A 576,716-nucleotide genomic window follows, 5' to 3' on the forward strand; every position below is an offset into this window, starting at 1 on the left:
CGATTTGACGCCACTTCGGCGACTTGCACGTCGATGGGGATGAAATAATGATGATTAGAACAATACAGCACCCAGTCCCTGAGCGGGGAAAATCTTCGACCCAGCCGGGAATCGAAACCGGGCCCTTAGGATGGACAGTCCGTCGCACTGACCACGCAGCTATCGGGGCGGACGACAGGTTCAGTAACGTCCTTGAAATGTGCACCAGGTCATACGATGCCCATGCTGCACTAGTGTCTGTCGAGGGAAAGGGAATTTTTATCAAAATTCAATGAAGGCGCGGTTGGACGATGAAATCTGGGGCCGCTGGCAGAGTGCGGTAACAGTCGACAGCCAGCGGGCCAGGCAAGGTAAACATGGCACTCGCGGGCGCAGCGCTGCGACGGCGGTATTGCACGCACGATTTGTTTTGAGTGGAGCAACAATGTGGCAGGAAACTGCAGCGTTGCTTTAAGTTATTGCGATGTATGAGGCGGGGCACTAGGCCAGAGCCAAGAGTGGCGATTTGTAAGTGGCTGACGTGTGGAAATTTATCCCTGCCATAGTTCCTGTCTCTCTCTGACACTACGTCAGAAGCGAGGGAGAAACCAATATAAATAGACGGGCAATTTTAGCTTGGGACAGAGTGTGCCAGGTCAGTTGAGCATTGGGACAGACCTGTGCTGGTCTATGCTTATAGGGGCCAGTCTGGCAGCAATGTTATAAGTATTCTGCAAAAACTTGTACTTTGTTTCTATGTACTTGTTCAGGCTATATTCCGCCTCTGGGGACACAACACCGGGGCAGGACGGAACGGCAGCCTGGAACTTGGAGATTGCACGGTCTGCCTGAAGGAGGACAGTGACAGCAGTCTGCAGCGGGTCCAGCAGGGGCTCGGTTCCACTAGAGTCTACGGGCTACGTTCACTTTCCACCGGGCTCCGGGCGAGGCGTACCCTGCGGGAGGCGCAGTAGCGCAGCGACAGTGACAGAGATGGTGGCGGGTGTTGCCATCTGGCAAGCACCACTATCGGCAAGTTGCGGCACTGCATCCAGGAAGGAGCGGGTTCGAGTCCTGTCCTATCCTAGGAGCAGTGACGGCCCCAACCCACGGGTGACCAGTACACCCACCTTCGTCCCACGGTCGGACCGAGCGAGGTGGCGCAGTGGTTAGACACTGGACTCGCATTCGGGAGGACGACGGTTCAATCCCGCGTCCGGCCATCCTGATTTAGGTTTTCCGTGATTTCCCTAAGTCGCTCCAGGCAAATGCCGGGATGGTTCCTTTGAAAGGGCACGGCCGACTTCCTTCCCCATCCTTCCCTAATCCGATGAGACCGATGACCTCGCTGTCTGGTCTCCTTCCGAAAACAACCCAACCCAACCTACGGTCGGACAGAGTAGGCTAAACGTGGTGGAGGGTGGCGATGTCCAGGGACTGTAGCAGTCTTCAGAATGGCGGGCAGCAGAGCGGCGTCAGTCGCAACGCCCGGCGAGCGGGAGAGCGCGGCCGACGTCCATTGGCGACCGACGTTGATGATGGCAGCAGCAGCGTTGGCATACCGGGAGTTGATGAGTCGGCTGGACTCGCGGGACAGCACGCTGTATCACTCTGCACTACCCCTTGATGCTCTTGAACTCCTGAAAAAATACGGAGCGTTGGGTCCGGGCTTCAGCTCTGCCAACTGGAGTCTCGGGTTCGACTCACTGACCCCGCAACACCCATTACATTGTGTGTCGGATTTATTTTCAGTAATTCTTGGGCTAGTCCCTTGCTGTGGCTATCACCAAAGATTTCTATTTTCCTTCTGATCACTTTATTTAATTTACAATCACTAATTACACTAGGCACTTCACTTACGTTTCTTAAACGAGATTGTGCATATGGCTTGGGAGCAATTTGGTTATTTGCAAAGTGAGTTTGTTTGCCATTTTTGGCGTAGTTATTAGCTAGGTCGGCGAATTTGTTGATGTGCACTGACATTGAGGAGGAAGCACCGGTTTTCACACCTTTGCACATTGTCTTATCCCGCCATTGCTGTGCAGACCAATCAGAAGTACCGGTACTGTTAGAGACAACTAAATGTTCTGCTTTCACAATACAAGAATAACGGGTGTCCGACTTACACGGATTTATTCCGTATTTCGCGTGCAGTTTTTTCACTTCATCCTGCAAGAGTCCAATAATTGCAACATACGAAAGGTTTTCCTTTTTGATACCTTCGATCGTCCTTGCTGCCTCACAAGTACACGTTTCTTGAGCATTAACGGTTGCTGCTTTTTGTTTAGAGTCTACACAGTTCCACGTGGTCGCGTAGTTATCGTCACTTCTCACTGAGGGGTCAATCTTTCCGCAGCGAAAATGAAATTTTTGATTACACTGAAGACCGACGAAGCCACTTTTCACAATTTTCGCGCACTTTTTACAATATTGACACGTCATAACATTATTTTCGAGGACCTCTACATTCAAAACTTCCGCAGCTGACGCCATCTTGAATGGGTGCTTGGTTTCCCAAAGCCGAACAAGAGAGCGATACACAAATTGGGCGTGGACCGCAATAAGGATTGAACCCAAACCACAAGCTGAGTAGTTTCGTGCGCTGTCATTCACGCTGAGACAACAACTGATCCTAATTACATTTACCTGGCCACTTGAATTTGCACGCTTGTCTGACTTCAATGCTACACTACTGGCCATTAAAATTGCTACACCAAGAAGAAATGCAAATGCTGAACGAGTATTCATTGGACAAATATATTACACTAGAACTGACATGTCATTACATTTTCACGCAATTTGGGTGCATAGATCCTGAGAAATCAGTACCCAGAACAACCACCTCTGACGGCCTTGATACGCCTGGGCATTCAGTCAAACAGAGCTTGGATGGCGTGCACAGGTACAGGCACAGGCCCATGCAGCTTCAACACGATACCACAGTTCATCAAGAATAGTGACTGGCGTATTGTGACGAGCCAGTTGCTCGGCCACCATTGACCAGACGATTTCAGTTGGTGAGAGATCTGGAGAATGTGCTGGCCAGAGCAGCAGTCGAACATTTTCTGTATCCAGAAAGGTCCGTACAGGACCTGCAAATGCGGTCGTGCATTATCCTGCTGAAATGTAGGGTTTCACAGGGATTGAATGAAGGGTAGAGCCACGGGTCGTAACACATCTGAAATGTAACGTCCACTGTTCAAAGTGCCGTCAATGCGAACAAGAGCTGACCGAGATGTGTAACTAATGGCACTCCATACCATCACGCCGGGTGAAACCCCAGTATGACGATGATGAATACACGCTTCCAATATGCGTTCACCGCGATGTCACCAAACACGAATGCGACCATCGTGATGCTGTAAACAGAACCTGGATTCATCCGAAAAAATGACGTTTTGCCATTCGTGCACCCAGGTTCGTCGTTGAGTACACCATCACAGGCGCTCATGTCTGTGATGCAGCGTCAAGGGTAACCACAGCCATGGTCTCCGAGCTGACAGTCCATACTGCTGAAAACGTCGTCGAACTGTTCGTGCAGATGGTTGTTGTCTTGCAAACGTCCCCATCTGCTGACTCAGGCATCGAGACGTGGCTACACGATCCGTTACAGCCATGCAGGTAAGATGCCTGTCATCTCGACTGCTAGTGATACGAGGCCGTTGGGACCCAGCACGGCATTCCGTATTACCCTCCTGAACCCACCGATTCCATGTTCTGCTAACAGTCATTGGATCTTGACCAACGCGAGCAGCAATGTCGTGATACGTTAAACCGCAATCGCAATAGGCTACAATCCGACCAATATCAAAGGCGTAAACGTGATGGTACGCATTTCTCCTCCTTACACGAGACATCACAACAACGTTCACCAAGCAACGCCGGTCAACTGCTGTTTGTGTATGAGAAATGGGTTGGAAACTTTCCTCGTGTCAGCACGTTGTAGGTGGCGCCACCGTCGCCAACCTTGTGTGAATGCTCTCAAAAGCTAATCATTCGCATATCACAGCATTTTCTCCCTGTCGGTTAAATTTCGCGTCTGCAGCACGTCATCTTCGTGGCGTAGCAATTTTAATGGCCAGTAGTGAATTAACTCGGAAGCTACGCAACGTGTCGAATTTTTTTCGTGACAATTACTTCCCAGCACAACCTAACCTGCAACACGCTTACTAGCCTTTCAGATTGTTTTTTGACCACCATGTATAGTTCCGGCCACGATACTAAACTTTGATGTTCAGAAAGGATTATTTTACATGGCGAGCGTGCCGTTTTTGGCGAAGTAAGCAAAATGGAATAGGAAAGGGAGAATTTGAATGTCCCAACTTGTACTTAAACGTGAAACGCGTGAAAGTAGTGCACTTAATACTGAATTACAGCTCCAGCTTTCCTTGCAGCATTAGTCCAAAACTTTTCGTTGGCTTCTATTTTAATTAAAAAGAAAATTTAAATGGAGAACATTATGTACTGATGGCCTACATAATCTGAAGAAAGGATAGCATTTACACTCTAGTTATTAGCAACCGGAGATTTTGTATTTACTTTAGTGATTATTTCGCGTTTCAGCAGCTGCTATATATCAGACAGTTACTGATTTCTGTAGTGATATACAGGGCTATTACAAATGATTGAAGCGATTTCATAAATTCACTGTAGCTCCGTTCATTGACATATGGTCACGATACACTATAGATACGTACAAAAACTCAAAGTTTTGTTCGGCTGAAGCCGCACTTCAGGTTTCTGCCGCCAGAGCGCTCGAGAGCGCTAGAGGTGGGCCAAACGGTTATTCTGGAGTAACCGTTATCACAGTTCCAGTTATTCTTTGATAACCGTTGCCTAGTGCCAAGTTATTTTTCGCTAGCGAATACCGATAACTCCGACAGTTAAATAACGACATAGTTGGAATCCATCAGTTTAGTTATCAGTATAACTGCGAGTAGTGTGAAATAGCAGGAATGTCATATGAATCGTGTCATAACCTCAGCTTATTAACTCCGGGTACATTTTAGTTGATGTTAGAACGATTATTAGTGTTTCATATTATATGTTTGTAGGTTATCGGTCGCTATTAGAAATATTATCTTCGCAGCTGCGACAGAAAGTACGCGGAACTTCGCCAAAGCACTGTTTAAGTAAAATGTTAACAACGTGCGTTTTTAATATGTAAACTGAGTACTGTAGGTTAAATTCGAAGCTTAATTTCTTGTGCTGCTCACATAATAGAATAAAGTGTACAGCCTAATAATACAACAAAAAATATACGTAATGTGACAGATTCGTTTACTCCTGTGCTGTAAAAGCTAGTCCTATTGGGGAAAGTGTAAATACGCTAATCCAAGTTTTATGTCAGATTTGTAAACTGCTCGATTTCTCCAGCGACAGCATGTTTATAACATATGAAGACATGCAGATCGAAAAGGTTGACAGTGTTACATTTCTGGGACTACAACTCGATAATAAATGCAGTTGGGAAGGGCATACCACATTTTTTCATTCTGTTATTTCATAAGGGAGCATATTCTGTGGTAACTTATCAAACGTAGCAAAAGTTTTTCGCATGTAAAAGCGTGTAATAAAAATCGTTTGTGGTATCAATTCAAGAACATCATGTAGGAACCTGTTCAAGGAACTTTGAATTCTAACCACTGCTTCCTAGTATGTTTATTCCTTTATGAAATTTGTTACAAGTATTTCCAACCAATAGCTTAATACATAATATCAGTACTAGAAATGGGAACAGCAATCTACATAAAGACCTAAAATTACTTACCTTGGTCCAAAAGGGGTCCAATATTCAGGAACATGCATTTTCAATAAACTGCCAGCAAGTCAGCAACCATTAAAAACTTGCTTTCAGATAAGGCACGGTTTACAGTGTGTTTGAAAGACTACTTGATACAGAAGTGTCTGATTCCACCCATCATCAATATGCCGGAAATGGCTATTTTAAGTGTGTCTATGACGTCACTACATACACATGGCAACAAATACGAAGATACATATAAATAATACAATAACATTTCCCACCAAAAATACAATCAAACCAATGGGACAACTGCGGGAAGTTGGGGGTTTTAGGGTGAGGACAAGCTACTAAAAAAAACACACCATGATCCCAAAACACAAAATGAAGAACAAAAAGAAAAAAAATTACAGCATTCTGTTACACCAACAAAAATCTGCAGGAATCGGACACTTCCCTTGAACAATATAGGTCAACTATAGATGACCATGCCAAAACACCAATACCCACAACTAAAAGTACGAAAATTGGAATCAGACATTTCCCTTGACCTATATAGGTCAACCTCAGATGACGATACTAAAACATCAACACACACAACTATGAAAATGGGAGTCGGTAATTTCCGGTGACCTATATAGGTCCACCACAGCTACTGATGCCAAAAAACCAACACCTACAACTGCGAAAAATAAAACCACAATCCCAAAAGTCCACAAATCAATCATCCCTACATAAATTAAATCACATTCAATACATCATAAATACACAAAACATCACAGCTAGAAAAAAAAAATTTAATTACCACCAGCAAATTCCGGCACTGCAACCTAGATCGACAGCCCCCCCCCCCCCCCACACACACACAAACCAACTCATAAACACCGTGCCGTAATGACATTCACACACCACAACACCTTTACGTCGAAGCAGACGGGTGGAATCAGACGCTTCCATTGACCCCTCCTTCTACTCTGTAGATGAATATCGTAACAGAGACTGATAGTCCAGCTTAGGTAAAAATTCTGCTATATTTCAGTTTTGACAGCACTTGGTTGCAACAGTCAAGATCGGGTATTCTGTGTACGATAAATTTATTAAAAGTACGTAACTGTGTTTTATTCTGTCAGTGTACCAATTCTGTAAATATTAGCAGTTACTGTGATATATTCACATATTTTGACAATCTCCTGACAAATGATGAGGATAATAATTATTATATTCCACTGTATTATGTTATACTTTCTGACATGTTATCTGCCATTCGCGATGGCCAGCGGCTATTTCCGTAGCAGTACGAAAATATTTGTTCGCTCCAGTTACTATCCTCTCTGGAAATATCACCTGGAACTACGACCTTTAACTGGAGTCACCGTGTCAGGAACGTCTAGACACACAGTTATTCCGTTACCAGTTTCCAGGTTATCTGTGGTGGTAGACTGATAACTACCAGAGAACTAGAACTACGAGCCAATAACGATAACTGCCAGAGGAGAATACCGGTCTCTGACAGTTATTTCCATAGTCGCTCGAATTCCTAAGTACCTTTCCTTCTACTACCCATCCAAGCTAAATTAACACATAAGGCGGTGGCTTAAGGGAACGACCGTACTTGTTAATGCCTGTACTGCAGCTCCTATCAGCCACGGCTCGGACATTAACTTTATTTAATTGTTTATGCTAAAAGTAACGAAGGCCCACGAAATAGTACACAGTTCTTATCAACAGATGGCGCGCAGTCTCACAGTTATTCCCATGGTCTATAGAACGCCTTCCAAATGCGCAGTACGATCTTCGGTCAACAGATGGCGCGAGGCACTGTTGACACTAAACAGTTATTGAAATAACTGCCAGAATCAGAGGAACAGTTATCGCACTAACCGTTACTTCTCAGTAACCGGTTATTTCTATCAGTTACGTTATTTTTTGCCACCTCTAGAGAGCGCAGTGAGACAAAATGGTGACAGTAGCCGAGAAAGCGTATGTCGTGCTTGAAATGCACTCACATCAGTCAGTCATAACAGTGCAACGACACTTCAGGACGAAGTTCAACAAAGATCCACCAACTGCTACCTCCATTCGGCAATGGTATGCGCAGTTTAAAGCTTCTGGATGCCTCTGTAAGGGGAAATCAACGGGTCGGCCTGCAGTGAGCGAAGAAACGGTTGAACGCGTGCGGGCGAGCGGGCAAGTTTCACGCGTAGCCCGCGGAAAATTGGCTCATGCCACAACTGGAGACCGACAGCGACGACTTCATCTTTCAACAGGATGGTGCTCCACCGCACTTCCATCATGATGTTCGGCATTTCTTAAACAGGAGATTGGAAAACCGATGGATCGCTCGTGGTGGAGATCATGATCAGCAATTCATGTCATGGCCTCCACGCTCTCCCGACTTAACCCCATGCGATTTCTTTCTGTGGGGTTATGTGAAAGATTCAGTGTTTAAACCTCCTCTACCAAGAAACGTGCCAGAACTGCGAGCTCGCATCAACGATGCTTTGGAACTCATTGATGGGGACATGCTGCGCCGAGTGTGGGAGGAACTTGATTATCGGCTTGATGTCTGCCGAATCACTAAAGGGGCACATATCGAACATTTGTGAATGCCTAAAAAAACTTTTTGAGTTTTTGTATGTGTGTGCAAAGCATTGTGAAAATATCTCAAATAATAAAGTTATTGTAGAGCTGTGAAATCGCTTCAATCATTTGTAATAACCCTGTATGTTAAGCTCTTCAAGAATTTTATTTAAGTATATAAAGGAAGATGTCAATAAAATTTGATTAGTGAAATACATTCGACATGTCAAATAGACTACTTGTTAAAATCTGCTATATAGTTCATTAGAGGAGAGATAGCGTGATCCCAAGCCATTCTTGTTTATTATAGAAAATCTCTGACAACAGTGGTACATCGGCCATATAATTGCAGATACCATTTACGTAAGCAACGATAATGATCAAGTCTTTCGTATATATTTAATTTTAATGAGCGTAATGAATACACATTCGCACTTGTATACTTTCAAGGAAATTAACTGTGTTTTTCCTTTTTAACAAAAAAAATTACAAAGCTTGTGTTTATTCACTTCGCTCCCACCTGACGCAAGCATCTAATAAATTTATTGTCTTCCTCGCGCGCCCAGTACGACTTTCGATTGCTTCGGCAGTTTTATAATAATCATATTTCTTTTCGTTCGGCATTTGTGCCGTGGGTAATTTGAATCCCAGAAGCACATATGATGTCTATAATACCGCACATCTTTCGGAACTTTACATTCTCTTCGGACCACTCCGCCGCTCACGCAAGTCGTGTCAACGACGAACGTAGACAAAATAGTAAAAGAAAGCCTTCCGTTCTACACGCAGAGAACGCGAGTTTCCTTTCGTGGTTCGCTAAACTCACACGTATCAGTCATTTTAGAATTCGGTGTGCACGCAAAGACGTCAAACACGACACTGAACAAACAGATTGCGCGAGTCAGAGCTGTAATGATTTTTAGTCTACACGCTACGAATTGTCTGTGTCCACAGATTCGAACAACCTTGCTCAAACCACCAGTTCCAACTTCCACGTTTGCGCACATCTCATATCTACCCAAGTTTCCGGTCCAGTTGCAAGTTAGTCCACATGCTACAATCTGCGTAGATGTAATGTGCTCAGACAGATCGTTACATATGGATAGGTCTTTAATCAGGCCCTGCACGTGAACTACAATAAATCAACAAACACTGTCCTAGAATAACTATATATTTCCTTTAAGTAAAAAAAAATATTATCCTAGAAAAAATATTTATTCAATCTAATAACGCTTCATGAGGAGAAGAGTCGGATCGTTAAACTGATTATGTGAGGTAGGCACTACGTCGAATCTTCGAAGGGATTGTGTAGGGTACTACACTACAAAAGAATTTTTTCTGTATTTCCTTCGTATCTGCGAGGATGCTACTATACATTTACCATAGCCTTCGACTGTGCTAGTAGCAAATCGATCGTTTTAGTTAATAACAATGTTTTCGAACATGTAAAACATTAAGGAAACTGCAGTAAGCAATTAAACTTTTCTTATTCGTTGCGGAGTAACTCAGCAAAGATGCAGTCAAGAACAAGTATGTTATGAAATAAAGATTTGCAACAACAATTCTGAATGTAACCTGCAAATATGGAATATAATCTCTTAACATCATAGTAGAATGCACGCTATAGGGAGAAGTTAAAATTCGTATTCCATTTGTAGTTAGCGCGCTGTGTTCAGGAATTTGCGCTATTTAATCACTACCCATAAAATGCGCAGAATGGTCCTAGCTTCAATGTACACAATTATCAACTATCGTGAATGTTCATTAGTGCATAAAGAGATATCTCTCTCTTTGTTAGTGCGGTTAAAGGTTGAATTCTGTGACTGCATGTTCTAGACAGGAGACAGGTGCCTGCGTCAAGCAAGGTTACATCTTGCTATTATAACTGATGAACTCAAAGCCAGAAAATATATAAATAGCTTGTTTCAGTCTATAGCAGGAGAAAATAAAGCAGAAATATCTTTTCGATTTTATAAAAATAGAAAGCATCGTACCACTGTTTTCGTGTTGCAATAAACGTCAATTTTTGACAATTTTGCTCATCGTCGTAATGTTGGCATTATGACAGTCCTAAATAGCAAATGAAAACAACAAGCAATGGTAGATGTGTGAGGTTATGCAATGTGATTATATACTTCGCGTGACGGTGGTGTTGATGGATAGTTTTGACAGCATTGCCAGTGCCCAAAGTTTATAGGGATTTGTTGTCTACGCTAGCAGGGTGGCATACTGTTTTGAAATGAGCTGACAACATGGAAAAGGGGACAGTCGCAAAGGTGATAAATGACTTTCTCACGACGACTGCAGGAGAACTTTCACTGTGTAAAGGAGACATTGTGCAGGTAATTATAGGTCACAGACAGATGTACTTTACGAACTTCGCCACTTTTAGCAGAGGCGACTGCTTTGCCAGATCAAAAGTGTTCATAATTATAGACTGTTTCTAAATGTTAATAGGCCTAATGTTTTTCGTTTAAAGTTAACCATGGAAGACTATAGTGAGACAGAACAGCATGCACTGGCTTCATTTATGGGCTGTGTTAGACTTTTGCAAACAAATGATTTAATTCACAGATGTATATTATTAACTTTTGTGCATATGACAGAGGCTTAAAAGCCTCATGCTGGGAGCAATGAAACTGAGATTCTTTATTGATTGTAAAATATATATAGTATATGAATGCAATATTGAAATTTGAGCTGTCATACTAAAATGAATACTGTAAAACAAAATAATACGAGGGTCAGTACTAGAACAAATTGCTATTAATAAGTCAACATTGTTCACTGGGCATGGTCAGACAGATTACATCACATCGTAGGGACTATATATCAAAACCACTTCAAAAACTAAGATAACAGACAAGAGACATTACACAGCACTGACATTCTAAACAGTGGTTACAAACAATTTTTAAATGATGGTAGCAGCAATGACCATGCAATCTTGCATGGTCATTGCCGCTCCCATCATTTAAAAAAAAATTTACAAAAGATTTTTAAATTTCAACTACCGCTCTCACCAGATGACGGTGTATTGGATGTGAATGGTGGGGAGTGGCTACAGGGCAATGTTCAACGTTACCATGTTATAAATAGCATATATTGCCTGAGGATGCACCGATAAGTGGTGCGAAACCGGTCGCAGATTTAATAAAAATCATTGATACAGCCAGTGTGGAATTTTCTTTGAAAAAACTATTGATTTGGTTTTTATTTGGTGCTGTTGACAGAACAAATGGAAGTCATAGCTTAAAAATGTGTCAACTGCATTGTGTGGTCATGATTGGTAGAGCAGGCACATTTGCTTTGAGCCTGTAGGCCATTTTTTGCAGGCAGATGTGATAGAATCTTGTATCCACCACTGTGGTTCATAGTGATTGGTTGTTTAACGTTTTCATTCACCTGTCATTCTGTACTCTTGATTGTAAGTGGCTACTTAACAAGCATGCAGATCTTTGGAAACTGTATGGCCTTGCCACATTAATTTTGACATTTATAACCCAGTAATTTGTACAGTATCTGAATCATATGTGATACATATGCTGTCTTAGGTACATATTAAAATATCTTCCCCTTACTGTCCCACCATGTCATGCTATGAACATCACTGCTATGAGTGATATTGAGAATCATGCTTTATTTTGACTGTGACTCCCCACTGACTTGTCGATATTGTCTAATAAAAAGTAAAGTTGAAATTAGGCTTGTTTGTTTTAGTCTCCCTCGCCCCACGCCCTATAAAATCTCAGTTATGGTGACAGACTGATCTGTAGAAGAGCACAATGTCAAGGACAGATTGGAAGGTAACAGTTCGGTAGCAAGTTGTGATAGCCAACAAATGTGGGCATTACAGAAGCGTTGTATTCCACTCATCTGCTTTGACCCATGACGTCACCAAGATGACGGACACCACTACTTCCAACATGTACAATATGGTGACCATTATGTCACTACATGCACAGGCAAACAAATATAAAAATGATGCCAGAATATTTCACTGCAGCAATAAAATGAAACTAATGGGACAACTGTGGGAAGTGGGGACTTTAAGATGGGGACAGGCTATACACATGACAATATGAAAAACAGCACCATCCCAAAACAAATATTTCCCACAAAACAAACACACAAAATTCTCAACATATGACATAACACTACAAACATGAAAAGCACAGGAATTTTACATTTCATGTGACCTATATACATCAAACAGAACCTTTGATATCAAGAAACCGACACATGCAAGTCCAATATGTAGTATCGCAAAATTCTTGTAATCTATATAGCTCAAACAAAGCCAACATCCAAACAACCCCAACCTCTTAAGCCTGCTTTTAACCAACCCCAACCCACCTACTACCACTCCTAAACACAACACGCACAAAGAAATTAAAAGAAAAAAAAAGAACAAAAGAAAATGAATCCTCAAAGATGTAAAGATGAACAATAACAAGAATAATGTGTAAGTAAAACCATCTTCAGGGTGGCCAACCGAGTTCTCTTGAACGAAGTCCCTGTCGGATAGATCACTAAATATTTTCATGGCTACACAGCCACATATATAGGTCCCCGGTCCAAGAAGATGGGACTAATCAACTTCATGCTTTCATTACACGCGACACCTCACATAATTAGCAATCAAGCCGAACTACTGTAAAAGCCTTATGGTTGTTGTCATGTCATTGCCCATCGCAACCCGGAATGAATAACTATTAAATTTTTCTATCATATCGATCTCTAACAAAAAACAAGGAAAAACTATTACATTGTGGTCTGTAAAAAAACATACAGCACTAATCGTACTGTCACAAACACACATGCACAAACCCCCAAAACAGTAGGCCTAAATCATTGTAACTCGTTAGTGACACAGCTCACTTTTCCAACTACGGAAATACGGAAGCGTCCGATCCCGCCCGTCTGCTTTGACCCATGACGTCACAAATATGGCGGAAACGATCATAAACCACGATTCCAATATGGCGCATATAAAGTTGTTACGTACACATTATGAGGACGAAAATACATCGGAAAACAAACACACACGTGTTCCACAAACACCTACAAACGACACCTAAAAACACGCCACTCTCACAAACTAAATTCCTCGCCGTTGTGACGTCACACACCACAACAGCCTTACATCACGGGTCAAAGCTGACGGGTGGGATCGGACGCTTCGGCCGACCCCCAACTACTTCACAGAATGATTACACAAAGTCAAATGACCCAATACCACACATAACACAAACATCTTCAAATGTGAACATCCACCATGAGGCCACACCACCAAATACAACAACGCTCCATCTGAAAACGTGGCCCGACTTGGAAACAGTGTGCCACAGTGACATCGCACAACACAACACACTTACGTCAGGGGTCAAAGCAGATGGGTGGAATCTGATGCTTCCTTTGACCCCAAATGTTAATGTGGAATAAGGGTTTTAACCGATGGACCTATGATATGTCCGAAGATATGCATTCACTCTGTTTTTAATGTGGTTTTTTGTATGAATCACAAACTGCAAGATAATTTCATAAAAGCTGTATTATACAGCAAACAAATATTATATGAGTAATTTGGTGTATATAATGTAAATATATAGTATATCAACTACAAAATACACAGTGTGTGGGGCAGTGTGTAACTCTTACCAAAAATTATAATCAATAGAGCACCTCAGCCTCTCTTTTGCCTACTCCTGTCACGCACTGACGCCCAGTGAGCTATTGTCCCATCTGATGTTGATAATATTTGTCAACCTGATAATGATTTAAGATCAGAACTATTTGAAAATAATAAAAATTATTAATATAACTGCTTTTAGGGGTCTTAAGACATCTTTTCTGAACCTATTTTGAAAAATGAAGAAATCGCATGACATTTGCTTAATCCACAATCCTTTATTTTGTACATGATTGGTTTCAGAACACTTAAAATTCCATTATCTGATATATAAAATAAAATCACTTGACCATCTGAGGTCAGCATCACCCCATTATTGTCATAGAACAAAGATTCCATGTCAAAAGGACCACAGATTTATTAAAAATGGTACCCCTGTCCTGTGGTGTTCGACCGGGAACACAAACATAACACTGTGTAATGATTATGTAGTTTTCCTGTTAGTGTTCCTGGTTGCACAGCGTGGTAGAATAATTTTTATGGGATTTGTGATCCTTTTATCCCTTTGATGAAGAATCTTTGTTCCATGACAACAGTGGGGTGAGGATGACCGCAGATGGTTAAGTGATTTTATTTTGTACACAAGATGGTGGAATCTTAAATTTCCAATACTGTTTGTGTACACAATAAAAGATTGTGGATTAAGCACCTGATGCACAGGTTCACCATATTACAAAATGGACTTGTGCAGTTGTTGCTGCCCAATAACAACTACTTTTTTTTCTGGATCATTTAAGAGCTGTGGAACACTGCCTGCAGGAAAAGTTTTGAGCACTTGCTTTTAATTATTAAACTAAAACTTGATGTAGAAAATTAATTTTAGAGTAAGTTGATGTAAGTTTGTTGCCAGCCGGAGGCAACCATCAAGTTCAGTTAGATGCCATATGAGCAACAACTTGTAATTTGCAGCTTTTATAAAAACAATATCTTACACTGTAGACCCTGTGGAAACAGTAAGACAAAACAAAAAGTTCCTCCTGTCCCCATTCTTGTAATGCCTACAGTTTAACAGAACACATTCCCTGCAAACATCTAGTTGTATTTATTGGTATGATTAGAATCCCCCCTCCCTCCCTCCCTCCCTCCCTCCCTCCCTCCCTCCCTCCCTCCCTCCCTCCCTCCCTCCCTCCCTCCCTCCCTCCCTCCCTATACTCGTGCAGTCCTTGTATGTACACAAAATATTTGTGACTCAGTATCAATGAAGCTTCTCCTCCTTAACATAATTCACAATAAACATTTAAGAATACTTTACTGGTGCAACTGCATGAATATAACCCAAAGATTTCCTGATCATTTGTAAAGGTGTTAGTGGCACAAAGTTTGTGTCCAGTCACTCATGGATGAGTCAGGAATTGAAGCTGAGACTAGCAAAGCTAAAGCAGAAATGCTTAACTCTATTTTCAAATGTTCCTTTACTGCGGAAAATCCAGGAGTATTGCCACAATTTAATTCTTGTACCACTGAAAAGCTGAGTGAAATAGATATTAGTGTCAAAGGAATTGAGAACAGGTGACATTGTTAAAATTGAAGAAAGTCCCAGGGCCTCATGGAATCTCTACAAGACTCTACAGGGTGTTACAAAAAAGTACGGCCAAACTTTAAGGAAACATTCCTCACACACAAATAAAGAAAAGATGTTATGTGGACATGTGTCCGGAAACGCTTAATTTCCATGTTAGAGCTCATTTTAGTTTCGTCAGTATGTTCTTCCACCTACGCTGAATGGAGCATGTTATCATGATTTCGTACGGGATACTCTACCTGTGCTGCTAGAACATGTGCCTTTACAAGTACGACACATATGGTTCATGCACGATGGAGCTCCTGCACATTTCAGTCGAAGTGTTCGTATGCTTCTCAACAACAGATTCGGTGACCGATGGATTGGTAGAGGCGGGCTGATTCCATGGCCTCCACGCTCTCCTGACCTCAACCCTCTTAACTTTCATTTATGGGGACATTTGAAAGCTCTTGTCTACGCAACCCCGGTACCAAATGTAGACACTCTTCATGCTCGTATTGTGGATGGCTATGATACAATACGCCATTCTCCAGGGCTGCATCAGTGCATCAGGGATTCCATGCGACGGAGGGTGGATGCATGTATCCTTGCTAACGGAGGACATTTTGAACATTTTCCTGTAACAAAGTGTTTGAAGTCACGCTGGTACATTCTGTTGCTGTGTGTTTCCATTCCATGATTAATGTGATTTGAAGAGAAGGAATAAAATGAGCTGTAACATGGAAAGTAAGCGTTTCCGGACACATGTCCACATAACATATTTTCTTTCTTTGTGTGTGAGGAATGTTTCCTGAAAGTTTGGCCGTACCTTTTTGTAACACCCTGTATACTGAATTCGTGGCTGAGTTAGCTCCTCTGTTAACTATAATGTATCCTAGATCCCTCAAACAAAAAAACTGTGCCTAGTAGCTGGAAGAAAGCAAAGGTTACACCTGTCTACAAGAAGGGAAACAGATGTGTCCACAAAACTATTGTCCAGTATCCTTGGTACTGTCTGCAGCTCGTGGTCTTGCAGTAGCGTTCTCGCTTCCCGCGCACGGGGTCCCAGGTTCGATTCCCAGCGGGGTCAGAGATTTTTTTGTGCCTCAAGATGACTGGGTGTTGTTGTGTCATCTTCATCATCATCATCATTGATCCCCGTTACGATCGGAGGAAGGCATTGGCAAACGACCTCCACTAGGACCTTGCCTAGTACAGTGGTGCGGGTCTCCTGCATCGTCCCCTACACTCTTCGGAGTATGGGACATCATCATCGTCATCATCATCATCATCATCCTTGGTATTGATTTGTTGTAGAGAACATTTTTGTAGCTCAAACATAATAAGGTATCTTGAACACTAAGACCTCCTCCATGCCAACCAGCATGAATTTCAAAAAGCCATGGATCAAGGCTATTAGGAAGGTGCAGTATTTCTTGATGTGTGAAAAGCATTTGAGTCATTAGCACACTTATGCTTATTATCAAAAGTATGATCATATGGAGTATAAGACACAATATCTGAATGGATTGAGAATTTCGTTCTAGGGAGGATGCAGCATGTTATCTTAGATGATGAGTCATCGACAGATGTAGAAGTAACTTCAGGTGCGCCCCAGTGAAGTATGTTGGGTCCCTTGCTGTTGTATATTAATGATCTTGCAGACAATATTAATAGTAACCTCAGACTTTTCAGAGATGATGCAGTTATCTACAAAGAAGTATAGTCTGAACGACCTTGATAAGATTTCAAAGCTGTGCACTGATTGGCAACTTGCTTCAAATGATGAAAAACAAAATTGTGCACTTCACAAAAAAAGTGTAGCATCCTATGAGTATAATATTAGTCAGTCACAATTGAGATCTGTAAACTCACACAAATACTTGGGTGTAACGCTTAGTGGCGATGAAGAGGAGTGATCACATAGGCTCAGTCATGGGTAAAGCAAGAAGCAGACTTTAGTTTCCTTGTAGAATACTAGGAAATGCAATCAATTTACAAAGGAGATTGCTTATAAATCACTCGTGTGACTCATCCTAGAGTATTGCTCAAGTACTTGGGACCCATGCCAAATAGGACTAGCAGGGGTATTGAACCATATACAGAGAAGGGCAGCATGAATGGTCACAGGTTTGTTTGACCTGTGGGAGAGTGTCACTGAGATGTTGAAAGAACTGAACTGGCAGACTCTTGAAGATAGAAGAAAACTTTCCCAAGAAAGTCTGTTGACAAAATTTCAATAACCAGCCTCAAATGATGACTCTAAGAATGTAATGCAACCCCATACGTGTTGCTCCCAAAGGGATTGTGAAATTAAGATCATATTAATTACAGCACACACAGAGGCACTTAAACAATCATTTTTCCTATGCTCCATACATGAATAGAACGGGGAAAAGCTCCAGTGACTGGTACAGTGGAACATACCCTCTGTCAAGCACTTCACAAGTGTAGATGGAGATATATGAAAGCCAGAAAAACAAAGGAGAGGCCTTTGTCTTGACAAACCAAAGCATGCACTGTAAGCGATTGAAGATGTTACTTAAGTGGAGAGAATTGTGAGCAGTATACTCTTGAGCTCGAATCAAATAGATTTCTAAAAGTATGTTCCATCTCTAATTACTTCATGGTCTTCCTTTTTATTTCTGTAAGTTTTTTGTGTCCCGTCTAATTTTTTTTATGAGTATCCACTATTCATTGGTGAAACTCATATAAAGTTCTTCCAGGAAATAAATCATCCACATCTACAGTTAATTTATGTATTCTGTCACAACTGGGTTTGAGGTTGAAGCCTCATTATGAATATGGGGCAACATATGGTATGATTTCAACAAAAATATGTAATTTTGTCCTTCCTTTCCAATTTTTGTGGACTGTTTACAATTGTTAAGGCTATGTTATTATTATTATTATTATTATTATTATTATTATTATTATTATTATTATTATTATTATTATTATTATTCTGTGGAGGCTATAGCTTTGAAGTTCATTATGACAGAATAAATGAATAAAGAATTTAACTATGGCTGTGTATGCTTTGTTTCGTGAAATAATGTCATCAGCGGCAGACCCATGATGGTCCTCCCTGTAAAAATGGATAATCTCATCCTGCGAAGCCCACTATAAGATGTCTGCAGTCTGAAGAACCTGAGCATGTGTTTAGCTGCCACTTGACAGTGAAATCTTAAAAATTTTTTTCCCAGATAGCCTCTAAAGTAACAGTTCCACTGCTATGAATCTTCACATAAAATACGCCACATAACAATGGAGATCATGAAAAATTTCAATCTGATTGTGTGAGATCATTATATTTACAGTGTGTCCGTTCTTTGTTGTTCTGTTATGTAGTCCTCCCCCCACCCCCCACCCCCCCACCCCTCTCCATCACATTTGTGTTTTGGTATACACTTCAGTGTGCAATAAACAGATTTGAATGTAGCATATGTAATTTCCAGATTCTGGAGAAAATAGATCGTCACTGGTGTAATGGTATTGTTAATGGTACATGTGGAAAAGTACCATTGAACTACTTGATAGAAGTGGACCCACCTGATCTGCAAAATGATTATGAACTCTTTGCCACAATTGCTGATTTTCCTGGACAACAACCTGGTGATCTTTCATTCAGGAAAGGTTGGTTCATTTTCATTCTAGAGAGAGTGATTTATATTTTCTATGTATGTGTGTCACATTTTCAGTAATATAAAAATAAATCACTTTGTGTTGCATCTGTGTCTATTTTATGTAATAAACTAATCTGTGTCCAGTCCACCTGTATGCAATAATGTAAATCTTTCATTCAATTCAGAATGTGCTGACTGACAATGGAAAAAAAACAATAGATTAGTAGTACCAGTTTTACTTGTTGAATTCTGTTCCGTTCCTGGTCTTAATATTTTTGAAGGTAACTTTGTTAAGATTTTTGTGAAATAATTGTGTCTAAGATTTTAATAAAACACACTTAGCATATTCAATGCATATTGTAAACAAAGAGGGAAAATTTAGGAGAAATGTGGTTTTTTTAATTTTTCAGGTGAGCTGATTATTGGCATAAAAAAGATTGATGATAATTGGTGGGAGGGAAGTATTGGAAGTAGGAAGGGTATGTTCCCTACAACATACACATGGAAGCTGGACTCATCTTACATAAAGGTATTTCTACTATTGATTCAACACAGAATTTAATGAAAATACTACTTACTTAGTTTACATGTATTAGCCTACCCTTAAAAGTATGGTATACTGTTGGGGAAAGAGAGAAAAAGTAGCGGAAGTGAAAGATATTATGTTCCTTTATAGCTGGAGTCATGAATGATGGCGGTAGAGTTTAGGAGGCTTGTCCTGCACACCTATATATCACGCGTTCTCCAACAGCCAGTGAATGTTCAGCACTGCTCTGAGTGCTCTGCTGTGAATATTGTAGCCAATGTGAGCATTAAACGTAATCATAACAAATTATTTAGTGAATTTTTATTCCGTTTGTTGAGAGTTGTCACCTCTGAATGTCCCCCCAGGGGGTCCACAACTCTTTTGTGGATACGTGCGTAGCGGGCACGAGACCCCGAGCTAATATGGCCTTCCTTCCTTTCCGGGCTGCATACCTTCCCTTTCCGCATCCTTCCCCATCCCCCATCTTTGCCCCCCCCCCCCCCCCCTCACCTCCGCCTCTTTCCTTCCCCCCTCTGGGAGTATGTTTTGTGCCTACGTCCGGAGACGGACGCTCGAACTGTAACAAATTCTTTGCTTTCTCCGCTTGCAAGTCTTCGTCCTTCCTTTGTCCTTCTCTTTTCCTTACCTCTTCTCTTTGCCCTTTTCTCTGCTGCGGCATTTGAGACCTCTCTTCTTTCCTTTCCCTTTCTCTTTTTTCCTCCCTGTGCGTGTCTGAAGGCCGACCCATGCATTTCCATGCGTAGCCGGTGACGGGGTAACGCATAATTCCCCGCCCTGGGTAGACAGGTAGGACACGTACGTACCCCCTGGTGATGGCCAGGCCCAGGGAGGGGTGATTACCCGAGCTGATACCTTCCGAAAGTGCCGATTGGTCCCTCCGTCTGTTTGTCGGGAGGTGTGACCTGTGGTGTGAACAATCACCTAAGGCGGGAGTGCCCTCAGAGAGGGCCCCCACAAGGAAGGAACGCGCCATCGGGGACGCCCGTAATCATGGGGGATACTTTCGCAGTCATCTTCTACTATGTCAGCTCACAAGCGTAAGTTCAATGAGTCTCAGCCACAGACAGTCCTTCCATCGTTGCCACAGTTCCTTGTTGTTTCTCGGTCTGACGAAGGTCACGACTTCTCCACGGTCAACCCTTTCATTATTCAGAAAGGTGTCGACGCAATTGCAGGTCCTGTAAAGTCTTGTTCCAGCTTACGAAATGGCACCTTGTTGTTAGAAACAGTCAGTGCTCTCCAGGCACAAAAATTGCTGCGTACTTCACTGCTATACACCTTCCCTCTCCGGGTGGAACTGCACCGTACTTTAAATTCATCACGTGGGGTCGTTTATACATGCTCCCTCGACGGATTGTCCGACGAGGAAATTCAACACTACCTCTCTGACCAGGGCATAACGGCAGTTCATAGTCGTGAAAAGGGTTGACATGAACATCATTCCAACCCGTACTGTCTTCTTGACATTTGACAAAGTTCAACTCCCATCGAAAATCAAAGCAGGCTATGAGATAATTTCCGTTCGCCCTTACATCCCAAACCCTACGCGTTGCTATCGGTGTCAGCGGTTCAATCACACTTGCCAGTCCTGTTCCAATCCGGCCAAATGTGTTACGTGTGGCAAGGATGCCCATGAGGGTGCTTGTCCACATCCATCCACTCGTTGCATCAACTGTATGGGTGACCATGCTGCTTCCTCTCGAGATCGCCCCATTTTTAAAGACGAAAAGCTCATTCAGGAAATCAGAGTGAAGGAAAAGGTGTTGACCTTTGCTGCTCGAAAATTATTCGCCAGTTGACAGCCCACCGTGCCTCAGACAGGAAAATACAGCACTGTCCTTGCCTCTCCTAGGCCAACAAAGGAGGCGGCCATGCAGACTTGTGACCTTACCTTTAGTGCCACGGTCGTCAGATCGGCCAGCGCAAAGATCGCCCATTCAACCTCCCCACTTTCGCCTGCCCACTCTATGGCTCACCCTACACCGGGTTCTGCTAAATCTGGAGCCCAAAAGTCAGACACCAAGACTTCGAAAAAAGAGCATACTCGTGAAGATTTTTTACGTACCCCAACTTCACAACCATCAGTCCCTCCTTCATCTAAACATCATGTTTCCAAGAAGGCTAGTAAGAAACCCAGTTCCTCTCCTTCTCCGCCACGGCGTGTCTCATCTACAGCACCACCTGGCGGTAATCGCCCTCGGCCGTCTTCTGTGTCGCCAAGGCGCACTGCTGGCGGCCGATCAACCAGCTGATCGCTGGTGGCAGGAGCTGCTCCTGAACAACCTATGGATCAGGATCTTCTGCCTTCAGCTGAATGCCATTCCATGCTGTCGGTCGCAAGCTCTGAGCAGTCGACGAGTTGACGGCAACCTTGGTCACATTCCTCCATTTTCTGTTCACCCTATGTCCATCATCCACTGGAATATCTGCGGCCTTCGAGCCAATCGGGATGAATTGTTGATCCTCTTACGATCCTACTCGCCGGTCATCTTCTGTCTTCCGGAAACAAAGCTGCGTCCCCATGACCGCTTTGTTCTCCCCCATTTTCAGTCCGTCCGATTTGATCTCCCCTCTGTTGAAGGCACTCCAGCACATGGAGGACTCATGATTCTTCTTCATGATACTCTCCATTATCACCCAATCCCTTTAAACACTTCCTTCCAAGCTGTCGCTGTCCGTCTTTCCCTTTCTGGATATACCTTTTCTCTTTGTGCTGTATACATTCCACCGCCCACACCAATGGCACGAGCTGATCTCCTTCATCTTCTTGGTCAGCTTCCACCCCCGTATTTGCTGGTTGGGGACTTCAATGCCCACCACCCGCTTTGGGGATCTCCACATCCTTGTCCGCGTGGCTCATTATTGCTAGACGCCTTCCACCAAGCGGATCTAGTTTGCCTCAACACTGGGGACCCTACATTTTTGTCTGCTTCCACGACAAATTTCTCTCATTTGGACCTTTCGGTCGGTACTGTTCCGCTAGCTCGGCACTTCGAATGGTTCGCCCTTGACAATACACACTCGAGTGACCACTTTCCATGTGTCCTTAGACTTCAGCCTCAACAGCCATATATGCGCCCGCGACGCTGGAAGTTTGGCCAAGCCGATTGGACACATTTTTCGTCTCTAGCGGCATTCAGTGACCGTCACTTTCCTAGCGTCGACGATGAGGTCACACATATTACAGACGTTATTCTTACAGCTGCGGAACGTTCCATACCACGCACCTCCACATTGGCCCGGCGCCACCCAGTTCCTTGGTGGAACGCGGCATGCCGTGACGCAATACGTGAGCGGCAACGTGCTCTTCGCGTTTTCCGCCACCATCCTACTTTGGACAACTGTATCCGCTATAAGCAGTTCCGAGCGCGATGCAGTCACGTCATCCGCGATAGCAAGAAGAAAAGCTGGAAATTCTTTACTAGCTCATTTAACATCTACACTCCCTCCTCAGAAGTTTGGAGTCGGATTCGACTGTTCTCAGGCGCGCCTAGTTTCTCCCCGGTCTCTGGGCTCACTGTCGCGCATGATACATTAGTGGACCCCGTCGCAATTTCTATCTCATTGGGTCAGCACTTTGCTGAGATTTTGAGCTCTTCAAATTACCCGCCAGCGTTTCTCCCGAAGAAACGTGCAGCGGAAGTGCGACCTCTTGCTTTCTCCTCTCAAAATCGCGAAAGCTACAATACTGTTTTCTCCATGCGGGAACTCCAACATGCACTCTCTTCTTCTCGCTCCTCCGCCCCAGGACCGGATGGTATCCACATCCAAACGTTGCTGCATTTATCATACCATAGTCTGCTTTACCTCCTTCGCCTTTATAATCGAATTTGGACCGACAGTACTTTTCCCAGACGATGGCGGGAAGCTATTGTTGTTCCTGTTCCGAAACCTGGAAAGGACAAACATCTCCCCTCTAGCTATCGCCCCATTTCTCTCATGAGTAGTGTATGTAAGGTTTTGGAGCGTATGGTGAATTGCGGTTTAGCTTGGTGGCTGGAGTCCGGCAGTCTTTTAACACCTGCCCAATGCGGTTTCTGAAAGCATTGTTCTGCAATTGACCATCTTGTTGCTCTCTCCACTTATATCATGAACAATTTTCTCCGGAAACGCCAAACAGTAGCAATATTTTTTGATCTGGAGAGAGCGTATGATACCTGTTGGAGGACAGGCATCCTCCGCACACTGTTCTCTTGGGGATTTCGAGGTCGGCTGCCCCTTTTTCTCACGAATTTATGGCATGGCGCACATTTAGAGTGCAGGTGAACACCACTCTCTCCTGTACTTTCTCCCAAGAAAACGGGGTACCCCACGGCTCCGTGCTGAGTGTTGTACTGTTTGCCATTGCCATAAATCCGATTATGGATTGTCTCCTTCCTGATGTCTCGGGCTCCCTCTTTGTGGACGATTTTGCGATCTACTACAGCTCTCAACAGACCAGCCTTCTTGAACAACGTCTTCAAGGATGTCTCGATCGCTTCCACTCTTGGAGCATTGAAACCGGCTTCCGTTTTTCTCCCAGTAAGACCGTTTGTGTTAATTTTTGGCGACGTAAGGAGTTTCTTCCACCCTCCTTACATCTAGGACCTGTCAACCTTCCATTTTCAGACGTCACTAAATTCTTGGGTCTTATGTTTGACAGAAAACTGTGCTGGTCCTCCCATGTTTCCTATCTTTCGGCTTGCTGTCTGCGATCCCTCAACACCCTCCGTGTCCTGAATGGTACCTCCTGGGGAGTGGACCGAGTGGTCCTTCTCCGCCTCTATCGCGCCTTAGTGCGCTCGAAATTGGATTATGGAAGCATAGTGTACTCCTCTGCTCGGCCGTCTATTCTTCGGCGTCTTGACTCTATCCACCACCGTGGATTACGTTTAATGTCTGGTGCTTTTTACACCAGCCCTGTGGAAAGCCTTTATGCTGAGACTGCAGAACCTCCGCTGTCCAATCGGCGAGCTGTCCTTCTCAGTCGTTATGCTAGCCATCTGTCTTCCATGCCTGCTAATCCGGCCCATGACATTTTTTTCGACGCCTCCTTGGATGTAGGGTATGCAGGCCACTCTTCCTCCCTACTACCACCGGGAGCCCGCTTCCGTCAACTGCTCCATTCTCTTTCCTTCCACTTTCCTAAAACCTTCTTGACAACTTGGGGTACAACACCGCCTTGGCTCCGTCCCCGGGTCTGCCTGCTCCATGACCTTGTCAATTTCCCAAGGATGGTACCCCTTCACTTGTTTATCATCGGGCATTTGCTGCTCTATGTGCACAAATGAAGGAAGTCACATTTATTTACACTGATGGCTCGAAAACATCGTTAGGTGTAGGGAGTGCCTATATTGTTGGCGACACCCCAAATCGATTTCGGCTTCCCGACCAGTGTTCGGTTTATACTGCGGAGCTTTACACTGTTCTCCAGGCTGTCCAATACATCCGTCACATCAGCGGATACAGTATGTTATCTGTTCAGATTCTCTCAGCTCTCTCCTCAGTCTCCAAGCTCTCTACCCTGTCCACCCTCTGGTCCACCGGATTCAGGACTGCCTGCGCTTGCTCCATTTGGGGGGCGTCTCTGTGGCGTTCCTCTGGCTCCCAGGACATGTTGGTATCTGTGGCAATGAGGCGGCCGATATAGCGGCCAAGGCTGCAGTCTCTCTTCTTCGGCCAGCTATTCGATCGATTCCCTTCGCCGATCTACGGAGCATTTTATGTCGTCATGTTGTTCTTTTATGGCACGCCCATTGGTCGACACTTCCCCATAATAAATTGCGGGACATGAAAGCTCTTCCCTGTGCTTGGATCTCTTCCTCCCGAACGCGTCGTCAGGAGGAGGTAATTTTAACTAGACTCTGGATTGGGCACTGTCTTTTTAGCCATCGACATATTTTAAGCGGCGATCCTCCCCCACTCTGTCCCCACTGCTCTCAGCTGTGGACGATAAGACACCTTTTAATTGAGTGCCCCTATTTTACTCCATTACGCGCCCGTCTACAGCTATCGCCTGATATATCGTCCATTTTAGCAGATGACACGCGCTCGGCCGATCGCATTCTCGAGTTTATTAGTGCCAGTGAGATGACGTCAGTCATTTGAAGCTCTTTTTGGGGACAACCAACCCCTTTCTTTAGTGGATTTTTTAGCTTTCCTTCTGCTTTTAGTTTCTCCAATTTTTTGAGTTTCGTTCCCATTGCTGCTGCTTTCCATTTTCGTTTTTTACCATTTCCTAAGTCACAGACCGGGCGCTAATGACCATAGCAGTTTTGTGCCCTAAAAAAAAAAAAAAAACTCTGAATGTGATGGTACGCAACACATTCCATTTCTTCAAGCACAAAGCACGTGTAGCTTCTGCTCATCACTATAAACTCTCCTTCTCCTGGAAAGTCAGACCTAACTTTCTGATATATGTTCCACTTTGCTTTCTAGGAGAGACTTGAGCTCTGTGACTGTACTGCAAATAACAGCTAACAATTCATGTATGAAAATGTGTCCTGGTTATCAGATGGTAGGAAGGTAGATCTGAAGATTTTCCTTCTATTATATTTAAAAACCTTTAGAACAAATTGTTGGATTTACAAAAACCCATAAACCTCTATAAAATGTCACATTTTTGGAGGAAAAATTACAATCTACCAAGTAGGTATTACTCTGAACTCGAATGCTCTTATATATTGAGGTGTGATAATGAACCACACAGTTGAATCACTTTTAACAAGACAATTTTATCCTGCCATGACCTAATACTCTTAAGCACACTGAGATCGACAAAATAATGGGCAAAAGAAGAAAGAGCTGAAAGAGAGAGAGAGAGAGTGTGTGTGTGTGTGTGTGTGTGTGTGTGTGTGTGCGCGCACCAAGTAAAACATATCCATATTTTATGTAAGTTGTTGTTATGAATATTTCAGAAGCTGTCACTTTTTTTCTAGGTGAAATGTAAACCTAAAGTTTTAAATATGACAGCAAAAGTGAAGATGAGTATGAAAGCTCAGCTAGAGGAGGAGATAGATTTGTATGAAGGAGAAATATTGACTGTTACTGAAGTTATTGATAAGGATTGGTATAGGTAAGTATAAAATTAAAATACTCAGTTATTCTCAGATGAGAATACATCACACTGTTTAGTGTAATTATGGTAGAAATGAGAATATGGAGCCATGTTCTTGGTTTTCCATGATGTGTCCAAATCTCTAAAAGGGAAAATGTTAATATACCTTTACAGCTAAGCTGGTACATAGTCATTTGGCAACCTTGCCACCTCTTTGCCAAGGTATTATTTTCCTGAAGACTCGATTCAAAACTGAACACACATAGAGGGAAATAAAATAATTTAGATTAGAAAAGAGTGATTGAATATATTTATGGCATAGATAAATCATATGTTTTGTAGAGCAAAATGTAACAGCATAGAAATATTCATCTTTACAATATTGAGACTTAACAAATTAGTGGGACTAGAAAACGCTTGTGGAACTGTAGCATCCACAGTTTTTAAAAGTTTCCACTTTGGGAGAAAGCAAGAAGTAGGAAATACAAAAAAAGGGGGGAGGGGCTTGGTGCATATGTGTCAGGTAAAAGGAAAAGAAATTACAAGGCACAAGGGGAAGCTAAATCAGTGGAAAAAATGAGTCTGTAGTATTGTGAAAATATATGGGAGTAAGAAGGAAAGAATTGGTCTGTTTTTGAATCAGTGGGATAGGAAGGTATTTGCTAGAATGAATGTCTCATTAATGTCTTCTTGCAAACCTATGGCTGCTCTCGCTGAGTCATGCTGAGTTGTATGTCAGAGGCCTTGGTGGTTGTTAGTAGGGGGCTTCAGTTCCCCCTGGATAGTTGGCAGTGTCAGAGAGATCTATGTCTGGGACAGGTGCTGCCAAAGGATAACCTGTAGGAGTTTGCCACTGTTGTAAACAGGTGCTGCAGTAGTTATCACCCTACCTTCAATATTTATAGTTGGGGATGTGGCTGTGAGCACTCACCGGTGTGCTGACATGGCAGCAACTGTTTCTGTTGCAATATCAGTTGATTTCCCACAGCCTTGGCCATGAGGAATTTCTGATCTGGCCTTTGCTTCCAATGCTGGCATACTGGATGCCCATAACTTTGTCGCTGACTTGAAACATGGCTACAGGTGTGTGTGTGTGTGTGTGTGTGTGTGTGTGTGTGTGTGTGTGTGTGTGTCATGATGCTGAAGTAGGATGCCTCTTGCCATTCCAGTTGCAGAACTCTGATAATGTGATGGACCTAAGTGTGGCTTGTTGATAACCACACTGCAATGACTATAGAATACATTTTTGTTAGGGCTCTGATTACAGTTGTGGCTGTTGTTAATACCATGTAGACCACAAAAGGGAAATTAGATAAGACATCTACAACTGTAAGCCAGTTATTTCCCAGAAATGGTCTAGTGGTGCCACTAACCCGCCTGGATAGTCATGTTAGCATACTGCTTTTGGGATTCAGGGAGACGCACTGGCTCCTGATCGAATTTGCTCAGCAAATTAACAATGAGGGCTGGTGTCCTGGCCGGCCTAGATTTGGTTTTTAGGCAGTTTCCCCACATCTGACTAGATGAAGACAGGGCTGGTATTCACATCCCACCTTAGTTATACGATTCACAGACATTTAGCAAACATAATCACAATTTCGTAGTGGATAACATTAGATACAGACACATGGGGTTAAAAAATTCTGTCCCATTGAGGGGGGAGGAGAAGGGGAAAGGGTGGAGGAAGGAAGGACATCTGGCCACCCTCTACCAGTAACACTGCCAAATCCAAAGATAACATGCCAACCCCCTTGAGGGCATGGGACAAGGCCAGGAAGAAGAAGAAGGAGAAGGTCTAATGGCATAACTGTGTAGCTGTTCCAATGCTTGTTGCTGCTTCATTCTAGAGGAAAATAATTGGAGTGGGGCTTCAACTGTAAATGTAAGATGATCCCTATGTTAATCTATTACACAACATAAAAGCTTTGACCTCAGCAGCAAGATTTTCACGTGTGAATGTAAGGTGACACTGTATATTTTGAATGAGGAATTTGGGGAAAAATCTCATCTTTTTATCAGGTAAAATGGTGTGTTGTCCATTATGTGTGATGCTAATACTAGGAAAGTTATAATCTTCCTCACTTCCATTTATGTTCCTGTTAGGACTACGTACCTGGGAATTTCTTATTGGCATAACTAACTACCTTCTATGAGCTGGAAGCATAGGTGTAGAGTCTAGTTGAAAATACTTTCCGATGTTTTTAAGAGAAACTGATGCACCAGTGACCAGATTAAAACTTACTGAGATATATGATATTACTAAAGAATAAACTGCAACCAGACACACTTTTTGAATGAATGATTTATTTCATTGCTCTAATTTTGGCTGTACCAAAGTACAGTAGTGGTATATTTCTACAGCTGTGATATATGTACTGCTGTTTTTGTGCGTACGTCAGTTTTGAAATTCTTAAACGCCACATGATTAATAACAACAACATGATAATAATTTAAACCCTCCAATCCCCCATATGCAGCCTTCCAATCAAAATCAATATTCATGCAAAGTAAGATTCATGTCCAGCTGGTATGGTGGCTTGAGTCTCATAATTTATTAGCCACTGCACAGTGTGGATTTCAAATGCGCTGTTCTGCAGTTGGCCAGCTCATAACTTTGTCCACCCTTGTCATGAATGGTTTCCTGTGGAAATAACAGACTGTGGCCATGTTTTTTTCGATTTGGAGGAAGCCTACGACACCTGCTGGAGGACTAGTATCCTCTGTACTATCTCGCATGCCCCATTTACGTCAGGAATTTTTAAAAGGCCGAGTTTTCAAGGTACGTGTGGGTTCTGCCATGTCGAACACTTTTATTCAGGAAAATGGCAAGCCTCAGGGTTCCATCATGAGTGTCATCCTATTTGTTATCATCATTAACCCTGTAATGGCCTGTATCTCACCGGGCGTCTCCGGCTCCCTTTTTGTTAACGATTTTGTGATCTATTGCAGTTGCTCATGGATTTGTCTCCTTCAGCAGCATCTTCAGCAATGTCTCGTTCATTTTTACTCAAGTAGCATTGACAATGGCTTTTGATTTTCCACTGACAAAACCATTTGTATGAATTTCTGGTGGTGCAATTCGTTTCTTCTGCCATGTTTACATCTTGGGCCTACTGCTCTTCTGTCTGTTGAAACTACAAAATTCCTGTGGCTCATACTCAATTTGAAACTTTCTTGGTCTTCCCACGTGCCTTACCTGGCCGCCCGCTGTAAGCGGTCCCTCAGTGGTACTTCCTGGGGAGCGGATCGGACCACCCTTCTCCATTTGTATAAGTCCCTTGTCCATTCGAAACTAGACTGAGGATGTTGCATTTATGCGTCTGTATCTCCGCCCCTCTTATGCCATCTCAATGCTATCCTCTATTGTGGCATCTGTTTGGCCACTGGCGCCTTTTACACTAGCTCAGTTGATAGTCTGTATGCAGAACCTGCCGAACTATCACTGTGACACCACTGTGACTTTCTACTCAGCAAATACGTATGCCATTTGTCTGCTAAGCCTGGCCACTCATCCTACGCCTCCTTCTTCGATGACTCATTTGATCTCCAGTATGGGGCACATCCCTCTTCTGTTACCTCCTGGAGTTCGTTTTCGGCTCTTGCTCTGGCGGCTGAACTTCATGCTGCCTGCCTTTTCGTACATCTACATAGATACTCCACAAACCACCAAAAGGTGTGTGACGGAGGGTACCCTGTATCGCTACTTGTCATTTCCCATCCTGTTCCACTCGCAAATAGAGCGAGGGAAAAATGACTGTCTCTAGGCCTCTGTATGAGCCGTAATTTCTTGTGTCTTATCTTCGTGGTCCTTAAGTGTGATGTATGTTGGAGGCAGTAGAATCGTTCAACATTCAGTTTCAGATGCCAGTTCTCTAAATTTTCTTAATAATGTTTCCCAAAAAGAACACCGCCTTCCCTCCAGGAATTCCCATTTGAGTTCCCAAAGCATCTCCATAACACGTACATGTTGTTCGAACCTACCAGTAACAAATCTAGTGGACCGCCTCTGAATTGCTTTGATGTCTTCCTTCAATCCCACCTGTTACCGGTCCCAAACACTCGAGCAGTACTCGAGAATAGATCGCTCCAGCATCAAATATGCAGTCTCCTTCACAGGTGAACCACTCTTTCCTAAAATTCTACCAATAAACCAGAGTTGACATTTTCCTTCCCTACCACAGTTTTCACATGCTCGTTTCACCTCATATCGCTGTGCAGTGTTATGCCTAGATATGTAAATGACTTGGCTGTGTCAAGCTGGACACTAGTAATACTGTATCCGAACATTACAGGTTTGTTATTCCTACTCGTCTGCATTAACATAAATTTTTTTCCACATTTAGGGCTAGCTGCCATTCATCACACCAACCGGAAATTTTGTTGAAGTCGTCTTGTATCTTCTAACAGTTACTCAACTTCGACATCTTACTGTACACCACGGCATCATCAGCAAACAACCGGAGACTGCTGCCCACCCTGTCTGCCAAATCAGTCATGTATATAGAGAACAACAATGGTCCAATCACACTTCCCTGGTTCACACCTGATGATACCCTTGTCTGATGAACACTTGCTGTTGAGGACACCACACTGGGTTTTATTATTTAAGAAGTGTTCGAGCCACTCGCATAGCTGAGGACTTATTTCATATGCTTGTATCTTTGTCAACAGCTTGCAAGTGGGCACCATGTTAAATGCTTTCCATAAATCTGGAAATATGGGATATGCCTGTTGCCCTGCACCCATAGTTCCCAGTATATATGTGGGAAAAGGGCAAGCTGAGTTTCAGCTTTTGGAACACTGCTCAGTATTTGTAGCAGGCCTTTTCACCCTGTATCAGGCCACGCATTACATCTGGTGACACAGGCTTTTCAATTGCGTCATCTGCTCTGACACTCTGTGTCCTTCAGAGCCTCTGTGTGCTGTACACCATCCATCCCTTAGTGCAACGGGTCCAGGAAAGCTGTCACTTGCTCACTCTTGTTGGAGCCACTGTGATGTTTATGTGGGTTCCTGGTCACATCAGTCCGACAGGAAATGAGGCCATTGACGCTGCTGCCAAGGCTGCAGTCCTCGTACTTCAGCCCGCTAGTTCTTCCATTCCCTCCGATGATCTCTGTGTTGCCGTCTGTCAGCAGGTGTTCTCACTTTGGCATCACCACTGGTCCTCCCTTCATGGGAACAAGCTCTGGGTTATTAAGCCTCTCCCAACAGCTTGGACAACCTCCTCTCGGCCCTCTCACTGTGAGATCATTTTAGCTAGGTTGCTTATCGGACACTGTCTGTTTAGCCATCGTTGTTTGTTAAGTGGTGCTCCCTCACCACTTTGTGTTCATTGTACTCAGCCTTTGATGGTCTGCCATTTCCTGATGGAATTCCCTTTTTTTTAACCACTTAAATTCTTGTTTGTATTTGCTGTCTAAGTTATCAGTCGTTATAGGGGGCTGTCAGTCGTGTTTTACTTTTGATCCATCATAGCAATATGGCGAAGGACATTTAATCCTTAGTTCAGGACCTCCATTTCTCTGTTGTGTATTTTATGGACCTTTCTTCAAGTCCTTGTTTTTAGCTGTCTTTGCTTCCATTGGTCAGGCTTAACATGTAATCATTTTTAACTTCTTTTTTTCCTTCATGTTCTAAGGTTCTGACATGGGCATGTATGACGCTAGTTGTTCTTGCATCCTAAAAACCAAAACAAACCTAAAGAATGAATGTTCTTTCCCTCCTCTATGTATTCTTTAATAATGTCTGATGAAATGGCAACATCCCTTTCCACCTTGAATTTCAACACCATGGCCCCTTGACTGTTACCAGAAGCAACGAAAGCAAAAATCCAAACCCAACTGCAAGTTTACCAGCATGATATTTAGGCTGATCAAAACAAGACTAATAAACTTCTGCAATCCCCCCCCCCCCATAATTGTGCCCCTATTATTACTGCAATTACAGCACTACAAACCTCCACACAAAAAGAAAACCAGTCACTTACAGACTTGGTACTGATACTCATGTCATGAGATGTAAACCATAAACTCTGCAGTAAACAAAATGAATAACACAAATATAAAATTTTATCAAACGATGTACCTTTTCTAACTGATCATCACAAGTGATTGCACTGGCAATGCCACATAAAAAACTTTGTGTCCTGTTATGGGAGAAGCATCACAAGAGAGGTCTAGACGTGAGCGTCTAGGGAAGTTATTCCAGCGGTAGTTTCCCTTTTCCTTCCACTTGTGATGATGAAATGATAATGAGGACAACACAACACCCAGTCCCTGAGCGAAGAAAATCTCTGACCCAGCCGGGAATTGAACCCGGGCCCCTTGGCGTGACTGACCACCGCGCTGACCACTCAGCTATCGGGGCGGACAATGCCACATAAACACATCCCTAGTTATAGTGGTGGTCACAGGTGATAGTCCATTAAATAGCTGCATTTACCTCGCCTCGCCTTTCGCCAATGAGCCTATGTCATTTCAAAAGAATATATTGATTGTCTTTTGTCACTACGTAAATTCAACAGAGAAACAATATTAATTGAGATTGGAACCCAACATTTTCCTCTTTCTCTGAATGTGTTTATGAGGAAGGGGAACAGGCATGACAAACTCCGCCAATAATAGGAACAGTCTCCACAATGACTGTAATTCCTAACAAATACCATATGCCAATATATACAAAACTAACAAATATGACAAATCAGATATCAACCAACCACAAAAATCAAACACTTCAACTGTGGCACGTACTAGAACTAGATATAATGTAAACGAACACCACAATGGCAGTTATAACTGAAAGAAACAAACAGAAACATCATGCATGCTGTCTGTGAGACATATGGTGCCACACTTGAGATAATGTACTAATTTCTCATGACATTTAGTAGACCAAAATTTTTAAATCCTGTAGCACAAACGAAATAAACAAAAGCTTCTCATCAAAAGGAAGAGGTCACTAATAACACATAAATTGAAACACTTGATCATGAGTAATCAGCATGACATATTTCTTCTTTTGTCTTTAATACAAAAGAAACTTCAGAGGGAAAAAGAACAAGTAATTCATAACTATCAGTCTGGGATAGAAACACTGAGCATATTGGAAACAAAAATGTAAATGGGCTATGGTCTATAATTACATATTGCTATTCTGTCTTTTTGCATTTAGTTGAATTAAAAGTTTCTCTCAATTATTGTAGTGCAAACCCTCATCTTTCCTTTTATTGCCTATGAGCTTTTATGAAAATAATGTTTGGTTCTGAAAGACAAGCATTCATTTTTTATTAGTAAATGTTTCTGTTATCCTATTACAGTTTTCTGATCATACTGTTGTCATTTTACCTGTAAGATTTGAAGTCTCAAAGAGTTTATTCATTCATACTATGCATTTTTTTAAATTTCATTTTAGGGGTTGCTGCGGGGACAGAATTGGAATTTTTCCCGCAGCTTACGTCACTTTACTACAAGACTCCACTGATGTGATGGATGGTGAACATACAAACATTCAGAACCAATCCCTTATTGTTAATAGTGCCACATTTAATTGCACGGATATTAGAAAACCAGCTGTTAACACTCTTGGAGGGCAATCATCAAATGAAGGATCACAGAATGAATATGTAACTAGCACAGAACGTGTCAAAGCAGACCTAGACAACTTGGATGTGATGAACATTTTAGATGACGATTATTTTAGGAAAAATATGCCATCTGTATTTACCAGCAACAGTGCTCCAGTTACTCATACGTATAGTTCAGAAGTGTCATCAACACGCGATGTTCAACACATGGAAGTTGATATTTGTCCTTATGGTGTAACACTGTACCCCTTTTATGCCCAGTTTGACAATGAACTAAGTTTTCATGAAGGTGAAATAGTGAGTCTTGTCAGACATGTGAGCAAAGATTGGATAGAAGGAAAAATTGATGGTAGAAAGGGGATATTTCCATCCAGTTATGTGAATATCATTGTAGATTGTCAGCCCCAGTCTGAATTTTCAGTGAGTAATGACAGAAGTGTACTTCATGAAGTTGAAAATGTGGAAGTGAGGAAGAAACATGACATACTTCCACCAAATTCATTTGCTGTGGTATTGTTTAATTTTGATGCACAAATGGATAGTGATCTGACTGTAAAGCAAGGTGAAGTTGTTTGTGTTCTTCAGCAACCTAATCAAGACTGGTGTGAAGTAAAAAATTGTTATGGAAGTTCAGGCCTTTGCCCACGTACTTATTTAGCGTCATACACAGTGCCAAATAAATTCACAGATGGCAGTAATCGTAGATTGTCAGTTGCAGGTGATGCTGGCTTCAGAAAAAACTTAACTGATGTGCCATTTCCTGACAAAACAGACTTAAATAAGAGGAGAACACTTGAAAGTTTTGGTTATCATGATAAGTGGAAGAATAACAGCATTGATGATCTAATTTCCAAAAATCTGGAAACTCTTCAGAATTCATACACATGGAGTTCAAAAATGAATTATAGTAATAGAAGTGTTGCAGATTCTGAGTGCCCGATAACTGAGAATATTGCAGTAGCTCAGGATGAGGCCATAAGGCACAGTCCAGTGTATTTAGCTGAAGAACCATCAGAAACGCAAACTACCATGCTCCAAGAGCAAAGTGATTCTCGATTTGATGTAAGAAGAAGAGAAGTTACTTGGAACACGTACAATGATGGTGAGTTCTGATATGGTTTGTTACATTATTTATAGTTACTGGTTGTGGCATTATGCAGTACTAACATAATTTATGCGAAAAAGTAGCACAAAATTAAACTTTAAAATGATCTTGCAGTGTTACTCAAATTGGCTTTCCCCTGAAGTTAACTAGATGCAATGAGAATGTCTTTCTGAATATTATGTGTTTAGACAAGTGATTTATTATGAAACATTCAAAAACCTTTGCCTACAGTGTGCTTACAAATATTTTTGATTACATGGAAAAGGGCACTAACATTTGCCTTTGGTTTCTCAATATAAGTAAAAGACAAAAGGGGTAACATGTTTTCAGAACCCATAAATCTTGTGAACAGATAAAGCCATAGTTCTAGCTGAGAGCTCGGCATCAGGAAAAGAAATTACTTCAGCAGAAATTTGCATATGATGTAGATAAACTCCCAAATGAAAAATTATTAATTATTAGAGAGAGCACTTCACAACAACACAATCAGTTACATTTATTTGGTTGATAATGTGGTAAAAGACCAGCTTTGACAAATACTGTCTGTAATATTATGTAAAATCTAGATTTCAAAGCAGCTAAAGTAACAACCCAAAAGAAGACATATGTGTTTATTTCATTAATAAAAAGGAAGGAGGAGTATAGTTTAATTCCCCATGGTCATTAGATACAGAGCACAAGCTCAGGTTTTGAAAGGATGGGAAAGGGAATCGGCCCACTATTCTTTAAGTTACCATCCTGTCATTTGCCTGGAGTGGTAAAGTTTATGATTATTTCTGTAACTATTTCTTGTTTTCTGGAGGTGTATTCATATGTAGTAATAAGGTTTGGTTGTACATCTTGCATCTGTAGTAAACCAGAGTCTAAGCTCACTACAGTATGTTCATTCTTTCCTTGACTGACTGTGGTACCACCAAAAGTGACAGTCAGTCTTCACACATTCTTTCACAGAATGATGCTATTAGATGAACCATTAGAGATAACGATGAACGTTTCGTAATACAAATGGTCACCCACAAATACTTATGGTTCAGAGAAAGACCATAGTCATGAGGTAAGTGTAACCTCTGTGATTGAGTAGGCAACAGTTAAGCAGACAGTTGATTAACCATAAGTGTATTTTTAAAATCAGTTCATCATGGATCATGGTGACCATTTGCCATCTGCCCAACCTGTACCTAGAAGCTAAACAGCTTGCAGTGAAAAAAAATTGTCACTTGTTGGTGGCCAGTCTTTGTGCATCAGCAGTATCCTTTAGGTAGCCACCACTAGACCCTTCGAAAAAGAGCAGTTTCAACTGCTGCCTGTCCGTAATAGACCTGCTGACCAGTATACACAAGGAAACGTGGAGGTGATGCTACTGAAATGAAATGATCATATGGCACTGATGGCCTGGAGTCCCCACCAGGAAAGTTTGGCTGCTGAGTGGCAAGCCTTTTCAATTGATGCCAGTTGGGCGACTTGCGTGTAAATGATGGTGAAATTATGATGACAACTTAATGCCAGCCGCGGTGGCCGAGCGGTTCTAGGCACTTCAGTCCAGAACCGCGCGACTGCTACGGTCGCAGGTTCGAATTCTGCCTTGGGCGTGGATGTGTGTGATGTCCTTAGGTTAGTTAGGTTTAAGTAGTTCTCAGTTCTAGGGGACTGATGACCTCAGATGTTAAGTCCCATAGTGCTCAGAGCCATTTGAACCATTTGACAACTTAACACCCAAACTGTGAGCGGAGAAAATCTCTCACCCAGCTGGGAATCAAACCCGGGCCTGCTGCATGGCAGTCAGATACACTGACCATTTAGTTAAGGGGACAGGTAGTGATACTAGTGAAGCACACCCACAGTGTGTACAAACCCAGGGCCAGAGTGGGCTAGATCTACACAATGCTGAGCCAAGGTTACCCCAGATTCTCAACTCATTCCCATTCATATCAGGAAATGGCTAGCCCACAGAAAACTTTAGGGATTAACACTGTGCAGTCAGTCCATCGAGCTGCACGAAAATTGAATTATGCTTATCTTGACAGAATGTTTTGATGTAGACATGAAATACTATTGCTCCATACTTTCAAAATACAAGCAGAGTTGTCAATGCAGGCAGAACAGATGACCGACATTTAAGGTTTAATATGTTTGAGGGACAAACTATGCATACAGATCAGGCATTGCATACAGATTTATTGAGAAGTGATAACATGGCAATCATCTTAGTGTAGAATGTTGAACTGCATGTGTACATAAAGGTTCCAAATAATAATCTGCTCTTGTTGATATACAAATCTTGTTGCTGATAAACCTTCATTGAGTAATGACAGAAGGATTTATATACTCCACTTTCTTCATTAAAGCTATTGACAATAGCACAGGATTTAAAATACATCAAAAACAATGTGTCTTCTTTACTGACTGGCAACATTGAAGGAATGGTAAGTTTGGTTGTGTAGAATCTTGCCCAGTATGTATTTAATTTAACAATATGTGATGATGCAACTGTAGTTAATGATAGTCAAATAATGATGTATAAATAGTATAATCACGACTGGTTTTAAACAGTTATAAGCCCATCTGCAGGTGTACAAGAATAGTGAGGCATGTGGCGACTGCACAGTTTGAACAATAGGCTGGGGGCAGGTGACCGCTGCACATGAAGGCAAGATACGGAATTCATGTATCTCTGCTTTGTGTGTGCTGCCCGCAGCCTAGTGTTATCAGTGTGTGGCAGCCACACGCCTCATGGTTCGTGTACATCTAAAGATGAGCTTACAATTGCCTGAAACCTGTTGTGACTCTGAACCAGTGAAACTATTTACAACTGAATCGGTTGGTGAAGTTCAGTTGTGGCTTTCCTCCTAACCAAAGCTTATACACTATGTGATCAAAGGTATCCAGACACCCCAAAAACATACATTTTTCGTATTAGGTGCATTGTGCTGCCACCTACTGCCAGGTACTCCATATCAGCAACCTCAGTAGTCATTAGACATTGTGAGAGAGCAGAATGGGGCGCTCTGCGGAACTCGTGAACTTCGAACGTGATCTGGTGATTGGGTGTCGCATGTCTGTACACGAGATTTCCACACTCCTAAACATTCCTAGGTCCATTGTTTCCAATGTGACAGTGAAGTGGAAACTTGAAGGGACACGTACAGCACAAAATTGTGCGGGCTGACCTTGTCTGTTGACTGACAGAGAACGCTGACAGTTGAAGAGGGTCGTAATGTGTAACAGGCAGACATCTATACAGGCCATCACACAGGAATTCCAAAATGCATCAGGCTCCACTGCAGGTACTAGGACAGTTAGGTGAGATGTGAGAAAACTTGGATTTCATGGTCGAGCGGCTGCTCGTAAGCCACACGTCACGCCGGTAAATGCCAAACGACACCTCTCTTTGTGTTAGGAGCGTAAAGATTCGATGATTGAACAGTGGAAAAATGTTGTGTGGAGTGACGAATCATGGTACACAATGTGGCGATCCGATGGCAGGGTGTGGGTATGGTGAATGCTCAGTGAACGTCATCTGCCAGCGTGTGTAGTGCCAACAGTAAAATTCGGAGGTGGTGTTATGGTGAGTTCATGTTTTTCATGAAGGGGGCTTGCACCCCCTAGTTGTTTTGCATGGTACTATCACAGCACCAGCCTACGTTGATGTTTTAAGCTGCTCCTTGCTTCCCACTGTTGAAGAGGAATTTGGGGATGGTGATTGCATCTTTTAACACGATCAAGCACCTGTTCATAATGTACGGCCTGTGGCAGAGTGGTTACACGACAATAGCATCCCTGTAATGGACTGGCCTGCACAGAGTCATGACCTGAATCCTATAGAACACCTTTGGCATGTTTTGGAATGCTGACTTTGTGCCAGGCCTCACTTACCAACATCGATACCTCTCCTCACTACAGCACTCCATGAAGAATGGGCTGCCATTCCCCAAGAAACCTTCCAGCACCTGATTGAACATTCGCCTGCAAGAGTGGAAGGTGTCATCAAGGCTAAAGGTGGGCCAACACTATATTGAATTCCAGCATTACTGATGGAGGGCACCACATACTTGTCACTTTCAGCCAGGTGTCCTGACACTTTTGATCACATAGTGTATAATTAATGTGTTCCGTGAATGCAAGAACTGAGGCAAGTGAACTCGTGTGTACCCTCTGAAAACTTATTGTGATTGATAGCAGTGGTGATATATCTAAGAAGTTCTTATTAATTGATAATCTTAGTAAGAGGAGTACACAATACAAAAGTATAGATGTTTGTAGCACAAATACCAACCAATTCTGCATTTAATAATGTTTTGTTTATCTCTTTCATTCTTTTTAGTTTTCAAAAGAGGACATTTCAGTACAAAATGTGGTGAGTTCTTTTTATTCTTGGTGTATCATGGTGTCAATTTCAGTTTTATTTTTGTTTATAATATTACAGTTGCACCAGTATGGTTTCCCTCTGTTTTTCACTGTTTCTTAATTCACTTCATTTGCTAATGGTGCTCTTTAATACATCTTTTTTGTATTTCCTTTTACTTTCTGGGGTGTTTTTTTTCCTCTTCATAAAACCTTTTACAGTTTCTCACATTTCTGTCTTTATTTTCTAATTGCTCCCCCATGTTTCTTGTTATTTGCAGTCCAGTTTGGTATAAATTTTTTTCACTTTGTTTTCAGTTTAACTTATTTGTTAATTTCATTTTATTAATCACAATTCCAATCTTCTTCTTCTTCCTTCTTCTTCTTCTTCTTCTTCTTCTTCAGGGCCAGTTCTCAGATCTCGTGTTATTTTACAGTACCACATGCTGCTTAGAATTTTATTGTCTTATGTTTCATATCCAAGTCTTAATACCAATTACTTTTATGTGAAAGATATAAACAAGTCATGTACAATACTGGCCCTGCACTGTCTTAGAAAGGTGCACAGTTGTAAACATCACTCCCCTGCAGTAGAAGGGCCTCACAACAGTCCTAAAATTGAAGCATTGATTTCATGACTCTTATTTTTATATTATTCATGAAATTTGAGTTTGTGTTATTCTTTTTCTTGTGTTTCTTTCTGTTTATGGCCAAATGCAGCAATAATGATGTCTTTAATTTTGTGTGTGAGTTTCTCAAATCAGTACTCCAACTTTCACCCCTTATTTCACATCAAAATTTTTGATGGATTCTCTGATGTGGGAGCAGTGGTAACAAAGCATTTATTGTGTATAGTTTTCAGTCTAGATTGCAAGCAATTAATATTTTACAACCCCAAGGATCAGGCTTGACCCTTTCTGTCGGTGGTTTTGAGACCTTTAAACACAGGCGTGCAATATGGACTTTATTGGGTGTCAGGGTGACCAACTTACTGTTTTCACTGTACTGTACATAGTCCACACGACCACTATGAGAAATATGATCTTGTATCAGTTGGGCAGGGTGCCATTTAGAAGTTTGGAAAATGGTAAGGTGTGTACAATATTAAATCACCTGCTCTTATGGTCATTTTGGTTTCGTTTAGCTATTCTTTCTTTATAGGTATGGAACTTCATTTGAACCTGGGTTGGAGTTAGAGCTTTCTTTGGTTTCCTAACAGAAATTTGTGTGAATGCCAAGAGAACAATGTTGTTTTCAGTAGCTTATAAGATGTTGAAGTTGATAAGTTTTTGACCAGCTTTTCTACCTGAAGGCATCTTCTCTTATCACCTTATCAACTAAGCACCATTTTGTGCTTAGTTGAAAAGAGGCAAATTATTATTTAATTATTTATTTACGTCTGCAAGACAATGTTAATTTTAGAGTTTGTTACCAACTTTCTTACATGACAATGTGATTTTCTTCAGGAAAAATATTTATTCATCTCACTACAGAAAATATTTAAAATGGATATAAAATCTCAACATAGTTCAAGGGCGACCGTAAATCAAATAAGACACTATTCTGTAACTTAAAGTATTTTTCTGTTGTACCACGTAAGGTTAACACTTTATTTGATGTAATCTGTTGTAGACGAAACTGCAGTATCCAGAAGGAGCTGTCACTTTGCAGCAAAGTGTGCACTGATTTGAAACTTCCTGGTAGATTAAAACTGTGCCAAATCAGGACTCAAACCTGGGACCTTTGCCTTTTATTGGCAAGTGCTCTGTGGACTGAGCTATCCGAGTGTGACTTGTGACCCAGCGGTTTGTGGTTTGTGCTCGGATAGCTAAGTCTGTAAAGCACTTACCCACAAAAGGCAAAGGTTCCAGGTTCAAGTACTGGTCTGGCAAACAGTTTTAATCGTACAGGAAGTTTTAAAACTACAGTCCTTTGTAATGTGAATATACTTTTGCATGTTCTTTCATTAGGACAGTATCTTTTTTTTTTTTTTTTTTTTTCTTTTTTTTTTTTTTTTTTTTTTTTTTCCTTACTGATTTCTAAATCTTGATTCTAATATTTGCTATTTGTATTAAACAGTAAACAATGAGTGCCGTGTATCACCTGTGCTGAAGAGGCAAGCTTCTGACAGAGTGCCCCACAGGCCAGCTCCACCAGTGCCACTGCCTGGCCACAAACCTGTCCATCGTTCAATAAGAAAACCAAACAAGAAAAGTAAGACGCCTTTTCAATATCGTATTTTATTTCTTTGACTGGAAGTTCACTATTAACAGAAATGTGCACGGACTTGGTTATATGATGCCTGACAAACAAGTGAAGCACTCTGAAGAATTGATTGGATGTCAGTATGGCTTTGTACACATACACACCATTGGAGGGTATGTAAATAATTAGAGGTTAAATTCTCTGTTACAGACAAAATGGTCACCAGAGGGCATTAGTGTTGTGTCGTTAGTGTCATTACCAGGCCTGATAGGGTATATAATGGGGTGTGAACAGCATCAGATGTTGAGTGATCACTGTGAAGGATATGGAGATGCCATGTACTCATGTGAGATGGCATTACCACCACTTGACAAAGTTTGAATGGGGCATCAGTATATGTCACCATTTACTCAGTTGGTAGAATTGTGCAATATCCAGATTTGTGATGGATTTGGACATGACAGTGGCCCAGTGTTGGACTGCATGGGAGTGTGATGGCAGGCATACTCGTCATCAAGGTCCCAGTCGACCGTGTCTGACCGCCACCAGGAAAGAACACCGTATTGTACACCGAGAACATTGTAAACCCTTCACATCTGTGCCTCCCGTATATTATCTCACACCATTGATTGGAGACTAGCAGCAGCCGGACTATGGAATTATTGTCCTGTGTGTAGGCTACTGTTAACTTAAATGCCTGTGTTTGGAGGTGTGCCATGACTGGGAACCATATACTACTGATGAGTGGTATTGTGTTCAGCACTGAATTGTGGATCTATATTACCCCGGGTGAGCGTCATTGGTGAGAATGGCAGTGACCAGGGGAGAGATCCCGTGCTTCCAATGTTTTGTAGACACACAGTGTGAGGAACCATCGGGTATGACTTCAGGTTGTGGCTGGTCGTGATTGAGGGAACTCTGATGGCACAACAGTACATCATGGACATCTTGTGTCCTTGTGTGTTACCTCTGTGGCTAGTAAGATGCCCAGAACTGTTTCCAGTGGAAGATACGTGGGATCAGCTGGATGTCAACTCTGTCCCAGTGCCAGTATCCGGGGTGTCGAGGACCAGTTGCAACAGTTGTTGACCAGCTTGCCTCAGGAGAGGCTACAACAGCATTATGACACCCTTCCCAAATGAATCATTGCATGCATCCAGGCCAGAGGGCATGCAACATCATATTGATAAGTGTGTTCACACTGCCAACTTCTTTGTAAATTTGACTCAGTTTTGTAATAAGTGAAATAACATCACATACTCTCTCAAACCATTCCATGAAATTTCATTTCGTTTCTTCCTTGCCTTCTTGGTGCTTCACATTTTTGTCAGGCAGTTCATAACCTCTCGCTATTGATTGTTTTTGTTCAGGATGACAATTATTGAACTATATAAAGAAAATGTAAATTAGTTACAAACTATCATGTGCACACACTTTATTCAACATGTAAACGTCACTACAGATATTCTGATTTAGGTATGACATGTTCAGTATGTCTGCCATTATTGGCGATGATGTTGTGGAGACAAATAGCGAAATTCTGCATGACGGGCTGAACGTCAGAACACTGATGCTGTCGATATTTTCATGAATGGCTGTTTTCAGCTCAGTGATGGTTTTGGGGTTATTGCTGTACCCCTTGTCTTTAACATAGCCCCATAAAAAGGAGTTGCGTGTGTTCAGATCCGGAGAATATGGTGGCTAATCGAGGCCCGTGCTCGTGGCCTCTTGGTACCCCAGAGCCAGAATGGGCCCCCAAAGTGCTCCTCCAGGACGTCAAACATTCTCGTGCTTTAATGGGATCGAGCTCCATCTTGCATGAACCACATATTGTCGAAATCAGTGTCACTTTGGATAATGGGAATGAAATCATCTTCCAAAACCTTCACGTACCATTCGGTAGTCACCGTGCCATCAAGAAATATCACGCCAATTATTCTGTGAGTGGACATTGCACACCACACAGTCACCCATTGAGGGTGAAGAGAATTCTCAATCAGGAAATGTGGATTCTCAGTCCCCCAAATGTGCCAGTTTTGCTTATTGACGAACCCATCCAAATGAAAGTGGGCTTCGTTGCTAAACCAAACTGTACATGCACATACTAATTCCAATCATGCCCCATGGCCAACCATGCAGTTTAAATGTTCTAACTCAAATTGTTCAGAAGATATGATTTTATTTCGTATTGTTCAATAATTGTCACCCTGTATGTCCCTTGTTTGAGTCATTACATATAAATTTGGTCTGTGCAGTTTGTTCCCTTCAATTTTTTGTAAATTACTCATTGTAGTCTCAGGTTGCCTCTCTTGTAATGAAACTGAATTTTGTAAGTTATATTTTAGTCTAATGTAGCTATTGTACAAATGTGTTATCAGAATGGATGTTGTGCTATATGGAGTGTACACTGTTATGAAAAGTATTGACAATTTAAGGTGTGTGCTTTTGTGAAGTTTGTAAGATCAGAGAAAAGTTCTGTCACATAGAAACTATGAGACAGATCACAATTTGCATCTGGATTGTTCATTTGGTAAGAATGTTGTCTGCAAATTGGCAAGATACAGTTTAAAGTCCAAAACAGGCACTCACTTTTGAATTCCAAACATTTGTTGTTGCATGACAAATGTGCTTGTGTTGTTGTACCTAATTGTTGTAACACAGACTAGGGGCTTGAGAGGTATTAGGTTTATCAAAAAAATTGTCACCACCTAGATTCATCTCTGCTGTTCTCAGATTGTTTTTAATATTTCATAGATGGTATTTTCATAATACACTTTTTGTAGAGCTGCAGATTTATATGGCTGAAAAATATATTGTGTGGTATGGAAGAGCACATTTATTGCTCAAGGTAGAAATGAATGTTGACTCCAAATCCAGGAGAAAATAGGAACCACACATATGCTAGATAAATCTAGGAGAAACGCACAACTGAGTGATTTGATCAGATGAATATGCTGTAGATCATCCTGAAATTTGTCTCTCTTGACTATCAAAAAGTCATTTGGTTGGTTTCAGAACAGTCAGCATTGTAAAAAAGCAAATTTTATTTTGCTGGTGTAAGCAAATAACTTTCTCTAACCTGCAAATGGTAGTGAACTGAGTGAAAAAAATTGCCTGGGTGGTGTTAAATACTCAACATCTCAGGGATCTGTCTTCACTGGCTGAGTTAGGTAAATCCGAGGTTCCCAATCTGAGGACTGGGTAGAGCCACCTGTCCTCTATAACTGTAAACCATGGAATTATTTCAGTGACTGTTGAAATGTTGCGTGTTACAGAAAATTTAGAGTCTTAAATTAACTTTCCAGATCCCAAAGATTGTTCAAACTCCATAAAAACAAAACAAAAAAGGCTTCATTACCATAAGATATACTATATTGCTGAGGGAGTGGATGTTGGTTGTGGAAAAACAGTTTGTATGAGCTGCCAGAGAAGACCACCACCCACAAAGTTAAGAGGACTGGATCTAGCTTTAAAGTCTGTAAAAGAAAACTTGAGTAACAGAACACATGGTATACAGAATACGTTTATCCTCATAAACAGAGTGGAAGACAGTTTGAGGAATTGTCCATTTTATATGTGACACAATTTTAAACATTACATGTCGTGACACACAGGAAGTTTACATTATTGTGTTAAAAGAAGAATGGCACGGTGAAAATGTGATCAATGTGCGTGACATAATCGAGCTTGTGAATGTAATGCTAGAGAAGATTGCTTTATGTTTTTGTGTTGTGCAGTGTACCCCTTGATAATGTCCACATGGATGAAATTGCAATAGTGAGTTATACAAATAAAATAATTTACAGTGAAAGGCAACTGTGATATCATTTGCAAAATTTTACATAACTATGAACCTCATGTACGAAAAGTTAATGAAATTTTACAGCTTCAGTTATCAAAGGACTTAGTCATTTCATAATTGAATGCATTGCTTCATCATTAGCTGTTTTAAGCACTGATTAAAACTGTATTTTATTGCCATGTGTTTTGCTGTAAGTAATGCTCCTAACTTTCTCTCCCCTTTAGTTAAAATAATAATCATAATTAATTATTTCTATAGAAAGGAGACATGCATCGTGTAGGATTAGTAGCATACATGCACTCATTCTCATCAGACTACAGAATCACCCTAATTTTTCCTGTATCTGACAGTGTGTGTTGTCTGCTCATACTGGGGCAGGGCCAGGATATGGTGTGGCAGTCTTTGTAACTAACAGAAACGCCCCTTCTGGTGCTCCTTTGTTATAGATCTTGAAGCAATTGTTCCTACAGTCCACATTCCATACAGGAAAATTGTATTCTCTTTCTGTGTACAGTACCACTGCAAGAGACTTTATACTATTTTTCCCATATTGCTTTTATAACACTTGCTCTGTCCATTCCTCTTGCTTGATGATGCAGATGTACACAGTGTGCTATGAGGTTCATCATTGACCTACTCCAGGGGCCATGCTGTAGAGAGCCTTATGATGTGACACTGAGTCACATCCATCTCAGTATTGTTACAGGGTCATCCTCAACCATAGACTCCAGCCTTTGCCAGTCTGCCTGGTTGTAAGTTGCTGATGACCTTCATTCCAGTGATCACTTCCTGTCCTATATCCCTCTACCAGATGGAGTAGTATTTGAAAGAAAGCCACTAAGATTGACAATCAGGAAAGTGGTCTGGACTTTGTATTGCCAGCTTGCTGTTCTTGAACATACAGATAACTTCCAGGACTGGATGGACACATCGAAGTGTGATGCACCATTCTGCAGATTGATTCATCTCAGAGTCCTCAGGTCACTTAAGAGGCAACATATTCCTTGGTAGAACTAAGAGTGCTGCTCCACAACCTAGTTCAGGTGTGTGACTGGGAGACAGTTTAAATGCTGACCCACTGAAGGAAACTTTGCAACCTTTTGAACTGCGAAGGCAAAAAGCACAGTGAATGATCAAAGAGAGCAGCAAAAAGTTCTGTTGAGTGTTCCTTGACTCTATCAGCTGTTCAATTAATTTTTTTACAAGTATAAAAAAAAACCATCGAGTGAATTTCTGGTAACTATAGTCAGCCATGTATAACAGCCGTACTGATAGATTGGCATCTCCAAACATCATCTGGAGAAAGGTAAGTTACATTTAAGACCCAACAATGCGAGTCCTACAACTGCCCCTTCTCCTAGTGGGCACTGGATTCAGCAACATCTAGGGCTTGTGATACTGCATCTATATCTCAAACCAGGGAAGTATCAAACAAGACCTAGTAGTTTCAGAAGGATGATCTTAACAAGCTGTGTAGAAAAAGCCATGAGTGGCCCACCACCTAGTGTGGTTATTATAGATGAGGAAACTTCCCAGGCGATCTCAGTGCAGGTTCTCTAAGTAGTGATACTCTGTTGACAATCTGATGCTGCTCAGGGCCCTATACAAGAGGCTCTCCCACAGAAATTACATTATATATAAGAAGGCCTGTGATGCTACTGGGGTCCACAGTGTTCTAGGACCTGTGAAGGCACTGCTAATTGTAAGTGTTATTTTTTCTCTTCTTTTCACTTTATACATATCTTTCTTACTGGCATGAGGTTTTTATTTTTTGGATATGCAATAATTTTAATTTTATGAAAAACTGTGTATTTAAAAATGTAATGTGTAAAAGGAAACAGCAATAAGAACAGGGAGATTGAGTGCCATATCAGTACTGAGAGACTTCAATAGTGAAAGACAGTGCGGGTGTGAGTGCTCATGTATGCAGTAACAGGTCAGGTTCCTATTGGATAGAAACGTGTGCCAGATACTGCTAAACATTTATGTTCTAAAAATGGCACGATCATAATATTGACACAGGCATTGTGAAAAGAAAGTGTTAAACTGTTTTGCATGGTACGAGTCTTGTGCAGTACCGCAAACTGAATTGACAATGCACATTTGAGTGAGCAGTAATTTTTGTATGTTGGACTAGATTGGTGTCTGTGGTGTGACTTGCAGAAACTAATGTGTTCAAAGATTTTTTGTTTGCAACTTAATGAGCTTTCACACACATTAAATCATTAACAGTTGCTATAAAATCAGCTAAGAATGTCCCCACTCTTGAAAGTTATTTGTCACACTGCGAATTTGCGAATGTGGCACATGTGGCAATGCAGAAAAACTGTAACTAGGTGATCTGTGAGCTGAGCTCAATATTGCACTCTTTCAAAACCAATGTATTTAACTGTGAAAATGTATATTTACATATAAAACCTTCAATTTGCATAGTAACATTTGCTTGTGACCAGCCTGCGCCCAAATGAATGTGACAGAGGAATAATATAACTGCCAAGTGGATCATGACCCAGATGAGAGACTGTAAGAGTTGCATTTTACCACAGATGGGCCTACTGTGATTTTGTTGCTGGCAACACCTAGCTACTGACAACATTGCAGTTCACTTCTCTCACATATATAAGCAACATACACTGCCAGAAACATCTCTCTCCATAAATACTTAGAAAGCAGTGTAATCATGTTAATGTAATTTCATTTATGATGAACTTCATGAAATGAGTGTTTCTTTGAGTAGACATAGTTTTATAGTGTGTGGATTCAGAGTTTCATGTTGTCATTTGCTGCCATACTATTATTACCCTACCACTACTGTTTGCTTACTTTCCCTCTTTTTTTATATTTTGGTTGCTATGGTATGTGTCTTCACATTTATCTTTTGGGGGGATGTGCTTAGATGTATGTGTGGGTGAGCAGTGACTTTTTTATGTTGTATTTGCTAAAATGTGTTAGCTGTCACATCTACCATTAGTTTACAACCTTCAACCAGTCAGAGTAAGGCAGATTATATCTCATTGAGCAAGCTATAAAGACAGTGGAAATTTGAAATTTTGCAGCTGTACAATGACAGGAACCTATGTTTACATTCAGGAACTCTCAGAGTTTGGTTTACTAAATTCTTCCAGGTCTAAAATCATTAAATTTTATTTCTTTACGTTTCTGAGGGAAGTATTTAGGCACATTTGTGGTCAAAATTTGATAGTTAAATCTCTTCAGAGTTGGCTCTGTTACATATGGTGACCATAACAGGACAGTAGTCTATTCAGTGCTGGCTTGTTGAAATCTTGCATTGTTTTGGGTCTAATTTCGAACTTTAGTGGGTGGTATACTTTATTTTTGTCTGTTTTGGATCAGAAATATCACAACTACAGAGGACGAACATGTGGCAAGTTTCCAAAAATGGGGAAGCGAACAAGTGGGAGAAGAAGAAATGGACCCTATTATGAGAACTATGGAAAGAGGGCTAGTTATTAAATCAGAACTAGGTATTAAAAAAGAAATAGTCCAAAAAGGGGAGCAGGAGGTTTGTTTGAATTACTATTAATGAAATGGAGTGAGGGGAGAAGGAAGCAGTAAAAACTGTTAGAGAATCACAAAAAGAAGTGGGCAGAAAGATAGAACAAAAATGGAAAGAATTTAAACAGTACTGGGAAACTGAGTTATGAAAATATTTGAGATGAAGTTGGAGGTAAATAAAGATTTTTGGAAATTAAAAAATAAAGTTTCGCAAATAGTCAAAGAAGTTAAACTTGAAATACCTGTAAAACAAGGAAAATTATAGAAATGCCATAAATGAAAAGGTAGGGTGCTTGGATATAAACATTAAAGCCCAAGCTGTTGAGTGTAAATAGGGGAAAGCTGAAATAAACAGTTATTGTGCTCAGTTTTTCCAGAAATGAAGTTTCAAGAATGAGGCAGAAGTGGAAGAAATTAAAGAAACCACTTCTGAGACTGAGAAAAGGGTGAATGACTTAGAAACGACAATTCAACATAAAAATTTTATACAGCACCACCCTTGTTAGTTCATGTAAGAGATGCTGTAGCTTTAGTAATATACATTGCCGGAAAAAATGCAATTGTAAGATAGGTCAAAATCATGGAACAGAATTTTAAAATACAATAGTTTGTTTTAACTTTAATCAGGGATGGTGGAAGCATTGTAAGTAAAATTTATTTAGAGTTCATTACCACCACTGGTTATGTCCTATGAGCAATGTTGTAACTATGTAATTGACCAAAGAAAAGTTGTAAAACTGAAAATATATTAATGAGCAGTCAGAAAGTCAATCACTTTCTGAGCATCAACCAGAATAACATATGAAATTAAATAGCTTCAACTAACAAAAGTATAAAATTACAACAGCAATGCATGATGCTTCTCATTGTATTTGCATGTCTTATAAATAAATAATAAATCATTTGCAATAAACACCTCAAGGGTGATTCCTTGAACCCAAATGTATGTGATTGCAAAACCAAGATAAGTAAGTTCAGTTAAACTCAACAGAAAGATTGTAAAAATAAGTCATGACAATAAAACAGTATCAAATGAACAAATAAAAGCAACAGTTAATGGTAAGCACAGTAACGAAAGTAAGCTTTTCAATAGGCAAATGCAAAATAGTAGTTTAATTTAAGGAAACAATCCTAGCTGAGATGACAAAATTACAGTCAATGACTGCAGAGAAATAGAAGTCATCATTAACTTTTACATTTCGCATCACAATCCACTGTAACTTGACCAAGGCATGTGATCAGCTGGGATGGCTGTACACATCCTACTACATAACTTGCATGTGAAACAGCTGAGTATAGTCTAGCTCTAGTATCAGAACAGCAAGCAGCGCGGAAGTCACTGCGGGAACAATTATGTTAAGTAAAATAGTGGGCCAGTGGAATGCTGTAAAATAGGTGGCAACACTGTCTAGTGGTATGTTGCTACTCCTGTGTCATAACCTAATCTGAGAACTTGAACAATTCATTGTTGTTACTGTCAGGAAGAACTGGTAAGGTAGGATGTATTCTGAGAGGGAACTTTAATTCTGGACTCAATAACAGGAATGGTTCAATAGTAGCATTCAGAGTTTCTTTCAGTTGCATGTAGAACCAAAATTCAGGTCCCAGGATGTTGCAATAGGATGTATTGAATAGAAGTCTGCTATTAGGTTGGGACATAATTTTGTAGCATTTTTCCGCAAGTCTAATAAACACAACAGATACATGTAACAGAGACTTTAGTCATCAATAATATATTCTCCTTCACTATTTACAGCAGTCTGCCAATGCTGGGGTAACTTTACGGTTACGCAGCTGTAGAAATCGTATGGTTTTGAGGCAAAAAGTCTCGAGCCATGGTTGGAGCACATTTTCATCTGAAAAGAAAATTCCTTGAAGATTCGCTATAGAGTTGAAAAGATGAAAATCTGTGGGTCCAAGATCAGGTGTGGAAGTTCACAGGGTCTTTGTAGAGGGAGTTGCTGCATTGTTTGGGCTCAATCATCCCTTTCTTTTCCTTATGTTAGCATAAAGACACCATTCCTTATCACCAGTAAAGATACATGATAACAAGGGGTGGTGGTGTTTGTGAGCCAATTAATGACCACCAAGAGAGTTCATCACATTTACCAGTTCTCAATTACACTGATATGGATCATTGTGGATTAACGTGTTTGAACGATCTTCATTAAATCTCAAAGGTCTTCCAGAACATGGAGAGTCACTAATGTCAAAATGTTCCTCCTTAAGACACGAAAACCATTTTCTTCTTGTGCTGTGCTCAATGTCATTATCCCCATACGTGACACAAATGTTTTTGGCTGCCTCCACAGCTGCCAATGGCTCAAAATAATGACTCAAAATACAACTGACAGCAACGTTGCTAGCATCACGCAACAAGATAAAAGTTAGTGCAAAATCCAGATAAGCAAAGACTGGTAAACTTGTAAGAATTTTTTCAGTGTTAACTTGTCACTCTCTCAGTTTTCTGTCCAGACGAGAGGAGTTCCCTTCTTCATTAATTTTGTGAAAGGTTTCAGGGTGGCTACATAGTTATCTATGAAACAATGATAGTAATTTCTTAAACTGGGAAATGATTTGCAATTTTTATTGATCCTCAGTGCTGGAAAATTGTACATGGTGTCCTGTAATCACGAGTCTGGTCTTACACCATCTGCCGAAATTATGTGGCCTAGATAGTGCACCTGCAGTTGCGCTATACTGCACATTTCTAATTTCAAATTTAGATTAGCACCACTAACACATGCCCTTACAGAGGCATCCAGAAGCTTTAAACTGTGCATACCATCGCCGAATGGAGTTAGCAGTTGGTGGATCTTTGTTGAACTTCGTCCTGAAGTGTCGTTGCACTGTTATGACTGACTGATGTGAGTGCATTTCAAGCACGACATACGCTTTCTCAGCTCCTGTCGCCATTTTGTCTCACTGCGCTCTCGAGCGCTCTGATGGCAGAAACCTGAAGTGCGGCTTCAGCCGAACAAAACTTTGAGTTTTTGTATGTATCTGTAGTGTGTCATGACCATATGTCAATGAATGGAGCTACAGCGAATTTATGAAATCGCTCCAATCATTTGTAATAGCCCTGTACAGTTCCTCCATGATCCCCTATTCAGTGCTAACATTGGTGCCTCTTCTGATGTTAAACCTATTACTTCAAAATCATTCTTAACCGAATCCATGTTTCTTAGTCTTGTTGCATACTTTCTGTTGTGGCTTGGCAAGACAGCCAACCCACTATGACAGGAAGCCGAAAGGCACGCGTTTAAGCTCACGCAGGCTGGCGTGAGGTCTGGAACAGGACAAGGAAATGAGACTAGCATAAAACATACGTAGCTGCTGGAATACTTAACTTTAATCCATAATTGGTGAACATCGCTCTTGACGGTACATGATTTACAGCATCAATAGTAACTGGTAATGGCGCCTTGCTAGGTCGTAGCAAATGACTTAGCTGAAGGCTATGCTAACTATCGTCTCGGCAAATGAGAGCGTAATTTGTCAGTGAACCATCGCTAGCAAAGTACAACTGGGGCGAGTGCTAAGAAGTTTCTCTAGACCTGCCGTGTGGCGGCGCTCGGTCTGCAATCACTGATAGTGGCGACACGCGGGTCCGACGTATACTAACGGACCGCGGCCGATTTAAAGGCTACCACCTAGCAAGTGTGGTGTCTGTCAGTGACACCACATTCCTCCCCCGCAAATCGGCGGACGGTTGTGGCATAAGGCTTCCGCCCGCCGTGGGGAGGACCCCATGTTGACGTATGCGACGAGGTGGGGAGCCTAACAACAGGCGAGGCTGTGCCACCCGCACACTGCCATTCGGACCGAGGGGAGCTAGGAAACGCCTGGAAACCTGCTTCAGGGTGCACGCCAACATGCGGTGTATGCGCCTGTAGAGAGACAGGAGGGGCCGAAGGGTCAACCTCCATCGGGCCGGGGCACCCGACGGGCGAAGACGACATGTGGTCCGGAGCGGGCAAGAGTTCCAGGGCGGAGGACAACTGGTCACGGGAAGCGATCGTCGGTTGCAGCGACCCGTCCACTGCGGGCGTCGCTGGCGGGAAAACAGGCGGCGGCGGCGCGGCGCCATGGGGCAAAATGAAAGGCAGCGTCGGTAACACCTGGGGCTGAGGCGAGCCAGTAGATGGGTCCCCAGGGCACTGACCGGATGGCACCATCGCTGAAAGCAGACGGGGAGCGGCAGATTCCGTGCGACGACAGAGGTGCAGCTGATTGAGATGCCGACGCACCTCACCAGAGGCCCCCAAAACCAGATACATAGCACGGCCGAGGCAGCGAAGAATGCGCCCTTCGAGCCAACGCCGTGAACCGCGAAAGTTGCGATAGTATACAACGTCGCCTGGAGTAAAAGCAGGTGTCTGCCGCTGCACAGGAACCTGATGCGGCGGATGTAGCAAAGACATCGAGGTGCGATGAGGGCGACCATGAAGGAACTCAGCCAGCGAGCGACCATCTCGAGGCTGAGAGCAATACGATGACAAAAAGAGCAGTAACGCGTCCTCCCAAGAATGAGACTCTTTCAACTTCAACATCTGTGACTTGAAAGTCCTGACCAAACGTTCAGTGGCACCGTTTGACTGTGGCGAAAACGGCGCGGACATCAGATGTTGAATACCATTGGCCTTGCAGAATGACTGAAATTCTGCGGACATGAATTGTGGGCCATTGTCGGAAACAATAGTCTGCGGAAGACCTTCAATGCAAAAGATAGCGGATAACACTTGGATGGTGGCAGAAGACGTTGTGGAAGACATTCGGACAACAAAAGGAAAATTACTGAACGAATCGACCACAACCAACCATCGAGCATTCCAGAATGGACCAGCAAAATCGATGTGTAAGCGTTGCCAAGGGGAAGTGGCTTTTGGCCATGCAAAAAATTTCCGCGGTGGTGCTGATTGTTGTTCGGCACACACCATGCAAGAAGAGCACATATTCGGAATCGCTGCATCGATTCCGAACCAAGTACAGTGCTGACGAGCAAGTTGTTTCATTCTCACTATACCCCCAATGTCCTTGGTGGAGAAGCTGTAAGACAGAGGACTGTAACGAATGTGGGACCACGACCCTGGACTGATCATTATCAGAATGCAACAGCAAAACACCACGTCGTACAAAAAGTCTCTCCTTGTGAGCAAAAAATCGGCGAACCAACGGATCCCCAATCCGTGACTTTGACAAGGGGCATTGAGTAGCAACGAAACGCAGAACGGTAGCCAGGACAGGGTCGGCAGCTGTGGCTGTAGCTACCCGACGAAAATCATTCGGAAACGATTCGACCACGTCATTGGTTTCCGAATCAATGAACATGCAAGCAAGTTCGGAGGAATCGAATGCTCTATCCTCAGCAACAGGCAAACGGGACAACGCATCGGCATTTCCGTGCTTAGCAGTGGACCAATACAAGATATCGTAGCGGTACTGTGAGAGGAACATAGACCAGCGAATGAATTTCTGCGCTGTACGTGGAGGTACAGGCTTGGTCGGATGAAAAAGCGATGTCAACGGTTTGTGGTCTGTGGTGGTGGTAAAGTGACGACCATACAAGAAATCATGAAACTTTGTAACACCAAATACGAGAGCCAATGCTTCTTTCTCGATCTGGGAATAATTTCGTTGCGCAGACGAGAGCAATTTGGACGCAAAGGCAGTAGGACGATCATGCGAACCATCTTTGTGCCCAAGCACAGCACCGATCCCAAAATCTGATGCATCCACCATCAACAAAACGGGCTTCCGGGGATCGAATGGCGTAAGGCAAGTATTGGAAAGCAACGCCGATTTCAACTGGCGAAAGGCGCGTTCGCATTCCGTTGTCCAGACGAACGGAACGCCCTTACGGCGTAAGCGATGAAGCGGAGCTGAAATGGAAGAGGCGTGGTGCACATATTTATGGTAATAGTTGACTTTTCCCAGCACACTCTGTAGCTGCTTCAAATTTGTGTGGCGAAGGCAAGTCTTGTATGGCACGGAGGTGCTCTGGACTGGGATGTATGCCTTGGGCATTAAGTACATGTCCCAGATATGGCAAATCACGAGCACAAAACACAAATTTGTCCTTCCGCAAGCGAAGACCATTTTGTCGCAAGTCTGAAATAATGTTCTGAGATTGGCTAAATGTTCTTCTTCCGTCTTTCCAGAGATCACAATATTGTCCAGATACTTTGCTGCAGTAGGGACCGACACACAAACAGTTTGTAGATATTGCTGAAACAATGCAGGGGCTGATGCACACCCGAATGGCAGTCATTTGAATCGATACAAACCATGATGCATGTTAACCACCAAGACGCGCTGGGATTCTTCGTCCACCGGTATTTGCAAGTACGCGTCTGCTAGGTCCAACTACGAAAAATATTTACCCGGGCACAGTTTGTCAAAAAGATCGTCCGGGCGGGATAAAGGAAAAGTTGCAGTCACTAGTTGTGGATTCACTGTTGCCTTGAAGTTCACACACAGTCTCAATTTTCCGGAAGGTTTTTGCAAAATTACTAAGGGTGATGCCCAGAGAGAAGCCTGCACACGTTCAATGACACCTTGTGATTCCAAATCGTGTAATGTTTTTGCGACCTCATCACGCAATGCGTGGGGAACATTGCGCGCTCTGAAAAATTTCGGTTGCGCTTTTACTTTCAGTTCCAAATGTGCTTTATAGTTCGTAGCGCAACCAAGGCCCGGTGTGAAAATGTCTGCAAATTCTTCACATAGACGAGAAACACTGTCTGAAGGCACAGTCTGGTTCACTGATAGGACCTAATTTACTATAGACAAGTTAAACAACTGAAATAAATCGAAACCAAACAAGTTCACTGCAGAAGAAGAACGAAGGATGTAAAATGACACAAGTTTTGTTTGTCTCTTGTATGTGGCAAGAAGGCTGCACTGAAGGCTTGTCCTGAATAACTACTTAACTTAACATTTGCGGCACGCAACGGAGGTGTGCCCAGCTGTTTGTACATGTCGTGATTGATCAGAGAAACTGCAGCTCTGGTATCGAGCTGGAACGGTATCACTTTGCCGTTAATGTCCAAGTCTACAAAAAGTTTATTGTCCTGCTGACGACAAGAGCGACTGTCACATGCAACGTGAACTGACACTGGTACAAAATCACTTGCCACTTGACTGGATTTCTGGCGATGTCGACGCACACAATTTGTGGGACGAATACAGTCACTGTGAGAGAGAGAAGCACTGGGCGGAGTGGAATGAACTACATGAATTTCCATAGGCGAAGTTTCACGAGTCTGAGTATCCTTGGTTCGATTTCAGCGCGAAGCAAAGGGCCTGGAATGGTTGTGTGTGTCTGATCTGAGCTTTTTCTGGCAAACACTTTGAACATGTCCTTTTCTATTACAGAAAAAGCAAATAGCTTGGCGTGACGGGCAATTCTCATGCGAATGTCTAGTAGCACACCGCGGGCATGATTTCACTGCATTTGCTTGCCGGCACGGGACACGTGGCTGAGAGCCAGGCGGCTTTGGCGCGGCCGGGCGCGAGGACTGTTTACTGTTCCATGCAGCTCGCCCGTCGGGCAGGTTAACCTGACACACAGGTGGCGAAGTTTCAAATGATTCCTGAGCAAAGTCAAGTGTGTCCTGCCGATCTAATATGTCCATCACTTGTTGAAGGGAGGGATTGACTAGTTTCAAAATCTGTTCCCGTATACGAACATCACAAACGTCCTGTGCAATTGCATCACGTACCATAGTATTTGAATATGGGAGTCCACATTGACACTCAAAAGCACAATCCCTAGTAAGGCCTTACAAGGTTGCAACCCACTCCCTATTAGTCTGACCTGCCATACGTTTTGTACGAAAGAAGGTATACCTTTTTGCAACTACATTGACTGATTCTTTGAAATATGCATCTAATGCAGACAAAATTTCTTCATAGGACAGAGTTGCTACATATTACCTTGAATTCTGTAGGCGGCGAGATGGAATCCAAATTGGCGTGACCACTCCGTCCAGCTTTCCAGTGCAGCATCAAAAGGACGAAAAGGTGGTGCAACTGCGTGTTGTGGCTGCGGTAGCGGTGGAGCGGCGGCTGCCGCATTGTTTTACAGTGCATGTTGATCCTGGACGAGCTGTCCAAGGGCATCCAGTAAGGCCGGCGTCTGCTGATTCTGTCATCATCATCATCATCATTTAAGACTGATTATGCCTTTCAGCGTTCAGTCTGGAGCATAGCCCCCCTTATACAGGGTTATTACAAATGATTGAAGCGATTTCACAGCTCTACAATAGCTTTATTATTTGAGATATTTTCACAATGCTTTGCACACACATACAAAAACAAAAAGTTTTTTTAGGCATTCACAAATGTTCGATATGTGCCCCTTTAGTGATTCGGCAGACGTCAAGCCGATAATCAAGTTCCTCCCACACTCGGCGCAGCATGTCCCCATCAATGAGTTCCAAAGCATCGTTGATGCGAGCTCACAGTTCTGGCACGTTTCTTGGTAGAGGAGGTTTAAACACTGAATCTTTCACATAACCCCACAGAAAGAAATCGCATGGGGTTAAGTCGGGAGAGCGTGGAGGTCATGACATGAATTGCTGATCATGATCTCCACCACGACCGATCCATCGGTTTTCCAATCTCCTGTTTAAGAAATGCCGAACATCATGATGGAAGTGCGGTGGAGCACCATCCTGTTGAAAGATGAAGTTGGCGCTGTCAGTCTCCAGTTCTGGCATGAGCCAATTTTCCGCGGGCTACGCGTGAAACTTGCCCGCACGCGTTCAACCGTTTCTTCGCTCACTGCAGGCCGACCCGTTGATTTCCTCTTACAGAGGCATCCAGAAGCTTTAAACTGTGCATACCATCGCCGAATGGAGTTAGCAGTTGGTGGATCTTTGTTGAACTTCGTCCTGAAGTGTCGTTGCACTGTTATGACTGACTGATGTGAGTGCATTTCAAGCACGACATACGCTTTCTCGGCTCCTGCCACCATTTTGTCTCACTGCGCTCTCGAGCGCTCTGACGGCAGAAACCTGAAGTGCGGCTTCAGCCGAACAAAACTTTGAGTTTTTGTACATATCTGTAGTGTGTCATGACCATATGTCAATGAATGGAGCTACAGTGAATTTATGAAATCGCTCCAATCATTTGTAATAGCCCTGTACAGTTCCTCCATGATCCCCTATTCAATGCTAACATTGGTGCCTCTTCTGATGTTAAACCTATTACTTCAAAATCATTCTTAACCGAATCCAGGTACCATCTCCTCGGTCTGCCCCGACTCCTCCTACCCTCTACTGCTGAATCCATGAGTCTCTTGGGTAACCTTGCTTCTCCCATGCGTGTAACATGACCCCACCATAAGCCTGTTCGCCCTGACTGCTACATCTATAGAGTTCATTCCCAGTTTTTCTTTGATTTCCTCATTGTGGACACCCTCCTGCCATTGTTCCCATCTACTAGTACCTGCAATCATTCTAGCTACTTTCATATCCGTAACCTCAACCTTGTTGATAAGGTAACCTGAGTCCACCCAGCTTTCGCTCCCATACAACAAAGTTGGTCGAAAGATTGAACGGTGCACAGATAACTTAGTCTTGGTACTGACTTCCTTCTTGCAGAAGAGAGTAGATCAGAGCTGAGCGCTCACTGCATTAGCTTTGCTACACCTTGCTTCCAGTTCTTTCACTATGTTGCCATCCTGTGAGAATATGCATCCTAAGTACTTGAAACCGTCCACCTGTTCTAACTTTGTTCCTCCTATTTGGCACTCAATCCGTTTATATTTCTTTCCCACTGACATTACTTTCGTTTTGGAGATGCTAATCTTCATACCATAGTCCTTACATTTCTGATCTAGCTCTGAAATATTACTTTGCAAACTTTCAATCGAATCTGCCATCACAACTAAGTCATCCGCATATGCAAGACTGCTTATTTTGTGTTCACATATCTTAATCTCACCCAGCCAGTCTATTGTTTTCAACATATGATCCATAAATAATATGAACAACAGTGGAGACAGGTTGCAGCCTTGTCTTACCCCTGAAACTACTCTGAACCATGAACTCAATTTACCGTCAACTCGAACTGCTGCCTGACTATCCATGTAAAGACCTTTAATTGCTTGCAAAAGTTTGCCTCCTATTCCATAATCTTGTAGAACAGACAATAACTTCCTCCTAGGAACCCGGTCATATGCCTTTTCTAGATCTATAAAGTATAGATACAATTCCCTGTTCCATTCATAACACTTCTCCATTATTTGCCGTAAGCTAAAGATCTGGTCCTGACAACCTCTAAGAGGCCTAAACCCACACTGATTTTCATCCAATTGGTCCTCAACTAATACTCACATTTTCCTTTCAACAATACCTGAGAAGATTTTACCCACAACGCTGATTAAAGAGATACCTCTGTAGTTGTTATAATCTTTTCTGTTTCCATGTTTAAAGATTGGTGTGATTACTGCTTTTGTCCAGTCTGATGGAACCTGTCCCGACTCCCAGGCCATTTCAATTATCCTGTGTAGCCATTTAAGACCTGACATTCCACTGTATTTGATGAGTTCCGACTTAATTTCATCCACCCCAGCCGCTTTATTGCACTGCGATCTATTGGCCATTTTTTCCACTTCCTCAAATGTGATCCTATTTCCATCATCATTCCTATCCCATTCTACCTCGAAATCTGAAACATTACTGATCGCATTTTCACCTACATTGGGCAACTCTTCAAAATATTCCCTCCATCTGCCCAAGGCATCCACAGGATTCACCAGCAGTTTTCCTGACCTGTCCAAAATACTTGTCATTTCCTTCTTACCTCCCTTTCGAAGACTGCTAATTACACTCCAGAATGGTTTTCCAGCAGCTTGACCCATAGTCTCCAACCTGTTTCCAAAGTCTTCCCACGATTTCTTCTTGGATGCTGCAATTATCTGTTTGGCTTTGTTTCTTTCTTCAACATAAATTTCTCTGTCTACCTGGGTTCTGGGATGTAGCCATTTTTGATACGCCTTCTTTTTCCTTTTACAGGCTGCCTTGACTGTATCATTCCACCAAGCTGTTTGCTTCATCCTTTTTTACACACTACTGTTCCAAGACATTCCTTAGCCACTTCTAGTACTGTGTCCCTGTACCTTGTCCATTCCTTTTCCAATGACTGTAATTGACTACATTCAACTAACTGGTACCTTTCTGAGATCGCTGTTATGTACTTGTGCCTGATTTCCTTATCCTGAAGTTTCTCCACTCTTATCCTCCTACATATGGACCTGACCTCCTGCAATTTCGGCCTCACAATCCCAATTTCACTGCAGATTAAATAATGATCAGTGTCATCAAAGAATCCCCTGAATACCCGTGTGTCCCTCACAGCCTTCCTGAATTCCTGATCTGTTATTATATAGTCAATGACAGATCTGGTTCCCCTGCCTTCCCAAGTATACCGGTGAATGTTCTTATGTTTAAAAAAGGAGTTTGTGATTACTAAGCCCATACTGGCACAGAAATCCAAGAGTTGTTTCCCGTTCCTGTTGGCCTCCATATCCTCTCCAAATTTACCCATAACCTTTTCATACCCTTCTGTTCGATTTCCAATCCTGGCGTTAAAATCACCCATGAACAGAACACTGTCCTTGTCCTTTACTCTAACAACTACATCACTGAGTGCCTCATAAAAACTATCCATCTTATCTTGATCTGTCCCTTCACAATACGAATATACTGACACAATCCTAATTTTCTTGCTAGACACTGTCAAATCTATCCACATCAGTCGTTCGTTTACATACCTTATTGCAACTACGATGGGTTCCATTTCTTTCCTGATGTAAAGCCCTACACCCCATTGTGCTATTCCTGCTTTGACTCCTGACAGGTAGACCTTGTATTCTCCCACTTCCTCTTCTTTCTCATCCCTTACCCAAATGTCACTAACAGCTAAAACGTCCAGCCCCATCTTACTTGCAGCCTCTGCCAGCTCTTCCTTCTTCTCAGAGTAGCCCCCATTGATATTAATAGCTCCCCATCTCATTACCATTTGTTTGCCAAGTCGTATCTTAGGAGTCCCTGGTTTGTCAGTTAGAGGTGGGACTCCGTCACCTCCAAAGGTCCGAGGCATTTTGCTCTGATTGTTGCCAGCATCATATTTAAAGTACCAGGGAAGCAGGTTGCTAGCCTTACTTGCCCTGAGTCCCATTGGGTTTTACCCCTAATGGCTGAGGGACTAACCGGTGGATTTGGTAGTCTTTGCCGTATGAGCACAAAGGTGACCACGACTCAGAATATGTCCGAGATGCCCAGCCTTATTCCAAAGTAACTGGTATCCCGACTGTCGGGACCACTTACTTGGCCACTCATACGTTGCCCGTGGTTCATGAACTAGGACATGACTACAGGAACCCACACCATGAAGCGATAAAATTCGGACAGTACATCTGGAGATTGTGGCGAAGCCATTACACAAGTAAATCAGGGCAGTATAGTTACAAACGCGAATTGGCCTCGTCGCCAACTGTTGTGGCTTGGCAAGACAGCCAATCCACTATGACAGGAAGCCGAAAGGCACGCGTTTAAGCTCATGCAGTCTGGCGTGAGGTCTGGAACAGGACAAGGAAATGAGACTAGCATAAAACATACGTAGCTGCTGGAATACTTAACTTTAATCCATAATTGGTGAACATCGCTCTTGACGGTACATGATTTACAGCATCAATAGTAACTGGTAATGGCGCCTTGCTAGGTCGTAGCAAATGACTTAGCTGAAGGCTATGCTAATTATCGTCTCGGCAAATGAGAGCGTAATTTGTCAGTGAACCATCGCTAGCAAAGTCGGCTGTACAACTGGGCGAGTGCTAGGAAGTCTCTCTAGACCTGCCATGTGGCGGCGCTCGGTCTGCAATCACTGATAGTGGCGACACGCGGGTCCGACGTATACTAACGGACCGCGGCCGATTTAAAGGCTACCACCTAGCAAGTGTGGTGTCTGGCGGTGACACCACAGCTTCTCATCATACTTGCGAAGATAATTATGTCATCCTGGTGTGCTAGACACATGTTTGGCTTTAAACTTTGTAAAAGTAAATCCAAAAATGTTGAAATGTAGCAGGAGTGTTCAGGAGGCCAAAGGGCATCCTTAGGCATTTACAATGCTCAGAGGGCTGTCTTTTTCCTGATCTTTGGTAACGATAAGAATTTGATAGCAGCTGAAAAGAATATCTTAAGATGGTGATGAATTTGCATTTGCCAAGGTGATCCAAAGTGTTATCAATCCTTGGAAGGGGATAAGTACCTGTTTCTGAGACCTTATTTACTGCTCTCATATTTACACAATTGTGATGAGCCTTTTTTCCATTACTGATTTTCTTGGGGACTAACATTGTGGGTGAAGCCCAAGGACTGAAAGAACGTTGAATAACCAAAAACAGAACATATTCAAGTACACAGAACTAATATGCACAATAGCACTTCACAGTTTACAGAGACAAGTTCAAGTCTGATGATTAGTTCTGGTAACTGGGATGGCTGTACAGTTGTAATCAAATACCTGTGGATGTAAATGAAAGAATATCTGGTGGCTCCAGATGTCTATATACCCTCAGAGAGATGTTTTCTGAAACCAAGTCACATTTTGCAAATATGTCGATTGTTATACATCTCATTGTCCTCTACGGTTCAGAAAGCTGGACACCCCCTAAAAGGAAGGCACAAGAGTACTTAACATTTGAAAGGAAGACAGTGAGAAGATAAAATTTTTGAAAACATAGTTAGCGATCTTAAAATTTGTTAAAATTAAAATTTAAAACAGTCTTGATCGCAATCTTGTTAAAATATTTTTTTATTGGAGTGAGTGACTGCTTTTGACTCTTTCATAGAGTCATCTTCAGACTCTGTAAAGATATATTGCCAAAGTAGTGTAGACATTATAATAAGCATATCAAATACATAAAAATAAGATAAATAGTAACAAATTATTCCCAGAGCGGTGGATGGATACTGCCAGACGAGTTTCGTCAACGCTCGTGTAACTGCTGACTGTGCATGGAGGTAACGGGTATTAATGGGGCTGGACACACCCACCGTTCTTAGTATGACATCATAAGTAGCCAATCAGAAAACACGTTCATGATTAGATAACTTAATACATAACTATGAAGGAACAGTTACAGTTGGAATACATCATAATGTCAATTATTGATCATTATTCATCAATGAATACAAATTGTACTATTAAAATGGTTCATTGGTATGAAATAAGGCTTAGAGTATGCTACCCTCTAAACTCAGAACTACAGTCTGCACCAAAGATTGTCGTTGCCCCAACGTTTACGTGGATAATTGAGGGTTACAATGGAAATGGCATCCTGTTCCGCTGTGGACGTTAGTGGTGCTGTCAAAGATTGTACTAGGTGGAGATACGTCGTATGTTACGGTTATGTGCCACAGAAATTCGGTTAATTTTGCTCTCTTCTGATTTCAGCGCAGTGAAAATAACTGTACTATGATGGAACCACACTAATATTTCTGTAATAACAGCGGAACAATGTTACTAAAGTGCATCGATAGTTGCCGTAGAAATGGCATCCTAGCCCGGTGAGGCAGGCATCAGATGATCAGAGATTATTGTGCACTGCGAAAGATATCTCAAGGGTTGACATTTCGACCACGAAAACAGTGTTTGCATAGATATATCAGCAGTTGTTATAGAAATAGCATCTTATTCTCACTGCGACAATCTACAGTGTTACAGCACCATAGATTGTTGCAGTGAGAATAAGTAACATACAACGTATCTCCCCATAGTACAATCTTTGACAGCACCACTAATGTCCACAGCGGAACAGGATGCCATTTCCATGGTAACCCTCGATTATCCACGTTAATGCTGGGGCAATGACAATCTTTGGTGCAGATTTATAGTTCTGATTTTAGAGGGCAGCATACTCTAAGCCTTATTTCATACCAATGAACCATTTTAATAGTATAATATATATTCATTGGCGAATAATGATCAATAATTGACATTATGATGTATTCCAATTGTAACTGTTCCTTCATAGTTATGTATTAAGTTGTCTAATCATGAACGTGTTTTCTGATTGACTACTTATGATGTCATACTCAGAACGGTGGGTGTGTCCAGCCCTATTAATACCCGTTCCCTCCATGCACAGTCAGCAGTTACATGTGTGTCGAGAGTCGATGAAACTCATCTGGCAGTGTGCATCCACCGCTCTGGGTATAATTTGTTACTATTTATCTTATTTTTATATATTTGTTATATATTTTTTTATATGTGTTGTGTTGGCAGAAGAGCCAACACCATGTTACAACTGGAGGCCGAAATGTCAGCGTTTTAGTTCACGCAGGCTGGCGTGAGGAGGGAAGGACTATACTGACGTGAGGTCTGGAACATGACAAGGAATTAGAATTCAGAAAGCGGACGTAATTAGTTGATACTTAACTTTAACCCACTAATGATGAACGTTGCTCTTGACGGTACATGATTCGCAATATTATCTGTTCAGATTATAGTAACTGAATATGGCGCCTTGCTAGGTCGTAGCAAATGACTTAGCTGAAGGCTATGCTAAACGGTCGTCTCTGCAAATGAGAGCGTATGTAGTCAGTGAACCATCGCTAGCAAAGTCGGCTGTACAACTGGGGCGAGTGCTAGGGAGTTTCTCCAGACTAGACCTGCCGTGTGGCAGCGCTCGGTCTGCAATCACTGATAGTGGCGACATGCGGTCCGACGTATACTAACGGACCGCGGCTGATTTAAAGGCTACCACCTAGCAAGTGTGGTGTCTGGCGGTGACACCACAATATGCTTATTATAATGTCTACACTACTTTGGCAATATATCTTTACAGAGTCTGAAGATGACTCTATGAAAGAGTCGAAACCGGTTACTCACTCCAATAAAAAAATATTTTAACAAGATTGTGATCAAGACTGTTTTAAATTTTAATTTTAACAGTGAGAAGAATCTGGGGCCTGGTAAGAGGTGGAAATAAGTGGAGAGCAAGAGAGAATAATGAAATTTATGAGTGATCATGAACCAGTCAAACATTTTACAATATCAAATGAGCAAACGACACCAATGAGCAGCTTATTTAATAGATATGCCAGAGATCTGACTTTCTCAGCAAGCTGTCATTGCCTGCATTACAACAAAAATACCCCTGGACAGGCCAAAAAACAAATGGCAAGATGATGTAATGAGATATGCAGAAGCTATAAATGTATACAATTGGGAGAAAACAGCAAAAGACATAATGCAGTGCAGACCATGTGTTGCTGCAGCGCATGGTCTACAGGGCTGGTGACCACTGGATAAGTAAGGAAGATTGTCTGCCATCGATTTTATCTTGCGAAGCTACATTTACCACTTGAAGGAGTCCTACCCGTCCTACTGAATTTGCTTTACAGAAAGGGAGTGAGGGCAGGTTTCCCATATTCGTATTCTTTCACACACCTTGGTAACCTATTTGATTAGGCGAGCGATGCCATAAAGATGGAAAATTAGTGCTCTCGTGTCTAATCTTTTGAAGTAGGCATGTGCAGGTGCAAAATACTCAGGGACATTGTGACATGGGCATTTCCAACAAATGCAGTGCACTTGGGCAATGAATGCACACCTGTTGGAGTTTACCCTGGTGGAAGACTGGATGAATGCATGGCCTCTCTTAGTGTGGTTTGCAAAGCACACTTCCCCTCAGCACCCACCTCTGGTGGATCAATCCTGTGAACAAATATACACAGGGAGCTTCTCCTTCTCTGATTAGTACTTCATTCCTTATATTACACCGAGTGAGGTGGCGCAATGGTTAGCACACTGGACACGCATTCGGGAGGACGACGGTTCAATCCTGCGTCTGGCCATGCCGATTTAGGTTTGCCATGATTTCCCTAGATCACTTTAGGCAAATGCTGGGATGATTTCTTTGAAAGGGCACAGCCGATTTCCTTCCCCATCCTGCCCTAATCCGAGCTCGTGTTCCGTGTTTAATGACCTCGTAGTTGATGGGACGTTAAACACTATAGTTCATTTCATTTATCTTGGCGATTCGCGCATGCCCGCCAAGATGCGGGAGATTGCTGCATTGCCAGTTGTACTCGCCAAGAGAAGCAGCGCCATAGTATAGTATATTTTGCAAACTTACGTTTAGGGGGGAGCGCGAAGTTTATGAAGTAAAGCCACCACGGCCGCATTAACCCCTTAGCTTCTACAGAGACGTGCTCCCCGCATTCCGCGATGTGCGTGATTTTATCATCATTGCACTGCTCGCCTGTGCAGACACATGGTGTTTAGACTGCTTTGACACACTTTATCATTTGTTTTCACAAAAACTATTTGGCCCAAAAATTTAATTTTTACACATCTTCTTGACTGATACCTTCCCCTCATAAATGACTTAATTTTGTTTCGATGTTCAACACAGTTATTGTGCAGCATTAGATGTAGTAAACCGTTGCACGAAATTTTGAAGAGTTTGCAGAGGTTAAAGTCCATAGCGTATACTTTCCGTATGGTCGATTTTAGTTGCCACTAGAAATTTCAAAAAATTACATTCAAACGAATAAAATTCATGAAGTAAGACACTTCGATATTGTTTTTAAATAAAGAAAATGTTAAGCACCGAACAAGGTTTGAACTGAGAACCTTTCGTTTAGCAACCATACACTTTAACCATTACGCTAATGCAGCTCGTCATACAATACAACTTCCAGAGGACTTTAAAATAGTACGCAAAATACCGACAAACATTGTTGATATGACTATGAATTACTCAAGTTTCATCGAAGTACAATAGGAAATAAACAATGTGAAATAAACAATTGTGAAAAAGTGGTTAGTGAGAATGATACAAACACCTTTCCTTGCTATCGCCTGAATTAGGAGGCTTATTGCTTGTTTGGTTTAATTAATTAATAGGATATGAAGCAATTGGTATAAAGAATGCTTTTTCCAAACTTTCTATAAAAGAAAGTCTGCTATCAAGACATTGCTTTTGTTCAGTTACTTTATGTTTGATATACTTTAAGTATTGCAAATTTAGTGTTTTAATATCATTAACATGCTGATAGACAATAAAATCCCTATCTTGAAAGTGCTCTACATGGAAGACTGCCAACACAGACTGACCATCTTCTTTCCCCATAGCCTACTGCAAATGTGTTTCATTGTCAGCTGTGCTAAGCACAGCTGCATACATGTGGTGCCTTAGCCACGGTGGATGACTTTTGGCAGTTATCACTAATTTTAATGTTAGATTCAGACACTGTCCCAATCAGTTTACATTTATACAAAATATAGATATTGCATTTCTTGATTTACCCTTTGTTTTAAATAGCTGCAGCCTGATAACGAGTTCTGTTCTTAAGTAACCTTGACACAGTTTTTGTGAATTTTATATTTATATTGGGATTACCAGTTTTATGTATGTTTTGATACTGGTATTCATAACTTTATAAGTGATTGATTGATTGATTTTTATTGTTGTATTGTAACTGTGTGTCCTTGTATGGTACCTGTCAGTTATAACCGACAAATCGTGGTGGTGGTGGTGGTGGTGGTGGTGGTGGGTAAGAACACACAGTGATTAAACTCCTACGGGTTTTATATGCTAACATTCATGCTCCGACAAACTTTTGGGAATTGACAAGTTACTCCAAGTAACAATGTTACTGTAGTTAACACTTTATTTAGGTACCAGTTACAGTGTAAGCAAGGTAGGTTTTTACTGTTTTCAATGTTTTAATGCTTTATAAAAATTACATTTTTTTTAAATTGAAAGGAGTTTTACACATTAACTGAAAGTCCATTTTTTTGTTTGTTTCTATAGACCTGATTATGGATGCTAATCAACCAAAACCAATTATCATCTAGTTATTATTGTTTTATGTTGTGATCAAGGCCATTAATATTTATAAAAATAGTCAACAATGTAGGAAAAGACAGACTGATACTTAACATAAAGGAGACACATCAATTTGCAGACTGGCACAATTAAAGACACTTACATAAAGCTTTCGGCCACCGCTTTCAGCAATAAAAAGAGAGACACACCATTCACACACACAAGAAAGCACATCTTGTGCCCACACAACCACCAAGTCCAGCATCTCGAGCCCAGGTATCCTAGTCCCTGCACATTCCACCAGACAGGTTCATCTCTCTCCCCACCCATACACCACCCCTCCCCGTTCCCCGCCCCCTACAGATTGCTGCTTGCATTCCACGTGATGTGACATTCTGGCCCAAGATGCTGGAGTTGGCAGCTGTGTGTGCATGAGGTGTGCTTGCTTGTGTGTGTGAATGGTGTGTGTCTCTCTTTTACTGCTGAAGGTGGTGGTCAAAAGCTTTATGTAAATGTCTTTTATTTGTGCCTGTCTGCAACTTGATGTGTCTCCTTTGTGGTAAGTGGCAATCTGTCTTTTTCCTACATCGTTGAGATATTCTTACTGCAGTTTCCATTGTTTGATGATAAATAGTCACTGTGTTTAAAATTTCTACAGCTTACGGAATAGTGCGAATTCACAACAGAGAGAGAGAGAGAGAGAGAGAGAGAGAGAGAGAGAGAGAATGGGATAGAGTAAGTGAAATTTTACCCGAGTTAATATGTTATGCCTTTAACCACATTCATCGTGGACTGTTTTAATACGGACACCAAGAGTCATGCCATTGAGTGCTCAACACACTCTGCATCTGCTGGAGATGCAACATTTAGCTGTAATAGTGTTGTGCAAAAACAAATTTTTCATGAAGTTCCTGGTATTGTGAAACTGTTTGTTGGACTGGGATTCAAACCTGGAATCTTTGCCTTTAGTAAGCTGTACCAACTGAACTGTCCAAGCATGACTCCCGCCCCTCCCTCACAGCTTTACTTCCATCAGTACCTCATCTCCTACCTTCCAAGGCAAAGGTCCCAGGTTTGAGTTTTCCTTGAGACTTGAATATTCTTATATAATCTGTTCCTTCCCTATAATTTGTCAGGTAAAAGAGTCCCTTGATTTAAAACTTTCCTTCAGCTTTAGTTCATGTGTACTAATGTGCTACTAACACAGTTTGAAATTGGAATGTAGGTAGGTTCCAAAATTTAGGCCCAATGTCTAATTACTGTGACTCCTTGCTTAGAATTTGAGAGTCTGGTGAACTGATTGATTAACGTCACTTGTATCTTTATGTTATCTTTTCCTACCAGCTTTTGATGCTTCTTAATTCTCCGTGTTATTGTAAACATAAGCACACTGACCATTCAGTGGTCTTGCTTTGTCAGGGGTAAAATGTTTTTCTTCTTTTCTCAGTCTTGATTTGTGGTTGGTTTTTCAGCACTTCGTAGTATGTTTCTGTTGCTACTGACATAACATGATCTAATCCTATTGTATTTGTTTATTGCTCTTCACTGTATTTAGTTAAATACTTGGTCATATTTCCTTTTACATCTACCACCGAGCGAGGTGGCGCAGTGCTTAAGACACTGCACTCGAATTCGGGAGGACGACTGTTCAATCCTGCGTCCGGCCCTCCTGATTTAGGTTTTCCACGATTTCCCTAAATCGCTCCAGGCAAATGCCGGGATGGTTCCTTTCAAAGGGCACGGCCAACTTCCTTCCCCGTCCTTCCCTAATCCGATGAGACTGATGACCTCGCTGTCTGGTCTCCTTCCCAGAACCAACCAACCAACCAACCTCTACCACTTCCTCAGTTGTGAGAATCAATTTGCCTTTTATGTGAATCCTATTTCGGTGATGAATAAGACAGTTATGTTAGCCACATGTTTTACATAATGTATTTTATGCATAATCAGCATTAACTTTGTGTGACCCTTTGACATGCCTGTGCTGCATTGAATTCTTTTTATATACTATGGGCTGCTTTTGGAGAACTTACATTCACATTTTAATTTTACAGCTGTATCTGTTGTACGAGTGCTCCAACAGCAGCCTGCGGGATAATAAACCAGGAACAGATCCAATGCAACACAGTTGTGAGAGAAGTGCACAAAAAAAAAAAAAAATTTGCCGCTGAGAATCCTTCAGGTCTTTGGGTTGAGGGGTGGGGGGGGGGGGAGGGGGGGGTCTCTAGCTAAATTTAAGTCTTTTATATAAATCATAGAGATGGACAGTACATAGAAGTAAAAGCTGAGTCAGTGATATCCAGAATGTATGAGAACGGTGTCATATTTCTTGAAAATATCTTTTAAATGCATATTTATTTGTTTTTCAGGTGTCCATCTTGGTAAACTGGGATCTCTCATCAGTGCAAAAGAAAAACAATTACATGTAAGGATAAACTATACTGTATCAGTAAATGCAAAATTTTTTTCATAGATTTCTATTTGTTGCTTTCGTGAAGGTGTGCACCATTGATATTTTCTATGTATTTTTACATGGTTTGTATAATGCCTATCGCTGACATAGTGATTTTGAGTTTAATGTATGATTTAAAAGGATGATAAGTGTAAAAAGTTTCAGTAACTGAGTCACAGAATTGTCATTAATTGTACCTGTGTTAATTGAATTGTTTTGTTGTTTAAGGCTAACTCTATTATGCTGTCTGGTTTAGTGTCCTCACCATGGCATTTAATTATAGTGATGGTGGTGTGTTTGCATATACGCAGATCATGCAGCTTTGCAGTGTATGAAGCACCTTTTGATGCTCATTTTGTTGATATATGGTCTAATACAAAGTCCACTTCCTTTCAATGAGACTAACTTACTGGGCAATGAGAAAAGCCAAAGTAGAATGCCAAGAATTGATATAGGGCACAAGAGATGTGTGAGCTGGTGATTCCAATTGATAATACCACTGTTGAGCCATGGACACTGTTAACAGCCTGTAGATTCTGATGTGGACTTTAAATTTAATATCAAAGGGAGCAGCTTTGTCATGTATACATGAATTTGGTGACAGTGACAGTGCTGGTTTTGTCACTTGTGTTAATGAGAATCAGAGTTTCCACAGCTTACATCAGCTTGTTGTATTTCTGGATGTCAAGCTAACTGAATTTTCTGGAAGAACTTCATTAAAGATGATTGTCTTGGGTATTATTAGAGGATACCTAAAGGCACATGTTGTCACTATAGTGATTGGAAGATAAAGCAGTGGGAAATAGGTCATTCATGTTAAAGACAATATGGCACCTAGCTCTTGTTTCCATTGATAGTCAAGGGCAAACTGTCATTTTTTCGTATCTACAGATGAAACTACATTCTGTCTACCAGTTTTTATTGCAGGTGCAGCTCATATTTTACACTTTTTGTAAAAAAAATAATAAAAATAAAAAATTATATAACTTTTCCAAGACTAGCCTCTGCTTTGTTTCCATTCTGTATAAAAATGAAATTGTGAAAACTAGAGTCAGTAGGATAAGGGAAGGAGTGCCCTTGCGTCCTCAAAATTGGTAAATCCGTAAAAATGAAACCATCAACTTTGCAAAATATTACTTCTGCATGACAAATACACTCATTACCCAATGTAGGCTGTTCTTTTACTTCAGTCTCTTTAACTGAAGGCATTCCCATGTTGCAGATCACAGAGGTAGGGTGACATGACAGATCGTGATCCCGAGGTAGGTGGAGGGGGGCATAGTGAGCTGAGATGTTCCATTTTACAACGCAAGCTGGACCACCCCAATAGCCTCATTTTTATGAGAAGTTAACAGTTGTAGCCAGAAAAGGCATTCATCATCAGCTTGTTTATGGAAGAAATTTATTGACTCGTGTATCACTCCCGTGAGCCAACTGGAAGCAAACTGCATTGTACCACGTAAACATTACAGGCTTTCTTCTACAATTTGTGGGTGTGTAAATTGTTTGACAAAGTGCCACACTATCTGCACAAGAAGTAACGATTTATTTGGAAAAAGCACGAGGTCCGACACAATAGCTGGGAAACTGCCTACCAAAATTGGAAGTTTCATGTCAGCAATGAAGGTAACTACAAGAACACACTATACTGCTTCTTGCCCATCCTGTAATCAAGATGGAAAAATAAAAAGTTCAACCAGCATATTTGCTGCATTCCTCACTTTCTCATGTCATCATTAGCTAACTGAGTGCTTAGTAATTTGTATCTAATCTTCTACAGGCAGAAAATTTCGCCTAATAAGCCAAAATTGTGTTGACTGAATTAATTTTCTTATGTCAACTGACAAATTCGAACATCATTGAGTGAGGTGTAAATTTATCCATCATATATGTAAGCCAGGTCTTCAGAAGAAGGGTAACTACCTTTGTTGCAGTTAACATGTTTATAAATGGAATTTTCATAAATTATTGAATATGTTAGCTGATTCAATTTTTTTATGTACTTTGTGGGAGGTTTCAGATGAAGTATATTATTAAATGTGGATTAATGATGTTATGTTAGATTGAGTAACATTTTAGGCAGCAAGTAGTTTACTGCCACTTTATCATATTTTAGTGTAATATTGTATTTTATTGTGATTTCAGTTTACTTAGGAGTCACTGAAGTCTTACATTGAGCAATTTGATCTTTCTTCTTCTTAGGAAATAAAGAAAGAAAAAAACGAAATTGAAAACAAGCTCAGCAACAATCCACACGAGAATGAAGACAATGTGCAAGAAATGAAATACAGGATAAGGGAGTGTGAAGAAAAGATTCTCTTCATTGAAGCTGATTTAAATCGTATACAAGGTGAAATAGTTACTGTGTGGTGGTGCGAAACTTATAAATGCTCTTTGCATAAACTTCCATACACTCTGAGAGTAAAACAGCACAATATTTCTGTATTTCTATTTTTTGCAGGAAATGTGTCACAAAATAGTGTGGATGATTTGAGCAAACAAGACTGTGTGCTGCAGCAGAAACCACCTAGTGATGTAAACTCCAGTGGCCAGGAAATTAATACTAACCTTGAAGTTATGCAGACTACTTCTGTTACAGAAGAGGACCTAAGGTTACATTCAGAAACTTTTGTTTTTTTAAAGTAGTTGTTCTGATTGACAGTTTCCTGCCCAGTGTAAAAGGAGTATTGCTAATACAGTTTGACATTTCTCATACAACATTGTATTTCATTTAAGGGGGTCAGGTACCTTCACAAAATTGCTTTTTCAAAATTATTTTTTCTTATGCTGCAAATGATAGAAACATTTTGCTCAAAAAATTATTGCAATAGCTCTAATAGTTTCCAAGTTATCAATCAAATACTAAAGCAATACCCTCTGATCTGTTCCTTGAAAGCCATGCTCCCTGAGAGTAACTTTTAATTTTCCTTGAGTCTAATGTAGCATTTTGCAAAATTTATCATATTGTTTACATACAGTTTCAAAATTAAATTTGTCATACTTGTAATGATCAGTCCAGAAGTTAAATTTCTCCTACTTGCAGTCATCTTTTGTGAAGTAAATTAAACATTTGATTACGATTTTTAAACAGATCATGTGTTAACTTTATTCTAAGCATTTTATGAATGATCAGGGGGAAGAAGAAAGTATGCTATAAGGTGAAGAAATTGCCTTTAAATGGGAATCAATATAAGAATATACACTCAGCCAAAGAAATCTATGAAAACAAATAATTTCTTCAACAAGTGACAGTTCTAACAGACATGCGTCAGACATTACTGATGCTCCATGCAATGTTATTGTGTGCATAAACATAATGTCTGCTGAAATTACAGATGCCTCCACTGCATATTTGGTGGACATATAAATTTTAATATAAACAATGTGTCAGGGCTAGGTTGCAAAATTGTTATAACATGTGCTAACTGTGCAATGTAAGCTCATTTTATAACTGCCCAATGTCAGAGAAAACTATAAATGTCTACACTATTAATAGAAGGGCGGAGTATGGAATGAAATGTGTAGGACGGGTCTGACAAGTCTCAAAATATTTTGTGGTACAGTGAATATGAGGCCAAAAGTTAGGAAAACTACATATAACCTTATCAGCAGTTAAATCAACGTTGTGTCAAACAGTATGAAGAAATTATGTGCCAGTAAAGCTGCAGCAGAAGAAATTAGATTCTACAAAAGCACCAAGTTAGGTTTCATGTGGTGATACATGGCTTACAAGGGGACATTCATCATTATATGGGGTATGCACAGTAGTAGCAAGGAAATTGTGGAATGTTTTGAATACCAAAGTGTCCATTTCTTATTGTAAGGATAGCAAAGGGTGGAAAGATAATAAAAAGAATATGACTCATTGACTCATGCAGAATGGATGGAAAGTTGTGATCCAAATGGTTCAGTTAATCGAAGGGGGTACAGCAGGTACCATGGGAATTGAAGGACGAAGAAAACTTTTCTGCAATCAGAGATTAGACTTGTATTGTATTGTATGGATCTGGGGACCTAGAGACGACGGAGAGGCTTCGTCGCCACCATAGCCCTCAGTGGTTCACAACCCCACAACAGGCTACAGTAGTCCACTCACGCCACTGCCGCGCCACACCGAACCCAGGGTTATTGTGCAGTTGGACCCCCTCCCCCTCCGGGAACATCTCGCTCCAGATGAGTGTAGCCCCAAAAGTTTGTGTGGTAGAGTAATTATGGTGTACGTGTACGTGGAGACAGCGTTTGCGCAGCAATCACCAACATAGTGTAACTGTGGCAGAATAAGGGGAACCAGCCTGTATTCACTGAGGCAGATGGAAAACTGCCTTAAAAACCATCCACAGACTGGCCGGCACACCGACCCTTGACACTAATTAGCCGGGCGCATTCGAGCCGGGGACCGGCACACCTATCCGCCCGGAAAGCAGTGCGTTAGACCGCATGGCTAACTGCCTGGGCGAGATTAGACTTAGTGCACAGTATGTTAATTACTTGGTGATGGTGATACCAGATCCTTCAAGGCTGTTTCAGAATTAAAGCCATATTAACTTAATAACCCTATCACAAAATCTCTATATGGTAAAAAGAGATTGACAAATGCTGCCATAAATACAGTAACCTCATATTATGGAAATGCAATTGGAGAAAATTCTCTGTTATTAACATAACAGCAGCTATATGGTATCATAAATGCTCTTCTGATTCCAACCTGATGCATAATTTTTGCCCCAAGTGAAATGAATCTTGTTATCCGTACCAATGTGCAGTCTCTGAAGAAACAGTTAATAGCTATAGGCACAAAAAATACTTTACCATCTGCTTAAAAACTTAGTTCTCAAAGAACTCTTAAAAAGATGTGTTGAATCTAACACATGAAGTATTAATGAATCACTGAACAGCAAAACTTGGAAAGTTTGTCACAATACTGGATTTTGCAGAAAAATTATTATTAAAATTGCAACAAATTATACAGTAATTACATTCAATGAAGGCATGAAAGGTAGGCTGGAAGTAATTAAGCAATTAGGAATTGAGCCTAGAAATGGTTCAAATGGCTCTGAGCACTATGGGACTTAACATCTGAGGTCATCAGTCCCCTAGAACTTAGAACTACTTAAACCTAACTAACCTAAGGACATCACACACATCCATGCCTGAGGCAGGATTCGAACCTGTGACCATAGCAGAAGCACCTAGAACCGCATGGCCACCGCAGCCGGCTGTGCCTAGAAAGTTTTATAAATTTGCACTGGATGATGTGGGTATAGTGCAAATAAAGTCAGCAGAGAAAGAAAGCTAGAAACGAGAAAAGAAGCAGAAAAAGAAAGAGCAAGCTCAGATTAGAGAAGACAGGCCACCAGTTACCATTAGAAAACAAACGTTCGAAAAATGCACAAGCTACGTTGAACACTCACTTCCCACATTGCATATTTTCACTCATAAGTCAAAAACTAAATAACATAAAGCTTTGACTAAAGCTTTTTGACTATATGTAGCTATATAATATCGACATGATGAAGCAAAATCAGGTCAGTGTATTGAATAGCTCCTCCATTAAACATATATTACTATGTTCAAAAAGTTTAAAAAAGTGAAGTCATAATTTGAAACTAATTAAAGCTGTTATTTATTGTGGTGTGTAACTAAAACATCTCTGTTTTGTAAATATGTATTTTGCCAATAAAGTAAACTAAACACAACATTAAAAAGCTTAAAACTACTCCAAATATGAGGGAAATGCTGTAGTATTACTGTTGAACAGCTGCCATTTTGAAACAATTTAAAAGGCAGTAAAAATAGTTTCTTTATGACAGATTCTTTTTATTTTCATCCTGTGTAAGAAGACGAGTTGTTTGAGTGTGTCTACTTTTATTCTTGTAAGTTTACTGTTGTAGGAGAAGAAAATTGTTGGATGTTGTCAAATTTTTGCTGTTATAAGCTGTATCGTCCCCCCCCCCCCTTAGTATAGTTCTTGTGTTTTTCTCATATATTTTGTGCTTCAATATTACATAGTTTACTCATGCATGTGATGTTCAGAATTTTTGTGTGGGATCTCTGTGGCTGTTTTTTCTTGTAAGGGAAGTATTGTGGCAGAGAGTCCCAGAGTGACATAAATGATGTGTAATGAAGAGAAATCAGAAAAGATTTGCAGAGAAAATGGGAAGAGACAAGTAAATAAAAACTTATAAGGAAAAGATCAAAAAACAAAATCACCTTGTATGAAAATCTGTGTGGTAACAAAGGCAGAGGAAGTTTTAAGGTGCTCTAATGTTGTTTCTTGGTGGAGGAGTGGGCAAGGTGGTCCTCTTAAGATTCTTATCTCATTTCCTGGCCATCTTCTAGACATGTCTTTCAATTTAATTTATTGTTATGCTGTATGATGTTCAGAAGACCAGATATTGTTGAGACTTTATGGGAAGACCACTATGAAAGTCTTAAGAAAGTAATGCAAATTCTTTAAGTTATTAAAGATTATCTTTAAATCTTTTTCATGTGTGAAGCAATGCAGCCTCTCAAAGCTCTTTGTGAAAATTCCATGCTATGGCTCTTGAAGATTTTTCATGAATACTTCTTATGAATACAGCTGCTAATAAGGACCCAGGATAATGCTTAGCGAAAGTCTCTTTCCAGTGCATTAAACTTTCACATTAACCCAGATTTAGACTCAAGTGTGAGTGAAAAAATATCTGGACTTTGGGCTCCTCAAGAAATGCTTGTATTCTGACTGAATAGTTGGTACAGTGGCACAAGAGTCCTTGCAGACTTTCCTGTGGTCATCTCATTTTGATGCTTTCAAGATGCGAAGGAAGGTGTGATGTAGCATAGCAGTCTGCAATCACTCATCTACCTTGTTTTAATCAAGTGTGATTATTAATCTGTGTCCATAATGACTATTTATTCTAGTTCAGAATAAGTGCACAATTTGATTCATTTTTGAGTGTTGTAGATGTGATCCTTACAAACCACTAACTCCTTTGTGCTTACCCAGGACTGATTTTTAAGTCAATACAACCTCTTCTGGGGACCCAAATGATGATGCAGATAGTTTCATTTGCTTTAAAGAAATTGCATGGTTGCCCCATTCGGGATAATTGAAGCACCAAGGTAACGGTAAATAATACACAAATGCCAAAATTAGATTTTTGTGGGCGCCAATTCACTCCGAAATTGACTTGTAAATTTTATAATAATAATAATAATAATAATAATAATAATAACAATAACAATAAGCTATAAATACTTATGCTATACCAGTATTGACCTACTCATTTGGAGTAGTGAAATGGAGTGACACAGACCTAGAAGCACTCAATACACTTACACGATCACAATGCCACAAATATAGAATACATCACATACATTCAGCAACAGAAAGATTCACATTAAGCAGAAAGGAAGGTGGAAGGGGATTTATAGATATAAAAAACCTACATTATGGACAGGTAGACAATTTAAGAAAATTCTTTCTAGAACGAGCAGAAACTAGCAAAATACACAAAGCAATCACTCATATAAATACATCAGCTACACCATTGCAATTTCATAACCACTTCTACAACCCTTTAGATCACATAACATCAACAGATACAAAGAAAGTAAATTGGAAAAAGAAAACACTACATGGCAAGCACCCGTATCATCTAACACAGCCACACATAGATCAAGACGCATCCAACACATGGCTAAGAAAAGGCAATATATACAGTGAGACGGAAGGATTCATGATTGCAATACAGGATCAAACAATAAACACCAGATATTACAGCAAGCATATTATTAAAGATCCCAATACCACAACAGATAAATGCAGACTTTGCAAACAACAAATAGAAATAGTAGATCACATCACAAGCGGATGTACAATACTAGCAAATACAGAATACCCCAGAAGACATGACAATGTAGCAAAAATAATACATCAACAACTTGCCATAAAACATAAACTAATAAAACAACACGTTCCCACATACAAGTACACACCACAAAATGTACTGGAGAATGATGAATACAAATTATACTGGAACAGAACGATTATAACAGATAAAACAACACCACATAACAAACCTGACATCATACTCACCAATAAAAAGAAGAAATTAACACAACTAATCGAAATATCCATACCCAACACAACAAATATACAGAAGAAAACAGGAGAAAAAATTGAAAAATACATCCAACTGGCTGAGGAAGTCAAGGACATGTGGCATCAGGATAAAGTCGACATTATACCAATTATACTATCAACTACAGGAGTCATACCTCACAATATCCACCAGTACATCAATGCAATACAGCTACATCCAAACACATATATATATATATATATATATATATATATATATATATATATATATATATATATATATATATACAACTACAAAAATCTGTAATTATTGATACATGTTCAATGACCCGAAAGTTCCTAAATGCAATATAACATATACCGTACAGTTAAAAGGAAGTCACGCTTGATCAAGGTCTGCGTCACTGTCCATTTTTGACCAGACATAACGTCTGAGAATAGAAAGAAATAATAATAACAATAATAACAGGCATGAGGCACAGGGATAGAATGACTCATTATTATTTAAATTTTTTGGAGAAAGTGGTGCAAGAATGATGACAAAGTAAAAACGTGGAGATAAATAAAATGAAACTTTGAAGAAAGAGAGAAAATCTTGAAACTGACTGCTTAGCTTTTGTTGTTTTAGCAGTCTTAGCAAAGAAACAGGAAGATGCATTGAAAAAGAGAAAACTGTCTCGAAGCAGTAGCAAACAAAACTGAAATACAAATTTAGTATGAAAAAATTGTATAGATGACTAGTATTACAGATGCCCCCAAATAGGTGGAATCAAAATATGGAAAAATAAAGCAAGTTTCAGAATTCAAATACTTGAGAACAATAATCCAGGCAATGCTCTGGACAAAGCAACTAACATAAAGAGAGCCACAAAAAATCATAATGTTATTCCACTTAACAAAGAACGTATACAAAAAATTCTTATCTATTAATGCAAGATTGAGGCATTCCGATGTGATAATTAAAACCAGGTATCTGTACACCCCAGGATGCCTCACCATAAAGAGAGCCAAACAGTTAAATAATGTAGACAAGAAAGAAAGAAGAATAGTTACAAAAATTTTGGATTCCAAAGTCTGTTGCTTTTCAATGTTGTGCCTGATCGTGACTGAATATTATGTGGAACATTATAATGGAAACCTTTTCAGCACTACCAGTACTTACCAATTCTCTGAAGCTGCAACATTTTTTATGTTTGAATATGGCATTGCATATTTGTCTTGCAACAGAAATGGAAACTAGTGATTTTCAAAACTTTCCGAATGACGTGCATAAAAGCCTTTACTGTATAACCTATAATTCACAGTAGATGAATTTAGGCAGAAGTAGACAGCATATATTTTAAGAGATTTTTAAAAATAATGATGCTCATTTAGTGGGCCCAAATCACATGCACATATTTGAATTACAGGTGTGATGTTTGAATTTGTCACTACACTGATTACTACAAAAGCTCCAGCTAAGGAAAAATGTTAAGCTAAGCTTGAAAGGCAGTATATTGTAAGACTAAACAGCATTCAGATTATTTTTGAAATATTGCAAGAGAATTTAGAAGCAAGCACCGATGGACATTACTTGTGGGGTTACAAAACTAGAACAAGTGCAGCTTACTAGCCTGCATGTTGAAAACAGGGGTTACAAAAGTACTGCTGACTATTTGCTTGACAAGATCTGCCATTGTTGAATTGGTATCAGAACAATGACAGATGAAGTTTACTTATGTATTACTGAATAGTTGTTTGGGAAACAGTGCCAGTCTGACTGGGCATGTCTTCTCTAGTTTCTTAAACATTCTACAAATGAGACTGAACCACCAATTTGTGGTGCCATTCCATAAGAAAATGAGATTATGAATTCGCTGCTGGGAGTTACAACCGTTCAGAATGTACACATTCATGCTATCTATGTAAGGTTCACATGATCATATCTCATTCTAACTGGTTAGACACATCAGAAGCACGGTGCTTTTCACGTTAGAACCACGCATGATTAGTCATATATAAACCAGAAAGCATTATAAACTGTCTGTTACAGAAATATGGACTAATCATTTGCAGGATTCTAAATGTAAAAAAAAAGTTGTGAAAGTTGACAATATTCTATTGTTTGTATCATTTAGTATTTTAGTGTTTGTAATTGTTACTGTTCTCTGCAGACTTCTATTTTTTATGTTAGGGGACATTAAAATTGAGCCTAGGTCAGTTGTGTATGTGGAGCAGTGTTTCCTCTGTTACTATTGATAAGTGAATAGTTTCTACTTGCCCTTTATTTAGCAGATGTCTCGTGTCTTTTGTTTATAAATGACCATTTCACTGCTCTTATATAGTATTATCTGTTGTAAGGTCACTTAACAAACTGATCCTACAAAAAGTAAAGTTAAAGATCTAAGAATTTTAATTGAAAATGCACAGTTCTACTGTAGTGTGAAAGTGAAAAAATTTAAACAGTCAGATTGCATGCCATGAACACTAACTATCTAATACAGCTTTAGGCCCTGCCTAGCATGTTCAGTCATCAATGAAATTTAATTTTGAATTCTAGGAAGAAGAAACAGGAACAGAGACAAAATGTAATATCAGAACTTGTCTTCACTGAGAAAGAATTTGTCCGTGACCTGAAAATTACCTATGAAACTTTCAATCTGCACAACCCTGAATTTCTTGAGAACAGGGGCATTAATGTTGAAATTGTTTTTGGGAACATACTGGATGTAAGTAACTTCTTGGTTCTGTGTAACATAAAACCTACACTTTTATAAGATGAATTTTGAATATTGCCAGCCACCTATTACTTAACCATGTGTGGCTATATTTTATTTTGTTGTGCTCACTGTGTATTGTGTTAGCTTTATATCATATATAACTCTAGGAAAGGCCAAAAATTAATTAAAAAATGAAAAAGAATTAAAAGTTCCCCAAACTACTTTTGTATTGAGCAAACCGTGGATAATTGTTTCTTTTGCACTCAATGGATAATCAAAAAACTGTGTTGAACAAATCAGCAAAATTGAGGACTCCTGTTACCTGTAGGTAATGAATGGAATTGCTTTTGGTAAGATAAATAGCGTTAATCCTTCTAGGTATATGCCACTGCTGATGATGGGGTTAATTCTTACAACAGTTGGTCAAGTTGACATCGAGTCTAAAATTGAGAAATGTAGAAAATCAGCAGATTCTAAAACTGCATTAAAGCTACATAGATGGGGGGAAAAATATGCATATTTGTATGTAGGTATTTGTAGCAATGAGAGAGAATATGAAACGATTGTGGGGAAAATACCAGACCAAAATGGTAGGGGAACCTAACGTGAGTAGGAGCTGATGAATTGAGAATGTCAGATGAAGACAGCTGTATTGGAGTGGAAGAGTAACTTGAAGTTCTGTCTCTAATCTGTCATTGAATTTAATGCAGTTAAAATGTGTGTAACTTTTTATCCTGTTGGTGGAACTCCATTAACAGAATGAGTAAAATTGCTACTCTTATTTTTCCACCTTCATTATGGTTAACCAGATAACTTCATGCACGTAAAAACCAGTTGAAACAAGACTGGGATAGCACTGAGACAGGTAGCACTTAATGTAGGCATTGTAAATACTACAAGTGCACCAAAAGTAATATTGTGGCTAGTAAAGGTGTTTAGAACATTATGTGCAGTTATGTAAAAGAGAAAAAGTTGTAGGCAACTGAGAGAAAATAATGGTGAGAGTCAACTTTGCTCTAATTATATTGCTTTGGTAATGCCCTTCTGGAGTTGTGTTTTTCATTTTGTAAGCTATTTTCAAATCATGTGCTGAAACCACCATTTCACCCACCGGTCCAGTAGTATGTACAAGGCATATTTTTTAAGTACCGTTTTGAAATTAAAAGAAGACGTGCTAAGATATCTCAATAATTTTATTTTTACATGAAAGCCTGTACCTTAATTGCGCACTGACACCATTACAGTCTGATTCTTCCTTGTTTACATTGTGTACTGAGTGTTTAAGATGCCTCTGATAATCGTGAGTCCCGCCGACTGTGAAGTACGGGCTGTTATAAGATTTCATAGTGCTAAAGGACTAAAAGCAATCGATATTCATCATGAGACCTTTGCAGTTTACGAAGAAAACATTATGAGTGATGGAATGGTAAGAAAGTGGGTGAGATCATTTAAAGATGGCCGCACAACAATGAACAAAGGAGTGGGCACCTTCGGTCGTTAATGAAAGTTTGGTGCAGGAAGTGGACAATAAGGTGAGAGAAAACGGATGCTTTACAATTTCCTCCTTGTGGGATGACTTTCCTAATGTTTTGTATGGGGTTGTGACCGAGCACTTGAATTACCAAAAATTGTGTGCAAGTTTGGTACTGAAAATGTTGATGGGTGTGCCAAAACCACACGTTTAGACAGTGCATCGACTTTCCTTGAGCGGTACCACAATGACGGTGATGATTTCTTAAGCCAAATTGTTATGGGCAATGAAACATGGGTGACCTACATCACGCCAGAATCAAAGCAACAGTCCATGGAAGTTGAGCAAGGGCATCGTTTTGCTGCAAGACCATGCCTGTCCGCATGTGGCGAATCAGACCAAAGATCTCCACATCTCTTCGATCAGAAACTCTAGATCATCCTCCATACAGCCCCAATCTTGCGCCTAGTGACTACCATCTGTTCCTGCACTTTAAGAAACACCTGGGTACCGAGCGAGGTGGCGCAGTGGTTAGACACTGGACTCGCATTCGGGAGGACAACGGTTCAATCCCACGCCCGGCCATCCTGATTTAGGTTTTCTGTGATTTCCCTAAATCACTCCAGGCAAATGCCGGGATGGTTCCTCTGAAAGGGCACGGCCGACTTCCTTCCCCATCCTTCCCTAATCCGATGAGACCGATGACCACGCTGTCTGGTCTCCTTCCCCAAACAACCAACCAACCAAACACCTGGGTGGTCAGCGTCTTCAAGACAACGACGAAGTCAAAACTGTGGTGATGCAGTGGTTAACAAGTCAGGCGGCAGACTTCTATGAGGAGGGTATTCAAAACCTGGTACAACGTTATGACAAGTGCCTCAATATTGGTGGAAATTATGTAGAAAAGTAGATTAAGATACAAGCTTTCATGTAAAAATAAAATTATTGAGATATCTTAGCACGTCTTTTTTTAATTTCAAAACGGTACTTACTTAAAAAAACACGCCTCGTAAGATACTTGATGGTGTAATAGCTGTTGGGGTTACTAAAAGGAGCTTAGATCACTTGATGCACAAAATGTTGCATGGTATGTCAGTCATGATGAACAGAAGTGAAGAGTTCCAGTGCCAAAGATACTTTTCTCATTTTATTTAGAATAATGAATTTGATTAATGTGTGAAAATGTAATGAAAGATGGAGATAGTAAATTTCTCTCTATGGTGTAAATGTTTTGTGTTATCAATTTTATTCTGTTTTGTTGAGTCATAATAAGCCTAATTACCCAAAATAATTTCATTCAAGATGTGTTACTGTTGTTGTTGGAGATTTTATCTCTTGTTGTTCACGAGAGCACGTGGGTCAACAAGATTTTTAATAACCCACTTCAACATTTTTTTCCCATGAACAGCTAAACAATAAATACTGCCATAATTGAATTGGAAGGGGAGGTCATGTCCCATGGCCAGTGCCATTGCTGGATTTCACCCTGTGTATTTTATCCTGTGCAATTATACGAAGTCAGTGGTGTCTGCCGTATAAGCTTGCTGATAGTGTCGTAGATGTCTGTCTCTTTGTAAAACAGACCGCCGGGATATTTGAGAGAGTACGGCAAAATTTCATGTCCATTGTAATACTTGCATTGAGAATAACTACCATCACTTTGAACAGGTACTATAGGCTTAAGTTTTTGTACAAAAAAGGGGGGCAGAGAGAGAGAGAGAGAGAGAGAGAGAGAGAGAGAGAGAGAGAGAGAGAGAGAGAGTTTTTTATACAATGTTCTTTTACAGCCAAGTTGGAAAAACCACAATGAAAAACTTCAGTGCCCTTTAGCTGACTTTATTAGACAATGAAGAAAATGCAGAAAGTGACCAAAAATGTGGACATACTGAAAACCCAATGCACTACCCTGTTGTTGTTGTGGCCTTCAGTCCTGAGACTGGTTTGATGCAGCTCTCCATGCTACCCTATCCTGTGCAAGCTTCTTCATCTCCCAGTACTTACTGCAACCCACATCCTTCTGAATCTGCTTAGTGTATTCATCTCTTGGTCTCCCTCTACGATTTTTACCCTCCACGCTGCCCTCCAATGCTAAATTTGTGATCCCTTGATGCCTCAGAACATGTTCTACTAACCGGTCCCTTCTTTTTATCAAGTTGTGCCACATACTCCTCTTCTCCCCAATCCTATTCAATACTTCCTCATTAGTTATGTGATCTACCCATCTAATCTTCAAAATTATTCTGTAGCACCACATTTCGAGAGCTTCTATTCTCTTCTTGTCCAAACTATTTATCGTCCATGTTTCACTTCCATACATGGCTACACTCCATACAAATACTTTCAGAAACAGGCAGCCATATCGAGTATTCCACGGTTACTCTGCAAGGTCACATTACTACCATTGATTATGTGACCTTTTGCCTGACAAAGTCCACCTATGATACAATGTTTGTTCCGAATGGTGGTAGTGGTGTGTCCCAAGAAGACAGGGCCCCAGTGCACGACTTCCTGACACTTAAATCTATACTCGATGTTAAAAAATTTCTCTTCTTCAGCAGTGCTTTCCTTGCCATTGCCAGTCTACATTTTATATCTTCTCTACTTTGACCATCATCAGTTATTTTGCTCCCCAAATAGCAAAACTCCTTTACTACTTTAAGTGTCTCATTTCCTAATCTAATTCCCTCAGCATCACCCGACTTAATTCAACTACATTCCATTATCCTTGTTTTGCTTTTTTTGATGTTCATCTTATATCCTCCTTTCAAGACACTGTCCATTCTGTTCAACTGCTCTTCCAAGTCATTTGCTGTCTCTGATAGTATTACAATGTCATCGGTGAACCTTAAAGTTTTTATTTCTTCTCCATGGATTTTAATACCTGCTCCAAATTTTTTCTTTTTTGTTTCCTTTACTGCTTGCTCAATATACAGATTGAATAACATCGGGGAGAGGCTACAACCCTGTCTCACTCCCTTCCCAACCACTGCTTCCCTTTCATGCCCCTCGACTCTTATAACTGCCATCTGGTTTCGGTACAAATTGTAAATAGCCTTTCGCTCCCTGTATTTTACCCCTGCCACCTTTAGAATTTGAAAGAGAGTATTCCAGTCAACATTGTCAAAAGCTTTCTCTACGTCTACAAATGCTAGAAACGTACGTTTGCCTTTCCTTAATCTTTCTTCTAAGATAAGTCGTAGGGTCAGTATTGCCTCACGTGTTCCGATATTTCTATGAAATCCAAACTGATCTTCACCGAGGTTGGCTTCTACCAGTTTTTCAATTCGTCTGTAAAGAATTCGCATTAGTATTTTGCAGCTGTGACTTATTAAACTGATAGTTCTGTAATTTTCACATCTGTCAACACCAGCTTTCTTTGGGACTGGAATTATTATATTCTACCTACGTAATGTGATATAGGAAAGCTGTTGACATTCTCATCTCGGAATGGATAAGATGGATAAGTACATGTCCTGTTTGGTTTTCAGGGGAATTTTATACCATTCTTCTTGCAAAATAGTGCCAAGTGGAGGCAGATAGTGATCATGCACCCTTCTCTCCAAAGTAGGCCACAAAGGCTCAATAATACTGAGATCTGGTGACTGTGGTGGCCAGGGGAGATGCAAAAATTTATCCCCGTACTGACATGCTCATAAAACCAGTCCCGGAACATACTAGCTTTGTGCACTGGGGCCCTGTCTTCTTGGAACACACCACTACCACCATTCGGAACAAACATTGTATCATAGGTGGACTTTGTCAGCCAAAAGGTCACATAATCAATGGTAGTAATGTGACCTTGTAGAGTAACCGTGGAATACTCGATATGGCTGCCTGTATCATCACTAAACCCGTGCCGTGTTCCCCCCTTGGGATGTGAACTCCCCCAGAGCTTGGAAACAGTGTGGAACAAGGCTCATCTGACCAAATGACATTCTTCTTTTGCTCTGTAATCCAGGTTTTATGGCTTTGGCACCACATTTTTGTGTTATGGGCTTGCCTTGCAATTCCTTGCTTGAGGAACTCACTTCATGTTGTTTTGGTACTGACAGGATTTGCAATAGTGACATTCAGTTCTACAGTGACTTTTGCAGCTGTTGTCCTCTTATTTTTCATCACAGTTCTCTTCTGTGATTGTCTGTCTCAGTGACTCTGCACACACTTTTACCTACGTTGTGACTTAACAAATGATATTTTTCTGCTTCCTCTGTATGTGATATAAATCTTCAGCGTTTTACCTCTTGGAACACCAAACACTTCAACTTCTTTGGCTACAGGAGCACCCACCATACAGGCACCAAACATTTGCCCATGTTCTAATTCACTTAGTTCCGATGTCATGCGCTCACAGCTACACGGAACACAGTTCTGACCATGACTGAAACTTGCAATGTATTGAGGGCACTGCACAGGTTCCCTTTGTGGTCAAATATAATAGCACAACCTGCAGGCTTGGCTAACATTTGCCTTTATGTTCAAGCATGCATTTTCACAGTGTTCATGTATTTTTGTCCCACCTATGTATTCTGTCCAGGTATTGCGAAATGAAGATGGTACCACAACATGCAAGATGTTCATTTTAACTAAATACATTGAGATATCTCGAAAACTACACATAGGATTAAAAAAAAAAAAAAAATTATACAGTGAAACCCCGCTTTTACACTTTCCAAGGGACTTCAAAATAATGGTGTAAAAGGGGGAAAATGTAAAATGTGGGAAATAACGTGTTAAGCTGTAAAAGTTACATATAGGATACCGCCTTGCATTTTCGCAATTTATGTATGATGTATGAATATAACAGGCATCAAAAGGCTTTGCAGGGACTTGTTTATTTTCTGATAAATGTCTATTATCTAATAAAAACCACTGATGTAACTGGAACTGATAATTGTCTGGGAAGTCGGAATGTTTGACTCAATTTCATACATCATAATTGATATTTTTGAAAGCCTGCGCTGTCATTCATTATTTAAATAATAAAATACCACACTAGTTATGTACTTTTTCGTGCTTAGCATAGTGCATTTTGAGAATTTTTTCTCATTGTCGAATGCAAATATATGCATAGGTATTTTGCGTGTGAATGTGTGTTATTCTGCGTCTCTTGCATTGTAGTCATCTTTTTGAAGTTATCAGGTACTGTGCCTCCTCAGTCATGTGTAAAACCACACACATGCAAACTATCAGTAACATTGTTTGTTTGTGTAAAATCACAAAAAATACATACGTAAATACTGCACTTGACAACGAGAATAAATTCTCGAAACACGTTTTGCACAGCTTGAAGGGGGAGGGGGGGAGTAAATGGCACTGTGTTTAATCTAAAAACATTTGAGCAATGCAACGTAAATGATGGTGTTGACTAGCACTACAAGTGGCCAAACGCTGAAACATGCTAAATCTGGTTCGATAAAGGTGTCAGTGATCACAGCAATTACGAAACCGCGTTTGTGCAGTAGAGAGAGTTGGCAAATGGTTGTGATTGGTCATGGTACCTTTATTCGAATGAACCTAGTTACTCCCATCAGCCGGCATGCCAATTAGAGCTTGGCAGCAGTGGGAATGTGGCACGAACTGTTCCAACTTTTACACTTTACCAGTTTAGATCCACTGAGTAGAGTGCCCTGGTATCAAGAAACTTAACCACGTACTATTTGTATAATATTTGTAAACACTACTGGATGGCCAACATCATGTCAGTGTCATTTTTTTTCTCCACGAACATTTTTTTGTAATGCGTAAATCGCAGGAAAATTATAAATGTGTTGACGCAAAATTGGATGCAAATTAACACTATGGACATAGGAAATTTGATGGAAATGATAAAAAAAAGTCGTAAACAGTGGGAAAACATAAAAGTGGGGTTATACTGTAATTTCAATTTCTTTGTCTCTGGGGGACAACCAACGATAGCAAACTCAACCTCCCACCCCATCCTGTGCACGGGTGGCAGGCAGGGGGCAGAATCTTGAAATCTTCAATGGTAACCCCCCTTTTTTTATTGCAGATTTTTTCGCCACAGATTCGAGGAATAGAAATGGTACTTAATCATAATTTACGACATGCTACTCAGTGGCCCAGGAATATCCAATGCCACATGGGATCCCACCTCCATGCTGTGAGGATAGGACAGGCTAATATTTCACAACTCCTAACTGGAAACTGCATTCGCAATGTTGTATTCCTCTGACATATCGGACAGGGGACTACTTGACATGCACTATGGCCGTGTAGCAAACTGAGACATATCAAACAGGTAGTACACTGTGTTATGAGTCCATGTACCAAGCAGACATAGAACAGATAGAAGCTCTAAACATTGCAATATTTGCACAGTGTTTATCTCCTTCACACCTTCATACCATTCTGAGAACAGATGTGCATGTGGGTGATGAATGTTGCAACTACAGAAGGAAAAAATGAAATGATACTGATTTATGGAGAATGTAGGAGAAGGATGTAGGTTGCAGTAGATACTGGGAGATGAAGAAGCTTGCACAGGATAGAGTAGCATGGAGAGCTGCATCAAACCAGTCTCAGGACTGAAGACAACAACAACAACAACAACAACATAGGAGAAATGTCAAGGCCTTGTATGCCGAGCATATTCCAGAGAAAGATCACTCTCGTTCGTTCTTTTACAAGGTTGTGAACGCCTTTATATCTGATGGCATTGTACGGACCGGCAAAAGGAAATTGAGCAACTGTGTTACAGGAGAAGCTAATGAAATGCTGTACTAGCAGCAGTGCACTACAACCCATGGATAAGCACCTGGCAACTAAGCCATGATTCCAGTATGTCCGTAGATAGTATTGTTACAATACCGCATTGTCATAAGCATCATTCATACCACGTGTCACTGCATCAAGAACTTCATGGCACTGATTTCCATAACCGGATAGTGTTTTGTGTGTAGGCACATCAACAAATGCAAACGACCCACATGTTCTTTGCCAAGGTACTATTTTCTGATGAATCTACATTCACAAACCATGGCAGAGTTAACTGATATAACATGCGGTACTGGAATGTAGACAATCCCCACTGGTTACAGCAAGTTGACCATCATCGTCCTTGATCGGTTAACGTATAGTGTTGCATCATTGGGGAACAAACTCATTGGTCTGTATTTTGTTGACGGCACATTAAATGTATGCAAATATTAAACATTTTTGGAACAGGAACTACTGGTACTAATGCAGGATGTCAACAATGTATGTGGTTTCAGCATGACGGTTGCCCAACACATTATGCAGTTGTGATTAAAGCAGTTTTCTTGTGGTGTATAATGAAACTTTTCTACTTAGGACCACATGTAACAAAATCACTGGTAAGGTTAAATGGATAACTGTGGGTATAAAAATTTCTAGTGCTAGGAAGAGGCAGCTACATAATGAACTGAAATATAATAAAAACCGGTATTTTACTGAATATATTAGACGTTATAAAGCTACCTTCAAAAAAGTTGTGAAAGCAGCCAAACAAATGGCAAACAATAAGTTTATTTCACAACATAAAGTAAAACAAAGGCAGTGTGATCTGTTGTCAAATGAGATGTTAGGTGTTAGAATTAATAGAAATGGAAATACCTAGGATTAAAGTAAATGATAGCCTTATTGTAAACCCAGCTCAAATATTGGAGTGTTTAAATGAATTCTTCATAAATGTGGCAAAGTCAGATGTTGATATAGTAGAGTATCAGAGTAAAGTGAACCCCTTTGGACTCCAGCAAGGAGCTGAGTATCTCACAGATTTTAAAAAAATCGCAATAAAGCATGTGGAAAATATTATATTATCATTAAAAAATAAAAACTCAGCTGGTTGGGACAGGATACTGACTTAAGTGCTTAAAGCAGTCTCTCACATAATAGCACCTCCACTAATTAAAATAATTAATAAATTTTTTGAACAGGGATGATTTCCTGATGTGCTGAAGTATGCTGAAGTCAGACCTCTGTTCAAGAAAGGGTCAAGGGAAGACATAGGAAACTATCATCCTATTTCTATTCTTCCAATCTTGTCAAAAGTGTTTGAAAAAGTAGCTGTAAACCAGATAAAAAATTCTATTGTAAAAAATGTTATTATTATAAATAATTTGCATTCCAACCCGGAAAAAACACCCTGGATGTAGTAAATAACTTTATTGAAAAGATATGCAAAGCACTGGACCAGAGGAGTAAAGTTGCTGGTATTTTCGACACTGTAAACCATGCCTTGCTTATCTACAAATTAGATAAATATGGGATTAAGGGAAATACTCTCAAATGCTGTATGTAAACATCAGCTTTCTATGTTTACAGTAAATTTTACCAAAGTTTTGACGTGTCCCCTGTACCTGAATCAAATTATTTTGATTATGTATGTTATGAAACTAATAAACCACAATTCACAATTTAAAAAAAATCGAAACACAAGAGGTATTAGGCCATATTTACACTGGTTGGTGAATCACCAGAACTGGCCCTATTAATTGGCCTGTGGGGTATTTAAAAGAATAGGTGAACCAGCAAGTGCCAACAGGCCGTTAAGACCTGGTCGACTGTATCAGAAAGGCCTGTGCTGACATCCCCACAGATATGCTTCTGTCCTGTGTATGGTCATTTGGAAAGCGAGTCACTAAGGGTATTGAAGTTGGTGGTACTACATTTGAACACTTACCCTAATTGGAAATGTACAGTAGCGTTTACCTCGAGCCGTGCCCACAGTGGTACTGTTGTGACTGACAATTTGCAATTTTTCACAAACACAACTTTTATTCATGTAAGTTCACAAGGTTGATCACTGAACATACCAATAAAAGGTAATAATAATGAAAAAAAAAAAAATCTCCTGGTTGAGGCAAACAAAAGCTCACTTCCTAATTTTCCACAAAGGTTCGTGGTAAACCACACACACACACACACACACACACACACACACACACAAGCTCACTTCTAATTTTCCACAAAGGTTCGTGGTAAACCACACACACACACACACACACACACACACACACACACACACACACACTCTCTCTAGTAAAGTCCAATTCCGAGACGAAGATGTAATCTTAAACGGTCGCAGTACATGAGGTCATCATCCGGTGTGAACTGAACTTCAGGCCTGGTTCTAGGCCCTAAATAGCTGTCTCCAGCTAATCAGGTTTTGGTGTAGTGATACTTCCTATAGGCCGTGGCTCAGGCTTTTCCTGAATGTCTGTTTCAATTATCTTTTTTTATAAATAGCCGATGTTTACCATGGTGCTTTTGGGTACGCCTTGGGCATAGACAATCTCATCCTCTGTGGTGTTATGTGGGTTGCCGGCCCTCAGGGGCTACTTTGGCTCCGGTATAACAGGTACGTTAAGTCATCCATGTTCAATATGTCAGGAATACAACCTTGCGAATGGGGTTTCCAATTAGAAGTTAAGAAATAATGGCCTGTCCTACCCTCGCAGCGTGGAGCTGAGGGTCTCATGTACCACTGGATATTCAAGGACCATTGAGTAGCATAATTTAAATTATAATTGTGTATCCATTTCTGTTCCTCTGATTACAGTGCAACCTGTGGTGAAGAAAGTGCTTTAGACGAAACATATGTAGGTTTTGCAATAGAATCATAATCTGCAATAAAAAATGTGAGTTCCCATTGAAGATTTCAAAGTTTTTTCTGACACTTACGCACGGGGTTGAGTGGGGGGGTGGGGGGGGGGACAACTATGACATCGTTGGGTGTCCCACTTTGAGACCTAAAAATTAGAATAACAACTTTTTTTGATCCAGTGTGTAGTTTTCGAAATATTTCAATGCCTTCAGCTAAAATGAACAGTCTGAAGACAAGAAAAGTTTCAGTGGTAATATATGCAAGGACACACTTTTCCTTGGGATTGAAAGCAGTCTTTTTTTTACCAGTATTCATATTTGTATCCTACAACCCATTCTAATGGTCACATTTGCAAAGATCATAGCATTTAGATTATAGTGTGCTTCTAATGTTTTAAGATGGTTATGGTAATGAACAGCTGTGGGTTATAATGATGAAGGGCAACAGAGGAGGAGAGCCCCTTGTTCAATGGATTTTTTTGTTTGATTTGTTGCCTTCTTATGTTTTTTTAGAATACAGTATCATGTACGCTTTATTGAGTATTAAGCTGCTGCTTCACTCATTCTAGCATTTTTCTTGTTATTTATTTCTTTATTCTTTCTTTGTTTCTGTGTTTTTCCCCCCTACCGGTTGTTAGCTAATAGAAATGATTTTGCGGTCTTGTTTATTTAATTACTGTAATATTTCCTAGCATACATTTGTTAACATTGAGTGATAAATAAGTGTGTTTTTATTCAACAACTGTGTAGGTAATGCATCTGGCTGAAGACTTGCTGGACAAACTTCAGTTGGCAATGAAGGGTAAAAATGATGATGAGCAGTGTGTTGGCCCATGCTTTTTAGAGCTCGCTGAAAGAATGAAGACAGTGTATGGTCAGTACTGCATGAATCATGATGAAGCTCTTCTGTTACTAGAAAAGGTGAGCAGTTTATGTTTGTTGTATTTAAAACAAAATTTTTTTTACTGTTGTCATGGAAACTATCTCTTAGAAGAGCACTGTGGAAATATATCAGTTTGTCATATTAGTAGAACCTGAATGATCAGTTACTTTCTGTTAAGTCTTGTTAATGTAGAATTGATTAAAATATACACTCCTGGAAATTGAAATAAGAACAACCTGAATTCATTGTCCCAGGAAGGGGAAACTTTATTGACACATTCTTGGGGTCAGATCCATCACATGATCACACTGACAGAACCACAGGCACTTAGACACAGGCAACAGAGCATGCACAATGTCGGCACTAGTACAGTGTATATCCACCTTTCGCAGCAATGTAGGCTGCTATTCTCCCATGGAGACGATCGTAGAGATGCTGGATGTAGTCCTGTGGAACGGCTTGCCATGCCATTTCCACCTGGCGCCTCAGTTGGACCAGCGTTCGTGCTGGACGTGCAGACCGCGTGAGACGACGCTTCATCCAGTCCCAAACATGCTCAATGGGGGACAGATCCGGAGATCTTGCTGGCCAGGGTAGTTGACTTACACCTTCTAGAGCACATTGGGTGGCACGGGATACATGCGGACGTGCATTGTCCTGTTGGAACAGCAAGTTCCCTTGCCGGTCTAGGAATGGTAGAACGATGGGTTCGATGACGGTTTGGATGTACCGTGCACTATTCAGTGTCCCCTCGACAATCACCAGTGGTGTACGGCCAGTGTAGGAGATCGCTCCCCACACCATGATGCCGGGTGTTGGCCCTGTGTGCCTCGGTCGTATGCAGTCCTGATTGTGGCGCTCACCTGCACGGTGCCAAACACGCATACGACCATCATTGGCACCAAGGCAGAAGCGACTCTCATCGCTGAAGACGACACGTCTCCATTCGTCCCTCCATTCACGCCTGTCGCGACACCACTGGAGGCGGGCTGCACGATGTTGGGGCGTGAGCGGAAGACGGCCTAACGGTGTGCGGGACCGTAGCCCAGCTTCATGGAGACGGTTGCGAATGGTCCTCGCCGATACCCCAGGAGCAACAGTGTCCCTAATTTGCTGGAAAGTGGCGGTGCGGTCCCCTATGGCACTGCGTAGGATCCTACGGTCTTGGCGTGCATCCGTGCGTCGCTGCGGTCCGATCCCATGTCGACGGGCACGTGCACCTTCCGCCGACCACTGGCGACAACATCGATGTACTGTGGAGACCTCACGCCCCACGTGTTGAGCAATTCGGCGGTACGTCCACCCGGCCTCCCGCATGCCCACTATACGCCCTCGCTCAAAGTCCGTCAACTGCACATACGGTTCACGTCCACGCTGTCGCGGCATGCTACCAGTGTTAAAGACTGCAATGGAGCTCCGTATGCCACGGCAAACTGGCTGACACTGACGGCGGCGGTGCACAAATGCTGCGCAGCTAGCGCCATTCGACGGCCAACACCGCGGTTCCTGGTGTGTCCGCTGTGCCGTGCGTGTGATCATTGCTTGTACAGCCCTCTCGCAGTGTCCAGAGCAAGTATGGTGGGTCTGACACACCGGTGTCAATGTGTTCTTTTTTCCATTTCCAGGAGTGTACCTTACCTCCAATAAAGATGATAATGGATAGAGTTGGGTCATGCCTGTACGTGGATGTTTTGTAAGTATTTTTGTTTCCATTTAGACAAATTCTGGTATTTTTCCACTTACATCTGGTACATGTACATCACAATTATGGATAAATACACTGAGAAATAATTTTATCACCAACAGATAGGACCCACTTCTTCTCATTATTAAGTTTTATCTACTGTTAAAGAAATATCACACACATCCAGAGAGCTAGTTGTTTGCTGCAAACAGGACAAATGATTTAGAAATCATAGTGCATCCAGAACATTTTATCGCCACATGAATAGTAGAATAAAGAGGTTTCCCCCCCCCCCCCCCCCCCCCCGACAAATAGTTTCAGATTGATAAGGCAGTACAGAAATTTGCATTGTCATGTGTAGTAGTAGAATTCCCTTAGGATCATTCAGTTTGTGAAAGTGTGAATAGGATTTAACATTCTCATTATGTGAATGTAGTCTGATGTTGATTTGTTTTATTGCCAGGTTTATAAAGCTGTGCGAGTGTTAATTCCCCACACTTAACACTTAAGTGACCAAGCCTGGGTGTAGCACAGGCAACAGCATTGTGTTCAAAATACCACACTTGAGTATAGTGGTATGGCATAATCTTCTGGGCAGTTCACCACTGTTGGTAACAGTCTTTGCAAGTCAGAAAAAGGTTGTGTGAATTTTGTGTGCAGTGTCTCCAAGAACCTGTGTCATAATTTGTTTAAGCAAATAGGGTTAGTAACTACTCCTTCACAACATCTATTTTCAATCATGACATTCATGCTTCACAATCCTTCTCAATATGAAACAAATGAATCAAACCATCATTACAACACAAGAAGGGAACACGACACACTGGGACCTTAAAAATTTGTCTCTGGTGCAAAAAGGCATAAAATACACATGCACAAAAATCTGCAACAGATTTCCAATTAATATGAAGTGTCTACGACATAATAATATACCATTTAAAGCTAAGCTAAAGGAATTCTTGCTTGAAAAAAGTTTCTATTCTCTAGATGAATACTTTAGCAGAGGTGGAAAAGATAATTTCCCATGCATTTCTGTGTATTCAGGCTTTACTGTATCTTGCTGCTTTAATTACATTAATTTGTGTTCTCAGCCACAGCCTTCATGCGTAAAACAGAGACACACACCATTCACACACAAGCAAGCACACCTTACGCACACACGGCAGCCAACTCCAGCATCTCGGGCTGGCATGTAACATCATGTGGGATGCAAGCAGCAATCTGGAGGGGGCAGGGAAGGTGAAGGGATGGTGTACGAGTGGGGAGAGAGACAAACACTGTCTGGTGAAGTGTGCAGGTATTAGAATGCCAAAAGGTGCAGTGTCAGGAGGTTGTGGGGCAGGGAGGTGAGGGAAAAAGGAGCAAAACAGGATAGGAGCAGGGAAAGATGTGCGGATGCATTGGCAGAGGGCTGGACATAAACAACAGGGTGGGAGGTGAAAATGAGGAGGAGATGATAGTACAGAGAGGGTGTAAACTGTTGGGTGGAGAGTGTGGGGACAGTGTGTTACTGTAGGTTGAAGCTGGGATAATTACGGTAGCGGAGACTGTGTTGAGAGGATAACTTCCACCTGCGCAGTTCAGAAAAGCTGATGGTGGAGGGGAGGATCCAGATGGCTCAGGTAGTGAAGCAGCCATTGAAATCAAGTGTGTTGTGGTCAGCTGCATGTTGTGCCACATGGTGGGCTTCTTTGCTCTGGGATTGAGTTTGGCAGTGACCCTTCATGCTGGTGGACAGCTGGTTGGTAGACATACCAATATAAAAATGATTGCAGCAGAGCTGGTAAATGACATATTTGGTTTCACCAGTGGCCCGGCTTCTGATGGAGCACAATAAACCTGTGACCGGACAGTAATAGGAAGTGCTGGGTGGGTGGATTGGGTATGTTTTGCACCTGGGTCTTCCACAAGGATATTGTTGCAGAAGAAGCTGAGTAGCACAGTCACCATGGTGCCATGCCTGAACCCATGGATCTTGTAGTGGAATGTAAGAGAAGCATACCACTGAAAAATAACTTGGTCATCCCAGCCTCTGTTGTCTCGTTTAAGAATGGATTCGATGAATTGTGGATAGATAACTGTCGCCGAGAACCGCAGATCCCTCCAAGATGCATGTGCGTAGCAAATGCTGAGCTGTTAATTGCCAAACAGCTGAGCGTAATAGAAACCACCTATGCCGCGTCTGTGGGCGAAATTGGCACTACCACTATGAGACAAGATCTTCTAGCTCGACTGTCACCAGAGCTCACTAAGAAACAACAGAAGAAGCTACTTGCCATTCTTCAAGAGTTCTCTGATTGCTTCAATCCACAGGTGAGGAGCAAATTAGACAAATTGACAGTGAAGTACCGGATTAGCACTGGAGACCATCAACCAATAAGCCAGAGAGCATACCGTGTTCCAGCAATGGAACATCGAATAATTTGCGACGAGGTAGAGAAATGATGAAGAATGACATCATTCAGCCTTCGCAGAGCCCATGGTTGTCACCTGTGGTTCTTTTTAGGAAGAAGGATGGCAGTTGGCACTTTTGTGTTGATACAGGAAGCTTAATAAGATAACTAAAAAGGATGTTTACCCCCTTCCACGAATTGACAATACACTAGATTGTCTGAAGGGGGCTAAGTTTTTCTCAACCATGGACATGTACTCGGGATACTGGCAAATCGAAGTAGATGAGGCTGATCATGAGAAAACTGCAGTCATCATGCCTGAGGGCCTGTTTGAGTTTAAGGTAATGCTGTTTGGTTTGAGTAATGCACCAGCAACTTTTGAACGGATGATGGATAATCTTCTAAGTCACCTAAAGTGGACGATGTGTCTTTGTTATTTAGATGATATTGTATTGTTCTCAGAGACATTTGATGAACATGTAAAAAGACTGAGGGCTGTTCTTAAGCATCTCCAACAAGGTGGACTGAAACTTAATCCAAGAAAGTGCCTCTTTGGAGCAAAAGAAATTAAAATACTTGGACACCTCATGTCAAATGAAGGTGTGTGGCCAGACCCAGAAAATGTGAGATCTATAATGGAATTTCCTAATCTTAAAAGTATTAGAGATGTGAGAAGCTCCCCCAGATTATGTTCTTATTACAGCCATTTAATCAAAGACTTTTGTATCAAAGCCAGGCCACTCCAAAGGTTGTTAAAAGCCGATGCTAATTTTATCTGGGGTGGTGCTCAACAAGATTCTTTCGATGTACTGCAAAAGGCTCAGACGACTGACCCTGTACTTGGTCTGTATGATGAGAGAGCACCTATAGAACTACACACAGATGCAGTGGGTATGGGATCGGTGCTGCTCTGGTGAAAATTTCAGATGGAAAAGAGAAGGTTATAGCCTAATGCTTTTAGGACACTTACAAAAGCCAAGAGAAACTACTCAACTACAGAAAGAGAATGTCTTGCTGTGATCTGGGCCATGTGCAAATTTTGACAGTATCTCTAAGGAAGGCCATTCAAAGTTGTTGCAGACAAGCATTCACTTTGTTGGTTGACAGGTTTTAAGGATCCAACAGGACAACTCACCAGCTGGGCACTACATCTTCATGGGTATGAAATTACCATAATGTACAAAAGTGGAAGAAAACACAAAGATGCCGCCTGTCTCTCAAGAAACCCTGTGCAAGACCATCAAGACTTTGATGAAGATAGTGACTGTCTCGCTGCACTCCAGGATCCCTCTGCTGAGCAGGAGGAGGACGCCAAGATATCTCAAATGATGCTTGCCTTAAATCGATCAGAGGTTGTGAAAGGACAATTTAAGGTAGTTAATGGATTACTGTGCAAGAAAAACTTTGATTCTTTTGGAAAGAGATGGCTACCAGTGATTCCTAAACACATGCGCTTAAATGTTCATCAGAAATTCCATGACACATCTGGGAATTTATTAAGATGCATGGTAGGATCCACAAGAGATTTTTCTGGCCAGGTTTATTTAGGACTGTCCGTCACTATGTGTTGCACTGTTGAGTGCCAGAGGAGAAAGGCAGTTCCTCAGAAATCACCTGGCCGACTCATACCAATTCCACCAGCCGAAACGCCTTTCCAGCGTGTTGGGTTTGATCTCCTCGGATGATTTCCAATGTCTGCTAGTGGCAATAGATGGATTATTGTTTGCACTGATTTTCTGACACTCTATGTCATTACAAAAGCGATGAAAACAGCCAAAGCATTCGAGGTCATCAAATTCATCGTGGAAGACATTGTATTAAAACACCGTGCCCCAAGGTCATTAATTATGGATCAAGGGAAAGTTTTTCATTCGAATCTTGTGACAGAGGTAAACCGTCGATGCAGCATTACTCAATTACTCATCACATGAAGACTGCCTACCATCCATAAACTAACGGGCTTACTGAATGCCTTAATAAGACCTTGGCCGACGTGCTATCAGTGTTCGTCAGTGTTGAGCAGAGCAACTGGGATGAAGTGCTACCCTTCGTGACGTTTGCCTACAGCACTGCCAAACAAGACATCACGGGATTTACCCCATTTTTCATGGTGCATTGATATGAGGCGACTAAGACGATGGACACTGTTTTTACATTACATCCTGATGACATGAACGATGACTACATCGGCCAGGTGTTAACCAGAGCTGAGGAAGCTCGGCAGTTAGCTCAACTCCACACGCTGCAGGCTCAAGAAAATGATCACCGAAGGTATGACTTGAGCCACCGCCCTGTTGTATACCAGCCTGGTGACCTCGTCTGGATCTTCACTCCTGTTTGGAAGGTTGGTCTCTCTGAGAAGCTCCTCAGGTGCTACTTTGGACCTTATAAGGTTGTAAAACAGTTGTCTGATGTTACTTATGAAGTTGAAGATTTCGACCCCGACACACAACAATGAAAGATCAGAGATGCGGTCCATGTCCTTCGAATGAAACCCTATAAGGATCCTGCAACCCAGGATAAATTCGAAACTGTCCATATGGATGCCCAAGAATTTCAAACAATGTACCCCCTGTATCTGTTGGCTCTCATGTGCAGTGTTTATTTCCTGTGGGCTTTAGTACTCAGAATGGAAATGAATATAATTGGTTTTCCTGAGATTTATTGATACAGAATTTACTACGAACCATTTCAGAACATCTACAAATAAGTGGTTGGCATTTAACTCTAGGTCAGTGGAAGTATATTGAAAGTGTTAAGTCAATTATTATTCACAAAGTAGTTACAAAATTTTATTGTAATCAAATAGCAAACTTAAAAGAACATCATTTTTTGACATAGTCTCCTTGCATTTCAACGCACTTGGTCCATCATTGTACAAGCTTCCTGATGCCCTCATAAAAGAAGGTTCTCAGTTGAGCTGCGAGCCAGGAATGCACCACTTCTTTCACTGCTTCATCAGAGGCAAATCGACGGCCCCTTAATGTCTGTTTGCATGGACCAAACAAGTGATAAAAGGGACAAGATCAGGATTGTATGGAGGATGATCCAGTACTTCAAATTTGAGTTTCTGGAGCGTTTTAGCAGTGTGGGCAGCAGTTTGGGGACGGGCATTGTCGTGCAACAACACCACACCTTTGAACAGCAATCCTTGGCGTTTGCTTCGAATTGCAGGCTTTAGCCTGGCAGTAAGCATCTCACTGTAATTGGACCTAGTGCAACCCAACCCCCCACCCCCCCACCCCCCCCCGGGGGTCCACAACTCTTTTGTGGATATGTGCATAGCGAGCACGGGACCCCGAGCTAATGTGGCCTTCCTTCCTTTCCGGGCTGCATACCTTCCCTTTCCGCATCCTTCCCCATCCCCCATCTTCGCCCCTCCTCCCCTCACCTCTGGCTCTTTCCTTCCCTTTCTCCCCATCTGGGAGTATGGTTTGTGCCTACGTCCGGAGACGGACGCTCGAAAATGTAACGCATTCTTCTTCCTTCCTTTGTCCTTCTCTTTTCCTTACCTCTTCTCTTTACCCCTTTTCTCCACTGCGGCGTTTGAGACCTCTCTTCTTTCCTTTCCTTTCTCTTTCTTCCTCCCTGTGCGTGTCTGAAGGCCGACCCACGCATTTTTGTGCGTAGCCGGTGACGGGGTAACGCATAATTCCCCGCCCCGGGTAGACAGGTAGGACACGTACGTACCCCCTGGTAATGGCCAGGCCGAGGGAGGGGTGATTACCCGAGCTGATACCTTCCGAAAGTGCCGATTGGTCCCTCCGTCCGTTTGTCGGGAGGTGTGACCTGAGGTGTGAACAATCACCTAAGGCGGGAGTGCCCTCAGAGAGGGCCCCCACAAGGGAGGAGCATGCCATCAGAGATGCCGGTAATCATGGGGGATTCTTCCGCAATGGTTTCCTCACCTTCCACTGTGTCTGCTCACAAGCGTAAGTATACTGAGTCTCAGCCACAGACGGTTCTTCCATCGTTGCCACAGTTCCTTGTTGTTTCTCGGTCTGACGAAGGTCACGACTTCTCCACAGTCAACCCTTTCATTATTCAGAAAGGTGTCGACGCAATTGCAGGTCCTGTAAAGTCTTGTTCCAGATTACGGAATGGCACCTTGTTGTTAGAAACAGTCAAAGCCCTCCAGGCACAAAAATTGCTGCGTACTTCACTGCTCCACACCTTCCCTGTCCGGGTTGAAGCGCACCATACTTTAAATTCCTCGCATGGAGTCGTTTATACACGCTCCCTCGATGGATTGTCTGATGAAGAAATTCAGCACTACCTGTCTGACCAGGGCGTAATGGCTGTTCATAGAGTTATGAAAAGGGTTGACACGAACATCATTCCAACCCGCACTGTCTTCTTGACATTTGACAAAGTTCAACTTCCATCGAAAATCAAAGCAGGCTATGAGATAATTTCCGTTCGCCCTTACGTCCCAAACCCTACACGTTGCTATCGGTGTCAGCGGTTCAATCACACCAGCCAGTCCTGTTCCAATCCGGCCAAATGTGTTACGTGTGGCAAGGATGCCCATGAGGGTGCTTGTCCACCTCCATCCCCTCGCTGCATCAACTGTATGGGTGACCACGCTGCTTCCTCTCGAGATTGCCCCGTTTTTCAGGACGAATAGCTCATCCAGGAAATCAGAGTGAAGGAAAAGGTGTCGACCATTGCTGCTCGAAAAATCTGGAGCCCAAAATTCAGACACCAAGACTTCGACAAAAGAGCATACTCGTGAAGATTTTTTACGTACCCCAACTTCACAACCATTGGTTCCTCCTTCATCTAAACATCATAATTCGAAGAAGGCTACAAAGAAACCCAGTTCATCTCCTTCTCCGCCAAGGCGTGTCCTATCTACAGCACCACCTGGCGGAAATCGCCCTCGGCCGTCTTCTGTGTCGCCGAGGCGCACTGCTGGCGGCCGATCAACCGGCCGATCACTGGTGGCAGGAGCTGCTCCTGAACAACCTATGGATCAGGATTTCCTGCCTTCAGCTGAATGCCATTCCATGCTGTTGGTCGCAAGCTCTGAGCAGTCGTTGAGTTGACAGCAACCTTGGTCACATTCCTCCATTTTCTGTTCACCCTATGTCCATTATCCACTGGACTATCCGCGGCATTCGAGCCAATTGGGATGAATTGTCGATCCTCTTACGATCCTACTCGCCGGTCATCGTGTGTCTTCAGGAAACAAAGCTGTGTCCCCATGACCGCTTTGTTCTCCCTCATTTTCAGTCCGTCCGATATGATCTCCCCTCTGTTGAAGGCACTCCAGCCCATGGAGGACTCATGATTCTTCTCCATGATACTCTCCATTATCACCCAATCCGCTTAAACACTTCCTTCCAAGCTGTCGCCATCCGTCTTTCCCTTTCTGGATACACATTCTCTCTTTGTACTGTATACATTCCATCGTCCACACCAATGGCACGAGCTGATCTCCTTCATCTTCTTGGTCAGCTTCCACCCCCCTATTTGCTGGTTGGGGACTTCAATGCCCACCACCCGCTTTGGGGATCTCCACATCCTTGTCCACGTGGCTCACTATTGCTAGACGTCTTCCACCAAGTGGATCTAGTTTGCCTCAACACTGGGGTCCCTACATTTTTGTCTGCCTCCACGACAAATTTATCTCATTTGGACCTTGCGGTCGGTATTGTTCCGCTAGCTCGGCGCTTCGAATGGTTCGCCCTTGATGATACACACTCGAGTGACCACTTTCCATGTGTCCTTAGACTGCAGCCTCAACTGCCATATATGCGCCCGAGACGCTGGAAGTTTGCCTAGGCCGACTGGACACTTTTTTCGTCTCTAGCGACATTCGATGACCATCACTTTCCCAGCGTCGACGATGAGGTCACACACATTACCGACGCTATTCTTACAGCTGCGGAACGTTCAATACCACGCACCTCCGAATTGCCCCGGCGCCCCCCAATTCCTTGGTGGAACGAGGCATGCCATGACGCAATACGTGAGCGGCGACATGCTCTCCGCATTTTCCGCCACCATCCTACTTTGGCCAACTGTATCCGCTATAAGCAGTTCTGAGCGCGATGCCGTTGTGTCATCCGCGATAGCAAGAAGGCAAGCTGGAAATTCTCTATTAGCTGATTTAACACCTTCACTCCCTCCTCGGAAGTTTGGAGTCGGCTTCGACGGTTCTCAGGCGCGCCTAGTTTCTCCCCGGTCTCTGGGCTCACTGTCGCGCATGATACATTAGTGGACCCCGTCGCAATTTCTATCTCATTGGGTCAGCACTTTGCTGAGATTTCGAGCTCTTCAAATTACCCGCCAGTGTTTCTCCCGAAGAAACGTGCAGCGGAAGTGCGACCTCTTGCTTTCTCCTCTCAAAATCGCGAAAGCTACAATACTGTTTTCTCCATGCGGGAACTCCAACATGCACTCTCTTCTTCTCGCTCCTCCGCCCCAGGACCGGATGGTATCCACATCCAAATGTTGCTGCAATTATCAACCCATAGTCTGCGTTACCTCCTTCGCCTTTATAATCGCATTTGGACCGACAGTACTTTTCCCAGACGATGGCGGGAAACTATCGTCGTTCCTGTTCCGAAACCTGGAAAGGACAAACATCTCCCCTCTAGCTATCGCCCCATTTCTCTCACGAGTAGTGTCTGTAAGGTTTTGGAGCGTATGGTGAATTACCGTTTAGCTTGGTGGTTGGAATCCCGCAGTCTACACCTGCCCAATGCGGATTCCGAAAGCGTCGTTCTGCAGTTGACCATCTTGTTGCTCTCTCCACTTATATCATGAATAATTTTCTCCGGAAACGCCAAACAGTAGCAATATTTTTTGATCTGGAGAGAGCATACGATACCTGTTGGAGGACAGGTATCCTCTGCATACTGTTCTCTTGGGGCTTTCGAGGTCGGCTGCCCCTTTTTCTTCACGAATTTATGGCAGAGCGCACATTTAGGGTGCGGGTGAACACTACTCTCTCCCGAACTTTCTCCCAAGAAAACGGGGTACCCCAGGGCTCCGTGCTGAGTGTTGTACTGTTTGCCATTGCCATCAATCCAATTATGGATTATCTCCTTCCTGATGTCTCGGGCTCCCTCTTTGTGGACGATTTTGCGATCTACTACAGCTCTCAACGGACCAGCCTTCTTGAACAACGTCTTCAAGGATGTCTCGATCGCCTCCACTCTTGGAGCATCGACACCGGCTTCTGTTTTTCTCCCATTAAGACCTTTTGTGTTAATTTTTGGCGACGTAAGGAGTTTCTTCTGCCCTCCTTACATCTAGGTCCTGTCAACCTTCCGTTTTCAGGCGTCGCTAAATTCTTGGGTCTTACGTTTGACAGAAAACTGTGCTGGTCCTCCCACGTTTCCTATCTTTCGGCTTGCTGTCTGCGATTCCTCAACACCCTCCGTGTCCTGAATGGTACCTCCGGGGGAGCGGACCGAGTGGTCCTTCTCCGCCTCTATCGCGCCTTAGTGCGCTCGAAATTGGACTACGGAAGCATATACTACTCCTCTGCTCGGCCGTCTATTCTTCGGCGTCTTGACTCTATCCACCACTGTGGATTACGGTTAGTGTCTGGAGCTTTTTACACCAGCCCTGTGGAAAGCCTTTATGCTGAGACTGCTGAACCTCCGCTGTCCAATTGGCGAGGAGTCCTTCTGAATCGTTATGCAAGCCATCTGTCTTCCATGCCTGCTAATCCATCCCATGACATTTTTTTCGACGCCTCCTTTGATGTAGGGTATGCAGGCCGCATCCTCCTCCCTACTACCACCGGGAGTCCGCTTTCGTCAACTGCTCCATTCTGTTTCCTTCCGCTTTCCTAAAACCTTCTTGACAACTTGGGGTACAGCACCGCCTTGGCTCCGTCCCCGGATCTGCCTGCTCCGAGACCTTTGTCGATTTCCCAAGGATGGTACCCCTTCACTTGTTTATCGTCAGGCATTTGCTGCTCTATGTGCACAAATGACGGACGCCACATTTATTTACACCGACAGCTCGAAAACATCGTTAGGTGTAGGGAGTGCCTATATTGTTGGCGACACCCCAAATCACTTTCGGCTTCCTGACCAGTGTTCGGTTTATACTGCGGAGCTTTACGCTGTTCTCCAGGCTGTCCACTACATCCGCCGCCATCGGCAGATACAGTACGTTATCTGCTCCGATTCTCTCAGCTCTCTCCTCAGTCTCCAAACTCTTTACCCTGTGCACGCTCTGGTCCACCGGATTCAGGACTGTCTGCGCTTGCTCCACCTGCGTGGCGTCTCGGTGGCGTTCCCCTGGCTCCCGGGACACGTTGGTATCTGCGGAAATGAGGCGGCCGATATTGCAGCCAAGGCTGCAGTCTCTCTTCTTCGGCCAGCAATTCAATCGATTCCCGTCGCCGATCTCCGGAGTGTTTTATGTCGTCGTGTGGTTCATTTATGGCACGTGCATTGGTCGACACTTCCCCAAAATAAATTGCGGGACGTGAAAACTCTTCCTTGTACTTGGACCTCTTCCTCCCGAACGCGTCGTCGGGAGGAGGTAATTTTAACTAGACTTCGGATAGGACACTGTCTTTTTAGCCATCGACATCTTTTAAGCGGCGATCCTCCCCCACTCTGTCCCCACTGCTCTCAGCTGTGGACGATAAGACACCTTTTAATTGAGTGCCCCTATTTTAATCCGTTACGCGCCCGTCTACAGCTGTCGCCTGATATATCGTCAATTTTAGCAGATGACACGCGCTCGGCCGATCGCGTTCTAGAGTTCATTCATGCCAGTGAAATGACGTCAGTCATTTGAAGTTTTTTTGGGACAACCAACCCCCTGCTGTAGTGGATTTTTAAGCCTTCCTTCTGCTTTTAGTTTCTCCAATTGTATGACTTTCGTTCCCATTGCTGCTGGTTTCCGTTTTCGGTTTTTTACTGCTTCCTAAGTCACAGACCGGGCGCTAATGACCATAGCAGTTTTGCGCCCTAAAACCAAAACAAAAACAAAAAAAAAAACCAAAAAACCATAAGCATCAGTTTTCCTGCAGACACTTGGGTCTTGAACTTTTTCTTGCATGGCGAATTTTGATGTTTCCATTCCATACTGTGCTCTTTACTCTCCAGCTCGTAATGATGGATCCATGTTTCATCACCAGTAATGATCCTGTCTAAGTAGTTGTCCCCTTCATTACCATAGCAATCCAAATGTTTTTTTGCAGATCTCTAAGCGTGTTTGTTTATGCAACTGTGTGAGGTGATTTGGGACCCATCTTGCACAAACTTTATGAAATCCAAGTCTGTTGTGGATGACTTTGTAGGCAGAACCATGACTGATTTTCAGACAATGTGCCACTTTGTCAATAGTTAATCATCTGTCTAAGAGAATCATTTCACGTGAACGCTCAATGGTTTCTTCATTTGTGGTGGTAAACGGTCATCCGGCTCTTTCATTGTGCTAACACTTGTGCGACCATTTCATAATTTTCAAGCCATTTGTAGACACTCCGTTGTGGCAAAACACTGTTCCCGTACTGTACCAAAAGTCTTCGATGAATTTCGGCCCCTGATATGTGTTCTGACCACAAAAAACAGATCACCGAATGTTGCTCTTCTTTGGGGCAAATAGACAGTGGATCAGCCATGATCAACAGCATGGCAGTGATAACGAAACTAACCCAGCAGCTTGAAAATTGCAAAGATATAACAACAGATAAACAAAGCATGCATCATCAACGTAAAATGACAGTACTACCAAAATAAACAAAAATATAACTAAATTGCGGATAATAATTGACTTACCCTTGTACAATACTTATGTCATCTGCAAACATTGTAGAGTTAGTTACTTTGTCTGCAAACAGAAGTAGGTCATTAATACATATGAGAAATAGCAGGGAACTGAGTTCAAAACCACCTGGACGTTCATAATGTACTGTTTCCCTGTTGGACTCTGCCCCTCCTACCTGCATGTGTTACCATCTAACACTATTTTCTGTTGTCCGTAGAATTTGAGCCAGTTGTCCATTTGCCCTCGGATGCTGTAGTGGCATGTTTTTTTTCTGTAAGTATTTTATGAGTGACACAGTCGAAGGCCTTAGACAGGTTACAAAATATGCCAGCAGGCCATGTTTTCTTGTCAGGGCATTCCAGAACATTATTGATAAATGAAAATATAGCTTTGGTTGTGCAGATACTTTCCTCTGAATCCAAACTGGTTTTTACTAATTATTGCAAAGTTGACAGTGACAGTCCTGGCTCATATTAATTTTTTGAGGACTTTAGAAAATGTAGTAGTAGTGGTAGAAGAAGAAGGGGGGGGGGAGGGAGGGGGGGAGAGAGAGAGAGAGAGAGAGAGAGAGAGAGAGAGAGAGAGAGAGAGAGAGAGAGAGAGAGAGGTGGTGGGGGGGGGGGGGGGGGGGACAATAGTTTGTAACATCCGAGGCATCATTTTTGTTGTTGAGGATCTTTAAAATGGCATATTTCATCCTGTTGGGGAAGATACCTTGTTTGAGAGAGCCATTGAATATATGAGCTAGGACTTTACTGAATTGATTACTTCAAGCTTTTAGCAATTTGCTGGAAATATTGTCGACACAAGTCAAATTTTTACTTCTTAAAGAACTTATGTTTTTTCTTACTTCCTGTACTGTTATACCTATCTCCTCTAAAGAATTTGGGGAATTATCTTTCAGTGTTCTTATGACATGTTATAAGGAGGCATTATGTCATGTTTTTTCAGCAGCACTTACAGTGCTCATTAAAATGTTTTGCCACATTCTTGTTCTTGTACCTGTCTACCTCCATTGTTGCGAACAATGTTTTGGGTCATATTGGGGCAGTTGCACCCCTAATCACTTTCTATACAGTTTTGATTTTTTTACTAGATTTATTAATTTTGGAGCTTAGATATAAACTTTTTGACTTTTGAATATCTTCACTTAATATTTTGCAATGTTTTTGTAGTGAATTAATTGGTTGGGATTGTCTGAATTTTTTGAAGCAATTTACAGTTCTCATTTCTTTTCACATGAAATCTTAATACCAGTGGTTATCCATGGATTTTTGGTGAGTTTCTGGGCTTTGGTCTTACATATCCTTTTTGGGAAGCTACTTACAAACATTAGTGCCACTTCATTACTGAAAAGATTGTACTTGGAACTGACATTATCTAAATTATACACAGATCTCCGGTCTAAGTCTTGAAGATGTGATGTAAAAATTTGGATAGTTTCATCATAATTATCCTATCTATTTTCTAGTGGGGCCACTTTCATTCTTGTGGCTATTTGCATTGTTAATAGTGAGTCTTTGTTCATCATAGTCAGAGAGACCATTCAGGACTTGTCTGGTATCACCTATTATGGTCTGATTTATGAATATATTATCAATTAGTGTGCTTGTAAATGATGTTATTCTAGTAGGGAAACTAACTAAAGAAGCAAGATTATATGTGGACATCAAATTTTCTAGGTCTTCTCTGTCTCTGGAATGTGTTAGGTTTGCTCTGAAATCCCCAAGCACTGCCACATGTCCTCTCTATTCGAATATGTATCTTAGGAGAGCATTTAACTGCTTGAAAAAGAGACTAGAGTTCACTGAAGGTGCTGTGCATGCTGCTACTACTGATGTATGAGAATTATTTAAAGACAATTCCGTCTCTCACACTTCCAGATGTCATTTTAAACAATAATTATGCACATCAATTGCTCTACATATGACATTGTTTTTAACATAGATGGCAACATCACCTTTTTCTTTATGTTTTGTACAGAAATAAATTGCTAAGTAATAATTATTTATCACAAGTTTTTCTCTACTATAATTACTATCGTGCTCACTGAAGCACAGAACATGGGCATAGTCTACACTTTGTGGCTCATGGACATTGTCTATAATTTCATTGATCTTACTGCAGATGTGTCTAATGTTTTGGCAATAAATTTGAAGTTTTTGTTTTGCAGAAGCAGTTATACAGTTTGCCCTAAAAAAGAAGTTTGAGTTGAAGGTATGGGCAAGGTATTATTTTTCCAAGTTGGTCTGTTTCCACACACTGAAAGATTGGGAAGAAGCAATTTTATCTTGATGTTTTTTTTCCACCAGCAAATTGTCCAGTGCAGTCTGTCTACACTCATTCCTCCAGTTTTGTTGTGTTATGGTGCACAAATATGATTGTCCTGAACTCTCGTTGTTCCTTGTATTTGTAATGATGTCACAAAATACTGTATCCCCCACAGACAATGCCTGAATTTGTTGTTACATAATTATATCAAAAAGTTATTAATGTGGCAGTAATATGCCATTTTGAGTATGTTCCAACATTCTTTCAGAAATGATCACGATTCCATTTCTGCACCATGCAACACGTTGCTTCCATAAATAACCCCCTGGTCTTGATCTCTGCATGTCTTACATTGACAAAGTGATTTATGGAGCAACTTTGAATTACATTCTAACTTTAAACAGGTGTATTAGTAAATTTCATATACTCAAAACACATTATGCAGTTCTCCTTAGTATTTACATTCTATTTTCCTCCCTGATCTGAAGATGTCCATACAAGGATGGAACCAGTCTCTTTTTATTAAAATTTCGTAAGATGATCAATGTTGAGAATAAAATAGTTTTTACATATTGTTTTAGATGATGAAACAAAAAAGACAATTAAGTGAGCTCACTACACACGTAATTTATGTCTTTGCACAACTATTTATGTACAGTAATTCCTGAGATTAGTCATAATATATAGACACAAAAATCCAGTGAGGGAGTTTAATTTATAATATGTTGATTTATGTCATTTTTGTAAGCTAGCTTACAACTCCAAGACTTGTCATACCAGGCCTGAGGTGACTGAAAAAGTTTTGCAGGGTTCTTAACAATTAAAACCTTCCTTCACATAAATGTAGTGTGGACTGATGCATTGTGCATTGTGATGATGGATACAAGCATTGTCCATTTCTGGGTGGACACAAACGATTTTTTGTTTTGATTGTACAGCTACCTGGACATAGAAAGCTATGTTTACTGGTTGTCTGCTCTGAACAGACTCTGTTAATGAGTTAAAAAAAATAATAATAGTTTTTTACTTGTGATTTGTTCATTCACGTCTGTTGAGTTGCAGCAGAACTGGAGTGTGCCTCTCAGAACTCTGCCTTCCCTCATTTCAGTTTTTATCATCAATTTTTACTAACTGAAGAAAATTGTGTTTGTTTATGTAATGTGTGTTCAGTTTTCATGACGACTCAGATATGCATGTTCTTCTAGTCAGTAGTTGAAACTTTGGAAAAAAGTATTTCACAATTATTTTTCAGGTGCAGATGTTCAGATATAATGCAACACACAATAGTCACAGGCAGTTTAACAATAGTAACAATCATCCTCAAATTGATCAAATTACACTTCTTTTACTTGTCATATTCATAGGACTAATGACTATTTTGAGATTTATGCAGACTGTTGTTAGCCTTCAATTTGTTCTCATCCATTCTCGAAGACATTATACCAACGCAAAACTAGAGCAAATGGGAGATCTTACTTTGTTCAGGGCTTGCTATAACATTTCATATGTTTATGTGGCAATTATTCCAAATTCCATGTAAGACATCATATAACACCGGTAAATAGTGCATTGCAATTTCACACTGAAATAGCCCATTATTTAAATAGCGATCTTCACTGTGAGAAAGCTTTGAGATTACTCTAGTTTCACAGCATGCTTCACATCCCTCAGCACTTGTCCAAACCAATAAATTTGTCCAAATTCCTGGTGATCAAAATAAAATACATTGTCATTTCTTGTTTAACACATGGTGTGTGTCATTGTATGCTGTCCTTCCAAAGATTTTTGAGAAGACTGATGACAATATTGCTATTAACTTCTCATTTAATCTTGCTCAGCCTTTCTTTGTTTGCAGGAAAGATGATACATGCATGCAAAGATTCAGCTTATTGCCCTTCAGAAAAATCGTGACCCAAGGTTATTTATTTATGACAATACAGATAGAGGTGTCTCATACTTTGGGTGTGGGCAACCTGTGGGACATGATTTTCAGTATCCACTGTGCATTGAATGTTAACAGTGTCTGAAAGTCATTCTTTAAAGTGTTCCTTTAAGATGAGGAAAAAGGAATAATTGGCAAGGGCAAGGTTTAGTGAATAGAAACTGATACACAGTTATGATTGTATGGGTCATTATCATGCAACAGACACAAAGATCCATTTGCCAATAGTGTGGGTCCACATGTCTGATTTTCAGGAGGTGATCAAACGTGTTAACGTAGATGACTGCATACAGTGGTTTGCATTTTGGTAGTTATTGTCTATGAATGATCGCTTCAGCATGAAAGAAGGTAATCAACAGTGTCGTGTATTTCTGGGTTTAGGTGACTCTTACTCTGCAGTTCTTTCTATACAGAACCTCTTCCATTCTGTAATGTATCTCAGACACCACAACTTGTTGCTCACAACAATTTTTACAAGGAAGATAGGGCCATTATCCACTGTATGAGTAAAGACTCTGCACATCCAGCATTCGAATGTCAGCTGCAGATCTGCACTAAATGTCATGGATGGAAGCTTTTGTGTCACTGATTCACTTTGTACACCCCCTCCCCCCCCCCTCCCCCCTCCCGCCGCACACACACATTGTAGTATGTAATATTTCTGTCTCATTTTCCCAGGTTTGAGGCACAATTTCATGTTCCTACAGTGCTACATTTCAACCTTAACACTAACAGAGTTGCAGTACATCTTACTTCCAAAAGTCAGAAACTGAAACTATATTGTACATCTAGATGACCATATGGTCTTACAGAGGATGATTGATGGACTGACTGACCTGGAACTTGTTATGCACTGAAGGGACAAATAAACTGGTATAGACATATGTATTCATACAGGCAGAATACAGTGCTGCAGTCAGCAAAGCCTATATAAGACGACAAGTGTCTGGCACAGTTTGTTCGATCGGTTACTGCTGCTACAATGGCATGTTATCCTGATTTAAGTGAGTTTGAATGTGATGTTATAGTTGGTGCATAAGTGGTGGGACACAGCATTTCTGAGTTAGCGATGAAGTGGGGATTTTCCTGATTGACCATTTCATGAGTGTACCGTGAATATCAGGAATCCGGTAAAACATCAAATCTCCGACATCGCTGCGGCCAGGAAAAGATCCTGCAATAATGCGACCAATGATGACTGAAGAGAATTGTTTGACGTGGCAGAAGTGCAACCCTTCCACAAATTGCTGCACATTTCAATTCTGGGCCATCAACAAGTGTCAGCGTGCGAACCATTCAATGAAACCTCATTGATATTGGCCTTCAGAGCCGAAGGCCCACTTGTGTAACCTTGATGACTGTAAGACACAAAGCTTTACGCCTCGCCCAGACCTGTCAACACCGATATTGGACTGTTGATGACTGGAAACATGTTGCCTGATCGGACGCATCTTGTTTCAGATTGTATCAAGCGGATGGATGTGTATGGGTATGGAGACAACCTAATTATCCATGAAGCCTGCATGTCAGCAGGAGACTGTTCAAGCTGGTGGAGGCTCTGTAATGGTGTGGGACACCGCTGCTGTCACATTGTTGTCCTGGAGGGACGTTGGTCAGTGTGCGATTGGCTGACCTCCTTTCACAGCTTTCTCTTCTCTGTCATTTCTGACTGGCAATCCCAGCACTGACTTTATGCCATAACATTCCTCCTCCCCCCCCCCCCCCACCCCAAAGTGATGGACTGTCATTGTGTATGGAGCACAACAACAGGGGAGGAAGGCAGGAGTGTGGATGCTCTGATAGACCAGAAGCCGTGGCTGCAGGGGACGTCAGACTTCTGGTCATATGCCGCCATGCGGCCTTCACTCTGGTGTAACCATCCGGCGGAAAATCCCCAGAAGGGTACACGTCCACATCCTGAGGCCCATACCGAGATGTAGAAGCCATGGCCACTGCGGTGTGGGTGGGTCCAGCTCCATCGGTAGGATGAGAGGCTACAGAGGAGGCGAAGGCTCCGTCTCCATGTTATCATCCCGTGGCGTCATGATGACACCCTCTGGTGGCTGCTGTGGTCGCACTGTCCTCAGGATCCGTGAATCTGGGGGAAGAGATACAGAAGGATCACTGTGCACATGACAGTGACAAATTTGATTGTGATGTCGGCGCTGCAATCCGTCTGGGCCTGAAATGAGATACATGCACGTGCCAAGTTGACGAAGGATCTCGCCTTGCGCCCACCATCTGCTGCCACCAAAAACCCTGAAAAACACAATAGCATGTGGCGCAAAGCGATACTTGTGGCCTTCCTTCGGCGCTGGATGTGGAGGAGAATGGAGCAGGTGGAGCAGTGTCCAAAGGCGGCGGTGGTAAAGCAATGCGGATGGCGATAGTCCGTCTCATGGATGTGAACAATATGAAGTGACAAACAGGTGCAATGCTTGATCCCTGGTGTGTGCAGTGTGAAGTTTGGCCATCTGCTGCTTGAAGGTTCTGACAAAACGTTCTGCTTTGCCATTTGGACTGGGGATGGAACGGAGCACAAGTTAGGTGCTGTATGCCATTGTGCTCACAGATTGTTTCAGATTCATTTGACATGAACTGAGAGCCGTTGTCTGACATTATGACTTCAGGTAAACCTTTGAGGTAAAAAACAGAGGACAACACCTGAACTGTGCTAAGTGACATTGTCGAGTTCATTGGCACAGCAAAAGGAAACTTGCCGTAAGAGTCTACCACAATAAACCAACAAATGTTCCAAAAAGAATCCACAAAGTCTGAGCACATGTTGCCATGGTGACTGCGACTTAGGCCAAACAGAGAATTTCTGTTGTGGAGTGGACTGATTTTCCACTCATGCATGACACTGTGACATCATCTGTTCTATTTGGGTGTCCATGCCCCACCAGTTACAGTGTCGGCGCACTAATGGTTTTATACTAACAATCCCCAAGTGTCCTTGGTGAAGTAAGTGCAACACTGCTTTTTGCAAATCTTTGGGGATCAACACACGTGACTGTCCACTGTCATTTTGAACAAGAATCACACCTTGTTGTATAGCGAGGCTATGCCAATGTGCAAAGTATCAGTGCACTAAAGAGTTCTTCATGCTAAGCAATGAGTAAGTCCAAGATGTGTGAAAGTATTTTAGCAAAATGTTCAAGTCTGAATCAGCTTCTGTGGCCTGTGGAATTTTCCTATAGTTCAGAAGAAAGGATTGAAGCAATTCAGAATTGTGAGCATCGATGTGACAAGAAGTCTGTATCAGGGCCAGTCAGAAGAAGTGAAAGTGCGTTCACATTACCATATTGAGCTGTCGGACGATATACAATCTTGTATTGGTATTGAGACAACAACAAAGCCCATCTTTGCAATTTTTGGGCAGTTCGTACAGGAACCGTCTTCATCAGATGAAACGAGGACTGCAATGGCTTGTGATCTGTTACTAAATAGAATTTTCTGCCATACAAATAGTGGTGGAATTTGGTGACACCATACGTAATAGCCAATGCCTCTTTCTATATTTGTGAATAGTTACACTGAGCTTTGGACAACACTTTTGATGTGAAAGCAGTAGGCCTGTCTTTATCACCAAATCTGTGCAAAAGCACTGCACTGATTCTGAGAGAGGTAGCATCAACTTGCAACACAACTGGTTTGTCATGATCAAAGTGAACCAAGCATTGGTTCAATGCATCTTTAAGTATTTCAAAAGCTTCTTGGCACTCATCTACCCAAACAAAGGGGACGTTCTTGCGACACAAGTGATGCAATGGAGCTGCAATTTGTGCAGCATTCGGTATGAGTATAATAGTTCATTTTTCCATAAGACCGACTGCAATTCTGTGACATTGCAAGGAACTGGCAGGTCACATATGGCTAGTAAATGTGACTGAAGAGGATGTACATCTTGACTATTTATGACATGACCAAGATACTGCTACTCAGGTTTAAGAAAATCACCCTTGTCCAAACTACACTTTAGTACTACATTAGATAACACACAAAACAAAGCATACAAATTTGAAATGCGTTCTTCAGGTGTACGACCTGCTACGACAATATCGTCCAAATAATTTGAACAGTTTGGTACTTGAACAGTCAGCTGGTCCAAATACCATCAGAAAATGGCAGGTGCAGAAGCACTACCAAAAGGCAAGCACAAATGTTTAAACAAGCCCAAATCAGTGTTCACAACACACACAGTTTGAGATTCTTCATCTAATGGTATTTGAAGATATGTGTCGCACAAACCAGTTTTTGAAAAGTAGTGACTAGTGCGTAATCTGTCCTTGAGATCCTCTGGGCATGGCAATGGATAAGTATAAATCACAGTTTGTGGGTTGATTGTAGACTTAGTCAACACAGAGGTGAATGCGACCTGAAGGTATGGGGAGCAAAACCAGTGGACTTAACCATTGACTAGCTAGTATGGGCACAATAGCTCCACTATCTTTCAATTCTTTATGTTCAACAGCTACTTTGTCCCATAATGCAATGGGAACAGTTCTGGCCCGGCAAAATTCTGTTTGAGCATTGTCTTTCAGCATAAGATGTGCAACAAAATTTTTAGCCTTGCTTAAACCTTCAGAAAAGAGTTCAGGGAATTCTTTCAGCAAGCTAGCTACACTCTCTTTGCCACTGAATGCAGTCACTAACAACAAATTGTGCTGAATTTGAAAGCCAAACAAATAAAATGAATCAAATATGTTCTACAGTCACAGATTGTAGCATGGTGAAATTCACAGTTCGCATATGTGAGCGATACATGGCTGGAAAAATACATTTTCCAAGAACGGGAATGTCTTGGCCATTATAAGCCATCAGGTGCTTGCTAGTTTTAGACAGACATGGGGAGCCTAACAATTCATATGTGTAACTATTCAGCAGTGTAACAATGGCAACTGAGATTTCACACGTCTTCCAGCTAGATGCAAATGAACAAAAGTTTGTTGGACTGTCATAGCACTGAAGAAACATTTTGCTTGCTAGTTTTGCTAATGCCTGCAGCGGGCTTTGAATACACTGCATTGATTACATGGACCTTGTGACTAGATTTTTGTGAGTGGTCAGAATTGTTATGTTTGTTCCGTTGCAAACATACGGATTGTACGTGACCGTTCTTGCCACAAGCGTAACACTGTGCTTGTCTAGACGGGCAATCTTGGTGTTCATGCCATGAATAACACCTAGGGCATGACTTAATTCTATTCACTGATGGAGGTGCCTGTTTAGAGAACTGTTTACGTGGCTTTGGGTGTGCGTGCTGTTGCTGCTTACTGGGCCAGTTGTGAGCAAAGGATGACTCAACCTGACAAATTGGTGGCTCCTCAAATTTATTGGCTGTACAGCATCAGAATCATACTGATTTAGAATTTGCACTACATGATAAAATGATGAATCTGACTATTTCAAAATCTGTTCTCCGAGTTTGACACCGGTTACATTGTACACAATCACATCACGCAACATACCTTCTGAATATAAAGAACCGCAAGCACATTTGAATTTGCATTATGTCATCATACCACGCAAATCTGTTACCCACTCATGATAAGTTTGTTCTGACCTTCTCTTCCAAGCCGGCCGGTGTGGCCGAGCGGTTCTAGGCGCTTCAGTTTGGAACCGCGCGACCGCTACGGTCGCAGGTTCGTATCCTGCCTCGGGCATGGATGTATGTGATGTCCTTAGGTTAGTTAGATTTAAGTAGTTCTAAGTTCTAGGGGACTGGTGCCCTCAGATGTTAAGTCCCATAGTGCTCAGAGCCATTTGAACCATTTTTTTTTCTCTTCCAATGAAAGAATTAGTACCTAGCTGCCACCAGATTCACTTTTTGGTCATAATAGTTAGTTAGAGAACCTACAACCAGAACATAGGAAAGTTCACTCAGAGTGGCATTTGGGAACAATTTCTGAATGAGACAGAAGATTGCTCTTCCTACTGATGACAAAAAGTAATGCAGTTTCACAGTAACTGATACTTTGTGAGCAATGATGTGGGCTTCAGACTGTTGCAACCACTCAAGCCATTCCTGTTATTATTTGCTAAACTGGCAAAAAGGTGGTCGCATTGCATTTGTTGCTTGGTTGTCCAATAACTGCTGTACTGTGTTTAGAAGGGTTACAATCTTCTGCATCTGCAACTGAAACATCTGTGTTAGCTGCACTGCATCTATCGCTTGCAGTTCAGGTGCCTGAGCAGTGGGTGGGAGAGGTGGGTTGCACATTTTGGAGTAGACAATACAAGCAATAAAAATAAACACACAAGAAGAAAATGTCTTCAGTACCCACCTGAGAACATTGAATAGAAAAAACACTATAAGAGACACTGTTAAAACATGTAAACACACCCTTGCAAAGAAAAGACAAGGTAGAATTAAGGAGCCAGCAAAACACACAAGCCCATGACAAAACAAAACATAGACAGTCTGTGGCCACTGTTTCTCTGGGTTTGAAACTTTCCTAACAGATTGTCGCTATGTTATTCCTCCTGTATCGTCAATGTCATGTTATTTGTACATCTCGTTGCCATGTTGTTGTGGCTAGGAATCCTGCATACTCAGTTCGCTGGACAATCAATCAAACAACTCATATTAATGAGTTTTAGTACAACAAGACAAGTACAAATACTTAACTTAGATCTGAGAATTCTTCTTGTCCTTTATACATGATCATCCACAAGTGAAATTACACAGATGTGCCGGAAGCAAGAGTCTGTCAACTGAACTGCAGTGACTGCTGATCTCTAACTGTGCTACAGAGAGAATGCTAATGAAGAGGCTACAATGCGTTGCCTAATGAAGTGGCTAATGTTGAAGCTGCTATTGAAGTGGCTACCTCCAGGTGGGCGTGGCGCTTATGTTTTCTTCACCTAGGGTCCGCTGCTGTCACGTTGTCATCCTGGAGGGAGGTCAGTCAGCATGCGCATGGCTGACCTCTTTTCATGGCCTTCTCTTCTCTGTCATTCCCAACTGGCATGCTGGCGCTGACTTTACACTGTAACATCAAGAATGAGAAAAAGAATAACACAGACTGAAAATGAGATAAATGAGATAAGAGGTGATATGCCATGAGTTACAGTCACAAATACGCATAAATAGCAACACATTTTCATAAGATAAAGCTTAAAATTGCTCAGCATATCAACAACTTCGTTCCAAAGTGGTTCCCTAAAATAACAGAAAACCACATATAGAGTGGTACAAAATAGGTTTTAGAAATGATTTGTGTACTGTGGTTTAATTGTAGGCCGTAAATGATTCTCCTCATGATATAGTTGTATTGCAGCTCTGAAAATTCTATAGCTCACTCACCAATATCTCAGTTCACATTTTAGACTGGAATTAGTAACATTGGAATAGTGCGTGTTGATCGTAGAGACATTTTACACAAATCCTGACTGCATCAGTGTGGTGAGACATGCATTCAAGAGCACACTGCTCCAAGAACAGCCCCACCCAAAATGACCACTGCTCAGTGAGATTACAGTAAAGAATGGAAGTAAAATTGTGATGAAAAAATTTAAGCATCCTCCAATACATATTTTGTATGTTTTCCCTGTTTTTTTAACAGGTTGATAAATTGTTTTGAAACGACCGGACCCCCACTTTATTCCAGGAAGGGTCATTCAGGATGACCATCCTCGGTTTTAGCACTGGGGGATGTGGAACTAGTGCAAACCTTATTCAGTGAGGAGCCCACTGCATCAACAAGACATGCAGTCCAGCAACTCAAGTTTTCACAACAGTCTCTCCAGAGGATAATGAAAAGGAAACTTTATCTTTCCCCTAACAAAATTCAATGGTACCAATTTTTGAAGGACAGGGATATGGAGCTTTGATACTCTTTCGGAAGTGAGATGATTCAGGCCTTTGAAAATGGGACAGTTGATACAGGCCAGATCTGTTGTAGTGATGAGGAATGCTTCCATCTCCATGGGTTCATCAACAAATAGAACTGGCACCACTGGGCTGTTGCAAGCCACATCTTCAAACTGCTACTCTACGTCATCAACAAAAAGTCACTATTTGGTGCACAACCAGTTCACAGTGTATTATTGTGTCCATTTTTATTGATGGACCTGTCACAGAAGACAAATACAGACAGGTACCAGAACATAAATTTGTACCAGCTGCACAACACAATCAAATGCTCCAAAACTACTGGTTTATGCGGGATGGAACACATCCAAGCTGTAAAGCAGATGTGTCAGATTTCTTGTAGAGTCAAGGATCAGATCATTGCCCAGGACACCTTAGCATTCACTGGAGTGGCCCCCTTATAGTCCTGATCTCAACTTATGTAATTATTTTTAATGGGGTTATATGAATGACAATCTTCAAAGATGCAGCTACAACACTCAGAGATATTGGTTCTGTAGTGTCAAAAAAGATTGATGCAGTCTAAAATAATGTTCTTCAGAGAGAGTCATCACAGAATTTAGTTCGAGGCTCTACTCACACATTGCTGCAAAAGGAAAGCCCTTTGGAGACCTTCTGTATTGAATTTCAGATTGTCTGCTATAGCATAAATACAGTAATAAGAATCTGTCACCCCATGTTTTGTTATAGTAGAGAAAAACTTACTGAGACCTATTTTATGCCCCTTGTATGCACCAGAAAGCAGGAATTAAGCAGTTATGTACAGCACACATGGCAGGAGATATGGGAGACAAATTAAGAGAAGATGGAACATCAGATATAAAAAGCCCACAAGAGCATGGAAATATTTTGCCAAGGCAACTAGGAACTGACTACAGGAAATGTAGTCATGGGAAGCATAATGATGTACATCTAGAAACAGTTTTTCACCTCTTCGCCCTCCAAGAAAATTATCATATTTGTAAGAGGGAAACAAAACAGAAACAGTAAATGTTAAGAAGTGTTTGGCAGACAATATATTTTCAAAATTATTAGAGCATACAGTATAAAATCAAATGTAATGCTGGAGTGTACTCTTCTGTCCTGCATTTATCCTCTCTTTCTTTCCTCTCCCATGCCCAACCTTATATTATTCCTATCTCATAACCCATTATGGAGAGGGAGAGGAGAGTGCAGGTGACCTCTTCCGTGAATGCGCGTGCCCACTCACCCCCCCCCCCCCCCCCCTCACACACACACACACACACACACACACACACACACACACACACACACACACACGAACAGTGGACATATAAGTAGTACATGCACTGTCTGATCAAAAGGACCCAGACACCCTGTGCAATGTAGAACTGACCACTAGATGTCAAGAGAGGCAGACATGCCAGTATAAAAGGCGTGTGGAGAGTAGTATTGTGTTGTCGGTAGAGAAGCAGTAAAAGCAGAATAGGTTTTTCGGAACTCAGTGACTTTGAACATGGACTAGCCATTGGATGTCACTTTAGTTACAAATCCATCGGTCATTTGAGCTGTTCTAAAGCTGTGCAAGTCAGCCGTTGGTGATGTGATTATGATGTGGAAATGCAAAGTACAGGCACAGCTGAACCAAGACCAGGCAGACCACATGTACTGACAGACAGGGACTGTCAACTATTGTATAGGGAGGTTGTAAAAATGTGCACGAAATCGGTGGAAAGAAGCACTTGTGAGTTTCAAAGTGCTACCGGCAGTGCAGCTAGGACAATGGCTGTGCATAGGGAGTTAAAAAAAATTGGGGTACAGTGATTGAGCAACTTCTTGTAAGCCATACATTTCTGTAATCAGTGCTAAGTGATGCTCAAAGTGGTGTAAAGAGCGATGCATCTGGGCAGTGGCTGAGCAATTTGTGAAGAATCGTGCCACTGTCTGTGGCAATCCAGTGGAAGGGTTTGGGTTTGGCAAATGTCTGGAGAATGTTACCTACCATTGTGTGTCATGCCAATAGTGAAATACAGTTGGAGGTGGTGCTGTGGTGTGGAGGAACACAATGGAATACCTTCAGGATGAGTTAGGATGTCAGTTTCGCTCCAGACTTAAGTGTCCGACATCACCACCACCACTGATCCCAGCTCTTGAGGAAGAATGGGCTCCCATTCCTCCAAAGACAATCAGACACCTCATTGAAAGTGTCCCCAGCATAGTTCGAGCCATCATAAAGGTGAAGTGTTGATACCCCCTTATTAATGTCCACTAACAGGTGTCCAGATACTTCTGATCAGGTAGTGTACAAGGCGTAGGCAGTATCCACTAAACAAAACAAAATCAAATGAGTAACAACAAAGCACTGAGTGGAAATCACAAGTCACAGAGGAATTTCATGAGTTCTGGGTAATATAGAGATTTCAAATTTAAAAAAAAAAATGAAATGTCCAGAGAAATAACATGCAATCCACAAAAAGTGAACTTCTGAAATCCAAGAAGAAACAACCACTAAAATTTGCAGCATAGATTTGGCTCCATCCTCAACTGATGAGTAAAAGCAGTTGTGATGAAAACTTCTGGAAAGGATCAATAAATACTTTAAGAAATTTGTGTAAATTAAAAATTTAAACATTCGTCTGTCCAAAATCTTAAATTCCTGAAAATTCTTCACCAATTGCTTTGAATTTTGACACATTGCATTCAAATAAAAATGTGTGTTTTTTATACAGTGTGGTCCATTGATCGTGACTGGGCTAAATATCTCACGAAATAAGCATCAAACAAAAACACTACAAAGAACGAAACTTGTCTAGCTTTAAGGGGGAAACCAGATAGCGCTATGCTTGGCCCACTAGATGGCGCTGCCATAGGTTAAATGGGTATCAACTGTGTTTTTTTAAATAGGAACCCCCATTTTTTATTACATATTCTTGTAATACGTAAATAAATATTAATGTTTTAGTTGGACCACTTTTTTTGCTTTGTGATAGATGGCGCTGTAATAGTCACAAACATATGGCTCACAATTTTAGACGAACAGTTGGTAACAAGTAGGTTTTTTAAATTAAAATACAGAACATAGGTATGTTTGAACATTTTATTTTGGTTGTTCCAATGTGATACATGTACCTTTGTAAACTTATCATTTATGAGAACGCATGCTGTTACAGCGTGATTACCTGTAAATACCACATTAATGCAGTAAATGCTCAAAAATGATGTCAGTCAGCCTCAATGCATTTGGCAATACGTGCGACATTCCTCTCAACAGCGAGGAGTTCGCCTTCCGTAATGTTCGCACGTGCATTGACCATGCGCTGACACATGTTTTCAGGCATTGTCGGTGGATCACGATAGCAAATATCCTTCAACTTTCCCCACAGAAAGAAATATAGGGACGTCAGATCCGGTGAAGGTGCGGGCCATGGTATGGTGCTTCAACGACCAATTCACATGTCATGAAATATGCTGTTCAGTACCGCTTCAACCACACGCGAGCTATGTGCCGGATAGCCATGATGTTGGAAGTACATCGCCATTCTGTCATGCAGTGAAACATCTTGTAGTAACATCGGTAGAACATTACGTAGGAAATCAGCATACATTGCACCATTTAGATTGCCGTCGATAAAATGGGGGCCAATTATCCTTCCTCCCATAATGCCTCACCATACATTAACCCACCAAGGTCATTGATGTTCCACTTGTCGCAGCTATCGTGGATTTTCCGTTGCCCAATAGTGCATATTATGCCAGTTCACGTTACCGCTGTTGGTGAATGATGGTTAGTCACTAAATAGAACCCGTGCAAAAAATCTGTCATCATCCCATAATTTTTCTTGTGCCCAGTGGCAGAACTGTACACGACATTCAAAGTCGTCGCCATGCAATTCCTGGTGCATAAAAATATGGTACGGGTGATGTAGCATTCTCAACACCGACGTTTTTGAGATTCCCGATTCTCGCACAATTTGTCTGCTACTGATGTGCGGATTAGCCATGACAGCAGCTAAAACACGTACTTGGGCATCATCATTTGTTGCAGGTTGTGGTTGACGTTTCACATGTGGCTGAACACTTCCTGTTTCCTTAAATAACGTAGCTATCCGGTGAATGGTCCAAACACTTGGATGATGTCATCCAGGATACCGAGCAGCAAACATAGCACATGCCCATTGGGCATTTTGATCACAATAGCCATACATCAATACGATATCGACCTTTTCCGCAATTGGTAAACGGTCCATTTTAACAAGGGTAATGTATCACGAAGCAAATACCGTCCGCACTGGCGGAATGTTATGTGATACCACATGCTTATACGTTTGTGACTATTACAGCGCCATCTATCACAAATCAAAAAAAGTGGTTCAACTAAAACATTCATATTTCTTTATGTACTACACGAATATGTAATAAAAAATTGGGGTTCCTATTTAAAAAAAAAAAAAAAAAAAAAAAAAAAACGCATTTGATATCCGTTTGACCTATGGCAGCGCCATCTAGCGAGCCAACCATAGCGCCATCTGGTTTCCCCCTTCAAGCTAGACTAGTTTCGTTCTTTGCAGTTTTTTCATTTGATACTCATTTCTTGATCTATTTGGCCCGGTAACTATCAATGGACCACCCTGTATACTTACTATATACACACAAATCATGTTTTTGCGTGATACTCTAAAGAATATTTATATGGATACAGATTATATATTTTTTAAACAACAACGTATGGGTTTTCTGTTAAAACCTTGCAAGAAAGAGGCTACTGTGCTTTTCAGTGGTTTGAATTGGTGTGGTTTTGTTTTCTTTCTCACGACTCGGATTGTTGAGTATTTAAACCATTAGAAACATTGTTTCTCCCATACATACTCTTTCTCATTAAATATATTTTTAAACAGAAACTGTGTATACAGCAATGTGCCATTTTGTTTTCTCCAGTGCAGTCTGTTTCCACAGAAAACAGAAAAGTTGTATTTGTGTCTTATCAGCTTATGATTACAATACTGCTACAGAGTCTGAATTTGCAATAATAATAAACAAGGCTCAAGATCAGAGGGAGGGAGAGGAGTAGATAAACAGAGAGGGGGAGGGAGGAAATGGACATAGAGAGGGGGGAAGGAGGAGATGGACAGAGATGTAATTAGAGTAAATTTTTTTGTCATAAATGTGTAACTGATAAGAAATGAAAATCTAATTTGAAGAATCTCCTGGTGTTACACATGTCAGATACATGCTACACAAACATTTAGAAGAAACATTCTCAAACTTGAACATGAGATTTACTGTAGACACAGACAGATGTGGTATATGAGTTCTATGCTGGCAGGAGAGGTGGTGTCAAGATGGGCATACAACCGCCAGTTAACGCTTACGTTCCCACAACTCATATAACAATGCTGATACCATAGAGAAATGGGAAAAAGTGAAGAAGAAACCTTAGTGTAACAGTGTCCCCCCTCCCCCAGATGAAGTTACACACACTTAAATTATATGTGTAACACCAGGAGATGTTACAAATTAGATTTTCATTTCTTATCAATTATGACAAAAATTTACATTAATTACATAATGCAGTGTTACCAACATCCTTGATATGTGAAATCATATGCTTCCCAAAGATAGTGCACAGCATGCCACTTGCAATGTGTTCTCTGTACCCTAGGACTGAAGCAATTATGTCAGCCATACTACTTACACATTCAAAGAATGTTGTGCAGAACAAGCACCATCACATAAAAAGAAATTGCTCATATCAGCAAATTGTCTCGAGAATTCTAGATGGATGAAAATTGGCTGTTTACTTACCTCTGTGATTTGCAAAATATATCTTGCAAAGGCTTTGAGCCGTATTTTCACCTAAATAATGACTTCTAAAGCCACCTGTGTTTTTGGGGAGATTTTCTTTGTCAGGGCTCATCATGTTTGAACGTGTGGTTTGTTTCTGGACTCTGTAACAGATATTGCTCTACAATGTTCTATATATGTTATTTATTTTGTCTTATTACTGGAACTGACATGTGTTCTTTTGTGCTATCTTGGTACTGGAAGATTCATGGTAAATGTAGACTGATAATGAGGAGTATCCTCATTTGCAATTGATTTAGGTTCTTAAATTACTAGAAGTACTTCTCTGCGTGTATTGTTGCTCTACAGCATGACCCTAACTGAAAGATCTGTTGAACAGTTTCTATAACTTTAAGCTTTGCGAAGTCACTGTAATCATGAAAGTATGTTTTTTGCTGGTGCATATTGGCAAAAACATCATGTTTCATGCATTACCTATTCTCTATTGATATTGTTTCCTCTCACCCATCACAACCTAAGATAATGTGCATTGTGTTCTTCACTCATGCTTAAGCAAATTATCAGTACCTATAACTATTAATGCAATTAGTCATCACAAATATTTTTCTTCCCATTGATCTGTCATTAATTTGCTGTCGTTTCCCTCTGTTGTCTACTGTTGACCTGGGAGTCTTCCCATACTGATTGCTGTATGTGCACAGTTCAGTTGTGTTGACCTGTAACAGAAGTCTGAAAACTTGTTGTTTCCCATTGCCAATGCCAGAAGTTATATAGTGATTGATTGATTGATTGAATTGAAATGAGGGAAAAGTTTGGGTACTATTTATAAAAATGTTCAGTATGGCCAAAATCAGAAGCAATATTTTTAAAACCGCTGCTGTACCAAGACACTCTGTAAACACACCATAAGGAAATCTACGTCTACATCTACATCCATACGCCGCAAGCCGCCTGATGGTGTGTGGCAGAGGGTACTTTGAGTACCTCTATCGGTTCCCCCTTCTATTCCAGTCTCATATTGTTTGTAGAAAGAAAGATTGTCAGTATGCCTCTGTGTGGGCTCTAATCTCTCTGATTTTATCCTCATGGTCTCTTTGCGAGATATACGTAGGAGGGAGCAATATACTGCTCGACTCCTCAGTGAAGGTATGTTCTCGAAACTTCAACAAAAGCCCCTACTGAGCTTCTCTCCTGCAGAGTCTTCCACTGGAGTTTATTTATCATCTCCGTAACGCTTTCACGATTACTAAATGATCCTGTAACGAAATGCACTGCTCTTCGTTGGATCTTCTCTCTCTCTCTCTCTCTCTTCTATCAACCCTATCTGGTACGGATCCCACACTGGTGAGCAATATTCAAGCAGTGGGCGAACAAGTGTATTGTAACCTACTTCCTTTGTTTTCAGATTGCATTTCCTTAGGGTTCTTCCAATGAATCTGTCTGGCATCTGCTTTACCGACGATCAACTTTATATGATCATTCCATTTTAAATCACTCCTAATGCCTACTCCCAGATAATTTATGGAATTAACTGCTTCCAGTTGCTGACCTGCTACATTGCAGCTAAATGATAAAGGATCTTTCTTTCTATGTATTCACAGCACATTACACTTGTCTACATTGAGATTCAATTGCCATTCCCTGCACCAAGCGTCAATTTGTTGCAGATCCTCCTGCATTTCAGTACAATTTTCCATTGTTACAACCTCTCGATATACTACAGCATCATCTGCAAAAAGCCTCAGTGAACTTCCGATGTTATTCACAAGGTCATTTATGTATATTGTGAATAGCAGCGGTCCTACGACAGTCCCCTGCGGCACACCTGAAATCACTCTTACTTTGGAAGACTTCTCTCCATTGAGAATGACATGCTGCGTTCTGTTATCTAGGAACTCTTCAATCCAATCACACAGTTTGTCTGATAGTCCATATGCTCTTGCTTTGTTCATTAAATGACTGTGGGGAACTGTATTGAACACCTTGAGGAAGTCAAGAAACACGGCATCTACCTGGGAACCCCTGTCTATGGCCCTCTGAGTCATGTGGATGAATAGCGCAAGCTGGGTTTCACACGATCGTCTTTTTTGAAACCCATGCTGATTCCTGCAGAGTAGATTTCTAGTCTCCAGAAAAGTCATTATACTCGAACATAATACGTGTTCCAAAATTCTACAACTGATCAACATTTGAGATATTGGCCTATAGTTCTGCACATCTGTTCGACGTCCCTTCTTGAAACTGGGATGACCTGTGCTCTTTTCCAATCCTTTGGAATGCTATGCTCTTCTAGAGACCTACGGTACACTGCTGCAAGAAGGGGGGGGGGGAAGTTCCTTCACGTACTCTGTGTAAAATTGAACTGGTATCCCATCAGGTCCAGCGGCCTTTCCTCTTTTGAGCGATTTTAATTGTTTTTCTATCCTTCTGTCATCTATTTTGATATCTACCATTTTGTCATCTGTGCAACAATCTAGAGAAGGAACTACAGTGCAGTCTTCCTCTGTGAAATAGCTTTGGAAAAAGACATTTGGTATTTTGGCCTTTAGTTTGTCATCCTCTGTCTGTCTGTTGAAAATACTTCCATCAGTTACCCTACAGGTACTTCCTTCAAGCATTTTATGGGCATGGGGAATCCAGTTTAAAGTCATGACTACTAATGCTAATGCCATTTGTGGTAATCATTTAAGGCTTTTTGGATGTATTATTGACCAGTAAAAAAAAAAAATCATGCCTCACAATGAAATCCATGTAAGACATTTCTACCTCTAAATTACATTTTCAAAGAAGCGTATGTGAAGTTACATAAAGTGGTGGTTATGTCATGCCATTTGCATGGCTGTCAATTATTACAGATTGTCCATTATTGTTGTGGATTTATCACCCTACTTAAAGAATTATGAGATGTTACTAAAAATTATGGAAAGAAACATTTTACAATTTGATGTTTTAAAAAAAAAAAAGTTGGAAAAGGTGCTGTGTACATTTTGCTAATCATGTACTACTACTACTACTACTACTACTACTATTAAAATGTTGTAAAGGTTTCCTTCATGAGTATGTAGGAAGCCTATCTATGAATAATTTTGTCACCACGACTTACTGAGATAGGTGACACCAAAAAATTTTTCTTCCCTGCGTCAGGTTAAAGCGTAGGAATGAAACTGCTTTCATACCAGGCTACGTCACAAGCTTCAAGGCATTTGTCTGTCAGCTGTTGTGGCTTTTGTAACCAGGTAATATTTGTAATCTGTTGAGTGAAGAGCTTCTAAGAAAAGGAATTCCCTGGAAAAACTGCATTTCATTTGCATGTGATGATGCAAATACACTGGGGGTCATATAAAAGGAGTTGCTGCTTTTTTTTAAAGAAAGTTCAACTGCACATAAGAATACAAACTTATTTCTGCCACTTGCTTCATTTAGCTGAACAAAGAGGTGTGAAAAGCCTCAAATATTTTGGTACTGAAGATTTTGTAATCGATCTTCATTACATTCTCCTAAAAGTTGAAACAGACAGTCTACTTTTAAGCTTTGTCAAAATATATATGTCCCTAAACCCCATAAAGTACTGAAGTACATCTGCACAAGATGGCTCTCTTTGCTCCAGTCAATACAAAGGATAATTGAACAGTGGGAACCTTAGGTAAAATCTTTCAGTGATGAAGCTTCAAAAAATATAAACAATCCTCAGTTAAGTGGAATACACTCTATTGTGAATGATCCAGTTGTGAATCTATATCTTCTTTTTTGCATAATATGCTTTTGTTACTTACCAAAGCAGATGTATTCCTTCAGAAACAAGAGCCAGTAATTCATAAATTTCGTAGCATCCTAAATACCTTATTTACAGAAGTGATTGTAAGATTTATCAAACCGGCTGTCTGCAAGAACTGAAACGCACATACACACTCATACAAGAGAGATGAAGATATTGTCATTGGTGTCGACTTTAGAAGCTACATTCATCATGTGAGGTTTGAAAAATCTTTTGCTATAAAATTTTATGAAGATATTGCTATAAAATTTTATGAAGATATCAGAAGTTTTTGTCAACTCATGTAGTTACATGAGAGAAAAATTTCCATTAGATGATGACTTCTTAAAATATTAGTAAAGTTGAATGAGCCATTTTCTGACGTCCTGAGTGGATATGAAAAAACACAGTAGAGCTTCAATTTTTCAAGATACCAGTTTGGTGATTTTCCACTTTTAACCAGATATATTTTTTTTTTTTTCATTTACAATTGCAGAGTGTCTGAAATATAGAATTTAAAGGCCCAAATCAAGCTTCTAACTTCTAAAATTTCTGGGAAAGCCCCCTCCCGAAACCTGCTTCCATGTTTGCCATGTGATTACCAACAGGCTGGTCTGAAAGTTGGCAGCCATGCATTTGTTACATGTGAAAACGGAAAAGAATAATTTTATACAATCATAGAGTTGTTTGCTAGTTTTAACTGCTTTGAAGCACAAACATTTGTAATATACAGCTTTTAAAATAATTACATTCTCTGTTTGGTTTGCATAAAAGGTTGAAAGCAGAAAATCAGAGACAAATGGATGTGTATTTTGGAAGCCATGTCTCTTTGTGGTCCCTTTCACAGTGTCTTAATTGAATGACATCAGCACTGTAGTATCCAAATTAGATTGTGAAGCTGATTGCTTGTGAAGGAAAATGAGGACTTTGAGTTATCAGGACAAATTGTAAATACTGAGACATTCAGTCATTGTGTACTTGTGTTTGTAGCCTAACAATTTTGCTAAGAACTTACAGGAACACCTTCTTTTAAAGCTGGCATTAAAATACAAGGCAAACATTTTATCTTTTTGAAACAATTGTGTAGTGAAAACTGTGTTTTCACATAAGAGAAGAGGATGTTACCTTATCACTACTAAGAAAAGTTAATGTTTCATTGCGAATAATTGCTGCATACTGAATAATTAACATGGGGTTCACTCCTTTAAGAAAAACAGGCAAAAAATTGTTGATTTATTGTGAACACTTTATTTGGAAATATAGTGACATACTATATGTTGAAACCTCCTGCAGTTGCAGAAGAAACAAAAAAAGAAAAAAAAAATTCCTTGAAATTCGGCTGATTCCTAATTATGAATGTGTTACATGATAAATTCAGTAGTGCCAATAATGTAAAGGAGGACCATATATTGGGCATCAAAATAGGCAGACAGACAACATTGAAAGTAAAATCTCTAGGTTGTTATGTCGTGTCCTGTTCCTCTTCAATTACGTCTACACAATTAAAGTTTTGAACACTCTTCTGATGTTCATGTTTAGCTGAGTGCTGTCAAAAACCAATGACATGTTCACGTATAAAAGGGAGCTTTCCCCCACATATTCTAAAGAAGTGAGGTTATTCGGTAAAACTCTTCCAGTAACTACTGGCAGGCCATTTTCATTGGATAGAAATATGTGTTAATCTATAGAAGATCTGACAAGACTTTTGTACAGAAAGTCTACAAACACAAATGGGTATCTAAATTCCCTTGTGCACCACCACCCATCCCAGAAGCAAGCAGTGCTCAACACACTGTCTTCATGTGCCTTTCACATTGGTGAATGGCTTGGAATCAGAGATGGATTTCATAAAGAAGACAAGACTATGTGGCTTATCCATAGGTTTTTCAAACAAAATATTATTAGTTATGCTAAAAAGGAGGACAAGGAATCATCATCTCTCACTGTTATGGAACCTAACAATACAAGAGAAGGAACGTTGCTACTCACCATATAGCGGAGATGTTGAGACGCAATAGGCACAATAAAAATATTCACACAATCATAGCTTTCGGCCATTCGCACGCGCACCTGTGTGTGTATGTGCGTCTAGTGCTGACAAAGGCCTTAATGGCTGAAAGCTATGATTGTGTGAATATTTTTATTGTGCCTATTGCGACTCAACATCTCTGCTATATGGTGAGTAGCAACTTTCCTTCTCTCGTATTGTTACATTCCATCCTGGATTTTCCATTGTCTGTAAGGCAACCATTAGTTTCTAGAGTTACTGAGTGCATCAGCAAAATTCTATAGAAAAATGGCATACAGACAACATTTTTCAATCAGAACAAAATAAAAGACACTTTCTGAAACAAAGTGACTGCACCTGATTACCTCCGCACTGTGGTAGTCTATGAAGCCATGTGTCGCTGTGACGTAGTATGTATAGGTAAAATGGGAAGGACAGAACAACCACCTCACATGCCGTTGGAAGTATGAAATCTGCAGAAGCAGAACATCATGAACTGTGGGCAAGACATTGACGTCAACAACTTGTGTGTGCTGGCCAAGAAAACCAACATTTATTGAAAGAAAGTCTGAGAAGCAGTTGATATTTCCTAGAAAAAAGGTAACTTCAATAGAGAAGGCAGCCATAGGCTTCCAGCTTCATAGCTTCCTGCCATGAAAGAAGTAAATACACCTCCACCATCATGATGAGCACAAACAAACAGGAAGCTGCCTCTGCAGCACGATAATAATACTTTGATACTTTTTCCTAGAAAAAAGGTAACTTCAATAGAGAAGGCAGCCATAGGCTTCCAGCTTCATAGCTTCCTGCCATGAAAGAAGTAAATACACCTCCACCATCATGATGAGCACAAACAAACAGGAAGCTGCCTCTGCAGCACGATAATAATACTTTGATAAACATGTCTCCTCTCTTGCTCTGATTGTTTCACTTTCTTTCCGATGACGATAGCTCACCAATAGTAGCTGGAAGAATTTTACCCAATAACTCCACTTCTTCAGAATAAGTGTGGGAAAACTCCTTTCTATAAGTGAACAGGACACTATTTTTTGACAGGGTTTACTTAAACCTAAGCACCAGAAGATCCTGAAGAAAATCACAGCAGAGGGGTCCAACTGTCAGTCATGTAGAAAAAATTGAAGAGTACCTAGATGCAGCCTAACAACCTAGAAGATCCTACCTTCAATGAAAATGGCCATGAAAATCTGCAGTTTTGCAATTGTGATAAGATCCAAGGGTGTCACAGACATTGTGCATAAAAAAGATAACATGAAGTTCTTCTTGATCAGTTGTTACTGCAGTCACAATCTATTCTTTATGTGATGCATTTAGTTTCAGTGTATAATTATTGTTCAGTTTTCCTTTGTTAATTTGAAATTCTTGTTCATATTTACAGTATGAATCAGATGAAGGTATACAGAAGATCTTTAACAAAGGCTTGGAGACACTACGATACCAAATTGCATGTTTTGATATGGGATCAATTCTGATCAAGCCTGTTCAGAGGATATTGAAGTATCCTCTTATTCTCAATGAACTTATAAAGGTAATATGGTTATTTTGAAACTTATCTTCAAAAGTTGACAACATGATTTTTCATAATAATGTGGAGATTTTACAAATTTCTTATTTTAATAAAATACTGACACAGTTGTTAATTGTTTTTAGTGATATTCATAAATTTTCATATATTAAAGTGTAGCAGTGTTTACTTAGCTTATCATAAACTTTCAGTGCATTTTCATTAATTTTTCTAGTGACAATCTGTTACATCTTATTTGTAGCATTTGTGAGCAGCAGCAACAATAATAATACTTACAGGCTTAAGTTATATTAGTACTGAGGGTGATAATATTCCACAATACAACTTTCACTGGCCATTAATGTTTAAAATAGTGTAAAAGATGAGATGCTCCAGCTTCTCAAATGGGTGAAAAGATGAATAGATAATTATATTCATAATGGACTTATTTACAATCTGTGTGCAGAGAGGTGGAGAGCAGCTCATGCTTAGTCTTCAAAAGAACACTCCTCCCCCCTCCCTGCCCCCCCCCCTCTTTCCCACACCACCTGCATCCACTAAGATTCAGTGCAAATGTAAAAAGGAATTCTTTCCTGATGTTTAAGTAATTAATTCACCAAATCATGAAACTATAATAAGAGAAATGCAAAATCTACTGTAATTCAAAACATGGTAATACTGTTATTTTAAATGTTGGTTAATATTATATAATGCCATCTAATCAAACTTTTTGCCAGCTCATGAAATTTTTATATATATTATTTTGCTTTCTGAAGTGAGATCTGTGTAGTGTAATTCTGGCATTTGTAAGTTATTTCCAGTGCACAGAGGATGATCACAAGGACAAACCTGCTCTCCTGGATGCTGTAAGAACAATAACAGATGTGGCAACATACATCAATGAATACAAGAGGAGGAAAGATATTGGTAAAGTTGTCACCTCACAATAATAAATCAATATATGTAATGGATGATTCACTCATTTTCATCATCTGATCACTCATTGCCTTAATATTTATGTTGGAATATTTATACATGAAAAGTGAAAGAAAACTGATATAAGGACAATTTGTACCCATTTACAACTACTTAAATATTACAGCCTATGTTTATGAAAATGTGCAAAAATTCATGATTTACACAATGTGTAACAAAAATACATATAACAGTCAATTTAACTCTCTAGACAAAAACCCAAGTTGCAGAAGGAGAAATGATTTACACTAACCATCATTCAGTTTTAGTCTGTAACAAAGGAAGCGAGATAGCTATTCAGCCATAAAACTCTTTGACCTCCTCCACAGTGTTGTGAGGAATTAAATAGCTAACAAAATTAACTGTAAACACAAATTTAAGTCATATCTGCTTGATAGCTTTTTTTTCGTATCCCTCCTTATACAGCCTGTAGTATTCCTGTCCCAAGAGAAGAATTACAGAAGAATAAGGAACAAAGTTGCTCACATTATACAGCATTTCAAGTAGTTCCTCAGTGCATCATTGCCCTCTCAGGCAGCCACATTACTCGGTCATGGTATAATGCCATATATATAATAAAAAAGTAGCACTATTAATACCAAACATTATCAAATATCATACTTTGGTGCCTTGAAATTAGTGGACAATCTCTATTGATGTAACCCCATATGAAAATTTGTTGCACAGAACTTAGAATCTAATGATTCTTTATGAAATTTGCCATTCTTTCTTTGCTGATGATTTGAACAGTTCTATGCAGTAGCTTACCTTTATGTTTAGGAACTGCTTTACTTCATTTCTCTAGTACAAAATTCATAAAAAATTTAACATGTTTTGTTACATAGCTACAAAGGTACTTTATTTAAGAAATTTTGTATTTTAGCTGTAAAATTATTTTCATGACTTCTAAATTAAAACTGAGCAAAGAGATGTGAAACATATATTGCAATTTGAAAAACAAATGGGAGATTGAATTGAAGGTGAACATTGATAAAATGTGAAGAATGTGTCAAAAGTGATTATCTTCGTTTTTCAATAATGAGATGAATGAAGGCACATCTCTTTGCTCTTACAGTCTGTCATTGATAACATAATATAAATCAGTTGTTCCCTTTTTAACTTTTCATTATGTACGTTTCAAATTCCATTAGTGCTGAAATATCTGGAAGATGGCAATTCTACCATATCACAAAAGATGGCCAGATTATCTTTACATTCAGTAGCAAAGAAGTCTTCACGATTGGGAGCAATGTTTACATCAAGCTTAGGACTCAGCTCTGCGGTAAGAAATGTTTCTACATTCCTTTCCAAAGTACTTTTGTCTAGATGAGGCTATTAATGTTGGAAGACGTTAACTACATACACTGCCTGACAAAGAAAGTGAATCACCTAGAAGGGGAGAGAAAACAAAATCAAACTTCAAGAGTTGAGGGGATGTGTGATGTCATATTTCAGTGCTTATGATTCTCAGTCAAATTTACAAAGAACTTGGCCCATTTGTTAGTGTGAGACTACACCCTCTTTGGTCTGGATGCTTGCACAGATTTTTTTTTAGCAAGGGTGTCATAAAGCTATTCTATCCTCTTCCAAGGAAAGCTGGCTCACAACTGTTGTAATTGTTCCTTTATATCATGGATACAGGCACTGAGATGGAGTTGATGTCCAAACTGGTACTACATATGTTCTTTCAGGGACAGATCTGGGGATCTTTCAAGCTGTGGGAGTACCTCAACATCATGCAGACAGTTCATAGAGACATGTTTCCTGTTGAAAAATGACAACACAATTCTGTGGTTTGAGAGGTAATGCTTGAGGATGCTGGATGTCCCTGATGTACTATTGTGCACCAGAGCTCCCTCAGTCACTACCAGCCATAAACTGAATCATACATGATGGATACCTGCACAGTGATATGAGGAGTAACACCTATGTGCCCCTTCAAAACATTGGAAGCAAGGGACCTCTCCCCATATCACCACCATGCTCGCCAGTGCTGGTGATCTGGGGTAGTGCAGAACTCGGGTTCATCACTAAACACGATGTGATGCCATTCATTGGCAGTCCCAGCTTCTCAGTCACGGAACCACTACAGATGCAGCCATTTGTGATATGGTGTTAACAGCAGCGTATGCACAAGTGATAATTCCCAAGTCCAGCTGCTGCTAGTCTCCAACCAGTGGTGCAGGCTGACACACAATGTTGCAGGGCATCTATTACTTGTTATCAAATAGCAGGCAGAGATGTGAATGGATTACGATGTACTTGGTGGAAAATACGGTGATGCTCCCATGTTGTGGTCAGATGTGATCAATTATAATATTTACAATGAGTATTCCTGAAATATAATACAAGTCACTGTTTTCAATTAACAGACTGAGTGAGTCACATTTACACTATGTGATCAAAAGTATCCAGACACACCCCAAAACATAAGTTTTTCATATAGGGTGCATTGTGCTGCCACCTACTGCCATGTACTCCATATCAGTGACCTCAGTAGTCATTAGACATCATGAGAGAGCAGAATGGGGCACTCCGTGGAACTCATGTACCTCGAACATGGTCAGGTGACTGGATGTCTCTTGTATCATACGTCAGTATCCGAGATTTCTGCACTCCTAAACATCCCTAGGTCCACTGTTTCCGATGTGATAGTGAAGTGGAAACGTAAAGGGACTCATACAGCACAAAAGCGTACAGGCCGACCTTGTCTGTTGACTGACAGAGACCACCGACTGTTGAAGAGGGTCATAATGTGTAATAGGCAGACATCTATTCAGATCATCACACAGAAATTCCAAATTGCATCAGGATCCACTGTGAGTACTAGGACAGTTAGGCGGGAGGTGAGAAAACTTGGATTTCATAGTCGAGTGGCTGCTCATAAGCCACACATCACGCCAGTCCCCCCTGCGGGTCCGGGGATTAGAATAGGCCCGAGGTATTCCTGCCTGTCGTAAGAGGCGACTAAAAGGAGTCAATCCCCCTCACGGGGGTAGTTAGCGCCTGCGTCCGGAGACGGACGGTTCCATGACCTATAATCGTGGTCTTTTTGGTTTTTCACTTCTCGTCTCTTCCTTCCTTTTGTTGGTTCCTTTCTTTGCTCTTCTCCACCTCACTGTCTTCCTTACTCTTTCCCTTGACTTCTCCTTGCCTTCTCATTGCCTTTTTCTCCTTGCCTTCTCATTGCCTTTTTCTCCTTGCCTTCTCATTGCCTTTTTCTCCTTGCCTTCTCATAGCCTTTTTCTCCTTGCCTTCTCATTGCCTTTTTCTCCTTGCCTTCTCATTGCCTTTTTCTCCTTGCCTTCTCATTGCCTTTTTCTCCTTGCCTTCTCATTGCCTTTTTCTCCTTGCCTTCTCATTGCCTTTTTCTCCTTGCCTTCTCATTGCCTTTTTCTCCTTGCCTTCTCATTGCCTTTTTCTCCTTGCCTTCTCATTGCCTTCTTCTCCTTGCCTTTTCTGGTCTCCGCCTTGGCGTTTGAGACAGTCTGTCCTCTTTCTCCCTCTCTTTCTTCTTTTTCCTCTTCTTCCTTCCTCCCTGTGCGTGCCTGAAGGCCGACCCACGCGTTCGCACGCGTAGCCGGTGACGGGGTAACGCGTAAGTCCCCGCCCTGGGTAGACATGTAAGGCACGCGCGTACCCCCTGGTAAAGGCCAGGCCCGGTGAGGGGTGATTGCCTGAGCTGATACCTTCTGACCATGCCGATTGGTCCCTCCGTCTGTTTCTCGGGAGGTGTGACCTGAGGTGTAAACATTCACCTAAGGCGGGAGTGCCCTCTGAGAGGGTCCCCACAAGGAAGGAGCGCGCCATCAGAGACGCTGGCACTCATGGGGGATTCCTCCGCAATGGATTCTACTCCATCTCTCTCGACTTCGACCCAAAAACGGAAACGTGACCAGCCAACAGTGACAAAAGTACTACCGCCTGCCCCACAGTTCCTCGTAGTTTCTCGATCTGAGGACGGAAAGGATTTTTCCTCTGTCAACCCTTTCGTTATCCAGAAGGGCGTAGATGCCATAGCCGGATCTGTCAAATCTTGTACCAGGTTGCGTAACGGCACCTTATTACTAGAAACTGAGAATGCCTTTCAGGCACAAAAACTGCTTCGGGCCACCCTCCTGTACACGTTCCCTGTCCGGGTGGAGGCCCACCGAACTTTGAATTCGTCTCGTGGTGTAGTCTATACTAGCTCCCTCGACGGATTGACTGACGAGGAGCTTCAATCTTTCCTCGCTGAGCAGGGCGTGACGGCTGTCCATCGGGTCATGAAAAAGGTCAACAATGACCTTGTACCGACCCGGACACTTTTCTTGACCTTCGATAGTGTTAAGCTGCCATTGTGCATCAAGGCGGGCTACGAGGTTATTTCTGTTCGCCCCTATGTCCCGACACCTACGCGCTGCTACCAGTGTCAGCGTTTCAATCACACTCGACAGTCTTGTTCCAATGCGGCTAAATGTGTCACTTGTGGCAGGGATGCCCATGAGGGTGACTGTCCACCTCCGTCTCCTCGTTGTGTGAACTGTCAGGGTGACCATGCCGCATCCTCCCGCGACTGTCCTGTCTATAAGGAAGAACGCTGTATCCAAGAAATTCGGGTCAAAGAGAGAGTGTCCACCTCGGCTGCTCGCAAGCTATTGGCTAGTAGGAAGCCCACGCTGCTCCCAGCGGGGAAATACAGTACTGTCCTCGCCTCTCCTCGGACTACCCGGGAGGTAGCAACCCAGACATGCGATCTGACCTTCAGCACCATGGTCGTCCGTTCGGCCAGTGCTAAGATCACGCGGTCGACATCTCCTCTTCCTCCCATCACCCCACAGACACCAGCCCCTTCCTCAGCTTCTGCTAAGTCGAAGACCCCGAAGTCAGATGCACGGGCCTTCAAGAAGGAACCATCCCGTGCAGACTTCCTCCGTCCCTCGACCTCCCAGCCTTCGACCGGTACTTCCACCAAACGTCCTTCCAAAAAGGCGCATAGGAAGCATAGTTCTCCTTCTCCGCCATGGCGCATTTCTTCTCCTGCACCACCCAGCGGTTGCCGCCCCAGGCCGTCATCCGTTTCGCCTGGCCGCACCGCTGGTAGCCGTACATCTGGCCGTTCACCGGCGGAGGAAGCTCCCCCTCCCGGCCATCCTCCCGAGATGGCCAATGACCCTATAGACCCCATGGACTATGACTGTCCGCCTACTGATAGCGGCGGCAGTGCTCGCTCGAAGCCAGGCCCTAAGCGGCCTTCGAGGTGACCCCTTCTCTCATCTTCCTTTTCTTACGATGGCACTTATTCACTGGAATATTCGCAGCATTCGCTCCACCCGAGAGGACTTGAAGTTGCTGCTCCGCTTGCATCGTCCGCTCGTCGTAGCCCTCCAGGAAACGAAGCTATGCCCATGCGATCAAATTGCCTTGGCACACTACACCTCTGTGCGTTTTGACCTACCCCCCAGTGGTAGGTATCCCAGCTCATGGAGGGGTTATGTTGCTGGTCCGGGATGATATTTACTACGATCCCATCACGTTGCACACCGGCCTGCAGGCAGTTGCCATCCGCATTACTCTCCCCACTTTTACGTTTTCCTTTTGTACCGTTTACACTCCATCGTCATCTGCCGTTACCAGGGCAGACATGATGCAACTTATTGCTCAGCTACCTGCACCATTTTTGTTAACTGGAGACTTCAATGCCCACCATCCCCTTTGGGGCTCTCCAGCATCCTGCCCGAGGGGCTCCTTGTTAGCAGACCTTTTCAACCAGCTCAATCTTGTCTGCCTCAATACTGGCGCCCCTACTTTTCTTTCAGACACATCTCACACCTATTCCCATTTAGACCTCTCTATATGTACTCCCCAACTTGCACGCCGGTTTGAGTGGTATGCACTTGCTGATACATATTCGAGCGACCACTTCCCGTGTGTTATCCATCTCCTGCAGCATACTCCCTCTCCGTGCTCCTCTAGTTGGACCATCTCCAAGGCAGACTGGGGGCTCTTCTCTTCCAGGGCGACCTTTCAGGATCAAACCTTCACAAGCTGCGATCGTCAGGTCGCACACCTCACGGAAATCATTCTCGCTGCTGCTGAATATTCCATCCCTCACCCTCCTTCTTCTCCACATCGCGTACCGGTCCCCTGGTGGACCGCAGCATGTAGAGATGCTTTACGTGCTCGTCGACGTGCTTTACGCACCTTTAAACGCCACCCTACAGTGGCGAATTGTATTAATTATAAACGATTACGTGCTCAGTGTCGTCGTATTATTAAAGAAAGCAAGAAAGCCAGCTGGGCTGCTTTCACAAGCACCTTAAACAGTTTTACTCCTCCTTCTGTTGTCTGGGGTAGCCTGCGCCGGCTATCTGGCACTAAGGTCCACTCCCCAGTTTCTGGCTTGAAGGTCGCGAATGACGTCCTTGTGGCCCCTGAGGCTGTCTCCAATGCCTTCGGCCGCTTTTTCGCAGAGGTTTCGAGCTCCGCTCATTACCACCTTGCCTTCCTCCCCCGCAAACAGGCAGAGGAGGCTAGGCCACCTGACTTCCGCTCCTCGAATTGTGAAAGTTATAATGCCCCATTCACCATGCGGGAACTCGAAACCGCACTTGGCCGATCACGGTCCTCCACTCCAGGGCCTGGTTCTATTCATATTCAGATGCTGAAGAACCTTTCTCCTGCGGGTAAAGGTTTTCTTCTTCGTACATACAATCGCATCTGGATTGAGGGACATGTTCCCGCATGCTGGCGCGAGTCTATTGTTGTCCCGATTCCTAAGCCGGGGAAGGACAAGCACTTGCCTTCCAGTTATCGACCTATCTCGCTTACCAGCTGTGTCTGTAAAGTGATGGAGCGAATGGTTAACTCTCGATTGGTTTGGCTGCTCGAGTCTCGACGCCTACTTACCAATGTACAATGTGGATTTCGTAGGCGCCGCTCTGCTGTTGACCATCTGGTTACATTGTCGACCTTCATTATGAATAACTTCTTGCGGAAGCGCCCGACCGCGGCTGTGTTCTTTGATTTGGAGAAGGCTTACGACACCTGTTGGAGGGTGGGAATTCTCCGCACCATGCATACATGGGGCCTTCGCGGTCGCCTCCCTCTTTTTATTCGTTCCTTTTTAATGGATCGACAGTTCAGGGTACGTGTGGGTTCTGTCCTGTCCGACACCTTTCGCCAGGAGAATGGGGTGCCACAGGGCTCAGTTTTGAGCGTCGCTCTCTTCGCCATCGCGATCAATCCAATAATGGATTGCCTCCCAGCTGATGTATCAGGCTCCCTTTTTGTGGACGATTTTACCATCTATTGCAGCGCGCAGTGTACACGTGTCCTGGAGCGCTGTCTTCAGCGTTCTCTTGACTGTCTTTACTCCTGGAGTGTCGCCAATGGCTTCCGTTTTTCTGCCGAGAAGACAGTCTGTAGTAACTTCTGGCGCTACAAAGAGTTACTCCCACCGTCCTTACAACTCGGTCCCGTTGCTCTCCCAATCGTGGAGACAACCAAATTTTTAGGCCTTACATTTGACAGGAAACTTAGCTGGTCTCCACATGTGTCATATTTGGCCGCCCGTTGTCCCCGTTCTTTAAATGTCCTCCGTGTTCTCAGTGGTATGTCGTGGGGAGCGGATCGAACCGTCCTACTTCGTCTATATCGGTCGATCGTCCGCTCCAAGCTGGATTATGGGAGCTTCGTATACTCCTCTGCACGGCCATCCATCTTACGCCGCCTCAACTCCATACAACATCGGGGTTTACGACTTGCGATCGGAGCATTTTATACCAGTCCCGTAGAGAGTCTTCATGCTGACGCTGGCGAATTGCCACTCACCTACCGGCGCCATATACTGCTTTGTCGGTATGCCTGTCGGCTACTGTCAATGCCCGACCATCCGTCTTATCGTTCCTTTTTTGACGACTCTCTTGACCGTCAATACGGGTTGTATGTCTCTGCCCTGCTACCCCCTGGTGTTCGCTTTCGTCGCCTCCTTCAACACCTTAATTTTTCACTCCCTGCAACCTTTCAAGTGGGCGAGAGCCGCACGCCACCTTGGCTCCAGGCTCAGGTCCGCGTTCACCTTGACCTCAGCTCGCTCCCAAAAGAGGTCACTCCTGGTTCGGTCTACCACTCCCGTTTTTTGGAACTTCGTTCGAAGTTCATCAACATGACTTTCATTTATACAGATGGCTCTAAGACCAATGACGGGGTCGGGTGTTCCTTTATTGTCGGGGCACAAAGTTTCAAATACCGGCTCCATGGCCATTGTTCGGTCTTCACAGCTGAGCTCTTTGCCCTCTACCAGGCTGTTCTTTACATCTGCCGCCACCGAAATTCTGCTTATGTCATCTGCTCAGATTCCCTGAGCGCCATCCAGAGCCTCAGTGATCCATACCCGGTTCACCCTTTCGTACACCGGATCCAACGCTCTCTTCAGCAGCTGGTGGATGTCGGTTCTCCAGTTAGCTTTATGTGGGTTCCTGGCCATGTCGGTATCCCTGGGAACGAAGCTGCAGATGCCGCGGCCAAGGCTGCGGTCCTCCAGCCTCGGACAGCTTCTTGTTGTGTCCCTTCGTCCGATTTTAGCAGGGTCATTTGCCGGCGCATCTTATCGCTGTGGCATGCCGATTGGGCTGCACTTACAGACAACAAGCTTCGGGCCTTAAAACCTCTTCCCGTGGCTTGGACGTCCTCCTCACGCCCTTCTCGGCGGGAGGAGGTCGTTTTAGCCCGGTTAAGAATTGGACACTGCCGGTTCAGCCATCGCCATCTGCTGACAGCTGCGCCGGCGCCGTTCTGCCCATGTGGGCACTTGCTGACGGTTAGACACATTTTAATGTCCTGTCCAGATCTTAACACACTGCGCCTCGATCTTAACCTGCCTAATACTTTCGATGCCATTTTAGCGGATGACCCACGAGCAGCTGCTCGTGTTCTTTGTTTTATCAATTTGACAAACCTCGCTAAGGACATTTGATGATGTTGTTTTTTAATCCTATGCCTGTCAGTCTGTCCTTTATCGTGTTTTCCCTTTTAGTTGTTGTTGTCAACTTGTGCCTCGCGGTGCATTCTTAGAGTAGTCAGGGCGCTAATGACCATTGAAGTTGTGCGCCCTAAAACCACAAAAAAAAAAAAAAAAAAAAAAAAAAAAAATCACGCCAGTAAATGCCAAACAATGCTTCGCTTGGTTTCAAGAGTGTAAACATTGAATGATTGAACAGTGGAAAAATGTTGGGTGGAGTGACGAATCACGGTACACAATGTGGCAATCGAATGGCAGGGTGTGGGTCTGGTGAATGCCCGGTGAACGTCATCTGCCAGCGGGCATAGTGCCAACAGTAAAATTCGTAGGCGGTGGTGTTATGGTGTGGTCGTGTTTTTCATGGAGGGGGCTCGCTGCACCCCTTGTTGTTTTGCGTGGCACTATTACAGCACAAGACTACATTGATGTTTTAAGCACCTTCTTGCTTCCCACTGCTGAAGAGCAATTCAAGGATGGTGATTGCATCTTTCAACATGATGAAGCACCTGTTCGTAATGCACAGCCCAGCCTGTGGTGGAGTGGTTGCATGACAATAACATCCCTGTAATGGACTGGCCTGCACAGAGTCCTGACCTGAATCCTATAGAACACCTTTGGGATGTTTTGGAATCTCGACTCCATGCCAGGCCTCACTGACTGACATTGATATCTCTCCTGCTTGAGGATGCTGGATGTCCCTGGTGTACTATTGTGCATCAGAGCTCCCTCAGTCACTACCAGCCATAAACTGAAGTCATACCTGATGGATACCCGCATAATGATATGAGGAGTAACACTCTGTGACGAATGGGCTGCCACTCACCAAGAAATCTTCCAGCACCTGACTGAACGTATGCCTACGAGAATGGAAGCTGTCATCAAGGCTAAGGGTGGGTCAACACCATACCGAATTCCAGCATTACCAAAGGAGGGTGCCATGAACTTGTAAGTCATTTTCAGCCAGGTGTCTGAATACTTTTGATCACATAGTGTATATGTAGACTGCACAAACGTTTGTTTATATTTTTAACTGACATTTAATATGTGGGATTATCAATTAAGTCAGTGTACAATACTCAGTATTTACATTTATTAGTGTCATTTAGACTTGATACATTGAAGATAGCAATTTTTATAGTTTTATTAGGTCATTTTCATGTGTACGTAAATGTTTGCTTATATTATAAATATGAGGGATAATCAGTAGGTGTAGCTTACTGTAGGTTACTGTTTAATTCTTTAATAATATTCACTAGATAACCTCTAGCAGATTACTGTGTCACTGTTTTTATCTTCTTTAGTATTCACTAGATAGCCCCTAGCAGGAAAATAAGTGCCAGATCTAGCTTCCAACACACATTTTTATTGTTTTTCATTGTTGAGTGTCCTTTTTGCCAACTAGAGTGTAGCCGTTAACCTTGTGTGGCAGTAGGTTTCCTTAAGTTTCTTATAGTAAATCACATATTAGCTAGATTGATACGGACTGTGTCTGCTGTGTGCGGCTGAAGGAGGAGTTAAACACAGTCGAAACACAGCTGTAAGCTTTGTTGGCCACAGTCAACAGGCTCCAGAGTGCCACCTTGATGTGTGGCTTGTATGGGGTGCCTGGGGCAGCCTCTGCTGTACTAGATGTGCAGGGGGGATGTCACAGCTCTGTCACTGACCCGACCTCAGGTGCGACTGAGCCGTCCAGCCCACTCTCATCTCAGTGTGGGTGGCAGACTGTGTCGAGGTCTCGAGCCTCAAGGCAAAGGCTGCATGGGGGATGCAGGTTCCTGCCAAATCCCATGCACTTTGCTAATAGATTCAGTGTGCAATCTGTTCAGGGGGTGAGGCTGAGCTGGTTGAGAATGCTCCTTCTGCCAGGATAGTGGCCACTCCTTTAGCAGTTCGGGACAGGTATGTGGGATAGGGATTTGTTAGTTATTGGGAGCTCCAATGTTAGGCAGGTCATGGAGCCCCTCAGGAACATAATGGCTAGGGTGGGGAAGAAGTCCAAAGTTCACTCGGTGTGCTTGCTGGGGGGCCTTGTCCAGGATGTGGAAAAGACTCTTCCGGTGGCTATCGAGTGTGCAGGTTGCAGCCAGCTGCAGATTGTTGCACATGTTGGCACCAACGATGCCAATCGTCAGGGTTCTGAGGAAATCCTTGGGTCCTTTCGACAGCTGGCTAAATTGGCGTAGACGGCCTCCATCTCTCGAGGAGTGGAAGCCAAGCTGACGATTTACAGCATCGTACCCAGGGTGGACCGGGGTCCTCTGGTTTGGAGTCTAGTGGAGAATCTAAACCAGAGGCTATGTCGACTGTGACGAAATGGTTGTAGATTCCTCAACCTACACTATGGGGTTGTAGGATGCCCCTTGATAGATCTGTGGTGGACTACACATTGTAAGCAGCTACATGGGTAGCACAGTAATTGTGGCATGCACATAGGTTTTTTTTAGATTAGGTTCCTCCCCACGGGAAACAAACCATTAGTCTGAAAAAATTACCAGTTCGTGACTATGATGTGGGTGTGCCAACTGTAAAAATTGTTAGTTCGCCGTAACAGGTCATTCCAAAGAATTTAAATATGCTTAATCTCATGTTAGTAAATTGTCGAAGTGTCTGTAGCAAGATCCCTGAGTTGCTCTCCGAAATAAACAGTAGTAATGCCAATATTGTATTAGGTACCAAAAGCCGGTGTAAACCAGACATAGATAGCAGTGTAATTTTGAACTCAGATTGGACAATGTTTAGGAAGGATAGAACTGATACTATAGGAAGTGGTGTGTTCATTGCAGTTAAAAGCTGTTTAAACGCAGTTGAGATCAATACTGGACCGGGCTGTGAAATAGTCTGGATAAAGCTGTCAATCGGAGGAGGAGTGTCCATTTTATTAGGATGTTTTTATAGACCACCAGCATCTGCAACAAATGTCACAGAATGTTTCAGGGAAAGTCTTGAGTACATAGGAAATAAATATCCAAATTATCCATTAGTTATAGGTGGAGAGTTTAGTCTGGTGTCCATTGACTGGGAAAATTACACATTTATCACAGGGGGGCAGAAGCAGAGACTCATGTGAAGTTATTCTAGGAGCGCTCTCAACATACAACCTTGACCAATTGGTTAGAAAACCAACTCGAGATGGCAACATATTAGATATCTTGGTGACAAACAGACCTGATCTTTTTGAGGAAGTTAATCTAGAAGAAGTTATTAGTGACCATAATGTCACTGTGGCTTCTATGCCAGTGGAAGGAAAAAAAAAAGCGTACAGTTTTCTTGTTTGGGAAAGCAAATAAAGTGTCATTAATGAATATCTTCATAGTCAGCTCCAAGTATTCACTACGGGACACAAAGGTACTGAGCATCTTTGGTTGGAATTTAAAGGTATTGTCCACCGCATTCTGGAGAATATAGGGGAGGGAAAAGATCCTCCTTGATTCAACAAACATATTAGGAAGTTACTGAGAAAGCAAAGAATTTTGCAAAGTTATTTTAAACGTAATCACTGCCCTGCTGACAAACAGAAATTATGCGAAATGAAAGCATCTGTCAAAAGGTCAATGAGAGATTCTTTTAATAAATTTGAAAGCAATATTTTATCTGCAGATTCTAAAAACAACCCCAAAAAATGTTGGTCGTACGTAAAATCTATGAACGCTACAAATAATGCAATACCTTCGCTTGCTGACAGTACGGGTAATGTAACGGATGATGATAAACAGAACGCCGAAATTCTAAACCTAGCTTTCAAAAACTCATTTACAGTAGAGGACTGCAACACCATTCCCTATTTCAATTACTGAACAAATGCAAAGATGGCTGACATAGTGTTTAGTGTATCTGGGACTGTAAAACTGTAAAGGCAGGGGTCATAGATTTGTGGTGATATGCATCAATATGTTCAACATGACTGACCAGCTCACTTTAAATTGTAATCAGCATGTAAATAATTGTAGTCTGAGTAATGAATTTACATGAAGCACCATCTGATTAATGTTCTGAAGGATTCAAATGTATGTTACATACACAGTACGTAAAATATTATATTTGAAGTGGAAAATGAGCAGAAAAAAATTAATGACTGCTAGGATAGTAGGTGTGGTGGTCCCAGCTCACTGTTCCATAGCATCCAATCATGTATTCTGGGCGCTTCACTTTTTTGTCAGGCAGTGTATTTGCCATGCTGGTGATTATGTCTGTACACTACACATTTTCCAGCAGTAGCATTTACTGCTTTATAATATGGGTTAACAGCACTGTGCCCAGTCGGAGAACCAACACCTACATGCATTGCTGGAGGAACACAAGGCAGTAAGAGCAAAATTATAATCTAGGCAATGTTCATCAAACGTTTTTTGGGACCATTTCTTCCAATAGGGGACACTCCTGAGAATGAAATCTTTCTGTACACACAGAAGTGTCCAAAAATGTCTCTTATAGCAGGGTCATTACTTGAAGCACTTCCATGATCCCCAAATTCAGTTAATTTTGCAACAATTCAGCTTCTGTGCAATTACCTAGGTCATCACATTCACCATGTGAATCACAAGTCGTGCACGACTCGACATCTGTGAGAAACAGATTCCTGTCTAGTACTACCAGCACTTAAGTGATTCACAGTCATATCACCTAGTTGCCATATGTGCTGGTCTCTCTTGTGCTAATATGCATGCATAATGTTATTCAAATGTGTGTACTTATTCAGTTGATAGTGCTAATTTATTATCAGAATATCTCAGAAGTTTACCGAAAGCTCTAATGGTGCTAGTGGAATAAGGTTTCCATTGGTTATTTCCTAGACTGAAAGTTGCTGTGAAAATGTTTCTGCTAATGAACTTCTTGAGAAGATGCTTATCTCGTGTGTCATTTGTGAATACCATGAAGTGATCAACTTGTGAGCTGTATGATGGCAGGGTAGAAAGTCATGAAATATCTTGAATGTAACTATAAAGTTGCAGAGAGACTGAGTGGCTCTACAGTTCTTACCTTCAGTGTGCGAAATTCCAGTACCATTCATAAGCATATTTAGGTATTGTTGGAGGGGGTGGGAGGTTAGTATTCCAAGCCTTCAGAACTATTCAGGGAGAAAAGAGAGAGAGATTGCAGATTAAGGTGAGGGTAAAATCCTCAACCTCCAGATGAAAAGGACCCACCTGTTGTGAGGATGGAAGGAGGAGGTGTCTGAGAGAGTAAGACGCACAAGGGAATATATTGGCAAGCATTGAGCCAGCATCAGTCCAAAGATGATATAATATTGGCAAGCATTGAGCCAGCATCAGTCCAAAGATGATATAGGGGCAGAGTAAGAAATAAAAGGAGATAGAGGAAGAGAAGCAAGAAGTGAAACGAAGAGTGAAACTAAAAACTGAAAAGGAGATGGGGTAGGAAAACAGAGAGAGAGAGAGAGAGAGAGAGAGAGAGAGAGAGGGGGGGGGGGGGTGATTGGGATAAAAAATTATTAAAAATAACTGAGCAAATAAATAATACAGGGTGTACATAAAGTCTGGGAACACTTTCAATTATTTATTGCACAAGAACCAAACATTGTGCAGATATCATACATATGTCATTTTGAAGAGAAACCCTAAAAGTTTTTTTTTTATGTATACTGCCACAGTGTAGTTTAGTAATTTTGCCAATAGTCAGACCTAATCACAAACACGGTGAGTTCAGGTATGGAGCGAGCTTTCTGTGTGTTGGAATTCAACAAAAACAAGTGCACTACAGCTGTTCAGCGGATGTTTAGAACTAAGGAACTAAGTACAATAAGAAACCACCAACAAGGAAGGCCATTTACCACTGGCACAACAAATTTGTTGTGACAGGTTGCTTGTGCCCCAGCAAAGAGAAGCAGACGTCCCAGTGTGAGTGAAGTGAGTGTGGAGCGCGTATAAGAGACATTCATAAGGAGTCCAAAGAAATCGGTGTGTCGTGCATCCAGTGAACTCGAAATGGCTCCAATGACAGTGTGGAAAGTCCTGCAACAGAAGCTGTCAATGAAACCATTCAAATTGGGCCAGTGCAGAAGCTCAATGACAATGACAAAGACAGGTGTCTTTGTTTTGTTTGCAGTTGCAACAATTGAATGAGGATGGTGGTGGCATTGTTGATCGCTTAATTTTTGGCAACGAAGCCACTTTTCACACTAATGGGGAAGTGAACAGGCATAATTGTTGAATCTGGGGTACAAAGCATCCACACAAATGCATTGAATTTGATCATGATTCCCCAAAGGTAAATGTTTTTTGTGCCTTGTCACATTGAAAACACTATGGGCGCCATTCTTTTTCGCCGAGAGCACTGTCACTGGATATTCCTACTTGGACATGTTGCAGCAATTGCTGATGCCTCAGATGCAATCGGACTCTCCATTCATCTTTTAGCAGGATGGAGCTCCACCCCATTTTCATCGTGAAGTTCGCTTGTACCTGAACACGGAGCTGCTACATCGATGAATCAGCCGTGCTACAGAAAGTGACAGCTGTTTCATGAAATGGCCTCCCCGATCACCAGATCTCACTGTGTGGGACTTTTTCCTGTGGGGACGCATTAAAGATCTCATGTATGTACCACATCTACCACATGATGTAGCAGAGCTCCGGGAGAGAATACGGGAAGTGACTGCCACAGTTGATCATGTCATGCTGGGATGGGTATGGCAAGAATTCGATTACCATATTGACATCTGCCGGGTCACTCATGGTTCGCATATTGAATGTTTGCAAAAAACTTTCAGAGTTTCTCTTCAAAGTGCAATATGTATGACATCTGTACAATGTTTAGTTCATGTGCAATAAATAATTGAAAGTATTCCTGGACTTTATGTATATACATCCTGTATATATAAAATAATAATAATAATACAACACAATCATACAGAACAAAATAAATGAAAATACAACTATGGAAGAGTTACAACTACTGGTTTATATAGGAGCACTCACTACACTAAATATACACACTAGGCAGAGATCAGAACAAACCAACACACAGAAGAAACCCACAAAACCAGCATGGCAACACAGGCTACAGATCAGAATAGAAAAACTGAGAAAAGACATCGGACAGCTAACACAATTTATAAGAAATGAAATATCAGACAAAAAACGAAAAAGGTTTGGTAAAATCTCACAACAAGAAGCAATAGAGCAATTAGATGAAAAGAAGCAGAAATTACAAGCATTGGCCAAACGACTTAGAAGATACAAAAAAAGTGAAAATAGAAGGAAACAAAACCAAACATTCAACACAAACCAAAAGAAATTTTACCAGACAATAGATAACACACACATTAAAATAGACAATCCACCAAACATAACAGACATGGAACACTTCTGGAGCAACATATGGTCAAACCCAGTACAACATAACAGGCATGCATGGTGGATACAAGCAGAAACAGACTCATACAAGATGATACCACAAATGCCTGAAGTGATAATTTTGCAACATGAAGTCACCCGAGCAATTAATTCTACACACAATTGGAAAGCCCCTGGAAATGATAAAATAGCAAATTACTGGCTAAAGAAGTTCACCTCAACACATTCACATCTAACTAAATTATTTAACAGTTATATTGCAGACCAATACACATTCCCTGATACACTTGCACATGGAATAACCTATCTGAAACCTAAAGATCAAGCACACACAGCAAACCCAGCTAAATATCGCCCCATAACATGCCTACCAACAATCTACAAAATATTAACTTCAGTCATTACACAGAAATTAATGACACATACAACACACAACAAAATTATAAATGAAGAACAAAAAGGCTGCTGCAAAGGAGCACGAGGATGTAAAGAGCAACTGATAATAGATACAGAGGTGACATATCAAGCTAAAACTAAACAAAGGTCGCTACACTCCACATACATTGATTACCAAAAAGCCTTTGATAGTGTACCCCACTCATGGTTACTACAGATATTGGAAATATACAAAGTAGATCCTAAATTGATACAGTTTCTAAACATAGTAATGAAAAACTGGAAAACCACACTTAATATCCAAACAAATTCAGATAACATCACATCACAGCCAATACAGATTAACCGTGGAATATACCAAGGAGACTCATTAAGTCCTTTCTGGTTCTGTCTTGCTCTGAACCCACTATCCAACATGCTAAATAATACAAATTAGGGATATAATATTACTGGAACATACCCACACAAAATCACACATTTGCTATACATGGATGATCTAAAACTACTGGCAGCAACCAATCAACAACTCAACCAATTACTAAAGGTAACAGAATTATTCAGCAATGATATAAATATGGCTTTTGGAACAGACAAATGTAAGAAAAATAGCATAGTCAAGGGAAAACACGCTAAACAAGAAGATTACATATTGAATAACCACAGTGACTCCATAGAAGCGATGGAAAAAACAGATGCCTACAAATATCTAGGATACAGACAAAAAATAGGAATAGATAATACAAATATTAAAGAAGAACTAAAAGAAAAATATAGACAAAGACTAACAAAAATACTGAAAACAGAATTGACAGCAAGAAACAAGACAAAAGCTATAAATACTTATGCTATACCAATATTGACCTACTCATTTGGAGTAGTGAAATGGAGTAACACAGACCTAGAAGCACTCAATACACTTACACGTTCACAATGCCACAAATATAGAATATATCACATACATTCAGCAACAGAAAGATTCACATTAAGCAGAAAGGAAGGAGGAAGGGGATTCATCGACATAAAAAACCTACATTATGTACAGGTAGACAATTTAAGAAAGTTCTTTCTAGAACGAGCAGCAACTAGCAAAATACACAAAGCAATCACTCATACAAATATATCGGCTACACCACTGCAATTTCATAACCACTTCTACAACCCTTTAGATCACATAACATCAACAGATACGAAGAAAGTAAATTGGAAAAAGAAAACACTACATGGCAAGCACCCGTATCATCTAACACAGCCACACATCGATCAAGACGCATCTAACACATGGCTAAGAAAAGGTAATATATACAGTGAGACGGAAGGATTCATGATTGCAATACAGGATCAAACAATAAACACCAGATGTTACAGCAAGCATATTATTAACGATCCCAATACCACAACAGATAAATGCAGATTTTTCAAACAACAAATAGAAACAGTAGATCACATCACAAGAGGACGTACAATAATAGCAAATACAGAATACACCAGAAGACACGACAATGTAGCAAAAATAAATCAGCAACTTGCCATGCAACATAAACTAATAAAACAACACATTCCCACATACAAGTATGCACCACAAAATGTACTGGAGAATGATGAATACAAATTATACTGGAACAGAACGATTATAACAGATAAAACAACACCACATAACAAACCTGACATCATACTCACCAATAAAAAGAAGAAATTAACACAACTAATCGAAATATCCATATCCAATACAACAAATATACAGAAGATAACAGGAGAAAAAATTTAAAAATTCATTCAACTGGCTGAAGAAGTCAGACATTTGGCATCAGGATAAAGTTGACATTATACCAATTATACTATCAACTACAGGAGTCATACCACACAATATCCACCAGTACATCAACACAATACAGCTACATCCAAATGTATATATACAACTACAGGAATCTGTAATTATTGATACATGTTCAATTACCCGAAAGTTCCTAAATGCAATGTAACATATACCGTACAGTTAAAAGGAAGTCACGCTTGATCAAGGTCCGTCTCACTTTCCATTTTTAACCAGACATAACGTCTGAGAAAGGAAAGAAATAATAATAATAATAATAAAAGATGGGTGGGGGATGTATGTTACCAGACGTTAAGCCCAGGGTTCTGGTCGGATGCAGGAACATGTTAGAAAGCAAGTTCTCCTCTCTGGAGTTCAGGAAGACAATTACTCAGGTAGGAAGATCCAAATACCCATGGGTGTAGCAGGCACACAGGTCCCTCAGACTCAAGGGACCTAATTGCCAGCTACATCACTTGGGATATTTGGTGCTGACAGGATTGTCTGGGCACACAGTATAGAGGTCTTTTGCACCCAGGTTTTTGGATTGTGGCAGTTGTTCACAGACATTTAAACATTTACAGTGTGTTTTACAACTTCTTTGGAATTTCATAGCAATAAACCTAGTTTCTTTGGCTTTTAATAGACCTAATCAAATGCCAGGATGTCACACTTCAAAACTTTTCTTTACATCATGATGCACTGTGCTGATTTTGTTTTTCTGTAAGGTGGTGTAGCAGCTTTGCTGCCATGTAGTTTTTCAGAGTGTAATGGATTTCAGGTACAGGCAGTGGAATGGATTTCAGGTACAGGCAGCCCCAAAGAATTATCTGCCTTACAGTATGACACCCACTGGTCATCATCTACACTAGCTTCTGAACTTTAAAGTAATTCAATGGCTGTCCCTCTGAAAAATTGTATTTCTTAACTGTTCACTACTTTTCTTTATTTCAATTGGATGATCATGTGATCTTAAGTGATCAACGTCACTTGATAACAGTGTAGTTATCGGCAGGATTAAACGAACACAGGAGGAGGTTGTGACTTTTCATGTGGAGTCCCATCTATTAAAACATTTTCATTACTCCTTGTACAATGGCTGTAGGTTTTCAGTAGCTTTGGATTTTCAGTGTAAAGTTTACCGTATACATTGACAACTGAACTTGACTAGTTTTGTATATTACCCACTTATTGGGAAGCGATGTAGTCAGGATTTAAAAACAGTGGGCTTACAAGTAACATACACATGTTCAGTAAAAGAAACAGTATCTCTTTATTTTCTTATTACCATGTTAAGGACTGCCGGTAGGTGAGGGGGGGGGGGGGATGTAACTCTTGTACCTGCAGGCCCATAGACCCATCTTGGAGGAGAAGGGAAGTGAAAAGGTAAAGAAGTCTAAGCCATTTAGTGTGTGCTCATGGTGGCGACTCACAACACAAGAGAGCTCCATTTTGTGGCCACGGTTCCAAGAGTCCTCCATCTCAGCAGTACAGTGAACCTGTGGCATGATTTAATTAGCAGAGTAGCTTTGCTGATGATGATTTAGCCTAGTCTGGTGTGAATCAAAGGGCATATTGTCAACAGTTCATGTTTCAGGGAAACAAACAACCTCCGCTGAAGTGATAATTTTACTTGACAAGTAAATCACAATGAATTATACTTAAACAATATAGGAATATATTTTAAAGAGAAATTTTAGATAATTGTTAGACTGGCTAGATGACCAGGACAGTGATAACAACATTGGTTTTTAATGTAGCAAATAAACTTTATCTGAATATAATAGATTCTTAGCAACATTTGTGCCATATATTGAAGGTGAGACTAGGAGAACACAGAATAGCTCAGAAGCCTGAAAAGGTTTTGAAACAGTTTGTTACTTATGTACAACTTTATCTGGTACATACTAGCCTTCTGGCTTACTGCCTCATGTTCTGTGCTGCAGTAAATTTTCTCACTTCACCCATCTTTGTTCCATGCCTGACATTATTAATTTTCTTTTCACAGACAAAAGATCCTATTTTTCAAGAATATGAAACGCAATTCCATCTACTGGAAAAAACTATTCGACTGTTTATGAAAAATGTAGAGATTTTTATGAATCATATTCATGAAATGGTAACAGCCCATAGCAATTTGGGTGAATCAGTAAGTTACTTCTATCAAGAAAGACATTCAGAAGTTGAAGACTTCAGCCAAATTCAAAGGCTTATAAGTCGGCAGTTCTGGAAGGAGTTTGTGAGTATTATTATTTCTCTAAGTTATTACATTTTATTTGTGCTGTTTAAAACCATTGTGTGTGTGTGTGTGTGTGTGTGTGTGTGTGTGTGTGTGTGTGTGTGTTCAATCTCATTTTAAAATGTTATGTAAAAGTGGAGTTTTAGTAGTTGGATTAAGCTATTTTAAATAATATAGTAGACATGTTTGCGCAGATATCGGTATGACCCTCAAATCCATGAGATGGAAACATATAAATGTGCATGACTTACAAACCAAAATCATACTCAAACAAAATCGTGAAATATCTCTGCACATGAGGGGATGTTAGGTGCAAAAGCACATATAAGTGTCTGCTGCATTAAAATAACATTTTAAATCAATCAATGCCTTCTCTGTGCGATAGCTATGGAGATACTATCAAAGACAGTGCTGCCAAAGCAGAGTTCCTAAACACAGCCTTCTGAAATGTCTTCGCAAAAGAAGACGAAGTAAGTTATCGGAGTAGTGAAGCAACTTAAATCACTTAATAAAAGCAAGTCTTCTAGTCCACACTGTATACCAGTTAGGTTCCTTTCAGAGTATGCTGATGCAATAACTCCATACTTAGCAATCATATACAACCATTTGCTCAACAAAAGATCCGTACCGAAAGACTGGAAAGTTGCACAGGTCACACCAATATTCAAGAAAGGTAGTAGGAGCAATCCACCAAATTACATGCCCATATTATTAACACTAATATGCAGCAGGATTTTGTTACATATATTGTGTTTGAACATTATGAATTACCTCGAAGAAAACGGTGTATTGACACACAGTTAACACGGATGTAGAAAACATCGTTCTTGTTAAAGACAACTAGCTTTTTACTCACATGAAGCATTGAGTACTACTGACAAGGGATTTCACATTGATTCCATATTTCTGGATTTCCAGAAGGCTTTTGACACAATACCACACAAGCGGCTTGTAGTGAAATTCCGTGCTTATGGACTATTGTCTCAGTTATGTGACTGGATTCGTGAGTTCCTGTCAGAGAGGTCACAGTTCACAGTAATTGACGGAAAGTCATCGAGTAAAACAGAAGTGATTTCTGGTGTTCCTCAAGGTAGTGTTGTAGGCCCTTTGCTGTTCCTTATCTATATAAATGATTTTGGAGACAATCTGAGGAGACGTCTTAGGTTGTTTGCAGATCACTCTGCCATTTATCGACTAATAAAGTCATTGGAACATCAAAACAAATTGCAAAACGAAACTTCCTGGCAGATTAAAACTATGTGCCGGACCGAGACTCGAACTCAGGACCTTTGTCTTTTGTGAGCAAGTGCTCTAACACAGTTTTAATCTGCCAGGAAGTTTCATACCAGTGCACACTTCGCTGCAGAGTGAAAATTTCATTCTGGAAATTGTAAAATGATTTGAAAAGATATCTGTATGGTGCAAAAGTTGCCAATTGACCCTAAATAAGTAAAAGTGTGAGGTCATTCACATGAGTGCTAAAAGGAATCCGTTCAACTTTGGATACACGATAAATCAGTCAAATCTAAAGGCTGTAAATTCAACTAAATAACTAGGAATTACAATTACGAACAACTTAAATTGGAAGGAACACACAGAAAATGTTTTGGAGAAGGCTAACCAAAGACTGCATTTTACTGGCAGGACACTTAGGAAATGTAACAGATCTACTAAGGAGACTGCCTACATTACACTTGACCATCCTCTTTTAGAATACTGCTGTGTGGTGTGGGACCCTTACCACATAGGATTGATGGAGTACATCAAAAAAGTTCAAAGAAAGGTGGCACATTTTGTATTATCACGAAATAGGAGAGAGAGTATCACTGAAATGGTACAGGTTCTGGGGTGGACATCATTAAAACAAAGGCATTTTTTGTTGTGGCAGAATCTTCTCACGAAATTTCAATTACCAAATTTCTCCTCCAAATGTGAAAATATTTTATTAAATGTAACAACAAGTTTACTTTTACCAGTCACTGTTTATTTATCACCACAACACGTTTCAAAAATTTAAACCTCCATCACCAGGTGGATTTGCATTTGTTAGTATGACATTTGTGTGTGTTGTGTTAAGATTTTTTTGAGGAACTTGTGGCACTGCCTCCAGTGGTCACAGGTTTCTTTCACTGCCGTAACGCAACACATGTACACTGTCATATTCTGTAAACAATTTTACAAAATAGCTTGAGTATTTTGCAAATGGGCATCACTATGGGGTGGCTGTATGTGGGGATCCAAGCTATATTCAGGACCCTCAATTGGTCCAGAGATTGCTGAAGCTGCTGCCTGCATTGAGGTTAGGAAAAAGATTGAAGTGCTACCCCAATTTGTCTGACAAACAGGTTTCAGTCACTGTCTAGGGCTAATAATGATCCTGAGCCATCTGTCATCGTGTGCCCTGTTTCAGCCTGCAGGGTCCAGGTATTCACAGAGGGTGCAATTGTTATTGGTCGGGAGCTCCATTGTTAGGCAAGTGATGCAGCCCATTATGGATATGGCTGACAAGTGTGATAAAAACTGAGTGTGCACTTTATGTGCCTCTTGGGGGGGGGGGGGGGGGCGGCATCACAGAAGATGTGGAATGGGTCCTTCCGGATGACATGAAGAGCACAGGGTGCAGCCAACTGCAGGTGGTGGCTCGTGGCACCAAGGATGTGTTTCATTTCAGATCAGACTAGATTCTTTCTCCTTTCTGGCAGCTATCGGAGGTGGTGGTAAAGACAGCCAGTCTTGCCTGCAAGATAAAGGCAGAGCTTACAATCTGCAGCATTGTTGAGAGGATCAAACGTGAATCTTTGGTACAGAGTTGAGTGGAGGTCTGAATCAGAGTCTCAGCCGATTCTTCAACTTCGTGAGGATGCTTTGTTTTGTTTCATAGAGTGTAGAGATGTTGGGAATGACTTAATTGACCGGTAGTCCATTACACTTAGAAGGTGGCTACATGGGCTGTGGAGTGGTGTGTGTGTGTGTGTGTGTGTGTGTGTGTGTGTGTGTGTGTGTGTGTGTGTGTGTGTGTGTGTGTGTGTGTGTGAATTCGGAGTTAGTTAACATGGAAGTTAGCCAACAAGACCATTGTGAGTGCAAATTCAAGTGTGCCGCCAGAGACAGTGTCACCAAACATGTTCTTCATTTTGTTTTCTAATGGATAAAGCTATAGGGGAACTGGGAGTGGAATTCGTAGCCCAGGACTACAATGAGGCCACATCCAGAAAGCAGCATGATCAGCTCCTGTATCATCAGACCACAAGGCGTGGACATCAGCCACAGCCGGCCATTGCCCATGCCTGATCAGCACCACTCAGCAGCAGCAGCAAGACTTCTGTGACAACATTACAGGTGTCAGTGCCCTGGTACCAGTCTTCAAGCCACTCAGGCTTGGCTTATTTCCATGTCATTGATGCATACTGCTGATTATGCCAGCCCCATCCATTGCCCTATTCCAGATGGTTCTGAGTGACAACAAAACATTGCCCCTCTTAACCCATGGAAGGGGATGCTCAGTTTGTGTCCTCCTGCACCATTGTAAGACCGCCTCCACTGAGCAGTGATGGAGAGACCCCTGCCTATCTGCCTTGCCTGGGCAGCCAGCAACACTCCAGCTGCCGCCGTCTCAGGATCACTCATCCTCGCCAGAGTCCAGGCAGCAGTTTGCTGTCAGGTTCTGAGCAGCAATGTGATCTTCCACAAGACTGGCCAACATCACCCATTGCCTGCTCTGCACCGCAGCCGAGCCACATGCAGTGTCCACACCATTTCGAAATTAGTACGCCGTGTTAATGCTCCATTGTGTAAACACACACCTGTCTGCACCTCTTGCTGTTACCTTGCCAGCCACTACAGTGCTGAAGATTATGTGAAGAAGAAAATGCACTTCACTGACTGTACTAACAGGATGGAATAATTAAAGACTTGTTGCGTTCCTTCTCATGCCTGCCCATGGCCACTTCTGACCAGTAACATGGTGGAATCCAAACAGTGTGAACTTTTAAAGAAGCTGTAAAGATGTATTTTATCCTCACACGGATCCACCTCTGCTGCTGTCCACATCTCTTATCTTCAGAAGAGAACCCAGCCCACAAACAACCTAAAACTGAACAAGAAAGCAGTACAAAAATTGGATTTGTGATGGTTGTGATGATTGAAGCCAAGCCAAAGGCTGGGCAGTCTCATGTGCTATCATCTGTGCTGTAAGAACAACTGACACCAATTGTATCTGGTGGGCTGCTTAAATTTGTGCATGCAATGACCTGATTGGTTAACCTCAATGCTGATTAACTTGGAAATGCCACAACATATCAAGTTTATGCTAAACACTCTTACAATCTTTCCAGACTGTTTATGACCATCATATATATAAATCAGAGTGAATGTATGTATGTCCAGGATCTCCTCCAAAAGCTCCTGATTGATTTCAACAAAATTTGGCACAGAAACAGCAGGCCTCTCAAGTATCAATCTTTTAGCTCGAATAGGAACAGAGATATGGGCAAAAATGTATTTCTTCTGGTCCCTGCCATATAGGCTGCCTTGCGCAACAGGCAGATAATATGGGGGTAGAATTGGTTGCCTTACTGCCCTGCTTTGCAAGCCATCCTGCATGTCAGGGGCAAGAAATGTTTTTCCAACCTCTGACTTGCAGGCTACCATGTGAGACAGGCATACTGTATTGTCATATCAACCTGCCTTCCTGACTTGCTATGCAGGAGAGCCTACACAACAGAGGCAAAAAGCTGAGAGGGGAATGAAGAGAGAAGAAGGGTGGGTTGGGGAGGAGAGATGTAGGAAGAAGAGGCAGGAGTAGATTGATAGGGGAGGGGGCCAATGGGAGATAGAGATTGAGGCAGGAGGAGATTGTCAGAGAGAGAAAAAGAGAGAGAGAGGGAGAGAGAGAGAGAGAGAGAGAGAGAATATGTGGAGGAGGAGATGGACAGGGAGAAGAAGGAGTAAGGAGTGATGCAGGGGGCAGGGATGTAGAGAGGTAGGGGGCAGATGGAAAAGGAAGAGAGGGAGAAGGTGATGGACAGAGAGAGTAGTTTAGGATATGAACAGGAGGAGGGGTAGGACAATATGTTCCAAGAGAGAGGAAGGAGGAGGAGGACCTAAAGATGGGGAGGAGGAGTGGACAGACAGAGTGGGGAGGAGGAGATGGACAGATAGAGGTGGGAGGATGCGGTGGACTGAGAGATGGGGGGAGGAAGAGGTGGATACAGAGATGGGAGAGGAAGAGGTATATATAAAGCAGAGTGTATGCCTATATTGTCCAGGACCTGCTCCCTAGCCCCTGGATCAATTTCAACCAGCTTTGATAAAAAGAAAGCAGGCCTCACAAGTATCAGTGCTGTGGGATTTGTAAGCTCCTAGCTACAATAGGACAGAAGATACAGACAAAAACCTGTTTTTTTCCAGCCCCTGGCATATAGGTTGCCATGCGTGACAGGAATGTTTAGTGAAAACGCTATTGGCCTGCCAGATCAACCTATTTTGCAGGGCAGTCTACATGTCAGCAGCAGAAACAGTTTTCAAACTCCTGACATGTAGGCTGCCCTGCAAGACATGTGCCAATAAGTATGGCTGAAATCTGGCTAAAGCTGAAAATAACTTCAACTGAAGTTCTTAACTAGATCTAATGGTGTTTAGAAGTGATATATGAAATTTAGTTGGTGGTGGTATGTTTGTTGCTGTTAGAAGTGGTTTGTCGTTCAGTGAAATTGAAGTTGATGTTGTTGTGAGCTACTATTAGAAGCACATTAATAACTGGTTCTCTCTCTCTCTCTCTCTCTCTCTCTCTCTCTCTCTGCCACCCCCACCCCTCTCTCTCCCCCTTTCCCTTCCCCTCCTCCCACTGTTCTCCCCCTTCTCCCTTTAACTTAGATGAGATAGTTGCTGAAAGGGTCAAGGGCAACTGGAGTCTCCTAATGAATAGGTACCCAACTCATAGTTGATTATGATGTCAATCTATCCTTGAAATGATAACGAAAATAAATGTTCAGATTTTGTGGTAGGCATAAAACTTTGTCCAAAATTGTAGTAAATGCTTTCTGTGAAAATTATTTTGATCAGTTAGTTCAAGAGCACATGAAGTTTTAGCAACAAATAATTCTGAACAAATAGTGTGTCTCATGATGGCCACCATAAGTAGTGACTCAAATTTTGCTATAGCAAGATTGAATACCTAATATCTGCATCTATTTAAAATAAATGCTAAAATGTATCTATTTAAAAAGGCAGATAAAAATTCACTTCACACCTGTAAGAAACAATCTCCACTCTTTTCATACCAACTATATAAGCATCGAAAAAAAGGTGGCTCAGATCAAAAGAAACAATGGTAACAGCAGTTCAGAGGTTTATACCAAGTACATTAATATGAGATGAAACAGATGGTACTCACAACAGTTTAGGACAACATTGCAGAAGCAGTGCAAAAAGCCTACCAGATTTTAAAAAACGAAAAATTTGGACTGTTTACATAAGCTGAAAACTTGGTTCGAACTTCAATGCGAGGTACTCTTAATAGTTTCCACAGTAAAAACTCTTTTTTAAAATGTGACAGAAAAGCCAAAGAGGTTTTGATGCTATGTAAAATAAACTAGTGTCTAGATACAATCAGTACCTTCACTGCATATCAGGGACAACAGTGCTAGTAAACACTATTTTGTTGAAAATTGACATTTTGAGAACTGTGGCTGTAGTGCTATAAGGTTTATAATGGTAACGAGTATGGTTTTAGTGAATTGAACAGCAGTCGCATAGTGCACATCCACAAATATGTTGATTTTAAACTTCACAACATAAACAGAGGGTGATTTTGTCACAAAGAATCATACAGCACGTTCATCACATTGCAGCTTTTAATGACTTTCAAACCTTTTCATAAATGCTTTGGTAGAGGTCATAAAAACTAAATCACATCCAAACTTTACTAGACAGTGAACAAAAAAGTTTGTCTATCGTAGTGGAGGAAACCCATAATGAATACAAACAAGTCCCAGCAAGAAAACAACGAAATATGTAACAACCATGTGCAGATGAATTTGTAGGAAGTCCGAAGTTGGTCATGGTTTATTCAAATAAACCTTATTAAACTGTGCTTCTGGCTGGTTACTGTTTCAATTATAAACCTCTTAGTGTTACTAAAAGCCAAGTCACTAAACACAGAATTACAATACATGATTTTCTGTAATTCTTTCACCAAAGAAGATGCAGTAAATGTTCCATAATTTGAATCAAGAAGAGTAACCTGGAGGTAGATACCTTAGGTACCCTAAGTGTAGTGAAGCAACTTATTGCACTTAATAAAGGCAAGTCTTCTGGTCCAGATTGTATGTCAATCATGTTCCTTTGGGAAATAATTCTATTTTCATCAATCATATACAACCAAAGGAAGATCAATACCTAAAGACTCAAAAGTTTCACATGTCACATCAGTGTGAAAGAAAGGAAGTAAAACTGATTTGCCAAGTTATAGACCCATATTATATTGGTTTTAATACAGAGGGGTCCAAAAAAAAAGTATCCACTGTTTAAAAGTCCATAACTGGCAAACTAATTGACGGAGTTGTCTCATCTTTGGTAGTGTAATAGTTGTAGTTCCGACAATCACCACACAAGCGTTGTATTGCGTTGTTTTGTTTTGTCAGATGACAGTCGCCAGATAGTCAGTGTTTTGTTCTTAGTTGCACCTAGTTACTCGAGTAAACATGGCTGGCGCAAGGCTTACATTCGATGAAAGGAAGTCAGTTTTGAGATCGTATTTTAAGTATGAAAACATTAATGAGGTTCAACAGCAATGGCAAAATGAGTATCAAATAGACCCACCGACATGTTTAACAATTTGTTGCATTCGAGACAAATTTGAAGCTGAAGACTGTGTTAAAGATGTACACGAACAACGATCTGGGCGACCTGTAACAGTAACAAGCCCAGCTAACTCCCGTCGTGTGTTACAACAATTCACTCGCTCACAACAGAAGTCTGTGAGACAGTGTGCCCGTGAAACTGGAGTGATTCGCTCAAGTGTTCAGCGAATTTTGTAGACAGCAAAGTGGAAGTGCTACATCCCAAGATTGCTACATGCAATGAACGAGGACGATCCAGATCGTAGAATGGAGTACTGCGAATGGTTTACTAACATGGTGCGCAACGATGAAGAGTTTGCAGAGATGATTGTGTGGTCTGATGAGGCACAGTTCAAACTCAATGGTACAGTAAATCACCATAATTGCATCTACTGGGCCACCAAAAATCTGAACGTCCATGTAGACAAAGCCGTGAATTTGCCAGGAGTAAATGTGTGGTGTGGGTTATCTTACCGGGGCTTGATTGGCCATTCTTCTTGGATGGCACAGTTACCGGTTGGGTGTATCTTCAGAAGCTTCAGACACCCATTTTACCTGCCATCTGAGACTTGTATGAAGACGGAAAAGTTTACTTTCAAAAATATGGTGCCCCAGCCCACTACCAAAATCGTGTTAGGGCGTATCTCAACGAAAATCTACCAGGAAGATGCCGTAGAGGTGCTGTGGAGTATCCACCACGTTCCCCAGACCTAACTCCTCTGGACTTTTACCTGTGGGGAACACTAAAGGATGTCGTTTATCGACAAAAGCCATGCACATTGGATGAACTTCGAGAATCCATCGTACATTTATGTGAAAATAGCCAACTGAACACGTTGCAGTCAGTAGTTCGTGCTGCAGTTCGGTGGCATCGTTTGTGTGTTGATGTTAATGGTGACCATTTTGAACACCTACAGTGATATCTTTAAGTTGGACTTTAAGCTACACTTTCACCAAAAATGAGTAGAATTTTGGAACATGTACTGTGCCCCAACATAGTGAAATACCCAAAAGAAAACAATCTGTTGACACACAACCACCATGGATTTGGAAAATATTGTTCTTATGATATACAACTGTCTCTTTATTCAAAATAATGAGTGGTATCAGCAGGGGACCTCAAGTTAGATTTTCAATTGGCTTTTGACACCATTCCTCACAAGCGGCTTCTATTTAGAAGCTTCCTGGCCAATTAAGACTGTGTGCTGGACCAGGACTTGAACCTGGGACCTTTGCTTTTCATGGGAAAGTGCTCTAATGACTCAGCTATACAAGCACAACTCAAGACCCCACCCTTTTAACTTTACTTGCACCAGTACTTCATCTTCTGCCATCCAAATTTCATGGAAGTTCTCATGCGTAGCTTGTGGGAGTAGCACTCCTGAGGGAAAGGACACTGTGGGGATATGGCTATTATCCTTTCTTTCAGGATTGCTAGATCTGTAAGATATGCAGGAGCACTTGTGGGGAGTTTTGAAGATAAAAGATGATGTACTGGTGGAAGTAGATCTATGAGGACAAATTTTGAGTTGTACTTGGCTAGCTCGGTCATTTTAGCACTTGCTGACAAAAGGCAGTGGACCCAGTTTTGAGTCCCAGTTTGGCCCTCTGTTTTAATCTTCCAAGAAGTTTAAAGTCAGTGTATACTCTCCTGCAGAGAGAAAATTCTTTCTGGCTTCTAATCAGATTGCAGACCCATTGAGTATTGTCTCAGCTGTGTGACTTGATTCTTTATATTCTATCAGAAAGATACAGTTCATAGTAACTAATGAGAAGTAATCTACTGAAACCAAAAGTTTACCTGGGTCCTCATGAAAGCATTATAGGCTCTCTGCTGTTCATGATGTAAATAAATGATTAGAGGACGATCTCATGATGCCCCTTAGATTGTGTGAAGGCAATGCTCTTGTTTACAAAATGATGCTTGGTGCAAAAAGTGGCAGTTGACCCTGTACAATAAAAAGTGTGTGGTCCTCCATATAAGTACTAAAAAAAATCCATTACATTTTGATTACATAATAAAGCACACAAATTTAAAGTTGTCGATTAAACTATATATTTAGAATTACAAACAACTTAAATTGTAACCATCACATATAAAATGTTCTGAGGACAGCAAACCAAAAACAGTATTTTATTGGCAGAACACTTAGAAGGTGCATCAAATCTACTAAAGAGACTGTCTACACTACACTTGTCTGTCCTCTTCTGGAATATTATTTTACAGTATGGGATCCTTACCAAATAGTATTGACAGAGCACAATGAAATGTTCAAAGAAGGGCAGCTCATTTTGTATTACTACAAAATAAGAGAGAGAGCGTCATGATTATAATGATCAGTTTGGTGTGGCAATCATTAAAACAAAGGCTTTTTGATTGTGATGAGATCTTTTCAATAAATGTCAATCACCATCTTCCTCTTACAGATGTTGAAATATTTCGTTGATTCAAACCTCATAGAGAGAAATGACCATTGCGATAAAATAAGAAAAATCAGTGCTCGTAAGGAAAGATTTAGGTGTTCATTTTTCCCACAGGCTATTCAAGAGTGGAATGGTTGAGAAGTAGGACTAACATGTAAATGTGAGTTGCCGAGAAATCATGTAGATCTAGAGTGAATGTAGGTGTAGAGAGCGCTCATATTAATTGTATTAATTATCCAATACCTTTATCATTGTCATTTAAATATTTAAATGGTTATAAATGATTTATTCATAACATACTTTCATATGTCCATCACATGGCCAAAGGGTACTTTATGTATCTGAAGTTATTCTTGATATAAACACCATCACTCGTTTCAGTTGCCATAATATGTGGTAAGAACAGCTATCTGAAAAAGGCATATTTTAATCAGCACAAATAATTTCTGTTTGTATTGAAAGGTAATTGTTTAAGAGCTTTTTGTATTAGCTAGTAACAAACACTATCTGAGTTGACAATATGAGAAGACAGTAGTTATAGGTGTATATTACTATAGAGTTTTTGTTTCATTTATTTCCAGGAAAGTATGATACAAAAGCAAACATTTATGCCCCTCAGTTCACTCTTGGAATTATTCGAAGGACCATTAATATTGATACAGAAGTGCAATGATAAGTTTCTTGACTATGCAGCATGTTCTGCAAAGGCTGAAAAATATAAAGACTCACGATTGGTAAGTGTAAAACAGAAATATGGAGTTGTATTTATGAAGAAATTTAAAATTAAATTCTCAAACAAAGGTCTTGAAGATACTTTATTTCATTTTAATAGCCATCTCAAAGCAGATGTGTTTTGTAACTATACATTTCTCTTAAGATGTTTTAAGATTGTGATTTCTTATCTGAGACTTGTTTTTCTCTCCCCCCCCCCCTCTTCTCCCTCCCTTATCTGTATTATTTCTGAATGTAAGTGATGACAGTACAGGTCTCATGCTGAGTTTGGTCAAATATATGCCTGATTTCTACATCAGGCCATGTGCTGATGTTACTAAGCTCAAAATTACTACTCCTTTCCTGGCATTCAGTTGACATGATGACTCTATTACATTCTAAATAAACATTATACTCCATCCAAAATAGCTTTTGGATTGACACTTCAACAGGAGCACGTGGAGGCGAGGAGCAGAGTTATCACATACCACATGGGACAGAGACAAAGTCTTACATTTTGTTTAACTCTCTCAAACTCCACTATTCAGTGTGCAAAGATTGAACTGGCATAATTGTGTTCTGGAAGAGCTGTAGTGTGTTTTGATTTTAATTTTATTTAGAATAAAAAAATGACTATATACAGAAAGCATGTGACATGTGGGAAACTTACTGAATTTAGGTGAACATGTCACACGGAGTAAATCTTAAGAATTAATACAATTTTAATCTGTTCAAAGCTGGAACTCTGTTAGAGGTGTGCAACACACGATGATTTAACTTAAATTAGACATCTAATGCTCTGCTTCCATGTCAACAGCTAAGCTATTACCGATTTGGTTTCATTATGAGGTATAGATTGCTAGGTTTATAATTAACCTATTATTATATTTTCTGATCAGCCTGCACATTTCTATCATAACAAAGGAAAATTAAAATTATGCATATTAATCAGCATGAGAAAACTTATCTTAAATAAGCTTGGCAGTACTGGGAGGAAGACGACATGATATGAAATTAAACTACCTCAGTATTGAAGCAATAATACTGCACACAGTGAGGGCTATTTCTTTTGTTGGGTAAGATCAAGATTTCTGAGGTGAACTTCATTTGGTCTCGGTTGCTGACAATAGCCTTCCTATTAAAATGTCAAAACTTGTTAAATTATAAATATGCTAGTCAGCTACTTACCATTGTAAACATCACATTTCAAATATTCAGCCGACATCACTATTGTATCATTTCTGCAGTGACAGTGAAAAATTCCTCTGACATGACCCTCGTCACTATCTCAGATGCTTGAAACGCCACTGTCACTGTCATTATTAATTAAATGATAAGTTTCCCCACTTAATTTTTGGAAATCTTCATTCTGCCATGATTTTGTATCTGGGGAACTGTGGGTCATGTAGAGAGATTAGTGCTGTAAGCTGTACCTTGTTAAGATTACCACTTATTTTAATGATGTAAAGCTGAATGCAATCGGTTATCACCTCCTTTTGCTATGCCAGAGTAGGCCCTTCTCAACAATAACAGAATGAGAGCATTATCAAAAACAATTATTGACAGTTTTCCCATATTTGGTATTAAAGAGCCTATGGACCACTTAGTAAATGTATCATGATTCATTTATTTATGACTATCTCATGTATTTGTTGATTTAAAAAGCAAGAGTCAGTTTGAATAAAATCTGCTGTTGTGCCAGCATTCAAAAGGGTAAGTCTGCTGGAAGACATTACCATTGATCCTGTAGTTGTGTCGTCATATAGCTATATTTTCTCTCCCGATCAACAACTTATGGCCACAGAAATGTCCATACTGACAGCCCAGGTTATGAGAACCATGAATAATATTATGTGATGGCCTCAAATCAGCATTGCTATCTTAAAGGTGACCTCCAAATTCCTACTGTCACATGTTACTTCTGTAATAATAACTGTAACTGTGGGGTATTTGAGCAAAATCTTTTTCTCTGGATTTTCCAACTTTATTTGGTGAACAAAATGGTTTATATATCATTTTTATTCAACTGTAATAACTGGTGTCAACCAGATTAGGCCATCGTCAGGTGGAGATGCCATCTCCGGAAACAGATGCCCCCCGTATGCCAATATTGATAATTTTTTAGAGCTGCATATGGGGCCTGAAGATGGTGTATTGAATTGCCAAAACTGGTAGATAAAATAAAATAAAATGACTTCTTAATCTGCACGGCTGTTTGGCAAATTTCTTTGTTAAATGTTTAAAACGTGTCTGCTGTACACGAATGTCATTCTCTGGTCAGAAAACTATTGTCAGCCAATAGTGCATTGGAGTGCTGTTAACTCTGTGTATTGCCATGGAAGGTGGCCTATAGATGCAAAGAAGTTTTCTACATAGTCGTGGTGAGTGATGTCATTGTCATATGCTCTCACTCTCGTCAACAAGCAGAAGTGTTTTTATACTTCGCTACTAGTCTTATACATTTGGTGAAATGGGAAGTATGAGATGGATATACATCTTGAATTAGTCTGTGTGAATGCATCAGTTCTTGAAAATAAAAGAACTGACGGCTGCAGTATAAAAGAAGAAATGTACAGTGTTTCTTTCTGGTCACTATTTTTTTTTTTCATTTTTTCTGTTCTGTTTAAGTACCTACATAACTTCAACATAAAATTCATTAAATATATGCTAATTAACACATTCAATTGTCATTTTTATGAAAAATGCATGTTGTCTTATTTTTTACAGTATACTGCATGCAAAAATTCAATTTTCATTGCAAACAAAAATTCGTAGTTACTGATATTTTTATGAATGATTGTTAATGAAGATTGTCTAATTAAAAAATTACAAATTAAACTTTTTCCATCTTATTGTATTTTCTGGCTCATGAAAGCTCATGCTTTGATTAAAAATTTGAACCCACCAGAAACTGAACCCATCCCCCCCCCCCCCCCCCCCCCAACACACAAAACACACACACACACACACACACACATATATATATATATATATATATATATATATATATATATATATATATATATATATGCACGCACACAGTGAGCTAGCGAGCATGCTCACATGGCCACACTGCCTATGTTAGTACATTAAATGTGGTCAGAAAACTTAGAAATTGATTTCCTCAAGAATTTTTGAGAGTTGCATCGAACTGATTTGGAAGAGGTATATTTGAGTTTTGAACTTCACGTACAATAAATATAAAAAATTACAAAAATCAGATTGTCATGTAGTCTCCTTGACAGAGAAAAACAGGCAATATGGTCATATGTGGAGGCACACTCCTGGTAAGTTTCATTCATAAATTAATACACTTTCTGGTCTCATTTCATGTATAGGGTATGAAATATGATGCCTTGAGCCTGTCTCAGGCCATCAAAATGCATCGCGATCTTAATACTGTATGCTTATAAAACTGTAGTCATCCTGCAAAAACTGGGCTTGAGCTACAGTCAACGTCCTCATTTAACGTTGATCAGTGTCGGTGCACCAGAATTTTATGCAGAATGGAGTTAAGTTCTGATTTTACTACAGTTAACTTTTAATTGAGTTTGGTGCAATCGGCCTTCTGTCTGGAGATGTACAGACACCTATGTCACACATGAAAGACTGTGGGTAGGACAATTGATATATAGGATGTACACATTTGAAAATGTGCATATGACTTCACCTATCCAGGTCAGTGATTGGGCTCATAATGACTCTCCTGGATTCCTAAGTATCTGGAAAAATTTTAAATTCTTGTGTCACAGTGATGACACAGTTCCACTTGTGGTAATTCAAACTGAAAAACAAAAACATTTTGTCAAAAGCCAATGCAGGAGGGTTCATTAACAAAGCTAAATTTTTCACACACATTTGAGTGTAGCTGAGATGAGACAAATGATCTCCATGCATATAAATGCTGTTCATAGTTATCCTCGATGAGTGAGGGTAGCCTTTTAAGTTTTACCAAGAAGTACGAGATGGTGCTGATGAGATGTGACAACATTACTGTTGCTTTTCATTTGTTGTTCGTTGTTGCTAAAATAATGTCAGCTCAGGAACTGGCCATGTAGTTTGCTTACAGTGAGCATTTTTTGTTCAGCTTTTGGTCATCTACCACTTTTACAAAAGGCTGTTTGCAATTGTGTTGCAGAATTTCATTGTGGTTGTGCATCTGTCAGGGATCAATTTCATGAACATCAACCAAGATCAATTGTTGTTCCAAAAAAAAAAAAAAAAAAAAAAAGACACCATTATTCTCTGCACACTGAGACTGAAGAGGTTGGGCATGTGACTGACCACGAGGCAGAGGCAACCTTGAGCGTATCGAAGAACGCACGAATATTTAACTAAAGAGATCTGTTCCTGATGGTTTCCCTGAAGCTAAGAAACAGGCTTGTGTATGGAAATTCTAAAAACATTTGGCTAATGAAATGTAAAATGCATATACATAATCATAAAAGGAGCTGAAAAGTTTGTACAAGTCATAATTTGAGTGGCACTCTGCATTGAAGTAGATCGATAAGGTTACGACCAGAAGTCACAAAGAATGACAAATGTACCAACGTGGGAGGAAATACAGGATCCTCACATCCTCTTCCTCTGGTTTCCAAAACTTTTCTACACTTTCTGGTTTGCCTTTATATTCTGAGTTCAGTTTTTCATCTGTGAAATTGGTTCCTTGTAATACAATCATTTTAATTTGCTGTGAATGAAGTGTTTCTCTTAGATTGGGTTTGCCAATTTTTATCATTTTATACTTTGTTTCAAGTCAGTACTTTCGTTTGAGTTTGGATTTTAAGGTTTGGTGTATGAACTGCTCCCACTTGTCACTGAGTGTATGTTTAGGCTTCCCAGAATGCAAAGACCCATGTGTGTTACTTGTTGTGACAACAGTTTCACCTTGTAGTTTACTACATAGGGTACTACTACCTTCTCGAAGAGACACTGTGGCATTTGTTTCAAGTGTAAAGATTATTGAGAAGACACTGGTATAACTTCAAAGGTTAGAACCAAGTTTCATAACCCCCGAACTTCACACACCACTAAGAGATGGTACAGACCCTATTAAACTCGGTCACTGAAATGAAATACAGATGTGATCTGCGATTGTCAGTTTTGATTTATCCAAAATATTTTATTTCCTCACTACCCACCACACATGATGAGGATTCCCCTATCTGTTTCTTACCTGGACAGGTGTCTATCTGGAGACTGGCATGAATTGTAATTTGTTTCGTTTTTGCTACTATTTGGTATTTTAAGTTTCTAAAGTATCATTACCTGTACCTTGCTTAGCAATTAAATAATTTTTTGGCGAGATTCTAAAAGCGTGTGTCATTTGCACAGAAATCAAATGCCATGTTTCCATGGACAAGGCCGCAGCTGCATACTTTTTCCAATCCAAGCTTGTGTTCCATCCCTAGTGCTTTACTATTGATGGAATGTAAAGCTCTACTCTTTGGTTTGTGTTTTGTAATTGGATTCTTTCTCATAGGAGGAAAACAATATTAATTGTGTCATTCAGAAATTTTCAAGACTTACGATACTTTGTAACAAATTTTATGAAGCCGTTCTTGGGTTTCAGGTGCAAGAAGAACTGTTGGCAGCAAAAAACAATTATGAAGCATTAAACTCACATCTACTTGATGAACTCCCAACCTTAATTAGGACTGCTTTAGATCTCTTTCTGGAATGCTTAACAGCATTTGTAACAGCAAGAAAGTTGTTTTCAGGAAAGATTACAAAACAGTACCTTTCTTTGATGGATGTAAGTAAATCTCTGTATATTTGCATTGTAAGTGAAATGGGTTGTGAGCAGATAGTGTGTGATTTTCATGGTTCTCTGTCTGTAATAAGATCACTGCGAGGATATTAACTGTAAGAATAATTCTTGTCTATTTGTGATTCCATTTATTTAAGTCTTCTCTTTGTAGATAATTTTAACTAAAGTGGCTGTACAAAATTCCACAGTTGATGTCTATAATCTTCATGCACAATTTTAACCTAAGTATCGGCTTATTGCCTGTGATTATAGTATGTAAAATGTTTACCTTTGTCTTTTATTTACATGCATCTGAAGTTACGGCATTCAGAAAGAATGTCCCAAATTTGTAAAAATTGTAGAAAGCTCTATTAGCAATAAGTGATTCATGCTGCTGAAAAATGACATTACACATAAGCCAGTGAACATTACAAATCTCGCACTCAGTAAGAATCCTGATGAAACTGAACATATTAATTCCCTGGAAGATAATCAACATGTAATATGTCCTAAAATAGTGCAGATGGAAGCACCAAAAAAGTTCACAAAATTGATGTTGGATGTACTGAACAATCTACTGATTTCTCAATCACGTATCATATACAGGTCTATAATCCAAATTGTTTGTGTATGGTGGTGTCTCTAGTTTTTATGAAATGCATTTCAGTCACATCTATCCTTTTTGCTGTTGTGACTTCCACAAGTAGTGTACACTGCTTAACTCTGGATAAATATATTGTGGCAACGTATTTTCAATTCTTTAGTCATTCTTTTATCATAATATGAGAGTAGCTTATTAATTTTTGTGACCTATCCCATTTGCTATACAGACTTCGGTAGAGTATCAGAAGGAAAAGTCATACAGTAAGTTATAGTTAGTTTTTGATTCCACCCACCAGCAATTATTGAGTGGTATCTGGGATTGCATTACTGTCCGTTGAAGAATGACAGAAGTCTGCTGTAGTCTTCTGGCTTATTTCTGAATTATCTTCAGAAAAGATTATAAAAGAATATCTCTCAAGACTTTACAGCAATGTAAAATCTTGTTTTACAGCTTCCTCTAATGCAGTCTGCTCAAGCTGATGCTTTGGAAAACTTTGCTGTTAAACATAGCCTTGTCCTAAATCAACTGGCACGTTTAACATGTCTCATGAAGAATACAAGACTGGATGTAACTGTGAAAAAGCCTGCAAAATCATCTCCTACGCCATCACCAAGAGTGTCCCATGTGGAAGCATCTGATCAGGTATGGACTGCAGTGAAATACAAAGTGATGTATTTTGACAAGCTTGCTGCTCATTATACTGTTACACAAGGTCTGACTTATTGCGTGAGAGATCTTGAGTAGAACACATCTACACTAATTGAATGGCTTTTATGTCCTCAAAATTGCCGTCTGTTGGTGGATAGTATGAGTGTTGTCTCTGGAGTGTAACTTTTCATAGGCAATGATTTTGTTGAATGTTTGTAGAGTGTAATGATGTAAATTCATTCATATTATTGAGGATCATGAAAGGAGGCTGTATACGTGGAAGAAGCCTGGAGATACTGACAGGTTTCAAATAGATTATATAATGGTAAGACAGAGATTTAGGAACCAGGTTTTAAATTGTAAGACATTTCCTGGGGCAGATGTAGATTCTGACCACAATCTATTGGTTATGAACTGCAGATTGAAACTGAAGAAACTGCAAAAAGGTGGGAATTTAAGGAGATGGGACCTGGATAAACTGAAAAAACCAGAGGTTGTAGAGAGTTTCAGGGAGAGCATTAGGGAACAATTGACAGGAATGGGGGGAAAAAATACAGTAGAAGAAGAATGGGTAGCTCTGAGGGATGAAGTGGTGAAGGCAGCAGACGATCAAGTAGGTAAAAAGACGCGGGCTAATAGAAATCCTTGGGTAACAGAAGAAATATTGAATTTAATTGATGAAAGGAGAAAATATAAAAATGCAGTAAATGAAGCAGGCAAAAAGGAATACAAACGTCTCAAAAATGAAATCGACAGGAAGTGCAAAATGGCTAAGCAGGGATGGCTAGAGGACAAATGTAAGGATGTAGAGGCTTGTCTCACTAGGGGTAAGATAGATACTGCCTACAGGAAAATTAAAGAGACCTTTGGAGAGAAGAGAACCACTTGTATGAATATCAAGAGCTCAGATGGCAACCCAGTTCTAAGCAAAGAAGGGAAAGCAGAAAGGTGGAAGGAGTATATAGAGGGTTTATACAAGGGCGATGTACTTGAGGACAATATTATGGAAATGGAAGAGGATGTAGATGAAGATGAAATGGGAGATAAGATACTGCGTGAAGAGTTTGACAGAGCACTGAAAGACCTGAGTCAAAACAAGGCCCCGGGAGTAGACAACATTCCATTAGAACTACTGATGGCCTCAGGAGAGCCAGTCATGACAAAACTCTACCATCTGGTGAGCACGATGTATGAGACAGGCGAAATACCCTCAGACTTTAAGAAGAATATAATAATTCCAATCCCAAAGAAAGCAGGTGTTGACAGATGTGAAAATTTCCGAACTATCAGTTTAATAAGTCACAGCTGCAAAATACTAACGTGAATTCTTTACAGACGAATGGAAAAACTGGTAGAAGCCGACGTCGGGGAAGATCAGTTTGGATTCCGTAGAAATGTTGGAACACGTGAGGCAATACTGACCTTACGACTTATCTTGGAAGAAAGATAGGCAAACCTACGTTTCTAGCATTTGTAGACTTAGAGAAAGCTTTTGACAATGTTGACTGAAATACTCTCTTTCAAATTCTGAAGGTTGCAGGGGTAAAATACAGGGAGCGAAAGGCTATTTACAATTTATACAGAAACCAGATGGCAGTTGTAAGAGTCGAGGGGCATGAAAGGGAAGCAGTGGTTGGGAAAGGAGTGAGACAGGGTTGTAGCCTCTCCCCGATGTTATTCAATCTGTATATTGAGCAAGCAGTAAAGGAAACAAAAGAAAAATTCGGAGTAGGTATTAAAATTCATGGAGAAGAAGTAAAAACTTTGAGGTTCGCCGATGACATTTTAATTCTGTCAGAGACAGCAAAGGACTTGGAAGAGCAGTTGAACGGAATGGACAGTGTCTTGAAAGGAGGATATAAGATGAACATCAACAAAAGCAAAACGAGGATAATGGAGTGTAGTCAAATTAAGTCAGGTGATGCTGAGGGAATTAGATTAGGAAATGAGACACTTAAAGTAGTAAAGGAGTTCTGCTATTTAGGGAGTAAAATAACCGATGATGGTCGAAGTAGAGAGGATATAAAATGTAGACTGGCAATGGCAAGGAAAGTGTTTCTCAAGAAGAGAAATTTGTTAACATCAAATATAGATTTAGGTGTCAGGAAGTCGTTTCTGAAAGTATTTGTATGGAGTGTAGCCATGTATGGAAGTGAGACATGGACGATAACTAGTTTGGACAAGAAGAGAATAGAAGCTTTCGAAATGTGGTGCTACAGAAGAATGCTGAAGATAAGGTGGGTAGATCACGTAACTAATGAGGAGGTATTGAATAGGATTGGGGAGAAGAGAAGTTTGTGGCACAACTTGACTAGAAGAAGGGATCGGTTGGTAGGACATGTTCTGAGGCATCGAGGGATCACAAATTTAGCATTGGAGGGCAGCGTGGAGGGTAAAAACCGTAGAGGGAGATCAAGAGATCAATACACTAAGCAGATTCAGAAGGATGTAGGTTGCAGTAGGTACTGGGAGATGAAGAAGCTTGCACAGGATAGAGTAGCATGGAGAGCTGCATCAAACCAGTTTCAGGACTGAAGACCACAACAACAACAACAATTATTGAGGAAAAGACCTTTTTTTACAAATCACCTAGCATCCAGCACACGTTGGTCTATCGATTACTCGTATGATTTTGAATGCATCCCTGTTGGTTTTTGAACATTCTTTAACAAATTCTAAGTTGATTTTTGAGTGAATCATAAGTTGATTTTTGAATACGTGCATAGTGTATGTGATGTCTCTGCCAGGGGAATCCCCGTTACATCTAGAAATAAACTTTCCTGCAGACCTCCAGACAAAAGGGGACGGGTCTATATGAGCTGAGCGGAATAAAGCTGAACGGTTGAATGCCAATCGTTGTTTATGTGGTTGACTGGGTTTGCAAATGATCAGCATTGCTATAATTACTAGTGAATTCCACAGATTTAGACTACCAGAGTGGAAATAAACAACTAACGGGAATAACAGGCAACAAAGAGTACCTATTGTCTTCTCCGTGTATCCAAGAAAATAAAATTTTGACAGAAAATTTTTGGCCAGACCGCTACACTACTAAGGGCCAGTTACACAGCCCCCAGCTAGCAGCCACTTAAGTTCTATTCTGGGAGTAGTGCAGAAAACGTGTTGTACGAACAGGTAATAACGCCTAACCAGTGAATAAATGCGGGATAACAAAACCGGTGATTGTGGCAGGGTTAGTTAAGTTAACCAGAGAATAGGTTTTGACACTGGCAGGAATAGTTACAGAATTAGTGATGACAAGATTGTTTGTTAGAACGAGAAAGGAGAAGAAACGCGGACTCACACAAATTACGGAAGAATATGATGATTCCAAATTTGTATAAAAATTTTGTACTACTACTTTTTGATCTCATGCTTCAGAAGCTACAGAGTATGAATGAAACGGGAAACTATTTCCTAACATAAAACTTTTTGCTTTTAGTAGGCCTATTAGGCATTTGATATTGGTACTTCGTGAAATATATTCTGCCGTGTTATAAAAATGACCATTTGTGCCAAAACAGTCTCGTTTATTTGGTGTGTGTAACAATTGCTGCAATATTAGGCAGGCCTATTTCGTTTTATCTTGCAGACAGTGACAAAATACACGTAATCAGATCGAGAAACCACACCAGTCTTGGGTACGGTTTGTGTTAACAGCTTTTCTAGTATTAGACAACGACATTTCGTTTTTTCATGTAGCAAAATGTTGATGAACTTTGATGAGGTAATAGATTCTTTGCCAGAAAGGAAAGTATGCCATATAAAGCTTGTGGCAAGATTAGAGAGGAAAAAAAAGATAGGACTTACGGGTTGAAGAAACAAGTACTGTCTTGCTTGTCTCTTGTCTTTACTCGTTTTATGTATCCCTTGTTTAATTTTATGTCACACAAAACAGCAAGTTATTAGCTAATAGGCAGTAAATACTGTAAATTTTCTGAAGAGTTCTTGTTCTGCCGGTTACAAATAATCCCATCCAGTATTAATTGCGAGATTTTTTTAAAGAGGGACAGGATGTCAAACCACCCGATTGGGAGCAGGAGAGGCACCACAGGAGATTTTAATTTCCACTGGCCTGAATATAGTTTGATGGCACCCATAACAATTACACGTTTCAGTTCCACAGAGCGAAATACAGAGACGTGCGGTGGAAGAATGGTGTGTGAAGAGGCGTGGCACTGCACTTTGGCACACTTAAGACCAAATAACATGTATTTCGTTGCCTCGAACATATATGTTTTATGTATCAGACTCTTAAGAAAGATGTATGCTACAAAATGAATATATTTTTGAAACGTCAATTTTTTTTTTTAATTTTTGGCATCCTACCTCAAACGCTCAAGGGAGGGGGAGTGCCACTATCTAATATTGTCACAGTTCGGAAATATCGTAGATCCAGACCTGAAGCGCAGAGCATTCTGAGTTGTAGTGGGGAGGTGGTAGTCTCCACATGACCCATGTTTATATTAAGTGATTTTGCTGTTTCCTCTTTATTTGTTGCTCTCACGTCAGATGAAAACAAAACTGATTTCTGTGGCTGGGAGCTACCAAGTGAATTAAAATACATTCACATAATTACAGAAGGGTCTCTCGCATCGTCCCCTACTCTCCTCGAAGTATGGGACCTCATCATCATCGTCAAAATATGTTATTAGTTTCAGATTTTATTTTGTTTCCATCTTTCTGGCAATCAAGCATTAATCACCTTGCAGAACAATGAAGTTATTTTTGTCAGTTTTTTAAAGAAATTTGACTTTTATTAATCTTTTATGCTGAGGCAGTCAATTTATTTGAAAAAAAGTGTTTAATTCCACACTATTGGCTAGTGTCGACTGTTCACTGTATTTCAAGTTCACGTTTTCATCTGTCTGGCATTATTCCAGAATAAAGAACCAAACATGGAGATAATACAGTACTGGTACTCCAAGAAAATTTACATCTTAATCTGGACATAGAATGTGCACTTTAAGCCGAATTATGCATTTTGGTATGCTTCACAAAATTCCCATGCTCTTGGAGTATCCTCTAATGTCTTGTTCCTTTTATGACATAATGTAAGTTCTTTTAATGTTTTACACATACGAACATATGGGCTTCCTGCGTGATCGTAGCTGCACAAGCACGGCGACGCCTGTTCTCTGGTACTCTCTAGCAACTGCTGAAACGAATCTATTTCTAACAGGTCGTGGGAAAATATTCCAAGTGGTTGTTTGAAAAGCGTTACTTTCAAAGTAAATTTCCTTTTACAGAAGATGAACTCTGTGTGTAAATGTCTGATGAATTACTTAAATCGCAGAGTGTTTGACTCTCATTCAAAAATAAAATCTTTGAGGACTACCATTTAGAATATTTTCGAACCCAGATCATCAGACATTTATGCCGTCATTAAAAATTTTACTGGCACATTTGTGTGATGTATCTTAAAGTGTAACACGTGCAAAAAAATCAACACTATATGTGAAAGCTTAGCTTGTCTTGCAGCTCATTAATCTTAGAGACCAATAATATATGTGAAAGCTTTACTTTTCTTTTCTTGTAGCAACACTATGTATATTAATTTAAACCATTACCTTTCCCTATGTGTGTGTTGCTATTGGCTGACTACATCACGTGTCCTATGATCTGAATATCTGCTGTCATGAGCTGGCGAGATTGCTTGACATGAGCTATGTCTGGCTTACTAAAGCACATCACAATCTCGATTTCAATCTGTCGGAAAGTAGCATGCGGTGTTTGGTGGAATTGAAATTTATACTTTCATAATATGAAAATATCCAGTGTACATGTTGCTGCACATCAGATATCTTTCCAAAACATGTTCCCCCCCCCCCCCCCCCCCCAAAGGATTGATAAGTTTTACAGTTTCGAGGAAAAGTATACTGTTACTTAACATAGAAGAAGTGTATATTCATCTGGGAGAAAGTGTATTTTTAACCGGGAAATCCGGGATTTTTTTTTTTTTTGTTTTTCTTTTTTTTTTTTTCCTCGTCCATGTAGAAACCCTGCATAGGGTTAGTATTGCCTTGTGTGTTCCAATCTTTCTCCAGAATGCAAACTGATCCTTCCCAAGGTTGGCTTCTACCAGTTTTTCCATTCTCCTGTAAATAATTTGTCAGTATTCACCAACCGAGATTTATTAAACTGATAATTCAGCACTATTCACACCTATCAGCACCTGCCTTCTTTGGGATTGGAATTATAACATTCTTCTTAAAGTCTGAGATACTTCCCACATCTCATGCATCTAGCACACCAGGTGAAATAGCTTACACATGGCTGGCTCTCCCAAGGATATTAGCAGTCCTGAGGGGATGTCGTCTACTCCAAGGACCTTCTTTCGGTTAGCCATTTCAGTGCTCTGTCAAATTCTTCTCACAGTATCAATTTCCCTTCTTGTCTTCATCTGAATTTTTAATGTGAAAAGTCTTAAAGCTTTTTAAATAAAACAAATGTTATTTGCATTCTACATCTTTATTCTTCATTTCTACATACTTGTTTCTCAATTATTTCTCAATGTAATCACCCTGACAACAAACATATTTCTCCCAAGAGACCAAATTGTTGATACTGTCACTGCAGAGTGTTTGACTTTATTGATGGAGCCACAACCTCATCTCTGCGTGAAAAGTTTTGGCAACAGATGAAACTCGTATGGGGCCAAGCTTGGACTGTATGGAGCATGATCGATGACAGTGAACCCAAGACATTGGACAGCTGCAGAGGTTGCAGAACTCGTGTGTTCTGGCATTGTTGTACTGAAGGAGGGGTGCTCCATGTATGTACAAACTCTTCGAATTTGAAACTCAATTACAGCACACTGTTTATCATGTACTGACATAGTTATAATTCACAGTGCTGTATTCCACACAATTCGGAGCCTTGAGTGGCAGAGGGCTGCAAATATGTAGACATGAAGAATAAAGATGCAGAATGTTAATGGCATTTGTTTTATTTAAAAAGCTTTAAGAGTTTTCACGTAAAAAATTTGTAGGCATTACTTTTCACCATGACTTCATATTTTCCCTTCCCTGTTTGTAATATTGCCTTCAAGTTCATTTCCCTTGTATATCCCCTCTGTACATTCCTTCCACCTCACCTTTCCCTTCTTTGCTTAAAACTGGTTTTCCATCTGCACTCTTGATAATCATATAGCTGGTTCACTTTTCTCCAAAGGCATCTCTAACATTCCTGTATGCAGTATCTACCTGTCCCCTAATTATACGCACTTCTAGAGACCTGCGTTTGTCCTCAAGCTGCTCATGCTTAGCCTTTTTGCACTTCGTGTCAATCTCATTTTTTAGACATCTGCATTCCCATGCACCTGCTTCATGTGCTACACTTTCATATTTTCTCCTTTCATCAATTAAGTTCAATATCTCTTGTGATATCCAAGGATTTCTGCTAGGCCTTGTCTTTTGACCTATTTGATCATCTGCTGCCTTCACTGTCTCATCTCTCAAAGCTGCCCATTCGTCTTCAACTCTATTCCTTTCCCAAGTTTCCATGAATCATTGCCTAATGCTCCCATTGAAACATGCAACCAGCTCTGGTCCTTTCAGCTTAGCCAGGTCCCATCTCCGTAATTTCTTATCTTTCGCAAATTTTTTAGTTTTAATCTACACCTCATAACTAATAAATTATGATCCTGTCCTAGAAATGTCTTAAAGTGTAAAATCTTGTTCCTGAATCTCTGCATTACCATCATATAACAGACTGAAACCTTTCTTTGTCTCCAGGTTTCTTCCACATATACAACCTTCTTTCAAGATTCTTAAACAAAGTGTTAGTGACGATTTAAGTTATGCACTGTGCAAAATTCTACCAAGTGGCTTCCTCTTTTATTTCCCCCAGTCCATGTCGTCCTACCATTTTTTCCTTCTTTTCCTCTTCCTACTAATGAATTCCAGTCACCCATCATAGTAAAGTTTTCCTCTCCCTTAGCTATCTGAATAATTTCTTTATCTCATCATACATTCTTTCAATCTCTTCATCTGCAGAGCTAGTTGGCATATGAACTTGTACTATTGCAGTGGGTGTTGCATTTGTGTCTATCTTGGCTGTGGTAATGCATTCACTATGTTGCCCATAGTAGCTTACTTGCATTCCTAGTTTCGTATTCATTATTAGACCTACTCCTGCAGTACCTATATTTGATTTTATATTTATAACCATGCACTCACCTGACCCGAAATTCTGCTCATCCTGCTATCAAACTTCACTCATTCCCACTAAATCCGACTTCAACCGATCCATTTCCCTTTTCAAATTTTCTAATCTACCCACCTAATTAAGGGATCTTACATTCAATGCATGATCACAGAATGCCAATTTCGTTTTCCTGATAACATCCTCCTGAGTAGTCACCACTCAGAGACCTTGCATGGGGCTCTATTTTACCTCGAGAATATTATACCCAAGAATATGCCATCATTATTTAACCGTACAGTAGAGTTGCATGTCCTTGAGAAAAGTAATTGCTGTAGTTTCCCCTTGGCTTCAGCTGTTTGCAAAACCAGTACAGCAAGTACTTGGCTAATGTTATAAGGCCAGATCTTCAATCATCTATACTGTTGCCCGTGCAACTAGTGAAAAGGCTGCGGACCACCTTCAGGAACCACATGTTTGTCTGGTCTATCCAATTTCACTTCAGCAGTGTAAAAAATGTGAATTACTCGGTTGATTTGAATGTCAGTGACCATCCCCTTTAGCAAAATTGAAAACTTGCTTCATTTACCCATGAATCGGGGAAAGAAATGCAACAGGCACCCCGTCCCCTTATGTACGTACTTTGTTAGAGCACATCATATGGCATATTCTGTGATATACAGAACATAGTACAGGTATCATAATGATCTGACTTGAGAGTGTATATTTTGATAGACTAAATAAATAGAAAAATATATACAATATGAACATAATGACACTAAGCAGAGCAGAGGAATCTGATATGAGAAGGTAACCAAAAATTCTATGAATGAAACATTCCAGATAATGGTATACACTGATGTTGGTTTTGCACTATCCTTTTAACAACTGCTGTCTACTATCATGGACACAAAGCACACATGAATTTAATTCTTTGACTGAAATTTCTGTATTCTCTGCAATATCTTTGAGTATTTGTAGCTACAACAAAATACTTCTCTTATCAAAAGGGTGAAGCTGAGGACAAGAACATTAAAGTTTCTGCAGTTTATGTCAAACAAACCGGAGTGATTTAGAACGTCAAACCTCTTACGCTAGACAGATAAAAATTCTAATTTCCAAATATCAACTGTCAGTTACACCAATGAAATCTTAAAAAAGGCAAAATAATGAGCACTGCAGTGAAGACTGAACTCATTCAGAAGTTAGCGAGGAATTTTTTGCTTTGGATAGTTCTTACCATAACTCAAATGATAAAAAAAATGTATATCACTGAAGAATGCTCTCTTCTATTTTACTGATGCTTTGCCAATTACAGAATGATGTATGTAATTTCACAAGTTGTTCATATGCACCATTGAACCTGCTAGATCATTTTCTGTAGCCCCTCATGTTCACAACATATATAGTACTATCATTGTAAACCTCACAAGGAAAGGATCGAAAAGTACAGAAACAGTAGTACATGTGCATTGTTAAGTACTGCATAAGAGATAGCTATTGTGGCAAGTATTCATGAATATTTCATAAGCTCTTTGATATGACTTTTTCCTTATTATTAATGAGCGTGCTTTGATCAAACCTTTTATTAACAACAGCATTTCCTAGCAATATACAGAATGTTTAGGAATCAAAACATGCAAAACAAGGACTCATACATTTGACACAGCTTTGTTGCTGTGTCAGATTTTCTTTTTTCCTAATGTCGGTTCTAAAACACCTTCTAACATTGTCCGATGACCAATCTCTCTGACACTCTGTTGTCTCAATGATCTTTTCTTAAATCTCTTGATCTCATTACTTTTACAAATTCCCTCTTTCCAAATCTTCTTTAGTCTTCCACATTTTCTGTCATACAAATGTATCCACAGCATAGTCTCCTTGGGCAACCTGGATTCATCTGTCCACTGGCCATTATCATGCCATATTAACTGTTTCCATTTGATATCAGTTGTTACACCCATTTGTAATTGAACCTCTTCATTACGTGTTTTCTATCTTCTGCTTATTCCCAATGACTGTCAGAACATATCTGTTTCAGTGGTGTCGAACTTTCTCTTTTTGTTCTCTGTAACTCTCCGTGTCTCCACCATATACAACAAGGAACCTTTAATTAATTTCATAGATAATGTATTTCAGTTTCCTTTCTATTTCGCTACCCCAAGGGATTCCATTTTAAAAAAAGAAGTCAATCTTCTAGTCTGAGATATTTGTTTTGTAATTTCTTGATCATCTTTATATGATTTTATTCCTAGATATGTGTAACTACTGCAAGCTGCAATTTCCTCCATATCATGATGGATGCTTGATAGTTCTGTTCCTGTTGTAAGATATTTTTGTTTTCTGGGTGTTAAGTTCTAAATCTCACCATTTATACTCTTCTTGTAGTAGTGCCATAAGAGGTGTGATAAAAAAGTAATGGCAATTTTTGTTTTTCTTAAAGACTGTTTCTTTATTCCTCAACATCAACTTTTTCCCCTGCATAGTAATCCCCCCCCCCCCCCCCCCCCCCCCGATATAATACACCTGTGCCAGCACTTTTTCCAGTCGTGGAAGCACTTCTGGAACTCATTTTTCATTATGGTGTTCAGCTCCTTCAACAATTCTGTTTTATCTCCTCACTGGTGACAGAACATCATCCTGTCATGGTTATCTTCAGCTTCAGGAGTGGAAAGTTGTTGTAGGCGGCCATGTCCAGTGAATATGGTGGCTGAGCCAACATCGCAGTTTTGTTTTTTGCCTAAACAATCATCAACAAGTGTTGAGGTGTGAGCGGGAGCATTATCATGATGCAGTTTCCATGAGTTGTTTTGCCACAATTCTGATTGTTTTCTTCCAATTGCTTCATGCAAACAGGACATAACTTCCAGATAGTTTCCATATTGACAGTATATGACCATAAGTCAGGAACTTGTGGTGTATTATCACATTGTAATCAAGAAAACAGTGAGAAGAACCTTCATGTGTGATTGAACGTGTCAATTTTTTTGTCTTGCCTCTTTAGGCAGTTTGCATTGGGATTATTGGGACTTGGTTGTGACGTCATACCCATATACCCACGTTTTGTCACCAATTATAACCTTCTTTAGAAGTTCCTCAGTGATGCCTCGTTTTTGATCGAAATTAAACACTTTTGGAACAAACTTTGCCGCTACATGTTCCTGCCAACACATCTGAAAAAATTGCTTGGCGTGAGCCACATGATATGCCGACATCATTAACAACTTTTCTGATGATGATTCAGTGATTTTCCAGAACCATGTTCTTTACTTCTTCCACAATATCATCAGTAATTGATGTGCTAGGACATCCAGTGTGGCTGTCGCCTTCTTCATCTTCTCAACACTCTTTGAAATGTTTATACTACTCATAAACTCATATCATTTTCAACCAAAATTTAATGCAAATTCTTTGGTCTATCTTTTCCAAAAATAAAAATTTGCCAAGTGCTCAGAAACACACATAACCTTTTCAACTCTCAGTAATAAACTAAACATTCAAAACAGCTGAAAATTCAAACATACCCCGGGAACATGCATACCAACAAGATAAAAAGATTGAAAATTGGATGTATAAAGCCTGCAAAATTAAAAAATTCCTATTACTTTTTGATGACACCTCTTACATTCCAGATCATCTTTTTTCTTGGCAAGCAGGACCTAATTGTGTACATGTTGCAGTGTATATGAGCAGGCCTAACCCATGTCTACACCCATTCCTCTGCATTTCTGTTTTCATTTGTTTACAGCTTTTGCTATGTATGTTTTAAACAGGGTAGGTGATATATACCAGTCTTGATGCAAATCCTTTTTGACAGAAAACCTTCGAGATAGTCTATTACCAAGTTTTATTCTTGATGTTGGACCATTGTACAAATTTTGGAGAGTCGTTGTTAAAGTTTAATGGATGTTTGAATCCTACAATACTTTCCACAGCCTGTCCGCCGCTCGTGGTCTCGCGGTAGCGTTCTCGCTTCCCGAGCACGGGGTCCCGGGTTCGATTCCCGGCGGGGTCAGGGATTTTCACCTGCCTCGAGATGACTGGGTGTTTGTGTTGTCATCATCATCCAGGAAAGTGGCGAAATTGGACTGAGCAAAGATTGGGTAATTGTACGGGCGCTGATAACCACGCAGTTGAGCGCCCCACAAACCAAACGTCATCATCATCACTTTCCACAGCCTTTGTACAGCATCGTATGCCTCATGAAGATCTACAAACATGGATTTCTTGGTTGGTGTTTGACCTTTTCTCTGTTACTTGTTTCTAATAAAACACATTGTCAGTACAAGTTCTACTAACTCTGAACCCTGATAGCTCTTCTTCCTCTGCATTCTGATTCCACAAGATCTGTGAAATGATATTGGAATTTATGTACCGTATTTACTCAAATCTAAGCCGCCCTTTTTTTCCAGTTTTTTAATGCAAAAAACCACCTGCAGCTTAGAATCGAGTGCAAAGTAAGCGGAAGTTCTGAAAAATGTTGGTAGGTGCTGCCACAACTAACTTCTGCCGTCGAATATATGTAGCGCTACACAGGCATGCTTTGCAGGCACAAAGATAAATACTGGCGCCAAAACCTCTGCGGTAAATAAATTTAAAATAAAAAAGAAAATTTTAAAAATACAAACAAACAAAGGGTGGAAGATGAGCTTTTTCCCCTCCGCCCCGAGTTTCGATCACTGCAATTTCATACATTATCCATCGAAGTAAATACAAATTCCGTATTATTGATCTTCGAATGTTGCAGCGTTTCAATGTACTACGAAAATCTGACTGGCAAGACTGTTAGGGATATTTGTCAATATGGCCAACTCTACATTCTGAATTTTTTCCTACCTGTGAGAAGAGATGGTTGCTAATAGGAACTTTTATGAATTGTGAATCACATACAGTATTCTCTTCACCATAAGAATAATACGAATATAAACGTTTTGCCACGTATTCTTTCGTGTTTGCTGCTATCTCATTTAAATTCTGTCTGCCTAATAAACTACGCAACTAGAGTGAGACAACAGCAAACGCGGAAGAATATACATATCATGTCATGTTTATATTCATATTATTCTTATGCGTAATAGTGATACAGTCATAAATGAAGCACGGCAATTGACTAGATTTTTAAATCTAAGATGACTCTAATTTCTGTGCAGAATGTAATGTACTAAAGAGGCGTCTGCTAAGATCTTCAAATGGAGAAAAATTTTCGCCTAACTCTCGTTCGGAACATCTTCTATCATACGCAGTCTGTTATTTGGTTCTTGTTGATCATTATCAAAGAAAGCAGCAGTGTAAGTAACAACAAATAGCAGTGTCTTGCCATTGTTTCGCTTATGAGACGATTCCTCTTTTTTTAAAATTGTAAGCTGCGGTAGCACGCACAAAAGCAAGCCATGCCGCGAGTGGCGACAGGCCGTGAACACTCATTATCAGAATGTGACAAACAATGCATGACACAGTAAAGTAATGCATCTTCAGCCTAGAGTGACGTAAATACCAATAACAAAGAGAACGACACTTATCAGATCAAAGAAAAATAAGCAATCAATTCAAACCAGACGAAGCACGTGAAAAAGGAAGGGTACCCATATAAATACGGACGGACACATATCAATGGCTACCTGGTAAAGTTTAACTGCTAAGTTTACATCTCGAACCAAACTACTGTAGCTGTATCGTAATTCATTCGGCCTAAATTGTGTCTCATATTACAATGGACCAACTTTGTTTCGATTTGGAGGTGCGGCCTAAAACTTTTCTCTCCCCTTGAATTTCGAGTCTCATTTTTCAGGTGCGGCTTAGATTCGAGTGCGGCTTAGATTCAAGTAAATACGGTAATTGAAAAGAGGAACATTAAAGTTTTGGTATCGGATTGCATTGATACAGTGTACTCATATTTGTGAAAGAATAACAAGAAAGATAGCAGTTATTTCTAGCTGAGTAGGAGCAGATGGGGAGCAAAAATATTTTCCACCAAAAACAAGTTTTGTGGCTATCGTGACTTGCCAAAATTAAGTTACTGTTCAACTGAATATGCCAAAATCTACCATTCATGCAGTTGTACAAAATGTGTGGTTCTATGGGGGTACAAAGAACAACTGTTTCGTGTGGAGGGGAAAAGAGGCAGGGAGGTGGGGGGGGGGGGGGGGGGGATGCGTGGTGTGGCCCTTACGCTATTTTATGTTTGTGGCAATAGAATCGTTCCACAGTCTGCTTCAAATGCCAGTTCCCTAAATTTTCTCAGTACTGTTCCTGGAAAAGAACATCACTTTCCTTCCAGGGATTCCCATTTGAGTTCCCAAAGCATCACCATAATAATTGCATGTTGTTTGAACCTACCTGTAACAAATCAAGCAGCCTGCTTCTGAAATGCTTCAGTGTCTTCCTTTAATCCACCTGGTGTGGATCCCAAACACTAGAGCAGTACTCAAGAATAGGTCACACTAGTGTCCTGTATGTGGTCTCCTTTACAGGTGAACCAGTTTCCCAAAAGTCTGCCAATAGATTGAAGTCGGCCATTCACCTTCTTGACTACAATCCTCACGTGCTCATTCCATTTCATATTGCTTTGCAGTGTTATGTCCAGATACTTAAATGAGGTGATCGTGTCGAGTAGGACACTACTAATGCTGTATATGAACATTACAGGTTTGTTGTTCCTTGTCATCCACATTAACTTACATTTTTTTAACATTTAGAGCTAGATGTCATTCCTCACACCAACTAGAAATTTGTATCCTCGTACAGTCACTCAACTTTGACACCTTCCTGTACACCATAGCATCATCAGCAAATAACCACAGATTGCTACCTCTCTGTCTGCCTGATCATTTATGTATATAGAAAATGACAGCTGTCCTATCACACTTCCCTGGGGCACTCCTGATGATACCCTTGCTGAACTCTCACTATCGAGGACAGCGTACTGGATTCTATTACTTAATAAATCTTTGAGCCGCTGACATAGCCTGGAACCTATACCGTGTGCTCGGATCTTAATTAACAGTGTGCAGTATGGCACCATGTCAAATGCTTTTTGGAAATCTAGAAATATGGAACCTGCCTGTCACACTTCGTCCATAGTTCACAGTATATCAAGCGAGGAAAGGCAAGCAGCGTTTCAGATGAGCAATGCTTTTTAAAATTGTGCTGATTCGTGGACTTAAGCTTTTTGGCCGCGAGGAAGTTTATTTTATTCGAAGTCAGAATATCTTCAAGAACTCTGGAGCAAATCGATATATTGGTCTGTAAATTTGTAAGTCCATTCTTTAACCCTTCTCAGATACAGAAGTCACTTGCGTTTTTTCCAGTCACTTGGGACTTGGTGCTGGGTGAGAGATTTGTGATATATGCAAGCTAAGTAAGGGGCCAGTGCTGTAGAGTTCTCTGTGTAAAACTGAATTGGGATTCCATCCAAATGTGCAGACTTACATGTTTTAATTTCTTTCATTTGTTTCTCTGTGCCAGGGATGCTTGTTACTATGTCATCCTTATGGGACTCTGTGCGATGGTCCAATGACAGTATGATTGTTTGATTCTCCTCCATGACCCATTTCTTAAACACAAAATTTAAAACCTCAGCTTTTGTTTTGCTATCTTATAATGCCACACCAGACTGGTCAAAGAGTGACTGGGTGAAGGCCTTAGACCCACTTAGCAATTTTATGTAGGACCAGAATTTTCTTGAGATCTTGGCCAGACCTATTGCTAAGGTACAGCGATGCTAGTTGTTGTTATGGAAGATGTATATTTTCTGAACATATTTCAAGCCATGAGTTTGATCTCAACCATTGACTTTTCTGTCTGTTTGCCTATTCTCATATATTGCTGGTGGAAAGTGGCTATGATGCACTATCTGGGTGCACTTTCCTGATAGAAGAGACATGAAAAGAAAACCAGCTTAATGGATGATTAGCAAAGAGACATTTTAGAGCCAGAAACCTTGATTTGAATATCAAGACAGCATCTGGGACTTGGTAAATCAAATTACAAGCATAATTCACTGTGCTGCTAAAGAATTTGGAATATCTTAAGTTGATGCTTACTCCCTTGTGTAAAGCTAAATGGGTCTATGCAAGCAGGGACAGTGGGAGAGCATGGCAAGTGTGCAAGTCCAGACCATTGGAGGAGAATATAGAAGTCTTTTGGATTGTGATGGCAAAAGGAGGGTGTGTCATGCATTTTTGAATTCTGTCAATTATTCCTCATCAACCACAAAAATTCTGAGTCAATCAGAGAGATCTCAGGTAAGAACAAATGAGCACATATCCATGTTATAATGAAAAACGGGACTTTTTTTTTGACTTGACAAAGGACAAACAGTGACTGTAATTTTAATAAAATAATATCGAATGGCAGCTAAAACCATATGTGTGTAGGTTGGGAAGAGGTTTTACAAATGAGACTGTTGGATTTTAGTTGAAACAGTGTAGAAAAAAATATAACTACCACTTTTTCAATGTGAATATTGTGCACAGTCAAGTCAGATTACTGTGCCTACCTGCCAGAATTGTGAATAAGCACCATTTGCAGTGTGGACATGTAGGAAGAGAGTCGGTGAGTTTCTGGAAGGTACCAACAGGGATGTGGGGCCATGCCGACTCCAGTGCTGTGGTCGGCTGCACTAGGTTCCGTGGTTGAGGATCCGTGGCACGAATAACCCAATCGAGATGGTCACAAATTCTCAATTCTGTTTAAATCCAGGGAGTTTGGTGGCCAGGGAAGTATAGTAAACTCATCCTAGTGCTCTTTGAACCATGCACGTACACTTTGAGCTGTGCGACACATTGCATTGTCCTGCTGGTCAATGCCATCGTGCCAAGGAAAAACAAACTGCATGTAGGAATAGACGTGGTCCCCAAGGATAGATGCATACTTGTGTTGATCGATTATGTCATCCAGAATGATGAGATCACCCGTGGAGTGCCTCTGGCCTGGGTGCTTCCAACAATTGTTACTGGGTGTTTGTTTTCAGACAATTCATGCCAATGAGAATAAAACAACATTCATCTACAAAAGCCACCTGTCACTATTCAGTGGACATCCAGTTGTGGTATTGGCATGCAAATTCCAGCCTCCGTTGCCGATGAACAGTGGTCAGCATGGGTGCACGAACCAGGCACCTGTTGCAGAGCCCCATACACAGCAACATTTGCCGGATGGGGGCCGAGACATTGTTGGTAGCCCCTCGGTTCATCCGGACAGTCAATTGCTCAACAGTTGCACGTCTCTTTGCCCGTACACATCTTCGCAGCCGTTGCTCACCCGTGTCATCTGTGGCCCACGGTGCACCACAGTTGCCTCGCCACCAGTGCAACAGTGCTGAGTAGCTGTGATGAAACCAGAACAAGACATAAACGAGTTCTTGCTTATCAATATGTGCTAGAGTCTTCCTTGGGTGTTGTAGGGTTGGCATGTGGGGAATCAGGAAAACCAGCAGTGATCATAAAAAAGTTCTTTATTGATTTATTTAACTTAGTCTTCTGAGAGTGCCTTGTTCTCTGGTACGGTCCAGTGTTCTCTCATTATATTCTGGTGTTGTAGCTGCAGGCAAGGAAGACACGATGCGTGGACAATATGTGCTGCTTGGACAGTGGTGTACTCACTAGGCATCACAAGCACTCCAGGACTGAGTTATCAGCGACATGTGTAGCACTGCACTTGGCTCAACTGTGCCACAGCATGGCACGGGCAGCCAGCAGCATCTTCTGGCCGCAGCCGATCTCAATACTGCCCAGAGTCTTAGCTCTGAACAATGTCTGGATAGTGGGACTCGGTGGCCGGTGCATTCCGGCAATGGCAGACAGCCACGTAGAAGCGGCAGCAGTGTGTTGGGCACCAGGTTCTGGACAGTCGGGCACTGGATCTTGTATTGCAGCCCCACAGTACCAGTGACGACAGTGATGTAGTCACAGTGAAAACTCCGAGTCTGTGGCTGACACAGGGTGGGCACAGCTATGTTGCCCAGCTGGTAACACACAGGGGGTTGGCTACGTACAGGTTTAAATGGAGCCACTCTACACTGACTTTGCAGAAGTGCGGTATTTGTATGTCACTACTGAAAGTTCTGGAACAGGGTTGGCAGCAAGCATCCATCTGTTGTCAAGCAGCAGTGTCTCAAACTGCAGAAGTTTCCCGATCCCCAAATCATCGACATGCAGAAGTGGTAGAACAGAAGCAGTCACACGGCGATAGGTGCCTCTGTCAGCAGAATGTTGACTGCAGCTGTTGGTGCTCCAGATACAGCACTGGCACTGGCTGTGGCTTAGGCTGTTTCAACTCCTCTCTCCTAAAAAAATCCACCCTCAGATTTCAGTTGAAAATTTTGTTGTGACATGGACACTAATTTATTTACAGGTATTTATTCTGTATCTTTTTGGCTTCACTCATGCTAACACTTGGTCCTTTACATTATTTACACTTCTTTCCCTTTCAACCACATTAGCCTTTATCTCACTAGTGAGTATGTTCTCATTTATTCTCTCTTCTCTTCAAATCACTTTTAGCCCTGCTAGCTGCTACAGCATTTACTTTTGTGGGGAAGGAGTGGTGTGCAGGCAGGTACCCTATCGGCTAGTCTTTCCATTTAATATTTACATGCTAAAATGTGCATCTCCCACATCATCCCATTACATACACCAAATATGTCTAGTAACTACAAGAAAAACTTCGAAGATTGTCATACATCACATTAAGAAATGTCCCATGTCAACACAAACAATACCTTTCTCTTTCTGGTGCTGATACAAAAAAAAGGGGGGGGGGGGGGCAATCCCTTGATCTGTATAACTCGTTTACATTGATGCATATTCATACTATCCTGTTGCCTTATCATTATGATCTAAACAATTAGTGAAAACTATTTACAAAGGGAAGGACTCGTGGGTAACATTTCCATCGTCATGTTATTAATTGTATTGACCAAGAAGGACTCTTTACGATGAACACAATTCACGGATTTCATCCTCACAATACACATGTAACACTTTCTCGTCATATTCCTCATGTGTCTTCATAATGAACCTCATATCTCGACACACAGATATCTCTCATTCCAAGAGAGTACAAGTAGTTTCACTGGTCCCCACTTTGAGCTCTCCGATACCACCAGATCTACTTCCTGTGTCACAGTCGCTTTCCAGTTGCCCTACTATCATCTAATTCTTTCTTACCTCTTTACCCAGAGAGACAATTTTCTGGGCTACACTCCTGACCATAATAAACCTCAGAAAAAAATATATAAAACTTTCTTGTCGTGTTCTCCCATAATAATGAATTTATACAGACACCATTGGCAGATTTATTTCTGTGGTTTATGTGATGTCCTGATGTCTAACAATCATTTTGCATCTATGTGATGTCTCAGCATATTGCTGTTTTGTGCTATTCATGTACAATGTAAAGACATGAAATCTGAACCATTTGATTCCAGTGTGGCTATTGGATCATGCTCTAGTTAGTCAGTGCTGATCTACCTCTGGTTATGTCTCTTATCAATAAACATGCTAGGTTCCAAATTCGAATATTCCACATAATTTAAGTCTAACCTAAAACCTCCTCTGACCTGTCACCTAACCTTTAACTATTTACACTTCTCATTCTGCTGTACAAAATTTGTATTTGCAAGAAAAACTTATGGCTGCTTTGGCCTTTTCCTGAGTCCTCTCAGCACCCACGATTTCCCATTTTTAAGCTAGGTGCACTCACATCAGTGGCTTGTGTAATGACCCTCTGGCAAACACAACAAACCTGTGCATCTGACTTGGTGCATAGGGCTGAATGCCTTTGTAAATTATGTTGTGTTCACATCACTGACACTAGGAATTCGACCCTCAGGCCTTTGCCAAATGTAACTCGAGTTATGCTGTTCATACTGAATAACACAGAAATGAGATACAGGGCTTCAAGGATACAAAGATAACGGAATATACAGACCCCATGAGTAAAAATAAAAGTCTGTGCCACTACTCTCATATGTTGCCGTCCCAGTTGAATCACCACTTGCAGTCTTCTGTCATCAGAACTATGTGTACCTTCTTTGCTGTCATTGATCCATCAGTCTCAAACCATCCTGTCCCTGTCAGCAAAATTTGATGGTGCAGAAGAAGCAAGATTTTCAGGTGGCTGTGGAGAAACAAGAGTGACACGTAGACCAGTTCTTGCTCGTCAGGATGTGCTCGAATCCACCTTGGGTGTTGTAGGGATCGTAGATAGTTTGGGAGACAGTTGTGACATGTGGGGAAGTTTCAGATAAACCAGCAGTGATCATAAAACAATTATTTATGAATTTATTCAACTTACACAGTCTTTGGAGTGTGCCCTCCTCTTCGGTGCAGTATGGAATTCTCCCATAATATTTCGGAGTTGTAGCAGCAGGCAAGGAAGACACGGTACATGGACATTCTGCGCTGCTCAGGTGGTGGCGTATAACTTGGTGTCATGGGCACTCTGGAGCCGAGTTCACAGTGGCATCCATAGTACTGCACACGACTGTGGTGCAGCGCAGCATGGGGCATCCAGCAGCACCTTCTGCCATTGTGGTAGGTTTCATTGCTGCCCAGAGTCAAACTCTGAACAATTGGCTGGCAGTGGGTGGCTGGCTGGGGGACTCCGGAGATGGCGAGAGGCTCTGTAGTGGTTGTGATAAGGTATTGGGTGCCAATCCAAGGCAGTCAAGCACCATGGCCCGGCTGTGGCAGAGAGCGACATGGTTACGGCAAAGACTCCAAGGCTGTGGCTGACATAGTTTGGGTGCAGCTACATTGCCCAGCGGGTCACACATATTGGGCTGCCTACATACAGGTTTAAATGCAGCCACTTGACACTAACTTCACACAAATGTGGTGTTCGTGTGTCACCGTGAAAAGGCCTGGAGTTGGATCAGTGAATGGCATCTGTCTGTTGTCAGGCAGCACTGTATCAAACTGCAGAAGCTTCCTGATGTTCCTGTTCATTGACATGTGAAAGTTGGGGTATGGAAGCAGGCACATGTGGTGGTAAGGAAGTAGGCACACGGGGAGAGATGCTTTTGTCAATAGGATGTTTACTGTGGCTTCTGGCAATCCAGATATGGTATTGCTGGTGGCTGTGGCTTAGGCTATTACAATAAGCACACATTACAATGCATTACAAACAAACACTACGTAGACAGTATAGTGTACACTTATGGTTCCAAGCTAGCAGACTTAGTTGATTATTCTCTTGTTTTCAGATACGGTGTGCTGATAATCCACCTACGGCTGAAGTAAACATCTTTGGTTTTTTTCCTATCCTAACATCTCTAAACCAGATGAGATACATCAATGCAGTTACTTTCCTCAGCTATTACAACTCGTAGATTGTTCTGCAGATGGTCAGGAGAATGTGTCAGGTAGAGATGCATGTCCAGGACATCCTCCTGTGTCTTCAAATACAGAGTGAAGTAATGAAATTCTGTTGCATACTGAGGCATATCAGAATCCATATCAAAAACTATAGGAGTAGCCAAACAAGTTTTCTGAAGAAAGCACAGTGACATTGTGCAACAATCCCATGGAGTCAGTGATGTAATTGGTGAGAAAGACAGTTACAGTTATATGGGGAAGGGATTGGCTGGATAAGAATGAGAATAAACTCTGAATGATTCAACTGACCATTTGTAGTCATGTGAAACACAATGAGGTTATTCTAGCTTGTCTTTGTCTAGGGAGTTGCTCTTTAACCAGTGTTTCCCTACTGCATTATTAATATCTAGCGTGTGACACACATGGTATTACCATAACAGAGCACCATATTTTACCAGAATGTTGTTTGTATGTGGCATTGAGTGGCTTGGCTAGATGCAATCTCTATTGTAGGTGACAGTTAAATTAGTGTAATGTAACTTCTAAATGACTGACTAGTTCTTCTCCCTTTTTTATAACAGTAACTGTGCAGCCATATGAATCTGATGAACTGTTTTTAAGTTATTTTTGCATATTTATTTGATAAAAAAATTTTAAGTGATTATAACTATGATTTCATCAGTTTCAATGCAATTTTTTGTATAAATTCTAAGTTTGTTTGTGGAGTAAGCAGAATGATGATAACCACAGTGTTGGATGCCCTAAAACTGATCAAGTGGCTGTTTTGTGGTTTTCTATCAAATGATCCCCGAATGGAAAAAGGTTGCTGCTATGTTCCAAAAATTACTTGCGTATTATAACCTTTTCTGACAAAGCCATGTATCATATATGTGGTAAAAATGAGCAGGCATAGTAGAAGACTTGGGGAGACTGAAAAGTGGCATAACATGATCTTTAAATTTGTATTATTGTGGAGATGGCCACATGCTTGAAGGAGTTCAGAAATATTTTATTGCAAATTTTGGGCTGGAAATTTTTCTCTCTCCAGCCAAGAGTAGTTGTGTTGCGAAGGAACTGCTCTCGTGGCTCACTCTCCATAACCGGCCCATGTTTATGGGCATGCATAGTTCACACCATTGAGGACTCCTGATGAGAGACGCCTTGCGAACATCACCTACAGCCCTTGGTGATTAGAAAATGTGGGAAAATGGTTACATGGGGTCACAGTAGATGAGAGCAGAATGGTGGGTCCAGAAGAGACTTGCTCTTTGTGACATTCTCCCAAACTGACAATACACCTTCTCCCTGCACTCGCCTGTTCCACTCCATAATGTAGACATAATGGCCCCTTCAATCAATTGGAAGTTTCCCCAGGTTGACCCTGTGTAACCTGAACATGAAATATAGTTGAGATTCTATTTAACAGAGCTCTGTTCTTAATGCAAACACTCCCCTCAGATGTCCTTCCTTTGCTCCTACCCTCACCACCTGTTTGTTGTTTAAAGGAGTCGTTTTAGTACTCATATGGAGGACCTTACAGTTTTTACTGTTCAGGGTCAGTTGCCACTTTTTGCACCACACAGATGTTTTTCTAACATATTGATCTCCTGATGATGACTTTACTATATGGTATCAGCAAGCAAGCTAAGAGGGCTGTTCACATTGTCGTCCAAATGGTTTATATAGATTAGAAACAGTGGAGAACCTGTAACACTGCCTTGGGAAATGTCAGACATCATTTCAGTTTTGCTTGATGACTTCCCATCAGTTACTAAGAATTGTGTCCTTTCTGACAGGAAGTCATGAATCCAATTACACAACTGAGATGTTACTCCATAGACACACAATTTGATTAGTAACTGGTTGTGAGGAATAGTGTCAAAAGCCTTCTGGAAATCCAGAAATATGGAATCAGCTTGAGATCCCCTGTCTATACCACTCATTACTTTGAGTGAACAAAGTGTCAGTTGCGTTTCGCAAGAGCGATATTTTCTGAATCCATTCTGACAGTGTGTCAATAGATCATTTTCTTCAGTGTTTCATAACATTAAAATGCAGTATATGCTCCCAAATCATACTGAAAATTCATGTCAGTGATATTGGTCTGTAATTCCATGGATTACTTCGATTAACTTCCTTGTGTATTAGTGTGACTGTGCAACTTTCCAGTCCTTAGGTATGGATATTTTGTCAAGCGAGTAATTATATATGATCATTAAATATGGAGTTATTACATCAACATACTCTGAAAGGAATCTAATTGGTATACAATCTGGACCAGAAGACTTGGCTCTATCAAGTAACAAGTTGCTTTGATTCACCGAAGGTATCTACTTCTAAGTTACTCATGTTGGCTATCTCTGGATTTTCAGTCAGAGTATCACTGTAGAAACTATTAAAAACATCTCACATTAAAGTCCATGCTAAATTTCAAGTTTCTTTAAAACATTGCCAATCTTGGAGGTGGTGTATTTTTTTAAAATCTGGCACACTTCTTTTGTTGTATTTGCAGTAGTATCCTGACCTGTTTTGTGTATGATGAGGGATGTGTTCCATTTTGGTTTGCCTCTCTGTTGCCTGCAATACTATTTCTACGAATTTAAGCTACATTTGGTTTTCACGTACATAGTTAGTTTGGAAGAAATGGTGATTGTCTCTCAGGAAATCATGAAGTGAATTTTTATCTGCTTTTGTAAGTAGATATATTCTGCATTTATTTTTGGTGGCTTTGGGTGTTATGGTATTCAGTCTCGCTACAACCACCTCATGGTATCCATCATGATGCTCTCTGTTTGCTCGGAATGGTTTGTTGTAAGAGGTGTAGTATGTTATCGCAACCATTTAAAATTTGTGTGGGCTCCGGAACTAATTTTCAGGGAGTGCATTTAGTACAGTTTCAAATGGTGTTTTATGCCTACCACTGACTTTAAACATGTCAAGGGCAGAGTGAAGTTACCTATAACTAGAATGGCATGAGTCAAGTACCTATTGGAAATGACTCAGTTTTTCCTTGAACCCACAGCAACTATATCATCTGAATGGGCGTGTTGATAAAAGGAGCCAGTTATTAATTTATTCACTTTGTTGAGTATAACCTTTGCCCACATTAACTCGCAGTGCCACTGCAGACACACAGTCCATAGATGGTCAGGTTAATGGGAATGATTTTTCTAGTGTAGAAGATATAACATCTGCCTAAATGAAGGTAGTGTTGGTGGTTAGTGGGTTTGATATGGATGGAACCATTAGAAAGCTCAAGTATTGGCCCTGGGTCCAGGTAATGAAGATATCGTCTATGAATATGAACCAGGCAAGGCGTTTGGGAGGCTAGAAAGGTTTCCTGTATATGATCCATAAACAGGTTGGCTTAGGAGGGTGCCATACGGGTGCCCATGACTGTGCCATAGGTTTGTTTATGTGTCTTCCCCTCAAAGAAGTTGTATTTGTGTGCGAGGCTGCCATTGGTAAGCAGTATAAGTCATGAGGCTGTGGGTTTGGAGTCAGAACAACATTGGGGAAGGTAGTCTTACATAGTATCAAGGCCATGGGCATGAGGGATGCTGGTGTAAGGGAGGTGCTATCAACAGTGTGATGCATAGGGATTCGGGTGGTAATGGGGTGGGGATGATCACAATTCGGAAAAGGAAGTGATTTGTATTTTTCATATGACAGACTAAGCTGTGGGCAACTGGTTGCAGGTATTGGTCGACAAGAGCTGAGATTCTTTCAGTTGGAGCATGGTAACCAGCCACAATGGAGGATCCAGGAGTGTTGGGTTCATGGATTATGGGAAACATGTAGAAGGTGAATGATTGATGGTACATTGGTGTGAGGAGGGAGATAGATTCTAGGATAGGGCTAAATATGTGAGTAGTGACTGGAAGTTATGTTGGATTTCTGGGATTGGATCACTATGGCAGAGCTTGTAGGGGGGGGGGGGGTGAAAACAGTTGGCAGAAGCATTCTGTTAGATAGAGCAGTTCATCAAGGCAGTGGTGGACCCTTTGTCTGGAGAGAGGATGATTAAATCAGGGTCTGTCTTGAGGTTGTGAATGGCTGTTCTTTCTTCTGTTTAGAGATTTGTGTGCTTGGGAAGGCACGTGGGCAAGGATGATGAGGCCAATTGGCGGTTAAGGAATTCCTGTGGAAGGCAACCAGTTGGTAGTTAGGTGAGAGGGGGAGGAGGATTCCTGTTGGATATTGGTTTAAACTGGGATAGGCAAGGTTCACTGTTGGGATTAAGTTGACTTTAGTTGGAGGGATTGGTAGGAAAGAAGTGTTCCCCCTGTAAGGCTCCCAAGAGAAAGAGTAGGTCTCTGACAAGCCCACCGTGGTTGACCTCGAATGTGGTGCCGAAGGTGAGACCTTTCGATGGGACTGAAACTTCTATAAAATTGAGTTTTTTGGTGGATGTGCTGACAACAGTGTTTTGGGTTTGTTAAGGTTCTGGGTTTCATGAATGTTGGGAGGAAGTTTTAGAGGCTACGGCAAACAAAAAAGATCAGCACGGCAGGTTCTGGGTGCTACGGTGGATTGATGAGGGGGTTTGCTGGGGGAAGATAGTGTAAATGGATAGTAGTGTGATGAGGTGGGAGTAGGATATCAATAAGTCAGATAATAATTTATGGAGGTGGTGCCTGGATTGCTCTTATAGATGCTGCAGGCCAGGATTTCAGTTTTTGAGGTGTCGAATGCGTAATACTACTCCACGAATTCTGACGTCATTGCACTTTTCATCACCATCAGATTTCTATGACCTGTACCTCTTAACCAGATATGCTGGAAGATAATGCCCTTTGTAATTCCACAGTCTCTATTGACAACTATCCTTTTGCAGGATGTGTCCTTGCACATTACACCAGCATAGTGCACACCTTTTGTGAGGAGACATTTCCTGATTGTTAGATTGAGTGAGTGGATCTGTGACATAGTCACTACGCTTGCTGGACTATATCCCATTACATTTCACTCTGTAAGTGATTTGTAAAGAAAATATCACTGTTCTTTTCTTTTTTATTGCTTATTTGGTGCTGAGTAACGATGTTATTAGCACTGTTTTTGCACTCCAAGTGTCAGTCTCATAGAGGTCTAGTGAAACTCTGCAAGCCCCTCTCCTGATCTCTGTGAACACTGGTGTAATAAAAGACTGAGATAACACATCCTATCTTCTTCAGTTCATTGTCGAACATCCTTTAGAAAGCATGGTGGAGGCTTGTAGACCTGCCTTTCTTAAAGTGCTTTTGTGATAAAATATACTGGGGATGATCGTGTTCCTCAGGTACTCAAACAGTTGTAACACCAAGCGATACTTAGAAATTCTACGAGGACTCTTCGGGGCATCGAGTGAAGTTACAAAATTTCAAAGTTATTGTATTGTAATAATTGTATTTACTAAAGAAGTAGAAAATAATTAGCTCATTTTGACAGTTAGTTTCATAGCAATTACAGTTTTATTTTTTCACTCAAAATCACATGTTTAATAGTTTGTCATGTGTATCATAAGAGTCTCCTAATAGTTTTTTTGGTTGGTTGGGATTATTGTGTATTTTCTATTTTAAATAAGCTTAAGCTCTATATGTAAGAATTTAAAAAATATTTGCAAATATATGTATGTATATGTGATTATGTTCCCGTGCTTTCAGGTTGCATTGACTCAGAGTGACAGTCAGAAGACATATCTGAAAAATCGTTATGGAGTTGATACACTATTTTATACAACCAAATCATACACAAGTAAACAGCCATTAGAATTGTCAGTTTCCACTGGGCATTTAGTAGCAGTTATAAAGAAACAAAATCCCATGGGAGACAGTTCAGTGTGGTTTGTAGATGATGGAGGTAAGTTACATTTTTTCGCATTTGTAATAGTCTTATTTTAAATTACAATAAAGAAATTTGTATAAAAATTGTATAAATTTGGCTAACCATTTTTGAAGGATAGTAGGTAAAGCGACAGAATAAAAAATTAGAGTTGCCTGTCATCAGGCAGTAATGTTTTAAGACCATTTAAAAAGTTCATATTTCCGTTATTTAACAACTTTGCATTCTGTTGCAGCCAATCAAGGTTTTCTTCCCAGTAGCATCTTAATTCCAAACAGAGGTGAATCACCAGTTATGGACATGGAACGAGGTACAAAATCAAAACGAAGTCAGCAACAAGACATCACTGATTCAACTAAACAGTTTCCGTCTCCACCATCGTATAATGATGCCTTGGCTACATCCGTACAGATCCCTAAGCAGTCTGATATTACAAACAGTCAGACTCCTGTCCTAGAAGCTGAAGATCTCAAAGAAGACAACTATGAAGAAATTTCTGATCAGAGTGTAAGAGCAGCTTAATTTTAAATAACTTTTATATGACTGATAATTTAACAAATGCATAAATCAGTCCTGTTTATAATGAGCCAAGTAGCAGGCTTTTTATAGTTACAGAGACATTTATGCTGTCATGTGATGATTTTATTTTTGAGAGAGGTGTAGAAAGGGGATAATGTAGACTTAGATTTTTTACTTAAGAATACACTCTAGTTTGACTTTGCAGATTATCTGCTGGTGTTGTTTTAGTGTTGTGGGTTAGTTAACCACAATAAATAATAAGAGCTCAAATAACTGAGCAAGAATGCAGTTTATTTGCATAGTATTTTTGTTACACTTCAGAGCTTTGTAAGGCCCAGAATAAGAAGGTTGTACTGGCAAGTGGGCAACTTCTGTTCTCAACATAATGTACACAAACTTGTTCAAATCCTTAAGAATGAAAATGTTTGTGTTTCCATGGTGGGATGCTGGTGTAGGGAAAAGCATTTAAATTTGTCTGTTGTTACAGTAGGAATGGTGATTTGTGTGTGGAGAGGGACTGTTGAGATATGGAAAACTCTGATGGAAATTGCAGTGTCTCTCCATAGAGGATTTCAGCTACTGACATGCTGATGTCTTGCTTGATAGCAGTGCAGAGGCCCAGTAGCACTAGCAGTAATGCTGCTGTCCAGGCCATATCACAGAAAATAGGTACGGCTTTGAGTGTCGTGTGCCAGCACTCTACCATCCCATTGCTACGTGGGTGGTAACTAGTGGTGTTTAGTGAGTTCAAGAAGTAGGGCAAATTTGAACTGGTGCCTTCAGTATGTTGCGACATGTACTGAGCATCCAAACTAGTCAGTTCTTGCTGTGAGGAATGTCCTGTTTGTTGTTTCTGCAGAAAAGTATATGATAGGACTAGCTTCTAGTGTACTTCTCAGTGCTGTAAGATTATATTTCAGTCCTTCAGATGGAGGCAATGGACCTACCAGGTCATTGTGGATGTGTGAGAGATAATGTGTCATTTCAGAAAATTGGTGTGTTATTTTAAAAAACTGGCCTTTTGGTTACTGGGTCAGACACTTGCTTGTGAAAAACAGCAGGTATGAATGGCTTAAGATCATGCTTAGAGACATTGTGCAACAGTGGATTTTTTTAAAAAATCCCACAAGAGGCATTTTTTAAGCTGCATATCCTTGTCTTGCACAAGTTTTTGTAGCTGTGTATCAGCTACTTGTGTTGCAGTGAATTTATCAAAATCAGTAGTATGTGAAATTGTGTTTAGCCTCAGAAAATAGACTGAAATAGTATTACCTGTCCCTTTTACTTGTCATAGATCTGTAGTAAAGTAACTGATAAAATCTATTTGCTGTGTGGAAACATTTACTTAAATTTTTTTAAGGCAAAAGTGATGAGTTTGTGGTCTGTGTATATTGCAAACACCCCCGTGCTTCCATGTACAAGTGGAAGTGCCGAATAGCCTCATATATTGCAAGCAACTTATGATCATAAGCACTCCACCTGGTCTGAAGCATAAGCCAGGAAAAAAATCCAGGGGTGCCATACACCGTTAACTTATTGCTGGAGTGCCATGCTAATTGCCAGCTGACTAGCATCCACACTTACAGCAAGGCTGACCTTTACCTGTTTGAAGGTGCACTGCATTTCCATGGTCCAAATCAGTGGGTGGCAACCAGCGATGTTGTGGCCCGCCAAAGCTACTGTCAGGGGTGCCTGCATTGCAGCTGTTCTTGGCATGTCTCATCGATAAAAACTGACCATTTCTAAAAATATTTGCAGCTGTAGTAAGTCTCTGAGACAGGGCATATATTGTATGACACCGACTTTCTCCTTAAGGGAACAGATGCCTGCTGCAGAAACTGTGACTTAAGAATTGCACTTGTTATTTCCAGAGCACAAACTTGTTGTCATTCAATATCAAACTGTTGTCTGCTAGCCTATTAAATACAATTTGTAAATGGTTATCATGTTCAGCTGATGTTCGTATGTGTAGTACATCATTAAGGTAGATGATACAGAAAAGTAGTTCGTGCAGCACTTTGTCTGCAAATTGTCTCCAGGACTGTGCAGCATGTTTCAGCCAAAACGGCACTTGTAGATATTCAGACAGACTGAAAGACTTTATTGCTGTCTTCAGGACATCCTGTCGTGCCACCAGAATTTGGTTGTAAGCATTTTTGAAGTCTATAACACTGAATATGGTTGCTCCAGGTAGTGCACTTTTAAAGTCTTTAATATGGGGTACAGGGTAGCAGTCTGGTAAGGTGCAAACATTTAGTGCATGGTAATCGTGCACAGCCTCCATGTTACATCTTTCCTTTTATTGAGATGCAGTAGAAACGTCCAGGATCTGTTCGATCTGCAGATTATTCCTGCTTGAAGCAGTTCTTTGATTGGGGTTTTTGTTTTGGCATCTTTTACTGGAGCTAATCATCAAAGTTTCTGGCCAATTGGTAGACAAGGTGTGCTCCCAGTGTGGTGCAATATCTTGCAAATGTGTGCTCAGTCTAGAGTGTGAGTTTGTGTAGAAAATGCTACTTTTTCTGGAAGCCTTGCCTAATTTATGTGTAACCATTTCTGTCACCATTTGAAGCCATGTTGCACATAGGGTGATTTCCAACCTGTAACAGTGTAGGAAACTGGCACTTAACATAAACTCAGATACTTCAGCCAGCACAGAATTCCATTCCACCATACTTTTGAATTCATTTTAAGTCAAAACAGGTTAACTATTAGCTTCAGTAAGCTGTACACGTGTGTGAGACTTTCTCTTTAGATGCAGCATTGCCATTAAGGTGCTCATGTCAGACCCAGAGTCCACCAGGAATGTATGAGACTATTGCTTGTCTGTTATGTACATTCATTAGTATTCATTAAAAATATTTGACTGGTCTGTATGGGTTGGTGGCCATTGTTTCTAGTTGTTTGATAGCAGCCACTTGTCAAGAAACTGTCATGTGGGTGCCACTTTGTTTTGGCAGCTGGTGCAGAGGTATGTTGGTGTGTGGCGAATTTGGCAGTGTTGTGTTCATTGACAGACAGGTGCTTATAAATATTCTTGCATCCTGATGCGCCTAATAATAGGTCACTGTTTGCTTTTGGATAAATGCAAGGTGCAATGTACTTCGCATCCTGTGCACGTGAAGTGGTGTGAAACCAGCATTCAGGTGAGCATTGCTTCACTTACCGTTATTTTTTTTTTATCATTGTAAGGTATGGAGCAGTGGAATTGTAGAATGGTAATGTCTGCTTGTTTAGCACAGAGTTGTCTCATCTTGCTTCTCAGCAATCTGTTATTTTCTTGTGTCCAGGATGTGTTGGAAAGCTGAGCATCATTTGTTTTGCTATGACATGGTTGTAATAACATCTGACACTAGAAGCAATTTCTGAGATTTGAAGACTGTCAGTATAAATTGCAATTTATCACTTTAAACACCATATGCAGCACATAAAATCTCCAGCATACAAAACAATAATTATGGTTGCTGTGGTAAATATCATGGAATTTCCTTTTCACTTCACAGCATAGTTGGAACATTGCAGCGTTAGGTAGAATGTTTGTCACTGCTATGGGAAATCCAAAACTATGCAGAAATTGGGCCTTCATCGTTAGAAGTTACTTTAAATGTTACCTGAAGTGGTGTTACTTTAAATGTTGCCTGTGTCAGTCATTGGAGGCATTGTTGGTTCACTTTTAATTTCTTGTTCTTTAGTATCCATTTTTATTCTGTGTCATCATTGTGTCTTGAAGTTAACCACAATAAATAATATTAACTCACAATTGCTAAGTAAGGATTCAATTTATTTACATCTTCCAAATAATTACACAGCATTGATGTGCCTATATAACATGAGTGATTCAAAAAGTACCAGAGAGGAATTAAACAGCAATCTGCTTTATCGACCAAAGAGAACATACTATACTCAAACAATTGTCATACTTTTACTCCCACAGTGCTATTGTGTGTTGAATGGTTGTTATATCTACCCAAGAAGCTGAACACTCATTCTAATCCACTGTATGCAGTAAATGTTAAAGTGGGTTCATGTTTGATCCATCCTTTGATGTATAAGATTTGCTTTATGGCTATCATGGTTTTACCATGACGAAACAATCAATAAAAACTTACTGTCTATACAATGTGCCATTGCAACATATACAGAAAGTAAGATCATGTATAACATAACACTAAGAGAAATTAAAAAGATGTGACCCGTTTTTCACTTACTTACTGACCTGCCCAAATCCAACAAACCACAATTTGAAAAAAGATACAAATAGTATATTTGTATGAAAAGTGATGACATAATAACTGAGTAAAGGGAGTGTTTTGTTAAAATCTCAAATGAAGAATGTTGGTCACAAAATGTAAGTAAGTTTCAGTTGTGAAAGATGCAGTGGTGTGTCATAACTTTGATTACAATATTTTCCAAGAAATTGACATACACAGTGCTGCTGTTGAATGACAGAAACACCACCCATACCATCACCTTGTGCCTGCCATTCAGCAGTAGCACCATATGTGTCAGTTTGCTGGAAAATACTGTGAGGAGGACACCACTGTTGTTTCTTACAGAATGCAAGATATTCATATTATAAAACAATTATCAAATGAGAACTCTGCAGGCATACATCTCACATGTGGTCTGGCTGAGTACAGTACTAAAAAAGCAAATCATCTTTACAGTTAGTCATATAGGATGCTCTTAAATGCCAAGAATATTTATGCTATTGGTAGCTGCTCAAGAGAATCATCATACTTTGCACCATGTTGCAAAAATGCCATTTGAGCCAAGTAATTTTAGGAATGAGTAACAGTGCAAATGCTGTTTTGTGGCAGGTGGGCTGGTTGTGGTGGGGTAGTGTCAGGTGGGGTGGGTGAGGGAGGTGGGAGGCACAGAGAGGGGCTGCAGACGATGGCTAGCCGCTCAAAGGGTGGCTGGTTTGCTGGCTAGGAATGCAGGAGGGAGGGATAGCAGATATAGTTGTAGCAGCTGGTGGGAACTGGCACATACTGACGGTGACATGGAGACATGAATTGGGAGGTGGTGACAGGGCAGAGGAATATGAAACCATTTGGGTGGAGAATGAAGAGACAGTGGGTTTCCTGATGTTGAGGCCAGGACAATTATGGGAGAGGAAGATGTCTCGTAAGGATAACGCCCATCTGTGTAGTTCAGAGAAGTTGGTGGTGGAGGGAAGGATCCAGATGACTCAGTTCATGAAGCAGCCATTGAAATTGAGCATGTTATGCTCAGCCGCATGGATGGTTAACTTTGTTCTTGACAACAGCAGGTTGGTAGTCATACCAACATAAAAGTTTGTGCAATGTTTGCCACAGAGTTGGTATATGACACTTTGATGGGGTAGGCTAAGCTGTGGGTGGATTGGGCAGGCCTTGCAACTGGGTCTTCCACAGAGATATGGTCCTTGTTGAAAGGGGTTGGGGTTAGGATTGGGAGTGGCATGGGGGTGGACTAGGATGTTGTGGAAGTTGACTAGGCAACAGAACACCGAATTAGGAGGCGTGGGAAGGGTCTTGGGAAGGATGTCCCTCATTTCAAGACACGATGATGGGTAATTAAAGTCCTGACGAAGGATGTGGTTCAATTGTTCCAGTCGAGGGCAGTATCGGTTGGTGAAGGGGCACTCTTTTGTAGCTGATTTTTGGGGGTGGCGGGAGGATTGGGATGTGTGGGGGAAATGGTGCAAGAGATATGTTTGCGATGTAGGTCTGCGGAATAGTGCCTGTGTGTGAAGGCCTTGGTGAGACCTTCAGCATACTGGACAAGGGGGTTCTTGTCACTGCAGATATGCCATACCCAGATGGTCAATCGGTATGGGAGGGATTTTTTGGTGTGAAAGGACTGACAGCTGTCGAAATGTAGGTACTGTTGGCGGTTGGTGGTTTTAATGTGGACAGAGGTAAAGATGGAGCTATCAGGGACTAGGAGGTCAACATCCAGGAAGGCAGCCTGCTGGGTTGAGGAGAACCAGGTGAAGTGGATGGGAGAGAAGGTTTGATGTTGTAAATGAACTAGGATAGACTGTCTTTGACCTGAGTCCACCTCATGGAGATATCAACAAATCTAAACCAGACTAGGGGTTTGGGGGTTTTGGAAGGCTAGAAATGTTTTCTCTAGATGGCTCATAAACAGTTTGGCATAGGAGAGTGCTGTGCCAGTGCCTATGGCTGTGCCCTGGATTTGTTTGTATACCTTCCCTTCAAAGGAGAAGTAGTTGCATGTCAGGATAAAGTTAGTGAGGTGTATGATGAATGAGGTAGTGGGTTCAAAGTGTGAAGGATATTGGGAAAGATAATGTTCAATAGCAGCTAGACCATGGGCATGAGGGATGTTGGTGTTTCGAGGATCTGCCATCAACAGTGATGAGTAGGGTTCACGAGGTAAAGGAGTGGGGATGGTGGAGATCCGATGTAGGATGTGGTTGGTATCATAGTGGGAAGTTAGGTTTTGGGCAATTGGTTGGAGATGTTGGTCACTGGCAGCTGAAATTCTTTCAGTGGTGTCACAATAACCAGCTTCAATGGTGTATCCAGGATTGCTGGGTTTGTAGATTTTGGGGAGCATGTAGCAGGTAGGGTATGGTGTGTCATAGGGGCGAGAAAGAAAATATTTTCAGGGGGGACGTTCTGGGAAGGGCCAAAGGCTTTAAGCTGGAATAGGAGGTTATGTTGGGCTTCTGGAATGGGATCACTCTGGCTGAGTTCATAGGTGGAGTAGTCAGATAATTGGCAGAGGTCTTTTGCCAGGTAGTCACTGCAATTCATAAAATAAGTGGTGGAATTTTTATCTGCAGGTAGAATTATCAGGTCAGAATTTGTTTTGATGTTGTCTATGACTGCTCTTCCTTATACTGAAAGGTTGATGGTATTAGTAAGAGACCTGGGGAAGGATGGTGTGGCCAAATGGAGGTAAGGGATTCCTGGAAGGTAACAGGGGGGGGGGGGGGGGGGGGGAGCACATGGTTAGATGATGGTGTGAACTGGGAGAGGGAGCTCTCAGTTTTGGGATTTGGTTAGCTTTGGTTGGAGGTATTGGTGGCAAAGAAATGTTTCCATTGAAGGAATTGGGAGAAGGGAGTAGATCTTTGCCAAGTTAAACATAGTTAAATTTGGGTGTATGGCTAAAGATGAGGCCTTTGGTTTTGGTGGTGAGGTTAACAACAGTGTTCTGGGAATCTTTCAGCTCTGGATTTAGTGGAGTGTTGTAGGGAGTTTTTGGGAATGTGGTAGGCTGAAAAGGTCAGGTAGGCAGGGTCTGGGTGCTATGAGGTTGACGTCAGCAGGTTGGATAACGTATGGAGATGGTGTCTGGAATGCTCTTCCAGGTGCTAGAGAGCAAGGGATTCAATTTCAGAGATGTGATGTGTGTAATAGAGATTTTACAGTAGCAGTTTCTTGCAGAGGGAGCAGAGGTGGTTCTTACATATTTGTGCATGTTTTTGCATGTCTGTACATATTTTTACATGTCTTTTCTGTTATCTAGCTCCACTCTCAACCATCTAACACCTCCATTTGCCCATTTCCACATCATTTCCATTTTCCAAACGCCATCCCTGTCACAGTGGACTCCTGCTCCATCTTTCTGCACCGGTTCAGTATCCCTTTCCCTGGTTAAAACTGTCCCACTTCCTGTTCTTAAATATTATCTGAACCATAACCCCCCCCCCCCCCCCAAATAAAAGAAACAGTCTAACCATAACAATTCCTTTCTCTGAGTCACATCTCTCCTTTCACAATGACCTTCACCTTTACAGATTCCACAAGTCCCTGGCCCTTAGAAACCTGGTACTGCAACCTCTGCTCCTTCCACAAGATACTGCTACTGTACAATCCCCACTACTTACAACACATCTCTGAAATTGAATCCCTTCCTCTCTAGCACCTGGAGGAGCATTCTAGCCACCAGCTACGTAAGTTATCCTATGTGCTGATATCCTACTGCTCCCTTGAGGAACCACTGTTCAACTTATTCCATCCACCAACTCCACTTGCTCTGATTCCTGCAATGAAAACACTTCTGTGCTATCAATCCCTCCAACCAAAGTGAACCTAATCCCAACATTGAATGCTGCCTCTCCCAGTTCAGTTCATACCACCATCCAACAGTGATCCTCGCCCTTCTCCCATCTAATCACCCCCTGGTTACCTTCCAGGATTCCTTAAGTCCAACTTAGCCTCACCATCCTCCCCAGGTACTTTCCTAAGAACATCAACCTTTCAGTAGATAATGACAGCCATAAACCACCTCAAAACAAATCCTGACCTGATTATCCTACCTGCGACAAAGGTTTCACCACTTTGTTATGAATTGCAGTGACTACCGAGCCGAAGGCTTCTGCCAATTATGTGACTCCTCCACCTAGAAACTCTGCCAGAGTGATCCCATCCCAGAAGTCCAACATAGCCTCGAATCACTGCTTAAAACCCAGAACTTCTCACCTGAATCCATTTACCTCCTCAGTCCTATGGCACCTTGCACACCCACCTTCTACATGCTCTCCAAAATCCACAAAACCTGGACATCTCATTGTAGCTGTTTATTGGGCCACCACTGGTAGAATTTCAGCTCTCATTTACCAATACCTCTAACCAATTGCCCAGAATCTAGCCTCCCATGTCAATGATATCAACTACTTCTTTTACTGACTCTCCGCCATCTCCATCCCTTTACGTCCTGGATCCCTACTCATCGCTGTTGCTGCCACATGCTTATACATCAACATCCCTCATGCCCATGGACTTTTCCAACTCACTAACTTTATTCTAACATACAACTACTTCTTCTTTGAAGGAAAGGTATACAAACGAAGCCGCAGCACAGCCATAGGCACTTACATGGAACCCTCCTATGCCAAACTGTTTATGGGCCATCTAGAGGAAACATTCCTTGCGGCCCAAAACCTCAAACCCCTGATATGATTCAGGTTCATTGATAATATCTTCATGATCTGGACTCAGGCCAAAACTACCTCTCGCCATTCCATCACAATCTTGACACCTTCTCTCCCATCTGCTTCACCTGGTCCTTCTCAATCAAGCAAGCCACCATCCTGGATGTTGACCCCCCTCCTTTCTGAAGGCTCCAATGACACCTCTGACCACATTAAACTCATCAGCCACCATCAGTACCTGCATTTCGACAGCTACCATTCCTTCCATCCAAAAGAATCCCTCCCATACAGTATGGCCACCCAGGGACGGTGTGTCTGTAGTGCCTTACCCATTATGCTGAAGGTCGTCTTACCATCGTGTTCACAGCCAGACACTATTCCCCAACCTAGTCCCCAAACAGATCTTCTTTTCCATTTCCCCACATGCCCCAGTCCTCTCACCGCCCCAAACTGGAACAAGTGAACCACATCCTTCATCAGGTCTTTCATTACCTATCATATGGCTTGAAATCAGGGACATCCTATGATACAGTATGAAAATCCTTTTATCCAGTAAAGCATGGTGTATACTTAAGGAATAGCATGTGACCAGAATGCGTCAGCAACATGATTCAGTCTTCAGATTAAGTGTATTTAGAATTCCTCTGGAGTATAGTTGATTTCAGAATGTTGCATGAATACATAGTTTTCTTCTTTAATAATTTAAATTCCTTTTAATAATATTTTCCAGTTTTAATAAAGCTATTTTGTTTTTCACAGCAGCAGCATCTGTATTCAGAGCTTGTATTTGAGCCAGACCAGAGAACAAGAGAGGTAAGAACACACGTGTGTCTCTGTGTGTGTGTGTGTGTGTGTGTGTGTGTGTGTGTGTGTGTGTGTGTTTCATGATTATTATGCTTCTATTAAATTCTCCTTTATTTTTTGTGCAAAAGTTATGGCATTATGTTGACTATGGCATCATATGAAGAACTGTAAATTATAACATGCGTGAAAAGCATTTGAAATTTAAGAATTACTCTTCTGTGGATGCTCAGAGTCCTGAGACTAGTGGGCATTGTGGTGGACTTTAAGAACTTTGTGGTACCATAAACAATAAGAATTAGTATTGTCACATCTAGTAAAAAGGTTAAGGTGAAACATTTTACCAAGCTGGAAACCAAAATGAAGATGTAGTAACAAAATGTCATAAAGCCGTTGTGTCCTCTCCTGAGGTAAGTTGGCTCGCAACTGTTGTGACTGCTCCTTGATATCATGGACGCTGACACTGGGACAGGGTTGACATCTGGGTAGTTCCCATACATGTTCTATCAGGAATATATCTGCAGAGCTTGCTGGCCATGGGTGTACATCAGCAACATTCAGACAGTTCATAGACACACATGCTGTGCATGGACAAGTATTATCCTTTTGAAAAGTGACACCATGGTACTGTCACATGAAGTAATGCAAGAGGATGCAAAACGTGTGTGACATATCATTGTGCCATCATAGTTCCTGCCGTCACTACCAGCCGTGTCTTGAAGTCGTACCCAATGGCTCCCCACACCATGAACCAGCAGTAGCACCACTGTTGCCTCTCTGAATCATCAGAAGAATGTCATCTCTTCCCAAACCACCACCATACTCATCAATGGTGGTCATCTGGGGTAATACAGAACTGTGATTCATTCAATGAACCCAGCACCATACCAAACACAGATGTTTCTGTTGTTAACAGCAGCCTATCAGGGGACGGTAATTTCATAGTCCAGCTACAGCTAGTCTCAAAGTAAGGGTGTAAGGTATCATAGAATGTTGCGGAGTGTCCACTACTTGTTCTCGGACGACACGCACCATTGCAAATGCGTTACGATGTGCTCAACCGGAAACTTGACGGTGAGTATGTCTGCCTTCATGTTCACACCCAGTTCGACATTGGGCCACTGTCGCATCTGAATGCCTCACAAATGTGGATATTACACAGTTTGACCAGCTGGCCAAATGCAGACCTGTAATAAAGCCCCTTTCAAAGTCTGTCTTGTGCTGATAAAGATGTCTCACATGAGTACGCAGCACCTCTGTGGCCTTCCCAGTGATCACTGAATATCTGATGCTGTCAATGCCTGTTTTATACCCTACTAGGCCAGATAACAATGTGAAACATGAGCAGCCCTAATACACTCTGATGATCATTGTACCTTGCACAGAGAATTGCTACTCTTTATGATCATTTAGAGACCCACCAATTGTGTGTACATGTACAAAGTTACATTAACTTCTGATAATATCTCTTGGGTGCTTCCATTTTTTGGTATGACAGTGTACTTACATTCATTACTCCATAGAAATTCATGCTTTTAGCAGTTGCTGAAATCACTGAAAGATGTCAGAAATTTTTATAGGCTATTGTAAATATTCTAGTACTTCTTTCTTGTAAGCTAATAAATAGGACAGCAAATTTTTAAATAATCCCATACAATTAGAAGCAGTTTATGGTGCCTTGTGCTTAAGAGAAGCTGTAAACATATTTTGCCATGTATATAATAGTTTTACTTGTTCATGTGACAATATTGATTCAGAATCAAAAGAATAGGTGCTTTTCATAATTTTTCCCCAAGTAAAATAAGATTCATTGCTAAATCTGATTATATAGTTTTATTCCTTACATTGTTGTCTTTAAGGAATCGTCTTTTTGTTCACATTGGATGCTCCCTGTACCCGCTGCACCAGGTGGAATGACCTCATGCAGCCGGTACACCAGCCATTGGTCAGAATTCACAAAGCCCTCCTATTGGACCTGTAACAAAGTAATTTGGCATAACTCATTTTAAATATATTTTCTGTCAGCACATATAAGATAATTGGAAAATATTGTGTTCTAACAAAATGGTAATGTGTTTAAAAAAGACTTTGTTTTTGCCAAAAAAGTTGAAACAAAAATGTGCACTGAAAATATACTTTTGAGGATATCACAAAGTGGCCACATGCGGATAGAGAATTCGGTTAGAATGCAGACATCAAATTCCAATAAAATCATATTTACCATCCTAAAGTTATGTTTCACACCAATTTGAAAAATACTGTTTCAAGAAAAACACATTTTGATCCCTGGACCATACAGCAATCCTTCAGATTCAAAAGGTGGTGGTCCTCCTCCTCCATCTTCTTCTTGGCCATGATGGTCCCTTGGGCCTCTGTAGTAGTTTGTCATCCATTGCTCTGCTCGCTCTGCACACTTTTTGCATGCTTTTGTGCAGAAGTTGTGACAGGTTGGTCCAATCTCAAATTGATGCACTTTCAAAATTTCCGTAATGCATTTTAGGCCGTCATTGAAATTGCATGGTGGCACATTGGCCATTATGTTGACACTTTTTTCCCCCAATGTGAAGAGTTTTTGGAGACACTTTTTCACAAATCACCTAGTAACTTGATAAAGGAGTTTCTGGCAAACTTGGGATAAATACCACAATGAAGTAGACATCCCAGAGAACATTTTAAACAAAAAAAAATATTTTTTTTGAAATTTTCCAAGAGGACCTACTTCTGATGTAGTCCCGCTCCCTCCCCCTCCCACCCCCCCCTCAACCCCCCCCACCCACCACCCCCACACCAAAAAATGCCTCGAACATAATGGAATACAAGGTAGAAGTTCCAGTATGTAATCAGTAATCAAATTTACAAAGTAAGTAATTGTTTTAGTTAACATCAAAAATAAATTCTTATTGTTAGGCTGTAGAATGCAGAATTAACAAGTTACTCATCTAACCTTCACTGTTATTTTTCAATAACAGTAGAACAGTAGAAAACAATTCACTTAATAATATGCAGCACAAGAGCATTTACATCTCTCATAGACTACATAATTACACATCATCTTAACATATGGTAATGGAGGCATGGTCCTCAGCAAATACTGTATTCCAACTAAACATATATTTCTCTATAATGTTCAGAGCTGCTTCTTGCTTTGGAGGCTCAGCATTAGCTTCTGATGTGGCTCAGGTAGCAATCAGCACAACGTTTTCTGCCATACAAGCAGTACTCTGACTCATCATGTGGCAACTTCGACTCTTACCTACAGCAATCTCAGTACACATCAAATAATTAATCTTCTACAAGATACAGTATAACTGCAAGCATTCAGTTCACCAGTTACAATATTCCTCATAATGAAAAGGAAGGTATGAGGAAAATCAAGGAAAGGGGAGTGGGGAAAAAGCAAGTCCTTTTGTTCTGCTATCCAGCATAACGCACAGCATCCTAGTGGTTTCAGCAACACAAGTGATTATAGTGTAAATACAACTCTGTATGCAGTTGTGGCCTAAAGTTGCCTAGTCCCACAAGTAACGTGATAAACACTACCAAGATTATCAGAATCCAGTTGGGTTTTGAATCTGTGTCTGGTCGTGCAGTAACAACTTTCTACCATCAAGCCTTACGGTTTGTCTCTTTCTGTGGTGCACCAATGTAGATGCAGTTTTTTTGTGTAAAAGAGGTTTGCGCGGTCTCTAAAGCTCTTACGCCTGGTAACATCGAGGTGCCCTCAACGCAGCACACTAGTTCCATCGACTGTAGGGAGTGTTGATAGGAAAGAGGAAAGAAGTAGCATGTATTGTGACACAAAAATGAAACAGAAAGAAATGTCATGAAGAGCTATGAGCAGAAAACTCTACCCTGGAGTTATCTTAGCACATAACATTCAAAAATATACATCTACAAACTTCTCATCATATTTCCATATCTCAACCATCAACTAAACATGAAAAGTGGACATCAGAAATCAACATAAATGTAATACTCCAACAACAATGATGCTTAAAACTGCGATAAGAAACTCACTGCAGCACACTGTTTAAATGGAATTATTTGTGTAAATTACACAGGCATTAATCGTCACACCAATATACATCTGAAGTGCTTATCTGGAAACAAATATGCATTCATCATACCTCATTGTAACTACACTGAAACAAAAGTTTAAATTTCAAATCGTTCCACTAAGTAAAAACACCTCCAAACACGAATGTAATCACCGAGTAACATGGATAATTTAACACTATACAATATGATTGTCCATTTAAAACTATAATTTCAGGGTCTGAGATTCCCTGTTCACTCTCAACATTACAGTGCCCTAGTACATAGCAATACTTACCATACCTCTGGTGCGAAGAGGGCAGTGGTAGGTGGGTGTGGCTGTGAGCCGTACACACACGGTACTCGTGTGGTAGCTGCACAGGCGGTGGGGACGGCTGGCTGCACGATGACAAAGATGGAGCCACCGGTGTCTAAGATAGACCTCAGGCTGTGCAGAAGGACTGCTTCGATGAATGGGTAGCAGGCAGGCCATGTGGGCACAGAAAGCAGCAGAACAGTGCTGCTGATGTGAGGGCGACACAGTGCTGATCTTTATGGGGCCCACGGCATAACCGACGGTGAACAGCCTAGCACACAGTACTCGCAGCTTGGCTGACAGACCCAGCTGTGGCGCGATGTGGCTCCAGCGATGCTCTCAGGCAGGGCTGGCAGGCAGCACAGTGGGAAGGCAGTGTGGCCAGCGATGTGCCACTCCACTGATGTGCAATGCCTTTGGGCAGCAGTGGCAGCAGCAGCAGTGGCAGGTGAGCCGCGCCAACCGTAGATAGCGTCTGTGCGCTTGGCGAGGCCTCGGGAGTGGCACAAATGCACTGTGTGTTTTTGCACGCCCCGTGCGTGTGGATGGCTTGGTGACAGCACAGTGCACAGTTTTGCAGCAGTCAAATGCACCTGACATGGTGCAAGCTGGAACACCTCCTTCATGTGGCTGCACTGGCTGGCAAAAAAGGCTGTGAGCAGCATGCTACACTTTGCTCCAGGAATGGTGGGAATGTGCTGATGTGACTCACTTTGGATTACTCTGCAGTGCCTGGGTCATGATGAAATAACAATGGTGAATATTTCTGATGGGCCACACCACAACCAAGTGAGGTGGCGCAGTGGTTAGCACATTGGACTCGCATTCGTGAGGATGACAGTTCAAACCTGCATCCTGCCATCCTGATTTAGGTTTTGTGTGATTTCCCTAAATTGCTTCAGGCAAATGCTGGGATGATTCCTTTGAAAGAACACAGTCGACTTCCTTCCCCATCCTTCCCTAATCTGATGGGGCTGATGACCTCGCTGTTTGGTCCCCTCCCCTAAATCACACCACCCACCCCACCACACAACATTTAACATGAACTGGAAATTTTACAACCTCCTTTCAGACCAAAATGTGGGTTAGGATACCACTTCTGACACCAATTTGTACAGAGTACAGAGTGGAATAGGTGGGTGTTGAGAGATTTGGCAAATTAAGAGTTACTTAAAGAAAACTATGAATATATGGTCAGTGACAGTATACAGAAAGGGGCTTGCTGAGGGGGCAGAGATCAGAGGGTGATTGCCAGTTTGAGTTGGGCCTGACTACTTGGAGAAAGGGAGCAAAAGAGGTGTTGATTCACATTCATGAGGTTGGTTGCTGGTCCTGGTGAACAGAGCTAGGGGTAGACGGCAGGAGCCATCTCCCCTGTACAGAGACTTGAGCAGAAGAGAGTTTACTCTGTTCAGCCACAGGAACTGAAGAGTAAGTCACAACTGCCCTCTGTGCTGTGGGACCCTCTAGCAACTACACAAGTGATCCATCTCCCACAGTCCGTGTTGGCTAAATGGTGGCACGGAATCTCCAGTTCATTCAGCGGAGATGCCGGAAAAGTGATGTGATGTCCAGTTCAACAACTTATTCTGGATTCAATCAGTCCTTTCCTGAAAGGCGGACGGGGACTGACCGAAGCTGTATTGGGAGAGTATTTGTAAAGACTTGGTTGAGGCCTTTGAAATAATTTTTTTTTTTTTTTTTTTTTTTTTTTTCGCTAAGTTCCCAAATATTCTCAGACCGACTAGCCTCTCTGCACACGTGCATCAGGTTCATTCACAAGGATGTCATCAAACATGTTGTACACAAACTAAAGTTTGATGTATTTCCAACTATTTAAGTACTCTTTGAGTTTGTGATTCAGTTGTGAATATGTGGTTCAGCAGTCAATTGTCATTGGCATTTACTGACAGATAAGCAAATTTTAAGGCAGCAATTGCACAGGATAGGTAAGTGACTGCAATAGGATATGCTGGGTGGCTACATAGACATGTCTTGCATCTTGGTCTTCCACAGGGACATGACCCATGTGACAAGAGGATTGGAAATAGATGTGACGTAAGGATGGAACACTATATTTCATATATTGGATGGGCACTGGAGTGAGGTGGGAAGGATGTTTCTCATTTCTAAGTGCAATAATAAATAGTCAAAGCACTGTTGAAGGATACACTTGATTTATTTCTGTTCAGGATGGTATTGCGTGATGAGGAGGGTGCTCCTTTGTAGCTCGTTCCTGAGGGTGGTTGGAGGATTAGGGGTGTGTATGAGGATATGGCAAAGGAATTCTGTTTCCAGACTAGATTTTGAGGGTTAAGCCTGTCGGTGAATGTAGTAGTTACCTCTTCAGCATACAGAGCAAAGGATTCCTCATTCCTGTAGATGTGCCACACACAGGTTGCCAGATTGTATGGGAGAGACTTATTGGTGTGGCATGAATGTACGGTTGGTAATTACTGGGCTTCATGTTTTTTTCTCCTCCTCCTCCTCCTCCTCCTCCTCTCCTCATCCTCATGAAAATCCTGCATGGGTCTTAGCTTCTTCAAAAAATTTCCTCCATTCTGCCCCCCCCCCCCCCCCTCCTCCAGTGCAGCTCTACAACATCCTCTGAGAGATTTTATATCCTCTTTCACATTATTTGTCCACCACTTTCTGGGGCTTCCTCGTTATTTTGTCTCAGCTGGCCTCCATTCATAAAAAAAATTGTTGTTCTTTCAGCATTCTTCCCAAGAAAATGTCCAAGCCAGGCCATTTTCCTGTGTTTTATAGTGTCAGCTTCTTGTATTAACATTTGTTCAAGACCTGCATGTACTGTTATTGATCTGAACTGTTCCATGGATCTTGCATGGCATCTTGTGTTCAAATATTTTGAGCTGTTGCTCATCAGTACTTTTTTGTGTGTTGTGTCTGTTTTTTCAGTCATGTCCAAAAGAACAGATACATTTTGATTCTATGGTAATTGTGAATCAACACAGAAAGGAATTATTAACATTAGCTGCTGGTGGGCATTGATTTAAATCAATGAGGAAAGTTGAAAATTTGTGCCGGACCGGGATTCGAACCCGGGTTTCCTGCTTATTAGATGATGCACTGATCGCTGCACCACCTGGACATGGTGGTCATTGCAGCTGCAAAGACTACCTAGCACACCTCCCATCAGACCCAAATTCTCAGCTTATCCACATACTTCAGATGTAGTGCCCCTTATGCATTATCCTCATTACTCACAGCATGCTACGGTAGTCCGTGCAGTTGCGATGACCACTGTATCCAGAAGGCTCAGTGGTCAGCGCATCTGCCTAGTCAGCAGGAGACCTGGGTTCGAATCCCTATCCCGCACAAATTTTCAACTTTCCCCACTTATTTAAATCAGTGCCCACATGCAGCTAACATCATTAATTCCTTTGTGTCTGGATTCATAATGGCTGCAGTATCAAAATTTGTCTGTTCTATCATATATGTCCAAAAGGGCTGATACCACATATACACTATGTGATCAAAAGTATCCGGACACCTGGCTGAAAATGACTTATTAATACCCTCCATCGGTAATGCTGGAATACAATATGGTGTTGGACCACCTTTAAACTTGATGACAGCTTCCACTCTTGCAGGCATATGTTCAATCAGGTGCTGGAAGGTTTCCTGGGGAATGGCAGCCCATTCTTCACGGAGTGCTGCACTAAGGAGAGGTATCAATATCAGTCGGTGAGACCTGGCATGAAGTCTGTGTTCCAAAACGTCCCAAAGGTGTTCTATAGGATTCATGTCAGGTCAGTCCATTACAGGGATGTTATTGTCGTGTCACCACTCCACCACAGGCCATGCATTATGAATTGGTGCTCGATCGCCTTGAAAGATACAATTGCCATCTCCGAATTGCTCTTCAACAGTGGGAAGCAAGAAGGTGCTTAGAACATCAATGTAGGCATATGCTGTGATAGTGCCACGCAAAACAACAAGGGGTGCTAGCCCCCTCCATGAAAAACATGGCCACACCTAACACCACCAGCTCTGAATTTTACTGTTGGCACTAAACACACTGGCAGATGATGTTCATCAGGCATTCGCCAAACCCACAGTCTGCCATCGTATCGCCACATTGTGTACCGATTTTACCACTGTTCAATCGTCCAATCTTTACACTCCTTACACCAAGAGAGGTGTCGTTTGGCATTTACCGGTGTGATGTGCGGCTTATGAGCAGCCGCTCAACTATGAAATCCAAGTTTTCTGACCTCCCACCTAACTGTCATAGTACTTGCAGTGGATCCTGATGCAGTTTGGAATTCCTGTGTGATGGTCTGGGTAGATGTCTGCCTATTACACATTACGACCCTCTTCAACTGTCAGCAATGTGTGTCAGTCAAGAGACGAGGTTGGCCTGTACGCTTTTGTGCTGTACGTGTCCCTTCATGTTTCCACTTCACTATCACATTAGAAACAGTGGACCTAGGGATGTTTAGGAGTGTAGAAATCTCACGTACAGACATATGGCACAAGATCACCCTATCACCTGGTCATGTTCTAAGTCTGTGAATTCTGTCGAGTGCCCCATTCTGCTCTCTCATGATGTCTAATGACTACTGAGGTCACTGATATGGAGTATCTGGCAGTAGTGGCAGCACAGCACACATAATATGAAAAACTTATGTTTTTGGGGTGTCCGGATACTTTTGATCACATTGTGTTTAATTACGGTGAGGATCACCAATTGATCACTTCAGTGCAGATGTACACATCACTTGAACTCTTGTGGGAAACAGCAAAATGTCATAATTAATGAGGATAATGGGCAAGGAGCACTACATCTATAGTACATGGATAAGTTGATAATTTGGGTCTGATGGGATGTGTGCTAGGATAGTCTTTGCATTTGCAATGACCACTGTGTCCAGATGTCAGAGTGGTCAGCACATCTGCATATTCAGCAGGAGACCAGGGTTCGAAGCCCGGGCCAGCACAAATTTTCAACTTTCCTCGTTGCTTTAAATCAGTGCCAACTAATTTAAATCAGTTCCCACTATCAGCTCATGTCATTAATTCCACTGTGACTTTTTTGTGTACATATTTCACATTTACAGGTTCTGACTGACTTGATCATGACCTTGTATACTTGTTGTTTAATCTGTCTGTGTAATATCCTGGAGGCCAATAACTTCTTAAACATGTGGAAACTTCTATTACTACTCAAGATGCAAGATTTTATTTCAGTTGACATGGAATTAATCCTATTAATATTAGATCCCAGACATTCAAAGTTCTGTACATGTTCAATCCTGAAGTGTGCTCCTGATAACTTATTCAGATTGTCATTTTCCTTCATGGTGAACATTATGTACTTGGTCTTCATTTCATGACTACAAAGCCTCATAGTTGTAAGGATCCCTTCAGCTCATCCATTGTTCTCTCTGATGAGCCTCTTCTATTAATAATCGCCACATCACAGGTGCATGGAAATATCTATCTGAGTAGGCTTTGTAACTATATAATTAGATATTTGGAGTTCCCAAATAGCTGCCTCCAGTGTCAGGTTGAAAATAATGGTAGAAAGGGTGTCCTCCAGCCTTATTCTGGTACTGATGCCAAACCAAGTACTTTATTCAGCATCCAGTTGCATTGCCACTATGGAACCAGCCAGGGTTGCTTGAATGAATGAGACATACTTAAATGCTATGTACTCAGTAATAACATATCATTTGGCATTTTTGTCAGGCTAAGACCATCAAAAGTTTACTTACAGTCTACATAAAGGTTATGAAGTTCATTATTATATTCATATGCCATTTCATGTATTTGTCTCAGGGGAATATCCGATCTGTTGGTGACCTATTAGGCAAGAAGCCATTCTCTCAAAATCTCTTTTGTGTATAGAGTGGCCTATTGTAGATAATATTAGACAAAGTGTTATGGGGTACATTCAACAGGGTAAGTCGTCAGTAATAAGAACAGCAAGGCTTGCCCACTTCGTTATGTATTGATTAAATCATGCCTAGTGTACATTCTTGTGGGATTCTTTCTTCGCTTCCATGTCAACTTGATAAATTAATGGATTCGCTTAACAAGATTGACTGCCCCCCTCCCCCTTTTTAAAAATACAATTCTGCAGTTGTTCCATCAGTTCCTGGTGCTTTTTAGGCCACTCTCTAATTTCAGTACTGCTGCTAAGATGGCCTGTTCTATCTTCGGGTTTGCAGGATACAGGGCATAGTCAAAGTTTTAATTATCACCTTGAATATATCTAGCAGCGACCATGAAACTTTGTGATGGTGTTGAGTCCTTCTCTACATAATCATCCTTCAGTGAGACACATTTTCCAATTATATATGACCTGGCAGAGACCTCATTTGGAAACATATGCATTGTGACTGTTCAGGAAATGTTCCACTTCAAAAGTCTCTTCATTGTCATGCTGTAAATGCCTGTTATGCAGTGGTTTTTGTGTCTGAGGAAAGAGGAAGAATCATTGGGTGCTATGTCAGGAGAATAAATGTGGAGAGGCAAAATTTTGATAACCCAAAGAAGCAACATGTGTGATTGGGCCCAGTGATGAATAATGTGGACCATCCCACTTGGGCAACTTCCTGTAATGCTTTGTTTGCAATGCCTCCCGTTGCTTTGTCAAGAGAGTTCAGTTGCATGATCCTGTGGTAGTTTGCCCATTATGAGCATAATCTGTTGGCACCACACCAGCGCCATATTGCCCAGTGGTTGCGAAACTCACTTTTCCACTGCTCAATTTGTTCCTTTGTGTCGGTGTCAGTGATGCACACAGCACTCATCCATGGTGATAAGATGGCTAAAGAAGTTATCTGGATTGGCTTGACACAACTGCAACATTTCAACTACTCTATCGATTTGGTTGGCTTTTTGAGTGGGTGTGAGCACTAACAGAATCCAGTGGCCAGCAACCTTTTCAGTCTTCAGAATGTCCTACAAGATATTGAAACCTGATATGTGACTAATTTTCACTTTTTCCACTGTCACTGTTGGATTGTGGTGTGAGGATGTTACCAGCACTGCAGACACATTCCTGCAAACAAGCAAAATAGTTATTACATAACTTTATTTTTCCTAAATGAGAATTAAAACTGAGATATGTCTCATAGTATGGTAGCTGCTCACTTGTAGTATGGCTGTCTTCCAAAATTCCATTAAAATAATCTCCCTCTGTCAAGAACATCTCGGTTATTGTCAGTAAATCTCCCTCTTTATCCATATACAATGTTATGTAGGTCTGTATTCGAGAGTTCCTCCTTTGATTTTGTCATAAAATTACCTGCTTCCATTTTTATCATAATGTTTTCCCATCTCCTGTATCTTTCTCCTCATAGCCTCCTTTTTTTTCTTCCTGCACACTCATGATGCCTTTAACTTTTTATTGTATGTTGTGTGATAACATCTTGTTTGTTGTAAGCATTTCAGTTTTCTTCCTTTTTCTGTTTAAGCGTCTGTCTTTATTGGTCATTCTACCATTCTTCATTTATGTCTTTTCAATTCCGCCATTATTTCATGTGCCATTATTAAAACAGTATTTTTAATGAAGTAATATTTTCTGTCTATGTAGTCTGTGTCTCAGTCTGCTCCGATGCTCTCAGACTATAGATCTGGCTTTCGGGTGTGTTATGTTACATTTCTTTGCTCTAGGATTATTTCCTTTGGTGGCCACGGTAAGTTTCTTCCTCATGATTGCAAGCCCTTCCCTTTTCCCAAAAATACATAATAATCATTATTAGCTCCTGTAACTTCCCCTTTTATATGGATTGATTGTTAATCAATCTAGGCTCCAGCTAGCTCGAGGTAGAATGTTTCTGAGGAAAGTCACAAAAAGAATTGTCTTGCTGCACTGTATTTACATAGAGTGCGTGTTGGTTGTACCAGCTTACTCAAATGAATTTTTGCTTCCCAACGTGTACGAGCCTAGTTACACATAAATTCATACAAACTGAGATTATTGCCCTAATCATGATTACAGCCTATATACACCCACACTTTATCTGTGAAAGTTTACAATTCGCGTGAGCTAAATAGTCTGAATCAGTACGATAACTTTCTAGAGCGCCAAAGAATATCTATGAATGCTGCGCTCTGTTGATAATCTATGTTGTCGCACAGATAAATGTTTCATGAGCATGTAATATTAAATGGGTTGAAAGAAATGTCAAACACTGTAAATTCACGTTATGTTGGTTTATTCTAGTCTATGCACATCCTGTAATTGTCTTAAAGAAGTAACCTTTATTTCTGATGGGTGGAATTAGTTATGTGAATTCAGCCAAAGAGTTTACAGCAATATCCAGATCACACTATTTACTTTAACGCAGTTTAGGTATATTCATCACAGTTTGCACTGTTCATCACTTCCTATCAGTAGAACTATTAATTGTCTATTGCATTGTTGTGTTCAGTCTTTTGTTGATAAAAATCAAATTAAGACAATATATTAAGTTATTTTCCTAGCTTGAATTACTTCAAAGATATTTTCAAAGTTGCTGATTTACCTCTTTCAGTTTTTAATCACTTCTAGCAGATTGCAAATCTTCAAAATGTAACAAACCATCTCGTATCATCTACCAGTATTATGTCTGAATGCACAAGTTCAGTTACGACACGACAAGGCAAGTGCCTTTACAACTTTAGCTTCTGTATTTCGCAGTGTCCTCAAAGAGCACTCACAAGGAGTATTCTTTGAGGTCACTGGTTACACTCCATGATCTACAAGTCTGCTACTTTGCGATCTACTATTATTTTATCTTGAAACGAATAGATTCTGTTTCTTTTTTATTCTTTTTCAAAACATTAAGTTACTTTGCTACCAAGATTCCTTTCTATTTCTTTTTATATTACTTTCTTTTCAGTCTACTTGCTACTAGTCATGCAGTGTTAGTACAGAGGGACTTTGTTTTTCTTTTTATGAAATTTGGATCTTGGGCTTGTATTGGGGTGAGAGGAGTAGATTTATAGTTTTCATTTTTGCATCCAAAGGGTAGCGGCGTTACACTCCCCTGAAAGTGTGCACATTTTCCGTACTAGATGCCCATCTTTTTTATTCCAACGCAAGATCTATTTGGTTTGTTTAATTCAGGTCTGATCTCTATGTAGATTTTTTTTTTCTGATGAAGCAGGTACTTGCTGCCCTTTTAAGTTGTTTACTGAAGCATACTGAGAAACCCTCAGGGCATTATTACCGGTTTAATTGTGCAGACTTTCCTCTCAGAACACACTTCTAAAAGCCTCTTCCTTCCTCAGTTTGGTATTACAGACACAAAAGAGTGCTTTGAGGTCATATCTAGGTATTTTATCACAAACGTCCTGCTGTCAATCATGAAAACAATCTTCCACATCATCGTATGAATCTTCTGTTGAGGCATATGTATCCATGAAGGTCACATTATGAAGTTTCCCTTTGATACATACAATACATCATTCTCCATTATATGGAGTAAAAGCTACAACAGATCTAAAACTGTCTTTGCACACTATAAACCCAATCCCAAACTCTCTTTTCCTGGGTAATACAGAGAGAATTTCTATGTATGTATCTCTGTACTTCCTTTCCAACTAAATTCTCAAAGTGCAACAACTCCCATTCCATACCCAAGTGTCTCTTCAGCAACACTGTCTGTGACTCCTGTCTGCAATAATCATCCACATATTCCAAATTTAGGTATGGTTATATTCACATCCATGTTTCTTGGCATAGTTTCTCTTCTTAAGGGCTGTTTGTGATGATAGGCTTTTACAAGCCAGGGATATTAACAATGTGCTGAACTCCCAACCTGCAAGACAAGGCTTCCATTCAGGGTTAGCTGCACCCGTGAGATTGATGACAAAGTCTGTATTGTGGGCCACACTGAAGGCAGTGTGACCTAGTCATCAGCTACTCTACTGCAGGCATTGTCCCCAGCTTCTTTGGAGCACACAAGCCCCCCCAGCCCCCCACCCTGAACTGAAATGACTTCAAGGCAGTATCCCATGAGGGAAATGGAGGAGCCAGATATGAAGTGAGGGTTCTTTTTGGATCCATTGGAGAGATAGAAGTGAACCTGAATTGCACTCTCCTGTGTCAACCTGTTTATGGGCCATCCAAGAGAAACCTTCCTAGCCACTTACAGTCTCAAACCATGTCTGGTTCATGTTCATTGATGGTACCTTAATGATCTGGACCCACAACCAAAACACTACCCTTATCCCTCCATATTGTCAACAACTTCTGTCCCATCTACTTCAGCTGGTACTCCTTATCCCAGTGTGCCACCTTCCTGCACTTTGATCTCCACGTCTCTGATGGGTCCACAAAAACATATGCATATGTGAAACCCACTAACCACCAACAGTGCCTCCATCTTGGTAGTTGTTATCCCATTCTCACCAAAATCTCTCCCTGTGTTGTATCACTGTTGTAGACCCAGCTACAAGACATGTCCTATAGACTCATCCACAGCACATTCTGTTACAGTCCTGTCACAGCCATATCTATTGTATCATATCCTGTTCTTATCCTGTGCTATCAGAGACAGGGCTACCTGTGAAAGCAGTTATATCTTGTTCCAGCTCTGCTTTAACTTACACACAGTCTTTTGTGTGGAAACAACCACTAACAATGTGACTACCCGAACGAAAGGCCGCCGTAAAACTGTGACCAAAATCAGGGTTGACTACCCACTGGTCACACTTGCTGCCAAGCACAAAATGCTCAACTTCAATGGTTGCTTCACAATCCATGCCATCTGGAACCCCTCTCTTCCTTGAACTATACAAATGAAAATTGCGTGACAACTTGTCCTTAGATCTCAGTCCTCGAGGCCTCAATGCCTGCTAGCCTCTGTCCCCCATGGCCCCCACTTCACTCATTTTAAACTCATGCCCTTTTCTTTACAGTATCCCTCTTACCTCCTCCATGACACTGTGCACCACAAACGACACCTCTTGCTTGTGGCCGAATGAGTAAGCTAACCAGTGCACAGTCGTATCCCGTGTGCTTGTTGCCTCACCCTCTCACCTATCCAATGCTCCCTCCTGCTGTGTGTCTCCTTTCTACCCTCACCTACTGCACCCAGTACAACCCGTCTCCAAAGTCTAGCTATAGTGCCAGTACAGCGGAGTCAAGTGGGACAGTGGAACTGTGCTTGCATATGTGTAATGTGTTAGCTATGGAGGACAACTCGTCTGAAAGCTCAGTTATGTTTTCAGTCTTGTTTATGCACATATCAACCATTGGACACATCGGCTATTTGACAAGTGTGATTTTTCATTACCGTATTTACATTGTTTATGGTATAATCCTTAACTGCATTAAGGTATTGATAACTAGACCCATATGTGTGGCTATCTGGTGATAACTAAAACCAGTTTGTTGTGTCCCAACAATCTTCCATGGGTAATGCACTTTCTGTCTTTGTGACTCATGGGCTGGCAAATTCCTGTTCTTGCAACTTGATGGCTAACCACTTATTACTTGTACAGTCTCCATTGAGCTGGTATTTTTACTTCAATAAGTACAGTTTGCAAGTCATTGTTCCAAACTATGTGACTCATGAAATTGTCAGTTATATATCCAGAGACAGCCATGTTACATACCTGCTGTGAAATTCGACACACCCAGTTTATCATTTTCTGCTGTTTATTTGAGTAGCATTAATAGGTGTGCTTGTTGAAATTATGTGCTCTCCTTCTCCTCTTCTTCTCTCTTTCTCTGAAAATCTTTTGGTTTCTTTAAATACTGCATATTTTTCTATAACTAAATTGTGTTATTTCTTTTAGGTAATTATTCATTGTCAAAATTCTTAGTAATCAAGTGTAACATTAGTAAACATTGTCTTCTATTTCCAGTTTTAATCTCTCTGACATTATTCCTGTTGCTCTTCTTATAAAATTTACAAATTCAAAAAATCACTTTCAGGGGCTGTAGTTTAGAGCCTTGCATCTACATCCAGGGATGGGCTATGATCGCGCTCGAGAAACGCGCGACGCGAAGGCAATTTCTCGAGAATTTCTCGGGTACGCTCGAGAAGTTGACAGTGCTGCACTCTCTGAGGAATTGCGCAAACCTTCAGTACACGAAGCACTGAGCCGCAGCATACTCGTCGTACGTACATGCTCGGAAAACTTTGAATTTCTATGATTGATATCAACTGTACTACCGTTATTAATGTGTACTGAAGTATTCGTATATGTCTCATAAGACAAAAATCGTAGAATTGTTTAAAACAAAGCACAGAATTCGCATGAAAGAGAAGCTTTATTCCTACGAAATAAACTACCTTGTACATTCTGCATGTATGCATGCATGCTTAAACGAAAAAGAGAAGTGCTATAGCCTTTTTTTTATATACAGAAACTGCGTACATGCGTTTACTTACTGAATAAAGAAAGAAGGAAACAAAATTTGTTCAGCAGAAGGCATTTTTACATCCCATTGCTACACTGCCGTCGATTTTTGTTTAGAAATATGATTTTATTAACCAATTGGCCTTTTAGTCTGCTTCTTTTTTTGTTTATAAGTAGTCCTGTTTTCGAAATATTCTTTCACTGGGAACAGAAGTTGCAGGTATTGCAAGATTTTTTTTTTTGCGATGACAGCTAGACCTGGGTAACTGTTTTCATTTTTTTTTTCTTTTTTTTTTTTTTTCCAGTAGTGTAAAGGATTATCCGTGCGTTGTAGGTACAGTTCTTCCAAATATCGTTGTACCTCCAGGTCTATGCTATCACAACCGCTTTTCATTAGATTTTTATTGGAAACCTCTTCATCAAAAGAAGCCCATAAGGAACTACTGGCGTTTTGTACGAAAAGGTACTCGTGGATAGTGTCGTTAGCAGCCGAATGAGTAGATCGTACGGTCTCTACCACATTTGAGCACTCTGCAATTAGGCTTGCAACGGCATGTTTTGAATGAATGGGATTCGTAAATGGTAACGTTTTGAATCTTGGGTCGAGAACTGTGGCAACGGCATGTACTTTGTTTATTTCTATTAATCCTAGCCGGGCTATTAGTGAGTTGTGCAGATGTTGCTGTAGCTCTTGCGCTGTCGTGGTAGGCCACTTCCCATTGCATGCGGTTAGGATTAGCTGTCTGATTATTGGAACAGCTTTCGAAAGAGAGGTATAGTTTTCAGTTGAGATTTCACTTGTTACCACTTCAAATCGCTCCAGTACACATAAACATTCGCTCAAAATTCACCACTCGTCAGCTGTGAGGTTCTCTACACCTGGATACAAAGATGAGAAACAGGCTGCAATGCATTCCTTTTGCTCCACTAGACGTTGTAGCATATAAAACATACTGTTCCATCGGGTTTCGGTTTCCTGAATCAGTTTATGAACAGGTTTTTTCATTATATCCTGGATCTCACAGTGTTTTTCATTAGCACTGCAACTTGTTTTAAAATAGCTAACAATTTTTCTGGCCTTTACCCGCATTATGCAGAGCTCACTTTTGCTGTTCAAAGAACTTTTCACAACTAAATTGATGGTGTGTGCTAAACAAGGCACATGTTGCATATGTATGTTGCCACTGTGAATAAGTTGTACGGTTGCCGTCATGTTACTGGCGTTGTCAGTTGTGATGCTTACAACATTGTTTTCAATGTTCCATTTTGAAATCACGTTATCTAACGCCTCACTAATATTTAGCGCTGTATGCCTCTCCGGGAAACGGAATGTCTCGAGAGCTAAAGCTTTCAGGCACCAATTAGTGTTAATGAAATGACCAGTTACAGCAATATATGCCACACTACTGAGTGAGGTCCAATATCGGTCATTAAAGAAGCACAAGTAGAGTCTTCCACGGCCAAGTTTATAGCCTCTTTCTGTTTATGGTAATCGTCCTCAATCATGAGGCGCTACTATTTTCAATTTGGTATCGATTATTGTGGGTCCAACAGTGAAACAAAACGTCGAAAACCAGTGTCCTCGACGATTGAAAGTGGTTGAAAATCGTCTGTTATCATGGCCACTAGTGCTTCATCTAGCTGTTGTTGCAGTTTACTTCCCTCTATGAAGAGAAACGTAAGATTTAGATCAGAGCTCCTGCGAGGGGATACGTTATGCTCGACAACTAGTCCAATAATATTACATATCGTATCGTGCAAAAGCTAGGATAGTATAGGTTGGATTTTGGGGTATGTAGTATGTTATCAGAGTACGATTAAAATATCGATGTTTTTTAAGCGTGGCGGGCCGCTTCGGACACTATCCGAACTTTTGCACAGAATTCACTTTTTGTACTATACGTACCTGGATATTTTGTCTGCCTCGCACTATTGGAAGAATGAGTCTCTGTATCCACGGACGTCACTGTTTTATTGCTCTATAAACTGTGCAGTTTAAGATGTCTAATCGTGCCCGTTGTATTTTTTGATACATTACGGAGATTTTTACGAGAAATGTTACAAGTAACGTTATCTCCATCCTCCGTAAAGTATTTCCAGCACCGTGACGTTCGTTTTCGAGTGTCCATATTGATTTGAATAACAACTTTACTCGAATGAAAACTGAGACATACTAGTTATGAGCACAGCGAACGTGTTTGTCTAGCGACGGCATTCAATTCATAAAGCAACAACGGCGCGACGTATGTTGTCGCAGCCAACTGGCGCGCAGCGGCACACGCCGCCGAGCCATTTCTCGTGAGCTTCTCGAGAATTGCTTCAGAACTAGAGGCTCGAGGAATTCTCAGTGCACTCGAGTCACCGCGCCTCGCCATCCCATCACTGTCTACATCTACATATGTACTCCACAAGCTACCGTTATGCTGCACGGTGGAGGGTACCATGTACCACTACTAGTCATTTCCTTTTCTGTTCTACTCTCAAAAAGAGCGAGGGAAAAATGACTTTCTATATGCCTTAGTAAGAGGCTTAGTCTCTCTGATCTTATCTTCATGGTTCTTTTTCTTTGAACAGTACTGCATTAGTCTTCTTGCAGCTACAGAATGTTCAGTGGAGCCACAAAATACTTATAGCTTTCTGTGATCTTTTAAAAGTGGTACAGATTTTTAATAAAAATGGTTTCGTAAACATTTGTGTGAAAGTGAATGCTATATCATATTTGATGGGAACCAATGTTTTCATAATAAGATAGGAACTCATAGTTTCATTTGGGGAGTCATGAGCAAGTTTTCAACTATATTAGTAAAGTAATAAACCAGTCAATTCATTGTTAGCACTGTACTGGTGGGCATGACTCACTGTAGTTGACATTTTCACCAACTTTTGTCCGAGTCATTTAATGTGTATTTTTTGTCTCACATGCAATCACTTCTTTGAATTTTTTATATGACCACACATTACTCTGCTTTCCACGAAAAAAAAAGAGTGGAGAAAGATAGATTAAATTAGACATAGAAACCTATTTACATTTCAGCTGTAGAGATCTGTCTGGTTACTATTTACTTACTTCTTCCTATTCCAGATGACACAAACATTAAGCCAAGATGAAAGAGTTAATGTCTTGACATGGACTACTATGTTTATTTTAAGTAGCAAATGCACATATATTTTGAAATTGTTCTCCTCTTTTCAGTGTAATTTAGGCAACCTGTTCCTAGTCAATAGACTGTATCACAGAAGTTCAGATATTGAAGGTCTGTAAAATATTCATGTATAGCTGTTGTAACCTCTTCGCCATAAAAGTCTGAAAATTGAAAAAAAAAAAATCTGATTAAGCAGATGGATGCTCCAACAAGTCACACACAAAATCCCTAGTCTTCACACTGTCAAAGCACCTTTGCAAGCATGTAAATTTTCTTCATGGAACTTGATTTTTACTTTTGTCAGGCAATTGATTCAGTAGATTTGCATAGTATTAACCATGTATATAACTTTAATCAAGAAGAAGAACCACTGCATCCCAGGAAATATTAACCATAAAATTTCTGGCAAATGACATCAACTCCATCCCACTGCTCCGATTGCTGTTTTGTTTTGGACGTGCATGTTTTTCCAGCCTTTGTTCCTCCATCTCTCGAGCTTTTTGCACCTATTACCGTCTCCCAGTCTTTTTAAAACAGTGCAGTAGAACTGCCCTGTGTCTGTCTGACCATATGGAAGAAATTCTTTATGGACAATTCCATGAATGTTGTAGTAGTAGTAGTAGTAGTAGTAGTAGTAGTAATGATGATAGCACTGACTTGCTTGTGTGAACTTGCTTTTTTGGGCTGTGGAGTTGTTGGAGTCGTCCATTTTTGTACTGCTGTTTTGTTTCCATGTCATAATCGTACATCCACGATTCATAGGCAGTTATGACCTTGGACAGAAATTTTGGGTCATCTTTAACTGTTGTTTGAAGTTCAGTGCCAACCTCAACGTGTCTCTGGCCGGCATTAAAAAGACAAGGAACAAACCGTGCTGCAATTTCTCTCATTCAGTTCATCGACTAGAATGCATTTTCACAAAATTCCAACAATTTCACAAACATCAAAGATTGTCTGCCTTTTGTCCTTGGGGATCACTTCATGCACCTTCAAAATTGTTTCTGTAGTTGTGCATGTTGATTCTCAGCTTATTTTTCACCCTCCACAGACTCCTGGTCATCTTTCAGTTACTTAAACCAGTCAAATACACTCCTGGAAATTGAAATAAGAACACCGTGAATTCATTGTCCCAGGAAGGGGAAACTTTATTGACACATTCCTGGGGTCAGATACATCACATGATCACACTGACAGAACCACAGGCACATAGACACAGGCAACAGAGCATGCACAATGTCGGCACTATTACAGTGTTTATCCACCTTTCGCAGCCATGCACGCTGCTATTCTCCCATGGAGACGATCGTAGAGATGCTGGATGTAGTCCTGTGGAACGGCTTGCCATGCCATTTCCACCTGGCGCCTCAGTTGGACCAGCGTTCGTGCTGGACGTGCAGACCGCGTGAGACGACGCTTCATCCAGTCCCAAACATGCTCAATGGGGGACAGATCCGGAGATCTTGCTGGCCAGGGTAGTTGACTTACACCTTCTAGAGCACGTTGGGTGGCACGGGATACATGCGGACGTGCATTGTCCTGTTGGAACAGCAAGTTCCCTTGCCGGTCTAGGAATGGTAGAACGATGGGTTCGATGACGGTTTGGATGTCCCGTGCACTATTCAGTGTCCCCTCGACGATCACCAGTGGTGTACGGCCAGTGTAGGAGATCGCTCCCCACACCATGATGCCGGGTGTTGGCCCTGTGTGCCTCGGTCGTATGCAGTCCTGATTGTGGCGCTCACCTGCACGGCGCCAAACACGCATACGACCATCATTGGCACCAAGGCAGAAGCGACTCTCATCGCTGAAGACGACACGTCTCCATTCGTCCCTCCATTCACGCCTGTCGCGACACCACTGAAGGCGGGCTGCACGATGTTGGGGCGTGAGCGGAAGACGGCCTAACGGTGTGCGGGACCGTAGCCCAGCTTCATGGAGACGGTTGCGAATGGTCCTCGCCGATACCCCAGGAGCAACAGTGGACCTAATTTGCTGGGAAGTGGTGGTGCGGTCCCCTACGGCACTGCGTAGGATCCTACGGTCTTGGCGTGCATCCGTGCGTCGCTGCGGTCCGGTCCCAGGTCGACGGGCACGTGCACCTTCCGCCGACCACTGGCGACAACATCGATGTACTGTGGAGACCTCACGCCCCACGTGTTGAGCAATTCGGCGGTACGTCCACCCGGCCTCCCGCATGCCCACTACACGCCCTCGCTCAAAGTCCGTCAACTGCACATACGGTTCACGTCCACGCTGTCGCGGCATGCTACCAGTGTTAAAGACTGCGATGGAGCTCCGTATGCCACGGCAAACTGGCTGACACTGACGGCGGCGGTGCACAAATGCTGCGCAGCTAGCGCCATTCGACGGCCAACACCGCGGTTCCTGGTGTGTCCGCTGTGCCGTGCGTGTGATCATTGCTTGTACAGCCCTCTCGCAGTGTCCGGAGCAAGTATGGTGGGTCTGACACACCGGTGTCAATGTGTTCTTTTTTTCCATTTCCAGGAGTGTATTTTATGCTTGGCTCAAAGCATGCTTACCAAAAGCTTGTTCGTCAAGTGGTGGGTTTCAGGTGTCGTTTCATGGAGCTTAAAACTTACAGCAGATCCATTGTGCTTCAAGTCAGCCATTTCAAAATTCACAGATACAGTAGAACACTATGTGAGGAAATCAACAACAGTGTTTACACATGGCACTGCCAATGATATCACATGGCAGACTGACAGTTGAAACACACAACTGGAGGTACCTAGTGGCAGAAGTTTGTTTGGGTACAGTATTGAAATTCTCAAATTTTTGATCACTCCTCATATCATGCATAGTAACAAACTGACACACAAAATCAGTTGAAGTCTGTTAAAACTGAGTGAGATGGTGCAGTAGTTAGCACACTGGACACACATTCAGGAGGACAACAGTCCAAACCCACGTCTGGCCGTCTTGATTTAGGTTTTCTGCGATTTCCCTAAATCGCTTCAGGCAAATGCCAGGATGGTTCCTTTGAAAGGGCACGGCCGACTTCTTTCCCTAAACCAATGGGACCGATGATCTCGCTGTTTGGTCCCCTCCCCCAAATGAACCAACCAACTGAATTCTGTTAAAGCAATCCCAAGATCGCTCTTAAATTAATTTTCACTTTTGACTTTGTCAGCAATCAAGAAATGCTGTACTTGCTTTCATATTCTTAATTATTCATTTAAAATAGATCATACCCTTCTCTATGTGGTTCTGTAACTTTTTCTGACATATTGAATATTCCATCATCTGACTCAATGTGGGTCTTGAAGTTTTTCCAGTGTACTGAGTATTCTATGAGGTTTCCAAATGGCAGCGAGATCATGTTGACTTTTTGCCACAATATTTTGGCTGGCAACTATCCAGTCATCTTCAGATGAGTGTCCACCACTGGAGACTGCAAGTTCCTGGCATTGGATTTATACCAAAAATTGGCGAGGAAATGCAAGCATGCACATTGGCAGCCATCACAGGAGCATCCTCTATCGAAATCTGTGCCCTTTGCAAATACTGTTCTATCTGCCGAGTGCAGACACATGTGTAAAGGTGTAACTACATGTCCGCCCTCTGTCGGAATGCGTGCTCGTGTCACCAAACCCAGAGGTCAGATGTCGCCGGACGTATCATTATGAATAAACTGTTTTTTCTCAGAAGAAATTAGAAAAATCACCGGTTCCCAAGCCTTGTCCAGTTGAAAGCCCCCATCAGGATTTATAATATTTTGTGCTAGACATATTTTCACAGATTCTTTAATTACTGAATCCCAAAAAGTTCTCACTCGAGCCAAGATTTTTGTGGCAGAATAATCCATAGGGTGTCCTGTGGAAATACAATGCTCAGCTATGGACAACTTACTGGGCTGTGAAAGGCAAGTGTGGTGCTCATGTTGTATACATCTTTTGTGTACTGTGTGTATCATCTGACCTATTTAAGCTTTGCCACACTGGCAAGGAATTTTGTAAATCCTGGCCCCTCGCAGACCCAAATCATCTTTTACCGAACTGAGAAGGGCACTAATCTTCGCCAGTAGCCGGAAGATTACTTTAACATGATGTTTCCTTAGAATCCTGCCTACTTTAGATGAAAGGTTGCCAACATACAGAAGGAACACCTTGGACTTGAACAGCTCCTTATCTTCTTGATGTGGTGGCTGGTCATGTTTCTTCTGCCTTAGCACTGTGCTAATCTGATGTGGAGAGTAACCATTATCTTTGAACACTGACTTTTGATGTTCTAGCTCCTTTGTAAGACTGTCTCCATCAGAAACAACATGAGCCCGGTGAACCAACATTCTAAGGATGCCGGTAGTTTGTGAAGGATGATGGCAGCTCAACGCTTGTGTGGGCTTATGGTAGACAGAATGCTCTAATGACCCATCCACTTTCCTAGTAACCAAGATGTCCAGAAACGGAAGCAGCCATCCTTCTGTATTTCTGTCATAAATTGGTTATTCTTGCGGACTGAGTTCAGATGTTGCAAGAAGCCTGACAGTTCTCCTTTGCCATGGGGCAACACTACAAAAGTGTCATCTACATATCACCAGAGGACTCTTGGTTTAAGTTCTGCTGAATCAAGAGCAGTTTCCTCAAAGTCTTCCATTAAAAGTTTGTTACCAATGCGGAGAGAGGACTGCCCAAGGCAACACCATCAGTCTGCTCAAAATATTTGTTGTTAAATAAAAAGTAGATTGGAGAAAGGACATGATGAAAAAGTGATGTTATATCAGCCGTGAACTTGTTGCTGATGAGTGACAAAATGTGTCCATAAGAGGAACCTTAGTGAAAAGTGAGATGACATCGAAGTTGAAGTGACTTCAGTCTATTGATAAAGTCAGCTGAGTTGCAAACATGATGCGTGCACTTCACTCACAAAAGGTCTCAGTACAGGAGGGGCATCTATATTACTGACGATCAGCCATAACAGAACCTCCTTTTTATGAATCTTCAGAAGACCATATAACCTGGTGGGTGGCACAGACCTATGAGGTCTCAGTCTTTTGACCACTTCTTGCAGAATAGAAGAAGAATTCAGCAGTGCTGATGTTTTCCTATCCACTTTCCCTTTGGGATATTTGTCAATCTTCCAATACATTGGTTCACTCAGCAATTTATAAATCTTCTGTTATAAACCTCAAGTGGCAACAGCACAGTGGTGTTTCCCTCATCCACTGGTAAGACCACCGTGGGAGGATCTTCTCATAGCTTTCGTAGTGCGGCCCTTTCCATTGCAGAAATGTTGCTATTCCGAGGTGGAGCTTTCGTGAGTGCGTGACATGTGTCACGTCTTATTTCTTCTGCAGCATCACTAGGAAGAGGCCTAACAGCTTCATTAACAGTGCTAATAAAAATCAGTCAAAGGCAGGGTTCTCAGCATAGGGGCGAAGTTCGAGCCTTTCCCAAGCACAGACAGTGTTATGTTGTCCAAAACCTTATTCGTTAAATTGACTGTGGAGTGTCGAAAAGTATCTTCATGCAATAACGTTGCAGACAGCCAGCGAACTTCGAAAACTGTCTAGTTGTAGACTCCTTACGGACCCAGTCCAATTTTGCCCAGGTCGTGCTGTCAACCCGTGCCCATGAAAGTGGTGGCAGGCCGAATGCAATCTCCATATGCAGATGAAACAGCTGTTTCGATATAGCATCCAGTTCACGGTCAGTAAAACCGATCCTCTCCTCCTCTAGTGCTAGGCTTGCCTTTCATGTAATGAATTTTGCAGCAGCACTCTGGATGAAATGTCTCACTCTGGAAAACTTTGGAATAAGGCCATTGTCCTGATACTTAAGTAAAAAACACAGACAGCTTAACAATTTCACTCACTTAGTGCATAGATTTGTAATGCCATCGCCTCCCCAAAGAGGTACCTCATGTGATTCTTGAAGTTTTCCCTGAGTACTGAATATTCCAAGAGGTTTCGGGAAACCTCGCATAGGCACACAAGTACAATTGATCTTTCCTTTGAAATAGAGAGAGCGCCAAATTACTAATAGTACCAGAAAACTCAGTGTAGTTTATATAGCCATTTGTAAAAATGATTACTTCCAAAAACTGTGCGGAATTAATGAATATAAATCAAATACACTAACTGTGGAGGCTTCTGATGAGTAAATGTTGCTCTTGAGGACAGCTTCAATTTGTACACAACAGTGCTTTTCTTTCAATATAATGAGAGCACCATCATTTCACTGACAAGGATACATAATACTCAACCATAGTTTGTGTCTTTGGGAACCAAATTGAAATATAAGGAAGACCAGAGATGAATTGAGAATCATAAGACGAAGGAATAAGAAAAGAGCTAGACATAATTTATGAAATACAGCCAGAGAAGACTGAAATCTTGTACATGAGTGGGATAACACTTAACAACAAGAGCACTAAAATCACAAGTGAGACATACTTTGGTGGCTAGAGCAAAAGTTGTAGATGTAAATATCATTTGATCAAATTGTATGAGAGTTCTAAATGAAGATAAGGAAAATATCTGGAAGTGATCAGAGGATTAAAATATCTTTATCAAAAAAAGGGGGAGAAGGCTGTTCTGGTGTGTACAAGGTCACGAGATGGAAAATGAGCTTTGACGCGGTAAGGAAATTAGCTGTGTCATTTTCAGAGAAACACTCCTCTTATTTAACTTAATTCATTTAAAGAAACAATTGAAAACCTAAATCTGGATGGTCGGAAGAGTGTTTACATCGCCATCCTCTTGAATCGAAGTCCAGTGTCTTACTATTTCTACACCGTGATTGGTCCCATTATTTACAGTAGTGAATAAAAATGGGACATAGCATTACGTATTGAAATGAGAATTTGTGGGTGGTGGATACGTACAGTGTTGAATAATCGGTGAAAGTGCAGTGTAAATTAAGGGCAAATGAAGGGAAACACGAGATGAAGAGCATTTGCTGGTGATCAAGTTTCCACCTCAAAAGTACTGAATCTATCGAGATAGGTGGCTTTGTGTGGACAAATAAGGAAATTGTTGAAATATGTTCACTGCATAAAAAAAGTTTTGGCGCACTCCCACGATTTGCATAGTTTGTGTTATGTAATGGAAACCTCTTTCTCAAACTTTTTTGACCACAGGAAATTGCTGTGAATAGCTTCTGGTATAATAGAAGTGTAAGGAAACCATCATTATCAGTGCAGTTTAGTAATGTTTGCCTTGTCTCCAGAATAGGACAGTGATCAGAGTCATTTCAAGCTTGCTTGTATTGTGACTTACGCAAGAAGGGTCATTAACATGGGAAGTTGCCTGGGAACTGATATACACCACAGTGATATCATTTGAACAAATAGCCACTATTGTGAGAAACGTAATGGTGACGATATGCCTCAGAGTGGTCACTTAACAGCACCAGCTAATGAACACTACATACAAATTATGGCTTGTAGGTACCCTGAGGAGAATGCAACAGAAATGCATAATGCTTTCAAGGAGGCAATTGGGAAGGCTCTGTCTTCACATAATCAGTTTGGCCTCTAGGCTTCCATTACAAACCCCACAGCACCATGGTGTATGCAGGAGGTGGGCAAGGGAACACTTGGAGCATAACCTGGATCAGTGGCATCAAGTTCTCTTTCCGGGTGCAGTATTTCCGTCCATCCATCCTCCAATAGATTGTGGGATGACAGCTGTTGCTATATCTTTGTGTAGTAATCATGTCACCTTCAGCTGTATTTGTAGATCGTATTGCATTTAAAATTGATTTCAGTGTTACATTACACCATCTCGAGTCACCCACCTGGATAGCTGCATGTGTTCGTGCCACTTCTGGGACAGGGAGTTGTGCCAGCCCCAGATTGATTCTACATGGTGGATTAACATTGAGGATTGGTGTGCCGGCCAGCCTGGATGTGGGTTTTGGACAGTTCTACATCTACATCTACGAGGTGCATTCAAGTTCTAAGGCTTCCGATTTTTTTCTCCGGAGTGGAAAGAGATAGAAACATGCACATTGTTTTAGAATGAGGCCGCGTTCATTGTCAATACGTTCCAGAGATGGCAGCACCATACGGCAGATGGAATTTTACCACAAGCGGCGAGAATGAGAACTGTTTTAAATACTTAAAATGGCGACGTTTTCCTTACTTGAACAGCGTGCAATCATTCCTTTTCTCAATTTGTGTAGTGTGAAACCAATTGAAATTCATCGACAGTTGAAGGAGACATGTGGTGATGGAGTTATGGATGTGTCGAAAGTGCGTTCATGGGTGCGACAATTTAATGAAGGCAGAACATCGTGTGACAACAAACCGAAACAACCTTGGGCTCGCACAAGCCGGTCTGACGACATGATCAAGAAAGTGGAGAGAATTGTTTTGGGGGATCGCCGAATGACTGTTGAACAGATCGCCTCCAGAGTTGGCATTTCTGTGGGTTCTGTGCACACAATCCTGCATGACGACCTGAAAATGCGAAAAGCGTCATCCAGGTGGGTGCCACGAATGCTGACGGACGACCACATGGCTGCCCGTGTGGCATGTTGCCAAGCAATGTTGACGCGCAATGACAGCATGAATGGACATTCTTTTCGTCGGTTGTGACAATCGATGAGACGTGGGTGCCATTTTTCAATCCAGAAACAAAGCGCCAGTCAGCTCAATGGAAGAACACAGATTCACCGCCACCAAAAAAGTTTCGGGTAACCGCCAATGCTAAAAAAAATGATGGTGTCCATGTTCTGGGACAGCGAGAGCGTAATCCTTACCCATTGCATTCCAAAGGGCTCTACGGTAACAGGTGCATCCTACGAAAATGTTTTGAAGAACAAATTCCTTCCTGCACTGCAACAAAAATGTCCGGGAAGGGCTGCGTGTGTGCTGTTTCACCAAGACAACGCACCCGCACGTCGAGCTAACGTTACGCAATAGTTTCTTTGTGATAACAACTTTGAAGTGATTCCTAATGCTCCCTACTCACCTGACCTGGCTCCTAGTGACTTTTGGCTTTTTCCACCAATGAAAGACACTCTCCGTGGCCGCACATTCACCAGCCGTGCTGCTATTGCCTCAGCGATTTTCCAGTGGTCAAAACAGACTCCTAAAGAAGCCTTTGCCGCTGCCATGGAATCATGGCGTCAGCGTTGTGAAAAATGTGTACGTCTGCAGGGCGATTACGTCGAGAAGTAACGCCAGTTTCGTCAATTTTGGGTGAGTAGTTAATTAGAAAAAAAATCGGAGGCCTTAGCACTTGCATGCACCTCATACATCTACATCCATACTCCGCAAGCCACCTGATGGTGTGTGGCGGAGGGTACCTTGAGTACCTCTATCGGTTCTCCCTTCTATTCCAGTCTCATATTGTTCGTGGAAAGGAGGATTGTCGGTACGCCTCTGTGTGGGCTCTAATGTCCCTGATTTTATCCTCATGGTCTCTTCACGAGATATACGCAGGAGGGATCAATATACTGCTTGACTCCTCGGTGAAGGTATGTTCTCGAAACTTCAACAAAAGCCCGTACCGAGCTACTGAGCATCTCTCCTGCAGAGTCTTCCACTGGAGTTTATCTATCATCTTCATAATGCTTTCGCGATTACTAAATGCTCCTTTAACGAAGTGCACTGCTCTCTGTTGGATCTTCTCTATCTCTTCTATCAACCCTATCTGGTACGGATCCCACACTGCTGAGCAGTATTCAAGCAGTGGGCGAACAAGCATACTGTAACCTACTTCCTTTGTTTTCGGATTGCATTTCCTTAGGATTCTTCCAATGTATCTCAGTCTGCCATCTGCTTTACCAACGGTCAACTTTATATGATCATTCCATTTTAAATCACTCCTAAAGCGTACTCCCAGATAATTTATGGAAATAAATGCTTCCAGTTGCTGACCTGCTATATTGTAGCTAAATGATAAGGGATCTTTCTTTCTATGTATTCGCAGCACATTACACTTGTCTACATTGAGATTCAATTGCCATTCCCTGCACCATGTGTCAATTCGCTGCAGATCCTCCTGCATTTCGGTACAATTTTCCATTGTTGCAACCTCTCGATACACCACAGCATCATCTGCAAAAAGCCTCAGTGAACTTCCGATGTCATCCACAAGGTCATTTATGCGTATTGTGAATAGCAATGGTCCTATGACACTCCCCTGCGGCACGCTTGAAATCACTCTTACTTCAGAAGACTTCTCTCCATTGAGAATGACATGCTGCATTCTGTTATCTAGGAACTCTTCAATCCAATCACACAATTGGTCTGATAATCCATATGCTCTTACTTTGTTCATTAAACGACTCTGGGAAACTGTATCGAACGCCTTGCAGAAGTCAAGAAACATGGCATCTACCTGGGAACCCGTGTCTATGGCCGTCTGAGTCTCGTGGACGAATAGCGCGAGCTGGGTTTCACACGATCATCTTTTTCGAAACCCATGCTGATTCCTACAGAGTAGATTTCTAGTCTCCAGAAAAGTCATTATACTCGAACGTAATACATGTTCCAAAATTCTACAACTGATAGACGTTAGAGATATAGGTCTATAGTTCTGCACATCTGTGCAACGTCCCTTCTTGAAAACGGGGATGACCTGTGCCCTTTTCCAATCCTTTGGAACGATATGCTCTTCTAGAGACCTACGCTACACCGCTGCAAGAAGGGGGGCAAGTTCCTTCGCGTACTCTGTGTAAAATCGAACTGGTATCCCATCAGGTCCAGCGGCCTTTCCTCTTTTGAGGGATTTTAATTGTTTTTCTATCCTTCTGTAATCTATTTCGATATCTACCATTTTGTCATCAGTGCGACAATCTAGAGAAGGAACTACAGTGCAGTCTTCCTCTGTGAAATAGCTTTGGAAAAAGACATTTAGTATTTCAGCCTTCAGTCTGTCATCCTCTGTTTCAGTACCATTTTGGTCACAGAGTGTCTGGACATTTTGTTTTGATCCAGCTACCGCTTTGACATAAGACCAAAATTTCTTAGGATTTTCTGCCAAGTCAGTACACAGAACTTTACTTTCAAATTCATTGAACGCCTCTCGCATATCCCTCCTCACACTACATTTTGCTTCGCGTAATTTTTGTTTGTCTGCAAGCTTTGGCTATGTTTATGTTTGCTGTGAAGTTCCCTTTGCTTCCGCAGCAGTTTTCTGACTCAGTTGTTGTACCACAGGGGCTGTTTTCCATCTCTTACGATCTTGCTTGGCACATACTCATCTAACACATATTGTACGATGGTTTTGAACGTTGTCCACTGATCCTCAACACTATCTGTACTTGAGACAAAACTTTTGTGTTGAGCCATCAGGTACTCTGAAATCTGCTTTTTGTCACTTTTACTAAACAGAAAAATCTTCCTACCTTTTTTTAATATTTCTATATGCTGTAATCGCTTTATGATTGTTGATTCCCTGTTCTGTGTTAACTGTTTCAAATAGTTCAGGTCTATTTGTCACCAGAAGGTCTAATACGTTATCGCCACGAGTCAGTTCTCTGTTTAACTGCTCAAGGTAGTTTTCAGATAAAGCACATAAAAAAATTTCACTGGATTCTGTGTCCCTGCCACCCATTATGAACGTTTGAGTCACCCAGTCTATATCCGGCAAATTAAAATCTCCACCTAGAACTATAACATGGTGGGGAAATCTACTCAAAATATTTTCCAAATTATCTTTCAGGTGCTCAGCCACAACAGCTGCTGAGCCAGGGGGCCTATAGAGATATCCAATTACCATGTCTGAACCTGCTTTAACCGTGATCTTCACCCAAATTATTTCACATTTCGGATCTCCGTCAATTTCTTTCGATACTATTGCACTTCTTATCGCTATAAACATGCCTCCCCGTTCACTGTCCAGCCTGTCTCTGTGGTATACATTCCAATCTGAGTTTAGAATTTCATTACTGTTTACATCTGGTTTCAGCCAACTTTCTGTCCCTATTACAATGTGGACATTGTGACCATTTATTAATGAGAGCAGTTCTGGGACCTTTCTATAGACGCTCCTGCAGTTTGCTATTAGCAGATTAATATTGTTATTCCCTGTTGCATTTTGCCTACTCCTAGCTTGCCGCATCTCAGGAGGCATCTTGTCGGGCCTAGGGAGGGAATTCTCTAACCTAAAAACCCACATGTGCACTCCACATGTACTCCACTACCCTTGTAGCAGCTTCCTGCGTGTAGTGCACACCTGACCTATTCAGGGGGACCCTACATATCTCCACCCGATAGCGGAGGTCGAGAAATTTGCACCCCAGGTCTCCGCAGAATCGTCTGAGCCTCTGGTTTAAGCCTTCCGCTTGGCTGCAAACCAGAGGACCGCGATCGGTTCTGGAAACGATACTACAAAATAGTTAGCTCAGATTCCACCCCGCGAGCGAGGCTTTCCGCCTTCACCAACTCCGCCAACCGCCTGTATGAACTGAGGATGACCTCTGAACCCAGACGGCAGGAGTCATTGGTGCCGACATGAGCAACAATTTGCAGTCAGGTGCACCCAGTGCTCTCTATCGCCGACAGCAGGGCCTCCTCCACATCTCGGATGAGACCCCCCGGCAAGCAGACAGAGTGAACACTGGCCTTCTTCCCTGACCTTTCCGCTATTTCCCTAAGGGGCTCCATCACCTGCCTAACGTTGGAGCTCCCAATCACTAATAAACCCCTCCCCCTGTGTGCCTGGAGCAGCCACATGTCCACTCACAGGCATAGTGGGCGATGCCACACGGCCAGCCTCCATATTGACCCTCCACCTCTTGCGCCGCGAACGTCGCTGAACCCACCACTCCGCTTGGGGAGAGGGTGGCCCAACTGCGCCCGGTACCCGCGAAGATGTCTTGACAGCAGGGACAGTGGGTGAAGCATGTAACACCTGGGGTGTACCATGCGACAACTAGACTCCCCACTGCCGCTACACTCCGAGGCAGCATCCTGAAGATGGCTGACCGCGGCCATCAACACATTCAGCTGTTCACGAACAGTGGCCAGCTCCTCCTGAGTCCGTACACAGCAGTCACACATCCTATCCATCGTAAGAAATCAATTTACTATAGAGAGTTAATAGACTTTTAACTAGACTGCTAATTCACTAAAGGCAGCTGATAGTTGACTAAACTGTGGTTACTAGACACTTCTTGTAGAAAACAACTAAAATAGCACTACCTGTGTGTGGACTGCATTCAAAACAAACAATAGCACTACTGGCACTGTGGCTAACTAAAGGGAATCTCTCTGACTGTATTCAAAACAAACACGAAATCTATGGAACACTATTACTAGCACTCGACAATTAAAGCTTCCTAAAAGCAAAAACACATGGAAGAAGAAGTGACAAGTAAGAAAAATACAGTTAATACTTAAATTTATGTAGCTCGCTGCACAGCAGACGTGACACAGACGGCAGTTTCCCATATCCTGCGAGGAGAATACTGGGCAGGTATCCAAGTCCCACAGTTCACATGAATAACACTAAACGCAGGCAGTTGGTGTACACATATTCTGTCCCAGGAACAGGGTGGTTACAGGAAGGGCATCTGGCCACCCTTTAAAAAAACCTTTGCCAAATCCATTACTAATCATGCCAATGCATGATAAAGGTGGAATAAAAGGAGGTTACACCAACTTCAGCCCCTTCTGTGATACAAGATGATGATGTGGATACCAGGTAATTGTCATTATACATTTCATTCAGGGTACAAAAAAATCTATGTCAACAATGCTGAACCTTCTTTCCTGGTCATGGTGTGAAAAATGGCAACACATCAACTAGACTGTAGGTAGAAGCCAGCACATTCACATGATGTGCTTATATCAGTTTTGGTTTACAAATTTTTACTGGTCTTGATGTTTGACATATATTTGGGGGAGCTATCTTCTCAAACTGAACATTTGAGAATGGCTTAAAATGCCAGAACTAGTAATGGAATGAAGAAATAGCCTCAGTAAACAGAGCCTAAGTGCAAAAATGCAACACTCATTTCATTATTATAATTATTCCCACAATGGTCCTGAGCTAAAACTTGATGACAGCTGTCGTGGCCATGGTTTGTAGAGAGATGTGATAGGGATGGAACCGATGTCAGTGGTGAATGTGTAGGACACTTCCTCATCCTCATGCAGTGGTGTGGGAACTAGAGATGGGCAAAGTCGATCATCCTCAGGAACTAGTTCACTGGTGATTGTTCTTTTTTTGGGAACCATTCATTGTGCTTGGTATATGGTTCTTATGAAAAATTGAAGATGGAAGGCGCCAAGAGGGGCACTTGCCTCCACTCTGGAGTAGAGAGTTTTTATTCATGACAGAATTCTCAAACACATGTAATTTTTGTGATTCTGCAAAACATCTCGTTTAAGCAATTGCAGCATCATGTGGCTGATTGCAGTGAAATAATATAAGGTAGCGCACGAAAAACCGGCGCCAAGTACAGACTGCTTGCCAGTTACGCGCGATTTGTTGACTGCTACGAGCAGAATAGATAAACATGTAATAATTAGGCAGTGAAGAAGTAACAAATAAGCTAATGCAAACAACTTTGAAACAATAGCTGATGATTGGTAAACAACAATGAGCAGTCTAGTACTTGGGGCCAATTTTTCATGCGCCACCCTGTACCACTGAAACAATATTGTAGACGTTATCATATTCTCTTTACAAATTGTGACACCATAAACTCAATTATGAAGTGTGGGCTTCATTCAGTTGTAAGTCGGTCTGCTTTCCATAACAATGAACATGCTTTTTTACCTTGGATCAAAAAAAGACAGAAAATGGCCACTCCTGTGTGCTGTGCTGACATCCTTATCATGTGTGTACTAACAAAAAATATTGCCTTTTTACAAGTATTTCTTCTGCTGTTTATCGAAATAGTGAAGTAAGCTGATACGCCATTTTGTTACCTGAAAAGGTGTATGTATTACATAACACACAATTTTTATGTAATTGACGTAATTATAAAATACATTTTAATCACCGGTCGTGGATGGTGAATAGAATACAAAAAGAACCAGAAGTTCAAAGTTCAAAAAAGGTTTGAGATAGATCTAGAATGGGCATACAAAGCTAACGAAACACAACAACAACAACAACTCGATACTGAACTAATTATGAGACATCAGCAGTGGAACTGCGATGAGTGGCCACGCGAAGAAGGACGAGTCCGGCCGACCGAGACCGAGACAGATGGGAATGGGATCAAGGCTGGAATGAGACCCGCCGACGTGTCATTCAGGAACGAGACCGACCGTTTCCTGTTCCTGGGAACTATAAGTAGAAAGCTGTGACCAAAGTGAACTGTGAAAGACCGTTCCTTAGAATTCATTCTTCCCTCGTTCAGTTCATCTTGGTGAACCATTCCTTTGGACCCATTAATTCACAAACGACCCATCTCTAGTGGGAACTGACTTGTGGATCAACTGCAATAGCAGAAAGAATGGTAGTTTCCCTCTCTTCTGTTATCACTTGTTTCCTTCTGTTATGTTGTCACATAACTGCAAAGATGGTTGACATCTAATGGTACATCTTGTCGCATACACTGTATAAGAACATCCTACACACTCCATACACCATGGGCATGTCAGCTTTTTCTGCATTGGTAAATCCCATTGTTCACTCACAATCTACTGCTTGGACTGTCACACATTAACTGACTAGCAATTTGAATGCACTCGAGGAACACACAAGCATACTGTAAGCAAACATAACATCATTGTATCTAGCAACTATGCAGGTTGAACGACACAAAAAAGTGTCGATGTGGAAACTTTTCAAAATACGATCCTTCATAAATGACTCTAACTAGAATCTTGCAACAACCACCACAGACATTTTAATTTACCCTAATTTTAGTTTGTTAATGTCAATAGGTATTGTTCCATTTAAAAAATGTGTGTTTGCACAATAAATACACTTTCTAAGTATTATTACCATCTGTTTATTGGCTAACAATATAAGCCCCTGATTACCTATCCATTCTGTGAAAACTGCACATCAGTAACACTTCCCAACTCCGCAATATTTGCGATGAAAGTTTTAGGTTATTCACTTTGTATATCCTCCCTCAGTTTCTAGAAAAGTTTAATATGAAACTGACTGCATATGTAAACAAACATAAGGACCGAAATGAGGTAATTCCTGATAGGTATACAACAAAGCTAAGGTACAGGTTATGATACTGACTGACCAACGCTACTAAGAAAACCACCATAGTCTAAGCTTACTTATGATAGTCTGTGGTCTTTTTACAACTCTGATTATAGCAGAAATACAAAGATCTGAAGCTAAAAGCAAAAATAATTGTGCATGAAGAAAAACAGAAAGCTTGGACTGATTTCACAGATAAACTACTGTACCAAACAATAAGAAAAATGATCAGTGTTTAATGTCCTGTTGACATCAAGGTCATTAGAAATGGAGAACAATGCTTGGAATGTTTCAAGGATAGGAAAGGAAATTGGCCAAGCCTTTTCAAAGGATCCATGTTGGCATTTGCCTGGAGTAATGTAGGGAATCACGGAAAACCTAAATCTGAATGGTAAAACACAGATTTGAACATTCGTCCTCCCAAATGTGACTCCAGTGTGCCACCTCACTTTTAACAATAAGGAATGTAAGAGGAGCCATAAATAAGGAAGATAATGGAATTCTATTTTGAAGACCCCCACTGATGTAACCACTCAGGTTAGTTTCAGTTGTAATGGTGAGACCAATCAAGAGAGTCCACCAACATGGAAGGAAGTAGAAACAGCCCCCATTTTAAACCAAAAGAAAAATCTACAGATGTTGATGGGGTCAGTGCAGACAGGATCAAAGCACTTGGTCCACTAGAAAAAAGTGGCTTCATGGAGTAATAGGTGCAATATGGAAGGATGGGAAAATTCCTGATGATTAGAAAAAGGAAATAACAGCACCTCTCTTTAAAAAAGGAAGCTGTAAAAATGTAGCTGTTATAGAGAAATGCCCTATCATCATATGGTCTGAAAATATTTGAGAAAATACATGAGGAAAGGCAAATAGAACCACAACTACAGGAAAAGCAGTATGGATTAAGAGAACAGTGTGCTACTACAGGTCTTATATTTGCATTCAGAATGCTGGTAGGACAGAGACATAACACTCGTGACTTAAGCACTTGAAAAAGTGTTTGATAGTGTTACAAGGAACACCATATGGGAGAGCCTAAGAAATAAAAAATGTACCCACAAGGCTAATTCTGAAAGTTAAAATGCTTTACAAAAGCTACTGCAGTTTCATACGGATAGGAAATGGTAATTATGATTGATTCTGAAGGAGTTCAGCAAAGGAGTGCCGTTTTGCCATAACTTTTTATCACTGTCATAGATGAAGTTATGAAGAGAATGAAGCAGAACATCAGAACACTTGCATCTGCAGATGATGTAGTAATTTGGGCTAATATATGAGGGGCCGACCATCTAAAGGCACGTGGATTAACACTAAATGAATCCAAAATATTTGCAAAGCGAGAAAGGAAAAATGAGGCTGGAAAAGCAGGCCAGTACAAATGTCTCGGTTGCATAATTTCAGGCAACAAGAGGATACAGCACGAGATCAAAAACCAAACTCAAAAATCAGAATCCTGCACAATGACTGTACTCGTCGACAACAGTCTGCGAGCCACAGTAATGAAGTTCTTATGAACTATGGTCCAGAAAACTAGGAAGGATACAGTAATAAATGAAAAAAATATGGGAAGAAGCTAGAATGCACAAAATGCCCTTGTCAAATGAATGGTCTTTTACCAAACACATCTGTGTGTAACCACTGGTTTGCTATGAAGCAAAACAGTGGCTACACACAGATGTACTTGATAGAAGACTGGTAGGAAGACCAAGGAAGATATGGCTGGACCACGTGATGGAGGATATAGGAACAAAATGGAGTCGGCTCGGATACAGTCCTGAAATTTTGGTAATGCTGGGGTTGGTGGTAGAGAAGGGAGTTCAACTTTCCCATTATTGTATATGCAACAGAAATGTGTCATAAGGATTATAGGCTGCCTATGTCTTCAAAGAATTAGGCATTCTAGTAAAAGTTTCGGCATCTACATAGCTAATCTGAAAATCACATTTAAGTGCCTGGCAGAGGGTTCATCAAACAAAGTACATTTAGATTTTCAGGTTTGTTATTACCAACCATTTAGGATTTGAAAACAACATGAATAATGAAGTTGACAGCTTGCCTCTGGCAAAGAAAGGAGCAAATTATGCAGTCATAAAAATCCAGGGTTACCACCAGACCTGGAAATCAGGGAATTTCAAACATATAAGGGAATTAGAAAAATCTCGTTTTTTTTTCTCATTAGATGAAATGGTTTGTTTACTGAGATGTAATGCTTCATCACTGGCTGGTTACAGCTGAGTACGTGTGCCACTTCCCTACTCCCTCATCTTACTGCTTCTCCCCTTCCTACCATTCCCCTTGGTTTGCCATCAGTGCTGCCACTAGCTAGCAGCTGCCGATGAGAGGCAGGGAGGCATGAGGAGTGGTTTGTTTGGATCTGATTCTCAGAGATTGTTGACACAGCAGCCAGAGACGGTGGTCACGTGTGCACGAGTTGTGTCTGAGTAACTATGTGAATGTGTGTATGCTCTTATTTTCTGACAAAGGCTATGGCCGAAAATTGTTGTGAGAGTGTGATTGTCTTTTCTACGTGCCTGTCTGCAGCTCAGTGATCATCTTTACATTGAGTTGCTGCCTGTCCTCATTAGTATTGGATTCTCAGAGTATTTGCGCAAGTTATCTATTTTGATCACCACGGTCTCATTTCATCAACGTGGTGTCTGTGAGATGTGGAAGCTGGCCACACGAGTGGACTTCCACAAAGGGCCAAAGTTGGAGGCCATTTCTGCAGGTATTTCTGACGGATCGGGCCTGCCGAACTGAAGCCCATTGTTTCCCACTAACGTGCAAGCTCTATCCCGTCGGATCTAGTCTCACTGATCCGCCTGCAGGTCGGGTGTGTTTGTGTGTGTGGCATAATGCGGTGGATTTTCATGGTTCGTACACGGACTCGGGACTGCAGTGCTCCTTGGCAGGCCAGAGGCCACGAGTGATGGATTTCACGAACTGTGAAGAAGAAAATTGTGGCAGTCACTGGCAGTTCATATATTATGTACTTGTATATTTCCTGAAATAAAAATCACACAATACCTGTTAAATAATAGACATAAGGTAGTCTTCAATAACGAACATTGTAGAACCAACATTTTATTGGTGGTCACCTACAGTGTTGGTTTACACAACTCTTCCCTGCCTTATACACTTCTTTCAAAAGGCGTACTTTTTTCTAGGGTTATTTCTGAAATCAGTGAAGGTATTTTAAATCTGTCTTGAGACTCCAAGGAAATGGGTATTTTTGTCACCTAATGTGTTTTGTTTTCTGAAATGAAACAACAAGTGGCCCTAATGAAACACATACCATTTGGCTTGCTTTCTCCATCTAAAAAGAGTTCATTACAAAAGATGATGATAGTACTTAAGATTTTGCTCACACAGGGGAGAAATACAGAAGTCCTTACTTCTTTTTGTCAACTTATGTCTTTACTTACCCTTGAGATCTCAAATTTTGTCAGGGAAAAATGTTAAAACTTGTCTGAAATCAGGGAATTTCACCTAGGGAAACTTATGGCGATCCTGAAATCTTGTACCACATTCCCAATTAATTAAGGGGGTGTAGGACATCAAACGGGACGACTTAGAGCGGGAGAGACACCACAAGAATATTTAACTTCCACTGCCTATACTTTTACAAATAAATTCATAAAACTTTGTCAGAATGACCAGAAAGGATTCAGGATTTACACTTATAGTGGTGGAAGTTCAAAAATATAAGAAAATAATTTATTTTTTTACATTTGTATTTCAACTTTTTTCACTTACCATTGGCTGCATTTGTTGCTATAGGTACACTTTTCTTCATAAGTAAGGGAGATTCTTCGATTACTTTTGCACAGCATACAAACCATACTTACAGGTGTATGAAACTCAAGAATTTTCCAAATATATTAAAAACAATGGTAAAAATTGAGATAATTAACTATAATATTTGAGTTTTTTCTAAACATAAAGTTAAAAATGTAAAAGCACATTCATTTTTTCATAAATTAAATAATTTCTAGAGTTTCATAAACCTGTAAGTATGGTTTGTATGCTGTGCAAAATTCATCGAAGAATCTCTCTTACTTATGAAGAAACGTGAACCTATAGTAACAAACACAGCCAATAGAAGTAAAAAAAATGATGACCTTTCACATGTAAAAAAAAATTATTTTTATTTATTTATTTATTTATTTATTTTAACTTCCAATGCTATAATTGTGAATCCTGAATCCTTCCTGGTCATGCTGACAAAGTTTTATGAATTTATTCGTATAAGTATAGACAGTGGAAATTAAAATGTCCTGTGGTGTCTCTCCTGCTCCAAGACGGCCCGTTTGACGTCCTACCCACCTTAATGGTGCTGGATATGTCACTTGAGGCTGATTATTCATTTGAACCAAATTAGAAAGAACTGTATAGGTTAGAGAGTACCTCCAAAGTAAATTATAACATGCTCCCCCTTCCTGATCCAGAACTCCATGCTGACTTCTTCCCATCCTACCAGCTATAGACCCAAGAGCCTCTACTCTCTCTCTCTCTCTCTCTCTCTCTCTCTCTCTCTCTCTCTCTCTCTACATTCCAACTCCTCTCTGTTCCAGCTCCAACATCACTCCATCCCACCTATCTTGTCCACCCCTTCCCTCGCCATCACTGTCTGCAGACACAATGCAGCAACACCATCTATGTTTTCTATGGAAATGTTATCAGTAGAAATTATCATTTATTATTGTTAAACTCTATTCTATCAATTTAAAATTCTAAAACTCTGCTCACATCTTAAGTTATATTAGGCTGAGAATAGAAATAAACTAATATTGCCATCTAAGCAGCTTTATTAAACTCACCTCCCTAGTTGCTTTCCAGTGGCTTATTAACTATGCCAACGTCTTAGAAAATGTATAATTAACCTATCCCATCTACAGGTTTTGTTATTGACTTTTCCCCCTTGTGTATTCCCTATTATATCTCTTCATTTCATACATTATCTCTGTGTTTAATTGTTACAATATTTTTGAAGTGTACCACATTCCAAATGTTTTGTCTCCTCTCCCTCCCATCCATGATTTACCTAAATCATTGTATGAAGTGTTGTATACCTTTACACACACAAAAATTAGCAGTGTTATTAATGTGAAAAACATAACAGTTATTAATTTATGTTTCCTGCCACAGTTGCATACATATTCCTTACTAGAGACTAGTTTTGAACAAGTTCTTTGATTTTCAAACCATTGCTTGTGTCTTTATTATGTGATTGTAAAATAATTCCAGTGAAATGTATAAAATTTTTAGTCTGTCATTAGCAAATTGACTTCCTAACGTTAGGTCAGCTTAGCAAAAATATAGTATATGGAAGTTAGTTGTGCCAAGGACAGACAGTTCAAAGATATACATACTTTAAGAACCGACCAACACTTTTACATGCAACACTGGAATTATTTTACAATCAAATGATGAAGATACAGGCAATGGTTTGAAAATGAGTGGACTCATTCAAAACTAGCCATCATTAAGGAATATGTATGCTAATGGGATAAGAAACTAAATCAATAAAAAATATATATATATAGTTGCTGGTCCTTTATGCCATCACATTCTGTAATTGGCTATAGTTGATAGTGTTTGTTTACTTGCAGTTCTACTATGCTGTCTACAGCTTTGAAGGCCAGGGACCTACTACATTGGCTATAAAGGCTGGGCAAGTTGTTAATGTTCTCCAACATGAAGATGCCCAAGGAAATTCCGAATGGTGGCTAGTAGTTGACAGGTTTGGGAACAAAGGATATGTACCAGCAAATTACCTTGCTAAATATGATAATTAAATTTTGTATGATGACAGCAGTCAGTTTCTTTCTGTATACTGTATTCATTTTGTTAATTATGTGCAGACTGTAGTCTGTGTGAAACACTGCAACTGTTTTTGTAAGTGCCAAAGCCAAACAGACTATGTGCAGCTAAGAACCACATATCATTTCATTATTGTATGCATTTAACTGACCAGAATATTCAGTTATTAATAATTTTAACTGCTCATTTTGTGTGCTTCTGTGGTTTCAGCTATCTCACAATGCTCTGTTTTTGTAATAATGTTGTATTTTAATGCGCTGAATGCATGTAATGTTTTTTGGAGGAAAACCTAATTATTTTACTTTATTTGAATAGCATCTGTTTGGGCATATGCTATAAACTCTTAGTTGTTTTCTCCCATGCAAATGAAGCCGTATCTGTGATATTCTGCCTGCTATGTAGTTTGGTGCTAACTAAAAATGAAAGGAAAATGTTTCCATTCAAGAGTCACGAGATTTTCTGGGCTGTAAGTCTGCCAACAAAGCTGTTAATCATTCATCTGTATAAAATGCAGAGAGAGAGAGAGAGAGAGAGAGAGAGAGAGAGAGAGAGAGAGAGAGAGAGAGAATATGAATGCATGCCATTACATCGATGTTTTGCCAGACTTTACAAGTGTAAGATATGAAATATTTGTTCCTGTACTGATGGCAGCTTAATATTTTTGTAAGTGGTGAGAATACTAGCGTGTGAAATGTCTGGAAAAGAAGTGGAAAAAAAGGCCCACTCACCAATAAGACTCAGTAAGGGAAAAAAATTGTTTTTGGGCCTCAGATCCTTGTGTAATCTGCTGATAGACACTCTAGAGGAAACATACGTGACCGACAATACCATAATTATATAGCAGTGGCAACATAATACAAGGAAATATGAACAAATTGGTGCAGAAAAGGAACAGACTATCAAGATTACAAACTTCCCAAGAGAGAAATATTGTGTGTTGTGGGACTTAAACCCAGACCATTGCTTTTCAAGGGTGATGCTCTTACACACAGCCATCCATCCAAGAATGAATCATTTCTGATCTTCACAGCTTCAATTATGTAACACAAGAGAGTAGCATTCCCTGCTGCCCAAGTAGAGAACTTGAGAAGTGGAGCGGCTGCTGCTGCTGCTGCTGATGATGATGATGATGATGCAATGTTCATTTTTGATCAGTTCGTGATAAAATTTCATTTGCCAATCTGATACCTGCACAGGAATGTTTACTGACAAATTGGAACACTTCTGGCTGAGATGAAGACCAGCCGGTCCCAACATGTGAGTCAGCAATAACTCTAAGGTACTGAATTTGAGCAACTTAAAAGGTCAAAAGATAAATTATTTTTGAAGTTATATGCCATACAGGCCTTTGTATTTTTCAGGATGGGTGGGGGTGGCACTGCATTACAAAATAACAAAAGTTTTAGTCTGACCTGCAGTGTTTTGGAAAGTGGTTGTATCCAATGAATGACAGTTCTTGTACTTTTGAAATGAGAACAGAAAATACAATGTACCTTGCTAACAGTCAAATAAGTTGATTCAATAACATATTTGGACATGTAACAAATATTAACTTTCAAAACATATAATAAAGACCTTTGTTGTTGTATTTCAGTAGATTAGCACCATATTTTGTTTCATTTCACAACACTGAGGAAACGAATTTGCACCTCTCAGAAATTTTATATTAAAATTTCTGGTGCAAGGCAGCTGGGTTTGTTATATCATCATCTCCAGTCTCTTATAGGCTGCATTTGCAGCACATGCAGTGCTTTTAAAAATTGCATTATGATTTTGCTACCTAGACATTTATAGATCACTTGAGAATCCTTGTGATGCATAGTAGCTACCGTGGGTTGAAGATCTGATTAATTAATTAAAGAATTAAATGCTGTTAGTATTCATTCCCTCCTCTTCCCTAAACAAAAATTATGGACACCAAGTCAATTAAATATTTCTTCTTTCTTGCAAACACAAAAAATACTGGCTTGGAGCAATATTTATTAACATCAGTATTTTCTGTAGAAATTGTATATTGTTTGTTCTGGCAAATTAACTTATTCTAGCAGTAATTCAGTTCCTTATGTAATCTTCATTAGAATGATTTGCATTTTAAATGTGATCTTACTTTCGTTATTTTAAACGTACTGTACAGAAATTATATTGTGAATTATATTTGTTGTGGAGTAATATGTTGTAAATATTTTGTTGTATGTGAACAAATTTACCCACATTTTAATAAAAATGTTCTGAACATTACTGTAGTCTTGCTTGAATTGTGTGTGTGTGTGGGGGGGGATTGGATTGAATACATTATGTGGTTAAACATATTGGCAAGGTCATTATACATAGAGAAATAGTTCAACTGAAGGAGAATGGCATCTACGAGTATGTAGCCTGCTGAAGAACAGTGAAATCCATTTTATAAGTAGAACGATATGCAATAAATAAAATATATTGTTTGCCTGAGCTTTCTAAATTCTGCAACTGGAGAACCTTTGTAACTCACAACAGTTAGACAATACTTTTGTTGGATATACAGTTTTTTATTATTATTTTTGCCTTTCATTGTATAATTAACTATTTTCAATTTTCTACTCTGTAATTTCAGGCATGGAAGTGTTATCTTAGTTATTTTAATCACTAAAACGCAAAAGTATATGGTATTTACATCCCTCAGAGATAATGGAGTTTAACTTGAATTTCTGCAATGTTGACCTAAGACTAGATTTATGATAGCCAGACACTGTTTCATTTGTGGAAGAAGGTTCCAGTCCATGGCTGATCTAGGCTGTGTCATATGAATATGCACCCCTTTAACACTGCATGGGCAGGGGAATGGCTGCTGCCTTTCTTTGATAAGTGAAGCTGTGTGTGAAGATTACAAATATGGTCTTAAGTTGAAATTGTGAAAAGTGGACTTTTACGTCTTTACAATGTTGTTGAAGTTTTTGTGGCCATTTGATGTATTGCCTGTTGGCTTCCATTTCTGGATATTTTGTAAACACAAGTGACTGACATTCGCAAAAATTCTCTCTGGTCTGCCACTAGCAATGGAGGGTAAACCTGAGAACGCTGGCGAATCGTCATAAAAATCAGTAAATAAATGTTGGCCAAAGATCCTAAGACAAACCAACAGGCATTACACATGTATATCTCAGGTATGTATTTGTATGCTGAAAATCATTTAAAATGAGGAATACTTCTGCACTAGTGCTCTTTTTTTTTCAGATAAGTGGAAAGGCAAAAATAGCATGAATTCAGTTCTGCAAAAGTGAAGAGTTAAGTGCAATTTCCTACTCCAAAACGGATAGTACTGTATTGAGCACTTAATGTTTATGAAGTGTGCCTACTAATTATCCCAAGTAATTTAAACTGAGCAAGGTGGCACAGTGGTTAATACACTCGCATTTGGAAGAACTGTTTTCTGTTGTTTCCTTAGATCACGTGAGGCAAAAAATACTGAGATGTTTTTCTTGATCGAGAGAAAGCCTATTTCTTTGCTTATGCTTCACAAATCAGAGTTTGTGCTCAGATACTTATGACATGGTCTACTGCAAGTTAAACCTTAATGTTTCTAGATTCCATCGAAATAATTAAAAGTGACACTGTTTTAAAACCATCAACTTCTTTATGTAATATCCTATGTTAGACAAACAAGGATTGATCACGTGGGGATTTGAACCACTGCCTACCTCAGTACGAGTACAGTATCTTACAATTGCACAACCTTAAAACTCAAGAGGGTAAATAAAGTTAGTTTCTTGCATACCTCATTCCTTAACACATAAACACATATATTCCAGAAACAGTTCTAAATGAACATCTGATTTGTGTTATATGTATCTCAGAACAGGCTCCAAATAAAGTAAAAAGGTGTGCAGCTAATCTCTTCAGTTACTGGGCACAAAGATTTTTACTTTAAGACCATATTTTTATCTTGAGTGAAACCAATGAGGAAAGAAGATTTTATAATCAATCTGCACAATATTTACTTCATTAGTAAACTTGTTAAGGTGAAAAGAGGAACATGAAGGATGTGAAGATCTAGAGAAAATCTGAGAGAGGCATTCAATAACTGGAATTTCTTATGCTGAAAATTAGTAGAATAATTTATCTGGAACGAGTTGGGGTGAAAGTTCTAGTTCAAGGAGAATCATTCTACACAGTGGAAAATAATACATTGAAGAGTATAGTAAAATGTTAAATATCAGTGTGCATTCAGTGGAAGGGATTTCAGTTAAGAAAAGAAGATAGTGCATGTTTATTCCACTTTTTAAGAAGCATTAAGATACTAACTAGAGAGATTGTGTGTCTTCAGGTTTTTACAGATACATAATTGATTCTGGGACTAGACGTGAAGCAGTAAACTAACGTGCACTAACACTTGAGAGTCTAACATCTGCTTTAATTGTGCATATAATATGAACATTTGTATAATATCTAAGCAATATATTCACATACAGTATGCAATACGAAACAGTGATGGGATGGCGAGGCGCGGCGACTCGAGCGCACCGAGAATTCCTCGAGCCTCTAGTTCTCAAGCAATTCTGGAGAAATGGCTCGGCGGCGTGTGCCGCTGCGCGCCAGTTGGCTGCGACAACATACGCCGCGCCGCTGTTGTTTTATGAATTGGATGGTGCCGCTAGACAAACACGCTCGCTGCTCGCAACTAGTATCTCTCAGGTTTCATTCGAGTAAAGTTGTTATTCAAATCAATATGGACACTCGAAAACGAACGTCATGGTGCTGGAAATATTTTACGGAGGATGCAGATAACGTTACTTGCAACATTTGTCGTAAAAATGTCCGTAATGTATCAAAAAATACAACGGGCATGATTAGACATCTTAAACTGCACAATTTATCGAGCAATAAAACAGCGACGTCCGTGGATACAGAGGCTCGTTCTTCCAATAGTGCGAGGCAGACAAAATGTCCAGGTACGTATGGTACAAAGGGTGAATTCCGTGCAAAAGTTCGGATAGTGTCCGAAGCGGTCCGGCACGCTAAAAAAAAACATTGCTTTTTTAATCGTACTCCGATAACATACAACATACCCTAAAATTAAACCTATACTATCCTAGCTTTTGCACGATACGATATGTAATTTTATTGGACTAGTTATCGAGCATAATGTATCCCCTTGCTGGAGCACTGATCTAAATCTTACGTTTCTCTTCATAGAGGGAAGTAAACTGCAACAACAGCTAGATGAAGCACTAGTGGCCATGATAACAGACGATTTTCAACCGCTTTCAATCATCGAGGACACTGGTTTTCGACATTTTGTTTCACTGTTGGACCCACAATACTCGATACCAAATCGAAAAAAGTTGCGCCTCATGATTGAGGACGATTACCGTAAACAGAAAGAGGCTGTAAACTGGGCAGTGGTCGACTCTACTTGTGTTTCTTTAACGACCGATATTTGGACCTCACTCAATAGTGAGGCATACAGGGTTATTACAAATGATTGAAGCGATTTTACAGCTCTACAATAAATTTATTATTTGAGATATTTTCAAAATGCTTTGCACACACATACAAAAACTCAAAGTTATTTTAGGCATTCACAAATGTTCGATATGTGCCCCTTTAGTGATTCGGCAGACATCAAGCCGATAATCAAGTTCCTCCCACACTTGGCGCAGCATGTCCCCATCAATGAATTCGAAAGCATCGTTGATGCGAGCTCGCAGTTCTGACACGTTTCTTGGTAGAGGAGGTTTAAACACTGAATCTTTCACATAACCCCACAGAAAGAAATCGCATGGGGTTAAGTCGGGAGAGCGTGGAGGCCATGACATGAATTGCTGATCATGATCTCCACCGCGACCGATCCATCGGTTTTCCAATCTCCTGTTTAAGAAATGCCGAACATCGTGATGAAAGTGCGGTGGAGCACCATCCTGTTGAAAGATGAAGTCGGCGCTGTCGGTCTCCAGTTGTGGCATGAGCCAATTTTCCGCGGGCTACGCGTGAAACTTGCCCGCATGCGTTCAACCGTTTCTTCGCTCACTGCAGGCCGACCCGTTGATTTCCCCTTACAGAGGCATCCAGAAGCTTTAAACTGCGCATACCATCGCCGAATGGAGTTAGCAGTTGGTGGATCTTTGTTGAACTTCGTCCTGAAGTGTCGTTGCACTGTTATGACTGACAGATGTGAGTGCATTTCAAGCACGACATACGCTTTCTCGGCTCCTGTCGCCATTTGGTCTCACTGCGCTCTCGAGCGATCTGACGGCAGGAACCTGAAGTGCGGCTTCAGCCGAACAAAACTTTGAGTTTTTCTACGTATCTGTAGTGTGTCGTGACCATATGTCAATGAATGGCGCTACAGTGATTTTATGAAATCGCTTCAATCATTTGTAATAGCCCTGTATATTGCTGTAACTGGTCATTTCATTAACAAAAAATGGTTCAAATGGCTCTGAGCACTATGGGACTTAACTTCTAAGGTCATCAGGCCCCTAGACCTTAGAACTACTTAAACCGAACTAACCTAAGGACCTCACACACATCCATGCCCGAGGCAGGATTCGAACCTGCGACCGTAGCGGCCGCGCAGTTCCAGACTGTAGCGCCTTTAACCGCTTGGCCACCACGGCCGGCATTTCATTAACACTAATTGGTGCCTGAAAGCTTTAGCTTTCGAGACATTCCGTTTCCCGGAGAGGCATACAGCGCTAAATATTAGTGATGCGTTAGATAACGTGATTTCAAAATGGAACATTGAAAACAATGTTGTAAGCATCACAACTGACAACGCCATTAACATGACGGCAGCCGTACAACTTATTCACAGTGGCAACATACATATGTAACATGTGCCTTGTTTAGCACACACCATCAATTTAGTTGTGGAAAGTTCTTTGAACAGCAAAAGTGAGCTCTGCATAATGCGGGTAAAGGCCAGAAAAATTGTTCGCTATTTTAAAACAAGTTGCAGTGCTAATGAAAAACACCGTGAGATCCAGGATCTAATGAAAAAACCTGTTCATAAACTGATTCAAGAAACCGAAACCCGATGGAACAGTACGTTTTATATGCTACAACGTCTAGTGGAGCAAAAGGAATGCATTGCAGCCTGTTTCTTATCTTTGTATCCAGGTGTAGAGAACCTCACAGCTGACGAGTGGTGAATTTTGAGCGAATGTTTATGTGTACTGGAGCGATTTGAAGTGGTAACAAGTGAAATCTCAACTGAAAACTATACCTCTCTTTCGAAAGCTGTTCCAATAATCAGACAGCTAATCCTAACCGTATGCAGTGGGAAGTGGGCTACCACGACAGCGCAAGAGCTACAGCAACATCTGCACAACTCACTAATAGCCCGGCTAGGATTAATGGAAACAAACAAAGTACATGCCGTTGCCACAGTTCTCGACCCAAGATTCAAAACGTTACCATTTACGAATCCCATTCATTCAAAACATGCCGTTGCAAGCCTAATTGCAGAGTGCACAAACGTGGTAGAGACCGTACAATCTACTCATTCGGCTGCTAATGACACTAACCACGAATACCATTTCGTACAAAACGCCAGTAGTTCCTTATTGGCTTCTTTCGATGAAGAGGTTTCCAATAAAAATCTAATGAAAAGCGGTTGTGATAGCACAGACCTGGAAGTACAACGATATTTGAAAGAACCGTACCAAGAACGCACTGATAACCCTTTACACTACTGGAAAAAAAGTGAAAACAGTTACCCATGTCTAGCTGTCGTGGCAAAAAAAAAAAATCTCTTGCAATAACTGCACCTTCTGTTCCCAGTGAAAGAATATTTTGGAAAACAGGACTACTTATAAACAAACAAAGAAGCCGACTAAAAGGCCAATTGGTTAATAAAATCATATTTCTAAACAAACATCGACGGCAGTGCAGTAATGGGATGTAAAAATGCCTTCTGCTGAACAACTTTTGTTTCCTTTCTTCAGTAAGTAAACGCATGTACGCAGTTTCTGTATATAAAAGGCTATAGCACTTTTCTTTTACGTTTAAGCATACATGCAGAATGTACAAGGTAATTTATTTTGTAAGAATAAAGCTTGTTTCATGCGAATTCTGTGCTTTTTTTTAAAAAAAAAAACAATTCTATGATTTTTGTCTTATGAGACATTACTAATACTTCAGTACACATTCATAACGGTAGTACAGTTGATATCAATCATAGAATTGCAAAGATTTCCGTGCACGTACTACGACGAGCACGACCACTGCGGCTCAGTGCTTCGTGTACTGCAGGTTTGCGCCATTTCTCAGAGAGCGCAGCACAGTCAACTTCTCGAGCGTACCCGAGACATTCTCGAGAAATTGCCTTCGCGTCGCGCGTTTCTCGAGCGCGATCATAGCCCATCCCTAATTCGAAACCCTGTAAAAATCGTTTTCCAACAGATCACTGACTTTTTAAGTTCATCTTCGTCCCATATGTCGCATTATACTCTCAAGTTTAGATCAAAATTTTGACTCCATATTTAACTTAAAAAAGGACATTATGCACATTTCAATAATTGTTTCATATAGCATGATTAAATTCACATCTTTGGAGACTTGAAACCACCACAAAGCACATAGTAGCAAAATCCGCAGAGTTTCAAATAAGCAGGAAACGCAAAATTTTCGACCATTTTTCCTAAAATTTAGTGAGTGAAGAATCTGAGTTTAACAACTAAACTCTTCGTATCTATTTTAAAAAAATAAATAAATCATCTTCTAATTTTAAATAAGAATTTGTGAATATTGCAACTATTTAATGTACTTGAAATTCAATTTCCTGTGTACTATAGAATTTTAACTAAGAGTAAATACACATTGACTGTCAAACTTTTGTCAGTAAATTGTCAATGTATTCATAAGGAAGTCCCCGAATTTACTGCCCTCCAGGAAATTTGTGATGCTCAAATTATTCTCAGGACTGAGAGCTGGCTTGGAGCCCTTTAACCTACTGAGTATACACTGGGGCATCTATGAATTAGTTGCAGTGGTATGCACAGGCCTTCTTGCGAAGTACTTTTGAACAAGTTTTCGAAAAACTTGTCTTGAGCAGCTAATTCAACATCCCACACACAGTGGAAATGTTTCAGACCTTGTAACTACAAACAGGTTGGACCTTATCAATGGTGCCAGTATGGAGACAAGAATGAGTGATCATAATATCATAGCGACAATGGTTACTAAGTTAATAAATTAATCAAGAAGACTAGGAAAGTAGTTTTGTTAGAAAGGGCAATAAGCAGTTGCTAGCATCCCACTTAGACAATGAATGGCATCATTTAGTTTCAATATGATGGAGTTAGAGGAATTGTGGACAAAGTTTAATCACATCGCAAATCATGCTTGGGAGTAAGTGAATGAAGGATGGGAAATTCCTATAATGGTTTAATAACAAAATCTGGAAAGTGCTAAGAAAGCAAAGAATACTGCACCCTCGGTTCAAAAGAGAATGACTACAGCCAAAAGTTAGTAAGGACTCGTGCATCTGTAAAAAGACTGATGCGCGAAGCATACAGCAACAACCACGATCGTACCTTAGCGTAGGATCTAACCAAAAACCAAAGAAAATTCTGGCCCTAAGTGAAATTGCTAAGAAAATCAAAGGTTTCCATCCAGTCACTCATTGACCAATCTAGTGTGGCAATTGAAGATAGTAAAGTAATTGTTCACGCAGGAGGATCATACAAACTTATTGTCATTTGACCATCACACGGACTCCCATATGGAGTGTATGGTGGTAGGCATCTGAAACAGTTGAAAACAAATGAGTCACCAGTCACCAGGTCTGGATGGAATCCAAATTCAGTTTTACAAAGAGTATTCTACAGCATTGGCTCCTTAGCCTGCACTGATTGCAGATCCCTCACCCAGTGCAGTCCCAATGGACTGGGGGGAAAAAAAAGTGCAGGTGTCTCCAGCACATAAGAAGGGTGAAAGAATGGACCCGCAAAATTACAGACCAATATCTTTAACATCAGTTTACTGCAGAATTCTTGAACATATTCTCAGTTAAAAGATAAAGGGCAACAAGTAGATTCCATATTCCTAATTTTCGAAAAGCATTTGATATGATGCCTCACTGCAGACTGTCGATGAAGATATGAGCATACGGAATAGACTTCCAGATATGTGAATGGCTTGAAGAATTCTTAAGTAATCAGACCTACTACATTGTCCTCTCAATGTTGAGTGTTCATCAGAGACAAGGATATTGTCAGGAGCACCCCAGGAAAGTGTGATAGGCCCACTATTATTGTCTATATACATAAATGATCTGACAGACAGGGTGAGTAGCAACCTGCAGCTGTTTGCTGATGATCCTGTAGTGTACAGGATGGTGTTGTCCTTGAATGACTAGGAGGATACAAGATAACTTACAAGAAGAGGCCACGATGTTCGGATCACAAATTTACTTCAAACTTTGTACACTTTCAGTAGTTCATTAGGAAAACACACGTGCGAGTAGTAAGGTGTAGTACTTAGGCAACTTCTAGAAAATCATAAAAGAAGTTTTACACGTCAGTGCTGTATCGACGTGTTGTGGACCCTGAGCACGAGGTGGCGGCAATTGTGTGGTTAGGACATGTCCGAAAGAACAGATACCATCTTCGTATCAATAAATAATGGTGTAAATAACTTTATTCAATAAGACAACGAATTACAATATACCAGAATATTAGGGCAATGTTCGATTAATTGTCAGATGTGCTTTTGACATTAAAAGTCACAGGATGACTTGTTCATACATAATTGGAAAACAAATTAAAATGGCATCTACTAAACCGGAGAATGCACTTTTGTTCAGTTTCTAAGGAAAAACAAAGCTTGCTGACATTTTGGAAAATTTCTCTTTCTTCCGAAAATTTGGATGCAAACCATGCGTAACGCAATATTTTCGCAGGTATCAGTGCTGCAAATTGGTGATGTATGACTGAACATTTTAGTAGCATCTTCACGAGAAACAATTTCTTGTTCGCTGTCAATCAAGTAAGAACAAGTTTGAAGGACCTTGATAATATTTTGAATTTGCCTATACAAATAAGTCATATAATATTTGTTATAATAATAAAAATTAGTGAACAATCTATTAACATCGGGAATTCAATTAAGTCCAGGCAAATACACACCTTTTCATCGTATTACTGCTCAGATGTAATATGTACAACATTATACGAAAAGTTTTTTTAAAAAAGGGGGAAAAAAGAATATGAGTGGGACCTGATCCAACCATCCACCTATTACAGAGCTTTAACACTAACCATATTACCACTGCCAGCTCTAGCTTAGGGTTGCAATGCGCCAGTACATCACTGACACGTTAAACGTCTCGAAATTCTCTAAGCAGTATGCCTTACTACTTGCACATTATGTTTTTCTAAAGGACTATTAAAAGTGTACAAATTTTGAGGTAAATCCATTATCCAGGAGGAGGAGGAGATTAATGTTTAACGTCCCGACGACAACGAGGTCATTAGAGACGGAGCGCAAGCTCGGGTGAGGGGAGGATGGGGAAGGAAATCGGCCGTGCCCTTTCAAAGGAACCATCCCGGCATTTGCCTGAAGCGATTTAGGGAAATCACGGAAAACCTAAATCAGGATGGCCGGAGACGGGATTGAACCGTCGTCCTCCCGAATGCGAGTCCAGTGTGCTAACCACTGCGCCACCTCGCTCGGTATCCATTATCCAAACATCCCCTTGTTAAACAAAATTACTAGTTGGTGTGATGAATGGCAGCTAACTCTAAACATAAAAAAATGCAAATGCGTACCAAAAACAGTCCCATAATGTTTGAATACAGTTTTCATATTGTTCAACTTGACCAAGTCAGGTCGATTAACCCTTGATCAGGCATGCCTATGTATAAATTGCGGAAAACTGTTTTCCACCATTCCATTGTTGTTTCACAACTGCGAGCCCATACCTATCCCTTCATTATTGCTTCCACTGACACAGCAATAAATTGTGTCATACGCCCAACTAAGCAGCAGTAATTGAAATAGACAGTGAGCTAGGTCAGAAAAAAAATTATGATCCATGCAAGAAAGTGACCCACATTATGAACTAGAAGCACAGTCCCACAATGAGGCAGTTATCTACGAGATAATGAGTATTGAATATGGAGTTGGCTGGGGTCTGATGCTACTGCGCTGTTTGATGCTTTGAGTGGGTCATTACTGTGGGGTAACATCTGTCTGTGGAAACAGAATAGTGTGATGAAAGTTTCTTTCATTGTTGTTTTATTAAACAGGGCATAGCTCATATTATGTAAGTTTATTTTACCATTGTTTCATTAAACTAAGATTAAACTATGATTTTGCTCTTACATGTTTATCTTGGTAACATAAAGACGGCTATTCTTTACACATGTACAAAGTATGCCACGCATCCACTCATGTTATGATAATCGGCGCACCCGCTCAAGGGTTAAATATCTAGGCGTAACGCTACAAAGCAATCTGAAATGGAACAAGCATGTAAGGATTATAGAGTGGAAGACAAATGGTCTACTTTGCTTTATTGAGATAACTTTAGGAAAGTGTGGTCCATCTATAAGGAGAGTACATCTAGAACACAAATGTGCCTATTCTCAAGTATTTCTCGAATGTTTGGGATCCCCATCAGGTCAGATTAAAGGAAGGCATCTAAGCAATTCAGATTCGGGATGCTAGATTTGTTACTGGTAGGTTTGGTCAATATGCACCTATTAGAGAGATGTTTTGGGAAGCCAATCCAGAGGGGAGATGGTGTTCTTTTCAAGGAACACCATTGAGAAAATTTAGAAAACCGGCATTTGAAGCTGACTGGAGAACGATCCTATTGTTGCCAATGTACATTTCGCATAAGGACCCCACGGATAAAAGAGATCATGGCTTGTATGGAGGCAATCGTTTTTCCCCCGCTCTATTTGTGAGTGGAACAGGAAGTGAAATGGTAGTGGTACAACGTACGGTGACTTGCAGTGTACAAACTGCCTATTGGCTTCTGTCTCGGGTTCTTCGGCCGACGTTCATCTAATGATTTTTCTGACGTTTCGCCAGCACGAGTGGCTGGCATTGTCAAAGCTTCACCCTCCATTGCCGGTGGTGAACTGGAGGCGAGCTCGCGGCCGCAGACTATATGTACCTGGCGCGCCAACGTCCGAGGGCTTCTCCGCGGTCATTTCCGGTGCGGTTCTCCTCTTGCTACCTGCGACGGTCGTTCGCTGCAGTACGGGAAGCCAGGATCCGTTTACCTTAAGGCTTTCCTCTTTCTTGTTGAAACTGTTCGCATGTTTTTGGATTTCTACAGCTTCTCTGAACAAGCGCGTGTGATAGTGCTTCTCTACAGCCAGAACTTCCGTGTCGGCGAATTTTATTACGTGGTCGGTCTCATTTAGTGCGTGCTCTGCCACGGCCGATTTCTCCACCTGCCCCAATCTGCAATGTCACTTATGCTCTTTGATCCTGGTGTTAATGGATCGTCCAGTCATTCCGACATAAACTTTTCCGCATGTGCAGGGTATACGGTATATTCCCGACATTGCAAGTGGGTCTCTTTTCTCCTTCGCCGATCTAAGACACTCTTTGATCTTCCTTGTCGGTTTGAAAATCGTCTTTACGCCGTGTTTGCGCAATATACAGCCGATTCTGTCCGTCACTCTGGGAATGTTTGGCAGAAAGGCCGTATCCGACATTTCTTTTTCTTGTTCCTTACTTCGCCGAGTGTTTGGCTCTGTTACACTTCTAATGTAATTTGTGGAGTACCCATTGCTCCTCAGAACAGTTTCCAGGTGTTGCATTTCTCGTTTGAGGTGTTGAGGCTCACATATTCGTCCTGCTCTCGTTACGAGCGTACTAATCATGCCTCTTTTCTTGCTCGGGTGGTGGTTTGACAGTTTGTGCAGGTATCGGTCCGTGTGTGTCGGTTTTCGATACAAGCTGTGTCCCAGGTTTTCGCCGTCCCTTGTGACCATCACATCTAGAAATGGCAGTTTCTTCTCCTTTTCTACTTCCATGGTAAATGTTATGTTGGCATGGAGGCTGTTCAAGTGTCTCAGGAATTCACCGAGCTGTTCTTCACCAAGGCTCCACACCACGAAAGTATCATCGACGTACCTGTGCCACACCTTAGGTTTGCAAGTCGCCGAATCCAGTGCCTGTGCTTCGAATTGTTCCATGAAGAAGTTGGCCACCACTGGACTGAGAGGACTACCCATGGCGACGCCTTCCAGCTGTTCGTAGAAATCGCCATTCCACGTGAAATAGCTCGTGGTGAGACATGCATGGAAGAGCTTTTTGATGTCTTGCGGGAACATGGAACCGATGTGCTCCAGAGCGTCGCTGAGTGGTACTTTCGTAAATAACGAAACAACATCAAAACTGACCAGGATGTCGTTTGGCGCAAGTTTCAGTTTCTTCAGCTTCTCAATGAAATATCCTGAGTCCTTAATGTATGTCTCGGTCTTCCCCACGTGCGGCTGGAGCAGAGAGGCCAAGTGTTTCGCCAGTTTATACGTTGGTGAGCCAGGAGCGCTAACGATCGGTCTCAGTGGAACGTTGTTCTTATGGATCTTGGGTAATCCATACAGCCGAGGTGGTAGGGCTTCTGTGTTGCGCAGGTTTATCTGTATGTCCGCCGGCAGAGAAGACGCCTTGATTAATCGATTCGTATTCCGAGTGATACGCTGCGTCGGATCTGCGCTTAGTTTTCGGTACGTCGTCGGGTCTAATAGGTCTCGAATCTTTTGCTCATAATCTTCGGTCTTCATTACGACGGTCGCATTCCCCTTATCGGCAGGCAGTACCAATATACTCTTGTCGGCGTTGAGATTCCTAATGGCTTGTACCTCTTCTATCTTCAGGTTGCAAGCTGGTGGTTTTGCTCTGAGGAGCAATGGGTACTCCACTAATTACATTAGAAGTGTAACAGAGCCAAACACTCGGCGAAGTAAGGAACAAGAAAAAGAAATGTCGTGTACGGCCTTTCTGCCATACATTCCCAGAGCGACGGACAGAATCGGCTGTATATTGCGCAAACACGGCGTAAAGACGATTTTCAAACCGACAAGGAAGATCAAAGAGTGTCTTAGATCGGCGAAGGAGAAAAGAGACCCACTCGCAATGTCGGGAATATACCGTATACCTTGCACATGCGGAAAAGTTTATGTTGGAATGACTGGACGATCCATTAACACCAGGATCAAAGAGCATAAGCGACATTGCAGGTTGGGGCAGGTGGAGAAATCGGCCGTGGCAGAGCACGCACTAAATGAGACCGACCACGTAATAAAATTCGCCGACACGGAAGTTCTGGCTGTAGAGAAGCACTATCACACGCGCTTGTTCAGAGAAGCTGTAGAAATCCAAAAACACGCGAACAGTTTCAACAAGAAAATGGATCCTGGCTTCCCGTACTGCAGCGAACGAACGTCGCAGGTAGCAAGAGGAGAACCGCACCGGAAATGACCGCGGAGAAGGCCTCGGACGTTGGCGCGCCAGGTACATATAGTCTGCGGCCGCGAGCTCGCCTCCAGTTCACCACCGGCAATGGAGGGTGAAGCTTTGACAATGCCAGCCACTCGTGCTGGCGAAACGTCAGAAAAATCATTAGATGAACGTCGGCCGAAGAAACCGAGACAGAAGCCAATAGGCAGTTTGTCAACAAGTGGCCACGAAAGCCTTAACAATTTTGTACTTGCAGTGTACTTATGAATGTAGATGTAGAAGACATATCACCCTGTGTTATGTAGACATTTCCTACTGGAATGAATTTGTTTTAACAATGCACAATGTTAGTATGAAATATCAATATGAATGTGTCATTTGCACTTTTACTTAAATATGTATATCATGCCTTAAACGATGTTCATGTGGTGCAGTAAGATAAGTTTCCACATTTCACTGGACTTATTAGAAAAGATAGGGAAGTTATGTTTGTGATTTCAAGTATGTACTGAATGTGTGAAGACTTAACAGTGCACAACAGAAAATATTTTTTAAAGTTTTGTGTTGCATTTATGAACTGAACTTATGTAAATACATAAGTCTCATAGAATTTTTATGTCATTGATGAATATTGTAATAATCTGCTTCTGTTGCCAAGTTATGACCCAGTTCACTGCCTTATTTATTTATCTTCTGTAAGAATTAAACATTTATTCTTTCAAGCCTGCTGGATTCCCTCGCCTAACAATTATTTGTAGTGTCACAGTGACAGCTGATAGTATAATAAAAGACAAACACACACACACACACACACACACACACACACAGACAAAAACTCCAAGAGATTTTATTGATTTTGTAGTCTGAGATATACGAAACAACAAGAATCTTGAACAAATACTGAAGTGATAATGCACTCTCCAGACTTCAATACTCTGGCATGCACATCTTTCATTGGCTACAGCATTGGTAACCTGTCTTCAAGAACGACAGAGCCGCACCTGAAAAATGAAAGTCGAAATCAAGGAAAAGAAAATTCCCCAATCTAAGCCGCACCTGAAATTTGAGACTCGAAATTCAAGGGGAGACGGAAGTTGTTTTAGATCGCTCATCCAAATCGAAACAAAGTTGGTCCATTGTAACATGAGACATTATAGGTCGAATGGATGAAGATACAGCTACAGTAGTTTGGTTCGAGTCGTACGCTCAGCAGTTAGGCTTTACCAGGTAGCCACTGCTATGCGTCAGGCGCTCCGCCTGTATTTATACGGGTACCCTTCCTTTTTTTGTGCGCTTCGTCTGGTTTGAATCAAATGGTTCAAATAGCTCTGAGCACTATGGGACTTAACAGCTGTGGTCATCAGTACCCTAGAACTTAGAACTACTTAAACCTAACTAACCTAAGAACATCACACACATCCATGCCCGAGACAGGATTCGAACCTGCGACCGTAGCAGTCGCACGGTTCCGGACTGCGCGCCTAGAACCGCGAGACCTGGTTTGAATCGATTGCTTATTTTGCTTTGATCTGATAAGTGCCGTACTCTTTCTTATAGGTGTTTACATCGCTCTAGGCTGAAAATGCAGTATTGTACTGTGTCATGCATTGTTTGTTGCATTGTGATAATGACGGTTTACGACCTGTCTGTCGCCGCTCGCGGCATGGCTTGCTTTTGTGCGCGCTACCGCCGCTTACAATAAAAAAAAAGGGAGAGGAATTGTCTCATTAGCGAAACAATGACAAGAGGCTGCTATTTGTTGCTACTTACACTGCTGCTTTCTTTGATAATGATCAACAATAACTAAATAATAGACTGCGTAGAATGGAAGATGTTCTGAACGAGAGTTTAGCGAAATTTTTTCTCCGTTCGAAAATATTTGCAGACGCCTCTTTAGTACATTACATTGTGCACAGAAATTAGAGTCATCTTAGATTTAAAAATCTAGTCAGTTGCCGTGCTTCATTTCTGACTGTGTCACTATTCAGCATAAGAATAATACGAATATAAACATGACATGATATGTATATTCTTCCGCGTTTGCTGTTGTCTCACTCTAGTTTCGTAGTTTATTAGGCAGGCAGGATTTAAATGAGATAATAGCAAACAGGAAAGAATACATGGCATAATGTTTACATTCGTATTATTCTTATGTTGAAGAAAATTATGAATCGTGAATCACATGCAGTATTAGCAACCACCTCTTGTCACAGGTAGGAAAAAATTCAGATCGTAGAGTTGGCCATATTGACATAAATCCCAAACAGTCTTGCCAGTCGGATTTTCGTAGCAGATTTTTAGTGATGAGTTCAAATGCTGAGTGTGTTGTTGTTGTCGTCGTCGTCTTCAGTCCGTAGACTGGTTTGATGCAGCTCTCCACGCTTTTCTATCCTGTGCAGACTGCAACACTTATAAAATAATAATGAAAATAACTTAGAAATTAAACGCTGAAATTTAAAACAAAATTTTATTAGATTTGTAATACATCTTATACGAAATGTTTAAAATGTCAGTCATGATTCTGAATCACTATCACTCTATTCTTTGTTTCTCATTTCTTCATATAGAGCGTACAATCTAGTGCATTGGATATCGAACATTTTTTAAATGCTTGTTGCACAGTCTGCCCATTGTCACACTTGCGACAAATTTGCGCATTTTACACGTCCTGTTGGTGTCAGTTGTCTGTCGCTTTTCGAAAGCCAGTCTGTGTCCATGCGTTTAAGCTTGTCCTTAAATGGTTTTTTCAGACAGGCTTCAAGTGGTTGCAGAATTGACGTCATCCCGCCTGGAATTACTGCAAAGTCCGTTATGCTTTCTGTGGTGTCACCGCCAGACACCACACTTGCTAGGTGGTAGCCTTTAAATCGGCCGCGGTCCGTTAGTATACGTCGGACCCGCGTGTTGCCACTATCAGTGATTGCAGACCGAGCGCCGCCACACGGCAGGTTTAGAGAGACTTCCTAGCACTTGCCCCAGTTGTACAGCCGACTTTGCTAGCGATGGTTCACTGACAAAATACGCTCTCATTTGCCGAGACGATAGTTAGCATAGCCTTCAGCTACGTCATTTGCTACGACCTAGCAAGGCGCCGTTACCAGTTACTATTGATGCTGCAAAACATGTACCGTCAAGAGCGATGTTCACCATTTATGGATTAAAGTTAAGTATTCCACAGCTACATCCTTTTTTTGCTAGTCTCATTTCCTTGACCTGTTCCAGACCTCACGCCAGCCTGCGTGAGCTAAAACGCGCGCCTTTCGGCTCCCACTCATAGTGGGTTGGCTGTCTTGCCAATCCACAACATGTGGCGACGAGGCCAAACCTCGTTCGTAACTATACTGCCCTGATTTACTTGTGTAATGGCTTCGCCCTAATCTCCAGACTTACTGTCCGAATTTTATCGCTTACAGAATCAGCAGACGCAGGCCTTACTGGATGCCCTTGGACAGCTCGTCCAGGGTCTACGTGCAATACAAACGATGCGGCAGCCGCCGCTCCACCGCTAACGCAGCCACAAAACGCAGTTGCACCACCTTTTCGTCCTTTTGATGCTGCACTGGAAAGCTGGACGGAGTGGTCACGCCAATTTGGATTCCATCTCGCCGCCTACAGAATTCAAGGAAATGAGCGGCAGCCTTTCTTATTATCTTCTGTCGGAGTGACAATGTACCGTGTGATAGTCAAATTATTTCCCCGACGCGACGTAGCAACTCTGTCCTACGAAGAAATTTTGTCTGCATTAGATGCATATTTCAAAGAATCAGTCAATGTAGTTGCGAAACGGTATACCTTCTTTCGTACAAAACATACGGCAGGTCAGACTAATAGGGAGTGGGTTGAACCTTGCAAGGCCTTACTAGGCATTGTGCTTTTGAGTGTCAATGTGGACTCCCTTATTCAGATAATATGGTGCGTGATGCAATTGCACAGAACATTTCCGATGTTCGTCTCCGGGAACAGATTTTGAAACTAGTCAATCCCTCCCTTCAACAAGTGATGGATATATTGGATAGGCAGAACACACTTGACTTTGCTCAGGAATCATTTGAAACTTCGCCACCCGTGTGTCACGTTAACCGGCCCGCCGGGCGAGCTGCACGGAACAGTAAACAGTCATTGCGCGCGGCTGCGCCAAAGTTGCCTGGCACTCAGCCACGTGTACCGCGCCAGCAAGCAAATGCAGTGCTAAAATCATGCCCGCGGTGTGCTACTAGACATTCGCGTGAGAATTGCCCGTCATGCCAAGCTATTCGCTTTTGCTGTAATAAAAAGGGCCATGTTCAAAAAGTTTGCCAGAAAAAGCTCAGATCGGATACTCACAACCATTCCAGGCCCTTTGCTTCGAGCCGGAATCGAACCAAGGATACTCAGGCTCGTGAAACTTCGCCTATGGAAATTCATATAGTTCATGCCACTCCGCCCAGTGCCACTCTCTCTAACAGTGACTGTGTTCGTTCCACAAATAGTGTGCGTCGACATCGTCGGAAATCCCGTCAAGTCACAAGTGATTCTGTGCCAGAGTCGGTTCACATTGCACGAGACAGTCGCTCTTGTCGTCAGCAGGACAATAAACTTTTTGTGGACTTGGACATTAACGGCAAAGTGATACCATTCCAGCTCGATACCGGAGCTGCAGTTTCACGGATCAATCGAGACACGTACAAACAGCTGGGCACACCTCCGTTGCGTGCCGCAAATGTTAAGTTAAGTAGTTATTCAGGACAAGCGATCCCTGTGTTAGGACAGTGCAGCCTTCTTGTGACATACAAGGGACAAACAAAACTTGTGTCATTTTATGTCCTTCGTTCTTCTTCTGCAGTGAACTTGTTTGCTTTCGATTTATTTCAGATGTTTAACTTTTCTATAGTAAATCAGGTCCTATCAGTGAACCAGACTGTGCCTTCAGCCAGTGTTTCTCGTCTATGTGCAGAATTTGTAGACATTTTTGCACCAGGCCTCGGTTGCGCTAAGAACTATAAAGCACATTTGGAACTGAAAGTCAACGCGCAACCGAAATTTTTCAGAGCGCGCTATGTTCCCCACACATTGCGTGATGAGGTCGCAAACGCATTACACGATTTGGAATCACAAGGTGTCATTGAACGTGTGCAGGCTTCTATCTTGGCATCACCCTTAGTAATTTTGCAAAAACCTTCCGGAAAATTGAGACTTTGTGTGGACTTCAAGGCAACAGTGAATCCCCAACTAGTGACTGCAACTTTTCCTTTATCCCACCCAGAAGATCTTTTTGACTAACTGTGCCCGGGTAAATATTTTTCGAAGTTGGACCTAGCAGATGCGTACTTGCAAATACCGGTGGACGAAGAATCCCAGCGCGTTTTGGTGGTTAACACGCACCTTGGTTTGTATCAATTCAAACGACTGCCATTCGGGTGTGCATCCGCCCCTGCATTGTTTCAGCAATATCTACAAACTGTTTGTGCGTCGGTCCCTACTGCAGCAAACTATCTGGACGATATTGTGATCTCCGGAAAGACGGAAGAAGAACATTTAGCCAACCTCAGAACATTATTTCAGGTCTTGCGACAAAATGGTCTTCGCTTGCGGAAGGACAAATGTGTGTTTTTTGCTCGTGACTTACCCTATCTGGGACATGAACTCAATGCCCAAGGCATACATCCCAGTCCAGAGCACCTCCGTGCCATACAAGACTTGCCTTCGCCGCAGAATTTGAAGCAGCTACAGTGTGTGCTGGGAAAAATTAATTATTATAACCGTTATATCCCACACGCCTCTTCCATTTCAGCTCCGCTTCATCGCTTACGCCGTAAAGGTGTTCCGTTCGTCTGGACGACGGAATGCGAACGCGCCTTTCGCCAGTTGAAATCGGCGCTGATTTCCAATACTTGCCTTACGCCATTCGATCCCCGGAAGCCCCTTTTGTTGGTGGATGCATCGGATTTCGGGATCGGTGCTGTGCTTGAGAACAAAGATGGTTCGCACGATCGCCCTATTGCCTTTGCGTCCAAATTACTCTCGTCTGCGGAAAGAAATTATTCACAGATCGAGAAAGAAGCATTGGCTCTCGTCTTTGGTGTTACAAAGTTTCATGATTTCTTGTATGGTCGTCACTTTACCATCATCACAGACCACAAACCTTTGACATCGCTTTTTCATCGGACCAAGCCTGTACCTCCACGTACAGCGCAGAAATTCATTCGTTGGTCTATTTTCCTCTCGCAGTACCGCTACGATATCTTGTATCCGTCCACTGCTAAGCACGGAACCGCCGATGCGTTGTCCCGTTTGCCTGTTGTTGAGGATTGAGCATTCGATTCCTCCGAACTCGCTTGTATGTTCATTGATTCGGAAACCGATGACGTGGTCGAATCGTTTCCGATTGATTTTCGTCGTGTAGCTACAGCCACAGCTGCCGACCCTGTCCTTGCTACCGTTCTGCGTTTTGTTGCTACGCAATGGCCCTTGTGAATGTCACGATCGGGGATCCGTTGGTTCGCCGATTTTTTGCTCACAAGCAGAGACTATTTGTACGACGTGGTGTTTTGCTGTTGCGTTCTGATAATCATCAGTCCAGGGTCGTGGTCCCACGTTCGTTACAGTCCTCTGTCTTAAAGCTTCTCCACCATGGACATTGGGGTATAGTGAGAACGAAACAACTTGCTCGTCAGCACTGTACTTGGTTTGGAATCGATGCCGCGATTACGAATATGTGCTCTTCTTGCATCGTGTGTGCCGAACAACAATCAGCACCACCGCGGAAATTCTTTGCATGGCCAAAAGCCACTTCCCCTTGGCAACGCTTACACATCGATTTTGCTGGTCCATTCTGGAATGCTCGATGGTTGGTTGTGGTAGATTCATTCAGTAATTTTCCTTTTGTTGCCCGGATGTCTTCCACGACGTCATCTGCCACCATCCAAGCGTTATCTGCTATCTTTTGCATTGAAGGTCTTCCACAGACTATTGTTTCCGACAATGGCCCACAATTAGTGTCCGCAGAATTTCAGTCATTCTGCAAGGCCAATGGTATTCAACATCTGACGTCCGCGCCGTTTTCGCCACAGTCAAACGGTGCCGCTGAACGTTTGGTCAGGACTTTCAAGTCACAGATGTTGAAGTTGAAAGAGTCGCATTCTCGGGAGGACGCGTTGTTGCTCTTTTTGTCCTCGTATCGCTCTCAGCCCCGAGATGGTCACTCGCCGGCTGAGTTGCTCCACGGTCGCCCTCATCGAACCTTGATGTCTTTGCTACATCCGCCGCATCAGGTTCCTGTGCAGCGGCAGACACCTGCTTTTGCCCCAGGCGGCGTTGTCTACTACCGCAACTATCGAGGTTCACGGCATTGGCTCGAAGGGCGCATTCTTCGCTGCTTCGGCCGCGCTATGTATCTGGATTTGGGGGCCTCTGGTGAGGTGCGTCGGCATCTCAATCAGCTGCGCCTCTGTCGTCGCACGGGACCTGCGGCTCCCAGTCTGCTTTCAGCGACGGTGCCGTCCGGTCAGCGCCCTGGGGACCCATCTACTGGCTCGCCTCAGCCCCAGGTGTTACCGACGCTGCCTTCCATTTTGTCCCATGGCGACGCGCCGCCGCCGCCGCCTGTTTTCCCACCGGCGACGCCGGCAGTGGACGCGTCGCTGCAACCGCCGGGCGCGCCTCCCTGGGTCACGCGCCGCCGATCGCTTCCCGTGGCCAGTTGTCCTCCGACATGGAACTCTTGCCCGCTCCGGACCATATGTCGTCTTCGCCCGTCGGGTGCCCCAGCCCGATGGAGGTCGACCCTTCAGCCCCTCCTGTCTCTCTACGGGCGCATACACCGCATGTTGGCGTGCACCCTGGAGCAGGTTTTCAGGCGTTTCCTAGCTCCCCTCGGTCCGAATGGTAGGGTGCGGGTGGCACAGCCTCGCCTGTTAGGCTCCCCACCTCGTCGCATACGTCAACATGGTGTCCTCCCAACGGCGGGCGGAAGCCTTATGCCACAACCGTCCGCCGATTTGCGGGGGAGGAATGTGGTGTCACCGCCAGACACCACACTTGCTAGGTGGTAGCCTTTAAATCGGCCGCGGTCCGTTAGTATACGTCGGACCCGCGTGTCGCCACTATCAGTGATTGCAGACCGAGCGCCGCCACACGGCAGGTTTAGAGAGACTTCCTAGCACTCGCCCCAGTTGTACAGCCGACTTTGCTAGCGATGGTTCACTGACAAAATACGCTCTCATTTGCCGAGACGATAGTTAGCATAGCCTTCAGCTACGTCATTTGCTACGACCTAGCAAGGCGCCGTTACCAGTTACTATTGATGCTGCAAAACATGTACCGTCAAGAGCGATGTTCACCATTTATGGATTAAAGTTAAGTATTCCACAGCTACATCCTTTTTTTGCTAGTCTCATTTCCTTGACCTGTTCCAGACCTCACGCCAGCCTGCGTGAGCTAAAACGCGCGCCTTTCGGCTCCCACTCATAGTGGGTTGGCTGTCTTGCCAATCCACAACACTTTCCTCTAATTTTCGTTTTACTGCAGGTGTTGTATGGCCTGCGTACGCATCTAATACCAACAGACTGCGAAAAACCAAGCATCGCGTCAGGACGACGATTCCGCACACACCCAATCCATTCCAGCACCATGTCCTCCGAAAACCACCCAGTTCCGTTTGCTCGTACAATTACAATTTTTAGAAACACTTCCGATTTCGGTAAAGTCTTTCGCTTGAAAACTATGAATGGCAGTAATTTATGTCCATCTGCTGTGCAAGCAAGCATGACGGGCATCCGCTGTTTTTCACCCACTGATGTAAGAACACTTATGTCTTTCTTTCCTTTGGCGTCAGCCGTATAATTTGACGGCATGTCAAAATATACGGGAGTTTGGTCAGCATTTCCTATCTGACCAAGAAGATATTGCTTTTCTGTGCGCCGCCTAATTATGAAGCGCTGAAATTCCTCAAGTTTTTCTTCATAGTTTTTCGGCAGCTTCTGTGCAACTTAAATTCGCCTCCAAAGTGAAAAACTCCAGCTCTTCATAAACAGATCAGCCCAGCTGCGACTAGCCTTAAAATTTTCGATTTTTTTATCTCTAGCAATTTCATGTGCCTTAGTTTTTAAAATTTCGGCGTTCACAGGCAGGAATTTTTGACGCTGTTCCTTAAATTCATTTAAAAATCACTTCTAGTGCATGATATCGGCCACACTTTCCTGCCATCGCCTGACGTTGCTCACATCAATCCCTTATCGCAAACCTGCAGCACGATTAGAACTTTGTTCCGCAAACGAAATAACTCCCCTCTTGAATTAATAATGAAAGTTCTTCACAAAATTTCACGAAGCAATTAGGTGCCGCTACGTGAAATCTTAATGAGCCCCAGCGTATCAACTCGTGCAACAATCCTAAAGCCTTGTGCATCCGTGGTATTTTTGTGTAAAGAAATTAATTTTTTGTTGCTACGAATATTTGAAACGCTGCTACACTCGAAGATGTAGAATACCGAATATCTATTTACTTCTTTGGATATGTATGAAAATGCAATAGGCGAAACTCGGGGCAGAGAAAAAAGCTCGTCTTCTAGCCTTTTTTTTTTTTTTAATTTATTTACTGACGCAGAGGTTTTGGCGCCAGTATTTATGTTTGTGCCTACACACACACACACACACACACACACACACACACACACACACACACACACACAAAATCAACATTCTTCCAGAATCTCAACACTATCTCCCCCAACTGTATCACCTGTCCTCTCCTGATCGACAGCCACCTTCCTGGATGTTGACCATCACCGTGCTGATGGCTCTGTATGAACTGCTTTTCACACTGGACCTATTCATTGCCAACAATACCACTGCTTTCACAGCTGCCACCCATTCCAGACCAGAATCTTCCTTCAGTGTTGCATCTTGCTACAGCCTTCATAGTCTAAACCATCCCCCATCTCTTATTTCCAGATATATCCAACTTTCTTAGCCATCTTGCTGACCAGCCACAATGGGGTGCCCATTTTATTGCATGGAATCATCTAGAACTGGAACAACTGAATCACATTCTGTCAGGGCTCGACTATTCCTAGTTGTGCTCTCAAATGATTATATGCCATCCCACCAGCCAACCTGGTGGCCCCTCTGTTGTCAGTAAACCAACACCCTCTCCAGTGAGCCATTTCCCTGAAGAAGACTGACCTGAAAGACAGGTCCCACACATCTGCTCACAACCTCCTATTCCAACCCTTTCACTGGTATTCCTTACATCAGTGCAGCACCACTTGTCAAGGAGCCACTCATATAAGATCTTCACTGCAAACACTACACAGCATTCTACATGGACAATAACTTTCACTTAATTATCTGCCAGGATGATGGCTACTGTCTGAGGACAGGTCCAATTGTACCACCTGTTACAGTGTGTGCTTCTTAAACACACTGTGGTTGATTACTACTACTTCTCAAATAAATTACTGTTTTACCTCCCCCCCCCCCCCCTCCTTTTACAAATATCTGAGTTTTCTTAATGATACAAATTCTCCCTGCAAGGTTTTGAGATTGTACCTCCCATTACATTTTCCACAAGTCCCTGTCTTCTACTTCCTATCCTGATCCCACACCATTCCACAGCCTGTTACATTTCTGCACGACCCTAACTTGCTTGGATCTTTATTCCCTTCTGCCTTTCTAAAGCTCCCAATCCTCCACCTTTTCCCTGTGCTATTCTATCTCTACACTCTATCCTGCCTGTCATCACCAATACATACAGTTTCACATCCCACACTAGTACTGTCTTTGCTCCATTGTTTTTTGTCTTTCTCCCCATCAACAGAAACCAAAACTGCAACTTCCTCAGTCAAAACAGTTCCAAACAGTGACTGCCTTCATTAACATGTTACTTTTCTTGTTTAGAGAGGCAGAGCCATCAATCAATTATTGTGACAGCATCAGTGATTTACATTGGTTGCAACAACTAAACAACTAACCTTGTTCATGGAAAGATGCAATATCAAAAACAGGATTGCAGGGCTTGCAAGGTCTGGAAATTCAGCACATGAAGCTGCAAACATTTCTATTACACCCCCTGAAACAGCATACTAATGAATCGAATGATTGTGGACAGAGAATTTCAGATAGTGGCTTGCAGGAAATCTGAGATTGACTTATTTCCCTAGATCACGTAACACTCTTGAGTGACAACTACCTACCTTCAAGACGAGCCTCTTCATATGACCACACAGTATACTATCATACTTTTGCCATACCTAATGAAAACTATGACTAGAGACATGTAACATTTAGTGACAAACCTGGACTGCTCGTGTATAGACCTTGGGAGAGCTCGTGAGCCATTTTACACACCAACCTTTGCAAGAGATGCCATTTCTGTCCCTGCAGGGGAGGTCGATAACATTCTGAAAGTATTTGCAATGCCTATCTGTGTTCTCATACAATGGAAGATGTAATGTTACTCAGTGTGGGATACAATTCTCATTAAGTGTGGTCCAATTTCAGCAGGATGCTCCCCTGTCCACATCAGTAATTGAGGCATACTCTGATTTTCTGAGCAGGCTGAAATCTAAACCCTTCTTTGGTCCGCAAAGGCACACATTTTCAACAATTCACTAGATACGAGTAGGCACATGTTAAGTCACAGAGGCTATATGGGACTGTGTATTCTGGGAGGTCAGTTGCTAACTTCGATGTCATCTGTGGTAAAACACAATTATTGTGGCTGGATCAAATAGCAGTCCATGGCCCAAGTCATCCTTTTTGATGGTTTATAATACTAACTAAAGCACAGCACAGCAGAACTGTTATTATATAAGATACAGATCTCACTTGCACAGAAAAAGATACACCAATAGAATGAAGCAAACTTTTAGATATGGTCTCAGCATCCTCTACTGCATTAGGAAAGGTAGGTGTGTGGTGTGTGTGTGTGTGTGTGTGTGTGTGTGTGTGTGTGTGTGTGTGTGTGTGTAAGCAAATTGCAACAAATGGTATTTATCATTTATAATCAAAAATGGCAAATGAGAGAGAAATCTACTTTAATAACAGTACACATTATGTAATGTTTTAGTGAATGTATGTGTTTGAGGGAGCAAAACAGTCATGTTGGGGATTTACAAGAAATTTTTTTTCCCGATTTCTTTGCTTCTGGGCATACCACATCCCTTAAACATTCAAATGTAGCTTCTGAATTTCTTTGAGAGTTTACTTATTTACACTGAGTGAATTCAGTTTAGCTGCAACTGACACTGAACATAGTTTACTAGAGAGAATACAAAAAACATCACATTGATTAATAATGACAGCAGATACGAGGAGAAAGCATTACACACAAAACTCAAAAAGCTTGCAAATGAGCCATATATTTTCACAAACTTAATATGAAATTTTGAACAAGACATCTGTCTGTGCCATTAATAATGAAACAAAACTTTTATATTTTGTTTAATAAATAAGTTGTGTCACATGCCTCGTTCAACAGGCATTCAAATTATGATGGTGATAAATGCTTGGGCTTCATTCCATTTGAGAAGGACATGAAAATGTGGCAAACATTTATAGAACCATAATCTGTAACAACACACAATGGAGCATGTAGAAACTGACAATTTATAATTTGTATCACAGCTAGCTCATATGTACACATTTGTCTAACAACTCATCACAAAATGCACAAAATGCTGGTGTCTTGAAGACTGCGTGCAGCTGATTACTCATATGAAACTAGTTACGTTCAGCTGTTTGTTGCCAAGGGTGATGGATTTTGAATATTAGCAGGACAAATGTCCTCATCTGGCATTACCTGGAAAATACAATGGGGAAATTTTTATATTTTTCATGTTATACTTTAAATGTAACAAAGGCATGCTATATTCTGCACTGCAATACACGGGTACAGAATGTTACTGCAAAGGTATCACCGTCTTTAATATTTACAGTATAAAGACAGAGTCGATTACAAAAAGTTCGCACATTTAACAAATAATTATGAAAATATTGTTAAAATTTTTGTGAAATTTGTGCCAGAGTTAGTAAAGAGGTAGTGCAAGATTGGAGAAGTGAAGGTGTGTAAATAATAAAGTGAAACACCAGTTTTAGTTTATCCAGAACCAAGTTTATAAATATTGGGTTGGTGCATAAGTTCATACAGTTTTTCCGTAAGTTTAATAAACACAACAGATACACATAACAGAGACTTTAGTCATCAATAACATATTTTCATTCACAACTTAAAACAGTCGTCAATGGTAGAGTAACCTCTTGATTCCGTGACTGTAGAAATTACATGGTTCTGAGATGAGAAACTTCTCGAGTCATGTTTGGAGTCATTTTCATCTGGAAAGGAAGTTCCTTGAAGGTTGTTCGATAGAGCGTGCAAAAGGTGAAAACCTGATCATTCAAGATCAGGTGAATAAGGTGGGTATGGAATGACTTCCCAGCTAAACTCCTGTGTAGTGTTTAAGTCTAGCAGAATGGGGGTGGGTGCAGTAACGTCACTTCATACAGTCTTTCTGGTCATTGTTCTTGGATTGCGTCTACAAGCTGTCTCAGTTGTTGACCAATAAATGTCAGCAGTGATTTTTAGATCTTGGGGAAGCAATTCATATTACACCATATCGTCGCTGTTCCACCAGATGCATAACATTATCATTTGTGGATGTGTGCAGGTCTTTGTACCAGGAATTGCTGCTTTGATTGGGCTCAACAATTCCCTTCTTTTCCTTATGTTAGCATAAAGACAGCATTTCTCATCACCAGTAATGATACAGGATAGGAATGGTCAGTGTTGTTCACAGGCCAATTAATGATTAGCAAGCAGAGATGCACATTTGGCTGCCTGGCGAGTTTTGTGATTTTGGCTTAGAGCAGGGCTTCACAACATACGTGCTCGGGGAGCAAGCTGTGAGCAGCAAGGCGCGGGCACGGAGCAGCGCGAGCACGGTACCCCCACTACCGGACCAGAGCGGAGAGTGGGGAGAGTCACGTGGGGCACACAACAGCTGCCGCCAGTCAATCTAAATCCGCGGCCACTCACGAATTATTACTGCGATAATTGAAACAAATACAGGAGAATGTACACGTGCCACATCATTTTATTAGCTTAGTGTATGCCTCTACATTCGTATTAATTTGTGAACTATTACACAATAAAAGGTGTCACTGAAGTGTGAGATTCTCGGTTATCTTGTACTTTTTGACCTTTACAATTGCATCTATGTTCAGAGTAATTGTTCTTGTGCTTCGTAGGCGCAGCGTGCAGTTTAAATTTTGATCAGACAATGCGTTTCTCAGGCGCGTCTTGTTACATTTCATTGCAGAGAACAGTTGTTCACAAACATATGTGGAACAGAACATTGATATTATTGTAGCTGCCAGTTTGTGCAAACGAGGAAATCTATCCTGAGGAAAGTGTCTGTAGAATTCCAAAATGTTTTTCTTGTTCTGAAATTTGTCTCTGTATTCTCTGTCACACTGCAGTTCAATAATTTCTAGTTGCAGCTCAGGATGAATCTCTTCAATATTCGCTGAATATGGAGAGTAGAACAGATCAAAATCACTGTGTAATGCTGTCAGATCTTGAAAGTGTTGATCAAATTCTTCCTTAAGGGCAACTAAACTATTGGAATAACGTTCACAGTCTTTGTGAACATCTTGCGTGGATGATAATTTAGGAAAATGAGCTAGATTTCTTGTTTCCAGCTGACTCACCCAAAGTGTCAATTTCATTTTAAAAGCTCATATTCGATCTATGAAATGAGTAATTAGCAGATCTTTACCTTGTAGTGGAATGTTCAAAGCATTTAGATGGATAGTTAAATCTGCTAAGAATGTGAGATCACATTTCCACGAAGGCTTTTTCAATTCAGGAACACACATGTTATTTATTTCCATGAACATATTTATCTCATCTAATAGGCAAAAAAATCGATTTAATAATACGCCACGACTAAGCCAGCAGTCCTCGCTGTAATAAGGCAGGCTGCCACACTGGCTTTCTACATCCTCAAGAAAGCTTTTAAATTGCCTGTGTTGTAGCCCATGATTCCTTATATAATTGATTGTACGAACAACAACACTCATTACATTTTTTAGAGTGATACTCTTTGCACATAAGTTTTCCTGGTGGATCACACAGTGAACGCCCCTTATTTCATTCGGCACAGTCAGTTTTTGCATTTTCTCCTTCAACAGCACAACGAAACCTGATTATTTCCCTGTCATTGCTGGTGCACCGTCTGTAGACACTGAAACTAAAGAATTCCATGACAATCCTATATTTTCAACACTTTCTTCAATACTATTTAAAATATCACCTCCGGTTGTAGTGTTCTTCATAGCTACTACATCGAGGAACTCCTCCCTCACCTGAAGATCTCTTTTAACACCTCTAATAAATATGGCAAGCTGCACTGTTCCAGTGATATCAACACTTTCATCCAGAGCTATAGAATAAGCCATAAAATCTTTAAGATATTTGCAAGCTTGCTCTGGACGTCGTCTGCCATGTTCTGTATGCGACGCATAATGGTCATGTTAGATAATGGCACAATCCGAAACTGTTCAACTTGAGATGGACACAAATGTTCCGCTGCAACTACCAAACATTCTTTTATTAAATTGCCATCAGTGAAGGGGCGCAGGGATTTTGCTAAAAGCAAAGCAATTTTGTAACTCACTCTGAGAGCTGCCTCAGTTGATTTTTCTTCGTCGTCCAGATCTTCTTCAGATAGCTTTCTTTTAAGTTTAATAACTTCCTGTGCATGATCTGGTCCATCACATTTTCCACTTCCGTAGTCCTTCGCGTGGTACGACATATAATGTCGCTGAAAATTAAATTTCCTAAAAGAATTCAGCGTTTTGTGACATACTAAACATTTTGCAACACCATCTTTTTCTGTAAACAGATACAATTCCTCCCAACTGCAAAAGCATGGATGGGGTTACACAACGGCGACTTGACATGATTCTTAACCAGCGAAGTGACTGTTAGAGCTGATCGTAGTTCTTTAAACGTTACACAGTCGTCGCAATTTCAATAGGCAAGCTGCGGCCCTATTCAAACATGCGCGTGCATTTCCCCTCCCTCCCTACTCTGCGACCTTGCACCTGCTCGCGAGCACGTACCTGAGCAGACGCGAGTACTCGCGCTCAAAACCGGCCAGTTGTTAAGCCCTGGCTTAGAGCATGCAGTACCCATACACCCAATTTTTAAACCTTCCCCACTGCACTCAAATGTTGCACAATGGTGGAATGATCATAGTTCAATTCGCTTGCCAGTTCTCGAGTACAGTGACATGGATCATTGTGGATTAATGCATTTAACCAATCTCCATCAAACCCTGAAAATCTTCCTGACCATGAAGAGTCACTAACCTTAAAACTATCCTATCCTCCTTTAAAATAAGAAAACCATGTTCTTGCCATGCTCTGTCCTATGGTGTTATCCCCATACACAACTCAAATGTCTCTGGTTGTCTCCGCTGCTGTCACCACTCTATTGCACTCAGACAGAGGAATAACCCCGAAATGTTCCGATTTCTCCACTTCGTATTCAATTTTCTAGTGTCCACAGCTCCCCTCACTATCTTCAAATGACAAAATTACAATTTGTGAACTCAAACAGCAACAGTGAACTACAAATAAAAATGACAATTGATAAATAAACCCACAGCAACCAGAACACTAACATTCAAAACAAAAATGCAACAAACTTATACACCAACCTAATAATTTTACATTCTACATCCCACTTACATGTTCATTTCACAGGTTTCTACATGTATAGAAATTCTAACATTTGCATTCCACTTCCTTGGAGACACATTTCAGCCTAATGTAACTAAGATGATGATTTCATTTTTTTGTTTGCAAAATGGAAACAAATAATACTAAGATAAAAAGAGAAAAAAAGAAAAAACCAGTAACAAAGCAGAAATGTGCCTCATCCCCTCTCCCTCACCACTATTTCACTGAAGACTCACTCTATTTGCCTCCTCAAAGATTTATGCCTGATAGTACTCTTACAAAAGAAAAAAAATTAGCTGCATGACATTTCCTGTTTCATATGATACGAAGGGCTTTAAAAGCGGTTCATGTTAGATACTTAACCTAGTCCGTCAGTCCTTTCACAACTTTATCAATAAGGGAGAGAGAAACATTTTAACTAGTAATTTGACAATCAAATAATTATTTTAGAAGGTTAGCCCGAACGAGTGCCAATCTTGAATGTGTTGTGTGGATGCAGTGAGTAGGAGTATCAGTTTATGAAAATAATGCCAACATCACGATCAACTGACACTGAATATACCCAAATGAATGTAAAAAGAAACAAGTGTATGTTTATTTCCCATATCTTGGTAACAGAACTTCTTTCCAAAATAATCACATTAACAATCACACAGAACAAAGAAATATTGTTCCAGTTTCATTCTCAATAATTCCTAATATCAATACAGAAGCAACTGACACTTAAATCTGCCACTTCTGTACAGTGATCAGATATGGTCACCAACCAAAATGCAAACACTAAGTGCCAGAGAAAGCTACAGAGGAGCTTACTGCATGTTTGACAAAGAATCACAGTGACACATACATGTGTGTCTCCTCTATATGGGGAGTAGCAATGCACCCTTTTCATAATATTACTGTTATTCCATCCTGGACTTTCCATTGTTTGAACAACAGAACATACATCCAAGGAGGAAACATAAACATTTGTAGCTGGGTAGTAAATAAGGCTAAAATGGATGTAGGTATTGACTGAATGGTGCCCAAGAAATAAAAAGTTGAACACACAATGACCTCAAACCAGGTGGTCAGACAGACATCTTAGGCACGCTGTGGGATCACTACGGATCAGAGAAGCAAAATAAATTGCACTGGAAAAAAATGTAGAGGTCCTTACAATGTACATTTCTTATAGTTATTGTGTCAGAGATATCTTTGTTCAGTTAACTTAATTACCGAGACGTATGACAGATTGCCAACAACAGAGACAGAAGTTTTAGGAATAAGGAAGGTGAATCATATTCTTGTCTACTTAAATGTATAATAAAGTGATGAACTAGTTCATACATGTGACTGTAGATATGTACATTATTACAAATTAAAATCCTGCTAGTCCAGAAACACAATGGAGAAAGAAGTTGTCATGTATGTGGCAGAGACCCATGTCACTATGTGTAGCAAACATGTAGAGAAAACCATTATTTAATTTTCTTATTTTGTATAATTTGTGGTGCTATACAATGTTACATCTTAATTACTTGCTATTCTGTTCAAAATCTTTTACGTGGTATGGCATTCATATCTGTAGTGAAGAGAAGTTGGTGCACTCTGCAATTTCCTCCACCAAAAACTAACGAACGTTTCAAAGGGCAGAATTTGCATGAAAATTCATCCATCCATTCCAGTGCCCTACATACAGCTATTGCCAGGCTGAGCCAGATATTATACTTCTTCAGTTCTGTGGAGAACCATTATTACGATGGTGTCACCACTCTCAAAGGCATTTTAAAAGCTACTGCTAACCACCTCCTGTCACACGAGAGGCAACACGTGAGGACACAAGTTGTACTGTTGTGCCATCAAAGTTCCCCCCATCACTACCACTCATGATGAAACTGTAGCTGACAGATCTTCACATCATGACTCCAAAACACTGGAAGGATGGGACCTATGCACAGGTCACCACCATACTCACCAACAATGGTCACCAGGGTAAATGCAGAACTGAGATTCATTGCCTAACAAAATGTACATCCATTCGTGAGCAGTCTATGCTTCCTGGTCAAAGCACCACTCCAAATGCAGCTGTCTGTGGTGCTGTGTTAATGACAACTTACGCACGAAATGGCAATTCCCTAGTTCAACAGCCACTTCTCTGACCAATGGAGCAGGATGACACACAATGTTGCAGGGAATCCATGAAATGTTCTCAAATGGCATGAACAGGTGTGAAGAGGTAACAATGTGCTTAGTGCACAATATGCTGATCCTCCCTTGTGGTGATGAGACGTGACCAAATGGAACCTTGACACCAAGTACACCTGCTCCAATTCCCATGCAGTCCAACATCATACCACTGTCACATCTGAATGCCCCACAAATCTGGATATTGCAAGATTCGACCAGCTGGCCAAATGGAGACTCACAATGCGGCCTACTCCAGGCTGTATCAGGTGCTGATGATGGTCCCACACAAGTACACAGCACCTCCATGTCCTTCACTATGATCACTCACCATCAGACAGTGAACATGCCCTTTACACTCCCTACCAATACTGGTAATAACACTAAACATGAACAACTGCCGCGCGGACTGGCCGTGCGGTTTGAGGTGCTAAGTCACGAATTGTGCGGCCCCTCCCTCTGGAGCTTCGAGTGCTCCCTCGGGCATGGCTGTGGGTGTTCTTAGCATAAATTAGTTTAAGTAGTGTGTAAGACAAGGGACAGATTACCTCAGCAGTTTGGTCCCTTAGGAATTCACACACATTTGAACAACCCTAATGCACTCTGGTGACTGTTCTCTCTGTCAGAGAGAATGGTAATTCTAATTGTCTAGTTCAAATGGTATGGTTCATCATGAAGGAAACAAAGCTACATTGACATCTGATCATGTCTTCCGGCTACTTCACTTTTTTTAGGCAGTGCATGTTCCAATTTACTTCTTTTGTCTCACACACACACACACACACACACACACACACACACACACACACACCTTCTTCATTGTACATTTTAACGATTTTTTTTACAAAGTTCTTATTTTTTTATAATCCAATAAAGCTCCTGTTTCTTTCAACTCAATACCTTTATGTTGTTATGCACACATAGATCCTTTTTAGTAACACGTGATCTAATTGTTGGTCTTCTGGGTCGAGAGTTTTATTTCCATCCCGACATCTAGCACAGTGGTGGACTCTTAAGGCGTGAACTGCATTAAGTGCTAGGCTCTGTGACTAGTCAACAATGAAAATAAAATCAAGGGCTGTGTTGGTTCACTGTACTATGATCGAGAATAACACAAGCTGTACCAGATGATATGAATGTGTAAAACTTTTCAAAAGAAACAACTGAAGATTACAGTTTAAAATTCCATAAACAAAGTTATCAATGTATGAACAGATGCTTGTGTTGGACAAAAAATGGTGGAGGTGGTGGTTGTTGTTGGGATGTTTAAGGGGGACTAAACAGCGAAGGTCATCAGTCCCCCAACAAAAAATGGGAAAAAAGCCATATTCTTTTCCAAGGAACCATCTGCCTAAACTCATTTATGGAAACCAACATAAATGTTAGTTGGTGTGACCAGATGTGTATTTGAACTGCTTTCCAAATTACGGATCCAGTGTCTAAGCCAATGCATCATCCTGACCAGTTCACATGATTTCAATATTGAATTGACTCAGCACTTTTATATCACAACTTTTAGATGAAATCTTATATCTTCTTCAAACAAATGCATCTGCCTTCTGCAAGGTATTCTTTGAGACTAAGCAAGCTAACCTCCATCCTGAAAAGAAAACATTAATTCATCTTCATGTAAGTGAGGCTTCAATGAGCAGGGTATGTTTAGTCAAGACATACCAGCAAATTGATAATTTTCTCCATCTTGTAACATAACAGATCACAATGGTCATTGGGCAAAAAGACACTAAAGTAATACATACAAAATGCACTCGTACCCAAGCAGTGAGTTGATTTCATCTGAATGGATGAACAACAAGGTCATATGAGAAGCCTGACACTTGAGTGAGAGTGATCTGGTGATGATGCAGTTTACCAAAAAACACACACACACACACACACACACACACACACACAATAAAGTAAGGTGTACTTTTATCCTGAAAAGAGTCCCATTTTTGTCAAGTTTACAATCAATTTGTTTAAGTTTTAGCCAACTAACAAAATGTATAATGATCAATTTGTTAAAACACTTCAAACTACACTCCTGGAAATTGAAATAAGAACACCGTGAATTCATTGTCCCAGGAAGGGGAAACTTTATTGACACATTCCTGGGGTCAGATACATCACATGATCACACTGACAGAACCACAGGCACATAGACACAGGCAACAGACCATGCACAATGTCGGCACTAGTACAGTGTATATCCACCTTTCGCAGCAATGCAGGCTGCTATTCTCCCATGGAGACGATCGTAGAGATGCTGGATGTAGTCCTGTGGAACGGCTTGCCATGCCATTTCCACCTGGCGCCTCAGTTGGACCAGCGTTCGTGCTGGACGTGCAGACCGCGTGAGACGACGCTTCATCCAGTCCCAAACATGCTCAATGGGGGACAGACCCGGAGATCTTGGTGGCCAGGGTAGTTGACTTACACCTTCTAGAGCACGTTGGGTGGCATGGGATACATGCGGACGTGCATTGTCCTGTTGGAACAGCAAGTTCCCTTGCCGGTCTAGGAATGGTAGAACGATGGGTTAGATGACGGTTTGGATGTCCCGTGCACTATTCAGTGTCCCCTCGACGATCACCAGTGGTGTACGGCCAGTGTAGGAGATCGCTCCCCACACCATGATGCCGGGTGTTGGCCCTGTGTGCCTCGGTCGTATGCAGTCCTGATTGTGGCACTCACCTGCACGGCACCAAACACGCATACGACCATCATTGGCACCAATGCAGAAGCGACTCTCATCGCTGAAGACGACACGTCTCCATTCGTCCCTCCATTCACGCCTGTCGCGACACCACTGGAGGCGGGCTGCACGATGTTGGGGCGTGAGCGGAAGACGGCCTAACGGTGTGCGGGACCGTAGCCCAGCTTCATGGAGACGGTTGCGAATGGTCCTCGCCGATACCCCAGGAGCAACAGTGTCCCTAATTTGCTGGGAAGTGGCGGTGCGGTCCCCTACGGCACTGCGTAGGATCCTACGGTCTTGGCGTGCATCCGTGCGTCACTGCGGTCCGGTCCCAGGTCGACGGGCACGTGCACCTTCCGCCGACCACCGGCGACAACATCGATGTACTGTGGAGACCTCACGCCCCACGTGTTGAGCAATTCGGCGGTACGTCCACCCGGCCTCCCGCATGCCCCCTATACGCACTCGCTCAAAGTCCGTCAACTGCACATACGGTTCACGTCCACGCTGTCGCGGCATGCTACCAGTGTTAAAGACTGCGATGGAGCTCCGTATGCCACGGCAAACTGGCTGACACTGACGGCGGCGGTGCACAAATGCTGCGCAGCTAGCGCCATTCGACGGCCAACACCGCGGTTCCTGGTGTGTCCGCTGTGCCGTGCGTGTGATCATTGCTTGTACAGCCCTCTCGCAGTGTCCGGAGCAAGTATGGTGGGTCTGACACACCGGTGTCAATGTGTTCTTTTTTCCATTTCCAGGAGTGTATACATTCATCTACATGAATACATTGTGAATAAATTTTTGTAGGAAACCTATGATCACTCTTTTTCATGCTATTCTAGTTTTCTCCTCTTCTATAACATGCTACACAATTTAATGTTGCTAGTTACCAGATGAGATAGTAATCACAAAAGTTGTTGATAAACAACACTAGACTACTTTGTACATACCTTATCAACAATATGTTTTATTACTCTTCCATCCTCACCAATACAATAAATGGAAAACCCATCATACCACCTAAAAAGGAATCATTAATTATTGAACTACCCATACTACAGTTGATTACAATTTTACAATCAAAAGAGTATCATGCTATGAGCATAACTACAGAATGAAAACTGGTAATATATTTCAAAACATTATCACTACTTATCTGCCATTAAAAGCTCATGCGACTGGAAATAGGAGAATAAAACACAAACTGAAACCCAACAGGAAATGTTAATTTCAACATACAACAGCATGAGAAGTTATGCAGTCTGCCCCAGAAAAGCACTGGTTAACAACAGCTAAAAGTGTGTAAAATAGTTCATATCAAAATCTATAAAAATGACATGAATAAATTTTGTTACAGTTTCTAACTCCTAAAACAATGACACACACATTGTCATAAGAAGTTTGTGGAATGAATGTAGCAGTTTCTAGAATAGTAACTCATTGTTGTATATAGTGACATTTTTACATCTAGTTGTACAGCGTTCACAAGTGGCAAAATAGGTTGTCCACCACTGTAGGCATCCTTCCTGTGATCATTCCTTACCTACACACTTTTAGTGTTCCATGTGTAGAAGCTAAGTGGTAGGAAATCAAAATTTTTCTGAACAGTTGCATAACCATTTTGCCCGACAGCACAAAATACCAAGCTCAGATGTTCATTCTAACAGTTCTATACAATCATATCAACGATGCCTGTGAAGAAAATCATGTAGCCATAAGATACCTTCAAAAGAGATTGAATCACATGTAAAGAATAAATGCTCTGCCATCAAAGTAAAAGAGAACCATCACTTGTAACTTCCTTTTTAGCAACTGACACAACTAAAACAGTCAAAACCCATTAACGTAGATTAAACTGTCCATGGCAGGGCCTGATGTCACTCGCATGACTACAGATATCATCACTGCATTATTGCTTGGGGGAAAGAGATTTTTCATCAGTCCCTTACAACATGCACTTTTTATCTGCTTTTAAGTGTAGCCTAACAAAATCCCTACAAAGATAAACTGAACTGCCCATCCAATTATGGACCCAATGCCAAAGGCCAGCAAATACACACTGTGTGGTCAGCTATTTCAGTACTCAAGAACAAATTAAATATATTTATGTTTCCAGGAACATCATGGAAATTAAACTGTCCTAATTAAGTGATGATGAGGTCACTGGAGATGGAGCACGAGCTTGGAAGGGGAAGTAATCAGCAACATCCTTTTGAAAGGGACCATCCTGGCATTTGTTTAAAGTGATTTAGGTAAACTACAGAAAAACAATTTGGAAACTGATTTTAAGCACTGTCCTGATTATGAGTCCAGTGTCTTACTCCTGTACTATTGGGCTCGATAAACACAGGAGATCGAAGCACATTGCCCAAACTGTGTAATGTTAATGAAACTAATATATTAGAGTTTCTAATTTTGATAAACGCACAATCAGCACTTGCTCTAATACTACACCAAAGTTTTCCTATTCATTAAAATTATTCACACATCTTGAATAATTTTTAAATTTAAAGGGAAGTGGGGACAATTTACCTTATTTGTCTTAAAAGTTTATGAGCACCTGGCACTATCAAGGGTAGAGTTTTAACAGGGATTATTAATACTCCTACATGCATAAATCATATCACTCACAAATGTGTACCCAAAATCTAACATACCAACCTATTCTACAAATCCCACTACAAACTGCAAAACAATGCTACTTTCTCCCATGATGACATTCTACAATATCTAGAACTTCACTGCACTTTAACAAATTTTGTATTTTTACACTGACCTGATCCCCTATTTCTTCTGCAAGTCATTAACTTCTTTGTTGTTGAGTTATGAATGCAATAAGACCATAACTGCAAGCAACTACAAAGGGCCTTTCAGTACCAACATTTCCACGGAGATTTTACAGAGGATAATCCACGTCTAGAAAGGATGGACTGAAAAAGAGTGCATATACCAGGATGTTCAAAACTTCTCTATGCATTCCTCATAATACAGTAGAGGGAACTGCCTTGAATTCCTCTTTTCTCTGTGAATGCATGAGGTGCCACATAAGTGACTGCATTTTTGTTTTCAGCTCAAACTGATGCACCCAGGTTTCTTCAGCTGTAACAGTCTCTGATAGAAATGTGTCTCCACTGGCCTCAAACTGCTCTAACTTTTCAGATGAAATGTCTTTTCTTTGAATCTTGTGGTCTGCCATAAGCATTTGTGGAACCCATCTTCAGTACACAGCCCAAGAGTCTCAATTATTGCACATGCAGGTGCAATGCTCACTGATAGCTGTAGAGCAAATTGTTGAGTTGCAATGTGCTTGTCTGCATAAATAATGGCACTCACACAATTCACCATGTTGGGAGCAGTGTTTGTAAAAGGATGACACAAATTTGGCCAATCATGCAGCTCAGTTTCTGCATGTTCTGATGTTTTGACTCTCGTTACCCACTGCCCAACACCACTCATATCAACTACATCAGTACCACATACTACACACAAACGTTAATGGATGTTCACCAGTTTAGTTTTCCTCAACCAAGAATTCAATTACAGTGTTGCCTGTAACGAGAGTCTTATGTAGACAACTTTTACAGTTCATTACAGCTCTGGCAGCTGTCAGAATTGTTCGAAATTTTGGACACGTGGACGAGAAACATAAAATTTTAGGCACCAGAAGGATGTTTTCCTATGTACATTAATGACTGTAAAAAAGCATTTGGGGCATTATTTACTGAATGGTCCTTGTAGGTTACCAGTTGAAGTACAACAAATAATGACAGCATTTTATTTTCTTCAGTTGAATTTTTTTTTTTTATGTATGCAAGCTTTTGCTTATGTCAACTTAAATATGGTGTAGTACTCATTGGACTGGTTTTCCTTGCAATATTCTTATGTAATTATTTCCTTATTTATATAATAGAGGGAAACATTCCACGTGGGAAAAATATATCTAAAAACAAAGATGATGAGACTCACCAAACAAAAGCACTGGCAGGTTGATAGACACACAAACAAACACAAACATACCCACAAAATTCAAGCTTTCGCAACAAACGGTTGCTTCGTCAGGAAAGATGGAAGGAGAGGGAAAGATGAAAGGATGTGGGTTTTAAGGGAGAGGGTAAGGGGTCATTCCAATCCCGGAAGCGGAAAGACTTACCCTAGGGGGAAAAAAGGACAGGTATACACTCGCGCGCGCACACACACACACACACACACACACACACACACACACACACACACACACACACACACACAGGCACAAGCAGACATCTGTAAAGGCAAAGAGTTTGGGCAGAGATGTCAGTCGAGGCAGAAGTACAGAGGCAAAGATGTTGTTGAAAGACAGGTGAGGTATGAGCGGCGGCAAATTGAAATTAGCGGAGATTGAGGCCTGGCGGATAGCGAGAAGAGAGGATATGCTGAAGGGCAAGTTCCCATCTCCGTAGTTCTGACAGGTTGGTGTTAGTGGGAAGTATCCAGATAACCCAGACGGCGTAACACTGTGCCAAGATGTGCTGGCTGTGCACCAAGGCATGTTTAGCCACAGGGTGATCCTCATTACCAACAAACACCGTCTACCTGTGTCCATTCATGCGAATGGACAGTTTGTTGCTGGTCATTCCCACATAGAAGGCTTCACAGTGTAAGCAGGTCAGTTGGTAAATCAGGTGGGTGCTTTCACACGTGGCTCTGCCTTTGATCGTGTATGCCTTCCGGGTTACAGGACTGGATTAGGTGGTGGTGGGAGGATGCATGGGACAGGTTTTACACCGGGGGCGGTTACAAGGGTTGGAGCCAGAAGGTAGGGAAGGTGGTTTGGGGATTTCATAGGGATGAACTAAGAGGTTACGAAGGTTAGGTGGACGGCGGAAAGACACTCTTGGTGGAGTGGGGAGGATTTCATGAAGGATGGATCTCATTTCAGGGTAGGATTTGAGGAAGTCGTATCCTTGCTGGAGAGCCACATTCAGAGTCTGATCCAGTCCCAGAAAGTATCCTGTCACAAGTGGGGCACTTTTGGGGTTCTTCTGTGAGAGGTTCATCATCAATGATGGATGCATTGCACACAAACCCAGTCTCTCCCATCTACTCAATCCCCCACTTCCAGCTCCACTCCATCCTAAACCTCAAAATTCCAATCAACACAATCTGGAACCACAACACCCTAATTCAGTAGTTAACCTTTCCTCCAAACCTCTCTCCCAATCCGAAACCTCTGTCCTATCCAAAGGCCTCACCTTCAGCCCCACTCCCAGATTCAACCAAACAGCCCTCGTCAAAGATTTACTGTCCTACACCCGTACTCTCTGCTGGAAATATCACTTTGCCACGAAGAAAAATGATCCTAATCCTACTCCTAATGATCCAACTCCCCAAGACACTATCCAAATTGAACCCTGCCTGGAACAGTTCCGTCCTCCATCACAGCGGGACCCACCTCCTCTTCCTCAAAATCACCCTCTCCAAACCTTCCAGGAATTTCTGACTTCCAGCCTTGCCTCTCAATCCTTCTTAAAAAAACCTTAATCCTACTCCCAACATCACCACTGCTGAAGCCCAGGCTATCCGTGATCTGAAGGCTGACCGATCCATCGTCATTCTTCCGGCGGACAAGGGTTCCACGACCGTGGTACTTGATCGTCGGGAGTATGTGGCTGAGGGACTGCGTCAGCTTTCGGACAACACTACTTACAAAGTTTGCCAAGGTAATCCCATTCCTGATGTCCAGGCGGAGCTTCAAGGAATCCTCAGAACCTTAGGCCCCCTACAAAACCTTTCACCTGACTCCATCAACCTCCTGACCCCACCAACACCCCGCACCCCTACCTTCTACCTTCTTTCTAAAATTCACAAACCCAATCACCCCGGCCGTCCCATTGTAGCTGGTTACCAAGCCCCCACAGAACGCATCTCTGCCTACGTAGATCAACACCTTCAACCCATTACATGCAGTCTCCCATCCTTCATCAAAGACACCAATCACTTTCTCGAACGCCTGGAATCCCTACCCAGTCTGTTACCCCCGGAAACCATCCTTGTAACCATTGATGCCACTTCCTTACACACAAATATTCCGCATGTCCAGGGCCTCGCTGCGATGGAGCACTTCCTTTCACGCTGATCACCTGCCCCCCTACCTAAAACCTCTTTCCTCATTACCTTAGCCAGCTTCATCCTGACCCACAACTACTTCACTTTCGAAGGCCAGACATACCAACAATTAAAGGGAACAGCCATGGGTACCAGGATGGCCCTCTCGTATGCCAACCTATTCATGGGTCGCTTAGAGGAAGCCTTCTTGGGTACCCAGGCCTGCCAACCCATCCTTATTGATGACATTTTCATGATCTGGACTCACAGTGAAGAAGAACTCCAGAATTTCCTCTCCAACCTCAACTCCTTTGGTTCCATCAGATTCACCTGGTCCTACTCTAAATCCCATGCCACTTTCCTTGGCGTTGACCTCCACCTGTCCAATGGCCAGCTTTACACGTCCGTCCACATCAAACCCACCAACAAGCAACAGTACCTCCATTATGACAGCTGCCACCCATTCCACATCAAACGGTCCCTTCCCTACAGCCTAGGTCTTCATGGCAAACGAATCTGCTCCAGTCCGGAATCCTTGAACCATTACACCAACAACCTGAAAACAGCTTTCGCATCCCGCAACTACCCTCCCGACCTGGTACAGAAGCAAATAACCAGAGCCACTTCCTCATCTCCTCAAACCCGGAACCTCTCACAGAAGAACCCCAAAAGTGCCCCACTTGTGGCAGGATACTTTCCGGGACTGGATCAGACTCTGAATGTGGCTCTCCAGCAGGGATACGACTTCCTCAAATCCTGCCCTGAAATGAGATCCATCCTTCATGAAATCCTCCCCACTCCACCAAGAGTGTCTTTCCGCCATCCACCTAACCTTCGTAACCTCTTAGTTCATCCCTATGAAATCCCCAAACCACCTTCCCTACCTTCTGGCTCCTACCCTTGTAACCGCCCCCAGTGTAAAACCTGTCCCATGCATCCTCCCACCACCACCTAATCCAGTCCTGTAACCCGGAAGGCGTACACGATCAAAGGCAGAGCCACGTGTGAAAGCACCCACCTGATTTACCAACTGACCTGCTTACACTGTGAAGCCTTCTATGTGGGAATGACCAGCAACAAACTGTCCACTCGCATGAATGGACACAGGCAGACGGTGTTTGTTGGTAATGAGGATCACCCTGTGGCTAAACATGCCTTGGTGCACAGCCAGCACAACTTGGCACAGTGTTACGCCGTCTGGGTTATCTGGATACTTCCCACTAACACCAACCTGTCAGAACTCCGGAGATGGGAACTTGCCCTTCAGCATATCCTCTCTTCTCGCCTCAATCTCCGCTAATTTCAATTTGCCGCTGCTCATACCTCACCTATCTTTCAACAACATCTTTGCCTCTGTACTTCTGCCTCGACTGACATCTCTGCCCAAACTCTTTGCCTTTACAGATGTCTGCTTGTGCCTGTATATGTGCGGATGGTGTGTGTGTGTGTGTGTGTGTGTGTGTGTGTGTGTGTGTGTGTGTGTGTGTGTGTGTGAGCGCGTGCGCGTGTATACCTGTCCTTTTTTCCCCCCCTAAGGTAAGTCTTTCCGCTCCCGGGATTGGAATGACTCCTTACCCTCTCCCTTAAAACCCACATCCTTTCGTCTTTCCCTCTCCTTCCCTTTTTCCTGACGAAGCAACCGTTTGTTGCGAAAGCTTGAATTTTGTGTGTATGTTTATGTTTGTTTGTGTGTCTATTGACCTGCCAGCACTTTTGTTTGGTAAGTCTCATCATCTTTATTTCCTTATTTACCTACCTCTGCTATAACTTCATGTACATTAAATGACAAATGAATTTAAGAGACCAGTCCCTGTGTTAACAACAACACACACACTGCAGAATATAGATTATGTAGTAGTAAAACCTCGTTTTTATATTCCCGCATTTTATGTTTTCCCACTTTTTACAGTTGCTTTTATCAGTCCCAACAGAAGTCCTGTTCTCTCAATACAATACTTTCCTATCATTAACGATTCCACGTTAAAACATTTCCCGCATCTTAAGTTTTCTTTAATATTAGCAAGACCTTGAACATTGATTTTCATACTGATTTCTGCAGAAAGTGCATCAGATTCCTAATCAAAGTCAACCTTGGAACAAAGCAAAAAAATGCAGACTTTACGCAATGTTATTGATTATGTAACACAGCGTTAGTGCTGTAAGCAAGGCTTTCATTGTTGGTATGTTGGTTCATGGCCACCTGTATTATAGGTTCACAGTGTTTGAAAGGGTGGGAAAGTATGCTGAGTCACTGCCTTAACGATAATCATTATCTAGCAACAGTGACTACTAGCAACCTTCTTACTGCTCATTGCACTGTATTAAAACAGTTTTAATTCGATTTCAGTGTCACTTATAGAAATAAACATCAATTTTGAAGACAGCCATTTCTACAATGGGCTTTAATGAATTATTGTTACTTCCGTGCGAAATACACAACTCTGTACTAGGCGTACAGTTTTATGTTGGTCTGCCCTGATGTCAGATGTTAACAGTCCTCCTCAAGATGCTATGTAACATGAAGACAATATCCCAATTTCCACTTTCCACTCTCTCTCTCTCTCTCTCTCTCTCTCTCTCTCTCTCTCACCCAGGACGTCCTTGAACAGAGCAACTTATTGTTGGAAATAAACTGTAGATTTAATGCCTATTATTCTCATTTTCAAAGACTGCCAACTTAGGTGTTTAAAACAATATTGTGTTACAACTTTTATTTACTATAATTTTACTGTGATTATCAATTATAAGTCTCACATTAGAACATGAATATCTCTTCAGTGTGGTTTCATGAAAGACTAAATCCACACATGTGTGTTCATGTGTCAGCACGTGACCACAGCCTTTGTGATTGATGGTTTGTATATTGTGGAGAGAGAAATCAAGCCAACTCCTGTTAGAGAGAAACAAAATTAATTAATAATTTTAAAAGGTGTACACCTTTGCTCCCACCATTTTCTCCACAACATTTGAGACTTTAATGAAACAAATTGGTTACACACGTATCATTCAACGTATTTTCCATCGCTGGCCACTACTTTCTCCTATCTTTCAGGCAGTGTACAAATCCCGCGTCAAACAAATTTTTCATCTTTTGAAGCAATCCACAAATCGATCCAATTTGTGACTTCTTCATGAGATCGGAAGTGTTGGTCAGCCAGGCCATGCGCCACTGATCTAAACAGGTGATAGTCAGTGGAGCAATGTCTGGAGAATATGGTGGCTGGGGTAGGACTTCCCATTTTAATGTTTCCAAGTACGTTTTGACCTCTTTTGCGAAGTGGGGTCAAGCGTTGTCATGCTGCAAAATCACTTTATCGTGCCTCTTGCAGTATTGCGGCTGTTTGTCTTTTAATGCTCTGCTTAAACACATTAATTGCGTTCAATAATGAGCACCTGTGATGGTTGGTTGGTTTGTGGGGGTTGAAGGGACCAGACTACAAAGGCCATCAGTCCCTTGTTCCAAGATCATGAAAACCCACAAGGAATAAAATCAAACAACGGAGGTAACAAGGGACGACACAGAACAAGAAAGACACAGACAAAGACCAGAAAAACAAGGAATTAAAAGCACACACAGTTGTACAGTAGTTGGCCGACCAAGGAAACAAAAAAAGGAAAAGCCAACCCCCAAGAGACACACTAAAAAACCCAATCTAAAACCATAGGTCACAGGCCAGACGCAACACACAAAAGGGATGAACCCTCAGATTGAGCCATAAAAGCCCCCTGCTCGAATAAAATTCAAAACTAAGCCTATCATTGCAGCGTCATCCTTTAAAAGTGCAGTGAGCGTATCAGGCAGCGCAAACGTCTGCCCGAGTACAGTTAAAAGCGGACAGTCCAACAAAATGTGGACCACTGTCAACATTAAACCACAGCGACAGATAGGTGGGTCCTCGTGGCGCAATAAATAACGTGCATTAGCCAGGTGCGGCCAATGCGTAGCCGGCAGAGTACAACGGAGTCCTTGCGAGAGGCCTGCAAGGAGGAGCGCCACACACTGGTAGTCTCCTTGATGACCTGAAGTTTGTTGTGTGAAGGCAGGGTGCGCCATTCATCACTCCAGGTACCAAGGACCTTCTGCCACAAAAGTGACTGGAGATCACACTCCGAAAGGCCAATCTCCAGGGCCAGTGCATCAACAGTCTGTTTGGCCAGCATGTCAACCCATTCATTACTCGGGATGCCAACATGACCTGTGTCCACACAAAGACGACTGAGCAGCCGGAACGGTCCAGAGTATGGAGGGACTCCTGGATAGCCATGACCAGACGAGAGAGAGGAAAACACTGGTCGATAGCTCATAAGCCACTCAGGGAGTCACTACAGATAACAAAGGGCTCACATGAGCAGGAGCGGATATACCCAGGGCGTGAAGGATGGCGACGAGCTCTGCAGTGAAAACACTGCAGCCATCCGGCAATGAGCGTTGTTCAGATTCTTCCCCAAGAGTAAAAACATACCCAACTCTACCAGCAACCATCGAACCGATGGTATACTCTACAGCAGAGCCGGGAAACACGGCAAGGATGGAAAGAAAGCATCATCGGTGGAGGGACTCAGGAAGGACTGAGTCTTTCGGGCCTCGTGCCAAATCCAGCTGAAGGCAAGGGCGGGGCACACACGAGGGTAGGCATAGATAGGTCCGGCAAAGAGGTGGGAGAGGGGAAACTCAAGCCCAGAGAGAAGAGCCCCGATGCGAACCGCAATTGTACACCCTAACTGGGGCCGCCGTTCTGGAAAATGGACGACTGAGTTGGGGAACAAGAGATGGTAATTTGGATGCCCAAGCAAGTTACAAACATGTCCAGCATAACTGGCTAGTAGTCGTTGGCATCGGATCCGCAATGGAGGGACACCAAGCTCCACAAGGACGCTGTTTACAGGGCTTGTACGGAAAGCACCAGTTGCGAGTCAGATCCCGCAGTGAAGTATGGGGTCGAGCAACTGCAACGCGGAAAGCGATGCCGAGCCGTAAGCCAGGCTCCCATAATTGAGACGGGACTGAATCAACGTCTGATAAAGTCGTAAAAGGGTAGACCGATCGGCACCCAGCTGGTGTGACCCAAGCAACTTAGAGCATTAAGATGCCATCAGCACGTTTGTTTAAGCTTCCAAATATGAGGGAGCCAAGTCAACTGGGCATCAAAAAGCGATCCCAAAAACCAATGTGTCTCCACCACAGCAAGAGGTTTGCCGTCAAGATAAAGCCATGGCTCAGGGCAAACAGTGCGACACCAGCAGAAATGCACGACAAGTCTGGGTGGCCAGAAACTGGAATCTGCACGATATGGCCCATGACTGTGCCTTGCGGATAGGGCCCTGCAGCTGCCATTCAGCAACCACAATGCCAGTGGAACTATAGTAGAGGTAAAAGTCACCAGCATACAAAGAAGCCAATATGGACGTTCCCACAGATACAGTAAGCCCATTCATAGCAACTAAAAAGAGGCTGACACTCAAGACAGAGCCTTGCAGGACCCCATTCTCCTGGACTTGAGAGGAACTATGGGAGGGACCAACTTGCATGCGGAAGGAATGGAGCAACAGAAAATTTTGAATAAAAACTGTAAGCCAGCCCCTAAGACCCCACTCATTAAGTGTGGTGAGGATACGATGTTGCCATGTTGTATCGTATGCCTTCCGCATGTCAAAAAAGATGGCAACCAGATGCTGACAGCAGGCAAAGGCCGTACAGATGGCAGACTCCAGGCACACCAGACTATCGGTGGCAGAGTGGCCCTTAAGGAACCCACCCTGGGACGGTGCCAGAAGGCCCCGAGACTCAAGTAGCCAACTCAATCTCTGGCTCACCATGCATTCGAGCAACTTGCAGTGATCTCTGGTGACCACCAAGGCACAGTCCTCCGCCGAGGGGACTCACAAGGATGGGGAATTTCAGATTCCGCTGCAAAAACGATGCCAGTGGTGACTGTGTGAACCACCACATCAATGGTGGCATGAGAAAGAGCCTCAATACTGACAATGGAGGCGAACGAGTCCCAATCAGCCTTATTCAAAGCCCATCTGGGGAGGCACCTAGAAGAGTGACACCGTGGCAGTGACAGAAAGATTGGAAAGTGGTCACTACCACACAAGTCGTCATGCACACGCCAGTGGACGGATGGTAGAATGCCAGGGCTGCAGACCGAAAGGTCGATGGCTGAGTGTGCCATGCGCCACACTGAAATGTGTGGAGGCACCATTATTTAAGAGAGAAAGGTCGAGCTGTGCCAGCACTTGCTCAACGACAGTGCCTCGGCCTGTTACCACCAGTCCACCCCACAAAGGGTTATGGGCATTAAAGATGCCCAGTAACAGAAAAGGTGGCAGCAGTTGGGCTAATCAGCACAGCCAATACATGCTGTGGGACATCCCATCTGGTGGAAGATAGAGACTGCAGGCAGTAACAGCCCGAGGCGTCCACACCCTAACAGTGACAGCCTCTAAAGGTGTTTGAAGAGGGACGGACACACACGCTGTAAAAAGAGTTAAGGACGTAAACGCAGACTCCACCAGATACCCTCTCATAAGGTGCCTGATTCATATAACAACCCCGATATCCATGGAGGGCGGGGGTTCACATCAGCAGAAACCAAGTTTCCTGGAGAGCAATGCAGAAGAAAGGGTGAAGGCTGATAATTTGTCGGAGCTCAGCAAGGTGGAAAAAACTACCGCAATTCCACTGGAGAATAATAGGATCGTGAGGCTGTGAAGGCACTGAACATTCAATGAGACAGTTTATGCCTCAGGGTCAACTGCTGCCACCGACTTATTGCCTCAGCAGTTTCCATCTATTGCGTCTGAGGGTCCAGTGAGGTCTAGGTCCTCGGTGGACACCAGAATCTCCACCTCATCCACAGAGACAGAGCTTGTAGGTAGCAGTGATGTGGGTGCCACCAGTGCCTCGGCTCTTGGGGGTCTTTTGCATTTTTTGTTTCTCTCACTGCCCCTTAGGTTTGTTCCGCTGAGAGGGCTTCACTGATTCAGTCTCGGGGACTGAGGAGGACTGTGAAGCCCTACGACCAGCTACCAGTGGTTGCTTCAGTCACTGGTGGGTGCCAGCTGTACCACTTGGAAGAACCTAGGTAGGGAGTGACCCAAGGGACCCCTTCCCAGTGAGAGGAACCGAAGAAGAAGTACGCTTCTCCGGCTCAGAAGTGGGATGGTTGGTTGGGGGGGGGGGGGGGGGGGGGGGGGGGTTGCTCCCGAAGTAGGTGGTGCAGGAGCAACAGGGAGGGTAGTGCCCACCCACAGTAAGAGGACGTCATTCGCACAGGATGGAGTCGTTCAAATTTCCTCTTAGCCTCAGTGTAGGTCAGTTGGTCCAGGGTCTTGTACTCCATGACTTTTCTTTCTTTCTGTAAAATCCTGCAGTTTGGCGAGCAAGGTGAATGATACTCTCCACAGATGACACAGATGGGAGGCAGGGCACATGGAGTATTGGGATGTGATGGACATCTGCAATCTCAACATGTGAGGCTGGAAATACAGCGAGAAGAAATATGGCCAAACTTAAAGCACTGCATTGGGAGAGGGATATAGGGCTTGATGTCACAGCCTTGACCTTCTCAGGCAATGTATCACCCTCAGAGGCCAAGATGAAGGCACCGCTAGCAACCTGATTATCCCTCGGACCCCAATGAACGTGCCAGACGAAATGAACACCTCGCCGCTCCAAACTGGCACGCAGCTCTTCATCAGACTGCAAAAGAAGGTCCCCCTGGACCATATTTAAGCTCTTATGGGACATGATGGTAACAGAAACATCCCCCAACCTGTCGCAAGAGAGTAATGCCCGTGACTGCGAGGAGGAGGCTGTTTTTATCAAAACTGCCCCAGAGTACATTTTGGACAAACCTTCCACCTCCCCAAACTTTTCCTCTAAATGCTTCACAAAGAACTGAGGCTTCATTGTCGTGAAAGGCTCTCCATCAGCTCTCGTATAAACCAGGTACCAGGGTGAGTAAGTCTCGCTGTCATCCTTAGCCTTTCGCTCCTCCCATGGTGTGGCCAGGGAGGGGGATGATTTGGGGTTGTACTTCTGTGTGTTGAATTAAGCCCTGGAACACTTAGAGACTGCTGGTGGCTGGCCACCAGCAAGAGATGATGTGCCATGCTTCATTGCAGGTCATCCGCCCTGATGCCACCAACTTCGATCAAGAGCCCTCCCCACAGGTGCCACCCAGCCTCAGCAAGGGCCACGTAGCAGGATGGCCATTGCCAGGAATCCCCATGCCCCAGGGAGATAGGCCTCTATTTCTTGGCATATGTGGGGAGTACAACCAACAGGGTACCTGGTCACCCCACCACAACAGACTGGCTATTGTGCTGGATGTCAGGTGTAAAGAAGTCCATGGTCGTCGTCGGTGCAGAAAGCGACACTGCACAGCGCATGGGGGGAAACCGCAGCCAGGAAGGTATGCCCACTCAAGGGGGCTAAAGATCTCAACGCACTATAGACACTATGCACCATGTAAGGCACTCTTCCCCAGTTGGCTCACTCTTCAGAAAAATTTTGAAGAATGGAGGTCAAACCCTACAGGGGACCAACACATAAAGGCCGAAACATGTGAGACTCCTTTTAGTCGCCTCTTACGACAGGCAGGAATACCGCAGGCCTATTCTAACCCATGGACCAGCAGGGGGGGACTTGTGATTGTTTCATTTGGTTTTAACACCTCATAGTGTATGACGCCAAGCTGGTCCCACCAAATGCAGAGTATGAGCTTGGAGCCGTGAACATTCAGTTTGGCCATCGAAGTGGAAGCATGGCCAGGATATCCCCATGACTTTTTGCGTTTAGGGTTATCGTAATGAACCCTTTTTTCATCCCCGGTCACAATGTGATGCAGAAATCCCTTTCGTTTTTGCCTCTGAAGCAACTGTTCACATACACACAAACACTGTTCAACATCTCTTGGTTTCAGCTCACACGGGATCCAAGTTCCTTCTTTCTGAATCATGCCCATAGCCTTGAGAAGTTTCGAAATGGCTCACTGTGTCACTCCCACTAATTGTGCCAATTCTTCTCGAGTTTGCCACGGGTCTCCACTCAGCAATGTCTCCAGATCTGCAGCTACGAAAACATTCTCTCTTCCACCACTATGCCAGCCACGACGTTAAAATCACCATTCCTGAATCGTTGAAACCACTCACGACACGTTCTTTCACTAATAGTGTCCTTACCATACATACTTGAGAGCATTCGACGAGATTCAGCCGCTGTTTCCTTCATATTGAAACAAAACAGTAACACCTCCTGCAAATGACAAGAATTAGGCTCATAAACCAACATTTTCAATCAAGAACAACTTTATGATGCAGACACAAATCGACTAATGTTTGAATGAGGTTATGTTGACTGAGGTCCAAGCTAACTGCCTGACGTCTGCGATCTGTTTCTTTCGACTGCTACTTACCACTGTCACCACCTATTGGCAAACGGCGGAAGCAAAGTTGTACACATTGTAGATTTTATTGAATAGGCAAATTTTAAATTATCTTAATTTCATATTTTGAACAATACAAAGAGAATGACAGTAAGTGTAATTTATTTATTTTGGCTTGTTGTGTTTTCTATGCTTTCCTGTATTTTACACTTTCCTGCATTTGACACTTTTTTGGGGTCAGTCTGCTGTGGAGATTAGTTGGTATATACTGACGTGATGCAACCCATCTCCCTAGTGCATCCCAGCCATGCTCTATGGGATTCAAATTGGGAGAGCGAGCAAGCCGTGGCATATGTGCAATGCCTTTTGTTTCCAAGAAAATATCAACCACCCGTGCTCTATTATGTCTAGCATTACTGTCCATCAGTACAAAGTCTGGGCCCACAGCACCTCGCAACAGCAGCACACAAGGTCCAAAGATCTGGTCATGATACCTGACAGTTAAATCTTGGCGATCCACCCATACAATCTCATGAAGAGGTGTTCGAGTGTTCAATATAATCCTTGCCCACACCACTAGGGATCCTCCTAGATACTGGTCTCTTTCCAAAATGTTTGGGTCCCGAAATCTTGTTATACATTCCCACCAGATATGAATCTGTTGAGAATCACTCTCCCGACCAAATCAGGACTTGTCTGTGAAAAGAACATTGGGCCATTGTTTGACCGGCTTGGTGGCTGTGGCTTGGTGACTGCATCTAGACACTCAAAAAAGTGTTCTGCAGTTTGCCAAAGGTTGTTTGTGGATAAATTACTATGACAATAGTAACACACCAAGATTTCTTCCATTATCTTTAAATGAAGAGTACAACTTCAACATCTCAAGTTATTCAACAGTAGCCTTGCACTGTTCAAACACACTGTAATAATCCTAACGGACTGTGTAGAGCCCTTTCAATTCTTCCTAGACATTGAATTGACATTCTGTTACAGAAATCCGCCATTTCTTCCCCACTCACCACCACATTTATATTGCACAAGTGTACTTACAACCAACGGAAACAAAATTTAAATTCTGGGAATGCCATGAAGTACTTTTTGACAAAGACTGTGTACATAAGGACTATAACCATGGCCTACACACATTTAACTTCCCACTAATAATCACCTCAAATAACTGAATAAACCTTAATAAGGGGTACAACCCTTGTATATTTGTAATACTCCATGATGGTCCAAAGTTCACATTGTTCAAGAACCTTCAACATGTATGTCATACCAACTGGTTTAGTTAATGGGATGTTCAGTTTACCAATGTTCAATGACATAACTTGCATTTTGTTTGTTTATTCCTTCACTACTACTCAATGATGCATTCTTTTACCTTTTACACGTACTATTTTTCTACATAATGTTCGTCATGTTTGGTCTTACACTGGGATAAAAGCTGTTGTCCTGTGTTCACAGACGCCTAGCACCCCCCCCCCCCCCCCCCCCCCCCAATTTTAAAAACAAAGTAATTTTAACATTTTCTCAATTTAAAGAAATTCATTGAAATGGAATGAACAAATGAAGTCAATTAGGATGCAATTTGATGAACCTGAAATGAATAAATTGTGACAAATAATATTGACCAGTGTAAGAGCTTTTGGGTTCAAACCCACATCTTGTACAAATTTGTGTTATGAAATATTCAGAATATTTCCCCATTCAAATGAGTAGGCTCCTCTAGCCCCATCAAACTGAGGCAAGTTTTCCTCTGGGGCTAAATAAAGGGCCAATCTTTGCACAAAATTCAAAAGTGAAATATAAAGATGATGTAAACAGTAGAGAAAATAAGTTAAAAATAAAGCAGTGTATCTTGGCTGACAGTTGTCTTTGGGCTGATCATTGTCACCAAAGTAGTATTTTATACATAACATAAGAAGAGTACTATTTCAACATGTTGTCATTATTCAGGACTCGCTATCTCATTTTGTTACTGATTTTCCCATTGATAGTTTCATCTTAATGTTTGTGTCTCACCCCTAGATAATTCATGGTATGAGCTAATTTCTAAGTGTATATATACTGATTTTGAGGAACAATATTCTTGCAAAACAAAAAGCTTCATTGTGCCCAAAAGACAAGAAATATGCCCAACTTTTCACTTGAGAATATGTGCAATGTGATATCACTGTTCTACATAACACATGGAAGGCAGTTCATTTCCCAATGTTTCTTTTATGTCTTATTTATTAATTTTTTTAAGTAAAATATTTTCTTTGCATTGTCCTGGAAGAAGTACATATAAAGTTATTGTTGTCACTTACGTTTCTTGGAACTCCTCCATAACACCATCCATATTCCATATTTTGTACTTCCAAAAATACAAAAACACCTGAAAAACAACATAAGCTCTTATTATTAGAAACAAAATATTAAAAAAAAATCTGTAAAACATAACACAGAACAACTTAAGTAATGAAACAAATCTATCACATGCAATAAATACACGATGTAGAATATATGAACACTGCACAGGGAGGAAAGTAATGGCATACCATCATTTTACTTTTATTCATCTATCTGCATACAAGGACCATCCCACAATTATATAGGATTTGTTTAGGTAATACAATGCAAATAATAGATCAAAATATACAACACACAGCAAACATAACATGCTTTAGGAGAATAGGACAGGCAGTCTCACTATCAAAAAGGTAAGTTACATTATGTACAACTGTCACACAACTCTTCTCCATACCATCTAATCAATCCAAAAACCAGTGTTCAAATACATCATCATTTGGTCACCTCATAATTGCTACATTCACTGGATGTATATATTAGTTATGTTCTCCAGATGATGATGTACTGACAATCCCACATAGCAAACAAATTAAGTTTCGTTTATCGGCCAGCACTCCGAAGCCACCGTGCAAATCCTGATGAAGGTAAATACAAAGGTGGTTCAGTAAATCCTTAGAAAATCAAAGGGGTGACGTTCGTAGTATCAAAACAGTTTGCTGGTAGTAAACATCATCTGTCGCTAGAGGGCAGGAAAAGTTGCAGCTGTATCCATAACATGATTTAATTGCTCCAGTTGATTGAAGCAACAAGCTTACGTTTATTTCATAGCATCAAAAACAGTGTGTTTTGAGTAGCAATTAAAAACATCTGTTTAAAGGGGGGGAAAGGGGGGGCGGAGAGGGGGGGGGGAGGGGGGGAGAGAGAGAGAGAGAGAGAGAGAGAGAGAGAGAGAGAGAGGATGGCACCACAAAGGAATTATGTCAATGGGACAGAAATCTGTAGATGTGATGTATGTGTACAAACAAATTACTACACTTTCAAAAAACAATTGGGTGATTTGGTGTTAAACCCAAACAGATCCAAGCCGAGCTGAATGAAGTTCACAGTACATCTGCTCCTGTGTTTGCAACTGTTTACATTTGGATAAATGAGTTTAAACGTGGCTGTACATTGACAAAATATGAATAGCATTCAGGATGTCTGGTGGAGGTGACCACCCGTGGAACGTTTGATAAAATCCGCCGTGTGATTTTGAGTGATCAACAAATTAAAGTGCATGAAATACACTATATGTAGAGGGTGGGGGAAGAGGATTTTTTTTTTCTTTTTTTTTTTTGTGGTTTTAGGGCGCACAACTTCAATGGTCATTAGCGCCCTGACTACTCTAAGAATGCACCGCGAGGCACAAGTGGACAACAACAACTAAAAGGGAAAACACGATAAAAGACAGACTGACAGGCATAGAATTAAAAAACAGCATCATCAAATGTCCTGAGAGAGGTTTGTCAAATTGATAAAACGAAGAACACGAGCAACTGCTCGTGGGTCATCCGCTAAAATGGCATCGAAAGTACTTGGCAGGTTAAGATCTAGACGCAGTGTGTTAAAATATGGACAGGACATTAAAATGTGTCGAACCGTCAGCAAGTGCCCACATGGGCAGAACGGCGCTGGCGCAGCCGTCAGCAGATGGCGATGGCTGAACCGGCAGTGTCCAATTCTTAACCGGGCCAAAACTACCTCCTCCCGCCGAGAAGGGCGTGAGGAGGACGTCCAAGCCACGGGAAGAGGTTTTAAGGCCCGAAGCTTGTTGTCTGTAAGTGCAGCCCAATCGGCATGCCACAGCGACACAATGCGCCGACAAATGACCCTGCTAAAATCGGACGAAGGGACACAACAAGAAGCTGTCCGAGGCTGGAGGACCGCAGCCTTGGCCGCGGCATCTGCAGCTTCGTTCCCAGGGATACCGACATGGCCAGGAACCCACATAAAGCTAACCGGAGAACCGACGTCCACCAGCTGCTGAAGAGAGCGTTGGATCCGGTGTACGAAAGGGTGAACCGGGTACGGATCACTGAGGCTCTGGATGGCGCTCAGGGAGTCGGAGCAGATGACATAAGCAGAATGTCGGTGGCGGCAGATGTAAAGAACAGCCTGGTAGAGGGCAAAGAGCTCAGCTGTGAAGACCGAACAATGGCCATGGAGCCGGTATTTGAAACTTTGTGCCCCGACAATAAAGGAACACCCGACCCCGTCATTGGTCTTAGAGCCATCTGTATAAATGAAAGTCATGTTGATGAACTTCGAACGAAGTTCCAAAAAACGGGAGTGGTAGACCGAACCGGGAGTGACCTCTTTTGGGAGCGAGCTGAGGTCAAGGTGAACGTGGACCTGAGCCTGGAGCCAAGGTGGCGTGTGGCTCTCGCCCACTCGAAAGGTTGCAGGGAGTGAAAAATTAAGGTGTTGAAGGAGGCGACGAAAGTGAACTCCAGGGGGTAGCAGGGCAGAGACATACAACCCATATTGACGGTCGAGAGAGTCGTCAAAAAAGGAACGATAAGACGGATGGTCGGGCATTGACAGTAGCCGACAGGCATACCGACAAAGCAGTATATCGCGCCGGTAGGTGAGTGGCAATTTGCCAGCGTCAGCATGAAGACTCTCTACGGGACTAGTATAAAATGCTCCGATCGCAAGTCTTAAACCCCGATGTTGTATGGAGTTGAGGCGGCGTAAGATGGATGGCCGTGCAGAGGAGTATACGAAGCTCCCATAATCCAGCTTGGAGCGGACGATCGACCGATATAGACGAAGTAGGACGGTTCGATCCGCTCCCCACGACATACCACTGAGAACACGGAGGACATTTAAAGAACGGGTACAACGGGCGGCCAAATATGACACATGTGGAGACCAGCTAAGTTTCCTGTCAAATGTAAGGCCTAAAAATTTGGTTGTCTCCACGATTGGGAGAGCAACGGGACCGAGTCGTAAGGACGGTGGGAGAAACTCTTTGTAGCGCCAGAAGTTAATACAGACCGTCTTCTCAGCAGAAAAACGGAAGCCATTGGCGACACTCCAGGAGTAAAGACGGTCAAGAGAACGCTGAAGACAGCGCTCCAGGACACGTGTACACTGCGCGCTGCAATAGATGGTAAAATCGTCCACAAAAAGGGAGCCTGATATATCAGCTGGGAGGCAATCCATTATTGGATTGATCGCGATGGCGAAGAGAGCGACGCTCAAAACTGAGCCCTGTGGCACCCCATTCTCCTGGCGAAAGGTGTCGGACAGGACAGAACCCACACGTACCCTGAACTGTCGATCCATTAAAAAGGAACGAATAAAAAGAGGGAGGCGACCGCGAAGGCCCCACGTATGCATGGTGCGGAGAATGCCCGCCCTCCAACAGGTGTCGTAAGCCTTCTCCAAATCAAAGAACACAGCCGCGGTCGGGCGCTTCCGCAAGAAGTTATTCATAATGAAGGTCGACAAGGTAACCAGATGGTCAACAGCAGAGCGGCGCCTACGAAATCCACATTGTACATTGGTAAGTAGGCGTCGAGACTCGAGCAGCCAAACCAATCGAGAGTTAACCATTCGCTCCATCACTTTACAGACACAGCTGGTAAGCGAGATAGGTCGATAACTGGAAGGCAAGTGCTTGTCCTTCCCCGGCTTAGGAATCGGGACAACAATAGACTCGCGCCAGCATGCGGGAACATGTCCCTCAATCCAGATGCGATTGTATGTACGAAGAAGAAAACCTTTACCCGCAGGAGAAAGGTTCTTCAGCATCTGAATATGAATAGAATCAGGCCCTGGAGCGGAGGACCGTGATCGGCCAAGTGCGTTTTCGAGTTCCCGCATGGTGAATGGGGCATTATAACTTTCACAATTCGAGGAGCGGAAGTCAGGTGGCCTAGCCTCCTCTGCCTGTTTGCGGGGGAGGAAGGCAGGGTGGTAATGAGCGGAGCTCGAAACCTCTGCGAAAAAGCGGCCGAAGGCATTGGTGACAGCCTCAGGGGCCACAAGGACGTCATTCGCGACCTTCAAGCCAGAAACTGGGGAGTGGACCTTAGTGCCAGATAGCCGGCGCAGGCTACCCCAGACAACAGAAGGAGTAAAACTGTTGAAGGTGCTTGTGAAAGCAGCCCAGCTGGCTTTCTTGCTTTCTTTAATAATACGACGACACTGAGCATATAATCGTTTATAATTGATACAATTCGCCACTGTAGGGTGGCGTTTAAAGGTGCGTAAAGCACGTCGACGAGCACGTAAAGCGTCTCTACACGCTGCGGTCCACCAGGGGACCGGTACGCGACGTGGAGAAGAAGTAGGGTGAGGGATGGAATATTCAGCAGCAGCGAGAATGACTTCCGTGAGGTGTGCGACCTGACGATCGCAGCTTGTGAAGGTTTGATCCTGAAAGGTCGCCCTGGAAGAGAAGAGCCCCCAGTCTGCCTTGGAGATGGTCCAACTAGAGGAGCACGGAGAGGGAGTATGCTGCAGGAGATGGATAACACACGGGAAGTGGTCGCTCGAATATGTATCAGCAAGTGCATACCACTCAAACCGGCGTGCAAGTTGGGGAGTACATATAGAGAGGTCTAAATGGGAATAGGTGTGAGATGTGTCCGAAAGAAAAGTAGGGGCGCCAGTATTGAGGCAGACAAGATTGAGCTGGTTGAAAAGGTCTGCTAACAAGGAGCCCCTCGGGCAGGATGCTGGAGAGCCCCAAAGGGGATGGTGGGCATTGAAGTCTCCAGTTAACAAAAATGGTGCAGGTAGCTGAGCAATAAGTTGCATCATGTCTGCCCTGGTAACGGCAGATGACGGAGTGTAAACAGTACAAAAGGAAAACGTAAAAGTGGGGAGAGGAATGCGGATGGCAGCTGCCTGCAGGCCGGTGTGCAACGTGATGGGATCGTAGTAAATATCATCCCGGACCAGCAACATAACCCCTCCATGAGCTGGGACACCTACCACAGGGGGTAGGTCAAAACGCACAGAGGTGTAGTGTGCCAAGGCAATTTGATCGCATGGGCGTAGCTTTGTTTCCTGGAGGGCTACGACGAGCGGACGGTGCAAGCGGAGCAGCAACTTCAAGTCCTCTCGGTTGGAGCGAATGCTGCGAATATTCCAGTGAATAAGTGCCATCGTAAGAAAAGGAAGATGAAAAAAGGGGTCACCTCGAAGGCCGCTGAGGGCATGGCTTCGAGCGAGCACCACCGCCGCTATCAGTAGGCGGACAGTCATCGTCCATTGGGTCCATAGGTTCATCGGCCATCTCGGGTGGTTGGCCGGGAGGGGGAGCTTCCTCCGCCGGTGAACGGCCAGATGTACGGCTACCAGCGGTGCGGCCAGGCGAAACGGATGACGGCCTGGGGCGGCAACCGCTGGGTGGCGCAGGAGAAGAAATGCGCCGTGGCGGAGAAGGAGAACTGTGCTTCCTATGAGCCTTTTTGGAAGGACGTTTGGTGGAAGTACCGGTCGAAGGCTGGGAGGTCGAGGAACGTAGGAAGTCTGCACGGGATGGTTCCTTCTTGAAGGCCCGTGCATCTGACTTCGGGGTCTTCGTCTTAGCAGAAGCTGATGAAGGGGCTGGTGTCTGTGGGGTGATGGGAGGAAGAGGAGACGTCGACCGCACGATCTTAGCACTGGCCGAACGGACGACCGTGGTGCTGAAGGTCAGATCGCATGTCTGGGTTGCTACCTCCCTGGTAGTCCGAGGAGAGGCGAGGACAGTACTGTATTTCCCCGCTGGGAGCAGCGCGGGCTTCCTACTAGCCAATAGCTTGCGAGCAGCCAAGGTGGACACTTTCTCTTTGACCCGAATTTCTTGGATACAGCGTTCTTCCTTATAGACAGGACAGTCGCGGGAGGATGCGGCATGGTCACCCTGACAGTTCACTCAACGAGGAGACGGAGGTGGACAGTCACCCTCATGGGCATCCCTGCCACAAGTGACACATTTAGCCGCATTGGAACAAGACTGTCGAGTGTGATTGAAACGCTGACACTGGTAGCAGCGCGTAGGTGTCGGGACATAGGGGCGAACAGAAATAACCTCGTAGCCCGCCTTGATGCGCAATGGCAGCTTAACACTATCGAAGGTCAAGAAAAGTGTCCGGGTCGGTACAAGGTCATTGTTGACCTTTTTCATGACCCTATGGACAGCCGTCACGCCCTGCTCAGCGAGGAAAGATTGAATATCCTCGTCAGTCAATCCGTCGAGGGAGCTAGTATAGACTACACCACGAGACGAATTCAAAGTTCGGTGGGCCTCCACCCGGACAGGGAACGTGTACAGGAGTGTGGCCCGAAGCAGTTTTTGTGCCTGAAAGGCACTCTCAGTTTCTAGTAATAAGGTACCGTTATGCAACCTGGTACAAGATTTGACAGATCCGGCTATGGCATCTACGCCCTTCTGGATAACGAAAGGGTTGACAGAGGAAAAATCCTTTCTGTCCTCAGATCGAGAAACGACGAGGAACTGTGGGGCAGGCGGTAGTACTTTTGTCACTGGTGGCTGGTCACGTTTCCATTTTTGGGCAGAAGTCGAAAGCGATGGAGTAGAATCCATTGCGGAGGAATCCCCCATGATTGCCAGCGTCTCCGATGGCGCGCTCCTTCCTTGTGGGGACCCTCTCAGAGGGCACTCCCGCCTTAGGTGAATGTTTACACCTCAGGTCACACCTCCCGAGAAACAGACGGAGGGACCAATCGGCATGGTCAGAAGGTATCAGCTCAGGCAATCACCCCTCCCCGGGCCTGGCCTTTACCAGGGGGTACGCGCGTGCCTTACATGTCTACCCAGGGCGGGGACTTACGCGTTACCCCGTCACCGGCTACGCGTGCGAACGCGTGGGTCGGCCTTCAGGCACGCACAGGGAGGAAGGAAGAAGAGGAAAAAGAAGAGAGAGAGGGAGACACAGGACAGACTGTCTCAAACGCCAAGGCGGAGACCAGAGAAGGCAAGGAGAAGAAGGCAATGAGAAAGCAAGGAGAAGAAGGCAATGAGAAAGCAAGGAGAAGAAGGCAATGAGAAGGCAAGGAGAAGTCAAGGGAAAGAGTAAGGAAGACAGTGAGGCGGAGAAGAGCAAAGAAAGGAACCAACAAAAGGAAGGAAGAAACGAGAAGTGAAAAACCAGAAAGACCACAATTATAGGTCGTGGAACCGTCCGTCTCCGGACGCAGGCACTAACTACCCCCGTGAGGGGGATGGACTCCTTTTAGTCGCCTCTTACGACAGGCAGGAATACCTCGGGCCTATTCTAATCCCCGGACCCGCAGGGGGGGGGGAAGGGGGGGGGGGGGGAAGAGGATGGCACCACGAAGGAATTATGTCAATGTGACAGAAATTGGTAGATGTGATGTGTGTGTACAAACAAATTATTACACTTTCAAAAAACAATTGGGTGATTTATTCAAGAGAAAGAACTTCACAAATTGAGCAAGTCAGTAATTTGTTGATCCATCTCTGGCCCTTACGTAAGCAGTTATCAAACTTGGGATTGATAGGAAGAGTTGTTGGGTGTCCTCCCAAGGGATAACATGCCAATTTCTGTCCAACTTACGTGTTAGGTTGTCTAAATCCACAGCTGGTTGGAGGGCCCTGCCCTTAATGCACCAAACGTTCTCAGACGGGGAGAGATGGTTGGCTGGTTGATCAGTTGAGGGGAGAGGGACCACACAGTCAGGTCATTGGTCGTATGATCTAAGGTGACAGAAACCAAGGGAGGAACACCACAAACACAGTCCAGGTGGGGGGAGGTTAAATGGGTAAACAAACAGGTAAAAGGAACGTTGGGGCAGCAAGAAGAGGAAAGAACAGGAGGAGGTTGGGGGGGGGGGGGGGGGGAGGAGCGAGAGCTGAGATGCCCCAGAGATGCTACATGTGTTGGGGCACCAGTAATGCTGCCAATCACAAAATGATACGGTCAACACCAGGGGAAGGATGTAGAGGGGGGGAAAAAAACTGCACAAGAGACAAGACAAAATGTACAGTAAAAGGGGAGGGAGAACCTGGCCAGTGTGGGGCAAGGCCAAGGCCTCCATAACCAACGCCAACATTAACTAAGGGACTCCAATTCCAGAGGGAAATGCAAAGACTTAAGCCTGGGAGGACAAACGAAGAAACGACAAGGAAGATGGGAGGGCGTATTTATTGGTATGGGATGTATGTGGGGGCAGTCCATCAAAATATGGATCACCATGAAGGAGCCCCCACAACTGCAAAAAAAAAAGGGGGTGGGGCCGCAGCTCAGTGTGGAGTAAAAACCATGAGTCAAAATAGTATGGCCGACACAAAGACAGACGAGGATAGTAGTCCCACCAGGAGAGGCACAGGGAAGAACACCACCTGGTGAGAGTCTCCTTGATTGTGCAAAGTTTATTACACGAGGATAGCCTCATAAGAGTCGGCCCACGACTGAGCAAAAAGGGATTTTCCTTGAAGCCACAAATCTGTCCCCAGAGAGGTAATGGAGAATGGGATGAAGCTAGCGCCCCCCCCCCCCCCCCCCACACACACACACACAGCCAATCAGCAAGTTCATTATCCGGGAACACAATGGAAATCAACCAGCATCGTCACGAGCAGTGAGAAGGTCATCGATGGCTGACACTACATGGGTTGTGGAAAAAACACCGAGCGATAACCTGAAGGCCACTCTGAGTCCATACATAATAAAAGTTGGGTGAGGGAGGACCATTTAATATAGCAGACAGCCTGACAAATGGTCATCAATTAAGCAGTAAACACCCCACACCCCCACAACTGGCAGGCAAGAAATTGTGTTCCATGCCAAAAAAAGATATGAAGGCGTACACCAAGTGATGGACGGATTTACAGGGTTTGGTACAAAAAACAATGGCGTCCTGAAACTCCTGTAAGAGTGTTCAGAACAAACAATGGAACACCACTGCATCAATGTGGGTTTTCGGACCCCGGAAGACATCCATCTGAATTCGGGCCAAAGAACTAACAAGGACTCTAAGGCAGGAAGCAGGTTGGTGATGTTCTAAAGCCTTGAAAAGAATAGACTAAGAGGTGTGAGTAAGGAAAAAGCAGGTAATGATGGCGTAGGAAACCAGGAGCTGGGACCACCAAACCAAAGAGGTTGCATCCAGACACTTAACAGGGCCAGTGCGAAAGGCACCAATGGCTAAACGGATACCTTGATAGTGAACCGGGCCCATGAGGAACGGTGTAGAAGGGGCAGCTGATTCATCAACTTGACAAACATAGTCCAGATGAGACAGAACTAATGCCCAATAACGGTGGAGGAGGGTTGAGCAATCTGTGCCCCAAGAGGTGGGAGCAAGGAAGCGGAGGACATTGAGTTTATGAAAAAAGTCAACCTTCAGATGACGGAATGGGGCAACCAAGTAAGCTTGTTGTCAAAAAGAAGACCCACAAATGGAACTGGGGGATCTTGGTCAGGCATTGAGCCTCAAGGTAGAGCTCTGGATCAGGATAAACCACAGTAAGGCAACGGAAATGCACCACCCTCAATGCCATACAAGAGTGTCCACGCGGAAGCACGCAGGATGGCATCCTGGAGCTGTTGTTCTGCAGTGGCCACCGAGTGGGAGTAACCCCAATACTGAAATCATCCACATGCAGAGCAAGAGCGACCAACAGCTTGACAGAGGCCATTAACAGTGATGAGACAAAAAAGACAATTAATACAGAGACCTGTGGAATGCCACTCTCCTGCGTCTGCAGAGAGTGGAGAACAGTGCCAACCCGAACTCTGAACGACCAGTGGAACAGGAACTGACGGATAAAAATCAGGAGGGGGCCTTGAAGACCCCACTTACAAGGCATAAGTAGGATGTGATGGCACCAAGCTGTGTCATAGGCCTTACGAAGATTGAAGAAAACTGCGAAAAGATAGCAACACTGAGATAAGACCAGCTTAACTGCAGTTTCCAATTGAAGCAGATCTATCGGAGACCATCCATCTTGAAATCCACACTGGTATGAAGATAAAAGATCCTGAGAGTCGAGGACCCAACTGTACCAACAAGCAACCATACGTTCAAGTAACTTGCAGGGGACACTGGTCACGCTGACTAGCTGGTGACTATCAAGAGACGATAGACCCTTGCTGGCTTAAGAACAAAAACCACAATCCTGTCTCTCCATTGAGGGGGGAAAATGCTTTGGAGCCAAATATGGTTAAACATGTGGAGGAGATACTGTCATTGTGGAGGACTAAGATTTTGAAGCAATTAGTTATGGATGGAATCAGGGCCAGGGGCTGAATCATAGGAAGAAGAGAGGGTCAGCAGAAGCTCCCTTCCAATACAAGTTTCACTGTAGAAGTCTGCCTGATAAAAGGTAAAACAGAAATGGGAAGCTTCAGCCTGCTGTTTCTAAAGCAGGAAGGCAGCTGGATAGGATGCTGATGTCGACACCATCGCAAAATGTGTCATGAGGTATTCCACTAGAACTGATGGACCTGTTCAGAGGCCATGTGGAAGGGCAAGGTCTAGAATGGAAGACTGATGCTGACAACAATGGAAAGTGCGAAGCATAGTCCACACCCATGATGAAGGGACAAAAGAACCAAGGGAGGAGACAAAGTATGTGACGAAGCAATCTGGGATATTTTTACTTCCTCTCTTGTTTTGCCATCTGCCTCCTTAAATTCATTTTTTCACTTTTAACTAACTACCATTAACATACGTGAACATAATTCCCATTTTCATTAAAGAGAAAGGTTAGGCCTCAGTTTTAAAGAACATGCCACCAGATCTAATTTTGTGCTTAGTTTTATGTATGTAATTGATTTTCTAATTTATTTAGACTATTCCTAGTTAGTATGTTTTGCTATAGTGTGAAATCAATAATTGTTTTGTAACTTAAATTCTATTGTTGACTTATAAACAAATAAAAATTCTGTAAGAACTGTAAACTTTTGGAAGACGAAATGCTAGTAATCTTAAAGTATCTATTTGGCTCTTTTTGAAAACATGCTAGAAAAGCCAGCCTTTAATTAATTCCAAAGTAATTAACAGTTTTGCCAAAAGTATTGTTTACATAACTATATTTGTTAATTTTATGGTTTAAACAAATTATTCGGCTTAACCCTTGTTGTAGAAGAAACTGTTAAAGAGAACAAATTTTTCAATGTATTTAGTTAAATTAATGAGTTAAGTTTTAATTGTAATTTCTGTACATTTAACTTCGAACAATGTGTAGTTTCAGCACCTATTATTGTGACAATATATAAGGGCCCAATTTTTGGTCGCGGGATAGTCAGTCCACGGCACAGTTTCAGACAAGGAAGCTGTGTTGATTAGAACAACAACAATGCTTCAACTTGACTGTGGAATAAGTGTTAAACAATTAGGCCATGTGTAAAAACCATTACAATGTCTGTTCCATATGTACCTGATTATTCTTCAATAACTGTGAACTTTGTGGTTAGGTTTTACTGCTCGTAGATATTCAACAGGAAACTATTGTAGCAGTATGTGGAGGTTTGCCTGCAAGCTATTAATGAGACTTATCGAAAGTTTAACAGTAGCGCATTGGCCATATAGAACTGTGTATTATTGGGGGGTTGTGAAAAGTGAAATTGACTGAGAAACACAACAGAGCATCTGTCGGGTACATCATTTAAAGTAGTCCTTGTTTGACTTCCACAGCCCATTTTTCAGCCAGTACATCGACACCGAAGATGACAAATGAAGAAAATAAAAGTAGGCAAACCGCTACATGTATGGACCACTGAATTACAAGTTTTTAAAACTCAAGACTGCTTTTTCAGATGGAAGAAAGTTAGGAGGAAGGATAGAAAGGAGCAGGTAATATGTTAAATGCAAACAGATGTAACAGATGAGATGTGAATTTCATAGCTTATAGTAATGAGTTTCACAGGAATTACTCCAGACACACACTTGAGGACTAGCCACAAGTGTAAATATGTGTAACAAAAGGAAGGAAACAGCAGACCAACAAAATGAAAGAGAAAAAAAAATAAAAGATGTACCACAAAAAGAAAGCTTCGCTCCTTTTGACGACAGACATTAGCTAGTCTTTCAAATAATTATATACGTACTTTCCTTCGCGGGAGGCAAAATGTTAAGTAATGCCAATACACATACATTCAGAACTATTTGTTGCTTCCTCAGGGAGGAAAGATTAATTTTGAAAATTAGTATAGTGTGGGTCATTTTGTTTCGCAACTATTGGCAGCACTGAATTTTTGCCTCATTGTGCTAAGCACTGACATGCAATTATTCTCCGTGCTCTTATAATTTTCTCATGTATATTTTCCATTTGATATAATTTCATAAGTTTTTCAATCCTGAAACAGACTATGCATGAGAACAATTAGTTGCGGAATGTACTTTCGAACATCAGCAGGTGAACTACAGTTCACACAGGGACCACATGTCAGTAGCTTCTCGTTTCATGTGTAGATAATTGCCTTTTCATTTCTTTTTTCAATTCAGTACAAAGGATGTAAGAAGTACTCCTTTCTAGCTTTTCTGAGGCCCAGTGGCAACACTTACTCTCATTACAACTGTAGAGCCACCTCAAGTCACATGCAACCCTTCCCCTATTTTACACATCTCAATCTTAAGGTCGTGAGTTCATTCTTCACCTGGAGCACCACATGTAGCAGTTCACCCACTTTTATTTTCTTCGTTTGTTGGCCTCAGTGCCAACGTACTGGCTGAAAAAATGGGGTGTGGAAGTCAAATACGGACTACTTTAAATGATGTAGCTGACAGACGCTCAGTTGCGTTTCCACAGTCTTTTAATTTCACTTTTCACAACCCCCCACAATAATACACAGTTATATATGGCCAGTGCACTATTGTTAAACTTTGGATAAGCCTCATTAATAGCTTGCAGGCAAACCTCCACATACTGCTACAATAGTTTTCTGTTGAACACCTACGAGCAGTAAAACCTAACCACAAAGTTCACAGTTCTTGAAGAATACTCAGGTACATATGGAGCAGACACTGTCACTGTTTGTACACACGGCCTAATTGTTTAACACTTATTCCATGGTTAAGTTGAAGCATTATTGTTGTTCTAATCAACATAGGTTTCTTGTCTGAAACTCTGCCATGGACTGACTGACTTGTGACCAAAAATCAGGCCCTTATATATCATAACAATAATAGGTGCTGAAACTACACATTGTTTGAAGTTAAATGTACAGATATTACAATTAAAACTTAATTCATTAATTTAACTAAATACATCAAAACATTTGTTCTCTTTAACAGTTTCTTCTACAACAAGGGTTAAGCTGAATTATTTGTTTAAATCATAAAATTAACAAATATAGTTACGTAAACAATTATTGATTTCACACTATAACAGAAGATATTAAGTAGAAATAGTCCAAATAAATTAGAAAAACAATTACATACATAAAACTAAGCACAAAGTTAGATCTGTTGTTATGTTCTTTAAAACTGAAGGCCAACCTTTCTCTTTTATGAAAATGCGAATTATCCTCATGTATGTTAATGGTGCTTAGTTAAAAGAGAAAAAATGAATTTAAGGAGGCAGATGGCAAAACAAGAGGAGAAGTAAAAATATCCCAGCTTGCTTCATCACAAGTACACATACTTGCTCTATTTTATTAAGCAGTGGGCTTTGGCATGAAGATGTTTCAATTGAAAGTAATAAGACCGGCGGAGGACGGGTGCCGCCTTAGACATTGCAAGGTGTAACAATGATCACAGACATCCGTGACAATGACTGTGCTTCAGCACTGAACTGGCTGAAGGCAAACAGGGCCCTTCAAGTGGGGAATGGCAATGTCAGCAGCATGAATTATCTTATTGGACATATCATGAATGACTTCATCAATAAAACCTAATAAAGAAGGTGTAAACACAACCTGGCTGGTATATAGAGGCCAATCAGCATGACAGAAAGCTCAGCGGGGTTACCTGGCCCTCGGGAGACAGGAAGGGCATGAGAGGATCAATGGAAAGTGGTTACTATCACATGGGATATTGTGTGATGAACAGTGTAAGGAAGGAGGAAGGTGAGGGGGAGGTGAGGGGGAGTGAGCGAAGTATCAATGGCACAGAAAGTGCCATATGCAGCACTAAAATGAGTAGGGGAACCATTATTAAGAAGGCACAGGTCATGGTCCACAAGAAATTGGTCAGTTGGTCAACTCCACTGGAAGCCCTGTAAGGGCCAACCCAGTTCCAACAGAAGGCACTGAACCAACGAGGGTTAAATGAGATTCTTGGAGAAAGACACACCATTACTGTTCCATTGAATAAGCATGCAACAGGGATGCAAATGGGAGGTGAACAAGCTGGAGCCAATCACGCAACCGGGTCACCATTCATCAACAACGAGGATGGGGTGACATCCATAAATAACAAGTGAGACTCAGGTTGTGAAAGCGGTCTAAGCACTTCTGGGGGCACCGGAGCGTCCTTGTGCTGGGATATATGTTTCTTCTTCTTCTCTTTCAAAGGTCAAGGATGGCAGGGCATGGAGGGAGAGCCAGCTACTGCAAGACCCGGAACTGAAAGAGGTGCCTTAGGGCCCAAAGACTGTGTGTGTGTGTGTGTGTGTGTGTGTGTGTGTGTGTGTGTGTGTGTGTGTGTGTGTGTCGCAGACAAGTTTTGGTAAGGAGGAGGGGGGGGAAAAAACGTAACAGAGGCGAAGTTAGAAATCTTCGACACAGGGTGAAGTCCGTCATATTTCAAATGAGCCCCACGGTAGGATAAATGATTAAGGGACTTTCGAGTGTAAGTCCCTTGTATTTTCTTTTCCTTCTTATAAACTGGGCAATCTGGTGAGTGAGAGAATGGCAGTCATGACAATTAACACACACAGGCAGTGGCTCACAGGCGCTCCCGTCATGGAGTGGGTGTCCACGTTCACCCCACAGAGATTCCACTGTACAGTGTCCGGCATGGAAGCACGAAACATCTCATGGGTGGCGGGATGTACGGTTTTACATCACACCGATTACACATAACCTTGACCTCCTCTGAGAGGGTATCTTTATCAAATCCAGGAATAAATGTGTCAGTATCGGTGTGATTGTACTTACGACATTTCTGAACACACCAAACAAAATGAACACCCTCGTGTTTCAGAATGGCCCAGAGTTCCTCTTCAGTTTGAAGGATGAGGTCCCGGTGAAAAACGACTCCCTGAACCATATTCAAAGACTGGTACACAGACATGTAGCCAAGGTGGTCATAAACACAAAGGGCTGCAGACTAGATGGCAGAAATTTTTATCAACAGCGAACCCAACCGCATCTTATTGTGTGACACCACTTCACCAAATTTGTCTTTTTTATCTTCCACAAAAGATAATGACTTGATAGTGGTTAACATGTCCTCGTCAGTCTGAGTGCAGACCAAATAGTGGGGAAAGTGTATTACCAGAAGCCGGTGAGCCTGGTTCTCCTTCCAGGGTGTAGCCAGGGAATGGATGGTCACAGGATCAAAAGAAGCAGCATTAAATTATTTAAAGACATAGAATAGCCAGTTTTTTGCAGCTTGATACATTTCATACGCAAAGCATCTGCTCCGATATCACCCACTGCAATCACAGGCTCTCCCATGGGCGTCACTCAGCCACAGCAATGGAAGTTTGGCACGGCTTGTTGCCAGAAGTCCCAATGCACCAGAAAGACAAGCAACCATTCCTTGGCATACATTGTTGGTTGTTGGTGGGTTTGGGGAAGGAGACCAGACAGCGTGGTCATCGGTCTCATCGGATTAGGGAAGGATTGGGAAGGAAGTCGGCCGTGCCCTTTCAGAGGAACCATCCCGGCATTTGCCTGGAGTGATGTAGGGAAATCACGGAAAACCTAAATCAGGATGGGCGGACGCGGGATTGAACCGTCGTCCTTCCAAATGCCCTTGGCATACATGGCGGAGGGGAGGAGGGGGCAGCTCAGGTATTAGAAGTATGATCCCTGTGTTGTTGGGGCTCAGCCAGATGGGTACATAAAAGCCTAACCACACAGGCTGGGTACATGTGCTGGTGACCCAGCAGGGTGGAGTGGGGCTACAGTGGGAAAGGAAGAGCGGAAGGAGAGGTTCCCATGCCGTAGATGCTAGGGAGGGAGATGTTACTCAAATAGCTCACACTATGAAGATAAAATTTAGAAGAGGTGGTCAGACACCAAAGGAGGACCAAAAGTGCCAAATAGGAAGGACGAAAACAGGAACAAAAACCGGAAGGAATACGAAAACTCATGTGGATAGCCAAGTCGACATAAGTAAGAACACACAGGGGTGAAGGAACAAGGACAGGGAGGCAGGGGCACTGGAAACGAACTGCAGCCTGGGAAGGAAGATTGGGCCAAATTACCTCGAGGCACCATGTGGGGGAGGGGGGGGGGGGTGTCAAGTGAGGACAAATCTGGCAACCTTTCTGCCCACATACGGTTTGGCAAGCATTACAAGCTTTCTCTCTGTGCATGCAGGCATCATTATGTTGAAATGTAAGCCCAACATGGCTTGCCATGAAGGACAACAAAACGGGGCATAGAATATCGACAATGTTCCACTGTGCTGTAAGGGTGACATGGACGACAATCAAAGGAGTCATCTCCTATGAAATGAAATGGTGTCCCTGGCAGGCGACAGTCAGGTTCCACCATTGCCTGAGGCATTTCCAGACATGTCACCACTAGTCATTGATGCTCATTTCGAAGCAGGAGTCATGACTGAAGACAGTTCTACTCCAGTCAATGATATTTCAAACAATGTGCCTGACGCCACTGTGAATGGGATTTCTGGTGTACAGAGGTAAATGGTAGTCATACAAGGGGCACCGTGAGCTCAGCCTCCTTTCTGCGAGGTGCCTATTAATGGTTCTTGTGGTCACTGAAGCACCAGCTGCATATTGGACCAATGATGATGATGAATCTGAGGCTCCGAGTGCCTCTCTGATGATTGCTCAGTCCTAACCTGTTGTCTCTCTAGGTCAACCACTTCCTTTATGATGCTGTTCCACAGTTCAGTAACTTCTGCCAACATCATCAGACAGTGGCATTGCTCCTGTTCAACTGTCAAGCAATTCGCCGATTACTCCAACCAGCTTCTTTGAGCCCAACTACATGTCTTCTTTCAGATGCTGACATTTGCATATATTGTTCAAGCTTCTGTCTGTGAGACATAGTTACTCTCCAACTGAGTACACGGAATGAAATTCACTAAAGGTTTTATGCCCTGGTATCGACATATCCCATGTTTACTAACCTTGTCATCTACGTGTTGAAACTGTGCTGCAGCATCACACATTCATCTGTCGGCCGTCACAAATTTACAATTTTGCATTTTCCATCAATACCTGTATAAATATCAATTTGGGACAAATCTGCACTTTGTAGTGCATCCTTTTCTGTCTGAGTGTGAGTGAGGCTGCAGGCTTGTCACAAGGTACAGTGTTTTCAATTCTGCATGGAAAATTGGATGTGGGTAAAAAATCAAAGCAATATGGGTGCTGAATTTGCTCTCAGTGAGAAATAGCAACCATGTGGTTGACACTCAGACAATTTTGGCACTTTCTGCCGAAATCCTGTTTGGTTTCTGAACCAATACATAAATGCGGATGAAACATGGATACACTGTTACACTCCAGAGACATGTGAACAACCAAAACAGTGTGTTTTTGAAGACAAACAGGCTCCAAAGGAGGCAAAGGTGGTGAAATCTGCCAGAAAGCTGATGGCCACTGGTTTTTGGAATGCATGCAGAATCATCTATGTTGATCACATGAAAAAGGGGCAAACAACAACTGGAGACTATTATGCATTCCAGAATGAGATTTTCACTCTGCAGCGGAATGTGCGCTGATATGAAACTTCCTGGCAGATTAAAACTGTGTGCCCGACCGAGACTCGAACTCGGGACCTTTGCCTTTCGCGGGCAAGTGCTCTACCAACTGAGCTACCGAAGCACGACTCACGCCCGGTACTCACAGCTTTACTTCTGCCAGTACCTCGTCTCCCCCAGGCTGTGGCTAAGCCATGTCTCCGCAATATCCTTTCTTTCAGGAGTGCTAGTTCTGAAAGTTTCACAGGAGAGCTTCCGTAAAGTTTGGAAGGTAGGAGACGAGGTACTGGCAGATGTAAAGCTGTGAGTACCGGGCGTGAGTCGTGCTTCGGTAGCTCAGTTGGTAGAGCACTTGGCCACAAAAGGCAAAGGTCCCGAGTTGGAGTCTCGGTCGGGCACACAGTTTTAATCTGCCAGGAAGTTTCACTATTATGCATTGTCACTAAACCAGTTGATTGAAGAAATCAAGCAAAAACCTTCATCTGAATAATAAAAAGGTCCACTTCCATCACGACAATGCACAGATGCAAACCTGTGCAGTTTCAATGGCCAAAATTATGTAATTAAAGACTGAATTACTGCAACATCCGTCGCATTCACTGGATTTGGCCCCCAGTGATTTTTATTTCCAAACTTGAAAAAATTGTTCAACAAATGACGGTTCACACTGAATGAGTATGTCATCACCGAAACAAATGCCTACTTTGCAGAACTTCAGAAATCCTAGTTTTTAGATAGCTCAAAAGAGTTAGGGCAACATTTGGAGAAGTCCACAGAGTTAACAGGGAATTATGTTGATTTTTTTTTTTGGGGGGGGGGGGGGGGGTGGACTGAAATAATTTGTTTTTCTATCTTTTTCTAATGACTTACTGAATGATCCTCATTATAAGGTAACAAATTTCTTTTCAGATACGCATTTTTCTCAGAAAAGTACATCAAACTACTATAGTATAAGAATGTGTGTTCTGTTTCAAATTTTCTGTATCTGAAGCACAAATATTACAGACTTCTTCAAATCAAATGTAAGACATCTGCCACATTTTGCCTTGTGGGATGCTCACCATATGAAGATCACAGAACTCTTTGCAAATGAACACTACTTCCCCAAGGCAAACACACAAGCAAATGATCAGTTGCAGCTAAGTGACAAAGATGTGCCAGTGGCAGTATGAATGAAGCCATGTGAAACCTGCCAATAATAGGCACCTGTTTGGTAGTCCCTGCATATTATGCCGACACCTTGACAGCAGCTGTGGCATAAATCATACTGTGGAAGCAGTGTGTGCTTAAAGCCAGGGACAAAGCCAGATTAACACAAAGGCTTCTCATTGGCAATTACAAATGAAGATTAACAAAAAAACTAAAACTAAACTCTGCCCGAACAGGCCATGAAGGCCCAACACTACCAACTGGCCACCATGTCATCCTCAGCCCACAGGCATCACCAGATGCGGATATGAAGGGGCACTTGGTCAGCACACCGCTCTCCTGGCCGTATGGCAATTTCCGAGACCAGAGCCACTACTTCTCAATCAAATAGCTCCTCAGTTTGCCTCACAAGGGCTGAGTGCACCCCACTTGCCAACAGTGCTCGGCAGACCGGATGATCACCCATGCAAGTGCTAGCCAGCCCAACAGTGCTTAACTTCGGTGATCTGACAGGAACTGGTGTTACCATTGTGGCAAGGCTGTTGGCCCAAGATGAAGGCAAGGAGAACTGATTTTTCTCTTTCCAGCTGTCAGTCACACTGCTCCTGAGAGCAGTGTCTGTCTGTGTATGAATACCTCTGCCAACTCTACAGAAGACTGTTAGATTTTTCTGATCACACACCTTTCACTTGATGTTCTTAGACTTTGGTTTACCTCTAGCTATTACCTTCCCCTTCTGTGGTCTTCAAAGGTGGAGGGGTGGGGAGGATATGGGTAGCCGGTAATATATGAAATTTCTAATTTGAGAACTACAATTTTTTTTTAACAAATCTTGAGACACTTACCTTCGACCCAGAAATTCCTCTAATCCTCCAGCGAACTTTTACCGTTTTTTCTTTAACGTGGAGTGTGATCTTCAACACATCCATTTTAACGAATGCAAATTTGAGGTGCCCAAGTACTCTTACAGCAGCTATCTGACAAACATATGGCACAATCCCTCTGAAAATTCATAAAGTTGTACTCATGATCTGACAAATAAAATAACTTAATAAAATACTTTTGGCCAATGTGAAATTTGAGCAGTTACTCACCGAGTTATTGTTCCTCTTATGTTGTTTTCGAAGATTATCTCTGGATGGTAAATACTATAGTCCATTGGCTGAACAAACAGTTTTGGGAGCTGCAATTCAGGTAGAATTAACTTGTGCAGAAGCATATAAAAAGCAATGTAAATAAAAAATTATTACACAAGCCTTTCATTGTTTAAAACACTATAGCAACACGACAACTATGACACTGAGACTTGCAAGAAGAAAGAAAACATAAAGCTCTATTACACGTGTGTGTGTGTGTGTGTGTGTGTGTGTGTGTGTGTGTGTGTGTGTATGCAAGTCAGGTAAAGTAAAAATACAATAAGAATGATTAAAATATTCTCTCTCACACTCACACACACACACACACACACACAAGCAGAAAATGTAAATGGTTGTACTAGAACTTGGGAATAATTTGGAAAAAGCCTTCATAAAGTATTGCAGTAACAACCATTGGTCAGTAAGTGCAGTGTGGTGACACTTGGGTCAGTAATCATGTACGCAAAAGTAGTTCATGACGAGCTACTAGCCATACTCGTTAGAAAACTGCACCATGTAGCAGTAATATCTGGAGTGAGCAGGATGGTGCCCCCCACATCAGGGAAAGACTCTTGTAATTAGCTATGTGAGTGGGTACAGGGTTTTAGAGTAGCAAGTGCACACCAGAGTCGTACAAATAGTAGAGGATTTGGATCAATCCAAATGAAGTTGTTGAATAAAAGTTAAGTTGGTTGCTTCACCATTTTTAAATATTTTAATTTTTGTACATGTGATTACCCTATAACTGAGAAGTTCAAACTAGTTTTTTTTTTTTTAAATTATCTTTCACCTTTATTGAATGGCGGCCATTTTCGTTTGTAAGTTCACGACGATGTTTCAGTTTAGAGCTGTTAGCAAAAATTTGAATACCTCTGCACTGTGTTAAGTTACAAAATTGCAATTGACATGATTGTTTTTAGAAAAGTGTCCTCTACAAAATTGTCTATTAGACAAAATACCTTGAATTCAAAAGTAACCAGTCAAAATGACCTCCAAAGATTGGTATCCAAATTTTCAAAACTCCACTTTTTAGGCCCAAAAATAACAAACAAGAAGTGATTTATCAGAGTATTTTTTCCTATAGTTATTAAAAAAAATTGATAAGAAGAACCAAGTGAATATAAGGAGGTGGCCATCAAAGCCCTACTGGGGGAGCTGTCCAAGAATATTGTGCCTCCAAGTAGTGTCATAAACCTGAGTGGTGGTGTTGTGGTCTTCAGTCCTGAGACTGGTTTGATGCAGCTCTCCATGCTACTATATCCTGTGCAAGCTGCTTCATCTCCCAGTACCTACTGCAGCCTACATCCTTCTGAATCTGCTTAGTGTATTCATCTCTTGGTCTCCCTCCACAATTTTTACCCTCCACGCTGCCCTCCAATAGTGACACGTCCTACCAACCGATCCCTTCTTCTAGTCAAGCTGTGCCACAAGCTCCTCTTCTCCCCAATTCTATTCAATACCTCCTCATTCGTTATGTGATCTACCCATCTAATCTTCAGCATTCTTCTGTAGCACCACATTTCGAAAGCTTCTATTCTCTTCTTGTGTAAACTATTTATCGTCCACATTTCACTTCCATACGAGGCTACACTCCAGACAAATACCTACAGAAACAACTTCCTGACATTTAAATCTATACTCGATGTTAACAAATTTCTTTCCTTTCTATTACCAGTATACATTTTATATCCTCTCTACTTCGACCATCATCAGTTATTTTGTTTTGCTCCCCAAATGGCACAACTCCTTTACTACTTTAAGTGTCTCATTTCCTAATCTAATTCCCTCAGCATCACCGACTTAATTCGACTACATTTCATTATCCTCATTTTGCTTTTGTTGATGTTCATCTTATACCCTCCTTTCAAGACACTGTCCATTCCATTCAACAGCTCTTCCAAGTCCTTTGCTGTCTGACAGAATTGAGTAATATATATAAAAATCCCAATACAACGATGTTTACAGAGGAAAGCCTGTTGTATAGCCGTTTCTAGCTGGTTACGAGTGTCAAAAGTGGATCAATATCTCCAGAGTCCACACTGAGAGCAGCTACAGAACTGCCTAGTCTAAACACCCAGACCATTCGAGCGTTGACCATTCACTACAATGTTCCCTCACAGCTCGTTACAGTGACATTCCAGCCATTGCTGGGACGTGTTCAATCCCTTTCTGGTTTGAGGAGAGGTATCAAAACTGCCTCCTCCACAAGTTGGGAAATTGTACTGTTCACCATATTCAATTAACTCAATTAAAACAATCTAAGAGGAATCCCTTTGAAACTGTTTGCAAGTTTCACAGTATGGTGTATCAGATTTGGGTGTGACCAGGCATAGTAGCTGCAGACAGTGCCCAATACAGGTCCCACATGGAGAAAGGGCAATTGTAAGACTCAGAATTGTTGGATCTGAAGTCCAACTTATCCCTCTCCGTGGTCACACAATAGCAGTGGAATGCTGGACCCTGGCTGTCAATGGCAGTAGTCATCGCAAAGTACTCCAAGGGACAAACACGAGCCATCCAAGTTCCCCCTCAGGTCATCCTTGCTGTGAAGGGTATAGCCCCAAAGCACAGGGGCATCAGTAAGTTTAAAATGTGTATCTTGTAAACAGAAGCACAGGAGATACTTGTGCATTAGGAGTTTCAGTTTCTTCACATTTTTCCTGAACCCACTGATGATCCACTGCAGTATGGGAGACATTTTTTAGGTGAGGTTTTCCTTTCACTGTGTGTCTCCACTGGATGGAAATTCTGCACTGGATGGAAGCTTAGTCTGGGGGCTAGATGGTTGCCTCAGGCAGACATTGTAGTTCATTGTCTTCAAAGCAGAATTGTTAGAATTGTCAGATAGAATGACATCTAGATGGTATGACAGCTTATGACTTTTCTTCCGATACCGGCACTTCCCTTTAGGCTTGGCTGTCAGAGGAAAATATGGAGCAACAGTATTGTCAGTGGTAGCAACAGTGCCAGCCTGTTTACTAGAGTGTGCCTATTGAACTGCTGGAAGCTCTGCAATGTGAGCTACTGTGGCTTTTCCTGAATTTCTGACACAGGGAGGGGTGGTGGCATAGGCTGCATACTAACACCACCATTGCAACTGCACTTGCAAACACAAGGATTAGTGCTAACACTATCAACCTCCATTTGTGTAGAGGCACCAGCTTCTGAATAGGCTTTCTGAGAGTGGAAGCAAACGAAGTAGTGAAAGCTGGAGGTTGCATTGCTTTATACATCTTTTTGCCTCACCGTATAAAATATGCCAATTCCTTTTGAGCTCCTGTACCGTCTTTATTTAAGGTAGACAGTGCAGTTTCTATTCCACACAGAGTGATCCCAAAACATACTTTGGTGGGGAAGAACAAATGACTCCTCGTAGGTGGCCTTACCACACTTGCTGCAAGTGGTTCTTACCTTACATGCTTGAGTGGTATTTCCAAAGCACTGGCCTTTAAAACAGCACATTGGGTTTGGTATATAAGCCTCACAATTAACTGAAGGAAAACTACCTTGATATGCTCTGGGAGAGTTGTGCTACTGAATGTAAGGATAAAGCAGTTTGATTTAATCAGCTCGCCATCTACCCTTTTCACCTTTTCATCATACCTGGCACATCAGTCACACCTTCCAGAGCCCACTAATCTTTCAGCTGTTCTTTGCAAATTTCATCAATATTTCTGCATGAAAACATCTTTCTTATAATTCCAGGTAGTATGTGGCTCTATGGCATATTCCCCAATGTGTTTTGCTGTCTGAAGATTTGTTGCTTGGTGGGAACTGGATGTTTCAACCAAAAGTGACCCATTCATTTATCTCTTTATAGATTTTAAGGTGCCAGGAATGCCCTCTAAACCCTTTCAAGCATAGAAAGGTGAAACTTTCTCAAAGCTGCCCTCTTCTGCTTAATTATTAAACACACATTCTGCCCAGCAGTATCGTGTGTTCTGTTCCTATAATGTGAACTGTGGGGAATAATCCCTGTATCAGGAGGACTGGATACACAAGCCTTCATTTGGCTGGGATAATTATGGGTTTAAAGGGACTAAACTACTTCATTATCAGTCCCTCGATTAACATGAAAAAGAGGTAAAAAGATATGAAAAGAGAAAAGGAGAGTTGTCAGCTCCAAGGTCTGTGACGATGTTGTCATGGTTGAAAATGTGCACAACTTTAATCAGATAGTTAAAAATGAGATAAACCTAGGCATCTATAAACTGTAGCTGGTTCACTGAAAGATACACTATAAAGGGTCATCATAGTACAGCTAAAATGAGCTGGAAAATGGAAATATGGTGAGAAAATGCAGCTTATACAGACTAGAGTTAATTAGCTTAAACAGTTAGATAAATAAAATACATACATAAAAGTTTAAAAAGGTACAACAGTGGAGGAGGAGGAGGAGGAGGGGGGGGGGGGGGTAGTAACCTAAAGCCACTCTGGGCACATTCTGCAGCAAGGGGTAGTCTCTCCACAACCATAACAGACACCGAACGTGGAGGTGCATTACATTTTGTTATAAAATCTACTTTCCCTCTGGAAACATCGGACTTTGGTAGCTGCTAACCCTCAGTCTGCAAGTATCTGAGGTAGTGAGATAGACAGGTTGACTGCTTATCTCAGAGCAGCCAGCATTGCATATACACTACGAGAATATGGATGATCGTGAGGGGACTACCAAAGCTGCACTGAGGGGAATCCTCTTGATGCAAAAGGAACTCACAAATAAGTCTGGTGTAGCCGATATGCAGTCAGCGCAGTATGATGGCTTTTTTCGAAGAAGCATGGAGAGAAGAATAATTTCAATAATTTTTGAAGACCCAACATACCCACTGTACCCTGAAAATGGAGTAAACAAACAGCTATCTTATAAAACTCAGCTCGTTCTAATGTTCCAGAAGACTGAAACGTAGCAAGCTGGAATCTCATCCATCTGTTATGTTTTCTGCTCCCAAGAATTTTTTTTTTCACTTTCTCATTCTATTTCCTATACATTTGCATATCTAACCAGCAAACCCGGCAATGCTTCGCAATTGCTAGTCACCACCTCTTCAAACAATATGGAAAGTAAAGCAATCCTCAGAGCACACTGACTAGGTGGCTTCTCCATTTCTCCATTTTGGGCAAATGCTAATGCAACACAGTATACCTAACAAAGAACATAAATCTTGTTTACAACTCTCATTGCATGTTAACTGGTGGGCGTATGACAAGATTGGGTAGTACATCTATCAGGCTAACTGTCCTGGTCTAGGTGTCAGGCTGCAACCTACTTTTTCTCTCTTCATCCTACCAGCTTGGTGCACTATATAAGAGTGCAGCCGAAGCAATTGCAGCCACAGAGCAGCTGTTTTGCCAGGCTCATTATATAATTTTAAATTTATCTTACTAATTACTAGTAAATGTTCCACTTGTATGTGTCAACTTGCTCCACAATGGTGTTAGCAGCTATCAATTTCTCACACCCTTCTGCACTACATACCTTCCAAACAACTAGGTTTGCATAAAACCTACATTAACAGTTCCTGTTTCACTTAAGGTCTGTTGATAATTTTAATGATAAATCGCAACACAACAAATCACTTTATACTCAACAAAGTTATGAGCACGAAGAGGAATAGGTGAATCAGAGGTAGGCACAGCAGACGATTCCAATGCCGATGGATGTCCTGGACAGCTCCAATATGAGGTGTCCGGAGGCAAGCTGCCGGCCAAGACATCTGTTATGGAAACATGTCTGGATGGAACTGCTATTATTTAAATGTGAGGATGAGAAGCAAATAATGACTGTACATGGTGAGGAAACATTAAATATCTTATGCAAATATTAAAGAGCACGTGGTCTCAAACATTGGAATGATGTGTTTAATCATGCATGCCATTTTCCAGTAAACCATGGGTATATACAGTAAAACTACTTAAATGTTAGGAAACTGTTCTACAGAGTGCTGCCACCTACTGTGTTGGCCATTTGTGTGGATTGCTGGGCTTAATAAACCTACCAGTTTACTGCAGAGTTGGTGACAGCCTACAATTACACACTGTGGCAACTGACTTGTGTTCATGTTATGTCAAAAATTGTACTACAATTTCTGAAGTTAAATGCTTTGATGTGTTGGACAGAAATGAACTACGGATCACTTCAAGTGGCCAGGGTGATGAAACTAAAGACAGCTTGGAAATGCAATGGCCACATCATCTCTCATTAGAAGATGAGATGAGTGATATTCAGTGATTCTGATGCAGTGTTCCTAACTTCTGGAAATTAGGGGGAGAATATATAGCTGGTGACATAAGACCTTTTCTTCCTCATAGTTCAAATGCCTCACTTTAATAATAATACAAACTTAAAAATGTGTGGATGCGAGAAAGAAGACATGGCCAAAGTGAAAGGATGAGGAAGTTTTGGGAATACAAGAACAAGAAAGCAGTGCTAAGTAACAGTTTCATGTGCTCCTTACAAGGCAAAGCAAAATCTCTATATAATATTTGAAACGAAATATTGTAAGAAAGTGTTGATGTTGAAATAGCTATCTATTACCAATACAACAAATCTTTTATAAAAGATTCAGAGTTGTAATAAAGTAGTCACTCAACATAACATTCTCTTATTTAGAGATGGTGATACATATTTCAATGAAAGGATCAACAGTAAACAATTTTAATAACAGTTACCAATCACAACAGAATATTATGATGTGATCAGTGACAAATTTCTCAAACAAATATACCCTACAGCTCATGGGCAATATGCAAACAACATTTTATGTCCACTTGGCCAGTACTGTGGAATACCAGTAACTAGACAACACAAGAAAATGAATGAGGTGCTGATGCAGAATGGTTAATGGTAGCACTCCCACACAGCATAAAACTTGGCTATTAATCTGGTTCTGTAAACACCCTTGGCAACATCACTTCCCCTCTTGGTAGATGGCATTCATGGTGAAAACATACCAGACAAAATACTAGTCACCACCAGGAGACTTCTTGCTAATACCAGACAACACTACCTCCCGTCTTAATAATAGCCTCAACTTGATTCATGGCATGATCATGGGCACATCCACATACAAGACTCCTTTCTCGCATCTGATTACGTTTCCAAGCCCGCTCATATAACGGCACTGATCACCTACAAATGATTGGCATCACTACATTGCCATTGCCTGGCACCAGTTCTAATCCATTTACAGCACTCTAAAGAAACCATTGTGATCTTTTAAGAGGGTAACTAAAATTTTGTCCAGAGGAGTTACTTTAACATTAAAGGTCATGCTGGTCCAGAAATCCTAAGCTTATAATTAGGACTAGGATTTTTATGACTTAAAAATCACCATAATAAGCACAAAGAAATATTCTGTTAAGACCATAAGACCAAAAATTTACAAAAAATATGCACAACATAAAAATATGACCTAACAATATTAAAACAAGGTAAAATTCCTAATGTAAAATAAATTTGTACATCAATTTATGACAATGAACTATTTATTTAAGAATAAAATGCACCAAAGAAGAAAGCTTAACTATGGAATTTGACGATTTGTGCTCTTCAGAAGTACTGTCAGACCATCGTTAACCTATGATTTTAACATCCTCATTTTACTTCAATTTATGAGCTGTAAGTTGCAATGCACAATGAATACCTTGTGCATATTTTTAAAGAAAAAAAAAAAAAAAAAGCTTTCCTACTGTAAGCCAACAAAGTCTAGTACTTTCGAACATTTCTTTCTACTTCCGCTGACATGGGAAGAATATATAAAACTGACAGTAACATTTAAATCTAAATCTAAATGATTAAGAGAGGACTTTTCACCCAACAAAATTACTGAAATGGAGCAAAGTGTATGATATACTTTGTTTTCTTCTAAAATCTGTTCCATTTTCTTTGACATTTCTTTGTCCAACAATGGAAAATCCAAAAATATGCCTATCTGCGACTCAGCAGCTAGGCTATATGGTGAGTAGCAACTTTCCGTTTCATAATATTGTTACACTTCTTTGTCCATTTAACCAAAAGCAGCAATTGTTCTACCTGTTTCGCTAGTGGCACTTCTGATTGCTCCAAAGCATTTATGGCAGCATAATAAATCAAAAATCTGATTTTATGTATCAAAGTTTTCCTGAAATTTCAGCATTAGACATTCATTTTTAGACCAAGACAATGTTGAAAGTTCTGGCAGTTACAGTTGCAGGCATCAATCCTGAACCGCCATCTTGTCAAAATGGGAATTTTTTTATAGGGAAATTCTTGGAACTAACAACTTAAATGCCGCAACACATGTAGGATTTTCAAAAACACCTTTTTGATACGCCCAATAAATCTGTCAATATAGCTGAATGTACTACAAACCTCTTCTGGAACTTCGTAAGGCATGAGCTAAAGAAGTCACATGTACTATTTTAGCGTACAATTCTCTTAGTGAATCGGCAGATTTCACCATAGCAGGCACAGCATTTCTTGCAGAAACTACTACATTGTCATGCTCAACGACTTTGGTTCATACGGCAGCCACAGAAATGTCTAACAAGTTGCCAATAGTGGAATAATTTATTTTTTCTAAATGTTCATAGTCTCTAATGAACATTTCACCTGGACTGTCTTCTTCCAAAGTTCCGACAATGGTACTTCTTTCTCCTTTAAAAGTAAAAAACTCACGCTGACATCATCCCTTCTTAATGTAGAAGAATCACGAAGAGATCTACCTATTTTTTCCAAGGATTCACAAAATTTTAGATGGTTCAGCCTACTTAAGGAATGTCAGCATGAAGGAAAGCAGTAAAAAGTTCTTCACAGAATGGAGAGTTAATACGCAGGATTCCCCTAGGAGCATTTGCTGTGGCGTCTTTCCATTTCCAATCTGTTGTACTCCACGTTTGTGTTTTTCTGTTGCTACATGCCGCTGACCATTAAATGACTTCTCTTCAGTTACTCTTACATCACACAGCTTCTTCCTGCTGTGGTCTTCAGTCCAGAGACTGGTTTGATGCAGCTCTCCATGCTACTCTATCCTCAGCAAGCCTCTTCATCTCCGAATAACTATTGCAGCCTACACCCTTCTGAATCTGCTTAGTGTATTCATCTCTTGGTCTCCCTCGAATCTGCTTAGTGTATTCATCTCTTGGTCTCCCTCTATGATTTTTACCCTCCACACTTCCCTCCAATACTAAATTGGTGATCTCTTGATACCTCAGAACATGTCCTACCAACTGATTCCTCCTTCTAGTCAAGTTGTGCCATAAATTCCTCTTCTCCCCAATTCTATTCAGCATCTCCTCATTAGTTACATGATCTACTCATCTAATCTTCAGCATTCTTCTATAGCACCACATTTCAAAAGCTTCTATTCTGTTCATGTCTACACTATTTAGCGTCCATGTTTCACTTCCATACATGGCCACACTCCATACAAATACTTTCAGAAAAGACTTCCTGACACCTAATTCTATACTTGATGTTAACAAATTTCTCTTCTTCAGAAACACTTTCCTTGCCATAGCCAGTCTACATTTTATACCCCCTCTACTTCGACCATCATCAGTTATTTTGCTCCCTAAATAGCAAAACTTATTTACTATTTTAAGTGTCACATTTCCTAATCTAATTCCCTCAGCATTACCTGATATGATTGAACTACATTCCATTATCCTCATTTTGCTGTTGTTGATGTTCAACTAATATCCTCCTTTCAAGACACTGTCCATTCTGTTCAGTTGCTCTTCCAGCTCCTTTACAGTCTGATGGAATTAAAATTTTGTCATCAAACCTCAAAGGTTTTAATTTCTTCTCGGTGGATTTTAATTCCTACTCAAAAATTTTCTTTTGTTTCCTTTACTGCTTGCTCAATATACAGATTGAATAACATCAAGGATAGGCTACAACCCTGTCTCAGTTCCTTCTCAACTGCTGCTTCCCTTTCATGCCCCTCAACTCTTATAGCTGCCATCTGGTTTCTGTACAAATTGTTAATAGCCTTTCCTTCCCCGTATTTACACCTGCCACCTTCAGAATTTAAAAGAGAGTATTCCAGTCAACATTCAAAAGCTTTCTCTACATCTACAAATGCTCAAACGTAGTTTTGCCTTTCCTTAACTACCTTCTAAGATTAGTTGTAGGGTCATTATTGCCTCACGTGTTCCAACATTTCTATGGATTCCAACTGATCTTCCCCGAGGTCGACTTCTACCAGTTTATCCATTTGTCTGTAAAGAATGTGTGTTAGTATTTTGCAACCATGACTTATTAAACTGATAGTTCGGCAATTTTCAGACTTGTCAGTACCTGCTTTCTTTGGAATTGGAATAATTATATTATTCTGGAAGTCAGAGTATTTTTGCCTGTCTCATACATCTTGTTCACCTGACAGAAGAGCTTTGTCATGGCTGGCTCTCCCAAGGCTACCAGTAGTTGTAATGGAATGTTGTCTACTCTAGGGGCCTTGTTTCGACTTAGGTCTTTCAGCATTCTGTCAAATTCTTCACACAGTATCATATCTCCAATTTCATCTTCATCTACGTCCTCTTCCATTTCCATAACACTGTCATCAAGTACGTCGCCCTTGTACAGACCCTCTATATACCCATTCCACCTTTCTGTTTTCCCTGCTTTGCTTAAGGCTAGTTTTCTATCTGAGTTCTTGATATTCATATCAAGGTGTGTCTAATTTTACTCCTACTGATGCATGCTTCTACATCCTTACATTTTTCCTCTAGCCATTCCTGCTTAGCCATTTTGCACTTCCTGTCAATCTCATTTTTGAGACATTTGTATTCCTTTTCACCTGCTTCATTTACTGCATTTTTATATTTTCTCCTTTCATCAATTAATTTCAATATCTCATGTGTGACCAAAGAATTTCTACTAGCTCTTGTCTTTTTACCTACTTGATCATCTGATGTCTTCAATATTTCATCTCTCAAAGCTACTCATTTTTCTTCTGCTGTATTTCTTTCCACTGTTCTTGTCAATAGTTCGCCAATGTTCCCTCTGAAACTCTACAACCTCTGCTTCTTTCAGTTTATCCAGGTTGGTTTGGGGTATAAAGGGACCAAACTACAGGATCATCAGTGCCTTTTTCCTGATTCAAGCATGGCTCAAGGTACAAAACAGCCAAAGTACGTTTGAAAAGTAAAAGGGGAAAAAGGAGTGGGGAACCACACCTAAAAAGAAAATGAATGGAATGAACAAAAATAGGGAAAACATACACCACAAGAAAAAGTAGAAGAAGGTATTAAAACCTTAGAGCAGATGGTCTGGGCTGGCTGATCACAACAATAAAAGAGGATGATCCAGCCACTCTGCAACACATTAAAATGTCCACCCCAAAAAGACAAGGCGAGATGAACACATGTAGGGAAAAGATGACCACCAATGCAAACAAATGCAAAGAAAGTGCAACAGAGTTAAAATGGAGGGAGGGTGGCTGCCTCAAAGAGAAAGCTAAATACCCACCTTTAGATGGTACGATAAAAAAACCCTTCAGAAATAAAATGTAAAATTAAATCTGATGTTGAGGCACTGTTGCCCAACACTGAAGGTAGGGTGCTGGGAAGGTTAAAAGTCCACCAAAGAGGGGATAAAAGTGGACAATCCAGCAAGATGTGGATGACAGTCATATGTGAGCCACAGTGACACTGAGGTGGATCCTCACGACAGAGGAGGTAGCCATGTATTAGCCACGTATGGTCAATGCGGAGCCAGCAGAGAACCACAGAGTCCCTGCGAGAGGCCCACATGGAGGACTTCCACACATTCGTAGTCTCCTTAATGGCAGGCAGTTTGTTGTGCGTACTGAGATTATGCCATTCCGTCTTCCAAAGCTGAAAAACCTTGCGGCGTAATAATGATCGCAGATCAGTTACGGGTATGTCAATCTCCAGAAGTGGTTTCCGTGCAGCCTGTCAGTAAGTTCATTTCCTGTGATTCCAACGTGGTCTGGGGTCCACACAAACACCCCAGGGCACAGATGGAACCAAAGGATGGCAGGGGTAGTACCAGTTGATAGCTTGTAAGCTGCTCAAGGAGTCAGAGAAGAAACGACTTGCAAGGGCATGAGCGGATGCGCTCACGAGCACAAGAAATGGCCACCAGCTCTGCAGTGAAAACACTGCAGCCATCTGGCAAGGAGTGCTGTTCAATATGTCCTCCATGTATATACGCGAAGCCAATGTGACCATCAGCCATCGAGCGGTCGGTGTAAACCACTTCACGGTACCGGTACACGTCAGGAATCTATAGGAAGTGACAGCAGAGAGCTTTGGGGTTAACTGAGTCCTTAGCACCATATGAAAGGTCCAGGCAAAGCTTCGGCCTAGGTGTACACCATGGAGGTGTACATGAATGGACCTCGAGTATAGGTGGTAAAGGCAAGGACTCTACTTCAGACAGAAGAGATCGGACACAAACTGCAATCGTAAGCCCTGACCTGGTCCTCCGATGTGGGAGATTAACCACTATGGGTGGGAAAAGGAGACGGTAATTCGAATGCTCAGGAGAACTACGAATGTGGGTAACATAACTGGTGAGCAATTTTGACTAACCTTCAAGGGAGGGACTCCGGCCTCCACCAGAACACTGGTCACTGGACTCGTCCTGAAAGTTCCCATTGCCAGTCAAACGCTACAGTGGTGCACTGGGTCAAGTAAATGCAACGCCAAGGGTGCCGCCAAACCATAAACTGGACGCCCATAGTCAAGGCAGGACTGAACAGTGCTGCCAGCACTTCCGCTTCAGCTGATGAAGATGAGAAAGCCGCATCAATCAGATGTTAAAAACCAGTCCTAAGAATCGATATGTCTCCACTACAGAAAGTGGATCATCATTAATGTAAAGTTCTGGTTCCAGATGAATGGTACGACACCAACAGAAGTGCATGGCACACGACTTCGCAGTTGAAAATTGGAAGCCGTGGGCTAGAGCCCATGACTGCACCTTGTGGATGGCTCCCTGTAGGTGCCACACAGCAACACCAGTACTGGAGGAGCAGTACAAAATGCAGAAGTCATCTGCATCCCTCCACCACACACCGTCAGGTGGCTTGCGGAGTATGGATGTAGATGTAGATACAGAGAAGGTGAGATGGATGGCCTGACAGCTGCTGCCAGACCGTTAATGGCCACTAAAAGTAGAAATACACTCAATACAGAGCCCTGCAGGACCCCATTTTCATGGATATGAGGGGGAACTATGGGAGGCACCAACTTGGACACAGAAAGTACAGAGTAACAGGAAATTTTTGATAAAAATCAGGAGCGTGTCCCGGAGACCCCAACCATATAATGTGGCAAGAATATGGTGTCGCCAGGTAATGTCATAAGCTTTTCGTAAGTCAAATAACATGGCAACCAGGTGTTGGTGCCTAGAAAAGGCTGTTCAGATGACAGACTTGAGGGACACAAGATTATCAGTGGTAGAGCAAACCTGGCGGAAGTCGCCCTGACATGGAGCCAGTAGGCCACGTGACTCCAGGAGCAAACACAACTGCCGACTTGCCATACGTTCTCACAACTTACGAAGATCACTGGTGAGGCTGATGTGCCGATAACTATCCAAGTCAAGCAGGTATTTGCCACGTTCAAGCACTGAAATGATGGTGCTCTCTCACCATTGCGATCGAAAGACGCCATCGCACCCGATTCGGTTGAAGATGATGAGGAAATGTCACTTCTAGTTGGACGAGAGATGTTTGATCATCTGACTGCGGATCCGATCTAGCCCAGGAGCTGTGTCGGGGCAATGTGCAAGGATGCTGAGGAGCTCCCACTCTAAATGGAGCATTATAGGGTTCACTGTGACACTCAGTGAATGAGAGGGCTTTCCTTCCCATCTGCCGTTTGAGGGTGCAAAATGCTAGGGGATAATTCTGCGACATGGAGGCTCGAACATAGAGGTCAGCAAAGTGATTGGCGATTGTGTTTGCGTTGGTAGATAACACACCATTGACGTTAATACCAGGGACACCTGTCTGGGTCTGGTACCCACAAACACATCTGATCTTCGTGAAAACTTGGGAAGGTGATGTATGGCACCCAATGGTCAAGACGTACCTCTCCCAACATTCCTGTTTCAGTCTTTTTATAACCTGGCAAATGCGGGCACAGAGACATTCAAAAGCTATTAGGTGCTCTAGGGAATGGTGCCGCTTACGTTGCTGTACAGCTCAATGATGCTCTTTAATGGCCTCAGCGATTTCCAGCGACCACCAACGTACTGACTTTCACCGGGGGCACCCTAAAGAACAAGGGATAGTGTTTTCCGACACAGAAATGATCGTTCTAGTGATCCGCTCAACTACCACATTGATGATACCATGTGGAGGGGATTCAACGGTGACAGCAGAGACAAAAGCTTCCCAGTCTGCCTTGTTTAAATCCCATTTTGGTAGACGTCCAGGGGAATGGCACTGTGGGAGTGACAGGAAAATGGGAAAGTGGTCACCGTCACACAAGTCATCGTGGGCTCTCCAGTGGACAGATGGGAAAGTCCTGGGCCGCAGAGGGATAAATCAATGGCCGAGTAAGTGCCATGAGCCACACCGAAATGTGGGGGCCCCAGTATTTAACAGGCAGAGGTCGAGTTGAGACAGGAAAGTTTTGACATCTCTACCTCGGCCAGTAATCACGGTGTCACCCCACAATGGGTTATTGGCGTTAAAATCTCCCGAAAGTAGGAAAGGTTTAGGGAGTTGACGAATAAGTGCAGCCAATGCGTTCAGGGGTACAGCACCATCTGGAGGAAGATACACGTTGTGGACAGTTATTTCCTGCATCATCCTTATCCTGACAGCCACAGCGTCAAGAGGGGTTTGTAGGGGCACAGGTTCACTGCATACTGAGTTCAGGACATACACAAAAACTCTACCTGACACTATTATAGTCGTTACGGTTCTTGTAATATCCCCTATAGCCACGGAGGGCAGTGGTCTGCATTGCCGGGAACCAGCTTTCCTGCAAGCCAATGGAGAAATCAGGTGTAAACCTTAACAGTTGCTGTAGCTCAGCCAGTTGGCAGGAAAAACCGCAGCAATTACACTGGAGGATGACGTTATCGTGAGGCTGAGAAGGCATGAAGCATGCAAGGAGGCAGGTTATGCCTCGGCGTCACCTGTTGCCAATGATTGAGTATTTGTATCCATTCCTATTGTGGATGAGGCATAATTGAGATCCAGGTCCTCAGGGGACGCTAAGATCTCCACCTCATCCGCAGGTGCAGAATTGGTAGGGAGTGGAGCTGTTGGGGGCCACCTGAGGGTCCTTTTCCTTAACAGACTTCTTTGTTTGCCTTCTTGCTTCTCTTTAGGAACTTGCTGGGAGGACTTCTCTGAAGTAGAAAGACACAGCTTTTGGATCCTTATATTCACCTGACCAGAAGTCTTGTTCCTCCTGCCACCGAACTTCACTAATTCCCAATATATCTACCTTTAACCTATCCCATTCCCTTTCTAAATTTTCTGACCTACCTGCCCGATTAAAGGATCCGACATTCCATGCTCCAATCCGTAGAACACCAGTTTTGTTTCTCCCAATAATGGCATCCTCTTGAGTAGTACCTGCCCAGTGATCCGAATGGGGGACTATATTTACCTCCAGAATATTTTACCCATGAGGATGCCATCATAATTTAACCATAAAGTAAAGCTGCATGTCCTCTTGCTTCCAGCCATTCACAGTACCAGCACAGCAAGGCCATTTTGGTTTATATTACAAGGCCACATCAGTCAATCATCCAGACTGTTGGCCCTGCAACTACTGAAAAGGCTGCTGCCCCTCTTCAGGAACCACACATTCGTCTGGCCTCTCAACACATACCCCTCTGTTGTGGTTGCACCTACGGTATGGCTGTCTGTATTGCTGAGGCTCGCAAGCCTCCCCACCAACACCAAAGTCCACAGTTCATTGGGGGGGGGGGGGGGGGGGGGGGGGGATCACACAGCTTGCAATACAATATTTTACTGTAAGTCGATAATACTTTCCCACCCTGCTGAGACATGAACTGTTATATGAGGGCAATTCAAATGAAAACCTTAAAAGAGCTACAGTACTTTTAATTGTTAACAATGAACAAAAAACTTACATGTCATTTTTCGATGTCACCACCCCGATGCTCAGAGCAGGTTTCCACTGCTTCAGAAGTAAATAGGTACCTCGATGAAAGAATTCTTTTGGTTGTGTGCGTAGCCAGTCGTGCACTGTGGTTTTCATCTCTTCATCACTTCTGAAATTTCTGCCTCCCATTGCTCCTTTGTGTGCACCTAACAGATGAAAATCACGAGGAGTGAGGTCTAGTGAATAAGGAGGCTGTACCAGCCATTCAAATTTAATTCCCTGAATAGTCCCAACAGTCTTACGGGCTGTACGCAGTCAGGCACTGACATGCTGTAGCAATACTCCTTAAATCAGAGGACTCATTTGCTCCTGACTGCAGAGTGAAGTTAATTTTTCAGCATTTCTGAATTAGAAATACTGGTTACCATCACTCCATTATCCATGTAGTGCTCCAAAATTACTTCATTTGCATCCCAGAAAAGAATGAGCAGAACCTTTCCACCAGACAGTTAAGTGCAGAATTCTTTTTTGTTTCAGTGATGAGCTGTGGTGTCATTCCTTGTATGACCTTTTTGTTTCTGGTTGGTGACAGTGAACCCACGTCTCATCGCTTGCAACAATTTTTTCCAGAAATGCATCACCTTCGATGTGGAAATGATACAAAAGTCCTTCATCGACATTGATGTTTTTCAATTTGGCAGTCAACTGATGTGGAGCCCGTATCACAGACACCTAATTGATCTGCAGTATATTGTGTACAATACTCTACATTGAATCAATACTAATATTCAAACTTACAATTATTTCATTAAGAGTTACACGTCTGTTCTCCTTTACATGCTCCTCCACTAACACAATTTTCTCATCTGTCATTACGCAGTGAGCCTGCCCTGGTCTTACGGCATCCTCCACATACAGTTATACCACTTTTAAACTTCCTACACCACTCGTACACTTGCTGAAATGACAAACACAAATCACCATACTGCGCTGTCACTCTGGGACGAATTTCGATTGGTTCGACACCTTCACTACACAAAAAACGCATCACAGATCCTCGCTCAGTCGTGGTGCACATTAACAGCGGGGCAGACATCTTGTTGTGGATGCAGTTGCCTTCCTCTGCGTTATAGCATCACTCTGCCTGTCACTTCTTGAACCTCAAGGAACACTACTGCCACCTACCCACTCAATCACACACTTTTCAAAATTTTAGGGAACCTTTAAGGTTTTCATTTGAATCACTCTTGCAAATTTCACTTTAGGCCTTTTTACTGGACTCTAGTACTCTTACTTTGGACTTCAACAAGATTGAATAACACATTGAGAGACTTGTCTGCAGTCCAGAGTCCAGAATGGCTTAAGCAACTACTTGCTCATAGACTACAAACTCCATATTGTTTAGTCAAACAAAACGTGGGAGGAAGGTAGATATTTGCTATTTTCCAAGAAAAAAAGGGAGAAATGCAATTCTGCAAAATGTAACATGGAAGAAAGCAAATTTCATAAGAAAAGTTCCTTAGTGAGCACAAAAATTACGAATATGACCATTTACTTAATAAAATACGCTCTGTCAGCAAGAAATGGCCATATATACAGAAATATGGCTTAAAATATTACAGTAATCGATCTAGTTTCATTCATAACAAGCACTCTTAAGAATTTCAGGAATATGTCAGTCTTACAGAAGTAAGACACAATGTCCATGAGCATGTCACACTGCACATTCTTCCTACCATGAATGTTATACTACTGATTGCATTGAAAAACCTGGTAAGTTGAACACTTCCTTTGACACATTTCTGTTCAAAACCATATAACAGTGAAACTTATCAGGTTGGAACCTGAAAAGTTGGCAAGCTGGAAATGGGTCAGTGTCTCTGGATGTGTGTCAGCACACCACCTGCACGACAGCCCACATTCAGATGGACAGCAGCTGCCTGTTGAGTGGTGGAGAGCAACGTCACCAATAGGACAGGTGGCTATGCATTGCCATAGCATTTTTTCGTGTTTTTGTGACCTGTATGATTTAAGTGCTCCTTGATTATGTTGTACTAAAATCTTTAATACACTGAAATTAATATTAAACCCTGGCGTAAATCATTCTGCCACTGAAAGTGATGTGTGCCTGTTGCATGTGAGGCATCTCAACATTGGAGAACGAGTGGGTACATTACAAGTGGTGCACTGGTTGGGAAATTTGCTCGATTTAATAAATCACTTAGAGAAGGAGCTTGACACTCGTATAAAAATAAAAATGGACAGTGAGCAGAGTCAGCACTCTACCACTCTAGAAGATCCAGTATGATGGTGAACAGACTGGAAGACGCTGGTTGTTAAGAAGATGATTTTGGAGGGGGGGGGGGCTGACAGCTATTCCACAGTGAGGTGCATTCACATCATGGTGACATTTTCTGGCAGACTGCTGGGAGGCCCCAAATTGAGCAATTCAGATCAGCAATTCAGCATCTGTGACATTGGGCAGTTTGCACACTGTTCACACACCCGCACCAGCAGGTAGCAGACCTGCAGCAGATGGCTATTGTGTACTGCACCAGAGGCAACTTGCTAGCTGAAGTGGAACAGTTGTTTTAGCTGCAGGTCAGACACTGCTGCCACTACAATGCAATGACATCACTATTCCACACCACACTGTGCAGTATCAATCAGCAAAGATAGGCGTTTCTTCCTGCAGCTGCTTGGCATAGCTGTAAGAAAATAGATGCCACATTGTGCAGCACCATCAGCCAAGCTAGGTATTTCTTCCTACAGCTGCTTGACACAGCTGCAAGAAAACAGCTGGCAAGGGCAGATAAAGCAAACAAGTAGGCCCAACCTCCAGCTGTTAAAGTGAACGAAGAGCAAGTTTCAGAATTACAGAAAAAATTTGTGAACTGAGGTACTGAATAAGATGGTCATACATAATCGACTAATATTGTTGGGGAGGAAATAACCTCAAACAATTAGAAAGCTTTGGTTCTGAAGACTGATCAAACTGTTGCTGTAAGCCACTAGTGGGTTGTCATATTCTGAATCTAAAGTTTCAGTGTCAGTATCTAGTTCACAGAGATAAATGTCTGATACATGCAGTGATATTATTGTTGTGAAAGAATAGGTAACTAAACAAGTATAAATTTTTGATATACTTTTGAGATCAAAATTTGCCAGTCTCAACTCAAGATTTGATAGGAAATTAGATGCCTACCAGGAATGTGTGACTCTTAAGCAAGAAGTACAGGGAAAAGTAACAAAAGAGCTGGAAATTTATAACAGCTCCTTCCAAAATTGTTCCTCTGCTGCATATGCTCGGCTGTTACAGCACAAAGCTCCTGACTCAGACCAGCTTCTAAAGGCGCAGGATGCAATTATGTAGGAGCAAGGAGTTTTGATGAGTAATTAGCAAGAAATGAATTGTGTCACTGTGGGGGAGTGAGAAACCCCCAAAAATGTTTTAATGGCAATATTAAAGAGTTCTCATCCTGTAGACAGTGCATAATGCATCAGCAGAAGCTCCTTTCATCAGACACAAAAAGTTTAATCAATTTGAAACTCTGGGGTTCAGCTCATCCAGAGGCTCTCATATACAAGAATTTGCTGGTGTATTACTTGTAACTTGAAACCACAAGGAACACATTTCATTTATTATAAGTCATTTAATAGGTGGTGCAGTCAGGTGGGTACTTTCACACTGCTGATTCTTGTAGCACTGTTCAGGGTTTCCCATACAAATATCTTTGTGAATACAGATCAAAATATGTGTAAAAATGATACTTGTGATTCTGGAGTGGGTATAAGTATGAATCCAAGTGAGGCTCTCATGAGTTTTTGGGAGTACTTGTGGACTAAGTTAAATTACTTTGACACAATGCTGAAGTAACTGTAATGAGTCTGGTAGTCTGTTAGAAGGTAATAAACGAGACAACAATCTGAAAAGCAGTAATAGACATCAAGATGATAAGCGTTTAAACTAAATCTTGCCTCAGCTAGGGATCAACTGATGACTAATCAATACAGTCCTACAGTTACCCAATCACAACTTTATTGATTTATCACCTGACAAACCCAAGGTAGGAGGCACTATGTGTAATAACACCACAATGTTTAGAGTTGACGTAATAGCAAGTTTACGTCATCCAGTCAAAATAAGTGACCTGCTAGCAGACGATGAGGTGACTAGGAAAGACTGCTCACACCTTAATAGTTATTCAAACTGGCATCATCAAAGGCACATGCTTTGGCAGATAATGCGGCCAAAATTGCAGCTACTGTACAAACATTTTTCAAATCACTACTAGAAGGAAGCCAAATAGTTAAAATCCCATTATGGGAACAAACCGTTTGGGCTAAAACTATCAACAATAGTGATACCAAGCACTGTTTACCTTAAGAACTGCAAAAACAAGAATTTGAACATCACTTTCTTATTATGAACATGTTAATAAGTGTTGACTTTTTAATCAGATATAAACATAGACTCAATTGTTACAGCCAATAGAGTTAAGGAAATATTGGTGTTGTATAGCCAGTTTGGGGGCAATAATGGATGTGATTTACTGGATGTGGGAGTGTGACATGTGAATCTACAAGTATATGGACTTATGTGCAAAAATAAATCACAAAAATTTGTATTCTGCTAGCAAAGTTACTGCAGAGTGCATAAAGGTGCAGAATGAAATCCATCACACTGTAGCATCTCTAAAGGGAAAAAAATAATAATGAATTTACTAGTGATTCTCTTTCTACATCTACATTTACACAGATACACCACCAGCCACTGTACGTTGCGTGGCAGACGATAACCTCTATTACTACTTCTCATTTCCCCTCCTGATCCAATCGCAAATAGAGCGAGGGAAAAATGACCTGTTCACTTCCATATGAGCCCTAATTTCTTGTATCTTATCTTCTTGGTCCTTACGCAAGATGTATGGTGGGGGCAGTAGAATCGTTTGGCAGTCAGCTTCAAATGCCAGTTCTCTAAATTTTTTCAATATTATTTCTCGAAAAGAATGTCGCCTTCTACCCAGGGATTCCCATTTGAGTCCCTGAAGCATCTCCATAACACTTAGGTGGTGTTTGAACCTACCGGTAACAAATCTAGCAGCCCGCCTCTGAATTGCTTCAATGTCTTCCTCCAATCCGACCTGGTACAGGTCCCAAACACTTTAGCAGTACTCAAGAATAGATTGCAACTGCATCCTATATGCAATCTCCTTTACAGGTGAACCACTCTATCTTAAAATTCTACCAATACACCAAAGTTGACCATTTGGCTTCCCTACCACAGTTCTCACATGCTCCTTCCACCACATATCACTTTGCAACATTACGCCCCAATATTTAAACGACTTGACTGTGTCAAGCTGGACGCTAGTATTACTGTATCTGAACATTACAGCTGGTTTTTCCTAATCACCTGCATTAACTTACATTTTTACACATTTAGGGTTAGCTGTCATTCATCACAACAACCGGAAATTTTGTCAAAGTCATCTTGTATCTTCCAGCAGTCAATCAACCTTGAAACCTCACTGTGCACCACATCATCAGCAAACAACTGCAGACTGCTGCCCACCCTGCCCGGAAAATCATTTATGTATATAGAGAACAACAGTGGTCCTCTCACACTTCTCAGGAGAGCTCCTGATGATACCCTTGTCTACTGATGAACACTTGCCATTGAGGACAACATACTGGGCTCTATTATTTAAGAAGTCTTCAAACCCACTCACCTATTTGTGAACTTATTCCACATGCTTGTACCTCAGTTAACAGCCTGTAATGGGGCACAGGGTCAAATGCTTTCCAGGACTCTAGAAATATGGAACCAGCCTGTTACCCTTCGTCCATAGTTCTCAGTATATCATGTGAGGAAAGGGCAAGCTGAGTTTTCCACGAACAATGCTTTCTAAATCCATGCTGATTCATGGACAGAAGCTGCTTAGTCTCAGTCTCAAGAGAGTTTATTGTATTTGAACTGATAATATGTTGAAGGATTCTGCAGCAAACAGAAGTTAGGGATATTGGTCTGTAATTTTGCAGATCCTTTCTTTTGCCTTTCTTATATACGCGAGTCACCTGCATTTTTTTCCAGTTGTTTGGGACTTTATGCTGGGTGACAGATTCTCGACAAATGCAAGCTAGGTAGGGTGCCAATGCTGTAGGTTACTCTTTGTGAAATCGAATTGGGATTCCATACAGACCTGGTGATTTATTTGTTTTCAAATCTTTCAGTTGTTTCTCTTTGCCAGGGATGCCTATTACTATGTCATCCACACGGGAGTCTGTCCAGTGATCAAATGACAGTATGTTTTTACAGTTCTCCTGTGAGAACGATTTCTTGAACATGAAATTTAAAACTTTGGCTTTTGTTTTGCTATCTTCAACTGCCACACCCAACTGGTGAAGAATGGACTGAATGGAAGCCTTAGACCTGCTTAGCAATTTTATATATGACCAGAATTTTCTCAGGTTCTCAGCCAGATCTTTCGCTAAGGTATGACAGTGGTAATAGTTGTATGCTTCGCGCATAGATCTTTTCACAGATGCACAGATCTCTATTAACCTTTGTTTGTCATCATTTATGCATCCCCTTTGGAACTTAGAACACAACAGCCTCTGCTTCCTCAGCATCCGCCGAATTTTGTTGTTAAACCATGATGGTTCTTTTCCATCCTTTATCCCACTTACTGGGCACATAACTCTCCAGACCATGAGTGACAATCTGCTTCAACTTTGCCCATAATTCCTCTACATCCATGTTACTGGAACTAAGTGATGCCAATTCACTGTCTAAGTGAGATGCTAGTAACTGCTTATCTGCTCTATCTAGCAGAAACACTGTCCTAACCTTATTGACTGATTTATTAACTTTCATAATCATAGTTGCTATAATGACATGATCGTTAAACCCTGTTTCTACACTGACACTGTTGATAAGGCCTGGCCTATCTGTAGCTACAAGGTATAAGATATTTCCATTGTGTGTGGGCTACTGAGCTAGCTGCTCAATACAATTTTCTGAAAGTGTGTTCAAAAGTATTTTGCATGACTGTCTGTACACCCCAGCAATGAATCCATAGACATCCAAGTCTATACTCGACAGGCTAAAGTCGTCTCCAACTAGTAGTCTATGATCTTGGTATTTACGTGCTGCTAATTGTAGACTTTCCTTGAATTAAGGACCACCCAGAACCCATGTGATAAGCATTGTTGGTGCTGAAGTGAGCCACAACATGCAGACAACTGCCCTCTGCATGCTCAATAGCCACAGACAAGGCAGCCTCCACATCGACATACCGAGTGCACATTTGCTTTCTTCCCAGCCCTGAACACTATCTGCCTAGGGTGCTCCATAATGCACCTGACACTGGAGCTACCAATAACCAGCAAACCCCTCTCCCCATGTACCTGCTCAGAGCCTGTTGGAGGAGCAGCCACCTGCACATTCACAGAGTGAATCGGAGGCCAGGCAGTTAGTCTCCACATTGGCTCTCCACCTCGAGCGACGTGAACGCATTACCACTCACCACTCGCCCTGCTATGAGGCCGGATCCACTGCACAGGAGGCACCTCGGAAGCAGAGCCCATGGATAAAACAAGTGGCACCTCAGGTGTCCCTTGCAATGTGCCCAATTCTCTGCCCCTCCTACACCCTGAGGTAGCAGCCTGAAGGTGACTGACTGTAGCCAACAGCATGTTCAGCTGTTTGTGAACTGCAGACAGCTCCTCCTGCATCTGCACACAGCATGTGCACATCCTATCCAGCCTAGTAAGACTAACTGAAGAAGTTAACCATAAAAGGATACAATCCTAGATATGTGACTTGTTACCCTCCTGATGTGTCACCAAAGGACGGTGATGCATTAAAGAGCTATGTAGCTGGCTGTTCTGTGAGCAACAAATGCACTAACAACTGCATGAATTTACTTACAAAAATGCGAGATTAACTCTCTTGGACAGAGAAACATGCATGAAATTTAATAAAAATATTACGTGGAAAACACAGCAAAGGATAAACACTTAACTTGCTGCTCTCCAGACGTACTCTCATCACAGCTGAGAGCTGGAGCCTGACTGACAGTCAGTACAGTACACTGGTACTTCAATTTTATGTTCTCTGATTTCAAGTTTTTGGCATTTCTACACGATAAATTTATAGCCCCATGAAGTAAAACTGCAGCACCTAAGCGTTCTTTTGAATTTACATGTTACATAGTATACAGAAATTCACTGAGACGACTTTATAGTTTTTAACGTCAATTGGTGAAGTAAATTCATTTTTTCACTTCCGTTTCTATCATCACAAGAAGGAAAAACATACCCAAGATGTTAGATTCAAACACCTTTCACCATACTTCGCAGTTTTCAATTTAACTCTCAAAGTTTATCAATTTTTGCATTTTTCTGGGTGATTACAAAGGAAATATCTCTCAAAAACTTTTGATACGTAATTTGTGGTTGTAACAGGTCAGAAAATAGCTTGATTACCTTGTACCAACTTCCATTTTTTGACGAGTTTTTTACTCGCTGTTACACATGCATGATTTTTTAAGAACTGATGAAATTCATAACCATTAATTATTGTATAAACATTGTATAGCACATTTAATTTTCTTCACTTATACAGATTTTCTACAATGTAATGGAGAGGACTATATTTTTAATTGTATATGCCAATTACATATGTTTGGGGAGGGGGGGGGGGGGCTGAAAGCAGGACACATGGCTGGCTCTTTGGCTACACTGTAGATTATAGGAAGTGGAAGGAAAACTATGCAAGAAACAGTCCAACAGAAAAGTGCTCCAGGATAATATAGTAGTACAGCAGTAGAATGGAGAAAGAAGGAACAATGGAAGAATAGTTTATGCACAGGTCGATAATATGATTCAGAAATTCATGCAAGAGCCACTAACCACCTGTTAAATTTTTGTATACCTGCTGTTGGTAGGGAGATTGCAATGAAATATGGAAAAAGTCAGTACTCACAATGTTAAACCAAGACACAAAAATAATACTTCAGTATGATGAAATAAATGTTTTACATAGTTACACTAGTGCTTACTGTATTTTTCAGTGTCTCATAAACATGCTGCTGCTGCTCTTTTGTAGGTTTCTCTTCTGTTGGCTTTTCTGAGTCTGTGGTAGATTGGTCAACAGATCTTAGAATGCTTTCAGGAATTAAGGTAGCATGAGCATAATTCTCACTTTGTAACATTACTAATTCATTTTCAAGTTTTTCACCATTATTCTTGTATGAAAAATTCCCACTTTCTTCATTAGGTGTTTGTGGCTCAACCACACTCAATACTGATGAACAAGTAACTTCTGTTGCTAGGGGCTGAAAAAGATCATAAATGGGTAACAAGGCAGTATGTAACATCAAATTTTAATGAAATTTACAGTTTATAGAGAGTTATATTATCTGAACTTTCGAGTCGTCATGAAAACAAAATAAATAAATAAATAAATAAATGCAATAATCACCAAACTGAAATAAATAATGTTTCCAAATATTAAGTTAGCAGCAAGCAAATACTGGCCATCTATTAATATCAAATACATAAGAAATAATCTTTATTTGCGTATTCCATTTCAGCCTTTGACTGGAATGAGTTGGGCAATTCATGTGGAGGAAAAACATGCAATTGCTGAACCAGGTCAAAACTGGAGTCCTCATTATGAAACAATAAAACCTAAATTCTACTCACCATAGTAGCAATCACAGTTAAATACATATTTGGTACACCTTCTGAAAAAACCAGTTTAACAGCAGAGAAGCTTTAACTTTAGGTTGAAAGCATGCAGTTTATCAACCAAGAACCATTTATTCTTGCAGACATGTGGAAAACAAAAGTATAACATCAAAGAATGAAAGTATATTCAGTTAACCAGGTTAATTATCACTTTGGCCGACTGTTCTGATCATGAACGTCCCCCCTCGCCCCCTTTTTTCATTTCTGCTGGTGGTCATGAATATGCGCCTCTGAAGGGATCTACCAACGTATCTTCAGAACGATAAAATGGCATTTTTAATCATGTCTGTTCAGGAGCTTACATTATATTGAAAGTAGTTGTTTAATGTAATTTAATTTAAAACAATTTGTAAAGAAAGTCCTCGCAAAATTTACATGAAATAGGTTATGTAATATGGACAATTAACATGATTTCTGCTTCATAATAGGAAAGGGAGTCAGAAGGAGGGAGGTTTATAACTCACTGGCTGATGTAACAGAAGGTAACATGTTCGCTATGCTGTAAAAATTCTTGAGGGTAATACAAGGAGTTTCAATAAGTAATGCAACACATTTTTTCTCAGCCAATTTCGGTTGAAAAAATGTGGAATTTGCTGTGGGACACTGTGGAAAATTTCCACTTCAGTCCGTATAGTTTCATGAAGTTCTGATGGAAGTGGTTCAAAGCAGATATTCATCGGTGCTTGCAGAATGTCTACAGAGACCTGGCAGTGAACAAAAGCATGGTGTGTCATTGGGCAACGTATGTATCATCATTGCAACCAGATCACACAAACCCGTCCGATCTCCCACATGCCAGATGGCTGCACACAGTTGTGACCTCAGCAATGTTGGAACATGGGGACACACACATTTGAGGTGAATCAAACACCTCAATGCACAACTGGAAGTCTCTGCTGGTAATGCCGACACATTCGTCCACCATTTGGGGTACTCAAAGGTTCCTCGCCACCTAACAGACCATAAAGAGTAACAAAGGACCATCAGCATGGAATTGGCTGATCGTTACAAGGCTGACAATTTTTTTGTTTAACATCATTACAGGCAATGAAACATGGGTTCATCACTTCGCACCTGAAACAAAACTGCAATTCATGGGGTGGTGCCACACCACACCACCTCCCTTCCGAAGAAAAAGCTCAAAGCCATACTCTTAGCCAGTAAGGTCACGGCAACCGTCTTCCGGGACTCTGAAGGGGTTATTCTGTTTGATGTCCTCCCTCATGGTGCAATAACCAACTCTGGAGTTTATAGTGCTAAAGTCAGGAAATTGAAGAAACTAAATCAACATGTTCATCACCAGAAAAATGCAATCTTCTCCTTCACCATAACACTGCAAGGCCTCACTCAAGTCTGCATAATGAAGAGCAGCTCACAAAATTTCACTGGACTAGTCTTCCTCATCCACCCTACAGCCTGGATCTCGCACTTTCTGACTTCCATCTGTCTGGCACTGAATGAAGATAACATAAAAATTTTGTAACCAAAAAAATGGGGAATAATATGATGCATTGGAATTCTGAATGAAACTATCTTTTAGGAAAAAAAGTGTTTAATTACTTACTGAATGTCCCCCTTAAAGCTACCATAACAATGCAATCAATATTCTCAAAAATTACTATGTATCATGTCACAGTCTTCAACACTTAAGAATAATTCACTGAAATCATTTCTGCCTATTAATTACCACTGCACACATACAGATGACATTTCTGCCCTGGACAAGGTCCCATCAGGGACTCTTTCTCCATAAAAAGTCCAGAACCTTTTGTTGATGACACCCAGAAAAAGCTGCAGTTCATGCAAAGTACAACTGTCTAGAACATTTTAGAAGTGAGCAGCTGTGGCAATCACTGGTCCAAGTATCGCAAACAGCACCCTTAAAAGCCTCTTAACAACAATGAATACTTCTACAGCTTTCCTTTTGCTTGCAAAATAAGGATTAAAGATAAAGACTGCTACTAAAATAAATGTCAATTATCAGTGGCCTTGTTAAAATAATCAGAGGCACAGGCAGCTACAAGTTCTAAAACTTAAGATTTCAAAGACAGAATTAACTTGAATAATTTTCTCTCACCTATTTACATTCTACCCTACTTTTGAATTCAACCAAAAAAATTAATGTTAACTGAATATTCTGTTGCTTCTTGGTAGAACAATATCAAAATACACTAAAAGTACTAGTTTGCTTTTGTTCTGCAGTACTAATTTATTGTGTTAATCGATTTTTGGCTTACAAGGCCTTCATCTCACATAGCACCTTTCATTCATCAAAAATTTAAATTAGTTTATCAGTCTCTTTTTAAAACATAAAATAAAACAAAGTTAGTCTAAAATAATAGATCGAGATGGTCAGTGAGTAATGCAGCCTGTCGCAAATACTTTTAAAATGCTTTTACTTCAGAACCATAACCAGTTTCAGGCATTCATACCCATCATCAGTTGACAAACATTTCCAGTTACATTAATGTTAGCAATCCGAAGATGGCATGAATGCCCAAAACCAGTTATGGCTCAGAAATAGAAGCAATCTTAAAGTATTTGTGGTTGGCTGTATTATTCAATAACAATCACTGATGGCTGCAGAGTTTCCAAGATCCAGCATGGATGAAATAACATAGATCAAGATACTATAGCTGGCAGACCTCTCATCAAATGAACCAGACACCAAAGAACATTCATTAAAATATATTTCCTTAATCAGAAGAGGGTTCAAACAATAAATAATAGTGTAAAATGTACACACTCACTCAAGGAATAGAGAACAGACCAGGTGGTAATCTGGCAGCTGCCCCTGTCAAATGCTAAAATAAGTCCACTAAAATGTGCAACAAAATGTGCATCATACACCATCTCATTTTAGACCAGGCTGAGTCACTTCAAGCCACTGCAGTGGCTGGAAGGACGTATCTGTAGGGGGGGGGGGGGGGGGGGGCACGCGTGCGCACATGAAAACATAGGGAGCACAGTCCAGGGAGGGGAGATAGAGGTCTCAACAGAGGGAAGCAAGGGATATTCCAACTGGATGTCCCACCCGAGGGCGGGAATCAGGATGATGACACCCCTCACATGTAAAGAGAATAGGATATGTGGGATGGTAAAGAAATTTTTGAATGGCAATTGCTTAGGAGACCAAGAGCTGGTACTGTCGAATCTGAAGAGGGAAGATACCCACTTCAGCAAAGGAGACTGTCTACTACAAGACTAATCTGAAAGGCACCGGAGGGCCAGACATGCCATGATGGTTGACTGGGTCTAACTGTTTTAAAGCTGAAGGAGCTGCCAAGCCATATACCTGACAATCATAGTCCAGATGGAACAAAACCACACCCTAGTAAATATGGATAAGAGTAGCACAATCTGCACCAAAGATGTGTTAGCAAGGTAGCAGAGAGCATTAAGTTTCTGCATGCAGGTAGTCAAATATCTGACAGCGGTGGCAAACGTTACAGCAGGTGGCAAATATAGGACAGCCAGGTCAGCTTTTAATCAGAAAGGGGCCCAAACATGTGACCGTTCTACAATCTACAGGTGCTGTGTACCTAAGTGTAATTCTGGGTCTGGATGGACTGTGGTATGACAGCAGAAATGCATGACCCAGAAGTTTGTAAGAGAGAACTGGAATCCATGAGAAAGAGCCAATGCAAAGGCCCACCAGATATCACCTGGGAGCTAGAATTCAGCTGAGGCAACCGAGTGGATGCTGCAGAAAATACAAAAATCATCAACATACAATGTGGGTGTGACCAGTAGGCCAACAAAGATCACTAGCTCATTGATGGTTATGAGGAAGAGTGTGACAATACAGAGCCCTGTGGGATGCCATTCTCTTGGTCGAGTGGGGAGCTGAGCGAAGTGCCGACTAACCCAGAACAATTGGGCGGATAAAAACTGGTGAATAAAAATCAGTACAACAAGGCTTCAAAAACCCCAGTCACAGATGGTGATTAGCAAATGATCACGCCAAGTGGTGGCATTTAGAAAAATGCCTGTCAGACTGCTGTTTCCAACTTTTGCAGGTTGTCAGCTGTGGATCTTCCCTCCTGAAACCACACTGACAGCATGGAAAGAATGGCCCAAGATTTAAGAACCCAGTATAATCAGCGGGCAACCATCCTTTCCTGCAGCTTACAGGGTAGATTGGTCAGGCTAATTGGCTGGTCACTATCAAGGAGCGTTGGGTTCTTGTCTGGCATAAGGATTGGGACAATTACGCTATCTCACCACTGCGAGGGGAAGGCACCTTGGAGCAAAAGATGATTGAAGACTAAGGATATGTTGCATTTGGGGAACATTCAGTTGTTGGTTCATTTGACTGTGAATTGAATTGAGGCCTGGAGCTGTGTCATGGGACAGGACAAGAGCCTCAAGTAGTTCCCAGACAGTGAAAAGTTCATTACAGGATTCAGATTGGAGGGGGGGGGGGGGGGGGGGGGAGTGAAACATAAGGGAATGTCTTCTACCTGTCATCTCTGCAGCAGAAAGGGAGCCGGGGAGGAAGAGGATGCAGATGCTGTTTCAAGAGGGGTCACATAGTGTTCTGCAAGAACTGATGAATCACTACCAAGACCATCCTATAAGACAAGACCTTGAACAGCTGTTGAATGTTGGCAGCTCATAAGACCATGGAGCTTTGCTCACATCTGAGATGAAGAGACATACATCCCCAGGGAGGAGACAGCGTTTTCACCATTCCTAGTTACAGCATTTGATTAGATAGTGAGCATTAGAATGAAGTCACTTAAAAGTGATAAATATGTCATTTGAATCACTGCAGAGATCATCAGTGATCCTGAATAGCTACTGAAATGTGTTTGGCCTGCCATGGCACCGGTCAAGGGGGAGGGGGGGGAGGCTGTAAAAAGGGGAAAAGCAGTTCCAGAGGCATGGATGATCATGTTTGGGACCCACTGCACAACCTCATCAACAGAATCTGACAGCAGTGGCAAACGTTACAGCAGAAGCATATAAAAGTCAGTTGGCTCTGATGTGCTCAACGTGCTGGTGGTGGCAAGGAAATGACAGGATCACTGGGTACAGGTGTCTGGCACAAAATGTAGCGAAGCCATTAGATTGGGGAAAGAGATTGTTAGATTGATACCTGAAAAGGTAGCATGGGAGGCACTGGAGTGAGTGATTCTGTGCACATGAGACTGGAGTGATCATTGTGTTAAGAGTGGTAGGGGAAGAGGCATTGCGTTGTAGTGGAAACAGACAAATCTCAGTCTGGAAAAAGGAAGTTTCGTAGAGGTGGTTCTCATGTAGGTCTGTGGGTGTGAGTGGCTATTGTGTTGGTGGGCGGGGCAGCGGGAGGAGGGGTCAGATGATGTTTCTGGGTGATTGAGAATAGAACTAAATGGTTATTAATGGGTTTGACTGAGGAGTATTAATATTTCGTTGTAAATCACAGTATTCAGTTTAAGGATTATATTACAGAAGAGCGTACAAACACACAGGTTTTGTGTGTGTGTGTGTGTGTGTGTGTGTGTGTGTGTGTGTGTGTGTGTGTGTAGTTGATCCAACACCCAGTTTCAGGGAAGTGGAAAGGGTGCTCTCCCATCTTGCAGTCTCATCTATATGAGTACTGCTAGTAGAAGGTAACACCCTGGATAATTTTTGTGTATTTTGTTGTTTTCTGAGGACAGCAGGGCAAATGTATAGGTCAAAGATTGTCAGTTGAACAGGTTGTGCAGGGAGGGGGGAGGGGTGGTTGCTCGTGTGGTTAATGGAGGATTGGGTAGGTTTTGGGTGGGGCTGGTTGGTTGTGGGGGGTTTGGGAGATATGGGTGGTTTTGAGGATATTTGTTTGATGTTTTAGGAGTGTGAGTGTGTGTGTGTGTGTGTGTGTGTGTGTGTGTGTGTGTGTGTGTGTGTGTGTGTGTGGTAGGCTGGGGGGGGGGGGCTAGTTTTATATGGTGCTGGTTTAAGTTGGTATATTTTTCTTGTTTTATTCATTTTTTATCGCAGTATGTATTGTACATGTGTTTACATTTATAGTTGTTTGTGCATATTGTAATTGGTCATGGTGCAAGTTTTATACGTTATCTTGGAAGCAGGGAGACCCAGTTCCTGAGTGCCACAGGGGCCCCGCCCCACCAGAAATTATGTGATATAATTTTATTTGGTGTCTTTACCTAGTGTTATAAAACAGTCCGAGTACATCATGACTTTGATGTAGTATGAGTGACAGACCAGAGGTAATCAGGACCAGTTTCCACTGCCCCGTTACAGAGACATAACATAATCCTGAGCTGTCACTAGCCAGGCCATTCGACCAGTGCCAGGGGCCCATACTCCCTCTACACCCTCAACTCATAGAACTACAGTCACACTGATGTGACCATGCAGTTCCCCTTTCTCTACTTTGCCCTCCTGTAGCACAGCGTAGGCCATCTTGGGTGAGGTTGCTGGACAGACCAGCTCACGCATACCCCCTTTCCTACAGTGAAGTAGATAGTTTGCTAAAGATGCTCTTTAATTTATTCGGTATTGAAGAGAAGCTAGAAATGAAGCAGTTAGGCGCACACACACACACACACACACACACACACACACACCCCAAGTTCACTTCTGTATATACTTTATTACTATCTACAGTATTTTTTGGATTAGGCCTATATTTATAACTGTATAATTAGAGTATTTACTTTTTTCTAGTGGTTTTTAAGCAGTTTGGCATAAATTAAGGTTATATAACAACCACTGTGCCAATGTGGCTTAGTGATTAGAGCACCTGCATAATAAGCAAGAGGCCTGGGTCCAATTCTCGGCATTGGTACAAATTTTCATACGCTGTTTCAATCTATATATATAAAACCATATCAGTATGAGACCAGTAAAGTCACTGAAATGGTGTAATTAAATTGTAATTCAGAGCAATTTTGCTATAAAGTTTACTGACTCTTCTAAGCCCTACAAATGAATATGAGCAATAGTCACAACTGTTTGGTAGTGTTTTCTGGTATTCATTTCTGAATGTATAGTGAATATCGGTACAGCATCATTGAGATCAAGTCACATTTAGGTACGAGGTTGTGGGGTGTGGTTTTTTTTTCGTTGGTCTCATTTGAGCTATACAGGTCAAGTGAAATACATGATTCCCATGGTTTTTGTCTTTGTAACGTTGTGTGGAATGTTGAGGATTTTTTGTGCTTTATTTTGTGGATTATAATTGTTTTCACATGGTCCCATTACTTGTACTGTCTTGCACTTAGCACTCCCCCACACACCAAACCCTCTGCTTCCCGTGGGGTCCCGTTAGTTCCATTTCATTCCTGGAGTTAAATATTTAATATCTTTATCACATATAAATTTATTCAGATTATTATTGAGATATTGTATATGCTTGGAATAGTAGTGTCCGCCTTCTAGCGATGTCATGGGTCACAGCGGAAGGGTGGAATCAGACCTTCTGGTACCGACAATTTTAAGTGATCAACCACCCTTATTTAATTCAGTGTAGCAAGTGGCTAACAATTTGTTAGCATTTTCCAATGAATCTGTGGCTTTGTAGTGACTTGTCTGAAAGGACACTGTAGCTATATGGCTCATTCCATGTCAGTTCAACCAGGGGCTCCAGCTCATAGTCTCAGATTGGAATGAAATTCAGTACATTAATTCTATCATGTGTGGAACACTTGTGTACAAAGTATTGGTTTCCCCTGCCAATTAGTTCCAGAATTATGACTTGTGAAAGAAGGTGGCATGACCCGGAAATTGCAACCCGCATCTGGCAATCTATCTTCAGAGCCAACTTCAGGTCTTAATAACTTTGGAACTATTCCACACAGTCCAGTGAAATTTTTACAACCCAGTAACATCTATTTAGAGAACACACTATGAATCAAAACACAAACAACATATTTCAGTGGGAAAATAAAAAATTCCAAAATGTGATTAAAAAATGTAATACGTTAAAAGGGACATATTGTAGGTGCCCTCTATGCCAAATATAATTCACTCAAAAGGGTTAAAATTTTTTTGTGGTAAGCTTAATGTGGCCTAAACACACACAGAACTCATCATGCCCATATCAGTCACAAAAACTGAGTTACATGCACACGAATATACAAAAATTTGAAAAATTTCTGGAAAAAACATGGATTTTCTAAGTGTGGTAGCACAAAAGGGACAAGTGGTATCCAAGCCAAATTTCACACACTGCATAAGTAGACCATAATGATATATATCTCAAAATTTCAGCATGTTATTGAAAGACATTTGTGTACAATGGAAGTTGACAGATGTATTTGGTGATGTGGCCATTGTTCCACAACACAATTTTGTAAAAACATATCGTAAACTGTTTGGCCGCTTCTTATCCTCTCCCACAACTGTTTACTCACTAAGCAACAACATATAGACAGATTAACACAACCTATCATTAATGTTTACTGCACCTTAACTGCTAAAAACCAGTCGATTGTGCTTCGAACAGAAGTTCTCCCACACTTTAGCTATTGTACTCTGTACATTGAGTGGCAAATTGTACTGTCTTTCTGACACTGTGGTAGGAACTGGAACTGTCATAAGAATATGTTCAAAAGGAATCCAACACCTGTCTGCCAAATGTGGCCAACGAAATGATCTTGCTGGTGCCATGAAGTTCACAAATGCATCACCTTCTGCTTCACAGCACTCTGCAACACATCCTAAGTACCATTTGTCATCATAAACAGCAATAACATAGTAACCTGGTATGTTGCTGCTTTTGCTTCTGAATCCTGAGTCAGACACACTGAAGACACATGTTGTGCATGAACCTAGAGTTATAACCGGACAGTCTGCTCATCTGCACATTGTCAGAGTCCGCTGGAGAGAAGTGATGATGGCTCCTAGTGCCTGCAACAGTTTTAACGTGTTCTAGTCTGCTTTTTTTAGCAACTCTTCGACTGATTTCACCTCATCTTTCGAAACATAGAATGATTGTATGCCAGAGATATTTTTCTGTACCCAGGTAAATAATTGAAGAGGTGTTAGAATGTGACCTTCTGTAGGGTGCTGCAGACTAGCTCGTGATGCCATGCGCTTAATGGTAGCACCAATACCATCACATACATTTTTACCATGACTTGTTGCGAAAAAAATTCCATTCTGCATGAATCTGAAAATCACAGTAATGCATGCATAAATTTTTGAGATTTTTACAGTTTTTGTACTGACTAGCTGCCCCATCACTGAAGTATTTCGCAAAATGTATGTGAGGCATCTTGTTTTTCACATATGCCATGAGGGTCAACAGAAACATCCGATCTCGCGCGTCGGCTTTGACCCGTGACATAAGGGTGTTGTGGTGTGTGACGTCATTACGGCGCGGAGTTTGGTTTGTGAGTGTGGCGTGTTTGTAGATGTTGCCTCGTTGACGTTACCTTAGTAGGAGTTTTAGGGCCTGTAATATATAGTTTACCTTTTTACTGTACTTTTTGTTTTAACGTCGTCTATGAGGCTTTTATCAGTTTGCCATTAGATTGTTCAATCTTTATTGTCTATATGTTTTGTCGCTACTCGTTATGTCTAATGAATCAATATTGTTTTTTTCTTTTTTTTTATTTGTTTCTTTTTTTTATCTTTTGATTGACCTACGCATTGATCTGTAGCGTAGCCCTGAATACGAGGTTAGGTTGGGAGTTTTTTTTTTGGCGGAGGGGGGGAGGGGGGGGGGGGGTGGTCAGGGGGGCCGCAGCCCCCCCCTGCCTGGCCTTGAGTACCACTTGTTTATTATTATCTTTGTTTGCTATCAATGTTAGCAGATTGTTCTTGTGAAACCTTTGTGTGTGTTGTTTTTCTATGTGTTTTCGTCTTTGTGATACGTATGCGTTTTTATATCCGCCATATTGGAATTGTCGTTTATGGTCGTTTCCGCCATATTTGTGACGTCATGGGTCAAAGCCGACGGGTTGGATCGGACGCTTCCGTATTTCCTGCCATGACAGTGTGAATGTGGGCATGAACTGCAATGGCATCATGAATTAGAAACAAGTCACCAAAAACGCACAGGTTCATGACACTAAAAATGCACAGGTTCATGACAGACACATCACCTGATTCACCTCTATAGCAAATCGCAAATGGCTGGAGAGTTGCTTGGCTGTTGTCCCAATGATATTCTTGGATGGCATCTTGAACTATAAATGCATAATTTTCAGAAAAGTCTAGTATAAGTATAAGCCAATTGTGCTGTTGCTGTAAGGCTGTGTGTGGTCAGTTTGTCCGTTTTTTGACAACACATTTCAACAAAATCTTCCACTGTACTTTCCTTTGTTTCAAGACTTGTGTGATCCATGTGTGTGCATTGTTTATAACAAACAAGTTTATCGTCATCTATAAGGAGTTCACCATACAGTTTGTTATTCATGAGTTCTGCAAGATTTGCCTTACCAAGACACTTTTCACACTGATGTCACACACTAGCAGTTTCCATTGCACCTTTGTAATCCAGACCAAAATCCTTTATAGCAGCAAACATCAGCTTAGCATTTTGATGGGTCTCGCACACAAACATTGTGTGTGCCCCTTGTACTTACAGGCACAACCCATTTTGGCTGAAGATTGGAAGAAGATGATAAACCTACTTTGGTATTGGGATACTTTCCCTTGAATTCTACATATAGTTCTGATATGTTGCATAGCAACAGTCTTTTTTGCATCTGTACACGTACATTTCCCATTTTCACCGTTACACAGTATTTTTTTCCAGGCATTATTCGGCTCTAGTCATTATTTTCATAAAACTCCGACACTAGCACCTTTATTTCTGAACTCAGTTGCTTACCCTGAGCCTGCTGAAGTTGTGGAAGTACTCCTTGGGTTGCTTCTATTTTCCTAGCTTGCTTTACCATACATGAAGAAACACTTAATTCCTTTGCAGTGTAGTCAATAGACCAGCTGGAAGGTGCAAGGGTAAGAATAGCTACTTTTTTCTGGCGTTTGGATATGGCACATTTTTCTTTCAAATCCTGCACAATTTTGTCCAAATCGGAGCATTTCTAGCATGATTTCTGTTCCTTTGGAGCAGACAGTTCTTCCTCTTCCACCATTAATGTTTCAGCTATTGTGTGTTTTAATTCCATTAGAGCTTCTTGTAGTTTTCTTCTACCATAGCTGGGCCTGTCTCTTTTCCCAACTTTGTGTGTCTTCATGGGACACAAGAGCAATCACTGAAGTATTTAATTGCTCATTCACTGTGGTTGTAGGTGGCTGATACTCTTCATCACTGTCATGTAAATTATCAGAATATTCTTCATTTTTTAGCAGTGTAACACACCTGGAACATAACTTTTGTCCTGGTTTGATGATAAGTCCCATGCACTGATTCACTTTCAATACTGATTTTATATCAGTTTCTCTGAGGCTACACTTCACTGTCTTCTTATAAATCCGAAATGGACCAAAACAACTTCTTTGTAGGAAAGAATAATTATCCAGAAACACTTTCATACGATGACAACAAACACTAAAGTTTCCTGGAACTGTACTTCTTGTGCCCACAGGGTGTATCCCAGATCTCCATAGCAACAAATCTTGGTCCGATTCATCCAGATCATACAGTACAAAGCGAATGCCACATTTTGTTCCGTATGTTGTTTTATGACATTCAAGATGCTAGTGCTCTACCAATACTGCAACTTGTTTGAACAAAAGCACTACTAGTACACTCTTCTGCCTCCATACTGACTTTCCACAACAGTACTGACCAGTCTGAACTAGAATCTTTAAAACATGAGTAACCTGTAATGGTTGCTTGTTTCCTTTGTTGTTCCTGCCTAATAATAACTCATTCTGTCCCTGAAAACTACCATTGTTTAACATTATGTTGCCTAATGGTTCCAACAATTGCTGCAGCTTTATCTGAAACAAGCTGTCTGCATCATCACTATTCTAAATCGTGTTAAAAGAAACGTAACCAAATACATCTGTCAACTTTTATTGTACACAAATGCCTTGCAATAACAAGTTGAAATTTTGCCACATATTATATTATGGTCTACTTATGCAGTGTGTGAAATTTGGCTTTGATATCACTTGTCCCTTTTGTGCTACCACACTTCGAAAATCCATGTTTTTCAGGTAATTTTTCAAATTTTTGTATTTTTGTGTGCATGTAACTCTGTTTGTGTGACTGATATGGGCAAGATGCGTTCTGTGTGTGTTTAGGCCACATTAAGCTTACCACAAAAAAATTTATACCCTTTTTGAGTGAATTATATTTGGCATAGAGGGCACCTACAATATGTACCTTTTAATGTATTACACTTATTTAATCACATTTTGGAATTTTTTATTTTCCCACTGAAATATGTTGTTGGTGTTTTGATTCATAGAGTGTGTTCTCTAAGTGGATGTTACTGTGTTGTAAAAATTTCACTGGACTGCGCAAAATAGTTCCAAAGTTATTAAGACCTGAAGTTGGGTCTGAAGGTAGATTGCCAGATGTGGGTTGCAATTTCTGGGTCATGCCATCTTCTTTCACAAACCATAATTCTGGAACTAATTGGCAGGGGAACTTAAAATTTTGTACATGAGTGTTCCACAATTGGTAGCACTGGTGTGTTAATTTCAGCCAAACCTAAGACTACCAGCTGGAACATTTTCTCAAATTGGTTGAATTGACATGGAATGACCCATATAAATCTTGTAACACACACAATTCTGCTCTCAATTGTATAAACTGTACAGCAAGACATATGTTTTTAGTACACAAACTTAGCAAGAAACAAACCCTTCTTCACACTGGGGGAAAGTCAAGCACAACCTTTAAACACAGGTTAATTCTCACAAAAAGTATACAGCGAGGATTTAACCTTTCTTTTCAAAAACAGGCAGTAGTAGTAATATGTCTGTAATAAACACCAATATCACTAGTGGTTTTTTTACTGTATTTTTGCTCTGACACATCCCCACCAAGTCAGATTTTGACAAAATATAAACACTTAAACCAAGCAGATTTTTGACATTTTCTACACTATTTGTAACTTGGAGTTTATCAAAAACTGTCAAATTATCAATAAGTTTTACTGGGCCATGCAACATCATTTGATGAGTGATGTGTTGACGCATTCTAACAAACATTACAGCTCATTAGTAGCCATACATACACACCACAAAATGTTTACAGTAAATGTATGTTCAAATTAAAAGTAAAATACTCTGAAGTATGTTGTAAAACCTTTGAACTTTTCAGTAGCATAAAGCATCACTCTGAAAAACCTATTGTAGGGTAGGAGCAGATAACAACACTGAGTGTAACCTGCCACAGACAATCTTGAACTAAATTATTTTTCTTATGTATTTCAATCGTTTGTAGGTATTATTTGAAAGTTCCTAATTCTGACAATAGCAAAGTCATTTAATACAAATATAATCAAAATATTTCACAGCACCTATATATAAATGTTATCCCGTGTAGCTAAAATGATAATTTGGAAAGTTATGATGATCAGTAACTATTCATATCATAAAACATAAGTAGTATCCTGCTCTATCCTTAACTAATGCTATCCTACTTTGTATATGTTTTCTCTCTATGTAGCCTATATATTATTTCTGTAATATGTGTGGTATGTCCTATACTGTTCCGCTGAATGACCTAAATATGAATAAACTTTGCACCTACATCCTCAAAATAGTATATTATATTAATCTACGTTCTTGTGTACATTTCCATATTTTTATGCATAAAATACTTTAGGCATTAGGGCCTACATGATTTTTCGTGAGAATAAAATTTACAGTTTGCGAAAACTGGATGTACTACAATAATACTAAATAGTAACAAAAAATCCAACTAGACACAGTAATACTGCACTGGTGTTAGATATTTACATAAGTTATGATGCAGTATATGACTGCTACGAACATATTTGCTTCTAGTTTGATAAAAAATAGTGGCAATTCTGAAATGTCCATAACACCTTGACACACAAATCTAAGAATGTAATTCTATACTCACCGCTCGTGCCACAGCACTACTCATACTGCGTTTCAAAATCATAATCCCTAGGCCATCACTGGAAAATAACTCAAGTTTCTTCGTAAAATTTCTAACACTCCTCGCAATTTTAAATTCATAATTGGCATTACACCCTGGCACATCGTTACGATTTCTCATCTTGTCATTTTCTTCTAAATGCGATCTGACCCATGGAGATCTGTGGGTAATACTAGTCTCGCAAAGCAAGCAGTAATTTTTCTCAAATTGTGGTACAACACGTTCCTTTAACTGCAACGCTCTCTTAACATGTCTAACAAAATCAGAGACGGGCTCATACACGACTACTTGACCACTAGCAAGAGCGCTTGTACTGCACCGGGTCCACATCACCTGTAACAGACGGCTAAATTGTTTACCAACACAACTATTACCTACAAAACAACGTTTTTATATGTTATGACGATTTAATAAAGAATAAGTTACAAACAGAGACTCCACTGTACCAGCTTCATTCACAAATTTCAAACGAACCTCTCCAAATCGTGATCCCGACAAGAGCGTCATTAGCCTTTTCGCAAATGCCGCAGAAGTGATTTGCTTCTGCGACATTGTTATTGCATACCCTATAACAACGGCTCTTTACAAAGAACAGTCACACTCATAAAATCTACGTACATCACGTTAACCTACAGCAAACAAACTCAATCGCCCATTCTCACCGCCTCAAGCAGACTACTGCTCAGATCGCTCCTACAACCAAAGATCTCCACTTGAAAGACAAGTTGGTTTACTACTTGTTTGGGCGTGGGTACACCAACGAAGACTATTATCTGAAGAGAACATTCTATGAAATCAAAAATTCGTTAAGAATTAGTTAATTAATGTAATGCGTTATATAAATATAAAATGCATGATCTCAGGAATACTAGGATTTCTATTAAAATTGATACTAAATTTGGAACATAATGTCAGAATTTAGAGGTAAATGTTTAAAGTATAAAAAAGGAAATTTGTGCGTGGTGAGTATCTTACAAATACATTGTAAAACTCTATTACGTAGCAGATGTAACTGACGCTGCGCTGGAGACATGTGTCAAATATATAATTTGCAGTCTAACAGGGCTGTTATGGTGGAGAAAAAAAAACATTGAAATAGGCAGAATCTCTAGAATAAGTTTTGACGAACTGGAAGGTGTTCAGAGTAGACAAAGGTATCTCTGAAAGTATGCAGAGATTCATATCTATTATTATTATTATTATTATTAATTGGTTTTCTGCCTCTTCGTCATATAACCCAAATCCATGTACATTTTTATAGAAAACATGCCCTGACAATAACAGTATTACTTATACTGTTTAACATGCCATGTAATAACAGGGGGGTGGGGGGTGGGCAGATTCAAACATAACGATAGTTAAAGAATTTTTATTGGCAACATGTCATGTTATACCATATGCAGAGCTAAGAGGTTGACAGTCTCAAATTTCTGGGATTACAACTCGATAATACATTCAGTTGGACAGGGCATACCACAGAATTTCTGAAGCGCCTAAACAAGTCTGTATTTGCAGTGAGAATGATGTCAGATGTAGATGACATAAATATAAAAAAAAGCTTGCATACTTTGATTACTTCCATTCTATTACGTCATATTGCATCATATTCTGGGAGTAACTCATCAAACCGAGAAAAAGTTTTTAGTGTGCAAAAGCGTGTAACAAGAATCATTTGTGGTTTAAATTCAAGAACATCACATAGAAACCTGTTGAAGGAACTAGGAATTCTAACCACTGCTTTTCAGTGTATTTATTCCTTAATGAAATTTGTTGTAAGTAATACATCTCTATTTCCAACCAATAGCTCAATACATATTATCACTACTAGGAATAAGAACAATCTATGTAAAGCCCTAAATTACTTACCTTGGTCCAAAAAGGGGTCCAATATTCAGGAACACACATTTTCGATAAATTGCCATCAACCATTAAATACTTGGTTTTGAATAAAGCACAGTTTATCAGAGTCTGAAAGACTTTTTGATAGGCAACTCTTTTTACTCTATAGATTAATATTTTAACACAGACTGTAAGACGAGCTTAAGTAAAAATGTCTGTTATATTTCAGTTTTGACAGCAATTTGTCACAACAGTTAAGAATAGGTGTGTTGTGTATGATAAATTTATTAAAAGTGTATAACAGTGTTTCATTCTGACAGTGTATTAATTCTGTAAGTGTAGTGTTATAAGCCCTTTGCTGTTCCTTATCTATATAAACGATTTGGGAGACAATCTGAGCAGCCATCTTAGGTTGTTTCCAGATGATGCTGTCGTTTATTGTCTAGTATAGTCGTCAGAAGATAAAAACAAATTGCAAAACGATTTAGAAAAGATATATGTGTGGTGCGAAAATTGGCAGTTGACCCTAAATAACGAAAAGTGTGAGGTCATTCACATGAGTGTTAAAAGGAATCCATTAAACTTTGGTTACACAATAAATCAGTCCAATATAAAGGCTGTAAATTCAACTACCTAGGAATTACAATTATGAACAACTTAAATTGGAAGCAACACATAGTAAGTGTTGTGGGTAAGGTTAACCAAATACTGCGTTTTATTGGCAGGACACTTAGAAAATGTAACAGATTTACTAAGGAGACTGCCTACACAATGCTTGTCCATCCTCTTTTAGAATACTGCTGTGGAGTGTGGGATCATTACCAGATAGGATTGATGAAGTACATCGAAAAAGTTCCAAGGAGGACAGCATGTTCTGTATTATCGCGAAATAGGGGAGAGAGTGTCACTGAAATGATACAGGATTTGGGATGGACATCATTAAAACAAACGCGTTTTTCGTTGTTGAGGAATCTTGTGATGAAATTCCAATCATCAGCTTTCTCCTCCGAATGTGAACTTATTTTATTGGTGCCGACCTAAAAAAAATGGTTCAACTGGCTCTAAGCACTATAGGACTTAACATCTGAGGTCATCAGTCCCCTAGACTTAGAACTACTTAAACCTAACTAACCTAAGGATATCACACACATCCATGCCTGAGGCAGGATTCGAACCTGCGACCATAGCAGCCACCCGGTTCTGGACTGTAGTGCCTGGAACCGTTCGGCCACAGCGGCCAGTGATGCCGATCTACATAGGGAGAAACGATCACCATGATGAAATAACGGAAATCAGAGCTTGTACGGAAAGATATAGGTGTTAATTCTTTCCGCGGGATATGTGAGATTGGAATAATGAGAATTGTGAAGGTGGTTCAGTAAACCCTCTGCCAGGTACTTAAATGTAATTTGCAGAGTATTCATGTAGATGTAGAGGTAAATGTTATCAGTTATAGTTTACTGTAACATATTCACCTATTCTGTCAATCTCTTGACAAATGCTCAGGGTAATAAGTACTGTATTCAAATGTTTCATGTTTTTTATGTTATTCTTTCTGCGATTTTCACCCACGAGAATCATCTCATTTTTGAGCCTATGGAACGAAAACTGAATTTAATCTAATCATATAGACTACAACCTAATTTTCCATTCATTGAATTTCATTGTATTCTTTGTACAGGGTGTTTCAAAAATGACCGGTATATTTGAAACGGCAATAAAAACTAAACGAGCAGCGATAGAAATACACCGTTTGTTGCAATATGCTTGGGACAACAGTACATTTTCAGGCGGACAATCTTTCGAAATTAAAGTAGTTACAATTTTCAACAACAGATGGCGCTGCGGTCTGAGAAAATCTATAGTACGATATTTTCCACATATCCACCATGCGTAGCAATAATATGGCGTAGTCTCTGAATGAAATTACCTGAAACCTTTGACAACGTGTCTGGCGGAATGGCTTCACATGCAGATGAGATGTACTGCTTCAGCTGTTCAATTGTTTCTGGATTCTGGCGGTACACCTGGTCTTTCAAGTGCCCCACAGAAAGAAGTCACAGGGGTTCATGTCTGGCGAATAGGGAGGCCAATCGACGATCATGATAACGTGCTCCATTGAGCGTAGGTGGAAGAACATGGGGCCCAATCAAGACACCACCAACAATGCTTGCCCAAACGTTCACAGAAAATCTGTGTTGATGACGTGATTGCACAACTGCGTGCGGATTCTCGTCAGCCCACACATGTTGATTGTGAAAATTTACAATTTGATCACGTTGGAATGAAGCCTCATCTGTAAAGAGAACATTTGCAGTGAAATGAGGATTGACACATTGTTGGATGAACCATTCGCAGAAGTGTACCCGTGGAGGCCAATCAGCTGCTGATAGTGCCTGCACACGCTGTACATGGTACGGAAACAACTGATTCTCCCGTATCACTCTCCATACAGTGACGTGGTCAATGTTACCTTGTACAGCAGCAACTTCTCTGACGCTGACATTAGGGTTATCGTCAACTGAACGAAGAATTGCCTCGTCCATTGCAGGTGTCCTCGTCGTTCTAGGTCTTCCCTAGTCGCGAGTCATAGGCTGGAATGTTCTGTGCTCCCTAAGACGCCGATCAATTGCTTCGAACGTCTTCCTGTCGGAACACCTTCGTTCTGGAAATCTGTCTCGATACAAACGTACCGCGCCACGGCTATTGCGCCGTGCTAATCCATACATCAAATGGGCATCTGCCAACTCCGCATTTGTAAACATTGCACTGATTGCAAAACCACGTTCGTGATGAACACTAACCTGTTGATGCTACGTACTGATGTGCTTGATGCTAGTACTGTAGAGCAATGAGTCGCATGTCAACACAAGCACCGAAGTCAACATTACCTTCCTTCAATAGGGCCAACTGGTGGTGAATCGAGGAAGTACAGTACATACTGACGAAACTAAAATGAGCTCTAACATGGAAATTAAGCGTTTCCGGACACATGTCCACATAACATCTTTTCTTTATTTGTGTGTGAGGAATGTTTCCCGAAAGTTTGGCCGTACCTTTTTGTAACACCCTGTATGTTATACTAGAACTGACACGTGATTCATTTTCACGCAATTTGGGTGCGTAGATCCTAAGAAATCAGTACCCAAAACAACCACCTCTGGTCATAATAACGGCCTTGATACGCTTGGGCATTGATTCAAACAGAGCTTGGACGGCGTGTACAGGTACAGCTGCCAATGCAGCTTCAACACGATACCACAGTTCATCAAGAGTAGTGACTGGTATATTGTGACGAGCCAGTTGCTCGGCCAATATTGACCAGACGTTTCCAATTGGTGAGAGATATGGAAAATGTGCTGGCCGGGGCAGCAGTCGCATATTTTCTGTATCCAGAAAGGCCCGTACAGGACCTGCAACATGTGGTCGTGCACTATCCTGCTGAAATGTAGGGTTTCACAGGGATCGAATGAAGGGTAGAGCCACAGGTCATAACACATCTGAAATGTAACGTCCACTGTTCAAAGTGCCGTCAATGCGAACAAGAGGTGACTGAGACGTGTAACCAATGGCACACCATACCATCACGCCGGGTGATACGCCAGTATGGTGATGACGAATACACACTTCCAATGAGCGTTAATCGCGATGTTGCCAAACACGAATGCGACCATGATGCTGTAAAGAGAACCTGGATTCATCCGAGAAAATGACGTTGTGCCCCTCGTACACCCAGGTTCGTCATTGAGTACACCATCACAGGCTCTCCTGTCTGTGGTGCAGCGTCAAGGGTAACCGCAGCCGTGGTCTCCGAGCTGATAGTCCATGCTGCTGCAAACGTCGTCGAACTGTTCGTGCAGATGGTTGTTGTCTTGGAAACGTCCCCATCTCTTGACTCAGCGATCGAGACATGGCTGCACCATCCGTTACAGTCATGCAGATAAGGTGCCTATCATCTCGACTGCTAGTGATATGTGGCCATTGCGATCCTCCATGGCGTTCCATATTACCCTCCTGAACCCACCGATTCCATATTCTGCTAACATTCATTGGATCTCGACTAATGCGAGCAGCAATGTCGCGATACGATAAACCGCAATCGTGATGGGCTACAAGCTGACCTTTATCAAAGTCGGGAACGTGATGGTACACATTTCTCCTCCTTACACGAGGCATCACAACAACGTTTCACCAGGCAACGTCTGTCAACTGCTTTTTATGCATGAGAAATCGGTTGGAAACTTTCCTCGTGTCAGCACGTTGAAGGTGTCGCCACCGGCGCCAACCTTGTGTGAATGCTCTGAAAAGCTAATCATTAGCATATCACAGCATCTTCTTCCTGTCAGTTAAATTTCGCGTCTGTAGCTCGTCATCTTCATGGTGTAGCAGTTTTAATGGTCAGTAGTGTACAAATCTCGCTCTTCATCTATGGGATCCAGTACTGTTATGTCTATAAAAATTACTATATATGGTAATAAATGCATTACACTCCTAAGGTGCATTACCTGAATAATAATTATTTAAGTAAATGGAGACATTCATAGGTGTCATCAACAACAAGCAAACATACAATGAATCGGGTGTTGGTGCTAATTAATGAGAAAAATAATCCGTGGTTTTATGCTAGTCGATTTGCTCATATTTTAGCATATTTTCGTCCTAGGAATGCACTTAATGATCATGATAAATAAAAATATTGTAAGAAGTATGGAAACTTCAACACTGCCATTTTAGTGCTATATCCTAACATAACATTAACCAATAACCCTTGTTTTGTAATTAATTCGAATATGCCTTTTACAGAAGATTGTCAAGACTGGGATTATAAAATTATGTTAGTATCAATTCGTAAAGATGGTAAATGTAAAAATAAACTAAAGTATGAACCAATTATACGTGAGTTGTACAATAAGACAGGAAGTATGAAATATACTAACAATACTGTAGGGGTTATCATTAATTAACTAGAAAAAATAATTAAAGGTATGCAGCACCATCTATACATTACTCAGACAAATATCAGGAGTTCATTTTGATAAAGGAAAATCATTTGTGGGGAAACCTCGACAATATCAGATGTCAGAAATGCTCAGTGAATAAATGAGCGTCAATAAGTTTACCCTATAATGGAAATACTTCTCACACTTTACTGTAAAGCGATATTTGCCACAACATTATCATGGAGGTTTCGAAGCGATGCCCTGGCGGCACCAACCTGTCAGCAAAGTGTTTTCTCTCGTCTGTCCACACTAGTGCAAAGTCTGCTACAGTAGCATGATGTAGTTCTCTCCAGCCAGCCAAAGAAATGGTGTTTGATGAAGAAAAGGAACTTCTGTTACTAGCTATCATAGAAAATGTGCGAAAATTGGGTAAACATTCATTTAGAAACTAAATACATTAGGTTGTCAAAAACAGTAAGTCTTACTTATTACTGTTGAAACTATTCCAAGTCAGAAACAGTAAGTCTTGCTTGTTACCGTTGAAACTCTTCCAGGAAACTGAAATGGGTGTATAATGTCAATTTGGAAAGATACAAGTGTGATAAATATCACATGCGGATGCCACAGCTCTGTCTAGACAAGGAAAGGTATATCAGGTACTTTAGAATGACCTGTGAATGTTTCAATGAGATTCCAAATCTCATTAAAGATCCTGTAGGAAAACGGGACACAACTTTTCATGGACCAAGTGCCCCTGAGGAACGGTTGGTCATCACTTTACGGTAAGTAGTACTACAACCAGATGTTTATAGAAACACTTTTTTATTTATACAGTTACAAATGAACTATACAGAAAACAAAAATAACAAACTGATTTTTTAAACGACAGAGATGTATTGTGGAATGTTATTACTTAGGAATGACTGTACATACTTCGCAGCAGACATTGCGTTACTAAACTGTATGGTTTCACACCCCTGATGGGAAATATTGAGAGCATATCCTTTGCATCATTATTTGAAGTTGACTGTGTGACGACATTACTAATATGTACTGTCATTTCCTTGGTTTCCTCCTGATGTAAGAACTCTTGTTCAGCTGTTAGCTGTGGCATTTTTACTTTTTCAGTCTTGTCTTGTTCATGAAAATGTCTTCACTGTTTTGGCATATGCTGAAAAAATAAAACGCCTTTTATAAAAGATTACGATTCTGTTGAGACTCTCAAACAACTTTTCTTAGTGATATGTGGCATGCAATCTTTGCCAGTTTTTTCTTATAGTGGTGATTCTCTTGACGTTGCTCATGCAGGTACAGTAGGCGTTTCACTTCTTCTGTTTTCTGTTCCACAGACAGTTAACGCGCATTGTGGGGAAGAAAGCCACCTTTCACATCCTTTTGTTCTGTCTTTATACATATCAAAGGTGCTGGTGCAGGTATACAGTCTTTCCAGTTTGCAGTAACTGAAGGTGTTAGGATTTGAGGGGCCAATATGTTACTCTTGGTTAATGCAAATGACAAAAAGGGGTAGAATATCTCCATTTGTTTAGCACATACCATTTGTTATTTACATTAGCCATTTTTTTATAGCATCTTAAGAATTTATGATAGGTGTCACACTTTTCCATCTCTTTTTTGAAGTTCTTGCCCACAAAGTAAGAATGAGGCATATATTATGAAACATTACTGCTTCACAGATGCTATTAATTTTATTGGTATTCTATATATCAGTAATATACATCACTAATATTCCTTTCTATTAATGCTTTGTTCTGGGGGTATCTCACTACAGGTGATATGTTTTATACCATAGATTACCATTTTAAAGTGGGATTTTCAACTGTGGATGCAATTGTTGCACAAGTCTGTAACAAAATTGTTAAAGAAACGAAGCCCATACATTTGAGAGAACCCAATGTTGAAATCTGGAAAACTGTTGAAAGATCTGAAGATTTTAGGGGAATTCCAAATTGTATCAGTACTATTTGCTGGACACATGTTAGTATCACACATCTGTGAAAAAGTGGTCAAATTATTGATGCTACTTAAACAAATTTGCTTTGTGCTCTTTGAAGTTTTTAGACAAGATTACAAATTTATTTGTGTCAGTATAGGTGGTTACGAAACAGAAAGTGACAGCGGTATTTAGGAGGCATCTAACATGGGTCATATATTCTAAGAGAATTCTATTAATGTTCCAGCTCCTGAAAATTTCCCAGGCAGAAAATCCCTTACCCTTTCGTACTGATTGGTGACAAAGGTTTCACTCTTAAGCCATACCTTATGTACCCTTTTCACAGTTGTTGTTGTTGTTGTGGTTTTCAGTCCCGAGACTGGTTTGATGCAGCTCTCCATGCTACTCTATCCTGTGTAAGCTTCTTCATCTCCCAGTACTTACTGCAACCTACATCCTTCTGAATCTGCTTAGTGTATTCATCTCTTGGTCTCCCTCTACGATTTTTACCCTCCACGCTGCCCTCCAATGCTAAATTTGTGATCCATTGATGCCTCAGAACATGCCCTACCAACTGGTCCCTTCTTCTTGTCAAGTTGTGCCACAAACTCCTCTTCTCCCCTATTCTATTCAATACCTCCTCATTAGTTACGTGATCTACCCATCTAATCTTCAGCATTCTTCTGTAGCACCACATCTCGAAAGCTTCTATTCTCTACTTGTCCAAACCATTTATCATCCATGTTTCACTTCCATACAAATACTTTCAGAAACGACTTCGTGACACTTAAATCTATACTCGATGTTAACAAATTTCTCTTCTTCAGAAACGCTTTCCTTGGCATTGCCAGTCTACATTTGATATCCTCTCTACTTCGACCATCATCAGTTATTTTACTCCCCAAATAGCAAAACTACTTTACTACTTTAAGTGTCTCATTTCCTAATCTAATTCCCTCAGCATCACCCGACTTAATTCGACTACATTCCATTATTCTCGTTTTGCTTTTGTTGATGTTCATCTTATATCCTCCTTTCAAGACACTGTCCATTCCGTTCAACTGCTCTTCCAAGTCCTTTGCTGCCACTGACAGAATTACAATGTCATTGGCGAACCTCAAAGTTTTTATTTCTTCTCCATGGATTTTAATACCTACTCCGAATTATTCTTTCGTTTACTTTACTGCTTGCTCAATATACAGATTGAATAACATCGGGGAGAGGCTACAACCCTGTCTCACTCCCTTCCCAACCACTGCTTCCCTTTCATGCCCCATCGACTCTTATAACTGCCATCTGGTTTCTGTACACATTGTAAATAGCCTTTCGCTCCCTGTATTTTAGCCCTGCCACCTTAAGAATTTGAAAGAGAGTATTCCAGTCAACATTGTCAAAAGCTTTCTCTAAGTCTACAAATGCTAGAAACGTAGGTTTGCCTTTCCTTAATCTTTCTTCTAAAATAAGGCGTAAGGTCAGTATTGCCTTACATGTTCCATTTCCCTAATATTGTCTACTTCTTTCAGTTTCTCCATTCGTCTGTAAAGAATTCGCGTAAGTATTTTGCAGCTGACTTATTAAACTGATAGTTCGGTAATTTTCACATCTGTCAACACCTGCTTTCTTTGGGATTGGAATTATTATATTATTCTTGAAGTCTGAGGGTATTTAGCCTATCTCATACATCTTGCTCACTGGATGGTAGAGTTTTGTCAGGACTGGCTCTCCCAAGGCCGTCAGTAGTTCTAATGGAATGTTGTCTACTCCCGGGGCCTTGTTTCGACTCAGGTCTTTCAGTGCTCTGTCAAACTCTTCACACAGTATCGTATCTCCCATTTCATCTCCATCTACATCCTCTTCCATTTCCATAATATTGTCCTCAAGTACATCGCCCTTGTATAGACCCTCTATATACTCCTTCCACCTTTCTGCTTTCCCTTCTTTGCTTAGAATTGGGTTTCCATCTGAGCTCTTGATATTCATATAAGTGGTTCTCTTTTCTCCAAAGGTCTCTTTAATTTTCCTGTAGGAAGTATCTATCTTACCCCTAGTGAGATAAGCCTCTACATCCTTACATTTGTCCTCTAGCCATCCCTACTTAGCAGTTTTGCACTTCCTGTAGATCTCATTTTTGAGACGTTTGTATTCCTTTTTGCCTGCTTCATTTACTGCATTTTTATATTTTGTCCTTTCATCAATTAAATTCAATATTTCTTCTGTTACCCAAGGATTTCTACCAGTCCTCGTCTTTTTACCTACTTGATCGTCTGCTGCCTTCACTATTTCATCCCTCAAAGCTACCCAATCTTCTTCTACTGTATTTCTTTCTCCCATTCTTGTCAATTGTTCTCTTATGCTCTCCCTGAAACTCTCTACAACCTCTGGTTTAGTCAGTTTCTCCAGGTCCCATCTCCTTAAATTCCCACCTTTTTGCAGTTTCTTCAGTTTTTATCTACAGTTCATAACCAATAGATTGTGGTTAGAGTCCACATCAGCCCCTGGAAATGTCTTACAATTTAAAACCTGGTTCCTAAATCTCTGTCTTAACATCATATAATCTATCTGATACCTTTTAGTATCTCCAGGGTTCTTCCATGTATGCAACCTTCTTTCATGATTCTTGAACCAAGTGTTAGCTATGATTAATTTATGCTCTGTGCAAAATTCTACCATACGGCTTCCTCTTTCATTTCTTACCCCCAATCCGTATTCACCTACTATGTTTCCTTCTCTTCCTTTTCATACTCTCGAATTCCAGTCACCCATGACTATTAAATTTTCGTCTCCGTTCACTACCTGAATAATTTCTTTTATCCCATCAGACGTTTCATCAATTTCTTCATCATCTGCAGAGCTAGTTGGCATATAAACTTGTACTACTGTAGTAGGCGTGGGCTTCATGTCTATCTTGGCTACTATAATGCATTCACTATGCTGTTTGTAGTAGCTTACCCACACTCCTATTTTTTTATTCATTATTAAACCTACTCCTGCATTACCCCTATTTGATTTTGTATTTATAACCCTGTATTCACCTGACCAAAAGTCTTGTTCCTCCTGCCACCGAACTTCACTAATTCCCACTATATCTAACTTTAACCTATCCATTTCCCTTTTTAAATTTTCTAATCTACCTGCCCAATTAAGGGATCTGACATTTCATGCTCTGATCCGTAGAACGCCAGTTTTCTTTCTCCTGATAACGACATCCTCCTGAGTAGTCACCGCCCGGAGATCCAAATGGGGGACTTCTAAAAATGATCATTGAAAAGGAAAGTACTATATATATATATATATAATGGAGAGGCATTTTATAATAAAGGCTTGGACTGTCTTATGATAATACATATCATTAATTAATATTCAACATTTACTGAGTTAAAAATGTCTGCTATGGAAAGAATTAATAGAGCATTAAAAGAGCAGATGATGAAACAATTTGATATTCAAGGAAATTACAGATTGATTGATTACCAAAGCCAGTGAGTGAGAACAATCATGGTATAGTGAAAATGAATGTTAATGAGGAAAGCTACGAACCTAGTGCAAGAGTTATGTATCCAAATGAAGCTAAGCATTCTGTTGGTGACAAAGTGAGAGTAAGCAAATTGAAAGGAATATTTAAGAAAGAATACACTGCTAATTGGCCTAATTAACTGTTAAAACTTGAGGAAGCTGTATATTCATATCCAATTAGATACAAATTGAAAAATAGCAACGAAAATTTTTTATGAATATGAGCTACAGGTAACAAAATATCTAGATGTGTATCTTGTTGGAAAGGTGTTAAGAAAGAAATGAGACAAAGTATGTGTAAAGTGGTCAGGCTTTGATAATTCAAATAATAATTGGGTTAATAACAAATATTATAAAATAATGTGTTCAGTAATAATGCTGATATCATGTAAAACTGGTTATTATTAAGACAGAAATAATTCTTAGAAATGTTAAACACTCTATTAAAGTATTGTCATTAAATTGTAAATGCTTGACTTTTTATCTTATTTTCACCATATCTTCTGATTGATTGTAACATGTGTTTGACCAATTTCTTAAATTATACTGCAAATTTAGTTTTATGATGTTAGGAAGAATTCTGCTCACAGCTGGTAAAATTGTTTCATGGCTTTGAGCTGCATCATCAGGCGAACAATTTTATAAGATCATAGGTATACCCATCGCTCCTAGTCCAAAGTTACTATTCAGAGAACATCATCAATGTAATGGTGTGCGAAAAGTGAAGAAGAAGTGTCCTATTCTTTAAAATTTGCTTGCGTAGTACCACATACTATAGCCATAGTAACCCAACCATTACCATGGTGTGCGGCATCATTGTTTGTAAGTGTAAAATTCAGTACACATCCATGAAACATTGAAGGGCCATGCAAAATCACTTGTGCACCTACACCATTGATTGTATTAATCACAAGATTTTCGATAGCTTTATACACTGTCAGGCGTGAATGTTTTCTCCTTCTATAACAATGCCACATGCTCTCTGTGTGTCAATGCTGCTGCACGTGGTGCTGCTCAACGACTCACGCCATCTTAAGAGAAACCTTACTCATATAGCACCTCTTTATCTAGCTGCAGCTTCCACCTTTCTCGGCTTTATCACTGCTGCCTGCGCAACCGGAAGTTGATTTTTCTGTCATGGGGTTAGTAATACTAGGACCTGTGACACCCACGGCCACGCCAGAAAGTAAGTCTCACTCAAGGTCACACAGAGAACACCATATGGACACAGATGTATAGAGGTACCTCACACAGAGAGCATCCCAGAGTGCCCCAAGGAGCTACAACACCAAGTGAATAGCTTCTCAGCTTTTTCGCAAGATCAGTGTGTAGCTTTTTATTTAACATAGATAAGGATAAAGGACAGGTAAGAGGAATGGGACTATGTCGTTCTTGTGGGCAGCTTTTGCCTTGCCCTGCACTTATCTGCACTTCTGTCATACTGATGTGGGCAAATTTTAAAGAATGTGGCACTTCTTCTTTACTTTTCATTCGCCATAACATTAACGACATTCTCTGAATAGTAACTTTTGACTAGGGGCAATGGGTATACCTATCATATAACATTGTTCACCTGATGATGCAGCTTAAAGCCATGAAACTGGTCGTGTTTTAATAAACAATAACTTTACAAGCTGTGAGCAGAATTCTTCCTAACATCATAAAATGAAATTGGCTGTAGGATTTAAGAAATGGGTCAAATACATGTTACAACCAATCAGAAGATAAGGTGAAAATAAGATAAAAATTAAGCATTTATAATTTGAGAACAATACTTTAAAACGGAGTTCAACATGATATCAGCATTATCACAGAACACATTATTTAATAATATTTATTTAATAATATTTAATTTTTATTTAATAATATTTAAAACATTTAAAGAATGTCCAAAATGAATTATTTCCACAAGATATATGGGATATAGAGCCGCTGATTAGTTATCTGAAAACTTTTGTGGTTTTAAATGAGCTACACAGCTGAAAGATGTTGATGTAAGTGCATAAACCTTTATACCAAATTATCATGTTGGTGACATAAACATGATATGTAGAAAAAATATAATGGCTATGCAAAAAGCAACAGTGAAGCTATGTTCTAACTTGCCTGTATAATTATGTATGGAAAATAAATCTCACATATGATGCACAGCATAGAAACTCAGCAAGAATTTTTGACCCTATACGGGGTGTTACAAAAAGGTACGGCCAAACTTTCAGGAAACATTCCTCACACACAAAGAAAGAAAATATGTTATGTGGACATGTGTCCAGAAACGCCTACTTTCCATGTTAAAGCTCATTTTATTACTTCTCTTCAAATCACATTAATCATGGAATGGAAACACACAGCAACAGAACGTACCAGCGTGACTTCAAACACTTCGTTACAGGAAATGTTCAAAATGTCCTCCGTTAGGCGAGGATACATGCATCCACCCTTCGTCGCATGGAATCCCTGATGCGCTGATGCAGCCCTGGAGAATGGCGTAATTGTATCACAGCCGTCTACAATACGAGCACGAAGAGTCTCTACATTTGGTACCAGGGTTGCGTAGACAAGAGCTTTCAAATGCCCCCATAAATGAAAGTCAAGAGGGTTGAGGTCAGGAGAGCGTGGAGGCCATGGAATTGGTCCGCCTCTACCAATCCATTGGTCACCGAATCTGTTGTTGAGAAGCGTACGAACATTTCGACTGAAATGTGCAGGAGCTCCATCGTGCATGAACCACATGTTGTGTCGTACTTGTAAAGGCACACGTTCTAGCAGCACAGGTAGAGTGTCCCATATGAAATCATGATAACGTGCTCCATTGAGCGTAGGTGGAAGAACATGGGGCCCAATCAAGACATCACCAACAATGCTTGCCCAAACGTTCACAGAAAATCTGTTGATGACGTGATTGCACAACTGCGTGCGGATTCTCGTCAGCCCACACATGTTGATTGTGAAAATTTACAATTTGATCACGTTGGAATGAAGCCTCATCTGTAAAGAGAACATTTGCAGTGAAATGAGGATTGACACATTGTTGGATGAACCATTCGCAGAAGTGTACCCGTGGAGGCCAATCAGCTGCTGATAGTGCCTGCACACGCTGTACATGGTACGGAAACAACTGATTCTCCCGTATCACTCTCCATACAGTGACGTGGTCAATGTTACCTTGTACAGCAGCAACTTCTCTGACGCTGACATTAGGGTTATCGTCAACTGAACGAAGAATTGCCTCGTCCATTGCAGGTGTCCTCGTCGTTCTAGGTCTTCCCTAGTCGCGAGTCATAGGCTGGAATGTTCTGTGCTCCCTAAGACGCCGATCAATTGCTTCGAACGTCTTCCTGTCGGAACACCTTCGTTCTGGAAATCTGTCTCGATACAAACGTACCGCGCCACGGCTATTGCGCCGTGCTAATCCATACATCAAATGGGCATCTGCCAACTCCGCATTTGTAAACATTGCACTGATTGCAAAACCACGTTCGTGATGAACACTAACCTGTTGATGCTACGTACTGATGTGCTTGATGCTAGTACTGTAGAGCAATGAGTCGCATGTCAACACAAGCACCGAAGTCAACATTACCTTCCTTCAATAGGGCCAACTGGTGGTGAATCGAGGAAGTACAGTACATACTGACGAAACTAAAATGAGCTCTAACATGGAAATTAAGCGTTTCCGGACACATGTCCACATAACATCTTTTCTTTATTTGTGTGTGAGGAATGTTTCCGGAAAGTTTGGCCGTACCTTTTGTAACACCCTGTATAAGTAATGAAGGAGAAGCTACGACACTGAGCGAGATATTGCAGTGGTTAGCACACTGGTCTCGCATTTGGGAGGATGATGGTTTAAACCTGTGTCCAGCCATCTCAGTTTAGGTTTTCTGTGATTTCCCTAAATTGCTTCAGGCATATGCTGGGATGGTTCCTTTGATAAGGCACGGCCGTCTTCCTTTCCCATCCTTTTCTCATCGGATGGGACTGATGAACTCACTGTTTGGTCCCCTCCCCCAAATCAACCAAGAGAATACGAAAACTGTTTGATGTACTTATTGCATGCTTTGACATATTCAGAAGAAAAGACAGTGTTATTTATGGCTTAGTTTAATGTATGATACATTCAGAATAGCTTGTGCAACCTCTTCATACGTAACTGAGTTCCCATGCATTCATCAAACTAGTTTTGTTTTCGAATTGTATCGAGAGGATTCACGTCGAAATACAGTTACCATAAAGTAGTGTTATGCTTTGCGTCATGTACTTTTATTTGGAGCTCACTATTTAACAGCTCGCCCATCTTTGAGATGGAACAGATCTTCAAACAATCCTTTTCATGAGGCTTAAACATACAGTTTGTAACAAAAAAGTATGTCGAAACATTTAGGAAACATTACTCACACATAGAGGAAGAAAATATAACATATGGTCATTGGTCTGGAGGCTCTCTATTTCCATGTTAAAGCTCATTTTCTTCTTCTCTTCCTAATCAGATTAATCATGGAAAACGCACAGAAACAGTATTTACCAGCATTACATGAAATGTTTTCGTACATAAAAGTTAAAATTCCATTCTTGGTTATGTTCGGTTAGGATGTACAGTAAGTTGTAATTCTTAGGTTCACCACCAGCTTTTACGGCGTATAGTCAGCACCGATATGCCAGTCGGGAATGATAGAGCAAAGAAGGCTGTGACAAGAGGTCAGCCAATCACACGCTGATTGACCCCTTTCCAGGAGGACAACGCGGTAGTAGCGGCACCTACGTGAAGACGACATAAGCACTGCACCCGACTGGTGGTAGCCACTTTGATAGCAGCTTCAACGTTATCCACTTCGTTAGCTGACACATCACAGTCCCTTCATTAGCAGTCTCTACATAGCACAGTTAGAGATAAGCAGTCACTGCTGTTCAGTTGACAGACTTTAGTTAGTAGCGGTCGCTAGGACCAGAAGTGTTACTTGTGTTTGTCTATTCTGAAGAAGACTGATTATATTATATGTCATCCTTTGCTTGCGACACATCTGTGTAATTGCACATGTGGATGATCATGTATAAAGGATTAGAAGAATTCTCAAATCAAAGTTAAGTAGTCGTACCTGTCTTGTTGTAATAAAACTCATTAATACGAGTAGTTTGCTTGCTTGTCTAGCGAACTGAGTACGCAGGATTCGTAGACACAACGCCAGCCTTCTTCCCGCCAGTTCAGAAGTAGGGGCAGGGGGTGCTGGGAAGTGGGGGCAGGTGCAGGTGGCTGTAGGACAGTTTCAAACACGCTTGTATTGTGGACTAGAGCAGCCTGTCTTCAAACTTCGACTTGAACATAGATAGTCCCTGCAGTCGCACTATCCTCTGTGCCCTCGGTGACTCAGATGGACAGTCAGCTCTCAGCCGTGGCAGCGTGTGGACGGCCCGATGCGCTGGCCCCGTGCTCTGCTGCAGGCGTTGTTTACTTCCACGTCGTAGCTTTAAGGCTTGTGTCCGTCCACCGTGAACAACATGTCGAGCGCTTACCGCCATGCGACCCTTAAAGTTTCCTTCCCAGCTGAACATGCGCGACCTCGTGTGTATGAAGTTGAAACGTTCCTACGTGAAGAAGTTCGTTTAGATCCTAACCACGTTCTCAGAATCCATTTTTCGATCACGAGTAGTGTCGTTCATATTAAAATGACAAACAGTGAGGTGCGTGAAGATGTCATTCGCCGCCATGCCAATGGACTTAAGTTCAAATACTCTGATGGTCACGTCGGAGTTGTAACACTTGAACTCGCAGAGTACGGTCAACGCATGATTAGGGTGTTTGAACTACCTTTTGAAGTGCCGAAGGACGAAGTTGTCTCTGCGTTACAACCATACGGTAACATCATCGGTTACGTAGAGGAAAAGTGGCAAACCTTCACGACCTACCATGTCCTTAATGGTGTATGTCAGGTCAAAACTGAACTGAAAAAACATATACCATCATACCTGACAATTGGCGGGGTGCGAGCCATTGTCATGTACGACGGCCAACCCCGAACATGTGCGGGTTGTGGACAAGAAGGGCACGTCAGATCCGCCTGCATGCGACGCCGCCTGATCCAGACGCCGGTCGGTGAGGAAGCGTCCCCAGCGGTGATCACTCAGATCCCTGTCACATATGCCAAGGTTGCCCAGGAAGGTAGCACCTCTACACAGGGCCTTCCTGCTCCGTTGACGTCGTCTGATCAGGTAGATGCAACTGCTATGAGATTCCTTCTCAGGTGCCACAGACACCAGATCCTTACCTGCCACATCATCGCAGCACTGTGACTGAAAATGCTACTGAGATGGACGTTGATCCGGGAGTGGTACCTACTTCTGCTTTCCATCAGACTGGTCTGGAGTCAGACGAAAGCCACCCGCAATCAGACTTTGAACGACCTGTTCGAAAACAAGGGTCGACACGAAAAAGAAAGAAACGTAGCCGTACACCCCCTGATGAATCCATTCTACAGATGGATACCAGGGATGCAGAACCGAAGATGGACGACAAACCGCTCTATGATGACCAAAAGTCTGATACGAACGACCCGCCACAGGCGACGACTGGCAACGAACACCCCTCCTTACTGGCGCCGTCGCCCCCACAGGTCAACGTTGAAGAGAGTCTATCCGCTGAGCCGAAAACTACGTCTCCTCTCCACATGGATGATGTATACAGCCGGTACCCTACCGCAGTATCAGTCTCCTGGGCAGACGACGTGGAGATCGAAGGGACTGGGGTGGACGGTGCTGATGATGGGGCGCCCCCATCAGTTGCGCCCGCGACCGCAAATTCTCCACAATAGCAGCCTCTTCAGCGGACCGGCAAGATCGACGACCTCTCGCTCCTGAAGAAGGAGCCCCACCTGTGCCTGTGGGACTCCAACACCAGCATTATCGTGTCGCAACGATTAACCTCGCGACCATTCGTGCGCCCCACAAACTACCGCTGATCCACGATATGATTTATGATGCGGACATAGATGTAGCGCTTTTTCAGGAAGTGCATGTCGCCGATTTTTCACCTCCACATGGCTTCACGGCGCATCTATCTGCCGCTTTGGACACCGGTAGTGGTGTTGCCATCATCTTACGAGAAGGTCTTCCTGCTGAAGATGTCCTATACCTCCGCAACGGCAGAGGTATGGCCCTTACTCTCTTTGGTGTACGCATCGTCAACATTTATGCGCCGTCGGGCTCCAGCTACCGTCGTGAACGCAATGCCTTCTTCGCGAATGAAGTTACACCCCTTTTTATGGGACCACATGATGACTGGGTCATGGGTGGAGACTTCAACTGCACCCAGCGACCTCAGGATCAATTGCCGCGTCACTCACCATGCGCAGCTCTGGAAACAGTCGTCACGCGGCTACAATTTGTCGACACGTGGAGACATGTTCACGGTGATCTTTTGGGCTTTACGTACTACACTGCGCACTCCTCTAGCCGACTGGATCGCATCTACATCTCGCGATCCCTAATTCAACACACTCGACAGGCTGAAATCTGGCCTGTTGCTTTCTCAGATCATGAGGCTTACTTCTGTGACATTGTTCTCACAAGACAGGCAGTATGGCACGGACGTGGTTTATGGAAACTGAACACGGCACTTCTTAATTCACCTGACTGTCGGCTTCTAATAGAAGACACTTGGATCACATGTAATAGACGCCGTCCCACATATCCATCTACCATATCCTGGTGGATCCAGTGTGCAAAACCTGCTCTTCGAAAAATTTTGATCCGGTACGGCAAAGATGTTGCAGCCTGGAGGAAGAGCTCTATGGACTTTTACTACAGGATCCTACGAGAATGCTCCACGATGCCAGCCTCCCCTGAGCGCCATACAAGGATGAACCATGCTAAGGCCCAACTCTCCAATCTCATGCGAAGGCATTTGGAAGTAGCGATAGTACGATCTCGTACTGCTGATTGCATGCCTCATGAACATCCATCGATGTACCATATCATCCAAGAACGCCAACATCGACGCCGAAAATTGATTCCCGTCCTAACAGACTAAGAAGGGCGTCGCTACGTAACCCAATCTGCAATAGGGAATGTGCTTCACGCCCACTACCAGCAGCTCTACGCCGCGATTCCACATTCCCCAGAGTTGATCGAGGAAGTCTCACAGCTCAACTTCGGTGGTATCCCAGGAGATGCGGTGATTGACTTGATGTCAGAGGTGACTGATGATTAAGTCCGCGATGCGATCCGGGCAGGAACCATCAATCGCTCCCCAGGACCCGATGGTCTTCCCCTCGACTTTTATCGCACCTTCCGTGATTTGTTAGAGTCCACCTTCACCTCCATCTGTTGGGAACTGATGTCTCTGGAAGTACGTGTGCCGGACGCTTTCATGGAAGGAATTATTATTCCTGTACATAAACCGCATGGTGGCAACAATATCAGAGATTATCGGCCCCTCACCCTCCTTAACAGTGATATGAAAATCTTCACTCGCCTTTTGGCGGCACGACTTAAAAACGTTGCCCGATATGTTGTGTCGCCAGACCAAGCATCTTTGGGAGGGGATAATAATATCCGCACGGCTTTATGCCGCTACAGGGATATGATCGCCGTTACCCAGGCACAACGCCTCTCTGGGGTACTTGCGTCTTTGGACTTTAGTCAAGCTTTTGATAGGGTTGACAATTCGTTCCTTACGGCCGTTCTCCACCATATGGGTTTCCCAGTCGCCGTTATCACGGTAGTGATGCGCCTTCTGCGGGGTGCCTCTTCCAGGATTACGTACAATGGCAGACTCACTCCTCCGATAAAAATAGGTCAATCCGTACGTCAAGATTGCCCTCTATCAGCGATTTTGCATGCCTTTTCCTTGGAATCCTTGCTATGTGGACTCAGACAACGTTTGGTAGGGTTGTCCATAGATCGATACCGATTCTGTTGCACGGCCTATGCTGACGATGTAGTCATCTGTTTACGTAATGCCGACGAGGTTCGAGCTGTTTGACGTGGGTAGCGACTTCTGGTGAGGCGTCCGGTAGCTCTTTAAACGTACGTAAGTCACAAGTTATGTTCATTGGCACGGGACTTCCCGTGGAGTGCGTTACACCTCTCACCACCGTTGATACCATTCGCTGTTTGGGAATAGATTTTTCATCTGATCTCCGGCGTTCAGCCGCCATCAACTGCCGACGCCTCCTTTTAATGATCAGAGCAGGTCTTATGGACCATCGCCTTCGATCCCTATATATTCTCCAACGAGCTCGATATGTCAATATATATATCGCATCCCGAGTTCCCCATGTAGCACAAGTTCTACCTTTCCCGTTTACTGAGGCACGTCGCATGTTGGCAGCGATGGCATCTTTCGTCAGGTCTGGGCTGTTGTTCAAAGTTAACTATGCAACCCTTACTCTTCCCCGTGAACGAGGTGGGATAGGTCTGTTTCACGTGCCGAATAGAGCTCGCGCCCTATTTGTCAGCTCCCAGATGACGGTATGGACACGTTGCCCAACGAGCCTCACTGGTCTCCTCCTGTCGGCATATTCGCCGGTCTCACTGTCAGCCCCAGTGATGATCTCGGATGTTCCGGCTCAGTTCCATTATATACGATACTTCTTTCTTGAACTCAGTTATCTATGCCTCACCTTACCAATACAGCTTTTACTCAAGACAAAGGCAGTATACGATGTCCTCCAATTAGGTCGTCCACCTAACCCGATTGAACCAAAGTTCCCCCAGGTTGACTGGCGTCATGTATGGCGCGCGGTGTTCGCCTGTTACCTTGACACGAATGTTCAATATGTCTGGTACCTAACTGTCAATGGTAAGCAAATCAACCAATTTCGCCTTCATCGTATCCACCTCGCCCAATCACCTCTCTGTTCCACGTGTGGAGTGCCAGACAATGATGAACATCAGTTTGTTTGCGGACCGGCGGCGGAGGTTTGGCACTTGATTCGTCGTATTGTCACTTTTCTAACATGGGACATTCCGGATTGGATTACTCCCCTTTCATTATTATTTCCGGAACGTGAATATTTTCCTCGGACAAAGACCAATGCTGTGAATTGGATTCGTGGACATGCCATTCACTACCTATCTGGACAAACTGTAGACTCTGTACTCGATTTTTGGACATACCTCAATGACCGTCATTATGTCGTTGTCCGTCACCCAAAATACAGACAATTTTTCTCGAACTTCCTTGGGAGTGCTTTCCATGACCCACCTCGCAGCTGGAATGTGTTAAGCCAAGAGAGAAGAAGGTTTCCTGTTTGAACCAATGAACATTTCTGAACAATTGAACAGAACACATCAATTTTGAGAAGACGTGACTCAACATATTACCAGCGGGGCGCAGAAGGCCTCTGATCAATTACACAACAAAACTAAACAAAAAATAAAATAACATAAAAACAATAAACATAAAAATAAAATTCAGGAAAAGGAAGATTTTGTTTTGTTTGTAAGGATAGCCCTAACCTTGATTTCCCATATTTCCCCTGGTATATAGGCAGCTCTTTGGGGTAGGTTTAGTCAGGAGCCAATGCCTGAAGTGGACCAGATTTTTTTGTTATAGGATGAAAAGTGGCGGTGGCACGTCGCTTTTTTTAGTTCCATTTTATTAAAGGGTTTTCAAAAAGAAAAGAAAATGTTAAAAAAAGAAAAAAAGATGGATAGAGCATCTGCCATGTAAGCAGGAGATCCTGGGTTCGAGTCCCGGTCGGGGCACACATTTTCACCTGTCCCCGTTGATATATATCAACGTCCATCGGAAGCTGACGGTATTAATATGATTCTAATTTCGTTCTAGGAGGCTGCAGGTCATATCCATATACATATAGTGTCAAAGACTGTCAAGAAAGTCCTGCTGTTGTACGTCGCACTGCAAACTGTCGTTTTAAACCGCGAAATATGAGTAAATGAATGCCCCAAAAGAAGGGATGGTATCATTAACGCCCTTTATGCCACCTCCTGAGGCCTTTTCGTATCGTTTCCGAGTGGCAGTGTGTCTGAAATGTTTTCCTCAGTCACTCATACGAAAACAGCGCGTTATCAATGCTGAGCATCACAGTTTTACATCCATCGCAGAGGCGTCAAAAGAAGGGGCGTGCCCACACGTATCCAAGGCTGATTCGACTACACTGCAGAAGTTTCGCTGGGAAAATCTTACACATCTTCTTCACAGTCCCAATCACTCCAGATGCTATATCCATATTATTGGTCCCCTGATGAAATACATTCGCGACCGTCGGTCTGCGGGTACAATCATGGTTTCTTAGTCTAACCTCACGTCGTTCATTTGTCGTAACAAAACTTTAGATATGAAAACCATATCGTGTCTTGTCGTGTATCCTTAAGTATGAACATGTGTACAAAGTGAAGAAGTATTAGCTATATTAATTGCATTTACCTTGTTGAAGTAGAGATGTTGACGATAATCTCCCACGTTGTTTCCTCTTTTGCAAGCTTCTAAAAATAGGTTCTGGCAGCAGGTTTATATTTCATTTTTCTCTTTAACATGTAGTCTTATCCATGATGTCATTTGAACAGACGATTTAATCTCCAATTTCGATACACTTTCACATTCACAGCTGACATAAATTCTCACATCCAGTTACGACGTGTAATAGTAAACAGAGCGGGTTTAAAGAACGTCTGCTTCGGAACATACATGACAATGAACCGAATCGTCTACTTCGAGCTGCCAAAGGTCTTGCAAAATCTTCAAGTTCAGCCTGGAGTTATTATTCAAGCTTTTGTTTACCCATATTTGAAACAGCTTAATACCATTATAAAAAAATACTACAATACAAAATACACTCCTGGAAATTGAAATAAGAACACCGTGAATTCATTGTCCCAGGAAGGGGAAACTTTATTGACACATTCCTGGGGTCAGATACATCACATGATCACACTGACAGAACCACAGGCACATAGACACAGGCAACAGAGCATGCACAATGTCGGCACTAGTACAGTGTATATCCACCTTTCGCAGCAATGCACGCTGCTATTCTCCCATGGAGACGATCGTAGAGATGCTGGATGTAGTCCTGTGGAACGGCTTGCCATGCCATTTCCACCTGGCGCCTCAGTTGGACCAGCGTTCGTGCTGGACGTGCAGACCGCGTGAGACGACGCTTCATCCAGTCCCAAACATCCTCAATGGGGCACAGATCCGGAGATCTTGCTGGCCAGGGTAGTTGACTTACACCTTCTAGAGCACGTTGGGTGGCACGGGATACATGCGGACGTGCATTGTCCTGTTGGAACAGCAAGTTCCCTTGCCGGTCTAGGAATGGTAGAACGATGGGTTCGATGACGGTTTGGATGTACCGTGCACTATTCAGTGTCCCCTCGACGATCACCAGTGGTGTACGGCCAGTGTAGGAGATCGCTCCCCACACCATGATGCCGGGTGTTGGCCCTGTGTGCCTCGGTCGTATGCAGTCCTGATTGTGGCGCTCACCTGCACGGCGCCAAACACGCATACGACCATCATTGGCACCAAGGCAGAAGCGAGTCTCATCGCTGAAGACGACACGTCTCCATTCGTCCCTCCATTCACGCCTGTCGCGACACCACTGGAGGCGGGCTGCACGATGTTGGGGCGTGAGCGGAAGACGGCCTAACGGTGTGCGGGACCGTAGCCCAGCTTCATGGAGACGGTTGCGAATTGTCCTCGCCGATACCCCAGGAGCAACAGTGTCCCTACTTTGCTGGGAAGTGGTGGTGCGGTCCGCTACGGCACTGCGTAGGATCCTACGGTCTTGGCGTGCATCCGTGCATCGCTGCGGTCCGGTCCCAGGTCGACGGGCACGCGCACCTTCCGCCGACCACTGGCGACAACATCGATGTACTGTGGAGACCTCACGCCCCACGTGTTGAGCAATTCGGCGGTACGTCCACCCGGCCTCCCGCATGCCCACTATACGCCCTCGCTCAAAGTCCGTCAACTGCACATACGGTTCACGTCCACGCTGTCACGGCATGCTACCAGTGTTAAAGAATGCGATGGAGCTCCGTATGCCACGGCAAACTGGCTGACACTGACGGCGGCGGTGCACAAATGCTGCGCAGCTAGCGCCATTCGACGGCCAACACCGCGGTTCCTGGTGTGTCCGCTGTGCCGTGCGTGTGATCATTGCTTGTACAGCCCTCTCGCAGTGTCCGGAGCAAGTATGGTGGGTCTGACACACCGGTGTCAATGTGTTCTTTTTTCCATTTCCAGGAGTGTATTATGCTGATACAAAACACTCGCCATGACATGCTTGTGGTCACAGTAAATAGACTAAAGACCTGCAAACTACTCGTAAATTACCGGAATAACGCAGTACACTGATGTACAGCCACGCAAACAACTCGTAAATTGTCAAAATAATGCATGTAAACTACTCTCCAAACACGCTCACTAATTGTAAACCGCCAAAATAATGCACTGCACAAGCCTACATCTACTTGATTACTCTGCTACTCACAATAAAGTGCCTGGCAGATAGCTCAACGAACCACTATCAAGCTGTGTCTCTACTGTTCCACTCTCGAATGGCGTGTGGGAAAAACGAGCACTTGAATTTTTATGTGGTAGCCCTGATTTCTCTTATTTTATCGTCACGATCATTTCTCCACGTGTAGGTGGGAGTCAACAGAATGTTTTCGCAATCGGAGGAGAAAACTGGTTATTGAAATTTCATGAGAAGATCCCCTCACAATGAAAAACGCCTTTATTTTAATGATTACCACTCCAATTCACGTATCATGTCTGTGGCACTATCTCCCCTATTTCACGATGATACAAAACGAGCTGCCCTTCTTTGAACTTTTTCGATGTCATGCGTCAGCGTGGTGTAAGCAGTCTCTCTAGTAGACCTGTTGTACCTTCTAAGCGTTCTGCCGATGAATAGCAGTCTTTGGTTTCCTCTACCCACAACATTATCTATGTGATCGTTCCAGTTTAGGTTATTTGTAATTGTAATCCCTAAGTATTTAATTGAATTTACAGCCTTCAGATTTACGTGACTTACCGCGTAATCGAAATTTAGCGGATTTCTTTTAGTACTCATGTGAATAACTTCTCACTTTTCTTTAATCAGGGTCTATTGCCACTTTTCGCACCATACAGATATCTTATCTAAATAATTTTGCAATTCGTTTTGGTCATATGATGACTTTACAAGACGGTAAATGGCAGCATCATCTGCAAACAATCAGGAACAATAGTGGGCCTATAACACTTCCTTGGGGAACGACGAATATTACTTCTGTTTAACTTGATGACTTTCCGTCTATTACTACGAACTGTGACCTTTCAGACAGGAAATCACGAATCCAGTCGCACAACTGAGGCGATATTCCATAGGCACACAGTTTGGTTGGAAAACGCTTGTGACGAACCGTGTCGAAAGCCTTCTGGAAATCTAAAAATATCGAATCAATTTGACATCCCCTGTCGATAGTACTCATTACTTCCTGAGTATAAAGAGCTAGTAGTGTTTCACAAGAACGATATTTTCTGAATCCGTGCTATGTGTCAATAAATCGTTTTCTTCGAGGTACTTCATGATGTTCGAACACAGTATATGTTCCAAAACCCTACTGCAAATCAACGTTAGTGATATGGGCCTGTAATTCAGCGGATTACTTCTACTTCCCTTTTTGGGTATTGGTGTGACTTGAGCAATTTTCCAGTCTTCAGGCACGGAACTTTCTGTGAGCGAGCGATTGTATATAATTGCTATATATAGAGCTATTGTATCAGCATTCTCTGAAAGGAACTTGACTGGTATACAATCTGGACCGGAGGCCTTGCTTTTATTAAGTGAATTAAGCTGCTTTGCTACACCGAGGATATTTACTTCTATGTTTCTCATCTTGGCAGTTGTTCTTGAATGGAATTCAAGACTATTTACTTCGTCTTCTTTGGTGAAGGAGTTTCGGAAAACAGTGTTTAATAACTCTGCTTTAGTGGCACTGTCATCAGTGATTTCACCATTGTTATCGCGCAGTGAAGGTATTGATTGCGTCTTGCCACTGCTGTGCTCTATGTATGACCAGAATCTCGTTGGGTTTTCTGCCAGATTCCGAGACAGAGTTTTGTTGTGGAAATTATTAAAAGCATCTCGCATTGAAGTACGCGCTACATTTCGAACTTCTGCAAAACTTTGCCAATATTGGGGATTTTGAGTTCTTTTAAATTTGGCATGCTTTTTCCGGTGCTTCTGCAACAGCGATATGACCCATATTGTTTATATGGGGTATCAGTACCATCACTTATTAATTTACGTGGTATATATCTCTCAACATTTTAAAGAACATTGTTCTTATACAGGAAAACAGCGATCTGTAATTATTATAAATAAACTGGAAGCAGTCTTGATCGCATAACATTTTTAATATGGTAACCGGTTTCGATCTTTTTATACGATTATCTTCAGACCTACAATAAACAGGAATTGATATAAACAAAAATGGTTCAAATGGCTCTGAGCACTATGGGACTCAACTGCTGTGGTCATAAGTCCCCTAGAACTTAGAACTACTTAAACCTAGCTAACCTAAGGACAGCACACAACACCCAGCCATCACGAGGCAGAGAAAATCCTTGACCCCGCCGGGAATCGAACCCGGGAACCCGGGCGTGGGAAGCGAGAACGCTACCGCACGACCACGAGATGCGGGCAATTGATATAAACATATAAAGGACGAAATAATATATTCGTAAAGCAGTAAATAACGCTGATATACCATGGATGACTGCCGGAGGCGGTGGCGCATGGCAACCCTCTTTCTTGTGGCTGGCGGCATACTACAACGTGAAGAACACCAGCCGCTAATTAAGTACATGAAGTCCCGCCCACCGTCTCAGGCATAACGTCATGGATAGCCAATCACGTAAGTTGCATTTCTGGCCTAGTAAAACGAGTAGGTAGCCATGGTTACTACAGTCGCGTCCTCGCCATCATCTTCGCTTTGGTCGATAACAGTACATGATAGAGGGCCACACTGTTTAGGTCGCAGTAATTACCTTTTTACACTATATTTTATAAACTATAAGATTTTAACGTGTTTTGTAACTCCTATAGGTGGTAATAATGACTTACAGTAACTACCACGTTACTTTCTTAAGCGGCAGAAATGCAACTTACGTGATTTGTTATCCATGATTAATTAGCGGCTGGTGTTCTTCACGTTGTAGTACACCACCAGCCACAAGCAAGAGAGTTGCCAAGCGCCACCGCCTCCGGCAGACATTCATCGTATATCAGCGTTATTTATTGCTTTATGAATATATGATTTCGTCCTTTATATGTTTATATCAATTCCTGTTTATTGTAGGTCTGAAGATGATCTCATAAAAAGATCGAAACCGGTCACCATATTAAAAAAGTCATGCGATCAAGACTTCTTCCAGTTATATATATGTATATATACACTCCTGGAAATTGAAATAAGAACACCGTGAATTCATTGTCCCAGGAAGGGGAAACTTTATTGACACATTCCTGGGGTCAGATACATCACATGATCACACTGACAGAACCACAGGCACATAGACACAGGCAACAGAGCATGCACAATGTCGGCACTAGTACAGTGTATATCCACCTTTCGCAGCAATGCACGCTGCTATTCTCCCATGGAGACGATCGTAGAGATGCTGGATGTAGTCCTGTGGGACGGCTTGCCATGCCATTTCCACCTGGCGCCTCAGTTGGACCAGCGTTCGTGCTGGACGTGCAGACCGCGTGAGACGACGCTTCATCCAGTCCCAAACATGCTCAATGGGGGACAGATCCGGAGATCTTGCTGGCCAGGGTAGTTGACTTACACCTTCTAGAGCACGTTGGGTGGCACGGGATACATGCGGACGTGCATTGTCCTGTTGGAACAGCAAGTTCCCTTGCCGGTCTAGGAATGGTAGAATGATGGGTTCGATGACGGTTTGGATGTACCGTGCACTATTCAGTGTCCCCTCGACGATCACCAGTGGTGTACGGCCAGTGTAGGAGATCGCTCCCCACACCATGATGCCGGGTGTTGGCCCTGTGTGCCTCGGTCGTATGCAGTCCTGATTGTGGCGCTCACCTGCACGGCGCCAAACACGCATACGACCATCATTGGCACCAAGGCAGAAGCGACTCTCATCGCTGAAGACGACACGTCTCCATTCGTCCCTCCATTCACGCCTGTCGCGACACCACTGGAGGCGGGCTGCACGATGTTGGCGCGTGAGCGGAAGACGGCCTAACGGTGTGCGGGACCGTAGCCCAGCTTCATGGAGACGGTTGCGAATGGTCCTCGCCGATACCCCAGGAGCAACAGTGTCCCTAATTTGCTGGGAAGTGGCGGTGCGGTCCCCTACGGCACTGCGTAGGATCCTACGGTCTTGGCGTGCATCCGTGCGTCGCTGCGGTCCGGTCCCAGGTCGACGGGCACGTGCACCTTCCGCCGACCACTGGCGACAACATCGATGTACTGTGGAGACCTCACGCCCCACGTGTTGAGCAATTCGGCGGTACGTCTACCCGGCCTCTCGCATGCCCACTATACAACCTTGCTCAAAGTCCGTCAACTGCACATACGGTTCACGTCCACACTGTCGCGGCATGCTACCAGTGTTAAAGACTGTGATGGAGCTCTGTATGCCACGGCAAACTGGCTGACACTGACGGCGGCGGTGCACAAATGCTGCACAGCTAGCGCCATTCGACGGCCAACACCGCGGTTCCTGGTGTGTCCGCTGTGCCGTGCGTGTGATCATTGCTTGTACAGCCCTCTCTCAGTGTCCGGAGCAAGTATGGTGGGTCTGACACACCGGTGTCAATGTGTTCTTTTTTCCATTTCCAGGAGTGTGTATATATATATATATATATATATATATATATATATATATATATATATATATATCAATTGCCGTCCATACTATCTCTTTGAAATCATTCCACATCTTTTCTACGATTACATGATCAGATCGGTAGGTGTGAATACTGTCTCAAAAGAGGCGTTAAGAGCATTTTTATCCGCTTTTTATTTATGATGTACTTTGAGTTTCTTTTTTATGATTGTGGGTGTTACGGTATTCCGCTTAGCAGCAACTGCCTTGTGGTAGCTAATCCTTATATTCGTCACTATTTGTCCAGGATTATTTGTTGCTAAGAGGTCAAGTATGCTTTCGCAACCATTTACGCTTCGAGTGCGCTCTTGAACTTATTGTTCAAAATAATTTTCGAGGAAGCATTCAGCAATTTCGGATGACGTATTATGCCTGCCGACGGCTTTAAACGTATAATTTTTCCAGAATATCGAGGGTAGACTGAAGGCACCACTGACTATAATTGTATGAGTGGGGTACCAATTTGAAATGAGACTCAAGTTTTCTTTGGACTGTTCAGTAACTGTATGTTCTGATTGTGGGCGTCGGTAAAACGATCCAATTAATAGTTTAGTCCGATTGTCAAGTATAACCTCTACCCATACTATTTCGCAGGAACTATCTACTTCAATTTCACCACTAGTTAAATTGCTTCTGATAGCAAAAAATACTTCACCACCAGTTGTATTTAACCTATCCTTTCTGAACACTTTTAGATCGTTTTAAAAATTTCGGATAAACGTATTTCCGGCTTTAGTCATCTTTCTGTACGCATAACTATTTGAGCTTCAGTGATTTCTATTAGGACTTGGAGCACTGACTCTTTCCCAACACAGCTACGACAATTTACAACTGCAATATCGATCGTTTCTACAACTACCTTACTGTGTTTTACTTGCCACCTACAAGACGGACTATTTTGCACAGATCGACATATCGCACTGACAATTAAACCTTGAAAAAGTTGTCGACAGATAATGAAATATGGAAAGACATTTTCTCAGTAACACAACTCTGCTACTGTCGATGAAAGCTTGAATATTCCAACCTGGAGCCAATCTCCAACCCGGCTGTATCACCACATACCATATCGATGTAGTAAACCCACATTCGTTACCTGCACCATTCAAAATCACCACTTCTGCGTCCTGCATATAGCCATCGACCACCAGACACTCGTACATATACAACGAAGACCAATAGCATAAGCACATGCAACGTATATACTACTCCCAGCATTAGATATTTCCCGCGAGGTCAGACTGTCATCCACCGCGGCCGACGGTCACAAGTCATCTGCCGCCCCTCCCCCCCACACACACATATTGGCCCACGCGTCACCAGAGCACCCTCAGCGGACCGAGGTCACTCTCCAAACTGTTGCACAAAGACTGGATCGGTTCCCATCGGCACATAGGCATTACTGTTTCTGACCACGACTTGCTTGCTTGCTTTCTACACCCATCTCCAGACTCTGGAATTACAAGATCATATGTATTTTCACATGGTTTACCAGAATATCGTACCATTTACGCAATACTTCTCAATATCAAGCACATTGCAATATCGCTTGCAGAGCAATATCGCTTGCACAGTATATTTCTGAAAATATAGACTGGAAATTACTATATAAAGGATTCCAAATCATCCTTATAATTTACAAATTCAGCTGAGGTGTTTCTCATATCTAGATAACCAGCAAACGTGTCTTCCACCCGTCTTTCATCTGGTAGATGCACACAACACACACCACAATCGATCTTCTGTCAAACAAATAAAGATGAGAAATGTGCAGAAGCAGTCAACTAGACATTGTCATTGGAGGGAGTAATGCTCCAGCGCAAATACACGTCCATATTGAATATTCTCAAATTTCTATGGAGAAAACACGCGATCTCGAACACTGTCCGACACACACTGAGTATCAGTTCGCTATTCAGCCATCTAGACTTCTAGAGGGCAACACGGTTAAGTCAACAATATTCCTGTACCCCAACTGGCCTTTCCTTTCAGACGGCTCCAGCCGTAAGCCAGAAACCGCTGCCGTGCGCCACGCTCCCCCACACAGAATCGTCCTAGTAAAACGGCCAAATATATATTTGACCGCTGTACTTACAATTAAATATTACGATTGCAGCCTCAATCACACGACATTCGACAATGGGCGAAGTACTGCAAATACCCCCTCCTCACGACTGTAATTTTCCAAGTAAAAGAAATCTTTCATTCCATTTTCGGCTATCGCAGTTTTCCACGTCAAACCCATACCTTCCCTTATGACAGGACATATTCATTTTCTTTATACATGTCGGAACACACACATACACGCACATACTTTATAAGCCTGATGCTCAAGTCGAATCTATCACACATCCCCTACTACTAAGTATGATACTTCGCCAATAACTGAATGCTGGTGATACGAAACAATACTGAGCAAATGACGGACATGTCTCACAAGTTTTTCTTGTGAATGGTACCACTGTGTCTTAGAAAAAGAAAAGCAATCGTCTTACAAACCGCCAGATGTTAAAAACAGGATCGCATCGACTATGTTACTGTCACAATCGGTCTTGGTTCTCTAGGTTTCACAAGTATCGCTAATGATATCCATGTTAAAAACTATACAAGCCTTATAAATCGAGGTATTTCATTACCTCCGAATGAAGTGGTTGTGGTTTTTCCACACATACTGCAACACTGAATGTAGACAGTGATTGCCAGAGTGTGTATTAACAATCCGAAAATGCACTTTCACGTCGCTGGCTGCGTAAGCTCGTAATAAAATCACTGAATTTAGAAAGTGATTCAGCTACTAAGGAACGTGATATGAAGCCGGTATTTGCAACTCGCTCATATCGCCGCTAGATATTTCTCCAATATTTGTAATGCATTCTGTCTCGATCTCACATCAGAGGTTCTGCAATATATCCACTGGGTTATAGGTGATGGTTGATTGAGAATGATCACATACAGTAGATGGTGTACTAATTGAGGTCATAAGAAATGTACACAGGCTTTTCAGATCTCTAGTGTTACTCTTTCCAGTAGAAATGCTGTCTGCGATTTGGAGTAAAGTCTTTCCATTCAGCCACATACCTCACATACCTGCATTAGATTTTACGGAGAAGTCTATTAATGATTACAGCCACTAGTGAATCACATTAGTGGCACTCTCATATCTCGGAACGGGTCGCCTTTTTCGAACGTGGTTTTAGACAGTCTCTATGCATCTTTAAACTGCTCTTCACATTCTGTCCTGCCAGCCCTGCAGCTTTTCTAAGGTGATAGTTCCATTTTAACTCATAACTGAGTAGAAGTCGGAGAGATCTATATCTACCACATTCTGCAACCCATGTAAAAACTGGCTAAGTTGAGTTAGTAGGACAGGGCCGTGTTTAGACGATTCGGCGGAAATGTGTTGTCATAGCTCCGCCAACTGCATATGAAGTGTGATGTCAACACCAAATGAAGCCTGCTCCTGCAACACAATGGAGTATAAAAAACAGTATGAAAAGTTACGGTGGTGTAGCTTATCGAGAAAATTAGGAAGACTCAACATCATATAGCCACTGTAATCCAAAGCAGACCCACGACCCCCAGGGTCCATTCACGTCTATCACCCCAACATTCTAGCATCGTTATTCAGTACCATCCAACAGAGAAAAATTACGAACTATGAAAGCTCCATTAATTTCAGCCGATAGAGAACTAGATAAGATTTTTGTGACATCTCTCTCTTCCAATATATCGAAAATAAATACGGTATGCATGCTGGGATCGAGCATATGCGGCGATCCTATTAAATATACAGGTACTAACCCATTGCACAGACCAGTGTATGCGGCGATCCTATTAAATATACAGGTACTAACCCATTGCACAGACCAGTGTAAAGTGTCGACACCCGTACTGTATGAGGAGGAGGACCATATCTTACATAATATTAGTCGCAAGAGAGGCTCCCTGTGACCCTGTGTCGTTGTTTGAAACATTGTTTTTTTTTCTGCTGTAACATGCTTTGTACTCTGCCATTCATTTTGTGTTTTTTCGCCATGACTTCGAGGTCTGTGTCAGGTTTCGATCCATTGTGTCTCACAGTAAACTAGACATGGCACAGTGTAAATCATATTGTTGTTGCTGCTCCCACAACACACACACACACACACACACACACACACACACACACACACACGCACACACACACTGGATGATTTTAAATAAAAGACAGTCACAACACAAGGAAACTGGAATAGTTTTGAGGCGTTGTGGAGCGTTTCCAAACTGCTGTCCGAAAATGATTGACAGCTCCTACAATTAAACTCATCTGTCACAGTGATAGGATAGCTGATGGCTCGGTGTTCTGTTTCGATAGAGCCCTCATATTGCAGTCATGTATGCGATCACTGTTTCGGTGCTAGCCATCCCCAGAAGCTGTTGCGCCTCCACCAAGACTCTTTCTCCATCTCAAACAAGCAATGTCAGTCTATCATTATGTGGTAATCAACAGTGTACTGGTGGACAGGTGGGATGGAAAATTGGTCGTCGATGGACTGTAATAATAAGCATCAAAGTTGATAGGGTGAACAATTTTAGCAATTTTACCGTAAGTTCAACACCAACCAATGACGAGGCAATATGCTTCCCAGATTCTGTAGCATTGCTAAACCGCCCCTCCTCTACTTTGCGAGTACCATTGCGAATGTAGATAGATGACTGTGCAGTACGTCCATTCATTGTTAATTCTCGAACATATAGTGCGTAATTTACGGTTTTTCTCTATATGGATGGAAGTCACATGGCATTCTCGCATTCTTAGGATAATGTTAGAGACTGAAAAATCTCCTTTCATTGTCTTTGACCAACCCGCCCTGCAGCAACGTCGCCGATTTCTTCGGCACCTGACCAGAAGTAGAGCACTACATTCCGTGTTTTGTAAAGGAATGGAGCGAGCCGAGTCCATAACTGCTGTTCTGCACCCATCCAAATGCACAAGATTTCGCCAGATGCGCGCATGTCGAGGAGGTTAGCACCCCTTATCGGTGTATAGTAGTAGGTGTGGAAGTGTTGTGATGTAATAGCAGACGGTTAAGAAGAACAAGAAATGGGTGGTTGTTATGCACAATGGAGCTTCACACGGATGGAGTTCGAAGCATTTACGTATATCAACTACGCTATCAATTCTAAAGTATTATTCTAGTGACTGAGATCAATACCAAGAAGGAATTGGTAAGAGAGTACATAAACACATGCACTCCTAAGGCTACACAGTTCTGCACTTAAAGTAGACTATAATGTTAAATTGTTGCAGTTTCTGACCTATTAGTCGCGTAGAATGCAACACTGTTAATATTCCAATGTAAGAAATATATTTCCAGCGCACTGCAGTTTTCTCTACGATAAGCTATGGTGGCAAACTATAAAATGAAAAACATACTTCCTTAACACGTTCGCTGCAACTACAAATGGCCTTGCGTTACCACGTAACCAATTACTTTTTTAAGCGTCTGGAACTGCATTGCTAAAGGTAATGTAATATGTATTTATTTTACAAGTAAAACATAAAATTTGCACCCGTGAATCAAATTTTTTTGGGCGCACTAAGGCGTCAGTGGCACATCAGGCCACATTCTCTAGCGGCTGCTCATGGATGCGCTAGTGCGTCTCGTTTATTTTGCCTGAAAATTGTGACAGTTTAGAGAGCTACATTTTTATTTTATATACAAAAATAAAACGAAACAACCTACTGACAAACGACATATTTATTGAAGAAAAAACATAGTAGAAATAGCATTCAAAAACAAACACAACAACTTGAAGAAACTTCTGAAATACAATGTATGTCAAATCTCATAAAAGTTACAATCAAGAACTTTACCGATTACACTCAAACAAGTAAAATAAATACAAAATTCTAGAATAGAACCACACATAACTGTCGAAGAACGAAAGAACAACGAAAGTGCTATCTGTCTTTAGAGGTGGTGAATAACACAACAGCCTGCTTTATTTGGGCAACCTGGGCACTCGTAAATCGTGTCTGTTCGTTGTCCTCGGCTGGCGCATGATCTGCACTTTGATTTTCCAGTCGATTCTCGTTTTACCACAACATCTTGGGGATTTGTGACTGGCTGATCTACCTGCATTTGTGGCAATAGTGCTCTTATAATACTGAGTCTGAATTCTTGGAGGAGCAGTTTTATGCCAGAATATTTACTGTGTAGGGCATGTGCGTTTGTCAGCATCATTTTCATAACGTGGATAAAAAGTATCTTGTACCAGCGTATGGTTCTTGGTTCCGGGATGTAATATGATAACATCTCATCGTGCCGACCAACTTCAAAAAAATTGTTCAAATGGCTCTGAGCACTATGGGACTTAACTTCTGAGGTCATCAGTCCCCTAGAACTTAGAACTACTTAAACCTAACTAACCTAAGGACATCAGTCACATCCATGCCCGAGGCAGGATTCTAACCTGCGACCGTAGCGGTCACGCGGTTCCAAACTGAAGCGCTTAGAAACGCACGGCCACACCGGCCGGCCGACCAACTTCGACAACAATTTATCTTAGATTACAATGTCAAAGGGCTTAGATTTCTTCTCCTTTCTTTAGTTTTCTACCTCAACCATTTCATTTTTAAATGCATTAGAAATGCAGCAAACCTCTGTCTTATCACGCCACTTACCTATCACTACTCCTTCCGCAAATCTGGCAACGGCTTCACCTTATCATAATTTTACCTTCTGTATTTCCTTGGCTTTATCCTTCCTATTCGCGCTCAGAGTTCCCGTGAAGAAAGTCTTCTTATTCAGGAGCAACTTAGCCAAGGCAAAGCTATTATAGTAAGTGACCAGCATTCAACATTTCATACAGTAAATGAAGAACAATTTTTTGCGCATGGCCTCTTCCTCCTAAATCGTTCAGCATGCCAGTGTATACCTCGAATTTTAAGACCATTTTAGTGGGGTTGTCTATATAGCTTTATACCATATTTGTGCTTTTTATTTTTGATGTATTTACGGAAAAGTAATCTTCCAAGCCAAAGGATCATTGACGCGTCCAGTGACAGTTCCTGTCCAGAGTAGTACACTTGGCACATCGTTTCATTGAAAAAATTTATAACTGGACGTATTTTATACAACCTGTCGGATGGTTTTGGTTCGCCCTGTTTTGGATTATCAGTAAAATGCAATGCACTTAGTATTAGAAGAAAACTATTTCGTGAAATACTGTCGGTAATTCCTTTCACGTGAAATAAAGGGTCCTGTTTCCAATAGTCCTGCAACTTCCTCATCTTTACATTTCCCATGTGCAAGAAAATTCCCAAGAACACTAACAATTCGCCACCCGCCACATCTTTCCAACAATTTATTCTGATTGTTCTTTGGTTTCCACAGAAAGGAATAATTCATTGGCGTTTCGATTTGTTCCTTCTACAATTTTCAATAGAAATTCGTCCTTCAGCAAAAGACGAAAATAATCGAAGGGAGTGTTTCCTGTTGGTTGAATTAGCAGTCCCTCATTTTTTTATAAACGGGCAATCTACCATTCCAACTGGCTCGCTTTCCCATGCAAAACTTGTATCAGCTACGTTACAACTTGTTACCACCCCTTCTGCCGTTTCCCTGTCGCTTGGATCCACAGCCATTTCTACAGTCTCATCTACAGCAAACTCGGCTCCGTCAGACTCTTGACCGGATTCCCACCCGTCTCCTCCCCCACTGACTAATCCGTTTCCGAATCGCTTTCTTGTAATATTCGCAACAATTCCGCATCCGTTAGTTTTTGTACGTTTATTGTGTCCCGTATTTTACGTTCGTTAGGTTCTGAAGGGCCCGCCATGTTTTCCATTTTCAGTTCCACAACAGAGAAAAACTGTAGCGAAAAAACGCCAACCGCACGCGTAAAAATCGAAAACAGTATGTTCGGAGTGCCTGCGCAATAAACGACATCGAATGCCTGTGCCCGACTGAACCGTGGTGCATCGCAACAGCCGAGTCTCTCATTGTACAGGCACGTTCACGGCATGTGCACCAGTATCGGTCGGGCGCGCTGGTGCGCCGATGGCAGCGAACGTGTTAAAACTTCGATTCTGTGTGATACATGCACAATATAGCTTTACAGAGGTGTATAGCGTCCACAGTTCACATTCGATCACGGTTCAGAAATTATACTGTGCTCGAATCATTCCTATAAAATGATCATTAATAATGGAGAATACCTCTTGTTAGAAGGAAACAGATAAACGCATAGCAGCGGCGTTTGACATGTGAAATTACACATCGTGCCGCCACTAACTCTGTAAACAGGACATCTGTCAAGCACATGTATACATGGGGATTGCAGTGCCTCACAAACACCTGTCGCTAACTTAGAATCACCTTTATTATTAAACTGAAGCCTCGATTTTATATCCAAGTTGCGACAGAGGAATGGAGTAAGTCGCATAAATCTTTGTTTAGAGGAATCGGTCGAAACAAGATGGTCACGTTTCATCACACATGAGATGGATGTCCTCTGATGACCGAGAGGTTTACTGCTAACGATTGTAAGTAGCCACTGCTCTAAGACCCGTACACAACACGCTGTTGTATTTGAGTCGAACACAGCCTATGTCACACAACTCAGAGAATATCAGAAAAAATGGTCAAATGACCTGCAGCAACATCTCCCTCTCCCTCCCTCTAGAATGTATCATCAGTCTACCATTAAATTGTACATCGTTACAACTCCATCTCAACCAACCACACCATCCACTCTCTGTCATCATTTAACGTAGATGCAAGTAAGTTTAGAGGCAGACGATTTTCTGTTTTTTCAGGAAAGCATCAAAGACAGCAGTCAACTCGTGTGTATCACTATTACCTCAATAGATATACAGTCGAATTTTGCCTCGACGAAAAAATTGACTGTTTCCCTGGTTGCTGGTGCTTCCATGTCAACAGATATTTCTATTTCCAGAGCCATAGTCATGAGGAGGGGATATTTCCGATACTTCACCCATTGTCGAATGTCGTCCGATTCAGGCTGCAATCGTAATATTTAATTGTAAGTACAGTGGTCAAATATATACACTCCTGGAAATGGAAAAAAGAACACATTGACACCGGTGTGTCAGACCCACCATACTTGCTCCGGACACTGCGAGAGGGCTGTACAAGCAATGATCACACGCACGGCACAGCGGACACACCAGGAACCGCGGTGTTGGCCGTCGAATGGCGCTAGCTGCGCAGCATTTGTGCACCGCCGCCGTCAGTGTCAGCCAGTTTGCCGTGGCATACGGAGCTCCATCGCAGTCTTTAACACTGGTAGCATGCCGCGACAGCGTGGACGTGAACCGTATGTGCAGTTGACGGACTTTGAGCGAGGGCGTATAGTGGGCATGCGGGAGGCCGGGTGGACGTACCGCCGAATTGCTCAACACGTGGGGCGTGAGGTCTCCACAGTACATCGATGTTGTCGCCAGTGGTCGGCGGAAGGTGCACGTGCCCGTCGACCTGGGACCGGACCGCAGCGACGCACGGATGCACGCCAAGACCGTAGGATCCTACGCAGTGCCGTAGGGGACCGCACCGCCACTTCCCAGCAAATTAGGGACACTGTTGCTCCTGGGGTATCGGCGAGGACCATTCGCAACCGTCTCCATGAAGCTGGGCTACGGTCCCGCACACCGTTAGGCCGTCTTCCGCTCACGCGCCAACATCGTGCAGCCCGCCTCCAGTGGTGTCGCGACAGGCGTGAATGGAGGGACGAATGGAGACGTGTCGTCTTCAGCGATGAGAGTCGCTTCTGCCTTGGTGCCAATGATGGTCGTATGCGTGTTTGGCGCCGTGCAGGTGAGCGCCACAATCAGGACTGCATACGACCGAGGCACACAGGGCCAACACCCGGCATCATGGTGTGGGGAGCGATCTCCTACACTGGCCGTACACCACTGGTGATCGTCGAGGGGACACTGAATAGTGCACGGTACATCCAAACCGTCATCGAACCCATCGTTCTACCATTCCTAGACCGGCAAGGGAACTTGCTGTTCCAACAGGACAATGCACGTCCGCATGTATCCCGTGCCACCCAACGTGCTCTAGAAGGTGTAAGTCAACTACCCTGGCCAGCAAGATCTCCGGATCTGTCCCCCATTGAGCATGTTTGGGACTGGATGAAGCGTCGTCTCACGCGGTCTGCACGTCCAGCACGAACGCTGGTCCAACTGAGGCGCCAGGTGGAAATGGCATGGTAAGCCGTTCCACAGGGCTACATCCAGCATCTCTACGATCGTCTCCATGGGAGAATAGCAGCGTGCATTGCTGCGAAAGGTGGATATACACTGTACTAGTGCCGACATTGTGCATGCTCTGTTGCCTGTGTCTATGTGCCTGTGGTTCTGTCAGTGTGATCATGTGATGTATCTGACCCCAGGAATGTGTCAATAAAGTTTCCCCTTCCTGGGACAATGAATTCACGGTGTTCTTATTTCAATTTCCAGGAGTGTATTTGGCCGTTTTACTAGGAGGATTCTGTGTGGGGGAGCGTGGCGCACGGCAGCGGTGCCCTGTGGTGGGAACGATGCATGTTTCTGGCCGTCTGAATGGAAAGGCCAGTTGAGGTACAGGAATATAATTGACCTAACCGTGTTGCCCTCTAGATGACTGAATAGCGAACTGATACTCAGTCTGGGTTTGACAGCGTTCGTGATCGCGTGTTTTCTCCATGGAAATTTGAGAATATTCAATGCGGACGTGTATTTGCATTGGAGCATTATTCCCTCCAATGTAAATTGTCGAGTTGACTGCTTCTGCACATTTCTCATCTTTATTTGTTTGACGGAACATCGATTGTGGTGAGTGTTGTGTGCATCTACCAGGTGAAAGACGGGTGGAAGACACGTTTGCTGGTTCTCTAGATATGAGAAACGCCTCAGCTGACTTTGTAAATTATAAAGATGATTTGGAATCCTTTATATCACCGACATCGGTATTCGCGATAGGAATTATCAGTTTCCTCCATTTTTTTCGAGTTTTCTTGTAAAGTTCTTAGTAGACGAGATAAGTTTCTTGCTCTCCGTGGTTTACAGCACGATCCACCTCGCTAAAGTTTCGGGTTTATAGAGAAGTAATTTCCAGTCTATATTTTCAGAAATATACTGTGCATGCGGTATTGCAATGTACTTGATATCGAGAAGTATTGCGTAAATGGTACGATATTCTGGTAAACCATATGAAAATACATATGTTCTTGCAATTCCAAAGTCTGGAGATGGGTGTAGAAAGCAAGCAAGCAAGTCGGGGTTAGAAACAGTAATGTCTTTGTGGCGATGGGAACCGGTCCAGCCTTTGTGCAACAGTTTGGAGATTGATCTCGGTCCGCTGAGGGTGCTCTGGTGACGCGTTGGGCCAATATGTGTGGTGTGGGGGGGGGGGGGGAGGGGGGGGGGGCGGCAGATGACTTGTGACCGTCGTCTGCGGTGGATGACAGTCTGACCTCGCGGGAAATATCTAATGCTGGGAGTAGTATATACGTTGCATGTGCTTATGCTATCGGTCTTCGTTGTATATGTACGAGTGTCTGGTGGTCGATGGCTATACGCAGGACGCAGAAGTGGTGATTTTGTATGGCGCGGGTAACGAATGTGGGTTTATTACATCGATATGGTATGTGGTGCTACAGCCGGGTTGGAGATCGGCTTCATGTTGAAATATTCAAGCTTTCATCGACAGTAGCAGTGCAGTGTAAGTGTGGAAGTGTCTTTCCATATTTCATGACCTGTAGACCTAGTTTTCAAGGTTTAACTGTCAGTGAGATATGCCGATCTGGGCAAATTAGTTTTGTCGCTGAAAGCCTTGTCTGCAGAAAATGGCGGACAGTGCTCCCCCAACAGCAGCAGTAGTTTGACGGGATTCACATCCAAAAATTCAAGCTTTGCTCAACAATAGCAGAGCAGTGTTATTGAGGAAGGGTTTTTCAATATTTGACGATCTGTAGACCACTTTTGCACTGTCAGTGCAGTATGGCGATCTGTACAAAATAGTTTTGCCTGTGAAAGTCTAGTCTGCAGAAAAAAATCTCGGACATTGATCCCACAGCAGCAGCAGTTTGACAGGTAAATTCAGTAAGAGCTCCATTCATTCACAAGGCATCCTTTGTGCTGGGGCATAGGAGCCTCTACAGACTGGTTCGAACAAAATGGGGGTGAGGTATCTAAGGAAAGTTCAGATGTCTTCTTTGTTCAAGTGTTCAAAGACAATCCGTATCTGGCGGGATGCTGTCTCTCATCTGCCATTGTGGCATTAGGACATCTCCAGATCAGTAGCTGTAAGACACCAAAAATTCCAGCCATTTTTCCTTGCTGTAGGACAGTGCTTCGGATTCTGTTTGCGTAATTGTTCTGATTTTCCTGTCTGTGCTTAGACAGCTGCAACTGCAAGGGTGGGGCGTTAGGCAAACATCTCGCTTGGTAATTATGCCGGCACTGGACCCGCAGGTACAAAGGCGATGCGTCAGCGCACCAGCTACAGTGACCAGAGCAACACGTGCATGCCCAGAGCTGTCTCACGTGTGGGGCAGGATGGACAGGCATGTGTGCGCCCACCCAAGCGTGCACGCATTGGACCTCTGTAGGGAACAGATTGCTGATACGTCATGTTCATATTTCTTTGCAATAGTTCGAAAGTGTTTTTGACGAGCAATGAGTGTTTGTGCGCTGCGTTATTTCGACTGTTTAAGCGTTGTGAGCGTGTTTGCAGAGCGCTATACATGCATTATTTTGAAAATTTTATGCATAGTGAAGTGTTCTGTGCATCTGTGTACGGCATTATTGTGCACTGTAGGCTGTGCAATGCATTATTTCAACAGTTTACATTTAGTCAGCGTGTTTGCAAAACGTTTAACACGCATTATTTTGAAAATTTGCGAGTTGTTTGGGTGTCTGTACATCAGTGTACTCCATTATTTCGGTAATTTACGAGTAGTTCGCAGGTCTGTAGCTATTTATTGTAACCCCAAGTACATCAGAGCGAGTGTTTTGTATCAGCATTATAAATAAACTATGTGAAATCTATCCCTAAATAAACTATTCCTGCTTCCCACTGAAAATAAATAAAGTACACTCCTTCCTCTCCAGCAGCTGGACACAGACTGAGTCCTTTTTCCGCCATTTTCCCCAGACCGCCATCTTGGATTATATCATGAGAGAGACGACAGCGCTATCTGGTTGTTGTACTATCTACTAGACCAGTTGGACTCCGCACATCATGGTGAACACACAGGATGGAGCGACTGCCTATGACAACTCAAAATGTTTAAATAAACAATGCATGCAAAATAAAGACTTTAGTCCAGCCTACCGAGTCCTTTTCCCACCAATTCCAAAGAAGTGGTCGTGGTTGGATGACTTAGGTTAGTAGAGGTAGCCGAAGTGACCTATTTTCCCCCCAAAATTTTGCCGCCATTTTTTATCTTAGTGGAGGTAGCCTCAGCGACCTCTTTTCCCGCCATATTCTGAGACAGAGAATGGAGGGGGGAGGGGAGGGGTTGGGTTAGTGGAGGTAGCCCAATTGACCTATTTTCCTGCCGAAATTTGAACTTCGCTCCATGATGTCTTTGCGACGTTGCACATCCATTGCCGCCATCCTGGATCCCAACGTGAGGTGGTGCTCTCTTTGCCCTACTACTTCAGTCAGGTTATGGCATGTCCCTCTCACAGAAGTGTGAAGTCATACAGTATGTAGCAATGAATACAGGGCAAGGAACTGAAAGCGACCATTATGGAGGAAGCGTCTTCCATCCAAACAAACAAATTATTGTGCCTATCTCACACTAGCTGCTGATGCAACAATGTAATCTTACAGTGAGCTGTGCTGGTTGGCATCAAGCCCTAGCAATTCAAGGTGGACCTACGTCACTGCTAGTTATATGTGTGCTCCATTGTCACTGTCCAAATCCCCAATCTTCCTTAGTCCCTGACCAATTCCGAAAATCTGTCTTACTTACTCGACTGCCTGAATCAGAATGTCGAAAAAGCGCAATCCTCCCCATCCGGCAACTGATTTTTGTGTGATTCAAACTTGCTAACCAATCTTCCTCTTTGCCACCAACATTGGCCAATGATGCAATCCTACAAAGTTTCTCCTACTCCCTTCGTCAGCTTCATAAAAACTCCTGTCACAGTCGATTGCTTTACAGCCCATCTTTTATCAAAATGTGGAACTCGGGATGGACGTCACAGCCCGCCTACTAATGACAGGGTGAGTTCTTCCCATTGTTGTGATTCTGCCGCTATGGGAAAACGAAAGGAGAAAATAGATTCTGCTCCCTTAGCAATAACTGGGAGAGTCAACAGCCTTTCTGCAATAAAGGTGCAGACATCGTGGTTTTTCTCTTGTGTGCTTTCTAAATATGTTATCTGCATCTGGTGGAACTTCTACTCCTATATGCCAAGAATAGAGTTTCTCTGAATATTTTCACACTACCGGCGAGTGTTTCTCATCCACCTGCATATGCTTTGCATTGTCCGCATACTGGGCTAGAGGAATCGAGGGGAGGGGGGATGCATTTTTACCACCGTTGCTGCCTCCTACCACATTGTCTTATGCTGGAAAGGTACAAGGTCTAGTGCCTGACTATCCGCTCACACATAACCGGTTCTGCCATTTTCTTCCTGTCATGCATTCACTGCACAGCTATGAAAAGCCACTACTGCCTGCGTCCCAAGGGGCTCACTGCCTCGTTTTCGTCTACCCCAGATGGCCCAGCATCCGTCTTTTACGCCTACAGGTACACACTGATCAGCCAGAACATTATGACCACCGACGAACTGTCGACATAAGCCAGTCCAGGTGACAGCAGCGTCACCTGGCGAGGATGACTGCTAGTCAGACACACGCTCAATGTATGTACGTAGTATCAGTGAGTGTATAACGTTGTTGCATTAATTTGCTATGAAAGCGGTACTGATAGACAATAAAAGCGGTTTAAAAGCTGTGAGCTGTCTGGGGAAGTTAACCTTGTATTACTGCGCAACTGTTTCACCAGGTATCCAGTCTAGCTTACCAAATTCCCAACCAGACTAACATTAATTATAATCTTTTAATAGCCATACGACAACTGGTGATATATATATAAAAAAAGAGAATTTAAATAAAAAGAAATAAATCAGTTTATATTTCGAAATTTATTTTAACATTGATCATTGAAATTTCAGCATATTAAATTTGATTCATAAATAAACTGGTGCCTTATTTAGGATTGTGGAAAATGTGAGTTTGTAATCTTATGGAACACATCAAATATGTAGCCAAGATTGGGAGACTGCATACAACACTGCATTCATAAAATAACACACCAAGAACGTTGAAACACATGCAAGAGGAAATTAACCACAACCAACCGATTCAATTGTCACCCAAAGAAGTTACGTTTGTAGCACAATCCTGTCCGTCATGTAATTACCACACACTGGTATACTAAATTCATACTAACTCTCTGTGAAATCTTCCCGAAAAGAATAGCTGAGGGCTACTTTGATGATTACACCACATGCTTCACGTGGTCAACCTGGTTTACACAAAGCGTGTAACTCCACAATAATTTTGATAATTAAAATAAATTAGATCGAAAAGCAATTTACAAAAGAAAAACCTCGAACTGGTTACTAACGTCTTATTATCAACCTAATGGGTCAAACAATTGTATAAGCACGTGGTACTGGTCTCACAAAGTACACTCCACATGGGTTGAACATAAAGAAAAGTTGCTATATTGAAAAATATTGTCAAGACGAGAAGTTATAATCTCACGCACATTCGCATCTAAGATTGATGATCTTAGTTAGAGTTACTGATCAACACGTGGTTCCACTTTACTCCCAAAGTAGTGACAAAGCAACTACCGGAATGTATTCTGAACTTCACACGAGAATTACACTGCGCTGCAATTTAAGATAACTTTAGATATTTTATACCTAAACCTGAAATAAAGGTGATTAATTTTTCAGTTAGGCTGAACTTAAGAAATCCATTGTCCTATGGACTTAGCAGACACGCGCTTAGCCGGAGATCTTACCACTTCAGATGCTCGCCACGGACAGACTGACTTGGTTCCTTTCTGAGGGTGGCTCACAAATACAAACGGAAGTGGCCAGAGGGGCAGCTTCCTATACCAACATGACAAGAGACGGACAGGACCATACTACTGGATAGAAACCTCTTTGCTTTTAGAAAGCGTAGCTACCTGTTCCGACGTTGGTGCTACTGTTCTCTAGCAGACAGGCTTGTCTGCTACCCTCAAGCATGCAACTAGAAAAACATTTGCTCATTCATCCTCTCACACAGAAGGGAAGGGGGATGACAGTATCTTATCATATACAGTACATAAAAGAAAGCGGATGTAGGTTCCGTATGAGACGGTGTGACATGAATTACATATAAACTGTGTTTTAAAGTGTAGTAGTGTGACAGATCGTTCTTGTTTATGTGTAAAAGTAACACGTTCCACTGCTCAGTCTTCTCCCAGATAGTCAGAAATACCACAGTAAATTTAGAAGAGGAATTTATGCCGTAAATGACAACAGATTTAAGAAATCAAACATGAAATGAATCCAACAGAGACCTTTCATAACCCCAACGCTCCGGGGAAAGACTGTGCAGGGAATTTTCTGGCCATGCTAGGACATTCCCAAGCAGGCTTCTCACACCCAACTTAAACCAAAAAGGTAAAGAAAAGGCAAAAGGTCACCAGCTACTTGCTAAAACACAATAATTTCAACACATCTTTAGAATCTACCAATTTCAAACAGAAAAAGAACACAATCTGTGACACCTATTTAAAAGATCGTGTAGACCTAATTCAGTCAGCAAGTAAAAACAATGGTTCCTGTGTCATTAATATGAAAACAATTTCTGGTTGTTACCCTTATGGAGTTCACCAGTATTTGCTCATTGCAAGAGCCAACTGATCACAGGAAAATTTATGACTGTTTATTAACAAGCAAAATTTATGAAAATAGCAAAGGTGCCACAGCAATTTAAAAAAAGAACATGAAAATAACATCATTATTATAACGCAGAACATTACAATGCACAATCCGCAAAAGCAAAAAATGATAAGAGAAAAAAACATGTTTTACAAAGTGGTTATCGCAAAAAAATTCTATATCTTATAAAACTAATAATTTGTAGAATTAAAATAACTTTGTGGCAATAATTTAATCACTCTACTATATTTCAGTTAATTAGGAGACAATGATCACTGTGTCGTTATACTGAAACCACAATTAATTACATGATTGTTACCCTTATGGGGTTCCTCACTATAAATATGCCCCATGCAAAGGCTAATCGATCACAGTCCAATGAGAATGAAAAGCTATCTGACTGATAAACGAAGCAATGCCACAGCAATGAATTTACGGAACAAAATATCACAACTCTAATACATCACACATAAACAAACATTGATAAATAAAACAGCTCTGAAAGAACAATAGTCAACGTCTAAAAAAAACACCAATAAATAAAACATCTGCAAAATACAAGAGTCAAAGTTTAAAAAAAAATACAATAAATAGAACACCTGCAAAATACAAGAGTCAGTCTAATAAACACCAATAAATCGAACCCCTGCAAAACACACGAGTCAAAGTTTTTGTGACAGAAACACACGTATATGCATTGAACTAAGAACCGTATAATCACTGTTCACTGACACACTCAGTAGTTCCACTGATCTGAGGCACAATATAAGGGGAGGGGGTTCGTCGCCGCAGCTGTCAGTAGGGATTTTTGTCCATCTGTTGCGTGCAATCCCGCCGTCTCTGCCTTCTCATGAAGTTTCTCTTGGTAACCCGTGTCACGTACATCTCGATTTGGTTCCATGTTTGTGTTGTCAAATTCGTGCGGTATCCTCGTTTGACACGCCAGGTTGATATTCCTGGGCAAGGATGACACATAATGGCTCTTCTTTGTGCCACCCTTAGCGACCAGAAAACATCGAACCATGATTTACCGTCGCTTGACAGTAGGCATCCGTCAGGAAATGTTGATAGGCGTCGTTGAAGTCTGCCAGTTTCTCTGGACAGTATGTGTCAGAAGGCTCCACGCCCCTTGTGTTGTTACATTCTTGAGTTATCCTCAATTGGCTCCCCGGTTTGATATTCCTGGGCAAGGATGACACTTAATGGCTCTTCTTTGTGCCACCCTTAGCGACCAGAGAACTTCGAACCATGATTTACTGTCGCTTGACAGTAGGCATCTGTCAGGAAATGTCGATAGGCGTCGTTGACGTCTGCAAGTTTCTCTGGACAGTGCCTGTCAAAAGGCTCCACGCCCCTTTATCCCCTGTCTTCTGTCGTTTCACCGCGGCCGTCTCATCACGTTCGCATGCGTTTGCTGCGTTGCCAGCAGATGGATTTCCTTGGGGTGGACCGCTCGCCCATCTCAGGTCATCGCCTCCAGGAAGGGTCGCACGGGGCGGCCGCCCATTAGCTCCAGGTGCAAGGGAAAGTGTTTGTCGCGTGCCCTTCTTTTATTGTCGACCGCGCTCCAGAAGTGACCCGGTTGACAGCGTGTCCTGCTGGGAAACCCGCTAGTTTACAACTAGCCCTCCTCCTCGCTGCTCCCGCTGTCTCGTAAGAGTTTAGCCCGTTCGCTTTCACGTTCTCAACTGCATTCACAGAAATTGTTCATCATATTTATGTCATTACAAAATGTCATACATAATACCGCTTAGTATTGTCTTTCACAATTTTTAAAGAACAAAAGTGAGACTTATTCTTTTTTTAAATAAAAAAATTACATGAATCGACAATATAAAAAATAAAAGTTAAATGACTTGACAATATAAAAAAATAAAAGTGAAATGGCTTGACAGTATAAAAATTAAAGTTAAATGAACTGACAATATAATATCTAAATCCACATCACTAATGTGGTTCACTTACGTTTTAATAAATCAAATGCTACTTATTAATTCACTAAAATGAATAGGATTATGCCTTCTGCAAGTATAGGTCAGGACAGCATAGGGTTCACATGTTATTTACACACACACACACACACACACACACACACACACACACACACACACATGCACACCTGTTGTCTATTCTACAAACTAACTACCCATAAACATGCATTACTCAAAATTCTACTTCCATCCATTACTAGTTAATCCAACAAGCTACTTCAATGCTACTCCAACACAGTGTTTATACGACTACAACATTGTTCTAATTCGTCCTCTTCCTGACGCTCGCGGCATATGTCTTGTCACATGATAAATATGGAGAAACTTTCCTTAAACACACACAGTAAAAATAACAATGGTTATTTACACGCCGCCGGCCGCGGTGGTCTAGCGGTTCTGGCGCTGCAGTCTGGAACCGCGGGACTGCTACGGTCGCAGGTTCGAATCCTGCCTCGGGCATGGGTGTGTGTGTTGTCCTTAGGTTAGTTAGGTTTAAGTAGTTCTAAGTTCTAGGGGACTTATGGCCTAAGATGTTGAGTCCCATAGTACTCAGAGCCATTTGAACCATTTACACGCCAAAACATTTATACCAGTTGACACACCCATTAAGAGACTCGCAATTATACATTTATCATACTCATATATTTACACATAAAACAGTAAGAACATTTCATCTAAAATTACGTTATCACAAGAATTAATCACATAGATGACTCTGAGCAGGGTAAAAATATTTTCCTTATACAGGTTATACTACATTTTCTTACCCATTTCGTTCCTTCTTTACGTTACCTTTCGCTTCCAAACCAGTTATTTCGCCTGTGGTTGTTATTCTGGATTCATTTCTCATGAATGGCAAAATTGCGGTCTCCTCTATTCTGTAAAACAGTTTCATCTTAACATATTGAACTTACAACAGACACAAAAGATCCGAATCCTCCTGTAGTTTAAATGACAAATGTTTTGCTTCATCCTTATTACATTAAACCAAGCTTTCCTTCGGTCCCATAATCAAAATTATTTAATCTTCCTCTACCTTCAAGAGGGAAATTTCCTCAGTACAAATCATATAGGCTGCAGTGCATCCCGCAGCAGCGAAAACAGTAAGCTGTAATGCTCACAGCATCAGCAAAACACATAAACGTCGCTTTTCTAGGACAAGTATTAACGCAGAATAGTTTTTCAGGCTTTGGCTCAACATCAATCAAGACTACAGAAAGAATCTATATTTCTGTTCCATTCTCCATTTGCTGAAAAACTGCTCGTCATTTGACTGCCATAATACTATTTCAGGGCCACGTAAATTACACAAACCACAACTCTTCTTCCACCTTGAAGGGAATCAATCTACTTACGAAATCCACAGACAGCACTTTACGTACTCAGCTATAAAGAACAAAAAAGACATATATCATCAATATTCACATATTAGCGTATATTGGGAAGCCATTGGTTAAACAATCGTAATATCGCAACCTGGTGTCAAGATTCTAAACTTAATCATTCCTTTCTCAGAGTTCTCCTGTCTTAAATTATTCATACAGCACGCATACTATAGTAAGAGATCCTCATTTATACTGACAGATATAGAATAGTAATAGATAGATAGTAGCACTGAAAGCAGAAAATCGGAAACAAGGCTACTAACAACTGGGGACCTGGGTTTGCCAGACCCATAATATCCACAGATCGGATATTCCCCTGAGTTTTGCATTAATTCAACACAGATCTTGCTTCTCTCAGGAGCGACTCTTTTCAATTTACACCAAAAAACCATCAAAAGCATTTCACTCGTTCACAAAGAAACCTTTTATCTTCATATTTGAACCAACCTAAATCCTAATTGCACAAGGAAAAAAAACTACAAACATCACTTCAATCAATCACATAGATACATCTTTATCACTATTTCTACCAACATATTATTCAAAATGCATTTATCACAAATGTAAACTAATCAATTGTTTCTCTTCACCGTCCTCTCTACTCCTCACTGCCCTTTCTACTCAATGTATGGTTTTACGTTTGACACATGGTGTAGCCCTTTTGATTTCTTCGATCGAAGAGTTTCCACTTCTATGGCGTTTTCATGGGGAATCTTCCTTATCCGATACGGGCCATTAAAGAGATTAAAAGATTTCTTGCAGACACCTGACCGTTTGTTAGACAGCTTGTGTGATCTGATAAGAACTTTTTGTCCTACATGAAACACTGTTTTTCTCACGTTTTTCTTATACGCCTTGACTCTGGCTTCTGCTGCACGCTTGATGTTGCGTAAAGCTAAGTCAACAATTGCGTTCCGGCGTAGTCTCGGCTCTAGTGGCCAAGGCACCACCTCTTTGATTTTGCTTGGGGGCTCCTTGTTTTTTAGCACAGTGATTGGCGGAAGTTTTGTTGACGTATTAGGCAACTCATTAATTATGTTCTGAAATGCTTTTAGGTGTATGTCCCACGATCGGTGATCACGACTGCAGTATAACCTACATACTTTTCCTAATTCACGCATAATACGCTCACTGGGGTTCGAGCTGGGGTGAAATATATATATATATATATATATATATATATATAGGTTTAATTCTTCTCCTTCGAAGCATCCGCTGCCAGTATTGCGATCTAAATTATGGTCCATTATCCGAGATAACCCTTTTCACGCTCCCAACTTCATGCAGAAACTGCTTTGCAAATGCAGTTGCCACTGCCCTTCCTGTGGCTCGCTTCAACGGAGTCAGACACACAAACTTGGAGGTTAGCTCCACCGCTACGAAAACATATGCAAAACGTGCTTTAGATCGTATTAGTGGCCCAAATAGATCCACGGCCGCGAGGTCACAAAGTTTGCTTGGTATTATCGGGTGCAATGATGCAGCATAAGTCACTGTGGCCGCCTTTGCTCGCTGACAAGGTCCGCACACTCTAAGTACACCACGAATACGCCGTAGCATGTTATTAAAATAGCATGTCTCTTTCAGTTTTTCACAACATTTCTGTGCTCCGAAGTGACCATAACTCAAATGTATGTACCATATAATTTTGTTTACGAGCTCCTCCGGAATCACCAACACCCATCTGGAGTCGTCCGGGGCTCGTTTCTTGAATAGTATTCTATTGCGCACTAAGTAGTACTGGCGTATTCCTACATTCTCCTTGTCCTCCCACTTCTTCTTTATATCTTTCAATACTGCGTCCTTATCCTGTTCGTCCGCTATACTCCCTAAAGAGGTGGTAACAAAATTCTCGAACGCTACATTCTGTAAGTATAGGATGCTAAAATTATTTTCACCGAGTTCCCCTTCTTCTGTGTGAACCAAACCTATAGGAATGCGCGATAAAGCGTCAGCAATTACATTTTTCTGTCCAGGAATGTATTCTACAGTGAAGTTATATTCCTGTAGGTAAAGTGCCCAGCGTCCTAGTCTCCCATGCGTGATTTTTGTGCTCATAAGAAATTGGAGTGCACGATGGTCAGTGTACACCCTGGTGGTCCTCCCAAATAAGAAATACCTAAATTTTGAGAATGCCCAAACTATCGCGAGTGCTTCGAGTTCCGTCACGGAATAATTTTTTTCACATCGAGAGAGCACCCTGCTCCCAAACGAGATTGTTTTCCAAGTTGTAATATCATCATTTCCTTCCGTTTGAAACAGTACCGCACCTAATCCTGACAAGGAACTGTCCGTCATTAAACAGAATTCTTGTGTCAGGTCGGGATGCACGAGGATGGGAGCCTCTACCAATGCCTTTTTCAATTTATAAAATTCATCCTGTGCCTCTTGATCCCAGACCCACAAAGCGTTCTTCCCTGTTAGTCCACATAGACGGGGGGTACCAAGTACACTAAAATTTATAAATCACTTATAAAAATTACACAGGCCTAAGAATGCTCGCAACTGTTTTTTATTTGTCGGCATTGCACACTCCGCTATCGCCGCAATTTTCTCCAGGTCAGGTTGTATTCCATTTGCTGAGACAATATAGCCTAAGAATTTTATGTTCTCTCGTCCGAACTGTGACTTATCTAAGTTGACTGTTACACTTGCCTTCTCAAAAACATCCAGTAGTCTGTTCAGAACGTCATTATGGTCCTCCCACGACTTTTCCGCAATTAATATGTCATCCACGTAAATTGTCACTCGCTGTTTCAAATCATCAGGTAAAATGCTATTTAATCCTCTTATAAAAGCAGCTGATGAGACGTTTAGTCCGAACGGGAGACGCCGGAATTGGAAACAATTTCCGTAACACAGGAACGCTGTATATAATCTGCAAGATGGGTGTAGCACGATTTGCCAAAAACTCGAACGGAGGTCGACAGATGATGGTACCTTTACCCCGTGGAAACGTTGTAAGAGTTCCTCAAGGCTCTCAGGCCTGTCCGTTTCCGACATAATAATTGTGTTTATCTGTCTCGAGTCTAGCACCAAACGAACTGAGTTGTCGCGTTTTGGCACGACAAGCAAGGGTGAGTTGTACGAGCTTACTGCCCGCTCAATTATTCTTTGTTCTAACATCTTGTTTATTTCCTTCTCCACATGGGCTTTATACGCCACGGGAATAGGGTATGCCCTAACAGAAAACTTCTGATGGTCACGTACTCTGAATTGGTAAGTAAAACCCTTAATCGCACCCGGAGTCTCAGAAAATACCCGTTCATGATTCCTAAGTAGGCAATACAATTTCTCCTTTTCCCTGTCCGTGGTTCTGACACCCGCGATGCTCTTTCTCAGTGCATCAGCAAAAGCAACATCTTTCCCCTGGTCACCAGACGTAGAGCACGACTCACTTACATAGTTCACGAGTAGCTCCAGTCTGGGTTGTGATTCGGTTTGAGCTTGAAATTTTAGGCAACTAATTTCTGACTCGGCACGTAATATGCATTCATCAAATACTAAATTAATTGGCTGATCCCCAACTTGAACTGTCATTACTCCTCCACCCATGTCAATTACTGCATGGTGGGCATTCATGAAGTCATTTCCTAAAATCATTGCCACATTCAGCATTGGGAGCACAAAGAAGTTGTACTCAAACTCTCTTCCCTGGCAGGTAAAATTAAGCCGAGTCTGCCTTCAGATTTCTATGCTCTTGCCGTAGATTGCGCCCTTCACCTTTATTCCTCGCACTTGAAAAACGGGCCAAGTCCCAGTTCCTTCGCATTTTTGAAATGCTGCCTCGCTCACTATCGAGAAAGGGCTTCCAGTGTCAATGACACACTTAAAACATATTTCGTTTACTGCAACTGTCACGACTGGATTTATTCCCGAAATTTTAGCACTCGTAGTTTCTTGCAACAAATCCTCTCTAATATCTTCCCTCTCTATATACCGTATGCACTCCTTTGCCATGTCGTTCATTTGTTCCGATTGGGCGCCTTCTGCGCTGTTCGTTTGTCATTGCCGGTTTTGTTCATTTCCATTTGCTGGATTACGTCTAGGGTTAGCTGGCCGAATTTCAACATCATGAGGTGCTCCGCCTATAGTCCTATTCCCACCGTGTTCACCGTAGTATCGATTCTGGTTGCCGTAACTGTTGCGTTCACGATTCTGTCCACGTCCTCGATCATTTCCGCTGTTCCACCTGTGTTCGCGACTGTTACCCCAGTTTCTATACGGCCGGTCCCGATTATTGTTCCGTTCGCGTGGCGACGACCAGTCACGTACTACGGCCACGACTGCGATCGCGCTGCTGTGCCCCGTAATAACTTTGTGCCTGATTAGGCGGGCATTCTCCTGTATTGTATTCCAACTCCTGGAGAAGTGTCTTAAACGTTTCCACGTCCTCTTTGCATCGTCCCGCAAGAATGACGTGGCGCAAGTGCATCGGCAATTTGGTGATGCATATCCTAATTAGTTCCGCAGGCCCGTATGGATCGTATAAAAATTGATTTGCCTGCAGCATGTGGTCGAATAGGCGTGCTGGGCTGCCGAAACCAGACTGGTTCAAATTTGGCAGCATAATTATGTCATGTTTGACCCTATCTTGTGCCGCTTCCGACCAATAGGCGGACAGAAATGCTTGTCGAAACTCCCGAGTGGAGTTGCAGTGATGCGCTGCCGACCTCATGCGAATCGCCGGTTCGCCTTCCAAATAGCCACACATATATTCTATCTTATGTGAACTTGCCCAGTCGGGGGGAAGACAACACTCAAATTGCTCGAGCCATGCTCGTGGATGTATTCCTTTTTGCGAATTTCGGAATATCTCAAACTTTCTCACCGTAAGGAAATGTTGGAAATCAAATCCCCGCATTTCCTCCCGGCGGGGCCCTTGAGTGTTTCTATTTTTCTCATGTCTGCCCCTCAAAATACATTCTTCCCTGTCATCAAAATCTCCCTCGTGGCCGGAGTCCCTCTCTGCAATGTTCGTACGGCTATTTTTAGTGCTATTGGCGAGTTCGGAATCACACGCCATGTGGTTTTCCAGATGCGCCACGCGTTCTTGTAATTCGCCTGTTACAGCTTTGTGCCGCCTATTCACTTCGAACTGTCCCTTCTGAAATCTAAGAAGCGAACGCACTTCTTCGGTCTCTGCGGCCGCTACCGGTGTAGTATTGTTCTCGCTTTCCGTACCTTCATCGTGCCTACGATGTCCGCTAATGCCGCAATCTTATCATGTATTTGTCTGTTGTCCTCCGCCCCAGTCTGCTTCAATTGTTCTACTTGCTGTTCCAGTGCGTGAATCGCTTGACTGTTGTCCGCTACTGTGTTGCTAACGGACGTGGGATAATGCGTTTCCGCCTCTTGGACCCTCGAGAGTACCTGCTGGTGTTCTCTTTGGCATTCTTCTCTCAGCGCTTGGAAATTCCTAAGTAGCTGTTCTTCGCTCTCTTTAGATTCCGCATCGCGACTCTGCTTTCCCTGTTCTAAGGCTTGCAGACAGTCATCGATTTGTTCAAATGTACGGCCTAATTCTTTCATAATATCACTTTTTATTTCACTTGCCAGATTGTTTATTCTTTGTGAGATATCATCGGACACTCTCTGCATCGACTTGTCGACTTTATTTGTCTGCTGGATTAGTTTTTCGTCTATTTGTTCGCCTAGCTCGCGGATCGATTTTTCAGATTTCTGTGTCATTTGTTCACCTAGCTCGCGGATCGATTTTTCAGATTTCTGTGTCATTTGTTCACCTAGCTTGCGGATCGATTTTTCAGATTTCTGCGTCATTTGTTCGCCTAGCTCGCGGATCGATTTTTCAGATTTCTCTGCGTTTTCTTTATTTTGTTGCAATAAGGCTTTCATGAGTTCTGCCAAATCAATTTGGTTAGTAGGAGGCAAATTAATTTCTGGCTCTGATGTGAGCCCGTTCGTCCTGTTTTGCACTTCCTCTGAAGTATTCAAATGGTTCAAATGGCTCTGAGCACTATGGGACTCAACGTCTTAGGTCATAAGTCCCCTAGAACTTAGAACTACTTAAACCTAACTAACCTAAGGACATCACACACACCCATGCCCGAGGCAGGATTCGAACCTGCGACCGTAGCAGTCCCACAGTTCCGGACTGCAGCGCCAGAACCGCTAGACCACTGCGGCCGGCTTCTGAAGTATTCCCCAATGCATTTTCGGAACCGTCCGACGCGTTAATATTCGAAAGCATATTATCCCCTTGGTCCATGTTGCTTAAGTTGTTGGACCGCCTACTTTTAGCTTGGTTACGTGTCTGCATTCGTTCAATTTATACCCAGTACACAACACACTAATCACAATAAATGTATCCCCCAAAAATTACGACAGTCACACGAAAGGTACCCAACCTAGTACGCACTTTTTCACACGCAAAACAAATTTTTATCTTTGATCGAAACAGTGCAATTTACAAGCGAAAAAAAAACACACACACATATAAAACACACAAATACAGAAAACAAAACAAGACAAACAACACAACACCGCTCAACAACGCCGTGAATCTTTTGAAAGTCTGCTCAGAAACAATGCAGAAGTTGTTTGAGCACTGCAGGGAAAAAAATTAAGATTATACAACGCTCGGAATCTAACGTTTCAGAGATTCCAGAGTCTAGCGGAATCACAGAACAGGGTCGCCATGTATAACGCTGTTGCATGAATTTGCTATGAAAGCGGTACTGATAGACAATAAAAGCGGTTTAAAAGCTGTGAGCTGTCTGGGGAAGTTAACCTTGCATTACTGCGCAACTGTTTCACCAGGTATCCAGTCTAGCTTACCAAATTCCCAACCAGACTAACATTAATTATAATCTTTTAATAGTCATACGGCAACCGGTGATATATATATATATATACACTCCTGGAAATTGAAATAAGAACACCGTGAATTCATTGTCCCAGGAAGGGGAAACTTTATTGACACATTCCTGGGGTCAGATACATCACATGATCACACTGACAGAACCACAGGCACATAGACACAGGCAACAGAGCATGCACAATGTCGGCACTAGTACAGTGTATATCCACCTTTCGCAGCAATGCAGGCTGCTATTCTCCCATGGAGACGATCGTAGAGATGCTGGATGTAGTCCTGTGGAACGGCTTGCCATGCCATTTCCACCTGGCGCCTCAGTTGGACCAGCGTTCGTGCTGGACGTGCAGACCGTGTGAGACGACGCTTCATCCAGTCCCAAACATGCTCAATGGGGGACAGATCCGGAGATCTTGCTGGCCAGGGTAGTTGACTTACACCTTCTAGAGCACGTTGGGTGGCACGGGATACATGCGGACGTGCATTGTCCTGTTGGAACAGCAAGTTCCCTTGCCGGTCTAGGAATGGTAGAACGATGGGTTCGATGATGGTTTGGATGTACCGTGCACTATTCAGTGTCCCCTCGATGATCACCAGTGGTGTACGGCCAGTGTAGGAGATCGGTCCCCACACCATGATGCCGGGTGTTGGCCCTGTGTGCCTCGGTCGTATGCAGTCCTGATTGTGGCGCTCACCTGCACGGCGCCAAACATGCATACGGCCATCATTGGCACCAAGGCAGAAGCGACTCTCATCGCTGAAGACGACACGTCTCCATTCATCCCTCTATTCACGCCTGTCGCGACACCACTGGAGGCGGGCTGCACGATGTTGGGGCGTGAGCGGAAGACGGCCTAACGGTGTGCGGGACCGTAGCCCAGCTTCATGGAGACGGTTGCGAATGGTCCTCGCCGATACCCCAGGAGCAACAGTGTCCCTAATTTGCTGGGAAGTGGTGGTGCGGTCCCCTACGGCACTGCGTAGGATCCTACGGTCTTGGCGTGCATCCGTGCGTCGCTGCGGTCCGGTCCCAGGTCGACGGGCACGTGCACCTTCCGCCGACCACTGGCGACAACATCGATGTACTGTGGAGACCTCATGCCCCACGTGTTGAGCAATTCGGCGGTACATCCACCCGGCCTCCCGCATACCCACTATACGCCCTCGCTCAAAGTCCGTCAACTGCACATATGGTTCACGTCCACGCTGTCGCGGCATGCTACCAGTGTTAAAGACTGCGATGGAGCTCCGTATGCCACGGCAAACTGGCTGACACTGACGGCGGCGGTGCACAAATGCTGCGCAGCTAGCGCCATTCGACGGCCAACACCGCGGCTCCTGGTGTGTCCGCTGTGCCGTGCGTGTGATCATTGCTTGTACAGCCCTCTCGCAGTGTCCGGAGCAAGTATGGTGGGTCTGACACACCGGTGTCAATGTGTTCTTTTTTCCATTTCCAGGAGTGTATAAAAAGAGAATTTAAATAAAAAGAAATAAATCAGTTTATATTTCGAAATTTATTTTAACATTGATCATTGAAATTTCAGCATATTAAATTTGATTCATAAATAAACTGGTGCCTTATTTAGGATTGTGGAAAATGTGAGTTTGTAATCTTATGGAACACATCAAATATGTAGCCAAGATTGGGAGACTGCATACAACACTGCATTCATAAAATAACACACCAAGAACATTGAAACATATGCAAGAGGAAATTAACCACAACCAACCGATTCAATTTTCACCCAAAGAAGTTACATTCGTAGCACAATCCTGTCCGTCATGTAATTACCACACACTGGTATACTAAATTCATACTAACTCTCTGTGAAATCTTCCCGAAAAGAATAGCTGAGGGCTACTTTGATGATTACACCACATGCTTCACGTGGTCAACTTGGTTTACGCAAAGCGTGTAACTCCACAATAATTTTGATAATTAAAATAAATTAGATCGAAAAGCAATTTACAAAAGAAAAACCTCGAACTGGTTACTAACGTCTTATTATTAACCTAATGGGTCAAACAATTGTATAAGCACGTGGTACTGGTCTCACAAAGTACACTCCACATGGGTTGAACATAAAGAAAAGTTGCTATATTGAAAAATATTTTCAAGACGAGAAGTTATAATCTCACGCACATTCGCATCTAAGATTGATGATCTTAGTTAGAGTTACTGATCAACACGTGGTTCCACTTTACTCCCAAAGTAGTGACAAAGCAACTACCGGAATGTATTCTGAACTTCACACGAGAATTACACTGCGCTGCAATTTAAGATAACATTAGATATTTTATACCTAAACCTGAAATAAAGGTGATTAAATTTTCAGTTAGGCTGAACTTAAGAAATCCATTGTCCTACGGACTTAGCAGACACGCGCTTAGCCGGAGATCTTACCACTTCAGATGCTCGCCACGGACAGACTGACTTGGTCCCTTTCTGAGGGTGGCTCACAAATACAAACGGAAGTGGCCAGAGGGGCAGCTTCCTATACCAACATGACAAGAGACGGACAGGACCATACTACTGGATAGAAACCTCTTTGCTTTTAGAAAGCGTAGCTACCTGTTCCGACGTTGGTGCTACTGTTCTCTAGCAGACAGGCTTATCTGCTACCCTCAAGCATGCAACTAGAAAAACATTTGCTCATTCATCCTCTCACACAGAAGGGAAGGGGGATGACAGTATCTTATCATATACAGTATATAAAAGAAAGCGGATGTAGGTTCCGTATGAGACGGTGTGACATGAATTACATATAAACTGTGTTTTAAAGTGTAGTAGTGTGACAGATCGTTCTTGTTTATGTGTAAAAGTAACACGTTCCACTTCTCAGTCTTCTCCCAGATAGTCAGAAATACCACAGTAAATTTAGAAGAGGAATTTATGCCGTAAATGACAACAGATTTAAGAAATCAAACACGAAAGGAATCTAACGGAGACCTTTCAAGTGTGCTGTCTGTGTGAAGAGGGGAAGGGCGAGCGATCTATCTGAGACTGACTGAGGACAGACTCTGATGAACCAGAGGCTCAGCATGAGCATTTCAGTAATTTTACACCTTTCTGGGTGTTTGAGGAGTGCTGTAGTGACTGTGTTCAACACATGGTGACACCAAGGTGAAACCATGTCCAGTTGTCATGGGACTAGGCGGCCACCCGACATTACAGATGTCAGGCATCATAGACTGGGCAGACTGGTGAAACAGGACACCAAGGAGAAACCATGTCCAGATGTCGTGGGGCTAGGCGGCCACCCCACATTACAGATGTCAGGCATCATAGACTGGGCAGGCTGGTAAAAAAAGGAGAGGCAGAGAACTTTGGGGAACTCGCATCAGAATTTAATATGAGTACAAGTGCATCTGAACACTCAGTCCACTGAACACTCCTAATGATTGGCATCCACAGCTGATGACCTGTGCATGTGCCAATGTCAACACCATGACTTTGGCAACTACGACTGAAATGGGCACGTGACTATTTGCATTTGACGTTGGTGTAGAGCCAGAGCATTGCATGGTCAGATGGATCTTGGTACCTTCGTCATCATGCTGATGGGAGGGCATGAATCCGTTGTCTTCCATGGGTAAGACTCCTTGATATCTGTACTGTGGAATGGAGACAATCTGCCAGTGGCTCCATTATGCTCTGGGGAACATTCACTTTGGCATCCATAAGTCCGGTGGAGTTGGTACAAGTCATAATGATGGTCAAGAATTATCATACACTGGTTGCAGACCTCATACAGCCCTTCATGACAATCATGGTTCACAGCTGCAGTGGCATTTTTCAACAAGATAATGCCCCATGTTACAAAGCCAGGAGTGTGATGGAGTGGTTCAAGGAACACAATGGCAAGTCCAGTTGATAAGCTGGTGCCTCAACTTGCCAGATCTGATCCCGACCGACACATCTGGGATGTGATTGAATGTGGCATCAGAGCTTGTCGCCCCCTCCCTGAAATTAGATGACTTGTGAGTGCAGATTTGGTGCCAAATCCCTCCGGCGACCTACCAAGACCTCAAATTTTGCAAGTGTTATAACCAGTCGATAAACCAAAACATGGACAATTATCTACATATACACCTACATAGACACTCCGCAAGCCACCGTACGGTGCGTGGCTGAGGGTATCCTGTACTACTACTTGTCATTTCCTCGGCAACGCCCTTATAAGACAACAAGCAGTTGTTAGATCGGTTATTGCTGCTTCAATGCCAGGTTATCAAGATTTAAGTGAGAATGAACGTGGTGTATTGTAGTTGTGGCATGAGCGATGGGACACAGCATTTGTGAGGTAGCGATGAAGTGGGGATTTACCCATACGACCATTTCATGAGTGTGCTTTGAATATCAGGAAACCAGTAAAACATCAAATCACCGACATCGCTGCAGTTGGAAAAAGATTCTGCAAGAACGGGACCAAAGACGACTAAAGAGAATCTTACAACGTGGCGGAAGTGCAACCCTTCTGCAAATTGCTGCAGACTTCAACACTGGGTCATTAACAAGTGTCAGTGTGCGAACCATTCAACAAAACATCATCGATATGGGCTTTTGGAGCCAAAGGCCCGCTCATGTACCCTTGATGACTGCACAGTATAAGGATTTATGCCTCACCTGGGCCTGTCAACACCGACATTGGACTGTTGATGACTGAAAACAAGTTGCCTGGTCAGACGAGTCTCATTTCAAATTATGTCAAGTGGATGGACGTGTATGGCTATGGAGAAAACCTCATGAATCCATGGACCCTGCATGTCAGCAGCGGACTGTTCAAGCTGGTGGAGGCTCTGTAATGGTGTGGGGCATGTGCAGTTGGAGTGATATGGGGCCTCTCACAAGTCTAGATACAACTCTGACAGGTGACACATACATAGGTGTCCTGTCTGATCACCTGCATCCATTCATGTCCATTGTGCATTCCGATGGACTTAGACAATTCCAGCAGGACAATGTGACACCCGACACATTCAGAAAAGCTACAGGCTGGATCCAGGTATACTCTTCTGAGTTTAAACATTTCCACTGGCATTATTGAGTATATCTGGGAACTATTTGGGCAAGGCATGTTCTACCCCAATGTACCGTCAACCAAGATGGCGGCGATGATGTCAACCAAGATGACGGCCGTGATGTCATCTGATGACGTCATTGAAGATGGCGTATTTTTGCGGGAAGTTTGAATTTTGGCGGAAGATAGGTCAATTGGGCTACCTCTACTAACTTAACCCCCCTCCCCTCCCCCAGGAAAATTGTGGGAGGTTCAAATTCCATCAGGATAATGCAACCTCTACTAAATTAAGAAAATGGAGGGGAAGGGGCAGTTGGGCTACCTCCAGTAACCTATGTCATCCAACCGCTACCTCATCCTAGGGATTGGCGCGAAGTTTGAATTTTGGCAGTAAAGAAAGACACTTGGGCTATCTCTGCTAACCTAAGAAAATGGCGGGAAAGAAAGGGCAATTCCACTAACCCAAGTCACCCGACCGCCATCTCCTCCTATTGACTGGCGAGCATAGGACTAGACCTGTGCTAGACATAAGTCTTTATTTTTCAATTTTTATTTAAACAATTTGATGCAATACACCCATCCAGTGTGTTCGCCATGAGGTCCGGACTCCAACTGACCTAGTACACAGTACTGCTGCCAGAGGGCGCTCTCATCTGTGACATAATCCAAGATGGCCTCTGTGACGTCAGCTGATGAAGCGAGTGACATTATCAAATATGGCGGGAACCAGTGGTTTCACCACAAGGTGTGGACCTAGTACACAGTACCACCACCAGAGTGTGCTATCATCCCTCTCATCTGTTCGACCGCATTCTCTCTCCCACATGCATACTGACATCACAGCATCTAGCCTGCGCATGCATACTGATGTCACAGACTGTGCTCTAGAAACATGCTAGCAATTCTAACGGAACACATGTGATGTGTAGCTGATGCATCACACATGTAAAAATAAAAAGCAAGTCGAATTCTCGGGAATTCTATAGTGTCCCACAAATACTTAACGTTTGGTTTCTCAGTCATCATTCATTCATGACGTAGCACCACCCACATCCACCCCTAGAATGCAGCGATGCTATTGGCTACTGCATCAGTGACATGATTCGATGTCAATAAGCAACCGAACTCGCTCTTATTCTGCTTCTCAGAGTTTCTCAGAGTTCCACAGCTTGTTCTTTGTAGGTCTATCGATTGTACTTAAGTCAACATGAAGCATACCAGCAGCAGCAGCAGCAGCAGTGACAGCAGCAGCAGTGGCAAGTGCCTCCAAGGAGATGAAGATAAATTACCTGGTAATTACTTTTTCTGCGTTCAAATATCCATTGGGACCACAGTCTCCAGACTGTTGTGTCCTCAACGGATTGTGTCTGTGTTATGTGTTGTGCCAAATTTTCTTTGTGTTCAAATATCGGTTAGGACCACATTCCTGTCCTTTAATGGAGTGTGTCTGTGTGTTCAATTCCTGTCTGCTATAGAAATTTTATTCCATACTTGATATTATAGTCAGTCTTTTCTGTCATTGTAGAATTCACCCCTCACATGCTGGCAGAGCTAGCCTATCAGCTAGAGGTTGAGAAGGCTGAAACACTTCGAGAATGTAAGTACATTTGTAATATATAGTTGTCAGATAAAATAATTTCGTGTAATATAAAGGAGTGTTCTAAGTACATACATTGAGTTGTGTGAGACATTTTCCTTTCTTTCTAGATGATTCTATGGATAGGGAGGGAGTCGCTGAGGGTGCTATGCATTCAGACCAAGGCGGGGGTGAAATCCCTGATTGGGTTCATCAGATGGCGGCCGCTGCGGAGGAAGAAGAATCCGAAAGGCGTGACCATGTGACTCTTTTAGATGAGGCAGAGGAGATACTGGAGTGGGTGGGAGACCTGAGTGAATGTGCTGTTGAGTTGCTCAAGCCATGGAGCCAGAGTGGAGAAGGTGAATATTTCCGAACTCTATCATTACAACAAATAATTAAGAGCATTTATTCTTATTATTTATTTTTTATCTAGATCATTAAACTTAATTTTTTGTATGTTACAGGGGTATGACACGAAGTATACCGAATATCTAGAGCAGTGGTTGTGGGGGCGGGAATTGGCCACACTACCCAGAGACGCACAGCACCATGTATAGCACTGCTCACAGCAGTTCAAGAAGCGGCAGCTGTGACTGCAGCACCCGCCAAAACACCGCCACAAGCCCTCTGGCGCCCATGGGCAACTCAGTAAGCAGAAGAAGAAGAAGGGCATCTGTCTCCCACCTCCCAGGTTGGTAATGGGACCCTGGGAACCATCGCCCCAGCCCGGTTGTTCCCACCAGCCATCACCGCCTCCACCTCCTTAGACAGTTTGCCCCCGTTGTCAGCGAAAGGTATCTGCACCTTGTTGCATACTCCTCCCTGCAGCAGACACACCCTCACCAGCCATGTCATCAATCGGGTGGACTCCTGGTTGTAGCATTAGTAATAGTAACATTGATTATTCTATGGCTAGCAGTAGAGCTCTTCCCCATTTTATTGATATTGAAGGACATCAGAATAACGGTATAATGAACACTCTAGAATTCTCAGCGGTTGACAGGGTTTTTGAGGAGCACATCTCATTCAGAAGGATTGAGAATCTGGGAGGGAGATATCGCGACCCTGTCGGGGTTTTTAGAAGCGTGCCTCCCTGTCTTGGAGACAGAGCTCCTCAAAGTCCTAGATGATCCGAGATTTAATGCCATTGAATGCAGTGCAGTACTCTGCTGCGAGCTGAATCATCCACCTAAACATCCTGGTGATGCAGAGGCTACAGCTCTGCACAATATATGGGGTGATAATGGCATTATTTCTCAGAGCACATGCATTGCTGAGTGGTATCATGAGTCCACCTTGAGTGCTATTATGACCAGATTTTCCGAGATGGAGGTTCGCGGGTTCGTTAAAGCGCTCAGCCATATACCACACCTTAACATCCATATACATGTCTGTGATCTGGTAAATGAAGGGTCCAGTTATATCAAGCTCCCTGAGGCTATTAAGAAGAAGCATGCATGTGTTAATGTCGAAAGTCGATATGATAATGCTTGTTTTGTGTGGTCAAGCCTTGCTTGCAAAATAAAGTACAATTACAGAGATCATCCTGAATATACGAAGTTACTAAGTCCATGATATTAAGAGATATTATAACTTTGATGGAATAGAGTTCCCCATCAAGATTCATGACATACCTAAATTTGAGGCGCAGAATACCGGCATATCGGTTCACGTTTATGGCCTGGAGAAGAAAAGCAAGTCAGATGAGCAAGAGAAGCATATGGTAGTTGGGCCCCTCCTTTTCTCAAAATTTGCAGGTGAGCGTGAATTGCATGTAAACCTGCTGCTCTTCTCTGAAGGTGACAATTATCACTATGTTTGGATCAAAGACATGTCCCGACTCCTTTCCTCCCAACTATCAACTGATTCTCATGTAAAACATGTTTGCTTAAGGTGTCTGAATTATTTTTCATCAGAAGAGTTATCAGCGATACATCTACTAGACTGTACTTCCAAGGACTCGGTATGTGTTATTGTGCCCACAGAGGAAAATAACTTCATTATATTTCAAAATACTCACCATCAGCATCGATGTCCTTTTGTAGTGTATGCCGACTTTGAATGCCTGCTGGCTCCTATTACTCGCTGTGAAGGGAACACCTTACCTTCACATACAACCTTCACACAAAAACACGTACCTTATGCGGCAGCATTCCAAGTTGTATGTACATATGATTCTAAACTTAACCGCTACAAGTCTTATGTCGGGGATGGGATAATCCTGCGGTTTGGCTTCTCACTGAGCATGAACAACTTTCATGGGAAGTTGGTAAGCTCTACAGCACCAACATTCGCATGACCATATCATAGGAAGATGAAGAATTGTATGAAAAGGCTGTTAATTGGCATATTTGTGGGCTGCTGTTAGCTATAAAAGCGGAAACTCCCCATAGAGATCATTGCCACCTTACGGGAAAGTTCCGTGGTGCAGCTCATAACACATGCAATTTGATGTATAAGTTACCATGGCACATACCTGTATTTTTTCATAATTCGAGTGGGTATGAAGCTAATTTTCTAGTTGAACACTTGGCTAATTTCGGTATGAAGAATGGTCAGGCCAGTGTCCTGCCTGAAAGTGTTGAGAAGTACATTTCATTCTCAAAACGAATGACGCCAAAAATTACGCTCCGCTTCCTTGACTCTTTACACTTTATGCAGACTTCAGTCCAGAAAATCGTTGAAACTCTACCTCAGAATGTTATGCATATCACTCGATCTGCATTTCCTGAAGAGGAAAAGTTCCAACTTGTGACAAGGAAAGGAGTTTTCCCATACGAGTATGTTGATAGTACGGCAAAACTCGATGATTCACTCTTCCTGACATATCTGCATTTACCAGTACTCTCACAAGCGATACCGTAACTACAGCAGATTATGAGCATACTGTGAATGTCTGGCGGGAATTCAACATCCCCAATTTGGGAGAATATGAAAGATGTGGAATTAGACGTGCGTTTGCTTGCAGATGTTTTCGACAAGACCGGAGTGTATGTATGGCCTCATACTCTCTGGACTCTGCCTTTTATTACAAGGTACCTGGGTTGTCCTGGGATACAATGCTCATAAAAATGGGGCACAGCATCGAACTTTTGACTGATGCTGCAATGCTTCTATTTTTTGTGCGTGAGATCCGTGGGGGACTTAGCCAATGCTTCCACAGGCATGCCAAGGCAAATAAACCGCGGATGGGTGTCGGGTTTAATGCATCTTTTGATTAGAGATACATTATGTACCTAGATGTGAACAAATTATATGGGCACGCCATGATGCAGCCACTGCCGGTTGGTGGGTTTCGATGGCTGCCCTAAGACGAATTAAAGGGATTAGGTGGGAAAATAATGGGTCTTGCAGCCGATTCTAATGTATGGTATGTGGTAGAGGCAGACATCACACAGCCTAATAATTTGCATGGAGAGACAAGTGACTTGCCGTTATGTCCAGAGCAACAAAGTCCATGAGGAAGCAGGATCCCTAAACTATTGGCTACTGTTGGAGATAAGCAGAGGTATATTATTATCATAATCTCCAGCAGTGCCTCAGCTTAGGGATGACGTTTGTTAGAATCACCCGGGCAAGCAATCCCCATGGTTGAAGGAGTATATTGAACTAAATACTGGAAAGAGGGTGGTCGCGAGTAATGATTTTGAAAAAGATTTTTATAAATTAATGAACAATTCCATTTTCGGGAAAACTATACGGAATGTAAGAAATTAACGCGATATTTTGTTTAGAGCCGCATGGGAAGGGCGTTATGGCGCGAGAAAGTGTATCGCCAAGTCAAATTTTAAGCATGCCACCATCTTCAATGAAAACTTCGTTGCTATGGAGATGTCGAAGACTGCAGTAGAGTTTACGAAGCCTATTTATTTGGGCATGTGCATACTGAATATCTCCAAATTCTACATGTACCGCTTCCACTACTAGTTTGCGAGACCTCATTTCGTAGAACAAAAGTTGCTTTATATGGATACAGACAGCTTTCTCTACTGGATCAAGAACTGTGATCCATATGAAGTAATTAGGCGCCATGGTAAAGAATTAGACATGTCTTCTTATGAGATCGATAATCCTTACAGTATTGTTCCTAAGAACAAGAAGGTTATCGGTTTCATGAAGGACAAGGCAAATGGTTTACAGATCACAGTTTGTGGGATTCAGTTCCAAAATGTATACATGTCATACAATAGATGGGGACACCTAGAGGTGGGCAAAGGGTGTTCGACGTGTGGCAACTCGTGCCGTCATAGTGGAAGGCTACTTGCAGTGCCTGTATCGTCGCAGCGTTCAAGGCACTCCTCTGCACATCATTTGGGCAAAATAGTATTCGATCGTGTCATCACAAGGTGTACACTGTACTGCAATCTTAAGTCAGGTTGTCTCCTCATGACAATGCGTGTTATTTGTGAAGATAGGGTGGAAAACCTCCCATACTCGCCGGCCGGAGTGGCCAGATGGTTCTAGGCGCTTCAGTCTGGAAACTTACGACCGCTTTGGTCGCAGGTTCGAATCCTGCCTCAGGCATGGATGTGTGTGATGTCCTTAGGTTAGTTAGGTTTAAGTAGTTGTAATTTATAGGGGACTGATGATCTCAGCTGTTAAGTCCCATAGTGCTCAGAGCCAGCCCTCCCATACTCACACTACTTACTTGAAATGACAGTAGGGGTGGGGGACTCTGAGAGATAGAGGCAGAATGAGTGAGTGAATGGGATGGGGGTTTATGTGTAAAATAGAATGCCTCCTTCATCATAGTGTAATTATTGTTTGTTTGTGTGTGTGTGTGTGTGTGTGTGAGTGTAAAATTATGTATGACAGAGTGTGCGTATGTGTGAGTATAAAAGTATGAATGACTGTGTGTGCGTGTGTGTGTGTGTGTGTAAAATATATATGAATGTGTGTCTAAATACATGTATTTTATATAAGAACTATTTGCTGAAAAAATAAATAGAAAAATTATTTCCATATACATAAGCACAATGTGATTCAAAAAATAAAAGTATTAGTCTAAGGAGTTCGTTTGTATTGCTACCCCCAGATGATAATTACATGAAATAGTTGTCAGGATTTGTAAGTGGTGAGTCCTTGAGGTACAGCAATACGTGAACACTGAGAAGTACGTTTAAACAGTTTTATTAACAAAAGGCTGATTATAAAACACGCACGCTATGTGCACCCATCATCACTGTGTCTGACATCCTAACAGTGGCTAATTACAGTCGTATTGAAAGGCTCCATGGTGAGCTAAGAAAAGAGACATATTCGCGCCTGAGGTCGCACTAGTTATCGCACGCTGCAGATGGCGGCCAGTTGCTGACTCCCTGCATCGCACTGCAGCCAGACGCATGTTTACTGACCAAGCAAATTGTCAGCGTTCCAGATAGGTCAGCTGGCGAGTGCGTGTTGCTTACCGTATGGCTGCGTGCAACCCATAGACCCTTACACCACACTCCCCATTGAATAAGAGTAACTATAGGTGCATCAAAGCGACCGCCTGGGCATTATGAATCTATTCCGCCATTTGTGGCATCAGAAGTCATTGCAACATGTATTTCATTTGCAGACACAGTAACGTTTGGTGCAGAGAAGCGTCCCTTCGGGATGATAATTTCATACATGACAAATGCTGTTGACAAGACAAATTAATAAAAGCAATAAAAACACAATACTGACAAGTACACATTAACATTAATGGATGAATCGAAGGACGAAATCCTATTTGCTGCTTCAATAAAGTTTAACTCATTATTGGAAGAAATTGCATTTTCATGGGTATCCTTAATTAAATTATTGTCTTAAGAAATTTTGATATGGAATGCTTTCCATATGTTAAAATGAATGAATCATTGTAATAAACAGATAAGTCTCGTTAATGGCAAATGTCCAGTTACATGAAATGTAGTTGGCAATACACAAGGCATATCAAATAGTTCACATGATAAATCACAATGTGTGGCATTCAAGATTAATCCACTATTATTCAATTTGAGTGTAAAGAGTAGGTCAGTCGTATAATAATTTTTACATGTAAATGTGACATCAAGGGTGGAGTTAAATGAGAAAATTATACCTTCAGAACATCATTTAAGAAATGGATGATAAAGATGAATTAAAATTCTAGGGCAATCATCTCTTGGGGGATGATTCATTAACAATTCTTTCTGACAGCTGTACACTCTACTATCTAAGAATACTGCCAATTCAGGGCAAATTAACTTAAGACAACGTTTACACATATGCAAATCATTTTCATTTAGGGACACAAAATATCTTCGATCCTTGCTGATCAGTAGATACTCATTGAGTACGTACTTTAAATGAATACCTGCCTGTCTTAATTTCACAGGGTAAGTGTAAATCTTATACATTTCAAAATTATGCTTTGATCTAGCAATGGGTATAGAAACAATAAGTTAATTCTTCTTCAGTCATTAAAGAGCATGTGGTGATTAACTTAACAGTAATCGTATAAATTGTAAGAGTTAACTGGGTAAATCACAGTACAGCTTGCATCTAGCTTTCGCGCAATTGATAGTTGGATCTGTAAAAACTGTCCTGGATGTAGTAGTACGCTGGTCAAACAATCATTTGAACTACTTTCTAAGGTTGTTCTAAAGTTAAGGGCATCAATTCTAGCATTTGATAAACTATCAGTAAACCTTAAAAAAGTGTTTAAATCTAAGTGTGCACTCACAGCACTTAATCCTTGTAATAGTTCTTGGATATTTGCGTTCGTTTCATTACGAATTACATGGAAATGTGAGATAAATTGCATTACAATCTGTTCAATGAAAACTGTGTGGTTAGTAATGGTTCTTTTCATATTCTTAGTATGATAATTTCATTAGAGAGGTTAGGTGAATCTGAACTGGATTGTTGTTCAAGAGCTAATATTATGCCTTTAAATTCCAGTAGATCTCGACTAGTTAAAGTACAAAATACAGTATGAAGGATACTCCCTCCAAAATCAAACCAGACACGTTTACACCTAATTAAAGTTTTGTGTGGCAAAAGATTTAAAAAACAGTATCTTCCATAATTAGCAAATGTAGACTCTACGTGAATTTTGGCTGTGATACAGTTATTATACCAAGATGTACCCATTTGCAAAATTGTATCATTACCCTTAACAGAACGAATTAGATCAATTGTCGTCTTCGCAGAATTGAACTGTTGCTGGATTTACTCAGATTGTACTCGAGTAAAAGTTTTGCAATACTTGTTGAAACTGCCATGTCTGATCGCGGTTCAAACAAAACACCTGCACTCTGTGGTACTATTACTACAGCATTAGTAGAATACGCTCACATAGCAAACATAAGAATAAAAATGAACATGGTTAATTAGTTTTAAATACTAGAGTGAACAATGAACACAAAATAAATAAATTACTCTTGGTAACCTGTGGAATAAAAGGTTTAGTTTCACCTGTGCACTCATGCAATAGCTTCAACACTAAATTTTCACAACACATTTACATAACCACATGGCTGAAATAAATACACGCATTGCACTGTTACATTGCACATGTTTATGCAGATTGTAGGGGTGTCTGGAACAGGATTGCTCAGAACGTGGTGATGCCTCAGCCTCGAAGTCTGGACTGCGACCTCGCGATTCTCGCTTCCTAGGTTTGAGAACAGCAGGTCTGCCTCTCAGTCGGTCGTCGTCGTCTTGCGATACTACAGGAAATCTACCCAGAAATGGCTTTACACGATTGACATGAACGACAATTGAACGAAAGGAGATTAAGAGTGACTGGGGACAACACTTCCAAGATTGGATATGGTACTTTCAAAAACTTCTTAAACTTTTTGACTTGACTCTTCTTTAACACCACGTTGCTCAGATACACAAGATCTCCAACTCGATACTGTGGCACTGCCATTTGGCGGTCGTGTTGTCTTGCTTGCTGAAGAAAGGATTGATGATTTCGCTGTTTCACTCCCCTCCATGCTTCCTTTAGTTTGCGTACTATATCCCTTACGTGTTCATTGCTGATTCCGGCAGTCATTCGTGCAAGTTCCAAGAGTAAATGCATTCTTCTTCCGTAGACGATCTCATATGGACTTAGGCCAGTTCAGCTGTGCATTTTGGCATCGTAACAACTTACCAAGTACGGTAAAAAGACATCCAAATTGTCGTGTTTGCTGCTCACATAACAGCTAACCATTTCACTAATTGTTCTGTCGACTCACTCGGCTCTTCCATTTCCTTCAGGGTGTGCTGGTGTAGTCCTTAGCTGCGTTAATTGCATGAGCTTACAAGTCTGTTTAAGTAATTCAGTCATAAAATTCGTTCCTTGATCACTAATTATACTTAATGGTAGTCCAAACTTAAGAATCCATTGTTTTACAAAAACGTCAGCTATAGTCTCAGCGCTCTGATCAGGTATTGGTATCATGAGAAGGTATCTAAAGAAATGATCTAACATTGTCAATATGAATTTGTTTCCCTCTTTAGCCTTAGGCAACGGTCCTACAACATCTAGTCCTACTCTTTCAAATGGTTCACTTGTCCCTGGCAGTTCTTGCAATGGTGCTCTACTTTTTCCTACTTTATTCCGTCTGTTACAGGAATCACATTGTGAAACAAACTCGAAAACGTCAGCTCTGCAACTCGGCCACCAAAACATGTGAGCCCTTTTAATGTTTGTTGCCGTTTACCACAATGTCCCGATCATAAAGAATCAGGTTGTTCTCTCATGATTTGCTTTCTGGAATAACTAGGCAGTTTCCTTTACAAGTGATTTTGTACAATAATCCATCGATTTCGACAAAACGTTGATCATTTTTCCATAATTTGCATTGTGGATCGTCTTCTTGAGTTGCCTTTAACTCTTCTTCTCGACTTATTGTAACACAAACATTGGCTTTTCGACTCATTGCATCAGCATTCACATGTTGTTTACAAGGTCGGTGAATAACCTTAAATTGGTACTCACTCAGTCTTAATGCCGATCTTGTTAATCTGGAACTTGGGTCCTTTAAGCCCAATAACCATTTAAGTGTGGTGTGATCTGTAATAACAGTAAATTCACTTTCTGTTAAGAAACATCTGTTATGTGTTATACCAAAAACCAAAGCACAAAGCTCCTTCTCAGTAGTAGTACAATTACATTCTGCTTTGTTTAATTGTCTGGAAGCAAATGAGATTGGATGTTCATCACCATCAACTTCTTGAGACATGATTGCACCTATGGCAAAATTGGATGCATCTGTTGAAAGAATAAAAGGTTTACTGAAATCTGGGTAGGATAACACTGGGGCTGTCGTTAGAGCAGTTTTAAGTTCTTCCATTGCCTTTTTGCACTCTGTTAACCACTTAAATGTGGCTCCTTTCTTCAGTAGCTGTGTCATTGGGCATGCTATCTTCGCATAAACGGCTATATATCGTCTATAGAAATTTGTCAATACCAAGAATGATTGTAGTTCTTTCAAATTCTGTGGTTCAGAAAATTCTTTACATCAATTAATTTTGGATCAGGTCGAACACCTTTGCGGGTTCTAACATGACCAAGATAGTTAACTTGACTTTGTGCAAAATGACATTTATCTAGTAATAAAGAAAGGTTTGGGCTTATTATACGCTCAAAAACAGCTTGTAGTCTCTCAGTATGCTGTTTTCACCAAAAAGTTTTACGTAATGAAGGTAAACAAGTGCTTGTGTTGGGGTGAGCCCTCATAGAACTGAATCCATAAGGCGTTGAAATGTAGCTGGAGCATTACAAAGTCCAAATGGCATACGAAGATACTTGTATACTCCTGTTGCTGTTACAAATGAATTTTTTGCTTGATCATCTGGATGCACTGTTAACTGGTGATACACTTGTTAAATCACATACTGAAAAAATTCATCTGCACAAGTAATCCAAGGTTTCTACTAAACTTGGTAAGGGATAAATGTCGGATGTGGTCACAGCATTCAAAGATCGGTAATCAACACAAAAACGGAAGTGTGGTTCTCCAGAAATTGATTTCTTCTACGATTACAACAGGCGAACACCACAGTGGGTCTGAAGGATCTCTTGGTTTTGTAATTCCGGCTTCTAATTGTTCTTTAACTACGTCTTCTACCAACTCTATTTGACTGAATGGTATTTGGTAAGGTTTCTATGTGATTGGGGGCGCATTCCCTGTATGAATACGACGCGGAACTAAATGAGTGACAGGTAAATTTGCACGTTCTCGGAATAAATCTGCATACTCAAAGAAAAAAGGCGTTAAAATCTTCTGTTCATCAGCTGTCAAATATTCTATCTTCTTCCAAATCTTGCGCTTCAGTTCGTTATTAACTTCGTCTCCTCGTTGCAATTTTGCGGCACTGTTACCAAAATCTGTGTTTATAACTGCAGCGTCTGTTACTTCATCTGGAGTCGGTATTACGTCACTGCTACTTATGCTTGATACTTCAGAAACTTTTGTTCCTCGTGGCAAAACATCCTCATTGCTCATATTCGTTATTGTATCCGTGACTTTTGCGACATTCTGTCTCATCATTGTAGTGACACCAACACTTCTAGCAACATAAAAATGCGTTGCATCCAGTAACTCACTTTTCTCGGATCTCTCAATTAATAACAAAGTTCCTTCCTTGCATCAGGGTGACTTAATTTCAACGTAGATTGTCTTTCCTGCTCCCATGGGAATTTGCTGAGGCTGATCAATTTGAACATCGAATCGGACGGTTTGAACTGATGAATCGTTTGGGCGGTCCGTTCCCACGACATCAGTATTGCTGCTGGTTTGAGTACGATCTGAAGAACGATTTCCTAGGTTGTAGTTGCTACGGCCTAGTCTGATCTTTCTTTCTGCGACAAATCTCTCTGCCTCGTTAGCAGACAAGAAATCAAATCGAAGTACACCATCTAACGCGTTTCGTTATTTGAAACCACTTGCACCCTTGCTGTGTATTTATCTTTGTTTTCACCATCTTGGCCTTGGTCAAGAATTAATTCTGCGTCAACTTCTCCATAGTTACGTAGCTTTCCTCCGTTTAGCCCTCACACTTTTAATAGCAGCGGTTTCAATTTATCCGGTTTACCTATGCCTCACCACATTAATGATGTCTGTGCTCCTGTGTCAATAAGTAATTTTATGTTTCTCCCACGATGTACAGCACCTATCACGAAGTCATTTTCGGTCTGATTTTCAGTGGATGTCTGTGGCAAGGGGCGAGCGGAGTGGTGGCCCCTACGCCCCCGTACTTGCTTAAAGATCTGGCAGATTGTCTGTTGTTCGCATTACCTTTCTTCTTGTTGCGACAATCTCTCGAAACATAACCGTGCATCCTGCAATGATAGCAGATTCGATTCTCTTTACAATTCTTAAGCTTGTGACCCAGCTTATTGCATCTGTAGCATTGTACCATTGTGTTGAAAACTCTGCGTTCTTGTTTCTGCATCTCATTCGGTCGTCTTAGTGCTTCAACGAAACCAACAGCTGATTCTACTGCTTCCTGAAACGTTTTACATCGCGCCAATCTAACAGCTTTGCTTACTTTCTCTCTGTGCAACCCATGAAAGACTGTGTCCAAGGTTCTCTGGTCGGCTTCGAACAACTGAATGCGGTTTTCATTTTCGTCTTCTAGTAACTCGTACGTTTGAGCGGTGATGTTTCGAATTCTGTTGGCAAACTGCTCGATAGATTCGTCTTGTCGCATTCGCAAACTGTAAAGCTGCTCTCTGTAAAATCTGATCGCGTTTTTACATTTAAATCTCTGAACAACAATCGTTCTAAACTCATTGTAATCTGCTGTTTTCACGAAAGTAGGCTCCGCACTAATGAAATCTTGTGCTGTTTCCTGAATTCTTAATTTGGCAACCACTAGCTTATAGGAATCTGTCCATGATCCTAACAGGGCGGCACCTTCAAGTTTACGAAAAAACAGCTTCACATCATCTTCGGGTTTCCCGCTAAACACTGGTACTGATGGCAATAATGAAAAATTCTTTATTGTAGTTGTACTTGTACTGCATGAACCATCATTTGACAAGTCTTTCGGAATTTTATGCACGCTTCTTTCTGCTTTTAACTGCCGAATATCTTCTTGCAGTTCATTAATAGCAGTTTGTAGATCGACAACGTTACTCTGACTGGATTGCGACGTTTCGTCTAATTTAACGCAAATGATTCCCTCAACTGTAAAATAAAAATCCATCACTGCCTTTCGTATTCTAGCCAAACTGGAGTAGTCCAACCTGAATTCCAGCGTTCGATGTCCCCGCATAGTCGGAAGATGATCATGCGACTGTTGGTACTCAAAGTTCACATTGCGCTGCACCTCTTGAGGACTGTAGATTTTCCATATTATCCCACTTCTGACACCACTTCTCTAAGGAGTTTTTTTTGTGTTGTTACCCCCGGATGAAAATTGCACGAAATATTTGTCAGGATTTGTAAGTGGTGGGTCCTTGAGGTACAGCAATACGCGAACACCAAGAACTATGTTTAAACAGTTTTATTAACAAAAGGCTGATTATAAAACACGCACGCGACGTGCACCCATCATCACTGCGTCTGACATCCTAACAGCGGCTAATTACGATCCAATCGAAAGGCTCCATAGTGAGCTAAGAAAAGAGACATTCGCGCCTGAGGTCGCTCTAGTTATCGCGCGCTGCGGACGGCGGCCAGTTGCTTACTCCCTGCGTTGCACTGCGGCTGAACGCACGTGTACTGACCAAGCAAATTGTCAGCATTCCAGATAGGTCGGCTGGCGAGCGCGTGTTGCATACCGTATGGCTGCGTACAACCCGTAGACCCTTACATTAGTCTCTCTCTTTCGTGATTCGTGTGTGTGTGTGTGTGTGTGTGTGTGTGTGTGTGTGTGTGTGTGTGCATAAGGGAGTGGTAAGGAGATCGCACACATCCAGTGAACTGCAGGTATAGATGGAGACAGGTATAGTATCATGGTTAAGCTTACATGATAGGGATGTAGGTCTCAAAAAAGTATACACGGATTGTTAGGAAAAAAATTCATTTATTTCTCATCCAATTTAAAATTAATTTTACATTTTCATAAGCAGATAGAGCAAAACTTTTTTTGATACATGTTCTTGAGTCGATGGAGAGGACACCCATAGAATTCCAGGTCTTGAATAGAAGCAAAACTTAAAGATTCAAAGCATCCATGAGATCTTCTCCTTCCCCTTCACATAGCCAATGGTATCCGAGTGACTGAATAATTTAAGCGCCGTCACCATATCATTATAGGGTATGCCAGGATCATCCCAGTGAATTCCATGATAGAAATGCGTTAACTACTTTGCACTCTTCCGTGTCCTAGCACACCTCACATACAGACCTTGGTGATGCAATGTTTGTTGAGAATGTCTCTATTATTCCAGCGTCTTGTGTGTATGCTATAAACACATCTGTGCTCACCACCATAGAAATCCTGAGCGTCTGCAGTGATGTTCACACCTTGAGATGCCATTGTGAAATGCTCTAGGTATGGTGCAGCACCTATTTATTTATACAGCTCGTTGCACAACACCGGTGAGTGGGCAGTAGTTGATTACACGGTCATGTAGAACTAGACCATACACGGCACTGTGTTCTGGGAAATTTGTCGATGATTCAAATTCAATTCGCACATCTGTAGGTCCAGACTTAACTATCTCATTCTGTTTCGAGCAGTCTATTACGATGATCGGTGAAAGCTCCTTGAACTTACATGGACTGAGTAGACACTCTCCTCCCTCTCCTTCGGCTGTTTCATAGTGAGAAGCACGAAACCTCGCATACATGTCATAAGCTAGACTGCATACATTTTGATTCCACTGCAGATGTAAATTGTCATATGGGTAGAATTCTGAATTGAGTTAGACTTTGGCATTAGTTAACTTGCATTAGTTAAGTATGATGAATCTAAGTGTCTCTAGATGGGAGGAGGTTTTGATAGCCCATGTTTGCCTGCTCGCAGTCGGTAACACTGCGTACTCGAAAACCTCCCATGAGCGAAATGTCAGTGACAGAAATGTACCCGAATTCAGGGCTTTTAAAAGCTTCAAACGTTCCTCGTCTGATACACTGGTGTCAGGCATTTACCATATTATCTTGCTGATTGTGATCATATTCGCCTCTTGAGCTAGTTGAATGTGTGAGTTACTCTCTGTCGCACTCCGCACCAGAATGAGTTCCTGTTTAGCATTCATAATAATCTGTCTCATGGCCTCAAAGTATCCCACAAACATTTTTAGAGGTATGCAGGCTGTAAATAGCTTGTACTTTGCAACTGTTCTATCCTCTGGGTCGTCTATGAACCATCCCACATTTTCTAAACTATGCAAATCTGCAAGTGACGCAGAGACGTATGTTTTAAGGGTTGATGTTATGCTGACATTGCGTGTACGGTCGATATCAGTTCATAGTGTATCTCTTGGAAGAGGAATGCTAAAGCATCACGTGTAAGCTTGGATCCACTATATCACTGCCGTCGGTTTTCTTGAATGACCCCTCTAGATATATGAAACTCTTGCCTTGAAGCGTGAGTGCGTCTTGGTGCTGGATGACAATCCTGATATAATCGTCCTTATTAAATGTGGTTGAAGCGTAAGGTTTGTGAGATAAATATTCCTGACGTATAATTCTCTCATCATACTATTCTGGACTGGTTATATTGAGTGAGGACGTCATTGCGAGGTTTCAGGCCAACTGATTTAAGAAACGCGAATTTAGCAAATGTTATCATTTTGCTGTTCGGAAGCGAAGTGGCATGCTGTGGATTGCGTGCACTAGTTTTATACCGTACGCCCATTCTGCCTTAGATGTAATCGTGCAGTGATTTCCTCACCACGAAAGTCAACAAGTTGATTATTCTGGTCCACAATACGCAGCTCCAAATAGTACAATGTCTGACTGTCAGCGGAAGGTATATTGCATTGGCAGGGATCTCAACAATGTTATACCCCGTTGCAACAGTCGTGTGAAGCTAGCACCCCTTTTTCGAGAAATATACATTTTTTTCACAGTTCTTGATAGATGTGCCATAGTTCTAGAGTTCTTTGTGCAAAATTTCAATAGTTCTGAAAAATGTAACGAAGAAAACAACAATACTCGAAAAAATTTTCGTATCAGAAACATTCTTTGGCAATTTCCGCATAATGTAAATAAGTACAACGGTTCTGAGCACAGTTCTGAACAGAACTCCAAGAGCTCTATCGAAAACCCAAGTAACATTTTTTTGTGCAGCTAACAGTTTGCGAGATAATTGCTATTTAAGGAGAAAATCTTTTCACTTACTGTGAAGTTGGCACCCTTTTTTTCAGAAATGTAATTTTTTTTCAGAGTTCTTGATAGATATGACATAGTTCTACAGTTTTTTGTACAAAATTTCAATACTTCTGCAGAATTTGGCGAGGAAAACAATATTCGTAAAATTTTCATATCGAAAATATTCTTTGTCAATTTTCGCAAATTGTAAATAAGTACAACAGTTCTGAGCACAGTACTGAACAGAACTGCAAGAGTTCTATCGTAAACCCAAGTAACACTTTTTGTGCAGCTAATAGTTTACGAGATAATTGCAATTTAGGGAGAAAATCTTTTCACTTACTTGGAAGTTGGCACCCTTTTTTTCAGAAACGTTTATTTTCTTCAGAGTTCTTGACAGGTATGCCATAGTTCTAGAGTTCTTTGTACAAAATTTCAATAGTTCTGCAGAATTTAGCGAAGAAAACAACCACACTCGAAAAAATTTTTGTATCAGAAACATTTTTTGTCAATTTCGCAAAAATTAAACTTGTACAACAGTTCTGAGGACAGTTCTGAACAGAACCGCAAGAGCTCTATCGAAAATCCTAATAACATTTTTCTATGGCGATAATAGTTTGTGATAAATTGATTTAATGTGGGACACACTTTCTCGTGTTATTTGTGAAGATAGGGTGGAAACCCTCCCATACTCGCCGCCGGAGTGGCCAGATGGTTCTAGGCGCTTCAGTCTGGAAAGTTACGACCGCTACGGTCTCAGCTTCAAAACCTGCCTCAGACATGGATGTGTGTGATGTCCTCAGGTTAGTTAGGTTTAAGTAGTTCTAATTTCTAGGGGACTAATGACCTCAGCTGTTAAGTCCCATAGTGCTCAGAGTCAGCCCTCCCATACTCACACAACTTACTTGAAGTGACAGTAGGGGTAGGGGACTCTGAGAGATAGAGACAGAATGAGTGAGTGAATGGGATGGGGGTTTACGTGTCAAATAGAATGCCCCTTCACCATGATATAATTATTGTTTGTGTGTGTGTGTGTGTGTGTGTGACTGTAAAATTATGTATGGCAGAGTGTGCGTATGTGTGAGTACAAAAGTATGAATGACTGTGTGTGCGTGTGTGTGTGTAAAATATATATGAATGTGTGTCTAAATACATGTATTTTATATAAGAACTATTTGCTGAAAAAATAAATAGAAAAATTATTTCCATATACATAAGCACAATGTGATTCAAAAAATAAAAATATTAGTCTAAGGAGTTCTTCTGTGTTGCTACCCACAGATGATAATTACATGAAATAGTTGTCAGGATTTGTAAGTGGTGAGTCCTTGAGGTACAGCAATACGTGAACACTGAGAAGTACGTTTAAACAGTTTTATTAACAAAAGGCTGATTATAAAACACGCACGCTATGTGCACCCATCATCACTGTGTCTGACATCCTAACAGTGGCTAATTACAGTCGTATTGAAAGGCTCCATGGTGAGGTAAGAAAAGAGACATATTCGCGCCTGAGGTCGCACTAGTTATCGCACGCTGCAGATGGCGGCCAGTTGCTGACTCCCTGCATCGCACTGCAGCCAGACGCATGTGTACTGACCAAGCAAATTGTCAGCGTTCCAGATAGGTCAGCTGGCGAGTGCGTGTTGCTTACCGTATGGCTGCGTGCAACCCATAGACCTTTACACCACACTCCCCAGAGAATAAGAGTAACTGTAGGTTGATCAAAACGACCGCCTGGGCGTTATGAATCTATTCCGCCATTTGTGGCATCAGAAGTCATTGCAACATGTATTTCATTTGCAGACACAGTAACGTTCGGTGCAGAGAAGCGTCCCTTCAGGATGATAATTTCATACATGACAAATGCTGTTGACAAGACAAATTAATAAAAGCAATAAAAACACAATACTGACAAGTACACATTAACATTAATGGATGAATCGAAGGATGAAATCCTATTTGCTGCTTCAATGAAGTTTAACTCATTATTGGAAGTAATTGCATTTTCATGGGTATCCTTAATTAAATTATTGTCTTCAGAAATTTTGATATGGAATGCTTTCCATATGTTAAAATGAATGAATCATTGTAATAAACAGATAAGTCTCGTTAATGGCAAATGTCCAGTTACATGAAATGTAGTTGGCAATACACAAGGCATATCAAATAGTTCATATGATAAATCACAATGTGTGGCATTCAAGATTAATCCACTATTATTCAATTTGTGAGTAAAGAGTAGGTCAGGCGTATCATAATTTTTACATGTAAATGTGACATCAAGGGTGGAGTTAAATGAGAAAATTATACCTTCAGAACATCATTTAAGAAATGGATGATAAAGATGAATTAAAACTCTAGGGCAATCATCTCTTGGGGGATGATTCATTAACAATTCTTTCTGACAGCTGTACACTCTACTATCTAAGAATACTGCCGATTCAGGGCAAATTAACTTAAGACAACGTTTACACATATGTAAATCATTTTCATTTAGGGACACAAAATATCTTCGATCCTTGCTGATCAGTAGATACTCATTGAGTACGTACTTTAAATGAATACCTGCCTGTCTTAATTTCACAGGGTAAGTGTAAATCTTATACATTTCAAAATTATGCTTTGATCTAGCAGTGGGTATAGAAACAATAAGTTAATTCTTCTTCAGTCATTAAAGAGCATGTGGTGGTTAACTTAACAGTAATCGTTAATTATCTCGTAAACTATTAGCTGCACAAAAGAATGTTACTTGGATTTTCGATAGAACTCTTGGAGTTCTGTTCAGAACTGTGCTCAGAACCGTTGTACTTATTTACATTATGCGGAAATTGCCAAAGAATGTTTCTGATACGAAAATTTTTTCGAGTATTGTTGTTTTCTTCGTTACATTTTTCAGAACTATTGAAATTTTGTACAAAGAACTCTAGAACTATTGTTCTGAACAGAACCCCAAGAGCTCTATCGAAAATCCTAATAACATTTTTCTTTGGCGATAACAGTTTGTGATAAATTGATTTAATGTGGGACACACTTTCTCTACAGGAAATATAAATATTCGTACAACAGTTCTGATGACAGTTCTGGACTCCACGTGAAGAGTTCTATCGATAATCCTAGTAGCATTTTTTTGTGCAGGTAATAGTTGAAAAGGTAATTGCAACTTAATTAAGAACCCCATAAGAGCTCCTATTGTGAAGCTGGCACCCTTTTTTTCAGAAATGTATATTTTTTTCAGAGTTCTTGATAGATAAGTCATAGTTCTAGAGTTCTCTGTACAAAATTTCAATAGTTCTGCAGAATTTAGCGAAGAAAACAACAATGTATAACACAGCTGATTCAGGAACCCTTTCCTTCTGATACAATTCTTACTGTTGCCACAATAAATCACTTGTGCATAGATTCCAACTGTACTGATCATTACAAAAATATAACCCATCGACCAGCGCCTCACATTTCTTGCAGCGTTGTACAGAGCATTCGGTTTATCCGCTGTGAAAATACCACACTTAATGCTATTGTAAAATTTACGATGGATGGCTTCCGTTTATCTACAGTGTCAGCATCTATCGAATTATCTTCATGCAAACGTGACGCCAGGATCACACACTTCACCTTTTTAGGTACGGAGGAAACTAGAGTTCAGTCTTGTGGAAGCCAAAAAAGGAAATGTGGGCAGCCCTTCTTTTACTGATAGCAAACTCTAGAGAAATCTCACGCTTGTTTTTCTTCATCATGCCAACAAAGGAAAAATTCTCCCTTCATAGCTCTATTATCATTCCTGTACTAGTAAACCAGTTATCCGCTTTCACATTTCGGCCTGACTGATATATAGGTTTACACAGTCACAGAACAACATCAAAATGTTTATTGGTCAGTTGGTAAATCCTTCTGATTGCAACACAGCGTATATTTCCAAATTGTACAGGTAAAATACTTAAGAATCCACACTTAAGAATCCATACTCGTTTGTTTTGATAGGTACATATTGCCGAAAACTGTACCTTCCACAGAATCCTTCCAGCTTCTTGTCCACTGTAACATTTTCTCCAAGGGTGTAAGATTTGTGGTAGTTGCGTACAAACACAGTAAATATTTTCCGAATTGCTGTTAACTTGTCTAATTGTCTCCTTTCATCACGAATAACACGACTGTAAAATCTAAGGCCGTCCACAATAAATTTGAAACGTTTTATGTTCATTTGCGAGGGGAAATTTTTCAATGCCATCACCATCAGTTCCACACAGATCTTCCAGGCTTTATCTGTTACTTTTGTTAACAACAATTAAAAACAAGAGACTGATGAAGGCTTTCAATTCAATAACATCTATTGATTTTACCCTTCTTTCATGCTGAAATGAAGCTTTGATGCTCTCAAAATTCTGATTGGAATACAAAACTACAATAGACAAATATCGTCATCTATGAGGTAATTACAGCATCACAAAGGCTGCTTTGGCTGCACCTATTGGTCCAGGTAAATTTCGAATAATATTATCCTCTTTGAACAATATGCTTTGGATTTCTTCAGCATGATCTAGTTCCACTTAAAATAATAAAATTCCTATAAAATAACGCAACCAGGCGCAGTGTATTAATCTGATATTTGACGTTCAGACAGCGGACACTGACGGTTAAACAGTACAAACAGAATTTAAGTGCAGTTTACATTCTGGATTAACTTTGTACTACTTACTACGTTGATAAACAAATAAATTAATTGCTGAAATGAAATACGAAAGGGCACAGTGGATAAAAACGAGCAATCGGCTCATATCTCATCAAGAGGGCATTAGCGTCGATACTGAATCATACAACGATGAAAGGCATACAGAGAAAGGAAGCTATTACGAGAAGGCGCCAGTGCTGCCAATTGTTGACAAGTAATTTACAGAATCACACAACAATGAAAAGCATACGGAGAAGGGAAGCTGTTAACGAAGCATCGCCAATACTGCAAGTTGTTGAAAAATAATTTACAGAAAATTTCGACATGTATCAATCTGAACAGCTGCGCCCGATGGAAGGATAATGAAAACTATGATACGTCCCTGAGACCTCTCAAGACCAAAAAATAATAAACAAAGCACAGCAACAATGCAAAAGTCGTGGCACTACATCTGGAAACAATGAACACGTGAACTGTGTCTTTTAAACAATCGGCAAATGACGTTAGTGTAGTAGTTACAATAGAGGTAGCATCAGAGCTAATGACAACAGCTGCACTTTTTGGGTGGCGCGCGCCGCGTCACGTAAAGCAGTCCGCCAACGATGCATTTCGCTCCTTGATCTGCCCTTAGTAACTAAACGTAACAATACTGCTCACTCTCATGCGAATAATCATTATGCTCGTGCAGTCAGAGCTCTTGTGCAGTCGGTGTCTGTTGTGCAGTCGGTGCTGTTGTGTAAGTGATATTTATGAACCGTAATACCCATAAAAATGTACAATCTACCAGAATTGAAACGTCTTCTCAGCATGGAGGAGTTTAAAGTACTCGATGATAGAGGCATCCGTCTCATCCGGTCTTCCAAAAACTGTCCGAAGCTATGGCCGACATCGGCTCGAAAATGTCTTCAAAACATATTTACACAACAATTAAAGAAGATCGTCATGATCTGCTTACTTTTGTTAGAAACACCTTCAGGCTGGAATGTTTCGTTGAAGAAAAATACGACGACAGCGAAGATGAGTCGTGGAATGTTTTTGGTTCTTCGTGCAACAAGGACATGACAAAGCAATTCGACTTACTACTGTCAGCAGAAAAATGGTCTACCATAAAACCAACAAAAAGGAAATTTGGAAAGCCTTCAAGACTGGAAATAGGGAAAGGAACCGATTTGATGGCTGATAAAATTTATGAACATCACAAAATTCCATGTGCCTTTTCTTTCAAATACGCGAAAGTGTGTAAAAGTTCAAGTTCAAAGTACTTCTTGAAGATCAAAGGAAGATGTACAGAATGCGGAGCCACTTTCGAAGGGATTGCCCTGAAGAAGCCAAAAATGGACAGCGATATTATTCTAAACTGCAGACTTTCAAACTTTTCAGACGATAGTATTCACCTGAAAAGACGACAACTTCGTGGCACGAGAAGACAACAGGTAGTTGCTAAATTGGTTGATAACAGGATGCCTGCAGCTCTTTGGCGAAATTATGAAGCGAAAAATATGTCTTTCGGAGACATGATTCCTCCAAATTTAATAAATGCTGATGTCTTGAGAGAGACTAAAGAAGAGGAAAGGGACAAACGATTTGGTATAACAACTAGTAAGCCTGTTGAAATCCTGCAAATTGCAAAACATACAACCCATCGGGACGAAATTCATGCAATCGGATTGGACCCATTCTTCTGTATACATTGGCTGAAAGATCAAAGTCAGTTGCACAAATATTGTCATCAAATCAACAGCAGTGTATACGATTCAGTAGATGCTACAGGTGGCGTTGCATTTCGAGTTATTCACGATTTGGGGATTTGTCAAACAGGGCTGACTGTGTGGAAATTAAGTCAAAGTACATATACCTGTATCAGTACATGTGCATTCGCGAAGTAAACGTCACTAGTAAAGATCCAAATATCGTCAATCGATCATCAATCAGTTGCCCAACTTATCAGATGATATCCTCTAGGCATGAAGCATCATTATTGTCATTTTTCTTTATGGAAATCGTCAGATCTGGAGCTCCCAGACCAAAAATCATGGTAACTGATTTTGGTAAGGCTTTGTTGGTTGCCGTTTCTAGAGCAATAGCCAATTGCTCGGACTTAACAGATTATTTGAATAGGTGCTATAGTCATATTGTTTTGCATGAAAGAGTAATTCTACCCTCGTGTTGTTTGAGAATAGATTTAAACCATTTTATGGTCATGATTTCAAGGTGGAAATGCTTCACGAGATGTAAATCACAAGTCAAACAACTTTATCTTCGAGTTTTGGCACATATTTACATGATGACAGATTTTCGTGATATTGAAAGTGCTTTGCGCTCAATTTTGGTTGTTGCGTTGAGTGAACATCTTGGTATTGATGAGTGTGGTCAAGAATATTCATCAATGAAACATCAGCACCACCTTGATAACATTATAAGAGGTGGTCCACGTCATTCATATATTGACGAAAAGAAAGATGATGACAAGAAAACTGATGATGTTGAAAACAATAATGACTGTCTTTTGGAATCAATTTTGAACTCTAAGGAATCTACTGCAACCGCGTGGATTGATAGCGCAAAACGTATCTACAATGAAGCTGAAGTCATCGCGAATCAGATTAAGGATGACAATATCTTTGATGTGAATCCGTACAACATTCCTAATGCTGCAGAGATGCTGAAAGAGTTGATGTGCTATATACCACTGTGGACAGCTGTGCTGTATCGTTCTTTCCATATTCCTTTATCTATTCGTTCATCGGCAGCGACTGAAGGATAATTTTCAAAATTAAAGACAATGGGCTTTGACAAGCTGCCTTTACGCGTAGACAAATTCATTTTTCAACATTTGAAGTGGCTGCGTGAGGAAACAAAACTGTTTGCGCCACTTATGATGGAAAAACAAGATTCAAAGCAAGCTGTGAAGCACAAACCAACTGAAGCATCGTTGCCTTACCATGAAGAAGAAAACTTGAGAGTAAAAAATAAGAAGCTGAAGATAACAAACCCTAAAAGCAATAATATCCTTGATCATTCTGAGAGCACACTGAACAATACCTTACGAAGTGAGACCCAACACGATGATGGCAATGAGACAGAGTTAAACAAAATTTTTAATAGTTTTGTATACACATTTTCTCCTACTTCGAGCTCACTTCCTATGAATGTGGAGAACAACAGTCTCTCAGTCAAAAGCGATAGTGTGTTTTCAGCGCTCTTCAGATAATAATTCACTGCCGAATTTGAACTCTAAAGAGATATGTCATTCCACAAAAGACTATCGAGAATCATGCTTCACCAGGGATGTCACTGAAATTTCATCCTGTGGTTCGAAAGCAGAAGAAAACCGAGGGACCTGTAACAATGAAATGGAGGAGAGTGCAATGCTGAAAAAGCTTCAAAATGAAATCATTGTCACATGGAGCATGCAAACTAAGAGCAAGAAAGCTACTTAGATGATTGCCCAAACTGGAATTCGACTAAGAAATTCATAGACGTTAATTTGCCACTTTTCCCAAATGGGTCCTCAAGCAAATTCAAATCTGCTACCTACAACTACATTATATTTCTGTTGATACGTATGTGCTTTTCATGCAAGAGGTTGTAGATGTAACAAATGGAGGTGTAAAGACTATCATAAAATGCAAGAAATGTAAAGGAGAAGCAGTCGAAGAAAAGAAATTCGGATGCTACTTGATGATGGATACTAGTATAACAACTTGTCCACTAACTGAAGATCAGTTTCCTCCGAATCAAAGGAAGAAATGTGTGTTGCAAACTATCACGAAAGAAATCGTAGTCGACAATCAAGAGTACACTCTCGTTGGTGCCATTCATTATAATAGCTCCATCAAACACTACACGGCATATGTCTTCGATGGATCCTACTGGAAGCAGTACGATGACCTGTATAAAGTTGTACAGAGAGTTTCAAAAGAAGCGATAATTTCTCCACACCTGTTCATGTATGTCAAGGCAGGAAAATTTTCAAATGGCAGCTACAAGACCGACGAGATGCAACAAGTAGTTCCTACATAGGAACTTTGCTTTGTAAAGTAAGCAATTGCTAAAAGTTGATATCTAAATATTACAAATACAGCTCTTATGTTAGTTCTTCGTATCTTTGTTTCCGGAACCACAGTCCTCCTGTTTTAGTTACTAGAAATGAGCATTTTATGCCCTAAATTTCACGTATATATTTTTTGTACTTATTTTTCATAGTTGTTTCACGCCTTATAAATTCTATGCTTATTTATCACTGAATTCAGTACATATGTATTTCCTTCTGGATTTTAGTGTATCCTGAAGAAGAACTGTTAAGTGGACCTGTACATCACGGCCTGTAGTTTTTCCTGGTACTTTGAAATTTAATAATGCAAGACTGTCAATAGATTCAGGAATGAAACTTTTATCAAAGAATTGGTATATTGTGAGCTCTAGGTCAAATACATTGTAAATCTGTGGAATATATTGTGCAGTGAATATTGATGTTTTTCTTGCATACTGAATTACACGTAATTGTTATTTTAGGTTCAATGTACTTACATGCTATTTAAAAAAAAGATAAAAAACAAATTTTATTCTTTGAATCAGTAATATTTTTCAGTTTCATGTTTTGATTATTTTAAAAACAATGTATTTTAAGAGAAATTTTTTTCTCCTAATAATTTAAGAACGTAATATGACATACTGCAGCTTAAAATATTTAATCAATTGTTGAATAATGTGGTTCAGTGTGTAGGCAAGCACTATATTATTATTCATCCATAGCTTTGTTTATGTAGCTTTAATAGTGGATGAGATACCGGTAACAGTATCTCTATATGCAAACACGTTGATTGCAGAAAATTGAAACTAAAGATTTGTATGTTATTTTCTTCTCAATGACGACATTGCAAACCATTCCTGCTCCATAATCCTGTTGATACCTTTCATGTCCTTTTCATTTTCGTTAGTTTTGCTTCTTTTCTTTGTTATTCTGGCCTCCTTTTTCATGCTTTTAGCAGCTTTTTCAGTTTATGTGACATGTTGCCTGTCTGTCCATACCAGCACAATTTTCATGTTGTTCCTAGTTTTGATGCTTGTTCTGCTCATTATTTTTAATCTTTACTCCATCAGGCTGGCCAGAGTGGCCGAGCGGTTCTAGGCGCCACAGCTGGAACCGCGCGACCGCTCCGGTTGGAGGTTCGAATCCTGCCTCGGGCATGGATGAGTGTGATGTCCTTAGATTAGTTAGGTTTAAGTAGTTCTAAGTTCTAGTGGACTGATGGCCTCAGAGGTTAAGTGCCATGGTGCTCAGAGCCATTTGAACCATTTTTACTCCACCATTAAAACGTATTGCAACTGTTGAAACGCATTCTGATTTTGTTTTATGCCATCTAAACATTTTTTCTGCACATACGACAGTCGACAGGTTCTTCAAAGGTATTACATAAACGAGGTTCTACGGAAACTGCGGCGTCCAAATTAAATGTTCAAATGTTCAAATGTGTGTGAAATCTTATGGGATTTAACTGCTAAGGTCATCAGTTCCTAAGCTTACACACTACTTAAATTATCCTAAGGACAAACACACACACCCATGCCCGAGGGAGGATTCGAACCTCCGCCAGGACCAGCCGCACAGTCCATGACTGCAGCGCCTTACACCGCTCGGCTAATCCGGCGCGACACGTCAAATTAAACAAAATTATATTTAAGTCCGAGAATTACGAGGTACTGTACATGAAGTGTATATTTTTAGAATCTGGAAGAACCAGATGAATTTTATTACGTAAAACAGTAATTTTTTTGAGCTCTCATGATATCCAGGACCCACTAACAGCTAAAAATATGCCCAGGACCCTCATGGATGAAAGTTATGTGGCAACATCACCAGACGCTAGGATACATAAAAACATGTGCTGTGTGTAACGAATAAATTTGAAATTACTGTCGTTAATATTGTTGCAAACATTTGTTCTAGTTAGAAAGGAAGTGCGGAAGTTTGATGAGTTACACTACAGCGAGAGTCAAAAGTCTTTACAATCATAGAAATGTAAGTATATTTAAATGAATATATTGTACAAACGAACTAAGTAGTATGTTTAAATCCTAATTCAATACATGACTGATAGAGGTGTTATTATGTTGAGGGGATACAGTATTAACGTTAATAAGGAGTTCGAAATTTGTATGCAAGAACCTCGTTTATTTGGTCGTCAGTAATCTGGATTTCCGGTTTATCCGGATTCATATTTTGAGTCCCTTGGCATTTTTTTCTTTTTTTCTTATAAAACGAAGATGTGTAGTCGGTGAGGTACATAGACTGCTTATCACTAGGCCTGTGATTTAGTCTAGTACTGAGTGATAAGGAACTCAGAGTGTGTGAATGACATTGTTTCTCAAGTATTGTACATTAATATAACGGTGTATTGGTGCCCATCAAGTAAGTTGCATAGTAACCACGCCAACAGCACTCCACCACAGCTCATTGAACCTCTGGTGCGATTCTCGACAGGTGTGACACTATCAGGTTAGTGGCGCGTGTGAATGTATCTGCTCTCTCAGCTATCTGTTTGTTTTGCACTGACGAGCCTTCTCTCCTTGAATCATCTAAGCGTGCACATCCCACGCTTCCACCTACAGTTACTACAGTCAGTCTTAAGAAGGTTTACTGGCATTTGTATAGTGCTGAACATTTAGACTTTTTGTATTTAGTAGAATATACATCCGGGTTGTCGGTTTTCGGTTTTCCAAATTAAAAGTGAGAATTTACGATCCTCCTCATAGCTGTACTTCCAGCAGTAGCTCATCTCCTGCGTTCCCAATTTCGTAGAAGTTGTCCTACGAAATTTGCAGAAGTAGCACTCCTGGACGAAAGGATATTGTGACGATATTCCTTCGTCATAGCCTGGGGTTAGAGACCCGGTCCGGCACACAGTTTTTATCTGCCAATAAGTTTCACATCGGCGCACACCCACTGCAGAGTGAACACACAATCTATTTCATAATCTACTGGGTTTTTAAAAGAACTCTTTCGGTGCTATCCAGAACTGTCAGCAAAAGGGATGTGCCAATTTATTATAATGTAGCCCAAGTGGGTCTCTCGAAAATGCTGTTATCTCATTAACTGTTATCCCCACAAAAAATGTTATTACAGTTTTCGGTAGAACTCTTAGGGTCCTATTAAGAAATGCCATCAGACCTTTTGTTCGAACTTATTACTTTTACATGACAAAAGTGAGTCCCACATTAATTATCTCATATAATGTCATCGTCACAAATAATGTTATTATTATAATTTTTGGTAGAACTCTGTGGGTGCTATTCAGAACTGTCATCAGAACTATTCTACGAATTTTGCTATCGTAGAGAAAGTGAGTATCAGATTAAAACAACTATCGTATAAACTATTATCGCCACAAAAATGTTCTTATCATTTTCAATACAACTCTTCGGGTGCTATCCAGAACTGCCAACAGAACTGTTATACAAATTTATTTTTTCCAAACTGACAAATAATTTTTTACCATACCAAAATGTTGTCGAGTTATTGTTTTCTTTCCGAAATTCTGCAGAACTATTCGTGTTTTGAGCAGGGAAATCTAGAAATATTGCATATATATATGTCAAGAACTATGAAAAAAATGTATATTTCTCGTAAAAGGGGTTCAAACTTCACGGGAATGCTCATAAGCATTCCTTATTAAATGCAGTTACTACGTAAACAATTACCTGCACAGAATATGTTACTAGTATTTTCGATAGAACTCTTACAATGCTATCCAGAGCTGTCATCAGAACATACGAATAGACATAATTTTTTTGTAGAGTAAGTGAGCCCCACAATTAATCAATTACCTTACAAACTATTATAGCCACAAAAATTGTTATTATGATTATCGATAGAAGTTTTGGGGTGTTAACCAGAACTGTTCATCAAAACTGTTGTACGAATTTACTTTCTTCTGTGGAGACAGTGGGTCTAACATCAAAGCTGTTACCGTATAAACTATCATCGCCACAAAAAGATGTTAGGATAGAGCTCTTGGTGTTCTGTTCAGAACTGTTGTACGAATTTACTTTTTGCGAAAATTTACAAAGAATGTATTCGATAGGAACATTTTTTCGAGTATTGTTGTTTTCTTCGCTAAATTCTGCAGGACTTTTCAAATTTTGTACAAATAACTCTAGAACTATGGCATTTCTATCAAGAACTCCGAAAAAATATGTATTTCTGAAGAAAAGGGTGCCAACTTCACAGTAAGTGAAGAGGTTTCCTCCTTAAGTTGCAATTATCTCGTAAACTATTAGCTGCACAAAAAATTGTTATTAGGATATTCAATAGAACTATTGGGGTTCTGTTCAGAGCTGCCCTCAGAACTGTTGTACGAATTTACTTTTTGCAAAAATTAATAAAGAATGTTTGCTATACGAAATTTTTTTCGAGTATTGTTGTTTTCTTCGTTAAATTCTGCAGAACTATTGAAATTTTGTACAAAGTACTCTAGAACTACACCACATCTATCAAGAACTCTGAAAAAATAATATATTTCTGAAAAAAAGGGTGCCAACTTCACAGAAAGTGAAAAGATTTTCTCATTAAAATGCAATTATCTCGTAAAATATTAGCTGCAGTAAAAAATGTTACTTGGATTTTCGAAAGAACTCTTGGAGCTCTGTTCAGAACTGTGCTCAGAACTCTTGCACTTATTTACATTTTGCGGAAATTGACAAAGAATGTTTTCGATACGAAAATTTTTTCGAGTATTGTTGTTTTCTTCGCTAAATTCTGCAGAAATATTGAAATATTGTACAGAGAACTCTAGAACTATGACTTATCTATCAAGAACTCTGAAAAAAATATATATTTCTGAAAAAAAGGGTGCTAGCTTCACGGTAGGAGCTCTTATGGAATTCTTAATTAAGTTGCAATTACCTCTTAAACTATTACCTGCACAAAAAAATGCTACTAGGATTTTCGATAGAACTCTTCACGTGGTGTCCAGAATTGTCATCAGAACTGTTGTACGAATATATTTATGTTTTCCGTAGAGAAAGTGTGTCCCACATTAAATCAAATTATCTCATGAACTGTTATCGCCATAGGAAAATGTTGTTGGGATATTCGATAGAGCTCTTGGGGTTCTGTTCAGAACTGTCCTCAGAACTGTTGTACAAGTTTAATTTTTGCGAAAAATGACCAAAAATATTTTCGATACGAAATTTTTTAGAATATTGTTGTTTTTCTTCGTTAAATTCTGCAGAACTATTGAAATTTTGTACAAAGAACTCTAGAACTATGGTACATCTATCAAGAACTGTGAAAAAAATGTATATTTCTCGAAAAAGGGGTTGGAACTTCACACGACTCGTTGCAACTGAGGGGAAGAACCCGTAAATAGTGTGAATCAGACTATCGTTGAGATAGGAGTTCGTTGCAATGTTACACTCGACTCGGATTGTGCTGAAGGGGAGGTATGTCTACAGTCTGATCGGACTTGTAAAATTTACTTAGATCCTTTTTCAAAACCTGCCCAATGGAACCTTTCTGGTTAAAATCAATCGTTGCATTTACAGTCCTTATTTCAGATTTAAGTGTATTGATGTTTGCATGTAGTTCTATAGCCGGCCGCGGTGGTCTAGTGGTTCTGGCGCTGCAGTCCGGAACCGCGGGACTGCTACGGTCGCAGGTTCGAATCCTGCCTCGGGCATGGGTGTGTGTGATGTCCTTACGTTAGTTAGGTTTAAGTAGTTCTAAGTTCTAGGGGACTTATGACCTAAGATGTTGAGTCCCATAGTGCTCAGAGCCATTTGAACCATTTTTTGTAGTTCAATACCTTTTCCAGACTGTTTTAAGACTTCGTTTAAATCGTCGATATCCTATGCACCCGGTTCTATTTCCACAATATCTTTTTCACCATTAATATCCAGATGCAGTTTGTTGTTAGTCTCAGTGATATTTGGGATGCTGTTGTACGTCTCCAATAAATGCAATACTCCATTCACCAACGCTCAAATGAATTGGCGAGTATAATTTGCACGCAATACAGATGTTGTTCCTTTAACGTCAAAGTGTACGACATTGCATCTGAACCTCAACTGATGAAGGAATGTTTAAGCTCCTCCTTATTAGCATGCTGCTTCTTCTCCTTTGTGAACGTCAAGAGAAACATGATGCATGGATGTCCACAGAGGTGTGTATTAAAGTCCTGATAGCGTCGATAATTGCAGAGCACACGTCTTCTGTGAGTGAAGCATCGTTGTAATTCTTCTAGCGGTTGTCGGTCACCAAATGAGTCGAAGTAGTAGACGGTATCCGCATTTTTCATAACATATGATACACAGTGGGTGCCGGGGCCTCCAGCTGCATCTAAATTCACAATGCCGCATTCACCAGATTTCCTCATAGTCTTTGGTGATGTATCCTGCATAATTACACCAGGGAATCTTGGTATCTTGAATTTGTCTCTAACAAACTTAAGATGACCTGTATTTGTGAGTGGTCGATCTTGTAGGACCACTAATGGGCTTTTTTTTTAAATTTATGAATAGAGGAAGTACATTCCTGTACGTTTTCGAGTATAGTCCTTTCCAGATGGCTGCGGCTTCCATCATGTGGTTATGCCTTCTTGCCTCTTCTGTGCTTGAGGGCTTTGCGCGTACTTGACTGTTCGAGCGATAGCTGCAACACCACCAGCGAGGGAACCCGCCGCCGAGAGCACGGACAGGGTCGGAATGAGAAATGGAATAAAACCGCAAGATGTCTCGGGTATTGGTAGAACTCTAGGTGCTTTAATGGGTCCTCTTCTTCTTCTTCTTACCGCATCTTTCTGCATCAGTGCGTTTTTAGCTGCATACATCGCTGTTAGGATACAGTTCTTCAAAGAGCTCTGCTTCCCGCCCTTGTCGTTCTTCTTCTTGTTTAGTGCACAACTTGCAGCATTCATCGCTCGCTTGAAATTCATCACTCCTAAACCCAACTTAATTTTTCCTTATCAACTGCAAATGCTGCGATGCGTTGACCTATACGAATATCCTTTCTTCTCCGTATCGCCTTAGCCTCAACAGTTAAAATCCTGTCTGCAATGTGACTATTTGATAGATCTTTATTTGCAGCGTATGCAATGTTGTGTTCCATACACGCTTCGTCGAGTAGATTAACCCCCTTATCACCTCGTGCCAAGCGTTTCTGAAGCTTTGTCCCAGGTTCACAGTAGTTATACCAGGGATATGTAATTCCACTGTCAGTTTGTCTAGAGTACCACCACCTCCTCTAATGGGTCTCCTAGCACGCCTGTTATGCTACTGTGGTGGTTGTGAACTATGCGCCTCCATTATATAGCAAATCATCAGCATCAATCCAGCTGTTTTGTGTAGAAGGAAAACCAAGCCATTTGACTAGTGCTTTATTTCCACGACGTCTTATGACTCTCCACGAGAAAAACAACCGGTTCTGAACTTTTCTGCAACTCCTGCAGCCATCAATTTCTTCACCTTTACTATCCTTCAGTATATAAGTTCTAGGATTCGTTCGTTGCACCTTTGAAACTGTATATATCTCAGTTGATCAGTTCGATAGGTATGATTTCTCAGATGCCATCTTGTGTTTTGAGATACGCACCAAATCACCTGCATTAAATTTCTGTCTGCGTGGATCCAGCACTTTAATGCGATAGTACACCGTATCCTTGAGTCCATTATCACGAACATCGATTGGTCTCATTTTTATTGTGGAATGTTATTTCGATTACACTGAGCAATTATTTCTGGGAGGATACCTGTCCATTTGTATGAGCTGCGAAGGTTAAAACGCATCCACATTCGACCTTTTATTGTTCTGTTCAGATGCTCCACGATACTTGCCTTCAGGTGAATGTTGAGTAGTGATGTATTCCATAGCGCTGCATCACGGTCTTGAAATACCTATTGTAAAACTCTCCACCGTGATCGGTTTGGAGGTTGTCTGGGCATCGATTCGTCCCTGTCTGTAGCAAACGTTCAGAAACATCCGCGACATTTCTACCCGTTTTTGTTTTGACAGGTAATGTCCAGGCAAATTTGGAGTATGCATCAATAACCATTAAAATATATTTGAATCCATTTCTCACGAACTGCTTTCCGCTCTTGAATCATTTTCTGCTTCGTCGACATCTCGGTGTATACTAATCAGACATCTCTGCAGCGTGAGGCTTTATATTTCCAGTCATTTTCTTCTTCCTCTTACTATGTACATGCTCCCCCTTCTCAACAACAAGGAACTCTACATCTTTTTTCCCCTTAATGGCCTCAATAGTCGACTACTTTGTTACCGACTTCATTAGCTAACTCCTTTAACGCATTCACTATTCTCAGAAGAGTCTGGTAATACACGCGCGAATTTGTTCATGATGCGGCGTATACTGATGTACTAACCTCTCTTACGTGCCCTGTATGCAAAAACTCTTGAAATTTTCGCCTATACCAACCATCACTCAGTTTTCTTGTTTTATCAATTCCGAGAAACACATACTGTGAATGATTCCAGCAATCAGCACTATCTTTACAAAATCATTGAAATGTGCCTGGTAAATGTGTTTTAAATTCAGATTACCTTATTTGAAGGCTATAATTAGGTTTGTATTAACCCTAACCAACTGTTTAGGGACTCTGGAATATGTTTGGCTAAGGTAAATTACAGTAGCACCCCCGTGACGACCGAAACAGAAATATTTTCGAATTTGGTCTTGGTTTTCGACAGCAACATCGTCAGATATGAAGACAATGTTTGGCTTTGCTTTTTTAGGTGGAGAGATATCACCACTTTCACTGAATGTCGTGCATTTAACACCATCTACACCGCGCAATATATCTCATGCAATAGCTGATACTTGAGTTGAAACAGTGTTTTCGAGAAGACACATACATGTTCAAATCGGACTCCATCTACATGTGTTAGCAGAGTCATGAGGACATTAGTCTTACCACAATTGGATGGACCTACAATAATTGCTCGTATATTATCACGAAGGAGGATTCTGTTCTTGTTCTTCTTCAGGTCTTTTTTCGCATCTTCACAGGGCCAGTCACTAATAACAAAGTCCTAGTGACGTGGATGTTTCACCCAGTCTGCTGTGATGCTAACTATGCCATGTGCTGACAAGTGGTTGACATATATAGAAAGATACATTGGAAAGGATAATAATGTTATGTGTAGACACTACAATTCCCTCACTTAACCGACTGAGCTATACTGACTACACAGTGAAAACAGTTATATATTTTACCCATGAAGAGAAACTTGATCAATCATTATCTCAATAACTGGTATAGCACTGAAAAAAACATTAATAATTGTAATAATTTGGCTATAGTGAGAGAGATATGAAATAAAACACAAACACGGTTTGAGATTATATGTATGTAAATAATTTATTTATTTAAATATCATTCATAGGGTGTAGTGTTTCAGGAATATTACAATCTGTATGTATCTTCTTCGCACCTGCACAGTATTTGCCAAATAAAGGTTTTGACATGCAATAAATTCAATGCGTATCTCACTCAAGCCAATAGATGCCTCACAGTACTCAGGTTTTTCACACACACATTTAATCTGTTTCTCTTTAGGTTCAGCGTTCATGTGCAAACAAAGGCGCTGCTTTAGATCATCAACATGTACACTATGCAACGTAGGGAGTTTACATAATTGTATGCAGTGTCTATGCTGGGCAGCCGATTCAGTGTCTCCAATGCAAGACATAGCACAGTATCCATATTGTATAACTTCATAACTGAGGCATGCCTTAGGTAAACACCGTTGTCATCCAATTTCACACATAATGCACAGTCATCATACATAGTTGTAATAGAAAGTGTCACACCAGTAAGGCAAATGTCTGGGGAGAACGAGTTGGATAACACTCTGTAGTCATCTGCTGATTGATGTAGCGCTCTACACGACATATTTTATCCCAGTCGAAGTCAGGAATTGGCACTTTAACACCCCTTGATACATTTTCAATTTAAATTCTCGCATGCAAGCCCCAGACATGATGTGCTTCTACACCAACATGTACACGTTTCGTTCCGTTGGGAGCTAAATTGCATGTGGAAGTGAAAAGCACAGGTGCACTCGATGCTTTCTTATCCACAGTATCTGCACTCTGTGGTTGCACTATCTCAAGGATATTCTGCTGGGATGGGTCATAGGTCAGTGACCAGTATTGACCTCCATCTTGATGTTGTTTAGGACCACCAGCAGCAGCATTTGATGTGTCAGGGGCAGATCGCATGTACTCATCACACAAATTGTTGCGTGGGATGGACAATAGCAGCTCCTTGTCCTGCTCCAGCAAGTGGGTTATGTGCGTGACAGGATCCCACGTGGCTGATACAGGTTCAGAAGTGCTGGAGGTTGTTACCACCACAGGTCTAGAGGTCAATGCAGGTCTTGACAGGATGCCAGCTGAGGTAGCTACAGGTTCGGACATGGCAGAGATTGGCGTGTTGGCGCCAGACCCTGCTGGTTTGGATGTGTCAACAGCTACTGCTGGACATAGACGAGGACGCATTAGACATGGACCAATATGAGGAAACAATAAATAATAATAATAATAATAATAATAAACCCTGTGGAGGCCCGGGAAAAGAATAGGCCTTCAGTATGTTCTACCAGTCGTAAAAGGCGACGAAAAGAACAAACCATTAATACGGCTAATCCCCCTGTTAGTGTGATTAGTTGGTTCAGGACAGAACTAATGAAGCCTCGGACAAGCGCTGTCATGTTCGGGGAGGACGCTTGAACCCTATGCCCGTCCACAATGGTAACGACACTGCTAGCCGCACGGAAAATGCTTTAAATCCAAACAGAGGTGTGTTGCAGGATATGCTTCCTGCAACCACTCTAGAAGGAAAACAAAGACAGAGGATGAGATGGTCAGATGAAGTTAACCGACACCTCATGTTCTGTTATTACCAAGCAACAAACTTAGGAAACAACACAACTGGATACAGATCACAAGTATACACAAAATTTATTACCAGATACCCAGAACTAAAATTTCTAACAGAACAACGACTAGCTGATCAGATCCGTGTAATAATAAAAAATAACAGGATACCTCAGTCAGAATTAGAAAACATCTAACAACAAGTACAATAAATACTGGAACAAAATAATGTGCAATCAGAAGAAGAAGAAATTACAGTAATGGCCTCAAACATCCCAGAGCAAACAAACAAAGAACACCACGCATCAATTAAACAATCAGAAGAAAACGAAATCTTAAGACAGCCATCAGAACAAGCATAAATAGAACACGAAGTGACACACATGTTAGATACAGAAGAAAAATTTCAGCTGACATATATAGAATACAAAGACACAAATAAAGTCATTAGACCATTCTTGCATAGACCACCAAATAACCCACAAGTCGAAACAACAATATCAACTACCAACACAATTATACACAACAAAATAAATGAAAATACAACTATGGAAGAGTTACAACTAATGGTTTATATAGAAGTACTCACTACACTAAATATACACACTAGGCAGAGATCAGAACAAACCAACACACAGAAGAAACCCACAAACCCAGCATGGCAACACAGGCTACAGATCAGAATAGAAAAACTGAGAAAAGACATCAGACAGCTAATGCAATTTATAAGAAATGAAATATCAGATAAAAAACTAAAAAGGTTAGGTAAAATCTCACAACAAGAAGCGGTAGAGCAATTAGATGAAAAGAAGCAGAAATTACAAGCATTGGCCAAACGACTTAGAAGATACAAAAAAAGTGGAAATAGAAGGAAACAAAACCAAACATTCAACACAAACCAAAAGAAATTTTACCAGACAATAGATAACACACACATTAAAATAGACAATCCACCAAACATAACAGACATGGAACACTTCTGGAGCAACATATGGTCAGACCCGGTACAACATAACAGACATGCACGGTGGATACAAGCAGAAACACACACATACAAGATGATACCACAAATGCCTGAAATGATAATTTTGCAACATGAAGTCACGCAAGCAATTAATTCTATGCACAATTGGAAAGCCCCTGGAAAAGATAAAATAGCAAATTTCTGGCTAAAGAAGTTCACCCCAACACACTTACATCTAACTAAATTATTTAACAGTTACATTGCAGACCCACACACAGTCCCTGATACACTTACATAAGGAATAACGTTTCTGAAACCTAAAGATCAAGCAGACACAGTAAACCCAGCAAAATATCGCCCCATAACATGCCTACCAACAATCTACAAAATATTAACTTCAGTCATTACACAGAAGTTAATGACACATACAACACAGAACAAAATTATAAATGAAGAACAAAAAGGCTGCTGCAAAGGAGCACGAGGATGTAAAGAGCAAGTGATAATAGATGCAGAGGTGACATATCAAGCTAAAACAAAGGTCGCTACACTACGCATACATTGATTACCGAAAAGCTTTCGGTAGTGTACCCCACTCATGGTTACTACAGATATTGGAAATATACAATATAGATCCTAAATTGATACAGTTCCTAAACATAATAATGGAAAATTGGAAAACCACACTTAATATCCAAACAAATTCAAATAATATCACATCACAGCCAATACAGATTAAGCGTGGAATATACCAAGGAGACTCATTAAGTCCTTTCAGGTTCTGCCTTGCTCTGAACCCACTATCCAACATGCTAAATAACACAAATTATGGATACAATATTACTGGAACATACCAACACAAAATCACACATTTACTATACATGGATGATCTAAAACTAATGGCAGCAACTCAACCAATTACTAAAGATAACAGAAGTATTCAGCAATGATATAAATATGGCTTTTGGCACAGACAAATGTGAGAAAAATAGCATAATCAAGGGAAAACACACTAAACAAGAAGATTACATATCGGAGAACCGCAGCGACTGCATAGAAGCGATGGAAAAAACAGATGCCTATAAATATCTAGGATACAGACAAGAAATAGGAATAGATAATACAAATATTAAAGAAGAACTAAAAGAAAAATATAGACAAAGACTAACAAAAATACTGAAAACAGAATTGACAGCAAGAAACAAGACAAAAGCTATAAATACCTATGCTATACCAATATTGACCTACTCATTTGGAGTAGTGAAATGGAGTAACAGAGACCTAGAAGCACTCAATACACTTACACGATCACAATGCCACAAATATAGAATACATCACATACATTCAGCAACAGAAAGATTCACATTAAGCAGAAAGGAAGGAGGGTGGTGATTTATCGACATAAAAAACCTACATTATGGACAGGTAGACAATTTAAGAAAGTTCTTTATAGAACGAGCAGAAACTAGCAAAATACACAAAGCAATCACTCATATAAATACATTGGCTACACCATTGCAATTTCATAACCACTTCTACAACCCTTTAGGTCACATAACATCAACAAATACGAAGAAAGTAAGTTGGAAAAAGAAAACACTACATGGCAAGCACCTGTATCATCTAACACAGCCACACATCGATCAAGACGCATCCAACACATGGCTAAGAAAAGGCAATGTATACAGTGAGACGGAAGGATTCATGATTGCAATACAGGGTCAAACAATAAACACCAGATATTACAGCAAGCATATCATTAAAGATCCCAATACCACAACAGATAAATGCAGACTTTGCAAACAACAAATAGAAACAGTAGATCACATCACAAGCAGATGTACAATGCTAGCAAATACAGAATACCCCAGAAGACATGACAATTTAGCAAAAATAATACATCAACAACTTGCCATACAACATAAACTAATAAAACAACACGTTCCCACATACAAGTACGCACCACAAAATGTACTGGAGAATGATGAATACAAATTATACTGGAACAGAACCATTATAACAGATAAAACAACACCACATAACAAACCTGACATCATACTCACCAATAAAAAGAAGAAATTAACGCATCTAATCGAAATATCCATAACCAATACAACAAATATACAGAAGAAAACAGGAGAAAAAATTGAAAAATACATCCAACTGGCTGAGGAAGTCAAAGACATGTGGAATCAGGATAAAGTTGACATCATATCAATTATACTATCAACTACAGGAGTCATACCACGCAATATCCACCAGTACATCAATGCAATACAGCTGCATCCAAACGTATATATACAACTACAGAAATCTGTAATTACTGATACATATTCAATTACCCGAAAGTTCCTAAATGCAATGTAACATATACCGTACAGTTCAAAGGAAGTCACGCTTGATCAAGGTCCGCGTCACTTCCCAATTTTAACCAGACATAATGTCTGAGACAAGAAAGAGAAATAATAATAATAATAATAATGCTAACCACAGAGAGAGAGATGTGATATGGGATACTTACTTTTCCGTTTCCTCCTGTTCTGCAGGGCTGTGTTGGATTACGACTGCTGTTGACACTTCATAGTTCTTCTTATGCTGCTGCTGCTGCTGCTGCTGACTGACCGAGCAAGAGTGAGGTCCCAGAGCTGCTGAGTCTCCCCTGTACCCCCACCAATGACGTCATCAGATACTGCTATCCTACTGGCTGAAATCTAACATGTGACTGGAATAAGGGCTCCTATTGGTTCCTGCCATTTTCCCCCACCCCAGACAACACCTTGGATTACATCACAGAATAGACGACAGCGCTCTCTGGTGATGGTACTGTGTACTAGTTCCAGACCTCGTGGTGAAGACAGTTTCCCGCCATCTTGGATAACAGTACTCGCATCATCAGCTGATGTCACAGTGGCCATCTTGGATTGCATCACAGATGAGAGGCGGCAGTACTGTGTACTATGTCAGTTGGAATCCAGACCTCATGGCGAACACACTGGATGGGTGTATTGCATCAAATTGTTTAAATAAAAACAGGATATAACGACTTATGTCCAGCACAGGTCGAGTCCCATGCCTGTCAATCCATAGGAGGAGGTGGCAGTTGGGTGACTTAGGTTAGTGGAATTGCCCTTTCTTTCCTGCCATTTTCTTAGTTTAGTAGACATAGCCCAAGTGGCCTTTTTTACCGCCAAAACTCAAACTTCGCAGCAATTCATAGGAACAGGTGGGGGTCGGATGACTTAGGTTAGTGGAGGTAGCCCAACTGCCCCTTTCCTGCCCTTTTCTTAGGTTAGTAGAGGTTGCATTATCCTGGTGGAATTTGAACTTCCCGCCATTTTCTGGGGGAGGGGAGGGGGGTTAGGTTAGTAAAGGTAGCCCAATTGACCTACATTCCCACCAAAATTCAAACTTCCCGCAGAAATCCGCCATCTTGGAATACGTGATCAGATGACGTCACGGGTGCCATCTTGGGTGACATCATCGCCCCATCTTGGATAACGGTACTTTGTGGTAGAAACAGCCGTGCCCCAATACTCTGGGATGCCTTGCAATGTGCTGTTCAGACGATATCTCCACCCTTTCATACTCTTACGGATTTATGGATAGCCCCGCAGGATTGATGTGTAAATTCCGTCCAGCACTACTTCAGACATTGAGTCCATGTAACGTCATGTATCGGCATTTTTGCGTGCTCTTAGGGGCCCTACACGATATTAGGCAGGTGTGCCAGTTTCTTTGGCTCTTCAGTGTATTATGCATTGATTATCAGATATGGATGGACGTGGATGGTTTCACAGACAGATTTGTGTTCTCTGACAAAGAAAAGTCAACAAGTATCTACATCTGTATGATTGGGCTGCATTCACAGTTAAGTGCCTAGCAGAGGGTTCATTGAACCACCTTCAAGCTATTTCTCTACCGTTATAGTTTCGACGGTGAGGGGGAAAAGAGAGCACTTAAATCTTTCTGTGTGAGCTCTGTTTTCTCTTATTTTATCATGATGATCATTTCTGCCTACGTGGGTGGGCGCCAATACAATATTTTCGCAACCGGAGGAGAAAGTTTAAGATTGAAATGCCCCAAGAAGATCCTGCCACAACGAAAAACGCCTTTGTGTTAATGACTGCCACCCCAATTCACGTATCATGTCTGTGGCACTCTCTCCATGTTTCGCGATGATACAAGACGAGGTGCCCCTCTTCAAACCTTTCCGATGCCTTCCATCAGTCCCATCTTATGTGGATCCCCCACCGCACAGCAGTACTCCAGAAGAGAGTGGACAAGTGTCGTAAATATGAGCAGTCTCTTTAGTAGACCTGCTACATTTTCTAAGTGTTCTGCCAATAAATCGCAGTCCTTGGTCTACTTTCCACACAGCATCGTTGCAATTTGAGTTATTCATAAGTGTAAAACCCAAGTATTTCATTGAATTGAAAGCCTTTAGATTTGTGTGATTTATCGTGCAACCGAAATTTATCAGGTTTCTTTTAGCACTCATGTAGATGACTTTAGACTTTTCATTATACAGAGTCAATTGCCACTTTTTGCACCATACAGATATCTTGCCTAAATCATTGTGTAAATAGTTTTAATCATCTGATGACATTACAAGACGGGAAATGACAGTGTCATCTGCAAGCAATCTCCGAGGGCTTCTCAGATTGCCTCCTATCTCGGTTATGAAGATTAGGAAGACCACAGGGCCTATAGAAGTTCCTTGGGGAAAGCCAGATATTACTTCTGTTTTAATTGATAATTAAATGGACACCCTAACTGCAAGCAGGCGTTGATATACTTCATTGGGGACATGTTGAAAATATGTGCCCCGTCCGGGACTCGAACCCGGGATCTCCTGCTTACATGGCAGACGCTCTATCCATCTGAGCCACCGCGGGCACAGAGGATAGTGCGTCTGCAGGGACTTATCCCTTGCACGCTCCCCGTGAGATCCACATTCCCAACATGTCCACACCACTACATTCGTAGTGCGCCTAACAGATGTTTGCCCATCATACTCATTACTCGTGGCAGATTAATCTACCAAGTTCCGTACGAGTTCGGGCATAGAGTGTGCGTTCGCACAAGAAGGTCAATGGCCGGGAAGCCATATTTTTAACTATATATGACGGTAGTATCTGTTCCCGAAAGAACAGTTACCGTGGATGACCATGCAGCTTTGCTAGAAATGAAATGATAATTAAATGGACACCCTAGCTGCAAGCAGGCGTTGATATACTTCACTGGGGACATGTTGAAAATGTGTGCCCCGACCGGGACTCGAACCCGGGATCTCCTGCTTACTTCTGTTTTACTTAATGACTTTCCGTCAATTACTACGAATTATGACGTTTCTGACAGGAACTCACGAATCTAATTGCACAGCTGAGGCGCTACTCCATAGTCACGAATAATCTTGTGAGGAATGGTGCGAAAAACCTTTTGTAAATCTAAAAATATGGAACAAGTTTGACATCCCCTGTCGGTAGTACTTATTGCTTCGTAAGGATAAAGAGGTAGCTGTGTTTCACATGAACGATATCTTCTGAATCGTGCTAAATATTTGTCAATAAACTGTTTTCTTCGAGGTAATTCATAATGTTCGAACATAGTATATGTTCCAGAATCATACTTCAGATCGACGTTAGTGATATGGATCTGTAATTCAACGGATTACTACTGTTTCCTTTCTTGGTTATTGGTGTAACTTGTGCAACTTTCCAGTCTTTAGGTACGGATCTTGCGACGAGCGAACGGTTGTATATGATTGCTAAATACGGAACTACTGTATCAACATACTCTGAAACGAACCAGAGTGGTATATAATCGGGAACGAAGGCTTTGCCTTTATTAAGTGATTTAAGCTGCTTCGCTACACTGAAGTATCTACTTCTAAGTTACTCATGTTGACATTGTTCTTGATTCGAATTCTGGAATAGTTACTTCGTCTTCTTTGGTGAGGAAGTTTCGAAATTTGACAGTATAGTGTACACAATACCTGCATGCTTATCTTGAACATGAATCTGGTTCTCCAAAACCTAATGGTTTCTGGACCGTAACCAACAGCAGAGTCTTTAATACTTTCTTCTTTGAAAAATATTCCATTACAGGCAGAACCTATATTTATATGCATTGTCTCTAGCTGTTGCCCTAGTTGACAGAAGATGTATCCGACTGCAGGACAGAGCCCTGCCACATTAGCATAGCATCGTCCATAGTCACCTCAATGAACATCTTTTACAGCACTGAATTGGTCATCCTGGGTCGAATGATGTGCCATTTATGTTATGCCTATCCTGGTTGCCTGACATTACACCAATGGATTTTTTTATTTTGGGGAACTGTGAAGGACATGGTTTACCCTACATCATTTCCACATGGCTTGCAGCACATAACATGCCAGATAGTCGGTGTGGTTAACACCACTGATCAGGCTATGGTGGAACTGCCCTGGCTGGAAATGAAGTGCTGGATACACATCTGCTGTGTCACAAATGGAACCTACGTATAATGTCTGTGAATGTGCATATGAATTGCGAGAGTTAAACTTCCAGTCTACATGTGTGTTTCTGAATAAAGTCGTTACTGTAGTCACAAGGATACTTTCTTTTTGTCGTATTGATTTTTATTCAACCTGCATAAAGGAAACTGTGGACAGAACACCAGTGCGACCCCTTCTTGAGTACTGCTGAAGCATTTGAGAACCCCACCAGATCTGATTGTCAGCTAGACCGTCAGTGAGAAAGCACCTCGAGTTACTGCTGCTAATAAGGCTACTACACCATTCGTCTGTTACATATTTTTACGAGTTTCGAACAGGAGCGACCTCAGTAATGGATAGGAACTGTGTAAGCTGTGTACAGATGCGAACTGAGTTGGTGACCCTTCTCTCACAGCTCCAGGCTGCGTTGCCTTCCGTCACACAGCTTGAGGCTCCTGCCAATGGGCATCACTGCGGGGGGTCTGACGTGGGTATGCGAGGGACGTCGAGCACATCCCACGTGTTCCCCGAATGGTCCACTGCTGTGGCCGCCCTGGGTACTGCCTGCACTGAGATTGACACCTCACCCATGGCCAAGTGGGAGATCATTACATAGTCCGGCAGGCAGCAAACGACTTTCTGAGAGGTCGATCATAGGGCCTCCCTGGTTTGTTTGATGAACAGGTTATCTGTGGCTGACGAAGTCTCTAAGCCGGATGCAGTTGTCCACACTGTTCCAGAGGAAGCTTCTCAGACCGCAAGGTCTGGCCATTCGCAGAAGATGGGTTTGCTGGTAGTTGGGAGCTCCAACGTTAGGCGCACAATGAAGGAACATGGCTGCCAAGGAGGGGAAGGAAGCCAGTGGCACTCCGTGTGCATGCCTGGGGGAGTCATTCCGGATGTGGAAAGGGTGCTTCCGGATGCCATGAAGAGTTGGCGCAGTAATTCAGGAAAATACATTTTCTCATTTTTGCGTGGAAAATATTTATGAATAAATAAAAAATACTTATTTTGATTCGCTAAAAATAACTCTCCCTCTCTCCCCATAGGGTGGGGTTTGAGAGAGAGGAATTAAGTTTTACAGATGTTGGACCATATATTAATTTTTTCCACAGATTCGGATACGTCTTGTTTGTTTCGTGGTCATGAGGCCACGCAATTTTTAATTATCAAACAAACCATATAACTAACTAACCAGACATCCAACTTACTAACGTTGTGTATTAAACCTAGAAAGATAACTATATGCAAAGTATCTATAAAAATAACTCTATACAGGCGATCTTTCAAGAGTTAATTATATGCAAGTAGCCTTTGTCATATACTCAGTTATCCGTATTTTCTATCATTCGAATGATTTACGACAGCAGTTAGTCCGGTTAATCGAGCCTCCACTGTATATACATATTTTTAGCAAATAATCTTAACTATACTGAAAGAGGAGAAATTTAATCACTATGTAAAAGGACATACAAAATGTGTGAATTCAGCATAAATCGATGCTAGTTTTACCTCAATTTTCATTTCAGTGTATTTTTTTACAATCAAGGTATTGTCTCCGGTTACCTTGCACTCGTCGTAAAATTAATTGTTTTTGTTCTACATCGGCTGTTAATAGTCCATTGAAATCTTTCATTAACTTCGCTCCTCTTTCCGCTGTATCATATGTCGCCTTGAGATTTTCCGTAGCCTCTTTCACACGAAGGTAGCAACTGTTTGAGCCCCAAGAGAAAAGAATTTTATTTAAGAAATCTGAATCCATGTTTAACTTCTTCCACACGTCCAAACGTTTGACTGAAATGAACCCATTACTCCGCAACAGAGTAAAAATTTCATTCTGGAAACATCCCCCAGGCTGTGGCTAAGCCACATCTCCGCAGTATCCTTTTTGAGTGGAGTACTATTCCCACAGGTTTCGCAGGAGAGCTTCTGTGAAATCTGAAGGATAGGAGATGAGGTACCGGCGGAAGTAAAGCGGTGAGGAGGATTTGCGAGTCGTGCTTGGATAGCACACTCGGTAGAGGAGTTGTCCGCGGAAGACAGAGACCCCGAGTTCGAGACTCGGTCTGGCACACAGTTTTAATGAGCCAGGAAGTTTCATAGCAGCGCACACTCCGACCCGGAGTGAAAATTTCAGTCAAGTACACTCATAGGCAGTAATAAACATTACGTAGTGCCATGCGGCGACTTCTCGGCCACTGCGAGGTGGGCTACTCGTCTTTCAGTCTGAATAAAATAACAAGAGAAAAAAAACTAGGGGGTGTGCCTGAAGAAACATGAAATTTGAAGCAATAAGGACCGCCCTCGTGTGTATGCTTCTCTTGGATGGAAAGTAGTTAAAACGTAGGAAGCCGAAAGAAAGACAACCCTCGTTTCTTATCTATTTGATCGGAAAGTGTTTAAATTTCAAGAATTTTTTGCAAAATGCTCGCTCCTTGTGGGGAAAATTCTTAAACTTTATGCACTTATTCCATCACATAGCTACGAACCGAAAAAGTAGTCAGAACTTAGGTAGCTAAAAGCAAGGCAACTCTCGTTTCGTACGTATTTGACTCAACAAGTGCATAAAGTTTAAGGATTTTCCCGACAGCGAGGGAGTATTCCGTACAAGATTCTTAAACTTCAAGCACTATTCGATCAAACAGGCACGACATGAGGGTTGCCTTGCTTTCGACTGCCTAAGATTCGACTACATTTCATCCAAGAGAACCATGTACACATGTAACATAAATAGGACCTTTCGGATGGAAAGCAGTCGAAACTTAGGTAGCTAAAAGTAAGCCAACCCTCGCTTTGTACCTATTTCCTCCAAAAGTGCTTGAAGTTTTCTGTAAAATACTCCGTCCTTATGGAGAAAATTCTTAAGATTCGTGCACTTGTCCAATCATAGAGATGGAAAACGAGCTTTGCCTTGCTTTCGGATATCTTTATTTCGACTGCTTTCCATCCAAAATGATGTACTTACGATAGATGTGTTCATGCTTCCCTTGGATGGAAAGTAGTTGAAACTTAGGCAGCTGAAAACAAGGCCACCCTCGTTGAAACTTAGGCAGCTGAAAACAAGGCCACCCTCGTTTCGTACCTACGTGAAACACATTTTAGAGAGATGAATACGCATTTATTTTCGCCTTTTGAAATTTGTTTAAGGTAGTAGGATATACAAATAAATATAAATATGCACGTAATTCTCTAGCAACCTCAGGCAGTGATGATGCATATGCATCATACATGTTGCATGCTGAACCACAGCCCTGATAGAAATTCGTAGCAAAGGCTTCCTCTGTAGTGCTCTCATGTGTAAGCTTTGTACATGCATGCCAGATATTTCCAAAAACTCCATGTACGTATGGACACCAATGAATAGGCTCAAACGCCGCACTCTGGAGGGCTGAACTAGCGCACGTCAAGTTTCTGAATGTAGATCCCTGAAAGTGAATGCACTGTGTGATATTCTCGCTGTTGTATATTTTTACTGTTCTGTTTACATATACACTGAGGTGACAAGTCATGGGACACCTCCTAATATCGTCTCCGACCTCCTTTTACCCGCTACTGTGCAGCACCTCGACGTGGCATGGTCTCAAAAAGTTGCTGGAATTCCCCTGCGGGAATATTGAGCGATGCCGCCTCTATAGCCGTCCACAGTTGCGAAAGTGTTGCTGGTGGAGAATTTTGTACATGAACTGAGCTCTCGATTATGTCCAATCGAAGTCGGATGAGATTCATGTCAGGCGATCAGGGTGGCCAAATCAACGCTCGAATTGTCCAGAATGCTCTTTATACCAATCGCGAATAATCGTGGTCCGGTGTGATGGCGCTTGTCATCCATAAAAATTGCATCGTTGTTTGGGAACATGAAGTCCATGAATGGCTGCAAACGATCTCCAAGTAGCCAAACTCAACCATTTGCTGTCAATGATCGGTGCAGTTGAAGCAGAGGATCCAGTCTATTCCGTGTAAACACTGTCCACATCATTCCGGAGCCACCACCAGCTTGACAACCTGGGCCAACAGCTTCGTGGGGTCTGCGCCACACTCGAACCCTACCATCAGCTCTTACTAACTGAAATCGGGACTCATCTGACCATGCCACGGCTTTCCAGTTGGCTAGGAGCCAGCCGATATGGTCACGGGCCCAATAGATGCCTGCAGGCGTTGTGGTGCTGTTAGCAAAGGCACTCGCGTCGGTCGTCTGCTACCCAGCCCATTAACGCCAAATTTCGTCGCACTGTCTTAAAGAATACGTTCGTCGTAGGTACTACATTGATTTCTGCTATTATTTCAAGCAGTTAGCACTCTGCTGCTCTCGGTCGTTAAGTGAAGGCCGTCGGCCACTGTGTTGTCCGTGGTGAGAGGTAATGCCTGATATTTGGTTTTCTCGGCAAACTTTACCACTGTCGATCTCGGAATATTGGATTCCCCAACGATTTCTGCAATGGAATGTTCCATGCGTCTAGCCCCAACTACCATTTCGAGTTCAAAGTCCGTTAATTCCCGTCGTGCGGCCATAATCACATCGGGAACCCTTTAACACGACTCACCCGAGTACAAATGGCAGCTTCGTCAATGCACTGCTCTTTTATAACTTGTGTACCTGATACTGTCGCCATCTGCATATGTGCATATCGCTATCCCATGACTTTTGGCACTCAGTTTAGTAACACTGCAGGCGTTTGAGCTTTGAACATTACAGTTCTTTTTGTTGAATTCTGACGTAACTGATAGCATTGTTTCATGTCTCTAAATCATTTACATTTAAAAACTATAGTTACGTGTAACTCATGACCTGAGAAACTGCCTACAACTATGTATTTACTCTTACTCGCGTTCAGAGCGTGCCCCGCTTGACACCTGCCATCGGAGCTACCGCCGTGGGGCTCTGGCAGCATGACAGCGCGCAACAGGACTTCAACAGAGCTGCCACGCACTATCTGCCACTCACCTGTACAGAGTTTTCTTCGAATTTGATGTGTGCACTACTGACAGTTTTGACATTGAATCTTTAGCTGCGTGATTCAGATAAGACCAGCAATTTGCGACACTTCATCTCAGAATTATTCTAACCGCGAAATGGAAAAAATTTTTGGGAATGGTAAGCGTCATAAATAAAGCCTCGTCCGCAAACTATGCCCCTCCACGCTACAAAGATGTTCAATCTACTTTTAGCAATGCAAATTGTTGCGGTTGGCAGGAGAGCCAACACCGTGTTACTAGAGGAGGCCGAAATGCACGCGTTTTAGCTCACGCAGGCTGGCGTGAGGTCTGGAACAGTACAATGAAATTAGAATTTAGAAAAATGGACGTAGCTGGTGGAATACTTAACTTTAATCCATTAATGATGAACGTCGCTCTTGACGGTACATGATTCACAATATCAATAGTAACTGAGTATGGCGAATTGCTAGGTCGTAGCAAATGACGTAGCTGAAGGCTATGCTAAACTATCGTCTCGGCAAATGAGAGCGTATTTTGTCATTGAACCATCGCTAGCAAAGTCGGTTGTAAAACTGGGGCGAGTGCTAAGAAGTCTTTCTAGACCTGCCGTGTGGCGGCGCTCAGTGTGCAATCACTGATAGTGGCGACACGCGGGTCCTACGTATACTAACGGACCGCGGCCGATTTAAAGGCTACCACCTAGCAAGTGTGGTGTCTGGCGGTGACACCACATTCCTCCCCCGGAAATCGGCATACGGTTGTGGCATAAGGCTTCCGTCCGCCGTGGGGAGGATCCCATGTTGACGTATGCGACGAGGTGGGGAGCCTAACAGGCGAGGCTGTGCCACCCGCACCCTGCCCTTCGGACCGAGGGGAGCTAGGAAACGCCTGGAAACCTGCTCCACGGTGAACGCCAAAACGCAGTGTATGCGCCCGCAGAGAGACAGGAGGGGCTGAAGGGTCGACCTCCATCGGTCCGGGGCACCCGACGGGCGAAGACGACGTATGGTGCGGAGCGGGCAAGAGTTCCATGTCGGAGGACAACTGGTCACGGGATGCGATCGGCGGCGCGTGACCCAGGGAGGCGCCCGGCGGTTGCAGCGACGCGTCCGCTGCGGGCGTTGCCGGCGGGAGAACAGGCGGCGGCGGCGGCGGTGGCGGCGGCGCGTCGCCATGGGGCAAAATGGGAGGCAGCGTCGGTAACACCTGGGGCTGAGGCGAGCCAGTAGATGGGTCCCCAGGGCGCTGACCAGACGGCACCGACGCTGAAAGCAGACGGCGAGCGGCAGATCCCGTGCGACGACAAAGGCGCAGCTGGTTGAGATGGCGGCGCACCTCACCAGAGGCCCCCAAAACCAGATACATAGCGCGTCCGAGGCAGCGAAGAATGCGCCCTTCGAGCCAACGCCGCCAACCTCGGTAGTGGCGGTAGTAGACAACGTCGCCTGGGGCAAAAGCAGGTGTCTGCCGCTGCACAGGAACCTGATGCGGCGGATGTAGCAAAGACATCAAGGTTCGATTAGGGCGACCGTGGAGCAACTCAGCCGGCGAGCGACCATCTCGGGGCTGAGAGTGATACGAGGACAAAAAGAGCAATAACGCGGCCTACCGAGATGCAACTCTTTTAACTTCAACATCTGTGACTTGAAAGTCCTGACCAATCGTTCAGCGGCACCGTTTGACTGTGACGAAAACATCGCGAACGTCAGATGTTGAATACCATTGGCCTTGCAGAATGACTGAAATTCTGCGGACATGAATTGTGGGCCATTGTCGGAAACAATAGTCTTTGGAAGCCCTTCAATGCAAGAGATAGCAGACAACGCTTGGATGGTGGCAGATAACGTCGTGGAAGACATCCGGACAACAAAAGGAAAATTACTGAATGAATCTACCACAACCAACCATCGTGCATTCCAGAATGGACCAGCAAAATCGATGTGTAAGCGTTGCCAAGGGGAAGTGGCTTTTGGCCATGCTAAGAATTTCCGCGGTGGGGCTGATTGTTGTTCGGCACACACCATGCAAGAAGAGCACATATTCGTAATCGCGGCATCGATTCCGAACCAAGTACAGTGCTGACGAGCAATTTGTTTCATTCTCACTATACCCCAATGTCCTTGGTGGAGAAGCTGTAAGACAGAGGACTGTAACGAACGTGGGACCACGACCCTGGACTGATGGTTGTCAGAACGCAACAGCAAAACACCACGTCAAACAAAAAGTCTCTCCTTGTGAGCAAAAAATCGGCGAACCAACGGATCCCCGATCCGTGACTTTGACAAGGGCCATTGCATAGCAACAAAACGCAGAACGGTAGCAAGGAGAGGGTCGGCAGCTGTGGCTGTAGCTACACGACGAAAATCAATCGGAAACGATTCGACCACGTTATCGGTTTCCGAATCAATGAACATGCAAGCAAGTTCGGAGGAATCAATTGCTCGATCCTCAGCAACAGGCAAACGGGACAACGCATCGGCGGTTCCGTGCTTAGCAGTGGACGGATACAAGATATCGTAGCGGTACTGCTAGAGGAAAATAGACCAACGAATGAATTTCTGCGCTGTACGTGGAGGTACAGGCTTGGTCCGATGAAAAAGCGATGTCAAAGGTTTGTGGTCTGTGATTATGGTAAAGTGACGACCATACAAGAGATCATGAAACTTTGTAACACCAAATACGAGAGCCAATACTTCTTTCTCGATCTGTGAGTAATTTCTTTGCGCAGACGAGAGCAATTTGGACGCAAAGGCAATAGGGCGATCGTGCGATCCATCTTTGTGTGCAAGCACATCACCGGTCCCGAAATCCGATGCATCCACCATCAACAAAAGGGGCTTATGGGGATCGAATGGCGTAAGGCAAGTATTGGAAAGCAAAACCGATTTCAACTGGCGAAAGGCGCGTTCGCATTCCGTCGTCCAGACGAACCGAACACCTTTACCGCGTAAGCGATGAAGCGGAGCTGAAATGGAAGAGGCGTGTGGGATATAACGGTTATAATAATTAATTTTTCCCAGCACACTCTGTAGCTGCTTCAAATTCTGTGGCGAAGGCAAGTCTAGTATGGCACGAAGGTGCGTGGGACTGGGATGTATGCCTTGGGCATTGAGTACATGTCCTAGGTATGGCAAATCACGAGCAAAAAACACACATTTGACCTTCCACAAGCGAAGATCATTTTGTCGCAAGACCTGAAATAATGTTCTGAGATTGGCTAAATGTTCTTCTTCTGTCTTTCTGGAGATCACAATATCGTCCAGATAGTTTGCTGCAGTAGGGACTGACGCACAAACAGTTTGTAGATATTGCTGAAACAATGCACGGGCAGATGCACACCCGAATGGTAGTCGTTTGAATTGATACAACCCAAGAAGCGTGTTAACCACCAAAACGCGCTGGGATTCTTCGTCCACCGGTATTTGCAAGTACGCATCTGCTAGGTCCAACTTCGAAAAATATTTACCCGGGCACGGTTAGTCTAAAAGATCTTCCGGGTGGGGTAAAAGAAAAGTTGCAATCACTAGTTGTGGATTCACTGTTGCCTTGAAGTCCACACAAAGTCTCAATTTTCCAAAAGGTTTTGGCAAAATTACTAAGGGTGATGCCCAGAGAGAAGCCTGCACACGTTCAATTACACCTTGTGATTCTAAATCGTGTAATGTTTTTGCGACCTCATCACGCAATGCATGGGGAACCTTGTGCTCTCTGAAAAATTTTGGTTGCGCATTTACTTTCAGTTCCAAATGTGCTTTATAGTTCTTAGCACAACCAAGGCCCGGTGCAAAAATGTCTGCAAATTCTTCACATAAACGAGAAATACTGTCCGAAGGCACAGTCTGGTTCACTGATAGGACCTGATTTACTATAGACAAGTTAAACAACTGAAATAAATCGAAACCAAACAAGTTCACTGCAGAAGAAGAACGAAGGACGTAAAATGACACAAGTTTTGTTTGTCCTTTGTATATTGCAAGAAGGCTGCACTGTCCTAACACAGGGATCACTTGACCTGAATAGCTAGTTAATTTAACATTTGTGGCATGCAACGGAGGTGTGCCCAGCAGATTGTAAGTGTCTTGATTGATCACTGAAACTGCAGCCCCGGTATCGAGCTGGAATGGTATCACTTTGCCTTTAATGTCCAAGTCCACAAAAAGTTTATTGTCCTGCTGACAACAAGAGCGACTGCCTCTTGCAACGAGAATTGACACTGGTACAAAATCATTGCGACTTGACGGGAGTTCCGGCGATGTCAACGCACACTATTTGTGGGACGAACACAGTCACTGTTAGATAGAGTGGCACTGAGCGGAGTGGAATGAACTACATGAATTTCCATGGGCGAAGTTTCGCATGCCTGAGTATCCTTGGTTCGATTTCGATTCCGGCGTGAAGCAAAGGGCCTGGAACGGTTTTCAGCTTCCGATATGAGCTTTTTCTGGCAAACACTCAGAACATGTCCTTTTTTATTACAATAAAAGCAAATAGCTTGGCGTGATGGGCAATTCTCATGCGACGAATTCTCATGGGACGAACACAGTCACTGTTAGAGAGAGTGGCACTGAGCGGAGTGGAATGAACTACATGAATTTCCATGGGCGAAGTTTCGCATGCCTGAGTATCCTTGGTTCGATTTCGATTCCGGCGTGAAGCAAAGGGCCTGGAACGGTTTTCAGCTTCCGATCTGAGCTTTTTCTGGCAAACACTCAGAACATGTCCTTTTTTATTACAATAAAAGCAAATAGCTTGGCGTGATGGGCAATTCTCATGCGAATGTCTAGTAGCGCACCGTGGGCATGATTTGAGTACTGCATTTGCCTGCCGGCGCGGCACACGTGGCTGAGAGCCTGGCGGCAGCGGCGGGGCTGGGTGCGAGGGCTGTTTACTGTTCCGTGCAGCTCGCCCGGTGGGCCGGTTAATCTGACACGCGGCTGGTGAAGTTTCAAATGATTCTTGAGCAAAGTCAAGTGTGTCCTGCCGATCCAATATGTCCATCACTTGTTGAAGGGAGGGATTGAGTAGTTTCAAAATCTGTTCTCTTATACGAACATCAGAAACGTTCTGTGCAATTGTATCACGTACCATAGTATCTGAATAAGGGAGTCCACATTGACACTCAAAAGCACAATCCCTAGTAAGGCCTTGCAAGTTTGCAACCCACTCCCGATTAGTCTGACCTGCTGTACGTTCTGTACGAAAGAAGGTATACCTTTTCGCAACTACATTGACTGATTCTTTGAAATAGGCATCTAATGCAGACAAAATTTCGTCGTAGGACAGAGTTGCTACGTCGTGTCGGAGAAATAATTTGACTATCACATGGTACGTGGTCACCTCGACGGAAGTTAATAAAAATGGCTGCCGCTCGTTACCTTGAATTCTGTAGGCGGCGAGATGGAATCCAAATTGGCGTGACCGCTCCATCCAGCTTTCCAGTGCAGCAACTAAAGGTGGAAAAGTTGGTGCAACAGCGTTTTGTGGCTGCGTGAGCGGTGGAGCGGCGCTGCCGCATCGTTTTGCATTGCACGTTGACTCTGGACGAGCTGTCCAAGGGCATCCAGTAAGGCCTGCGTCTGCTGGTTCTGTAAGCGATAAAATTCGGACAGTACATCTGGAGATTTTGGCGAAGCCATTACACATGTAAATCAGGGCAGTTTAGAGAAGAACGCGGTTTTGCCTCGTCGCCAATGTTGTGGGTTGGTAGGAGAGCCAACACCAAGTTGCTAGAGGAGGCCGAAATGCACGCGTTTTAGCTCACGCAGGCTGGCGTGAGGTCTGGAACAGGACAAGGAAATTAGAATTTAGAAAAACGGACGTTGCTGGTGGAATACTTAACTTTAATCCATTAATGATGAACGTCGCTCTTGACGGTACATGATTCACAATATCAATAGTAACTGACTATGACGCCTTGCTAGGTCATAGCAAATGACGTAGCTGAAGGCTATGCTAAACTATCGTCTCGGCAAATGAGAGCGTATTTTGTCAGTTAACCATCGCTAGCAAAGTCGGTTGTAAAACTGGGGCGAGTGCTAGGAAGTCTCTCTAGACCTGCCGTGTGGCGGCGCTCGGTCTGCAATCACTGATAGTGTCAACACGCGGGTCCGACGTATACTAACGGACCGCGGCCGATTTAAAGGCTACCACCTAGCAAGTGTGGTGTCTGGCGGTGACACCACACACTTTCCCGACAATAGACGGCTGAAAAACGTGGAAATTATCGTCTCTAAATTTCTTCACAGCCTGTTGCTGATGCTCCGTTCCAGTCATAACTTCACGACACAGACAAAGCACCTTGCTATCTGGGACATGGAAGCCTTCCTCAAACCCTTCTCCCAGACCGAAACAGCACAGCTACATCTATTGCTGCAGCAGGTGAAGCTAATGGATGCCCGACATCAGACATACTTGAATTATTTTAAGAAATAATACATAAATAAATGAGGCTGGCTTCCTACTTTTTGTCCAAAATATTTGTTTGTTGTATTGAATTTGATTAAAGCACGTTAAAAAGTAAAACTAAAACACCAGTACTATCCATGCGTTACAGTCACAGATAGAATTGCAAACATCACTGTAAACAACAAACAATTTGCTACTGATTAGACAGCACTGCATAGAAACAGATCAGAGGTTGAAACCATAATTCGGACTGGTCACTTCAGTTTTTTCAACAAATGGTTCAAATGGCTCTGAGCACGATGAGACTTAACATCTGAGGTCATCAGTTCCCTAGAACTTAGAACTACTTAAACCTAACTAACCTAAGGACATTACACACATCCATGCCCGAGGCAGGATTCGAACCTGCGACCGTAGCGGTCGCAGGGTTCCAGACTGAAGCGCCTAGAACCGCTCGGTCACAACGTCCGGCCAACAAATGGTGCTTCAAAATATTTTCTTCCAGCGAGATGGCTTTAATTAAAATGGTGTTCATTTTGTATGGACGCATGTCCTCGCGGCGATATGAATTAAGAAACCAGTCATCATTAGAAGAGGCCGTTGCGAGTATTAAGAATCTCCTCCCTCAGACGCCGAGACCACCTACGCTTTCTGGGCTACCAAAGGCCCACAAAACTGGTTCTCCTCTTCGCCCCATTGTGAACACTATTGGGTCACCTAATTACAGACTGGAAAAACATCTGACCGGCCTCCTTACACCGCAATGGTTCGCTGTGTGTATCACATCAAGAACACCGACGATTTTATTAACCCAATAAAACACCCGCGGCTTGGACAAGGTGATCTAACGGTCAGTTTTGATGTGGCCTCCCTATTTACGCGAGTTCCTGTCAAAGATTGCATAGATCTCCTCTCTCAGTTACTCAGTAGTACAATTGTGGGATTGTTTGAGCACACGTTGACATCATCTTATTTCCTACATGGAGGCAGTATTTCAACCTGTTGGACCGCGTGGCGATGGGAAGTCCGTTAGCTCCATCCACAGCAAACCCTTTATTGGATAAATTTCAAGACATTGCTTTGGACACGGCTCCAGGTACGCCAAGCTGCTTTTATCGTTACGTCGACGGCACTTTTATAATCTGGCCCACATATGTGAAAAACTAGGAGAATTCTTAGAACACCTGAACGGCATTCACGAGCATATTAGGCTTACGAGGGATGTAGAGACAGATGGTGCATTGATCTGCCTTGACGTCCTCGTTCGCCAGAAAACCAAAGGACATTTCAGCCACATTGCGTCAAGAAAACCTACACGCACGAATCACTGTATATTTTTACGTGCTTACCAGAAAGAAAGAAACGGAATTTGTTAAATGCCCCAAACAATAGCTAAAGCTTCTAATTCAGTAACGGAATATTTTTTTTTCAGATTTTGTTAGCACTCGGCTAGCAAAAGCAATGGTTTTCTGAACAGTAGGGTCATTTTCTATGGCTTCTTGAAATAAATGGGCACCACGACCGACTTTAGAAGAATCCGTGCTAAGGCAGAAATCTTGTGACAGATCTGGATGAGCTAGTATTGGCGCGTTAAGTAGCGATTCTTTCAAAGAAATGAATGCCAACCGTGCCTGTTCGTCCCAGTTCCAAATACTATTTTTTCCAGTGAGAGAACAAAGTTTTGGTGTAACTAGAATTTGTATATTCAGAAAACCACGGTAAAAATTTACGAGATCTAGAAAACGGCGGACTTGTTTTTTCGTGGATGGAAGTAGAATGGCTCTGATTGCTTCTAACTTTTCAGGATCCGGCTGAATGCCTTCAGAAGAAATAATGTGTCCCAAAAAACTTCACCTTTGTCCTACCGAATTCAGACTTTTCCAAGTTAACTGTAATTCCAGATTCTGTAAAAATACGTAACAAACTATTGAGGATGCGATTATGTTGTTCCCATGAGGCTTCTGCTATCAGAATATCGTCCACATATAAGGTGATGTGACGTTTTAAGAACTCAGGTAATATAGAATTTAGCCTATGAATGAATGCTGCCGAATAAATGTTCAAACCAAAAGGAAGTTTCCGAAATTGATAACAAACGCCGAAACAAAGAAAAGCTGTGTATTTTCTACATTCTGGATGAAGTTCGATCTGATAAAAGCTGGATCTGAGATCAATAGAAGACAACACTTTTACACCATTAAAATTTTGAAGGAGTTCTTCCAACGTTTGCGGCCTGTCTGTTTCAGGAATGATAGTATTGATTTGTCTCGAATCTAAGACAACCCTGATCGATCCATTTTTCTTCTCAACAATATGTAATGGATTGTTGTATGAGCTTACTGCAAGCTCAATAATGCCCTCGTCCAGCATAGATTGTATTTCTGTTCTAACACGGTCCCTATAATGTGCCGGAATTACGTATGGTCTAACACAAAATTTAGTATGCTCACGAACACGAAATTGGTTTTGAAATCCCTTGATTGTTCCTGATCTGTGAGGAAAAACTGTGGAATGTGCCTGGAAATCTCAAAAAGGTCCTGCCTATCAGTGTCATTACAATTCTCAATTGTTTGAATTTTATTCTGAATTAACTCATTAGTATCAAATACGCCGTCGATATCATCCCCGTCAATACGTACTTGCAGAGTGATTGTTAGTGTCAAGTTCCGTTGAAAATTCCGAACTGTTGTCTAACAGGAGGTACAGTCGATTAATTTCCTCGTCATGGTTTGAGAGCCAGTCTTCAAATTTCAAAGCTATTGACTTACCTTCTTTCCCTAAACTTATTTCAGCATAGTGAAAGTTTAAGATTGCTTTGTATTCATTCAAAAAGTCTACTCCCAATATAATTTTTGAGGCCGCAGCTCGTGGTCGTGCGGTAGCGTTCTCGCTTCCCATGCCTGGGTTCCCGGGTTCGATTCCCAGCAGGGTCAGGGATTTTCTCTGCCTCGTGATGCCTGGGTGTTGTGTGATGTCCTTAGGTTACTTAGGTTTAAGTAGTATTAAGTTCTAGGGGACTGATGACCATAGCTGTTAAGTCCCATAGTGCTCAGAGCCATTTGAACCATTTTATAATGTTTGTCGACAATAATGGAACAATAAGAAAGTTCATAGAGAAGCTGTGGCTTCGACAAAAGAATTCTAAGTTGGTTTTTTGGCGTACATCTACACTTTTTCCAAAAACTGCACCTGTAATTTAATCTTACGTAAAGGAAGTGTGGGGCAATCGTTTGATTTGTTGCATTTGGTAAAAGCTGTTTCATTAATTACTGAAATGGGACTGCCAGAGTCAAGTACTGCCGTAAATTTTACGTCATTTACTGTAACGTGAATTACAGGATATGCAATGCAATGTTGTTCTGTTCTACGTCATATTCCTGGAGTAAAATGTCCCTAATGTCTTCCATTTTTACATAATTACTAGCCACGGCATCTACGTCGTCAGCTTCATAAGTACGTTTTGTGGCTGCGAGCGGTGTGAGTCATTGTCTACTGTCTCTTTGTTGGCGCGCGTCGTTATTGGGTTCAGGAGACCTAACTTCTACAAATTCAACTTACCGAGAGGGCCCTGCCTTGTTTGAATCCCGCCAGTTCTGATGAAATTCAAGTCTGTCGTTATGTTGGTAGTTTCCATAGTTTCTTTTTTGTCGGTCATGTGGTGGAGAATTTCTCCCGGAATCGTAACTGCGCAGTGGACTGTTGCGTCTGAAGTTATTCTGTCTCCCTTGATAATAATTATTTTGGTTCCCATATTGTCTGCTTCACTGATTGTCTCCGTCATAGTCATTACTGTGGATAGGTGATCTTTCCCTGTAACTATTATTACTCTGCCAACGGTTGTCATACGGATGGTGTCTGTTTTGGTCACGATTTGCGTTGTAATAATAACCTTGTCGTGTCCAGTTATTATTTCTGTAATCGTGGAATTGTGACGGATGTGACCTGTAATTGTTGTGTTCCTGTTTTCGCGTAGCGCGATTGTCAGTGTCAATTTTTAATTCTTGTAACATGCCCTTAAAAGCTTCAATGTCGTCTTTGCAACGTCCTGCCAAAATAATATGTCTTAAATGTTCAGGCAACTTGATTAAGCAAATGCGGATGAGTTCTGAGGGGCTGTATGTGTTTGAAATATACTGATTCTTATGCAACACGTCTTCAAAATATTTGACAAGACTGGAAAATTCAGATTGTTCGAAATGTTTCATCTTTATGATGCTATGTTTTACTCGTACTTGAGTAGCTTGAGACCAATATGCTGAGAGGAAGGCATGATAAAATTCTCCTTTTCTGTGACAATCGTGAATTACCGATCGCATTCTTACAGCTGGTTCATTCTCTAAGTAGCCACACATAAATTCTAATCTGTGCTCCAATGACCAGTTGGGGGGAAAACAACGAGAGAATTGATGAAGCCATGTTTGTGGATGAATATCGTTGCCGGAATTCTTATATGTTTTGAATTTATGTATAGTAATAAACAGCTTATAGTCAAAGTCATCACGACGGCGAGTCGCATATCGGTCGTGTCGGCGGTTCCATCTCAAAATTCGGTGCACCTTGCCAATTTCTTTCATAATTTCCGAAATGCTTTGTGTTATTATTTTGTGGCTTTTCCGTATTTCTATGTCCCTCTTCTCGTATTGGAGCGCGAGTGTCCTTTGAAATATGTAATTCTTGTATTACTTGTGCAGATTGATCTTGTACTTCCCAGATCTCTCTTTTGTGTTGCGTATTAATTCGATTTTGATTTTGTTAACATTTCTTAATTTGTTCATACTCTTCTGTGTCAGTGAAGGACACGGGTCTTGTGTCATTCAGATAATCATCTACCTTTGTAGATAAGTTAGTGGACTGATCCGAAAGTTCGGCTACATTCTCCGATAGTGAACTGATTTCCTCAGTGTGTTTTTCTGAACTAAGTTTCAGAGTGTCCATTTGTGTTGCAAACGTATCTACTGTGTCCTTTAAGTTTTCCTGAGTTTTTGCAAGTTGCGTAACCGAATCGGTAGATGCAACTGAGTCAGTTTTAGCTTGCAAGGTGTCGTGATTTTCATGAACAATAGTTTGCAGTTCTTTTATGGCTGCTTCGTGATTCTGTAACGCATTTTCATGACGCGAAAAAATAGGTTGAAAATGCTCACAAATTTGTGTTTTTACGTCATTACAGACTGTTTGACATTTGTATTCGATTTTAAGTAACTCTGCAGTTAAATCTTCACGTGTCAGTTCAAGCGTTTGTTCCATTGAGTCTAACTTTTAAAGCTGTTGCTGTACTTGTCTCTGATTTTGTTCCATTTGTTCCATTAATTGCAATAATAATGAATTAGTGTCTGGAATCTGTTCCTCTAGGCTTTTCGGCAGTACATTCACATTTTGACAAGCAGAAAATGTGTCTTGACTTATTTGAGAAAACGGTAAGGACCCAAAACCTGAATCTACAGTATTTGCAAGACTGTGTCCTGTAATTTCGGATTACTGAGGCGAGCTGTTGCCGACCGATCGATCGATAATGCTTCCGTGTTCACTAATTGTTTCACTGTCTACACCATTATTTGCTTCCCACTCCATTTCCCTATGCACAATTAGCAAATTACTACGTTGAATGTCTTTTTAATTCATTACACGGTGGTGCTGATAAGCTACAATCGTCGTCACTATAATTTCTCAATTTACTTTGGAGCCTAGTGTTACGTTCTTCACACGCCATAATTATCACGTATTTCACACGTTAGCAAGAAAAGCACAATTTGAAGAGCAAAAACAAGAAAACTCATTAGCATAGCACTGAAAACAATATCTCGTTAATTGCAAGCGCAGCTGCGAAATACTTGGTGCAAATCTACATGCGTGCCACAACTGTTTTACTGTACAACAATGAAAAGCTACAACTACAAAGGAAATTCTCTCTGTGATTACGCGCTAGCAACAAACAATAGCTACACTAATTACACAAACTACAAGAAAAAATCAGAAGATTCCAGTGAGGTATAACCGGCTAAGGGTCGACATATGAAACATCCCATTTGAAAAATTAATGAATTACTGTGCTGATAAGCCTCTTACGTTATTTGATTTTCAAACAGCTGAGCAGAACTGAACGTACTCAGGCAATTCTCTCTTTACTTATTCTGATCATCACTAAACTGACACACAATAGTTTTTTTTAGCGCAACGCAATCTGACTTTCAACAATCCCTACAAAAGAATGGCCCTGACTAACAAAAACCTATACCTTTCGTGAATCACTTACCTCACAAAAATCTTCGTTACTCGAACTACTGCAATACAGCGAGCGCCAATACTGCCAGCTAAATAAAAGATTCTAACTACTGAAGGCGCTAACTACTGACAGGCATAGTTAGCAAATGAAAGATTTTGATAGAGAACAAACAATGTATTTACCTTAATAATGTTCAAAAGTCATCATATATATATAAGTTCATAATATCCAGTATTACAAATTTACTCTTTCTGATGGACACACGTCCAGATCGTCCGCTCTCAAAATTCTGCCAACTCTCTCCCCACATCCACCACTACTGGTGGCTCACCTCCAACTGCGCAACGCTACGCGCTGTTCACATGCAACTGCCCAACACTACAATAGCAAATATTCCAACAATGCAAACCAGCCGAGACTTCACACAGCACAGTAAGTGATATTCATATAGAGCGCTACGTGGAGTTACCAACATAAAAACCTAAACAGCCTACTTACACCGTCGGCACACGTACCTTGCATTTGAACGTTGAGCGTGCCCAGTTTCTGACGTCATAGCGTGGAGTAGCACGTTGGGAAGTCTTTCCGAACGTGCACAGCAATATCTAGCATGTCAGGTATTCTGAACGTGCGGTTGAACGTTGACCAACGAGATGGGAGAACGCCATCTGCGTCACATGCACGCTATCTCCCTTCAGTGCAGAATTGTGAGGCGCCATATTGGCTTCCAGTTGAAGCCCATATGTGCATGAAACACAATGAACACTTTACAATTTATCCTCCTAACTGGCATTGGCAGTGAAGTGTGTTAAAATCGGTCCAAAACGCAATCTCTTACAACTTGGCTGACCGACTGACATCCACACAGAACATAAAATACGAAGAACCACTACACACATCGTGAAACCTCTGTGGAAACAGTAATTGCACATGATCCAACTAATTAACGTTAGTAAGAGACCACTCGAGATTTTCCCGGCAAGATTCCCCATCGTATCGAACACAAACTCCTGCATTGAAAGTTTTGTTATTCGGAACTCCTGGCCTGCCCCACTTGAGTTACTCGAAGGCGTAAAATTAGTGGGATATAGGCGAGAGTACGCACAGGAAAGTACGTCCAGCTATCCACCGCTCTGTTTTGGTAAACACTTGAACACCTGCAGCCGCACATCCCTCAGAGACTGGCGGCCGCTGTGCCTTCTCTAAACAGATTACAGAACTTCCCGTCAGGCTGTGGCCATTGGCGGCTAACCGGGGAGGTAGCCGAGCTCTGTCTCACATACTGTATCTCCGCAAAATCTTATAGTTACAAAATCGCGTAATTCTCGCTGTATTATCTAGCCAGCGTGCCGATGAGTTTCCATATAGATTTCCTACACCATAATTTAGAGTATCACTCCAACAAACAACAACTACGTATCTACAAAGCGATTGCGCGGCTGTCAGTCGTTTTTATTGACATAAAGTGCTCGCAATGTGTTTACAGTCACATTAAATGGACTCATGTAAGGTGCAAGACTCTTGCCACCTTACACTGGATATGGTAACTGTGGTGTCACCGCCAGACACCACACTTGCTAGGTGGTAGCCTTTAAATCGGCCGCGGTCCGTTAGTATACGTCGGACCCGCGTGTCGCCACTATCAGTGATTGCAGACCGAGCGCCGCCACACGGCAGGTCTAGAGAGACTTCCTAGCACTCGCAACAGTGGTACAGCCGACTTTGCTAGCGGTGGTTCACTGACAAATTACGCTGTCATTTGCCGAGACGATAGTTAGCATAGCCTTCAGCTACGTCATTTGCTACGACCTAGCAAGGCGCCATTACCAATTACTATTGATGCTGTAAAACATGTACCGTCAAGAGCGATGTTCACCATTTATGGATTAAAGTTAAGTATTCCACAGCTACGTCCTTTTTTGCTAGTCTAATTTCCTTGACCTGTTCCAGACCTCACGCCAGCCTGCGTGAGCTAAAACGCGTGCCTTTCAGCTTCCGCTCAAAACCGGTGTTGGCACTCCTGCCAACCCACAACATTTGGCGACGAGGCCACGCCGCGTTCGTAACTATCCTGCCCTGATTTACTTGTGTAATAGCTTCGTCACCATCTCCAGATGTACTGTCCGAATTTTATCGCTTACAGAACCAGCAGACGCAGGCCTTACTGGATGCCCTTGGGCAGCTCGTCCAGGGTCAACGTGCAATGCAAAACGATGCGGCAGCCGCCGCTCCACCGCTCACGCAGCCACAACAGGCAGTTGCACCAACTTTTCGTCCTCTTGCTGCTGCACTGGAAAGCTTGACGGAGTGGTCACGCCAATTTGGATTCCATCTCGCCGCCTACAGAATTCAAGGTAACGAGCGGCAGCCATTTTTATTATCTTCCATCGAGGTGACCACGTACCATGTGATAGTCAAACTATTTGCCCAACATGACGTAGCAACTCTGTCCTACGACGAAATTTTGTCTGCATTAGATGCCTATTTCAAACAATCAGTCAATGTAGTTGCGAAAAGGTATACCTTCTTTCGTACAAAACGTACAGCAGGTCAGACTAATAGGGAGTGGGTTGCAACCTTGCAAGGCCTTACAAGGGATTGTGCTTTTGAGTGTCAATGTGGACTCCCTTATTCAGATCCTATGGTATGTGATGCAATTGCACAGAACGTTTCTGATGTTCGTATAAGAGAACAGATTTTGAAACTAGTCAATCCCTCCCTTCAACAAGTGATGGACATATTGGATCAGCAGGACACACTTGACTTTGCTCAAGAATCATTTGAAACTTCGCCACCCATGTGTCAGGTTAACCGGCCCGCCGGGCGAGCTGCACGGAACAGTAAACAGTCCTCGCGCCCGACCGCAAAAAAGCCGCCTGGCTCTCAGCCACGTGTACTGCGCAGGCAAGCAAACGCAGTGCTAAAATCATGCCTGCGGTGTGCTACTAGACATTCGCGTGAGAATTGCCCGTCACGCCAAGCTATTTGCTTTCTCTGTAATAAAAAAGGACTTGTTCAAAGTGTTTGGCAGAAAAAGCTCAGATTGGAAACTCAAAACCATTCCAGGCCCTTTGCTTCACGCCGGAATCGGAATCGAACCAAGGATACTCAGGCCCGCGACACTTCACCCATGGAAATTCATATACTTCATGCCACTCCATCCAGTGCCACTCTCTCTAACAGTAACTTTGTTCGTCCCACAAATAGTGTGCGTCGACATTGCCGGAATTCTAGTTAAGTCGCAAGTGATTTTGTACCGGTGTCAGTTCTCGTTGCATGAGACAATAGCTCTTGTCGTCAGCAGGACAATAAACTTTTTGTGGACTTGGACATTAACGGCAAAGTGATACCATTCACAGCCCGATACCGGGGCTGCAGTTTCACTGCTCAATCAAGACACTTAAAAACTGTTGGGCACACCTCTGTTGCGTGCCGCCAATGTTAAGTACCCATTTAGGTCAAGTGATCCCTGTGTTAGGACAATGCACCCTTCTTGCAACATACAAGGGACAAACAAAACTTGTGTCATTTTACGTCCTTCGTTCTTCTTCTGCAGTGAACTTGTTTGGTTTCGATTTATTTCAGTTGTTTTAACTTGTCTATAGTAAATCAGGTCCTATCAGTGAACCAGACTGTGCCTTCAGACAGTGTTTCTCGTCTATGTGAAAAATTTGCAGACAGTTTTGCACCGGGCCTCGGTTGCGCTAAGAACTATAAAGCACATTTGGAACTGAAATTAAATGCGCAACCGAAATTTTTCAGAGCGCGCAAGGTTCCCCATGCATTGCGTGATGAGGTCGCAAAAACATTACACGATTTTGAATCACAAGGTGTAATTGAACGTGTGCAGGCTTCTCTCTGGGCATCACCCTTAGTAATTTTGCCAAAATCTTCGGGAAAATTGAGACTTTGTGTGGACTTCAAGGCAACAGTGAATCCACAACTAGTGATTGCAACTTTTCCTTTACCCTGCCCGGAAGATCTTTTTGACTAACTGTGCCCGGGTAAATATTTTTCGAAGTTGGAACTAGCAGATGCGTACTTCCAAATACGGGTGGACGAAGAATCCCAGCGCATTTTGTTGGTTAACACGCATCTTGGTTTGTATCGATTCAAACGACTGCCATCTGGGTGTGCATCCGCACCTGCATTGTTTCAGCAATATCTACAAACTGTTTGTGCGTCGGTCCCTACTGCAGCAAACTATCTGGACGATATTGTGATCTCCGGAAAGACGGAAGAAGAACATTTAGCCAATCTCAGAACATTATTTCTGGTCTTGCGACAAAATGATCTTCGCTTGCGGAAGGACAAATGTGTGTTTTTTGCTCGTGACTTACCCTATCTGGGACATGTACTCAATGCCCAAGGCATACATCCCAGTCCAGAGCACCTCCGTGCCATACAAGACTTGCCTTCGCCACAGAATTTGAAGCAGCTACAGAGTGTGCTGGGAAAAATTAATTATTATAACCGTTATATCCCACACGCCTCTTCCATTTCAGCTCCGCTTCATCGCTTACGCCGTAAAGGTGTTCCGTTCGTCTGGACGACGGAATGCGAACGCGCCTTTCGCCAGTTGAAATCGGTTTTGCTTTCCAATACTTGCCTTACGCCATTCGATCCCCATAAGCCCCTTTTGTTGATGGTGGATGCATCGGATTTCGGGATCGGTGCTGTGCTTGCGCACAAAGATGGTTCGCACGATCGCCCTATTGCCTTTGCGTCCAAATTGCTTTCGTCTGTGCAAAGAACTTATTCACAGATCGAGAAAGAAGCATTGGCTCTCGTATTTGGTGTTACAAAGTTTCATGATTTCTTGTATGGTGGTCATTTTACCATCATCACAGACCACAAACCTTTGACATCGCTTTTTCATCGGACCAAGCCTGTACCTCCACGTACAGCGCAGAAGTTCATTCGTTGGTCTATTTTCCTCTAGCAGTACCGCTACGATAACTTGTATCGGTCCCGTGGTCGTGCGGTAGCGTTCTCGCTTCCCACGCCCGGGTTCTCGGGTTCGATTCCCGGCGGGGTCAGGGATTTTCTCTGCCTCGTTATGGCTGGGTGTTGTGTGCTGTCCTTAGGTTAGTTAGGTTTAAGTAGTTCTAAGTTCTAGGGGACTGATGACCATAGATGTTAAGTCCCATAGTGCTCAGAGGCATTTGAACCAATCTTGTATCGGTCCACTGCTAAGCACGGAACCGCCGATGCGTTGTCCCGTTTGCCTGTTGCTGAGGATCGAGCAATTGATTCCTCCGAACTTGCTTGCATGTTCATTGATTCGGAAACCGACGACGTGGTCGAATCGTTTCCGATTGATTTTCGTCGTGTAGCTACAGCCACAGCTGCCGACCCTGTCCTTGCTACCGTTCTGCGTTTTGTTGCTACGCAATGGCCCTTGTCAAAGTCACGGATCGGGGATCCGTTGGTTCGCCGATTTTTTGCTCACAAGGAGAGACTTTTTGTTTGACGTGGTGTTTTGCTGTTGCGTTCTGACAACCATCAGTCCAGGGTCGTGGTCCCACGTTCGTTACAGTCCTCTGTCTTACAGCTTCTCCACCAAGGACATTGGGGTATAGTGAGAACGAAACAACTTGCTCGTCAGCACTGTACTTGGTTCGGAATCGATGCCTCGATTACGAATATGTGCTCTTCTTGCATGGTGTGTGCCGAACAACAATCAGTCCCACCGCGGAAATTTTTTGCATGGCCAAAAGCCACTTCCCCTTGGCGACGCTTACACATCGATTTTGCTGGTCCATTCTGGAATGCTCGATGGTTGGTTGTGGTAGATTCATTCAGTAATTTTCCTTTTGTTGTCCGGATGTCTTCCACGACGTCATCTGCCACCGTCCAAGCCTTATCCGCTATCTTTTGCATTGAAGGTCTTCCAAAGACTATTGTTTCCGACAATGGTCCACAATTCATGTCCGCAGAATTTCAGTCATTCTGCAAGGCCAATGGTATTCAACATTTGACGTCCGCGATGTTTTCGCCACAGTCAAACGGTGCCGCTGAACGATTGGTCAGGACTTTCAAGTCACAGATGTTGAAGTTGAAAGAGTCGCATTCTCGGGAGGACGCGTTATTGCTCTTTTTGTCCTCGTATCGCTCTCAGACCCGAGATGGTCGCTCGCCGGCTGAGTTGCTCCACGGTCGCCCTCATCGCGTCTTGATGTCTTTGCTACATCCGCCGCCTCAGGTTCCTGTGCAGCGGCAGACACCTACTTTTGCCCCAGGCGACGTTGTCTACTATCGTCACTATCGAGGTTCACGGCGTTGGCACGAAGGGCGCATTCTTCGCTGCCTCGGACGCGCTATGTATCTGGTGAGGTGCGTCAGCATCTCAATCAGCTGCGCCTCTGTCGTCGCACGGGATCTGCCGCTCGCCGTCTGCCTTCAGCGACGGTGCCGTCCGGTCAGCGCCCTGGGGACCCATCTACTGGCTCGCCTCAGCCCCAGGTGTTACCGACGCTGCCTTCCATTTTGCCTCATGGCGACGCGCCGCCACCGCCGCCGCCTGTTCTCCCGCCGGCGACGCCCGCAGTGGACGCGTTGCTGCAACCGCCGGGCGCCTCTCTGGGTCACGCGTCGCCGATCGCTTCCTGTGACCAGTTGTCCTCCGACATGGAACTCTTGCCCGCTCCGGACCATATGTCGTCTTCGCCCGTCGGGTGCCCCGGACCGATGGAGGTCGACCCTTCGGCCCCTCCTGTCTCACTATGGGCGCATCCACCGCATGTTGGTGTGCACCCTGGAGCAGGTTTCCAGGCGTTTCCTAGCTCCCCTCTGTCCGAAGGGCAGGGTGCGGGTGGCACAGCCTCGCCTGTTGTTAGGCTCCCCACCTCGTCGCATACGTCAACATGGGGTCCTCCCCACGGGGGGCGGAAGCCTTATGCCACAACCGTATGCCGATTTGCGTGGGAGGAATGTGGTGTCACCGCCAGACACCACACTTGCTAGGTGGTAGCCTTTAAATCGGCCGCGGTCCGTTAGTATACGTCGGACCCGCGTGTCGCCACTATCAGTGATTGCACACCGAGCGCCGCCACTCGGCAGGTCTAGAGAGACTTCCTAGCACTCGCCCCAGTTGTACAGCCGACTTTGCTAGCGATGGTTCACTGACAAAATACGCTCTCATTTGCCGACACGATAGTTAGCATAGCCTTCAGCTACGTCATTTGCTACGACCTAGCAAGGCGCCATACTCAGTTACTATTGATGCTGTAAAACAAGTACCGTCAAGAGCGATGTTCACCATTTATGGATTAAAGTTAAGTATTCCACAGCTACGTCCTTTTTTGCTAGTCTAATTTCCTTGATCTGTTCCAGACCTCACGCCAGCCTGCGTGAGCTAAAACGCGTGCCTTTCGGCTTCCTCTCAAAACCGGTGTTGGCTCTCCTGCCAACCCACAACAGTAACAAACTAGATATGAGCTGAAACGACTTGTGGTCACAGCAGCACATGCAGTAGCGTCACTATTCCACAGTGAAATTTTAAAGTGTTGGTGATTCGCATCCCACTACACCATGATTTTTTGTTCTTCTAACCTTCACTTTTTTAATAGGTTCTGATTCTTTCTTATTAGTTTAATATAAGTATATATTATAAGATTCGATGTTATGTAAATATAAGGGCGCTCTTTTTGAGGGATGAGTTTGTTCCATTGGCTTCATCTACAGGGCACCTTGAACTACTTGCACTAAGATATTTTGCCCTTTTTTTAGGTTTTGTAATTCAAATATAGAGATTCTGCTAGGGAGTAGGAACAGTGATCAAGTAACAATGACATTAGGGTATTACAAAAAAGAGAGAATGATGAAATAATTTTCATGTTTAGTGGAGAACTATTGTAAATTAGTATCGCACTATTTGTAATAGAACTTTTATACGCCAATGTCCTTACTGACTGGACAATGGTGCTTCCCTTTTTTCCTTATAATATTTGCACGGATATTGAAGTTTTTATTGATGTACACTACAGACAGAACAACCTCACTAGCATATGGACAAGGGAGAAAAGTACGTTTTAATAGAGCTAATATGATAATTTTACGCCCATCCATTTCGTAAACAGTGTGATCTACGAACCAGATACAGCCGACAACTGCTGCTGGAATGTGTTGAGATCGCGTATGCCATGTGGGGGCCCACATACCGTATGCTCAAATGATATCGTTTCTGAGCATTCAGCAGCTCGTTGAACTCGGAATGCTCAAAGTTGACGTTCGACAGAACGGTCCCTGTGGCGACTGCCGCGCAGTGCGCAAGTGCGTGCACGTGTGTCGAGGCTGTGGTAGGCAGCGAACGGCGTTGTGGACTTTGCACCGGGCGCAAAGGAATGTGCGGACATGGCAAGTCCCAAGCCGCACAACAATGTGAGATCATAGCTCGCACAGAATAAAAGTGGCTACTACGCAGCCGGCCGTGGTAGCCGAGCGGTTCTAGGCACTTCAGTCCGGAACCGCGAGACTGCCACGGTCGCAGGTTCGAATCCTGCCTCGGGCATGGATGTGTGTGATGTCCTTAAGTTAGTTAGGTTTAAGTAGTTCTAAGTTCTAGGGGACTGATGACCTCAGATGTTAAGTCCCATAGTGCTCAGAGCCATTTGAACCTACTACGCAATTTTGAATGTGAACTAAAATTTTGTCCCCACCCTTCGGACAGAACGTCGGATTAAATCTCGATTCTGACGCGAATTTGTACAGAGCGGGAGGGATTAGTTTCGGAAGGGGGCAGCAGTGTAAGAATGTTAATTAAAGAAAATTTGTGAAGCATTCTCAATGACGGAACACTGAATGAACTCGCCCTGGACGTGGGAGTAAATACTGCAGCCAGCCTGGTAGTTTGAACAACAAGAAGGAATAGGGAATGGGAAAGTTGGTGATTCACATTTATGCAGCTGGTGGTCGTTCCTGGCGAGAAGAGGCGAAGAGGCAGACATGGATTGCACTTGACCATGCGCCATGCACAGGGCTACAACAGAAGAGAGCGCCTAGTGTCTTAAAGCTGGAAAACAAGTGACCAAAGCTACTGTGGTATGCGCTCCAGGACCCTTCAGCGTGCCTCCCATGTTCATCATTAGTTAAAACAGTGGCATGGGTACGCCAGTCTATTGAACAGAAATGCCGGAAAAGTGGTGTTAACGATGAACTCAGAAAATTATACTGGCTTGAAATGCCTCTGCTCTGAAAGGCAAGCTGGAATGATATGTAGGCACTGGTGAAGATATACTGAGACAGAACTTGGAATGTTCAATGGAAAATAAAGTTTTAAATAAAATTTTGCAAAAAATCCTAAATATCCCCAGATTGGCGGGAAACTATGTATGTCATGAAAATACAGGCCACCACATATTTTAAGGTGGCTCACCTGAGTTTGGCTACAGTCCACATATTAGCGTCATCTGTGAAAAGCTTTATGGAGTGTACATACAGTATTATCTACTGTAAACAGTGTAACGAGCCCAGCGTGGATTAGGTATGGGTGGGGAAGTTCAAATGGTTCAAATAGCTCTGAGTACTATGGAACTTAACATCTGAGGTCATCAGTCCCCTAGAACTTAGAACTACTTAAACCTAACTAACCTAAGGACGTCACAGACGTCCGTGCCCGAGGCAGGATTCGAACCAGCGACCGTAGCGTTCGCGCGGTTCCAGACTGAAGCGCCTAGAACCGCTCGGCCACACCGGCCGGCGGTGGGGAAGTGAAACGGTCATGTCCTTCTGTAGGCAGCCATCATAGCATGCAGTAATACTTTAAATGAGGACTGACAGTTATGGTGTAGGCGATCAGCTTTAGTACAGATTTGCTGCATATTCTATATATTCTGGCAATAAAACACAGTCTTTTGGCTTACCCCTCAACATGAATAGCACGTCTGTACAGGGTAATTACTACGTTATGTCACCCCATTTCTGCATATGTACAGATGCTATTTAGAAATGCATAGTTACTACTAACTTAAGGTTGACGAGAGGATATACTCTCAATGGAACACATAAAATCTGTGTTACACAGCTGATTCTGAGTATGGCCTTCTTATAGTCCATAGCATCATCTGGAAAGCTGTATCGAGCTTCCAGTGCCATAATATCAACATTTGTTTAGTTCCTGTTTGCCGCAAAATACACATTATAGGAATTCTTGCATGGCTGAGCAGTGTCAATTACACTAAAGTCGTACACGTAATCCTTTTGATATACTTGTTTTTGAGGCACACCAACTGTACAATGCATATATTTTGTAACTAGACTTCGTTTTGTTAAGAGTTATAGATCCTTCTCAAAGTATCAGTGTTCGTTTAGCCAGAGCACTGCGTTCTGCAAAACAGTTTCTTCCCCAAGCTGATGACGATGATGGGGGATAAAAAAAGGTACGTTTAATCAACGAGGGAATGCCTGGCACCTCTATCAGAGGCCTCTGACCTTGTCGGTGTTATGTCGTTGTTGCACCTCCTGTGCATTTACTATACAGGAGTTTCATCTTCTTAAAGTTTGTGACCAAGGTGTGCGTGGAACTCTCTACAGGAGAGCTTTACTTGGGATACCGTGTCAGGGAGATGGAACGTTACTAATAATGTCTCATTCCTGGAAATATACCAGATGATTAAGAGCACAGCCATAAAATTACAGCATGTTTAAGTGGAAGACTATGGGCCACTTCATTCGTGCAGCGTTCATTTAGATGACGTCTCTGACGGTTGGCCTGGTGGCTCATCTGCTCCTGCCATGTGGGTATGATTTAATTTGATTTTTAAACCGCTGGTCGCCAGCCACATTCCTCACGCCATCCATCGTGAACGCAGTGTGGTGGAGAACATGGCATCCGGTGTCTGTGATCTGCCAAGGGCACCAGTCTATGGAACAAGTGAGCACTAGGCAGTCTGTATCAGTACGCAGATGGTGTGTGCTGCAAGGGTTTCTCCTCACTGGTTGCTATAATTGTGTTTAATAAATATGTCGTAATCGGTCCATTCCTTCCTGCTACACCTGAAGTACAGTGTGGCCTCATAAATAAACACCTGTGGTAACTGTTAATCATGGAAGCATGAGATATCAGTGTAATTTGTTGAAGCACCCCCACAGCGTAAATTAGCAGTGTCTTGTTTAATGTGATACTGCTACACACTTCTTCCCTACACCTCCCCTGGTCCTGATAATATTAACCTCACATCAACATCTTGGGTCAATAAAGCTAAAAAGTTATATAATATCAGTAAATGTTTTTAACAAGCAAGCTGTCACGCATTTTGTGCTTGGCACAATGCTGCAGCATGTTTTCAACGCCCTGAGTAGCTATGTTCTGATAGTGTCAACCATATTGGGTTGTAAGTTATAGTGATGATGATAATTGATGTAAATATAGAGGCAGCCATCTTGGTAATGATGAGAATAATTAACTGGGTCATAAATTAAATCTTAAATAAATACCAACATCTGTCCTCCAATTAGATAGTCAGCCATATTTGATAGTGACATCATACTGGGTCATAAATAATACTGAGTAAGATAAAGTTATCTCGAAGAAACACCAAGCAGCCTTATCGAGTCATAAATTATAGTCATAAGAATAATAAATCATAGCGATAAAGTTTAAATAAAAAACATCTGCCTTCCAGGCAGTAGGATAGCACACCATGGTCATAAAGGTACCATTGCCCACAATGTCGTTAGAGACGGAACACGAACTCTGATCAGGGAAGACTGAGGAAGGAAATCGCTGTGCCTTTTCAAAGGAACCATCCCAGCAATTACCTTAAGCTATTTGGGGACATCATGGGAAACGTAAATCTGGATGACCAGATGGAGATTTGAATCGCTGTCCTCCCAAATGCGAGTCCAGTGTGCCGCTTGACTTTTTGATTTTGGCTAATAATTTTGTGAAGTTTTGTTGGTATTGGTAGTAGTATTAATACAAATAGTTGTTTTCTTAGTAGACAGAGAATTTCGAGACCACTATTGGTACTTCTATAAATAGTTCTACTGGTGTAACTGAACTTAAGTAATGTAGATGTATAGTTTTTTCAGTAACTGTAAAATTTTACCATGAGTGAAAAGTGTGGGCTCTGTCGTAGATTTGTGAGTAGTGGGTTACAGTGTGGGATTTGTTCAAAGTATTTTCATTGGGAGGAATGGAGTGGGGAAGTCAGTGGGCATTCTAGCGAGGTCCTCTCCTGGGAATGCAGAATCAGTAGGAGAAATAAGTTGATAGAGAAGCAAGAGCGTAAGATCTGCACCTCAATAGGTATGGGAAGAAGAGGCTGGAAAAGCTTATAGGTGACAGTGTGGTCGGTGCTGGTGGGATCACGCATGGAAAAATTCCTGTAGTAGTTGGTGTTAGAGCTGCACCTTTTTTAGATTGAAGTCAGCTGATAGGTATACCTGCTTAAAGGAAGTCCCTCTAACTAAGGGCTCACCGTCAGAGGCCGTCATGTTTCCAAGTACAGAAGGAATTAGCATATTTCATCAAAATATAAGAGGTTTTATTATTATTATTTATTTTATGGCCTTCATTGGACCACTGTAGTCAAAAATACAAAGTTCTAAACAAGTTGTTACAAATGGATACAATTTGGTTCGACAATAACTTAATATATTTAGGTAATATAATTATTAGAGGCTATTCTTATATGAAAGGTGTTTTGCTCTTCTGTCTGCCCAATATTTCTTCATTCTTTCAGATATTTTCTTTCTTTCTTCATCTGAGACAACTCTTCCTGTACTCCTTTTATTGATTTTCATTTGTAATCTGGTTTGCGGGTCTTGCAGTATTCAGGTTTTCTCTGTCTTGTTTTTTAGGTCATCTACTGTGATTTGAAGTTCTTTTATATCTTCCTTAACTTCTGTGATTCATTTAATGTCGCTCTTGCTATTCCACAATTTTTGTATTATTTTTTTACTAATTCTGTTTTCTGGAGTTCTCATCAGATGTCCAAAGAATGAGATGCGTTTCTTCCTGATTGTGCTCATGACTGGTTCTATTTTCTTATATACTGTTTCATTTGATGCTATTCTCCAATGTCCATTTATTTTATACTGTTTATTTATACATGTCCTAATTATTCTTCTTTCTATTTTTTGTATTCTGTCAATTTCTGCTGTATTAGTAGTTTTGAAGATAGTTTCAGCTGCATACGTTATTTCTGGTGGTTGTGTAACTGATTTATAGTGTTTTAATTTTGCATCTATCGATAGGCTTTTTTTGTTGTATGTAGTTTTGGTAATGTAATTTACATAGTTCAGTTTTTTTATTCTATTTTGCCATGATGGCTTCTCATTTAGATTGTATGTTATTATTTCGCCTAAATACTTAAATTTATCAACAATGTTATTGCCAGAGGTTTGTTCCGTTTCTTGTAGTATGCCATAATCAATTTTAAACTAATTATCTGCTCTGCACAGCTTCTCCATGGTCTGATACCTCCCTGATATTCCCCTAACTCCTGTTCTAATTGCTCCTTGATTCTTTCATATAGGATCTTGGATAGAATTTTATATGTGCAATCTAGGAGAGAGATTCCTCTGTAGTTATCTGGGTTGCTCTTATCTCCCTTTTTGTGTAGTGGGTGGATGATAGCTGTGGTCCAATGTTCGGGAAATTGTTCTGTTACCCAAATTTTTGTTAGAGCCATGTGTAAGGAGGTCTTGACTGTGTCACTTGCATATTTCCACATTTCAACAAAAACCTGATCTTCTCCACATGCCTTATAATTTTTTTGTTCTTTAAGAATTTCTTCTACTTCTTGGAAAGTTGGAGGGTCTATTTTGTTAGGTTTGGTTTTTATTGGGATATTTATGTTGATTTGTAAGGGTTCTTTGGGTTCCTCGCAATTCAGAAGTTTGTAAAATGCTTTTGCCATGATTGCTGCGTTTTCCTTGTTACTGTGTGTCATTCTTCCATCTTCATCTTTCAGTATTAGTGTAGGGGCCTCATATTGTTGTAGTTGTTCCCCAAAGATTTTGTAGTAGTTCCTGGAGTTGGTTTTATGATAATTACCTTCTATAGAATTTATAATATCTTTATGAAATCCTCTCTTGATTCTTCTAATATTTTGAGTGAATTTTTTTCTTTCATTTTTTAGGTTGATGGCATTTTCTTCAGTTTTATGTGTTTGAAACTTTAACCATGCTTGGTGTCTATCTTCATGGAGTTTGTCACATTCTGATGTCCACCATGCATGTTTCCTTCGTGGGTTCAAGGGAGCTAGATTCGCTGCTTCTTTTTTAAGTTTAGGCACTAGTTGTTCTAGATCATCTGTTAATTTGATGGTTTGTGTTATTTGCTGGTACTTATTATTTTTAATTAGCTGATGTCGGTCAAACCTCCTTTTTATTTTATTAGTTTTTCCGGTCCTCTTCTTTAACGGTGTGAATTTGATTTTAATTTTAACCATATAATGGTCTGAGCCTGTGTCTACTCCTCTCAGTACTTTAACATTGTGGATCTCCTTATGAAAATTTTTGTCCATACAGACATGGTCTAGCTGCCACTCGCCCTTCCTCCAGTCTGGATGTTTCCATGTTTTAAGTTTACTTGGCTTCCTCTTAAAGTATGTTGATTTAGATATAAGGTTGTGTTCTCTGCAAAGTTCTACAAGTCTTTGGCCGTTTTTGTTTGTAAATTTATGTGGACTCCATTTTCCAATTATATCTTTATATTTCCTTTCTTTTCCCAATTGAGCATTGAAATCTCCCAATAAGATTTTTACAATCTTTTTATTTACTCTGTTCACAGTTTGTTCTAGAAGGTCCCAAAATTTATCTACCTCTTCCTTTGTTTTTGTTAGACAATTTTTTTCATTTGTTGGGGCATGAGCATTTATTATTGTATAGGTTTTATTCATTGTTTTAAAGCTTAGAGTCGCAATTCTTGGTGATACTGCTTGGAAATCCGTTACTGAATCTATTATTTTTATGTTTACTAATAACCCTGTTCCAAACTGGGGACATTGTTTCATTGCCCTCGGTCCTGGTTTCCCATTATAAATTCTGTATCCTTGTGATTCGAACGGGTCCTCTGTGGTGTTTCTCATTTCTTGGATCCCTGTTATTAAAATTTTTTGTTTATTTAGTTCATCTGTGAGCTCCTTGAGTTTTCCAGTCTGAAGTAGTGAGTTTATGTTGTGTGTTGCTATATAATTTATTTGCTCATGTTTAATCTTCTTTTTGTGTTTTAGTGTGAATTTGGATGGTTGCAAACGCTCTGATACGTTGCTATCTGTTAGTTGACTACCCACCGAATCCGATGTAGCCTTTTCCTGCCTTTTTGACCAGGACGGTGGAAATTTTTTCCTAAAAGACCTTTCCATTTTTGACTGTCGAAGGTTGTCAACCTTAGTTGGAGCAAGCTCCGATTTACAACTCCGGTTGTTAACCGCAGAGGGTGTGTTTGGTCCGCGAGAGCTATTTTATTTCACTCAAGTCCGCCAGTAAACCGGTGAGGACTTCCCTATCCGCCACCTGGGATGCGCCACGTAGGAGTATCACCTCTCCTCCTACTATGACAGCATAGTAGGTTCGTGTAAAATATAAGAGGCATTAGAGATAAAGTTAGTGAAGTGTTTGTAGATGTTGACTCTGAAATTATCAGAGCATCACTTAAATAATTTGACAATTTAGAGGCTTACTTTACGAGGATACAGATTAGCCAGCTGTTTTTCAAGGAGTTCCTTGTGGGGTGGGGGAGTGGCTATGTACATTACAAACAGTATTCAATTTGAGTCCATAGACGTATCACGCCACTGCACTGAACAGATATTTGAATGTTGTGCAGGGACAGTAGCATTTAATGAAAGTAAACTTCTAATTGTTGTTGCTTATTGGTTCCCTAACTCTGACTTCAGACCATTTCTGCTCAAGCTAGAAAGGATTCTTGATTCACTTTGGAGGAAGTACCAGAAATTAGTTATATGTGGTGACCTCAATATAAATTTTGTATATGATGGTGCAAGAAAAAGGATGTCCGTACATCTCCTAAATTCATATGATCTGATGCAGATTGTGTTTTTTCCAACTAGGGTGCAGGGGAACAGTAGCACAGCCATAGACAATATTTTTATTCATTCTTCATTACTATATGGGCATTCTTTTAGTAAAAGGGTCAATGGCCTTTCAGACCATGAAGCACAAATTTTAAAACTAAAAGGCTTTTGTACTCAAACAAATGTCACATATAATTACAAACTATGTAGGAAAGTTAATCCCACAGAAATCGAGAGTTTTGTAAAACTTGTCAAGGAACAAGAGTGGTAGGATGTTAATAGTGCCGACAATATAGATGATAAATATAATGGTTTCCTTAACACATTTCTCAGGCTCTTTGAAAGCTGCTTTCCATTAGAACGTTCTAAACAGTGTACTAGCAGTAATAGGCAGCCTGGGTGGCTGACTAGTGGGATAAGAATATCATGTAGAACAAAGTGGGAATTATATCAAAATGTCAGAAGTCATCACAATGAAGCTACAGTAGCCCATTACAAACAGTATTGTAAGGTGCTTAAAATGTTATTAGGAAGGCAAAGAGTATGTGGTATGCAAACAGAATAGCTAATTGTACAGGGAATCACATAACTCTCTTGACAAATGCCTTTCCGAGCTTTATGTCTGAAATACTCCTCTGTGAGACAGACAAGGTTGAGATTGAGTCAATAATTCATCACTGAAGACTAAGGACTCTCATGTATATGATGGAGTGCCTAGCAGAATATTAAAGTACTGTGCTTTTAATGTTCGCCCTGTATTTAGCCATATTTGTAATTTTTCCTTTAGAAATGCTCCTTTTCCTGAATGATTAAAGTACTCAGTAGTAAAGTCGCTTTATAAAAAGGGAGAAAAGGATAATGTAGACAATTTTAGACCTATTTCTATGTCATCAGTATTTGCTGAAGTTATTGAAAAGGCTGTGTATGAAAGGATAATTGATCATTTTATACCACACGATTTGCTATCAAATGTACAGTTAGGCTTTAGAACTAGTTTAACAATTGAAAATGCTATATTCTCTTTTCTCCGTGAGGTACTGGATGGGTTAAACAAAAGGTTTCGAACGCTAGGCATATTTTTTTGATTTAACTAAGACGTTTGATTGTGTCGATCAGAAAATATTGCTCCAGAAGTTGGACCATTATGGAATACGAGGAGTAGTGCACAATTTTTTCACCTCTTCCTTTGGCAACAATGTTGAGAACAGCTGTGATGTGAGATCTGAGTGGAGTACAGTCAAGTTGGGGGGTGCCCCAGGGATCAGTGTTGGAGCCACTCCTTTTCCTTAATTATATAAATGATATGCCCTCTAGTATTACGGGTAACTCTATAAAGTATTTCTGTTTCCTGATGACACTAGCTAGGTAGTAAAGAATGTTGTGTGCAACGTTGGCTTGGTTTCAAATAGTGCTGTTCATGACGTTAGTTCATGGCTTGTAGAGAATAAACTAACAGAGTAAGACTCAGTTTTTACAGTTCCTAACACACAATTCAACAAAACCTGACTTTTTAATTTCACAGAATGTGCATATAATTACTGAAACTGAACAGTTCAAATTTCTAAGTGTTCAGATAGATTGTAAACTGTCATGGAAAGCCCATTCAGGATCTTGTTCAAAGACTTAATGCTACCATTTTTGCTATTCGAACAGTCATCTGAAGTGAGTGATCGTTCAACACGAAAATTAGTTACTTTAGTTATTTTCATTCGCTTATGTCATATGGTATTAAATATTTTGGGGTAACTCTTCCCATTTGAAAAGAATATTTTTGGCTCAGAAATGGATGGTTCGGGCAATAGGTGGTGTAAGTTCACGAACCTATTGTTGAGCCCTATTCACGAGTCTGGGTATTTTGACGTTGGCCTCTCAATATATATATATATATATATATATATATATATATATATATATATATATATATATATATATATATATATATATATATATATTCCTTGCTGTCATTTCTTGTTAACAATATTAGGTTATTCGCAAGAATAAGCAGCTTTCACTCAGTTAATACCCGGCAGAAATCAAACCTGCATTTGGAATGGACTTCCTTAACTTTTGTGCAGAAAGGTGTGCAGTATACTGCTGCATTTATTTTCAATAAGCTTAGCAGTAATCCACGCACTTTCAAGTCAAAACTGAAGAGTTTCCTAATGGGTCACTCCTTCTATTCTGTCGAGGAGTTCCTTGAAAAATTAAGCTGATTCTTGTTTTATTGTTGATTGCGTTTACTTAACTGATGGATTGACGTTTCGGGTTCATAAACGTTTTATTTTTATCTTTTATTACTTTTATGTTGTAATTTCATGTACTGATACGTTCCATAACCCTGGAGGTTTGCTCCTCAAATTGGTCCTACGGATCTTGACGTGCAGATAAAATAAATAAAAACCATTGTGTCACAGTCATAGATGAGATCTTTAATAAACACAGAGTAACAGCCTAAATGGCCTACTGGTCACAAAAACTGCAACAACACTAAGGCTGCATGCTCGCCCTTGCAGTACAGTTGTCCCTAAGACAACCAAAAAACACGACACTTTGCTCAGAACGGTACAGCTCCACTTCTAAATGTACATTCATATACCTACAAAAAACATTAAAACGTTTACCTTCGCTCTCAACATTTGCAGTCGGTATCTGCTTTTCGAACTCTGTTTTACGATAAAATCAACACTACTACAACGACGTCTGCACGGAATTTTCCAGCTGTCCAAGTCTCTAAAAACTGTATTAAAATAAATTCCGACTTTGGCACTTGAAAATAGTAGTAGGCGTCTGGCGCTGATGGCGGGAGCACGAATGTGTAAGTTTTCGGTGCATATGGAAATCTAGTTTTGTTAATTGTACCTTAAAATGGATGTCGTAGACGCGAGATCTCATCAGAATATTACCTAAACACCAAATATTCGCTGCTACTCGCAATTAATAACTGGAAACGATGTTGCGCTTACAAGAAAGCTGTCACCAGAAACTGAATGAATAGCAAGTTTTCCAGTAAGTGTCCTATCACGGGAACCGCTATTTCAATGTACGGCTCCGTACCGGCGACGCATTTCTCCACTCAGACGTAAAGTGTGGTATGCGTTGTCGTTTGGGATCGCTTGCGTAACAGACTGGCATTCAGATTCCTGGAAAGACTACGTTTGCAGTGCTCGTGAAAGTGCTTTGACAATGGTCTTGCGCTGCGATTCCTGGAAGATAAAATGTGTTGTGCATATTTTCTTACATACGTTGCTCGTGGGCGAGGGCGGGCTCGCCACGCTCACTCGTTGTCTGATATCAAGCGGCGGTGCTACTTGGAAGTGGAGTATTTCCAAACTTGTCACACACTTTTGCCTCTTTCACGACTAAAATTTGTACAGGTTTCGTTTCAGTGACACGACCTGATGAATTTGTAATCTAATCATTTTATGTATATATTATATAAATATTCTCCAATTTGTATTTCGTGAAATCCATAAAGGTAGAACCCTAACAATTAGTATATGTTTCTCTAGAAGAAGTTGCAAAAGTTTCCATTTCATATTGCGTTCGGTATACGTTATCTTATTTCTGTCATAGCGCGGTGAACAGGTCGAGTCATAGACGAGGAAAAATAGTTCGTACGTAGTGAGATAACTCAAATACGAACACAAACTTGTTTTTCTTTCGCATATTTCTAAGTCAAGGAATGGAAATAAAACTGAATTTCATAATAAGTCGCGAAATGTGTCTGTGCACCTGCTGAAGCCAGGAGGAAAGAACAGCAAGGCTGCACGATTGTCACATGTGCGATCAGGATCTGAATCGCGCGTATATCGCATATTCATACTATGACCCTCATTAACTTCTTCCTATAAGTCTTGCAAAAAATCGTCTTTTTATGGTACATATTACTCTCGTGTCGGTAACATAATGCCACGCCAGAAATGAAATTTTTGCTGGTGCTGTGAGAATTAACTTCTGTCCACATGTGCATATTATGAGATTCCGCTATACTCTGCCTCGCGAAATGGACTTTATCAATGAAAAAGATTAGAGCTGAATATTGTGGTCTTCCGTCTGATGACTTGCAACGAATTTACAGAATTTCAGTCGGTGTTGCTAGTCTCCTGCCAGTAAAGCAGTGACGATTGAGTCTGTTTAGTAGTCACACTTGCGAGCTTTTTGACATTCCTATTGCAATCTGAGTGAATAAGTGCTTATTCTTCAATTATCACTTAAATTTTGCAAACCGTTTATCCTTCTCATTCACAATGTACGTCTGTACGTCGACAATTGTTCACAGCCACTTACCCTACAAATACACCGTGTACTCTCAACAAGACAAGTCTATCCCCTAAATAAAATATTTTTGCTGATGGCCCTTGTCTATGCTAACTTCATATGGGCAAAATTTGCTCCTCTAATTCCAGCCCAGTAAATAATGTGCATGTTAGCCTAATCCATTTTGTGATAAAGTTGCCAGGGAAGCAGCACTGCTAAGCGATCATTGACAGCTGTTAAAATATAGTGCAGTGCGTTTTATCCATAGCTAGAGCTAACATTGAACCGCTGTTGTGAATAGGACACGTCCTTCGAATTATGCCTCGAACCGTGGGCCGCTTTTTCGTCTATGATTGCCTGTATGCTTCTATACGAGCTTTTGTGTTCCTTACCGTGTCCTTACGGCCCTTTCGCGAGATGAACGCAGTAGAATAGTTCTGCAGTCTGTCTCAGTAATTTATCCATTTTACGGTTGCTGTGGATTATGTTACTTCGAGAAATACAGCAACCAGTCAGTTCTTTATGTATTTGTGCCAGTACGTGTTTCGGGCTTTCATCTCCAGTTGGCGTAATACATATTTAATCTTCGTTTGGTACATCGCCAAAAACATAGACTTCAGTTTGGGTGCTGCAGCTGCCCTATGCAGATTAAAAATTTTTCTAACTACTACAAAATAATACACAGTGTGTCCCAGTTCTGTTAAGACTGCTTGTGTGAAATTCCAAGCTGCAATGCTTTCAACAACAGCCGTGTAGAAGGTTGAAGTGTTAGCTTCACAGCAGCAGGTGACGTGGCCGCATACACAGATTGCACGGAGCCGTCCGCTCCGTACAAGGGCTACACAGAAGATAGTGTCTGCTGTGTGTCAAAGCTCGAACGCAAGAGAGCGAAGCTACTGCTCTCTGCGCTCCAAGACCCTCCAGCGACCACAAACGTGATGTGTTTCCCATGTTTCCCATTTGTTAAAACGGTGGCTTGGGTACGCCAGTCTATTCAATAGAAATGCCGGGAAAGTGGTGTTACGAAGAACTTAGCAAATTCTACTGGGTTGATACGGCTCTGCTCTGGAAGGCAGGCTGGGATGATGTGTAGGCACTGGTAAAGTTATAATGAGGAAGAACCTGAAATACTCAATGGAAAATAAAGTTTGAAGTAAAATTTTGCAAGAGATCCTAAATATTCCCAGACTGGCGGCAAACTATTGAAACACACAGTAGAAAACAAAGTTTGAAATAAGATTGTGCAAGAAATCCTAAGTATCCCCACACTGGTGGGAAACTATGTACATGATGGAAGTACTCTCCACTACATATTGTAAGGTGGCGCACCTGATTTTCGCTACAGTCCACATATTAGCGTCATCTATCAAAAGCTTTCCAATGAGGCAACGTCAAGTTTTTTGAGTCCTCGATCTTTTGTGGGCGAGAATTCGTCGAACTCGACCCGAGTACCGAGATGCAGGTTCCTGGTCACTCCTCCACGACAGTGCCCCAGTCCACAAAAAGAAGGTTGTGGATGTGTTTTGGGCCACCAAATGGATCACAAACTTGGATGATATGCGGTATTCGCCGGATTTGGCTCCATCCGACTTCTGGTTGTTCCCTGAATTGAAATTGGCAGTGAAAGGGCACAATTACCGTGCAGTAGAAGACATCCAAGAAAACTGTAGTGCAGTACTAAATACAATTCTCAAAAAGGCCTATAGTGTCTGTTTCAAAACACTTTTAAAACGATTTTAGATGTGTGTTGCTTCAGGGGGAAACTACTGACTACTTGAAATAAATACAGCGATTTTTTTAAACATAATCCATTACTTTTTTCATAGCCACAGTCGTAACGTAACGTAAATATACAACTCGCGAAGAGCAGCTCTCCACATCTACATCTATGCTCCACAATCCAGCTTACAGTGTGAGCTTCATGTATCACTGTAACGTCCCCCCTTGCTGTTCCAATCGTGAAGGGCTCGCGGTAACAGTTACACTTTTGCCAAGTCTTCGCGTTGTCTCGAATATTCCTAATTTTCGTTCTTAGTCTATCCGCGAGATATGCGTAGGAGGAAGAAATATTTTAACAGTAAACCACAGCGTTGTGCAGAACGCCTCTCCTGCAACGTCTGCCACTGAGTTGGCTCAGCATTTCCTTGACGCTTTCGAGCTTACTTTATGAATCTGCGACGAAACGCACTGCTCTTATTTGAATCTTCTCTGTTTCCTCTGTCAGTCTTATTTGGTGCGGACCCCAGACTGACGAGCAACATCCAAGCATTGGTAGAACGAAGGTTTTGTAAGCTATCTCCTTTACGGATGGACTACGTTTCCTGTAGATTCTTCCAAGGAATCTCAGTATTGCATCTGTCTTCCAATTAATTTTATGCGGTCGTTCCACTTAAAATCGCCCTGTACTCACACTCCTACATATTTTATGGATGTGACTGCTGCCAGTGATTGTTCCGCAGTAGTGCCGTCGTAAAATAATGGGTCTTTCAGTCCACATAAGTATTAGGACAACCTGTGTTCTGGCACACTCGGCATTGTTGCTAGATGTATCCAAGATGGCGGCGATGACGTCATCCAAGATGGCGGCGTGAAGACTAGGCAACATTGCGTGATGTCATCCAAGATGGCGGATGTGAAGTCATTCAAGATGGCTGATTTTGGCGGATAGATAGGTCAGTTGGGCTACCTCCACTAACATCTACATCTACATCTACATCTACATCTATACTCCGCGAGCCACCTTACGGTATGTGGCGGAGGGTACTTATTGTACCACTATCTGATCCCCCCCCTTCCCTGTTCCATTCACGAATTGTGCGTGGGAAGAACGACTGCTTGTAAGTCTCCGTATTTGCTCTAATTTCTCGGATCTTTTCGTTGTGATCATTACGCGAGATATATGTGGGCGGTAGTAATATGTTGCCCATCTCTTCCCGGAATGTGCTCTCTCGTAATTTCGATAATAAACCTCTCCGTATTGCGTAACGCCTTTCTTGAAGTGTCCGCCACTGGAGCTTGTTCAGCATCTCCGTAACGCTCTCGCGCTGACTAAATGTCCCCATGACGAATCGCGCTGCTTTTCGCTGGATCATGTCTATCTCTTTCATTAATCCAACCTGGTAAGGGTCCCATACTGATGAGCAATACTCAAGAATCGGACGAACAAGCGTTTTGTAAGCTACTTCTTTCGTCGATGAGTCACATTTTCTTAGAATTCTTCCTATGAATCTCAACCTGGCGCCTGCTTTTCCCACTATTTGTTTTATGTGATCATTCCACTTCAGATCGCTCCGGATAGTAACTCCTAAGTATTTTACGGTCGTTACCGCTTCCAATGATTTACCACCTATGGCATAATCGTACTGGAATGGATTTCTGCCCCTATGTATGCGCATTATATTACATTTATCTACGTTTAGGGAAAGCTGCCAGCTGTCGCACCATGCATTAATCCTCTGCAGGTCTTCCTGGAGTACGTACGAGTCTTCTGATGTTGCTACTTTCTTGTAGACAACCGTGTCATCTGCAAATAGCCTCACGGAGCTACCGATGTTGTCAACTAAGTCATTTATGTATATTGTAAACAATAAAGTTCCTATCACGCTTCCTTGCGGTACTCCCGAAATTACCTCTACATCTGCAGATTTTGAACCGTTAAGAATGACATGTTGTGTTCTTTCTTCTAGGAAATCCTGAATCCAATCACAAACCTGGTCCGATATTCCGTAAGCTCGTATTTTTTTCACTAAACGTAAGTGCGGAACCGTATCAAATGCCTTCCTGAAGTCCAGGAATACGGCATCAATCTGCTCGCCAGTGTCTACGGCACTGTGAATTTCTTGGGCAAATAGGGCGAGCTGAGTTTCACATGATCTCTGTTTGCGGAATCCATGTTGGTTATGATGAAGGAGATTTGTATTATCTAAGAACGTCATAATACGAGAACACAAAACATGTTCCATTATTCTACAACAGATTGACGTAAGCGAAATAGGCCTATAATTATTCGCATCTGATTTATGACCCTTCTTGAAAATGGGAACGACCTGCGCTTTCTTCCAGTCGCTAGGTACCTTACGTTCTTCCAGCGATCTACGATAAATTGCTGATAGAAAGGGGGCAAGTTCTTTAGCATAATCACTGTAGAATCTTAAGGGTATCTCGTCTGGTCCGGATGCTTTTCCGCTACTAAGTGATAGCAGTTGTTTTTCAATTCCGATATCGTTTATTTCAATATTTTCCATTTTGGCGTCCGTGCGACGGCTGAAGTCAGGGACCGTGTTACGATTTTCCGCAGTGAAACAGTTTCGGAACACTGAATTCAGTATTTCTGCCTTTCTTCGGTCGTCCTCTGTTTCGGTGCCATCGTGGTCAACGAGTGACTGAATAGGGGATTTAGATCCGCTTACCGATTTTACATATGTCCAAAACTTTTTAGGGTTCTTGTTTAGATTGTTTGCCAATGTTTTATGTTCGAATTCGTTGAATGCTTCTCTCATTGCTCTCTTTACGCTCTTTTTCGCTTCGTTCAGCTTTTCCTTATCAGCTATGATTCGACTACTCTTAAACCTATGATGAAGCTTTCTTTGTTTCCGTAGTACCTTTCGTACATGATTTTGTTATACCACGGTGGATCTTTCCCCGTCGCTTTGGACCTTAGTCGGTACGAACTTATCTAAGGCGTACTGGACGATGTTTCTGAATTTTTTCCATTTTTGTTCCACATCCTCTTCCTCAGAAATGAACGTTTGATGGTGGTCACTCAGATATTCTGCGATTTGTGCCCTATCACTCTTGTTAAGCAAATATATTTTCCTTCCTTTCTTGGCATTTCTTATTACACTTGTAGTCATTGATGCAACCACTGACTTATGATCACTGATACCCTCTTCTACATTCACGGAGTCGAAAAGTTCCGGTCTATTTGTTGCTATGAGGTCTAAAACGTTAGCTTCACGAGTTGGTTCTCTAACTATCTGCTCGAAGTAATTCTCGGACAAGGCAGTCAGGATAATGTCACAAGAGTCTCTGTCCCTGGCTCCAGTTCTGATTGTGTGACTATCCCATTCTATACCTGGTAGATTGAAGTCTCCCCCTATTACAATAGTATGATCACGAAACTTCTTCACGACGTTCTGCAGGTTCTCTCTGAGGCGCTCAACTACTACGGTTGCTGATACAGGTGGTCTATAGAAGCATCCGACTATCATATCTGACCCACCTTTGATACTTAGCTTAACCCAGATTATTTCACATTCGCATTCGCTAATAACTTCACTGGATATTATTGAATTCTTTACTGCTATAAATACTCCTCCACCATTGGCGTTTATCCTATCCTTGCGGTATATATTCCATTCTGTGTCTAGGATTTCGTTACTGTTCACTTCCGGTTTTAACCAACTTTCCGTTCCTAATACTATATGCGCACTATTTCCTTCAATAAGAGATACTAATTCAGGAACCTTGCCCTGGATACTCCTGCAGTTTACCAATATTACGTTAACTTTTCCTGTTTTTGGTCTCTGAGGACGGACGTTCTTTATCAACGATGATAATGTCCTCTCTGAAAACCCCCGTGTGCACGACACACGTACTCTGCTACCCTAGTAGCTGCTTCCGGTGTGTAGTGCACGCCTGACCTGTCTAGGGGGGCCCTACAGTTCTCCACCCAATAACGGAGGTCGATGAATTTGCAACCATTATAGTCGCAGAGTCGTCTGAGCCTCTGGTTTAGACCCTCCACACCGCTCCAAACCAGAGGACCGCGATCGACTCTGGGCACTATGCTGCAGATATTAAGCTCAGCTTGCACTCCGCGTGCGATGCTGGTTGTCTTCACCAAATCAGCCAGCCGCCGGAAGGAACCAAGGATGGCCTCAGAACCCAAGCGGCAGGCGTCATTCGTTCCGACATGTGCTACTATCTGCAGCCGGTCACACCTAACCCCCCTCCACTCCACTCCACCAGAAAAATGGCGGGAAGTTCAAATTCCAACAGAACAATGCATCACACCACGGTTATCTCTACTAACCTAAAAAAATCGCGGGAAGAAGGTCACTTGGGCTACCCCCACTAACCTAAGTCATCCAACCTCCAACTCTTCCTAGGAACTGGCGCCAAGTTTGAATTTTGGTGGTAATGAAAGGTCAATTTGCGTATCTCTACTATGCTAAGAAAATGGCGCGAAAGAATGATTACCTCCACTAACCTAAGCCATCCGTTCGCCACCTGCTCCTAGGGATTCGTGGGAAAAGGACTCGACCAGTGCTGGAGATAAGTCTTTATTTTGCATGCGCCAGTCTTTATTTAAACAATTTCATGCAGTACAGCCATCCAGTGTGTTCACTGCAAGGTCCAGACTCCAATTTACCTAGTACAATTTCATGCAGTACAGCCATCCAGTGTGTTCACTGCAAGGTCCAGACTCCAATTGACCTAGTACACACTACCACCAGCAGAGGGCACTGTTGTCCAAGATGACAGACATGATGTCAGCTGATGACGTGAGTACCAGTATTCAAGATGGTGGGAAACAGTGTGTTCACAAGACCCAAGCAGTATAGTACACAGTACCAACACCAGAGGGTGCTATCGTTCATTCCACAATGTAATCCAAGACGACGGTCTCAGGTGGGGGAAAATGGTGAGACCCAATAGGAGCACTTAATCCAGTCACATGTTCGACTACTGCCAGTAGGATGGTAGTATTTGGTGATGCCATTGTAGGAGATATACACGAGACTCAGCAGTTCAGGTACCTCAGCTTTTTCCAGTCAGCCAGCCCCAGCAGAAGAAGAAGCATCAACAGCAGTCACACTCCAGCACAGTCATGCAGAACAGGATTAAACAGAAAAGTATGTATCCCACATTACATCTTTCTCTCTGATTAGCCTTACTATTATTATTACTATTATTATTCAAAATTTTCACATCTTGGTCCATGCCTAATGCTTCCTCGTCTTTGTTCACCAGGGTCGAGCACCAACATGCCAAGGTCTGCTGTCACATCTGGACCTGTAGCAACCTCAGCTACCATCATGACTAGACCTGTAGCGACAGCCTCCAGCGTGTCTGAACCAGTAGTGGCCATGTGGGATACAGTAGCACACATAGCCCACATGATGGTGCAGGTCAAGGAGTTGCTGTTGTCCATTCCACTCATCGATTTGTGTGATGAGGACATGCGATCTGCCCCAGACACACCGAATGCTCTCGCTTGCGGTGTTAAACAACAAGATGGAGGTCAGTACTGGTCGCCAACATATGACCCATCCCAGCAGAACACCCCTGTGATAGTGGAACCACAGAGTGCAGATACTGCAGATAAGAAGGGGTCGAGTGTACCTATGCTTTTCACCTCCACATATAATTTAACTCCCAGTGGATCGAAATGTGTGAACATTGCTATAGAAGAGCATCATGTCTGAGGGTTGCATGCGAGAATGGAGATTGAAAAATATATCCGAATGTGTTAAAGTGCCAATTTCCAAGTTCAATTGTGATGAAATATGCCATCCAGAGTGCTACATCAATCAGCAGATGACTACAGAGAATTATCCAACTCTCCACCCCCCCCCCCCCCACTCCAAGACATTCGCCTTACTGTTGTGATACTTTCTATTTCAAAAATGTACGATGACTATGCATTATGTGTGAAATCAGGTGACAACTGTGTTTATCTAAGACATGCCTCAGTTATGAAGTTATACGATCTGGACACTGCCATATGTCTTGCACTGGACAGACTGAACCACTGCTTGCCTAGCATAGACTGTGCATACAATGATGTTGTAAACTCCCTATGTGTGCACAGTGTACATGTTGATGATCTTAAGCAGCACCTTTGTTCGCACATAAATGCTGAACCTAAAGAGAAACAGATAAAATGCGTATGTGAAAAACCTGAGTACTGTGGGTCATCTACTGCCTTGAGTGAGATACATGCTGAATTTATTGCATGTAAAAAAGCTTTGTTTCGTAAATACTGTACAGGTGTGAAGAACAAGATACATACAGATTGTAATGATATTCCTGAAATACTTCACACCATATACGACATTTAAATAAATATCCTGTGAAGATGTAAGAGAAGACCTAAAGAAGAACAAGAACGGAATTCTCCTTCCTGATAATATACGAGTAATTATTGAAGGTCCATCCAATTGTGTGAAGACTAATGTCCTCATGACTCTGTTAACACATGTAGATGCAGTCCGATTTGAACATGTTTGTGTATTCTCAAAAACACTGTTTCAACCCAAGTATCAGCTATTGCAGGAGATATTGCACGGTGTAGATGGTGTTAAATACAAGACATTCCGTGAAAGCCGTGACATCCCGCCACCTGAAAAAGCAAAGTGAAACACCGTTTTCATATTTGACGATGTTGCTGTGGAAAACCAAGACCAAATTAGAAAATATTTCTGTTTCGGTCGTCATATGGGTGCAGATGTATTTTATCTAAGCCAAACATATTCCAGAATCCCCGAACAGTTGGTTAGGGATAACGCAAACCTCATTATAATCGTCAAATCAGATAACCTGAATTTAAAACACTTTTACCAGGCACATGTCGGAACTGACATGTCATACAATGATATTGTAAAGATATGTGCAGTTTGCTGGAATCATTCACAGTATGGGTTTCTCGGAACTGATAAAACAAGAAAACTGATTGATGGTGGGTATAGGCGAAACTTTCAAGAGATTTTGCATACATAGCACGGTGAGAGAGGTTAGTACATCAATATCAATTCGCACATATGTCTAGCTCTCAATCCGAGAGAATGGGTGTACACAGAGAGAACATTCGTCTGTACATGGATGCGAAAATTTACGCTATTGTCCATAAAGTTGGAGGTAGGAGCAGTGAACTAGAGACATATTACCAGACTGTTTTGAGAATAGTGAATGTGTTAAATGAGTTAGTTAATGAAGTCAGTAACAAAGTAGCCGAATTAACTGGAAAGGTTGAGGCTATTGAAGGGGAAGTAGATGTTGGTTTCCTTGTTGTTGAGAGGGGGGAGCAGGTACATAGTAAGAGGAAGAAGAAAATTACGGAATATATAAAGCTTCACGTTGCAGAGATGTCTGATTAATATATACCAAGGTGTCAACGAAGCAGAAAGTGATTCAAGTGCGGAAAGCAGTTCATGAGAAATTATGGTTGCTGAGGTTAGGGGATACGGATCGACAGCAAGAGAGACCTTTAAGCCGGTTACTGAAACACTCCGACAGCTCTCAGCAAAACACATGATAAAGAGGGTGTTGCGATTGATGAATTCATAACCGTCCCACACCAGGTAACATAGATAGAACATTTGGCCATAGCAGGGGAAGACCGCACACGTTGGGTACGCATCCTATAACTGTAACTAATGACACAATACAGATTGGTGATAGATGGATTGAGAGGACACCTGGATTAATGAATCTTATTTTCCTGATATCTACAAAAAACCTATAAATTATTCAGTTAATGATAGGGAAACATACCATGAAATACTGCACATGACTGATGTACACAAGATCACCAAAAGCCTGAACAACAAGAAATATAAAACCATTATAAAACCAATACTTGAAGGCGAAAACACAACAACAACAGCAGCAACAGCAAAGGTGATGGCATTGACATTTAGCATAAAGCAGTGAGCAATCGAATCCTGCCGTATATATATATATATATATATATATATATTGACGACACTAACGAGCTAATAGATCAACTACAGCTGCTCATGGCATCAGGTAAAACAGCTCATTCGAATGAGGTTGTTTCAATAATCTCTGAGCTTAGAGAGAGAGGTGTCATCGATAAGTGTGGAGACAGTAGTTCGAGAAATGCACAAATCAGCATGCAAAACATACCCTCATAGGAATATTATGATTAAAGGTTTGGATGACTTGTGGCAAGCCGATCTCGTAGATATAATACACTCCTGGAAATTGAAATAAGAACACCGTGAATTCATTGTCCCAGGAAGGGGAAACTTTATTGACACATTCCTGGGGTCAGATACATCACATGATCACACTGACAGAACCACAGGCACATAGACACAGGCAACAGAGCATGCACAATGTCGGCACTAGTACAGTGTATATCCACCTTTCGCAGCAATGCACGCTGCTATTCTCCCATGGAGACGATCGTAGAGATGCTGGATGTAGTCCTGTGGAACGGCTTGCCATGCCATTTCCACCTGGCGCCTCAGTTGGACCAGCGTTCGTGCTGGACGTGCAGACCGCGTGAGACAACGCTTCATCCAGTCCCAAACATGCTCAATGGGGGACAGATCCGGAGATCTTGCTGGCCAGGGTAGTTGACTTACACCTTCTAGAGCACGTTGGGTGGCACGGGATACATGCGGACGTGCATTGTCCTGTTGGAACAGCAAGTTCCCTTGCCGGTCTAGGAATGGTAGAACGATGGGTTCGATGACGGTTTGGATGTACCGTGCACTATTCAGTGTCCCCTCGACGATCACCAGTGGTGTACGGCCAGTGTAGGAGATCGCTCCCCACACCATGATGCCGGGTGTTGGCCCTGTGTGCCTCGGTCGTATGCAGTCCTGATTGTGGCGCTCACCTGCACGGCGCCAAACACGCATACGACCATCATTGGCACCAAGGCAGAAGCGACTCTCATCGCTGAAGACGACACGTCTCCATTCGTCCCTCCATTCACGCCTGTCGCGACACCACTGGAGGCGGGCTGCACGATGTTGGGGCGTGAGCGGAAGACGGCCTAACGGTGTGCGGGACCGTAGCCCAGCTTCATGGAGACGGTTGCGAATGGTCCTCGCCGATACCCCAGGAGCAACAGTGTCCCTAATTTGCTGGGAAGTGGCGGTACGGTCCCCTACGGCACTGCGTAGGATCCTACGGTCTTGGCGTGCATCCGTGCGTCGCTGCGGTCCGGTCCCAGGTCGACGGGCACGTGCACCTTCCGCCGACCACTGGCGACAACATCGATGTACTGTGGAGACCTCACGCCCCACGTGTTGAGCAATTCGGCGGTACGTCCACCTGGCCTCCCGCATGCCCACTATACGCCCTTGCTCAAAGTCCGTCGACTGCACATACGGTTCACGTCCACGCTGTCGCGGCATGCTACCAGTGTTAAAGACTGCGATGGAGCTCCGTATGCCACGGCAAACTGGCTGACACTGACGGCGGCGGTGCACAAATGCTGCGCAGCTAGCGCCATTCGACGGCCGACACCGCGGTTCCTGGTGTGTCCGCTGTGCCGTGCGTGTGATCATTGCTTGTACAGCCCTCTCGCAGTGTCCGGAGCAAGTATGGTGGGTCTGACACACCGGTGTCAATGTGTTCTTTTCTCCATTTCCAGGAGTGTAGTCACATGAGAATAATGGATTCCAAATTTGCCTGGATTTTACCGATCAAAACAAAAACGGGTAGAAAAGTCACAGATGTTTCTGAGTGTTTGCTACGAACAGGGACAAATCGATGCCCAGACAACCTCCAAACCGATCGCAGTGGGGAGTTTTACAATAGGTATTTCAAGACCATGATGTAGCTATGCAGAATACATCACTACTCAACATTCACTCACCTGAAGGCAAGTATTGTGGAGCGCCTGAACAGAACAATAAAAGGTCGAATGTGGATACATTTCAACTTTCGTGGTTCTTACAAATGGACAGATATCCTCCCAGAAATAATTGCTCAGTATAATCGAACCAATCATAGCACAATAAAAAGAAGACCAATGAATGTTCATGATAATGCACTCATGGACATGGTGTACTATTGCATTAAGATGTTGGATCCATGCAAGCAGAAATTTAATAGTAGTAATTGGGTCACTTAAGCACAGTTGCAAACAATTTAATGATGTTCTTTATTTTCATATAAACAGTTATTTCTTATAAACAGTTATTTTCTTATGAACAGCTAGGCTGCACACACAAGTCACTTACTTACTAAAACCATAAAAAATTTAAAAATTTTAAAATTTTTCACTAAAATTCTGCAGTTACATAAAAAACTCCATATCACGAAATTCGTTATCATAGCTTTTAGTACCTTTCATTCCTTTACTCCTTTATATTTTAGTTTAACTTCACCATCTTTAAAAAATTGTAAGTCCCAGTTACCTATTATTTTATTGAACATTTCTGGCAAAATAATTTTAAATTTAAGATCAAGCTCAATAGAAATTTAATACCATATCTAGTTTTTAAACGTTCACAATCAGTAATGTAATAAAATTCATTTACCTCAAGCTCACTAATCTTTTTAAACAGATAAGAATTTCTTCTTCAGTAGAGTGTCCATTTATATAGAACAAAATTTTAATAATCTTTTAAATTTTTAATCTTTATAGATATGACTAATGTATGGGATGAATTTCGGTTTGACATCTTTGTCGAAAGAAGTAATAATTCAAGAGAGAAACAAGTTGAGTGTAATACTTGCAAAGAATATTTTAAACCATCATTAACTATAGAACGCTTGAGAAGTCAAGATCGTAAAAATTTCGATTCTCTCCTTTCTATGATGGTAAAGCAAATAGTGAATTCTAATTTGCCAATTAATAATTTACCAACAAAATTACATTAAAGCTTATTTGTTATTTTTAAAAGTTTATCATTTTTTAACCAAAAAGTTAGACAATGTATAATACAAAAAAATGCAACTATTAATTTATTCTATTTTTATAAGGCATGTGGTATGAATTTTTTCTTTACATTAGAAGATATATTTAATTGTTAATATCCATAAGGCACTGTATCATGATTTTCTAGAACAACTCTTTTATCATACTGAAATGAAAATTCTTTCTTAACCCCTTTGTTTACTAGTTTTTTAGTATCAACATCTCTAGTTATCTGATTGTATTCTGACTGTATCTTTTCTTGAACTTCATTTTCTATTAACTTTATCATCGATTCACCATTCAACTTTTGAATAGTCTTGTAATTCAAGGTGAATCCTTTTACCTTCATTTCTGTTTTTGCATCATTTTTCTCATAATAATAAGTTTTGGGACCTGTTGAAGCAAAATCTGTAATCCAAATATTTCCTAATTCATTAGTTAATTCACCTAACATACAACCTGTTTCCACAGAATTTTTACTACAGAATCAGTATCAAAATATGCAACAGATTCTCCTAGTTTATCTAACATATCATACAATCTAAGCCTTGTATTTGATGTAGTGAATGCAGCTATGAAAATATTAGTAGCTGCATTGGTTTCCACGTGATAATCTTTGAAATTGAACCTCATCTGAACCATCTGCCTTGTAATAAAATTTACATCTAAATTATCTAATCTGTCATCCAACAGTATCTCATAAAATCGTTGCAAATCAGTTACATATTCCGTTTGACTCATATTTTGCCTTTGTCCAAATTTGCTCCATAATGAATTAAGACATATCTTAGCAACAGCTCGTTTTCCAGGATTTTCCTTTATTCTATCACAAGCTAAATCAATGTCCAATTTCTCTGTAACTGTTTTGATGTAATCTTCATCACTTTCAAAATTATATGAACTAGTTTCTAATTTTATTTTCATAAAGTCTTTCACACAATTTTTAAACAGCATATTGCTTTTATTTTTAAAATCCCAAACTTCATACACATCTAAAATTATATCCTTTTTCTACAGCTTTCTTCACTTCATCAGTCGTCCAAGTTCCAATAAAACTTCTTTATTCATCACTGTATTGCATTTACTTATTTGTTCTTCTGCATATCTGACACACGAAGGAAACAATAGTTTTTCATTTTTATCGATTTTCATGCATAGAGGTAAAACAGGATGATACAATCCACTAGGAGCCAATACTTTACATTTTATTAAACCATCCCAATTTTTAGAATAATATCTTGGTCTATATATTTCTCTTGGATGTTGTTCCAGATAATAATCATAATATTGCACAGTAGGATAAAGACTACATACATCAATATATTTTATTTTTGAGGTAATACCATCTGTGTTAGCTCTTAATTTTATTGCATCTATTCGTCCACCATAAAAAGCATCTCTTGGATTCAATGGTTCAATAACTTCTGGTAACTGCTTTAATTTCTTAAGCGTTTTATACTCTGTTGTGTTCAGACAATCACATTCCCAGATTTCCACTAAATTGTATCCAGTGTTTCTTATTTCTGCACTTCTTGTTAAAGTCTTTTGATGAAGATCGTCCATCGTTCCTTATTTTTATTGTTAATCGTTTGACTTTTGATACATTTTTTACATCCATGCTAATAACAACCATGGTATTGATAAATAGTATTAGTTTCTTTATCAAATCTATCTACTTTTGCTCATGCAAATCTTATTTCTCCACCATTAAGAGCATGTTGAATGTTGCTGTTATTTAAACCATCCAACCAAGCTATGGATTCTTTACTATAATTCTCTTTCTGTTCTTTATCCAATACTGCAATTGTATTTTTCGGTAAATATTTAGATCTGTAAATTGCCATACAAGAGCCAACAATAGTTGAATAACAGAATGGATCAATGTTGGCAATTTCCAGAAATTTTTTTCTTAATTCCAAACAACCTCTTCTTAATATATCTACATCGAATTACAGTATTCGTTAACTTCTTTCTTCATATTGAACACATAATTTTCTTTAACTCTAGAGCTGTGCCATTTGAGAAATGTTTCTCTATTATTGGTCTCATAGTGTCAACACAGTAATATTCAGTATCAGGAATTGGTCCTATGTATTTTCATTTTCTGACTTATTGAATAAATGTGGAAAGTAGCCTTTCTTCAATTCTTTTAAATCAAAAATTTTTGGAAAACTACTAAGTGGAGCTTGTACAAAATTACTGCTATCTATAATTTTTATACCCAACTGCATGATTTCCAACAACATCAGTTTAGTTCCCATTTAGATGGTATATATTCTTATTGTATTTTCAACACAGTACTTCAAAATAAATTGGGATTCGTAACCTTTTGCATAGTGAGCTATGAATGTGTGATAACTGTACTTTTCAGATAGCATCCACTTACAGAATTCATCATTTGTCTTAAATTTATAAACAGTATCACCTTTAAAATTGTGGACAATTATAAGATTTTGAGTGTGTGTTCCAGTTTCTTGACTTGCTTCATAATCAAACCACATGTATCTTACAGTATAGGTACAATTCACTTTCTTTGGAAAGCCTTTCTTACAGCATTTAAACTGTTTACAACCAACTATTTTTAGTACATTCAAAGCACTGGTAAATATAAAAATCTTTGAATTCTCCATTAACATAGCAACCTTCTTTATTACAATTTGGGCAACCTTGTACTATAAATTCTTCACCAAATTTTCTTTCACAGAGACCACCTTTTTGCAATATAGGTTGCATATAACATTTATGATTTCCAATTTCCACTACTTGTTTACAATTTCTACAAAGTTCAAAGCCACGTTTATGTTCTTTAGAACTTAAACAAATCTTTTTACATCCTTCACACTTGTAAGCTGTATCACAATCTTCTTGGTGATTGTTGAAGCACTTTTCATTATAACAGTATCTATTGCATTTCTCACAATAAATCTTACTTTCTTCACTTTCATGTTCTCGACTTTTGCATAATATGCACACTTTTCTGTCTATTTTCCATCTGCGAGCATCCTTGTTGTGATAAGCTTTCTTGCATTTGTGGCGACGTCATTTATCCACTGCGCCAAAAACAGCAGGTGAAAGCTGCAGCTGATAGATATTTATCTATTGCCGTAGCTGGCTTGGTTACGAGTTGTTTATTCTTGTTAGTTTTTGATCTGTGCTTGGAAAATAAAATGTTTTCTCATCTCATGAAAAAGCTGTTACTTCATAAAATATAAAGACTCCCATAGTGATGACCCCGAAAAATCGCAGCAGACGCATAAAGAAAATATATATACCGACGAGAATAATGAATTCAGAGACAAAAGCATGGGGCAGTGGAATCAAGATTGAAGACTAGAGTCTGTTCGACCAATGATCGCGGTCCACGCCCTTTGATTCGCCACAAAACGGAACGACAGATGTTAACGCAAAAGATGGGAGTACCTACGCGCGACACGGAAATGTTAAGCTTTCCGCGTTCTGGCCGACGCGCCCCCAGCTTTGGTTTACGCAGGCTGAATGCATATTTCGGCAGCGTGGGGTGTCTAACAACATTGATAAATTTAATATAGTGGTTTCACATCTAAATTTAGAAGTGATATAGCAAGTAGAAGAAACCTTGTCGCAACAAAATTACTTTGTGCTAAAGGAAGCTCTCATACAGCATTATACGTTGTCACCAGATTTGCGACTACAAAAAATTTTCGCATACGAATATTTGGGCGACAAGACTCCGTCACAAGTACTCAAAGCCTTACGTACATTAGCCGGCCCGGAACTCCTACCTGAAGAGTCTTTAAGTCTAATATGGCTTCGTATTCTTCTTGCCAACATCCGTGCCGTCATTGCAGCAGAAACAGACTTACCATTGCAAGTCTTAGCGAAAAAGGCAGACACCATCGCAAACACCTTAACCGAAGTTTCTGCGTGTTGCGAATTCAACTACAGCCAGGATAGTGGCCCAAGAACGTGTAGTGTGATGGAATCTGACGTCAGTGAGCCAGGAACATGCAATAATACTTCCCAACAGCAGTGCTCATCGACCGAACCCACCATACAGCAACTGGCAGCACAAGTGGTAAAACTCAACGTGCAAGTAACTTCACACCACCAGCAGCTACGAAGTCGCAGTTGGAAAAGACGAAGAAATGCTATCCAACAGGATTTGACAGATCAATGGTGCTGGTACCACAGACGCTTCGGTAACACTGCCCGTCGATGTATTCAACCCTGCAGCTACCCAAACTTAAGAGGCGGGCGTTACAGGGCGCTAACGTTCGTCAACAACAACATAGGCGCCCGAGTCATAGCGTGATTCAAAGAGGTGAAAACGCCACGGTATCTGCAGTCAACCAATCACACCGATTGTTCGTGTTGGACCTCTCTTCAGGTGAGAAGTTTCTGATTGACACAGGTTCAGAAGTCAGTGTTTATCCAAGAAAGAGAGGTGATATACTCACGACAACAACGCAACATGTGCTGACTGCGGCAAACAATTCCAGAATATCTACCTATGGTGAGATGGTGACAGTTCCCACAGAAGGGATATTGCCTACTGCGTCTTCCGCGTCGACGATTTCGTACCCGCAACTAAGCGGGGCGCACACGTGTGCGTCACGCAAGAAGACACCCGACAGTCGTAACGATTCGTATACTGTAGGCAATATCAGAGCACTGTCGGAGGAATAACTTTTTCGTAAACTGCTTCAAGACTTTCCAGCACTTACCGAACCCGTCAACGCAACCAGGAAATGCAGACACAATACTCAACACCACATCAGCACGACACAAGGTCAACCCGTTGCCTTCCGCCCGCGGCGTCTGCCTCCATTCGGTTTGTTTGAGTACAATTTTATGCCATTTGGCCTCAAACGCTACCCAAACATGGCAAAGATTCATGCATGAGGTGCTTCGAGAATTACCATTCGTATTTTGTTATATGGACGACATTTTAGTATCCTCTGGTTCTGTATATGAGCATGTCGAACATCTGCGGCAGCTTTTCCGCCGTCTGACAGAGTATGGCATAATTATTAACGAAACAAAGTGCACGTTTGGAAAACGCGAGGTTAAGTTCGTGGGATATTTGGTTTCAGCACCAGGCCTGTCACCTTTGCCTGAGCGGGTTGAAGCAGTACAACGGATGCCCCTTCCCACAACTTACAAAGGACTTCGCAGATTTTTAGGCATGCTCAACTATTACAGACGTCACTTACCTAAATTAGCTGCCGCCCAAGAGCCACTCACAACGTTACTTGCAGGTAAAAATACAACAGGAAATCGTAAAATTCCATGGAATCCAGATGCTGGAGCAGCTTTCCATGACTTAAAGAAATGTCTTTCTCGGGCAACACTACTGGGACATCCAAGTTTGTGCGCTCCTTTAGCGCTCATGGTTGATGCGAGCCAAACAGCAGTGGGTGCAGCGCTACAGCAAGAAGTTGATGGCAGATGGCAGCCGCTCGCATTTTTCTCTAAAAACCTGACTCGATAGCAGCAAAAATGGAGTGCTATTGACCGTGAGTTGCTTGCTATTTACTTAGCCATAAAGCATTTACGCACGTCTGTCGAAGGGAGGCACTTTGCAATTTTTACCGATCACAAGCCGTTAGTAGCTATATTTCAACGAGACACAGAACTCAATTCACCACGTCAGTGCAGGCAAGTCGAGTACATTGCATAGTTCACAACTGACGTGCGTCACATTTCAGGAAAAGACAACCTGGTCGCAGATTGCCTGTCTAGGAATTGTGCCAGTTTAAATTCAATTCGTTGGACCGAGTTAGCGTCTAAACAACGAGAAGATCCTTTCTTGCGCCGTCTAATAGAGGAACAGAGAACTGCGCTGCAGCTCAGACGTGTGTCTGTCCCAAATGTTCCAGACGGAATTTGGTGTGATGTAGCAAAAGGAAAGGAGCGACCTTACATACCAGAACAATATCGTCGCAAGATTTATAGTTCACTACATAACGTATCACATCCAGGACTATGAGCTACAGCCAAGTTAGTTTCCTCCAAAGTAGTGTGGCCTGGAATACAAAAAGATTGTCGTGCATGGGCGCGTGCATGCCTAACATGCTAGCGTAATAAAATCAGCAGACATGTCTTTGCACCTATTGCTGACTGCAAGATTTTCACATATACATGTGGACATTGTGGGCCTGCTAGCATGCTCTTCAGAACAACGCTATTTGCTCACAATCATTGATCGTTTTACCAGGTGGCCAGAAGTAGTTGTAACACAAGACATTTCTGTGGAGTCGGTTGCAAAAGCACTGTTGCATTCATGGTTCTCCAGGTTTGGCGTTCCGCAAAACATAACAACAGATCGCGGAAGGCAGTTTGAAAGCCAACTTTTCAATGAACTTTTATTACTGTGCGGGTGCAACCACCTACGCACCACAAGCTATCATCCATCTAGTAATGGAATGGTGGAACGACTACACCGTACGCTCAAAGCTGCATTAATGTGTAGTTCCACTTCATGGCCTGAAGCACTACCGCTGGTCCTACTCGGATTGAGAACGGCCGTGAAGGACTTACAACGCTCTTCCGCAGAATTGGTTTATGGCGAGCAATTGAGGGTTTCTGGAGAATTTATCGTTCCAGCATCTACACAGCCGTTCGCCCCTGAGCTATGCACACAATTCGCGAGACAACTCAGCGTTAGAATGAGAAACATCAAACCCACTAACCCTGTCAGACATGGAGACCGGAGAGAAAAACTATTTATTATGAAATTTTTACCGTCACTGCTGTAGAATTTTAATTTACTAATGTATTTTAATTCTATATAAATGGAGGCACTTATTGATCTAATTAATAATAAGCTCGCTTACAACAACCAATATATTTTAGTCGTTATTCATGAAAATAATGAACCATGGCTAAAAGCTAAAGATGTTGCTGAAATATTAGACTATAAAAAAATCTAGGGATGCTATTAAAAACATGTGGATGATGAATGATTTTACAGACACCATAAAACAAGGCATTCGAAATATTGATATTAAAACTATATTTATTAATGAATCAGGATTATATTGTCTAATATTAAAATCAAAAAGAAGAAGCAAAAGCATTCAGAAAATGGGTTACACATGAAGTTTTACTGTCAATTCGTGAACATTGTGAATATAAGATTAGAAATGTTTACAAATTACAAAAAAAAATATTTACATGAAATAGATGAATTGGATAAAAAACAAGTCGAAAATTTGAGGGAAACAGTTAATATGGCTTTTGTGGCAATAAACAAAAGAAACAGAGAAATAGATACACTATTACCACATATTGTTCCTCAAACAAACAATGAAAATATAAAACCAGCTTTTATTGTTTTAAGATTATATAATTTTAATTATGAATACTATGTCATCCGAGCACAATTAAAAATGTACAAAGACAAATGGATATAATCAGAAATATGCACCAAAACAGCAAACAAGTTTTAAAAATTGGTTATGTGCCAAATTCAATAAAATTATATCAACGAATGAAAGAAACTTTGAGAATTGTTTGCCATCGAAATTATTTCAATACTTTGGATAACTATACACAAGAAGAGTTAACTGATGATATAATGAATCTTCTTTATCAAATTGAATTAATGTAAGTCAGTGATGTTTTTTAAAGTATTCATAAACAATACAAATTTCATCTCCAATGAGATCATATAAATAATTCACACTTTCATCAGTCAATTGATTTATGAATGTAGAGATTATATCTTCTGCATCGCCATCACAATAACATACAGACAGAAAGAATGAAAGTGTCAGTTTCCTCATTCGTACTATTTGGTACGTATATATAGAAAATTTTTTTAATGGATTTGTGGTCAACCGACTATTAGTTTATCTTTATTTAACCCAACTGTTGTGTGAATGATCAAAACCTAATTATTTAACATAAACTTTATCTCCCTTCTTTCTCAGAACTTTTTCAATGAGATACACATCTGGATATTTAGTTTTTTGTAGTTCTTGTTCATAAAAATTTCCTTTCATATCTTTTAATTTATATGTAAGTCTTTAGAATAAATAACATTTTCAATTTCAAATATTTCTGTTTACCAATTAGCTGTATATCCTTTTTCAAAAAGACCTTTAAGTTTACTAATTCTAACTTCAGCACCTTTATTAAATTTAGCTTTTTCATTGTGTATAATGTTACTTATTTTTAAATTTTTTCAGTAACTTCTGTTGGTTTCATTTTTATAGTTCGATGAAGTGTGTTACTGTATTCGCCAACTAGTTTCGAAACTAGATCGATCCATTTGTAATTTCCTTGAAGAGCAAATTTCTTCCACATATTTTCTTTATGTGTTCTGTTAAATTGTTCAACAACAGATGCTTTTAATTCTGAAAAAGTTGAATAATGATTGATGCTGTATTTCGTCATCAATTCTTGAAAATCTTTGTTATAGAATTCTTTACAATTGTCTGTTTGTAATTTTTTTGCTTTCTAGTGACTGCTAAAGCAGTTTTTAGACTGCATCTAACTATGAAAATTTTTTCGAATGCATCAGCCACATTCTTACCTGTTTTATCTTTAACTGGAACAGCCCAAGCAAATTTCAAAAAGACATCAATAACAGTCAGTTTATATCCTTTGTTTATTTTTGAAACTCCTTTTAACTTGCCAGAATCCATTTCGACTAAGTCAGCTTGCCATAAATCATCTATACCGAGAGAAATTACATTTCTTCATGTAAAATTTTTTCTTATTGGCTTATGCAGCTCATTAATGATTTATTCACAAATAAAAAGGTTGCCATATCCTACAATTTTTTATGAATTTTCTTTTCTCCTTTTTACAAACTGTACAAAGACTTTCAATTCATTGTCTTCCATTTTTTGTTGTTACTCTGAGTGAGTTATGTGTATCAGTAAATTTTTTACACTTCAAGCAATAAATGTGATAATCATTTGAAGTATGGTTTTCCATTTATGTAGATTAAAAATTTATTAAATTTTAAATTTATTAAATTTTAACTTATTAAATTTTAAATTATGATTTATCTAACAATCTTATATCTTCTATTTCTTCTATATCTTCACCTACTTTCTGAATCGTTTGCCTTCTTGTGGATCAGGAGGCATTTGAGCATCCGGTCACCGGAATTGTGTAGACTTTTTGCCGTTGCATTTTACTGCAGCGTTGCCTGGGGAGCACCATCTTGGAGGTTGTCTACACGTCGCGGATGATCTGGCCATTGCATACCAAAGCAAAAATTTCGAAGATCTTGAAAAAACATTGAATGCGGACCTTGAAGCACTGAACACCTACTACCTTAAGTGGCATTTGCATCCCAACCCCAATAAAACGACCAGTACCATAATGCACCTTATTAACAGAGCTTCAAGCAGGAAACTACAGCTTTTCCTGAATGACCGGCATATCAGACATGAAGATAAGCCCAAGTATCTGGGAGTAAAATTAGACCGCACACTAACGTTTAGTTCCCATCTGGAAGACACCAAACAGAAATTAAAATGTCGAAATGCCATTATGTCTAAACTGGCCGGAACATCATGGGGGTGCAGAGCTAATACACTAAGGATGTCAGCATTAGCCCTCGTGTACAGCGTGGCTGAATACTGTTCACCAGCCTGGGTGAAAAGTGCGCATGTAAATAAAGTAGACACTGAATTGAAAGAGATGATGAGAATTATCTCAGGCACACTTAGGGCTACCCCATGTGACTGGCTCCCAGTCCTTGCCAACATAGAACCCCTTGATATAAGGCGCTCCATGGCGACCTCAAGAATATATAGGAAGATCGTACACAATCCAGAACTCCCTATACACCAAGACGTATCACTCATCAACAGGCTAAAATCTAGGTCCCCCTTTTGGAAGATTGGCGGGGAATTACAGGACTTCGACCCAAAGCTAACCTGGGGGGAATCATGGCGCAAAGGGACACACAAGAACCAAAAGCTTATAGATGACCCGAGCAAGAAGATAAATGGTTTTGATCTCCCTCAGAAGCTCTGGGTTGCCTTAAATCGCCTTAGAACAAGCGTGAGAAGATGCAAACATCTAATGAATAAGTGGGGAATTGCAGAGAGTCCCGTGTGTGAATGTGGTGAAATCCAGACAATGGACCACCTACTGGTGTGTGAAGTGGTAGGATATAGTGGTGAACTGAAGAACATACATTACCTGCCTGACCTAGCCATAGATTGGCTCAAAACTATAAGTAGCATTGTGTAGTGTTGTAATTTCCTGGTGGATTGTAATGACACTGTAATATTTGCCTTGTATATGCCGAACAAATAAATAAATAAAATTCACGTACTTTCTTATGTAAGTCTTTATTAATTTGTGATTCTAATGTTTTAAATTTACTTTCTAGTGAATTAATTATACTTAATGTATCAAGGAGATGTCTTTTAAAATGGTTTATTTCTTTATTATAATGTGTCATAATACCACCTATAACACCATTTCTCTGCTTTAAATCTGAAATAAATTTGTTATAATCTTCTTTGTTAACATAGTTATTAAATTGTATTAAAATGCTTGTGTATTCTGGTTTTGTAACAAAATATTATAGTCGCTGATTAAAGTCAGCTAACTCATTATCGAAATAATATTTGTTCACTGCATCCTTTGTATCAATTGGATCATTTACATTAGCAAGTCCTCTACATTTAAAGCCAATATAAACTCTAGTTACTTTATAAATAGCATTAAATTCTTTCTGAAATAGTTTCATTGCATTGGCTATATTTGAGTCTATTAATGATCGAAATAGCTAAATCATATTTTCTAGATTGAACACAGTTGCATTAGGCCCTTCAGTTTGACCTATTTTATGTCCAAATATGTCCATTTATTAAATCCAAAATTTTATTATACTTAAAATTCTCATAAAGCAATTTTAAAACAAATAACATAAATGACCACAAATTACTTCATTAAAATTTTGTATTCTTTCTTTATTGTAGTATAGTTGATTTTTCCTAAATAGTTAACTAGTTGTTTTGGTATATTACCACCAAATGAATCAAAAACAAATTTTAAATTTTTAGCTTTATAATACCAGATCCAGTGAGTACCAACATCATCAGATGTATCTAAATTAAATATTCCACATTCATATTCTCTTGGATGGTTCGGTAATTCATCAATCATGTATACACAATGAAAGTGCTTAATTTTTAATTGTTTAGCAAGTTTTTCTATATCGAAATTACTTAATGCATTAGGATATTTATCAATTACTTTTTCGAATTTTTTAAATTTTCTTTAGTTCAGTTCCAGCTTTCCATTCCATTTCCAAATTATGCCTTTCTCTTCTTTTATTTCTTTATCGACTTTTTTCTAGTTTATTACTGTATTTGCAATTGCTGCAGATACTCCAGCGAATGAACCAATTGTTGCTAAATATGGTATTGTAGCTAATAATAATGGAAGGAATCCACCTTCGTGTTGTGTTAATCCAGCACCTTCTTTCTTTTTTGTTAAATATTCAATAATTTTTAACGACAGATATTAAGTAAAGTTCCTCCAACTTTCTTTTCTTTTTTCCTTTTTTGAGCATCTGATAAAAATGGCTCAATTTCATTTAATTGTTCATTATTCAACTTCAATATAATAGATTTTGGTTTTAGTTTTGCCACTAGGTAGCAAAGTATAATCAATTGTAAAGTTATTCATTTATATTTTTAAAAATTTAATACAGATTAATATTTTTACACTTCCAATCCATTGTCATCCACTCCTAAGCTCATTCCTAATTTTCGTTTTCCATACATTATTCCTCTAACTGCTGTTGCTGCCACTTTTTCACGTAAAGAAGCATGACTTGCATGTATTCTTTCTTTTGCAACTAACCGAAGTTCTTTATCGGCTTCATATTTTGTTCTAAATCTAAATTGACTAATCCTTTACCAAGTTTTTTGCTCTTCCAAAATGTATGAGAAAGATTATTCAAAATTCTAATTAAGTATGGAATTCCTTTTGGATTGTTGACGACGAAATAACTAAATTTATTTGTCAACATTTGCATTATTCCAACTTTTTCATTGTACAACTTTTATTTCCAGCTAGTTTTTCACCATGGTTTACTGCTAATCTACCAATTAACTGTCTAACATCATCCTAACATATTCAAATGGTTTTTCTGTATATTTTTTAACTAAGCCTTCGCCTTTTTTCTCATGTGAACTAGAATCTATAGTTAGTCTTCTCAAGTTTGGAAAATAGTGATCAACAATTGGTTTTATCATATATTTACATTTATTACCTGTACTTGATCTTATTTTATTCGGATTATTGTGAGAATACAATGCTCCTTAATTATATAATATATCTGCAAAATGTGATAAATCTACCCCACCAAACATTTCTCCCATATTATTCATAGTAATTTGTTTTTCAGTTAAAAGAATCATTAATCCGTCAGTTCCTTCATATGTCTTTCCACCAATTTTTAATTTATCTCCTTCAAATGTTACTGGTACTCTGCCTATATATTGAAAGGTACCAACAGGTCTTAATCCAAAAGTACTAGCTTCACTATGGTTTACATATTTTCGCATTCTTTCACCTATATTTATTTTCTTAAAATCACTATCCTTTATAGATTTTTTCTCTTTTTCATATTTATTCAATGCATCTTTAATTTCTGATTCACTTAGTGTGTAGTCATAATTTCCTGGAATATCATCAGAGCAATCATGTAATTGTTTAATTGGTGATAAATCTACAAAATCTTCTATTCGATGATGATATGAAATCATTTGTCTTTCAACTTCTCTATTTTCTTCAATAGCTTTCAGAACATTGTCACCTAATTCTTCAATTCCTTGTTTTACTTGTTCAATGGCATCGATAACTGCTTGATCTTCTTTTTTAAATTTTTCATACTCTGTTCTCAGTTGTGTTTTCCATTTCTTAAATTCTTCTTTTGACTTTTCTTTTACTCTCCTGTTCTGTCTAGGTTTCTTCACGATTTCTCGATCATATTTTGCAAACAATTATATAAGATTAAAAAACATTATTTAAAATATTTATATTGTTATGAAATGTTGTATTTTATTTCTAAACTTACCCTCATTTGGTTTTCTAGACATATCTATTTTGGAAAATCCAAAGTCATCATTCCAACTTTTGCTACACATTTGTTTAAATTCATCAAACTTTAAATCTCCTGCAACAAATTCATGGTAAATATGATTTAAATGTGTGTAATCTTGTCTAAAGATATTTAAAAAATTTAAGTTATCTCTTACTAGTTGTTTTGGTATCTTAGAGTAAGTCTGAGCTAAGTAAAAACAATCTATTCCTCTATGTCTTCCTCTAGTGAAATATTCTCTAACTATATCATGGTTTTCAAGAATGAAGTCAACAAATACAACAACTGAATTATATAGGCATTGATATAATGGTACCATTTATTCATTATTTCCAATGAATGTAGCTATTTTTTCATTATGCTTACCTTCAACTTTTTCACATCTTTTTATAAATTCTTGTATTTTGGCTGATCTAAACTTTTTGAATAAACATACAAATGATTAATTTTATTCAAATTCAGCCATTCTGAAGCTAAAATGTAATTATCAATCATTAATGTTGTTTTACCACAACCACTTGGCCCAATTACAGCACATCTAATAGAATTTGGGAACATATTACCATGTTTGTTCTTCGACTTCTTTTCTGGCATTCTTACTTTTGGTTTCCAATCAGTTTTGTTCATTTATTAATATAAATTTTTAATAGTAAATGAGTAGATTACTTCAATTAAGTGATAAGTCATCGGTTTTGAGAAAACCATTAACTGTTCCAATATGGGACAGTTTTAGTAATGTTTCATTAGTTGGTTTTTATTCAACTTTCCTAACTCCAAATATTACATCGAAAAATAATAAACTTAATTGTCATGGAGAAACAATAGAAAATCCTGGAGGTCAGTACAGACAGAAAAATTTTAAAACAATTTACACATTCGGAGAATCCAAATACGCACATTAAAGCTGATAAAATTTTAAAAAAGAATTGTTACTGAAAGTGATGTAAAATTGTATATGGACATAAAAGACAGCATTGGAAGTGTGCTTCGATTTAGTAGCCAAATTGTTGAAGCTAAATAAATGACTGTTGCTAAATATATTCCTAAAATTATTCCATTTGAATTAATCAATATAAATTTTAATCTTAATGATGGAATGTTTGTGAAGCATACTGATCATTTTCATAGAGAAACTAATATTATTGTCTCATTCAAGCCTAATGCAGAATTTGGTGGACTAATAATTCATGAACCAAATTATCCTGCAAATATTCCAATTTTTGATCCAATTTAGGACTTAGAAGTTACTATAACTGACGAAAATGATAATTTGACTGGTTTTAATTGTGCTTGTGTAACAGTTATTTTAGAAATTTCTTAGTCTACTTTGCTGATGCTAATATTTTTTATTCTTAAATAAATCACGAACAAAGTCGAAAGTTATCAGTTTTACTCATTCCCTGTGAATGAGAAGACTAAAACTAATTTGGATCTCCCCAAAAAGAACATGGAGAGTAATATAAATATTGGAGATGGTTGGTTTCATCCAAATCATGCTCAATTGTACATAAATTTCAGTATTATTGGAACTGATCATACAGATTATCCAACTTATGATGGAAAATCCAATAAAAATTAATTGATAATTATGTAGCAAAACTTTTTGATGTTATCACCATAAAGAAAGATAACAATATTTTGTCTACAAAGGAATTCCCATTTATTTCTTCATTAGCTCTTATTCGGTTAACTTCGACTAAAGCCAATGAGTTAACATGGAAGGTCATATTCTTAATAATGAAGAGATAAAAAATAAGGAAATTGAAGTACTTTATCCAGTTCAATTATTTGGTGGATTTTTTAAAGATTATAAAGAAACAATGTGGGAAGGAGATTTAATACTTATTTTTACATGGCCATTGAGTGCTGGAGATTCTATTTTTCGTTGGTCAGATCATAACCAAGCTGGAGTTAAAGATGTAACAACACTTCCAAAAGAGATAAAAAATTGTTGTCAATCAATGGAAATTCGTGTTCTTGTTGTTGAATTTGAACCAGAATATTCATTTGAATTAGAACAAGATAGACTTAAAAATCCAAAAATTCCCATATCTTTCTTTGAGCCCCCAGACTGTAGAGATTGCTGGATTAGATGAAGGAAGAAACTTTGATATAGATATTACAAATTTCTATAACTCTGCAGAATTTGATATGCCTTATTTCACTTCGTTGTTTTCCAGACAAAAAGGAAAAATAATCAGTTAACTGACTCTTCCTTATTCGATCATGTTGAATTACAGAATATCTATATTAAAAATGGAAGAAACGAATTTTTTCCTCAATAAATGTAGAATCTAGATCTGCCAAATAATTATTTAAAAGCTTATGGTGCTTTCTTAGATTTTAAGAGAACTACACAATTGAATGGTGATGTCAATGTGAGTCCATTCAGCTTTATTGAAAGTTATCCAGTCTATGTTATAAATATGTCTAGAAGAATGAATGTATTAGCTACTCAGAAAACTACAATGAAGTTGCGTGCAAATTTTAATGATAAAATTCCGAAAGATACACTTATGTATGTGGTAATGTATGGTAAAAAGAATATGGCATATGATTCACAACACAGAATTTTTTTATGGCTTGCATCTGCTTATAAAAAATTTTGTGACTTGTGCGTGCAGCATAGCTGTTTATAAGAAAATAATTGTTTATAAGAAATAACTGTTTATAAGAAAATAAAGAACATCATTAAAAAAGGTAGGAAGATTTTTCTTTTTAGCAAAAGTGACAAAAAGCAGATAACAGAGCACCTGACGGCTCAATACAAAAGTTTTGCCTCAAGTACAGATAGTGTTGAGGATCACTGGACAAAGTTCAAAACCATCGTACAATATGCGTTAGATGAGTATGTGCCAAGCAAGATCATAAGAGATGGAATAGAGTCACCGTGGTACAACAACCGAGTTAGAAAACTGCTCCGGAAGCAAAGGGAGCTTCACAGCAAACATAAACATAGCCAAAGCCTTGCAGAGAAACAAAAATTAGAAGACGCGAAATGTCGTGTGAGGAGGGTTATGCGAGAGGCGTTCAATGAATTCGAAAGTAAAGGTCTATGTACTGACTTGGGAGAAAGTCCTAAGAAATTTTGGTCTTATGTCAAAGCGGTAAGTGGATCAATAAAAATGTCTAGACACTCTGTGACCAAAATGGTACTGAAACACAGGATGACAGACTAAAGGCCGAAAGACTAAATATCTTTTTCCAAAGCTGTTTCACAGAGGAAGACTGCACTGTAGTTCCTTCTCTAGATTGTCGCACAGATGACAAAATTGTAGATATCGAAATAGACGGCAGAAGGTTAGAGAAACAATTAAAATCGCTCAAAAGAGGAAAGGCCGCTGGACCTGATGGGATTCCAGTTCGATTTTACACAGAGTACGCGAAGGAACTTGCCCCCCTACTTGCAGCGGTGTACCGTAGGTCTCTAGAAGAGCGTAGCGTTCCAAAGGATTGGAAAAGGGCACAGGTCATCTCCGTTTTCAAGAAGGGACGTTGCACAGATGTGCAGAACTATAGACCTATATCTCTAACGTCGATCACTTGTAGAATTTTGGAACACATATTATGTTTGAGTATAATAACTTTTCTGGAGACTAGAAATCTACTCTATAGGAAACAGCATTGGTTTCGAAAAATTCGATTGTGTGAAACCCAGCTCGCGCTATTCGTCCACGAGACTCAGAGGGCCATAGACACGGGTTCCCAGGTAGATGCCGTGTTTCTTGACTTCCGCAAGGCGTCAGATACAGTTCCCCACAGTTGTTTAATGGACAAAGTAAGAGCACATGGACTATCAGACCAATTGTGTGATTGGATTGAGGAGTTCCTAGATAACGGAACGCAGCATGTCATTCTCAATTAAGAGAAGTCTTCCGAAGTAAGAGAGATTTCAGGTGTGCCGCAGGGGAGTGTCGTAGGACCGTTCACAATATACATAAATGACCTTGTGAATGAGATCGGAAGTTCACTGAGGCTTTTTGCGGATGATGCTGTGGTATATCGAGAGGTTGTAACAATGGAAAATTGTACAGAAGTGCAGGAGGATCTGCAGCGAATTGACGCATGGTGCAGGGAATGGCAATTGAATCTCAATGTAGACAAGTGTAATGTGCTGCTAATACATAGAAAGAAGGATCCCTTATCATTTAGCTGCAACATAGCAGGTCAGCAACTGGAAGCAGTTAATTCGATAATTATCTGGGAGTATGCATTAGGGGTGATTTAAAATGGAATGATCATATAAAGTTGATCGTCGGTAAAGCAGATGCCAGACAGAGATTCATTGGAAGAATCCTAAGGAAATGCAATCCGAAAACAAAGGAAGCAGGTTACAGTACGCTGTTCGACCACTGCTTGAATACTGCTCAGCAGTGTGGGATCCGTACCAGATAGGGTTGATACAAGACATAGAGAAGATCCAACGGAGAGCAGCGCGCTTCGTTACAGGATCATTTAGTAATCGCGAAAGTGTTATGGAGATGATAGATAAACTCCAGTGGAAGACCCTGCAGGAGAGACGCTCAGTAGCTCGGTACGGGCTTTTGTTGAAGTTTCGAGAACATACTTTCACCGAGGAGTCAAGCAGTATATTGCACCCTCCTACTTATACCTCGCGAAGAGACCATGAGGATAAAATCAGAGAGATTAGAGCCCACACAGAGGCATACCGACAATTCTTCTTTCCATGAACAATACGAGACTGGAATAGAAGGGAGAACCGATAGAGGTACTCAAGGTACCCTCTGCCACACACCGTCAGGTAGCTTGCGGAGTATGGATGTAGATGTAGATGTAGATCTGCAACTACCCTCAAGTGACCCACTTACTACTTTTAATGGAGGTGATTTGGTGCGTATCACAAAACATAAGACGGCATTTGAGAAATCATACCTACCAAACTGGTCAACTGAGATATTCAGTTTCAAAGGTTGAAGTACATGTTGAAGTATAGTAAAGGTGAGGAAATTGCAGACTGCTTCTACACCAAGGAGTTGCAGAAAAGTTCAGAACCGGATGTTTATCTCATAGAGAGGGTCATAAGACTTTGGGGAAATAAAGCACTAGTCAAATGGCTTAGTTTCCCTTGCACACAAAACAGCTGGATTTACGCTGATGATTAGCTATATAATGGAGTCGCATAGTCCACAACCACCACAGTAGCATAACATGCATGCTAGGAGACGCATTAGAGGAGTTGGTGGTATTCTAGAGGAACTGCCAGTGGAATTACACATCCCTGGGTATAGCTACTGTCGACCTGGGACAAAGCTTCAGAAACGCTTGGCTCGAGGTGATAAGGGGGTTAACCTGCTCAATGAAGCGTGTATGGAACACGACATTGCATAAACGCTGCAAACAAAGATCTGTCAAGTCGTCACATTGCAGACAGGATTTTAGTTGATAAGGCTAAGGCGATACGTAGAAGAAAGGATATTGGTATAGGTCAGTTGATAAAACTATGTATGGAAAAATTAAGTTGGGTTTAGGAGTGATGAATTTCAAGCGAGTTATGAATGCTGCACGTTGTGCACTAAACAAGAAGAAGAACGACAAGGGCGGGAAGCAGAGCTCTTTGAAGAACTGTATCCTGACAGCGATGTATGCAGCTAAAAACGCACTGAAGCAGAAAGATGAGGGAAGAAGAAGAAGAAGAGGACCCATTAAAGCACCTAGAGTTCTATCAATACCCGAAACATCTGGCGGTTTTATTCCATTTCTCATCCCAGCCCTCTCCACGCTCTCAGCGGTAGGTTCCCTCACTGGTGGTGCTGCAGCTATTGCTCGAACGGTCAAGAACGCGCAAAACTCCTAAGCACAGTTAGAAGAGGCAAGAAGACATAACCGCATGATGGAAGCCGCAGCCGTAGGGAAAGGACTGTACTTGAAACCGTACAGGAAAGTGATTGTGTTTTTTCATAAATAAAAAAATGCCCATTAGCGGTCCTACTAGGTCGACCACTAACAAACACAGATCTTCCTAAGTTTGTTAGAGACAAATTCAAGCTATCAAGATTCCGTGGTGTGTTTTGCAGGATACATTACCGAAGGCTATGAGGAAAACTGGTGAATGCGGCATTGTGAATTTTGATGTAGCTGGAGACCCCGGCACCCACTAGGTATCATATGTTATGAAAAATGCATATACTGTCTACTATTTCGACTCATTTGGTGACCGGCAACCGCTTGAAGAATTATAACTATGTTTCACTCACAGAAGACGTGTGCTCTACAATTATCGACGCTATAAGGACTGTAATACACACCTCTGTGGACATCCATGCATCATGTTTCTCTTGACGTTCACAAAGAAGAATAAGAAGCAGCTTGCTAATAACGAGGAGCTTAAAACATTCATTCATCAGTTGAGGTTCAGATGCAATGTCATACACTTTGACGTTAAAGGAACGATCATCTGTATTGCGTGCAAATTACTTCCCGCCAATTGATTTGAGCGTTGGTGAATGGAGTATTGCATTTATTGGACTGGAGACGAACAACAGCATCCCAAATATCACTGAAACTAACAACAAACTGCATCTGGATATTAATGGTGAAAACGATATTGTGGAAATAGAACCGGTTGCATACGATATCGACAATTTAAATAAAGTCTTAAAACAGTCTGGAAAAGGTATTCAACTACATGGAAACATCAATACACTTAAATCTGAAATAAGGACTGTAAATGCAACGATTGATTTTAACCAAAAAGGTTCCATAGGGCAGGTTTTGAAGAAGGATCTAAGTAAATTTTACAAGTCAGATCAGACTGTGGACATACTTCCCGTCAGCACAATCTGAGTCGAGGGTAACATTGCAACGAACTCCTACCTCAACGACAGTCTGATTCACACTATTTACGGATTCTTCCCCTCAGTTGCAACGGGGTATAAGATTGTTGAGACCCCTGCCAATGCAATATATCTTCCGCTGATAGCTCAGACATTGTACTATTTGGAGCTGCGTATTGCGAACCAGAATGATCAACTTGTTGACGTTCGTGGTGAGGAAATCGTTGTACGATAACATCTAAGGCAGGATGGGGGTATGATATAAAACAAGTGCACGCAATCCACAGCATGCCACTTCGCTACCGAACAGCAAAGTGATAACATGTGCTAAATACGCGTTTCTTAAATCAGTTGGCCTGAAACCTCGCAATGACGTCCTCACTCAATATAACCAGTCAAGAAGAGTATGATGAGAGAATTATGCGTCAGGAATACTTCTCTCATAAACCTTACGCTTCAACCAGATTTAACAAGAACGATTAAATCAGGATTGTCATCCAGCACCAAGACGCACCCACGCTTCAAGGCAAGAGTTTCATATATCTAGAGGGGTCATTCAAGAAAACCGACGGCAGTGATACAGTGGATCCAAGCTTACACGTGATGCTTTAACATTCCTCTTCCAAGAGATACACTATGAACTGATATCGACCATACACGCAATATCGGCATAACACAACCCTTAAAACATACATCTCTGCATCACCTGCAGATTTGCACAGTAGAAAATGCGGGTGGTTCATAGACGATCCAGAAGATAGAACAGTTGCAGAGTACAGGCGATTTACTGCCTACATACCTATAAAAATGCTTATGAGATACTTTGAGGACATGAGACAGATTATTATGAATGCTAAACAGGAACTCATTCTGGTGCGGAGTGCGACAGAGAGTAACTCACATATACAAGTAGCTCAAGAGGCGATTATGATCAAAATCAGCAAGATAATATGGAAAATGCCTCACATCAGTGTATCATACGAGGAACGTTTGAAGCTTTTAAAAGCCCTGAATTCGGGTACATTTCTGTCACTGACATTTTGCTCATGGGAGGTTTTCAAGTACCCAGTGTTACCGACTGCGAGCAGACAAACATGGGGTATTAAAACCTCCTCCCATCTAGAGACACCTAGATTCATCATACTTGCGTTTCAGACTGATAGGAGAGATCATATAGCAAATGATTCCATCGTGTTCGACAACTGCAAGTTAACTAATGCCAAAATCCAACTCAATTCAGAATTTTACCCATATGACAATTTACATCTGCAGTGGAATCAAAATGTATGCAGTCTAGCTTATGACATGTAGGCAAGGTTTCTTGCTTCTTACTATGAAATAGCCAAAGGAGAAGGAGGAGAGTGTCTACTCAGTCCACGTAAGTTCAAGGAGCTTTCACCGATCATCATAATAGACTGCTCGAAACAGAACGGGATAATTAATTCTGGACCTATAGATGTGCGAATTGAATTTGGATTATCGACAAATTTCGCAGAACACACTTCCGTGTATGGGCTACTTCTACATGACCGTGTAATCAACTACTGCCCGCTCTCCAGTGTCGTGCAACGAGCTGTATAAATGAATAGGTGCTGCACCATACCTAAAGCACTTCACAATGGCGTCTCAAGGTGCGAACATCACTGCACACCCTCAAGGTTTTTGCGATGGTGAGCACAGCTGTTGCGTTTGTAGCATACACACAACATGCTGGAATATTAGAGACATTCTCAGCAAACTCTGCATCACCAAGGTCTTTCAAGCATGTGAGATGTGCTAAGATACAGAAGAGTGGAAAGTGGTTAACACATTTCTACCATGGAATTCACTGGGATGATCCTGGCATACCCTATAATGATATGGCGACTGCGCTTAAATTATTCGATCATGCTGATACCATCGTCTACATGGAGGGGAAGGAGAAGATCTCATGGATGTGGCGATTCTTTAAATCTGCTCTTATTCAAGACCTGGAATTCTAAGGATGTCCTTCTATCCATCGACTCAAGAACAGGTACCGAAAAAGCGCTACTGCATCTGCTTATGAAAATGTAAAATTACTTTTAAGTTGGATGAGAAATAAATGAATTTTTTCCCCTAACAATCCTTGTATACTTTTTTTTATACCTACGTCCTCAGCATGTAAGTTTATCCTTGATACTATACCTGCTTCCATCTATACCTGCATTCCACTGGAACTGTCCGACCCACTAATCACAGCCTTAGCGCGCTGTCACCGGGGGAGAAGTGCTACCTGTGCTATTAATAGGCGCGCTTTCACCTCGCCTGTAGTGAATTCTTTGAAATTGTGTGTTAAAGGCGCTACGTCTTGTAAACTTGTGCGTGCAATGGAAATGTAACTGCAGAATATTCAAACATATATTTTAGCAAAAACATAATGATTAGGTTTTTGTTTAAATAAAATCAGTGATGTAGGGTAAGGAATTTTTTTTCCTTTATTCAGTTCAATTCAGTTCTTGAGTTTACAATTTAGTTTGTGTTGTGCAGTATATATATAAATCTTGAGAAACGTTACAGTTTAATGCAGTGATACTCTTAACTTATTATTACCACTAGAATCCAACACATATTGGAGATTCCTCGAAGGGAATGTTGGTTATAGAGCCATACTTAAAACTAAAGCAGAGGTATAGACTAACTTACACACTAAATACTATCACTAATGAAATTCCATCCAAACAGACTATATTGAACCGAGCTGCACTGTGAATTAATGTTCTCTTACTTAACTAGATGGCTCTCATATTTTTTAAGTAGGCATTTTCCGTGAAATAATTAATTAATTGAGTGGCTCCAACTTAACGAGACAAGTTCTAAATATATGTTTGAAATATACATTTATCATTGAAATACTTCAGTAACAACATTTAATTGGATGGCCCCAACTTAACTGAGCAGCTCTGAATATTTTTTTTTTTTTTGAACTGGGTAGCTCTAGACATTTTTCAACACAGACAGCTGAAATAGTTTAATAATAAGAATTAACTGTGTGGCTCTAAGGCATCCAACCCAAACAGCTGTGCTAAGGAAAAAATAATTTGGAAGGAAATAAAACTACTTTGACTGGATGGCTAGCAGTAGGTGAAGCTTAAACACTACTCTATTTACACACACACACACACACACACACACACACACACACACACACACACATGAATAACGAAAGAGGGACAATAATATTTTTCTTCAGCACATTGTGCTTATATATAAATCAAGTCGCAATAATTTTTCTTTATTTTCCAGCACATAGTGCTTATATATATATATATATATATATATATATATATATATATATATATATATATATATATATATATATAAGGAATTAGTTTTTGTATTTATTTATTTATTTATTCAGCACATGGTGCTTATACATATATGAAAGTAGATGTATTTACACATTCATACATATTTTACACTCACACACATATGCACACACTTTCATACATATTTTTACACCCCCACATACGCACACACACTCACACCACACATCACACACACACAACCAATAATTACACTATGATGAAGGAGCCATACTATTTGATACATAAACCCACCCCATTCACACACTCATTGTCTCTCTATCGCTCAATCAGAGTCTCCACTCCTACTTTTGCTTCAAGTAAATTGTGTGAGCATGGGAGGGTTTCCACCCCGTTATCACAAATGAATCTTTTATTGTCATGAGGACACAATCCGACTTAAGACTGCAGTACAGTGTACACTTCGTGACCTTGTGATCGAATACTAGTTTGCCAAACAATATGTGGAGGAGCACCTTGAACGCTGCGACCATACAGGCACTGCAAATAGTCTTCAACTGTGAGAGCGCGAGATGCCACATGTCGAACACCCTTTGCCCACTCTGGGTACCCCGTCTATTGTATGATATGTATACATTTTGAAACTCAATCCCACAAACTCTACAATCGGTAAACCATTCGCCTCATCTTTCATGAGACGGATAAGCTTCTTGTACTTAGGAACAATACCGTAAGGATTATCGACCTTATAAGAAGATGTGTCGAATTCTTTACCATACCACCTAATTACTTCATATGGATCACAGTTCTTGATCCAGTAGATAAAGCTGTCTCTACCCACATAAAACAACTTTGGTTCTACGAAATGAGGTCTCGCAAACTCGTAGTGGAAGCGGTACATGTAGAATCTGGAGATATCCAGTCTGCACATCCCCAAATAAATAGGCTTCATAAACTCTACTGCAGTCTTCGACATCTCAACAGCTACAAAGTTTTCACTGAAGATGGTGGCATACTTAAAATTTGGCCTGGCTATACACTTTCTCACGCCATAACACCCTTCCCTTACGTTTCTAATCAAAATATCGCGTCCATTTCTCACATTCTGCATAGTTTTCCCGAAAATGGAATTTTTCATTAATTTGTAAAAATCTTTTTCAAAATCATTACTCGCGACCACCCTCTTTTCGGTATTTAGTTCAACATACACTACTAGCCATTAAAATAGCTACACCACGAAGATGACGTGCTACAGACGAGAAATTTAACTGACAGGAAGAAGATGCTTGATATGCAAATGCTTTTCAGAGCATTCACACAAGGTTTGCGCCCATGGCGACACCTACAACGTGCTCACATGAGAAAAGTTTCCAACCGATTTCTCATACACAAACAGCAGTTGACCGGCGTCTGGTGAAACGTTGTTGTGATGCCTCGTACAAGGAGGAGAAATGCGTACCATCACGTTTCCGACTTTGATAAAGGTCGGATTGTAGCCTATCGCGATTGCGGTTTATCGTATCGCGACATTGCTGCTCGCGTTGGTTGACATCCAATAACTGTTATCATAATATGGAATCGGTGAGTTCAGGAGGGTAATACGGTATGCCGTGCTGGATCCCAACGGCCTTGTATCACTAGCAGTTGAGATGACAGGCATCTTATCCGCATGGCTGTAACGGATGGTGCAGCCACGTCTCGATCCGTGGGTCAACAGATAGGGACGTTAGCAAGACAGCAACCATCTGCACGAACAATTCGACGACGTTTGCAGCAGCATGGACTATCAGATCGGAGACTATGGCTGCAGTTACCCTTGACGCTGCATCACAGACAGGAGCGCCTGCGATGGTGTACTCAAAGACGAACCTGGGTCCACGAACGGCAAAACGTCATTTTTTCGGATAAATCCGGGTTCTGTATACAGCATCATGATGGTGGCATCCGTGTTTGGCGACATCGCGGTGAACGCACATTGGAAGCCTGTATTCATCATCACCATACTGACGTATCACCCAGCGAGATGGTATGGGGTGCCATTGGTTACACGTCTCGGTCACCTCTTGTTCGCATTGACGGCACTTTGAACAGTGGACGTTACATTTCAGATGTGTTACGACCCATGGCTCTACCCTTCATTCGATCCCTGCGAAACCCTACATTTCAGCAGGATAATGCACGACCGCATGTTGCAGGTCCTGTACGGGCCTTTCTGGATACAGTAAATGTTCAAATGCTGCCTTGGCCAGCACATTCTCCAGATCTCTCACCAATTGAAAACGTCTGGTAAATAGTGGCCGAGCAACTGGTTCGTCACAATATGCCAGTCACTACTCTTGATGAACTGTGGTATAGTGTTGAAGCTCCAGCTGTACCTGTACACGCCATCCAAGCTCTGTTTGACTCAATGCTCAGATGTATCAAGGCTGTTATTACGGCCAGAGGTGGTCGTTCTGGGTACTGATTTCTCAGGATCTATGCACCCAAACTGCATGAAAATGTAATCACATGTTAGTTCTAGTATAATATATTTGTCCAATGAATACCCGTTTATGATCTGCATTTCTTCTTGGTGTAGCAATTTTAATGGCCAGTAGTGTACTCCTTCAACCAGGGGGATTGCTTGAAGGAGATAGCCCGGGTGATTCTAACAAGCTTCAGCCCTAAGCTGAGGCATTGCTGGAGATTACGATAATCAATAATATACCTCTGCTTATCTCCAACAGAAGCCAACAGTTTAGGAATGGTGCTTCCTCACGGAATTTGTTGCTCTGGACATAACGGCAATTCGCTTGTCTCTGAGTGCAAATTATTAAGATATGTGATGTCTGCCTCTACCACATACCCTTCATCAGAATCGGCTGCAAGACCCATAATTTTTCCACCTAACCCCCTTCAATTCGTCTTCAGGCACCCATCGAAACCCACCCGCCGGCAGTGGCTGCATCATGGGGTGCCCATATAAGTTGTTCTCAGCTAGGTACATAATGAAACTCGAATCAAGGGATGCATTAATGCCGACACCCATCCGCAGGTTGGCTTCGCATGCCTCTGAACGCATTGACAAAGTCCCCCACGGATCCCGTGCTCAAAAAATAGAAGCATTGCAGCATCAGTCAAAAGTTCGATGCTGCGACCTGTTTCTTTGAGCATAGCGTCTCAGGACAACCCAGGTTCCGTGTAATAAAAGGTGGGGTCCAGAGAGTATGTGGCCATATATACACTCCAGAACTTTTCGAAAACATCTGCAAGCAAACGCATGTCTGTGTCTATGCATAGTCTTGCATATCCTCCCAAATTGGGGATGTTAAAATTCCTGCCAGACATTCACAGCATGCTCATAATCTGCTGTAGTTACGGCATCGCCTGTGAGAGTACTGGTAAATGCAGATATGTCAGGAAGCCTGGTTTCATTGAGTTTTGCCATACAATTGACCTGCTTGTATGGGAAAACTCCTTTCCTAGTCCGCAAGTTGGAACTTTTCCTCATCAGGAAATGCAGATCAAGTGATAGACATATCATTCTGAGGTAGAGTTTCAACGAGTTTCTGGAGTGAAGTCTACATAAAGTGTAAAGAGTCAAGGAAGCAGAGTGTAATGTGAAATGTACTTCTCAACACTTTTAGGCAGGACACTGACCTGATCATTTTTCATACCGAAATTGGCCAAGTGCTCAACGAGAAAATGAGCGTCATACCCACTCAAATTATGAAAAAAAAACGGGTGTATGCCGTGGTAACTTATACATCAAATTGCATGCGTTATGAGCTGCACCGCAGAACTTTCCCATAAGATGGCAATGATCTCTACGGGGAGTTTCCACTTTTCTATCTAATGGTAGCCCATAAATATGACAAATAACCGCCTTTTCATACAATTCATCATCTTCCTTTGATTTGGTCATGGGAAAGTTGGTGCTGTCCTTGGAAGCACAGTCTAGTAGATGTATCGCTAATAACTCTTATGATGAAAAATAATTCAGACACCTTAAGCAAATATGTTTTACCCGAGAATCAGTTGATAGTTGGGAGGGAAGGAGTTGGGACATATCTTTGATCCAAACATAGTGATAATTATCACCTTCAGAGATGAGCAGCATCTTTACATGCAGCTCTCAGTCACCTGCAAATTTTGAGAAATGGTGGGGGCTGATGACGGTGTGCTAGTGTTGCTCATCTGACTTGCTTTTCTTCTCCAGGCCATAAATGTGAACCGATATGTCGGTATTCTGCGCCTCAAATTTAGTTATGTCCTGAATTTTGATGGGGAACTCTATACTATCAAAGTTACATTATGTCTTAATATCACGGGCTTTGTGACTGTTTGGACACTGTGGATCTTTCTTGTAACTTCTCTCACAAGCCAGGATTGACCATGCAAAACAAGCATCATCATTTGTATTTGCGATATTAATGCATGCCTTCTTGTTTGCTGTATATTTAGGGAGCTTAATATAACTGGACCCTCCATTTACCAGATCATAGACATGTATATGGATGTCAAGGTGTGGTATATGGCTGAGCGCTTTAGCAGATCTGTGAACTTCCATCTTGGAAAACTGGGCTATAATTGTGCTCAAGGTGGATTCATGATACCACTCAGCAATGGACACGGAGTCACGCTTCTAAAAACCCGACAGGGTCGCAATACCTCCCTCCCGGATTCTCAATCCTTGTGAATGAACCCTAGCAACTGCTGAGCATTCTAGAGGGGTCATTATATCGTTATTCTGATGTCCTTCACTATCAATAGGACAGGGGAGAGCACTACCGCTAGCCACAGACTAATCAATATTACTATTACTACTACTACAACTAGAAGTCCATCCCATCGATGACGGGGCTGGTACGGGTGCGTCAGCTGTAGGGAGGGGTACGCGCCATGGTACACACACCTTTCGCTGACAGCGGAGGTGAACTGTCTGAGGAGGCGGAGGCGGTGATGGTCGGTGGGAACAACCGGGCTGCGGCGATGATTCCCGAGGTGACGGCCGGAGTGGCCGTGCGGTTCTAGGCGCTGCAGTCTGGAACCGAGCAGGTTCGAATCCTGCCTCGGGCATGGATGTGTGTGATGTCCTTAGGTTAGTTAGGTTTAATTAGTTCTAAGTTCTAGGCGACTGATGACCTCAGAAGTTAAGTCGCATAGCGCTCAGAGCCATTCCCTGGGTCTGGTGTCCCCATTACCGACTGGTGAGGGGGAGACAGATGCCCTTATTTGTCATCTGCTGGCTGAGTTGCCGATGGGCGCCAGAGGGCTTGCGGTGGTCAGGGGCAGGTGCTGCTGCCGCCTCTCGAGCAGTTGTGATCAGTGCTATACATGGCGCTGCGTGTCTCTGTGGTGTGTGGCCAATTCCTGCCCCTGCAACCATCGCTCTAGATACACGATGTACTACATAGGGCTCGCCTGTAACATAAATAAAAAGAAATAAGTTTAATGATCTAGATTAAAAACAATAAATAATAAGACTAAATAATGGTAATTATTTGCTGTAATGATAAAGTTCAAAAATATTCACCTCCACTCTGGCTCCATGGCTTGAGCAACTCATCAGCACATTCAGTGAGGTCTCCCACCCACTCCGATATCTCCTCCACCTCATCTAAAAGGGTCATGTCCGCCGCTCGTGGTCTCGCGGTAGCGTTCTTGCTTCCCGAGCACGGGGTCCCGGGTTCGATTCCCGGCGGGGTCAGGGATTTTCACCTGCCTCGAGATGACTGGGTGTTTGTGTTGTCCTCATCATTTCATCATCATCCAGGAAAGTGGCGAAATTGGACTGAGCAAAGATTGGGTAATTGTTCGGGCGCTGATAACCACGCAGTTGAGCGCCCCACAAACCAAACATCATCATCATCATCATCATAAAAGGGTCATACACTTGCGCCTTTCAGATTCTTCTTCATCTACAGCGGCCGCCGTCTCATGAACCCAATCAGGGATTCCATCCCCACCTTGCTCTGCTTGCACTCTCAGTGACTCCCTCCCTATGCATAGAATCATCTAGAAAGAAAAGAAAAGAATATGTCTCAGACAGCTCAATCTAGGCACTTAGAAAACCAATATATATTACACGAAATTATTTTATCTAAAGCTACGTTTTACAAATGTACTTACATTCGCGCTGTGTTCCAGCCCTCTCGACCTCTAGCTGATGGGCTAGCTCAGCCAACATGCGAGGGATGAATTCTAGAATTCCAGTATGGAAAAAAATCTCTGTAGCACACACACACACACACACACACACACACACAATCTGTTAAAAGGCGCAGCAGTCAGTGGACTGTGGCCCAAACAGATATTTGACAAACACAGAAAACACATAACACACACACAATCCGTTAAAGAACACAACAGTCTGTGTTCACTTTGACCAAAACAGATATAACACAGACACGGAATCTATTAAAGGGTGCAGCAGTTTGTCGACTGTGGCCGAAACACATATTTGACAAACAAACATTGAACACAGTCACAGAATCCTTTAGAGGGTTCAGCAGTTTGTGGACTGTGGCCGAAACAGATATAACACAGAACACAGAACACAGACACAGAATCCGTTAAAGAGCGCAGCAGTCTGTGGACTGTGGCTCCAACAGATATTTGAACACCGAAAAAGTACTTACCAGGTAATTGATCTTCATCTCCTCGGCGGCACTTTCCGCTGCAGCTGTTGTCGCTGCTGCTGCTGTTAATATGCTTCATGATGATAATGAAGGTACAAATGATTTACCTCTGAGAAACTTGTAGAAGTACAGAAGCAGAATGATGGCGAGTTTGGTTGTGGCTTGGCTTATATAGCTTCTATGATGTCGAATCACGTCACTGATGCAGTAGTCAATAGGAGCGCAGCATTCTAGGGGTGGGGGGGGGGGGGGTGCTACGTCATGAATGAATGACTGACTGTGCTCCTATTGGGAAAACCTCGAACTTCTCATTTAATCACTGAATCTCCAAGTGATACATTCAGTTATCGAATATCATTAAAATTGGATTGGAATTAAGTACTTAGGTAATTCATACATTAGATGTGCGATGTGTCACATGTGTTCTGTTAGAATCGCTAGCATATTTCTAGAAGACGATGTGTGAAGTCAGTATTAGCGTGCAGGCTAGAGGCTATGATGTCAGCATTCACGCACTCGCAGGCTATACACGTGGCGCATGCCCCGTTAGAATCGTGTGAGAGAGAACGCATTGCAGCATCTCTCTCTCTGCGCTTGACTGCAGGTAGAGAGGGGGTGACGGGACTTTCACATACTGTGAACGACGATCTTGGATTACGTAATGGGAGCGCACTCTAGTGACTTCACTGTGTACTAGGTGAGTTTGAGTCTGGACCTCGTGGTGAATACACTATTTCCCATCTCCTTGGATAACGGTACTCGCGTCATCAGCTGACGTCATGTCCATCATCTTGGACGACAGCGCCCTCTGCTGGTGGTAGTGTGTACTAGGTCATTTGTAGTCTGGACCTCGTGGTGAACACACTGAATGGCTGTACTGCATGAAATTGTTTAAATAAAGACTAGAGCATGTAAAATAAAGACTTATCTCCAGCACTGGTCGAGTCCTTTTCTCACAAATCCCTAGGAGGAGGTGGTGGTCAGGTGGCTTAGGTTAGTGGAGGTAATCTTTCTTTCACGTCATTTTCTTAGCTTAGTAGAGATACGCGAATTGACCTTTCTTTACCATCAAAATTCAAACTTGGCGCCAGTTCCTAGGAAGAGGTGGCAGTCGGATGACTTGGGTTAGTGGGGGTAGCCCAAGTGACCTATCTTCCCGCGATATTTTCGATTAGTAGAGATAACCGTGGTGTGATGCATTATTCTGTTGGAATTTGAACTTCCCGCCATTTTTCTGGTGCAGTGGAGGGGAGGGGGGTTAGGTTAGTGGAGGTAGCACAATTGACCTATCTTCCCGCCAAAATCCGCCATCTTGGATGACGTCATTCACTGTTGCCAAGTCTACAAAAAAATGGCTCTGAGCACTATGGGACTCAACATCTTAGGTCATAAGTCCCCTAGAACTTAGAACTACTTAAACCTAACTAACCTAAGGACATCACACACATCCATGCCCAAGGCAGGATTCGAACCTGCGACCGTAGCAGTCCCGCGGTTCCGGACTGCAGCGCCAGAACCGCTAGACCACCGCGGCCGGCGCCAAGTCTACACACCGCCATATTTGATTACGTCATCGCTGCCATCTTGGATGACGTCATTCACTGTTGCCAAGTCTACACACCGCCATATTGGATGACATAATCGCTGACATCTTGGATACGTCTGGCAACAATGCAGAGTGCACCAGAACACAGGTTGTCCCAATACTCATGTACACGCAATACATTACATTTGTTTACGTTGAGGATCACTCCTTGCACCAAGTATCGATCCTCTGTAGGTCTATGGACATAATCTTCTCAGTCTCAAGAAAGTATATTATATCTGAACTGAGAATATGTTCCAGGATTCTGCAGCAAACAGAAGTTAGGGATACTGGACTGTAATTTTGCAGGTGGGTAATTTTACCTTTCTTATATACTGCAGTCACCTGTGCTTTTTCCAGTTGCTTGGGACTTTCTGGTGGGTGAGAGATTCGCAATCAATGCAAGCTAGGTAAGGGGCCAATGCTGTAGGTTACTCTTTGTAAAATCGAACTGGGATTACATCTGGACCTGGTGATTTATTTGCTTTCAAATCTGTCAGTCGTTTCTCTACGCCAGGTATGCTCATTACTATGTCATGCATACGGGAGTTTCCCAGATTGTCAAATGATGGTATATATGTAGGATTCTCCCGTGTGAACGATTTCTTGAACGTGAAATTTAAAACTTCGCCTTTCGTTTTACTGTCTTCAACTGCCACACGAGATTGGTGAACAAGGGACTGAATGGAAGCCTTAGACCCGCTTAGCGATTTTAGATGCGACAAGAATTTTCTCGGGTTCTCTGCCAGATCTTTCGCTAAGGTGTGACAGTGGTAGTTGTACGCTTCGTGCATAGACCCACGAATCTCTATTGACCTTTTCTTGTCGTAATTTATGCGTTCCCTTTTGAACCGAGGGTGCAACAGGCCCTGATTCCTCAGCATCCGCCGAATTTCGTTATTAAACAGTGTTGGATCTTTTCCATCCTTTATCCTCTTACTCGGCACATAACATTCCAGACCATGACTTACGATCTGCTTAAACGTTGCCCATAATTTCCCTAGATCCATCTTTCTGGAACTAAGCGATACCAATTCACTGACTAAGTGAGATGCTAATAACTGCTTATCTACTCTATATAGCAGAAACACTCTGCTAGCCTTCTTGACTGATTTATTAACTTTCGTAATCATAGTTGCTACAATGACATCGTGTCGCTAAACTTCGTTTCTACACCGACATTGTCGATAAGGCCCGGGCTATTTGTAGCTACAAGGTCTAAGATATTTCCACTGGGCGTGGGCTGCCGAGCTACCTGCTCAAGACAATTTTCAAAAAAACATGTTCAAAAGTATTTTGCATGACAGTCTGTCTATATCCCCTGCAATGAATCCATACACATCGCAGTCTATACTCGGCAGGATAAAGTCTCCTCCAACTAGTATAGCATAATCTGGACATTTATGCGCTATTAGATGTAGACTTTCTTTGAATGACTCTAGAACTGTCATATCATATTCGGATATCCGGTAAAAACATCGAACAATTAACTTGGTTTCATCTACACCTGTTGTAGGCGACCAGATGATTTCACTGTCACTCTCAACTTCGACCTCAATGGAGACAATATTTTTGTCAACTGGAATGAACACTCCCCCTCCTAAGGCCTCCCATCTCTCTTTCCGGTTACGTTCCAAGGGTTTGGCTCTGAGCACTATGGGACTTAACATCTGTGGTCATCAGTCCCCTAGAACTTAAAACTACTTAAACCTAACTAACCTAAGGACATCACACACATCCATGCGCGAGGCAGGATTCGAACCTGCGACCGTAGCAGTCGCGCGGTTCCGGACTGAGCGCCTAGAACCGCGAGACCACCGCGGCCGGCGTTCCAACGGTTTCAGCCACCTCTTGGTCCCAAGAATTATCTGAGTGCGGAACTTTCCTGGAGGGCAGTAAATTTGGGAACTTTGTTACGAATACTTCCATAGTTTACTGATAAAATTGTGACAATCGAAGCGTCTTTATTCTGAAGGCCGTTTGAGTTCCCTTGCTGCATATCGACTGGCATCAGAGCACCTCAAACTACTGCCTAGCCTAAAAAACCCTCATGTGCATTCCACAAATACTCTGCTACCCGAGTAGCTGGTTCCTTTGTGAAGTGCACCCTTGGCCTATCAAGGAGGGTCATTCGACCAGCGTCCGTGGGTGAAAGACTACATTCATTTAAACACTGAAGAGAGGTCTCTCTTGATGAGTTATTTTGAAAAATATTTTCACAAACTGATGAATAATTCAGTTTTCGGTAAAACGACGGAGAATGTTAGAGAATACGCGAAATTCATTTAGTTTGCCGATGGGCTGGGCGTTATGATGCAAGAGAGTACAACGCCACGCCAAATTTCAAATGGGCCACTGTCTTCAAGGAAGGACTAGTCACTGTGGAGATGGCCAAGATTACAGTGCAGTTCAGGAAACCTGAACATATCGGTATGTACGTTCCGGACCTCTCCAAACTTCACACGTACCACTTTACTTCGCCGATCTCGAGTTACTTCATATGAATACAAGTAGTCTCATCCCCTAAGTGAAAGGCTGCAATCCATATGAAGTAATTAGGTGCAAACACCAATAATTTGACATGTCTAGATATACGGCCAATAATCCTATTGCAATAACACCTCAAAACAAAAAGGTTATTGGCCTGATGAAAGACGACATGAATGGTTCACAGATTATGGAGTTGTGGGTCTCAGATCGAAGATATACGCACACTGCATAGATGCTAGTGCCATCCAAAGTGGTCAAGTGATTGGGTGTCACTTGTGTCATACGTCTGTACGTGGGATTTATACACTCCTAAACATCCCTAGGTCCACTATCTCCAATGTGATAGTGAAGCAGCAACGTGAAGGGACACATAGAGCACAAAAGCGTACAGGCCGACCTCGTCTGTTGACTGGCAGAGACCGCTGACAGTTGAAGAGGGTTGTAATGTGTAATAGGCAGACATCTATCCAGACCATCATACGGGAATTCCAAACTGCATCAGGATCCACTGCAAGTACTATGAAAAGCGGAAGGTGAGAAAACTTGGATTTCATGGCCGAGCGGCTGTTCATAAGCCACACATCACGCCAGTAAATGCCAAACGACGCCTCCCTTGGTGTAAGGAGCGCAAACATTGTACAACTGAACAGTGAAAAAACGTTGTGTGGAATGACGAATCACGATACATAATGTAGCGATCCGATGGCAGGGTGTGGGTGTGGCGAATGCCCGGTGAACATCATCTGCTGGCGTGTGTAGTCTCAACAGTAAAATTCGGAAGCGGTGGTGTTATGGTGAGGTCGTGTTTTTCATGGAGTGGGCTTGCACCCCTCGTTGTTTTGCACAGGTCTACATTGATGTTTTAAGCAACTTATTGCTTCCCACTTTTTAAGAGTAGTTCGGGGATGGCGATTGCATCTTTCAACACGATCGAGCACCTGTTCATAATGAACTGACTGTAGCGGAGTCGTTACATGACAATAACATCTCTGTAATGGACTGGCCTGCACAGAGTCCTGACCTGAATCCTATAGAACACCTATGGGATGTTTTGGAACACCGACTTCGTGCCAGGCCTCACCGACCGACATCGATATCTCTCCTCAGTGCAGCACCCCAGGAGCAACAGTGTCCCTAATTTGCTGGGAAGTGGCGGTGCGGTCCCCTACGGCACTGCGTAGGATCCTACGGTCTTGGCGTGCATCCGTGCGTCGCTGCGGTCCGGTCCCAGGTCGACGGGCACGTGCACCTTCCGCCGACCACTGGCGACAACATCGATGTACTGTGGAGACCTCACGCCCCACGTGTTGAGCAATTCGGCGGTACGTCCACCCGGCCTCCCGCATGCCCACTATACGCCCCCGCTCAAAGTCCGTCAACTGCACATACGGTTCACGTCCACGCTGTCGCGGCATGCTACCAGTGTGAAAGACTGCGATGGAGCTCCGTATGCCACGGCAAACTGGCTGACGCTGACGGCGGCGGTGCACAAATGCTGCGCAGCTAGCGCCATTCGACGGCCAACACCGCGGTTCCTGGTGTGTCCGCTGTGCCGTGCGTGTGATCATTGCTTGTACAGCCCTCTCGCAGTGTCCGGAGCAAGTATGGTGGGTCTGACACACCGGTGTCAATGTGTTCTTTTTTCCATTTCCAGGAGTGTATTTCAAAAACTTTTTTGTTTGACTGTTGTTCGCCACGAAGGAAAGATCATTAAATTAAGTCGCTACTTATGAGAAACTTTGTCATCTCACAAAGGAAGTGGTGTATTTGTTCCTTGATGCGCTGCTGCAGTAACGTAAGATACCATTCAACTCTCCAAGACGGTGCGGAAGCAAGTCGCGGGTATCTCTGACACATTCAAAGGCAACTCACTGCTTGGTCCATCTATTCCAACGCCCTAAACACACAAGTTGTTAATGCTGTCAAAATCCCCAAAAGGACACTCGTGAACAAAATACTACAGACTATGACACACTAAATATGCATACATAAGAATATATCCCCCCCATGAACCATAGACCTTGCCGTTACCTTGCCGTTGGTGGGGAGGCTTGCGTGCCTCAGCGATACAGAGAGCCGTACCGTAGGTGCAACCACAACGGAGGGGTATCTGTTGAGAGGCCAGACAAACGTGTGGTTCCTGAAGAGGGGCAGCAGCCTTTTCAGTAGTTGCAGGGGCAACAGTCTGGATGATTGACTGATCTGGCCTTGTAACACTAACCAAAACGGCCTTGCTGTGCTGGTACTGCGAACGGCTGAAAGCAAGGGGAAACTACAGCCGTAATTTTTCCCGAGGGTATGCAGCTTTACTGTATGGTTAAATGATGATGGCATCCTCTTGGGTAAAATATTCCGGAGGTAAAATAGTCCCCCATTCGAATCTCCGTGCGGGGCCTACTCAAGAGGATGTCGTTATCAGGAGAAAGAAAACTGTTGTTCTACGGATCGGAGCGTGGAATGTCAGATCCCTTAATCGGGCAGGTAGGTTAGAAAATTTAAAAAGGGAAATGGATAGGTTTAAGTTAGATATAGTGGGAATTAGTGAAGTTCGGTGGCAGGAGGAACAAGACTTCTGGTCAGATGATTACAGGGTTATAAACACAAAATCAAACAGGGGTAATGCAGGAGTAGGTTTAATAATGAATAGGAAAATAGGAATGCGGGTAAGCTACTACAAACAGCATAGTGGTCGCATTATTGTGGCCAAGATAGATACGAAGCCCACACCTACCACAGTAGTACAAGTTTATATGCCAACTAGCTCTGCAGATGACGAAGAAATTGAAGAAATGTATGACGAAATAAAAGAAATTATTCAGATAGTGAAGTGAGACGAAAATTTAATAGTCATTGGTGCCTGGAATTCGTCAGTAGGGAAAGGGAGAGAAGGAAACGTAGTAGGTGACTATGGATTGGGGGTAAGAAATGAAAGAGGAAGCCGCCTGGTAGAATTTTGCACAGAGCACAACTTAATCATAGCTAACACTTGGTTCAAGAATCATAAAAGAAGGTCGTATACATGGAAGAAGCCTGGAGATACTGACAGGTTTCAGATAGATTATATAATGGTAAGACAGAGATTTAGGAACCAGGTTTTAAATTGTAAGACATTTCCAGGGGCAGATGTGGACTCTGAGCACAATTTATTGGTTACGAACTGTAGATTAAAACTGAAGAAACTACAAAAAGGTGGTAATTTAAGGAGATGGGACCTGGATAAACTGACTAAACCAGAGGTCGTACAGAGTTTCAGGGAGAGCATGAGGGAACGATTGACAAGAATGGGGGAAAGAAATACAGTAGAAGAAGAATGGGTAGCTTTGAGGGATGAAGTAGTGAAGGCAGCAGAGGATCATGTGGGTATAAAGACGAGAGCCAGCAGAAATCCTTGGGTAACAGAAGAAATAGTGAATTTAATAGATGAAAGGAGAAAATATCAAAATGCAGTGAATGAAGCAGGCAAAAAGGAATACAAACGTCTCAAAAATGAGATCGACAGGAAGTGCAAAATGGCTAAGCAGGGATGGCTAGAGGACAAATGTGTGGATATAGAGGCTTGTCTCACTAGGGGTAAGATAGATACTGCCTACAGGAAAATTAAAGAGACCTTTGAAGAAAAGAGAACCACTTGTATGAATATCAAGAGCTCAGATGGAAACCCAGTTCTAAGCAAAGAAGGGAAAGCAGAAAGGTGGAAGGAGTATATAGAGGGTCTATACAAGGGCGATGTACTTGAGGACAATATTATGGAAATGGAAGAGGATGTAGTGGAGATGAAATGGGAGATACGATAGTGTGTGAAGAGTTTGACAGAGCACTGAAAGACCTGAGTCGAAACAAGGCCCCGGGAGTAGATAACATTTCATTAGAACTACAGACGGCCTTGGGAGAGCCAGTCATGACTAAACTCTACCATCTGGTGAGCAAGATGTATGAAACAGGCGAAATACCCTCAGACTTCAAGAAGAATATAATTATTCCAATCCCAAAGAAAGCAGGTGTTGACAAATGTGAAAATTACCGAACTATCAGTTTAATAAATCACGGCTGCAAAATACTAACACGAATTCTTTACAGGCGAATGGAAAAACTAGTAGAAGCCAACCTCGGGGAAGATCAGTTTGGATTCCGTAGAAATATCGGAACACGTGAGGCAATACTGACCCTACGACTGATCTTAGAAGCTAGATTAAGGAAAGGCAAACCTACGTTTCTAGCATTTGTAGACTTAGAGAAAGCTTTTGACAATGTTGACTGGAATACTCTCTTTCAAATTCTAAAGGTGGCAGGGGTAAAATACAGGGAGCGAAAAGCTATTTACAATTTGTACAGAAACCAGATGGCAGTTATAAGAGTCGAGGGACATCAGAGGGAAGCAGTGGTTGGGAAGGGAGTGAGACAGGGTTGTAGCCTCTCCCCGATGTTGTTCAATCTCTATATTGAGCAAGCAATGAAGGGAACAAAAGAAAAATTCGGAGTAGATATTAAATTCCATGGAGAAGAAATAAAAACATTATGGTTCGCCGATGACATTGTAATTCTGTCAGAGACAGCAAAGCACTTGGAAGAGCAGTTGAACGGAATGGATAGTGTCTTGAAAGAAGAATATAAGATGAGCATCAACAAAAGCAAAACGAGGATGATAGAATGTAGTCGAATTAAGTCGGATGATTAGGAAATGAGACACTTAAAGTAGTAAAGGAGTTTTGCTATTTGGGGTGGGGGGGGGGCAAAATAACTGATGATGTTCGAAGTAGAGAGGATATAAAATGTAGACTGGCAATGGCAAGGAAAGCATTTCTGAAGAAGAGAAATTTGTTAACATCGAGTATATATTTAAGTGTCAGGAAGTCGTTTCTGAAAGTATTTGTATGGAGTGTAGCCATGTATGGAAGTGAAACATGGACGACAAATAGTTTGGACAAGAAGAGAATAGAAGCTTTCGAAATGTGGTGCTACAGAAGAATGCTGAAGAGATTAGATGGGTAGATCACATAACTAATGAGGAAGTATTGAATAGGATTGGGGAGAAGAGAAGTTTGTGGCACAACTTGACTAGAAGAAGGGCTCGGTTGGTTGGTAGGACTTGTTCTGAGGCATCAAGGGATCACCAATTTAGTATTGGAGGGCAGCGTGGAGGGTAAAAATCGTAGAGGGAGATCAAGAGATGAATACACCAAGCAGATTCAGAAGGATGTAGGTTGCAGTAGGTACTGGGAGATGAAGAAGCTTGCACAGGATAGAGTAGCATGGAGAGGTGCTTCAAACCAGTCTCAGGACTGAAGACCAAAACAACAACAAGAATATATCACACAAAAACTTATAGCAAAATACAAATAAAGCCTTATGGTCAAGAAGCTTCCAATCTTAACTAAATGTCCTAATGCTCCTCTTACAGAATACATACAAGAAAAGAAAAACAAAAGTCTTCTTCCATAACTCAACTATTTCATTACTTCCGTTGGCCCTGACATTCCGTTAACTTGTCGTCCTTTGGCGTCCAACTGCCTCGGTTTCGGACGGTGTCAGTTTACTTCTTTATTATGGCTTCGATTACCGTCGCCGTTCTCTCACGTGCTTCCATTTGCTTGCTCATTACCACATGAGTTTCAGCGTTGGTGCCTGTCGAAAGCAACACCCTCACTCTTCTCTTCTCTCTCAATCTCATCCAGACCTGCTGTTATCAATCTGAAAGCCTCCAGCTCTTTTTTTCTACGCAAATGAGGGTTCTTTTATGCTCCTTCGGAATGGTATTAACAAACAACTGGATTAGTTCATCGCTATTATATGGGTTATGCAAATGCTGCTCTCTCTTCAGATTTCGTCGAAATATACTAATACGACTACAACCGTGTTGCTGCTAGTGGTGGAGCTTTAATTATACTCAAGTGCATCCTTTTTTGCTCAGCAGCAAATCAAATAGTTTAATGATTTTGGTTTCGAAATCTGCGATTGTTGCTCAGTTTCTGATTATTCGTAACGCTTTCACAATAACTTCACCTTAAATAGCTACACATGAATTGTATGAAGGGCGTTCAATAAGTAATGTAACACATTTTTTACTGAAAGCAAGTTAGTTTTTTTTAGTATTCCAATACACCATATTATTCCCCACTCTTTTGGCAACAAATCACTGTTTTTTTAACATAATCTCCAGGCACTGCGACTGTCTTAGTCACCTTACTGGGAGGGCCCGTATGCTCGCATGGTCTCACTCTACTCTTGTCGACACCAGAGTCAACTTCTTCCTGCATCAATAACCTCTCTATCAAATGGTTCAAATGGCTCTGAGCACTATGGGACTCAACTTCTGAGGTCATCAGTCCCCTAGAACTTAGAACTACTTAAACCTAACTGTCCTAAGGACATCACACACATCCATGCTCGAGGCAGGATTCGAATCTGCGACCGTAGCGGTCGCGCGGTTCCAGACTGTAGCGGCTATAACCGCTCGGCCAATCCGGCCGGCTAACCTCTATATCATCCACGTACCGATTCCTGCGGAGTGCATCCTTCATTGGGCCAAACAGATGGAAGTCGGAAGGTGCGAGATGTGGGCTGCAGGGTGGATGAGTACTAACAGCCCAATGAAGATTTGTGAGCTCCTCTCAGGTGCGCAGAATTGTTTGAGGCCTTGCTTTGCCATGGAGAAGGAGAAGTTCGTTTGTATTTTTGTGATGGCGAATCGGCTAAAGTCGTTTCTTCAGTTTCTTGAGTGAAGTACACTACACTGTACTGCCTTTAGGTAGCAAGGAACCCAGTGGGCACAAACCCTCGAGTATCCCAACTGATGGTCGAGTGTGTCAACACTGTCAACAGAGATGTCCAGTTGAGCTGAGAGGCGTCTGATTGTGGTCCATCGATCACCTCGAATGAGACTGTCCGCACGTTCCAACATTGCAGGAATCACAGCTGTGTGCGGCTGGCTGGCACGCGGGAGATTGGGCGGGTTTGCGTGACCTTGTTGCGGAGATAACAGACGCCACGCACAACGACTTACCGTGCTTTCATTTACTGCCAGGTCTCCGTCGACGTTCTGCAAGCCCCTATAAATGTCTGTGACGCCCTGGTTTTCCGCCAAAAGAAAATCATTGACAGCTGTCTGCTTGGAGCGCACCTTCGCTACAGATGCCATTTTGAAAGCTATGTCCCGGCGGAGATTCGAGTCCTCCCTCGGGCATGGGTGGGTGTGTTTGTCCTTAGGATAATATAGGTTAAGTAGTGTGTAAGCTTAGGGACTGATGACCTTAGCAGTTAACTCCCATAAGATTTCACACACATTTGAACATTTTTTTGAAGGCTTTGTATAGCGCCGCTACCTATCGAAACTTCATGAAACTATAGGGACTGAAGCGAAAATATTCCACAATGTCCCACAACAAACTCCGCATTTTTCAATCGAAATTGGCCGAAAAAAAGAAAGTTGCATTACTTATAGAACGCCCCTCGTAATTTCCTGTGTACCGACCATGATTTCAGTAGGCCATCTCTAAACTGACTCACCCATGTGTATGCCCCGCACATCGTGTAAGTTTGGAATTTTGGAGCAAAAGCGCTTTCCGTCAAACATTCTATGAATTTAGGACTCGGACCCAGACGTTGCACTCGTTTCTCTAAACACAAATCTTTCTGAAACGGATGAGGGCGTGCTATTAGTCCGCGAACTTTCGCCTCCATTGCTCTCATATTCGTTCCTCAACCTTCTATCGGATACTAACAATACCGGCATCGGCATTCGCGGTCGCTCCCTCTCTTTCTTCAATGTATTTACTTCGTTTTTGACCGATACGAACTCTTTTGTCTGTAAATTGTACCGATTCAGTGCTGTCTGATACTGATCGGTACTCCAAATTCTGTACTCTTTGCGGAAGAGATTTCTTAACACCTACAGCCTTCTACACCATTTGTAAAAGAGAGGCATTGCTTTCCTCTAGCTTCTCCAGATTAGCTTCGACCTCTGCCAGCCTGGATACACGGATTTTCATCGTTTCCGAAATTTCTTCTAACTTATCGTCAATCGATTCGAATATAGACTTTACCTTTCTTTCTAAATCTTCCATTTTTGACCAGAATTGCTATCTTTCCTCCCTCGGTTCTTTCCTGTCGTTTTTAGCTTTTCTGTCTCTTTCCTCAGCTTTCCTTGCTGTTTCTTGCATTCCTTTCCTATCTTGTTAGTCTTTTCTGTCTCTATCCTCAGCTTCTTTCCTATCTTGTTCGACTTTTTTCCTATCTTGTCTGACTTTTGTCTCTTTCTTCAGCTTCTCTTGTTTCTTTCCTGCATTTATTTCCTATCTTGTTCGGTTTTTGCCTGTCTTGTTCAGCTTGCCTTAATGTTTGTTTTAGCCTGAGTGGAAGGTCACCTGGTCACCTATATTTCCTATACTCGATCTGCTCTACATTTCGTTCAGTTCTGTTTCGCAAGCAATTCTATTTTTAATCTGGTCTGATATCTGTGTGGTATCATCCGAAGAACGAGGTCTCATGTCAACATTGGTACCTCACGACAGAACCACATGTAAGGACAGTCGCTGCCTGATAGAGCAACGAATGAAAGACGACGGCGTAGATGCATCCTCAGCAGGTTCCGTACGTCGCCGATGCTCGAAAGGTTCCCACTACAGCGCGGCAACGGCAGCGACAAGCGTTTTCCGCTTTGACGTGGCGGTTCGTGGAATTGACGTTCCCATCTGGAAGCGGCAGACGACTGCGGTAGCTTCAAATGGTTCCAAGCACTATGGGACTTAACATCTGAGGTCATCAGTCCCCTAGTCTTAAAACTACTTAAACCTAACTAACCTAAAGACATCACACACATCCATGCCCGAGGCAGGATTCGAACCTGCGACCGTAGCGTTCGCGCGGTTCCGGACTGAAGCGCCTAGAACCGCTCGGCCACAACGGCCGGCGCTTGCGGTAGCCAATGACGGACAGCCACTGAGGTACAGGGCGGGACCCACTGAAAGGAAAGACGAAGTTGGGTGAAGACATACCAATTTTTCATTTTCTGTACAATGTACTCTTTCACACATTTCATTATTCATGTTTCCTCATTTCACCATAAACAGATTTCATGACTACCGTTCATGATTGTTCACTATCTCCTAACACATTAAAACAATGTACGATAAAAGAGATTATGCAGATAGTTAAGCTAGACAAAAATTTAAAATTTAATACTGTAGCAGGTACAGGTTGGTTCAAATGACTCTGAGCACTATGGGACCTAACATCTATGGTCATCAGTCCCCTAGAACTCAGAAATACTTAAACCTAACTAACCTAAGGACGGCACACAACACCCAGTCATCACGAGGCAGAGAAAATCCCTTACCCCGCCGGGAATCGAACCCGGGAACCCGGGCATGGGAAGCGAGAACGCTACCGCACGACCACAGCAGGTACAGGGAAACAGTAAGAACACAAAGGCTTAGCACAATGTAATCATCGCCAACACCTTGCTTAAGAATCGTGAAAGAATAATACATATTTGGAACAGAGTTTTCGAAACCAGATTTTAAATTGTATGACATTTTCCAGTGCAGACGCAAAACCGACAATAATGTATTGGTTACGAGTTGCAGTTTACAGCTAAAGAGACAGTAAACGGTAGCAAATTAAGGAGATGGAACTTGAATAATGAAAGACCCACAGCTTTTCGATAATCTTAAAGTTACCGTAATGAAACAACTGATGAAACAGACGAAGGAATCCACTACAGTACGAATGGATAGCTTCGAGAGAAAAAGTGGTGAATGCAGCAGAGTATGAGAACGGGAAAAAGGTACAGTAGAAATCGTTTGATAAAACGTGATATATTGAATTTAATTAACAAGAGGAAAAAATATAAAAATGCAGCAAATAAAGTAGGCCATGGGGAATAGAAATGTCTAAACATGACGTTGAGAGAGTCCAACATGGAAACGCAAAAAAATATAAGAGAATGAAAATGAGAAAGAAGAAAGAAAACTGCTCAAAGGAGAAGCAACTGTCAATAACTCATTTGACAAGCCAGAACTAAGCAAATACGAGAAGGCTAGAAAATGAAAGGAATATGTAGAGAGGAGGAGGGGGAGGGTTTATACAAACTAAAATAAGTATATTGTTAGATTCCGATTAAATGTCTGAACATGAAAGGCAAGTGACCCTACCATTAGTAGTGGGACTAAGTATGTGCCACCCTACTCTCCATTGTTGCCAAATTTATTCAAGATGGCGGCGATGACGTCATCCAAGATGGTGGCATGTAGACTTGGCAACATCGCATGACGTCATCCAAGATGGCGGATTTTGGTGGGAAAATAGGCCAATTGTGCTACATTCACTAACCTAACCTCAAGAAAAAATGGCGGGAATTTTGAATTTTGGCGGGAAAATAGACCAATTGTGCTACGTCCACTAACCTAAGCCTCCAGAAGAAAAAATGGCGGGAAGTTTGAATTCCAACAGGATAATGCATGCAAAACTGTACTTATCTTTATTATTATGTATTATTGATTATCATTCATTAACATTCATGATCATTTATTATTATTTATTATCATTTATTATTATTTATTATCATTTATTATCATTCATTATTATTGACCTGCCTCCACTAGAAAATTCCCTCCAAAATCAAATTCCAACACGATAATGGCTGCAAAACCTTACTTTTGTTTATTATTATTCATTATTATTCATTATCATTAATTAACATCCATTATCATTCATTGTCATTTATTATCATTCATTATAATTTATTATCATTCAGTATCATTTATTATTATTATTATTTATTATTACTGGCTTACCTCCACTAGAAAATTGCGCCAAATTCAAATTCGAACACGACAATGTCTTGAAAACTGTACTTCTGTTTATTATTATCATTTATTATTTATTCAAGATGTCCGATTTTCTCGGCAAGAAAGCCATTTTCCTTACATCCATAACAAAAATCTATCACAAGTTCAAATCCCAACACCATAATTGATTACACGTATGAACTTTCTCCGTCACTTACCTTTTTTCACTGGTAGCCTATCACAATCGCGTCAAATAATAAACCAGTCTTATAGTAATGTAAGTCACGTCCTTTGATTTTGCAGGGGGAAGGGACTGAAGACTATATTTCAAGCAGTGCGGTCATCACTTGTTCTCCAACACAGTCAGCACACACATCTTTGATATCGCAGTGCAGTCACCACGACGTTCGCGCTCCAACTGAATTAGTTCAGATCCTCGCCACCCCCTGGCCAGCACGCAGACACTGCCGACGCCTGTCACATGAGGCGGCCGCCCACACTGGACGGCCGGTATGCTGGGGGCGAGCCCAGCGATCGCTCCCACGTCGTAAACATCTTTTCGCTGGACACGCTGGAACTTGCCAAGTTTGACGTCACAGTGGTCCCTTGTCCGCTCACCACGTGAATTCGTCGCCTCCACACGTTTCCCGCATAAATTGTTTGCCTCGGACCTGAATCACACAACGGTCGGCTGTTCCCTGCCACAGTTTTTGCGCCAAAGTTGTTTTCCTGGGCACGTTCAAACCTGTCGATGCCGACCGCTCACCGTCCACCACGTGTCCCTGTGCGAGCAAGAACGCAGTGCTACACTATTGGCGGCAAAGTTTGCTCGACACTGGAATCCGCCATGACTATACAACACCACATTTGAGCCGCACTAGAACGCTCACTAATTGACTCTCTCTCGCGCGCGCGTGATAACTGTACAATCACTTCGCTGCCGCCCCGCTTACGTCACACAACCTCCATACACGCGACAGACCTAGTCTTCTGTCAATACCTAAGTACTTAATTCCATTTCGTTTTTAAACATATTAAATAATTCAATTTACAATTTCATATACCTATGCAAAGGTGATCAACTACCTAATTTCAACTACTTTTCGAGGACCAGACAGCCACCTCTTCCTAGGAACCAGCGCCGAGTTTGAATTCTGGCAGTAAAGAAAAGTCACTTCTGCTTTCTCTACCAACCTAACAAAATTGTTGTAAATAAAGGGCACTTGTACTAACCTCAGCAATCTGACCATCACGTCCTCCTAGGAACCAGCGCCAAGTTTGAAATCTGCCATTAAACAAAGCTCACTGGCGCTTCCACCACCAACCTAAGAAAATTGTGTAAACCAAGCTCATCACCGTTAAACTAAGCCACCAGCACTCAACCTCTTTGTACACGTTTTGGGTAAAAGGACTCACCCTGCACTAGGCCCATGGATGGAGGAACAAATTTACTTTATTTAGGAATGGAGTATATGTATCACACCGACATGTTCCACACCATACAGACCTGCAAAACACTCCTACATAACTCATTTATAATGTTCTAGACACACGCTTGCTAATTGTAAACGGTTAAAAATAACTCATATCCCAGCCTACAGACATGCAAACTGCTCGTAAATAATGCAGAACACTTATGTCCAAATAGCGAAACAGCTGCTAATTTTCGGAAATAATGTCAGTGCATAAGCTGATGGAAGGAGGAACGAGTGTACTTTATTTATTTGCGACATATCTTTTTGAAACTTTTACTACTCATAGGTTTCGATATGTAAGGCTGACATAAGAAAGTTTCTGAACTCCAGTAGTGCAGTATACTTGGCAACACAACCACACCCATCAAGATATTCATTCCAATCCAGACCTGTAACTCCTCTACAGATAAATTTGTCCAGTTATTTGTCTACTCACTCACATTCTGAGCAGATTGCCGTTATTGTGCAAAATCACCTCAGACTGCACTGTGCTGCTCGGGGAAGTAAGGAAGGACTGCACTCTATTTATTTCAAGCCCTTTTATTTAGTAGAGGAGTATATTTGTCACAAAAAACCCGCACTGATCCGACTGTGGTCATCTGACACAGGCCACAAACACGTAAACAGCTCCTAAATTCACCACACAATAGCAAACAGCTCTTAAATAATGCAGTAAACAATATCAGCAGACGAGCTCTGTACTCTTAAACTCTCCAAATAAAGCACAGCACAGTGCACAGACATGCTCGCAAAATAGTACAACATACGCGCCCAAACCCCCACAGATGCCAAACGGACAAAAAGTCTCTGCTCGCCCCCCCCCCCCCCAAAAAAAATAACATGACCTCAGCACAGTCGCATTCGTACCTATCACCGGAGAAATTGTTATCGCCTATGCGCCTTAGATTACGCTCCAAGGCAGACCCAGGCCTCAGCTTGCGAGCGCTCGTGACAGCCGACCACAAAGGGCAACATCCCGCCCCCCCCCCCCCCCCCCACCCCGCCACCTCACACACGTGAAAGCTGCATTGTTCTTCTCATGTATACCGCCAGCGTCTCAGGTCTGGACCTGCCTTCACGTCTATTGTCAGAATAGCTCATAGCTCGTTGATACACACGATTAACGCGGCCGGGAAAACATTTAGTACTCGCATGTAACCGAGATGGTGACGGAAAACCAGTCACTCTGATCTGCGCTGCAGGTGCGTGTAATCATTGAGAACACTCTATTTATTTTTTCGAACAACTTATTTAACAATACAGTATTTCTATCACGCTATCACAAAAAACCCACCCAGATGTACCCTGGGCCATGTTGCACAGCCTACAGACAGGCACCCAATCATAATTTCAGTACACACTATATCAAACTGCTACTAAATAATTCCTCACACAGATGTGTAGATACGCTCAGTACTCGTAAACTATTCTAATAACGCATAGCAGAGCCTGCAGATCCGTTCGCAAAATAACTCAGCAGACGTGCGCAGCTAGCCCCCACTCCGCACCCTGCCCACAGGATCGTGAAGTTACGCATCCGTCTGATTTCAGACCTCGCACAACCCCTGCTCGGCTTCCGCAAGCGTGGGTTGGCGCGGTCAACGCGCTCGTCAGCGGTCAAAGCACACACATACGTCCGACCAGGACCGCGATCCGTCACAATCCCGAGCCGCAACCACCGAACGCGGGTGAAAGTCAACTTTATATCAACGTAGCTTATTTCCATAGCGCAACCTCCATACGGTAGACGCATCATAGCAGCGCATGTCTTTACCTCCTATGACACTGTAGCACCCTGCACATTGCTCCTCACATGACATTACACGGCCCTTTAACTAAACATAACTACACATCCCTGCTCTCGCCTCGTCGCGTGACCAGCCATCTTAGACCTTCTCCATATTATTCTTACTTTACATAATTTTTTTTAAAAAAAAGAAGATCTAATTTACACCTCCCACCCGTCCCACCATCAACATACGCAAACGTCCTCAACCCTATCTTGACACTCATATATCACCCCACAAACCATGTCCATCAATCAATTTACCATTCTCATCCCCTCTTTTCGAATTACAAACGTAGCCTCTATCTAAACACCAATCAACTCATCTTTCTCGCACTTTCAACAATAAAATCAATTTTACACACACCCAGAAATACCAAACGCAATTAAAGAGTCAAACTTTTATACAGAGCATCAAGCACATACCACACTCCCACCAACATTCTAAGCCTGGTCCATATTTACAACCTCCACCTTGAATTAAATATTATTACCACTGACGCAACATTCTTTCAGCGCTCGCATTGTACCTATTTTTCGGCTCTTAAGTGTTGTCACTAGCGGTCGAATATCACTATCTATAGATTGCATAAATTTCCACATAAAAAAAAATCTCGCCCCGCCGTTTAGAGACTCCTATATCCGAACACATAGCATCATTCAACTATCACTTGCTCTTATCTAATAACTCATCCATTAGGTCTGGGGGCTAGGTCACCCCTTTCTTTGTTTCTTTCTTTCTTTCAGCAGCAGACAGCTATTTTTTTACAGTGGTGGGTGGCTAAATTGCGCCACCAACTTAACATCACCATTCGCGAAACATATCTTCAAATACCTAATCACATAAAGACGATCAAATTATATCAGACAACGCTATTGATATTTCTAAGACCTCGCGCATAGTATTCGATCAATCTCTTTGCGTATGGCGGTCACAGATCTATCTAGTCCTCTTACGTTAAAAGATCATCCCCACCTCGGCATTGACCAACCTACCCCGCAACATCGCTACCCAATTATTCCTCAACCGAGCAGACGAATACAGCTACACTCCATGTCTCTTGGCTGAATAGAGCTTTCCTAGTCCTAAACCCTCCAAGGGCACCACATTTCTCGAAATGTAACCAAGTCTTGGAGCGTAGCACACCATATCGATCGATAGTAACAGATCTCAAAGTGCCTTAATTTAATAGCATATACTTAAGAAGAACAAGAACAGAGCGATATTTATACACAACGTAGTTCGATACATTTTTAAGTAAATCATCCAATCTATCATGTGTAAAGTATTGTTCTAGAGTCCATGATCGGTGCATCGAAGGTTCCGGTAAGAGAGAGAGAGAGAGAGAGAACATAAACACACACACATTCCTAAGACTAGAACGTTCAACACTTAAATACGAGCAATAATCTTAGATCGCTTACTTTTCCGTCCTGTTAGACATACATCGTTCTCCCCAGTCACCCTACGCTGAGCTATCTCCACCCCAATCGTAAAACTTTTCCTTTCTATGATACGAGCCCAATATAGTCCTGCGGACACATCTAGTGCCCAATGATCACACCAGATCACGAGTCGGAAATAGTATTATTACTCCATCAGGTCTATATAAAAATGATAGTTATTAGCAGCCGGTACATCCTACAAGCAAACAGATACGCATAACAGCAGCGTCCAACATGTGAAAATTACAAGTCATCCCGTCACCAACTCTGTAAACACCCGTCTGTCGGGTAAGTGTGTACATAATGATTACAGCCCCTCACAAATACCCACAGCTAACTTAGCTATGACGCTGAAGTTTCGATTTTACACCAAGCATACGAGAGGGTGGGGATCGCGTAAATCAAAATGTGTTTAGAGGAATGTGTCAACTTTCATCACGCATGAGATGGAAGTCCTCTGATGACCGACGGGTTCACCGTTAACGATCGCAAGTAGACAGTGGTTTAAATCACATACCAAACACGTAGCCACATACGACTAGAACGCTGGCTATATCACGTGACTAAAGCATCCAAATAGAATACTGGGGAAAAAATCTACCTTCACCAACTTGTCCTTCTCTGGAATAAATCAGTTAACGTTTAAATCGTACCTATTCGCAGCTCTGTCTCAATCGATCATCCCGTACACCCTCTGGTATCATTTAACACAGATGTGAGTAAGTTTAGACGTGAATGATTCTCGGTCCTCCTGAAAAGCATCAAATACACTATTCAACTCGCGTGTATCACTGCTACCTCAGTAGACATACACTATAATACGAACTCAACGAGAAAAAATTGACTGCCTTCCTTATTCCGCTCGGTTTGATGTCATCGTTTTCCTGCATTCCTCTTGTTGCCGCATACTTGAACCATACACAAATTCCCCCCTGCGAACCAGAAGATAAACAAGTACGTTATCATTTTCACCGCATTTCGGTTTATATTAGGTTAGTTTACATCTATGTGCTAATCAGTTTTCGCATTTCTTTCGATTTATGTCAGATCCATCCATGCGACCACGACATAAGTTATCGTTCTCTGTTCTAAAATTGCCTCTAAATGTAAACAAGGCGTATCCAGTCACCTTCACATTCGGAGAGCGCTTGCTCTGTTTTTCTGTATCTCTATGTACATGTTGTACTTGTACCTAGTTTGAGGCATACAGCATTGCGCGCATTTCCGGCGAATGGTCAAAACAAGGTCCTGTTGCAGTAACTGAGATCGTTCTGTTTATAGAAAGGTTGGAGAAGGTAATAGATATCTCTTTCTCCGACTTAAACTGCAGACATCAGATGGGTGAAGATAAATGCATACTCATCTATGCTTAGAAAGGGAGAATGCTTTTTTATTATTAAGTGGGTTTTGACAGGAGTGAATATGATTTTATATATGCGAGTGTTTCAGCGAAGGGTGAAAGACGTCAGGTTCGCTGGCTGGGGGGAGACACTGTTTACATGTCCTGTTGGAGATGCGGGGGGAGATAGAGATCTGCGCTATTCAGGAATCCATTTGTGCACTGTATGTCGTTAGACAATAGCTGGAGAGCAAGTATAGGGTGAGCTCACTTCAGCATTCTGGTCCTGGGGGTTGAGTGGCCGGCTGTTTAGATGGACAGCTATGTGGCTTTGACATGCCGCCAGCGGCGCTCGGACACTTGCTTTGTAACACACTATGGGATTAGTTTGAGCATTTAGTACTTGTTTCGGTGGTTATTGCATTAAGAACTGTAATATTGAAGGTCATGTCATCAGCGGTACAGCTGTGTAATTGAGTAAGTGTGTTTAGGTATTTGAAGATATGTTTCGCGAATGGTGATGTTAAGTTGGTGGCGCAATTTAGCCACCACTGTAAAAAAATAGCTGTCTGCTGCTGAAAGAAAGAAAGAAACAAAGAAAGGGGTGACCTAGCCCCCAGACCTAATGGATGAGTTATTAGATAAGAGCAAGTGATAGTTGAATGATGCTATGTGTTCGGATATAGGAGTCTCTAAACGGCGGGGCGAGATTTTTTTTTATGTGGAAATTTATGCAATCTATAGATAGTGATATTCGACCGCTAGTGACAACAGTTAAGAGCGGAAAAATAGGCACAAATCGAGCGCTGGAAGAATGTTGCGTCAATGGTAATAATATTTAATTCAAGGTGGAGGTTGTAAATATGGACCAGGCTTAGAATGTTGGTGGGAGTGTGGTATGTGCTTGATGCTCTGTATAAAAGTTTGATTCTTTAATTGCGTTTGGTATTTCTGGGTGTGTGTAAAATTGATTTTATTGTTGAAAGTGCGAGAAAGATGAGTTGATTGGTGTTTAGATAGAGGCTACGTTTGTAATTCGAAAAGAGGGGATGAGAATGGTAAATTGATTGATGGACATGGTTTGTGGGGTGATATATGAGTGTCAAGATAGGGTTGAGGACGTTTGCGTATGTTGATGGTGGGACGGGTAGGAGGTGTAAATTAGATCTTCTTTTTTTAAAAAAGATTATGTAAAGTAAGAATAATATGGAGAAGGTCTAAGATGGCTGGTCACGCGACGAGGCGAGAGCAGGGATGTGTAGTTATGTTTAGTTAAAGGGCCGTGTAATGTCATGTGAGGAGCAATGTGCAGGGTGCTACAGTGTCATAGGAGGTAAAGACATGCGCTGCTATGATGCGTCTACCGTATGGAGGTTGCGCTATGGAAATAAGCTACGTTGATATAAAGTTGACTTTCACCCGCGTTCGGTGGTTGCGGCTCGGGATTGTGACGGATCGCGGTCCTGGTCGGACGTATGTGTGTGCTTTGACCGCTGACGAGCGCGTTGACCGCGCCAACCCACGCTTGCGGAAGCCGAGCAGGGGCTGTGCGAGGTCTGAAATCAGACGGATGCGTAACTTCACGATCCTATGGGCAGGGTGCGGAGTGGGGGCTAGCTGCGCACATCTGCTGAGTTATTTTGCGAACGGATCTGCAGGCTCTGCTATGCGTTATTAGAATAGTTTACGAGTACTGAGCGTATCTACACATCTGTGTGAGGAATTATTTAGTAGCAGTTTGATATAGTGTGTACTGAAATTATGATTGGGTGCCTGTCTGTAGGCTGTGCAACATGGCCCAGGGTACATCTGGGTGGGTTTTTTGTGATAGCGTGATAGAAATACTGTATTGTTAAATAAGTTGTTCGAAAAAATAAATAGAGTGTTCTCAATGATTACACGCACCTGCAGCGCAGATCAGAGTGACTGGTTTTCCGTCACCATCTCGGTTACATGCGAGTACTAAATGTTTTCCCGGCCGCGTTAATCGTGTGTATCAACGAGCTATGAGCTATTCTGACAATAGACGTGAAGGCAGGTCCAGACCTGAGACGCTGGCGGTATACATGAGAAGAACAATGCAGCTTTCACGTGTGTGAGGTGGCGGGGTGGGGGGGGGGGGGGGGCGGGATGTTGCCCTTTGTGGTCGGCTGTCACGAGCGCTCGCAAGCTGAGGCCTGGGTCTGCCTTGGAGCGTAATCTAAGGCGCATAGGCGATAACAATTTCTCCGGTGATAGGTACGAATGCGACTGTGCTGAGGTCATGTTATTTTTTTGGGGGGGGGGGGGGCGAGCAGAGACTTTTTGTCGGTTTGGCATCTGTGGGGGTTTGGGCGCGTATGTTGTACTATTTTGCGAGCATGTCTGTGCACTGTGCTGTGCTTTATTTGGAGAGTTTAAGAGTACAGAGCTCGTCTGCTGATATTGTTTACTGCATTATTTAAGAGCTGTTTGCTATTGTGTGGTGAATTTAGGAGCTGTTTACGTGTTTGTGGCCTGTGTCAGATGACCACAGTCGGATCAGTGCGGGTTTTTTGTGACAAATATACTCCTCTACTAAATAAAAGGGCTTGAAATAAATAGAGTGCAGTCCTTCCTTACTTCCCCGAGCAGCACAGTGCAGTCTGAGGTGATTTTGCACAATAACGGCAATCTGCTCAGAATGTGAGTGAGTAGACAAATAACTGGACAAATTTATCTGTAGAGGAGTTACAGGTCTGGATTGGAATGAATATCTTGATGGGTGTGGTTGTGTTGCCAAGTATACTGCACTACTGGAGTTCAGAAACTTTCTTATGTCAGCCTTACATATCGAAACCTATGAGTAGTAAAAGTTTCAAAAAGATATGTCGCAAATAAATAAAGTACACTCGTTCCTCCTTCCATCAGCTTATGCACTGACATTATTTCCGAAAATTAGCAGCTGTTTCGCTATTTGGACATAAGTGTTCTGCATTATTTACGAGCAGTTTGCATGTCTGTAGGCTGGGCTATGAGTTATTTTTAACCGTTTACAATTAGCAAGCGTGTGTCTAGAACATTATAAATGTGTTATGTAGGAGTGTTTTGCAGGTCTGTATGGTGTGGAACATGTCGGTGTGATACATATACTCCATTCCTAAATAAAGTAAATTGGTTCCTCCATCCATGGGCCTAGTGCAGGGTGAGTCCTTTTACCCAAAACGTGTACAAAGAGGTTGAGTGCTGGTGGCTTAGTTTAACGGTGATGAGCTTGGTTTACACAATTTTCTTAGGTTGGTGGCGGAAGCACCAGTGAGCTTCGTTTAATGGCAGATTTCAAACTTGGCGCTGGTTCCTAGTAGGACGTGGCGGTCAGGTTGCTGAGGTTAGTACAAGTGCCCTTTATTTACAACAATTTTGTTAGGTTGGTAGAGAAAGCAGAAGTGACCTTTCTTTACTGCCAGAATTCAAACTCGGTGCTGGTTCCTAGGAAGAGGTGGCTGTCTGGTCCTCGAAAAGTAGTTGAAATTAGGTAGTTGATCACCTTTGCATAGGTATATGAAACTGTAAATTGAATTATTTAATATGTTTAAAAACGAATTGGAATTAAGTACTTAGGTATTGACAGAAGACTAGGTTTGTCGCGTGTATGGAGGGTGTGTGACATAAGCGGGGCGGCAGCGCAGCGATTGTACAGTTATTACACGCGCGCGAGAGAGAGT

General features: G+C 41.7%; 2 protein-coding genes and 1 non-coding gene across 5 annotated transcripts; 1 reads left to right on the forward strand and 2 right to left on the reverse strand.

Moving 5' to 3' along the window:
- The first annotated feature begins 10,399 nt into the window (after positions 1–10,399).
- LOC126183634 (dynamin-binding protein-like) lies at positions 10,400–251,746 on the forward strand. Of its 2 annotated transcripts, none has more exons than XM_049925755.1 (22): positions 10,400–10,644; positions 18,954–19,131; positions 19,532–19,650; positions 26,586–26,722; positions 34,118–35,391; positions 41,815–41,949; positions 70,481–70,536; positions 72,766–72,913; positions 73,025–73,175; positions 81,186–81,354; positions 93,152–93,322; positions 132,119–132,268; positions 133,066–133,171; positions 134,371–134,501; positions 153,748–153,978; positions 164,825–164,977; positions 170,527–170,709; positions 171,758–171,949; positions 199,062–199,257; positions 199,475–199,746; positions 209,414–209,467; positions 250,985–251,746. In XM_049925755.1, the coding sequence occupies exons 1-22, from the start codon at positions 10,555–10,557 to the stop codon at positions 251,168–251,170; spliced, it is 4,482 nt and encodes a 1,493-aa protein (XP_049781712.1). In that variant the 5' UTR covers positions 10,400–10,554; the 3' UTR covers positions 251,171–251,746. The 2 variants fall into 2 exon arrangements, with proteins under 2 accessions (XP_049781712.1, XP_049781713.1); XM_049925756.1 differs by having other exon boundaries at positions 209,417–209,467.
- Positions 251,747–278,913: 27,167 nt separating this feature from the next.
- Positions 278,914–366,534, reverse strand: LOC126183821 (uncharacterized). Of its 2 annotated transcripts, none has more exons than XM_049926074.1 (8): positions 366,308–366,534; positions 365,795–366,166; positions 351,156–351,431; positions 326,008–326,096; positions 325,759–325,915; positions 305,968–306,035; positions 289,130–289,199; positions 278,914–279,374 (listed from the first exon to the last, which is right to left on the reverse strand). In XM_049926074.1, the coding sequence occupies exons 1-8, from the start codon at positions 366,383–366,385 to the stop codon at positions 279,306–279,308; spliced, it is 1,179 nt and encodes a 392-aa protein (XP_049782031.1). In that variant the 5' UTR covers positions 366,386–366,534; the 3' UTR covers positions 278,914–279,305. The 2 variants fall into 2 exon arrangements, with proteins under 2 accessions (XP_049782031.1, XP_049782032.1); XM_049926075.1 differs by having other exon boundaries at positions 366,280–366,534.
- A 103,742-nt stretch (positions 366,535–470,276) lies between these two features.
- Positions 470,277–470,351, reverse strand: Trnat-ugu (transfer RNA threonine (anticodon UGU)). The gene has a single exon. It is a non-coding gene; the product is annotated as a tRNA-Thr (tRNA).
- Positions 470,352–576,716: the final 106,365 nt, after the last annotated feature.

The sequence above is a fragment of the Schistocerca cancellata genome, chromosome 4 (genome assembly GCF_023864275.1).
Source record: "Schistocerca cancellata isolate TAMUIC-IGC-003103 chromosome 4, iqSchCanc2.1, whole genome shotgun sequence".
Lineage (NCBI taxonomy): Eukaryota > Metazoa > Arthropoda > Insecta > Orthoptera > Acrididae > Schistocerca > Schistocerca cancellata.

Coding starts and splice junctions, on each gene's coding strand:
- LOC126183821 (XM_049926074.1), bottom strand. CDS start 366,385: ATGTCGCAGAAGCAAATCACTTCTGCGGCATTTGCGAAAAGGCTAATG. Junction 289,200..305,967: donor ATGGAGGAGTTCCAAGAAAC/GTAAGTGACAAC, acceptor ATTCCTTTTTAG/GTGGTATGATGGGTTTTCCA. Junction 279,375..289,129: donor TAAAACATATTGTTGATAAG/GTATGTACAAAG, acceptor TGTATTTTCCAG/GTAATGCCAGATGAGGACAT.
- LOC126183634 (XM_049925755.1), top strand. CDS start 10,555: ATGGAAAAGGGGACAGTCGCAAAGGTGATAAATGACTTTCTCACGACG. Junction 133,172..134,370: donor CAAGAGGAGGAAAGATATTG/GTAAAGTTGTCA, acceptor AAATTCCATTAG/TGCTGAAATATCTGGAAGAT. Junction 209,468..250,984: donor CAGACCAGAGAACAAGAGAG/GTAAGAACACAC, acceptor GTTTACTTGCAG/TTCTACTATGCTGTCTACAG.